The 548,490-nt window shown below is 36.9% G+C and overlaps 15 protein-coding genes and 1 long non-coding RNA gene across 33 annotated transcripts; 11 read left to right on the top strand and 5 right to left on the bottom strand.

Moving 5' to 3' along the window:
• The first annotated feature begins 8,903 nt into the window (after positions 1 to 8,903).
• Positions 8,904 to 11,290, top strand: LOC131429084 (uncharacterized protein K02A2.6-like). The gene is made up of 2 exons (XM_058593134.1): positions 8,904 to 10,214; positions 10,298 to 11,290. The coding sequence occupies exons 1-2, from the start codon at positions 8,904 to 8,906 to the stop codon at positions 11,288 to 11,290; spliced, it is 2,304 nt and encodes a 767-aa protein (XP_058449117.1).
• A 40-nt stretch (positions 11,291 to 11,330) lies between these two features.
• LOC131429083 (uncharacterized protein K02A2.6-like) lies at positions 11,331 to 13,115 on the top strand. Its single transcript, XM_058593133.1, has one exon. The coding sequence runs from the start codon at positions 11,331 to 11,333 to the stop codon at positions 13,113 to 13,115; it is 1,785 nt and encodes a 594-aa protein (XP_058449116.1).
• Positions 13,116 to 24,028: 10,913 nt separating this feature from the next.
• Positions 24,029 to 25,540, top strand: LOC131431426 (uncharacterized). Its single transcript, XM_058597137.1, has 2 exons — positions 24,029 to 25,327; positions 25,404 to 25,540. Exons 1-2 carry the CDS (start codon positions 24,373 to 24,375, stop codon positions 25,406 to 25,408), a joined length of 960 nt encoding a protein of 319 aa, XP_058453120.1. The 5' UTR covers positions 24,029 to 24,372; the 3' UTR covers positions 25,409 to 25,540.
• Positions 25,541 to 28,888: 3,348 nt separating this feature from the next.
• Positions 28,889 to 30,533, top strand: LOC131432366 (uncharacterized protein K02A2.6-like). The gene has a single exon (XM_058598599.1). It carries the CDS (start codon positions 29,194 to 29,196, stop codon positions 30,388 to 30,390), a length of 1,197 nt encoding a protein of 398 aa, XP_058454582.1. The 5' UTR covers positions 28,889 to 29,193; the 3' UTR covers positions 30,391 to 30,533.
• Positions 30,534 to 32,488: 1,955 nt separating this feature from the next.
• Positions 32,489 to 35,088, bottom strand: LOC131433182 (zinc finger and SCAN domain-containing protein 2-like). Its single transcript, XM_058600063.1, has 2 exons — positions 34,668 to 35,088; positions 32,489 to 34,613 (listed from the first exon to the last, which is right to left on the bottom strand). Exons 1-2 carry the CDS (start codon positions 34,794 to 34,796, stop codon positions 32,652 to 32,654), a joined length of 2,091 nt encoding a protein of 696 aa, XP_058456046.1. The 5' UTR covers positions 34,797 to 35,088; the 3' UTR covers positions 32,489 to 32,651.
• Positions 35,089 to 41,437: 6,349 nt separating this feature from the next.
• LOC131433175 (nucleolin-like) lies at positions 41,438 to 47,576 on the top strand. Of its 2 annotated transcripts, none has more exons than XM_058600053.1 (5): positions 41,438 to 41,785; positions 41,869 to 42,013; positions 42,146 to 42,337; positions 42,398 to 42,715; positions 47,016 to 47,576. In XM_058600053.1, exons 2-5 carry the CDS (start codon positions 41,903 to 41,905, stop codon positions 47,310 to 47,312), a joined length of 918 nt encoding a protein of 305 aa, XP_058456036.1. In that variant the 5' UTR covers positions 41,438 to 41,785; positions 41,869 to 41,902; the 3' UTR covers positions 47,313 to 47,576. The 2 variants fall into 2 exon arrangements, with proteins under 2 accessions (XP_058456036.1, XP_058456035.1); XM_058600052.1 differs by having other exon boundaries at positions 41,872 to 42,013; positions 47,016 to 47,573.
• Positions 47,577 to 48,613: 1,037 nt separating this feature from the next.
• LOC131433177 (uncharacterized) lies at positions 48,614 to 51,487 on the top strand. Its single transcript, XM_058600054.1, has 2 exons — positions 48,614 to 51,106; positions 51,178 to 51,487. Exons 1-2 carry the CDS (start codon positions 50,450 to 50,452, stop codon positions 51,193 to 51,195), a joined length of 675 nt encoding a protein of 224 aa, XP_058456037.1. The 5' UTR covers positions 48,614 to 50,449; the 3' UTR covers positions 51,196 to 51,487.
• Positions 51,488 to 72,702: 21,215 nt separating this feature from the next.
• Positions 72,703 to 160,419, bottom strand: LOC131433169 (zinc finger protein 728-like). Of its 3 annotated transcripts, XM_058600043.1 has the most exons (4): positions 160,364 to 160,382; positions 74,966 to 75,111; positions 74,778 to 74,908; positions 72,703 to 74,721 (listed from the first exon to the last, which is right to left on the bottom strand). In XM_058600043.1, the coding sequence occupies exons 2-4, from the start codon at positions 75,089 to 75,091 to the stop codon at positions 73,167 to 73,169; spliced, it is 1,812 nt and encodes a 603-aa protein (XP_058456026.1). In that variant the 5' UTR covers positions 75,092 to 75,111; positions 160,364 to 160,382; the 3' UTR covers positions 72,703 to 73,166. The 3 variants fall into 3 exon arrangements, with proteins under 3 accessions (XP_058456026.1, XP_058456027.1, XP_058456025.1); XM_058600044.1 differs by lacking the exon at positions 74,966 to 75,111 and having other exon boundaries at positions 160,364 to 160,419; XM_058600042.1 differs by lacking the exon at positions 160,364 to 160,382 and having other exon boundaries at positions 74,966 to 75,186.
• Positions 82,596 to 84,279, top strand: LOC131433174 (uncharacterized). Its single transcript, XR_009230034.1, has 2 exons — positions 82,596 to 82,800; positions 83,975 to 84,279. It is a non-coding gene; the product is annotated as an uncharacterized LOC131433174 (long non-coding RNA).
• On the bottom strand, positions 85,323 to 94,653 carry LOC131433167 (E3 ubiquitin-protein ligase RNF10). Of its 3 annotated transcripts, none has more exons than XM_058600039.1 (6): positions 94,156 to 94,653; positions 92,966 to 94,105; positions 92,497 to 92,907; positions 86,812 to 86,966; positions 86,391 to 86,504; positions 85,323 to 86,337 (listed from the first exon to the last, which is right to left on the bottom strand). In XM_058600039.1, the coding sequence occupies exons 1-6, from the start codon at positions 94,226 to 94,228 to the stop codon at positions 85,936 to 85,938; spliced, it is 2,295 nt and encodes a 764-aa protein (XP_058456022.1). In that variant the 5' UTR covers positions 94,229 to 94,653; the 3' UTR covers positions 85,323 to 85,935. The 3 variants fall into 3 exon arrangements, with proteins under 3 accessions (XP_058456022.1, XP_058456021.1, XP_058456023.1); XM_058600038.1 differs by having other exon boundaries at positions 85,326 to 86,337; positions 92,497 to 92,910; positions 94,156 to 94,652; XM_058600040.1 differs by having other exon boundaries at positions 85,327 to 86,337; positions 92,497 to 92,910; positions 92,966 to 94,084; positions 94,156 to 94,652.
• LOC131433168 (protein SDA1 homolog) lies at positions 114,770 to 259,173 on the bottom strand. The gene is made up of 4 exons (XM_058600041.1): positions 254,070 to 259,173; positions 116,977 to 117,183; positions 116,096 to 116,925; positions 114,770 to 116,022 (listed from the first exon to the last, which is right to left on the bottom strand). Exons 2-4 carry the CDS (start codon positions 117,166 to 117,168, stop codon positions 114,822 to 114,824), a joined length of 2,223 nt encoding a protein of 740 aa, XP_058456024.1. The 5' UTR covers positions 117,169 to 117,183; positions 254,070 to 259,173; the 3' UTR covers positions 114,770 to 114,821.
• LOC131433170 (uncharacterized) lies at positions 126,474 to 129,366 on the top strand. Its single transcript, XM_058600046.1, has 10 exons — positions 126,474 to 127,115; positions 127,170 to 127,231; positions 127,295 to 127,365; positions 127,433 to 127,545; positions 127,663 to 128,124; positions 128,178 to 128,398; positions 128,454 to 128,674; positions 128,728 to 128,838; positions 128,904 to 129,146; positions 129,210 to 129,366. The coding sequence occupies exons 1-10, from the start codon at positions 126,963 to 126,965 to the stop codon at positions 129,344 to 129,346; spliced, it is 1,794 nt and encodes a 597-aa protein (XP_058456029.1). The 5' UTR covers positions 126,474 to 126,962; the 3' UTR covers positions 129,347 to 129,366.
• LOC131433171 (uncharacterized) lies at positions 142,626 to 153,912 on the top strand. Of its 2 annotated transcripts, none has more exons than XM_058600047.1 (3): positions 142,626 to 143,103; positions 151,094 to 151,678; positions 151,903 to 153,912. In XM_058600047.1, exons 1-3 carry the CDS (start codon positions 143,010 to 143,012, stop codon positions 152,904 to 152,906), a joined length of 1,683 nt encoding a protein of 560 aa, XP_058456030.1. In that variant the 5' UTR covers positions 142,626 to 143,009; the 3' UTR covers positions 152,907 to 153,912. The 2 variants fall into 2 exon arrangements, with proteins under 2 accessions (XP_058456030.1, XP_058456031.1); XM_058600048.1 differs by lacking the exon at positions 142,626 to 143,103 and adding an exon at positions 150,308 to 150,662.
• Positions 164,510 to 180,136, top strand: LOC131433172 (eukaryotic initiation factor 4A). Its single transcript, XM_058600049.1, has 5 exons — positions 164,510 to 164,662; positions 166,047 to 166,278; positions 170,070 to 170,907; positions 178,641 to 178,899; positions 179,452 to 180,136. The coding sequence occupies exons 2-4, from the start codon at positions 166,047 to 166,049 to the stop codon at positions 178,783 to 178,785; spliced, it is 1,215 nt and encodes a 404-aa protein (XP_058456032.1). The 5' UTR covers positions 164,510 to 164,662; the 3' UTR covers positions 178,786 to 178,899; positions 179,452 to 180,136.
• On the top strand, positions 188,486 to 217,504 carry LOC131433173 (profilin). Of its 2 annotated transcripts, XM_058600050.1 has the most exons (5): positions 188,486 to 188,644; positions 189,077 to 189,254; positions 209,455 to 209,626; positions 215,960 to 216,062; positions 216,562 to 217,504. In XM_058600050.1, exons 2-4 carry the CDS (start codon positions 189,144 to 189,146, stop codon positions 216,055 to 216,057), a joined length of 381 nt encoding a protein of 126 aa, XP_058456033.1. In that variant the 5' UTR covers positions 188,486 to 188,644; positions 189,077 to 189,143; the 3' UTR covers positions 216,058 to 216,062; positions 216,562 to 217,504. The 2 variants fall into 2 exon arrangements, with proteins under 2 accessions (XP_058456033.1, XP_058456034.1); XM_058600051.1 differs by lacking the exon at positions 188,486 to 188,644 and having other exon boundaries at positions 188,667 to 189,254.
• Positions 224,197 to 544,482, bottom strand: LOC131433166 (putative uncharacterized protein DDB_G0277255). 11 transcript variants are annotated; one of them, XM_058600028.1, is made up of 21 exons: positions 544,087 to 544,482; positions 538,541 to 539,700; positions 502,590 to 502,638; positions 458,714 to 458,741; positions 419,383 to 419,584; positions 347,962 to 348,120; positions 332,945 to 333,082; positions 307,172 to 307,418; positions 299,436 to 299,622; positions 294,500 to 295,026; positions 276,126 to 276,285; positions 275,759 to 276,056; positions 274,636 to 275,189; positions 268,832 to 268,987; positions 268,595 to 268,728; positions 268,337 to 268,527; positions 268,054 to 268,272; positions 267,857 to 267,987; positions 267,332 to 267,625; positions 250,449 to 250,556; positions 224,199 to 225,470 (listed from the first exon to the last, which is right to left on the bottom strand). In XM_058600028.1, exons 5-21 carry the CDS (start codon positions 419,421 to 419,423, stop codon positions 225,313 to 225,315), a joined length of 3,702 nt encoding a protein of 1,233 aa, XP_058456011.1. In that variant the 5' UTR covers positions 419,424 to 419,584; positions 458,714 to 458,741; positions 502,590 to 502,638; positions 538,541 to 539,700; positions 544,087 to 544,482; the 3' UTR covers positions 224,199 to 225,312. The 11 variants fall into 11 exon arrangements, 10 of the variants coding, with proteins under 10 accessions (XP_058456016.1, XP_058456017.1, XP_058456011.1 ...); XM_058600034.1 differs by lacking the exons at positions 458,714 to 458,741; positions 502,590 to 502,638 and adding an exon at positions 359,478 to 359,556 and having other exon boundaries at positions 224,198 to 225,470; XM_058600030.1 differs by lacking the exons at positions 458,714 to 458,741; positions 502,590 to 502,638 and adding an exon at positions 543,684 to 544,006 and having other exon boundaries at positions 544,375 to 544,458.
• Positions 544,483 to 548,490: the final 4,008 nt, after the last annotated feature.

Here is a 548,490-nt window from a genome sequence, read left to right as displayed (position 1 = left end):
ACGGTTTGATAGTCGAATTACAGTACAACGCTTTCAAATGATCAATTAGTCAATTCAATGAAATGACCAGTGAATTCTTTAGTTTAAAAAAAGTAACAAAAGACAAAGTAAAGTAAACAGAACTATTGTGCCAATAGTCATCTCATTAGTATATTCTCTATTTAACTTAGCTGATTACTAGACTATCAGTTAACGAATTTTGATAAACAATCGAAAACAATATCTTTTTTTTTCAATTTTAAGAATACCGCAGAAAAAATAGTTGGCAATTGTGCAATACTGCTGATATAGCAACACGTAAACTCGAAACTAATGCAACTATTTTGATCTTACGCTTAGAGTCAATTGCTCGAACAGATACAGCAGACCTCACTATAACTTACTGTTTTAGTACATGAGATGGATAGTGGAGCTGAAATGAATGGGGGTATCGTTACCTTATGATGTACAAATTAATAGCGGCTCTTACACGAGCATTAAAAATGTCATTTTAAATGATGACTAAGTAATGATGTATTTCAAATTTGTTAGAAATATCGTCATTAGTGCACCATTACACGTTCATTAAAATGATACTATTTTTTAGTAATGACATTTTTAATGACTCGTGTAAGGGCCGCTAATAGTATTGGTTGCAAAAATCACAGCAGCTATCTATAGACTCACAAACTGTTCCATAAACCCATAGTATAGTTTGTCAAACAGCACCTCATAGTTACAGTCGATCATGAAAATGGTCATATTAAGGTTAAACATTAATTTATTTTTTATTGAAAGCATAACCTTACCTTACCTAACTGCTATAGTCCTGGGGTGTCCTTTGCTGTAGCAAGCATACATCTACACATAACTCGGTCCATAACTGCTCATCGCCAGCCACTCAAGATACGGATGCTTCATAGATCTCTTTCCACTTGATCGATCAACCTTGCTCGCTTCTTCTTCTTGTTCCAGTCGGATTAAATTCGGATTGAATACATAATATCTCAAGAATATTGTGACGAAATTTTAATAGCTACCCGACTTGAACGCGCTATTGTTATCGGGCAGATGTTTCGTATAATGCCTAACCTTACTCTGCAGCTATGTTTTCAGACATTTCAATTCAAGTATATTTTGTCAATAGAGGATATACAATTGAGCAGGGGCGGTGGAACAGATTTCACCTAGGTGTGGAGTGGGAAAGTGTTGTGAGTAAGTCGAGGGGGAGGATTGGTACGTTGAAGTAAGAGCATTTCCAAGTGTGGAATTCCACACCCAGACATTTTCCAGGTTCAGTATACTTCAAATAGGGCTTCCGCCGCCCCTGCAATTTAGTGATGCAGTAAATATTGTACTAAATTTCAAAGCATTTCCTTCACAATTCACGTTTTTAAAGATGGTGTCTCTCATAAATTCATAACCTTCATATTCCTTTTGAAATTTTGAACACTATTTCTGTACCTAACTTTTATTTTTTTTTGATTTCAGATGATCCAGCACCAAATTATAAAGGGCACCACAATTTGTTATTGCGGATTTTTTAAAATAATTCTTCGTGAAATTTATCTAATATTCTTCGAATGGTATGCTTTGATGTGCGTTTATTTAACATTATGTGATTTTGTAGATTGTAACCCGATTATTGCAGAAACTGCTATTGATAACATAATGGCGATATTACAAATATATAATTGATTATTTTATTTCATATTAGGAAAAATATAAAATTATTCCATGAATTAAGATAGAACTAATGAGGAATAGAACCAATAATGTGGATAGAACTATAAGGAATGCAAATTTGAACTATTTTGACAAACTATAACTAAGCTTCTTTCAGTCGAGATAAGAATTACTTTGATCATTACTAAATGTTGAATTTGACATTATGAATCATGCTTCACAAGAAATATGTTGTTTTCGAACATTGATATGGCTAAATTAATCCTTTGAATAAAATGCTAGAATTATGAACGAATTTTTTCCTTCCACATTAACAATGTTCTCTATTTGGTGCTGTTTTCTTAAGCTGAAAAATTTTGCAAATTTCAATGAGGTAATATTTAACTTATACATATTATGGGGTTCTCTTTACAAAAGAATAGTCGAGAATCGTACTACTTGAGGTTGAAGAAAGGAGCGTGTCCTCAATATTCATCGGTTGCTCCAGGCAGTTTTTAAGGAAGTTCCGCATGATAATTTGAATTACTGGCACAGCAGCTCATTCAACTTCCTTCAACGATATGTCCAGTGTTGCTAAGCTCGCTCGTATTGTGTAGATCATTCTCACTCGTGTGTGAAAGATCACAAAAACGCTCATTTTTCAGAGCTATTTTTGATAATCCTCCAAGTTTTCCAGCCAGAAAGCTTCGTAGGTTTACCTTCCTTATCGACGTTCAACACCGCTAACTTAATCACAGACCGACGTATGGTACCATTCGCTGTACGCACCAGTGCTTGGCGTACTCTTCCGTCACGACCAATAACCGTTTCTATGACACGTCCTCGAATCCACTGATTCCGTTTAGTTCCGTTTCGACCCCCTTGGACTTATTTCACACTTCCTTATTCACGGCAAAGTAATTATCCAGGCTACCTGGACTTCTGGCATTAGTTGGGATGAGCGAATCAATAATGAACTCTACCAAAAGTGGCGCAGATGGGTTGCACTATTCCCGAAGCTGCATAAAAATCCCTAGGTGCTATTTCTCTTCATTCCGGGCTAACGATAATGCAGTCCAAGTACAGGCATTTGTTGATGCTAGTGACATCGCCTATTCATGCGCGGTGTATTTCCGACTCGAGTATATCAATGACATCCGAGTAATATTAGTAGGAGCCAAAAGTAAAGTCGCACCAGTAAAAACTTTATCAATTCCAAGACGAACTGAAAGCTGCGGTTCTCGGAGTACGATTCGCTACGGCACTTATTGAATACCATACGCTTCCGGTATCACAACGTGTCTTTTGGAGCGACTCGACAACAGTATTGGGATGGATCCGTTCAGATCATCGGAGGTTTACGAAGTTTGTTTCGGTTCGAGTTGGTGAAATCTTAACATTCAGTGATCAACACGAATGGAGTTGGGTACCGTCTAAGTACAATGTCGCGGATTATGTGACGAAATGGAAACGAGACGCTAATCTCAGTCCTGATTGTACTTGGTTGAAAGGACCACTGTTTCGATTGCACCCACCCGTTATCGCAACAGCTCACGAAGAAGTTCGAATAGTTCATCTGCACAGTCAAATTGCCCCGCTTGTTGAATATTCTCGATTCAGTAAATGGACAAGACTTCATAGTACAATCTCATACGTCATCCGTTTCATCGATAATGCCCGCCGCAAGAATATCGGGCACAGTTTCGACGTGAATTGCTCACTCAGGATGAGCTGGCACGCGCAGAAGTTCTTTTATGGAAGCTGGCTCAGACGGAATGCTTTCCACAAGAGGTTTCGATACTGCAAAAAACTATGGGTCCTGCAGAAGTGAAACATCCACCCGTTTCCAAATCCAGTAGTATCTACAAAACCTGGCCATACATGGACGGCTGCGGAATATTACGTATGCGAGGCCGTATTGGGGCAGCATATTTCTTACCATTCGAAGCTACACTCAAATAAAAATTCATGTTCGATTTACTTGGAAAATCACGTAAACTGGTTTCAAATGTCAAATTGAATATTTTACGTGACGAAAATGAATGTTATACGAACACCCCCTAAAGTACATAGAGTCATCACATAAGGTTTACGTGAATTGACCAAACGTCAAACAATCTACGTGAATTTCCGGTGTGAAAAACTCGATTTTGAAAATGGCGAACAGTGCCCCTCAATGTGTAAGTAGTGTAAATATTTGCGAGAAATATTATTTAACTAGCTGACCCGTCGAACTTCGTCTCGCCTGAAATTATTTTTTTAAATTTGTGTTTTCGAACAGCAGAGTTGCCAGTTGCAGAGTTAATGTTTCTTTCCATTATTTTACTGATTACTTGGCTTACAATAAACGAATTACGACAAATTCATATCCAACACAATAACTTCGTCCCGAAGAAGAAATATCATCAAGAATTATTGTGGATATGTTCAATGCTTTTGTTACGCAAAAACTAAACAAATGCACCGTTTGCCATCTCATCCTTCGAGTCAGTGTATTGAACAGAGATTGTAGATCTCTCTCAAACTAAAGATGTGACATGTGGGATGATGGATTGGGTTGAATCATATCTGACTGGTCGCAGTATGACCGTGAGAATTGGCGACTGCGTTACTCCATCATTCATCGTGAGCTCTGGTGTTCCTCAGGGAAGCCATCTAGGACCATTCATATTTCTGCTATATCTAAATGATCTGAATTGCGCATTGCAATGCATGAAGCTATCATTCGCCGACGATTTCAAACTGTTTCATCTCATCAAATATCTGAAAGACTCAAACTTCTTGCAGTCACAGTTGGATGTATTTTCTAACTGGTGCAACGTCAACAGAATGGTTATTAACGCCTTCAAATGCTTCGTTATCTCCTTCTCTCGTAAACGAACCACGATCATGTATGATTACACTATTTCGCAAGCTGTACTAAAACGGGAGACATCAATTAGGAATCTAGGAGTACTATTGGATTCAAAACTTAGTTTCAAAGATCACATAGAATATACCCTCTCTAAAGCATTAAAGATGCTAGGATTCATCTTTCGCATCTCAAAAAATTTCAAAAACATATACTGCCTGATATCGTTATATTGCGCTCTAGTTCGCGAGTATGCTGTTTTTGTTTGGGCACCATATTATCAAACAGATAAGCTACGCATTGAAACTGTTCAGTACAAGTTCATTCGTTTTGCTTTGCGTCGCCTGCCTTGGAGAGATCCATTTCGATTTGCTATCTGTCCGCCGTGATACACAAAAAGCTGTTTTCGTCGCGGACCTCATTCAATCTCGAATTGATAGTGCAGATCTCCTACAACAGCTAAGTTTTGACATTCTTCGGCGTAATTTGCGATTTAATCCCTTTCTCAGAATTCCTCGTGCTAGAACTAACTATGGCTTCAATGAACCGTTTTCGAGTATGTGCCGCGTATTCAATACTTGCTCTGATGAATTTGATTTCAATTTATCTCGTAACACCATTAAAACCCGTTATCTCCGAAACTTTTCCCGCTAGTTTTATTTACATAATTAGACGATATGAATAGTTGTTAGTTAGCTTTGTAGTTTAAATAAGGGTAACTAAAGATTTCGTTATGTATCATTTGGTCAAATGTTATCTATTGATACAAAAGATGAGAAGGTTTTATGCCGGCTGGAGAAGGAGAACCAAAATCTCAGCTCCAGCAGGCTTTTCCCTTGCTCCTAAATAAACAAATAAACAAATTAACAGATGGATGAAAAAGAGATGACCAAGATAAATACTTTAAATTGACCCCACAAATTTCCAAAAGCAGCCCTCGGGGATGGTTGTTTGTCATTGAATATTAAGACTTATTTGTACTGAAGACGTTTAAAAATTTAATAGCAAATCCTTAGGGATTATCGAAAGTAATAAACTAATTTTGAACGGTTGTCCATAACTTGCTTCACCGCTAGTGATATTATTTAGTCGTGTTTGATGAATGTTCGTAGCAGGATAATGACAGGATCAATTTTCGATTAACGAATTAGCGATAAAATGAAAAATACTTGGACATTCGAAAGTTCAAATTACCCTTTTATTAAATATTGTGTCCATTAACTTTGACATGAACGCTGGATTCGTTCAAGAATTGTATCAAAAGGTCTCTCATTCGTCGAGCCACCACATCGTTTTTCTTAGTATTCAGTCCTGAGAATCAATATTCTGTTCTAGCGGAGTGAACATGAGGAGTGATTATACCAGTATTCTTCTTATCGTTAAAGTCAATGTATAAAACAGCAGATCTCACAACTAATGGTTCTTACATGCCACGATTTCTCCTTCAGATATGATATTCACGATTCCCATATGGTAATTCGTCAAATAATCCAAAGTTCGGAAAATGAAATGATTTGACTTAAGCAGCTTACAAATGTCATGAATACCATCCGTTTTGAAGTAAACCACTCTTGAAAACTCACCCGAACAAACTCGGCTGAACAAACTTCAGCATGCTAAATGCAAGAAAAATATTTTCATCTAAACTCATTATTTCAACGGCAGAATCCTATCATTGATACGTAAAAAAATCGTTACATAATTTTATTTGTTCAACTCACGCCCACGATGGCCAACATAATTTATCTAACTACATATACTGGTAAATGACATTAGAACTTGTGCTTCTGTTTACGGTATAGCTAAAACAGTCATTTGGCAAGTAATGATTTTGATACCCTATTAAGCACGTGTTTCCAAATGACGAATCAATCATGCATGTAAAATCTCCACCCAAATCTACTCGTTGCGCGCCAAACGATTTTCCAAAGATCTAGTATTCTTTTCTTCAACGGCGAAATACTGAGCATCTTCTTGCGCGCCAAACATCAATTGTAGATTTAGCAATCATTGGCGACTTTTGCAGTGGAAAATTCCATTATCCATACAAAATAACTTTATTGGTTTTTCCCACTTTTCCGGTAAGTTTTCCTAATTTTTTTTATGTACGAACCCGGTGGGGGTTAAAACTGATCAAACAAAAAAAAAAGCATCTCAATCCGTCCATCCGTTCTTACGTGATGCGATTACAAAGAATGATCTCTGCATTTTTATATATATAGATTACAATTTTTTACTATATCGACAGGACCATTCCAGTATAAAAGTTTCCATTTGTTCGACTGGACCGAGTGCCTACGTGAGCCCGAAAGTGTGCCCGCTCCTGCCGAATGCTTCAAACAGGCAGTTGGTCTACCGAAACACGGGCTCAACATTGGTAGAAAGCTAGAAACACTGAACTAAAGTAATTGTGAGAGTTCTCGGATCACGACTTCGATTTCGGTTGGATGGCAGAGACAATAAAAACGATTTCTGACGGCTTGTCGATTCGAGATCCCACGACGTTATCAGTTGCTGTTTATTTTCAGCCATTGCAATTCCATGCATTTTCTGAAATAAATGATTTTTGGGTTTTTGCAATGACTGAGCGGAAATATATATTGGAGAAGCCAAGTGAAAGAAAAAGTAACAGAAAAGATCACTATGTCCAGCCAGCGACTGGCACCATTAAAGAAGGTGACAAGCGATTATAAATACACTCTCCTACTCAATGCTTGATCGGAGAAATAGGTATAAAGCGAGAGGACTAGTGTTTGATGGACAGAGAAGATGTTTGGATATAAGGTATCGGTCGGGTGACGGCCAGGATGTAGACCATGTTCGATGTACGTTGATTCTATGTCTGTGAGTTTTAGTGTGGCTAAAGCAAGATCAGAGTGGCGAAATGGTAGCGCGTATGCACGGAATGCATAGGAACGCAGGTTCGAGTCCTGTCTCTGAGCGTATCTTTTTCCAAAAAATTCATCTTTTCTGTTACTTTTTCTTTCACTTGGCTTCTCCAATATATATTTCCGCTCAGTCATTGCAAAAACTGAACTTAGTCATGGCGGCTTTACGTCAAACTAAAATTAATAAATCGTTAAATGTTTTTTTTTACATTGAATTTTTCATTTCATAGATTTTGATAGACATAGATATGAACTGATAGCTAAATGTGATATGAACAGTACATTACATTTCACCTATGAAACACGTAACTCTTACTGGATTAGGCATTAAACAGCTTTTAAATGCCAGTCCATTAAAACCTACGTGAAAAGTAGGGTGGAAAATATTCACATAACTTTTCACGTAACTATAACATGATTATTATTTTGAGTGTAGATATCCAGTAATTCTTCCAAAAGAACACCCTGTGACGATTCTTATTCTGGAATGGTATCACCATAAATTTCGTCATGCAAACCACGAAACAGTATGTAATGAAATACGACAACGCTATGAAGTGGCAAGTTTAAGATCGTTGATACGAAAGATCCATAAAAACTGCGCTTGGTGTCGAGTCTTCAATGCTACTCCTCAACCGCTGGTAATGGGGTTGCTTCCAGAAGAGAGGCTAACGTCATTCGTACGCCCTTTCACGTACGTCGGATTAGACATTGGGCCGGTATTTGTCAAAGCCGGGCGCATTCAGGCAAAAAGGTGGATTGCACTTTTTACATGTCTTTCCATTCGAGCGGTCCATATGGAGGTAGTGCATAGCTTATCAACAGATTCATGTGTTATGGCTGTTCGGAGATTCGTATCTCGACGCGGTTATTTCTGCAGCGAATTTCCAACAATATATGTTAAACAATAAAAAATTGTTGTTAACATTTGAACGTATGATATGTCATGCGGTGGGATAATACAGCAGCATTTTTTCCAAAGCATATCGTTAGCCGATAAACTCGAGCGTAAAAATTTTCTGATTAGTTGGTCTTTCGAAAATCTCTTGCCATCAGAAAATCAAATACATTTTGATATATCTTCGAAATGTGGAATATTCAAAAACATGGCTGCAAAAAAAAAGGATAAGGATAGGGACCTGTTGCAGCCAACCAAACGGCACTACTGGCTACACTGCCATTATGCTCTCGAGTGACAGTTATGCTGCCACTGCGTTGACGCATATGTTGCTGTCATTAGATTCCCGCCAGTCCGGCTAGAGACAGATTCAGAACGGTTGTCTAACAGGACAGACAACTTCTTTTATTGTGTCTTGTGTAGCATGTCTTTATTAAGTATTAAAGTATAGTAGTTCAGTTTTAAAATGTGTCTATTTATTACTTGTCTGTAAGGACACGCAAATACAGTTCTCTGCTGTCCAACCACCACACACAAGATACAACAGTGGCGACGAGTCCAGTGGAAAAGTGATAAAAGCTAACCTCACTTTCACATCACCCACGTGCAACAAGACAAAAGGATGAGTATCCCGAATGGACAGCAGCATGCCTTTCTGCAGCAACAAGGCCAACAGCAGCAAGTTCCTCCAGCTACGGATGAGCTCCTTCGTCAGTGTTTGCACCTGATGACACAAGTTCTCCAGCAACAGCAGAACAGTCAGCAGTCACAAGAGAACTTCATCAGGCAAGTCGTTTCGGAAGTGCATGCGGGCGCAGCACCCAGTCCGGAACAAATTCTCGATTCCCTTGCTGGGAATATCAAGGAGTTCCGCTACGACGCGGACAATAGCATCACGTTTGCAGCCTGGTTCACGAGGTACGACGAGCTGTTCGAAAAGGATGCTACTCGGTTGGACGACCAAGCGAAGGTCAGATTGCTGCTCAGGAAGCTGGGAACATCTGAACACGAAAGGTACGTCTCTTTTATTCTGCCGAGAACACCGAAGGAACATACTTTTGCAGACACGGTCGCAAAATTGAAAAGTTTGTTCGGGGCGAAAGAGTCGGTGATCAGCAGACGATACAGAACCCTTCAGATCGCTAAACAACCGACCGAAGACCACATCGCTTACGCCTGCCGTGTGAATAAGCTCTGCGTCGAGTTCGAGCTGGGAAAGTTGTCAGAGCAACAGTTCAAGTGCTTGATGTTCGTGTGCGGACTAAAGTCTGAGCGTGATTCAGAGACTCGGACCCGACTTCTATCACGGATTGAGGAGAACAATAACCTCACATTGGAGCAATTATCGAATGAATGCCAGCGTCTCATCAATCTCAAACACGATAATGCTATGATCGAATCTGCTGCATCTTTCGATCAGGTTAATCAGCTCAAGCAGAAATATGACAGTAATCGTAACAGACGTCAGCTGTCTCACAGGTCAGATGCGAACAACACAAAGCGGAAACCCAATACTCCGTGCTGGTATTGTGGTGCGTTCCATTATGTTCGTGACTGCCCATACAAGAACCGTCAATGTCCCGATTGTAGTCGGTACGGTCATCGTCAAGGATACTGTGCAAGTTCCAAGAAGAAGAAGAGAGGTGGAAAACGTTCGGTTGCCAGCAGGGTTGTCGTTGTCAACATGTGCAACGTGCAGAGGCGGCGTAAATTTGTCTCCGTTGTGCTAAATGGAACTCACATCCATCTTCAGTTAGACACAGCGTCCGACATCACGATCATCAGCAAACCGATCTGGCGAAAGGTCGGTAGTCCCAGATTATCACCATCTACAGTGAAGGCGAAAACAGCATCTGGGAACATTTTGCCACTCGAAGGTGAATTTCGCTGTGACGTCACCATCGGCGGAAACACTCGCAGCGAAATTATCCGGGTAAGCAGCTGCAACTTCTCGGATCTGATTTGATCGATAGTTTCGATTTATGGTCCGTGCCAATGGATACTTTTTGCTGCCAGGTATCTAGTTCTTCGACTTCCAGCGCAGCGCTTAGTTCTGCATTTCCAGAAGTTTTAAGTGAGAAATTTGGGCTCTGCAATAAGGTACAGGTGAAGTTAGACGTAAAGGATCAGTGCAAGTCCATTTTCTGTCCCAAACGCCCGGTTGCGTACTCTATGTACAACGCAGTCGATCAAGAGTTGGACCGGTTACAGCAGCTGAACATCATTACACCGGTCGACTACTCGGAGTGGGCAGCACCAATCGTCGTAGTGCGCAAAGCAAATGGTGCCATTCGTGTTTGCGGAGATTATTCTACAGGACTCAACTCCGCTCTTCAGCCTCACCAATACTCGCTCCCTCTTCCAGAAGACATCTTCGCTAAGCTGGCTAACTGCAAAGTTTTCAGTCAGATCGATCTTTCGGATGCATTTTTGCAAGTTGAGGTCGACGAGCAGTTTCGTCATCTGCTCACCATCAACACGCACCGTGGTTTGTTTCATTACAATCGTCTTCCACCTGGTGTAAAGGTAGCACCGGGTATCTTCCAGCAGCTCATCGACACCATGCTAGCCGGGTTGGAAAAAGTTTCCGGTTATCTCGATGACGTTATCGTTGGCGGTGAAGACGAAGCAGCTCACAACCGCAACCTGAAAGCAGTTCTTCAGCGAATCCAGGATTTTGGGTTCACCATTCGAGCCGAAAAATGTACCTTCGGCAAGAAGCAGATACCTTATCTGGGCTACATTGTTGACCATCGAGGTCTGCGTCCAGATCCAGCCAAAATCGAGGCAATAGTGCAGCTTCCGCCTCCCACTGATGTTCACGGTGTACGTTCCTTCCTCGGGGCGATCAATTATTACGGAAAGTTTGTCCCGAACATGCGAATGCTTCGCTTCCCGCTGGACAATCTGCTGAAATCGCAGATTCCCAGATGGCTCCATCAAAATAGTACAGCATGCTTCCAGAGCACTTACGAAGGCAGAGCAGAACTACAGTCAACCGGATCGTGAAGGTCTAGCTATCATCTTTGCCGTCACCAAGTTTCACAAAATGATCTTCGGACGGCGCTTCTTGTTGCAGACTGACCACGCTCCGCTGCTCCGAATCTTCGGGTCCAAGAAGGGCATACCGGTATACACAGCCAACCGGTTACAGCGCTTTGCCCTCACTCTACTGCTGTACGATTTCACCATCGAGTACGTTCCCACTGATAAGTTCGGTAACGCCGACGTGCTGTCCCGGTTGATAAACCGACACGCGCGACCAGATGAAGACTACGTCATCGCCAGGATAATTATCGAGCAGGATGTTAGGTCAGTAGCAGTTGATACAGTAGATGCGTTGCCTCTTACTTTCAGAAACGTCGCTCGAAGTACCCAAGCTGATCCAGTTCTCCGGAAGGTCTATCGTTTTATAACAGACGGTTGGCCTCAAACGAAAGCAATCGATCCGGAGCTAAAACGATTCCAAGTCAGACAGGAATCCCTCACTACCGTTGATGGATGCATACTGTTCGCTGATCGGCTCGTCATCCCAGCTCAGTACCGCAAGCGTTGCTTAGATCAGCTTCACAATGGTCATCCTGGTACACAGCGTATGAAGGCCATCGCCAGGAGCTATGTCTATTGGCCATCCATCGACGAAGACATCGCCGGTTATGTGAAAACATGTCGGCATTGTGCAGCGACTGCCAAGTCACCGCCTCACGCCGTCCCAGTGCCATGGCCGAAGGCATCGGGACCTTGGCAGCGTGTTCACGTAGACTTCGTCGGTCCCATCGACGGTGAGTATTATTTGCTAGCGGTCGACTCCTTCTCCAAGTGGCCGGAGATAGTGCAAACCCGACGAATCACTGCAGTAGCAACCATCAGTATTCTTCGAAGTCTATTTGCAAGGCTCGGTATGCCTGTAATGCTAGTATCGGATAACGGTACTCAGTTTACGAGTGTGGAATTTGCCAACTTCTGTGCTCTCAACGGTATCGAGCATGTCACAACGGCCCCGTTCCATCCCCAGTCTAACGGCCAAGTTGAAAGGTTCGTTGACACCTTCAAGCGGGCCGTCAAAAAAATTCAAGAGGGGAGAGGATCCATTGCTGAAGCTCTAGACACCTTCCTGCTAACCTACAGAAGCACGCCCAATCGCACTGCGCCTGAAGGTAAATCACCGTCTGAGGTTATGTTTGGTCGTCGTATACGGACTTGTCTGGAGCTACTTCGCCCATCATCAGCAATTTTACCAATGACACCGCATGTTCAGCAAGATCAACAGCGAAGATCGTTCAATCGAAACGAACTGGTTTTCGCAAAGGTTCATCACAGAAACACTTGGAAGTGGGCTCCTGGTGTTATTCTGGAAAAGATAGGTAATGTGATGTACAACGTTTTGGTTGATCGTAGAGTTCTGCGTTCCCATATCAACCAGTTACGATGTCGTACTGAGACTGTTTCACCCAACACCGGTTCTTTATCGTCAGCCAGCAGTAGTACTAAATTGTTGCCGCTCGACGTACTTCTTGGTGCCTGGGATCTACCGAAGCTTTCAGACAGTACATCCGCAGTATCATCCGTTGGCTCACCGCAGTCTTTGGTTACGCATAGCTCACAATCGCCGACGTTACAGCCGATGACACCGACACGTTTGTCTTCTACTCCCACAAGTGTTCCACTACCTCAGCTAGTGGCAAGTCCGTCGTCCTCGTCATTATCTTCATCTACAACAGCATCAACGGAGTTCGAGTCAGCGACCGAAGCAGACCTGGTGGAGACTTTACCGCGTCGTTCCACCCGGACCAGAAGTCGGCCACAATGGTTCGACCCGTACCACCTTTATTAAGAGGGGAGATGTTGCAGCCAACCAAACGGCAATACTGGCTACACTGCCATTATGCTCTCGAGTGACAGTTATGCTGCCACTGCGTTGACGCATATGTTGCTGTCATTAGATTCCCGCCAGTCCGGCTAGAGACAGATTCAGAACGGTTGTCTAACAGGACAGACAATTTCTTTTATTGTGTCTTGTGTAGCATGTCTTTATTAAGTATTAAAGTATAGTAGTTCAGTTTTAAAATGTGTCTATTTATTACTTGTCTGTAAGGACACGCAAATACAGTTCTCTGCTGTCCAACCACCACACACAAGATATAACAGGACCCTTTAAGCTTTGACGAGCACCTGAATCTAGAGTAGAACGCTAATTTAGAAAAGTAGGTATGAGTTCTTCCAAAACTTATCAAAAATAGGAAACACTATGAAATGAGCTTACGATACTCCTAACAAATCGTACACATATCTCAAATATCATACAAATACCACTAGGTAATCCTTTTTACTAAAAATGAAGAAATGGAGATATTTTTTATTTTCGATTACACAGGCTTTAACCTTAAAGTCATTTACCACTTCGGACCAGAAAAACCTTCTGACCCTGTGTGCGAGGTTGGGAATCGAACCCAGGTAGGCTGAATAAAAGGCTTCGGCGAATTAAGTTGTTTATTGCAGCTTACAATAAAATGTATACAACTAATTATATTATCAATAGCAATCCGTTAAAAACCGATACATTCGTAACCGAATGTTCGAAGTGAGCACACGCGTTTTTTAACAATCGACATCGGTAAGACGAAGGTGCCTATCACAGCAGAGGCTGTAGTATAGGCATTAAATAAAAGTGATAAAAAGTAGCATCCCCGCAAGTGAGTTCTGTCTGTGCACCGGTTTTGTATCAGTATCGACAGTAGACGCTATTGTGCTATCGTCGGGCAGCAGTTATTTCTATTGTTTGCTACCCGCATCGCAGCAGCCAAATCCTGAGTCAAGGTCACGCTGAAGCACAACGAAGGAGTGAAGGAGCAACTCACCTAACAGCTTACCGTGACATACTGTTAAGTATTTTCTCAAACTTTTTCTTTCAACTTTTACTACTCATATATTTTCTTTTCATTTTATTTCTTTCTTTCTCATTTCAAGTGCGGGAGACTTCTTTACTCCCGCACTTTAAATATGAATATTGATGACAGTGGGGGTGTCTCGGAGGAGGGCGAAGCTGAACGAATGAACGAAGAACATTTAGAGGCTGAGTTTGCTTCCGAGATGCCATCTACCCCTCCTATACCATCTCCCCCTCCGATACCATCTCCCCCTCCGATGCCATCTCCCTCTCCGATGCCATTTCCCTCTCCGATGCCTCCATCTCCCTTTAAGATATTGCCTGCTCGCCAAAAAGTTTACCAAGACGATGGCTCGGGGGGTCCGTGGGTGGTATACTTCCGGCCCAAATTAAAGTCTCTCAGAGTTTTAAATATTGCTCGGGACCTGGAAAAACATTACTCGGCAATAAAAACAATAGATAAGGTTTCGCAAAACAAGTTACGCGTTGTTGTGTCCGACCTGAAGCAAGCAAACGGGATTGCTACCAACGAGTTGTTCACGAAGGAGTACCGCGTGTACGTCCCGTCTCATGTGGTGGAGATCGACGGTGTGGTCCGTGACGAAAGTCTGACAATCGAAGATCTGATGAAGGACGGGGTAGGCCGTTTCAAAAACCCCGACCTTCAACCAGTGAAAATTTTGGAGTGCAAGCAATTGCACTCCAAATCGATAGATGGTAAATTTTACCAATCGGACTCATTTCGCGTGACTTTTGCCGGATCTGCACTTCCAAATTATTTGGTAGTGAGTGGAGTTCGTCTACCTGTTCGGCTGTATGTACCGCGGGTAATGCATTGTACAAGCTGCAAACAGCTAGGTCATACGGCAACCTATTGTTGCAACAAACTGCGATGCGGCAAATGCGGAGAGGCCCATGAGGACGATCTCTGCAGAAGAGCAGTGGAAAAGTGTTGCTACTGCGGGGAGAATCCTCATGATCTTTCGGTGTGCCCTACGTACATACAGCGTGCGGAGAAATTGAAGCGATCCGTGAAAGAACGTTCCAAACGTTCTTATGCGGAAATCTTAAAAAGAACCACTCCATCGACCCCTGAGAACCCGTTTGCAATCTTGCCAGTTGAAGAGGATACCTCTGACGACCCAGGCGAAGGACCTTCCTACACACAGGTTGAAGGAAGCAGGAAAAGACAAAATCTGGCTTCTCCCAAGCTTCCTCGTAAAGGCCTCAGACTGTCCTCTTCGTCACAAAAGAACCAAACGGAAACAAAAAGTGCTGACTCAAAACCGAAGCAAACACCTCCTGGGTTCAAAAAACTTAGGGATGATAAGGAGTACCCAGCACTTCCTGGGGCATCAAAAAACCCGAATGACCCCAAAGCACAACCAGAAAATCCAACAAACGCTGGATTATTGAAATTTTCTGATATCGTGGACTGGATATTAACAGCCTTCAATATTACTGATCCTCTGAAAAGCTTCCTAACTGCTCTACTGCCAACAGTAAGGACATTTTTAAAACAGTTGACTGAACAATGGCCCCTCCTTGCAGCGATCGTATCTTTTGATGGATAATTTACCACTGAGAATCGAAGATATGATCATTGTGCTTCAGTGGAATTGCAGAAGTATCATCCCAAAACTTGATTCTTTCAAACACTTAATACATACTCATAATTGCGATGTATTCTCCTTGAGTGAAACTTGGCTTACTTCTAACATCAACCTCGACTTCCATAATTTTAACATAATCCGCCTGGACCGAGAAGACTCTTATGGAGGGGTACTTTTAGGGATTAAAAAGTGCTATTCATTTTATCGTATTAACCTCCCCTCGACACCGGGAATTGAAGTTGTTGCTTGCCAAATTAATATTAAAGGCAAAGATCTATGTATAGCTTCTATCTACATTCCTCCCAGAGTCTCGATAGGGCATCGTCGGCTTGCAGACATCATAGAACTTCTTCCTTCACCGCGGCTGGTTTTAGGGGACTTTAACTCGCATGGTACAGGATGGGGCTGCTTATATGATGATAATCGTTCTTCGTTAATTCAAGATCTGTGTGACAACTTCAATTTGACAATTCTAAACACGGGAGAAATGACACGGAACCCTAGACCACCAGCACAACCAAGTGCGCTGGATTTATCCCTTTGCTCGACTTCGCTACAGTTAGATTGCAAGTGGAAGGTAATCTGTGATCCTCACGGTAGCGATCACTTGCCGATCATAGTTTCTATCACCAACCGTGGAAGACCATCGGAAACAATCAATGTTTCGTACGATTTCACACGAAACATTGATTGGAAACGTTACGCGAGCTTGATGTCTGAGAAACTGGAAACATCACAGGAGCTTCCTCCGGAGGAAGAGTATACATTTTTGGCTGGCTTGATTCTTGACACCGCAATTCAAGCTCAGACGAAACGAGTACCTAGCGCGCAAACTAGTATGCGTTCTCCCAACCCATGGTGGGACAAAGAGTGCTCAGAGCTGAAAACGAAAAAAGCTTCAGCCTTCATCTCGTTTAGAAGGAACGGAACTCCAGATAATTATCGGAAATACGCGGCGTTAGAATTTCAAATGAAAAGTCTGATTAAAGCTAAGAAACGCGGTTACTGGCGAAGGTTTGTTGACGGATTAACGAAAGAAACAGCAATGAGCACTCTTTGGAATACGGCCCGTCGCATGCGCAATCGAAATCACGCGAACGAAAGCGAGGAATATTCTAACCGCTGGATATTTGATTTCGCTAAGAAAGTATGTCCTGATTCTGTTCCGGAACAGAAGATATCCCGCGTCGCGACATTGAATACAAACGAAACACCGTTTTCGATGGTAGAGTTCTCACTTGCGCTCTTGTCGTGTAACAATAGAGCCCCGGGGTTAGACAGAATTAAATTCAACTTGTTGAAAAATCTGCCCGACTCTGCCAAAAGGCGCTTGTTGAATTTATTCAACAAGTTCCTCGAGGGTAATATTGTCCCACACGAATGGAGAGAAGTGAGAGTTATTACTATTCAAAAACCTGGAAAACCAGCCTCCGATCACAATTCGTATCGGCCGATTGCTATGCTTTCCTGTATTCGGAAATTGTTGGAGAAAATGATTCTCTTCCGTCTAAACAATTGGGTCGAAACAAATGGATTGCTTTCAGGTACACAATTTGGGTTCCGCAGGGGCAAAGGAACGAACGATTGTCTAGCGTTGCTCTCAACAGAAATTCAAATGGCATTTGCTCGTAAAGAACAAATGGCATCAGTTTTCCTCGACATCAAGGGGGCATTCGATTCAGTTTCCATTAACGTTCTATCTGAGAAGTTGCATCAGCATGGTCTTTCACCAGTTTTGAACAACTTTTTATATAATCTATTGTCCGAGAAACACATGCATTTTGAGCATGGTGATTTGACGACAAAGCGATTCAGTTACATGGGTCTTCCTCAGGGCTCATGCTTAAGCCCCCTTTTATACAACTTTTACGTAAATAACATTGATGAATGTATCAACACATCTTGCACGCTAAGACAACTTGCCGACGACAGTGTTGTGTCTATTATAGGACCCAAAGCTGCCGATCTCCAAGGACCATTGCAAGATACCCTCGACAACTTGTCGACATGGGCTTTTCAAATGGGTATCGAGTTCTCTACGGAGAAAACTGAGCTGGTTGTATTTTCAAGGAAGCGAGAACCTGCGCAATTACAGCTTCAACTAGGGGGTGAAACCATAGCTCAGGTTTTCACATTTAAATATCTCGGGGTCTGGTTCGATTCCAAAGGTACCTGGGGATGTCACATTAGGTATTTGAAACGAAAATGCCTACAGAGAATCAATTTCCTTCGTACAATAACCGGAACTTGGTGGGGCTCTCACCCAGGAGACCTGATCAGGTTGTACAAAACGACGATATTGTCAGTAATGGAATATGGATGTTTCTGTTTCCGCTCCGCTACGAATATTCATTTCATTAAACTGGAAAGAATTCAGTATCGTTGTTTACGTATTGCCTTGGGTTGCATGCAATCAACCCATACGATGAGTCTTGAAGTGCTGGCGGGCGTCTTACCGTTGAAAAACAGGTTCTGGGATCTCTCATATCGACTGCTAATCCGATGCGACATTTTGAATCCGATGGTGATAGAAAACTTTGAAAAGCTCGTCGAGCTTAATTCACAAACCCGTTTTATGTCCTTGTATTTTGACTACATGGCTCAGAATATAAATCCTTCTTCGTTTGTTCCCAATCGTGTTCATTTTGTGGATACTTCTAATTCTACTGTGCTTTTCGACACATCCATGAAAGAAGAAATTTGTGGAATCCCGGATCCTGTACGCCCTCAAGAGATCCCAAAAATTTTTAATAATAAATTTAAAGAAGTCGACTGTAATAAAATGTTTTACACTGACGGATCATATCTAGACGGGTCCACTGGCTTCGGTATATTCAATGTAAATTTCACCGCTTCCTATAAACTCAGTGATCCAGCTTCAGTTTACGTCGCAGAACTAGCTGCAATTCAGTATACCCTTGAGATCATTGACACTCTGCCCACAGATCACTACTTCATTGTATCGGACAGTCTCAGTTCCATTGAGGCTCTCCGTTCAGTGAAGCCTGGAAAGCACTCACCGTATTTCCTGGGGAAAATACGGGAACAATTGAGTGCTTTATCTGCAAAATCATACCAGATTACCTTGGTTTGGGTCCCCTCACATTGTTCCATACGGGGCAATGAGAGGGCGGACTCGTTAGCCAAGGTGGGCGCACTAGAAGGTGATATCTATGAAAGACCAATCTGCTTCAATGAATTTTTCAGTTGCTGTCGTCAGAAAACTCTAGCTAGCTGGCAGAATACATGGAATAGTGGAACTCTGGGACGATGGTTACACTCAATAATCCCACAGGTATCGACGAAAGCTTGGTTCCGGGGGTTAGACGTGAGCCGAGACTTTATTCGTGTAATGTCAAGGCTCATGTCTAATCATTATATGTTCAGCGCGCATCTCCGTCGTGTGGGGCTCGCTGAGAGTGGTGTCTGCGTTTGCGGTGAGGGTTATCATGACATCGAACATGTTGTTTGGACATGTGTCGAGTATTGTGATGCCAGGTCCCAACTCATAGGTTCCCTTCGGGCCCGAGGTATACCACCCTTCGTACCAGTCCGCGACGTCTTGGCAACTCGAAATCTTCCTTATATGACTCTCATCTATAACTTCTTGAAAACTATCAATGCTCAAATTTAGTGCTCTCCCTATCTCTTTCTCGTCTACAGCTCTACCGCACTCTTCTTTACGTTGCTGGAAGTATGGCCTGTGTAAACGATGCTTCGGAGCATGCACCTGCCTTGAACTGACTGAGTTGCTGGAAGCTACCCAAAAACGTCACATCAACGTCAGAACACACCAACGAAGCATCCCAATCCAGAATAATCTCTTCATTGCTACAAGCTGAAAAACATGAAGATTCATCGAACGCAAAATGTGTCTAAAAGATGTATGCCACAAACCAATGATGTATTCAAATTTCAATTCAATACTGTGTAGGTCCCACCCTCCCTATGTCCCCTTACTAACTGGGGAGTATGCCGCCCCGTAATACGGCATCCCTTTCTCTCTCCCTAACAACAAGACAATCGGCCACGTTAAGCTAAAGCAAATGAGCCTAATAAAAATTTTATTTGAAAAAAAAAAAAAAAAAAAAAACCGATACGAAGCTATATTTTGGACGAAATGCACCAAATATTTCGTTTTATATTGTGTCTTTATCTCCGATAGTACTTCTACCAGTACTATTTACAAGACATTGAATCGTATATGTAAATACCACTTTCAAAATTTAGACATATCTCTTATATTTATATTGTTTTGTCCCAGCGTATGATTTATCATAAGGATAATTCCGTTTGGAATAGATTTGGCATTTCCCAAGATCTTAAACACAAAATATGAGGGTATTGATGATATCTGCTCATTTGGTTCAAATTTGGGAACCCCTGGGTTATAATGGGTTAAACTGATGGTGGCTTCACACATACATACATACATTTATGAAATTCTCGAAGTCCTTATAGTTTCCTTATATTACATTTTGGTGGGGAAAGGGTTCCAATCAGCTTTTTACAGCACTGTCCAAAATGTATTGCCCTCCCCGTTAATTTGTATCAGGCCGAATTAGCGCATGCGCGCCATATAAACGCCTCTTTCAATATGAGGAAATTATATTATTACCCAACAGTTTCTATTATTTATTTATGTTGGTTGTCTTACCTTTGATAATAGTTTATATTCTGTTTTACCTTAATTCCAGTGTTCTATTCAATTGCGTTTCGTAAGTGTCTTTTGTTGTCCTTCTATTTTATTTCTATTTCGTACTTTTGCTGATGTTATTTTATTTCCTGAAATGTAAAAGTTAGTTGTATGCAGTGGTGTTTTTATTCTTACCCATGTTCCATTTTGTATTTAAGATTTCCTAAGAGTGTTAATTAAATTATTTTTCAATTTTTCAGCTCCACATTTATCATATTTGTTCTTGTTTTTCTTGAGTATCTTGTTCTTTATTCCGGATTTCTTGTTCATGCCCAGTTATCCATTTCCGAAAAAAAAGGAGACAAAAAAAGATTAGTGTTTTTTAATGACATCTTTGTATGGCCGGTCATGATGGTTTGACGGAAAAAACTGAGAACATGCATTTTTATTTAAATTATATTGACACTTGGGTCCCACAAGTATTACTACAGCATGTTCACATTCAGTTGTCTTCGGTTGATCCTTGACAGTGTTACCATCCGCTCAGGCACTTTTGGGCATCTGGTGTACACTGACTCGAAATGCATCACTACCAATTTGATACAACGCACTCAAAGGCACGGTAAAATGTATATTGTACATACACACAAAAACACATGCATACTGTTGGGGCAAATGGAATAATCCTCTGGCAACATGGTCGTACTCAACGAATGGCAACACTGGGCTCGTCACTGACATTTCACGCGATGATAGTAACTGATGCCACTTGTGTTTCCGGCGTTATACAGACTGGACAGTCAGTCTTTTTATTCCTGTTATTATGCGTCTAATATAGTATAGTTTTTATTCGTTTACGGCGTGTTTTACTAATGACCACATGGTCACGGCTACCTCCGAAAACCCGTCGTAACAGTGGCGACGAGATTCGTGAGCGCGAGTATTTTTTTTTTTCTCGTCCAAGTTAGCGGTAAAATCCGCCCGGGAAAAAAATCGCGTCATCCACGTGTAATCGGAAAAGTTTTGTGATGTCAATGCCGAACCAAGCTCCAGTCAATATGTCCGGCGTGGATTCTGATCATCCACAGCACTTACCAACGGACATGATCATCGTTCAGATTCTTCAACAGCTTCAGCAACAGTCGCTCGTGACTAATCAGCTCCTGCAAAACCAGCAGTAAACCCACGAACAGCAACGTGTGTTCCTCCAGCAGCAGGATAATATGCTACGTAACATACAGGTGAATGTACCCGCGAACCCTGAAGCAGTCCTCGACTCGCTAGCAGGAAATATTAAAGAGTTCGGATATGACGTCGAAAACAACATAACCTTCAGAGCATGGTTTTCACGTTATAAAGATTTATTCTCGAAAGACGCAGAGAGGTTAGATGAACCTGCAAGAGTGAGGTTAATAATGCGAAAGCTTGGAATTTCGGAACATGAGCGCTATCATAACTTTATTTTGCCGAAAACTGCTAGTGATTTTACTTTCGATGAAACAATCAGCAAGCTCGGAAATTTATTTGGTACAACGGAATCTACCGTCAGTAAGCGCTATCGTTGTCTACAGCTTGTTAAAGGTCCCACCGAGGATTACGTATCGTATGGTTGCCGAATCAATAAAAGCTGCGTAGAATTCGAGTTAGGCAAAATGACGGAAGAGCAGTTTAAATGTTTAGTCTTTGTTTGCGGTTTGAAAGACGAGGCCGACAGCGAAATCCGTACAAGGTTGCTCACTCGAATCGAAGAAAGGACCGACATCACGCTAGAACAGTTATCAGCTGAATGTCAACGACTTCTAACTCTTCGGCATGATACTGCCATGATCGAAAATGCTGGAAGCTCGATCAATGCCATACGGAAAAAGCACCAGTTTCAGCAACAATCTCAGGAAATTCCACGGAAAAATCAGGAACAATTATTTCGTTATTCTCATCAGCAGCGATTTCCGAAGCAACGCGATGAAAAGCGAGCATCATTCTACGCAGGTAACAAAGTACCACCAAGCCCTTGTTGGAATTGCGGTGCTATGCATTATACTCGCTATTGTCAATACCAAACTCATCAATGTTCGGTTGCAATAGCTACGGGCATAAAGAAGGCTATTGTCGCACAGCGAAGCCGTCTTCGAAGAAAGAAAGGAGGAAAACAAACAGTGTGAAAGTGGATACCAAAGTAGTAAAAGTGAACTCAATAAACGAACGCAGAAAATTTGTGACAATTGAACTTAATGGTGTATCAGTGAAATTACAGTTCGACACCGCATCAGACATTAGTGTTGTGTCACTTGAGACCTGGAACAGGCTCGGAAAACCATTAACAAGACACCCAATGATGTGTGCTAAAGCAGCATCAGGTGATCCTCTTAAACTACTGTCAGAGTTTGATTGCATGATCACAGTGAACGGTTTGACCAAAAAGAGTGTTTTATTTGTTGTGAATCAAAACCTACATATTTTGGGACTGGACCTGATCGAATTGTTCCAGTTTGACACGGTTCCGATGAATACGTTTTGCCGTCAGATTAGTGAAAAATCAACAGTCTCAATTGTTAATCGTCTCAAGGCGAAATATCCTTCCGTGTTCAGCTCAACACTTGGTCGCTGTCTTAAGACCAAGGTGAAACTAGATCTCAAGCCGAACCAGATACCAGTGTTTCGTCCAAAGCAACCAGTTGCATATTCAATGTCTGATTCATACCTGCAATTGGAAGTAGACGAGGCGTCGAGTTTACTTTTATCGATCAATACTCATCGAGGCATTTATAAAGTGAATCGTCTAGCACCCGGAGTGAAAACAGTGCGATTAGAAAAATGCTCGTTTGGCTGTAAACAAATTAAATACTTGGGGCACTTACTGGATCAACATGGAATACGTCCTGATCCTGCTAAAATCGAAGCGATTAAGCAGATGCCAGCTCCTACTGATGTGTCCGGAGTACGTTTGTTTCTTGGAGCTATAAACTATTATGGAAAATTTGTTTCGAATATGCGTTCTCTTCGTTACCCCCTCGACGAACTTCTGAAGACATCTACCTGCTTCAAATGGACATCCGAATGCGATCGTGCATTTAATACATTCAAGCAAATTCTTTCGTCTGACCTGCTTTTAACACATTACAACCCTTCTCTGGAGATCATAGTCTCTGCGGATGCGTCATCGATTGGCCTTGGAGCGACCATCAGTCATCGTTTTCCGGATGGTTCGGTCAAGGTTGTTCAGCATGCTTCTAGAGCGCTAGCACCCGCCGAGCGCAACTACAGCCAGATCGATCGAGAAGGACTTGCCATCATATTTGCGATTACAAAATTCCATCGCATGCTGTTTGGTCGCAAATTTCGGTTGCAAACAGATCACGCACCGCTCAACCAAGGGTATTCCAGTATACACTACAAAGCGTCTACAGCGCTGGGCCCTCACACTACTTATGTACGAGTTTGAAATAGAGTATGTGGCTACAGACAAGTTCGGGCATGCTGATATACTGTCAAGGCTAATCAACCGCCATGTAAAGCCCGATGAAGATTATGTCATAGCAGCAATTGTAACAAGATTGATTATTAAATAATTGGCAACACTTATATTTTAGAGTCAGTCAGTATAACTCATAGTCAAGTATCGGAAGACGCGTACGTTAGTTAACACCGTGAAATACATATTATTTGTAATACTGTACACCTGCGTATTATTACATTAAAAGTTCAAAACTCATTACATGGTGTCAGAAGTAAAAAAATACTGTCGTGAAAACGAAATAAACATACATAAAGTTGTCGTGAAAATCCACGCGGAATCGAATAAAATCGTCGCCATTGTCGGAAGCGTTTGTAAAAAAAAAAACCGTTCACACAAGAATAGTTTCAAGCTGTTAGTGTGTGCGTGAGATCTATACCATCCTCGAGTGTACTCACACAATGAATGTGAAACGTCTGACAGTAATAGTCAAATATAAAGATGGCAACTGGCGCTGATCGTCTACCGCAGTCTTTAGATTGCACAAATTTGGCGAAGGAATGGCCTCGATGGAAGCAGAAATTCAACATCTACATGATTGCAAACAACAAAGCAGACGAATCGGAAAGGAACAAGATTGCTACATTTTTATGGTTAGTCGGTGAACACGGTGTAGAAATTTACAATACATTGTTTCCAAACAATGGAGACACAGAAACTATGTTCGGAGAAGTTGCAGCTCTAAACAACCAGCCTGCTGCCGAACCTATCGCGGGTGTTGCTGTTGTACAAGAGCGTACTCTAGCAGAAGTTATAATTGCATTCGACACTTATTGTCTTCCTCGAAAAAACTTGGCGGTAGAGGCCTTCAAGTTTAATACGATTGCTCAAAAAGAGAAACAACCGTTCACCGAATTCGAAACAGCACTTCGAACTCAACTGGCATTTTGTGAGTTCGAATGTGAGGCTTGTCATGTACCATTTGCGGATAGAATGTTACGAGACAGAATAATAATCGGAATTCAAGACAAGAAACTACAACTTAAGTTACTGGATGGAAAAAACGAACCGCTTGTAAATATCGTCGAAATATGTAAAACGTACGAAGCTGCTGCAGAAAACAAACAATTGTTGGAGCGAAACGAAGTGCACACCGTAATCGAAAATCGAAAGGAAGGGAACGTAGTGCCAACAGCGATGTGTTTCAAGTGTGGACAACCATTCAACGGGCGTCACAGTCGCTATTGTCCGGCGAACAATGTAGTTTGCGATGGATGCGGACGTCGCGGTCATTTTAGGAAGTACTGCAAGTCAACCAAATATGATAGTAAGAGAAACTGTTATATCGAGGACAACAAAGGGAATACTCAGTTCGCCACAGAGCGACTGCCCAGGACGTCGAAGCATAATACAAAGCAAGGCAATAACGTTCATATGCTGAATTGGGCTGATGCAGGTAAATGTCGTAGTGAGGATTCAAACAACATACTACGTGAAGAGAAATTGTTCAATAACACGTCCTCTAATTATAGAATAAATTCGAATACTGTATCAAATGGCAGAACAAAAAAAATGGACCAAGCAATATCTAATTCAGAATCGAACTGTGGAATTTAAACTCGATACCGGCGCTGATGTGAATTGCGTTCCTTTGAGCATTATTAATGAATTCAACATACCTGTTTTATATAAAGATTGTTTTAATGTAGTTGATTATAGCTCTAATAAAGTACGAATACATGGGCAGGTAACATTAGATTGCAAAGATGTGAAAAAAGGAACTATACATTCGGCTGACTTTCTCGTAGTAAACGATTCGTTTGAACCGTTACTGGGACTTGAATCATGTATTGCTTTTGGGCTTATCGAACGTCTGAATAGCTTGCAATCTGTTTCGTTTCCAAACGAAAGAGAAAAGTTCATTGATGCCAATGCTGATGTCTTTGACGGATTGAGAAGAGTTCCAGGCACCTGCACTATCATACTTAAAGATAATGCTGTTCCATCGTTGCATTATAAAAAACGAATTCCTATGAGTTTACATGATCGTCTTGAAAAGGAACTTAAATCCATGGAAGCTCAAGGCATTATTAGTTCGGTCGATTATCCCACAGACTGGGTTAACAATATGCAGATTGTAGAAAAACCAAATGGATCCTTACGCATTTGCTTAGACCCAAAACCTTTGAACGCTTCGATTAAAAGGGAACATTTTCTCATTCCGAAGTCTGAAGATCTTCTTAGTCGTATGTCTGGAAAGCGTATATTTACTGTATTGGATCTTCGCAATGGATTTTGGCAAATGGAATTGGATCGCCAAAGTTCTAATCTCACCACATTTATGACTCCATTTGGTCGGTTTCGTTGGAATCGCCTTCCATTCGGAATAAGTAGTGCACCTGAACTTTTTCAAAAGTGTATGGTTCGTATTTTTGGAGATATCCCAGGAGTCGAAGTTTATTTCGACGATGTTGCGATAGCTGCTGAAAATCTTGAAGAGCATGATAAAACCTTAGCAGTGGTTCTCGATCGAGCACGAGTGAATAATATTAAGTTTAACCCAGATAAAATACAATACCGTACAGATAAGGTTAAATTCATGGGTCACGCAATGACAAATGGCAAAATATCGCCTGCCGAATCATATATTACTGCAATCACCGATATTCCCAAACCAAAAAATAAATCTGATGTCCTAAGGCTCCTCGGATTATTGAAGTATCTAGGAAAATTCATTCCGAATTTGTCCAAACGCACAACCGCATTAAGAGAATTAACACGAAATGATGCCTCATGGTCATGGACGGAAATGCATGACCATGAACTAGAAGATCTCCTAGGCTCGTTAACAACTACACCTGTTCTGGCTATTTTCGATCCACACAAGCCAATTGTTGTACAAACCGATAGTTCGAAGGATGGCTTGGGAAGTGTATTAATCCAAGATGGAATGGCTGTGGCGTATGCGTCTCGTACACTTTCGAAAAGTGAACAAAAATGGGCACAGATTGAAAAAGAGCTGCTCGCAATTGTTTTCGCTTGTGAACGTTTTCATTATTTCTTATATGGTCGCTCTTTTGTAGTACAATCTGACCATAAGCCCCTCGAGTCATTAGCCAAGAGAGACATTGATGACGTGACACCTCGTCTTCAAAGGATGTTTTTGCATCTATTGAAATACCCTGGAATAAGTATACATTACACGCCTGGTAAGGATATGCTGGTTGCTGATTGTCTGTCTCGAGCAGCTCTTCCCGGAAATACTGGTTCATGTGAAGAGTTGACCGGAATGATTCATGCAATATAACAAACCGTATGCCTATCACCTGATAATTATAAGCTGTATTTGGAAACGCTAAACAACGATGAACGTTATCGTCGGATCATTGGATATGTGGAGCATGGATGGCCATCATATCATCAATTGGATGACCTTAGTCAGTTGTTCTATAAGCATCGTCACTCACTACACTATGAAAACAGATTATTATTGAAAGAGCATCGTCTAGTTATCCCGTCGTTGTTGCAAGCAACAATATCTAAGTGGCTGCATGCGCCTCATTTAGGTGTGGAAAAAACTCTCGCTCGAGCTAGGAATCAATTCTTTTGGCCTGGAATGACGAACGATGTTACTGAACTCGTAAAAGGATGTCGTGTTTGTGAAAAATTCACTCGTAATATTCAAAAAGAGCCCCTACATCAAGATGCTTCTCCAAGCTATCCTTTCCAACGTGTTGGAATTGACCTATATGAGTATGCGGGCCATGATCATGTCTCGATCATAGATGCTTACTCCGGATACGTCATATCACGACAATTGGGTGAAAAATCAGCTCATCATGTGATCAAAATTCTAGATCGCGTATTTAGTGATTATGGATATCCTACGCAAATCAGATGTGATAACGTCCCGTTTAATTCAGCTGCATTTGACTCGTTCGCTAATGAATGTAATATTGAATTCGTGTTCTCTAGTCCTCGATACCCTCAAAGTAACGGATTGGCAGAAAAGGGAGTGGCTATTGTAAAGAATATTTTGAAAAGATGTTATGAAACAGATGGTGCTGAATCATTTAGATATCGTTTGCTTGAATATAATACTACTCCTATAGCTAGTATGGGTCTGTCTCCGGCTCAACTGTTTTTTGGGCGTCAACTGAAATCTCGCCTTCCTATATCCAGTGAATTACTTCTGCGGAATATTCTCGATGAATCTCATGTTGCCAGAAAGATAGAACGCAAACGCCAGTATCAAAAGCATTATTACGATCGCTCATCGAAATCATTACCAGTCTTGAATGTTGGTGACAGTGTGATCTTTAAAAAGAATGGCAAAGAATGGCACTATGGACAGGTGGTTCGGATTGCTAATAGTAGATCTTATATTATTAGGGATAGTTTCGGAAATCACTTCCGAAGAAATAGACGATTCATTGCTAAAACGAGACAAGGGGAAAATGATAATGAGTTGCTATACGAAGACCATATTCAAAAGTATTTAAATCGTTCTGATCGTCCAGCTAGAGTAATTAGTCAGCCGTCGTTTCGTACTAACAAAACGAATCAACAATTACCTACAAGCTAATCAAAGTGATGATACAGTCATAGCACAGTCGCCTGAAGCATCGTTAAGTCTTGAGCCTGATAACGACAGCTCCTATTCAGTAAGTGATTCCGAAATACCGATTGACGATGAATCAACCAATTCAATGTCTGCTATGAACGAGACGTCTTCCAGTAATCCATATCATACCCGTAGTGGGCGTATAGTGCATCCTCCTAAGCGATTTGATCTTTGATCATATAATAGATTAGCTATTTGAAAAAGAAAGCGTGTAACAAGATTGATTATTAAATAATTGGCAACACTTATATTTTAGAGTCAGTCAGTATAACTCATAGTCAAGTATCGGAAGACGCGTACGTTAGTTAACACCGTGAAATACATATTATTTGTAATACTGTACACCTGCGTATTATTACATTAAAAGTTCAAAACTCATTACAGCAATGACACTTGAAAATGACGTCAGGTCAGTAGTTTCCGAATCCTTCGACGTTTTACCTCTCAGTTTCAGAACAGTACGAGACAGAACTCACAGAGATCCGGTCCTCAGCAAGGTTTACCGATTCATTCAGGAGGGCTGGCCGAAAGCACTACCAGCCAACGTAGATCGCGAGCTTCAACGTTATTTCAATCAACGAGATTCTCTTACAACAGTGCAAGGGTGCATTCTATACAACGATCGTCTGGTAATACCTTCGCTGCTTCGCAAGCAATGTCTCAACCAAATTCATCTAGGCCATCCAGGAATCGGACGGATGAAAGCAGTGGCCCGAAGCTACGTGTTCTGGCCATCACTGGACGTTGAAATTGCAGAATACGTACGAACGTGTGTGCATTGCGCTGCAGCCGCCAAATCACCAGCGCATATTCCACCAGTACCCTGGCCAAAATCATCGTCTCTCTGGCAGCGGGTCCATGTTGACTATGCCGGACCCATCGATGGTGAATATTTTCTCCTAGTCGTCGATTCTTACTCCAAGTGGCCTGAAATTGTACAGACACGGCGAATCACAAGTACAGCAACGATCAACATTCTTCGTGGCCTGTTTGCACGCCTGGGAATGCCAGAGAAGCTGGTATCCGACAACGGTACCCAGTTCACCAGTATTGAGTTTAAGCAGTTTTGTGCTGAAAACGGTATTGATCATGTCACTACCGCACCGTTTCACCCTCAATCAAACGGTCAGGTTGAACGGTTCGTCGATACTTTCAAGCGTGCAATTAATAAAATTCAAGAAGGGAGAGGATCAATTAACGCTGCATTGGATACATTTCTGCTGACGTATCGAAGTACACCAAATCAATCAGCACCGAATGGTTTGTCACCATCGGAAGTGATGTTCGGTCGACGCCTAAGAACGTGTTTGGAACTTCTACGTCCTCCACCGAACTGTACGCAAGAATCGCTCCAGCACCAGCAAGTAGCTTCACGGTCCCTGAACAAAGGAGATGCCGTGTTCGTGAAGGTTTATGCTAAAAATACTTGGAAATGGATTCCGGGCACCGTCATCGAGAAAGTTGGTCGAGTGATGTACAACGTTCTGGGAGACGGTCATCGTCTTGTTCGGTGTCATATCAACCAGCTTCGGAATCGAAGGCATTCCGCTAATGCATCCGGAACAAGCCTGCAGACTACGACACGACAGTTACCATTAAGTATCCTGCTCGATGCCTGGGAATTACCAACAACAACAACAACAACGAGTACTCCTCGATCTGAAGTAACACCGAAAGCAGCTTTAACCAGTGACACTGTCAGAACCCCGTCGTTGTCACCGTCGTTCCCTGAGACTTCAGACAGTCAACAGCTATTACCAGATATGTCGTCAACCGCTACAACCACATCTACTTCTGAGACTGTTACGGCAGTTACACCAAGTTTTCTTCAACCCTGGCGCTCTTCGCGAGTCCGAAGACCACCTAAGCGGTTTACCCCGTATCAACGCTACTAGGAGGGAGATGTTGGGGCAAATGGAATAATCCTCTGGCAACATGGTCGTACTCAACGAATGGCAACACTGGGCTCGTCACTGACATTTCACGCGATGATAGTAACTGATGCCACTTGTGTTTCCGGCGTTATACAGACTGGACAGTCAGTCTTTTTACTCCTGTTATTATGCGTCTAATATAGTATAGTTTTTATTCGTTTACGGCGTGTTTTACTAATGACCACATGGTCACGGCTACCTCCGAAAACCCGTCGTAACACATACACACACAGTCATACACATACATATATGCATACATACCCACATGTATTCCACACGCAAGCATTACAACATTGATTTACTATTTCTACTCTAATGATCCTAACTATAACTAGTGTGCCAATAGTCATCTCATTAGTAGAGTCACCATGTTATTTTAGCGATCACTCGACTTTTAATAAATGAATTGGGATAAAACCGAATACAAAGTCATTGCCTCGTCTCTAAGAAGCAATAACGCATAGTAGTAGCTCGGAAATGGTTCAATACTGCTGTTTTAGCGAAGTAAAATGTTCCAAATATCATGTTACTTCTGAAGATAATCTATCAAACAGAGATAACAGATGTCACTATAACAAATGGTTCTCGTATATGAAATGACTAATGGATTTGAGATGAATGTGGGTACCGTTACCCAATTTCTATCTCTTCTAATGGTCGATCGCTAATCCTGAGCTGAAACGGTGGCCTTTATTACCGTTCTTGCATGCAGTTACTCTTACACTTCACTCACACATCATCACACCCATCAGGTCCCAAACGATACATCCTCACAATACAAACTGGATGAACATCGTTTGACAGCTATCAGTGGTTTGCCCATTGGTTAAGTCATTATTATTTCGTTCTATTCTACAATATTCTATCTCATTCCACAGTAATCCATTGTACAAAAACCACCAATAAACGTCAAATATGGACTCGATTCACCGTTCACCTATTGTCATCGTGTGAAATCCAATTGGGATACGCTCACTCCACTTAACATCCACTTCACACTGGTAATAGAGCTCAGTTAAGCCCTACCGGCCTCTCCAACCCCGGCTGTTGGAGCGTAATGCAATAAACATCTTATTCACTCACAATCGAAATGTATCACCATATACGGTTTGATACAACGTATACATACATACATGTATAAATATATACAGGCACCAAGGCATACTGACATACACACATACATACATACATACATACATACATACATACACATGTGTACATACATATACATATATACAAATATGTATTCCACGAGCAAACATTGTAACATTCATTTACTATATCTATTCTGATAGATTTTAACTAAATTCATTGTGCCTATAGTCATTTCATTAATAGATTAATCTCTGATAAGCAATACCGCATAAAAGTAGTTAAGAATATGTACGATATTGCTGTTATAGCGACGCGAAATACTCCTAATTTCATCTTACTCTCGAAGTCAATCTATCGAACAAACACAACAGATCTCGCTCTAACTAATGGTTTTCATATATGAAATGACTAATGGATTTGAGATGAATGGAGGTGCCGTTACCCAATTTCTATCTCTTCTATTGGTCGATCGTTAGTCCTGAGCTGAAACGGTGGCCTTTATTACCGTTCTTGCATTCCACTTCACTTACACTTCACTCACATATTACCTCATCCATCAGATCCCACACGAGCACAACAAACCTCACAGAATAAACGTCAAAGATGAACATAATTCACCATTCAACTATTCCGTTATCGTGTGAAACCTGACTGGGGTACATTCATTTCACTTAATTTCCACTTCACACTGGTAATAAGGGCCGGTAGTATGAAAATGAAACATAAAAAAGAGCTCAGTTAAGCCCTACCGGCCTCTCCAACCCCGGATGTTGGAGCGTATTGCAATCAACATCTTATTCAAATCATGCCTCACTCAATAAGCTAAATAATTAAACTAAAAGTTATAACACATATTTATATTAAATTGTAACAATAATTAACCGTATCTGATGATGTTTGCAATACCGTCAAGCCCATCAACCACGGGAGGGACATTTATGAAATTCTCGAAGTCATCTGGAAATTATTGAATCTACCTATATTTATGTAAAAAATAACTCAATAATACATAGGTAATGAGGCTTTCTGAATGCCAAGATACAGACATTTTTGCACCACTAGGTGAATTAAGATTAGATTTTTATTACAATCGCTTTAATTTCAAACAGTTTGCTTATTCGTGAAGATCATTCGATTTCGACTTCTGCCTCATAATCCCCATCGTGCAACGTTTGCGTGTGTCTTTCCACACGATGGTTGTTAAGATCTTCTACAGAAACAAAGCATTCCTCACACATATCGCAAACAACGTTTGAAGTTGTTTTGATCCTTTCTACCTTTTTGTTGCAAATCTGCTTGTGCCGTTCGAGTACTGTTTTCCTTGTGAATGGTTTACTACATAGATCACATCTATACGGATAGTTTCCAGAGTGAACAACTTCGTGTCTACGCTTGTCCGAAAGATGCGCAAAGTTTTTCGAACACAACGTACAGGAATACGGTCGCTCTTTTGTGTGAACCCTAATGTGGGTTTTCAAGTTAGCAGTACATTTGAAACGTTTATTACATATTGCACACCGAAATGCACTGTCAGTCGAATGTACCCTCAACATGTGAACGTTGAAATTACATTTTCTAGAAAAATCTCGATCACAGCGTGTACACTTAAATGGTTTTTCAGTTGCTTCATGTAATATACGGTGTGATTTAAGGTTTCCTTTAGTTGAAAAATGCTTTCCGCATATATCACACATAAAACGTTGCCTACCATCAATATCGGCAGTTCGGGCTTCGAATATTTGTTCCACCCGTTCATGCCTTATCGCTGTTTTTGTAATCTTGGGAATTTTTTGTTTGGATTGGTGATTTTCCAGTGTAAGTTTAAACCCACAGTCTAGAAAGCATATTTCACATACAAATTTAGAGCGTAATACTTGCTCGGATTTTCTATGAACTTGCTCCGAATGTATACCTAATTGGTTGAAAGGTATCATTTCATCACACCCGCAACAACTTATCACAAAATCTTTCGGTAGCATTTTGTGCAATTTTTCATGCTGTTTTCGTTTGCGAACGCTTTGTAGTACTAGTTTGCAATAGACGCATGTCCGCAGTTTTCTATTCATCCGACTTGTTTTATGGTGGTTTAGAGCTCTCAATGAGCTGTGGTTTGTATAGCATACATCACATGTAAACCAATCCGGACCGGTATTCGTGTCATCTTTGGGAACATGAATAGTCTTGGAATGAATCATTAGCTCATTACTATTAGCAAACTCCATCGGACATCCGCAGCAACTAACATTTTCATCCGTCAGAGTGAATCCTTCAGACTCTATAGCATCCAAGTCCTCGTCAATTGCTTCATAGTCTTCGTACTCATCATTGTCCAGGGTTTGTACTTCCAGTTTCACGAATTTTTCATCTTCTCTATCCGCAATCAATGGAGAGACTCTCTGAATATCTTCTTGTTCAAGTTTTTCTGAAACCCTTGTAGACTCTGTTTCGCTATGAACATGTTCTTCAACACATTCCTTGAGTTCTTCGATAAGATATTCCTCTTCAAACGCTGCAATACTTTGTCGAATATCTTCTTGTTTAACAATAACTAGCGATACATCCACTAATTCTAAATTGTTTTGGTGATTGGATGAGTCTAAAGTTTCAGTGACAGGTTTTATATTGAGATCTTCTGAAACACATTCAAATGTATCGTCAGTTGATTCAATTGGGATTGATAACTTATCAATTGAAGAATTCAGGTCAGTTGAATAGCTAATATTAATGTTTGCTTTATCTGCTAATGTTTTTAATGCAATTGGTGACCATTCTGCAATTTTATGAACATCATTTTGGATTCTTTCGGAATCATATTTAACGCCTTCTTCATGATCGACTTGCTCTATATGTTCCTCTTTTTGCTTCTCTTCAATAGAATATTTTTCAAAGCAGCATTCAATTGAGCTATTTTCTAAGATCTTTTCATTTGAGGGTTTGCATGTTTCCTTAATTATTTTGCAGCCTAAGTGAAGAATTTTCCTTAATTTTCTGTCCGTATTACGACATCGTGAACGAATTTTGTACGCTTCGTTTATTGCCCGAAGACAATCATTACAGATAACTCCCGGCAAACCGTCGTCTTTTTCTACCTGTAAACAGAATATTTGAAAAATATTTGAGAAAAACACAGAAAACACAATTACTTCGATTCCCGCACATTCCGCAATAATTTCGGCATGAGTTAGACGATAGCCCATGGATAAATCAAACAACGATGTGAAATTATCACCATCATCATCCATACAAACACGACATATTTCAGGTGTATCCATTACATAGAATAGAATAAATATTCATGAATACTAACTATTAATAATCAACATTTTAATAACAAACATAAATTATCTCTGCAGTGAATTAGAAAAACAGAATGAATGTTTCATAAACAGAGATGCCAGGTCGAAAATTGAGTTGAACAAAAAAGAATCCGCGGGCTTTATGTTCTCTATAAAATATTGAGCACGGAATCGACATAGTAAGGAAAAATATCGGCCGATGAAGTCTGCAAATTTTAACGAATGTCTGCGCAAAAATCGGTTTTCTAAGGTTCACAACAGAAAAGACAGGCAGACAGGTAAATTTACTGATTAGTCCGCAGACCTGGCAGCTCAGATTATAAAACATACAACTTACACACTGCCTGTGAATCGATTAATATAAAGTACAGAATCACACGCTCATTCAATGTTACTCTCAAGTGAGTCATTTGTACTCACTTTTGCTTATTTGGTTCAAATGTCAAAAAGTGAGTAATATTGATTTATAAGAATGAGTAACTTCGACTCAGTTTCTAAATTGACAACAAGTTTTACTCACAGAGCTTTGAAAACGTTGTGTGAAAATTTACGTGCACTGAACTTTTCCCTTTGTCGGAAGGCGGAACTTTTCCCTCTGTCGGAGGTGGAACGGAGGAAGGCAGACGGATCCTTTCCAATGAGCGATGAACAGGTAACGGCTTCCTTCATTCGTTGGAAGTAAGTCAGCAAAGCATTCCTTATTCGAATCCCTTATTCAATTCGCTTGATATTGAGTAATATTTACTCACTCGAGCTAATTTTACCATTTGTAGCACTGAGTAAATGTTACTCAGAATTTGACAAATACCATATTTACTCAAAAGTGAGTAAACAAGCTTTGCTCACTATAGAGTAGTTCCACTTTTAACGAAAGTGAGTGAAATTGTACTCACTTTAGAGTAACATTGAACGAGCGTGCAGTCCATACAAAAAAGTTGCGTGCTGGACTTCAGTTGTCAGCAGAGTTGCCATGTTATTTTTTTCAAAAATTGTTCTCAGACTAAAAAAATTTCTGGATTTGCCTCTGTCACACTATGTACAAGGAAATTTTACCCGGGCTTCATTTTCAGTGAGCAAAATAGGTCTCACTAAACGATAGGTGCGTCTAGAGGCCAAAAGCGTAAAGATCTGAAGAGAATCTGGTAAAATTTGTAAAATCTGGCAAAAGATCAGGTTTGTTAGACTACTCAAAGCGACCGCCAAATAATAAGATATCTCGAAGTTAGGAATCAAACGGGGCTCCAACAAAGATTAACTCAAGATAGAGTAGTCTGCGATTTCTTATGTATCCATCCATTCCTGCGGTAGAATCTCCTCCTCCCAAATCTTAGAAATCATCCAGTGCAGCGCTCTAACCAGGCCTCTTATCCATGTTTGAGCAGCTCGCCTAATAACTGGTCATTGCTCGCGGCTTTGTTGTTCTTCAGCTTGCCGATCTCCTCACTTATCTCCGACAGATCAGGGGCTGGAAATCAGTCGTTGGCTTAGCGTGCACCCAGATTGATTCCTGTTTCGTTCTCTGCATGACGACAGCTGTTCGTTTGGAATGACAGCTTCCACTTCCGAACGAGCAAACGACCTGTCAATTACAATGTAAGCCTAACGACACTGCAAACATTTCGGATTACATGTTTTGAATGTTGCCAACATTACGGATGAGAAGACGTCACCCTGGTTATACACACTTGAAACCGATTTTTAAGCTCGACATTTTGAAATGCCGAAGTAGATCGGCAACACGACATTTTGCTGATTGTTCAGTAATCCACATGCTCTTTTACGAAATTCGGTAATATGCACAGTTTGAAAATGGAATAATTCCACATTTCATGATTATTCAAAATCATTTACAAAAAACTGCACCGATGTTTGGTGAGTGGTAATCTTCGTATAAATGGATTTCTAATCGCTTTGTGTTTTTTAGTTCGATCTCGAAAAAAGAAATTATGATGGATTGGTTAGCATCATTACTGGCGAAGTTACAAGTCGTCTGGAGCGAGTCATCAAAAAGTCTACATTCAATCGGCTTGGTGGACTAGTTTTAGACCAGGAAGCTCGAGCATTGGCTTCATTCCTTACGGGAGCTACATCCTGGTCCGTTAGCGATAAGCTTGCCAGATTGCAACAAATTGCAACAAATAGCGAATCTAGAGAGCGTTTCAGAATTACCTGAGTATTGGGATTCGAACATCTAGCGAAGTCCGAACAATTCTTGCGTTAAGGTAGGCATTTACAGGTCATTCAGATCCCCAATGCAAAAGCAAAAATGTTCTAGTACGACATAAAAAGTCGAAACTTTAAACGAGGAATGTAAGTATTTCTGGGAACGTTATGAAAGTGATAAATGCTTAGTTAGATAAATATATTCCCTCTGAAGATAACACACGATAAGTTTTTTATTGCCTTAAACAACCGAAATCCAATTTTTGGTAGTGAATAATTTGCGTTACCGGTACGGTACGCCACTACGAATTACATATTCGTTATGCGACAAGTACTCCAGAAGTGTCGCGCCATTGACTTCAAAGCGGCATACGACACAATCGCTATGGCAGATTATGCAGCTATGGCAGATCTCTGAAAGAATAAATTTAATACCTACAAGCGGGCCAACTACACTCAGTGGTTTCGTTTTAAGTGAGAATCTCTTGTTTTTGTTTACATTCCATATGTGGTTTCCAAGGATACTGGTAACTGTTTTGCAAAATCAATAATTTACCAATTTGTGTTGCCAGTTCCATGCCATTTTTTAAGCGATTCCGTTTTGACATTACCAGTTACTGAGGGGTAGTTAAATTTGCGATACAGTTTTGATAGTCGAGTGGCAGGTCGTGTCGTCGGCGCGTCCTTTGGCCGAAGTTTGGTATAATATTATGCTGAACTTGTTAGTAAACAACAAATATACCGAAATCAGCCAATCCGTTTACCGGGATTTCGAACAATGAGATAGCTTTTACTGAAACAAGGTGAGTCACTTGTCATCTAATGTCTCTTTTCAATATCGATGACTCGGCTATTCATGATTCAATCCTGATCGCTTCTGCCGAACAAACAGTAAATTTCCTGCTGATAAGTTCGGTAAAAATTGACAGTTAATAATTTCAGGATTGCCAAGATTCTCAGTAATTATACATTTTGCCGAGACGATTACCGAGCACTCGGCAGTGCAAATCTCGGCATTTTTTGACGAGATTCAGCAGTAAAATTTAAGTGTGTAGGTACTCTAGCTTAGTTGTTCAAAAGTACTATTGAAATTCATTTTTTTAGAAATTAGAAAAAAACTTTCAAGTAAAAAGTTTTACACTTATTTTAAAAGTTTTTCTGGTTGAATTTATAATTTTTTGAAGCCTTTTAATAAGCAAATTTGGACGTTCTTACCCACACTTTCAAAATGAGGGAATAAGCAATGAATTCTTAATCGATTGCTCGTTTCTGGGTGCGCAACCAACCTGATTGACAGTAACATCATAAATGTCATAGAATTTTCGCTCATTTTCTGAATGTTCCACAATTGTACGCGGCGGGCAGAACTTCCCCCAGGCGGCTGGCTATGTCTGCCAGGATTCCGGCAAAAGTCTGGCAAGAATGCAACAACCGTTTCCGGCAGAGAATTTCGCCTAGCGGTTATTAACGGTTTTTTTCTGTCGGTTTCTTGCATACAAGATTGGCAGAACCGTTTTGAATCGGGTTTAAGCGTCTTGGTTTTATTTTTTCAATAAAAGATGCATATGCAAGGCAATAAGTTATTGGCCTTCATATATACTAATCAAGGAAAATGTTATTGCCAATAACATTGCTTTCTCACTGCCAAACATACCCATATTTCAATCTTATTTACCTCGTCTCGAGATTCTTTTTTGTACGTACATGCGGGATTGACGAATATCAAATGAAGTCGAATAAAAAAAAGAAAAAAGAAAAAAGAAAGAAGAGGGAAATAAACAATACACGTACGGCGACACGACCTGCCACTCGCCTATAAAAACGGTATCGTAAATTTAACTACCTCTCAGGCTGTGAACCAATCAGAATTACCAAAGACGTGAATTGATAGAATTGTTTTATCGAAAAATGAAAGATGCCAAAACAGGAACCGAAGTATTTAGATATCATTTGACTTACCTTAAAGTTCGGGTACAGTACAGTTAGTGCAGTAAAATTCTACGAAAATCCAAAGCCATTATATGTTTCCTGACTTAAAATTATGAATGACTGTAGATACACAACATTGCATGTTTAAGGGCGAATTACTCAAAGATTTTATTACTTAAGTCTTACTATAGAATTAAGGATTATGCCATTATAATAATCTCATCGGAATTTTTGGAAATTAGCTGAAAGATATGACTGTGAAATATCAGTTTCGTTCAAGCTTACTTTTAATAGAAAATTTTGTTTAGCCATATTTTCGAATACAATTTTATATTATATATCATGTAGTATGAAAAGTCATAAGCGATAAATCAACTTCAAATCTTCGTGGATTTTCGTCATCCGCTAAATTTTTGAGACAAATGCTATGGACCATATCCAAGTCACTCCAGGTGCTCAGATTAGTGGATGGTGTATTAAGAAGCTTTGGATGATGCAGTTGGAATCTATCTTTATTACATTTTTCTAGAATCGGAATTTGGTATAGATGAGTATTGATTTTCTCAACAAAAGCAGAGCAAATCCCCTATGACAGCCACGGTTGTGGTCATTGTTATTGTACTTTTCTACTAATCCGGCCAAGGATGCATAAGGATTCATTCAGCTACTGTAAGATAGTGTCGAAGGATGGTTTTCTGATTTCTAGTATCGGAAACTGGTGCAAAAATTTAACTGAAATTGAGTAAAAGTTTCCCATTGCTAGTTTTGTGGTTTTATCCGAGATTGAAATACACCCACTAACCTTTTTCAAACAGTTTAGAATAATGAATATTAATTTTCGGGTTAATGGTACTGCAATACAGTTATTTATTTACATTGATGTGATTCCTTAGAAACTAATTCATAGCAACAAGAACAGTGTTGCCCAAGAGGTATTATTTTTATCATTAGGAAGGGGTCGCTCAATTTCTGGTAACTAGCGGTGAATCGTTAACCAACACATTGTATAGCAATGTTTGTTCGGAGTACCTGGTCGTGTCGTCGTTCTGACGGTTGCCAGAATTCCTCACAAGCTGGTCGTGCTGGAATTCTAATAACTGATTATTTACTAGCTATGTATATCCGAAAAACTTGTATATTTAAATTTATATGTTATATTTATATTTTTTATTTATAAATAAACTGCAAATCAGCACGAAAACGTGTAAAATCGCGAAGGAATAAGAAGAAAACCAATTCAGTCCGCATCTTCTCAGTCAATTCCAAAAGATTCAACAGTTTCACTTTTTCTGTACCATTTAATTCCACTATTTCACTGTCACGTTATTACACTTTCACAGAGTCACTATACTTTAATGAAGCATAACAAACGTTACAATACAGATACGCGTATTTCGGAATGTTACTTACATCCTTCTTCAGTGTATCGGTTTTTTATCGGTTTTATAAAACCGATACACTGAAGAAGGATGTAAGTAACATTCCGAAATACGCGTATCTGTATTGTAACGTTTGTTATGCTTCATTAAAGTATAGTGACTCTGTGAAAGTGTAATAACGTGACAGTGAAATAGTGGAATTAAATGGTACAGAAAAAGTGAAACTGTTGAATACATTCCACTAACAGCTCCAGGTAAAAAAATAGTGGTCCAAAAGATTACCGAACAAACCTGTTGTTGCACTGGATTGGTAATTTATTCGGAATTCATTATCATTTCCATATTAAATTCCGAATGAAAATTTCTCGCCGATTCGGAATTTATTTCGAACTTATAATGTGAGTGGCAGCCGCCTTGTCCCCATAGTTGCCAAGGTAGACAAAACGCCTTGCGGGTGGCTGCCAGCCACCCGCAGGCAGTCGCTAAGCAGCCCCGCTTGTGAGGAATTCTGGCAACCGTCAGAAGACTGGCTGCGTTCTGGCAGCTGTCAACATTGTCCAGGCGATATTACATCATTACCTCGCCGCACGTGTCTTGTTTATTTCTCTCTTCCTTCTTTTTTTTTTGTATTCGACTTCATTTGATATTCGTAAATCCCGCATGTCCATACAAAAAACGAATCTTGAGACGAGGTAAATGAGATTGAAATATGGGTATGTTTGGTAGTGAGATTGCAATGGTATTGGCAATAACATTTTATATAATTAGTATATATGAAGGGCAATAACTGATTGTCTTTCATATGTACTTTTTATTGAAAAAATAAAACCAAGACGCTAGAGATGTAGAACCGATTCAAAACGGTTCTGCCAATCTTGTATGGCAAGAATCCGACAGAAACAGAACCGATAATAACCACTAGGCGAAATTCTCTGCCGGAAACGGTTGTTGCATTGTTGCCAGACTTTTGCCGGAATTCTGGCAGAACTCTGACAAAAATGGCTGGCAGACATAGCATTGCTGGGGGGGAAATCTGCCCGCCGCGTACAAATGGGAGTGGTCTGGCAGCCAAGCCTATGCGGGTGATCTTTAAATGATTGAAAATTTGGAAACGTAATTTTTTGATGCTCCTTTGTTACCTGCTCGTGTAATCCACTTCGAAGTGTTAATTTTGTTCTGTATTCATATAAATTGTTTAAAAGTTTAATTTTCATACTGAATACTAGAAAAAATAAATAAAACTCATCAATCACATGTCTCCAGACGTTTAATTAGTCATATATTCAAACGTATTCAATTATGTATAAGATTAAAATTTGATATGCAACCCGAAAAAGTGTAGGAAAACAACACATTCAACTCGTGATTCAAAAGTAATTCGTGTCTGCGCGTGGCTGTAAACGCTTGGCATAACACAGTTTTATTAAAAGTGTTTTTATCATATTTTCATACATTATAAATCTGGATTAAGTGAAAGAGTGTTACTCAAATAATGTAATTATTCGAATTTTTATAAATACTTGATTAATTACCTGCTCAATCATTAAAATTTCGGCATCTTTTGTTCCTTGTTACAGCAGTGTTCCAGTTTAATTTTTGCAACTTACGACAATGCGAAGCCGAACGGAACTAGTCACAACTCAATTGGAAGGCTCTGAATTTGAGGAAGAGTCAGATTTTGAAGACTCAGAAGAAGATTGGAAACCATCCAAAGACGATCCGGTAAGTTATGTTGTTAATTTGATCTGATGTGAAAATAGGAGGTTATAGTAGGACAAAAAATTGCAAGTTTGTTCACGCCGGTTCTCATACGTTTTAATGTCTTCGTTTAAACGAAAATATTTAACTTTACAGAAAGGAAAATCAAAAGTAAGTCCCGGACGTATAAAAAAAACTACAGCATCCAGCAAAAACGGCACGAAGAAGCGTGGACGTAAACCAATTAAAAAATCAAAAAAGAAAACTAATTCTGGCGAGGAAAACGATACAGACGATGAAAATTTCACAAAGCAAATGCCCACTCCAGCCAAAAAAGTAAAAAAAACGGTAACCTTAAATCATTACCTATAACTTCGATTGCTATTCTAATTTGTGTTGTGTTTTTAGCCGAAGAAACCAGCCGACAATGTGCTTCAGACTGATCCAACAGCATCAACCTCTGAAGTTAAATTCGAACCAACTACATCATCCGATAGTTCATCTAAACCACAGCCGCTTCAACGCAAACTAGCGACGCCCTTGAAAAGCTTTCCGGATAAAGGAGGATTTTTAACCCTGTATATTTTCAAGGGGGATATGAAAGATGGTATTTATAACAACCATGAGTTGTGTTTGTGGCGGCGGGATGGCTCGAGTTTATTACAAAAATTTTTGAGAGATAAATCGATCGCAACTGGTACTCCACAGTACAATTCATCTATGGTGGTAAGTAAAAACTTCCAAAAAAAAGATCCTAACATTATTATATTAGTTATGATTGGGTTTTTATTAATCAATCTGAATTATTCACGTATCTAAAATATATTATATACTCGTGCTTCTCATTATTAGCTTTTTAATATTGTTGATAGCAAAGGCAACTTTTTAAATTTTTTTATGGAAACCCTCTATTAAAATACCTTCAATACAAGATCCGGACAACAAATTTGAATATAAAAACGGAATAAAACTGCTGAATATTTCCAAAGGAATTGTTTTTATCGGTTCCTTAAACTGATACTTCCTACATCTTCTGCTGCTGTTGGGTGCAGAAGCATGGATAAATGGTGAATTAGGGACTAAAATTTGTCGTAGACAATAGGACGAATGTCCTAGGATTTCGCACCTATATGTAAAAAGTGCATTCAATGAAAAGTCAATTAAACGAACCTTCGTTTTATCGACTCGATTCTTTGAGCAACGTTCAGGCAGCAGGGATTCTAAACTACCGAGCAATATTCGAAAGTTGAACAAACCAGCGAACAGTTTTTTGAACAGGGCACATCTAGAAAGACTGCTTCTTCTGTTGTAGTAAATTTTGCCATCAACAAACGATAGACAAGGGCAGATTGTTAGTACTTAAACACAGCATTTGACAGCGAACTAGAACCAAAATTTTCTTCTTCAAGCCAATTGTATGCAGATGACAATCGTGCCACCGGGGTGGTTATAACTGGCATTGTTATGCTCAATGTTATTTTATGCGTCGAACTTGTTTTCCTTTCTAAACTGTATGCATTTTGGAATATCCGTTGTATTCAATTACAACGCTCAAATCTAGAGATGGTAAACTTATCTATATTTATCGATAGTATCAATATCAAATTGAAATCGACGAAATCGATAACTTACAGCGTTGACAAAAAATATCCAAATTCGATAATGCAACCAGCGAAATTATCATTTCATTTTTGTATTTCGTTTGCGTAATTTTTATTCAATGTTATATATTGACGTTTGACTCTAAAGTAAATATACCAGATTTTACCAAAAACAAAACTTCCTCCATGTGGTCCTTCTATAGGGTGGACAGTATTTAAGGTTCTAGTTACAATCTCAGGAAAACAGCCATTATTTAGAAACACAAAAGAGGTTTTCTTCGATATCGGTAGATAAATCCTCGAGAAAAAAACATCAGTTTATTTTATCCGGGTTGGTAGGTCAATCCATAGGACACTGGTTTTACAAGCAGGAAAGCTATTTAAATTAGATAAAGTTTTTGGATAATCCGATGCGATATCGTCATCAGTGTTGGGAAAAATCCAAATTTCGAATATCGCGATGTTAAAAAGTGAATCAATAATGGTGACGTATTTGATATTTATTCGGCACTACCGTGGTGGTGGAATAATATCATTAATAAAAGCAGCAAATGCTGTATTTAAAAATAGTTATAATCACAATAAAAACAATAATTAGAAAAGGCGGGTGGGTAATGTCAGAGACATAACTGGATGTCGTGAATGCGAAAAAACTGACACGCTCCCATCACTTTCCCGAATATGAGTTAGTTGATTGATTGTATGGATTGTGCAAGCTTTCCTCTTTTTCACTAATAGAGTTTGAAGCGATGCACCTACATTAAAGTACAAATTAGTTACATTAAACAGCTACTATTCTACAGCTATATATTCCAAACTTGAACGGACGTCCCCTTTGTTAAAATATCGCAGAACGGGAAACAGTAAGACGATATAAAAGAGAGAGAGAGTTAGTAGAGCGGCAGCCAGTAATACTGAATTGGCTGTCTAGCTGTTAACAGCATCTTGTAGAATTTTTACGCAGAAACACGCACACAGGAGGAACAGTTAAGGGCAAGGCTCGAACCGTGCTGGTCTGCAGTTCCCAGTTGGCAAAATCCATGGTCTGCTCCGGAAAGGAAACTACGCAGAGCGTGTCGGTGCCGGTGCACCGGTCTATCTGGCGGCAGTGATGGAGTACTTGGCTGCCGAAATGTTGGAATTGGCCGGTAACGCTGCCCGTGACAACAAGAAAACAAAAATCATCCCTCGCCATCTGCAGCTGGCCATCCGTAACGACGAGGAGTTGAAAACCCCGTCCTTTTCAGGACGACCACATCACTCTGATAAAGAAATATTTAGAATTGCTTTAAGTTTAGCCAGTTCTGATACGCCTGGAAAATAGAATGCGCAAATCAAGTGGAAACATTTGTTCTAACAATTTGTTCATATTTGTTTTCGGCCGCATACTAAAGTAATCACGACAAAAATACATATTGATCTGTATACGTGGCAACTCTGTTTCGCACGGCATATTTGTATACTAGTATAAAGATCTGTTCGAAATCATCACTTTGGCTTTCGCATTGCCGTTCGTAATTGAATGTATTAGTGACGGCGCAAATTAATTTAACTTCCATCTTGATTAATCTTTTGGTAGGAAATATTGAGATCTGAGAAGGTTCTCGTGTGTGTCTTGTTTCGGCAATGGGTCTTGCTGGACTTTTTGGCTGCCTTTCTACCAATTTTCGGTGTCATTGTGCTGACGGTGTCTCGTACATTCAGATCGGGAAACAGTGAGGTCCTCGATGTTGCTCTCGTGTGTCTTGTTTCGGGAACAGTTGCTCAGAAAATGGTAGGAAAAATGAACCACTCAACTTTTATATGGATGCTCTTGTATAGATGCAGACATCTCGCGTTCTGATTGGCTGGTGCTGTCATGCGTCAAATCAAATAGGTTTTTCAATAGTGTACTATTGAAAAACTTCAATGTTGTTGCAATACACGTTCAAGTTGAAAATTTTCGATTCTATTGGTAGTTATATTATATAAATCCTTCTACAAATCACTGAGCTATGAGCTTTCAAAATACGAGGAAGGCAATCGCGCCTTATGAATTATCCTCTTTGATACTCGTTTATACCAAACATGAATATGTCACACAACTGTGATCATATTTCCGATGGCATGTAGCAAGAATTATGTTGATTCATTAGATACAACAGGAGATATTCACGATCAAAAACTTATCACTCTCTCAGAGGGTAAATTTTGGAAAGGCGCCCCATAGTAAAGTAAGTCGTATTCACGACAAAAAACAATCACATATCATGTTATGCAGCGGATCAAAAAATATCGAATTTAGCTTGAAAAACATACGCAGAAATAACAGGATCGAGAACTACCAATATGCCAATTCAAACACGTTATTTAAACACTGCGCCTACGGTGTGTTCGAGACATGCTGAAAATGCTACGCTCCTGTTACTTCTATGAATCGAATACATGCGTTTGTTATTTTAAATCTGAATAGTGCAGTGATCAGCCAGCTGGAATTAAAGCAGCCTTTCGTCACTATAATCAATGTTTGGAATGTTCATATCGACCACCCCAAGTGCATCGGAATATCGCAGTTATTATTCCTCAGTGGCGGTTCGATTGCGAATTTATTTAGTAGAGATTCAGTCGAACTGAAGCCTAGTAGAAATTCTACATCGAAATATCATCGGAGACTCTCCTCCCTATCGATTATTTCTTTAGCGATATTTCTGAGGATAAAAATTTGTCATCAAGTTGTGCTGACACTAAAAATCAATTGTGAACTTCGAGGTTCAGAATTTTGTGGATGCTTGTTTCATGATTGAAAATATCGGTAATTTTTCCAGTTACTGAGTTTTTTTTAGAAAATTGAAAATTGAAGTGATAGAGTAATGAACTTTTTCTGATTATGATTTTTCCAACGCTGGTCGTCATAAACAGTTTCATTTATTTACATTAAAAAGCTAGAAAAAGATTTTTCATGACAAAGAGATCCACTCAATTACGGACGTGCAATTGGACTTACCAAAGATCTTATTCTATGTGAGCAAATCTGCGAAACTCTTAAAGAGTAAAAATTAAATTTCCCTGAATAAAAAATTCCACCGATTTGTGCATCCACTTAAAACTTTAGCTTGGATAAAAAAGAACTATCCCTTGTAGAGTTTCATAATATGTACATATAATTAACATATACCCAAGTAACAATTCGAATTCCTTTAAGTTTTAATAAAAAATCATAAGGGTTTTTTTAATTAATCCAGTAATTACTACCTGTTTCATGACAGCTAGTACCAATTCCATGTTTGACAAGTCGAAGAAAAGTTTGTATGTCGTTTGAAGCTTTTGTAAAACCTTTGGCAAGATTTTGACTTTACCATTGCTTTGATAATTGCATTACAAATAAGAACATTTGATTTACTAAATTTAACTAATAATTCTTTCTAAAACATTGCTCTTTTTTTCAGTACTCATGCTGGGAGGATAAACGTGCCGATGAATACCTAGAAATAAAGGTAAAATGTCTTGAACAAGCTAAACAAGTTAGGGTAGAGTTGGTCGATGCCGAGGAGTTAGAAGCGAAATCAAGATCAGAATATGACAACTACGTGGCGGTGTACGGAGTTCCACCAGTGCGAACGAATTCTCAGAAGAGCGGTGACAACTCCAACAGGATTGCTGAAGATGAGGATGAGGACGAGGATGATGATGAATACGATGAACTAGAAGATGGAGAAGGGGAGGAGGAGGAAGAAGAAGAATAAAATTTATCTAAATTCAGAATGAAATATCGATAAGAACTGTTTTAATAACTGAAACCTGTTTGGCGTAGTAACTGTTTTGCATGACATATTCATCCTTTCAGTAGTCTTTATTTTAAAAAAATAATGCGTTAGATGAGTGCATAAGTATTCTATATATTATAAAGTAAAATAAATTACAGAATGTGTCAGATTTACTGTATAATACCAGTAATTCTAAAAAAATCTATAAAAATTAATTCAACTATTTACTGTACTCGATAAAAATATTCATTGTTTTAAATGGAAATATCAACTTGTAGAGTGGTCAGAAATAAAAGTTTTTTTTTTGACATTACCAATTTTATAGATTCAATCTATATTTATTTAATAATTTGTAATCAACCAACAGACACAATTTGTCCTAATGATAATTTTTAGATATGTTCAGAAAATTTATACATAATATGCTTCTTAAAAACATACACAGTTGAACGACCACTGCAAACCATCGCAGCAGTCGTAGTTGATACGTTCCCAGTAAATCCGAACATCGGACGCATCGTGCAAGAAAGCTTTTGACTGCGTTTCGAGTTTACATAGTGTATCGGTAGAACAAAAGAGTGAAGAAATACCAAAGCAGAGAGCGGATGTCTGATACTCAGGGGATGGGCTATATCGGGGTTAGATTTTCAACCCCGAACATAGGGTCAGAGTTTTTCTGGCCCTAAGAGGCGAATGACCTTAAGGTTAAAGCCTCTATGATCGAAACAAAAGAATGTATTTCCCTCCCTATCGGGGAGACGTCGGCTCGAAAATGCCTTGTTTGATGTTACTTCGCTCTGTTCCTACAGCGATACATAATGTAAACATAAAACTATTTTAGGTCGACGCGGTTGATGTAAATGGTGCAGAATTGTTCGATGACGGGCGATGATCGAAGCGCTACGATCGGCCCCATATCGTGCTCAATCGGTCCGATAATCGTCCGATGATCGGGCTTATGCGGGTCGACAAATTTCACTGGGTTGTATAGAAAGTCGAAGAAAAGCACTATCGAGCAGTGATGGCAATTCACAAGAGTGACACACCAGTGCGTAATTTTCATTTCTACACTGCGGATACATTTGGAGTGCTCCACATAAAGAGGAAAACGCACTTCTCAGTGTCCATTAGACAGACTTTGAGTGTGTGCTTGTGTTGAAAAAATCTGGTGCGAGAGAACCACATTCTCTTCACATGAATCGCTCTCACGTGCTCTCTCCTAAATACACCTAAGTAATCACTGTCGCGTGATGGTGAGCGAACACTTCTGTAAACTTCTATTATGTAGTATAATGTATAGTTCCGATGTAATGTAAATCATATTTAATACCAATCTTATGCAGTTAGGATTAGAGTGTAGGATGTACTGTTATGTTACCTGTTTGCAGTCAGCGTGTATGAAAAGCTGACCTTCCTAGCAACACTGTACCCCGGAAGTGGTGTTTACGAGGAAGTCAGAGAAAATTATTGTACAGTTAACCTCGATCGCGTACACACGTAAAATAAAGTCCGTGCTAAAACCACGTGTCCGTATTTAATTCTCTCTGCTACAACATCAGAAGTGGGATCGATAAAATGGCCAACCGGCTAACCAAAGACGAATTGATGGAATGGCTGCAAGAGCGGAACATCGAATTTCCAGCTTCGGCGACCGTCCGGCTTCTACGTACATTGTATGAGAGCCACATGCCTCGTGCAGAGATGGAGGAGGAGCAAGAAGATGACGAGGAACAGGAAGCCAGATTGGACGAGCAGATCCGGATTCTGGAAAAGAAAAAACAGCTCGCAGAGTTAAGAAGAGAGCTGGCAGTATGTGAAACTCAAGTCGTTCGACCGGCTGAATTCCAGGATGTGAAATGTGTGATACCGATGTTCACTGGCAGTGATTTGTGTGTTCCGGAAAAGTGGATTTCGGACTTTTTTTTTTTATAAAAAATTTTTTATTCAGGCCAATTTGCGTACAAGCTTTACGTGGCCGAATGAGCCATGTTTTTATTAGATAAAATAATTTTTTTACCGTTGGATCTCGTTGTCACTCTTTTTCTAGGGGGAGAGGAGCTTCCATTTTTATCTTGCGATGAGTGAGGGGCACTTTGTTCGTGGCTCGTCTCGTCCTCCATTGCCGCATCGGTGGTATCGTTGTTGGTTTCCGTTTTTTCTTCGTTTTCCTTGTAATTCGCATTCTTGGGTTGGTTGTTAGTTGCTGTAGACGCGCCTTGTTGTGCATTAATTGCAGTTGTTGGTGGGTTTGATGGTACAACAGGAGTACTGCGCTCACTAGTCTCCGTTGTTGGGCGGTTGTCCTTTTTTTTGTTTAAAGATGTCCTTTTTGCAGTTTCAGTGCAAGGTTTGCCGTAGTGTGCAGGTTGTTCACAAAACTGACATGTAACCAGTTGATTTTCATACGTAATCAGCGTTTTACACGGATGTATCCCGTCTTGATCACAAATGATGTAAGATGGAATTGCTTTACGTAGTTGCATACGTACTACTCGCACGCCATTCCGGATACCCGGAAAAAAATTCCGCCATACTTCCCTTTCGATGGAAAGAACTTCACCGTATTGCGACATACATTCCCGAACATACCCCTCGCTGGTCTGCGGGGGAAGGTCATGCACGCGTACTTCTATGGCATTATCCACCATGTACACAGGGATTTTATATTTAACATTGTCATGATCAATACTGTGCACCCCGTTATTAACCGAAGCAAATGCAATTGCATCTTTTTCACGTTTGAACATAATGTACACACAGTTAGACGCCTTGTTGAATTGAATCTCACTTACATCAGTAACGTTTAGATGCATTCGTTCCTTAAGCAAGATTTCAATTTCGGTTGCTGCTGGTCTAACTTTGCAGCGCTTGAAATCAATACAAATTGAATTTGGCCTTGTAGGCCAAGTTTCAGGCTTTGTTAAATCGTATTTGCCCATTTCGTACACTCTATTGTTCACTACACTGTATTGTCTTTGTTTCTATCGTCTCGACCGTAAGCAATTGTCGACTGTGTCTGATGAGATGCCAGCACGAACTGGATTTCGGACTTCGAGAGGGCTTGTGATGCCGTTCGAGGAGATGGAGAATTCCGTCTGAAAAGTGTTCGGAGACTCATGGAACCGGGAACGGAGGCAGAATGGTTTCTGCGAGTTGACCGTTCACACTCATACGAAGAGTTCCGTGAACACTTCTTAGGATGTTTTGGACATCGACTTTCTATGTCAGAAGTTATCGATAAGCTACGGAGAACCACTTTCAGCACCTGCAAAACAACTGTAGTGGGCTACATTCTTAGAATGCAAGAGATCGCTTCATGTGCCGATATTGATGAAGCGCTTACAGTCCAAATGATAGTCGACGGATTTCAGGATCGTACCGCTGATATTTCGGTTTTGTATCCAGCAACCAACTTGATGCAGCTTATGCATTTAGCAAGACGATACGCCCAGCTCCGAGAATTACGACCCAGCTCCGCTCGTATTACTTCAACGTGTTCATCGAAGAAACCAAAGCCTAAAGACGATTCCGAATTAGGACTTCGGTGTTATAACTGTTCGGGTGAAGGACACATCTCCGCTCGCTGTCCAGAACATCGACGAGAGCGAGGATCCTGCTTCCGGTGTGGATCTCAGCAACACGTCATCAGGAATTGCCCTCGTCCCGCGCCACAAAATAAAAACAAAGTGGCACTCGTCGACGACTTCCGTCAGAACTGCCAGCCTGATGCTATCGGGGAACAACTGGGCGGCGAAATCGCCGAAATTAATCGGGTAAGTGTCACTTTCTTATCTGGGGGGAAAGTACATCCGTTAATTCTCGTCTCGCTTTTCGACACTGGCAGTCCGATCAATCTGGCTAAACGTTCGGTTATCCCGCATATTTTTACGCTGAAGGAAGAGAAATATAGTGGATTCCGAAGTGTGGGGAACTTTCCGCTCTGCGCTTACGGCATCGTTTCGGGTCGTGTTACTTACGCCAACCAATCTGAAATACTGGATTTTTTCATTGTCCCTGATCATTTTATTACCTACCCTCTACTACTAGGGAGAACCTTTTTGAAAGCCTTTGGAATTGCTTTATTTAACAAACGAGTTCACAAACCAACAGTTGAATTGAAGAATAAAAATCAAATTCGAATTTCCGACAGTTTATTGCATTGTATGTTGGATTTATCGCAACCGAATTCCGAAAGAATTAATGACGACTGCCCCAGGTGTTCTAATTTCCCCCCGGAGGCGCTGACTGAGCCAGCAGCTTATGCATTGCCAGATATTGACGCTATCGAGCTAGGTGATGAATTAGTTATTAATCATCAATTAGGAAGTGATCATAAGAAGCACCTTCTAACTACTATTAAGGAAAATTACTTAGACACACCATGCATTCCGGAAACAAAACACGCTTACGAAATGAGACTGAAGTTAACTTCCGATATTCCGATCAGCTTTGGACCCAGGCGGCTATCATACAGCGACAGAGTCGAAGTAGACCGAATAGTTGATGAACTGTTGACCGCCGGCACTATACGACCAAGTAATTCTCCGTATTCGTTTCCGATTGTACTTCAAACTAAGAAATCAGGGGAGCGACGGATGTGTGTAGATTATCGAGCCTTGAACAAGATTACTGTGCGTGACAGCTATCCGATTCCGCTTATCGACGATTGCTTAGAACGGGTTGAGGGGAAAAAATACTTTTCGGTTTTGGATCTGAAGAATGGTTTTCACCAAGTGAATATGAGTCCGGAGTCAGTTCCGTACACAGCATTTGTTACTCCCGGTGGGCAATACGAATATGTAAAAATGCCTTTTGGATTACGAAATGCCCCAGCAGTCTTCCAGAGATTTCTCAATATGGTACTTGATGAATTCATTAGAGAGGGTTCCACTGTAGTCTATATGGATGACGTAACGATAGCTACCAACACCATCTCGGAACATTTCGATCTTCTGGGACGCGTCCTCAGAAGATTAGCAGAATTCCGCTTAGAAATAAAAATGGAAAAGTGCCAGTTTTGCTTCACTGAAATTGAGCTTTTAGGATTTACAGTGAATAACCAGGGAGTGAGACCAAATAATTTACATTTGGAGGTTATGAGGAATTTGCCATTTCCGTCGGATGTCAAGCAGTTAAGCAAATGTCTTGGGCTATTTTCGTACTTCCGCCGATTTGTTCCGTCATTTTCAACCATTGCAATTCCGCTACGCGCTCTTACGAACCCCGGAGTCAAGTTTACTTTTGATGAAAAGTGCAAGGAAGCATTCGAAAATCTACGTAATAAGCTGGTCTCTTCCCCTGTGCTGGCCCTGTACAATCCGAATCGTGACACAGAGTTGCACCGACGACACGACCTGCCACTCGTCTATCTAAACTGTATCGAAAATTTAACTACCCCTCAGTAACTCGTAATGTCAAAACGAAGTTGCTTGAAAATCTTTTGAAACTGGCAACAAAAGTAGAAAACTGTTGATTTTAGATAACAGTTACCATAACCATGGCTACGTATGTTTTTTTAATTGAACGGACTATATAAATAATCTCAAAACAAAAACAAATTGTTTCTGTGAACCAGAAGAAATGCGGATTTCTGTGAACCAAAAAAAAGGACCAGCTTAACATTGACTTTCACCCAAAACACCCCGAAAAGGCAGACATGTAGCAGCTATTTGACTAGATGTACGTAGCGCATGGTGAACCGGCGGTAAAAAATATTACATTATTTACGACTAAATAGTCGAAATGATTGGACCTCCTATGTACGATGATACGGAACGTGATTTCGTGAATCACGCCGATTGATGCGTCAATCTCTTTTGAAGCTACTATCAAGCGTGTACCGGTCATAGTGGCCGTATTGTGGAGGATAGCGATTGTACACGTTCTACCTTGAATAACCGTCGTAACGGGACCTTCCCGAAATTCGAACGCTATTCTACCGAACGAAAATGGGAACACCTATGTTTAAAACATGGCGCGGGTTGGCCTAGATACATTCTAGAATTCGATCCAGACCGTAGGAAACAAATTTATTTTTTATTTTTGTATCCGTATTCTACATAATTCCCGTTAGAATATTAAAAAACGCTCGATCGATAAATTGTTTATATTTCTCGATCATGAATTTGATTTTTCACGAAACCATTGCAGCTAGAACATGTTGACTGGTTAGCATTTCCATTGCGTACAATGGAAAGGTGACCTTCTTTGGATTTCACAGTAGAAGTTACTGAAATATTGAACAAAATCTGTAAAAAATGTGTACCATTCGCGTATCTTTTGCGTTTTTTTTTTTCAAATTGTTTGTTTATTTACTTTGGAGCTCCTTCGTAACTAGTTCATAGCAACCTAAACAGTGTTGCTCAAAAAGATTATTTTTATCATTATCAAGGGGTCGCTATATTTGCGGTAACTGGCGGTGAATCGTTAACAGACAATTTCATTGCCAATTTTTGTTCGGAGTGCCTGGTCGTGTCGTCGGTTGCACTGCGATGCGAGTAGTGAAGGTTTTGGTGGCATATTGATGCAAAGACAGGACGATCTTAAGTTCCACCCCGTTGGATATTTCTCTAAGAGGGCAACTACCGCCGAATCTCGCTATCATAGCTTCGAGCTCGAAACCTTAGCAATTATATACTCACTTCGGAAGTTCCGAATCTACTTGGAAGGTATTCCGTTCCGCATCGTGACAGATTGTAATTCGCTTACGATGACTTTGAATAAGAAGAGCATTAATGCTAGGATTGCTCGATGGGCTTTAGAGTTAGAAAACTATCATTACAGTATACAGCATCGCCATGGCAGGTTCATGAATCATGTCGATGCTCTCAGTCGCCTCCCTTCCATCGCTGATCCAACTATTTCCGCCATTAATCCCGATGACATCGACTTCCAACTGCAAGTTGCACAGAGCCGTGATGCAACGATTGTTAGACTCCGAGAAGATTTGGAAAGGGGACCAGTTAAGAAATTCTCGTTAGATGATGGGTTGGTATACCGATGCACTCCAGGGGGTACTACGCTGTTTTACGTCCCTAGTAGAATGGAAAATAGCATCATCGGTGACACGCATGAAAAATTGTGTCATATGGGCGTTACAAAGACGATGAATCAGCTGAATGTGCACTACTGGTTTCCGAAAATGAAGGAGAAGGTCGAGAATTACGTTAAGAATTGTATCCGTTGCCTTATGTATTCCGATCCTCATTCCGGCAGTGGACGATGTTTGTATAATATTCCGAAGAGACCAATTCCGTTTGATACGATTCACGTTGACCATTTTGGGCCGCTTCCGTCGATTGTTTCAAAGAGAAAACACATCTTCGTCGTTGTTGACGCTTTTACGAAATATGTTAAACTGTATGCAGTGAACTCTACGAGCACAAAGGAGGTCATCACTTGCCTTGACAAATATTTCGGATGCTACAGTCGACCTAGGAGGATAATAAGCGACCGAGGGTCATGTTTTACATCGTTGGAGTTTGGTGCTTACCTATTGGAAAACAACGTGGAACATGTCAAAGTCGCGACAGCGTCCGCTCAGGCGAATGGACAGGTTGAACGTGTCAACAGAGTCGTAAAGTCTATGTTAGGAAAGCTTTCCGAACCGGTGCAACATTCCGATTGGGCGAAACTGCTAGTCAAAGTTGAATTTGCTATTAATAACTCCGTTCATTCAAGTACTAAGGAGACGCCATCGATTCTTCTGTTCGGGGTCAGTCAACGAGGACGAGAGGTTGATAATCTGTCTGAATACCTGGAGGACAGGACCAATTCCGCTGGTGTTCGGGATTTAACTGTGATACGTGATTCTGCCTTGCGTCACATTGAAGAATCTCAGAATAAGAACTCATTATTATTTGATAAAAAGCATATGACCCCTAACACTTTCTCTGTAGGGGATTGCGTTGTTATTCGAAACGTAGATACTACTGTTGGTACGAATAAGAAATTTGTTCCCAAATATCGGGGTCCGTATCGCATCTATAAGACACTCCCCAATGATCGCTATGTGATTAGGGACATAGAAAATTGTCAGATATCTCAACTTCCTTACGATGGGATTGTAGAGGCTACCAGGATAAAGTCTTGGGTTGATGACGGATGTACTGACATTAGAGAGTGACACTTACTACGCGGAAGGGGTGTGGTCATGTTTACTAACCCCGAGTAAGACGCGGGTAATCGTCTATTACTAACATTGTCAATGATCGAGACGCTCATAAGTCAGGAATGGCCGAGTTGTAGTATAATGTATAGTTCCGATGTAATGTAAATCATATTTAATACCAATCTTATGCAGTTAGGATTATAGTGTAGGATGTACTGTTATGTTACCTGTTTGCAGTCAGCGTGTATGAAAAGCTGACCTTCCTAGCAACACTGTACCCCGGAAGTGGTGTTTACGAGGAAGTCAGAGAAAATTATTGTACAGTTAACCTCGATCGCGTACACACGTAAAATAAAGTCCGTGCTAAAACCACGTGTCCGTATTTAATTCTCTCTGCTACAATTAATAGAGAGTAGATCTGACCTTGCTATGAAAAACTAGCAAAGAAAAACGAAAATTCAACGATAAATCGCTTCTTCTACGCAAACCATACACCAGAGTGCCCACCGGCGTGTACACCTCTGTGAAAGTATCTGCATCCACTTCAGAGAATTTGTTCGATTCCCGACCTGGAATGATTCTTAGTGTCAGTAGGATTCATACTACTAGCCATGCAATGATTCTGTACACTAATGTCGTTTTCGTTTGATGCCAAACCTAACCCAGTTTCCACCCAAACTGCTGTCAAACCGTTTATTTGAAGCTAATTTCAACGTTGTTGAACTGAGAATCGATTCAGTTTCGAACCTGGTTTTTATGTCAGGTTTGCTCAAATTCTCGTTGTTAAGCGCGAAACCAACACAGTTCGTTAAAATTGTTTGTTTGAGGAAACTACCCTGGGTTAGTTTCAGTTTTCTCAAACGAAAATGACATAAGAATGTTGAAACAGAAAGGCCAAATTCCACAAAAGGAATGTAATGCCAAAATTTTGCTTCAGAGAATTTGACAGCACTGCTCTGGAACATTTTCAAAAATCAAGAACTGTTACAGAAACCAATAGAGAAAGATTACGAACTGAATTAGGCGTTGGCGAACATATTCACGGTAGCCAAATGGACAGGACACAAACATGCAAACTTGCATGCGGAAAAAATTCCTTCGATAAAATCACTCTATTTGCACAAGATAGGTGTTGCATCTATAATTGTTCAGAGCAATACGAAAACAAGCCAAATACATCATAGCAACGGCTCATTCATCTTTCTATCGAGATTTGTGGTCAGGTTCGGGATACTGTATTAAAAAATAATGATAATAATGATAAATTTATCGTCAATGAACAATTGGAGGTAACAAAAATCAAAATCAATTGCTACAATTAGCTTGTTTCATTACTGAAAAAGGCGGGTGGGTAATGTCAGAGACATAACTGGATGTCGTGAATACGAAAACAAATGACATGTTCCTTAACACTTCCGAATATCAAATAGTTGATCAATTGTATGAATTATGCAAGCATTCCCCTTTTCCACATTTTTCGCAAAAACAAAGAAGGCTTCACTTGATCTCGATTACTGTGAATTTCACACAGCGAAAAGTGCAAGAATCTAACCAAACTGTTCTACATTTGCACTAAACTGAGGATATTTTCTTTCGATTTGCGAACAACACATCCTAATAGTTCTTCAGAAAACTTTTAGAGCCATTAGAACGGCTGATTTTTTATAATGCTTTCCAACGATGCTTATTCATCCATCGAAATGACTGGCAGCTGTGACGTAATCACTCTTATCGGAAGCGAAACTAGCTTTGCAAACGGCACAAAATACATCTGCTCGCATTGGCGATAGAATCCAAACTGATTAGATTTTTGTTAGGAGCTTTCTTTTACGTGATTTCGTTTGTAGCATTTTCACTAATGGGCGGTCCTAACGGCTATAAAAATAGTCGCATACAGAATATTAATGTCGATTATTTTATTTCGCATTTGCAAATTTATTGAAAAAAAAACTATCAATATGCTGTAGGGATTCATTTCCAGCATTCAGAAGGGACAAATTGCGTAATTCTCTACGATATTAAGCTCGGAACATTTTTCGCAAAAAAAGCTTCACTTGATCTCGATTACTGTGAATTTCACACAGCGAAAAGTGCACAAATCTAACCAAATTGTTCTTGATTTGCACTAAACTGAGGATAATTACCTGCGGTTTGCGAAAAACAAATCCTAATAGTTCTTTAGAAAAATTTTAGAGCCATTAGAACGGCTGATTTTTTATAATGCTCTCCAACGTTGCTTTTTCATCCATCGAAATGACTGGCAGCTGTGACGTAATCGCTCTTGTCGAAAGCGAAACTAGCTGTGCAGACGACACAAAACACATCTGCTCGCAGTGGCGATAGAATCCAAACTGATTCAATTTTTGTTAAGAGATTTCCTTTTATTTGATTTCGTTTGTAGCTTTTCCACTAATGGGCGGTCCTAACGGCTATAAAAATAGCCGCATACAGAATTTTTATGTCGATTATTTCATTTCGGATTTGCAAAATTTTTTGAAAAAAACTATCAATATGCTGTAGGGATTAATTTCCAGCATTCAGAAGGGTCAAATTGCGGAATTCTCTACGATATTAAACTCGGAACATTTTTCTCAAAAAAAGGCTTCACTTGATCTCGATTACTGTGAATTTCACACAGCGAAAAGTGCACAAATCTAACCAAATTGTTCTTGATTTGCACTAAACTGAGGATAATTACCTGCGATTTGCGAAAAACAAATCCTAATAGTTCTTTAGAAAAATTTTAGAGCCATTAGAACGGCTGATTTTTTATAATGCTCTCCAACGTTGCTTTTTCATCCATCGAAATGACTGGCAGCTGTGACGTAATCGCTCTTGTCGAAAGCGAAACTAGCTGTGCAGACGACACAAAACACATCTGCTCGCAGTGGCGATAGAATCCAAACTGATTCAATTTTTGTTAAGAGATTTCCTTTTATGTGATTTCGTTTGTAGCTTTTTCACTAATGGGCGGTCCTAACGGCTATAAAAATAGCCGCATATAGAATTTCAATGTCGATTATTTCATTTCGGATTTGCATAATTTATTAAAAGAGACTATCAATATGCTGTAGGGATTCGTTTCTAGCATTCAGAAGGACCAAATTGAGGAACTCACTACGATATTCACCACTTTTGGAAACATTTTTCTTGAACGATTTGTTGTACAGCAGCAGCTATTTTCTTCTCTTCCTCAGAACGCGTTCTGATTGGCTGGTGTTGACATGGGTCAAATGAGATAGGTTTTTCAATAGTGTACTATTGAAATACTTCAATGCTCTTGCTATACACGTTTAAGTTGAAAAATTTCGATTCTATTGGTAGTTAGATTATATAAATCCTTCCACAGATCACTGAGCTATGAGCTTTCAAAATACGAGAAAGGCAAACGCGCCATATGAATTATCCTCTTTGATACTCGTTTATACCAAACATTTCAGAAAAGTTTAATTTTGAACTATTTGAGATTATGTCACACAACTGAAAATTTTATCATAAAATTGTGATCATATTTCCGATGGCATGTAGCAAAAATTATGTTGATTCGTTAGATACAACAAGAGATATTCACGATCAAAAACTTATCACTCTCTCAGAGGGTAAATTTTGAAAAGGCACCCCATAGTAAAGTAAGTCGTATTCACGACAAAAAATTGACACAGAATCAGGCTTTTCAACAGGATGACGAAATACTATAAATATTTTTTTTAATTTATAGATAATTTCTATATATAATGTTGAATCAGTGTAAGCATGTATTAGTAAAATAAAGCAGGTTTTAATGTTTTCTGTGTTATTCTTGTATCGAAATTTTAATTAATATAACTTTTGAGCATTATCGCATGTTTGAGTGATCTTCACCATTGTCAAATTCACCATAATTCCGTGTTTCGAAAGAACCAGAAGCGAAATGTCAAAAATACCATGGCACTAGTTGAAACAATAGGTACAATGTAAAAAAAAGATGCTATCATGGTTATGATAAACATTCCAACTGTAGTAGTTATTCATACAATATACAGTTCAATATTACTGTTCTAGAGCCAAAACCATTCATAGTAAAAGTGAGCTTGCATATTGTTAACATCATCTGATTTTATTGTGTGCTGAAAACCACTCACTCAACTTTCACTACTCAATTTGCCAATTTGTATATATATAATATATATGCCAAACCTAACCCAGTTTCCACCCTAACTGCTGCCAAACCATTTGTTTGAAGCTAGTTTCGAACCTAGTTCTAACGCTGTTGAGCAGAAAATCGAGACAGTTCCGAGCCTGGTTGTTATATCAGGTTTGCTCAAACCGCCGTTGCTAAGTGCGAAATCAACACAGTTTCATTTTTTTTTTTATTCAATATTATAGTATAATTTTTAGGCACACTGCTTAAGCTCTAAGATGCCAAGGGTATTTACTAATCTTAATTACGACTAACTTAAAACTAGAAAAGTATCATTATGTAATGTAGCGGTAGCGGATTCTCGAGAAGCGATCGGTAGTGGCCGGTGAATTGAATCTCGCATGAGGGTCTTCCATATGCCGTTGGCGAAGATCCATGTTGGCCGCATCCTTCGGTCCGCGTGGGTCCGCGGGAAACACCCCCAGGCTACGAAGGCCCGGCGGGTGGCCCGCATGCTGGTTTTCGACTGGGGCGGCCTTCCGTGGACGATGATGGTGATGTTACGGAAGAGAATGAAAAAAAAAGTAAATATTGTGGAAACGGGGTAAAAAGGGGATGTGGGAACAAAATGTTTGAAAACGATAAAGATCTAATTAGTTGCCATCGGGATGGTGAAGAGATAGGGAAGGGGTAACGAAAAAGTTAGTGACAAAAAAAGATCTTGTTAGTTCCAATGAAGATGGTGGACAGGGACGGGGATCGAGAGAATCGGGCGGATGTTAGTGTCGAGCCTGTAGGTGGAGTTTATACTTTCTGAGCGAGGGATAACACATTACACTTGTATATCAATGTGTTTAAGGTACTGGTATATGAGAAGCATATATAAACTATCCCGACTCGCCAACACATCCCGAACCGGAACCTCAGGCGGTCTACCTCGGGCCCTAAGGGATTCCAGTAGCTTCGACCTGGCGTCACGATACTCTACGCACGACCACACGACATGCTCGATGTCCTGATAACCGTCGCCACAGGTGCAGAGACCGCTCTCCGCAAGCCCAACACGCCGGAGATGTGCGTTGAAAGTGTAGTGATTTGACATGAGCCGCGACATAACACGAATGAAATCGCGACTCACGTTCATCCCCTTGAACCAAGGTTTCGTCGATACCCTAGGGATAATGGAATGTAGCCATCGTCCCAGTTCGCCATTGCTCCATGAAGTTTGCCAACTTTCGAGAGTTTTCTGACGAGAGATACTGAAAAATTCATTGAAGCAGATTGGTCTTTCATAAATATCACCTTCTAATGCGCCCACCTTAGCCAATGAGTCTGCCTTTTCATTGCCTGGAATGGAACAATGCGAAGGGACCCAGACTAACGATATTAAATAAGACCGTTCAGATAAAGTTCGCAAGTGTTCCCGTATTTTCCCCAGGAAATATGGGGGATACTTTCCTGGCTTCATTGCCCGGAGAGCTTCTATTGAACTTAGACTGTCCGTGACAATGAAGTAATGGTCTTTGGGCATGGTTTCAATGATCTCAAGGGTGTACTGAATAGCAGCTAATTCTGCGACGTAGACTGAAGCCGGATCACTGAGTTTGTACGAAGCGGTGGTGTTTTGATTGAAGATGCCGAAGCCTGTGGACCTGTTGATGTTTGAACCGTCAGTGTAAAACACCTTTTCACAGTTGACTGTTCTAAATTTATTATAAAAAATATTTGGGGCCACTCGAGGGCGCACGTGATCCGGGATTCCACGAATTTCTTCTCTCATGGATGTGTCGAAAAACACAGTAGAATCAGAAGTATCCAAGAAATGAGCACGGTTGAAAACAAACGAAGAAGGATTAATATTCTGAGCCATGTAATCAAAATACAAGGACATAAAACGGGTTTGAGAATTGAGCTCGACAAGCCTTTCGAAATTTTCAATCACCATCGGATTCAGGATGTCGCATCGAATTAGCAATCGATATGAGAGATCCCAGAATCGATTTTTCAACGGTAAGACGCCCGCCAGTACTTCAAGACTCATCGTATGAGTCGACTGCATGCAACCTAAGGCAATACGCAAACAACGATACTGAATTCTTTCCAGCTTGATGAAATGAGTGTTCGCCGCGGATCGGAAGCAAAAGCATCCGTATTCCATCACGGACAATATCGTTGTTTGGTACAACCTGATCAGGTCTCCTGGGTGGGCACCCCACCATGATCCGGTTATTGTACGAAGAAAATTGATTCTCTGTTGGCATTTTTGTTTCAGATACCTAATGTGACATCCCCAGGTGCCTTTGGAGTCGAACCAGACCCCGAGATATTTAAATGTGAAGACCTGAGCTATGGTTTCACCCCCTAGTTGAAGCTGTAATTGTGCTGGTTCTCGCTTCCTTGAAAATACAACCAGCTCAGTTTTCTCCGTAGAGAACTCGATACCCATTTGAAGAGCCCATGTCGACAAGTTGTCGAGGGTATCTTGCAATGGTCCTTGGAGATCGGCAGCTTTGGGTCCTATAATAGACACAACGCTGTCGTCGGCAAGTTGTCTTAGCGTGCAAGATGTGTTGATACATTCATCAATGTTGTTCACGTAAAAGTTGTATAAAAGGGGGCTTAAGCATGAGCCCTGAGGAAGACCCATGTAACTGAATCGTATTGTCGACAAATCACCATGCGCGAAATACATGTATTTCTCGGACAACAGATTATACAAAAAGTTATTCAAAATTGGTGAAAGACCATGCTGATGCAACTTCTCAGATAGGATGTTTATGGAAACTGAATCAAAAGCCCCCTTGATGTCTAGGAAAACTGACGCCATTTGTTCTTTACGAGCAAATGCCATTTGAATTTCGGTTGAGAGCAACGCAAGACAATCGTTCGTTCCTTTGCCCCTGCGGAAGCCGAATTGTGTATCTGAAAGTAAGCCATTAGTCTCGACCCAATTGTCTAGACGAAACAGAATCATTTTTTCGAACAATTTCCGGATACAGGAAAGCATAGCAATCGGCCGATACGAATTGTGATCGGAGGCAGGTTTCCCTGGTTTTTGAATGGCGATAACTCTTACTTGTCTCCAGTCATGTGGGACAATATTATCCTCAAGAAGCCTATTGAATAAATTCAATAAGCGCCTTTTGGCAGAGTCAGGCAAATTTTTCAACAAGTTGAATTTGATTTTGTCTAACCCCGGAGATTTATTGTTACACGATAAAAGCGCAAGTGAGAACTCGACCATCGAAAAACGTGTTTCGTTTCTGTTTGATGAAGCGACGCGCATGATTGTCTGTTCCGGAACAGAGTCAGGACATACTTTTTTAGCGAAATCGAATATCCAGCGGTTAGAATATTCCTCGCTTTCGTTTGTGGTGTTTTTGTTGCGCATTCGTCGGGCTGTGTTCCAAAGAGTGCTCATTGATGTTTCTCTCGATAATCCGTCTACGAATCGACGCCAATAACCGCTTTTCTTCGCTTTAATCAAGCTTTTCATTTTAGCGTCTAATGCCGCGTAGTTTCTGAAATTATCAGGTGTTCCGTTTTTCCTAAACTCGACAAATGATGCAGTTCTCTCCGCGTTTAATTCTGAGCACTCTTTGTCCCACCACGGGTTGGGGGGACGGATGTTAGTTTTCGCGCCGGGTACACGTTTCGTCTGAGCTTGAGTCGCGGTGTCGAGAATCAAGCCAGCCAAAAACGTGTACTCTTCCTCCGGAGGAAGTTCTTGTGTTGTTACTAGTTTCTCAGATATCGAGGTCGCATAGCTATTCCAATCAATATTTCTTGTGAGGTCATACGAAACATTGATTGTTTCCGATGGTCTTAATCCGGTGGCGATTGAAATTACGATAGGCAGATGATCGCTACCGTGGGGATCAGGGATTACCTTCCACGTGCAACCCAACCGTAGCGATGTCGAGCAAAGGGATAAGTCTAGCGCACTTGGTCTTGCTGGTGGTGCAGGAATTCGTGTCATTTCTCCCGTATTCAAGATTGTCATATTGAAGTTGTCGCAGATATCATGGATCATAGTTGATCTGTTATCGTCGTGAAGACAGCCCCATCCCGTACCGTGTGAGTTAAAGTCTCCTAAAACCAACGTCGGTGCGGGAAGAAGCTCTATGATATCATTGAGCCGCCGATGCCCAACCGAGGCTCTTGGAGGAATGTAGATGGAAGCAATGCAAAGGTCCTTGCCTTTGATTGTAACATGACATGCGACAACTTCAATACCTGGTATCGAGGGGAGGTTAATGCGATAGAAAGAATAGCACTTTTTGATCCCCAAAAGTACTCCTCCATAGGAATCATCTCGATCCAGACGAATAATGTTAAAATCGTGGAAGTTTAAGGGTATTTCAGAAGTTAGCCAAGTTTCGCACAATGCAAATGCGTCACATTTCAGATTATTTACTAGAAATTTGAAAGGATCTATTTTTGGGATGATACTTCTACAATTCCACTGTATAACAGTGATTGTATCCGTGACCTCGGTGGGTGTCTTAGCCATCGAAGGATACGATCGCTGAAAGAAGGGGCCATTTTGCAGTCAACTGCTTCAAGAATGTTTTAACTGTAGGAATAAAAGCCATTATCAGGCTTTTAAGAGGTTCAGAAATATTGAAAGTAGACATGATCCAGTCCACAATATCAGAGAATTTAACAAACCCAGTATTTGGTAAATTTTCTGACTGATCTTTAGGGACTTTCGGGGGTTTTGAAGTCCCAGGAAGTGATGGAAATTCTTGCTCGGAATTTAATTTTCCAAGGCCTGGAGCTTTTTTCTCTGGTTTTTTGCCATCACTACCAGTTGTTGTAATTTTTCGGAACCCATCAGAGGACATCTTCGAACCCTTACTAGGGAGCTTTTGAGAAGATTTATTTCTTCTCTTTCTAATTGATGAGCTATGAGGGACAGCCGAAGATGTACCTTCGAGGGGGTCATCATATTCGCTCTCGTCAGTTGACAAGTAAGCGTAAGGATTTTCGGTAGGTGGCGTAGCACATTTCAACATTTCTGCAAAAGAGCGTTTGGAATGTTGCTTAAGTGAACGCTTCATTTTATCCTTACGCAATTTGTACACGGGACAATCAGAGAGGTCATGCGGCCTCTCCTTACAGTAGAGACACTTTTCATTGTCTCCACTGCAGGAGTTATCCGCATGACTCCCTCCACACTTTATACACCGGGATTTATTGCAACAATGGGATGCTGTATGTCCCAATTGTTTGCAATTGGTGCAGTTCATGACCCGCGGCACAAAAAGACGAACAGGTAAACGGACTCGGTCCAGGAGGACGTAATTAGGCAAAGCCGAGCCAGCGAAAGTCACCCGATACGAGTCTGATGGGATATAGGACTTAGTCCCATCCTCAGCGGTCGATACTGAACGCAATTGCTTGCAGTCCAGTATCTTAACGTTCTTGAGTAGGGGGTTTTTAAAACCGCCTGCCCCATGCTTAAGAACGTCCTCGCAAGTCAGACTCGGATCGGTGATCACGCCGTCTATCTCGACTTCGCGAGCTGGTACGTATACGCGATACTCCCGCGTGAAATTCTCACTTCGAACGATCTCATTAGCCTGTTTTGCACTGGCTAACAAGACCCTAAGCTTGTCCGGGCGTACTTTCTCAATTTTTTGTACAGTATTGTATCGCGAGGACAGGTCATTAGAAAGTTTTAGAAGGTTCAATTTTTTACCATTCGCTTTGGTCCGGATGTAAACCGCATACGGTCCGGCCGAGAGTGCAAGCCCATCGGGATAGCTTCTAATGCGAGATTTATTGCCATCAGAAGCATCCATTTGATCATCTAGGGGAAGGTCAGGCAATTCTGTGCCTTTTGTCATGGCACGGAAATGTGTCCGTGCGGGTAAATATTAGGGGGCAATAAAAATCTAATGGTACTGAACAACAGGGAAAAAGAAAAAAAATACTTAGCTTTAGCTCTCGAAGGGTGATCGGCCGACAAGGCCCGGTCCTAGGCAGCCGGTGAATATTCCAGTTCAATAAAGTGCAAAAAACCTCTTTGAGGAAAAAGCACTTTGTTTTTAGTCTCTCACTACACTGTCCAATGAAACCAATCTTTTTATCACTATATATATTTATCACTGTTTCTAATGTACAACGATATATACGCGGCGCCCAGCGCTGGCGCTGGCTAACGGTACCGCACGCAGTGCTGCTTCACACAAGCTCACAGTCGGCCTTGAGAACGGATTAATTAGAACTATCACTCGACCGCACTGATGCACACAATAGAATACGGGATGACCTTGATAACGGAATAAAACAATTCACCACGCGATTGGAGAAAGCAGAATTTACGTCCGATCGATCCGATAGTCACGGCACGAATGACACAGTTTCATGAAAAGTGTTTGTTTGATGAAACTATCCTGGATCAGTTTCAGTTTCCTCAAGCGAAAACGACATTAGTTATGTCGTTTTTGCTTGAGAAAATTGAAACTGACCCAGGGTGACATCAAACAAACACTTTTCACGAAACCGTGTTGATTTCGCACTTAGCAACGGGGATTTAAGTAAAACTGATTTGAAAACCAGGTTCGAAACTGTCTCGATTTTCAGTTCAACAACGTTGAAACTAGGTTCGAAACTGACTTCAAACAAACGGTTTGACAGCAGTTAGAGTGGAAACTGGGTTAGGTTTGGCATCAAGCGAAAACGACATTAGTGTAGGCTGTTTTGTCTCTGTTCGATAGATTGACTTCAAGAGTAAGATAAAATTAGGAGCATTCGCTACGAGCACAGACTAACAGACATGACAGTATGAGTAAATTCTTATAAAAATAATTTTCCGTGATGCACTAGTTCCACCTATATTGTACTGCGCGAACTATTTACTATCGGTACACCCCTTGTGTTACGTAAAAGTCTTTTTACTAGTTGGTTTCCCCTCGTTTGTCAACACCGATCAGCTGATTGCAGGGTTGCCTGATTTCATCAAAATTTTTGAAAATGAATCGTCACAATAAATTTTTGGATCACGTTTATATTTAACTTTTCCGCGATGTTGGAAGGTAACCATTTATTTGACTCAACGTTGTTCATCTAGACTATTTTTTATTGTGTTGGTAGTTTTCACCCGAAATGAAGAGGCGGCAGACCAGAAGCAAGTAAATATTGTAACAAAACGGGTTCGATTTTGTATTGCGTTGGAGGATGAGAAGTAGGCATAATTCTGTATATAGTTTTGGCAATATGTATTAAATTTGTATCCTGCATGAAATTCGCATGTACGTATACAAATCAATACATTACAGGTAATTCTGCATGAATGGCAACTCTAGTAAATGAAAAAATAAACACAGTATAGATGACAGACAGGATGTTTTTGATAGGGTAACGTGGCGCCATCATGACACATGTGAGTACTGTCCCAAATAAAGGAATATTCGAAATGACCGTTAAAATGATTGAAGAATCTAATTTGAGTGTCCTGTCTGTTAGTCTGTGCTACGAGTTTCCACGTTACTAACAGTTCGGCTGAAAAGTTCGTATCGTTTAATAGAAACACACATTTTTTGCCAAAAATCGTTTTTATTATTCAACATAATTGCCATCAGAGGCGATTCAGCGATTATAGCGATCTTCCAACTTTTCGATACCATTTTTGTAGTACGATTTGTCCTTTGCCTCAAAATAGGCCTCAGTTTCAGCAATTACCTCTTCATTGCTTCTAAATTTTTCACCAGCGAGCATTCTCTTGAGGTCTGAGAACAGGAAAAAGTCACTGGGGGCCAAATCTGGAGAATACGGTGGATGAGGGAGCAATTCGAAGCCCACGGTGTGACACGGTGCATTGTCTTGATGAAACAAAACTTTTTTCTTCTTCAAATGAGGCCGTTTTTTTTAAATTTCGTCCTTCAAACGCTCTAATAACGCTATATAATAGTCACTGTTGATGGTTTTTCTCTTTTCAAGGAAGTCGATGAAAATTATACCATGCGAATCCCAAAATACAGACGCCATAACCTTACCGGCCGTTTGTTGAGTCTTTCCACGCTTTGGGTGGCTGTCGATTGGACTCCGGAGTGAAGTGATGGAGCCATGTTTCGTCCATTGTTATATATCGACGAAAAAAATCGGTTTTATTTCGATATAACAGCTCCAAACACTGCTCAGAATCATCAATTCGTTGTTGTTTTTGATCGATTGTGAGCTCACGCGGCTCCCATTTTGCACAAAGCTTTCTCATATCCAAATATTCGTGAATAATATGTCCAACACGTTCCTTTGATATCGTTAGGGTGTCAGCTATCTCGATCAACTTCACTTTACGGTCATTGAAAATCATTTTGTGGATTTTTTTCACGTTTTCATCGGTAACAGCCTCTTTTGGACGTCCACTGCGTTCATCGTCTTCGGTGCTCATATGACCAGTACGAAATTTTGCAAACCACCTACGAATTGTTGCTTCGCCCGGTGCAGAGTCTGGATAACACTCATCAAGCCGTTTTTTGGTATCGGCGGCACTTTTTTTCATCAAAAAGTAGTGTTTCATCTACACACGAAATTCCTTTTGCCTTTCTCATATAGAAAGGTTATGCAATCACTGTGAAAACCGACTTTTGAACCGAGGCCCGGAGGGCCGAGTGTCATATACCATTCGACTCAGTTCGTCGAGTACGCAAAATGTCTGTGTGTGTATGTGTGTGTGTGTGTGTGTGTGTGTGTATGTGCGTATGTGTGTATGTAACGTTTTTTTGCACTAACTTTTCTCGGAGATGGCTGAACCGATTTTCACAAACTTAGATTCAAATGAAAGGTCTTGTGGTCCCATACAAAATTCCTGAATATTATTTGAATCCGACTTCCGGTTCCGGAATTATGGGGTAAAATTTGCAAAAAATTGTGAAAATAAGTGCACTAACTTTTCTCAGAGATGGCTGAATCGATTTTCACAAACTTAGATTCAAATGAAAGGTCTTGAGGTCCCATACAAAATTCCTGAATATTATTTGGATCCGACTTCCGGTTCGAGAGTTATGGGGTAAAATGTGCAAAAAAAAGAAAATATGTGTTTTAACTTTTCTCATAGATGGCGCGACCGATTTTCACAAACTTAGGTTCAACTGAAAGGTCCTGTGGTCCCATACGTTATTCCTGAATTTCATGCGGATCCGACTTCCGGATCCGGAAATATAGGGTAAAGTGTGTGAAAAATTGTACACCATCACTGAAAATGGAGAAAAACCATAAAAAATTTTTTAAATCGACCTCAAATCTTTTCCAATTTGATGGTTTTTATCAGTAGACGGTCAAACAAACCGATTTCGGTTGTTCTTTTAAGAATCGAAGAAAAAAATTTTTTTTTGCCTTTCTCATATAGAAAGGTTATGCAATCACTGTGAAAACCGACCTTTGAACCGAGGCCCGGAGGGCCGAGTGTCATATACCATTCCACTCAGTTCGTCGAGTACGCAAAATGTCTGTGTGTGTGTGTGTGTGCGTATGTGTGTATGTATGTATGTGTGTATGTATGTATGTAAATAGTTTTCTAAATCGACCTCTAATCTTTTCCAATTGATAGTTTTTATCAGTAGACGGTCAAACAAATCTATTTCGATTATTCTTTTAAGAATCGAAGGAAAATAATTTTGAAGAATACCACAGTATTATATATGATAGTTTGATTGATATGAGAAAGGCATCATTACACCACTAGGTGGATTAAAACAGGTTTTTTTTCCATTTTTTTCACAATAACAAAAGTAGCTTCACTCAAAATGCAATATCTCACAAACTAATAATCAGACAGCTGTCAAATTTATACACGCATCTTTTGAAGGTTGGTACTAACTGAAAATGGTATGGATTTAATTCTAGTGGCGCCCTCTCATAGAAACGATACGAACTTTTCAGCCGATCTGTTATAACAGCAGTATTGAACAATTTTCGAACTACTTTTCATGTGGTATTGCTTCATATAGTCAGAGATGGCATTTCACCACAGTGATAAACGCTAGAGTCAGATTTCTGCCACACAGAGGATGAAAAAAAAACGAAGCACCGCACAAAGAGGAAAGCGCACTTCTTCTCAGTGTCGAATAGACAGCATTTGAGTGTGTGCTTGTGGTTAAAGCAGCTGGCGCGAGTGAAACACATTCTCTTCGCACGAATCGCTCACACGAGCTCTCGTCTAAATACACCCAAGTGACCACTGGCGCGTGATTGTGAGCGAACACTTCTGTGAACTTCAATTAATAGAGAGTAGATCTGGCCTTGCTATGAAAAATTTGCAAGGAAAACCGAAAATTTTACGATAAATTGTTTTATTTTGCTGATTTTGCGTGTCCACGCTTCATCTACGAAAACCATACAGCAGAGTGCTCACCGGCGTGTACACTAGAGATGGTCGGGTATAGAAATTCTTATACCCGAACCCGACCCGTACCCGAGTGATCAGCAAAAAAAATTACCCGTACCCGATTAAAAATTTAAAAAATTACCCGTACCCGATCAATAATAAAAAAAAATTACCCGTACCCGACCCGTACCCGATAAAAAATAAAAAAAAATTACCCGTACCCGACCCGAATGAGTAGTAAAAAGTTTACCAAAATTCAGGATGGAAAAAAATAGTGTTTTAGATAGCGAGCTAGATAGAGCGTATCAGGCTCTAGTTTGTCAGTAAAATACATTAAAATGCTTGTTTACATTTAAACATGTAAATACACTGTGAAGCATGAATAAATTTCCAATGTCTTTGGTACTTTATACTCATTTACAAATGTCAACAAAAAGGAGTAATATCTACTCAAATTTTTCGAGAAGCATATTTATCCAAAATGACGTAATACCCATTGTATTCAATTTTGGGTAGGTATGATTTTTACGAAACAGTGCGACTTTTGATCCAATTCTTTAGAACCACAAGTAAGCGTGCTCATTATCTTGACACACAAATAAAAATTCACATTAGAATCACTTGAAAAATCACGAACATCCCCTAAAATTAATAAAGTATCATCGGTTCGTTTACGTGAATTGACCAAACATCAAATAATTCACGTGTATTCCCGGTGTGAAAAATTCAATTTTGAAAATGGTGAACTGTGAGTCCTTCAAGTGTAAGTAGTTTGAACATTTGTGAGAAATTTTTTTTGGTTACATTTTTTTTACTACAAAGCAAAATGAATTATGATTTTGATTTAAATTAATCTGTCAAATATGCCCGTTTTGTAAGCCTCACAAACCCACACCAACGATGGTAACGGGAGCTGGTGGTTTTTACAGCCATTGAACTTCTGTTCCACCTCCCTTGGAACCCTCAACGAGTGAACACGGTGAAAATTTGAGCATTTCGCGTGAAAAGATTTTCACCCGTACTTTTGCGACTGTCACGCATCGAAATTTTCAGTGAAAAGAAACGTAAATTAACTCGACGTCAACATTTCAAAAGGGCCTAAAAACAATTGACAGATTTTCTTTGTTAACTTTCTCTTTCGACTATATCTGCGTTATTATACAAACGTTCGTTACATATTTGGTAATGTTGGAAACTTGGAGATATTATCTTTCATTCTACACGAATACTTTTTAGGTACACGTGAAAATTAAGGAGATATTCACAAAAGAGAAAGTAAACATTGGTTTATGTGCCCTTATGAAATGTTGACATCGAACTGGCAATATAGCTCAACTTGCTGTGGCATCAATCGGTGTCATTTCAAGTGAGGTGACACCACCCAGAAGTGAAGAATAAGAAGAACTTCTATGCAGATTTTCTGAAATAAATGTTCATGTTTTTATGGTTAGAATCCTAATGATTTATATGTAAATTTTGAAAATCTCAACCATATTTAAAATAACAGTTTTCTGGTATCTGAATGTGATATGAGTACTACACTACATTTTATATATTAATCAAATAATTTTTACTGGATTGTGCATTAAACAGCTTTAAAATGGCAGTCCATTAAAACCTACGTGGAAAGCAGGGTCTGACCGCAACATCTTAGAGCTAAGGCAGTGTATCTTATAAAATATGTTATAAAAAAGTAGGGTGGAAAATATTCACATAACTTTTCACGTAACTATGATTGATCGTTTTTTTTAAATGAAGAAAAGAAATGTTTTTTTCTGGAAAAAGATGCCAGTTTTCAGGTCTGGTTCTAGGCGCGAATGTCAAAACCCCTTGAATCAAATTGTTTATTTTTCGAAACAACTGTTTTGCAATAAAAAATTCTCGTCAACGTGTAAACATATTTATGTGAAGTACAAATGGTCGGGTAATCGATCAGAAAAAAAAATTTACCCGTACCCGACCCGTACCCGAGTGAGTAGTAAATTTTTTTACCCGACCCGACCCGTACCCGAGTAAGTAGTAAATTTTTTTTACCCGACCCGACCCGTACCCGATTGAAAATAAAAATTTTTACCCGTACCCGACCAAAAACCCGTCGGGTACGGGTACGGGTCGGGTTTCGGGTAAAATACCCTATACCCGACCATCTCTAGTGTACACCTCTGTGAAAGTATCTGCATCCACCTCAGAGAATTTATTAGCTAATGCTCTAGCACTTTGGTGCGATTCAGTGGAAGAGGTAAAAGGAAATAAACAAACGCACTCTTGATGCGTGCACACTTACACAACAGTGGTGTATAAATGTGAAAGAAAAGAGCTCTCGTTGAAGTTGTCAGTGCGAGGGGAGAAATTTTGCTTGCTCTTCGTCACACAGAGGAGATAGACATCTCTGCATATAGTCGAAGCAAGATATTGAATTCGATTTTATCGATTTTTATTTTATTATTCATTTTATGTATTCGATATTATTATTCACAATTGAAAGTCGATCGATAAAATAACATGGTGACTCTACTAATGCGATGACTATTGATACAAGAGTGTATGTGAAGGATCAAACTATACGCCCTTATTCTAAATAGCGACGTTTTTCGATCGAATACAAGTTGCTAGCGTTATTAATGATGCGTATTGAATTTGATCATTTGTTCTCTGTGTCTCACCCAAGGAAAAAAATAACAACGAGATTAATACAAACACAATGTTCATTCAGGAAAAAATGTAGAATCGGCCACGATACGGTCACACAAATGAGCCGGAATATTTGTTTAATTAAATAAATCATTACAATTAAATAAAACAGATGTTTAAATTAAGTATCATTTTTTATTGTATATGATTATTTGTTCTTATATTTGCGCTAAAATTTTTACTAAAACAAAACTTTCGGAACATATTGCAATATCAAAACTAATAATTGTTTTCAGAATATCGTGTTTCATTTCACGCTGTAGCAGAGCTTATCCAAAAACAAATATGCCACCATATAATAGATTGCTGATTAACAACTATTCATCCATTCCAAGTAAATCCCATAGAATATTGGAAAATTATGCGTAGAATGGCGGTATTTAAGTTTTGCATTCGGGGGACAGGTTAGTCGATGCCTTTCATGCCACTCACCTTCGATTCCCAACCCCGTACATAGGGTCAGAAAGTTTTTCCGGCTCGAAGAGGCGAACGACCTTAAGGTAAAAACATCTATAACCGAAACAAAGAAAAAGTTTCGCATTCATTTTAGGAACTGAAGCCTGATCGTTGAACGTCAATTCAACTATCTTCAGAACTTAATTTCAAGCTACGGTTCCGCTCCGCCATATGACGTGTTTGATGTCGATCTCGGTGAGTCAATCTTGTGAAAGTTCTATCACAACACTGACATGTAAATGGATAATCCTCTCCAGCTTGGTGATGCTTTTCGTGTTGTTCCAAGAGTTTTTGCCTCCCCATGGAAAATCCTTTTCCACACACAGAACATTTCAAAGGAAAATCTTGACTATGACAAATCTCGTGCCTAGTCTTGTCCGCGAGTTGTGTGAATTTTCTGGGGCAAAACTTGCAATTGTACGGTTGTTCCTTGGTATGTACACGAAGATGATTCTGCAGTACGTGTTTCCATTTGAACTTTTGGGAACACAAACTACAACTAAATCTTTTTTCTTCCGTATGTATCGACTTCTGGTGTGCTTTAAGTTGATACTTATTTCTTACAGTTTTCCCACATAGGTCACATTGAACATTTTTTTCAACTGTAACGCTTGCTTTCTTTGAGACCTTACTTTCAATGCTATTCGAATGATGATTTTCCATGTGCTTTTGATAAAGTAATGGAGTTAAAAATGATTTCTCACATATGTCGCACTTGTGTTCTCGAATGTAGGGAACCAACCGATGCTGTTCCAATCTGATGAGCGTCGGAAATTGTTTGAAGCATATTTCGCATTGGAATGGATTAGCATCGTCCTTTTGACTCCTGTACAGTTCGTGATGCATTCGAGAATGCTGCTTTAAAGAGTCTAAACAAATGAACTCAGCGAAACATCCGCAGCATTTCCTGTTATTAGTAGTACTTTCGATTGCAGATCGCTTTTTAACGGCCCTACATCCTCGTCGTTTGGTAACCAATTGCTTCTTGTAGCTATAGCTAAATTTTTGATGGAAAGTCAGTGTTGATTTTTCTTTGTATCGTTTGAAACAAAATTGGCATTCAAACGGCTTGGTTGTATCTTCGTAAGTTTGTCGTTCGATGTGTTCATTGGCATGATGCAACAGTTCTTCTTTACTGGATGCCAACACATCACAAGCGCAGCATTGTATGACTTCCGGGAATCCAACTGACTGAAGCCTATTTTTAAAAGCATTTAATCTATGCATAGAATCCAAATATGATACTCCAGAGAATAGTTTGTAACAGATAGTACATTCCATAATATTATATGGATTCGGACCTGAAATTGCCTTTTCTGCATAATGACAGCGTCTAGAATGTTCTTGAAGAGCTTCAAAGGATACAAAGTTTTCAACACAACCGCAACATTGCGTGTAGTTCGGTTCCTGGACATCGGCAAGCTGTGCAATGGGATCGGTTATGATTAAATCGTTAACGTATGTATCGTTTTCTTCGAAATCAGATTTGTCATCAAAATTTTCAGATTTACTGTCATTCGATTCGAACAATTCTTCAGTAATCAGATCATCTATATTAATGTTTTCAACTAGGTCGGTACTGTTGATTTCCGAATTATTCACGAACACTTCTATTATATGAACTGGCGAATTTTCACCTTCTACTTGGAGGTCATTCGTAGCTTTTCCCAAATTAAATCTGAAGCATACAAAAATGTTAGGTACCTTCACAAAATTATGAAACAAAGAACTAACTCGCTCATTTTGAGCTTTTTCCGGAGGCATTCATCAGATCTTCTACATCTTTCTATAAAAAGTTTAACATTTTCAACGTCTCTTAAGCAACGTTCGCAAATCGATTGTGGCAAACTATCAGTGGGATCGATCTGAAATAATACAAATACATGAGAACCTGATATATTGGAAACTGTTTGTTTATGAACCGTGATATGGGTTGTTTTCTGGATGATTTCCACAAAACCTATTGTATTATCAGCTTCATACAGCGCAAACATAAACTCTCCTGGTTCAATACATAGTCGACATACTTCTTCGATTTTTTCAGCCATCGAGTTTTGTAAGATAAAACCTAAACAGAAAAATGTTCAGTAGTCAATCATATACCTACGTCAATTATAACATTGTGCGTGAATACAAATAAACTCCTAAGACAGCCTAAAAAAAATATCACTGACCTGAGCAGAGATGCCAGGTTAAAATTTCAAATATCTTCAGACAAGGTTGCAAAAGTCAGTATATCCGAAAAAATCTGCAGTTAGCAAGTCTTTATTTCTTTTTAAAGTATGTTACGCTAAACTGAATTGGCGAGCAAAAAAAAGGTCGCGGCAATTTCGAATGTCTGTAAATGTTTACGAAAGTCTGGGAAAAACTAGATTTTCAAAAGTCTGCACAACAAAAACTGTCTGCAGCACTACGTACGAAATCTGCAGATCTGGCATCTCTGGACCTGAGAACCTAATCAGGGATGCCAGGTTCTTTTTTCAAAAATCTGTGATCAAGCAAAAAACCTGTCTGTGAAAATCTGTGCCCGTTTTTGTACCATAATTGACATATTGTCGCAATACTGAAATGTAGAGGCGCTGCTTGTTTAGAGATGATACTTTCAGCAAGAGCTGTCAAATCGATTGGCACATTGTCGCAAAACTGAAATGTAGAGGCGTTGCTTGCTTAGAGATGATACTTTCAATAAGAGCTGTCAAACCGGTAAGAAAATTTTTAATTATTCCACCTTTTCAACGATTTCTTATAAACACGGGCAAATTCGATTGAAAAATCATAGTAGATTTTGAAGAAAAAGTTTTTACTCTGAGGTGGCAATGTTGATCTTAATTCATTATGCGAAATCTACTGTTCATTCAGAATGGAGCATTAAACTTGGTTTGATACCATTTTTCAAATGCCTGGAAATAACAAATAAAGTATCCAAAATAAATAATACTCGATTGCTATACATTCTAGTACTCGATAATTCAACATTACACTGGTTTCTGATTAAAAAAATGTTGATCCGAAAAAACCTAACCTTACCCAATTTCACACATTTCTGAAGATTTTCCATGTTTAATCGTAGTTTACACTAAAAGAAGTAGTAGTCATCACTTTGAAATCGATTTTCTTCTACTCCGAGTGTACTTTTATTGCTGATATCTATTTGTACTCTTGAATAAACGATAAAAATGTTGCAAATCACTACTGCCGATAAGAAAATTTCCGAAAGAATCCTCCTTTTCCATTGGCAGGTGTCGCTACCGGTAAATCAGCTTTGCGACAATGTGCCAATAGGAAAATTTCTAATTACTCCACCTTTTCAACGAAAAAAATTTTACTCTGAGGTGGTAATGTTGATCTTAGTACATTGTGCGAAATCTACCGGTTATTCATAATAGAGCATTAAACCAAATACAAATAATAATACCCCTAAGTCCCATACAAACGAACCGTCAATGTTTGGTTCACAGCCGAAACAAGTAAGCTTAGCAAATTACTCCCTTTTATTGCGATAGTTTGTAAATGTGGAAGGAGATCGTTTCTGGCAACGCTTTATGCTAGTTGCTACGGTGCAAAACGAACTTGTTTGTTTATGTTTATCGTTGCTGTATGTGCAACAATAAATATCACCGGCACTAGCACAAAAGATGAAAAATTAACACAAACACCCACGAATCTACAAATATCAATACAGCTAGTAGTATATTCATGGTGACTTAACCATTCTAGATTATTGTTTAACTTACATTTCGCTTGTGATCTTGATTATCAGATAAAAACTGTTTGTTTATTTATTTTTCACTATAATAAACAGTAACTATGGTGAACTTGTTCTTATCCTTCAGTGTTGCTAGCTTTATAGAATACTCGTTAAAGTACATTGTCACTCTGACAGTGTACCGCACGATGCAAAATGTGTCCTTGAAAATTTGTCGAAGTATTCCGTATTATAATTTGTATTTGATTAAACTTGGTTTGATAGCATTTTTCAAATGCCTGGAAATATCAAATAAAGTATCCAAAATAAATAGTACTCGATCGATATACATTCTAATACTCGAGAAATCAACATTACACAGGTTTCTGTTTAAAAAATGTTGATACGAAAATAACCTAACCTTACCCAATTTTACACATATCTGAAGATTTTCCATGTTTAATCGTAATTTACACTAAAAGAGAAGTAGTAATCACTTTGAAATCGATTTTCTTCTACTCCTAGTGTACTTTTATTGCTGATATGTTGCAAATCACTACTGCCGATATGAAAATTTCCGAAAGAATCCTCCTTTTCTTGGTTCCATTTTTCATTGGCAGGTGTCGCTACGGTAAATCAGCTTTGCGACAATATGCCAATAGCAGAAAAAAGGTCTCACTACCCAACACGCTCTGCACCTTTTTCCTCAACCGCTCTGTACTTTTTGGTGCTAAACTGTGCTCAATTTCAAAAATCTGTGAAAATCTGTGATTTTTTCCAGAATCTGTGAAATTCTGTGATCATTTTCAGAAATCTGTGTCATTTTTAAAATCTGTGCACCTGGCATCCCTGGCCAACATTCCGGCAAAAGTCTAGGAACAATGCAACAACCGTTTCCGGCGGAGAATTTCGCCTAGCGGTTATAAACGGTGCTATTGATTTAAATAAATTTTCATTATTCATTAGTCAATCCACCTAACCAGTTGTATGTTTTACCGATGACACGACCTGCCACTCGTCCATCAAAACTGTATCGTAAATTGAACTACCCCTCAGTAACTGGTAATGTCAAAATGAAGTCATTTGAAAAATGTTTGAAATTGGCAACCCAGACTGAATTTGTATGTATTCTGAAAAATAAGATAAACAAGCGGATTTTCTAGAGAGTCTAGAGATCTTTCAGTTAGTGATTGTGATTTCTTTGTGTAGAAAACCGAATCACATGTGCTACATTTGATTATATCGTCTTGAACTGCATCACACTCTTCGTACAAGTGTAAATTTTGAATATGTTTTCGTAAATTTAGTTTAAGCATTGTGTAGAACATTGAAACTATTCCTCATCTGGACACCTACAAATAAAAAAAATTACAAAAAAGTTCGACTTGGTAAGGGCATATTCAGTAGTGTTTTAGTTCTAGATGCATAATTTATGCCAGTTACAAAATTTAAATCTGGATTTTTAAACAAGAAAAACTGGCAGCTCCAGCAGTGTTTTACTCGTGTTTCAAATATACAAAAAATAGAACGGCATCGTAGACCAGTTTTAAATTTGACAGTAGAACTGGTCGAATAAATAAAACTAAAATGGATTGCTGAGGATACATTTGTTTCAGTTTCATTTACATTATAGACCACCCATATGAATCTTGCAGCTGCTGAATTTGCTCTAAAGGTAGTCTTACATCTCTTTTTTTTTTCATTTTATATCTTCAACCTATTATGCGTATCGAGTACTATATTTAACGGAAATAATTGTCCATAGAGAGCATAGAAGTTGTTTGTTTGAAGAATTATACTTGCGCTGCTTTTGTTCTACCAAAGATAAACTCAAGATGGAATAGTCTACGATTTCTCAAGTACCATTCAAATAGGACCCCTCGATGATTTCGGTTCACCGTCAGTTGTACTTCAATTATTATTTAAAACAAAACAACAAGCCTCGAATCGCTACATGCGTCGTAACTATGACAGTGTTTGTTTATATAGAATTAACCTTAAGTTGCAATACGATAGAAATTGCAGTTTTCCGCTGCATATCGAGTGGATGTTGCAACAGGAAAACAAAAATCAATTAGAATTATTGCTAAGAATCTATTCAATTTGCAATATTCTTATCTTAAGAAGCATTAAAGCGACTGGATGTTGCAACATATTTTGTGCGGTATGTTTACTTCCTTCCAAACTTGTATTGTTGCTATGGAATGTTACCGTCATTTTCAAATGTTTATCGACGCTTTTTAACGAAGGGTCAACAAAATTACACCATTACTAAGTTCACTGGTTCACGATTACTAGTTCGATAATTTTCGATGAATCGTATGGGACATTGTAATCTTGAGTTTATCTTTGGTTCTACCCCCTCGACTTCGAGGTGAATGATTTTGGGCACTATTTGTTATAATTGTTTTATATTTAGATCAACCTGGATGGTCATGTTTTACTGAGGTTCGGTTCAGCTATAATTTCACGAAGTACTCAAAGATTCGATCTTTTTTTTTTGTTTTGATGATGGTAACACTAGGAAACCGCAATAAAGAGGAATTCGTTTCTTTTCGTTTTTTCCAAAACAATGCGTGTCGTTGCGGAATTAACACAGATGATTTCACAAATTCTTTCAAACTATGTGTTTATTTATGCTGAGTTTCTTATACCGTTTTCGTTTATTGATCAGAGCAGCCCGAAAGCTGACCCAGAGTCGCCCAAACAACGTTTGATATGTTTGTTTTAGCAACCTGCGGTCGCTCTAGATCGGACTCCAATCGCGTAGTTTCGCTCTGAAAATTTTCTCGGATCGCACCACGCTCCATGCAAGTTTGTTTATTTTTTCTTTTTTTTCATGAGTTGTTGTTTAGGGCGCGTACCACGTGTTCGTTTTACTCGGAGTCAGAGCCGCCCGCGTCCAGGTTTAAAAACGAAAACGGTATTAGTTACTGTTCGTAGCAACTAAAACAGTGTTGCTCGAGAATTTGATTTTTATTATTTTGATTTTTATTATTTTATTTTGATCAACAAACACTTTTCACGCCGCTTTTTATTCGGAGAGCCTGGGCGTGTCGTCGGTTTTACTCTGCAACAGTGTGTCACTTAATTTTGAGTTATGTTCAATGAGAGTGTATGTTTGAAAATGTGATTGATTCGAACGTAAACGGTAGTACGATGCCACTCGTCTATCGAAACTGTATCGCAAATTTAACTACCCCTCAGTAACTGGTAATGTCAAAATGAAATCGTTGGAAAAACTATTGAAACTGGCAACACAAGATGATTTTGAATTGATTTTGAATAACAGTTATATCACCTTGGTTACTGCATATTGAAGACTTGAGAAATGTAAACAAATACTAACTACCTCGAAGGGATTAGTTGCAAGTTCTCCAGTTTCATCACCTGTTAGAGCCGTAGATCGATCAGTTTAATCAGATAGAGGCTTTCTTGAGCGCTGGTTGGGGCTCAAACATGCGAAAAATGTCTTTTGAACCCAGCGCAATCAGATTGCCGTATGTGGCCAAGATTTATTGTATTGGATAGTTTCAATGTATTGTCGGTATCAGGTTACGTTTTAACGACTTAGATTTATTAAGACTATCTGCTTTGTTAATAAGTTTTTAAAATGTGGTGAAGTTTGAACAAATACAAATTATAATACGGAATACTTCGACAAATTTTCAAGGACACATTTTGCATCGTGCGGTACACTGTCATGATACACTGTCAGAGTGACGGTGTACCTTATTGAATTTTATATAAAACTGGCAACTCTGATGACTGGAAAATGATTCACCATAGTGACTGTTTATTATGCTCATAAACAAGAAAGAATTTGAATGTAATTGAAGCTGCTTTTTGTGATTATAATTGTTTGACTCAGAACTGATATGACTATCGACATCTGGAAGCACCCGGATTCAGTTTTGAAAACTGTCGCAGGTTAGTGTCGTCAGAGGAAACGCAAGACTTGAATTTCTAACCTTGATGTTTTATAGAAATGCTCAACAATGCACCAACGATTTGTTCCGCCGAAAGCTATTAAAACTCGTGCTACTGAGAGACCAATCGTGGAGGATAAAAACTGCGAAAATATTCACTACTTGACTAAAAACATGAACTACTGTGGTGCCGGAACAGCTGCTGACACGGAAATAACCACTCATATGAACCACGGAAATAACCACTGGCGTCAGTTATGAATATGGTTCCTAAATAAAAAATATACAATATCAAACTTGGTAATGGAATAAATAAAATACCTCAAATCACGGAAGTTTTCGTTTTGAAATATGTCATTTCATTCATAAATGTTTCCATCCGCTATTCGATAGCGATGCATTGTTTTCATGATAATTACTAGCATGCTTCGATGTCGTAGTGTTGCCAGAGATTTTCTTTTTCAACTTTTCTAAGCTGTCATGACGAAAAAGTAAAACATGCTAGGCTAAATTGATCATTCTGTGAACCAAACGGACTTCCGGTGAAACCCTCAACGAGTGAACACGTCGTATCGTGTTAGTGCGGTGAAAATTCGAGTATTTCGCGAGAAAGAAAGGATTTTCATCCGTACTTCGGTGACTCCACGTTGTCACATAGCGAGGGTTTCACTTGTAGCACAGACTAACAGACATGACAGTATGAGTAAATTCTTATAAAAATAATTTTCCGTGATGCACTAGTTCCACCTATATTGTACTGCGCGAACTATTTACTATCGGTACACCCCTTGTGTTACGTAAAAGTCTTTTTACTAGTTGGTTTCCCCTCGTTTGTCAACACCGATCAGCTGATTGCAGGGTTGCCTGATTTCATCAAAATTTTTGAAAATGAATCGTCACAATAAATTTTTGGATCACGTTTATATTTAACTTTTCCGCGATGTTGGAAGGTAACCATTTATTTGACTCAACGTTGTTCATCTAGACTATTTTTTATTGTGTTGGTAGTTTTCACCCGAAATGAAGAGGCGGCAGACCAGAAGCAAGTAAATATTGTAACAAAACGGGTTCGATTTTGTATTGCGTTGGAGGATGAGAAGTAGGCATAATTCTGTATATAGTTTTGGCAATATGTATTAAATTTGTATCCTGCATGAAATTCGCATGTACGTATACAAATCAATACATTACAGGTAATTCTGCATGAATGGCAACTCTGTTAGTAAATGAAAAAATAAACACAGTATAGATGACAGACAGGATGTTTTTGATAGGGTAACGTGGCGCCATCATGACACATGTGAGTACTGTCCCAAATAAAGGAATATTCGAAATAACCGTTAAAATGATTGAAGAATCTAACTTGAGTGTCCTGTCTGTTAGTCTGTGCTTGTAGTCCAGTGAAAAGAAAGTCCATTGGACTATAAACGAAAGCTAACTGGCAATATAGCTAAATCGCTGTGCCATCAATCGGCGTCATCTCAAGTGAGGTGACGCCACCAGAAGTGAAGAAGAAGAAGAAGTGAACCAAACATTAGCGCTCCGAATGTATGAGACTTAGGGGTATTATTATTTGTATTTGGTTTGAAGTCGTCTGTCCAATAATCATAATTTAGTACACATAAATTATAAAGCGAAGTAAAATCGGTATATCAATACTATTCTACGAAATGCAAAGAAAATTCGTTTACAGCGAATCAAAAGTACTTTAAGGTTTGGCTTTATTTTTTAATTCTTTCCAGAGAAGCACGCCATCGGTACAAATACAGAATTTATATTTGTTCTTTTTTAATAACTAATGACTGAAGTAGAACGATTTCAATTGTTCGCCAAATCATTATTCATTCGCCACTTCTTTATTTGTTCCAAATTGTTCATACTATTTCCTTTTTTCAGTAGAAATATCTTTTCTCTACCGCCAATAGCATTTTTCGTTCGATTCACTTGAAAAATCACGTAGAATGGTTTCAAATGTCAAATTGAATATTTTACGTGACGAAAATGAATGTTATACGAACATCCCCTAAAATGAATAGAGTCATCACATAAAGTTTACGTGAATTGACCAAACGTCAAACAATCTACGTGAATTTCCAGTGTGAAAAATTCGATTTTGAAAATGGCGAGCAGTGGCCCTCGAAGTGTAAGTAGTGTAAATATTTGAGAGAAAAGTTATAGTGAGTTTCACTGTCGGCTAGAAAAGATTGCGATGCGATAAGATAGCGACAAAATGCCGCAAAGATAGCGAAACTGTCATTCGCATCGATTCAACCCCTTCGAGACCACAAGCCAGAAAAAAATATTTTTTAAATTGACCGTTACAACAACTAATTTTTTATTTATTATTAAGAAAACTTCAGTCATAATTAATTCATATTGATAATGCGTATGATTACGGCGTGTGCTATTTATTTGACATAATGTACGATTCAGACGATCCGCCTCCTTCCGTCACCGTCACCGAAACGTCAGCTTCCGTCAAAATTAGTTTAATACTTTCTTTACCGGAACGTTCACACGCTCCGTCCGTCAAGACGTTCCGTGACGTTACGTGTGAATGGCTCCATAAGAATGCATGTAATTAATGTTGATGGTGCCGGTGACGGAGATTGACTGTGACAAAAGAAGACGGATCGTCTGAATCGTACATAATGATTATTTTGTGCTTAGTATGTTACCTTTTCATGTATACTTTGTATTAATCGACGCCTTGGTTTTCAAAACCTCGTGCTTTAATCGATTGTGCTATTTGTCTACTCTAAAAAGTTGGTCGTCTTTGACAGATATACATTTGTTGATGCTTTCGATGAACAATGAAATAACAATTGTCGCTAAGGAATTTTACCAGTTGAAAATTCAATTGGCCTCAATCCAACAGCCGATTAATTTTTCTTTTGGCTCTAATGCTAGTTAATTTTAATACAACAGACAGCGAACGGGTTAAAAAAACTGTCCAATTTTCTGGCAGCGATGCCAGGTGAAATTTTAGGCGTCTGCGTATTAGAAATGGTCCTATGCGACCTCAATATTTAGAAGTATGACGAAAAAACCGAACGAAAACCCTACAGTAATAGCAAAAGTCATTAAAATGGACGATTGCTTATAAAAATTTCGAAAATCTGCAAAAAAGTCGGCTTATTTGCAAAGTCTGCTAACAAACGAAATTGCAAATTTACATACCAATCTGCAAACCTGGCATCAGTGGTTCTGACGCTCATTATTTCGCAATCCTGCGACGATTCCGTCGCATTCTATGTCAAGCTGAAAACCACTATATTTAATTACAATTTTTTACTCCATCGACCGGACCATTCCAGTATGAAAGTTTCCATGTGTTCAACTGGACCGAGTGCCTGCGTGAGTCCGGAAGTTTACCCGCTCCTGCCGAATGCTTCAAACAGGCCGTCGGTATGCAGCTAGAGACACTGGAACCATGTAATGCGACTTCAACCTGCATCGGTAGTGTTGTGGGAGTTCTTGGATCTCGACTTCGGTTGGATGGCAGTGAAAACATAAACGATTTCTGGAGGCTTGTCGATTTAAGATACCACGACGTTATTAGTTGCTTTTTAAGCTATTGGAATTATATGACAATTTTCTGAAATAAATGTTTTATATTTCATGGCATTTTTCATTTCATAGATTTATATCAAAATCTGGAATCTCCCTTTTGGCTTCAACCAATATATAAAATAGTAATTTTCTGGTATCTAAATTTGATATGAACTGATAGATAAATGTGATATGAACAGTACATTACATTTTACCTATGAAACACGTAACTTTTACTGGATTATGCATTAAACAGCTGTTAAATGCCAGTCCATTAAAACCTACGTGAAAAGTAGGGTGGAAAATATTCACATAACTTTTCACGTGACTATAATATGATTATTATTTTGAGTGTAGGTAACTAGTTCGTAGCAACTTAAACAGTGTTGCTCAAGAACATTATTTTTATCATTATCAAGGGGTCGCAATATTTCTGGTAACTGACGGTAAATCGCTCACGATCACTTTTTATTCTGATTGTCCTTCGAAGCGCCTGGTCGTGTCGTCGGCTAAAAGTTATGACAGAAAAAGGTTACGCGACAAATTTAGAATTTTTTAATTGACACCCGGCCCCGTACAGTGAAAAGTAAATCATGTTTAATGCCAGAAGCGCGTCATACTTGTCTATAAACAATTCCGGAACCGAAAGAGAAAATAAAACTATTAAATAAAGCATATCTTTGAAGATCTGAATAAAAAACCACATAGCGTCGGAAATCCGCATAAGAAACGCATAACTTCAAAAATCCACGTGAAATCCGCATAAAAAACGCATAACTTTGGAATCCGCATGAAAAAAGCCGATTGAAATAAGACCTTATATACCTTTCCGATAATAGCACTGAATAAATATTTAACTGCATAATACTGAGCACAAAGTTTTATTTAATATTTATTATTCACTTTTAAATCGTATATATATATATATATATATATATATATATATATATATATATATATATATATATATATATATATATATATATATATATATATATATATATATATATATATATATATATATATATATATATATATATATATATATATATATATATATATATATATATATATATATATATATATATATACTGAAGTCATTTTTTAATTTTTCTTGTAATAGTTTGAAAAGCGACGAGTAACCTAACTAAAGATCTACTGTCGGTTATCAGGAGTGAGATGATATTTAGTCCCGAAAGCACCGACAGTAGTGAAGGAAGCCTCCGGAACATACTTCGATTTCTCAGCAATGGTTTAAACGATTTCCACAAATCCTGATTTAAATTAATGCTCTCATTGTCTCAAAAGCTCATGTGGAATTTAATCCAGATAAGACTTCCGGCTCCTGAATTACAGGGTGATGAATGTCAGAACTTTCAAACCGTCGTATGACGATACAAAACCGGTACGCAATTTATGGATTTCAACATTTAAAATGATTGTTCTACCGTTTACTTTATATTTTATTCGTTGATCGCTTTGTTTGTTTCGATTTCGGTTTTAACCTTTAAAATCTTCGGGCCATAAAAAACCTTCTGGCTCTTTGTTTGGATGGGGTATCCAACCCAGGTGAAATTTCTCACAATCGACCAAAGAAATTATTCCTGTTGTTTGAGCTTAACACTCAACGTTACCCTGTCATCGCTATACAATAGTTATTTTCAGTGATTTATTTGGTTTATTGATAAACGAACAAAACATTCAAATTCACCATTAAAATAAAGTATTAATAAAGGTTCATTCCCGATGCAAACAACAATGTTTTTTTGTTCTTTTTCTTCTTAGTTCCACTGACCGTATTGCCATTATTGAACATAGACACTTTAGATTTTGATGAGCACGGTTCCTCAGTGTCGTCATGTTCGCAATTCAATGTAACCCTTTCCAATGCAGCTCCAATAGCACAGCTAAAATCTTGCCCAAAATGTGAGGCACGGTTTGCGTAGTGCTCTTCAATATTATCTTCGCAGTCACTCTCAGATGGAAAACGTAATTTGGGCAACTGATTCGAAACACTGATAGTCATTTTAGAACCTGTTACTTGTATCAACTTGGGTGTCGAGATAGCTTGTGTGCCTCCAGATGGCAATGAGGGCCAGGAGGAAGATGGCGATGAAGTACCCAGCATCTGTGAATGCAATCAATCAATATTTGACTTAGTATGTGCGCTAAAGGAAATACCTTTGACCAGGATGGGCCAGCGTTAGTTAGACTAGGAGAAGCTGACATATCAGTTGTCGGTGGACTGAATCCAATAGGTGGATCTTGACTAATATCGGTACCGGAATCTCCACACTATAAATATAAAACAATGCTTAGACAATCTTGTAAACCAATTTGCGCATAATAAAAATGGACTTTAATAGTAATAAGACTCACTTCGTTTATTTCATTTAATTATTAAAGTGTGATTACATAGCATCACAATTTTAAATTTCAAAACCTAAATTCACTAAATAATAGTCAATTTATACCTTTCCGTTTCAACTTTTAAATCATATAAACGAGGGCAAAAATCAACAGAAAAAAACACTTGGTGTATTTCCATGATAAACCAGCATTGAGTAATTACGTTGCATTACTTATACATTTCAATACATACCGAAGGAAAATGTTTTGTAGAGTTGATAGGAATTTTAGCAGATCGTGCAAGAGATTTTCCCAGTTGGCGTTCGTTGAACTCAAGAATTTTTCTTTCTCGAATTCGTTCCGCGTGTGCTCGTTTCTGTCTATTTTTACGACGACTGGATACTTCATCTGAAAGTAAGTCATTTTAAAAATTATCATACATTTATTGAGTCTGATCCGTGTATGTGAGAAAATTATGTACATAGAATTCTGTATAAAATGTTCATTTCGACCTAAGTAACAATGAGAGATTCTCTTTGTGTGCTTTCTCTTTCGATTATTGCGAAATATTCCTGCTTTTTTCGGTAATTTCTTCAGTGCATATACAAAGATGATAGCTTTAGTTATTATTACCGGTAAATAATTGGAGAGAAGGATTGCTAAGAGTACCGTAATAATCAAAAGAGAAAGTAAACAAAGAAAATCTCTCATTGTTACTTAGGTCGAAATGAACATTTTATGCAGAATTGTATTTTAAAGCCTGTTCAAAGGTATTTTCTCACAGGTGATGACAAAAGCAGGTGCTGATCCCATTGACCGATAAATGCTTCTAGTTTGCAGAAATTGTGAATTGGTAAATATATAAACTTAATTCACACAATATATCGAATTATGAGAACGATTTTAGATATTCAGGAGTGTTAGTTTTATTTGAATTCATGTCATGCAGTTATGTCTTTGACATTACCAACTCAATTTTTATTGGTAACTTGATCTAATTTAATTTCACATGGCTTTCGTGCGAATGTGTGTAGATTCAATGCTAGATATAGCAGAGTATTATTTTTTGAATCGAATTTCTGACTGATGATTATAAAAATAAATGAAACATTTCGACTTTAATCTTAATCCATTATTTGGATAAAATTACACTTACTACTGTGGAAAAAGGTGGACTTTTGAATTCTATTTCGCGCGGAAACCTTATTAGTCGATTTTTTTAATGACTATTAGTGACATCTGTGCCAAGTGTCACGTCACAATATTCATTATTGTTTAGTATACGTCTGTCTTACTGGAGTATTGAAAGTGCTATCGGCGATTCAACAAAACAAGCTCCATTAAATTTTGTGTGCGGAATCAAATTTCTGGTGCCGAAACGTTCAGCATGTTGCGAAAGGCCTTGGGTGGTAATTGTATGTCGCGAGCAATTGTTTTCGATTGGAACAATTAGCACCACGATAATGCACCGTTGCATTACACTGATTCTTTGTGATTTATTCGCTCTAAATTCAACCAATATCGTTCCGCAACAACCGTGTTCGCCTGATTTGGCTCCGTGTGACTTCTGGCTACTCAACAATCCTCAACGACCGTTTTGAGTCAATTAAAGATATCAAACGTTTCGAGGATTCGAAAATCCGTTGGCACAAGTGTATTGTCGCCGGGGGGAATTACTTTGAGGGAGACGAAAAGGATTTGGAAAAATTAATAAAAAATTTTGAAATGATGGGCAAAGCCTATTTTTGCCCACATTAGTAATAATATTTTTTGCACACAATAGTAAAAATAAATCTCACAAAAGTCTTAGCTGCACATTTGTAACAAATCAATGTACACTGTTTCCATTGATTACCTTCAACCATGGTTATGATACATCCATCAATCGAAGGCTTCAAACTATTTGTGATAGCTTCTATCATGCCATTTGAATCAATATATATATTCGAAGCTAAAATCGCAGAGGGATCAAAATAGCTAAAAATTTCAATGAAAAAAGATTTGGGGTACTCGACTGTTATTATTGACAGTATTTGTTACAGGATCGTTAGTAATTTGCAGCACCTTCCGAACGATACATATTTGCAATGTTTGTTGAAAGGTAATATTAAATTCTTAGCTGTTTCAAAACAATTTTTAATTTGAATCAATAACAAAACATATCTAATTCAAATACAAATACTGGAACAAAAACCTAAAAAAAATATTTTTACCTTTCTCATATAGAAAGGTTATGCAATCACTGTGAAAACCGACTTTTCACACACTTAGATTCAAATGAAAGGTCTTGTGGTCCCATACAAAATTCCTGAATATTATTTGGATCCTACTTCCGGTTCCGGATTATGGGGTAAAATGTGCAAAAAATAGTGAAAAAAAGTGCACTCACTTTTCTCAGAGATGGCTGAACCGATTTTCACAAACTTAGATTCAAATGAAAGGTCTCGTAGTCCCATACAAAATTCCTGAATATTATTTTAATCCAACCTTCGGGTCCGGAATTATGAGGTAAAATGTGCAAAAAAATGAAAATATGTATTCTAACTTTTCTCGTAGATGGCGCGACCGATTTTCACAAACTTAGGTTCAAATGAAAGGTCCTGTGGTCCCATACGCAATTCCTGAATTTCATCCGGATCCAACTTCCGGATCCATAAATATAGGGTAAAGTGTGTTTAAAATTTTATACCATCACTGAAAAGGGCGAAAACCCGTAAAAAAGTTTCTAAATCGACCTCAAATCTTCTCCAATTGATAGTTTTTATCAGTAGTAGACCAACCGATTTCGATTATTGTTTTAGTAATCGAAGTTATTTTGAAGAATATCACAGTATTATATATGATAGTATGATTGATATGAGAAAGGCATCATTACACCACTAGGTGGATTAAAACAGGTTTTTATTTAATTTGATCCAATAAAACAAATAAATTTGAATCCAAATCTCAATATATTTAAATCTATTATGCGGTAATGCATTTTTTCTGTGTTGTGCAACATATCTTTAAGTTCTTCCGTTGTTACGAATAACAACCATGCGACTCTCCTTATATTATGACAAATCTTTTATATTCGATAATCAGTGATATTTACTAGAGAGAAATTGAATATGCAGCTAAGAGTTTCCCCTAACTATATATTGACTGGAGTACGCAAGCAGGGATAGGTCGACTGTGGTGACGTCGAAAAGGAGCAACCGAACAGTGCAATTGTACGCTCATCGAAAGTTGCCGGTAAGACACCAATTGATGAGTACTAAATGTTATGTTTACTATGGTTCTCAAACTCGCCTTGGACCACGAATATGAATCGAGTGCAGTGTCGCTGCGTAAAAGGCATGGATTTACCCATCACGCTATACCCGCCCCCCCTCAACTTTTAGATTAGACCGTTATGTATTTATTTCTTTCAGCCTTTCAAAATACCCCTCCCGACTGTAAAAGACAATTCGTTGAATTTATATTTGTTAACTTGTTTACGGAAACAAGATGCGATGAGTCCGCAAGAAGAATCACGTAATTAGAACAAATCGAATATCCAAAGGAAATGTGCACTTTATGTCATAAAATTTTATGTTAGTCAAAAGTTATGCCATACAAATTTCGGCCGAATAAACTTTGGCCAAATAACGTACACTATCGAATTTTTTTGTTGATATAGTGACACTAACAATTCTTGTTTGATTCCACTAAAGTTTTTTTTTAAACAACCAGCATTTATTTGGAACAATCATATTCTCATCATATTGATCTAATCCTTTCGTTCGAAAACAATCAAACGAAACGTTCAATAACCGATAATGTATTAGAGCTCACGGCGGTAAGCTTGTTTAGTATGTCGGTCTGACAACTCTTCTTGAAGAACGCAACTTACTATATTGTCTATTGATGCTATAGAGCAAAACGAACAAATCTGCGTTGTATCGACTCGATTCTATGAGCACCGTTCAGGTAGTAGGGGTTCCAAACCTCTTGGCAATATTCGAGAGTTGAACGAGAAAGCGAACAGTAAAGTGATTTTAAACAGTGCACATCTTTGAAGTGTCTAGTCATAATCATTAAGAATAGTAGGTTACGGGAACCTTTTGCTTTAATGTAACTAATGTGTTGCTTGAATATGAGTTGTTCATCGAGATGGACGTAAAGATCTTTAACGCTAGTCAATATTCCTAAAATTTCCATCCAGAAGTTATTCAAAATGGAAGGGCACTTTATTCCTCGTGAACGTAATGGTCGAACATTTATCGGGATTGGTGCACGGTCACTTCGCCGACGATCATTAGGCATACGATCAATTGGCATAAAGGTCATTTGACATAAACTCCCCATTTGGAATACGGTCAACTGGCATATAATATGAAAATAACGAGCATAAGGGCAACTCGGCAAAGGTTTGCGCCAAAAATATTATCCGCCGTATTATAATTAACATCCGTCTGTAAACTGTAAGACATTGCATCAGTCACATAAGACAAAAACCCTTCTTAATCCACCTAGTGGTGTGATAATGCCTTTCTCTTCTTTCATAACAGTCTCATGAAAATATGTTTCATACTTTTATTAAATAATTTTGGATACTAATTTTGTCACCAATTGATTCAGATTGATTCGAGTAGTTCACAAAAGCATGCTTCAGTGTTTTTTTGTCACACAGTCAGCATCATTTTTCCAAACTTAGCGCGCGGCTAAGGCGCATCAGTTGCGTTCGGTAGCGATCTCCTGTGATGGTTTCACCCGGTTTTAAGAGCTCGTAGTAAATTGTTATTCATCTTTGAAGGTTTTTTCTCTTCCACCATCATGTTTGTCTTGGACATCGAAATCATAATTTTTAAAACGTTGAAACCACTCCCGACACGTTTTTTTACTCAGAGCAGCATCACCATAAGTTTCTGAAAGCATTCGATGCGCTTTAGTTGCATTTTTTTCGAATTGTAACAGAAAAGTAAAACTTCCCGCAAATGGCGAGAATTGGGCACATAAACAGACATTTTCGAGCGTGAAGAATACGAAAACAAGAACAACTGTCACTGGAACGGCGATAACAATTCGTTAGGCACTGTACACACTCACTTTAAAGGCATTATCATCTATGTATTTTGACCAACCTCAGCCGGTACAGCCACCGTTTCTGAGGAAATCAGATTTGAAGCGTGAAAATAGACCTCTAAATCACCCTAAAACACACTGGCCTCAGCTCTTAACAGTAACAGTTACATATTAACAAAAACAAAACTAACAAATAATCGAATCAACGGTTTTTGGGATTTTTACGTCCAAATTTCCATGAGGTTTTTTTTGCATGGTTTCTGCAATTACCACGTTTTTGTTTTACACGGATTTTTAACACGGTACGTAACCCCCGTCTAAAAAGAAACCTTAGTGTATTGCCAAGGCTAAGGTTTGAGGTGAAGGCATTCTCGGTTGCTTTCTTCAGCAGTATCTGAACAATCGAAGTTACAGTCTGAATCGAATACCTATCCAACCAGTTTAGTGATGCCAACAAAGCAGCATGGTACAGTTTGGCTCTAAGGCTATCTCAAATCGCATTTTATGTTAGTTTACTCTGACAATATTGTTATAGTGTCTAATGAAAAAAAAAACAATAGGACGAATCAGAATAAACTACAGACAACAGTCAATGCTGTTGGTCGGAAGAATTCAACTATTCCTAATGAGGACTTTCTTGTTTACCATAGCTTGCGCATTTGGCCGTAGTCGATATCGTTATGATTATGTCAGTTGGTTGTGAATAAATTAATAAATAATCTTATAACAAACTGATACCAAAACTAGTATCATCTCGAACGTTAATATATGCTACATAACGAGCGGATAGATGATGAGGCGATAAAATCCTGATCTGAACAGTATTTAGATCCGAGCAATATTTTTTTAATAAGAAATAAACGAAAACATCAATTAATACCGGGGGACTTACCTTTGAATTTCGCCATTATATCGGATGAAATAATACCGTTTTCAAATTCAATTTCAACTACTTCGAACGATGTGCAAACGGGTAAATGCTGCAAATATTTCAATCTTTTTCTCAAATCATCGGACATTGAGCAACTGTCCTTATGAACAATTTTTCCAATGACTACGTCCGGACTCTTGTCTAAGCTTCCATACATAGCCTGCAACATACGCGTATTGAGTGAATGCAAATACAACGGTTGTCCATCGATTGATTGGTAGAAATAGAAAAAATCCGACGAAACGCATGTTGCTGTTGGTACAATGTCGATATCACTCAAAAGCAAATTGCTGTCCTCGTCGATCATAAAGTCCACGTGCTTGTTGCATTCTGCGATGTTGGCTTCAGATGATGTTTGAGTGTTGCATGCTGCTTCTAAAATAAATTAACAAGGTGTTTTATTGAAAACGAGAAATATAATTACACTCACCATCCATCAGAATATTTGACTCCTTTAAACGGGATTTGTTGTTTTCCTCTAAAAGAGTTCCTATTGACAGCAAATTAGCATTTGCGGACAAAATGTGTTCCTTGCGCTGAGTCAACTGATCAAGCGCTTGATGCACAAACATATTTTCAGGACAATCATTTCCATCAACTACCATTTGATTTTCGAGTTCTTCTTGCTCTCGGGCTATTACGTTAAGTATCTCTTCTTTGTCTGCCAGGAGTAGCTTTGAAAAAGTAGTATTTTCAGATTTCGATCGATAAAATGGAATATTTTGTTGCTCGATTACATCTGCAGCTATGACAACATTCATCGAAACTTTCGCACGACGCATTAATTGAAACGTTGCGCATTCTCCAATCGTATATGAATGAAACGGTTTTGAAACAGCGCTTCGTAGATCCGACAAATGTATTGCATCATAGCAAATCGGACATTTCCTCCAGGATTTATCCGATAGTGCGAGATAGTGCAAAATACAAGGCCAACAGTACACATGACCACATTTTGTCATTTTTGCAGCCACAGGCGGATACAAACAAATTGGACATTGAGGTTCTTCATAACCGAGAATATTAATCTGTTCAATTTTATTCCAATCTACTAATAGATCTGGATCTGCCAAGATGGCAGTATAATCTTCTCGATCACGTACGACAAACTGACAGTTCGCTTGAAGGAATTGCTCTTTGTTGTAAGTTCCCTTCTTCATATAGGTACGATTGTTACCCGTTTTGCTGTAGCGCATTGGAAGGTCATTTTCACGAGGCGCATAGTGGAAGTTCAACAAATGGTTCAAACTTTGCTTCTTTGAACCTGGTGAATACACCGATTGGAGCTCGTGCCTTGCAGGAAACAAATCAGGCGTCGCTAATCCGGTTCTCTTATACTGTGCCACCGTCTGATTGATTTCATTTTCCGAAATAAAATTATCACCCAAACGTTGCTTCGAACGCTTATCATAATTGTAATTAGTTTGATTACGTGTTTTACACGCAGTTATATTTTTTCCGCTCGAGTTTCGATTATTTTCTGATTTAAAGCCGCTAATACTCGATTGTTCGCGGCGTTTAGATTGGCGAGGCCGCCTAACTGGGGTATCTGCACGGATGTTGCATTTAACTTTTGTAATTATTGTAAGCTTCACATAATTCAAACCTTTTTGAACTTACCTTGACTTTTTTTTACTTCAGAAATCTGTCCTTCCGACAGGTTCTGGTTTGAAAAACGATGATTCTTCTCCATTGAATCTGGAGATATTACTTAAAACTAGATCAACGGTAGGGAAAAAAATCAAATAACAACTGGATATCAGTTGAAGCCGAAAGGATTCCGGCTTTGAATAACAAAAAATTTCTCCACAGGACGGAGCGCAGTTATTGCTAACAAATGACACTTTGCTTTCCGACATCTTTAGTTGGCCATGATTGTACACGTCGAATTAGAAAAAAAAGAAAAATCTTCCAATGATTTTTCTTGAGTTATAGTTATGATGACAACGAAAACTGCTTAAATACGTCACTAAACACGGTGAACTTTTGAAGCCACAAATTCCGACAAAATTATATGCCTGAACCGTGACGGCACACTAAAATATCGTGACAAACCCAGGGAGATATCCACTCCTCGCACGTCGCTTAGCAAATGGCGACGCAAATGACGTATATTGCAACCAGTGTTGCCATATTTTAATCTGTGTTTCAAAATGAAAAATCTGTGTACCATCTGTGGTTAAAATTTGTAATTAAATAACATTTCTCGTAAATATTTACACTACTCCCACTTTGAGGGCTACTGCTCGCCATTTTCAAAATCGAGTTTTTCACACTGGAAATTCACGTAGATTGTTTGACGTTTGGTCAATTCACGTAAATCTTATGTGATGACTCTATTCATTTTAGGGGATGTTCGTGTAACATTCAATTTCGTCACGTAAAACATTCAATTTGTCGTTTGAAACCTGTTTACGTGATTTTTTTATTTGAGTGAATATTACTTTTGAACTAATCGATTCAATTTTACTCGATTATCAGGATTATTAATCGATTAATCGATCGATATTAAGACATCCTCTACACTCTAATAAAAATTCACGTTTACTTGAAAAATCACGTAAAATGGTTTCAAATGTCAAATTGAATATTTTACGTGTCGAATGCTTCAAACAGGCCGTTGGTCCACCGATAAACGAGTTCAGAATCGGTATGAAACTAGAGACACTGGACCCATGTAATGCGAACTCAACCTGCATCGGTAGTGTTGTGGGAGTTCTCGGATCTCGACTTCAGCTTCGGTTGGATGGCAGTGACAACAAAATGATTTCTGGAGGCTTGTCGATTCGAGATCCCACGACGTTATTAGTTGCTTTTTATTTTCAGCCGTTAAAATTTCATGCTAATTTTCTGAAATAAATGTTGATTTTTCAAGGCATTTTTCATTTCCTAGATTAATATAAAAATCTGAAATCTCCCTTTTGACTTCAACAAGTATATAATAGTAACTAACAACTGGCTTCTTAAGTACGATTCAGACGGTCCGGCTTCTTCCGTCACCGTCATTCTGATTCACACGATCCGGTTTCCTATCCGTGTCCGTCATGTCATTTTCTAACACGTTGAATTTGAAGAACTTAGTTTCGCACAATTTATCTTCTTTGATACTCGTTTATACCAAACATTTCAAAAAAGTTTAATTTTGAACTATTTGAGAATATGTCACAGAACTGAAAATTTTATTATAAAATTGTGATCATATTTCCGATGGCGTGTAGCAAGAATTATGTTGATTCATTAGATATAACATGAGATATTCACGATCAAAAACTTATCACTCTCTCAGAGGGTAAATTTTGAAAAGACGCCCCATAGTAAAGTAAGTCGTATTCACGACAAAACGAATATTCAAGTGTTGTCATCAAACATATGATTTCAAATTGTCCTATACTCTTGACAATCTCGGATGAAATTTGAAATTTTCAGTTCACATACAAATTTGATTTAGATGATAAAACATGAGTAAATAGATTAGTCATAAAACTTTTGATAATAATTTATCAATTAATCTCAAAATCCAACCCAAAAAACAAAGAAATGCGCAGATATGAAAACAGTACCCAACCTCACTTCTTTGAATTTGGTATTTCATGTTGCGATTTCTCCATAAACATCAATCAAACATACCACGGAAAGTTACTGAATCATTAATGATCGATTTTTTTACCAAATTTTCACACGTTTTTGTATGTTAGTATTCGATTCATAAGAAAAAAAATAAAAACCCAGCATTTTGTTCGAATCTTCAAGAAAAATTTGAAAATTATCACCATTGCTTAGTTCAAAGCTCGCCACTCGGGCAGCGCAGCGATCGCAAAAGAGTTGGTTGGATTCTTTAATCCCCAGCAATTGAAGAATCCAACCAACTCTTTTGCGATCGCTGCGCTGCCCGAGTGGCGAGCTTTGAACTAAGCGATGGTGATAATTTTCAGATTTTGCTTTAAGATTCGAACAAAATGCAGGGATTTTATTTTTTTTCTTATGAATCGAATACTAACCTACAAAAACGTGTGATAATTTGGTAAAAAAATCGATCTTTAATGATTCAGTAACTTTCCGTGGTATGTTTGCTTGATATTTACGGAGAAATCGTAACATGAAATACCAAATTCGAAGAAGTGAGGTTGGGTACTGTTTTCATATCTGAGATATTCTTTGTTTTTTGGGTTGGATTTTGACATTAATTGATAAATTATTATCAAAAGTTTTATGACTAGTCTATTTACTCATGTTTTATCATCTAAATCAAATCTGTATGTGAATTGAAAATTTCAAATTTCATCCGAGATTGTCAAGAGTATAGGACAATTTGAAATCATATGTTTGATGACAACACGTGAATAATCGTTTTTCTTACCCATATTTGTAAGGTTTTGCCATCTGCATTCTTTCAAACTCAAGTAAATTGAAAAATTCTTCAAAAATTTCTCTAAATACATGGGATATGTCAAAACAATCACCATAACGCTATCTCGTGGTGACCACGCTGATTGGATTGTTCAATTGAAGAATACAGTCAACTCTTCTGCGATCGCGGCGCAGCTCAAGCGGCGAACTTTGAACTATGCAATGGTGATAATTTTCAGGTTTTGATTGAAGATTCGAAAAAAATTGTGGGTTTTTTTTTTCTTATGAATCAAATACTAACATACAAAAAGGTGTGAACATTTGGTAAAAAATCTATCATTATTTGTTCAGTAACTTTCCGCGAAATGTTCGATTGATATTTAAAAAGAAATCGTAAGATTAAATATCAAATTCGAAGAAGTGAGGTTTGGTACTGTTTTCATATCTGGGATATTCTTTGTTTTATGGTTGGATTTTGAGACTAATTAATAAATTACGATCAAAAGTTGTTTTATTCGTCAATTTTCTTATGTTTTATCATCTAAATCAAATCTGTATGTGAACTGAAAATTTCAAATTTCATCCGAGATGTTCAAGTGTATAGGACAATTTTAAATCACATGTTTGATGATTACACGTGAATAATCATTTTTTTACCCATATCTGTAAGGTTTTGCCATCTGCATTCGTTCAAACTCAAGTAAATGGAAAAATTCGTCTAAAATTTTTCTAAATATATGGGATATGTCAAAAAAATCACCATAACGCTATCTCGTGGTGACCACGCTGATTGGATTGTTTAATTTTCAAGACTTAAACCTGTTAGAAGTTTTCTAGTGAGATCTAGTCCGAAAACCCATTTATAATTGAAGGATCCAACCAACTCTTTTGCGATCGCTGCGCTGCCCGAGTGGCGAGCTTTGAACTAAACGATGGTGATAGTTTTCAGATTTTGCTTGAAGATTCGAACAAAATGCAGGGTTTTTATTTTTTTTTCTTATGAATCGAATACTAACATACAAAAACGTGTGAAAATTTGGTTAAAAAATCGATCATTAATGATTCAGTAACTTTCCGTGGTATGTTTGATTGATATTTATGGGAAATCGTAAGATGAAATACGAAATTCGAAGAAGTGAGGTTGGGTACTGTTTTCATATCTGGGATATTCTTTGTTTTTTGGGTTGGATTTTGAGATTAATTGATAAATTATGATCAAAAGTTTTATGACTAGTCTATTTACTCATGTTTTATCATCTGAATCATATCTGTATGTGAACTGAAAATTTCAAATTTCATCCGAGATTGTCAAGAGTATAGGACAATTTGAAATCATATATTTGATGACAACACGTGAATAATCGTTTTTCTTACCCATATTTGTAAGGTTTTGCCATCTGCATTCTTTTAAACTCAAGTAAATTGAAAAATTCGTCAAAAATTTTTCTGAATGCATGGGATATGTCAAAACAATCACCATAACGCTATCTCGTGGTGACCACGCTGATTGGATTGTTCAATTGGAGGCTGAACTTCTTCCAGATTACTAACTGTTTGTATCGAATCTATTTGGCCCCCGAGACAACGATCCCGGATATATTATAACTGGCGACGAGGAAATTCGGCGGCGTGAGTTGTTCATTGAAATCCTGGTGGAACTATCTTTCTCGATGTGAGGCAAGCATAGTGTGCTCTGCAAGTAAGCAAATTATTTTCTAAACTAATAAACTGGTGAATAGAATAGAAAGGGGAATATCCCAATTGTGAATATAATTGAACCTCATATATATATATATATATATATATATATATATATATATATATATATATATATATATATATATATATATATATATATATATATATATATATATATATATATATATATATATATATATATATATATATATATATATATATATATATATATATATATATATATATATATATATATATATATATATATATATATATATATATATATATATATATATATATATATATATATATATATATATATATGTTTTCACCTTTTTCTGAAAAAGAAGAGGAAGTTTTTGCTATGAAATCTCTCCCGGGAATGGGTAGAGGACAAGTTATACAAAGAATGAAAGATTTCCAAGAATCTAAGCAACGACGTTTCGAAGAACGAAATCGTATTCCAGTAAAGAATCGACTGGGATACAAACGCCATGATTCGAATTACAGAAAACGAATTCGGTTCGATGATGCTAGAAGATATGAAGATGTTAGGCCAGCGGAGTACAGAAGTGAACAGCCAGAATGGCTACAGCGCATATGTGATTTTTGCGGACTGAAAGGGACATAAATATCCAGTGAACCGGATGGACATTCCTGGTAGCAGTAAGGAGAACTATATTGAATCAAATTAACAATCCTTGTTTTATTAATGTAAAAGTTGATGGTGTACCAATACAGATAGAAGTTGACTGCGGTGCTTCTGTAACAGTGATGAATAAAATTCATTATTTTTCATATTTTTCTAAAATTTTTTCAAAAACTATGACAAAACTTATTGTGGTAAAAATGAAACAATTGGCTAGACGTTTTGTTTACTGGTACGGAATTAATACAGAAATAGAAAAATTCGTTGCTAACTGGGATATTTGTAGCAGTATGATGATTATACCGAAACAAAAAATTACCTCTAAATGGAAGGAAACTACAAGACCATTTAGTAGAATCCACATTGATTTTTTTCCACACACCTTCCTCTTAATGGTGGACAGTTTCTCGAAATGGGTGGAAATAGATTGGATGAAAAATGGTGCTGATGGTAATAAAGTTTTAAGACGCTTAGTAAGTTTTATGGCCAGATTTGGTTTACCCGATGTTTTAGTATCTGACGGTGGTCCTCCCTTCAATTCCTTTTCTTTTGCTAATTTTTTGGAAAAACAAGGAATAAAAGTCTTAAAAAGTCCTCCGTACAATCCTGCTAGTAATGGCCAGGCGGAGAGACTTGTTAGAACGGTTAAAGAGGCATTAAAAAGGTTTTTGCTTGATTCGGAAATGATGAATTTGCATATGGAGGATTAGATTAATTTATTTTTAATTAAATATAGAAATTGTATGACAAAAGATGGTAAATTTCCATCTGAAAAAGTATTCTCGTATAAACCTAAACTGTTAATTGATTTGATTAACCCTAAAAATAAACGACAAAATGTTAAAATAACATCTCAAATCCCTTTACATGATAAAACTCTAAAACCATGTCCTGTAAATTCTGGAACGGAAACGGTAAATTCTGGAACGGACAATCTGAACACGGGAGATGAATTATGGTATAAAAACCATAATCCCCATGTTCATGCTAGATGGATAAAAGCGACTTTTTTAAAAAGATTTTCTATAAATACATTCCAGATTCAAATTGGAAGCGTTCCCGTTCTGGCGCATCGAACTCAGCTCAAAACAATTAAACATACGAACTTAATGGTTCGGCCAAATATTTTGATAAATGTCAGCCATCAGAAGGATCAAAGGAAGAATATAAACTCGACACCAGCTGAGGAGAATCCAGGAATAAATCAACCCTACAATATATCCGTATCGAACAAATCTACGGATAAGCGTTTATCTGGCGAATTGGAAGAAGAATTTCGGGGTTTCCCGGAGGTTAACATGGATACGAGGACAAGGAGAAAGAGAAAAGCCGACGAAATGACCATCGATCGAAGAGAAATGTCCGCGTCGATCGAAGAGAAATAAGAAAACCAAACGTTTCGAAGATTATATCTTATATAATTCGAAAGTTTAAAAGAATGTTATTCTTTCGAATTTAAGTAAAAAAATGTTGAATTTTCATAAATTATTAGAATTTTTTAATGATTAATTTTCCTCTTAAGTGAGAGGGACTGTTATGTACTAAATTTAAGTATAATCGAAAAACTACATTATGAATAAGTTGAAATAAGAGTACAAAATATGATCGATTAAAAATATAAGAACTAGCAATTGGGCTGAGCCGAGTTGTTCAGTTGATTTTCAAGACTTAAACCTGTTAGAAGTTTTCTAGTGATATCTAGTCCGAAAACCCATTTTTAATTGGAGGCTGAGCTTCTTCCAGATTACTAATACCGTTTTCGTTTATTGATCAGAGCAGCCCGAAAGCTGACCCAGAGTCGCCCAAACAACGTTTGATATGTTTGTTTTAGCAACCTGAGGTCGCTCTAGATCGGACTCCAATCGCGTAGTTTCGCTCTGAATATTTTCTCGGGTCGCACCACGCATCCAGCCGAATTTGTTTATTTTTTTTTTCATGAGTTGTTGTTTAGGGCGCGTACCACGTGTTCGTTTTACTCGGAGTCAGAGTAGCCCGCGTCTAGGTTCAAAAACGAAAACGGTATAACTGTTTGTACCGAATCTATTTGGCTCCCGAGACAACAATCCCGAATATATTATAAAACATATGATTTCAAATTGTCCTATACTCTTGACAATCTCGGATGAAATTTGAAATTATCAGTTCACATACAGATTTGATTTATATGATAAAACATGAATAAATAGACTAGTCATAAAACTTTTGATCATAATTTATCAATTAATCTCAAAATCCAACCCAAAAAACAAAGAATATCCCAGATATGTAAACAGTACCCAACCTCACTTCTTCGAAATTGGTATTTCATGTAACGAATATCAATCAAACATACCACGGAATGTTACTGAATCATTAATGATCGATTTTGTCGTGAATACGACTTACTTTACTATGGGGCGCCTTTTCAAAATTTACCCTCTGAGAGAGTGACAAGTTTTTGATCGTGAATGTCTCCTGTTGTATCTAATGAATCAAAATAATTCTTGCAACATGCCATCGGAAATATGATCACAATTTTATGATAAAATTTTCAGTTGTGTGACATAATCTCAAATAGTTCAAAATTAAACTTTTCTTAAAGGTTTGGTACAAACGAGTGTCAAAGAGGATAATTCATAAGGCGCGTTTGCCTTTCTCGTATTTTGGAAGCTCATAGCTCAGTGATCTGTAGAAGGATTTATATAATCTAACTACCAATAGAATCGAAAATTTTCAACTTGAACGTGTATTGCAACAACATTGAAGTTTTTCAATAGTACACTATTGAAAAACCTGTTTGATTTAACCCATGACAGCACCAGCCAATCAGAACGCGAGATGTCTGCATCTATACAAGAGCATCCATATAAAAGTTGAGTGCTTCATTTTTCCTACCATTCGTCATGAGCATCTGTTTCCGAAACAAGACACACGAGAGCAACATCGTGGACCTGTCGTCTCATTGTTTCCCGTTCTGCGCACAGGAAAGGAATTCTAACAAAGGTGATGTGAAAAATAGCATTTAAGTTAAAGCAGCTACTCTGAAGTACGGGACGCTGTCAGCACGATGACAGCGAAAACCGGGTGAAAGGAAGCCGAAAATTCCAGCAAGCAAGGCCCATTCAAATAGCACTTTTAAGTGCTAAAAATAATCATAAAGAACTAGTTGAATTTTGTCGCTTTCCTACCATTTTCCGAGCAACTGTTGCCGAAACAAGGCACACACGAGAAGTTAAATTAATTTGCACCGTCACTAACACATTCAATTATGAACGGCAATGCGAAAGTAGAAGTGATGGTGTTGAATACATCTTTATACTAGTATACAAATATGCCGTGCGAAAGAGTTACCACGTACAGATCAATATGTATTTTTTTTTGTCGTGAATTCTTTAGTATGGGGCGCTTTTTGATCGTGATATCTAACACATTCAATTACGACAGTAACGCTGTCTCGCAATACGAAAAAGAAAACTTTGATTTAGAAACATCTTTATACAAGTATGGGTGTCGTCTCGAAATATGCCGTGCGAAAGAGTTGCCACGTACAGATCAATATGTATTTTGTCGTGAATACGACTTACTTTACTATGGGGTACATAGGGGGGGGGTTTTAGGGGTTCAAACCCCCCCCGAAACAAAAAATTATAACCCATGGGAAACATTATGATATAAATTGTACATGTGTTGATTTATCACCAATAATTTACCAACTTGTGTTGCCAGTTCCAACATTTTTTCAAGCGATTCCATTTTGAAATTACCAGTTACTGAGGGGTAGCTCGATTGAGGATACAGTTTTAAAAGCGAGTGGCAGGTCGTGTCGTCGATTGAAGTATTTCAATAGTACACTATTGAAAAACCTATCTCATTTGACCCATGTCAACACCAGCCAATCAGAACGCGTTCTGAGGAAGAGAACAAAATATCTGCTGCTGTGCAACAAATCGTTCGAGAAAAATGTTCCGAAAAGTGGTGAAAATCGTAGTGAGTTCCTCAATTTGGTCCTTCTGAATGATAGAAACGAATCCCTACAGCATATTGATAGTTTCTTTCAATAAATTATGCAAATCCGAAATGAAATAATCGACATTAAAATTCTGTATGCGGCTATTTTTATAGCCGTTAGGACCGCCCATTAGTGAAAAAGCTACAAACGAAATCACGTAAAAGAAAGCTCCTAACAAAAACTGAATCAGTTTGGATTCTATCGCCAATGCGAGCAGATGTATTTTGTGCCGTTTGCAAAGCTAGTTTCGCTTCCGACAAGAGCGATTACGTCACAGATGCCAGTTGTTTGCATTGGTGAAAAAGCAACGGTGGAGAGCATTACACTAAATCAGCCGTTCTAATGGCTCTAAAAGTTTTCTGAAGAACTATTAGGATTTGTTGTTCGCAAATCGAAAGGAAATATCCTCAGTTTAGTGCAAATCTAGAACAGTTTGGTTAGATTTGTGCACTTTTCGCTGTGTGATATTCACAGTAATCGAGATCAAGTGAAGCCTTCTTTGTTTTTGCGAAAAATGTGGAAAAGGGGAATGCTTGCATAATTCATACAATTGATCAACTAATTGATATTCGGAAGTGTTAAGGAACATGTCAGTTGTTTTCGTATTCACGACATCCAGTTATGTCTCTGACATTACCCAGCCGCCTTTTTTTTACCAAATTTTTCACATGTTTTTATGTGTTAGTATTCGATTCATAAGAAAAAAAAATAAAAACCCGGCATTTTGTTCGAATCTTCAAGCAAAATCTGAAAATTATCATCATCGCTTAGTTCAAACAAAGATAAACTCAAGATGGAATACTCTATGATTTTTCATATAGCGTTCAAATAGGACCCCTCGATGAAATCGGTTCACCGTCAGTTGCAGTACAATTCTTATTTAAAACAAAACAAGCGTCGAATCGCTACATGCGTCGTAACTATGACAATTTTTGTTTATGTAGAATTAATCTTAAATTGCAATATGATAGAAATCGTAGTATTTTGCTGCATATCGAGTGGATTTTGAAACAGGAAAACAAAAATCAATCAGAATTTAAGAATCTGTTCAATTTGCAATATTCTTATCTTACGTGAAGTGAATGGATGTTACGACATATTTTGTGTGGTATGTTTACATATGTTTACTTCTTTCCAAACTTGTATTGTTGCTATGGAATTTTACCGTCGTTTTCAAATGTTTATCGACGCTTATTTACGAAGGGTCAACAAAATTACACTATTACTAAGTTCACTGGTTCACGATTACTGGTCCGATATTTTTCGATGGATCGTATGGGACATTGTAATCTTGAGTTTATCTTTGGTTCAAAGCTCGCCACTCCCCAGTAATTGAAGAATCCAACCAACTCTTTTGCGATCGCTGCGCTGCCCAAGTGGCGAGCTTTGAACTAAACGATGGTGATAATTTTCAGATTTTGCTTGAAGATTCGAACAAAATGCAGAGTTTTTATTTTTTAATGTGTTACACATTCTTGTTTTCTATATACGGGTGCAAACCAGAAACTCAAGAAAAATACACGTAGAAATGTGGTCAGGTTTTGAACAGCTTCAGCTCAGTCAATTTTGTATCAATTAGTAATATTATGTCTCCATTTAATTGGAAATATTTCTACGTATTGATTTGAATGTATATAGCCATGTATTTTTATATGTATATCATTGAAATGTTGATGAATAGCTAGCAGTGTCCTATTTTGTCTGCAAAAAATCGCCGGCATACCGGATTTCCCTGCCATAGTCGACGGTTTTGAAGGAGTAAGCGATATATCAAAGGGAAAGCATCGCTCTGATTGGTCAATCGAATCAAAAGCGAAGCTGTTGGAAGCACACGAATCTATAAATAGAAGCAAAATTATAGCTAACGTTTCAGTCCTACGCGTAGTATGGTAGAGGTAGGTTGTCGCTAAACAGCAAGACAAAAAGTGCCATAAAACGATTTGAAGCTTTAACTGGTATGCTCTGATCTTGTGTCACGTAAGATCGGATGAAATTCCATGATAAATGATTCCATGATTCCCCTTCAAATTATCACAATCTGTACGGCCAGTAAGCCGAAACTTGTTTCGTTCGAGACGTCAGTTTAGACGTTACACTTCTTGTGTACAAAAAAAGTGTCTTGCAAATAGCATTAACTTTACGTCTGCTCAGCGGATTATGTTGATCCGGGGGTTTGCGTCAGCATAATCTGCTGACGCACTGATGAGTCGAAGACGAAACGTAAACTTAATTTGAAATTCCATGTTATGTCGTTTCGCCTGAGAAAATGACAACTACCCCAGGGTAAATTTTGAGTGCATATAATTAATTTCTAATTTATATAAGATGAACTCGATTGATGATGAGATAAAGTTTATCGCTTCAACCAAAATCGCAGAAGGATAGTAATGGTAGAGAAACACTATAAAAATAACTGCTTGCGTACAAAACTGGAACACAAGCTTGGCGAAGAGAAGCTTAAATATCGATATCCGTATCGCAAGCATGTACAAACATATAATTGCATACATTTGGGCTATTGATGTAATTTCGTCGGCTACAAAACAAATACAAATCACGACTATTAGGTTGTTCGCAACGCTGTTTTATTTTATATGGACTGATCTACTTTAGATCTACAACTGAAACATGTCAATCACGACTCTGAGATTTAGTTCTACAAGTACAAATTTAAAACAGATTTAAAACTGCTCGACGAAATTGTTTTAAATTAATGAATATTTGAAACACGAATAGAACACTGTTTTCATATTTTTTTTGCGTGAGCGTCGGTTACGAAATCTGAGAGACGAGATGTCAAAGCGTCGAATGACATTTCAGAAATTATCAATATAAGCGTTAAATGTTTTGCACTGAATAATACAGTTTCATTTAGAAGCACTCCAGCTCACTATGATCTATAAAAATATTCATATCGCTTTCGAAATCATTAATTTAGTTTGTTTGTTTCTGATTTGAAACAGTGAAGTGAATAGACACAACACCAATACATTTACAGAAATATATAGAACAGATTTTAAATCTTTCCGTTGAGATCGTCAAGCTCGACTTTTGTTTTTGACAGTTTTAAATTATACAACAGTATGTCATTTTAGAACAGATATCCATCACCGCGTTGCGAATAGCCTTCGATCATTAGAAATTTTGGTTCCCTTGTTCCACATCAATGGCTAGAACAACCCCAAGGGCTGATCCTTGTAGTTTTTTTTTCTTATGAATCGAATACTAACATACAAAAACGTGTGAAAATTTAGTAAAAAAAATCGATCATTAATGATTCAGTAACTTTCCGTGGTATGTTTGTTTGATATTTATGGAGAAATCGTAACATGAAATACCAAATTCGAAGAAGTGAGGTTGGGTACTGTTTTCATATCTGGGATATTCTTTGTTTTTTTTTGTTTTTGTTGGATTTTGAGATAAATTGATAAATTTTGATCAAACGTTTTATGACTAGTCTATTTACTCATGTTTTATCATCTAAATCAAATCTGCATGTGAACTGAAAATTTCAAATTTCATCCGAGATTGTCAAGAGTATAGGACAATTTGAAATCATATGTTTGATGGCAACACGTGAATAATCCTTTTTCTTACCCATATTTGTAAGGTTTTGCCATGTGCATTCTATCAAACTCAAGTAAATTGAAAAATTCGTCGAAAAATTTTCTAAATACATGGGATATGTCAAAACAATCACCATAACGCTATCTCGTGGTGACCACGCTGATTGGATTGTTCAATATTTGAAACACAGATAAAACGCTGTTGGGGCTGCCAGTTTATTTTGTTATAATTTCTAGATTTAAACTTTAAAACACATAAATTTTGCATCTAGAACTAGAACACTCCTGAATATGCCCTTAGATTTGAATCAACATTTCAAGGATATATAATTGAAAATATATGGCTATGAACATTCAAATCAATACGTAGAAATATTTCTAATCAATTGTTAAATAATACTATGTTAATGATTAAAACTTAGCTGACTGAGCTGTAAGTGTTCTAAAGCTGACCATATCTCTACTTGTATTTACCCTTGAATTTCCACATCAAAAAAATGTGTCAAAAAATATTTTCTCCGACTGATTTTGTCGCGAATACGACTTACTTTACTATGGGGTCCCTTTTCAAAATTAGCCATATGGAAGAATGGGCAGAACTTAATCGTGAATATCTCGACTTGTATTAGCGGTAGCAACATAATTCTTTCACCATTTCATCAAAAATATGATCAGGAATTGAGGATAATATTTTGAACAGTGTGAGATAACCACAAACAACTCAAAAATTAAGTTTTCTCAAAATTTAAAAACAACGCGGAAAACTCTTTACTTTTGCTTGGCTTTTTCGCGCAAGGACGACGATTTTGAGGTAGTCAGGCACATATCTTCAACTGACTGCATATAAAAGGGGAAATGTGGTCAAAAATCGATCATTTTTTCTTGTGCGTTGGACGGAAGCAGACGTCGTGGGACTAGCAGCTTCGGAGAGTGCACCTTCTGCGTGGTTAAAACCCTCAAACGCTCAGGTCGCAACTCTCATTTGGACTTCAATCGTCAGATGGAGCAGTCGTCAATGAAAGCAGACCTTCTGCGTGGTAACAAACCTCAAACGCTCAGGTCGTGCTCTCATTTGGACTTCAGCCGTCAGGGGGAGCAGTCGTCAATGAAAACAGATCTTCTGCGTGGTACCAAACCTCAAACGCTCAGGTCGTGCTTTCATTTGGATTCAGCCGTCGTGTGGAGCAGTCGTCAATGAAAGCAGACCTTTTGCGTGGTATAAAGCCTCAAATGCTTAGGTCGTGCTTTCATTTGGACTTCAATCGTTAGGTGGAGCGGTCGTCAATGAAAGCAGACCTTTTGCGTGGTATAAAGCCTCAAACGCTTAGGTCATGCTTTCATTTGGACTTCAATCCTCAGGTGGAGCAGTCGTCAATAAAAGCAGACCTTTTGCGTTGTACAAAACCTCAAACCCTCAGATCGCAGAGCCAGTTTCCCTTCGAAGAAGATCGATTACATCATCCTGTTGGTGGTCGTTTGCATTGAAGCAAGATACAACGGGAAATGGACAATAATGTGGAACATTATGCAAAATCAGCCTTTCTAATGGCTTTAAATGTTACCTAAAGAACTATAAAGATTGCTTCTTTGTAAATCAAAAATTAAAATTAGCAGTGCAGTGCTGTGCAAATCTAAGATAATATGATCAGTTTTTTTTGCAATTTTCACAGTTCTAAATTCGCAACATTGTTCAAAATCGTTTATATCCAATCAGTGTTTGATATCTTAGAAAATTATACAATTTGGCCCTTCACGCACGCCTTCATAAGAGGTTCTTTCCAAAACCACCAATGTTTTATCATAAACACAATACTGGTTATTTTGTAATATTTGTGTGTCAGAATGTTTGATGTAACTAATCTGTACTGTAGTTTGGGTGTATCGTTTCAAATTCTAGTAGTGTAAAACGGCAAAACTTGCACAATTAACACAATCAATCAACTAATTGATATTCGGAAGTATAAAGAAAGAGTGCCAGTTTTATTCGTATTCACGATATCCAGTTATGTCTCTGACATTACACACCTGTACTTTTATTGTTGAAATAAATCGAATATTTATTACATGCCAACCAAAGTTGAGTTGATGTTATCGACAATGTCTATGTTGATTCATTTCTGATGTAATTTTATATCAAAAAAAATATATTTCAATTGATCTATGATCTTATTTGCGTAATGATACAGTTAACGAAGGAGCTGCTAAGTTACTACGACTCCAACTGTCGTCAACAGCGATGCCAGATAGCATTAGTGTCATTTCCGTAGATTGGCATTTTTCTCGGAAGCTTTTTTTTGTGCTTGCCAGAAAAAACTAGTTTCCGTAGTTCTCCGTTGATAAATTTAAATTTCCGTAGAAATAATCCAATTCCCGTAGATTTTATCTACGGATCCGTAGAAAATGTTCGAATCCGTAGATCTACAGAGATTTCCATAGATCTGACATCGCTGGTCGTCAACAGTAACAGTTATAACAACCGTAGTTGTTGGACGACAGCCCAATGAAAATGGTTCTTGAATCTAATCCGACTGGTACAAGAAGAAGAGGAGCGCAGCGAGCAAGGTGGATCGATCAATCTCGATCTAAATTGTTTGTCAAGAAATTGACAGCACAGAACGCACAAGTAAAATATTTTTTTTATTTGCTGGTGTGTCCACTTGACAGGGCTGGGACCTATAAATATCTATCTCCCCCGTTTTGGTTATGTGGATTCGTCATCTAACACTCGATGTGGATAGACGAATAACCTACTACGACTAATTTCGATTTTGTTTTATTTTTTATTCGCAGTTGTCTACCTACCCAAGCTATGGGTAAAAACCGCCATAGATCCGAGAAGGATCCAAAGGATGCTAAGCGTCTGAAGCCAAGTGATGTACAGGTAAACGACCGTTTGCTGAGTAAAAACCAATATGCTGATCTGCCAGTTGATGTCGAAGAGGAACTGCCGAAGAAGGAAAAAATGCCGCCTTTCTACCTGAAGGGCTTCCCACCAACTCTACGCTCGGATTTCAACACACTGATCAGCAAAGGACTACAGGCAACAATCCGTTTATGTACTGAAGGCTACAAAATAACTGTTCCGGCTTTGAACCACTACAAAGGAGTGGAATGTTATCTGAAGCAGACAAAAGCGGAATACTTCACACACGATATTGCCGCCAACAAACCTATGAAGGTTGTACTTCGAGGACTACCCGACATGATGGAAGCCGAACTAAAGCAGGCACTGTCGGAGGCTGGACTAAAGCCTTTGATGGTGTTCAAAATGAAGCGACATAATACGGACAAAAAGTTTAGAGATCAACTGTACCTGATTCATCTGGAGAAGGGCTCCATCACCATGAGTCAACTGAAAACGATTAAAATGTCACATAATCATCTAATGGCAAAAATATAAACCGGTACATCGGGATGTCACACAGTGCACGAACTGTTTGAACTACGGCCATGGAGCGAGGAATTGCCACATGAAAAGTAGGTGCGGGAAATGTGCCGAACCACACAATACCTAAGACAAGACCTGACATCTGGGGGGGCTGCTTTTGTTCCAAAATGGACCAGTTTCTGATTGGCTGATTTTGATGTTGCTACCTGCACATTGTGAAAAGAAAAAACTTTTGCAGGGTACGCGAGCAATGATGCCAGGTATAAAGATAATCAGAAAACAAGTTTATTAAAATATATAATGTTAGCTCACCAATGAAAATGAAAATTTTCGGAGAATGTTTCACTTTTTTTCAATCTCATTGGTAATAAATGTTTATAGTGGCAGCACTGTGTAATTGAAATAAGCATCAAGCCGTTCTTCTTTTTAGTGAATTAAATTGTAACCAAAAAAGATTTGTTAAATTAGTGTAAACTCGAAAGTGTAAACTCGAAACTTTTACGAGAAGAATGAACTGTTGTGTTCCACACTGTGGTCGCACTAAGCATTTCTATCCAAGCCTGACTTTTTCCGGTTTCCAAAAGATCTGGTAATACGTCAACAATGGATTCGATTTTGCGTTCAACATGAGATAGTTCGTGTTTTGTCATCAAAGCTCAATTAATTGTTTTTAAGCATTAATATATAATAAAGAAATGCATTCACCAAAACAATTTTCATGTTTATTTCAAATCAAAAACCGAGTCTATAAATAAATATTTTTTTCCTAGCAGAGTTGTTAAAAAATCTGTGAATATGGCTACACTGTAGCCGATACGTTGGTATTTATTCCACAGGGCGAAAATGACGAGAAGGATGATTCGGAAGGAAGAATAAGAAGCCAGTTGTCAGGTCTTGTCTTAGCACAATACCAACGATTGCCTACTAGATGACATCGCTGTAAAATGTGTGAACTGTGATGGCGACCATCCATCTACTAGCAAATCGTGTCCCAAACGTGCTGAGTTCACAAAAATTCGACAACAGGCATCCCGTAAACACTCAACGCACAAGAATGTTCCACAGAAGGATGAAATTAATTTCCCACGGCTCCCACCGAAGAGGGATATTCCGAATTTGCCGCCACTTCCTCGCAGCAATCCAAAGACTTCAGCCTCTGGATCTCAAAATGAATCTTCCTCAAGAATCCCTCCTGGATGGGGCAATAATCAACCACAAGCAAAGGATGACTCTGGTGATTTATTCTCTGCTGAACAACTGATCGTCATTTTTGAAACAATGACAACAAAACTACGAAACTGCAGAACGCGGTTAGATCAAATCAACGCCTTAGGCAAATTCATCATCGAATATGCAATATAATGAGTTGGTTATAGTAAATTGGAATGCTTGCTCACTCAGGAGCAAAACTGCTGAATTGTCCGACTTTCTTCAAGAGAAGAATGCCGATATTGCTATTTTAACTGAAACTCATCTTAAACCTGAAATTTCTATTTTTATTTCCAATTACAGGATTCACAGGCTCGACAGGACAACTACCAGAGGAGGGGGAGTTGCCATTGCCGTTAAACGATCCATTCAGCACAGGCTTCTGTCAGCCTTTAAATTGCAACTCATAGAAGCCATCGGAACTGAGATTACAACGACGATGGGACCCATCATCATCATTGCAGCGTACTGCCCCAAACAAACCAATCTTCGAGATGGTACGTGTGCATCATTGAAGCGAGATCTGGCTATGCTCACTCGACGACAGAACAAATTCATCATTGCTGGGGACCTGAACGCACGGCATGAGCTGTGGGGAAACAGAAGACAGAATCGAAACGGATTCGTACTTGCCGAAGATTACGAAGCTGGACAATACAACATCTTCGCTCCGGATCAACCAACGCGACTTTCCAGAGGGAGTTCATTCCATTTTGGATATATTCATCAGCAACATCGCCATAGACAGCTCTCCGGTTGTCTTCAACGAGCTCTCTTCTGATCACTTTCCAGTAATATTGACGTTGGGATCTTCACCAGAAACAGTGCCTATTCAACCTCGGAGGAACTATTATCGCACCGATTGGGTCCAATTTCAACAAATCGCCGACCAACTTATTAATATCGATCTGCCACTTGATTCCCCGATGGAAATCGATGCAGCCCTATCTTCCTTCCAGCATTCAATCACAGTCGCTCGTGATAGGACGGTTCCAGTACAACATATGCCGAGTTCCTCTCTTCAAATCGACAGTGTCACCAAGAAACTCATCCGACTTCGGAATATCTACCGGAGGCAGTATCAACGAACTGGCATCCTAGATAGGAAGACTTCTTATAACAACTTAACTAGGATAATACAGGAACGGATATCTGAGCTTCGCAACAGGAACTTCCAGCAAAAGCTTCGAGAAATTCTCCCACATTCAAAGCCCTTCTGGTCCTTAACGAAGGTGCTTGAGAAAAAACCGAAGCCTATTCCTCCTCTGATGTCACCCCAGGACGCAGCTGAAGGAATACCTTTAATCACACCAGTAGAGAAGGCAAATGCGCTAGGCCAGCAGTTTGTGTGTTCTCACAATTTAGGACTCAACATTGTTAGTCCACATGAAAGAGCCGTTGCTGATAGCGTAGCTGAGGTTGACCAATCAGACAGCTTGATTCCTGAGGAAAGTAGAGTCAATGCGAATGAGCTGATGGCTTTTGTGAAAAAATCCAAAAATATGAAGGCCCCCGGTTTCGACAACACATTCAACATTGAGCTGAAACATTTCAGTATTCGTTCATTTGTCTTTTTAGCTAAAATTTTTAACAGGTGCTGGGAGCTTGGTTACTTCCCTTCAGTGTGGAAGTTAGCTAAAGTTATCCCAGTTTTGAAACCGGGGAAAGATCCTTCCTTTTCCAAGAGCTATCGGCCCATCAGCTTACTCTCTGCCCTATCCAAGCTGTTTGAAAAGTCAATACAAAGGCGAATTCTTGCTTTCGCAGATGAACAGGATATATTTCTGGAAGAACAGTTTGGGTTCCGGAAAGGAAGATCCACCATCCACCAACTCACAAGGGTTAACAACGTCATCCAGCAAAACAAATCAGTGTCCAAAACGACTGCCATGGCAATATTGGATATTGAAAAGGCTTTCGATAATGTGTGGCACGATGGACTGGTGTTCAAACTGCATCGGTATAATTTTCCCATGTATCTTATTAAAATTATCAAAAATTATCTTGCAGATAGAGCATTCCAGGTTTCTCTGAATAATGCACTTTCAGAAAGATTTACTATTCCTGCTGGTGTACCCCAGGGAAGTATCCTAGGTCCCATTCTATACAACATTTTCACATCAGACATCCCACCTCTTCCGGGTGGTGGTGTTCTGTCACAATTTGCTGATGATACTGCCATTCTTTACAAAGGTCGTGTCATAAATGCTCTGAAGAATAAAGTACAGACAGGTCTGGACGCTTTAACGGAATATTTTACAAGCTGGAAAATTGTGACCAATGCAGCAAAAACTCAGGTCATCTTGTTTCCACATTCAAGATCTCCAAAACTTGTTCCATCAGACGAATGCAGAATACGATTCGGTGATGAGGTCATTCAATGGTCCGATGAAGTTATCTATCTAGGACTCACCTTTGACAGACATCTGATATTCAGGTCACATGTTGACAAAATCGTTCAAAAATGCAGCATACTCATTAGGTCTCTGTATCCGCTGATTTGTAGAACATCTAAACTATGCCTGAAGAATCAGATGGCTGTCTATAAACAAATCATCTACCCCGCAATTGAATACGCAGTCCCTGTTTGGCGGGGCTGTGCACGAACACACAAACTTAGGCTCCAGCGCATTCAAAGTAAGATCTTAAAGATGATTCTAAATCTACCCCCTTGGACAAGGACTAGTGAAGTACATGAGATGGCCTCCCTGGATATACTAGAACAAAAATTCGAACAATACTGCACGAAATTTGAAGAGAGGTGCTCAATCTCTGAAATACAAATAATTCAAAATTTGTACGTATTAGGTTAGGGATAGTTATAAGTAGGTAGATATTTTATTAATAATTAAAATAAATATGATTAAACATTAGTATGTAAAACAAGAGTAACTAAAACACCTAATGTTAATAACGAATTGTATGAACAACAAAGATGAAAGGCCAAAGGGTCAAAACACTTGTACTGTAAAATGTTGATGTAATACACAAAAATAAGATTAATAAACAGATATTTATGCAAAAAAAAATTTTGGTTATGTGTTCGATTATGTTTATAACATTTCAATTTTAAATGCTTTTACAGTGACTCCCGATGATAGTTTCGCGGCATCGCTACTCTGATTCACTCCAGGATGAGAATAATATTTCTTCCTCGAACAAGAAATACACAAATTTTCGTCGCACTTGTGTGAACCCACATGCTCACACGTTAAGAGTTTCACCGGAAGTGCAAGTAAAATATTTATTATTTTTATCAAATTATTGAATGAAAAAAACTAAACCACGGAGAAAAAAAAAATAATTATGCTTTGTAGTTTCAAGCAGTAATATTTGCTATATCAAACCAGATTTTCTTTTATCACTATTTCAATGAATAAAATTCGTGATAACAAATAAACCATATTTTCCTCTATTGAACTAAAGTCCCTCACTCAAATATTACTTCATTTTTTTCATATGTAGCAGATGCTTTTTAAGAGCTAATTGTTTTTCACGAAATGATTTCTTGACCTTACCACGGGCCTTATGCCTAATCATATTGAAGTTTTTGGTTTTGCGTTTCTCACGGTTTGTTTTAGAGCAAAACGGATCATGGCGGTTATCTTTGTAACCAAACTTTTCTCGTCCTTCACGACCTTTTTTCATGCTTTCAATACGTGCTTCCTTGTCCGTCTTTCGTTTTTTGTAAATCATTTCAATATCGTCTAGTTTGACAAATTCAGTTTTCTCTTTCTCAAGTTGTCGCTTCCTATTGTTTTGAGTCATCTTTTTTTTAATTTGTTCTTGTTCAATTTTTGCAAAATCGGAATCGGTAAATAATTTTGTGAGCGCTAATTCTTGGATGGCTTCCTTGGAAGATAGTGTTGTCACATCCGGCTCTGTGTCACCCTTTTCGCTTGCTAGATTAGATTTCTCACTACTTTTTTTACTAGTTTTTGTGATTTCCTGCTTCTTTTTCTCTAAGATACTATCATCGCTTGTTTCTCCATCCTCTATTTCTTCTGACTCAGTGTCAGAATTCATATTAAGTCCATTTTCATTATCTGAATAACTCTTATCTGCACTCGTTGTTGCATTTGACTTGACCATTATAACTTTTTTTCGTTTTTCCTCATCGATTTCGCTATCACTATCGATATCCACCCATTCATCCTCAGATTCCGACGATGACTGTTCAGAACCTTCTTCTAAGCTTAGATCAGGTGCGGTAGTCAATAGTGCTTCAGTTCCAGGAATATAATCCAGACTTTGGATTTCGCCATATTTTTTTGGCTTAATCTCTACACTCGCTTCAGTTGGACGCCCACGATCTTTCTTTGCTAGTAACGTTGGCATTTGTTCACGATACAATAAAATTAACGATTTTGCTGCCATCATGACCGATTTCTCTTTGTAGTTTTTATACATGGTAAGATCGCGAAGTAAATCCTCATTCATCGCAAGTGGACAACGAACGCAAATTTCTCGAACAGCGTTTAAGCCAATCGCCATTACATCGCTTGAATTCCGCTCGGAAACAAAATTGTTTACTAATGTTTTAATTACAGATTCGATCAGTTCCGGTGGTACCAACTCGTGCGAAGATTGAGCAGCAAACTGCAATATTCTTGTCACCTGTCTTTGATGTGGCTGAATGAATCTAAAAGGAATAAACAGTAATTGACATTTAAACTGCGACCGCTTTTTACAAAACATAGGCAATTCAAATTTACCTAGAAATATATGGATAAAAACTAAAAAGAAACAGCTCATGTATTCCGATCAACCGTGATATTACATCCAGATGCATTAGTTTTACTTCAAAGCGTTCATTTCCATTTTGCAACTGTTTAAATAAATTTTCAGCCATTCCTTGAGGATTATGGATCAAATGGACAGCTGAAAAGTTGAAAGACACAGGCTTCGTTTTCTTCTTTTGTGCTTGATTGTACAACTTCTTTGCGGTTTCCAACTGTTTTTTACGTTTTTTAGTTTTCTTATTTATACGGTTTGCCATTATGACACTTTTTAAATCAATTTCTTTGTCACTTTCCTCGTCGGAATTATTTACGTCTACCTGATCGGTTCCTAAGAAAAATTTTAGTGATGCTACCATCACTTTGGTTACCTTGGAAAAACAACCAACGGTTGCGATTACGTTCACGGTTTTTGAATCATTCCATATACCCTTTTTGTACAGCTCAACCATTATATCGATTGACATTTTAGCGGCCTTTGGATTAGAATCTCTCAGCATGGTATACATAAAATTTTGCAACGTAGAATTCAGTTTCATGTCCTTGGTTTTGGCATTCATATTTTTGATATCAGTTATAATATGGTTCTCAAGAAATGTTCTGAGTGCTTTATCAGGACAACGAAGAAGTTCAAAAAACAGTTCAAGCAAATCCAGCGGAGAAATTAAGTTTTTGTTCCGCAACAAAATGAGAGCTCTGCAAAAGGTGTTTCTCATTTCGGGTTCTAGTGTTGTGGAATGCGTTTTAAGTATATCTACAATTGTTTGAGGAAATGTCTTCATATCTTCCACATAGCATTGAGCCACCTGAAACAATTTATACATAAATATGTTAATATGCTAACACTGTCATTTTACCTGGGCCAAGAAAATAATCAATTCGCATAAACTTTTGCTTTCTTTATCCGGCTCAAGACGAAAAATTTCCAGCACACTTAAGAAATGCTGATATTGTTGTAGAAATTCTTCTCGATATGATTCTGGATCTCGCTTAATTAAGTTCTGTAGCTGTGGTAGATTATCTGGCAGCTGATTATTATGCCGCACCATATTTGAAACGAGAAGCTTAAAAGATTAAAATTTAAAGAAGCGTTGGCTGCGCAGTATAATAATTAATACTATTAAAAAAAACAAATATTAATATTGCTCAAATCACATGTGATCAACTTTGACATTTCATAAGGAATTATTTATAAGAAGGAGCAGAGATGCCAGGTAAAAATGTGAAATATTTTCATGCAGGGTTGAATCTGTATAGTCCAATCCACGTGCGAATGTGTTGGTGTGGGTATTCTCAGCAGTTGAAAGGTTAATAGTGGCCCTTACACGATCATTAAAAGTGTCATTACTAAGTAATGACACTTCTGCTTAAACGCTCGTCATTACTGCATTACTGTACATCATTACTTTTTAGCATTACACGTTCATTATTAATGATGAGTATTTGTAACTACTCCAGCAATAGCAATATTTTTATTTTCGTTTAGCTGAAAATAAATTTGATTTGCCATTGAAACGTTAAGGTTAATGAAATATTAACAATTTGAATCTACACTTTGTCATTTTTTCGCGTATAGTTCTAAAAATATTCATCACTTCCACAAAAAAATAAGAAGATAAAATAATGTTGGTAATGATGGAAAATCCACAATTCCATCATTACTGAACTCCCCAAGTAGCAATCCGCAACTAGTTCTGATACGACAAAGTCCAAACTATGTTGCAACAAGAGCACGAATATGTTTTTTATGTTATACTGGTTAAAACATGGTGACAGCAATGTTTCATCATAACATAACTAGTTACGAAATAGTTATTTAGGTTTCCAATAATAAAATCTGTGTGTCATATTGAATTAAATATAATTTATAAGCTATCGTTACTTAATCCAAACATATCTTTATTCACAACAATGCTTCTAGCTACTAGTTGAAAATAAGTTTATTTGACTTCAATAGTAGCAACCCGTAACTAGTTTTGATACCACTTAACCCAACTGTGGTGCAACAAGAGCACGAACATGTTTTTTATGTTATACTGGTTAAAACAAGATGACAGCAGTGTTTCCTTATAACGTAAACATTGAACTAACTATCATTTGTAAGTTATCGTTACTTGATTCTAACATATCTTTAATCACAGCTATGCTTTTAGCTACTAGTTGAAAAAAGGTTTATTTTCCGTTGCGAAACCATTATAAATACGTAAGCGTATATGTAAATCGTTACTGTGAATTGATGTAGTAATAACTTAGATATTATAAGATTATAACATATATTTTCTTCATTGATTCAGATAGTTATCGGTAGGTTTTCCCAACGTTATGATAACGAAAATGCAAACAAAGCAACCTTTGTTGGCTTGAATATGGCGAACACAATATGGAGTCTCAAGAAGTGTATGAAACATAAATAAAACCAGGATATTACTTGTTTCAAAACTACTTTTTGCCGAAAATAGTGAAAGACAGAATAGTCATTTTTGTTCTATGCACTGTCATAAACACGAAGAAAATAATATAGGGATTGAACATCGATTGTGATAATATTATAATTCTCATAATATATGAATTTAAAATGATGAGAAATCGCGCTACTGGGACATTCCGAACTTAGGGTTATTTTGTTGTTTATTTTTTATATCTTTATAAACAGATTTTGATTGAAGGCGCATGAAAAAACAGTTAAGTAAAATTTAATTCCGCTCGACAGTTTCAAAATCGTTGTGAAATTTGTACCTTGTATCAAGTTTGTGATTTAAAGTACTCTTCTGCTTTTTTATTGATGATAGAAAAGTGTTCTGTATTCATTCAATGTTTATAATGTCGATGGTGACTAAGTTACAACTAGTTTACTTGAAAACAAGTTATTTTCAAGTTATGAAAAGATAAGTTCTTTCAGTATGACATTACAACGTAACGATAACTTATTTTTAGCCGACCTAACAACTAGTAGAAACTGCGCTTTTTTAGTCATACAAGTGGTTAGATGTTAGTAACAATCACTCAAATATCTGGTTGCAAACTAGTCACAAACAAGCTAGCGTAACAAAAATTGTTACTTGGGTCGTAGACCTTACACGATCATTAAAAGTGAAATTACTTTTTAGTAATGACACTTTTAATGATCGTGTAAGGGCCGCTAATGCTAGTGTGAGTATGTCGAAATAAGCCAGTGAATTTTGTCGAGCCGCATCGTGCCAATTAGTGAAGACATATATGCAATAAAAAACACTGCAATGCCAAGAGAACAGTTGAGAAAGACATAAAATCGTTCATGAAACTCTATATCACGCAATGGAACTGTCTTCTACTTGGTTCATTAGTTCATAGCTTACGAAATTCTATATGCGTTTTTCGCAGTGTATGATTATGAGTCAAAAATGTTTTCCCTCTCAGCAGGCCGTTCAATTTTGTTGGTTTGTTGAACGACATATTGCACGAAATATTCGTTCAATTTGCTGGAACGGTTTGTTGTTGTTTTTTCTCTTGCAAAAATAGTGTGAAAATTAAGTGTTACCTTTACATAGAAAGAAAATTTGTTGTTATTCTACGTGAAGTAGAAGTATTGTGTAGGTATGTATTGTTAGTTTAAACAAATAAGTGGAGAAAACTTCAGAAATTCTGCAGTAAAACTAGTCCAACGGGGCTCCAACTCCTCATGTTAAAAATGGCTCAACAATGGACCTCTGTCTGCCGGGTTTGTTGAACGAAAAAAATGGCATTCGGTTCAACGGTCTGTTTCAAAATCGGCAAACGAAGGTCCCGTGTTGGCCTCCCGTTGAACGATTGATTGGACTTTCATTGGACCAATGATCCAACGTATTGGACCAATGAAGGACCACCGTTGAACGTTTTTTTCTAAGTGGGTTACCTCAGTGTAAAATTGAACCCACAACCAGGGGTGCGAAAATTTGACATATTTTTAACTATCGCTAAGCATAAGACAGCCACTACCAACGATCCGCTCAGCTGCTACGTTTAACAATAGCCAACACGCAATGACACGATAGCTAGGTGCAGTCGTGAGAGCCACGACACACGACAGCAACATTGAGAACAGTTCATTTTGTCGCACTCTCTCACAGCAGTCAAAGCCACACCGTTCGCTCTGCGGTAGTGAACGTACGTTCTGGATAGGTAGCTGCTGCATTTATTTTCGTTCAAGATTTTTTTAAATGTCGCGAGCTCGAAATGTCATGACATTTCTATAACTGGACAGTCATATCGGTTGTGACTGCTCTGGACTGCATTAGAGTTTGAGCGACGCTGTCTATATTGCTTGACACCGCAGCGGGCAACCTGGAATTCTGGAATAATTATAAGATCATGTACAAAATGAATGTTTTTTATTTAATGTAATTTATAATAGCAAATCGCTTGGTAAAAACAGTATTTAGATTAACTTATGAATTCCGGCATACATATATGATATTCGAAATGTATTGCTACGGCAAAGAAAAACTTATGCAAAGCAAAGTCTTGGCATTACATTCCTTTTCTGGAATTTTTCCTTCCTGTTTCAACAGACTTCACAGCTGATTCTTGGTGTACAGAATCATTGCATGGCTAGTACTCCTCATGAAACAAACGTAGTTATGAAAAAATAAACGCAGCGGGCAGCGGTTCAACGCGATTCGACAACCGGAACAATATATATTTATATATATATATATATATATATATATATATATATATATATATATATATATATATATATATATATATATATATATATATATATATATATATATATATATATATATATATATATATATTTATATATATATATATATATATATATATATATATATATATATATATATATATATATATATATATATATATATATATATATATTTATATATATATGCTTCACACCGGTGTAGTGCCACCGTTTAAAACTAAAATGCCATTAAATCTGGCTTAGAAGTTTTCAACTAAAACATCTGGTTTTCGTCATTGTTAACGATTAACTTTTGTGATTTTACAGCGTTTATTTTCGAATGGAATTATTTCACAAAGTTTGGAAGTAGTTTTGAGAAAAATACACACGAATCGTTTCCAAAAAACACTTCGAAGGTATCAAGCCATTATTGATGCTGAATGTGGATGAATTTGCTATTAATACATTTGGCTGAAGGTAATCTATTCAATGAAACAATACTTGAAAGAAGTTTCGCTTTGTTGCAACAGCGTCAGTGATATTAAGTACCAGATTGTATTAGCATTTAACTCAAATCTTATTTTACACGTAAATAAAGTAGGCTCAATAAAATTTCCACACAAAACAGCTCGTTGCATGCCAAACGATTTTATTAGTAATCTATTATCCTGTAGCAAAAAAATGGTTAAATCTCTAAATTTATCGTTGATTTCTTCGAAAATGTGAGTACACAGTTTAATTAATGTTGAGAAACATATTGATTCATGGTCTTGATAGATTTGCGAAATTGCAAAGCCGAAAGAACCTGCAGAAAGATAATGTTACTGCGAGAAGTATGTTTGAATGTTTGAAAAAAGAAGTTTATTTGAAAAAGGGGGCTTTTACAAAGATGGGATGCTTAATACTATTTTTCCCTAATACATAACTATATATATATACATATATATATATATATATATATATATATATATATATATATATATATATATATATATATATATATATATATATATATATATATATATATATATATATATATATATATATATATATATATATATATATATATATAATACATTATGCACCAAACCTCTACAAATTCGTGCCACCATCCCGGCTGGAAATCAAAGCATAAGTTAACACTGCTTTTCAGCTTTGCTCACCGAACCGCTTCCTTCCAACGAGAGTGCGGAGCAACAAAAAAGAATGCAGAAAAACCGTCTGCTTAGCGGACCAAAACTTACATGTGTATGTCTCCATACACCCCGTGAGAACAGGCATAAAACGAATTTCAACGCTGAGCCTTGTTGGTGGATGTCTCTCGAAATTTGTAGAATTTGAAAGGAGAAACTGTTCTTTGTGGTAAGCCATTCTCTGATTGAAGAGAGGAGAACAGCTACCGATGCAAGCATACGGGTACAACCACGAGAGAAAATGTCATGAGAGCTATGACATTTTTATCCGCTGCAGTCACGGCAAAGTTCATTTGGCGACAGCTACCATTTGTGCGGTTTGACTGTCTGCTGTTTCGTGTCATTCTCCGGTACCGTTCGCAACCCTGCCCACAACAAACTTTGACTTCGGCTCGCACACATCCTAATATCGTATATGAATAGATCTGCGCACTCTGCATCGGTGTGAGTAACAGAGACGTCAAATTGCTCAATTATACAGATTTTTACATGCGCATACAGATTCAATAAAGAGTACAGATTTCCTAGAGTGCCTATAACCATAGTCACTCTAAGATTTCCTACACTTAATACAGACTTCCCAAAGAGTAAGAAAGAAAAAAAATAAACTTTTCTGTCTGAGCTATCTATTAGTATTTGGTAACAGTGACGAGATAAAAGTTTATTAATCAACTGATAAATAACAACTTAGAATGGGAATATTATCTGCAAATATTTGATGATGAACAAAGTTAATAACACTGAAATACATTTATATTATATTTTGAAATAATATTCACGAAAATGATGGTATCATGAAACTTTATTGCCAAAATGAGAGTTGTATGACATGATTTGACGTTGCATATTGCACGCTAGAATTCCATGTCAGCTTATGAAGTCAACATTTTCAAACTAGGTAAGTATATGGAATTACGGTTCAATTGCATATTACATTTCGTTGTTGAATATTCCTGTGAGCGCGGTTACGACTTACGAAAATGCGAAGAATAAATGCCCATTAAATCTACCATTCTATAACCTCAATCAAGTGGAATCATCATCATTTTATTGTTGAAATTTCATTTGATTTGGAAAAATAGGAATTTTTTGTACAAGTTTACCATATTTATCAAGGTATCAAGAATACGTCTCCACATAACTCGGTCCATGGCTGCACGTCACCAGACACTCAAGGCATGGATGCTTCTGAGATCACCCTCCACTTGATCGATCCACCTTGCTCGGTGCGCTCCTCTTCTTCTTGTACCAGTCGGATTGGATTCAAGAACCATTTTCACTGGGCTGTCGTCCGACATCCTTATGACATGGCCAGTCCATCGTAGACGTCCGATTTTAGCTGTCCGTACGATGGGTGGCTCTCCTAGCAACAGTTGTAGTTCGTGATTCATACGCCGTCTCCAGTGTTGGTGATTGCCGAAAATTTGACAGAAGCTGCTATATTGCTATCTATATTGTATACAACATTTTCAATCCGGCAGAAGATGCTATAAGAACTCGAGTCTCTCAATACATGAACCGCGAGAGAATTTTTCTACATTTCTTCGCTCCACTTCATACTCTGAGTATTTCACGGCCCATGAAAAAATATACAGTCTGATAATGATCGTTGCTGTGTGGAATTTCCCAAGAGAGGATCGCAAGTTAACAATTATCGCAGAAAATCGAATCGATGGTTCATCTTGATGTTCCTCATACTAGGTTGTAATATTTCAAAACCCTTGTGTGGAGCATTCACATACATTTTCATAGACACAACTTATACAAAGGTTATATGCACATAGTTAGAATAAGCGGCAATAGTAAAATGATTCTACCGCAATTATCCACTGCCCATACAGAATCGGATCGCGAGACGAGAATAAAGGACTATTCACACATTTCAGTTCCGTGACGGTTCAGTGAAAGTGCCTTCAGTGCGCCGTCAGTGTTCTTTTTTATCGGAACCCTTCCGTTCCGTTGCCGTGTTGTTTCCGTTCCGGCATAGCCAATGCAATGACATACCGACTTCAGTGAAAATAAAAATATCGGTGACGACGAATTTGAGTATGCCGGACGGACGCTACACTGACGGCGAGCTGCTCTGAAACGGCACGATGCCGGATAGGTGTAAATGCGCGCATAGAAAACGAATGAAATAATATCAGTATCCGTGCACGGTGTCGTGCCGGCACTGAACCGGACCGGATATGTGTGAATAGTCCTTAAGTGACCGTTTGTTGCTTCCGAGAGAATCCCCACAGCAGCGTGCTAACCTTTGATTCTCAGAAATGTCATCTAGAGAAATTTACTCTCGCACTGGTGTCTATTCTATGTTAAATGAGCCATGCCGGGTGTTTGTTGTTGCGATGTTTTCCATTTCTCTTTGATGGCACTGATTTAATCGTGTGAAGAGTGAAGATTGAACGTTCTTTGATACGATAAAAGCCATCCTTGGCCGTCTCCACGTTCTGTCTTCCATCTGCACTCCGACATATAGATGGTCCTCAGTACCTTTCTTTCGAAAACACTAAGGGCGCGTTGTTCCTCTGCCAACATAGTCCAGGTCTCGTGGCCATAGAGAACAACTGGTCTAATGAGCGTTTTGTAGATGGTTTATTTCGTGCGGTGGCGTACTTTTCTCGATCGAAGGGTTTTTCTGAGTCCAAAGTACGCACGATTCCCTGCCAAAATACGTCTATGAATTTCTCTGCTGGTGTCATTATCGGCGGTCACCAGTGAGCCCAAATACACGAACTCGTCAACAGGGTTGCCACATATACAGATTAATCTGCATTTTACAGATTTTTCAGATATATTTGTGACCAAGATTCTGTATATGCAGATTTAAAAAAATACAGATTTGTACAGATTTTTGATAGCGTGGATTATAAATTGAATAAAGTTCAAGTTAAAATATATTTAATAATGGTACTGATTATTTTTTCAGTGAAAACATTATCCTGATTGTGTGTTAATTCAAAAAAGAGGATAAAACTAAATATAAGAGCATGTTAAGGACAGTAAACACAGATGTTCTATCTGCTAAAAAAGGTTTGTTTATGCTTACTTTTATTTACAAATAGTGTAGCGAAATTGCTTATGCTTTCAAAAATTGCTTCTGATAAGATGAAAGGATGATGGCCTCGGCCATAACGTAAGGTAGTAAAGAAGAAAGATTGCCAATTGAAGAATCCAACCAACTCTTTTGCGATCGGTGCGCTGCCCGAGTGGCGAGCTTTGAACTAAGCGATGGTGATAATTTTCAGATTTTACTTGAAGATTCGAACAAAATGCAGGGTTTTTATTATTTTCTTATAAATCGAATACTAACATACAAAAACGTGTGAAAATTTGGTAAAAAAAATCGATCATTAATAATTCAGAAACTTTCCGTGGTATGTTTGATTGATATTTATGAAGAAACCGTAAGATGAAATATCAAATTCGAGAAAGTGAGGTTGGGTACTGTTTTCATATCTGGGATATTGTTTGTTTTTTGGGTTGGATGTTGAGATTAATTGATAAATTATGATCAAAAGTTTTATGACTAGTCTATTTACTCATGTTTTATCATCTAAATCAAATCTTTATGTGAACGGAAAATTTCAAATTTCATCCGAGATTGTCAAGAGTATAGGACAATTTGAAATCATATGTTTGATGACAACACGTGGATAATCGTTTTTCTTACCCATATTTGTAAGGTTTTGCCATCTGCATTCTTTCAAACTCAAGTAAATTGAAAAAATCGTCCAAAATTTTTCTAAATACATGGGATATGCCAAAACAATCACCATAACGCTATCTCGTGGTGACCACGCTGATTGGATTGTTCAATTGATCAGTCAGACTAAGTTTCACTTTCAGATTGGATTTTAAAAGTTTTTCGTCGAATCATTACTTCGCAAAAACAACTTCCGGCGTTTTTTCAACTACAAATTCATAAAATTCAGACTAAGAAAAGTTTTGGTTTCTTTAAATTTGGGTTCTAAAGACTTTTTTATTCCGTTGTGTTTCGATTTCTTATCACTTCTATATACAGATTTTCAATACAGTTTTTTTAACTCCCGATTGGCACATTGTCGCAAAACTGATTTACGGGTAGCGACCCCTGCCAATGGAAAATGGAACCAAGAAAAGGAGGATTCTTTCGGAAATTTTTATATCGGCAGTAGTGATTTGCAACAGTTTTATCTTTTATTCAAGAGTACAAATAGATATCAGCAATGAAAGTACACTCGGAGTAGAAGAAAATCGATTTCAAAGTGATTACGACTACTTTTTTTTTATTGTAAGCTGCGATTAAACGTGGAAAATCTTCAGAAATGTGTGAAATTGGGTAAGGTTAGGGTTTTGTGGATCATCATTTTTTTTTAAAACAAAAACCAGTGTAATGTTGATTTCTCGAGTACTAGAATGTAAAGCGATCGAGTACTATTTATTTTGGATACTTTATTTGTTATTTCCAGGCATTTGAAAAATGGTATCATCCCAAGTTAAATGCTCTATTCTGAATAAACGGTAGATTTCGCACAATGAACTAAGATCAACATTACCACCTCAGAGTAAAAACTTTTTCTTAAAGTTTTACTATGATTTTTCAAATGAATTTGCCCGTTTTCATAAGAAATCGTTAAAAAGGTGGAGTAATTAGAAATTTTCCTACCGATTTGACAGCTCTAGGTGAAAGTATCATCTCTAAACAAGCAGCGCCTCTACATTTGAGTTTTGCGAAAATATGTCAATACAGATTTACAGATTTTTCTTCTGAAAAATGCAGATTTAAATGGCAACCCTGACCGTGAGTTATATTCAAAGAGCGTGTACGGCGGGAAGATACAATCTCAAATGATCAAATAAAATCGAATAAAAAGTAGATTACATATATCTTACTATTATGACCAATACGGTGATTTGAATATTTTGCTACACGATTAGCGATGCGCACAAATGAAGTTATCTTGAGCATGTGAAATAAAAAAGAGATAATTCATTTTAAGTCAACATGACTCAGAAACGAAATGTAAACATTGCACGAGCATTGGTACATCGGGAATCGGGATTACACCGTAGTGGATTTGTTGAATTTCATCAGATAGCATTACAACTGGCGGAATACAGTATTTTGCAGCGTTTGAGGGAAAAAGACCTTTGTAAGGTATTCAACTAATTCTTACTATTATAAACTATCACTACAATCCAAGTGTTTTAGTCATTAGACGATATTTCGAATGAGACTGAATCAGTATTCAATATTGAGCAGAGCCATAATGGGTAAGTGCCAGATTCTCACACATCTTTAATTACACAAATTATTTTTATAAAATCATACTTTAGATACTATGTTGCTACTGTTCAGACAAACAAAAGTGTTAATATTTTTCATGCCAGTACTATGAACAAACTAGGTAAAACATTCAAGGGCAATTTATTGGTCAATGAATTGAAATATAAACATTTATAATTTTTTTACAGCTGAATATCATACAAATGAAAGGTCTGTATGGACGTTGTCGTTCCATCCATCGAATTCAAACATAATAGCGTTTGGGACAATGGGAGGAAAAGTGTCTGTGTATGTTGACGGGGTAAGTCTGGATATTTATTATAATTATCTACATAGTTTACATTAATTGATTGTATATGTATGATTGTATATAGTTTTTCCTATAAATCTCAAAATGTACTTCTGTTTATTCGTTTAGCAAGAAACTGCTTGGTTAGATGAAAAAGAACCGATTTATTCATTGTGCTTTCATCCAATGGACCACTATTTAGTCATTACAAGCAGAAACAAAATTACTTTCTACGACTGGCAAAACGATTCGATTATAAATACTGGAGAGCTCAACGATTGCAATTGTCGTTTTATACAAATCACTACGAATTCTACGCTTATCACTGGTATCTCTCAAACGAAAAAATTTGAGCCGGCTGGTACAGGAAAGAATTTGTCATCCGTTGAACCTCAACATCTTATAGTATCATTCTTAAGAACTGTGAATTTCATGCTTGATTCACTTGAACACGGTTGTACTATCGGTAATAGTTTCGATGCGGAATTAAGGAAGCAGTTCTACTTTTGGAATCATCTGTTAAAAACGATTATTAAAAAGACGAAAGAATTGCGTTGTTTTACCTCTGTGAAATCAGATACCAAATGCACGGTTAGTAGGATTCATCAATTCAAAAATGTTTAAAAGAAATATTATTGCTTTAGATATCAAATCTCAATACAACACTGGTTGTGCTTAACCGTAGATTAGATTATTTCGAGAACAATCGAAAATATTCAGAAAACCGAATGAAAAATCATCTACTGCCGTTTCCTCCTGAAAGTGTGAGCGAAGACATAATTCATCAAAGTTGTCTTGAACCGATGATATATTTTGAACAGATGTGCTCTAAGTATGTGGAGCAATGCCACAGTGTGTATATAAGGTGTTATTAGTAGACCATATGTTAGTTATATTTTCAAACCAACTATATATTTCAGATATATTTTTGAACTATCCGATGTTAAAAATATATTGTTCAAAATCACGAAATTATATTTTGAGTACGGCTTTAAGTGTTCCTTAGTAGAAACTCTATCGCGAACCGAAGTTTCAGTGAATAATGACATCTTTCGACGAAACCTGTCACATAACCAGTGTATACTTCAAGGATGGGATTTGAATAGCAATGATGCAAACGATCTTCCAGATTTCAGGGAAGGTAAGTGCTTGTTATTTTCATTTTCGTGATATTATTTTGACTGTTTTTTTTAGATTGGAAAAATGTGATATCGATTTGCTCAATAACCACTGATTCGAATGTTTCGATTTCAAAATGTGAACGTTATATTGCTTCTGTCCGACTAAAAGCTGTAAAAGAATTGGGTAATTTAAGATTTTTATATGTCATAATGAGTAAATATCAACTCAAACTTTTTTTTCTCATACAGAAGTACGTAGTTTGAACAAAGCCAACTTTGGTGAATGCATGTTTGTGTTCAGATTTGTTACTGACTTCGTGTCGCTTTCTTTCTCACCTTCTGGTCGATATGTGGTGATAGGTTTGCGTTGCAGAAAGCGGCTAAAATTTGCGTATATATTGGATAAAGATACAAAATGGAAAATAGGTGTTAATTTCTGTCTTGATCTCAATGAAACCGAAAACCAGCAGTCAGATTCATCCACTCCGAATGGTAAAATTGCATTTTTCTCTGTTGAAAAGTAATATTTTATTCCTTTATTACATATTTTGACAGATCGAGTAGGATTGAAGCTAAGTCTTCCAAAAGAACCGTTCAACTATAAAGAAATCAATTGCATAAAGTGGGCAACGCTTCCGGGTTATGGTTTCTTTGTTGGATTGAAATCAAAATTTGTACAAATTTGTAGATGACTCTTCTTCGAAATGACAAACCTTGTTTTTAATTTTGATTTGATGACAGCCTAGTTTTTCTGGCACCCTCCAATGATTGATGGGCTTGACGGTATTGCAAACATCATCAGACGCGATTTAGATACGAGTAGTCAGTCTTTATTCAACATTAAAATGTACTGTATTTTTTGTTTTTGGAATGAATAATAACATAATATGGGACCCTCCCATGGTTGATGGGTTTGACGGTATTGGAAACATCATCAGATACAATCAATTAGCGTTACAATTTAATATAGATATGTGTTACAGCTTTTAGCTTCATTATTTAATTTAATTAATGAGATATGGAACGACTTGATTGCATTACATTCCAAAATCCGGGGTTAGAAGTCGGTAGGTCAGATTTATGTTTCATTTTCATGCTACCTACCTACCTACCTAACAGCTATAGGCCTGGGGTGTCCTTTGCTGTATCAAGAATACGTCTCTACATAACTCGGTCCATGGCTGCTCGTCGCCAGCCACTCAAGGCACGGACGGTTCTGAGATCACTTGATCGATCCACCTTGCTCGCTGCGCTCCTCTTCTTCTTGTACCGGTCGGATATAATTCAAGAACCATTTTCACTGGGCTGTCGTCCGACATCCTTAAGACATGCCCAGCCCATCGTAGACGTCCGATTTTAGCTGTCCGTACGATAGGTGGTTCTGTTGCAATTCGTGATTCACACGCCGTCTCCACGTTTCGTCTTCCATCTGCACTCCGCCATAGCTGGTCCTCAGTACCTTTCTTTCGAAAACACTGAGGGCGCGTTGGTCCTCTGCCAACATATTCCAGGTCTCGTGGCCATAGAGAACAACCGGTCTAATAAGCGTTTTGTAGATGGTCAATTTCGTGCGGTGGCGTACTTTTCTCGATCGAAGGGTTTTTCTGAGTCCAAAGTACGCACGATTCCCTGCCAAAATACGTCTCTGTATTTCTCTACTGGTGTCATTGTCGGCGGTCACCAAAAAGCAAAGTCCTGGCATTACATTCCTTTTGTGGAATTTGGCCTTCGCAGCCGATTCTTAGTGTACAGAATCATTGCATGGCTAGTACTATGGATCCTACTGACACTAAGAATCCTTCCAGGTCGGGGCTCGAACATACGACAACAGGCTAGTAAGACCAGCGTCCTATGCATTGAACCGCCAACCCGGGACTCACCAGTGAGCCCAAATACACAAACTCGGCAACCACCTCGATATCGTCACCGTCTATCAATATTCGTGGTGGGAGGCGTAGTGTTTCTTCTTTAGAGCCTCTTCCTCCCATGTATTTTGTTTTCGACGCATTTATGGCCAGTCCGATACGCCTAGCTTCAGCTTTCAGTCCGATGTAATTTTCCTTCATCTTCTCAAGGTTACGTGTTACAATATCAATATCGTCAGCGAAGCCAAAAAGTTGTACGGACTTTCGGAAGATCGTTCCACTCGTGTCGATCCTCGCTCTTCGAATCACACCTTCCAAGGATCACCTTGCCGTAGCCCTCTCCGAGATTCGAAGGGACTCGAGAGCGTCCCAGATACTAGATACTGAGCGTGCACCCAGATTGATTCCTGTGTCGTTCTCTGTATCCTGTGCTTCGCCATTCAGATGCTCGTCATAGTACTGCTTCCACCTGTCGATCACCTCACGTTCGTTCGTGAGAAGGTTACCACTGGTATCTTTGCACATTTCGGCCTGTGGCGTGAAGCCTCTACGTGAGCGGTGCAACTTCTCATAGAATTTCCGTGTATCATTTGCGCGGTACAGCAGTTCCATCGCTTCGCGATCTTGGTCTTCCTGGTGGCACTTTTTCCTCCGGAAAACCGTGTTCTGTCTGTTCCGTGCCTGTCTGTATCGTTCCTCGTTCGCTGTAGTGCGGTGTTGCAGCATCTTCGCCCTTGCTGCATTCTTCTCTTCGACCAACTGCTGACATTCGCCGTCAAACCCGTCATTTCCTCGATTCGATAACATCGTACCTAGTACGGTTGAAGCAGTGTTACTCACGGCGGATCTTATATTCCTCCAGCCGTCTTCAAGAGTCGCCGCGCCAAGCTGCTCTTCCGTTTGTAGCACTTGCTCCAGTTGTTGCGCGTATTCCTCTGCAGTACGAACGCTACGTAGCTGATTGAATCCCGGCGTTCCTGTGCGACGAGTGTTGTGCACCGTCGATAGTTTTGAGCGCATACAAACTGCAAAAAGGTAGTGGTCAGAATCAATGTTGGCACTGCGGTAGGTGCGCACATTGATGACGTCGGAGAAGAATCGCCCGTCGATGAGAACGTGGTCGATTTGATTTCCGTATGTTGATCAGGTGATCTCCAGGTGGCTTTGTGGATATCTTTGCGGGGGAAGAAGGTGCTTCGAACTACCATTCCTCGGGAGGCTGCAAAGTTCACGCATCGTTGGCCGTTGTCGTATGTTACCTCGTGCAGGCTCTCCAGCCCGATCACAGGACTGTACATTGCCACCCGGCCTACCTGAGTATTCATGACACCGATGACAAATTTCACATCCCGCCGTGGACAGCTGTCGTAGGTTCGTTCCAGCTGCGCGTAAAATGCTTCCTTCTCGTCATCGGGTCTCGTTTCATGTGCACGGCAGTGCACGTTGATGATGCTGTAATTGAAGAAACGACCCTTGATCTTCAATACGCACATTCTATCACTGATTGGCTGCCACCCAATCACGCGCTGGCGCATCTTGCCCAACACTACAAATCCCGTTCCTAGAACGTTGGTTGTGCCACAGCTCTGGTAGAAGGTAGCCGCTCGATGCCCACTTTTCCACACCATCTGTCCCGTCCAACAAAGTTCCTGCAATGCTACGACATCGAAGCCGCGGATTAAAAGCTCATCATGCAGCATTCGGTCGTATCATGGGAAGCCAAGCGATTTGCAGTTCCATGTGCCAAGCTTCCAATCGTAGTCCTTATTTCGTCGCGTAGGTCTTTGCCGATTATTCCGAGTCGTATTTATATCCTGATTATTCGTAACAAGTGTTTTCCGGGCGGCTTGTTAGGCCTGCACCAACCTTCTGTCTCGCCGGAGGGCCATCGTGTCAGTACTGTTTGGAGTCCCACACTGACACAAGGACGGTAATCAGCCGCTCCTAACATGGAGAAAAGACGCTCTTTCGAGCCGCCCCAACATGAGGAACAGACGCTCGGGTAGGCTTGCTCTCTGTAAAGAGAAAGCAAACCCCCCTCCCCTGTAAGCATACGACCAAGGTCCCACGGTTCCACGATCTTTCCTATGGTTACTCGCACCACAGCCGGCACCGCGGGGAGGTAGGGATAGGACAATGAAGTACATTGGGGCCTGAATTGGCTATGAAGCACGTTGGGGCCTGAATTGCGCATTGTCCAGTCGTTTACCAACCATACGATTTTTATACTACTGACCAGGGTTTGGATGAATGAAGCAGTGAAGATGAGTATACATGCTTCACGGTGTATGATATTCATGAATATACCTGCTTTATGAACCATGTCACTTTTGAGGAAGCGTGAGCCTTGTTGCTTTATTGAAGTGGCTGTCCATGCACGAGAATAGAAGAGAGCGAACAATATTCACCCCTACTACTGTTTCTCCTTCTCTCGGTAAGAGAGAAGCTCTAGCCCCATAATTCACTGCAAGCAAATTAGCTTCACGGTGCAAGATAGTGATGAAGATTGAATATTTAGTTTTCGCTAGGAGACTGATGACTGGCTCTTCGCATGTTTCTTCGAGGTCCGAATGCGATTCACATTTGTTTATACAGAATTGCACATACAGGTGTGCACTGCCACCGCTCGAGCGTTTATTAGAGTAAAGGTTTTGCTGTAATGGTAACATGTGTTTCTTACAGCTCTCGAAGCTTATAGCAATACACAATGAAAATTCAATGAAAAAATGTTCAATGCGGAATACTGATTAAAAGACTTATTTTTCATCCTACTGGTTGATTACCTATCATACACTACTACGATTAAACCCAATTAAACACTATTCAGCAGGAATTTGATTTACACAAGTAACAAGAGTTCAGGAGCTAGTTTCTCTCTAACAGACAGCAAACGAAGCGTTTGTTTGTTTGCAGTATTTGATGAGATCACCAGATCGCCATTGCGAATTGCTTCGCTCCTGTTACTTCTGTTTATAATATTCAAGTATAACTAAGAATTCTTACCCTCTACTAACTTGACACGAGTTGAATAAGTGATATGCAACAGTTTTCGTGGCATAAAGTCATCATTAACAGCCGTTCGCGTCGGAGAGCCAGTCATCAGCCTGTTAGCGAAAACTGAGTAGGGTAAGGGCTCCCTATTTCATCTCATTTGTAAGGACGTCGCCTTCAAACCCCGATTTAGCCACTAAAATCACTGTAACTATTTCATATTACTGCTTCATTCGCCTTGCTCCACGTTGAGAATTGATTCACATTTCTTGAAAATTCAACTAATATTTATAAAACAGCTAAAAACGCTAATGATGTTTTCACTACTCTGTTCCTAATTTCATCTCAAAGGATTTTTATCCATCCTATCGTTGATCTTTTATTCATCCTATAAATTAGCAATGGCGACAGCAATCAAAACAAAATATTCCACTATTACACTCTCACCCGCATACGCACGGCTGCCAGATGGCTGACTAAACGCTGCCAGATATACAACTCAAACGATACAACCGTACCCACCAGGATTTTTCCACATTATTATTATTGGTAAAAAATTTCCGCGTCTAATTAATAGGGCAATGACTTACGGAGATCTAAAGAACTATCTTTTAACATCATTTTATTAGTTAAAACAGATAGATATAGACTTTCTATGCAAAGTAATACATATTTTCTATTAAAATATCTGGCATCTCTGTGCACAGCCGATGAAACACACACACACTTCACAGCGTTATGTTGGCGTATAGCGGAATGAAACCAGTGCTACTAGATTTGCCCCAATGGTTATTTCATTAGTATTTAACACGCTCTTTCTGGTAATATTCGAAGCCAAAACAGTGTTATTTAAATATTAATATCGATAATATAATTAAACTAATGTCACGGATACCAAAAACATACTTTTTGGTAATAATTTGAAGAAGAAAAACAATTTATTTTTTGTAACAATATGAGATAACTTGGCAACTTTGCGAAACCAAATGAGATGAAAACAAAGCGCAATCAAGTGAACGAAGTGAAAAACTTTCATCTCATATTTTTGAAGACTTTTATTGCTTGTCGGGTAATTTTTTAAGTTTTTAATCGTTAACTAAACAAGTGGCAAGTGAACATAACTAATTATGAAGTCATCCAGCATTCGATGGTAGTGTAGTTGCGAGAAATAGTGATCATGTTTTGGGACAAATCGATTAGTAGATATTCAGAAACATGACGAACTGTAAATCTTGAGATGAAAATGTGTCCTAAATTGAAAAGTGAGTTTATTTCAAATGAAAAAAACGATAACCGATGAACTTAAAACCACAATAGCTTTTATAATCATTTTAAAACGTTTCACAGTTTGGTTCAGGTAGGTTGTAAAATATTATTCATGTTCAAAGTAATGAGGTGAAGGGATGAGATGGAAATAGGAGCTCAGATGAAATAGGGAGCCGTTGCCCTATATAATCTTCATCACTTACTAGCCCCGTGAAGATCGTTAGCTTGCAATGAAGTGTTTGTGAGAAGAACGACGTTCAGGACCACGAGAGAGCAAACTATATTCACGGCTACTGTGCTTCATGAAGACTCCAATACCAGCACACTATACCATCTGTGCATATGTGGAATATATTTGCTTCCACTAGCGTTTTGTTTGTGTGGTTCTTTTTGGCTGGAAAGGCGTCCTCTTTGTGAGCGGTGGAATTGTTCGCTCACAATGCAATGGAAACTATATATTCATTCACCGGTGAATGAATATTCCAAACCCTGCTACTGACCCTTATTACCAGTATGAAGTGGAAATTAAGTGAAGTGAATGTATCCCAAAAGAATTTCAAACGATGAATGTATGAATTCTCGTGTCTACCACAGCTCAGAGTGGCAGAAATGGAAAACGCGATTGCATAAGAGCTCAGGTTCGATCCCTGTCTCTGAGCGTATGTTTTTCCAAACCAAAAATAATCTTTTCTTCTAATTTATTTGGCTTCTTTAAGGCCATCGTCCAAGTACCATGCGCGCGGGTGGTTTTAGGAAATTTTCGATGGAAATTTCGAAAAATTTGACAAAACCAAAAACATACAGACCTTTGAAATACTTTTATCTATCTACAGGGTGAAAATCACTGGAAAATTCGGAGGATTTTACGAGTCTTATCAAAAATAGCACTGAAAAAATGAGCTTTTTTTGTAATTTTTCACAATTATTTGAAAAAATAATTCGATGGAATGAAATTTTTTTTTCAAAAAAACCTCATGCTGGCAACAAGGATCACATTCGAAAACATTTTTGGAAAACCTTTTCACGATTTTCATGGAAAATCAACGAATTTCATATAACCGATTTCGTGGAAATTTTTGAAATTCGTGGATTTTCTATGAAAAGCGTGAAAAGGTTTTCCAAAAATGTGTCCGAATGTAATCTGTGTATCCATAATAAAGTTTATTTGAAAAAAAAGTTTATGTCATCGCTTTATTTTTCCAGATAATTGTGAAAGATCACAAAAACACTCATTTTTCAGAGCTATTTTTGATAAGACTCGAGAAATCCTCCGAATTTTCCAGCCATTTTCACCCTGTAGATAGATAAATGTATTTCAAAGGTCTGTATGTTTTTGGTTTTGGCAAATTTTTCAAAATTTCCATCGAAAATTTCCTAAAACCACCCGCGCGCATGGTACTTGGACGATGGCCTTAATATATGTTTCCACTCAGTCATTGCGAAAACTGAACTAAGTTATGAAAATTTTAAGTCAAACCAACTAAATCGTTAAAAATAATTACGGTTTGATTACGATTAGCCTGTGACGGTGGATCCTCCGTTTCTTCGTCGCGTGGTGACTGCAGCCAATAATAAGCCGTTAGTGATGCTGGAAACACTGAATCATCCATCCGTCAAAAAATTGATGAGCAGAAGAAGAAAAACATAAATAAGAGAATAGCATACAAGTGAAAATACGCATTAAAAGTGAAAAGACTGTCTAGTTTTTATTAAAAAATCCTATCCCAAAAATCTAAATTGAGTTTGTCTTAAATGTAAGTTAAAATTCTATAATGTTTACAATCATCACTTTGCTATTTACAGATGCAAAGATCGCAGACACAGATTTGAGCAAGTAGATTGAGCAAGCAAAATTTCTCCCCTCGCACTGACAACTTCAACGAGAGATTTTCTCTTTCACATATATACACCACTGTTGTATAAAGTGTGCACCAAAGTGCTAGAGCATTAGCTAATAAATTCTCTGAGGTGGATGCAGATACTTTCACAGAGGTGTACACGCCGGTGAGCACTCTGCTGTATGGTTTGCGTAGAAGAAGCGTGGACACGCAAAATCAGCAAAATAAAACAATTTATCGTAAAATTTTCGGTTTTCCTTGCAAATTTTTCATAGCAAGGCCGGATCTACTCTCTATTAATTGAAGTTCACAGATGTGTTCGCTCACCATCACGCGCCAGTGGTCACTTGGGTGTATTTAGACGAGAGCGCGTGTGAGCGATTCATGCGAAGAGAATGTGTTTCACTCGCGCCAGCTGCTTTAACCACAAGCACACACTCAAATGTTGACTATTCGACACTGAGAAGAAGTGCGCTTTCCTCTTTGTGCGATGCTTCGTTTTTTGCATCCTCGGTGTGGACAAGAATCTGACGCCAGCGTGTATCACTCTGGTGAAATGCCATGTCTGTATACCGTAATAGTATAGTTTCATGCAAAAGGTCGTTGATAATACCCGTTCATCAATCCAATCGGTTCCCTAAATAATTGTAAGTAAATAAAATGATAATTGCTAAAACCTAACCTAAAATAAATATAATTACAGTTGAAGCATTCCGATTCAAAAACGTGTTTGCTATCAAATTTAATGTTATCACCACCCCCACAAAATCTTTAAAATTATTCGCATTGTGGGAGGAATGATGGACGGACATCATGATATCACGGGATTCAATTGCAAACGATGCGATCTTCTGGATTCAGCGGACAACCACATGGTTGCATGTGATAAGTGTCATGAGCGGGAATAATTCAAATGTAAACACAGACATAAGCACAAATGTAAGTAGACGTGACGATCAAGGATCAATCGTATTCCGGCTGGAAATGTTCCGTTCGAGAAAACTCCAAGCTATTGAAATCTGCAACGGAAAAATCTACCTCAAAAGGAGCAAGCAGTAAGGCTGCATTGTAGCGCTGTGCAAAGCCTGTACCGGCTGATCCTGCACCGAGTGTTAGGCTGCAGACAAATTGAGTGCGAGAAGCTGAGCTGAGCTGGTGACTGACATTAGCAGGCCAAAAGCGAGAAACATACTTGCAGCATATCAAAGGGACCCTGTTAGGGTGAAAGCTGAGCAGATTTCTCGCTTGTATGTCAGTCACCAGCTCAGCTCAGCTTCCGGTCTCCACTCTGTCTGCAGCCTTACTTCCAGTGTCCGTGTGGCGATGGAATTGGAGCAAAAGCTGTTAGAAGAAGAATGCCAGCTGAGGAAGAAAGAGCGCAACGAACACGAAGAGCTACAAAAAATTGAACGCAGATTACAAGAAGCTGCAACAATTTAGATGAAGAAGCCGTTAATTCGGCAACAATCAATCGAAAAAAGCGTGAACTTATGCAGCGGCTTGGTTCAAGTAGCAGTCAAATGGATGCGGAACTCGGTAACGCGAAATTGTTGGAAAATTGGCTGAAAGCTTCTTTCTACAGATGAATCTGCTAAAAACTCATTGAGTAGCAATGAACGTAGTTGTTTAGAAAGTCTGCTATTTTTGTTGACAGGCCAGAATCTGTAGATCCAACAACCGTTCCGTCTTCAGACGCTTCTTTGTTGCATCACCGAAGCGTAATGTCCAAACAGCAGACGGCACTGTATATACTCCCGGCAACGTTGGACTTCAATCGGGAAACAAGTTTTATGCTATCGCTGCTACTTCCTGGATGTGTACCGCATGTCATCAAATCCTTGAAGAAAATGTATGGAATACCGGAACTTCTAATTCGTACGCTGTTAGAGTAATTTCGTCGTCTTCAACCTCCGAAACATGAAAAGTTAGAAACACTGATGAAGTTAGGAATTTCGTTGGTCATCTTAAAGCAGTGCGACAGGATGCCCATCTCACGAATCTGTCATTGATGCAGGAGTTGGTGGGGAAGTTACCAGGGCAACAAAACCTCAAGTTAGAGCTTGGAGCGAAATTAATCTTCAGTCCAGCAACGCCATCGCACGGCATCACATTCAACATATCATGTCAATTACGAATTTGACATTTCTCTCCCCTACTTCTATGTATGAGATACAATGCGAACTCGCCTGAGGGCGCCATGCTCGCTAAAAAGGATGTTGCCAATGATTTGTTCGTGAAATGTGAGAGCTGGACATCTTGTTAATATGATGTCTTTGATTTAGGATAAAATTTGATTCACGTATTTTTGAACATAGCTTAAATATCTAATATTAGATAAAAACTACACGAGCGAAGTAAAAATATGAAATTATAATTTTACTTAAATCCGTGGTTGCCTTATCGAATATCGATATTTTTTGTCTATTCTATGAATCTATGAAATTCATATGTAAATACCACTTCAATTTAATATGCTTTTTCATGTCAATACATCGAATCGAACTACATATGTTAAACACTTCATTTTCTAGAGGAAATGAGTACAACGCAAATGTATGTGCAAAACACTCGATCAACAAATCGGTCAACTCTATTTCAATTGAAATCTATGTTGAAAACAATGTGCCATTCATATGAAATGCATAAAGAATCTAGAAGCAACGATATATCTTATCGTTTTGATGTACATTTCATATAAACGTAGCATGATTTCCACTAAATATCAACAGTTTTTACACTCATTTTATGAGTTAAGTGTATATTTCCATGAATTTTATGTGTTCTACAAGTAGTCATAGTTCAAATGCTTTGCACATGATGCTAGCGTGCAAATTATTTTCAGTGTACATTCGATGAACGGGTTCGAGATGAGGAATTTTCTGTCCAACAAGGTTGAAGTATTGCAAGGGATCGGTAAAATCTCGGCTAGTGCAAACAAAGATCTACTTCTGGAGCGCGAAAGCACAACAGAATCTTTTCTTGGTATGAGATGAATTCCGTCAGAAGACATGTTCATGTACACGTTCGTTCCTCGAAGTGAATTGCAGTCAATTCTTGCCGATTGTTATATTCCAACAAAACGCGAAGTGTTAAATTTAGTTATGAGTCTGTTTGACCCTTTAGGGCTGTTAGCGATGTTTCTTGTCCATGGTCTTAATTCACTACTGCTGGGCGGCTGGGTTGGCCTGGGATTATCCAATTAATGAGGATCTCTGCGAACGTTAGTGACGATGCACGAATTTTTTTCCATCTTTCAACACACTGCGTATTCTATGTTGTTATTTTAGATCACCACCGACGGACGATACAAGTTCATTTCAGCTTTACGTCAACGCCAGTGAGGTCGCATGTTCGTACAAAGCGTATTTCCGCCTACAGATCGGAAGCGATATTCAAATTTCTTTAGTAGTCGCTAAGACGAAGATCGCTCCTCTTAAAACGCTCTCTATTCCGAAGCTGGAACTAAAAGACGCAGTATTAGGCATCCGACTGTTGGAGTTCGTGCGAAGCTCACAGTCGTATTCGATCAAACAGAGATTTCCCTGGTGTGATTCATCCACCGTTTTTGCGTGGATCCAGTCCGACCACCGCCGCTATCCCAAGTTTGTGACCGATCGAGTTGAAGAAATACGGCGCTAATGGAGATGGCTGCCTTCTAAGATGAATATTGCCGGAACTTCACTTCCGGAACTGCAACCACTAAGGTGAATCTGTAAACTGACTTGCAAAGAATTTTGAAGGTAGTTTGGTATAGTATGAGTTTTTTGCGTCATTGTTTATATACCAGTTTCAAATATTGAATACAGATAAAACACAATAGCAATCAATGAGATAATAAATATTTTCAATTGAGTCCAAGTCTGTTCCGAAAGTATTGGAAGTTCGGTTTTGAGATTTGGCAATCATGTTCTCAGTAAGTATATCTATCGATTGAAGTAATACAAAAAAACTTTTTTTTAAGCCATTTCAAATAATTAATCACCTCTCTTCCTTAACACAGCTTGCATGCAATGGTAATTCATGCGTACAAATTCGTTCGCAACGGTGATTTGTAACGAATTTTCGTTTTAAGCGCTATTCACACTAGGCCGTGACGTATCCGAAACGGGACTGGACCGGATCCTGTCCGGGTTACGCTTCAAATTTGTTTAATGCAGCTCCATGTGAATATTCTCACTAGACCATGTCGTACCCGTGTCTGTATCGACACACGTCCGAAGCACGGTCAAAGCATGTGTTGATTCAAAGACACTATTGGCAGGTACTTGAATTGTCACATGCTTTCCATCCAAGGCTCCAAAACACAGAGGGAAATTCCACATAAATCGTTAGCAATCTTCTTTAACATATCTTCTGTTGATTTTTGGCATTGCATCGTCGATTAATTTTTCGATAATCAAACGACATATATTTTACGTCGTGGATTGGACTATTAGGTTTTTTATCATGACGACACAAATGAACAAGTATTCATCCTTGACAGTTCAGCGGTACTGTTTACAAACAAGCTTAAACAAAAATCGAAGAGCACATCTAAAACAATCATTTTTACACTTTGCAACTAGTCACTTTTATTTAATAAATATCAAAAACGAACCGTATTCAATCGTGAACAAATGTTTTAAAACTTTATTTAGGCGATACGGACCGTAAATGGTCTGATCCAATTTGTCAATAAACAAACAAAAGAAATTTCTGTTTACAAACAGTACTGCTGAACTGTCAAAATGTGTTCATCCGAGTGAGGTTAACAGTGACGCTAAAAAACCTAATGTTAACTTCTCTCGCCCGGCAAGCAAAACCAATTTGCACGTGAGCGGGGGAAAGGGTTTGTTGAATGAGTTGAGGAAAACTGGAACTGAACACCAATGAACTGTTGACGATTAGAAACGAGAATTATGGTTTTATTTCAAATTAATTCACTATTTTTACCTGGAGCTGTTAGCGGAATATATTCAATAGTTGCAGTTTGTTTAAAACTTATAAAACCGATACACTGAAGAAGGATGTAAATAACATTCCGAAATACGCGTATCTGTATTGTAGCGTTTGTTATGCTTCATTAAAGTTTAGTGACTTTGTGAAGGTGTAATAACGTGACAGTGAAATAGTGGAATTAAATGGTACATAAATAGTGCAACTATTCAAATTAATTAATTTTGTTATTTCTAGTCGTTATACTTTTTCTGTTGATTTTCAAACAAATGTTTAAAAAATATCCGTGCGGTCCGACTGAATTTCGCTCTTTCTTTATCTCATGTCACTAATGTCCAACGCACCGATAACCTCCATCAATTTCAAACACCATTTTAAACAATGATGACCTTTTAATTCGGGAATCGGAAGTTAGATAGATAACTCACAATTCCGAACAAGTAGGTAAGGTAAAAAATGCTTCTTTTACATAGTCTCTTATAAAACACGAAATAAAAATTTTTACCACTCTTCATCAATTAATTTCGTACCCGGAAGTCGGATCAAATCTAAGCTTGCGAATAATTTTGTGACATGACTTGTTGAAAATCCTTTTCTATATGAGAAAGGCAAAAACTATTTCATTGTAATTACGTATATGCTTATCATTAATTTCGTAGTTGACGCAAACGACATTTTTCCAACTTAAAGTTTGGTAGTTGATGGCAGATAATTATCTATTTGTCACTCAATAAGCTTTGTAGAACGAAAATCTTCAAAACAGTCTTTGTGTGACGTGTGATTGATTCACGAATCCGACTGTTCTCGATTATCGGCAGAAAACTGAGTGGTCGGAACTCGTTCTTTCATCGCAGAGCCGCATGTTTGTGATTACGGGAATGGTTGTTGTAAAACCATTATCAGCCTCGCAGCTTCGAGAAACGTGTGTGTTTAGCCTAATCGCTATTTGATGTGTATAACCATATCACAATAAAATTTCGTTTCTATCAAAGACAAATGTAGTAACTGTTTGAAGTATGATGCATGATCTTAAATGGAAATACCGTTCTCTGATTCGACCATTTCAGAGCTAGTTTATACTTTGAAGGTGCAACACCGAAGATTCATTTATAGTCTCAAAGTTTCATACAATCACTTCAGTGCAGTATCTGCACATCCTTATCACTATCACTAGAATGATTTGCACGGTCTAGAAAATCATTTCACAAGATGCACCCTTCCTATTTTGTGTTTAAACAGTTAATATTTGTGTATTTCAAAGTATAACACATCCAGTGCATTTCGGTTTATCTGTGTAACTGTGTTTCGCTTACTTATATTTTTAAATTCAACAGTGAAATAATATATCTGCTAGTCGAATAAGCTATCTAACGCAGTGTTGTTATTAATTTGAAGTTTAAAGTCGTGAATTATTTATAGTGATACAATAGTTCTATAGTGTGATATCCGTTATTAGCAACATGATGAAAATCGAAAAATCTAAGAATTCAGTCAACGTGGACCATGTTGCCTATTATCATACCTACAAGTACAGTTCACTTCAAAGACTAAACAGTGAGTATCACACTATTTTACATAAATTCGTTGATTCAAAAATAGGACTTTTTCTTACATTCCTGAGTAATATTATGAATCTTAAATCTATCGTTATTTCCAACCTGTACGCTTAATAACTTATGTGCATGAAATATGCTATATTGATTGTTTCGCTTTGCTCTGCGGAGTTAATAACAATGTTCCTGAGTTTTCGTGATTATCATAGTCCCGCGAAGAGTGAACAAAAAAGTATCAATCGAATCAAACCAACCGAGCAAAGCAAATTAACATTTTATAACGCTGAAGAATTCGAAAGGACTTTTATTATGAAAGTTGAAAAATTAACCAAGGATTCAAATTATTTGAAAGCGTATGACATAATTTATTCTGATACCTTACTGATCGTTTTGTTATTTTAAACAATCGATATTATGCTGCGTGCTCATAAACGGTTTCGCGAGCAACAACTCCGCCCCGAAGCGGCATATGTGAATAGAGGTACGCATTATTATAAGCTTTTGATTTTTCCGGAACAACTTTTATCCATAGTTCTTGACATAAAATTGAACCATTTATTCAAGGGAATTTCGTTATAACCTATACAGTAAAACAGCTCGGATAGTGAATGCATATTTATTATATCGGTTCAGAAATTCATTCTGGTTGACGACAAGTCCTTTCAATTGCGACTAGTTTGATCAAAATCGGGACAGTTATCTCTGAAATCTCGACCTCTTTGTTAACAACACACATATTGACACACACACGCGCCCATATACATACAAGGGCATTATTTCAGTTCGTCGAGATGAATCGATTGATATATGACCACAGACTAACAGACAGGACACTCAAATTAGATTCTTTAATCATTTTAACGGTCATTTCGAATATTCCTTTAGTTGGGACAGTACTCGCATATATCATAATGGCGCCACGTTACCCTATCAAAAACATCCTGTCTGTCATCTAGACTGTGTTTGTTTTTTTCATTTACCAACAGAGTTGCTATTCATACAGAATTACCTGTAATGTATTGATTTGTATACATCCATGCAAATTTCATGCAGGATACAGATTTAATACGTATTGCCAAAACTATGTACATAATTGTGCCTACTTCTCATCCTTCAACGCAATACAAAATCGAACCCGTTTTGTTACAATATTTACTTGCTTCTGGTCTGCCGCCACTTAATTTCGGGTGAAAACTACCAACACAATAAAAAATAGTCTAGATGAACAACGTTGAGTCAAATAAATGGTTACCTTCCAACATCGCGAAAAAGTTAAATATATTATCAACGTAATCCAATAATTTATTGTGAATTGTCATTTTCAAATATTTTGATGAAATCAGGTATCCCTGCAAGCAGCTGATCGGTGTTGACAAACGAGGGGAAACCAACTAGTAAAAAAACTTTTACATAACACAAGGGGTGTACAGATAGTAAATAGTTCGCGCAGTACAATATAGGTGGAACTAGTGCATCACGAAAAATTATTTTTATAAGAATTTTCTCATACTGTCATGTCTGTTAGTCTGTGATATGACACTCGGCATTTCGAAAAATTCATCTCTGACGTTTTACCTGGATTTACAGATAATCCAACTTGACAAACACCATTACTCAACAGATCGCAAGGCCTGATGCATAAAATCAAAGAGAGTGTTGATGATTATACCACAGACTAACAGACAGGACACTCAAATTAGATTCTTCAATCATTTTAACGGTCATTTCGAATATTCCTTTATTTGGGACAGTACTCACATGTGTCATGATGGCGCCACGTTACCCTATCAAAAACATCCTGTCTGTCATCTAGACTGTGTTTATTTTTTTCATTTACCAACAGAGTTACCATTCATACAGAACTACCTATAATGTATTGATTTTTCATGCGAATTTCATGCAGGATACAGATTTAATACATATTGCCAAAACTATATACATAATTGTGCCTACTTCTCATCCTCCAACGCAAGACAAAATCGAACCCGTTTTGTTACAATATTTACTTGCTTCTGGTCTGCCGCCACTTAATTTCACAATAAAAAATAGTCTAGATGAACAACGTTGAGTCAAATAAATGGTTACCTTCCAACATCGCGAAAAAGTTAAATATATTATCAACGTAATCCAATAATTTATTGTGAATTGTCATTTTCAAATATTTTGATGAAATCAGGCATCCCTGCAAGCAGCTGATCGGTGTTGACAAACGAGGGGAAACCAACTAGTAAAAAAAACTTTTACATAACACAAGGGATGTACAAATAGTAAATAGTTCGCGCAGTACAATATAGGTGGAGCTAGTGCATAAAGAAAAAAATTTTTTATAAGAATTTACTCATACTGTCATGTCTGTTAGTCTGTGATTATACCGATCATCAATATGTGATAATCGTCGGCAAAACCGTAAGTCGGGAATCCGAGGTCATTAAGCTTCCTTAACAAACCATCAGCGACTAGGTGCCATAAAAGTGGGGATAGTATACCACCTTGAAAACACTCACAGATACTCAGCTTCCTAGTCTCTGCTTGCCGTAGCGATGAGCAAAGAAGTCGATTGCACTACATGTGTTCAATATGTGATACTTGAAGCAAACACAACTTATTTGTATTTGCTTGAAGATATGCCATGACCACGGGCTGCTTAAAGAATTGAATTGAAAGTCACGTTATCGAAGGCATCTTCAATATCTAGGATAACTCCCAAGCAAGTTTGCTTTTGTGAGAAAGCTCTTTCAATTTTGTACACAACATCACGTAACAGGGTTGGACTTACCACGCTTGTTGCATTTCATGTAACGGATGCTGATTGCCTGAAACACTTCGCTTCCTCACAAGTATCGCGACTGCCTTCCGGAATAAATTTGACAATTATTTCCTGCCAAACTCTCGGAATACATCCTGTCGCAAGACTTAAAGTAAGAATTTTCTTTAAACATGTTTGAAATGTTTGTGCCCTTTCTGCAGTAACACTGGGAAAATCCATCCTTTCCAGGAGACTTGTACAGAGCAAAACTCTAAACTGCCCATTTGACCGATTCAATGGTCACTATTCTTCGAGCAAGTGCCCAAGACTCGTAACTATCCGAAAAAGTCACCATCTGAAGTTCTGAAGAAAAATGCGGGTGGGTAATGTCAGAGACATAACTGGATGTCGTAAATACGAAAAAACTTGCATGCTTCCTTCACACTTCCGAATATCGGTTAATTGGTCGATTGTGTGACTTGTGCAAGCTTTCTTCTTTTTCACTGCTAGAGTTTGAAACTATGCACCTACATCAAAGTACGGATTAGTTACATTGAACAGCTATGTACGCTTCTGCTAGCTGAGCTGTGAAGTTAATGAAATGACTTATCTTTACATGCTTTGAATTGTAAATGTAAGTGAATGGCGACACTCCTTTTATGTGCATCTACAAAGATGTAATTTTTTCTAAGTGTGTAGCATTCTAAAACTGTATATTCTTAACTTGAAACAATTCCTTTTTAATTTGTCAATATAAATTAGGTACAATTTTTTTTTATTGATTTGAAAGTAAGAGACAATTGCAATGGCCTGAAAAGTATTGACGATCTTGGTTATGCAAGAGTAGTTTTAATAATATTATTATTAATTATGATAGTAATAATAATGATAATAACAATAATAATAATAATAATAATAATAATCATGAAAATATTGTTATTACGAAAATAATACTATTAAATTTGAACAAATGGTCAAATTTCATAAAGAATTTTGAAATAATAAAATTAATCATTCGAAATATTGATTATTTTGCTTGGGCTCAAACTAATAAACAAGATAGAAAAATATGGGAATATATCAAGAACTTTAACTCCGCTATCCGTAATATTATCACTTGCTCTTCACAACTAGTATTAGAGAATTAGAAAACCAGCAATAATAATAACAATAATATTTTATGATTGTTATTATTATTATTATATTTCTTGAAAAACAAAAACCATCAGATGTATGATAGGAAAATTTATCATAAACATACCATGTCGACTTCCAATAAAACCCGGATTTTGAATCCTACTCACTCCACTCCAAGAGTGAATAAAACACCTATTATTAATAACGAATCGTATGAACAACAAAGATGAAAGGCCAAAGGGTCAAAACACTTATACTGTAAAACGTTAATGTAATTTGTGTATTACATATTAAGATTAAGATTAATAAACAGATATTGCTTTTTTTCATCATTGTCTGAGCAACACTTATCGAAGCGAAACAATTGTGCCGCAGCAAGGCATACATCAAAAGGCCAGTGGAAGTAGTCAGTCGTCATGGGAGCGCTGCTCAGTTAATTTGTCCGGAATTAGAGCCGAATTTTATTGTGTGTTCCAAATACACCAATTGATTCCGCCCGAAATGGAATGTTTCATCTTCTTTGGAATCCATTTGGAAATTATAATTAATTCCTAGTCAAAATTCGGACGAGTTTACTGAATATACACGTTAAGAGCCATCTCAGTTCTATCTAAATGCAGATCCTGTTGGTAGTGACAATTAAAGGTACTTTTCAGTCTATTTCAGACATCGTTATGGTTTTTGATGTTTTAACTCATTTTTCAAACTTAATAATGTTAATTTCTTCAATTCTTGCAAAACAGGTTGTTGAGTGTTCTCGTTACAGAGGTGAGGTGGAATGTCGAATGTGGATTGGTTGTCTAAGATGAAAATTATCAAATTATGCGTGAAACAATACTTCCTAAAAATCACAGATACTTCTACACTCAAATAAAAATTCGCGTTCGATTCACTTGAAAAATCACGTATAATGGTTTCAAATGTCAAATTGAATATTTTACGTGACGAAAATGAATGTTATACGAACATCCCCTAAAATGAATACAGTCATCACATAAGGTTTACGTAAATTGACCAAACGTCAAACAATCTACGTGAATTTCCAGTGTGAAAAACTCGATTTTGAAAATGGCGAGCAGTGGCCCTCGAAGTGTAAGTAGTGTAAATATTTGTGAGAAAAGTTATTTAATTACAATTTTTTACTCCATCGACCGGACCATTCCAGTATCAAAGTTTCCATGTGTTCAACTGGACCGAGTGCCTGCGTGAGTCCGGAAGTTTACCCGCTCCTGCCGAATGCTTAAACAGGCCGTCGGTATGAAGCTAGAGACACTGGAACCATGTAATGCGACTTCAACCTGCATCGGTAGTGTTGTGGGAGTTCTTGGATCTCGACTTCGGCTGGATGGCAGTGACAACAAAAACGATTTCTGGAGGCTTGTCGATATAAGATACCACGACGTTATTAGTTGCTTTTTAAGCCATTGGAATTATATGACAATTTTCTGAAATAAATGTTTTATATTTCATGGCATTTTTCATTTCATAGATTTATATCAAAATCTGAAATCCCCCTTTTGACTTCAACCAATATATAAAATAGTAATTTTCTGGTATCTAAATTTTATATGAACTGATAGATAAATGTGATATGAACAGTACATTACATTTTATTTATGAAACACGTAACTTTTACTGGATTATGCATTAAACAGCTTTTAAATGCCAGTCCATTAAAACCTACGTGAAAAGTAGGGTGGAAAATATTCACATAACTTTTCACGTAACTATAATATGATTATTATTTTGAGTGTAGTTTCTCAGAAGTGGCTGTAGTATTGTAAGTAGAGGATGAAATCTGTTTCTGTAATTACCAATTTGTAACTCCTTCGAGTAAATTACACATAAGAAAATTTGTTCTTGATACTGAAAAAATCCATTACATAAAAAAATGTAATATTGTTCATATCAGTCGCAGTCGACCATATTGAATATTTAAACGACTTACAATATCCTTTTATGGCATATACTGATCATTTTCGTTCCAAAATATCCAGCTTGAGCGACCACTCCTGGTTGCTACTCCGTTGCTGATCGCGATTAACTGAAATTGTACAGAGAATTTCTAGATGGTCAGACCTGGGACTGGCAAATCATCCTTGAATGTACATCTTTTGGGAACCCCAGAATTCATTAATCAGTACCGGCGCCAGCCAGGCCCGAATGTTCGCCGCGAGCTTTTGAAACGTTCCACTACGTTCCAGAACGATAACAAGATTCTCCTACGTGTTATAGAAATATTCCAATTGCCGCCATTTGAACACTTCTCACGCGCTTTTCCAAAGAGTAAAAGCCAACTTTATTTTGATGTCGTTTGAATAACACGTGAATCGATCGGAATAAAACATATTTGTGTAATGATGCGAATACTGCACCTAAAATAGTGTCGATTGTGGTGACATCTGCAAGTATACGCCACGTGCTTGAGCAAATTGTACACACAGTTCATATGCGAGCCTGTATATCTGTTTTCTGTAACAATAGTTTGTTTGAACTCGTAAAGTGGATGTCACAAGCCAAGATTTTGTTGATTGAACCTAGAATCGTAGTTTCCATAAACTAGAACTCAACGAGAAAACAGATTGGAAAAATGACATGCGAGGAAAACAGATTGGAAAAATGACAAACGAGGAACACAGATTGGAAAAATGACATGCGAATACTATGTAATGGAATTCCCAAAACGACTACCGCAGAGACGGGACTCGAACCCGTAGCTAGCTTCTATCCGGGAAAATCTACACGGAAAATAAAAACTACCTATTATTTGACTTCTTTTTACTTAATTTTGAGTACTTCCTTTCATTCGCTCCTTCAATTGTTGTCAAAATATACAGAGCAAAACCACCCAACAGCGAGAGTTTCGTTCAATAAAGTATTAACTTGAAATTGAGTCAATACGACTCAACTGTAGAGTAAATATAACTCATCTTTAAGTATTTTTTTGCACGTGTCTTACGAAAACTACCTAGAGCCACTTTACCTAAAATTAGTTTATTGAACGAAACCCCCAAATTGGGTGGAATGTACTTAAAATTAGGTTGATTTGCGGTTCCGTGTACGGAATCTACGTCTTAACAAGACTAAAACGAATCATGGAGCTTAATTGTTTCAAACAAATGTTGGTTGCCTATAAAAAATATTTGTTGAATTAAACCAGATTTGTTATTGTCACTATATTAACAAAAAATATCGTTAGAATTATTCAGAATTTATTCATAATAATTTTTCTCTGAGTTATAAACTGACGACAACAAGGGATAAATCCACTATGTTCTTAACCTGCCAGACCTCCAGAAGCAAAAATAAAACATTAAACTTTTGCTCAAACTGACAAGGATGACGATTGTTTATAGTTTTCTTATACATTAAATTTTTATTATTTTTGTTTTCATACCGTTCGTCATTTAATCATTTTGTTCAAAATTACGAGAGGGGATGATTCGTTATACCTAGTTGCAAAATAAAGACGAGATGAATGATCAGATCAAAGTCGGACGTTTTCATCAAGGTTTGGTCGTAATGCACACACTGTCCACTTGTAACTAGTGAGCCTGAAAAAATCCCGTCTGTGAACAGAAAATATGATAAGGCAGTCGTCAATAATTATTTCAACGTCGTTGATACCGTCGTGGTTACACGTGAATCTTTATTCAAAAAATAGGTATTACTTGAAGGTAAGATTGTAACTTCAATTCAGCGATCATTTCAATCAAAAATATTTTTTCAAATTGATATAGAATGCTTAGGTTGTAGCTCCGTGCAAAGTGTTTTAGGTTGTTTTAATCCGAAGTAAGATTGTTTTTTTTTCTAGTTCAAAGCGATTGTTGCGCAACCGCATATCATTTTGTTCACTACGTGGTTCGTTGTTCAAAGGAATTTGAACCAATCAAGTTTCACACAACGAAGGTTTCTTAAAATAACAATTGTAATGATAAAACTGAACTAACTGGTTAATCTGGATGTGTATTTGTGATGACATGCGTCAGATTATAAGACAATATTAAATTTCAAATTATTTAAATTAACTTGTTATTGTGGGTTCCATTTGAATTGATGTATGTGCGTTTAAATCGACGACTATAGCTCAAGTTTCATTTCATTACAGAATCCAAAAGTATGCATGGTGTCAAACGTGTCGTGGCATTTTGCATTCTAACAGCAGTTTTACCAGCATCCCTTATAATATTACCATTGTATCTCCGACATACTGTCTTCGCCGATGTAGTGTATCCGATTGCAGAGTCAGATATAATCGAAATAAGAGATGGAATTTCTTCAGTTTTCTGTCAGCGACACATATTACAGATGAACACAAGCTTCAATGCTTTCCAGCTCAAACAGAAACCAGAGATTTCCCAAAATCGTAAACACATCCGTCTAAAAAAGTCTATGTCACTACCAGACGATACTTTGGAGTATTGGGGATTCTATTTGCTTAAAGGAGCTACGGTTGCTCTGAAAGTTTGTTCGCGTTATGATGGATCGCGAATACTTGTAGTGAAAGGAGAACGTAATTTAAGAACGTGCGGATTACTGGATCACAACAAAAACAAAGTTGGTACACACTATAATAACGATCACGGCCAAGTGCTGGTAACGTTCGAATCGGCTGCCGAAATAGTAGACTCATCAGGACCCTACAATGATAATAATTCCAATAAATATATTCCTCCGGATGTTGGCAATCATGGTGAGCAAACGGATCATAGAAGTTTAAGCGTGTTTGTATGTGTGTTTGATTTTTAACTACAAACAATTTTTCTCAACAACTACCCGGTGAACGACCACAACTAGGTTAAAGCCGGGTATAAATAAATGATATAAAAAAAATAATTTCTCAACAATGGACAACACCGCTCTAACTTTTTTTAATTTTTATATGAAGTTCACTTTATGACTTCTTTCTTTTTTCAGGAGGAGAAGATCTTACAGACGAAGACATAACTGCAGAAGAAAATGTCCACCTATTAGGGGAATTGAAACTTTCAAGGCACCCGGACAATATTGGACTTTCAGCAGTGAACAAAGATGTAATCACCATACGTTCTCATGAGGAAAACAAAGACAGCTCGAACGAAGAAAATTCGTCTGTTCGATCGGAGACCCTTCCACCGTTTGATCAACGATCGTCAATTACACCAAACTCTATAAAACCCAAAGAGACTGAAGCTAGTCGCAAGCGTTATAGTTTTAAGCACGAAATGAAAGACAGCACCATAAGTAGCTTGGAGAGTGATACTAATCAGCTTCAGACAAATCAACGCAGAAGACGCCATCACGGTAGACACGGTCATCGTGATAAGATAAGTAAAGACACAGTTCACGTGTTGAACACGAGGAAAGATTTACCAGAAGAAGCAAAGGAAACGAGAACCAAACGTGATACTGTTTATGATCGCCGAATAAATCATGGGGGCAACGCATTTAATTCCAATAACACATCAGACTCGGTATCCAGTTTCGAGAACAGTTTGCTCGCCTGTTACGATGGTGACATACTATTAGCGCAAAGCTTTCCACCTAGTCATTTATGCAAAGACGTGCAATATCTCGAAAATGGCATTCATATGGTGACGAAACACGAGGTAGCTTCTGACGGTTATTATTATTATATATTCTACAGTGACAACGATTATGTACAGAATGACATCCATGCCGTATTTGACATCTACAAACCAACCTTTCAGTATTCCAACATCTCGGAGTCTAAAGGGTGTGTCAACAGTACAAATTGCTCATTTCCAATTCCTTTCTGGTCAGACGAGCGTGTGATAGTCGAGGTACCAACCAGGGATGGCATTGAACATGAGGAAGATGACATAACTTTCTTAATATCGACATGTCAACCTCGAATGGCCATCTATGTCATATTTCCCATATCCGTCCTGTTTCTCGTTTTAACCTGTGCTTTTCTGTAGTTTTTAAGTCCGAAGCATTTTCATTTGTTTTTATATGGTATTTTTTTTAGTTATATATTTGAACCATGTGTGATAATGTAATACTGCAGGCACAAATAATGAATCATTGAAATCTTATTAAGATATTTGTTGATTTTTCAACAGCTTAGTTTGTAAAATTCGGCTCATATGATTGGAAATATGCATGGTTCACATGAAAAGCGCAATATCATGGAATCTATTTTATGTTGACTAAAAATAAGCTAAAATGAAGGTTTACTTGGAAAATCCTGTATCAATTTTACTACTACTCATTCTCAATTTTTAAAAGTTCAATGGAGAAGGCAAATTGAAATTAAAATTTAGTATTGTAAAATAAAACGTCTATGTCTAATAGAATTCTTTGTTCGTTCTTCAGCAATAGAGGAATAGAAATAAATGACCTGCTGTCAAATAATAAGTCGTAAGCAGCAAAACATTCACAGCATCGTAAATTGATATTCCTAACATAGCCAAAGTACGAAAGATTGCTGAGCGTATTCGTCTAGAACTTTAGAAATAAAATCTCGAAAATAATGTTCAGGGAAGTTCAATAGTCACATATCGTTGAGCAATTCCTGATAAATTTGAATATCATCTTACCGATTAGAGTACATTAAAACGCGAACTGGTTGCATATTGATTTAGATTTTGAATGATTGCGAATTTATTTTATTTATCGTAAAAATTTACCAGATCAGAAATTATTTTCTTCGTTGTCAGAAGAAAAACCCTGCCTAGAAGCATGTCTTATTGTATTTTTGACAGTTCGTTGATTATTGTCAGATTTAAAAAATAACAGAAAAAACTAGGGCAAGTTTCAGAGTTTCTGCTAGGATCATTTTTATGTATTTTAATTATCTTTAATGTATTTGAATTACAATATTCTACCATCATAGGAAATACCTGCTACGACCTTTTTCATTACTCATTTGTCAAGTTATGGAATTTCAAGTCAAATTAAATCCGAGCATGTTCAGGACCGTCATCATTCCAGATAACTGTTATATTACTTGAAAAAATGGCAATCCGAACCGCATTTTATTCGTGTTTCAAATATTGAAAAAATAACTAATTTCGTTTTCCATAACTGCTGTCAAATCCGTACATTAGACTGCAGTAGTTGCCCAGTTGGATACCATTTAGAAATAACACTGAACTCCGACTCAAATTCTAGACGAATTAACCGGGTTAAATCGAAATTAGTTTGGTTCAGTTTGAAGTGAATACGCCACAAGACTTGCTGGGGATAAGCCTGTTTTAGTTCTACTTCTCTCATTTAAAATTTTGAACTGCTACTATGTTTAGCAAACTGCATAAATTAAAAAAAAAACTGTAACAATTTTATTATGAAAAAGGAAAAGGGGTTGAACAGTCAAATTTGTGATTAATACCGAAATCAGAAATTATAATATTTATTTCAAAGAGTTAACTATTTTAAAGTTTTGCAACTAGAGCAAATAAATATGAATTTAAACTGAACCTTTTTTTTTGGTTCCCTAGCTAGATGTTCATCTTATATTTTTTTAATAGATTTATTTATTTTTATCATTATCCAATGGAAGAAAAGACTGGAAAAGACTGATGTATAAAACAGTCGAATGAAAATTTGCGAAAAAAACTCAGCAACGGGACTCGAGTTCGCAATATTTCATCTCCAGAGAAATCGATTTGTCAATTAAGATTAATGTCAGCTTCACACAATTGAATATGTGTGGAGAATAGTTTCATCATATCTACTATTTCATGCAATAGTCTTTCCAGAATTTTTCACAATGCACGATTTTTTACAATGCGGATAATAGGGAATTACGATATTTCTGAAAAAATTGTTGAACATAATTTATTCTTACTAGGATAATTAGATTAATTGAGAAGCTGTTATTTTAAAAGGAAATCACTACCAATGTATGCATGTAGGTTTTCATGGTACCAATATTGGAGTATTTTCAAAATATTATAACTTTTGGAACAATGAACATTCATTCAAGATTGTCAGTACAAACCAATGAGATATAGGTGACAGAAATCATTAGATCTTTAAGAAAACGGTACAAAAAATAGATGCTTCTATGCACCAAAAATAAACCTTGATTGAGCCAATGGAAACCAGGTATGTAGTTTGAATGATATAATCAAGAATCACATTTTTTTTCACAAATTTATTTGCTTCACTTTCATACTTTCGTATATCAGATAGATAACACACATTTACTTTTATTGCAAATTTATAATTCGAAAAGTCGCCATCAAATTTTAATAATGCTCAAAACTAATACACACACACATATAATATATATATATATATATATATATATATATATATATATATATATATATATATATATATATATATATATATATATATATATATATATATATATATATATATATATATATATATATATATATATATATATATATATATATATATATATATATATATATATACGATTTTTTGTCATCATACCATATATGCGAAACTATGCAGGTGATTTAGAGATGAAATAAAAATAAAGAAGCATTGTGATAGAATAAACAGATTAATGAGACGAAGATTTTTTTTTTCATTTAATAAAATTAATTTGAATTTTACGCAATTATTTGGAATATATTATTGAAAGAAAAGAATTGGATGTTCTTTCCTTTTTTGATTGAAAATCTTGAAACGAGATGTATGTTTTTTTAAACAATTGATTTTATAAATATGAAACTTTCCTGAAATTGGATTAATTGACGAAACAACGAAATTGAAGGAATAATACATAAAATTTGGTCGTATTCTAGTATAATATTGGTTAGAGGCTGTCCATAAGGGGGAGGGGGGTGTTTCATAAAACGTGACCTTTTGTGATAGGGGGAAGGGGGGGAGGTTTTTGGAATGTGACGTCCAATATTTTCAATGAGCGCATTTTTAAAATACCCAATTATATTACTGCTTTGCCCTATTTCCTGAAAAAAATTCCACATAAACGTTTACATTCTTTAGAAAAACGTGTATTTGTTGATGTAAAAGCTTCTTCTTGTAAATTCGGAAATGAGTGATGCAGGAAATCATTTCTATTATGATCAGCAAAATTGCACGGGTAAATTAACGAAATTAAAAAACGTTGCCTAATATGAGTAAAAAAAGAAAAATATGCCTTCAAACGGTTTAACTTAAGTTATGCACTGACAATTTTTTCAGTAATTTGATTTTCTACCATTGATAATAGTACATCATAAGAATTTCTCTTATCTGATTCTGATGCAGTTTATTCAATTGTACTCCATTTGAAAAAGGGCGGGAGATCAACGATTTCAGACGTAGATCATGTCATGTCTTATCTTGATCATATGTGATTTTCCTCCACCAACATCAAAGCTTTTCGAATCATCAAATGATTGAACTTACATAAATCAAGAATCATTTTAGCTCAAAATCACTACCCATTGTGTGACGGAAGATCAGTACCGATATTGATCGAAGTGATTTAAAATTCACTGATCGACTGATCATGAAAAGATTCTCCGGCAGTGATCTCGTTTTGGTCTTTATTTTCTCAGTCCTGTATGCTATAGTATACACTAATAGTATGTTCACATTAGCGCTGATATCAAGTGATATACGGATATACTTGATATCCGATGATATCATGTGCGATATCACTTGATATCCCATACAATTTGATGTCAACGCGTATCACCATTTTGGCATGATATACGGGGTATCATGTACGATATCATCTCGAGTTGTCAAAAATCGCAACTAGCAACACGGATAATGGCATTGAACGCACTTATTTATGATCGTCACTTTGAGAGTGACAATAAACAATCATTATAATTTCCAATTTTCAACGAATACTGGCGTTCGGAGACCATTAAATGCAAGACTTAAATTATTGATTGAATTGTAGGAGAGAAAAGCAATATTATTGATCTTACTCCTAATGGGAACATTCAATATGACAACTTCATTGTAAAACGATATCATTTCGATCATCTGTGAACACTTCCACGTGATATGCGAATCATCTCGGTATATTAAGTAATATAAGCGCTAATGTGAACATGGTATAAGGTAATATTTCTTTACCTAAAACAATAATATATCTGTGTACCCCTACGAGGAATAAAACAGATAATTTAAATGTTTCATCAATTCCAACCAAATACTTTTGTTAATTTATATAATTGATATTAATAAAATAATTCCGACGTTTTTGTAGTTTTAGGGATATTTTTTATCCTTAGAACAGCATGTAATAAATCGATTTTTCCCTCATATTTGTATGGTTTGTCATACATATTGAGATGAATTTTATTCATTTTGAATTCGTGACATGTGACATAGGGGGGGGGGGGGGGGTCTTTGCTTCTGTGACAATTTGTGACAAAGGGGGATGGGGAGTCAAAAATCGTTAAAAAAGCGTGATGTCTTTTATGGACAGCCCCTTACTTACCTTACCTAGCAGCAATAGTCATAGGGTATCCAGTGCTGTATCAAGCATATGGCTCTATATAACTTGGTCCATAGCTGCTCGTCAAGGCGTGGATGATTTGTACATCGTCCTCCACTTGATAGATCCACCTTGCTCACTGCCCTCCTTTTTATCTTGTCCCAGCCGTATCAGATGCAGGAATAATTTTTACTGAAATGTCGTACAACATCCTACACTCAGAAAAATAAGTTGGTAACAGCTACCATATGAGAGGTTAGTTTAACCATACGAGTATAGTGGTTTTTAGCACACAATAAAATCAGATGATGTTAACAGTATGCAAGCTCACTTTTACTATGAATGGTTTTGGCTCTAGAATAGTAATATTGAACTGTATATGGTATGGATAACTACTACAATTGGAATGTTTAGCATAACCGTGAAAGCATCTTATTTTTACATTTTGCTTATTGTTTTAACTAGTGCCATGATATTTTTGATATTTCACTTCTGGTTCTTTCGAAACACGGAAATTAATTGGTTAATTTGACAATGGTGAAGATCATTCGAACATGCAAAAATGTTCAAAAGTTATATTTATTGAAATTACGATGTAAAAATAACAAGAATACATTAAAACCTGCTTTATTTTTCTCATACATTTTTCACTGATTTAACATTATACATGAACATTATCTGTAATATATAATCTCCATGTTTTGAAACAATTTGTAACAGTTTTTCCTTTATCATTATTTCTTATGAAATTTACTCACCTGCAATACCAATGCTGAAGTACAACTGCGCCTTATTACAAAATTAAACACTAATACAAGATATCGTAATTTCGTCGTTGGAATATGAAATTTGCCGCTGTAATGAAACTTTATGTGACACTAAAAAAGCAGACGCGTTGATTGACAATTTGTATAGTCGCACTAAGAAAACACATAGTCGGTTTAAAAACGCCATACGACGGTTTTCTTTCTACATAAATTATGTTGATATGAACATTATGTGTAGTGCTTTCAAACTTGACAATCTCTATCCAACTATATGTTTATTCATGGTAACATTATTATATTCTGAAGAAGAACTTACTCTCATGCTATATCAGTTCTCAACTTTATGGTGACCGAAAGTTCAATTTCACCTTACTTGTAATTGTCATTGGGACTTTTTCGTTCTTATTTTAATGATTGTTAGAATTTTCAGTGCTGCTCGCCGTCAGTGTAGCGTCCGTCCGGCAAACTCAAATTCGTCGTCACCGATATTTTTTATTTTCACTGAAGTCGGTATCCCAAGTAACATTTTTAATATTATTAAATACTTGTAGCTGTCTTCAATGCTACATAATAAATCTTGCAATAAAACTTTAAACTCCACTAAAACCTACTGAAAACCTCTATAAAAACATGTTTTAATGTGACGTTTTTGAATATGAAATAACGCTATGGGAAAACATGTTATTTCGCTTAAAACATGAAATCGGAGTTATAACATGTTTTAACTCATAGTGTGAACATAGTATAAGAGCATGTTCTTGCAAAGTGGACCATTCTTCATAAGGTTTATAAATCAAAATGAAGAATCAGCATAAACCTGCTTTAAAACTCCAAATTCAAGAAAATTTTGAAACCAGCTTTACGATCAACATTAAATTTCTTTGGATGGAATGAATTCCGCTATCAATAAACTGTCGTTTTGATGATATTTTTCTTGACTATGTGCGTCATGTCTACTTTGAATGCAATCAGTAAGAATATATTATATTTTAATTACGAGTTTGAGACCTTTTCCGAACGTAAAAACTTTATGCGCTTTTATTTTTATCGTGAATGTAAGGATAAAAATAGGAATTATAACTAATCGCCTCGAAATAAATGCGGTTTTTGCGAAAGTCTCCATGATTTATGAAAATTATTTTTTGTGATTCATCGTCATTTTTGTATATAACTTTTCTGTGGCGATAAAACTTGTGCATACGATCTGAAAATGAATCATGAAAGTCCAACATATTTCCTCGTTTTGGCATTTCGAAGTTTATTTGATGTCAATAAATGCTACGGTATAGAACATCATAATGGCGGCCATGAAATTCCTTTTAATGCAAATTACACTTAACCTAAGAAGCAATAAATCAAATAGCCTACAACTAATGTGTCATAAATGTACTTTAGAACCCTCAAATTTACTCTGAGTGAAATTGTCATAGAATGAACACGCACACACACAAAACTAGATTTATGAAAGAATTTAACTGGCAATAATGTTTTAAAGAAAATGTTTGAAAGCAATATTAAGAGTGTTTGCATGGTTTTATTCTAGTGCAAATTGTTTTATTTTTATTTTATTTTTAGTGCAGGTAAAGGGTTTTATAGAAGCTTTGAAAACTATGATATTACTGGTTGAAAGAGACACTTATTATAGTTGGCATAAAACAAGTAGTGATTGAAAAATCAATTACAAAACTCCTATAAATTATAATCAAAACCATAAGGCATTCGAATTGTTACTTGGGATGTCATTCCATTGGCTGTACCGGAACGGAAACAGCACGGAAACGAAACGGAAGGGTTCCGATAAAAAAAGAACACTGAAGGCACTTTCACTGAACCGTCACGGAACTGAAATGTGTGAATAGTCCTTTATCGAATCCGAATGGATTCCGAATCGGCGAGAAATTTTCATTCGGAATTCCGAATCAATTCCAACTCCAGTGCAACAACCGATTCCGAATGAATTTCGCCTACAACCGGTTGATTCGGAAATCATTCGGAATTGAGTGAGAAGATGCGGACTGAATTGTCAATTCGTTTTCTTCTTCTTCTTTCCTGATTTTGCACGTTTTCGTGCTGATTTTCAGTTTATTTTTAAACGAAAACATTATATAACTGAATATACAAATTTAAATCTTCATGTTTTTCGGATATACAGAACTAGTAAATAACCAGTTCTTCTTAGAATCCCAACATAAACTATTGAAATTCGCTGGAAATTAACAAAACGGCTTACCTTAGTCAGCATCATCCATTCCTCTAGCTGGAGTGTAGTGAAATGGCTTAAGTCGCTTAAATTTCACACTAACACATGCATAAAATGAGCGAATATTCAATGACATTTATGATGTCACTGTCATTCAGGTTGATCGAGCAGCCAACTCAGGCGAAAATTCTAGTACTGAACCGATCGAGCACTGAAAAATCAATTAGGCTCTCTGACAGCTCACTTACAACCACAAATGCAAATGAGATTGGTTTGTTTTCATCAGGAAACGAATGCATTAAACACAGTTCAGACGATCAATCAACTTCGGTCGACGTCCAGATTGGTTTATTAATTTTATTTAGCCGAATATTGCTCACGTATCCGACGTTAAAAAGTTCCGTGAACTTGACGTAGTGTCCTTTCATATGAATGGCTTACAATTAATGTTGTTGTTCCGTAATCGTTCCATTAAGGTGATAGCCGCTTGATGCTGCGTGTGAATCGCTTTTAAATATTGTTTTGTTTTCATCAGGAAACGTGTTGGCCACCCATTTTTCAGTAGGGCCACCGTTCATTTTTCACCGGGCATAGAAACCTCAATGTGGGACTGACGGCGAGCTGCACTGAAACGGCACTGTACCGAATAGGTGTGAATACGCGTATAGAAAACGAATGAAATAATATCAGTATCCGTGAACGGTGTCGGGCCGGTACCGAACCGGATCGGATATGTGTGAATAGTCTTTTATGTTAGTTAAAATTTGACATTTGAGCACAGACTAACAGACATGACAGTATGAGTAAATTCTTATAAAAAAAATTTTTCTTTATGCACTAGCTCCACCTATATTGTACTGCGCGAACTATTTACTATTTGTACACCCCTTGTGTTATGTAAAAGTTTTTTTTACTAGTTGGTTTCCCCTCGTTTGTCAACACCGATCAGCTGCTTGCAGGGATGCCTGATTTCATCAAAATATTTGAAAATGACAATTCACAATAAATTATTGGATTACGTTGATAATATATTTAACTTTTTCGCGATGTTGGAAGGTAACCATTTATTTGACTCAACGTTGTTCATCTAGACTATTTTTTATTGTGAAATTAAGTGGCGGCAGACCAGAAGCAAGTAAATAATGTAACAAAACGGGTTCGATTTTGTCTTGCGTTGGAGGATGAGAAGTAGGCACAATTATGTATATAGTTTTGGCAATATGTATTAAATCTGTATCCTGCATGAAATTCGCATGGACGTATACAAATCAATACATTATAGGTAATTCTGTATGAATGGTAACTCTGTTGGTAAATGAAAAAAATAAACACAGTCTAGATGACAGACAGGATGTTTTTGATAGGGTAACGTGGCGCCATCATGACACATGTGAGTACTGTCCCAAATAAAGGAATATTCGAAATGACCGTTAAAATGATTGAAGAATCTAATTTGAGTGTCCTGTCTGTTAGTCTGTGATTTGAGCAGTTATTTTTCGTCGAGTAGTTAAATTCACGTCTTTCTCATTTTTTCTTTTTTTTTTTGACTTCATTTGATATTCATCAATCCCGCATGTACATACAAAAACCTGTTTCAATCCACCTAGTGGTGTAATGATGCCTTTCTCATGTATAATATTGTGGTATTCTATTCAAAAACTTTTTCTTCGATTTTTGAAAGAAACCAAGAGATTGTTTGTGCATTAACTAGTATAACATACAGAATAAAACAGTGCATTGATTGCGTAGGTCATCCTTAAGAAAACGAAGTGAGCTCACTATTATATGCACTTCCGGCCCCGGAACCCGAGAACTGGTATAATCAAAGTCGGTTCGTACGGCCACCAACTAACATGACATATAAACTCTACTAGTACGCACTCTAAATAACGATTTAAATGTTTGTCGCATCCGAAAATATGCAGTAATTTTTGGTAGGACCATAAGACCTTTCAATTGACCCTAAGATTGGGAATAACGGTTTAGAATCCAGTTTAGAAAATTTTTTACTTATTTTGTTTCGCCGGTTTAAGTGACGGTGTACAATATTGAACACACTTTACCCTATAACTCCGGAACCGGAAGTCGGATCCGGATGAAATTCAGGAATTCCGTATGGGACCACGAGACTTTTCATTTGAATCTAAGATTGTCAAAATCGGATCAGCCATCTCAGAGAAAACCTAGTGAGATTATTTGACACACACACATACATACACACACACACACACACACACACACACACACACACACACAAACACACATACACACACACACACACACACACACACACACACACACAGAGAGACATTGCTCAGCTCGATGAACTGAGTCGAATGGTATATGACACTTGGTTCTCCGGGCCAATTTTCACTAGTCGGTTTTTCAAGTGATTGCATAACCTTTCTATATGAAAAAGGCAATAACGAATCATGAGACGAGGTAAATGAGATTTTAATGTGGATATGTTTGGTAGTGGAAAAGCAATGTCATTGGCAGTAACATTTTCCATAACTAGTACATATGATGGGCAATAACTTATTGCCTTTCATATGTACTTTTTTTCATTAAAAAAATAAAATCAAGATATTGAAAATTTAGAATCGATTCAAAACGGTTTTGCCAATCTTATATGGCAAGAATCCGTCAGAAACATAACCGTTAACAATCGCTAGGCGAAATTCTCTGTCGGAAATGGTTGTTGTATTGTTGCCAGACTTTTGTCGGAATTTTGACTGAACTCCGGCAAAAATGGCTGGCAGACATAGCCAGCCGTTAGAGACTTATTTTCCTTAGAACCCACTAACTTAGACGCTATCATTCAATGCAACTGGTGTGTCAATTATGCCTGTAAGTGGCAAGCGATATCCAGGTTTAAGTGAAGTTAATAAAGTAACGATTTTGTACTACTACAAAAAAAATCAATGGTTATTCGGAATTATTTTCAGACTATTTATATCCATTTACATTTCGAATTCGTCACGATGAAATTATTTCGTACAGCACCGAATATTTCCAAGGTGTTTGTGTTGGTTCTAGATATTCGCGAAGTTGATTACTTGTGATGCTGAGCAAATCAGAAAAATCAATCCCACATTCTGTTGGGAATAAATAAGCATGAATATGAAATGCAACACGAGTTCTATCTATTTTTACCATCGAATATCTCCAATAATTATTGTGTTATTCCTAAGCTCGATAGAAGCTCTTCTAATCTACTTTCAATCATAAATCAAATAAACATAGATTTTTCCTCTACTTTACACACGTACAAAAATGAACGCTGAGTTTGGCTGTCAAAATGAACCCAGATAAATGGATGTCACGTAAAACAAACAGGAAAAATCAGTGATGGTCATAATTCTTTCACTTCTTAGTCATGTTTAGTACGATGGTTATTATCGTTTTCCGATAAACTGAAGTAGAAACATTATTTTATTTATCTGCGTGATATTTCTAGTAGACTTGATGTGCGGATTATTTTCAGTGATTCGTTTGACAATGAATTGAAAAAAAATTACATATAAGTAATTTTATGATTTACTAAAAATCTCAAGTTAGAATATTTTTGCAAGACTTTTTCAGGAATCAGAAAATAACCATCAAATTGTTCAAAATAACCCTGCTTTCGAGCAGGATTATTTTTGACGATAAAAGAACTGCTCGACTGTCAAATTTTAATTAAAAGTTAAAATAATTCGCGCGATGATCCACAGCCTAAAATTCAATTCCCAACAAACCTAAACGCGATTCACACACATTTTTATTCCATATAAAAATATATCCGTACATTCCGTATCTGTGTTACAGAGGTGTCAAATTGCTCGATTGCTTTGTAACACTTCTGTCGGCTTTTTCACTGGGTGCGAGTTCGCTAAGCCCGGCTTTTTCCGTCAAGTTGGCTCCTCCGTATGTCAACGTCAATTTCGAAAGTGACCTAAAAGTCAGTGCCTTAGCAGAGTAGCTAGATATACCAATATATCAACAATTATATTAATTTTGAATTTGTTTATCCATCACAAGGATGTCGTTGGCAAAACTATCGATATTTTCTTGATACCAACAAAAATCTCAGATTCTTCACAGGGAAGCTATAATTAATCCCTCGAAACCTTTAAATTGTTTTTTCAATGCTTCGATTTATTGAAAGATCACATTCTGGCCGCTCTGGTTGCATCTCCACCACCATTCCCCAAATCGTCCCTCTGCTCTATTAACTTCACGTCGAAACTTCTTGCTGCAAAACTGACAATATGGCGATCTTTCGCTTGGTTTACAAAAATCAAATTCAGCACGTGTGTAAAGGTGCCAAACTTTAATCGTGAAAATGTACGTGAAAAATTTAATAAATTTTCTTCAAATAACGGCAAAAGCGAGTTTACAGAAAAGACAAGTTGATAGACTTGAAATTGAATACTAATTGTTCATATTTTCGTGTATTTTCGAGAAAAAGAACCTACGAAGTGCTAGTTCAAATTCGCTTGAATCTGAGTCAGTGTCCATGTTTTTCCTCTTCGTATTCTGCTGGCAAATTTATTGCCCATTCATTTATCCAATACAGGATTACCGTCTGTTTCTTGCAATTATTAGTGCTGAATTATTTCGTTAATGTTTTAAGAAATGGAAAGTAATATACTGTTCTACGATTGTAGTGTTTTGTTTTAACGATACGATATTGTCAATAGTATCAATGAGGTGTTCATAATTTCTTTTTTGAAACGTCAAGTAAATTGATAGTTTGTGCGAACTAAAAATGTATTTGTACAAATTGTGTCAATGTTACCGCTCAAGGTAGACCGGTGAAGTCATTGAATCGTAAATAAATCATCGCACTCTAATGCGATAGCTTTTCCGGTGGCATTTAATATAATTGATGGCTAAGTGACCAAGAATATACGGACTGGAAAATGAATCATTTCCAAAGGTTTGTTCAGCTGAGTGTAAGACTAGGTACAAGGAAATGTATAACCAGACATATATGAAGAGAGAAGAAAGGAAACTGCAATGATGAGCAGATGGCTATGTCAACTGTAGTGGTAGTGAGCTTCGTATACTAGAAGTGTTGCCAGAGGCTGATATCCATTGTGTGTTCATTACATCGAACTCCACATCCCCAAATTTAAATATATTGCAAGTATATTCTTCGAATAAGTTCTGTTTATAAATTAATGATTTGTAAATGAATCATTATGCTGATATTTTTGCAAATTCTGCAAATATTAGATCTAAAATACGATTCAATTCAAGTTCTATTGTTACTCAGCAGTTTTTCATTGTTAATATAAAAATGGATTATCAGTCTCATTACTGTTAATTACTGATATTGGTAAATTATAAAATAGAACTGAATTAATTCATTTCACCGTTAAACTGGTGTCACTGGAATGGTGTGAATCCATTGATAGAAATTTTGCATGAAAGTAAGGAACAATACTAATATAATGTAAAGTAGTGAGAAAAGGGAGCAGCAAATTTTTGAGAGAACCCCTAGCATTGGACAATATGTGCACATCCAAGATGACGAAGAAACAAATCCCAGTACAAACTGAAACTCTTTAAACTCGCTTTACGTTGCATGATTAATCGCCATTTCGTAACGCACGACGCAGAAAAAAACCGATAAGATTTTACGTTTTTCATACAGCAATAGCATCCGTATACTAATAGATATATAATATTTCACATTAATCATCTACAAAACTGTCTACTATAGATGGGTGATAACAGACAGGAGCAGACTTACGATGGTCCCGCCGGTATGCAGCCGGATGGAGTGATCGAATCGAACTGGAACGAAACCGTCGATAACTTTGACGACATGGGCCTGAAGGAGCAACTGCTTCGCGGTATCTATGCGTACGGTTTCGAAAAACCGTCTGCCATCCAGCAACGCGCTATTATGCCGTGCATCAAGGGTCACGACGTCATCGCTCAGGCCCAATCTGGTGAGTTGAAAACAATATTGATTTGATTTGACTTTACAATGTTCTTGCTTGGTGATCAGAGATGCCATGTAAAAATTTGAAAAATCTTCAGAAAGGGTTGCAAATGTCTGTATATCCGAAAAAAATCTGCAGTCAGCAAATATGTCTCTCTGGCAGGCATTCCTCTATAAAGTATGATACGCTAAACTGATTTGGCGAGCAAAAAAAAAGGTCGCTACAATTTCAAAAGTATGTAAATTTTGACGAAAGTCTGCGAAAATGTCTGCAGCACTGTTCACGAAATCTGCAGATTTACAGACAATCTGCAGATCTGGCTTCTCTGTTGGTGATAGACATCCAATAGTTAGTATGTTTCATGTTCGGGTGTACGTTATTTGGCCGAATTTTATTTAGCATACATTTGTTTGGCATAAATTTGTTTGGCATAAATCAGTTTGGCATAATCTCGTTTGGCATAAAATAAAAAAGATATACTGTTTCATTTGGCATAATTGTTGTTTGGCATAATTTCAATTGTGCATATTTTCTTTTGATTCGTTTTATTCTGGGAGTAATTTAAAAGATTGAAATACATAACGGCCACTTGGATTATAGTATTTCCGATTAGTGTTCCGATTAGTGATTGGACGACTCGGACTGCGTTACCTCGGCGGCTTGGCGCCGCCGAGGTTGCCTTGTCCTCGTTGTGGTCTGAACTTGAAATTTTTCCCTCATTCCCTCATTCAGATCAATGACTGTCTGAGCATTGTAACTTTTATAGTTATAAGTAAGTATTATCGCGGTAATAATTCATTTCCAGCACATTACAAATTCTAAACTTGTGCTTTGTTTTGCGTATAAAATTGAAACCCTTTTGAAGTTTAGGTGCTCTGTGCCCGATGAAATGTACCTCACATGTCATTGGATTCGAAACGCGAATATATTTTATAGAAAATGCTATCATGTTCGTCTATTTCTGAAGAACTCAAGCCTATGAAATAGTAAAAATTTCTCGACGAGAGAAGCGTTGTGAAACGCTGAAATTATAAGGCCGATAATGTTCGTACCGATTCAGAGTCGAATCAGCCCTCGAGTGAGTCTTAAATAAGAAAAATCTAAACTAAACGGTCCCAAAAAAAAATCGAAACTTAATAGCTCTTAAGAGAATATTTCTTGGTATTTATTTGTTAGCTGAGCACAGCAAAAATTCGTTGCGCTACTGAGGTTTCCTAGTTCTAATCTCTGACATAGCAAATGGCTTTGAGTTAACCAGAGCACTTGTAAACTACAAATTTGTTGCAAATATTCACCGTTTTCGATGGCTGGTCGGGTGCCAATTCAGTCGTTGTCGCTCAGTTGCTTTAATTAAGGGGTTTTTGGTTCCGCTTTGAGCTGAATGCCCATTACTATTTTCATGGTTTTTCGTTTCGTCTTTTACTCATCAGTACATTAGCAGTTCACGATGAACTATTAACGCTCCTAACGGTTCAACCGCTGAGCAGACTTAAAGTTAATGTTATTTTCAAAACAATGCACCGAAGTGCCATGTCTACTGAAATGCCGAAAGAACTAAACTTACCGCCATACGAAAAACTGATGTACTGAGAGAACGAAACTTAGTGTAGTTGCCCTACATTGACCCGTTATTTGTAAGACAGATTCACATGGAACTTATTCAATGTTGTCGAGTTCATTACTACTAAATTCTTAATATTATCATCTATTTAACCCCGGTTTGGCTAATAAATTAAATAACGTAAATCTATCTTTCATTTGTTGAGTTTTATACTTAAAGCTACTTGTTCACGAGAGCAGGACGCTTGGAATCTTTCTGGAATACTTCGGTTTGTTTTACATTTGAGAGCCCAACAACAAAGTTCCGTGCTTAGTATGAATCGAAATAATAGCAGGTTTCTAAGATATTTAAGCTGTCCGATTTAGCCCCTGTCTCCCCTAATAATTTCTTGAGTTTCGGCTGGGGAGGGGGACGCTTGCACCTCTGAAACCCCCTCATGTATATGCGCCTGAATCTAGTAGATGCTTTTCTGGTAAAAGATATGTTCCTATGTTGTTTCTATATTATTTTTCATTCTGGGGAAACAGTTTCTAGGTACTTGCTTCTTCTGGGAGATGGCATTCTGGGGAATGGTACATTATGTTGTATGTCTTTCTACTAAGTAGTTCTTCCGTGAATATGGTTTGCTGGATAACGGTACATTCTGGGATAAATACGTCGTTGCTTCATTTTCTGGGAGATGATTTTCGGGAGAAAGTCGTACAACCCATGAGGACCATTTGTCTTTTGCCTCAAAACACACTTCACATTCAATAATTGCTTCTTAATATGAGTTTATTTGTTAAGCTACGAGCATTGGCTTCGGATTAGCGAATAGCCAGTAGTCACTGGGAACCAGATCTGAACTACACGGTGGAAAATTAAGCAATTCGAAATGTAATTCGTTCAATTTAACGATCGTTGCCATCTACTTGTGAATCGGGGCATTGTTTTGTTAAACACTGTTTTTCCTTGATGTTTGCATTTGAACGATCTAACAACGCTATGTAGTACTTGATATCGATTAGTTTTCCTTTCTCAAGATTCTCGATGAATATTATTCCATGTGCATAAGCGATGAAGATGATACCATCCATAAGCTGCCTGTTGTGCCTGCTGTGTCGCTTCGGATGTTCTTTACCAACTGCACTCCACTCAGATGATGATCGTTTTGATTCCGGAGGGAAGGGATGGATCCATGTTTATCCATTGTTACATATCGACGAAGAAATCTGATTTATTACTTGTAAACATATCCACACACTGGTCTGAATTATCAACACATTGTTGTTCTTGGTCGACCGTGAGTAAACGCTTCACCCACTTTGATAATAATTGTGAAAACATTGTCTTGTGATGTCTTTACGGCCTCATCTATCTCATGAAATTTTAATGAACAATTATATATAACCAATTTGTGACCAGAACGTTAACAATCATCGGTGTCTGAACGACCACTTTTATTTTTATCAAACCAATAACAAATTCTTTTTTAAGATGGAGCATAGTCCGGACAACACATTCGAAGCCTTTACCGAGCTTGTACAGTATTTTTATCATCATGAAGCAATGATAAAATTACACACGAAATGATACTTCATAAACGTCATATGGATTTGACCATGATAGCGCAATCTATGTGTCAGTCACACAATCTATTGGGTGATGTGTTATTCTAATTTCAAAATTAATTTTTCTATGTTCTGAGCTTCAATTGTTTATGGAGTTCGGCCTACCAACGTGGTTAAAGTATCTAAATATCTATTCCAAAAATGGATGCATTGATTCAACACACAAAGGATCAAGATGTATTCTATAAGTAAATTTATAAACAAGATTAAATGTCTACTATTTAAACATTGATCCTTGAGTTATTTTTTCCATTGTCGAGGTTTCCTAGACGACTATCGTTACCATATAAACGTACGAATCCAATTCAGAAACACACCAAATTTGTATTCTTTTGGATTTTTAATCCGCTAATATTGATGTAAACAATCGATTTATTGAAATTTGTTATTTTTCTCATTCATAAAAAGAGAGTAACTGGTCGAACAAAGTAATATATTTGACACTAACAAATCAGCCGCTAATCTGCATCATCACAACGTAAACACTCGAACGTGCGTGATACAAATAGAATGGGATATTTTTATCGTCTTGCTCACCAAACTTCAATGTCATTCCTTTTGTGCTCATATGGATTCGATGTTGCTTTCTTTCGTGTAAATAATGAAATGTTTTGTTTTTCTTATAGGTACTGGTAAAACTGCAACGTTTTCCATTGCGATTTTGCAAAAGATCGACACCAACATTCCAGAATGCCAAGCGCTGATTCTGGCTCCTACTCGAGAACTGGCGACCCAAATCCAAAAGGTCGTAATCGCCCTTGGCGATTACCTAAGTGCTCAATGTCATGCTTGCATTGGTGGTACGAACGTACGCGATGATATGCGTAAGCTGGAGATGGGCTGCCACATTGTGGTCGGTACTCCGGGTCGTGTGCACGACATGATTAGCCGTAATTTCTTGCGCACCAACCACATCAAGTTGTTTGTTCTTGATGAAGCTGACGAGATGTTGTCCCGTGGTTTCAAGGACCAGATTCAGGACGTTTTCCGAATGCTCCCAATGGATGTTCAGGTTATTCTGTTGTCTGCTACAATGCCGGCAGAAGTCTTGGAAGTCTCCACGCACTTCATGCGTGAACCAATAAAGATTTTGGTCAAGAAGGAGGAATTAACACTGGAAGGTATTAAGCAGTTCTACATTGATGTGAAACAGGAAGGTTGGAAACTTGGTACGCTTTGCGATCTGTATGATACGCTGTCCATAACCCAGGCCGTAATTTTTTGTAACACCCGCCGCAAGGTCGATCAGTTGACTGCTGACATGGCCGCTGAAAGTTTCACCGTGTCTTCCATGCATGGTGATATGGACCAGCGTGATCGTGACTTAATTATGAAGCAGTTCCGTACTGGCTCGTCACGTGTCCTCATTACCACGGATCTACTCGCTCGTGGAATCGACGTGCAGCAGGTTTCCCTAGTTATTAATTATGATCTACCAACGCTGCGAGAAAACTACATCCACAGGTGAGTCGTTCTATATATTCAATGTTTTCTATGAAATTATATGTAACATTGAGAGAATGTATTTGTCAGTCCAGAATAAGGCGGCGTAATTGAGATGCTACTATTCCCATGTTATTCATTTATTTATTTCTCGGTGCTTTTGTTAAACGGTGTCCATCACACTTAGAGTGACGGGAACGGTAAACGCGCATTCACAGAATGCATGAGTCCTGCCCATGGGTATATCCTTTTCCAGAAAAAAAACACTCTTCTGTAAGGTATCATTTATTTGATTTCTCAATCTGTTCTTCCCCTCAGCCGTTGTAAAATCTGAACTTAGTTATGGCGGCTTTACGTCAAACCGAATAAAATAGATACATTGGTTTGATTAGTTTTGGGCAGCCACCGAGCAAAAATTTGTCTTGTATTAATTTAGAGCAGTGATTCCCAAACTGGTCCCGACAGCCCACAAGCGTGCGAAAGCACCGCAAAACTAGTATGGCAGATCTACGAGAGATGGTTTTTAGATATTCTTATTATATTTTTGAACGAGATATAAAATAAAAGAAAAAGATTTTTTACATATAAAAATATTCTTACAAGCTCGAAGAAATAGTTATCTAGAAAAATGTGTGTTTTTGAATGAAGTAAAGAAGAGTTTCCAGATATAAAATATTGAAAAGATCTGGTAATAATCTGGAAATAATAAAAGAGAAATTCGTGCAAATGTAGTTTTTACGGCTTGGCCTTTAATCTGGTCCTGTCGGAAGGAAGATGATAATGAGGACTATAAATCTCCAGTCAAGACCCCAGCCCCCCAATCCTTTTAAAAATATTGTCTATTAGCTGCATTACACGGCGTTGCTCGGAGATGTTTCGTGAAGGCAATGTCCGCAAAAAAAAGATACTCTGAATGCAATGAAACACAACATAGACGGCAACCCGATTGAAGAGTATTGTTCAATACATGTTCAGATTGTGCACGAACGCCAATATTCAATGCGTGTATTCGCAATTGCTCGACTCAGTACCGACACGAGACGTGTGACTACTGTGCCGGGTCTGAACCGGACCGGAAAGGTTTGAATATACCTTGAAAGAAATGCTTTCGTTTATTTCCTGTGCCATATATGAAACCTATGACATTTCTGTGAATATCGATTTACCTGGAGGACCAAGTGTCACAAAAACCATTCGGATCGAAAATTATCGATGTGTGTTTCGACTATATATCGGACCGCGGTTTCCAATTATGCCAAATAGGATTGAAACGATACAGTTTTGAACAAACAAATGCAACTTTCAATAAATTTCATTTCCATGTTTCAAAATGAATACTAAGATTGAAATGATTATATCTTTTCAATTAAATGAAATAAAAATGTTGACGATTATATTCATACCTAAAGCACCCTATAAAGACATTAAAGTTTTTTTTCATTTTGTATTGCATTCCCACTTTTTTTTGCACTTGAGTGGCCTTTTTTCTACGTGATGGCATGTTAACGAAAATCCATAGTAGTTACTCTATTATCATTGTTTACGCTTATCATTATCAGTGCATACATCAGCTAGTGCAGTTTATGCAAAATCCAATTTAGCGAATGGAGCTTTGCTTGATAACATGTCTCTGTTTTTTTTTAACGAATTGAATCCAAACATGTTTGAAACATATTGATAAGGTTATTTCCTCATCTGCAATGATTCATCGATTACTGTGCTCTTTTACTTTATAAGGCGGAGTAATAAATAGTATTCACGCTGTGCAGATAATATAAGATATGCATAGACTTGTTTTCTCTGTATTTGATTATCTATTCGTAACACTTTCGGGACAGTTGAGAGCTGTGTCCATACACTAGTGTCATTCCTAAGAGCGATTCACCATGGAACTTTGCAATCACTGTGAAAATCGATTATTTAAAACGAGGCCCTCAGTTCGAATCAGTTCGTCGAGGTAGCAAAATATACAAAATATACTTCAGGAATCGTACTTAAGCAGTTTAATTCGGAATTTCTCGGTACGTTTATATTCTTGCTGTATTTCAGAAATGTTCACTATTTTTAAGGCCTTCGTCTTCCATTGGTGATGACGTCACGATCTATTATAATATAATTTTACAGATATACACTGTTAAACTTTTGTTCACTGTTCACTGGTTCGATCTACTATTTAGTACTGCTCTGTAATTCGGGATCCTATCTACCGAAGCAGTGCTCATAGACTCGAATCGATACAACGTAGATTCATTCTATCGTAGATTTCAACGTTTACTATAGAACAATACGCTCTAACTATCAACCTAAAAAAGTCACAAGTTACTAATCGGTCCCGATTGTAAAATCTACAGACGCATTGTGATCCTAATGATAATTTCTAATGCTAAGTAAAAAGTTGGTTACTCGATTGAACGATCGTCGATAAGTGTTTGACTCATAACGAGTTACATAAGGTTTTGGTAGTCGAAGAAAAGAATACTAGATGTGTGGATGTGGATATTTCACAGGTATACTTGATCCATTTGATTCTTCATTTTAAGATACGTGCTAAATTGGGTGTCCAAATTATTGCTTATTAATGGCGTTTTTGATAAAAAAAAACGCTGGTGGCGTGGATTGCTCTGATTTTGCACTTTCAAAAAGGCAGAGAAACACCGTACGAATATTGCATTTCTGCTCGAAAGTGCGAAACCAGAACAATCCACGCCACCAGTGTTTTTCAATGAAAAACAGCATAAATGACTGGAGAAATGCATGACTATTCTGGAAATACCAGTGTAGATAGGAGAAAAAGTTCTCATATAATACACCAGTTGTGGATTGTGTGTAATGGAATCAGTTAAAGAATATTGGTCATTATGAACGTGAGTTTAACAAGTCAGAAAAATTTTGAATGAATCAATGAAGAGATGATTCTGTAGAAGTGCTAAGATCAAACAGAGATTTGCCTAAGTGATTCCTAAGTGCACATAATAAGTGCAACACTCAAGATGATTACAATAATGGATTGAGACTGTCATTGTATATTTCATTTTCTGTAAAGGATGCTAAAATTGGTAAAATCAATATCAAATTAAAATTTAAGCGTCGTCTCTCCAAGCAACCAAAAGTTCCAAAATACCTGAAAAATATCCTCGCTTTCTCGCTGCTTAAAAGCTGCACAGCGGGTGAAAGATATTCGCGGTCCTGTTATAGAACAAGTAACACAATTGAAAGTACAACAACAAGATCAAAATGCCGAGATGGGATACCCTGCGGTATTTCAGGTGCCGTAAAAAAATCGAAATATAATCGTAAATTTTGACCACTAGATGACGATTCCAGAGATATGATTGTATCCATCGAAGGACGTCGAGTTCGTCGTCCCAAAACCAAATCGATCCAAATTTTCAAGTTTGATGTCATGGTTAATTCTATCAAATGTAGAGGAAAGATCGGTGTAGATGACGTGCGTCTGAAACCTGTTTGACAGGTAAGAGGTAAAGGACAAGAGATTGGTAGCTGTGAAACGTTTAGGCATCAGTGTTCGGAATTATCGATATATTGAAAAAAAAAACTTTTTGGGGCGATTAGTGAAATGAACTAAAAATAAAAATTAATTCCAAAGCCCCTGATACGTTCCCCACTGTCGAGCTATTGCAGCCAGCGGTCACCAGTCGCCCTGTTAGTGAGAACGCGAAAGGGGTCTTCCAAACCATCCCAGACGGCAAGTACAATTCAGCTTCAAACGATTCAGGCGTTGATTCACTTCCCGTCGTTTGCACTTTTGTCGCACGATCAATCTACTCAACCGCTCTGCACTTGTACTACCAGAACGTTGGAGGCATGAACATGCACATCAACGACTATTTGCTGGCTTGCTCGGATGATTGCTTCAACATCATCGCTCTTTCGGAGACGTGGCTTAGTGATTGTACGCTATCCGTTCAAGGTTTTGGATCCAACTACGAAGTCTTCCGTACCGATCGCAGCCCCTTAAATAACTCAAAAACTATTGAAGGCGTGGTGCTTATCGCAGTGCATCGTCGTTAGAAGGCGCAATTGATCGAAACCGCATCTGGTAAATGCGTCGAGCAGGCCTAGGTGCGTTTGAAACTGGTCAATTTTTCCCTCTACCTTTGTGTGATATATCTTCCTCTGGACCGATGCCGCGATCTACCGCTAATCGATGCACACATACAGTCGTTGCAAGAAATTACTTCCACTCATGTACTACCCGTAGATGAAATCTTGGTTGTGGGAGACTTCAACTTTTCCAGCAGAAAATGGCAGACAAGTTCCGGTGGCTTCTTCTTTCCTGATCCGGCGCTCTCCACTTTCCACATTGGCATTACAACCATGCTCGACGGCTACAACCTCAACCTTCTTCGACAGTCGAATCCTGTCGTTAATGAAAATAACCGGATGTTGGATCTTTGCTTTTCAAGTAGAGAAGATGTTGCACCAAAGATTAGTGCTTCACCGTTCCCTCTGGTGAATTCTGTTCATCAAGTTCTCGATGAATGTTCTCGACAACGATGATGTCAATGCTGCTGTAGACGTTTTCTAATGTTATGAGCTACGCAATCGACTACTATGTACCGAAACGATCGAGACTGCGGACCCGGCATCCACCATGGCTGACTGCGGAAGTGAGACATCTGAAAACGACCAAAAGAGCCGCTCTGAAGAGGTATTCTAAACATGGAGGATTTTCCCTGCGTAATCACTACGTGCAGATAAATCAGTTGTACAAGAAAACCGTTAAGCGCTGCCATGCCAACTACTTGAACAACGTACAACGAAAACTGAAATCAAATCCAAGGTATTTCTGGAAACATGTGAACTCGTCAATGAGCTTTGGAGATCGTACTAGTTCGTGCACACAGGAAATCTGCCAGATGTTTGCGGAAAAGTTTTCTAGGGTTTTTTCAAATGAAATCCTGACTCAGCAGCAAATTGCAGCCGCAGCACTTAACGTTCCCCTGTCTAATAACTCATTGAACTGCATCAATATTGACGAAGACTCAATACGGACAGCAATTGTAGGAATGAAATCCTCAAATTCTCCATGCCCTGATGGAATACCGGCAGTTATTCTTAAAAAGTGCTCGCGTGGAGTAATCGCTCCCCTCTGCAAATTATTTCGAATGTCTCGCTACAGAAGTTTTCCCCAATTTATGGAAAGCTTCCTTTATGTTCCTAGTCCACAAGAAAGGCGATAAAAATGATATAAACAACTACCGCGGTATCACTTCCCTCAGCGCTATACCAAAGCTGTTCGAAAAGGTTATACTGACACCAATTTTCAATCACTGCAAGCAATATATCGTCGATACTCAACACGGTTTCATGCCTAACCGCTCAACAACCACAAACTTACTATCGTGTTTGTCTTATGTGTTTGATGCAATGTCTAACGGTTTACAAACGGACGTTATCTACACAGATCTTTCCTCCGCTTTCGATATAATAAACCACGACATCACGGTTGCTAAGTTGGATTCAGTTCGAACATTCTTCGTTGGTTGCAGTCGTATCTTAGGAATCGTCGTTTAGCAGTTGAAATTGACGATCATACTTCCGGAGAGTTCCTCGCATCATCCGGAATACCACATGGAAGTCATCTAGGACCGTTAATATTTTTACTGTACTTCAATGATGTCAATTTTGCCTTGGAATGTCCTTGCTTATCGTTTGCTGATGATCTGAAGATCTATCTCATCATCCGCAACTTAGAAGACGCAGCCTTTCTCCAGCGACAATTGTTAATCTTCGCAGATTGGTGTAAAGTTAACCGTATGATTGTAAATCCAGACAAGTGCTCGGCCATTACGTTCACGAGGAGAAAAATGCCATTGCATGTCGAATATTTTCTGGATGGATCCTTGATTGGAAGGTCGACTAGCGTTAAGGATCTTGGCGTCCATCGACTGTCCCGTTTTGCTCAACGAAGTTATTATTAATGTGCGACCCAGAGCTCTTCGCAACAGTGCATTTCTTCGACTTCCTATACGACGTACCAACTATGGCGCAAATGGTTCTATTATTGGTTTACAGAGATCGTTCAACCGTGTTTCATCTGGGTATGATTTTAATGTGTCACGAAGCAGAATACGCACAAATTTTCTGAATATTATTAGGAATTATCATTAGGACCAAATTGTGTCTGTTGATTGTACATAAATAAATAAATATCAATTTTTCTCTGGAAGGTCCTCGCTTATCGTTTGCTGATGATTTCAAGATCTATCAAGTCATCCACAACTTAGAAGACGCAGCCTTTCTCCAGCGGCAATTGTTAATCTTCGCAGATTGGTGTGAAGTTAACCGTACGATTGTAAATCCCGACAAATACTTACTGGGTGGATCCTTGATTGGAAGATCGACATCAGTTACATTGTAGCTTCCCGTAGCTCAGGATTCTTAATGAGAATGACTAACCACTTTACAGGCGTAGACTGTCTAAAATACCTTTACTGCTTGCTTGTTCGTTCAACTCTCGAATATTGCTTGGCAGTTTGGAACCCATGCTACCTGAACGGTGCTCATAGAATTGAGGGCATACAGCGCAGATTTGTTCGCTTCGCTCTTCGCCGATTGCCGTGGACCGATCCTCATCAACTACCTAGTTATGAAAGTCGCGGGTTATTAATGGGTCTCGACACATTACAAGTGCGACGAGAATTATCACGCGCTTTGATTATAGCAGATATATTCAACGGTAGGATCGACTGTCCCGTTTTGCTCAACGAAATTAATATTAATGTGCGACCCAGAGCTCTTCGCAACAGTGCTTTTCTTCGACTTCCTATACGACGTACCAACTATGGCGCAAATGGGGACGGGTATAGCGTGATGGGTAAGTCGATGCCTTTCACGCCGCCCGCCTGGGTTCGATTCCCAACCCCGCACATAGGGTCAGAAAGTTTTTCTGGCCCGAAGAGGCGAATGACATTAATGTTAAAGCCTCTATAATTGCAACAAAAAAAAAACTATGGCGCAAACGGTTCTATTATTGGTTTACAGAGATCGTTCAACCTTGTTTCATCTGGGTATGATTTTAATGTGTCACGAAGCAGAATACGTACAAATTTTCTGAATATTATTAGGAATTATCATTAGGACCAAATTGTGTCTGTTGATTGTAAATAAATAAATAAATAAATTGATTTAAAAATAAAAATTTATTCCATGTAATTCCACTATATATAAAAATTTCCTATTTCGCCACTAATGTCACGATATAGTAACAGACACAGATACCAGTATTTCGGTGTGCTATTTACAACCTTCATCAGTGTATCAGATTTAGAACGGAACAGATGATGAAAGTTGTAAATAGTAATGTAATATAGTAATGCCTTTTGTGTAGGTAAATAATAATCACGTGTTTATTTGAAAATAATTTTTGAAAAACGAGTTCAACGCCTCATCTTTGTTAATGTTTAGAAAGTTATGTACATAGAAACGTTATACTAGATACTAGAAAAGGTTAACAGCGTGTCCGTCGAAGGGGCTTACAAAATCAGGCTATCGATAGATAATACCCTCAATGAGAAAGCATTCTAGCAAATCTGAAAATGCCATAGTGCTCTATATTTGAGGCAAAGAAAAACAAATCATCACTTACAAAACTGCAACTAATGAATCTCACATCAGTGCAGTAACAGTAAGATTTAACATATTATGTGTAAAAATATAAAAACTACAAAAAATCTATAGCGTTGAACAATCACTAATTACAATTTTTCGGAATCTCAATCTTCTTTCAGAATCGGTCGAGGCGGACGTTTCGGCCGTAAAGGAGTTGCAATTAACTTTGTTACTGATGCTGACAAACGAGTGCTGACTGACATTGAAAAACATTACAATACAACAATAGAAGAAATGCCAGCTAATCTGGCTGATATGCTGTAATTCCTACCAAACGTACAGCAAGTAAGAGAAACAACTTCAACAACAGCAGCATAATCAGTATCAAGATCAGCATCAGCAACAACTAACGAACATCAGCAAACCGAATACGATCAGGCAAGTACCAGCAACACACTCCAGGACGACGACATCGACTCATTAAAAAATTATTAAAATTCTATTCTCAAACTTTTTAAGTGTGTCGTTAGTGAAATCATGATACACAATACATTATTATCCATCAATTCGCGTTTGAATCAATTGTTTAGATTCTTGGAAAATATATTTTTAAACAAATATATATGCTTATAGAGAACATCTATATGCTACGAATAAATTGAATCTTGCTATAACATTTGGATAAGGGGCTCACATTTATTTATAATTATACTTGCTTCATTATTTTTGTTGTGATCCAAAGCTCTATTCGAATTAGAATATCATGAAAAATGAAATTAACAAGAACTTGCAATTTGTTCCGTTGTTGAAGTGTCAGCCATAACTATAAGGTTATATCCGGCTGAATGAGTGAACAATCAGTGCAGCCAATTAAAACATATTCGACATTTACTTGACAATATACTCAACTTTAAACAAGAAAAATATATCGTTCATTAAAAAAACTACATTGTTTCTTTTGTGTTTTTGTTTTTTTTTTTTTCATTTCAGGTGTCCGCGTAAAAATCCTGTTGTCAGATTATACAGAATCATTTCGGAAAAATAAAACAATTACATGTGTACTAAAGAAGCAAATCAACAATCATCATCAAGTTGAATAAATAACGAAAAGGCAACAAAACTATTTAGACACAAAGTAAAGCAACCTACACCTTTATCAACTCTAAAGAAACCTCCTATTTTTCTATTCTTTGTTCAAATTCCTATACCTTACATAAATGTAAACTCGATAAGTGCTAGTTAGTGTCAGTTAACGCAGGTAAAATTATTGAAACTATCGACGGCCGTGACCACTGTTTCGGGACCTCATCTCGGCGAATTATGCGTCCGCACGATATTCGTAAGGCCATGATTGTTCGTCGGGATGAGGGCCCGAAACAGTGCAGCAAAGCGAATGTGGGAGCTACGAGGTGAATCTAGCATTAGTGAAAGTACTTTTAAGACAAAACTCCCAAACGCTAACAGTCAAACATTAGACAATGATGTAAAGAAGTTGGATGGAGCGGGTAACTGAACAACATAGACGAAGTCATTCGGCAATTCCTGAAATACTATACGTCGTACCGCTCTTCCAAGTCTGGTTTTGAATTTAAGCTTTTTCGGTTGTAAATTTTTTGTTTATCAAACATGGAATCAATTATGGAAGCGTCTGCATATAATAAATCAATACAGCCTATTCGTTCGTTTTGCTACTATTTGTTCAACGTATGTTTCGGTGTTTCTAACTTGTGTCAGTTTCAAAAATCAATGGGACAGGGACCATTGTCATCTCTTCCAAATTACCTGTCAGTTGGGAGAGATTCTTTTACGTGGAATACATTTTTGTTTTTTGTATAGTGGTGCAAATTAGAAGTTCATGTAAGTAAACATATGGAACATAAGTAATTATATTATTTCATCAACTGATTGGAAATATTGCTACGCATCCATTTGAATGACTAAAATTATGTATGATCGTGGTATGTTTAAGAGGTAAAAGGTTTTTACCCCCTAATTTATGCTAGATGCACATAACCAATTTCATTTGACTTTACGTTTCTTCTTAGACTCAGTGCGTAGCAGTTTATGTTGAACTGCTACCTCCGACCTGACGGTTCAACATAAACCGCTAGGCAGACGTAAAGTTAATGCTATTTGCAAAACACTTCTTTGACATCATAACTAAGTGCAATATCAAAACTGACGACCAGAACGAAACGCGTTTCGGCTCGCTAGCCGTACAGATTGTGATATGTCTAAGAGATAAAATCAAATGAAATTGCTTATGTGCACTTAGCATAAATTAGGGGGTAAAAACCGTTTAATTCTTAAACATACCACAAATATGTATGATCGAGCCGAAACGCGTTTCGTTCGGGACGTCAGTTTTGATATTGAACTTAGTTGTAATGTTAAAGAAGTGTTTTGCAAATAGCATCTTTATGTCTGCCTAGCGGTTTATGTTGAACCGTCAGGTCGGAGGTAGCAGTTCAACATAAACTGCTACGCACTGATGAGTCTAAGACGAAACGTAAAATCAAATATGTATGATCGATTATACATGATTTAAATTTGAATGAAAAGTGAGCAATGTATTATTTGTCCGAAACGCGTTTCGTTCGGGACGTCAGTTTTGATATTGAACTTAGTTGTAATGTTAAGGAAGTGTTTTGCAAATAGCATCTTTATGTCTGCCTAGCGGTTTATGTTGAACCGTCAGGTCGGAGGTAGCAGTTCAACATAAACTGCTACGCACTGATGAGTCTAAGACGAAACGTAAAATCAAATATGTATGATCGATTATACATGATTTAAATTTGAATGAAAAGTGAGCAATGTATTATTTGTCTGATCATAAATCTAAAACGCTTTGCTGGATTACGGACTTTTCCCACAGATACGATAGGTTTGAGGGCGTAAGCATCGCTCTGGTTGCACAGAGAGCAGACATCCAAGCTCATACAAACTTATTTTGGGAACCTGTGTAAAGCATTCAAGCAAAGACATCATATTAACAAGATATCCAGCTCTCAAATTTCTCGAACAAATCTTTGGCAACATCCTTTTTTGCGACCATGGCGCCCTCAGGCGAGTCAGCATCGTATCACGTACATAGAAGTAGGGGAGAGAAATGTCAAATTCGTGCGCGCCAAAATAGCAGCACTGCGCACCCATAGAATTGACATGATATGTTGAATGTGACACCGTGCGATGGCGTTGCTGAACTGAAGATTGATTTCGCTCCAAGCTGACAGGGTATGATTCAAGTGAAATTGGAATAAAACGATTGGTGGTACCGGCTCGGTCAGGTGTGATTAGACCTTTAGTGTCAGTAGAATCGTAGGTTCTGTACGCTATGAATCGGCTGGAAATCCTGTTGACACATGAGGCCAAATTACACAAAAGGAATGTAATACCAAGCTTTGCTTTCCTTTGATCGTGTTGTTTATTCTGTGTTCCTGGACGTCGACAACTATAACACAGTTGAAACAAATAGAATGGAAAACAGGTAAAAAAAATGTTGACAAATGTAAAATTGTTTAGAAGTTTGCAGGGATAGCTAACACTTCTGATTATATTACGGGTGTTTCATTGATTCTACATTCTACAGGTTTCATGAAAGTCTGCGTTTGTCTACGCGAGGGAGGGGAGGTTTTGTGCAAAGTCTACGTTTAATTCTTTTCATTCACACAAAAATTACGGAAATTAGCCAACCTAGCCAGATTCGAAAAAAAGAAAATGTATAGCATTGCTGAATTGCGAACTTGCGGAAAATATATCTTTCCTATTGTTCATCCGGTAAAGACGTTTGAGAATCATTGGATCTCATTGCCGCTTGTGTATCTGTAATAATTGAGAATTGATGACACCTTCCTGTGAACGACTTTTAAAGTTCACGATATAACTGAACTAACTTTCAACACAAATAGTGCATTTCTGCGCTCGCCTTGGGGCTTGTACTATGATCTTATCAAAAAACAAATTTTAAAGTTTAAAATTTTGGTCTACGTGGTTTATGAACGGTCCCTATGCTATCCCAACCCACATTATCGAAATGACGGAATGCGTAATGAATTCTTACTCGACTGCATGATTTTTCAGTGCTCGATCGGTTCAGTGCTAGAATTTTCGCCTGAGTTGGCAGCTCGATCAACCTGATTGACAGTGACATTATAAATGTCATTGAATATTCGCTCATTTTATGAATGTGTTAGTGTGAAATTTAAGCGACTTAAGCCATTTCACTACACTCCAGATAGAGGAATGGATGATGCTGACTAAGGTAGGCCGTTTTGTTAATTTCCAGCGAATTTCAATAGTTTATATTGGGATTCTAAGAAGAACTGGTTATTTACTAGTTCTGTATATCCGAAAAACATGAAGTTTTAAATTTGTATATTCAGTTATATAATGTTTTCGTTTAAAAATAAACTGAAAATCAGCACGAAAACGTGCAAAATCAGGAAAGAAGAAGAAGAAGACGAATTGACAATTCAGTCCGCATCTTCTCACTCAATTCCGAATGATTTCCGAATCAACCGGTTGTAGGCGAACCGGTTCATTCGGAATCGGTTGTTGCACTGGAGTTGGAATTGATTCGGAATTCATTATGATTTCCCCATGAAATTCCGAATGAAAATTTCTCGCCGATTCGGAATTGATTCGGAATCCATTCGGATCTGATAATGTGGAAAACATTCGAAGGTCGGGGGAAATTCCCCACTTGTACGCGGCGGGCAGATTTCCCCCTAGACGGCTGGCTGTGTCTACCAGCCATTTTTGCCTGAATTCTGCCAGAATTCCGGCAAAAGTCTGCCAACAATGCAACAACCGTATCCGGCAGAGAATTTCGCCTAGCATTTATTACGGGTCTGTTTCTGTCGGATTCTTGCCATACAAGATTGGCAGAACCGTTTTGAATCGGTTCTGCATTTTAAGCGTCTTGGTTTTATTTTTTCAATAAAAGATACATACAAAAGGCAATAAGTTATTGCCCTTCATATATACTAATCATGGAAAATGTTATTGTCAATAACATTGCTTTCTCAAAAAAGGAGGGTAATAAACAAGACACGTACGGCAAGATAATGATGCAATTTCGCCTGGACAATTTTGACAGCAGCCGGAATCCAGCCAGCCTTCTGACGGTGGCCAAAATCCCTCACAAGCGGGTCACAGCGCAACCCACTTGGAAAAAAATGCTTAACGGTGGTCGTTCGTCGGTCCAATACATTGGATCTTGGTTCAATGAACGTCCAATCAATCGTTCAACGGGAGTCCAACACGGGACCTTCGTTTACAGATTTTAAAACAGACCGTTGAACCACAGACTAACAGACATGACAGTGTGAGTAAATGCTTATAAAAATAGTTTCGCGTGATGCACTAGTTCCACCTATATTGTACTGCGCGAACTATTTACTATCTGTACACCCCTTGTGTTATGTAAAAGTTTTTTTACTAGTTGGTTTCCCCTCGTTTGTCAACACCGATCAGCTGCTTGCAGGGATGCCTGATTCCATCAAAATATTTGAAAATGAATCGTCACAATAAATTATTGGATTACGTTGATAATATATTTAACTTTTTCGCGATGTTGGAAGGTAACCATTTATTTGACTTAACGTTGTTCATCTAGACTATTTTTTATTGTGTTGGTAATTTTCACCCGAAATTAAGTGGCGACAGACCAGCAGCAAGTGAATATTGTAACAAAACGGGTTCGATTTTGTATTGCGTTGGAGGATGAGAAGTAGGCACAATTATGTATAATATAGTTTTGGCAATATGTATTAAATCTGTATCCTGCATGAAATTCACATGGACGTATACAAATCAATACATTACAGGTAATTCTGTATGAATGGCAACTCTGTTGGTAAATGAAAAAAATAAACACAGTCTAGATGACAGACAGGATGTTTTTGATAACGTAACGTGGCGACATCATGACACATGTGAGTACTGTCCCAAATAAAGGAATATTCGAAATGACCGTTAAAAAGATTGAAGAATCTAATTTGAGTGTCCTGTCTGTTAGTCTGTGGTTGAACCGAGTGCCATTTTTTTTCGTTCAACAAACCCGGCAAACAGAGGCCCATTGTTGAGCCATTTTTAATATGAGGAGTTGGAGCCCCGTTGGACTAGTTTTACTGGAGAACTTCCGAAATTTTTGCTCATATTTTTTAAAACTAACACTACATACCTGTACAATACTTCTACAACAACAAATTTTCTTTCTATATTAAGTTTACACCTAATTTTCACGTCCAAATAATCATTCAACGGAAGGCCAACACGAGACTTACGTTTGCCGGTTTTTTTTAAATGAACACTACATACCTGTTGAACACTTCTACTTTATGTAGAATAACAACAAATTTTCGTTCTATATGAACCAAATTTCCATTCTATTTTTGTAGGAGTAAAAACAACAACAAATCGTTCCAGCAAACTGAACGATTATTTCGTGCAGTATGCCTTCTCAACAAACGCTCAACGAGCAACAAAATATGATCGCCCGCTTGTGAGGAATTCCGGCAACCGTCAGAAGACTGGCTGCATTCCGGCTGCTGTCAAAATTATCCAGGCGAAATTGCGTCATTATCTCGCCGTACGTGTCTTGTTTATTTCTGTCTTCTTCATTTTTTCTTTTTTTTTGACTTCATTTGATATTCGTCAATCCCGCATGTACATACAAAAAACAAATCATGAGATTCTGGCAGAATTACGGCAAAATGGCAGGCAGACCTAGCCAGCCGTCTGGGGGGAAATCTGCCCACCGCGTACAAGTGGGCGCTTGCTGAGTGGGAAACCAAGCAAGGAGAGCTGCTTCATTCGTTGATTAGTTCATGAATTTGTGCGCCAGCTGATGACTATGCTTTATGAGGTTAGCATTTGGTTGAATGGTTTTCATTCTCATTTATGGGAACCCACTCAGTAAGTGATTATATTTTGTTGGTCGTTGAGCGTTTATTGAACGGTATACTGCACGAAATAATCGTTCAGTTTGCAGGAACGGTTTGTTGTTGTTTTTACTTCTACATAAAAAGAAAGGAAATTTGGTTCATATAGACAGAAAATTTGTTGTTATTCTAAATAAAGTAGATGTGTTCAACAGGTATGTAGTGTTCATTAAAAAAAATCGGCAAACGAATGTCTCGTGTTGGCCTTCCGTTGAACGATTATTTGGACGTTGATTGGACCAACGATACAACGTATTGGACCAACGAAAGACCAACGTCGAACATTTTTTCTAAGAGGGTACCGATTTACAGTTTCGGCTTGTTTATGATTGGCGAATTATGGCTGTAGGACCTTTTTTGCTCACTAAAATGACACGGCCACCATTTTCTGGTAAGAAAGTTGTGTAGATTCATATACAGATATGATACAGATAAATTTCTGCGCCTGATACAGATTTTTGGAAAAATGACCGGTAATTTAGGCTGTGAACCATTTCGCGGTTAATTTTAACTTTTAGTTGAAATCTGACATTTAATTGGTTATTTTGTGTCGAGTAGTTAAAATTAATTAAAACTGCGATCCATTTCAAAGTTTAACGAATGGAAAGTTATTTGGGTTTATTTTGCACTGGAAATAATTTTAACTAAAGAATTGTCGCCCGTTACTCCCCAGCACTATAGCTGTTAGGTAAGGTAAGGAAAGTCAATAGAGTAATAATAATATTTTTCCGATTACTTGACTATCAATCAACGAAATGTGATAAAGTCGGATACAATATCTTTACTTCAGCTTTAAGAAGCAATACAGCAGAAAAAAAAGTCGCGTAAAAAAAACCGCATGAAAAAAGACCGCATAAAAAAGACCTCAGTGTACAATTAAGATAGTCATTTGGAGGTTTTTTATAAGTTGCACAATTGTTATAGTTAATTTCCTCTAACTTATGATGTATTTTTTAAACTTGGACAAGACAAATGATTTGCTCAATCAATTGTTTCAGTTATATCCAATTTTTTTTTGTTTTTGATTATAGAGGTTTTAACCTTAAGGTCATTCGCCTCTTCGGACCAGAAAAACTTTCTGACCCTATGTGCGGGGTTGGAAATCGAACCCAGGTGGGCTGCGTGAAAGGTATCGACTAACCCATCACGCTATATCCGTCCCCGAATCCAAAGTTGTTATACAAAGATTTGTTCGGAACTTTTCCGAAATTTAACATATCTAACATAAATAACAATTCTGCAACAATAGTACAACGGTTTTATTATTATATGTCGTTCGCACTGATCGAACCAGTGGCAAAATTCAGCTGTGTATGAAAGTTGCTCATTCTGCGTGGCGAAAACTTGCAGATATCACCGCGATTGACACTATTTTGGGTGCTGCAATCACATGACGACACTATTTTGGGTGCAACATTCACTTCACGCAAAATTTTTGTTTTGGTGTTGGATAAAATGAAACGACATGGGAATAATATTATCGGTAACATTTAAGGAAATTGTGTGAGAAGTGTACGAATTGTTGTAGTATTTCCATAACAGGCGGAGAATTTTGTTATCGTTTTGGAACGTAGTGGCATGTTTTGAAAGATCTAGGCAGATAGTCGAGTTGGTGTCAGTACTGAACTCCTTGCTTCCAACGGATAACAAATTTGAAATTCATTCAGTATTTTGAAAAAGTATATATATATATATATATATATATATATATATATATATATATATATATATATATATATATATATATATATATATATATATATATATATATATATATATATATATATATATATATATATATATATACATATATATATTGATTGTGATCTATACAGTCTACGAACCCAGTAGTAAACTTTATTTTTTTGCAGTCTGGACTACATTATCAAAACTATCCAATCAGAAGCATGAAATAAAACGAGCCCCTTGTTGTCATGTCTCGTCTATTCTGACGTGCCGAAAGTAACGAAACCAATTAGGTTTTTTATCGTGACGACACAAATGAACAAGTATTCATCCTTGACAGTTCAGCGGTACTGTTTACAAACAAGCTTAAACAAAAATCGAAGAGCACATCTAAAACAATCATCTTTACACTTTGCAACTAGTCACTTTTATTTAATAAATATCAAAAACGAACCGTATTCAATCGTGAACAAATGTTTTAAAACTTTATTTAGGCGATACGGACCGTAAATGGTCTGATCCAATTTGTCAATAAACAAACAAAAGAAATTTCTGTTTACAAATAGTACTGCTGGACTGTCAAAAAGTGTTCATGCGATTGAGGTTAGCAGTGACGGTAAAAAACCTAATTTACGGCAATGCTGGCCACCAATAGATAGTAGTCATTTTAGGGTTTGGAACCTCTTGGGTTCCGGTTTGTGTTAAAGTGCACATGACCAGTTCGTATGACGTAAATATCCATCCAATTAACAAATATTCTGCCATATATAGCTTTGTACTAAAACGTTACGTTAACATATATTACTTTTTTTAACGTAACGCGTTTTGTAACTAGAATATTTTTGTGCCAACAACTTTTGGTTTTGTATACACGCTTCTCGATCCATACTGCTGGTTTATCATAAACTATATTATATTGAACAAAATCCAAAATATTTTTATCGGCCAACACCCATTTCAAAAACTCTACCATAAAATTAAAATTCCTATGTAAGATCAAATGGTAAACGTTTTTTGCTGTGGGCGTTGCTATATTAGATGAAAAAGTTTAAATATCTGTAGAATATGCGCAAAATTCGAGAGGCATAAATTCCCAAATTGGCAAATATTGTCTTAGACTTTATTGAAAATTTGCTCCAAAATTGAGTACCCCTTGGCGGCGCCACGCGTCAACTTTGAATACGGAAAAGCTTGTATGTTCACTGGTAGAAGTGAAGTAAGCAACGATGGCGTCTATCTTTTATAACTTTCAGATTACTCATTTCCGGTTCAACTTGGGAAGAGAGTTAATGTAATTCCTGCGAGAGAAATATGTCGGACTGGTAAAATATGTTATATTCTACTCCGTGCGTAAGACAAGAATAGATATACTCTCTCAGCTTTTTTATTCGAAGAGCACCTCTCTCTAGGCAGACGAAACGGTTTTTGGACTTCAACAGCTTTGCAATTTGTCGGTCGCCATCAATCGTTTGTGTTAATTCACCCCGTGTGCCATTGAAAAGCAAAAGCGAAGCACTCAGGTTCCAACATCTTTCCTCCCTTTTAATAACAAAGTGAGTTTTTTTTACGGATCGGTTAATGTGACATATTCCTAGGTGTTTTAGGCAGTACTGAAGAAACTTGCAGTAGTTTGTTTTTGAATCGCTGTGCAATTTTCAGAGGACCCTACTAGATGGCTATAGTTTTTTGTTCAGAGCCTTGATTCGTCTGCTTTTACTACATGCCAAGGCCTCTTATTGAGAGTGTAGTAGTTTTTATGTATATTTCGACGTAGCGGCTGAAACTTTTTTGCTCTTCATCTCGGCTGAAACAAGTCTGGCGACTGGTCTCAGTCCAGTCGCGGATTGTGAACGAAAAGAATTTCCAAATTTGATTTGTGTGGATAAAAAGCTCGTGTGTGTCATTTGAACAAGAGAAAGGATTTTTGAGATCAAGTTCGTGTGGAAGTTACTATAACAGCAAATTTTCCTTCTTCGATTTTCCAGTTTAAGCAGTTTAGCGACACTAGAAACAAATTTTCGTTCTAAGTAGTACCAGGAAGAAAAACTAGAAATGAGCTGGCAGGATTACGTTGACAATCAGCTCCTGGCTTCCCAGTGCGTATCGAAAGCGGCCATCGCCGGTCACGACGGTGGCGTATGGGCTAAATCGGAAGGATTTGAAGTAAGTATATTTTCATTTATCTTTCCTTTTATCATCCGCACTAAGAACGATAACAGTGGGTTTAGTTCATATCGCTTACTATAGATATGCAAAGTAAAACATTACCTTTGAAGGAAACATCACCAACTAAGGTATTGTTCAGGAAAAGTTCAAGGGTGTGACCAATGTCTCCACACCACGCTGACTCATTCGCCGACTAAGGCCAAATGCGGTAATGACAAGACAAAGCCATTAATCATACGTAAATGCGACTGGAAAACAGAGCTTGATAAAACCATTATAACTTTATCTACTAATCCGGCCAGATGATTTGTTGCTAATCTTGCGATGTGGACACATTGGATCGGATAAATTTGCCGGCTCGCCTTGCTTTCAAAATGGCGTTCGGATGAAATTTCGTAGGATTTTTTATTCCTTTTATTCTTTACGTTCGCACACGACTAAAACTGGCCAATACATAGAGACGAAGCGTGCGAATGAATGGATGATTCCAAATGAATGCTTTTACTATCGACACTACTACTACCGCTATACATGCATTTTTTTCCTTCTCTGGTACCACTAGGCATTCACTCATACATATACTCCAGTACCGCTCGGTTCTATAACGACATGACAACGGCGCATTCGGTCATTGTCGTTGAAGAGTGTGCAAATTCTGGAGTATTTTAATCGCCACCCGCCACCCCCTACCGTATGTGTGTGTTAGTAATTGATACCGACTGACGAGATATATTACGTATGATAGGAATTGTGTAGGTGTGGAAAATCTACATGTGCGAATTGCGTCGAATGTACATATCTCAGAACTGAGTCTGATTTGGAATCTCACAATGGGTGAAAATGAGTCATTTTTGCAATGGAATAGGTTTGGGCCCTTTAAAACCCTTGTTCTGTAATTGTTGTATTTGTATTTTTTTTTATTTGTCAGTTTACAGATAGCTGAGACCGTTCACGGTCCATCTCGTCGTATTAGTATTTTGCGTTTATTTAATCATGGTCACTAAACTATGAACATTTTGTTTTCTTATTGGGAAAATCCGATTCAGATTTATGAACATAAATCGACGTTAACATTTCATAAGGTCACATAAACCAATGAGAGTTTCTCTTTGTTTACTTTCTCTGTTGTTAATATCTAGTTAATTTTGACGTGTACTTAAAAAATATTCAAATAGAATGAAAGACAATATTCCGATGTTTCTAACAGTACCAAATGTGCAACGAACATTTGTTTAATAACGCAGATATAGTCGAAAAAGAAAGTAAACAAAGAGAATCTGTCAATTGTTTTTATGCCCTTTTGAAATGTTGACGTCGAAATTTTCCGTTTAAGTGATTCAAAACAGCTGTAAGAAGCATCCAAAACTATCGTATGGGAATTGGTTGTGAGAAATCAAATGTTAGGCAGGAATTACTTGTTTCACATAATCACGTATTTAAAAGATGAAGTGGATAATTTCATAAATAAAAATCAATTATCTACTCAGTATTGTTTATTGTAAATCTGCAAGATTTTTATGATACATATCATTTTTTCAAATCGCAAAATGCTACTGTGGTAAAGATAAAATGTTACATATAGCGCTCAAAATTTTGTAATTCTGTAATAAACTGTACATCTTTGATGAAAGAATATTTCAACGTAAGCATTTCAAAAGTAAAGATTATGTTTACTTCATCTTTCAATTATTTCTGCGTTATACAAATGTTCGTTTCCTGAATGCAAAATGATAATGCTGGAAGTTATTGCTTACGAATATTTAGGAAGTAAATAAGAAAATAAAAACAAGCAGAAACTTTCATTTGCTCATGTGACCTTATGAAATGTCACGTCGATTGGCGCATATATTGTCATAATTGACATGAAATAAGAGAAATATTTTTTAAAAATTTATCGTGTTTAGGATTTTTTCCGATCAAGTATTCTCTGTATACTATTAAACTCAACGGTCCATGAAATATGATTCATTCGACTCGGGAAATATCAATAGTAGAACCAGTGTGCAGAGTGAACCGGCGCGTGATAAGCTGTCTTTTCTTCAGTTGGTGTAGGAGACCGCATTGAATAACACTTGCAACCGCCAGCAAGAAAATTTTGTTTTCCCTTCATTCATATTCATTTTTCACTTCACATATGAGTTTACTCCCATGTGTTGTTCATGGCAATCTGTTTGGTATCCTACAATCCGTCAGCAAGATATTTTTTCTTCACTTTGATCATTCGCATTTTCGTCCACTATTGAAAGAAGAGAATTGGACAAATGATGTGTAAAATCGTCCAATTTTTTGTCGAAATCAAACTAGAGCCCGGTTGGGTATGTGCTTCATATCCTGTTTGTTATCGCATTTGCTCATCAAGAGCCATGTGTGAATCTACGTGCTTGCATGTTTTTAACCACGATAAGATAACAGCACCTTCTGTTACATTAGAATGTTTGGTCTAACATATATGGGCAGTCTTGGTAACACTCTGAAACGACAAAAAAGATTTACAAATCGTTTTTCGAATTTCATCTGGACTTGTATTCAACCTATCAGCCAACCAACATTTTTAATGTCATTTGATATTATTGGGATGTGACTGCTGATTGGTAATATATTTACATATTTATGCTTTATGCTATTTAGCCTTAGGTTTGTATGATGAGCTACAGGGCGCGTACCCCCGCTTGGTGGATGGGGGTAAGAGTCAATTTACACTTCTTACAAGGTAAAGAAGTTGGATACAGTTGAACTATACCAAGATCGATCGTTCGCTTATAAATGTAAAAAATGAACTTTGTATCGATCACGGAGTGGATATGACTAACAGTGCTTAAAATAGACAATAGGATATTAAATAGTTTCAAGCATTCTTATGCCTGGAATTGATCACCAATTTGGATTAACTTGATGCAGTTGGGGTGAATATTAATATATCACAGTCGTCCTTGGCTGGTGAATTTCATTCGAAAAAGGACTATTATCAGGAATAAGAATAAATTGACCATCTTATGAACTATGAAGGAACTTTCAAACCTTTCCAATCCGGTTCGGTGCCGGCACTGATGTTATGACACATTCTAATGACGACAGAACTGATTCGGACAAGTGCAAATACACTCATATCTAGGGAGGTTTGAATTTTTCCAGCTTTGACACATATTTCACCTGTTTCTCTTTCCACAATACCTTATTTCTTTCTTACTCTAACCTCATCACTCTCAACACGGATCTACGATTAATAAAGTACTCAATATATTTCTCAAAGGATGAAAACACTGCTCATAGTTCTCAGCACATTGTAATGATTATGACAGAGCAGATACTGCCCACTGATCTGTAGAAGAAATCAAACATACTAATCAAATCTCCCATGATTGGTGGTATATATCTGTGCATGGATTGTAATGTGTATTGGCTTAATATTTTTGTTTCCCCTGTCCTTTGGCTCAGAAAGGGGAATAGAATCATGCCCTCTTTGTCACCTCTGGGAGCCGCAAACAGCGTGGACAACATCGTCCAAAGTATGAACACCTTGTGGTTTGATTGCATGTTAAATGTAGCTGTAGTCTTGTATGATACTTGGTATTTTCTCTGACATTCGTTGATTCCACTCAGTGCCTCATAAATCCTACATTAACTCAACAATCATCATTCATATCCCACTATACAAAAAAAAAAGAAAAAATACATCGACAAAGATAGAAAAAAACAGAGCAGATTAGGAAAGTTAGTGTTAGAGAAATCATTTCGATAGTATTTCTAAATACACTCAAGTCTTTTTTATGCTAATTTACGTACTGCATAAAAAACCGCATAACTTTAAACCTTCGTATAAAAAAACCGTATAACTCTGAAACCTCGCATAAAAAAATCCGCAGGAGGGAAACCGCATAACTCTGAAAATTTGCTTTAAAAAAACAGCATAACTCTGAAACTTCGCATAAAAAACCCGCATAACTCTAAAAATTCGCATAAAAAAAGTCGCCTAAAAAGATCGCAGAAAAAAAGACCTAAGTGTAAAGTAATAATCGTATGTACCGACTATATAAGAAAGCAGGGCAAAACCAAAACGGATAGACTACGAAATTCTCCGAAGTTTCAATAATGAAGACATTGAAAAAACCTATTTTAATCCACCTAGTGGTGTAATGATGCCTTTCTCATATTACTCATTACATCATAAATATAACCGTGAAATTCGCAAAAACATCTGTTTATTGAATAGGAATAGAATAATTTGTCCGGATCTAATCTCACAAACTCTATAAATCCTGTTTAACCTGTAGTTCCGGAATCGAAAGTAGTATCCACAACAAATTAAGGAATTCCGTATGAAACTGTAAGACTTTTCTTTTGAACCTATAAGTTTGTGAAAATCTATTCGGCCATCTCCAAGAAAAGTGAGTGAGATCATTTTTGCAGTTTCTAATCACTATTTCCAATTCTCCCGAAACCGGATTCAGATGAACGGAATAGCCGAAGTTGGTTCGTTTGCTACCAACAAATATGACCTACAAATTGGAACAGTTTTGAACGTAGTTAAACTTATACTTACTATCTCATGCTCTATTTCGTTTAAACCAATTAAACTAAATCTAACGAAACGAACCTGCGTTTCTGTTACTACTGCGTGCTTAACAGCATGAATCAGCAGCATGGAACATGTAGTAGGATTGTTATTATTATTATTGACATCACTACACAACGTGTACGAAATAGAACAAAGCACGCCTTGTTTGTCTTGTGTTTTCTTCTTCTTTCGGTGTTGTACATATTGTCACTCTATATGGCGATTTGAAAACTTTGACACTCATCGCCCTGTAACTGCGGAACCGGAAGTCGGATCGGGAATAAATTTCACAGTAGGTTTAAAGACAATATGAACTTTAATTCAAATCAAGATTTGTGAAAATCGGTTCAAGCATCGCAGAGAAATCGAAGTGAATTTAGTTTTAGGAGTTTTTCTTCTCCACTTTCGGTGCTCTCGGAACAGGAAAAGAGGGGACCAGTAGTGCCGAATTAAGTTTTTATGCCGACAAACTAACAAGCTCTGCAAACTAGAAGAATTTATCAGACAGTTTTATGGGATTTGTACCTGTTTTTAACCATCGTTCGTGAAAAAATACTAATAAAATTAGTAATTTTCCACTTATCACGCTTTAGTTCCGGAACCAAAAGTCGGATCCAGATAGAATGTTCCACAAATTTTTAGGATATTATAAGACCTTTCATTTGAATCTAAGTTTGCGAAAATCGGTTGAGTTGTTCCAGAGATAATTGAGTGTAAACTTTTTCTCAAATTTTTACATATTACCATATAACTCCGGAACCGGAAGTCACATTCAAACGAAATTCAATAGCAAGCTATGGGACCATAATACCTTTTATTTGAATCTTAGTTTGTGAAAATCGGTGCAGCCATCTCTGAAAAAAGTGAGTGCATATTTTTTTCACTTTTTTGGTACCTATCATCCTATATCTCCGGAACCGGAAGTCGGATCGGAATGAAATTCAATAGCAGGCTATGGGACTATGAGACCTTTCATTTGAATCTTTGTTTGTGAAAATCGGTTTGGCCATCTCTGAGAAAAGTGAGTGCATATTTTTGTTACATACACACACACATACACACACACACACACACACACACACACACACACACACACACACACACGGACGGACACACACACACACACACACAGACATTTGCTCAGTTCGTCGAGCTGAGTCGAATGGTATATGACATTCGGCCCTCCGGGCCTCGGTTAAAAAGTCGATTTTCACAGTGATTGCATAGCCTTTCTGTATGAGAAAGGCAAAACAGAAGCAGTTGGAAGGATGATGATTACTCGCGATCGGTAAAGTGGAATGGTGTGATATTTTTTCAGCACAGTAGTGTTTTATGCAATGTGAGAATAAATCAGCTGACTATTGTTTACAATTCGATTTCAGCATTTTTCCAAAATGAGTACCGCGTACGCTACGCGCTTCGAAGCAGTTTTTTTGTGCTCGCACCCGAAAGGTCCCAAAATGACCCAAGCTGCCGTGGCGAAATACATGAAAAAGTCGAAACAGTTTGTGAGTAAGTGGGTGAATCGCTTCAAAGAGATGAAAATGTCGACGACTTTCCAAATCGCGGCTCTGTTGGTGTATTGTCGGAAAAATTATATGTGACCTGTTTTGGAAGAATCCGACATTAACTTTACGCGAAGATGCTTCAAAATTTACCAAAAAAACGTTTAAATATATCGTACGGAACTGTTCGCAGACATTTGATCGCAAATAATTTGAAATTTCAAAGTATTTTCTAATAACCGATGTTTAGTGAAAAACATGTGCAAAAACGTCTTGAATGGGCAAAGGAGCAAAATGATGTCGTTACCTTGGATTGGCCCTCTCAGTCGCCCGATGCCAATCCGGTTAGGCTCAAATGAAGATGAAGCTTAGGAAAAACCGACCACACAATTTGAAACAGCTTGTTCGCCGAATTCACAAATTTGGAGGTCGTTTTCAAAAGAATACGCGCAAAATCTCGCTCAAAGTAACGCTGAAGGGGATTGGACTTGCTACTAATGTGTTTGCATGCTAGTTTTTGATCTAATAAAACAATATTCAAAAGTATTTTCATGTTGAGTATTTTCATTTTCTCACAACAGTGACCACGCTCTTATGTAATAGTCTGTACGACCCAATGATTGACTGTTTACCGGGTGAAGCATATTTTCTGCCCAAGTGAAAAATTTTCTGGCGAACTTGAAACAGTTCTCAGATCATCTCAGAAAACGAAGTGAGTTCCACTATTACAGGAACTTTTGGACCCTGTATAACCGAAGTCAGTTCATCTGGTCATCAAATAACATAACCTTCAAACTCTATTAGTTTTCATTCAGGAGGTTTCATACGATTTTAAAATTGTACCTTTGAGCGACGATGTGAAATTTGTCGCATCCGAACGAAAATCAGCACTGTTTTACAACCGATTTTACCTTTGTTATGTGCATTTGTCATAATGAATATTTCCTATTTATAAATCGAGATATCATATTTTTGTGACGACAGGAAGCCGTCAGCAGCTTAGTTTTACTACGTTTCAATTGCTAAAAAAAGACAGTTTCGAAAAATGTATATGATTGGAATTACGTAAGTTTGCTCAAAATATACTTCATAGCTGAACTCGAGAAAGTTTACACCCCACCCCGTGAAATTGTTCATTAGAACAACTACTCTACGAAGAAACACATTTTCTTTCTTATCGTTTATCCGATAAAAAAATTGATATTTCTTGTATCTCTGCCACTTGTACGTCTTGAATAACTGGGACTTCAAAATACTGAGATTATAATCACTTCAAAATAGAACCGCCATCCATTTTGAAGTAATTATGAACTCAATATTATTATGTTCCTACCAGCTCTTTATTCTGAGATACACAACTCACCATTCATTGCTGGACGAGTATAGCGTGATGGGATAGTCGATGCCTATCACGCAGCCCACCTGGGTTCGATTCCCAACCCCCGCACATAGGGCCAGAAAGATTTTCTGGTCCGAAGAGGCGAATGACTTTAAGATGTTAAAACCTCTATAATTGAAACAAAAAAAAACTCACCATTCAATACTATATTCAACAGGCGGAATACGGGTCACAAATAGTATAGGAGTTTTCGGAGAAGTCGAAAAGATCAAATTGCATGGTTTAACTAACGTTCTAGGTAGGAATACTAGCTTCACATCGATCTTCATTTATTGAATCTCATTTGACAGATCTCGTTCTACACTGAATTAAATCTTATTATTCGTGAAAACTCAGCTATCCAAGTTACATAAAGAGATACAAAAAATCTCGAATTTCTTAAACGGATTAACGTAAGCAAAAAAATGTGTCCTTGTGAGATGAAAATGGGTGAATTTGCTTCGAATTCTCGCGTCGTCTAACGAAAGTATTGCATATTTGTTGAACTAATATTTCTGTTATATTGTATTTTTACGTTTCGTCTTCGACTGATCAGTCGTCGAGTAGCAGTCATGTTGAACTTCACCTAACGACTCAACATAATCCGCAGACTATGCAGATGCAAAGTTAATGCTATTTGCATATACACTTTTTGAACCGAAGGAACAGATAGTAGTCATTTAGGGATTGGTATTGTTTCTTAGAGACAAAGCGAAGGTATTGTGTCCGATTTTATCACAACTCGTTTATTCAATGACAAGAAATGCGTGAAGTAATGTAATGATCTAATGATTTGACTTATTGGTACAATAACCCTAATTTCTATTTTTTTCATTAATAAGAAATAGTGTGCAAGCTTCGATGATTTTAATACATTGTTTATTATTTTAAGGAATTTAACATCAAAATGTACTGCCACTGTCGTTTCATGGCTCGCACATGTGATGAAATTGAGAAAGGCATGGTATTCTAGAGCACACAACCAGCTTGACTCAACAAGATTGCGTTGTTGTAATCTATACAAAAAAAACGTGTTTGGGGACGTAGCATCTTACGTTCGTTCCATCGATATCTGAAACTAGTATGACTACTTTCTTTGTCAAACGTAGCCGGATGGTTTGAAATTCAAGGTAACTTTCTATGCAACACCATCTCACATCGCTCAGTTAAAATGTCAATAGGTAACAAACCGGGTCCAAGTGAAAAGTGTTGCTCACGGCGAAAGAAATCAGCCAAACAAGTTGGGCACGTATCATTAAGCTTTCGACGGGTCGGAAAGGATTAGTAGAGATGCAGACGGAAAAAAAGTGTTATTAGAGTATGACCAAGTATCATTTCTTGCCATTTCATGGCAATTACCAATGGTTCACGTGATATACTCTCTAGTTTGCGGGTAGACAAGAGCACACATGTATTGGTTTGGTCGCAATGAACAGCGTGAATTTCTACAGCCAAAGCGGATGACAGCGTCGTTAAAAAACCGCATCAGACGGTTTATCTGGTATTTCGCCATCATTCAAGATTATTAGTTCCAGCATGTCCCACAGTTTAGTCTTGTTGCATTAGAAGGTTTTTTTTTCATATGGGAAAAGGTTTTACAATCACTACGAAATTCGGCTGAGGACCTTATCTTTCACCAATGCATTGAAATGAATAGTCGTCTTGATCTGCAATGTCGGTATGTATATCACTTGAATGATTGTACTCTTTTTGGATATGGTTGAACCGATGATTGCCAAATTGGATTAGAATGAAAAGTCGAATAGGTATGTGTATATACTGATAATGGCTACCGATTGTAGTAGTTTTGAGACCAGTTTAGTGAATTTTTTACGACTTTTATTTCGTCGCTTCAAGTGACGGTGTACAATATTTCACACACTTTAACCTTCAACTCCGGAATACACAATTTTTACTACTCAATTTTTCAATCATAACCTTTTTATATGAGATAAGCAAAAAGTATAATTTAAAAGAATAGAATCGTTATCATAATTTTGTGATAATAGTAACAAGTGGATACAAATTAAATGAAAGAGAATCTCAAGGATGGTAAATACTACATATGATCTCATCTGTTTATGACGGTTTATCTATATTAACGTTTCTTGCAATTATTTCAGCGTAATTCGTAATTTGTTTTCTAAACTATCTTCTGATGGAAAGATGGTGGCCTTGGTCATAATTTAAGATAGTAAAAAGAAATTATGCCCAATTACATTAAAATAAACGCTACCTCTAAACAGAAATTAGCGGTTATTTTCAGATGCGATTCAATAACTTTCATTTCGTTGCGTTTTAATTTCTTATCATTTTCATGTACAGATTTTCAATACAGAATTTTAATCCACCATACAGATTTACAGATTAATCTTCTGAAAAAATTTCGATTTAAATGTGCCAACCCTGCACGCTATACGAAATTGAATAAAGCGCGATGTACTAACCCGGGTTGGCAGTTCAATGCATAGGGCACTGGTCTTACAAACCAGTTGTCGTATGTTCGAGCCCCGACCTGGAAGGATTCGTAGTGTCAGTAGAATCGTAGCACTGGTTTTGTACACTCTGAATCGGCTGCGAAGTCTGTTGTGCTTCGCTTGCAAAGACGGTTGTTGTTTCTTCTTCCAAACAAGCACGGTTTTGCATCGTTATTTTGTATGACACTTTGAAAATTTTGACACTTATCGCCATACAATTTCGGAACCAGAAGTCGGATTTGGATGAAATTGCACAGTATCTTTTAAGACAATGAGAGTTTCAATTTGAATCAAGATCAGCGTGAAAATCAATTAAACCGTTACCGAGAAATCAAAGTGAGTTCCTTTTCTTTGAGTTTTTCTTTCCTATTATCGGAGCTTTCGGAACCGAAAACCGAGAATTATTAGTTCCAAAGTAGGTTTAACTAAAAAGATCTACCAACTAGATGAATTTACAAGATGTTTTATATCAATTTGCACTTCGTTTCGCTACCATTTATGGAAAAATATTCATGAGATAGAAAATTTTGCATTTATCGAGCTGTAAAACCGGAACCGGGTCCGGATCGACTTTTCGGGGACTTTTTAAAGAATTTCAAGACCTTTTTTGCATCTTAGATTGTGAAAATCGATTACGAGTTTTCCGAGAAAATTAAGTGTGCATTTTCTCATAGATTTGCACATATTATCGTGTAATTCCGGAACCGGTAGTCGGACAAAGACGAAATTCAATAGCAAGCTATGTGACCATAAGATCAGATCTTGATAAAATTCAATAGCAGCCTATGGGAACATAAGACCTTCTATTTGAATTTGAGTTTGTGAAAATCGGTTCAGCCATATCTGAGAAAATTGAGTAACATTATTTGTCACATACACACAGACATTTTGTGTGAGCAGACCACTGAAAGCTGCCAAACGATGTTCACCCTGTTTATTTCGTGAGGTTGTGTCGTTTACGTATGGGACCTGATGAATGAGGTGATATGTGGAAGTGACAACCGATGGGGGACTAATATGTGGGTGATGGACAGTTTATTTCTCGGTTGATTTTTCAGAAGGCCGTAAGAGCAAGTGACAGTTTCTCTTTGTTCACTCTCTCTTTCGATTATTGTGATGTGATTAAAAAAGATTTTCTTGGATTTCACAGTTCAGTTTGAAAGTCGAAAGTTTCGGGCATCATTCTATGCAAAGAGTTAAGTGATAAACGTGTAAACCGCTTGGTAATTAATAGAAGAGAAAGTAAACAAAGAGAAACTGTCACTTGCTCTTACGGCCTTCTGAAAAATCAACCGAGATTTGTAATACGAATTTGAAATAATGTGAATTTATACAAAGACGGAAAAACAAGAAATGATTAATCGTAAAAGTTTTATAACTATTTCCATTTCGTTCTACCAAATTACAGATAACACAATTTTCAAATGGTAGAATATTGTCAATATTTCCTATAGTTCTGAGAGACAAAACAAAATCGATGGGTAAAAATGTATCCCATCCTAGAATTTGACCCGGAAAGTTATATCTCTCCATTCAGTGAATAGAGTAACATTTTAACACTCTGTGAACGGCGCTTTTCTCGTTCAATACGTGCTCAAATCCCGCATATTGTCGAAATTTCCAGAAGCACGAGATATCTCTTGACTCCGACCGCAACGTTCAATTAAATAAAAATAAGATATCTCGTGGCCCGCACTCATGTCATTTGTACTTTAAAGTACTTAAATAATGTACAACAGGTGATGTACGGTAGTTATCATTACGAATGAGGAAAAATAAAGAAACGAGATAGAGATTCTCACTCTAATTAACCCAATGACTGAATTTTCGAACGCTATTCGCTATCACGCACAGCTCGTTTGTGCTGTTTACTCTTACCGTATCTAACTTATTCCTAGTAAGTATTTATTAATGTGATCGTACAATATTTCCATCTATGTACGTTCATGATTTTTATTCACAGTTGAATCATAATGTTGAAGAATGTTCGCATTATCACTCAGTTCGTTAGAGTTCATCCCAGATTGGTTTGATTTAGATATTTTTAACTCGAAATTTCTCCACACGGTTATGGTTAGTATCTTGCAATTTTGTCAATTTTATTTGAAATGGATTTACGGCGTTTAATGTTTAGCAAAATTGCTGCAAAACGATGTCCTACAATATTAGTGGGCCAAAATAAATAGATTTGTGATTAGCCAACCTGTATGTAAATACGAAGCATATGAGTTAAAAAGCCTATAGAACTCCTGTTATGTATATAAATAACTTTAAGTCAAATGTCTCTCGATCTGACAAAATGTACTTCCTTTTGCGTCGAGAACTCTTATCGCGTAAGTTCGGCGTTTGGCATTTCAAATTTGCTACTAATTCTAGCCGGCATTTCAACAAGCAACGATGTGTGCTTCGAACATTTTTAAGTTTCTTTCCTCGATGTACTGAATAGTGATAGCTACACATATAAATGGTTTGTAATGTGTTTGATAGTCGTACGCCTCGTATAATGCATTTGTTACGAGTATATACGTAACTTAGCGAGTCCGCTCGTACATCGCCGGTAAGGCGCACTCAGAAACGTGTATCGCTATTCGAGGACAGTAACTTTTCTGTTGCTTTCTCGATATGCCCGCCTTTGGAAACAAACCGCTTGTATTCCATTGAAACATTACCAAATAAGTAACACGAGTGACGATTACCGGCTGTGGCTGTATGACACATAACCGGTTTCGTGAAAAAAAAACAAGTACCCTACTATCATAATGTCGGAGAAATAAGGGCGCCTGTTTGAATTACAGGTTACCTTGTGCGCATCTTCAATGCTTTGTGTTTCGGAAATATTTATAGATAATGCGTAGTAATTATTCATATATGCGTAACGCACTGTATGCTTTGAAGATTTGTTTTCCACTAAAACATATGAGTTGATTTTCATCATACTAGTTTTCAAACGAATACGTAAATTGAAACAGATGCCGATGATAAGCTTGTTTTCAAATAGGTTTTGTTATGTACCACATGCTGAACCAGAGATGACCTGTCCTTATTTGTTTACAGATGGTAAATATATAGGCCTCTTTTTGTGTTTGTCTGAAGTATAGAACCATGTGCTTTGCAATATTGACTTGTCTATGTATCTTCTAAATATTCCATTCTTGTGTCATGAAATTGTTTCTGAAATAGACACATCGCTCGTCTTGATTGTCGTCTGGCTAAGTGGGATCACAGTTACAGTTTATGATTTCCATTATTATCTCGATTCGGTATAAAATTATCACTCAGCATGACAAAGAAATTTCTTCCGCATTGAATTTTGCTTTAGCTGAATTAACTACGAAGTAACAAAAAATGTAGATCGATATTTTCTTCAGCCTTCAGTTCATCTTATGTTACATGCCTGGAATCTAAATCTTTCAGCATCGTAAAATTCACACTAATCAAAAATGTCAGTAAGTCATGTTATCTTTTTGCTATTCGTTTTGTTTTATTGAATTAGGTTTCTCTAGAATTTGCAAACAGATGATGACCACTGTATGATGTTTTCGGAACTTTTTTCGCCGTGTATCTCTCGAACTACTTGGTAGTTTTGTATGCCCTGTATTTTTATCATCGAATTAAAATTTGCTACGACTAAAATAAATTCAAATAATCACTTAGGATTTTGTTTTTTTTATTGGTTTATTCATGTTATAGTATGTGCTTTTCGAGTTACTGAGTTTACGAATAAATCCCACATACTAGGTCAAAGAATTGGAAACGCTTATACCGGAACTGCCGATATCAATTTGAAGTTCACTGTTGTAGCCCTGAAAAATCCTTTTTGTCCTATCCAAGAAGGACGAACCATTTTCAAAAAACGATGCTAATAATTTATTTTTTTTCAAAAGCAACGATACCCCCTGTAGCTGAGATTCTATAATTTTCCTTCTCACACAAGCATGACACCTCATCTTTTGTATAAACATTATCTTAATTTAATCGGCAATACCAACTTCTAAGTTCATTTAAAATCTGTAAGTGCGTTTGTTTTTGTATGTGTGTGTTTATACATGAGTGTGCATGGATGTATATTATCTTAACTATTCATTTATTTTAAACAGCTTTAAAAGCTCTGGTCTACTGCCGGAGGCCACTCCAGTAAAAGAGAATTACAAATCAATAGCAAACTTAATCATTAAAATCTCGTTGGATGTATTTTGTTTAAAATTGTTGTTGAAATTTTCCTTATGTCTTGTTTGCGATTTTTCAAAACATGAAAGTTTATGTGGAACCGTTATGCAACTCAGCAATTCATCATAAACCGCTAAGTAGACGTTGAATTTCTGCTACATGTAAAAAATCTTTATAGTTTTACATCGAAGGGCACTGTGTTATCCTGAGTTTGGCGGTTCAATGCATAGGGCGCTGGCCTCACAAGCCATTTGTCATACGTTCGAGTTCTGACCTGGAAAGATTCGTAGTGTCAATAGGATAGTAATACTTTTCATTCAATGATTCTGTACGCTAAGAATCGGCTACGAAGTCTGTTGAACCAGAAAGGCTTTGCAATGTATTAACTGACGGGTCGAACAAAAACTTTTTTGAGCATATATTGGCCAGTTTAGGTGGAGGTCATTTTGTTGTCTCACCCAAAATTTATATTTGGATTGCAATTTATTTGAAACCAGTAGTGTCGAACGACCTATGTTATTCACTTCAACATAGTTATACTGATCAACTCTCTGTGTTCTTCGGAAAAAATGTGTTGTTGGGTTTTATCTAATGTAGTTTGAGCGCTCTTTTCTATCTTTTTATTTAAATATAGTCGTAAACTATTGAAAAAATCAACAGTTCCGAGCAAATGACAACTGTTCTAATTATAAAACAGTATGTGGAAAAAATCATTTGATTGATTTCCTTAGAGTTATGAACAAACTGATTTAATTGGTTGAGCCAATTGCCAATTTGACATTTGACAAGATACAAAATAGTAACAATGTAACAAGAAATTTCGTTTATGGTATACGAAATTTCTTCTCATTCCCTGACTGACATTCGATTTAATTTGACTTGAAGTCTGATATGTTACCTATTCCTTGAATTGATGTTCAGAACAATCAGATGGGATGAGAAGTAATTTTCTTTGATCACTAAAATCGATGTCAACATTTCATAAGGGCATATAAACCAATGAGAGTTTCTCTTTGTTTACTTTCTCTTTTGTGAATATCTCCTTAATTTTCACGTGTACCTACAAAGTATTCGTGTAGAATGAAAGACAATATCCCCATGTTTCCAACAGTACCAAATATGTAACGAACGTTTGTATAATAACGCAGATATAGTCGAAAGAGAAAGTAAACAAAGAGAATCTTTCAATTGTTTTTAGGCCCTTTTGGAATGTTGACGTCGAAATGGGCTGTAATCACAAAGAAAGTTAATGTTTCCTTGTCCATTCACATTTAAGTAAAATTTCAAATTTAAGCCCAAGACAGCCATTTTCAACATTTTCGGGCTTTAACAACCGAATTTTGTTTACTTATTTTGCGTCATGCAGAACATGGAAAGAAAAACGATTTTCACTCTTGAGGTTACTCCCTACCTATTATGTGTTATTCTATTTCATACTGAGTTCATGCGGAACAAAATGGAAACACATGTGTTTGAAGCAATTCATTCGCTTCAGCGCACGTATGAAGATCGCGTGAGTTATTGCTATTCGCAAAATACTTTTTGCGATGAAATATCATGTCTTATCTAAAGTGCTGATTTTGAAGTGGTTTATGTTGAACCATTAGGTGGCGTTAATAGTTCATAAACTGCTAATGCATTGATGAATCGAAGACGAAATAAATAAAATAGTATCTAGGCGCTTCCAAAAGCAATACAATACTTTTGTATCATTTAAAATCTCGTTGGAACCGAAAAGTCGCAACTAGAGTTACGTTCCGTTGCGCTGGTAAACAATCTCCGAGAATTCTAGGACAACTTTAAGCAATCGACTAATGCTGATTGAACATTGACTTGAATTTTAATATGGTGATTAGGGTGCTAATTATGTATAGGGAGCGGGTGACCGTCCAATTTCACAAAGTACTAAAAGATTTAGCACTTAAAAATTCGGTGGAAAATTTGAATTAAATCGTACAAGAATGCTAGAATGAGTGAAACGTGTCAATTTTTACATTTTATACCTACTCAGTACGTAACGCGAGAATGCAATGTACGAGAAAGACAAATAAAAGTCATGATATTTTTTCTTTGATACTCGTTGATACTAAACATTGTAGAAAACTATACTTTTGAGTAATTATGGTTATTTCATACTACTGAACAATTTATCATAAATTCAAATTTATGATGTTCGCGCAAATTTCAATAAACATCATTTTACATTCGTGAATAATTTGTTCGAAAATAAAGTTCTTTGCAAATTTTTGAAGCTTGTGACTTTCATGAAACCCCAAAAAATTAATGATGGGCGAACGTTTCAGCAATTGGTCGAGCTGGCCGAATTGGTTAATTTACCTTGATAAAACTAAAATTTACGAGAAGGTGGAAGGTGGATTTCGTGCTCTCCGATCTCGAGTGGTACAAATTGCTATTCCAGCAGAGTTGTTACCAGGAATTACAAAATATGTTCGATGTATGTGATTGCGTTTTCCCATTCTAATGCGAAATCGAAAGAAGATTTTCGCACTCAAAGATATTGATGTCTGATGGAAGATAACGTCTCAGTGAAAACACATTCAATAACGCAAATAACGTAATAAAATGAATGTTATTCTTCGATAATATGGTCATAAATTTTGTGTGGGTTAAAAATCGCATTCTTAAAGCAAAATATGGACGACAGGTTTACGAAGTGAAGTTGAATAAGAAATGAAATGAAGAAGAAAAAATTAAAACGTTCATCTACGATTTCTGCCATCGAAATATGGCAGAAATCGTATGTGAACAAGGGTATAGTATCCAACTACCGTGGAATTGTTGCTTTGTGCGCTGTATCGAAGCTGTTTGAAATTATATTTCTGGATCTTATAACGCATAGTTGCTCTGATTACATATCTGAGACTCAGCATGAATTCATGCCAAAGCGTTCAATTTCCACAAAATTTGTAACCTACACTCCCAAAATCATACCTTCTTTACAAGCACGTTTACATTTAGATTCTATATACAAAATCAAGGAAGTCACTTTGGACCGTTTATAATATTATTGTATCTCAACGATCTAAATTTTTCGATCAAGATCGATAGTTTCATTATCGTTCCCCGATGACCGATGAAATATTTCATATAATCAAATCTGCAGCTGACTCAGAGTTCCTACAAGAATAGGTGGATAATTTACCTAATTGATGTAACATCAACAAAATGGTTTTAAAAGCTACTAAATGCTCCGTCATCTCTTTTAGTCGCAAAAGGCTGTATTCAAGTTCGACTATAAGATTTCACATACTGTTTTCGAACGCGCATCGTCTGTTAAGGACCTGGGTGGTCTTCTGTATTCCAAGTTAAATGTTAAGGAGCATATAGAGTTTACTATCTCCAAAGCCTCTGAGCTATTAGGATTTATTTTCCGCGTTACTTAAACAACCTCTGATGTACATTGCTTGCAAGCTGTGTATTGCGTTTTAGTTCGTTTAACTCCCTAATATGCTGTTGTTATCTGGTCATCTTATTATCAAAACGATATCCAACGAATTGTAGCGATTCAACGCAAATTTGTCCGATTCGCTTTCCGACGTCTTCCATTGAAATATACTTCAAATTTTGTGGCAGACCTACTTCAGTCGCGAATCGATTGCTCCGAGCTATTGCAATTGTTACAATTAGACATTCGACATCGAAATTTTCGAGTAAATTATTTTCTTCAGATTCCCTATGTTAGAACAAATTATGAATATAACGAGTCCATTGCTAGCATGTGCAGCATATTTAACAAATGTTTCAGTTCTTTCGACTTTCATTTATCACGTAATGTTATTAAGAAATCGTTCATGTTGTCTGATTAGATTTAGTTAATATAAAAGCACTAGATTTAAGCATAAATAGTTGGAACTGGAATTAAAAAGAGTAAATCAGATCATCCTGATGTGGTCTACCTTAAAATTCTTCTTACCGAAAAGAAAAAGCTTACCGAGCAAGAAAATGTTGAAGCAAAAAATATGTCTTCGTTGAAATCTGTTGAACTTCTTTCAAAATCACATTTGCAAGTAATTTTTTTTTAATTTAACATTTTCGTACATGCGGACTTATTTGTTGTGTTTATATGATAAATTTATGCAGATTTTAAAACTATATTTAAGTGGATTTTCAAGATTTTTTTAGTAACGCGGAAAATAAATCCTAATAGCTCAAGAGGCTTTGGAAATAGTAAACTCTATGTGCTCCTTAAGATTTAACTTGGAATCCAGAACACCACTCAGGTCTTAAACTGACGATGCGCGTTCGAAAACAGTTTGTGCAATCTTATTTCAGTGAATTTTCAAGTTTTGCGGAAAGCATAACCTGCATAAAAAAGTGGTGTAATGCTTCGCTCGAATATTGCGCGTTTTAGTTTCCAACTTTGCGCGGATTTCGAGCGTTTTAGTTTTCCACTTCGCGCGTTTTGATTTTAGAATTTTTCGTTACAACCCTGTAAATTGCTGATCATATCTTCGATAGCATGGTGCAAAAATTATGTTGTGGGGTTCTTGTACAGGGTGAAAAAAAAAGCAAAAAAAATATATCCGGCAACTTAAAAGTTTTCCAAGTCCCGGAAACAACATTTTCAAAAAAATAAAACAGTAAACATCAGATCTAGACGTTTCGTGCATTTTTAAGACATCTGACATCAAACAAATATTCGATTTCAAATATTTTTTACGTGGCACCATCCTGTTAAGACTATAAATCTTTGTAGGTCGGAGCTCGAACATGCAAAAACTGACTTGTTAGACCATAGTCCATTGCATTAAACCACAAATCGGGCGGAAACGGTAGTGTTTGCGTTGACATCGCTGAAAGAACTTTTTTGAAACAATACAATGTAATATTCATAGTTTGAGATTATTCTGTTTGATGCATCATGGTAACGATGAAATAGTAAAAAAAAAATTGAATCAGAAAAAGTACACTGAAGTCTTTTTTTATGCGATTTTACGTACCACTTAAAAATCCGCATAACTCTGAAAATTCGCATAAAAAAGTCGCATAAAAAAACGCATAAAAAAAGACCGCATAAAAAATACCTTAGTAGGTTAGGAAAGACGGTGACAATTCCTTAGGCAAATTTTTAGTGGGCTTTACAACATGAGAGTTCCTAGAACTTACTAGCACTTACGTGCAAGTTGTGTACATATTTTTTAGTTAGGAGTCAAGTGCGACATGCTTGAAAACGACATGCCAATTTAATTCATTATGTAATCACGACCATATGTGTTTTCGCATGAAAGTGAACGACCTTGCATGACCTCATGAGACATTCTTTTTACTAGACTTACTACTATGGTTTAGGTGAAACGAGCGGTAATTTGCACACGGCGAAACATCGCTGCAGAAGTGTGTCGTTTTATTTTCACCGTAAGCTGCGGTCAGCATTCGTGCGTGAGTAGGCTTTTCTTGTATGCAGGTATGTCTTAGGGTGTCGAGAAAATTTTAAATGCTTTTCAAACGCTATGAGTAAACTCGACTTTTGAAATAAAACAAAATAAAGTTCTCGTGATGTTCATTTTTCTGTGATCTTAAAATAAATACATCCTCACTCCGCTCCATCTATATGAAAAATGATCTACCTATGCGATCCATGGTCAAACCGGTTTATTTTCGAACATATTTTTTGTTTATTCATCACATTTTAGTGCTCTGCCTCTTTTCACTTTCGGTTATAATTTTGTCGTCTGCTTCGTCGGAAGCTATTTACTAGAGCGTTTTGATTGTGATAATTATTGCCGTAGTTAGCGAGAACGATCTATTAACACCTATATGTAGGACAAAGTTGCTTATTTTTAAAGATTGCTGTTATGACAAGGACGAATTCGTGGTTGGGTTATTCTATGCTTATGTCATCTCTTTCTATGTCAGAATACATTTATGTAAATGAAAATCGCACAATATCTACTGTTATAGGCCTTGTCTTTCATAAATGATGTTAGACAGAGTGTCTGATTCTCTCTTACATATGTTGATCTCTTATGAAACATACTGAACACAACATCTGGGTCAATGTCACGGCGATTTAACGCCAATGTTTTTATTCGTTGCTCATAAATATTACCGTCAAAACTAATATTCCTACTTTTTGTTCTCTTTCTCGTAACAGGTATCAAAAGAAGAACTGGCGAAAATAGTGCAAGGTTTCGACAAAACTGAACTGCTCACCTCAGGAGGCGTGACACTGGCCGGCCAGCGTTACATCTATTTATCCGGTACCGATCGAGTGATCCGGGCCAAGCTAGGCAAGATGGGAGTCCATTGTATGAAGACACAGCAGGGTGAGTACGAATTCTACATAAGTTCATTTTCTCAGCACTTTGCATTGCCCATGGTATTATGTTGATGAATATACCTATTCGAACTCATCCACTCGGGTGATGCATAGAATAAATTAGAATTAATTCGAGATGTATTCTTCCAATTGATGAAGATATGTCTGTACAATATTCTTACATTTGATTTGATTGATCGTTGGAAGTATCGCATGGATTTGAAGAATTTTTTACACATAACTTACACTTAGAACTTAGAAAATTTCGCAGAATTCGGTAATTTTTTACCGAATCTTCAACAGCTGAACGTTCAGTAATCAGTTCGGTAATTAAATTGATTACCGATCGTTCGGTAATTGCTGAACTGTCAAACAACTACCGTAAACTGTAAACCAAATGGATCTAACTGATTGTTCGGTAATTTTTTGATTGTTTGTTTTCTTTTGATTGAAATTCTGGATTTTGGGATTCTAAAAAAACAACACAAATTCACACAAACGAATGAAGAAAATTCCAATCTGGTGTGGCTATGGTTTTATTCCACGAAATTATGAGCGCCTTCCGAAACACTGCACAATCCGTTGAGTCCACCAAAAATGTCCCAGTAATACAAAATTATTTTCTGCCTATAAGTAAACAAAAAGCTTTTAGTGGTTCTAATGTTTTAAATACTTTAGCACCTGTACCTCAATCCATTCGATGAATTCTTCAATACTTTGTTTAGTTTTGTTAATAAAAAGACACTTACTGAAAATTACTGACAGTTAGTTTCACTACAATCAGTTTTCACAGAAGTTCGGTTATTGGAAGAAAATTTGACCATACGGACAGTATGGTTTTTATCGTACTCGGCGACTATCCAGATTTACCGTATGAATTGCATATCTATTTACAAAATTCTGTAATGAAAATTTTCGTAAAACTGGATCGTCCAGTGAAAATTTGCATAATCTATAGATTGCCGAAATCTGCTCTGTCGTCTGAACTCGGCTCTCCTTGAACGGTTTTACCACACGGGGCATTGTCGAGTGGTTGATTACCAAATGTTTCCGACTTATTTTACCCAACATTGAATTAATGTTACCTTTTCAATAAAATGTTATGTACCAAAGAAAGTTTTCTAGTATAGTCTTTGTTGCCGACAAATCAATTCGATGAGTACGATTTTTTTGTCGTCAATTTCGTGAGATGAGCTTCTAGGTTTGACCATAAGTTTCACAAGACATTACTTAATTAATGTGAACACTTGGAATGGTATATTGTACAAAGTTGTAAGTTTTAGTGTAGGGGAGAGTCGGCAACTTTGGGCCATTTTTCAATCGACATGTTTTTTTTTGTAACTGTGAAAAGTATTCTAAAATTCTGCACTATGGAATTTTAGTATACTTCCATCAAGAATCAGAACAAATTGGCTCAAATGGCACGTTCCCCTTGATATGAATTTTAATAAACAGATTCTTTTGTAATTCTTACATAAAAATGAACTGGAAAATTTGTTTACATTTAGCCCAAGGCACCCTCCATTTGAATAGTATTGTCGCTTGCAAAGAAAAAAAACTTGTTTTAATTCACCTATTGGTGTAATGAAGCCTTTGTCATATTTCTTATATTTCCGAAATGAAATATTTTAGCTATCAATTTACTATGCACAATAGAAGAATGATATGTCTTGTTCAAAGGATTTCGTTCATTTTTACATTGTCTAGTATAGAAACAAGGTTTTTTGAAAAAAATTCCACACCCACTGAAATTCCGGAATTGAAAGTCACATCTTTATTAAGTTCATTAGCGTTCCGAGTTCGTAGGACTTTTCATTTGAATTTAAGTTGGTAAAAATCGACTCAACCACCTCTGAGGAAATTGAGCGCATCTCCTTGTTACATGATCACCCTTGGACCTCCGGATAGCATTTTAACAGATTCCAAAGACCCGATAAAGAACAAATCGTATTCCGAGATTATCATTCAATCGAGCAAACCCGTCTTAATGCATTGTTTGAAATTTGATGCAATCAAATGAATTCAAACATTTCAGAGATCTTATCAATAATACAGATTGCATACAATAGTATTCAAACTTTATTCTATATAATCAGCCAATTATAACCACTAAATATAATATGACATATCACGCATCGGAATATCATTCTTAGTATCGTCTACCTACACTCCAAAAAATTTGAATTTTACAGGTGACTTAATCCCTCATACGATGTAATTCATAAAGACCTAATTTGTCAAATGACGGGAAATTTTATTTGTGATGACTTAATGTTAGATGAGCTTGAATTTTACTGGTTTCGACTATAACTTGCGTTCTGCTAGCAGGTGCGACTGTATGAACTTAAATGCACCTTTTACCAACCAAGCAGATGCATGCTTCTGTGGCTCAGCCGATTAACAGACGTACTTGCGTTCCAGTGATTCTCGGTTCAAGTTGCGTCGGTTGCTATCGTCAGTATTCTTTTTTTTTTTATTTCAATGAATTTCATGTCATGGAGTTTTAGACCCAATATTAAATGTTGTTCGAAATTTGCGTGAACTGCGACGCTCCATTTATGTGCATCTAATAAGATGTAAAATCACAGGGTTTTTTTTAAGTGTGTATCCTAATAATATGAACAGTGAAATTATTTAAAATTAAACAAGTAGTCTTACTCATATGAAATATTCTGTATTATCTTCTACTGTTGAATTACTTTGAGATGAAATAATAAATAACATTGAAGTGGTATAAAACACAATTCTGTAATACGACGGCAAACCAAACTGTAACCTGATTTAAGAACTTAATAATTATGTTTTGTTTTGAATGAGCTACAAAATACAAACCAATTCGCCCACCATACGCACCGTTTTGTTGATTAAATATCTTAGGCGCACGGGAAGACGTCACATAGAAACCGGAATTCGGATCTGAGAGCTCTAAATCAAGATTTATGGAAATAAGTTTAATCGTTGCTGAGAAATTGAAGTGAGTTCTGTTTTTGGAGCCTTTCTTCATTATTATCGGTGCTTTCGGAAGCGGAAGCCGAGGACTAGTAGTCCAAAAGTGGGTTTAAATATCCACAAACTCACAAGATCTGCCAAAAAGGGGAATTTTACAGTAAGTTTTATACAAATTTGCAACTTGTTTCATAGTCACCTTTGAAAAAATACTCATGAAATTGAAAATTTCTCACTTATCGCGCTGTAATAACAGAACCGGAAGTCGAATTCGGATCGACGTTTTAAAGAATTCCAAGACCTTTCGTTTGCATCTTAGTTTGTGAGAATCGGTTAAAGAATTTCGGAGAAAAATTAATGTGCTTTTTCTCAGAAATTTGCACATATTACCTTGTGATTCCGGAACCGGATGTCGGACAAATATCAAATTCAATAGCAATCATAAGACCTTTCGTTTGAATCTAAGTTTGTGAAAATCGTTTCAGCCTTCTGTGAAAAGTGAGTGACTATTGTTCTAATTTTTTTGTGCATATCACCCTGTAATTCTGGAACCTTAAGTCGGATCGGGATGAAATTCAATGTCAATCTATGGGACCATTTTTTAGAAAATCGAGTGACATTATTTGTCACATACTCACACGCAGACATTTTGTGATCTCGACGAGCTGAGTCGAATGGTATATGACACTCGGCCCTCCGGGTCTCGGTTGAAAAGTCGGTGTTCACAGCGATTGCACTGCTTTTCTATATGAAAAAGGCAAAAAGTATTAAGGTGGTATTTGTCCATAAATTCATATTTTTACTAGAAGTAATGTCGTAATTTATGTTGTATAATATCATGCAAATAGAAATGAGAAAGCTGTTTATTTGAAGCGAAATTGGTTTCTACGTTTGACGCCTCACATACGCTTAGCGTTTTTCCTTTTACTAATGCTCCAGGTGTTGAGGGCTTCTTACGTTGTTTGTCCAAAACGGCACCGTTGCTGATTCATTCTCTTTTTCTTCTCTGTTCATGACCAGTGGCCCAAGGTTGTCTACTGCTCTGTAGCCCAAGGCACCCGATTGTGCATTCTAAGATCTTTATTTATCAAACATTGTTTGCAACACTCCAAAATTGTAATGAAAACAATAAAATCATATGTTCTGATCCTCAATTTCATTATTCTCTGCAAAACTGAAGAAAAAAACCTTTCAATCTGTCAGTTTAACGATAATGAATCTTGAAACCAAATATTTACACTGTCGTCGCAAGAGTGAGGGTAATTTTTTTTCTTTTGAAATAATCAAATATTTTTGATGAAATTTGGATGCAAGTCACAGAAATTACTCATTTTACTAACAATAAAAAAATCCATTTTTTTCAATACTTTTCGATTAAACACAACTAGCTCTAGGCAAACGCCGTCCTTACCTGTGTTTTGTTCCTTTTTACTCAACATAAAATCATTCCTTTAAGGTTCGACACATTTTAAAATATTTTGATAGAAATTGGAACAACAGTTGATCTGGTAATTTGACACAAAGACAATATTAAGCATTTTAAACAAATTCTTATTTCGTTTCCATATGTAAACAAAAAAGTATCGCAAATATACTTATTAAGAACAGCTATATAAACGGTCGTTCTTTAAGGAATCATATTTATATTCCTTCGTTGAAGGAGTTTGCAAGAGTAAGCAAAATATTTTTCAAGTATCATGCAAATAGAAATGAGAAAGCTTTTGCAAGAAATATAATGCTCTGAGCATTATATTTCTTGCAAAATAATCAAGGCGTATAGGTTTTCGTTGAAATAATTTTCGGAAAAAATATCCATTTAAATTGAGATGCTTTCCTTCACGTCTCAATGTCAATGTAGCGTCATCTTACTGATGAAAAATGATTGAAAAAATTTGTAATAATTTTTTTATTGTAATAAAATTATTTCTACGGCGTAGATTTTATGACCTGTCTCATTATGATTCTGGTAGCTTCTTCATCACAATCTTTAAAACGATATTGACATATAGCATTAGAGATCGCTCATGTCTTGTCACTTTGTTATTGATCAGTAGGTTGCAAAAAGATCTTTTGAAGCGAAGAGAATAAAACGTTGTTTCATATTATGCAAACAGCATTGATCCTTGCTTACTGAGCGACAGCGACACCGGCTACGTCCGCATGTAGATTTTTTTGAGAAGAATTGTTATTTCGATGCATGTTGTTACTAGAAGTAGGATTTCCACATAATTTACTAATGCATCTCTTTAATAATAGATTGTTAGTAAATGTTTAAATGATATTATCATGTGTTGATAGCTTTTGGCAGCAGACTACCGAGAATGTTTAAAATTGTTTTATGTTATGTGTTAATATTCTTCCTGCTGAAAATACGGTGCACGAATCGATAAATTTACGAAATTCGCAAAAATCCGAGCAAAAGTTGATTGAAGTGATTGCACTCAATATTTTATTTAATTTTTCGTTGTTTGTTTCTTCGATAGAATAACATAAATAACCTAATTGTATCATTAAACTAACAAACTTAGGTATGGCTATGTAAAACTATATATAAATCCAAAATCCAAATAGTGGTTCCTTGCAATCTGAACGCTGTTCACACGTGCTATGGGAAAAATAAAACTGCGTTATAGAATTGTAATCAGATAATCATCTATACGATGACATATTCTACCAAGTCGCTCTACTAAGCCGCTCTTAAAGAGCAATCCGTTAATGTCTTGAGTGCACTGATAATTTACGTTTTTAAGTTTCTCACCATTAATCTATTTTCGGTATTAGCCCTCTTAACGGAAAGCAGAAAAGCTCACATCGAGCAAGCAACACACACATCTCAAATTGCGGTTACCCAGACTAAATAATATGTATCTTCTCTCATACTCCCTGTTGGACCAGTCCCAATTCCAAGTTGGTCGTATAAACACTAAAATAAACAAAGCATCAGTACGCTCTGTTCAGCAAGGAGTTCTGTGGGCTCGATGGATACTCGAAATTTATAGTTACTCGAGCCTGGCATTCTATCCAATCGTGCAGCTTGTGCTCTCCGAAATCGGCATAAATTGGTATAAGTGACACCGAAAAGATTAAAATATGGTTCATTAGTGCAATAACGGTTGGCTTGTTTCATACTACTGCTATTGTTTCATACTAAATTGCGGTGTTAGATTGCTGATTTTGAGGAAAATTTACATCGTGATGAATAGCACTAATGGTGTTACCATGTAATAAATTGTTTCATCTTCCGATAAAATTGGCACGGGAGTTCTTCTCTGTGCTTACTTTCCGCGAGGTGCTTCCACGTTATATCTTGATTCAACATATCAATCATCATAGAATCAGCAATTCAGTATACATTGATTGAAAGATATTTTCCGTTTTTTTTTTCATTCCACAGCTGTTATAGTATCAATTTACGAAGAGCCAGTGCAGCCTCAGCAAGCGGCATCTATAGTCGAAAAGCTTGGAGATTATCTGATTACTTGTGGTTATTAGAAGAGGTAAACTTTCATACTGCTTTTTTATAATTTAAACTTTAGAAACACACTGGAATAAAAAAAAATAAAAAAAACGATAGAAATGAGAAAAACATGATACAGTATAAGCTTACTGCTATAGGATTGAAGTGAACGAAGAAAACTAAATACAGTGGCAAATGTGCTAATTGTAAGAATGAGATCGAGAGAAAAGGAGATTCCGTATTTCTTCCTTTGCAAAGTCAATATTTATAAGTTCCCTTGCTAGTTTTTTGTTTATCTTTTGTTTCCAGTAGGTTGAGAATAATTTCGACGTGCTCTAGAGAAAGGACATTTTCTGCTCTGTACTTTTGTTAGATTAGCAATATATTTCCCTTTTCGTCCTTTGATAAGTAGCTGTTTGTGTTTGCTTTCGTTTTTAACTATTTTCGCCTCGCGTATTGCTGAATGGACGGGGAAAATACACGAACTGTCGTCACGGTTTGATTTTCTATTTTGTTTTTCTTCTCTCTTTTATTTGCAGCCCACGGCGGCAGTGTGAGCGTATATCTCTTGTATTTGTGTAAAATCGTTTCCGTATGATAAGAAAATGTAATTTGTATTAGCTCTTAAAAATTCGTAATGCATCTCTCTTTGAATTGGTGGTAGCATCGAAGAATAGAAAGAAGATATTGCAATGAATAGGATGAAGAATAAAAAAATTAAAGAAGGAAACGTGACAACAAAATTGAAAACTTGTATGTAACAGGGGAACTCCTTTCACACTCTTCGATGGCACACGAGATGAAATAAAGTCATAGGATATGAGCATGAGCAATGTGGGTTGTAATGTCGAAACAAGACGGACAAGAAAATGTGTAAAATTTAACACAATGTGAATGATTAAGGTTTAATCATAGACCATTTTTGGTGGCAAAAAGGAAGAAATGAAACGCATAACTTACTCTACTATTATTATCATCCGTAATTGTATTCATTATTCAGAGAAAACAGCTGAAATACGATGCAGATTTCGATCATTGATTTGCTGAACAAAACCGTTTTCTTTGTCGGACAGCATAAACAAAAGCATAATATGAGATAAACAAGCAAAGCACTATGATAAGGATAATACAATGATAATAATAAAAAACCAGAAAGAATAACAGCGAAATCATAAAGGAAAAAAACAATGTGTGTGATTTACTACTAATTTAACAATAAGGGAAAGAAGTGAAAAATTAAAGAGTTTTATGTCTCTTTATTTTTTATAAATTATTGTAGATGTTTTGTGATTATAATTTATTTATACTTTATAATCGAAAGAAACGTGCTAATGGTTTGTATTTTTCCCTAAATTTCTTCCATTCTTCAGAAAAAAAGCACTCAATCATCCCTATTTTGTTTATATTCTATCTTCTCATTGAGCTACTTTTCATGAATGTCCTTTCAGTAAAAGAAAGAAATAAAAAACAAACAGAAAACCAGCTAATACTTTTTGATATTGTATGAAAGAAAGCCATAGGGCCGAATAAAATAAAGAGTATATGCGGGAAATGTTGATTCTTAAGTATGTTTTGAAAAAAGTGATGCTGAATTTTATCAAATTCTTGTTGAAGCTTACGAAAAACATGTTCTATCGGTCGCGAATAGCGAACGTTGGTTTAAAAGATTTCAAGGTCAGGACAAGACAGGTCAACCAACAGATTTGAAGATGTATTGCAAGGATTGTTGAATCAAGACAATCACCCTTATTCTGAATAACGACGTATCGTTTTTCCGATCGTATTTCATTAGTATTCCTATCAACGCTAGCAAAATCGAAGGTAGCTAGAATTCGACCGAACCATATTCGATCGAAAAACCAACACGTCGTTATTCAGAATAAGGGCGAATACTCAAACTCGAAAATAAATGACGGAGAGGGTAAATGTTATTCGCCAAGCAATTCCTGATCGTCTACAAGTTATGGGAAAGATTCAGAAGGTGAGAAAATGGGTTCCTCTTGAGCGGAATGATGGGCAGCAGGAAAAGTTAAAAACGGTGAGTATGATTTTGTTTTCTCGGTATGAAACAAACGGTTTTTGCACCGGTTCGTGACAAGAGTTTAGAAATACATTTATTTTGAGCAGAGCTTAAAATTGTCACGCATTCTCAATGAAAGAAACCATTCCAGCAGTCTCATTTTCAATGTTTTACTGTCTCATTCGTAAATGACCAACACCAGAAGAAACGAAGAGAGACGATGCATTTTCGTCTCTCATCGAAAAATTGAGAGAGCATAATTGCCAACGTCACTCTTTCCTCTGTGACAAGACGAAACCAAACGAACGTCTAAGGTCTTCAGGGAATTTTAATTCTCATTCTTCCATCGATGTATTGAAAATATGTGACGCTTGGCTATAAAAAGTGACTAAAATATGACAAATCGAAGTAATTACATCCAAGAACTTCTTTGGAAACCAAAACTACTACAAATTCGAGCACAACAGTTAAAACTTATTGTGAAACCTTTTTCTGTCGTTTTCAATTCTCACAGCTTTGGTTGAATATCGACACTGCATACTATCGGATTTTCACTGAAAACTGCAAATGACTGAAAGGGCAAATGAAAGAAAAAACACAATTTTGAAACTACTGTCCCGCTTATGTCATTGACTGGACATGGATTTTGTTCTCATAGTTTGCAAGCGAAGCTGAGAGTGACAGTAATTTCTTGTCATTTTCGTCTATTCTTCAGTCAATGAAAATGACTTTTTTTAGCTCTGATTTTGAGAATCTCAAGCGCAGCGAATCGTGGGTCGATCCTGGACAACCATTGACATGTAACTGGACCATGGACGATCATTTGAAGGGATCAACAAGGTGTTTTGTGCTACACGATTTTAAAACTAAGGGAAACAGTAAATGCTAAATCGGTAACGACAGCAAATCATGAAATTGAATGCTCAAAAACATGAGAAAATCATTTTGCAGCAAGACAACATCCCGCACCCCACCCACAAAGTGATCAAGTGATCATTTCTGAAATCAGATGGGAACTTTTGCCCTTGTGAAATAATATATCACATTCGTCCTGAGCTGGTGAATTTAATTCACAAATGACGACTATTATTATCAGGAATAAGAAAATTCACATCTTATGAACCAAGAAACTTTCAAATCTTTCCGATCCGGTTCGGTACCGGCACTGATGTTATGACACGTTGCAATGACGAGAAAACTTAGTCGGAAAGGTGTAAATACACTCAGATCGAGGAAGGTTTGAATTTTTCCAACTCTGACAAAGTCACCTGTTTCTCTTTCCACAATACCTTATTTCTTTCTTACTCTAACTTTATCACTCTCATCACGGAACTACGATTAAAAAAAATTCTCAATATCTCAAAGAACCAGAAAACTGCTTATATTTCTCCGCACATTGCAATGATTATGACAGAACGGATACTGCCACTGATCTGTGGAAGAATTGAGATATGCTAACCAAATCTCCCATGATTGGTATTAACTCTGTACTTCCTTTTCCCCTGTCCTTTGGCTCAGACGGGGAGGGAATAAAATCATGCCCTCTTTGTTATCTTTGGGAGCCGTAAACAACGTGGACAGTATCGTTCACACCTAGTAGTTTGATTGCATGTTGAATGTAGTCATCAAAGTAATAATCGTACATACCGGCCCTTATTACCGGTATCACTACACGGTGAAAATCAAGTGAAGTGGTTGTGACCCTTATTATCGGTATCACTTCGCGGTGAGAATCGAGTGAAGTGAATTTAGGTCCTCACTACGGAAGTAGCTTCAGAGACAAAAGTAATTACTTGGATGAACTTGATGTCAATATGAACATCACGCCACCAACATTTTTTTTTGGAAAAAAGGAGTTTTTTCCACTACAGTGATCATTTCACTATGCGTGATACTGGTAATAGGTAAAATCAAGTGAAGTGACATGTAAGTGAAGTGAATGTGAAAGTGGAAGTGAGAACGGTAGTAAGGGCCACCGTTTCAGACATAGAAGACTATATAGGAAAGCAGGGCCAAGGCCAAGCAGATACAATACTAAATTCTCCGAAATTTCACAAACGAAGACATCAAAAACACATGCAGTTAGTAGGATGACAAATTACCGTTACTATACAGAAGCACGACCCGGGGTTACCGGGCGAAGCACGTTTTATGTCCAAGTGACAAATTCTCTGCCGAACTTGCAATAGAAGATACTCATATCTTTCGTTGCAAATTTGTTACCGTGAAGGAATTTGTCGCTTGAGTTACATGCTGGAGGGTTTCCTCCTTCGTTACTAGTGTTCATTTGGGCACCATAGTCTAGTTCGTCCGGTATGGAAAGTGTGTAGTCTTGTTATCCCCACCCTCGGCCAGAGCAGCCCAGGGAAAAATAAAAGTGAATTGCTCATTTTCAAAACATTCTTTTAAAACTTTCGTAGTGTACAGAACAACTTCATGGCTCCTGAACCTTCCGACTTAGACTAATAAAATATTCTCTCGCTATAAAACTATAGAAGAGGTTTTCGTGGAATCCTAAAATTATGTTTTTGGAGGAGTGAGGTTTTGGAAGGGGTTTGGAATATTAATCCTACAAGTAGCCTGGTCTTACAATTAATTATCCGCTATTTTTCGAAGAAGGACGAATCCTAAAAAAGTTTACAAATGGAGTTACTTTCTTCTGCGAATAAACGCTTTAAAATCGTACAATTTTGCCTAAAAATTCGGATTTAACAAAAATCTCAATCTTAGTAATGCAAAGGACTATCAAAGGCGAAACTATCATTTCATTTGTTTACGTAAGTTTTGCCCTCCGTGCTCCATGCCACTTTAATTGCTAGTAAGGTAGGGCTAACTATTTATTTTGGCTTTTTTAGATGGTTTCTGAGCTTTTTATTACTGGAAATAGTAAATGAGACGCTAAAATTACCCGCAGATTCATCTTAGTCGTGGAAACCAGTTAATTTCACGAAAAATGCTTCATAATCCACACAGGTAGCATAAAAGTGAACAGATCGAAAAAAGGCGTTATGTTAATTTATTTAGAGGAAAAGTAGATTCAGACTGAAAGTCTAGGGTTGGTCTGCAGCGGACCCATTCGCGAGTGTTTTTATTTTATTTTTTCAGTTGTCGTGTTTCATCTCGCATTGCAGACAGCAGAGCGAGCAGGAGAAAAGGGATACTAGTGAGATCGTTCCTTGGAGATATTTTATATTTTTCTTAGTATTTATAATTCTCCTGAGTATCGAAAATCAGGTTTTGTTGAGATCATATTATTTACAAAAACATATTCGGATCTCTTTCCCTTCTTACTAAAAAATCTCCTATCCCGTGATGCTCGTGGAGATAATACAGTGGTACCCGCGGTCTCTAGAAACAACGATTATCGGACTAACATTCCTTCCTTTCCCTCAGTAGCACAGCCTTTGGTCGTAGCCAGCGTCGTTATTGATTATTTAATAAAAAGTTAGGAGTGAGTGGGTATGTACAGTGAACATGATTTGCTTCTCCCAAGCTTCATTGTACATTTCCACTCATTCGATCAATCACGAAGTGCATCTACTTCAGCTCAGCTCAGCTCAGTGGATATAGAGGAAAAGTAGAAAAAATTGCGTACCTTCTAAAGATAACCATCAGTTCATCGATTTAATAAAAATTGATCTAAGAATATACTATAATTTCTAAATAGGAATTGAAAGTCGAAACATTCATCGATGTTTTTCTCCATTTGCTGTCAATGTTAGATTCGCCCCTCGTCGAAAAACAGCTGATATTTGGACAATTGAATAAAGGTTTGTTTGTAGTTATTTGAGAAGAGTTGAATTTCTACAAATAAGGAAACCCCTAATCAAACTAATCATACAGAACTGGAGATTAGAAACGTGATACAATTTGCAAATTCCAGCAATTAAACGTTAGGTGCACCATGAATTATAATCAACGTTCAACTTCGTGCATTCTTCTGTGCGACATGTAGTCAGAAGCGTGATTTTTCAAAATTTAACCGAGCTCTATCCAAATGAAAACTACAGCTGTTTTCTGCAGAATTGTCTTATCGATTCGATAACATAAGCAAGTAATGGGCGCATGCTAGCGCGTACAGTCACGGATTGACAGCTTGTGTGTTCGTACAAGAACAAATGTGACTCATCCGAATAATGAAAATCGTCATACTATCAGACAGGTATCTATCAGTAGCTAGAAATGCAAGCTCGTATTTCATTGTCTGTCTGTTAGTCTGTCTGACTTGACTGATAATTAAAATGCTTTTGCCAATTCCGATTACAGAATTGTGCCAGACACAATCGTTTCAGATGCGGTCTAGTTCCGCTGCAACCAATGCAATAATAGGTCACGTATGCGTACAAATTTAGTCAGTCGAAGACAAAGAACATTGAATCGTTGTCTTGTACGAATAACAGCGTAGATAAACTAAATGCCGTTGACACAGTAAAAATATTTAAAAATTCATAATGGAATTTCAATCTACATCGATTTTAAATAAAAAGGTCTTATGATCCCATCGATTACTGTTGCATTTATTCGTATGTTTGTGTGTCAAATATTTTAAATTATCGACTATACACAATCCACATGATATATTTAGTTCCGGAAGAAGTATGTTGACAATTTTGCCAAGAAGTATTTAGTGTGGTAGGAGATCTGTGGGTGCAACAAATTCAGCAAATCGAACATAACGACTAGCATTATCATCGACCAAAAGTCTTGGCATTACATTCATTTTGTGGAATTTGGCCTTTCTGTTTCAACAGACTTCGCAGCAGATTCTTAAGCGTACAAAAACTGAGATATGGCATGGATGTAATGATAATTTCAGCTCTCTGATATTGAAAAAATAAACAAATGCTAAGAGTGCCGGCACTTAACCCGACTTCCCGTACGCCAAAATATATAAATCACAAAAAAAACAGAAAAAGTTGCCGAGGCAAAATTAACGATATATAACAATAAAGTTAGAAAAAAACATTAAGTGAAATTCGTAAAAACAATAAAATTTCAATGCTTAATATCAAAACCGGTCATTTGACTCACCGGCTACGGTATCTAGTGATAAAAGTGGAATTCTATTTGTTTTTTTTGCATTTGTTCGTGACAACCAATCGTGGAAGTGCTCCGTCGGTTTCTGGTAGGATAATTGAATCATTAATCTAGCTAGTTCTGACGCCACATTATGGCCCTTATTACCGGTATCACTACACGGTGAAAACCAAATGAAGTGAATTTAGGTCCTTACTACGAAAGTCGCTTCAGAAACAAAAGTAATTACTTGGATGAACTTGATGTCATTATGAACATCACGCCACCAACATTTTTTTGAAAAATATTTTGTTTTACTACAGTGATCATTTCACTATGCGTGATACTAGTAATAGGTAAAATCAAGTGAAGTGATATGTGAGTGATGTGAGAGTGGAAGTGAGAACGGTAATAAGGGCCTATATTGTTGATTATTCGGCATATCTCGATAAACATTAGAAAAGGTCCCAAGTGCCAATGACAATTTCTCTATGTTTACTTTCCCTTTCAGCCATTACGGCATATTCCTGTATTTTTCAACAATTTCTTAAGTCCAGAATGTTGATGGTTTTAGTCATTATTTCATGTAAAGTGAGGAATTGCCGATAGGACCGAAAGCGATAGTAAACAAAGAGAAACTGTCATTTGCACCACCATTTTCATTTTATCTTTTGAATCAAAAGCAAAATTAGATTTCACACTAAGAAATGGTTTTATTATATGTGATGAATGATAAGAACGCTTACCTTACTAGTATCAGGTTGTAAAAAAGAGCTGCTTGCGGATGCAAGTACTTGATTGAACTTGAACTTCGAAGGGTAATACTTTACGCAGTTCACACGGTAGGTGTGAATAACTCGATGACTGTTGAATTATTTTTCATGAACATGAATTTACACTACGAAGGATTTTTTTTGTTTTTACCACAGAGGTTTTAACCTTAGGACCATTCTCCTCTTCGGGCCAGAAAAACTTTCTTACCCTATGTGCGGGGTTGTGAATCGAACCCAGATCGTGCTGCGTGAAAGGAATCGACTAACCCATCACGTTATACCCGTTCTCTGCGACGAAGGAATTTCTTTCAAGCTGTGAAAAAAACTTTTACGTAGGTTGATTAAAATGTTTTTTTTATTTGGGCTAATGTGCTTCATAAATATAGGAAAATTTTAGATGCATGTTTAGCATTTTAAAGGATTTTGTTAAAACCGAGATATTTCCTTGATGGCAATTTATAAACGAAATTTTTTTGCGATCGAAAAATTAATTTAGAAAATAATAAAAGAACCTAAACAAACTTGATGACAAACATAACAAATAACCAGAGCATTGTTCAAATAAAAACAATAGAAATTAATATGTTACACAGTTCTGCAGTGACTAAACAGAAAGTAAGACAACTAACATCTGTACATAACTCACTTCTATACACAATATACTCAATCTACAGTACAACGTCACTCTCTCCTAACAACTTTTCCACTTTTCAGCATGCCTATTATTTGCCTTTTTGCTTCGACAATATTTATCTATACTCTACGGTTGTGTCTGCAATCGCTACTGGGTTTGACTTTGCTTACACTCCTATGCATAAATCGATTATTGAATGAATGATCTAATAATTGAATTGAATGTTGTTTGAGTTAACTCATTACTTGCTGACTGTATTTTTTTTTCATCGCCCATCAGAGGAAAGTACTGTTTGTGGGATTCTTGTGTTTACGTGTAACCAGATGAATGCTCATATAAATGGTGACGAAACTGTATATCGGAACGTCACGATGATATTTTTTTCGGTCAATAATTAAAGGGGAAGATCGCCTTGTCGTTCGAATCATGACTGACACTGCTCACGCTAAATTTTTGCTACAAAGCGAAGCACAAAGGAAATCGATTTGTGATAAGCTTATTATTTTGCTCGAATTTGGATTGGTTTGTCTGATTGGATGTTGAGTCTACGACGATTTGCCCTGCTAGAAATTCTGGAAGTTGAACGATTACTGAATGTGTTTGTTTTCTTCACTTATGCTTGGAGAACTTTTTCTTTTGTTTTACTGGTTTTAGTGCGATAATAATCCGGGTGTTGTTTCCGTTAAGAGTTATGTATAACTGTATGCAGTTTGTTTCCTTCCTCATTTAGGCCAATAGAAAGAGATTGCTGTTGTTAGAGTTTGGTTAAAGTATTTTTACCCATCCCCGCGGATACATTGCGTATAAATATTAGTTTGTGATTCACTATCTTATCGGAGATTTATTTCTACTGTTTCTCTAAGGAATAGTGACGAGATTTTTTCCAAAAGCTTTTAAAGAAACCTTTCTTTTTCTGCGTAGTCGGTGTCGTATGTTGCGACGAGTGCTGCTGTTGTTGCTGCTGCTGATGGTGATTATGATGAGGATAGTTCCGTGAGTCAGTTACTGGAATGAGATATATGAAACAAGTGAAAATTTCATCAAAATTTATCACAACAGGAACATGTTATTCTGAAAAAAAAAGGCGGGAGGGCAATGACGTGAATACGAATAAAATTGACATGCTTTTTTACACATCCGAATATTGATAATCGCACGTACTAGTTTCCTGACACGAGATCAAAAAATTCAGGGGTTGTGTAGGGGACAAGATCGATTAAATCATAAATGCAATGTTCAAAATCATTCATAATTGGAAAATTAACAACAAATTGTTTTTAGCCATTCATTTCAATAACAAATAACTTGTCAAACCCGTCTCGAAAAAACAAATGGTAAAGAGAATTTGAACAAATATCCTCAACCCGAATTTAGGAATTCAAAAATATAAATTATTGATATCCACTCGCCAAGCGTGGACAAAAAGTTTCTATAATTTCTTCAAAAGTCATGATATTATTCACTTATGATATGATATGAAATGCACTTCACAAATTAGATATTTTTAGTTTACATCTTGCAAGGCTGTTGTTCTGCCATAAAAAAGAGCTTGTTTAAATATTATTCAGTTTTTTTTTAAATAAAATGATACATAGTTGGAATGAGTTAGGTGAAATATTGTCATCATACTAAAGGTTTTTATGTGTAACAATGAACAGTTTCGCAAAAATCAATTATAAAAGCATTTTGGTTATAAATTGAACTAACCTCGTCTGTTTTACAAGCGAAAAAAAATGTAAACCCACTACACTCAACCACTGAGCATATTCCGTATTTCTATGTGTCGGTTTTGCACGATACGTTTTACTTACTTTGGCACCGAATTTCACCTTAATGCTTGATCATACCAAACATTTCAGTAAACTTCAATATTGAATATGATCAGTATCTAACGGGAAAAACAGATTGGAGAATTGGCATGTGAACATAATGATGCAATGAAAACCGCGAAATAAACAGATCTATAACTATTGAGGGATAGAAAAAAATTGTTCACCTGGTAAACGGGACCTGTTAATTGTATAAATATAATGCAGTTCTAGAAAATCGAATGTAGGGGAAGGTGTTCGATTGCCGGCACCCCACCGTAACTTTTGACAGAAAGCAGATAGCGTCATTCCAAAGAATGTCATGTGTGTGTGTAATAGCAGTACGATCTGTTTGTGCCGAATTGCGAAGCAATCAGTCGCTTGTACTTTTTGCTGCGTTCAAAATAAATTTTAATTACGTGAAAATCAACACAAAAGTTTTTTCTGACTTTCTTTATAGTATCATGAATTGAAGAGCATCAATCGGAAAGGTGAGTGGATTGAATATTTATGAGGTAAAATCGATTTATTTCGTGATTTAATACCGGATGCTATCAAAATTTTCGCGACCGAAGATTTTTTTGTCATTTTCAAAATGTCTAACGATTTCGGTTACCGGCACCCTAACACCCAACACCAAAGTCACCACTATCCAAATATTTGAAAGCCATGGCGAAGTCACCATCAGACAATGAAAACTTTTGTCAAAAACGCTTCCAAAACGAATAAATTCTGTTTTTTCTTCGAATAACTGCTGTCTTTACTTATATTTTTCCATGTTTAGCGAAATTTCTTTGGGTGCCGGTAACCGAACACCGTTTTTAAAATGGCCAAAATTTATCGGTTTACTAAATTGATAACAATTTTTTTTTCGATCAAATAAATCAACTTACTTTCTTAATCAGTTGTTAGCCAGGAACTTTAGCTTTCCATTGATGTATAGATGTCCGCATAATGTGCACTAAGTTAGAAGTTATGAGCTTAAAATAAAAGGGTGCCGGTAACCGAACACTCTCCCTTACTCGAATGCTTTTTCTAGGATTAAAAACCGAAAAAGTCTAATTAAAAAACCATCGCTCAAAATAAAAAAAAAATAAACCTCAAATTTAAATGATAGATAAAACTCAATAAATTTACACTTAGTAACCTCGTTCCTAGATATAGCCGTTTTCGAGATATTTTGAAATAAAATCGAAGAACTCTGGTTTTTAATGAATTACGTCGTTTCAACAAGTGTACATATACAAGGCCAGTAACTCTAAATGAAACGTAAAACTACCTGTACGAACCTTATTGAATTGGTGTAATTAATTAAAAATCTTAATTCTTTGCACTTCATGTAACTGTAACTTTTTTACATTTTGATTGACTTGAATCAAACTATCAGGTGTACAACTTTGCTTCCGCCGTATTCCGATAGGTGGCTGTACCGGCTGAGGTTGGTCAAAATACATAAATGATAATGCCTTTAAAGTGAGTGTGTACAGTGCCTAACGACTTGTCATCGCCGTTTCAGTGACAGTTGTTCTTGTTTTCGTATTCTTCACACTCGAAAATGTCTGTTTATGTGCCCAATTCTCGCCATTTGCGGGAAGTTTTACTTTTCTGTTACAATTCGAAAAAAAAATGCAACTAAAGCGCATCGAATGCTTTCAGAAACTTGCGGTGATGCTGCTCTGAGTAAAAGAACGTGTCGGGAGTAGTTTCAACGTTTTAAAAATAGTGATTTCGATGTCATGGTGGTGGAAGAGAAAAAACATTCAAAGATGAACAACTAGAAGCATTGCTTGATGAAGATTCGTGCCAAATCCAAGAAGAGCTTGCCGAATCGTTTTGAGTGAGTCAGCAAGCCATTTCAAAACGTCTCAAGGCCCTGGGCATAATTCAGAAAGAAGGAAACTGAGTGCCGTACGAGTTGAAACCGAGGAACATCGAGCGCCGTCTATTTGTATGTGAGCAACTGCTTCGAAGACAAAATCGTAAGGGGTTTTTACATCGAATCGTAACCGGTGATGAAAAGTGGGTTCGATACGATAATCCTAAACACAGAAAATCGTGGGGAAAGCTACTTCGTCGGAGGCAAAACCGAATATTCATGGCGCCAAGGTTATGATTTGTATTTGGTGGGATTAGCTCTTAAAACCGGGTGAAACCATCACAGGAAATCGCTACCGAACGCAACAGATGCGCCTTAGTCGCGCGCTAAAAGAAAAGCGGCCACAATATCAAGAGCGATATGACAAAGTCATCCTCCAACACGACAATGCTCGGCCTCACGTCGCAAAAGTCGTTAAAAAGTACCCGGAAACGCTGAAATGGGAAGTCTTGCTCCACCCGCTGTATTCCCCAGATGTCGCCCCTTCTGACTTCCACCTATTTCGTTCGATGGCACACGGCCTGGCAGATCAACATTTTCAATCCTTCGAAGAGGTGGAAAACTGGATTGCTTCATGGATAGCGTTAAACGAGGTCTCCTTTTTTCGAGCCGGGATCCGAAAATTGCCGGAAAGATGGCAGAAAGTTGTCGCTAGAGACGGACAATACTTTGAATAATACATCTGTAAGCACTTTTTCGCAATAAAGCTTTTAATTTCTGAAAAAAACGGCGGAAGCAAAGTTGTAGACCTTATAACAACACATGTGGATTTTAACTTTAAATTAACAATAGAATTCTTTCTTAAAAACTTGAGTTTTTTTTGTGCTAATTTTTTGGTTAATTTTTAAATTCTTCAAAAAGTATTCGACACGTTTAGTATAACTGCACATATTCACATTCCATAAAACGACCGTAAATACAATGTAGTATGCATTCGAGTCTAGCGGCTTCGGTCTGGTCTTAAACAAAAACAATTGTTTTACTGCCTGATGCTTCTACTGTTTGTTTTTGATGATTTGCGAGAAGCAAAACATATTTCTTTTAAAAAAACTAGTGGTATGAAGAAAATACCACTATATCAAGTTTGTACCATTGGACTATAATTTCCCGAACACCTCAGAACTTCGGTCAATATAAGAAATTTGGGGCATTATAAAGCAATCGAACGGGAAATTGGGAAATCGAACGAATAGGCGTATAATGAAAAAAAATTTGCTTCCTCATTTGTTGGAAAAGGCTCTTTGTTACGATAATTTTTTTTTTTTGGATTTGGAAATAATACTGTAATACTGAAAGGTTTTTTTTTGCTTTACTGTGCAGCAAAGCTTATAGCACCTGATTTCAACGACAAAAATGAACGATTGTGGAAATTTCAATTTTCACTTAGTTGTTACAATGATATTTATAACTTTTTTGTAGACTTTCTTCATATGATAAAAAAAATACATCAATTTTATAAAAATGAATCACGACCGACTTTTTTTTATCACCAGATGAAATTTCCCATGCTGTCCATTGTCAAAGTTTTTCTTCGGCTGGTACGTATACCCAAATCCACACGACGTGAACCCTACATTCTTAGAAGCATATACCTATAATTATAAATAGTTTATAGACTGGAACTCATCGCCAATGTTCACGGTTTGTTCGATACAATTGGAACAATGGCTTCATTAGTTCATATCGTAGTGATTCCGATTTGTTCTGTGGCTCTTGGCGAAGTGTACTTATTGAGTTGAAGCTTGTGGCATCAAAAATCGAATAAGTCTGACGAATAAGTGTGAACCAGCAATAATATAATAAATCATACGATCGTCTATACTTATATATGCATGCTATAGGAATGATGATCAAAAAAACCAAACAGAGTTGAAAAAAATGAGGAAAATGCTAACTATAGGAAACGAATGGATGGACGGCCGATTGCTTTCTTCTGCCGATCGGTGAAATAGCCGCTGGAGTGCGGATTGATGATTGAGCCGAATATGGTGTGAAAGGTATGTAGCGTAATTTAGCCAGGAACCCGTTACACACTTTTCAATCAAATGTTTTATAATTCAGGCATTGTAACTCTTTAGCGCGAGTGCATAACTGAGGATTGATGAGTTGGTGTTTTAAGATTTATGGCTAAATATTGACGAAAGATAAGTGGAATTCTTCCTAGGGCTTAGAGGCAGGTGCACAAAATAATTGTTCGCCAGCTGATGAAGTTTATTCAACTCATGTGGGCGGACAGGCTGAGAACTAGGTCAATTGTGTGTAGCAAATTGAATCGAATAAATTTATCTACAGTACGGTAAACGGTAATATTTTATATCGGAATTATGAAAACTTGTGACTATCTGATAAAGCATTTTTCATATTTTAATAAGAGCTGATTTAATTTAAGCACATTATTAACTGTGCAGAGGCGACATCGTGGATATTTTATGTCTTTTTTACAGCTGTCCCAAACTGCTGCCTTCAACATAATTGTCTCGTTTCCTGTGGATTTCCCAATACAGGTGAAATTACTATGCGTTTCACGACTATGCAGCACTTACTAAATAGCGGTATGAATATTTGAAGATTGTTATTCCAATATTCCTAATGGTGTTGCATAAGTACGTTTGATTGTTGTCATATGTGGCGTGTCTTTTGTTAATTCCAATATTAACATTTGTCTTGTTAAAAAAATAATAATCTCCGCGTTATACCGCAACGAGTATCGCTGCCCAAATAATCGTAATAACTATATATGACTGGTAAAACTGTATTTTTTGTACTGACTTCTTATAAAGAATCCATAAATAGAATTGGATAGCCCCCACGCAGTGCCAGATTAGCAGTGTGAGTAAAAACGAATCACCGAATTGAGAGAAAAAAAAAGTGAAATGAAGAAAGGCGAATCGAAGAAAACCAAAAAAAAATCGTCTCTGCTGACGCCAACCCATAAGTCTAATACCGATAGCGAAGGCATTGGGGCTAGGCGCGCAACGGTTGTGGAAAATGAGACTATAGCAAGTTGCAACAGCTGCAGTGCACCCACTGGAGGTCAGGTGAAGCGCAACGCCGGATGACTGGCCTGGAGCGAGCAGTAGCAAGAAAAGCATGCAAGGGCATTCGCATCTATCGATGCCTCCCACCAGCTCACATGCGACATAGTCACATGGTTTGCCGTTGTAACGGCGCGGTTTCGGTCTGGTTGGGGCATTTTTCCGATGATGATATTTTGAGATTCGCTACAGTTGTTTATTAGTTATGCACCCCAGATGGGTTCGTAACGCACGAGCGAACGCACATGGCGTTTGTAAAAGTGTTACATGGAAATTTCATTTCCTTTCGTGGTTCTGATACAATTTTGAAAAGTTAAAGTCAGCATCTCGAATGTCTGTCTGTGATCATTTCTATGAAAAAAGTAACACACGGAAAAAGTTACTTTGAATACATGTATAACATATTTATCGGGAATACGCATTTAAAGAAACAAAAGGTCGTTAAATGGTGAGATAACTAAGTCCTCACAACTTCCCATCTCATGCCTCCCCGTGTGTCTATGATGACATTTGGTCAATAGAACGGCGTCGACTGGGTGCTATCGCTTTCTGCGTTAGTAGCAGAATGAGAGGGTGCGAAATGGCTTATGGCTTGTAAATTAAAGCCATCCTGAAGTTATTGCAAAATATAATTCTGTTGTTTATTACATTATATTTTATTATTATTATTATTATTATTATTATTATTATTATTATTATTATTATTATTATTATTATTATTAATAATAATAATAATAATAAAAGAGAAATATTATATTTCCTGCAGTACTGCCACGAGAACAGAGCAAAACTTACACTACGACATTAACTGTTATATTGTTGTATCATAGCATATTATTTCATATATTATCTTATATTATTTTATGTTATTTTATTTTATGTTGTATGGTATTATACCGCATTGCATTATATCATATTATATTTTATCATGTTATATTGTATTATATTATATTATATTCAATTATATTATATTATATTATATTATATTATATTATATTATATTATATTATATTATATTATATTATATTATATTATATTATATTATATTATATTATATTATATTATATTATATTATATTATATTATATTATATCATATTGTATTGTATTCCGAAGTTTTAGTTGCAAAACTTGCTATAATTGGCATGTTTCACAATTGCTTCAGAAGCTTTGTGTTTCTCCCTAAAGGTCTGAAATGAGTAAGACGCACCCTTCTAACAAACAAACCATCAAGCGGGTGTAAGCTGGTGTAGCGAAATTCTTTATTATATAACAGTTCGGCTGAAAAGTTCGTATCGTTTAATAGAAACACACATTTTTTTGCCAAAATTCGTTTTTATTATTCAACATAATTGCCATCAGAGGCGATACAGCGATTATAGCGATCTTCCAACTTTTCGATACCTTTTTTGTAGTACAATTTGTCCTTTGCCTCAAAATAGGCCTCAGTTTAAGCGATTACCTCTTCATTGCTTCTAAATTCTTTTACCAGCGAGCATTCTCTTGAGGTCTGAGAACAGGAAAAAGTCACTGGGGGCCAAATCTGGGGAATATGGTGGATGAGGGAGCAATTCGAAGCCCAATTCGTTCAATTTCAGCATGGTTTTCATCGACTTCTGATACGGTGCATTGTCTTGATGAAACAAAACTTTCGTCCTTAAAACGCTCTAATAACGCTATATAATAGTCACTGTTGATGGTTTTTCCCTTTTCAAGGTAGTCGATGAAAATTATACCATGCGAATCCCAAAATACAGACGCCATAACCTTACCGGCCGATTGTTGAGTCTTTCCACGCTTTGGGTTCGGTTCATTGCGTGCAGTCCACTCAGCTGACTGTCGATTGGACTCCGGAGTGAAGTGATGGAGCCATGTTTCGTCCATTGTTATATATCGACGAAAAACATCGGTTTTATTTCGATATAACAGCTCCAAACACTGCTCAGAATCATCAATTCGTTGTTGTTTTTGATCGATTGTGAGCTCACGTGGCACCCATTTTGCACAAAGCTTTCTCATATCCAAATATTCGTGAATAATATGTCCAACACGTTCCTTTGATATCTTTAGGGTGTCAGCTATCTCGATCAACTTCACTTTATGGTCATTGAAAATCATTTTGTGGATTTTTTTCACGTTTTCATCGGTAACAGCCTCTTTTGGACGTCCACTGCGTTCATCGTCTTCGGTGCTCATATGACCAGTACGAAATTTTGCAAACCACTTACGAATTGTTGCTGCGCCCGGTGCAGAGTCTGGATAACACTCATCAAGCCATTTTTTGGTATCGGCGGCACTTTTTTGTCATCAAAAAGTAGTGTTTCATCAACACACGAAATTCCTTTTTTTTCCATTTTTTTAACAATAACAAAAGTAGCTTCACTCAAAATGCAATATCTCACATACTAATAATCAGACAGCAGTCAAATTTATACACGTATCTTTTGAAGGTTGGTACTAACTGAAAATGGTATGGATTTATTTCTAGTGGCGCCCTCTCATAGAAACGATACGAACTTTTCAGCCGATCAGTTAGTCGGATGTTTTTGCTGGAAGGTGTCGGAGCATCAAAACCCATTTTGGCCTTCTTAACAGCTGTTATATGAAAGCTATACATACATACATGCATACATACAATACGCATTTAAAGAATTCTCCGGGTTGGCGGTCATATGTTCGAGCCGCGACCGGGAAGGATTCATAGTGTCAGTAGAATCGTAATACTAGCCATGCAATGATTCTGAACGCTAAGAATCGGCTGCGAAGTCTGTTGAAACAGAAAGGCCAAATTTCACAAAGGAATGTAATGCCAAGACTTTGCTTTGATGAACATTATCATTATTTTTTGTAAATAGTTAGGAGAGACTGCCAGTAATAGATTAATAATCCAAAGAGAAAGTGAACAAAGAGAAACTGTCATTTGCGCTTAGGAACTATTGAAATGTTTGTCTTCATATGAAGGAATATGAAATAATTTTAGATTCAATGTTTCCCTCCAAGAAAATAAATGTAAATTTAAAAGTGTTAGTGTAAGTGGACTGCGACAATTGCTAGCAATTAGAGCATGTTTTTAATGGATTTCAAAATCATTTATAAAGGGTGATTTTTTAAGAGCTTGAGAACTTTTTTAAACAATAAAACGCATAAAATTTGCAAAATCTCATCGGTTCTTTATTTTAAACGTTAGATTGGTACATGACATCTATTTTTTGAAGATAATTTCATTTAAATGTTGACCGCGGCTGCGTCTTAGGTGGTCCATTCGGAAAATCCGCTTTTTTATCGACAAATTTTGTTCAGCGATGAGGCTCATTTCTGGTTGAATGGCTACGTAAATAAGCAAAATTGCCGCATTTGGAGTGAAGAGCAACCAGAAGCCGTTCAAGAACTGCCCATGCATCCCGAAAAATGCACTGTTTGGTGTGGTTTGTACGCTGGTGGAATCATTGGACCGTATTTTTTCAAAGATGCTGTTGGACGCAACGTTACAGTGAATGGCGATCGCTATCGTTCGATGCTAACAAACTTTTTGTTGCCAAAAATGGAAGAACTGAACTTGGTAGACATGTGGTTTCAACAAGATGGCGCTACATGCCACACAGCTTGCGATTCTATGGCCATTTTGAGGGAAAACTTCGGAGAACAATTCATCTCAAGAAATGGACCGGTAAGTTGGCCACCAAGATCATGCGATTTGACGCCTTTAGACTATTTTTTGTGGGGCTACGTCAAGTCTAAAGTCTACAGAAATAAGCCAGTAACTATTCCAGCTTTGGAAGACAACATTTCCGAAGAAATTCGGGCTATTCCGGCCGAAATGCTCGAAAAAGTTGCCCAAAATTGGACTTTCCGAATGGACTACCTAAGACGCAGCCGCGGTCAACATTTAAATGAAATTATCTTCAAAAAGTAAATGTCATGTACCAATCTAACGTTTAAAATAAAGAACCGATGAGATTTTGCAAATTTTATGCGTTTTATTGTTTAAAAAAGTTCTCAAGCTCTTAAAAAATCACCCTTTAGTAACTTTACTAGATCTGAATGACCATCGTACTAAGTAAAACAGAATAGTAAACAAAAAGGAACATCCATGTGTACTTGCTACCCGGTTTTACTAATACAAATATCTGAAACAGATCCGGCTATTAGATAGCCGTTCTTTGATTTATATGCGAGGAATTAACCGCAAAATTGCAGAATGACGAATGTGGTTTCTGACGATGACTGTTAGATGAAGCCAAACCCTTCCAATTTTACACTGCTGTGAAATATTTAAAAAAAATGTATTTATTAAATGTATGTATCACCAGCTCCTAACATTTTGAAGCTCGATGAATTTTTTTCATGAAAGCAATTCCTGAAATCAACAGCAGAAAATGTGGCATATCTTTAAATCTTTGTGCCGCTTTCAGTATGGCAAGCTATTCGTCTTACACGGATAGAGAGCAATTCGGCTCAAGACTAATTTTCAAAAACCCTTCGTAATCCACATAGTGGTGTGATAATGCCTTTTTCTTTCTTCTAAGCATTCTCATGAATTTTTTTATCGTTTTATGAAATAATTTCTGACACTAATTTTGGCTCATTTTTGACACCAATTAATTCAGATTGATTCGAGTGGTTCACAAAAGCATGCTTCAGTGTTTATTTACATTGCCTATTTATATGAGAAGAGTGATGCTAATCTAAAAAAACCTTCTTAGTCCACTTAGTGGAATTTTCATAGATCTTGAAAAATCACCATAGGGGGCGGTACATGAAATTTCCGAAATCGAAAAAAAAAATTGATTATGCATGATTATGCAGTTCAAATTTCCAGCAAGAATCGTATTGTACAGCTTTCAAACCCTCGGCCTGATCAATGCTTCTTGTTTCGGACTACGTTTTGGTTGTTTCTGCTTCTTATAGGTTCGAAGGTTCAAACGTTCTTTAGCACGAAGAACATTTGACTTCGAAGTGCCCACTTTTTTGGCCACATCCCGACCTGAAACCTCCTTCTTTTGCTCGAACGCCATCAGTATATTGTATATTATCCAATTGAGGGTTAGCAGGACCTTTTTTTCGACCCGTTTTTGGTTTATTCTCAAAGGTGTTATCCTCACCGAGCTTCCTGATTGCATTTCGCATGGCTTTTTCACTTTCTCCTTCCATTTTTGTTATCTTTCTCAGTGACAGTCCGCGTTCTGTACACAATTTTTCGACGTTGTTCTGCTGAAAGTCCACGCATTTCGAAACAAACTAATGAGAACGAATAAACAACTGCACAAGTGGTTAGAGAAGAGTTTAAACAACCATAAAAATTAACAGATTCTGAACCATTGCGAAATGGAAGCGGTTTTTGGTTGCGTCCATGCTTTCTGGGACAGTCTTTATTTCCCGTGTTTCCGGAACCGGAAACCGGGAACTAGGATAGCCGGAATCGGTTTGTTTAGTTGCCAACTTATAATGGTTATTGATAGTTTTTAGACCAGTTTAGAAATGTTTTAACGTATTTTTTATTGAACACACTTTACCCTAATTCCGTATGGCACCGTAACACCTTTCATTTGAATCTAAGTTCGTCAAAATCGTCTGCGCTAGGTTCCGTTGTGAAACTAGACTTGTTCTTTTGAGCAGATTTTGCAGCCTCTAACCCTACTGACGCTAAGAATCGAGGCTCGAATATATGACACCTGACTTGCAAGACCAGCACTTGAAGCTCCAAATTACCGATCCTGGTCGAAAATGCATTACAATTTAAGAAAAAAAAACGTTGACAAATGCATGATGGTAACTCTCATTCCACATTGGAATTCGGTCCGTTGGAAGTTTAATGACAGTGTAACAAGTCAAATAATCATCCCAAATGTGGTTTACCAAACTAATACTAATATCGTGTTGAAATCATATGGAATATGATTGCCCGAGAGAACAACAGCCGACATAGGTTACGTGGGTGATTGCATTGCAGATCATTGTATCCTGTTCAATCTATTCGACTACATGCTGCGTCAAAAGCGAATGGCAAAGAACAACCGCGACTGGTTACATAGTGTGCCGGGTATAGAAGCCATAGTTGTATATAAATATAGTGCAAAACAGTTCAATGCCAGATAACCGGCCGGCAGGTCGGTCGGTCTGTTAGCTCCCAGACAGTAAATACAATTTGAAGTATGGCATGGCAGGATTCCGGCTGCTTGTGCTAGGGCAGACTGCAAGTGCAACCTCATCCAATCGCGCTTTTTCCATTTACCCCCAACAAGTGGAAAAGCTTTTGATGGCTACATAGGGAAGGATATTTCGATGTTACTGAATATATAGAGAATAAAGTGTTTTCGCCCGTTGTTGAAGGTTGGTGCATTAAACCAGGATGCTTTTGTTGCTCTACTTATGCATGATAATTTCCAAGTGGAGAACACAATGTTCCTATGGTGTGGTGAAATGGCTTGTTGTACTGTAGGAAAAGTCACAGCCTCAAGAGGGTGTTTCTTTTTCTCCATACAAATTGTATTTATTTGTAAAACAGGAAAAATAAAGAATACTTGTCATAATGCGAATGATCTGAAGAGATTGCCGTTAAGTATACTCACTGGAACCTAGCATTGTCAAGTAAAAACAGAACATTCGAACATGTATAAACATGTAAAATATACATATTCGAATTTATTCTTAGGTTGCCGCTTACAAGAACAACAACAAAATAATATTAAATATATTCGAGCCTCGATCTAAAAAGATGTATTCATACAAAATGTCACTTCGGCGTTTGCAAATGAAGAGTGTAACCTATGCTATGTGTGCTATTTTCATGAATTGATGAATAAAAATTAACACAATTAATTTCTAGCTATTTAATGAATATTTATTCGAAGCTAGTAAACAATTCGAGTAGTACTTGTTTTTCAATGCCTTTTTAAATGTTTTCATGTTAATGTTTCAATTTCTTTTCAATTTCGAGTTTCATATGAAATTCAACATGAAAAACGGAAAAGTTTGATGTAACGAAAGTCTTGTGAGTAAGCTGAAGACTTCTTGTAACTAAACTATTTCCTTGTACCGGAATGGCTATACAATAAATGACAAAATAGTTTTGATCTCATTTAACATCGATTCTATGACTAATGAGTTACTGAACAAAAATTTGCTATTTTGTCAAATTTTCGGGTTTATTGTTCATAGTAAGGTTGATAGAGATGCTGTGGTATCTGGCGTCTGTAGTATTAGAGCCAAGAATTGATTCACGGGGTTTTTTATTTAGGTTTATAAGAAGTAATGAAAAAAATCTTTTCCTTAGATATTCATTTTCAGCTTCTTTACATCTTGCGTTTGAATGACTATATCGGATTTGTTTATCAACACAGATCTTTCTTCACTACTAATGTAATTTTTTTTCTGAGATTTTTGTGTAGGGAAAATTCTAAACCTACTTGTATTGTGTAATGGGGAAAAGGAACTTGTACTCTAACTTACTAACTAATACAGAGAGCGAATCGATTCAATTGAAGATTTCATCGATTTTTGTCGGAATTTGCTTATACTATTATGTGACATTACATATAATGGTTCTATATTTGTGAGTTTGTGTAACTCATTTGTACTAAACCAGGGAGGACACTTCAAAATCATTTTCTGAGTTTTATTCTGAATCCTTTAAAGCGTTTTCTTCCTGGTGGAACAACAACTTGACCAAATTGGTACTGCATAAAGCATGGCTGGTCTGAAAATTTGTTTATAAATTAACAATTTGTTGTATTTCTGTTTATAAGAAGATATAAACATTTAATATATTTATTACGCTTTGCCTGGATTTCTTCAATGTGATCCTTGAAAGTGAGTTTTTTGTCATACGTTAAACGTAAGTATTTAGCTTGATCAGACCATTTAAACTTCTTTGTAGGCGACTGCAGATCACTCTTAGATTTCTACCTGTGGCTAACAGATTTGTGTTGTCAAAGAATAGCGATTTCTGACAACCAACGGGTAGATTTGGAAGATCAGAAGTGAAAATATTATACAAGATTGGAGCTACGCTCGAACCCTGCGGAACACCGGCTCGTACGGGTAGCAATTCAGATTTACAGTTCTGATAGCTAACCTGAAGAGTACGATCAGTTAAATAATTTTGAATCATTTTGATCAAATAAATAGGAAACTGGAAATCAGACATTTTTGCTATTAATCCTTTGTGCCAAACACTGTCGAATGCTTTTTCTATGTCTAGAAGAGCAACTCCAGTGGATAACCCAGAAGATTTATTTGCTTTTATCATGTTCGTAACTCTTACAAGTTGATGAGTAGTTGAATGTTCATGACGAAATCCAAACTGCTCTGGTAAAAAAATTAATTCTCATTTATATGAGACATCATTCTAAACAAGATAATTTGTTCAAAAAGTTTACTGATAGAAGAATGTAAGCTAATTGGTCGATAACTTGATGTTTCTACTGGGTTTTTATCAGGTTTGAGGATAGGAATTACTTTAGCGTTTTTCCATCTTTTTGGGAAGTAAGCTAATGAAGTTAAAATTATTGGTTTCATGATTTTCTAATCATGACAGCAGTAACAGATTTCTTTCCTAGTATGTATATTACACAGAGTAGCAGCAGACCTTATGTATACGCGCTTTTTTATTGAGCTTAAACAAATTTGTTCTCATTCTCAGAAGACATTCATGTCCAGGTGAAGAGCTTTAGCTGCTCTCACGAAAACTCGATCGCGCATTTATGTACCGCAGCAGAAATTAATGTACAACGCTTTGTACGTACGAGGTTCGAGTGCTCCAGTCGTATGAGAATAGGCATCGCAATGTGTGCTAATTAACTCTCCCCGATCACAATATAACATTTACACAATTTTGTAACAATAATAAACCACACATTTTTTGGCAGTTGTGTTTCCTGAGACTTGTTTAATTACTTTCCTCGGCGTACGGAACAATTGTTACTAATTAAATTTTGAAAAGCGGAGAAAAGTATGTGTAACTATTCAATCATTTTAAAGCTTTTTAATCTAATTCTTCAAATTCTAGTGCGATGTTGCTCAACATCACCTTAAAATTTATTTAAAATTGTTTGCGTGGTCATGCATAATTAGTAATTTAATTTCTATTAAACTATTTTTCAAACTTGATATTTGGAATAATAATTTACACTTTAATCAATCTTGTGTTGTTGCACAACTGCATATGTCAGAAGACAAGTTAGGTGAGCCTCGTTGTACATTAAGTAGAAATCGATCAAAGTTATCATTCGAGCAGTTTTATTAGTGGTTGAGAGAGTTTGCGATTACATTCGTATGCGATATAGGCTTTCCGGCATATTGTACCTAAAATGCTTTCCGGTCGAGACAAACTTTGTTCATATAATAATGTACGCAGACTATATAACGGCAGTGTAGATCAGATCAGGCGCGATACTGTGCTATTACGGTATGACGACACGGTACTGTGGTATTACGCTACTACAGTACTACGGTACTTCGATAGTATATCAAGTTTTTATATTCGTCGTGATTGTCGTAGTCATAGTAATTGTTTGTCATAGTCATTATAATATACTAGTCAGTTAATCAAGAATAAACGCGTACCAGTTTATTACATCACATCCAAAGTGTCCGCGGTATCCCTATCCTCACGCAAGTCATCCCAGGCTTCGTTTAGTAAAGGTGCAGTTAGACAACCGAGAATGAATGCGTACCAGTTCATTTCTACCGTGCTTGATTGTTCCGCAGTGTCCCTAGCTGCTTGAAAGCCATCCCAGGCTTAAGTTGGGAGCCGTCTCAGACTTCATATTTCCGTACAATTTAAACACAATGTAGGGTTCAGATGAACCTCATCATAATCGTGTGGTGAGCGCCATCATCTCGATTCCGAAAGATATTTTAATAGACATTATTGAACTTAATTATCTCAACTATCTGGTTGTTCTACAATTAAATTAAAATGAAAGGTTCGTCATCAATATCCAGCATTCAAAAATCTTTTGAACCTCAGACAACTTGTAGGATAAACAGTGGATTGCAAGCGCATACGTTTAATTAATACAGCAAACGACTTTGAATTTGTCAGATAAAATACATAACATTCAATATATGGAACCCCACAGCCGAGGGAAACACGTTGAAAGTTTTCATGCAAAAACCAACACATTTGCCTGGAAAGCTTTTTTAAATCTGCTATCTTTCAAACAGTATCATACACAGAGATTTTTTGAAATAAAAAGCTTTGGAAATTAATGTTTCATTCATGTCCATTCATGTTAACTTGAATATGTGTATTAGACCGCAAAAAACTTTTTTATTGTTGAGTCACGATGGAAAAAGCTAAAATTGTAGTGGTCTAAAACTAACAGATTGGCTGAAAAGTTCGTATCGTTTCTATGAGAGGGCGCCACTAGAATTAAATCCATACCATTTTCAGTTAGTACCAACCTTCAAAAGATACGTGTATAAATTTGACAGCTGTCTGATTATTAGTTTGTGAGATATTGCATTTTGAGTGAAGCTACTTTTATTATTGTGAAAAAAAATGGAAAAAAGGAATTTCGTATGTTGATGAAACACTACTTTTTGATGAAAAAAAGTGCCGCCGATACCAAAAAATGGCTTGATGAGTGTTATCCAGACTCTGCACCGGGCGCAGCAACAATTCGTAAGTGGTTTGCAAAATTTCGTACTGGTCATATGAGCACCGAAGACGATGAACGCAGTGGACGTCCAAAAGAGGCTGTTACCGATGAAAACGCGAAAAAAAAAATCCACAAAATGATTTTCAATGACCGTAAAGTGAAGTTGATCGAGATAGCTGACACCCTAAAGATATCAAAGGAACGTGTTGGACATATTATTCACGAATATTTGGATATGTGAAAGCTTTGTGCTAAATGGGTGCCGCGTGAGCTCACAATCGATCAAAAACAACAACGAATTGATGATTCTGAGCAGTGTTTGGAGCTGTTATATCGAAATAAAACCGATTTTTTTCGTCGATATATAACAATGGACGAAACATGGCTCCATCACTTCACTCCGGAGTCCAATCGACAGTCAGCTGAGTGGACTGCACGCGATGAACCGAACCCAAAGCGTGGAAAGACTCAACAATCGGCCGGTAAGGTTATGGCGTCTGTATTTTGGGATTCGCATGGTATAATTTTCATCGACTACCTTGAAAAGGGAAAAACCATCAACAGTGACTACTATATAGCGTTATTAGAGCGTTTGAAGGACGAAATTTCAAAAAACGGCCTCATTTGAAGAAGAAAAAAGTTTTGTTTTATCAAGACAATGCACCGTGTCACAAGTCGATGAAAACCATGCTGAAATTGAACGAATTGGGCTTTGAATTGCTCCCTCATCCACCGTATTCTCCAGATTTGGCCCCCAGTGACTTTTTCCTGTTCTCAGACCTCAAGAGAATGCTCGCTGGTAAAAAAATTAGAAGCAATGAAGAGGTAATCGTTGAAACTGAGGCCTATTTTGAGGCAAAGGACAAATCGTACTACAAAAATGGTATCGAAAAGTTGGAAGATCGCTATAATCGCTGTATCGCCTCTGATGGCAATTATGTTGAATAATAAAAACGAATTTTGGCAAAAAAATGTGTGTTTCTATTAAACGATACGAACTTTTCAGCCGAACTGTTATAACCAAAATGGAACTGGTATCGATCGATTTTCACGAACTTCAAAACAAAGTTATTATGAGAGCGTTTGAATGGTGCGTTTGAATTGGTGTAGCAAAATCCTGCACTCCTGTTACTCTGTGTATTATATTTAAGATAAATACGGTAGTATTAATCAGCGCATAGCGCACTTTGTGATTGGACATGATTTTCTTATCATTATAATTATTATTCATCGCAGCATGTCTGTTAATATTATAAGCTGTTTTTATTGATGATATTACTCCACCACATCGGTACTACTGAAGAAATTTCAAATATATCACGAAGCATGGAATTTCGATGCGACGTACGAAAAACCCTCATAACGAGCTTAAAATTATTGATATCGAATCAAATTGAGAGCTAATCAAGTTTGATGTTTACGTCACTTTTGCCATTATATCACCGGTACCGTAAGTGACAGCCATTTGAACTTCAAACCTGTTTAATGAACACAGAGTAGCATTATAACTATCCTAACTTTGTTGAAATGTTGATTCTGAATCAGACAATGATACTTATAACGATGAAGACATTTTAAAATTCTAATTTTTCTGTGAATCAAAAAATTTGCTTATTTCCACCCCTGCTTCATCCCCCACCTAAACGTGCCGTTATGATCATCTGAAGTGCAAATAATATGTGTGCTCAGCAAGAAGTATCGTCAGTCAGTCAGTTTGTCAGTTTTCTGCATTACCGACGCCGACTCTTTGAATTTTCTCGGAAGGAACAAATTTCGCTTGAATTTCGAAATTCAGACAATCCATGTACGTTTCGTATATCCAAATGTTCAGGAATCAGGAATCAGAACAAATTGGCTCAAATGGCACGTTCCCCTTGATATTTGGAGATTTGTGCCTTGCCATCAATTTGTTTTTAGCATCATTTTCCCGATATATAAGAGGGAAGGATTGAAAGGAAATGGTAAGGGTTGGACTAGGAGGATGGGAAAAAATGACGACACAAAAACACATAAAAGCAGAAGTAAATTCTGCACCCCTAAGGGATGCCGAACAATCTGCTGGGGATCACATCTGGTGGAAGCAGAAGTAAATTCTGAACCTCTAAGAGGTCCCGAACAGTCTGCTGTTAATAAAACCTCCAACCCCCGAGAGGATTTAGAGATCTTACAAAAGCGACACCATTCTGCACTCCCGGAAGAATGCAGAACGATTCGCAGTATGTACGAGCAGAAGTAAATTCGGTACCCCCTAAAGGATGCCAAACAATCTGCTAAACCCTATTTAAGGTGAATACAGAAAGGATTCATTCACTCCATGAAGAACGATGAATTCTTCTGACTATAGCTCCTTACCACATTGGGTGAGAAACGAGAGAATATCCTTCAATTTTAGCTCCGCATACACAGACTCAACCATGTATGGAGAACCAAAAACCCGGATACGAAGCTGCGTCAATGCGGGGCAGTTACATATCAGATGATATGAAGTACCGTAATCGCATTCACACAAATCACACGAATAATACTCAGCACGTTGAATAGTAGCCATGTGATAATTGAGTTTGCAATGTCCAGTCAGAGCTCTGACCAGAATACTGCAATGATGCTTGGAGAAATGCAGTAGACACTTTGACATTTTCAGATTTAAATCTGGTAGAAATGCTTTTGTCTGAGCGCAAGTTTGCAAGCTGCGCCAGTAGCTGACATGTTTGGATGCAGCCCAAGAACGAATCTTGTGCTTTATCCAACTAGTTGAAAGTGGTAAAGCTGGTTCAGGACCAACGAAATCATTCGTTGCACCAGCTCTAGCCAACTCATCAGCCCATTCATTTCCAGTAATACCAGAATGGCCGGGTACCCATAAGAAGTAAACAGTATTTGAAATGCTGAGGTCCTCGATTTGAGTTCGACATGCGATCACTAGATTAGACCGTGAGTCATTCGAACTGAGTGCTTTTAAGGCTGCCTGACTGTCGGAACAAAAATAAATACGTTTACCACAGGTCCTCTGCTGAAGTGCCGATTGTACTCCACACAGAATCGCGTAGATTTCTGCTTGGAACACAGTACAGTATCTACCAAGTGAATGAGACTGCTCCAGCCTCATTTCACGACAGTAGACACCAGCACCAGCACGACCATTCAACAGAGAACCGTCCGTATAACAAACTATGTGTTCATCAAGTTGTCGTTCCAGACAACCGGACAACCATTCCTCACGAAGAGGATAGCTCACATTGAATGTTTTGAAAGGAAAACTGCATGTGAGAGTTAGGTCACTAGGAGCGAGTAAATACTCATCCCACGTAACCATTTGAGACCACAAGCGAGTGTGGCTGGTAGCATAATCTAATGGGTTACTGTTCCAAAGCCCTGTAACCCTAAGACGGTATGCACAAGATAATGCTTCTTGTTTTAGGAACACATGTAGTGGTTTAATACACAGTAGCGCCTCTAGAGCAGCAGTAGGAGTTGTCGTGAATGCTCCTGTCATCGCCATTAGGACCATCCTTTGGAGATGATTTAGCTTTGACTGAACTGTCGCGACTTCTCCTTTCTGCCACCATACAAGACATCCGTATGCTAAAATTGGTCTAACAATAGTTGTGTAGATCCAATGAATATATCTGGGTTTGAGTCCCCATGATTTTCCAAAAGCTCGTCTGCATTGGCCGAAAGCCATGCAAGCTCTTTTAATCCTGAAGTCAATGTGAGCAGACCAATTCAGTTTTGAGTCAAGAATAACCCCGACGTATTTAACTTGATCGACCACAGTGACCTCTGAACCAAAGAACTGCAACGGACGAGCTCCTGTGATTATCCTACGATGAGTGAAAAGCACCATTGATGTTTTGCCCGGATTTACAGATAATCCAACCTGACAACACCATTGTTCAACAGATCGAAGGGCTTGCTGCATTAAATCAAAGAGAGTGTTAATGCTTATACCGGTCATCAATATATGATAATCGTCGGCAAAACCATAAGTCGGAAATCCAAGGTTATTAAGTTTCCTCAACAAACCATCAGCGACTAGGTTCCATAAAAGTGGGGATAGTACACCACCTAGAGGACACCCACAGACACTCAGTTTTCTAATCTCTGCTTGCCGAAGCGATGAACAAAGAAGTCGATTGCTAAGCATTGCGTGTATCCAATTTGTGATACTTGAAGGTATGCCATGACCACGGGCTGCTTCCAGAATTGAATTGAAAGACACGTTATCAAAGGCACCTTCAATATCTAGGAAAACTCCCAAGCAAGATTGCTTTTGTGAGAAAGCTTTTTCAATATTGTACACAACATCATGTAACAGGGTTGTAGTGGACTTTCCACGCTGGTAAGCATGTTGCATTCCATGTAGCGGATGCACGCCCAAACTAACATTCCTGATATAGTGATCGACTATGCGTTCCACTGTTTTAAGAAGAAATGAGCTAAGACTGATAGGCCTGAAACTCTTCGCTTCCTCATAAGTGTCGCGACCGCCTTTGGGAATAAATTTGACAATTATTTCCTGCCAGGCTCTTGGAATATATCCAGTCGCAAGACTAAAAGTAAGTATTTTCTTCAAAACATGTTTGAAATGTTCATACCCTTTCTGCAGTAACACTGGGAAAACTCCATCCTTTCCAGGAGACTTGTACGGAGCAAAACTCTCAACTGCCCATTTGACCGATTCAATCGTCACAACGCTTCGAGCAAGGGCCCAAGAATCGTAACTACCTGAAAAAGTCTCGGGAAGAGCTGTCGGTGATGGATCCATACATCCTGGAAAGTGAGTGTTAAAAAGATAGTGAAGTACATCACCTTCATCAGACAAGTGTTCACCATCTGAAGTTCTTAAGAAACTGACATTAAAGTCCTTAGACTTCGAAAGTAACTTATTTAATCTGCTAGCCTCGTTGAGACTAGAAACATTTGTGCAGAGGCTTTTCCAACCACTTCGCTCAGACGATCGAAGAGCATTTTTGTAAGCCCTTCGAGCCGACACGAATGCCTCCGACCCATCTCTGCGTCGGTGGTTCCAAGCTCTTCTGCATAGTTTCCTTAGTCTAGCAAGTTCAGCATTCCACCAAGGAGTTCCTCTAGTAGCTCGCACAATCCGAAGTGGACAAGCCTCTTCATATGCTGCAACTATGAGTGAGTTTGTCTCGTCGACAACATTTTCCAAATCAATTGGGGTTTCAATTGTTGGTTGGTACCCGTAAAATCTAGTCGCCAAGCCCTCTTCATAGAGGTCCCAGTTTGTAGATTTGGGATTACGATATGTGATAATATCAAATTTAACGTTTGAATGATCAAAGAAGATGTACTTATGATCAGACAACGAAGGTTCGAGCTCATCGGAGACGAGCCAATTCACCAACTCATGCGCAATTCTATCAGAGCAGAGAGTTACGTCCAAAACCTCCTCTCTTCCAGATCTCGCAAAAGTTGGACGGTTTCCTGCATTGACTATGTGCAGGTTTGTACTGCTCACAAATTCCATCATATCAGAGCCTCTCGAATTTATATCTGTGCTGCCCCATATGATATGGTGAGCATTTATGTCACTGCCGATTACAAGCGGTAAATCACTCTTGCAGCAGTATGATACAACCTTTTTGAAGTCATCGCTTGGCGAAGGTTGGTTATGCGGTAAATATGCCGAACAATAGACATATTTCCTGTCTATGCCATCAACAGTCATACCAACTGTGACAGCACAAATATCCCGAGTTGTGAGCTCCGATATGCGAGAAACATCGAGAGCACTATTTGCAAGTATGCATGCTCGAGGCATTTCACGTGGATTAGTCATACCGCTCTTGTTGAAGGCAACAAAGACTGGGTTTAACAATTTTCCAACGTAGAAGTTTCCCTTTTGGAAATATGGTTCTTGAACCAAAGCTATAGAAGCTTTACCTTCTTGAAGAAGTCTGGATAGATTCATAGTTGCTGTACGTTTATGCTGAAGATTGATTTGTGCCACTCTAACCATTATCAATCAGAGTAACGAACATTCCACCTTCAGCACTTATCGTACAACAACTACAAGAAACCAAATATATTGGCTTATAATCGCCTATAGCGAACCATGTAAGGATTTTTTTAAATGTTTTAATCATTTAAATCCCACGAGTTGCGAAGAAAGAAGTCGTCCACTGTGCCAGAGCTTCGCTTAATACAGTAAGGGAAAATCCCAAGATATTCCGTTCACGACTGCATTGTTTAACCTCCTGCAGCCATTCAGCCATCGGCACGGAAATACACCTTGACTTAGGAGTTCCTATTTTTGTGGCCTTTTACGACATGGAACAGGAAACCAGTGGATCAATTCTTGGTAAAAAATAATTCCGCCGGATGCCACACGGCTTACCTGTTTGGTGGACTTATACCACCGGTACAGGTGGACCGTAGCGTTATTCTTAGCCAGTTGGGAAACCGCTACCGACACTACACGGCTATCTAAGCTGCTCAGAGAGGGAAGTTGACATTGATGGTCAACTTCCATGGATGGCCGAGCAGCCGAATCAAAAAATTTGCTTATTTCCACCCCTGCTTCATCCCCCACCTAAACGTGCCGTTATGATCATCTGAAGTGCAAATAATATGTGTGCTCAGCAAGAAGTATCGTCAGTCAGTCAGTTTGTCAGTTTTCTGCATTACCGACGCCGACTCTTTGAATTTTCTCGGAAGGAACAAATTTCGCTTGAATTTCGAAATTCAGACAATCCATGTACGTTTCGTATATCCAAATGTTAATCCGATACTCGTTTTAAGAGACCGCTAGTCATGAAACCAATAATTTTAACTTATCATGAAATCATGAGCAATAACTCTTCTCCCATGAAAATTATTCATTCGTTCCAAAATGCGTTACTTGAAGAATGCAATTCTTTCAAAGCTCGTAACTCTAATTTTCTACCCGAATATCACATTGATCCCTCTGCCTCAAGTGATGTGATAGATTAATAGATTAATGGTAAAGCAAAAAGCAGACATTGAAAAGCAAGACCTACTGAAAATATTTACTTGATCCTGAAGCATGTTCATTTAATAACCGTGTTGTTTTACCCACCGGCTGATAGAGAATTAAACAACAATTAACAATTAAAGATAATGGACCGAAAATTGACATCATAAGAGACTAAGCACGGCTACGCTTTTCATTTGACAAACATCAATGTTACCATTTGTTTGATTGTATTCTAAGCGATGAACGAGACGCGTGAGAGTATAGCAAGTGTCTCTAATATAATAAGCTGGAGATCTAATTATTTGTACATATCGTCATAGTTTCATAACAACTCAGTAAATTATCACCAAACTGGGCTCAGGTACTTTTTGCAACTCAGAAGTATCAGTGTATTTCTTATTGTTTCTTGACGAGCTTAGGTAAATTTCAAGATCGTGCTAGATAGTATTACTATTGTTAATTTGAATGAAACAGAAAAAAAATAATTTCAAAAGATCTGATTCCGGAAAATTCAAAGAACAAAAAGAAAATTAAGCTTTAACTGCCTTTGAACACAATTGTATGTAAGTTTCAGCATAACTACGAAACAACTAAACGAATCGCAAAGTTGACACATATGCCAAAGGTGTAAATCGATACTTTCTGATGAGCTCAGATACTTTCTACATTACTCAGAGGTGGTCATAAGGGTTGTCAAGGAAGAGAGCTGTAGTAAGTTCACTATTATAAGATTGAAGAGAGAAGGTGTAGCAAGGGACCCAAACATGGAAAGTGTAAGGTAAACTTGGTTGGATTTTACTCTTGACGAGCACAGTATATTTCTAGCAGCTAAGTGAGGGTCACTTACAACATTTGTATCAATTGAATCGTTATTCTATAGTACAAATGTCGGGTCTAAATAAACGATATAAATAATAAAAAAGCCTTTCCTTGTCGAATAATCATTATCAGATGTAAAATCTGGAGCGGTTACATGGAAATAATGATGTCATGAGAATTTTATAACGAGGAGGTAGTATCAAGTGTTTATTAGCACGGGAGGTGTTTTTGATCGGATATGACGAGGAACGTAAATTCAAGTACGACAAGAATGAATTTGTTGCAATCTATCAAAAGGAAAATCAATCGATAAAACCTTGAACTAAAACGTCTAGGTTCAAACATGGTCGCCAAGAGGGAAAGGAAATCCCTGTGGTACCGAACTAAAATTGTTCATAATAATAAAATATTTAAAATAAAAACACATCTAACATGTTCTAAATGTAATACATTATACACCCAAAATGGTACAATGTTCTTGGAGATCGGACTGAAAACATTAGGACTTTATTTTAGTAACACTAGTTCAGTTTAGTCGTTTCGAAATACATTTCGTTAATTTTTTCTAGGATTGTTTCTCTAAACCTTCTTGTTTTAGACTGTATTTTATTATTTTATATATAAAATTTTTCAATGATTCCATTTAGTAATGGTTTATTCTTCTTTTTTTGTATATAGTAGGAGACGAATTGATATGTGATTCCGGACACCAATAGGAAATGAGGAATATTTGAAAGATCAGTTTTGATAGATATCATCAATGTGACATCATTTAACTAATAATTTCAATAGATAGATTAACCATGGCTCTACATAATGCCCATCGGTTTCCTTTACATGTCAATTGATTAAGCGAAAGATATCACATTAATGTCCACTTACCATCCGATCCCGGCGAACGTTGTAGAAAAACGGATGATGATGAATAACCGTCCCGTTCACTCCGGTCTTTCTCCTTTCTCGATTCCTTCTCCTTGGTTCCGGAATTTCCTGTAAAAATTGAAGCATATTCGTTGGTTTAGTCGGTGATATGAATGCTCTTCCTACGGGTGACCTTCTTAAAGAATGGTGTTATCAGAGTGTGCGCAAGTAAGTGCAGACAGAAAATGTTGATACCTACTAACAAAGGAAACGCTAAGAAACAGACAAAAGTATAAGCTAAAAATTTGAATTGGTAGTGCCACATAGCGGATGTTAAAGCGGGGAGGACTGAAGCAAAAGTTGTCTGGTATCGCCACAGAAAACAGGACTGCATGGTTGAACTGAGGATTGTAGCTCATAAGCATAACGGTCCACTTTGGCAGTAAGGTCTTGCGTCAGTTAATGATACATTTTTTCTTATCTGCCTGTGACTGCCGGAATAAGAAATGATATTCCATTATTCGCTGCTGGAATTGTTATCAGTGAGTCTTTTTGTTGGCCTACCCTGGTGCAATGCATGTAGCAACGCTTCGGAGTTAACTCGCGCGATAAGTTCTCTGGAGGGTTAAGTAGAATTCGTACGAGATATCGTATCATATTCTGATTATTCTGACTGTTGCTATATCTGTCGATGAAAGCGATAAATTTCGTAATGCAAAATTATCACTAGCGGAAAATTCTTGCGAGTTTAAATTTACTATCAGTATGCAGTAGTGCATAAAAAATAAAATAAATTTACCTGATAACAGTATTTGTTTGCGGTGTTGGTATATATAATTTGGGGTACAAGGTTATACTCAAAGCTTATATGCAGAGTACTAAAAAAACGGAGAGTGTATCAAAGTTCAGAATAGAATCCCGGGCTGTGAAAACTAAATAATTTGATTATCAATTTCGATATACAAATCCTTCTCTCTAGAAATCAATTTAATTCATTTGGATTAATATTGTAACTCATTTGTTATGCAAATTTCTTTGCGAGAGCAAATGGATTTTTTTCGGTGCAATTTATGATTGCGAAAATATAACAAAAAATAAAGTCAGGGTTATACATTCTCATGTGGAACTTGACCTTATGTTTCAATATACTTTGCCGATTCATTGGTATACAGGTATACCGATTTCAACAAGCATAGGCTCGTTTGAATGCTACTATTAGATTATTGATCATTCTGCTGGTTTTTTAGTTATAATCGTGACACAGCCGACAAATAGCACTTTTTATATCCGTGCAATTTTTTTTCCATACATGTGGTTTTAGGTATGTTTTTGAATATGTAACGTAAGCTCTGAAACTTACTTTTGTATTTGTATCAAAAAATGAGGCCAAATTCGTGGTAGAAATAATCTTAATAAAAAAAATGTTTGAATGAGACTGTTTGCATTATCACACCACCAGGTTTTTTCTCCGCGCATGAAAGCTACTCGCCACGTAACCCTGACTCGTGCGAAAGTTTCACTCTAATATGGCCATTTGTTAAAGAATGCCAAAAAGTGACAGAAAACTTAATTCTATAATAACTTTTAGAATTATTTTTTCTAGTGATTCTTTTGGTAAGTCATCATTGATCATTATATCAAATAAAACCTAATTATTAATATTTGAACAAAAAAAAATCTTTTTTTCTGGGCGATTTAATGAAATCTAAGCTCTCTGTCTTATGAACAAATTATTATTTTCAAACAAATATTCAGATTAGCGATGTAGTACCAAATTGGTCAAGTTATTGTTCCGTCAGGAAGCAAACGCTTCAAAGAATTCAGAATATATTTCTGAAATGGACCTTCAAGCGGCCTCCCCGGTTTAGTACGAATGAATTGCTCATACTTAAAAAATTAGAAACATTAGATGTAATATCACACAGTATTATAAATTAATTCCGTCATGAATTGATGCAATCTCCAATTGGATCGATTCGATGTTCATATTAATTAGTACGTAGGATTAACGTTTTTTTTTCTAAGAAAAAATGGATCAGGGTCATTTCACCGAAAGGGTCATTTCGCCGAATGGGTCACTTCGCCGAATGTAATTTCGCCGAAAGGGTCATTTCACCGATTCCTGCAATTGTCTTAATATTATAATTGGAATTGATTTCAAATAAACACAAACGAATGATAATACTTTAACGTCCGGTTTTTACCTACAATTGTACTTCTTGAATAAAGATTGATTCATGAACTCTGGAATAAAGATTGATTCATGAACCTCAGGACGAACTTCCCAAGGAAACTTGTTGACTATTAGTCACTAAGCATCAAAGCAATTGCATAGGTGTATCTACCAAGCAAATGTATGTGGTATTTTCCGTTTACTCAGTGAAAAAATATCTAATGCGGCTTCGCTACATCGCTATGATTCGTGTACTGTCCGACCTCGCTCCCGCTCGTTTGGACCTAACTAAAGCAAAGAAACCTAGCTTTGAGTAGACCGGGCAAACGAGGCGGTTACATGTTTGTATGCAAGAGGCCGCCGCTTCCGACGGCGGGTCGGCGGCCAACTCAGCCGGCGTCGCCTCGGCGGGTTTATGCCGCCGAGCCATCTTGGCTTCGGTAATGTGGCTGCGCAACATCAGTTATACAGGAAGCATAATAACACACAAAAATAATATGATGTATTCGAAATTACCCTTTCGGCGAAATGACTCTTTCGGCGAAATGGCCCTTTCGGCGAAATGATCTATTCGACGAAACGTCTTTCGGCGAAATGGCATTCGGCGAAATGGCTTTCGGCGAGATGACCCGCTCCTGAAAAAATAACTATTAAAAACAAAATATACAATAAAGTTTTATTTCACAGATAAGGGAAAATTTTAAAAACTTCGTATTATTTGTATTTATGATTTCCGGTTCTTATTTGGCGGCTCGTTTTCAAAGTTTCCAGCGGAAAAACTGGATTGGGTTTTGAATTCACAACTTCGAATTTGATGACCCGTAAAGAAAATTGAACTTTCGAGAATTCGTCATGATTGAAAGTGGGATTTTGGAACGGACCGCATTCGTCAACCCGTAACTTCGGTATTGTATTATTGGAATTTGTAGTCAGTGTTGGTGATTGTCGAAAATTTGACAGAAGCTGCTATATTGCTATCTATATTGTATACAACATTTTCAATCCGGTAGAAGATGCTACAAGAACTCGAGTCTCTCAATGCATGAACCTTGAGAGAATTTTGCTACATTTCTTCGCTCCACTTCATACACTGAGTATTTCACGCCCTTAAAAAAAATTTGCAGTCTGATAATGATCGTTGCTGTGTGGAATTTCCCAAGAGAGAATCGCAAGTTGACAATTATCGCAGAAAATCGAATCGATGATTCAATTTGATGATTCTAATACTAGGTTGCAATATTTCAAAACCCTTGTGTGGAGCATTCACAGACATTTTCATAGACAAAACTTATACAAAGATTATATGCACATAGTTAGAGTAAGCGGCAATAGTAAAATGATTCTATCGCAATTGTCAACTGCCTGTATAGAATCGGAACGCGAAACGAGAATAAACGGCTATCCGCATTAGGCCGATCCGAGCTCTCCGGCGTTTACTTTTTCTCTGCTTCGACTATTAGGTTTTTTACCGTCACTGCTAACCTCAATCGGATGAACACATTTTGACAGTTCAGCAGTACTGTTTGTAAACAGAAATTTTGTTTTGACAATTGGATCAGACCATTTACGGTCCGTATCGCCTAAATAAAGTTTTAAAACATTTGTTCACGATTGAATACGGTTCGTTTTTGATATTTATTAAATAAAAGTGACTAGTTGCAAAGTGTAAAGATGATTGTTTTAGATGTGCTCTTCGATTTTTGTTTAAGCTTGTTTGTAAACAGTACCGCTGAACTATCGAGGATGAATACTTGTTCATTTGTGTCGTCACGATAAAAACCATAATGGCTGAGCTGCACATGCACACAGCTGCATGTGCAGCTCAGCTATAGCCGAAGCAGAGAAAAAGTAAACGCCGGAGAGCTCGGATCGGTCGGATCGGCCTAATGCGGACAGGGCTTAAGCGACCGTTTGTTGCTTCAGAGAGGATCCCCACAGCAGCGTGCTAACCTTTGATTCTCAGAAATGTCATCGAGAGAAATTAGCTCTCGCACTGGTGTCGATTCAATGTTAAATGAGCCATGTCAGTTTTTTGTTGTTGCGATGATTTCCGTTTCTCTTTGATGGCACTGATTCAATCGTTGAAGAGTTGCCAGTGAACGTTCTTTGATACGATAAAAGCCATCCTTGTTTGTAGTTTTTGGAAAAATGCATTAAGCTAGATTTTGCAAATATAAAACGACGTAGTAGTCATACCACAAGTATGTTCTTATTTACAACTGGTGTTGTTAAAATTTTATTCATTTTACAGTTAACTCACCCACTTCATTGAGATGAATATGAGTCTTGATCGAAAAGTCGAATATTAAAGAGATTGTATAACTTTTTTTGGTTCATGAAGTGTACAGGTTTTTCTCTGGTGAGTCTTACGTATGCTCAACAGCCTCAATATTAATTTCCAATTTGATTCATGCATGTCAATCGAATTTCGTGTACAAGACTAATGTTTTTGAAATTAAAATACTTATAAAGTTTTGGGAATCCAATTTGATATAGTTTTATTATACTGAATCAATTGTTTTTATTGATACTTTTCGGCAAGCAACGATTAAGAGAAGCTAAAGATATCAATTTTTTTTGAACCCCGAGTCCAAGAGTATGGTCAAGAAATAAGTGTAGCTCTGACAATATGCTATTCGAAATTAATCTATACAGTAGAAATTAACGACAGTGGAAATAGATTAACACAGTTTTATTATGGGACTAAACTGAAGTATTAAAATTCAGTCCAGAAAGAATTGATCATCGGAACATTTAACATTTTTCAATATCTTTGTCTTATTCTTATTTGTCGGTTCAAGTCACGTATGACTGCACGAATATTAATGTGACACAATAATCAAATCAAGATTCTACTTCAGCATGGAGGAAGACAACACATATCTAAGAGATCATGAGTTGATTCCAGAATAGCAAATTGCAAATTAATTGACGAACATATAAGTTCAATAACGGACGAGGCTAGCACGTGGCATGTTCAGGACAATTTCTTGTCTGTCAACAGAATAGTGGAGAGGGATCTCAACTTCCGCCATTCTAATCATGGAAACGACAAAATAAACGAACAGCACGAGAAGTGAGAGCGAACAAGCGCGAATAGCGCTGGATTCATGAGATGAATATTGATTTCCATCCGCCGGTTGACGAGAGTTTATGGTTGATGCACAACGAGCTTTCCGTACTTTTTCTTTTCTTTGCTACCCCACCACCCCTCCTTTCTAAGGATATGAGTGCTGAGCCTAATCGGGGGGGTGTTCGGTTCATGAACCAACTCGGAAAACAAACGTCATTGTCCTCTAGAACACCGATTCTACTGGTGAGTGTAGATTGGAAACAGTACTAGTAGTAGTAGTGATAGTAGTAGTAAGATGTAGTAGTGGATGTTTGCCGGGTTAGCAGGATGTATACGTGGGTTAACACGTGTTTGAGTGTGAGTGTATTTCGAATTCTGATTTAGTGTGAGTTAATGTGTTATGCAGAGAAGAAAGTCCAATGACTAACAGAATGTGAATGATTTTTGTTTTTTTTTCACTTGCAATTTCGTATGACATCATGATTATAATCTAAAGACGAGTTTGCAAATAACTTGTTATGCTTTCAGTGCATTCGCTCGATGGTAATAAAAAAACCCTGTTGAAGTCCTGTGACATGAAAATGATAATTGATTGTACGCATGGAACTCCACTGGTGGCAGATAGTATCATCACACGTTGTCGGGTTGAATAGATTGAGTCATATCCTATAGAGAAATTTTCAATTAAACCACATGGCTGATGTTTATGATAAGTTGTTTTTATAAAAATTTGCGTTTTGATTCGACATTCAATTTGCAAATTTTGAATGTTTCTATTTTTCCTTTTTCTGTAAATGTAAATATTGTGTTGGTTGCAGAAGGCACCTGATATTTAACTAAAAATTACAAACTTCTAAACTTTCTGAATCCCGCACCATCCTTCCTCAACTTTCTTAAACCCCCCTATTTCAAATCTTTTCTAAATCGGCTAAATCTTGTATGAAATCAGACAAACTCTTGAGGGTTTTGCCTCATTCTTTGTATTGAGTTTTTTCACCAGACAGTGACTCTCTTCTCTCTCTACTATTGAATTTTATCCGGATACGATTTCCTGCTCCGAAATTACGGGTGGTTTTTACATTTCATGCATGGCATATGTTTGAACCCCGACCGGAAAGGATTCATAGTGTCAGTAGGATCGTAGTACTAGCCATGTAATGATTCTGTAAGCTATGAATCGACTGCGAAGTCTGTTAAAACAGGAAGGCCAAATTCAACAAAAGGAATGTAATGTCAAGACTTTGCTTTTTATGCATTCTGACACGTATTTAAATGCTCGAATATGTAAGTTCACGCGCCTGCTTAAAAGACTGAAGTATGCTTGACACATATTTAAATCATTCTTGTAGAATTCAGTCATTGTACGAATGACATTCTTATGAATTGAGTCATAGGTGGAATTGCGTCACCTATATTTTTTATATTTTTCCTTCGTAGTACACGAAATAAAGTCGACTTGTAGATCTTGGTTACTAATGGTCGAAATATCGTTGGGCACAATAATAGGTTCCGTACACTCCGGAGTAAGTTTCCAAAAAACTTCAAACCAAGTTAATTTTTCAAAGATTGCAAAACCCAAATAAAGATATTTCGTGACACGGAAAACCGCTCAGTGATTTTCACCTTCCAAATTCAACCCAATCGACATCAGAACAAAAAACAACTAATATTTTACGCTTTCTCATTCCCAAATCACTAGGCAAACGATCTAATTCTTAAATTGCCCGACGTTTTGGGAATTAAATCGTTTGCCTAGTGATTTGGGACTGAGAAAGCCGTCAATACTTATATAAACTAAGTCGCTAGTCGTTACAACCATCATAAATATTTTTTTCGAATTGCGATCGTGGGTAGTTATGTGTATAAAGCACGATCATTTTAGACTTAAAGCTCCACAATCCACAAAAATGCACAACCTTATCAAAACATGTACCATACGTTGCATTACAATTCTTTGGAGTAAAATAATTTTCACATTTCCTAGGTTAATCGAAAGAAACCCTTCATTTACTCGAACCGGAAGGTGTACAACCCCTTAATTGAATACTAGCAAACATTGGAATAATCTAATAATCTTGAGAGCAATGTTGTTTATTATTTACTTTTGTGTGCACTTGGCCTTCCAAGGGGAATAGAACAAATACTTTGATTGCGTTTTCGCGACACTTTCGTGGATTGAGAACTGCTTCGGAAAACATGTGTAAGTGGAGAAAATCTTCATCCTCCTGTTGGAAAAGCATGCGGTGTTCTATCGAACCGACTTCCTTCGAAACAAAGGGATTATCTCTCTCGTAGTTTCGTTCAACTCGTGGATGAATGCGCGCGCACCAAATATTCTGGATCTCATTGAACCGAATAATGGTGCAAAACTACAGTGTCTGTTCTGATCACAGGAAAGTGTTGCTCTGTCGGCGCATGTTTTGCCAATGAAAGTGGGAGGTTGTGTGTTACATGGGTGTTATCTTCATGAATGCTTCGTCCCAGATGCGGAGATGGCAATGATTGAAAGGGAGTTTTGCAAAAAGTATGTTCACCTATTGGCTGTACGCTTATTTACCGATTGAGAAAAATGTCAATGTTTTATTATTTGATTGCATGTTATCATAATGCATCAGGAACATTTTTGGTGTAAATCATTCAGATAATTCACATAATGCTACTTGAAAAGACTGATTTTCAAGCGCTTAAAGAAACTGTATGAAGTATGCATACAGAGTCAGTTTTCCTTTTTTTTTCGATCACGATATACAATCAGTTCAAGAGATGTTTATCAGAAATATCTGGTTAAGTTTGATATTTGACTAAGAAAAACTAACCGCTGTGCATAATGTCATTTCTTATGAGCTGTAAGGAAGGGATGTTACAGGGTAACGTGGTACAAAACGGATGTTATTTCAATTTCATAGTTTATCATGGTTATAGTATTTCCCTGTAAAAACTGCCAAAAGAAATAATTAACACAAGCATACTACCTAATACACTTCAATCGAAGTGATGTAAACAATTTGAAAACTTTAGAAAAAGTACGTTTCATTTCCCACATTAAAATTCATTGGGAACATTATAAACGGCATAATCGTATTGCAAACTTAACGCAATGTCGTCGTTGCCAAGGCTTCGGTCATGGAACCAAAAATTGTCATATGGATATACGGTGTTTGAATTGTGGTAAATCGCATTCGAAAGACGATTGTCCAATGAATGAAACCACTGATAAATTTTCATGTTCAAATTGCAATGGAAATCATAAATCCAATTATTTGAAATGTCCTGTCAGAGAAAAAATTTTAAACGCTCGTTCGCTTAGACAACAAGTCAAATCAACGACCTTAAATTTACAGAATATACCTGAAAATTCTTCTAAGGCACCTGCCAATTCGTCTTCTAACGAAAACAATTTATTGACAGGTAGATCGACCTCGTCATCATCTTCTTCTAATGTCAGTTATGCTGGTATATTAGGTAGAAATCTATCACCTATTTCTTCTAATGTAAATAATCAAAACACAGGACCGCCTTGCAGTTCTTCTTCTAACGAAAACAATTTATTAATAGGTAGACCGGCCAAATCATCTTCTTCTAATGGCAGTCTACCTACAAATATTCCTTCAATGCCATTCGCTTCTTTAAATGAAGTCGATTTAGGCGATATAACTGAAAATAAAATGATCTACCTACAAGATCAACTTTTTCAAATGATCATCCAAATGAATTCGACTTCATCACTTTTTGAAGCATTTCAAATCGGATGGAAATTTGCAAATAATATTATAATGAATTTAAAATTTAACAGTGATGTTAAATAATTATTTGAATATTTTAAATTGGAATGCTCGATCTTTGAAATCGAGTGAAGATGAATTTTATAATTTTCTCAAAGTTCACAAAATTCATATTGCCATTGTGACAGAAACTTTTCTTAAACCAAATGTAAAATTGAAAAGTAATCCACATTATGTGGTTCATCGATTTGACAGGTTTACTGGAATTGGTGGTGGAGTTGCCATTTTTGTCCAACGGCAAATTAAACATCGAATTTTACCTTCTTTCAATACTAAAGTTATTGAAAGCTTGGGAATCGAAGTTGAAACCATTCATGGAATTTATTTCATCGCTGGAGCATATTTGCCATTCCAATGCACCGGCGAACAATTAAATTTCTTTAAAGGCGATTTGCAAAAACTTACAAGATATCGATCGAAATTTTTCGTAATAGGGGACTTAAATGCTAAGCATGTCCAGTGGAATTGTAGGCAAAATAACAGTAATGGTAAAATACTTCATAATCAACTCTCAGCTGGTTACTTTACAGTTCTTCATCCCAGTAATCCTACTTGTTTCTCTTCCGTGAAAAACCCGTCTACAATTGATCTGGTTCTAACAGATCAAAGTCACATTTGTAGTGAACCGATTACACATGCTGACTTTGACTCAGATCATCTTCCAGTAACATTCAGACTTTCCAACGAAGCTATAATTAATCCAATTAGTTCTGTTTTCAACTATCATAGAGCTAATTGGTTGGATTACAGATCTCACATTGAAAATCATGTGGATCATGAAACTATTTTAGAAAATTCTGCGGACATCGACACAGCAATTGATAATTTGAATCATTATATTATCGAAGCTAGAAATCTTTCAGTTCCCAAAGCTCAAACTAAATTAAATTCTCCTATCATCGATGACAATCTTCAACTGCTCATTCGGTTGAAGAATGTTCGTCGACGACAATATCAACGTTCTCGTGATCCTGCTATGAAAAACATAGTTAAGGATTTACAAAAAGAAATTAAACATAGATTTACTCTTTTGCGAAATGAAAATTTCGCTAAAGAAGTTGAACAAATTAAACCATATTCTAAACCTTTCTGGAAACTTTCTAAGGTTCTTAAGAAACCTCAGAAACCAATTCCTGCTCTCAAGGAAGGAAATCAAATACTTCTTACAAATGGTGAAAAAGCTCAAAAGCTAGCTCAGCAGTTCGAGAGTGTCCACAATTTTAATTTAAACGTTGTGAGTCCTATTGAAAATGAAGTCTCACTGAAGTATGATCATATTTCAACCCAAGTGTTATCACACGATGACATTTTTGAGACGAATTTTGATGAAATTAAATCAATTATTAGGAAACTCAAAAACATGAAGGCTCCTGGTAATGATGGAATTTTTAATATTCTTATTAAAAATCTTCCCGATGTTGCCTTGAGACTCCTGGTTAAAATTTTCAACAAGTGTTTTTCATTAGCTTACTTCCCAAAAAGATGGAAAAACGCTAAAGTAATTCCTATCCTAAAACCTGATAAAAACCCAGCAGAAACATCAAGTTATCGCCCAATTAGCTTACTTTCTTCTATCAGTAAACTTTTTGAAAAAATTATCTTGTTAAGAATGATGACTCATATAAATGAGAATTCAATTTTTTTACCAGAACAGTTTGGATTTCGTCATGAACATTCAACTACTCATCAACTTGTCAGAGTAACGAACATGATAAAAGCAAATAAATCTTCTGGGTTATCCACTGGAGTTGCTCTTCTAGACATAGAAAAAGCATTCGACAGTGTTTGGCACAAAGGTTTAATAGCAAAAATGTCTGATTTCCAGTTTCCTATTTATTTGATCAAAATGATTCAAAATTATTTAACTGATCGTACTCTTCAGGTTAGCTATCAGAATTGTAAATCTGAAATGCTACCCGTACGAGCCGGTGTTCCGCAGGGTTCGAGTGTAGCTCCAATCTTGTATAATATTTTCACTTCTGATCTACCAAATCTACCCGTTGGTTGTCAGAAATCGCTATTCTGTGACGACACAAGTCTGTTAGCCACAGGTAGAAATCTAAGAGTGATCTGCAGTCGCCTACAAAGAAGTTTAAATATTTTCAGTGATTATCTGTCAAAATGGAAAATTAAACCAAATGCAGCAAAAACGCAATTAATTATCTTTCCTCACAAGCCAAGAGCTTCTTTTCTAAAACCAAACAATAATCACATTCTCAAATTGAATGGCTTGGAATTGACATGGTCTGATCAAGCTAAATACTTAGGTTTAACGTATGACAAAAAACTCACTTTCAAGGATCACATTGAAGGAATCCAGGCAAAGTGTAATAAATATATTAAATGTTTATATCCTCTTATAAACAGAAATTCTAAGCTCTGTCTAAAAAACAAATTGTTAATTTATAAACAAATTTTCAGACCAGCCATGCTTTATGCGGTACCAATTTGGTCAAGCTGTTGTTCCACCAGGAAGAAAACGCTTCAAAGGATTCAGAATAAAATTCTGAAAATGATTCTGAAGCGTCCTCCCTGGTTTAGTACAAATGAGTTACACAGACTCACAAATATAGAACCATTAGATGTAATGTCACATAATATTATAAGCAAATTCCGACAAAAATCGATGCAATCTTCAATTGAATCGATTCGCTCTCTGTATTAGTTAGTAAGTTAGTATATAAGTTCCTTTTCCCCATTACACAATACAAGTAGGTTTAGAATTTTCCCTACACAAAAATCTCAGAATTGCGGAAGCAAATGATGTCTTCATGGTAATAACCAAATCATATATATATATATATATATAATAGGGCTGAAAAGTCACCACTTGTGGCTGAACACCCAATTTAAATCTTAATAATTTAATTTTAACTCATATTCCAATAAATAGTTATTTAAAAAAAAAAAAATAAAAAAAAAAAAAAAAAAAAAAAAAAACACAAGCATATGAAGCGTGAGTATTTAAAGCATATAGGAAGAATTGTCAGAAAATAAAAAAGAAGAGTAATTTAAAGCGAAGAAAGTATATAAAGGGTACTAAGATGATCGCGAGCTAAAAGTTATGGTGTAGCGATTTTTCACAAGTCTGATTAGAGAACAGGCATTGTCGGAACATTACCGTTTCCTGCGAATCGGGTTTTGTACTGCTGTTTTATAATCGATCAACAAATCGTTTGACATATGGGTATGGTGTGGTGTTTTGTTTGTTTTAGTACGCTAGATGAGTCCAAGCAAGCGATTTCGCGTCCACTTTTCGATTGTGTTTGTGTTTTGGACTCGTTTCCAAAGTGGTAACCGGAGGATACAACAGGTACGGTCTGCGTTGAAGTGTATGAGGAAGATGCACATGCCGCAGTCACGTGCTTCGCGCGTTTTATTTTCACAGTCTGGTCGCACATTCGAACTTCGGTTCGGTCTTTCGGATTGGGTTCGTGTCTCGGCTGAGCTTTTGATCAAGCGCTGCTTTTTAGACAAAGTTCAATTTTAAAAATGTAGAATACACCTAAACAAAATGAGTATCAAAATCTATGACATCTAAAATCTTAAAATTTCGTTCCCCTAAAACAAGAAGACACAAATTGTATTTCTAGGATAAACATATGTGACAAAAGTCAGTCAACAATTATTTTCGTTGCATTTTGACGATGAATCTTGGCGTATTGTATACTGATTATCTTGTTTCTTCCTAATAAGCTCTATCGTACACAGATAAAACATTCAGTATTTAGTATAACGAACCATTTGTTTTGTATATTGAGATCAATTCAATGGAAGAATGATTTCTTAAAAAGTCGAATGTACATGTTCGTACACTTTCTTCAAATCTTTGAACTCATAAACAGTTACTTGCACCTAGATATTGATATCTATAGTTCAATTTTATTTCTTATCATTGACTAACACTAGGTTTACTATAAATTTAATCAAAACGTTCATTATATGTAACGAAACAATCGAATAGTTTGTTAATAAAGACTCTAAAATCATTTTTAACATCAATTATTTCGTACTGCAGAACATGAAGTGATCTATATTCTTCAATTATCTTAGGATTTCGTTCTTCATTTTTGTGTGAAACTTTACAGTCCGGTTTAGCCCCATAGGGAGTCCGATTTAGTCCTAAATATTTGATTTTGGGTTGTTCTCTTCATCGCAACTTTTTACGAAAACTAATGCATACTTTTCCAACCCACAAGTTGGGAAAGGTCGCTCTAAAAATAAATTACCATAGAAAACAGTTTATCGTTTTTTAATAATTAGAAAAATAAACGAAATATAAAAAAGCGCAGTAACTGTCTCCAGATATTTTGACATTTAATTCGAGTAATGATGGTTTTATATAAATTGTATATTTGATTATAAATGAAATATACCACATATAATTTGCCAAAATTGGGCGATTTAATGAAAATCTTAGTACTTTGACTTTCATGCCCTGGGAACGACAAAATTGATTGCTATTGAGCCATAAATTAATGTTTTGGTGTGGAAAAATTGGATATTTTTTAAAATCAAAGCTAAATGTTTTGCAAATACCATCAAACTGTTTTAGATATAATTTCTTCATCAGAAAAAAAACTAATCAAATTTATGTCGAATGTTGGTAATTGAAACTTGTTCTAAGTAGAAATATTGCGTAAAATATTTAAGAAGCGTAATTCTTTCAATTTAGTTTTCGAATAATTAAGAATTGGAGCATAAAAATCGGGGCTAGTTCGGACACAAGGTTAAACCGGATAGCTTAAATATATTCTAAAACAGCAATAATTTCGATCCATGGATTGACTTTGTAAACGCGCTTTCATGTGACAGATAGATGTCAGTTAGCTGGAGGGCGCTAAGTCAATTCAGTTTGGCATCAATCGTGTTCGTTTGTACGTTTTTTACTGAAACTTTTTTTTGAAAATTTTTAATTTTTTAGCTATACTCGATTGCTGTGCCTTGCAATGACGGTCTCGTTAGTGGAAAATGAATTGTTTGTGCCGGGTTAAACCGGACAAAAAAGTTGGGCCCAATCGGACACATCATTTTCGACTTTAAATTTTGAGATGATTTTAGAAACCTACCTAGATATTGATAACTATATTTCAATTTTATTTCTTATCAATTCCTAACACTAGGTTTACTATAAATTTAAACAAAACGTTCACTTTATGTAACGAAACAATCGAATAGTCTTCAATAAAGACTCTAAAACCATTTTCAACATCAATTGTTTCGTACTGCAGAACGTGAAGTGACCTATATTCTCAGTGAGCAGGATTATGTCCCACGCAAGGTTGAAACCTACAAACAATCTATTCTAACACGATTTAATTTTTAATTTTGCGCTCATTGATTATCCTAAGGTTTGGCGCCGTGTTCTTTTCGTTCTTCATTTTTGTGTGAAACTTTATAGTCCGGTTTAGTCCCGCGGTTCCTAAATATTTGATTTAGGGTTGGTCACTTTATCGAAACTTTTTACGAAAACTAATGCATGAATTTCATGTCTAACATTGAGCAAATTGAAGGCTTCTAATCTGTAAAGTTATATTTAATCGAGAATTTTGTAATTGTGCATAAATTGTTTTAGCTGTAACATATTCGATCTTAGAAAGACATTAGTAAAAAAAACGAAGTCTAATGATATATGGAACTCAGTCCTTCTAACCTCGCTTAAAAAGACGGTTCTTACGGTGGTTGCCATATTTAGAGCACAAATCTCCAAATAACTAGGGGAACGTGCCACTTAAGCCAATTAGTTCTGAACTACATGCAACCACAGATAACAGATATACAGGCTCGAACAAAATTTTTCAAAATCCTGTGTAAATTTCGTTAGAAATATTACTGCCACCTACTCGACTGTTCGCCGCGATCTTTCAAAACGTTCCACTACGTTCCGAAACGATAACAAAATCCTCCTGTCTGTTATAGAAATATTTCAACTACAGCAATTTTAACACTTATCACATGATTTCCCTAAGTGTTAAAGACAACTTTATTTCCATGTCGCATAAATCACACGAGAATTCGATAGGAATAAAACAAAAACAATCTTGTCATTTTAACCAACAGCAAAACAAAAATCTAGCGTGAAGTGAATGTTGCACTCAAAATTGTGGCTCATGTGAAAGCGGCACCCAAATCGTGGAGGCACATCATGTCAATCGTGGTGACATCTGCAAGTGTTCGCCACGCGATTGAGAAAATTTTACACACAGTTCATATGTGAGCCTGTATATCTGTTATCTGTGATGCAACATTTTCCACATTTTCTGCTGTTAACGCTTAGTCAGTGAGACTGTTATTATAGATCAAAGCTTCTTATTCTATCGAAATTTAGAGTAACGAATCACTAGAAGGCACTTCGAGACCCGGCTGAAGACATTCAGCTAGGACTGACAACCGATGACTTTACAAAAATCCAAAAATGCCGGCTAATTTGAACATCCACTATTAACAATGTATGTACCTCAACATGACCTGGGATGCCAGACTTTCAAAAAAACACAAGGCTCACGATATTTCGGAATATTCCTGGAAAACAAGATTTGAAAGAGTAGCTATCCTATTACACAGGATGAGACTTCGTTATTTGCAATGAAAAGTTACTTGTACTGCAGCAGTCTCAAAATGTTCAAAACGACCGGTTTGTGGGCTTGCAGATCCAAAAGATTGGTCGCATATAGCGACAGAAACATTCCATGGTTCCAAAGGTCGCTTTCGTAATGTTTATTGAGGTATCAAAAGTGTCGTAGTATATGGAGGTATCACAAGTCGTAGATTTAAGTAGATTTGTAGTTATTGTTATTTTTCTTCTATCCGTGAACTGACAAATTTAAAAAAGAAGAGTTCTAATAATTTTTTTGAGTGCTCTAAGAACATTTCGATATTTTTCAAGAATAACAATTTTGCGTCCAACTATTGTTCATTTCAGAATAACTAGATTGTAATATCACAATTTTTTTCGAATCCCAAGCATCTTGATAACTATCCTTGGTAATAAGGACAATCAATTTTTCTTTGAACAACCCGCATTCGAGATAGGGCCATCCGGCGATTAAAATGTTGTTGCATATTTTCTTTCGCTCTTGACGCTTCACTTAATTAAGTTAGCGTATATTCACTCTCCATTCGAACATTGGATTCATGGTTAGTAAGAATTATTTAATATTGCAATTACATAACTCTCCGTAACAAATTTTTTTGATCTATGATTGCTTTATTGCCATCATTCTATTGTGCTTGGAATATAAACGCTATAATGAATAACATGATAGTGTACAGTTTATTTTCAACAATTTCCGACGAGTAATCGATTGGAAATGGGTAGATAACTAAAATCCGTCAATGTTAATCGTGTAAATGAAACAACGCATACGAAAGTGAGTTCACATTTCATGTAGCGGTGTTGCAGCGGAGAACTTGATGTTGAACCTGTTATAAAAACTGTTAACAGAAATTTTTATGTCATTAGCAAAAGAAGCAACAAACTTGTAAAAAACCTTCAGCTCAAATAATCTCGTGAGATGAACACGAATTATGAACTTGATATGGTTTCAGAATTTTTGATTTTGCAATCTGTTGCGAACGGTATTCTGAATTATTAACATAAATCCGTCGAACTTCGAATGTGCGTCCTTAGCTGCTAGTAGCAATTATGGAAACTGATATCGTTTAGTGTTGGGAGATATTTAGCCGTACAACTGAAAATAATTTGTTAACGATCGATTAGCACAACACAGAGTTACACAAACAAAACGCGCGACTATCGTTTGTTACCCGCGTTGTTTCGAACTAAAAAGAATTCAACAATTACTGGTTATTATAATTATTGTTAACGGTAGTTTTAGCTTGAATCCGAGTGCGGTCCCGTTACGAATAGGCGTACCTTTTCGAATTAACAAACTAGTGACACGACGCAAAGCCTCTCGCGGTGACTTGTTGAAAAATTTAGGTGTGAGATTAGGTGGTAGGGTAAGCGGTTTTCTGCTACCCGTACCCGCTTCCCAGGCGCGCAGCGATCCCTGCGGATGTAGCCGGTCCAGTTGTTCCGTCGATGCTGGTCGCGCTTGCCGCTGCTTCGGATACCAGCCTCGTGCGGGGCCACCTGCTAAGCGTAACATTTCACCGTTGGCAAACGCTTGACTGATGCTGCGCTGCCGCCCACCGATGGTCGAGGTACCTGGAGAATATAGTTTGGGGACGAGTTACAGACAGAGAGACTATGATTGTTGCAAGGCGGTTTAACCCTTCTTGTTCGTGTCAATTGGAGAGGAATGTCTTGGGGCGGTTTTGTTTTAACGACCATAAGTTTGTATGGTGGGTATTGTTGTTTTGCTGTGTTTGTTTGCTGGTAGTCACATAAGCGTCTCGGTAAAGCGAAGGTGTTAGTTGGCATGAGTGCACTACATACCAATTCCGACGACTGACGATCCAAGACTGCTGGTTGTGTTTGTGTTAGTCCGTGGTGCAGTCCGGCTTCCACTGCCGTGCGGAGGAACTTCTGGCGCACGACGATGCGGTGTTCGTGGAATATCACAGCTACTAAAATGTGAGGAAGGAATGTTGATTTAAGTCCATTCCATTTAAATAACTAATAAAGGACAATACCCTCGGGCAAAAATGGGTGTCTCTGGTAAACTGCATGATGTTTGTAAGCATCTTTCCTCGCGAGGACTTTGTGCGGTTCGCTTTTGATAACCTCCAGTGATGATTCTTCGTCGAGAGTTGCAACCGGGCAAATCGGGAGGAAGCGTTCCGGGGGCATGAGGTGATGTGGATGTATGAGAACCACTGCGATACGATTTGCTAAAGCCAGCATCCATGGATCTAAAATGAAATCGATTCAATGATTAGCAATTCACTTCTGATTATGATCAGTCGGTCAATTAACCTAGTTTTAAGCGTATTAATTGATGGTCCGCGGTGTGGAGGAACGGCTGGAGGATGATCTTCTCGGTAGTGGCCATCGTGTTTGATACTACTGGACCTATTACGTGACGTGATACAAATACCGTGCATCTGATGGATGACTTCGGGTTCCTCGAGAGGAGAGGGTGGTAAGGGAGGAAACTCGTCACTATCCTATAAAATTGCAGAGGACGATTTGGGTTAGTGTTTATCAATAACATAAAACCAAAGCATCAATTACCTGATCCGGACTAGAAGATGGTGGCGACGGTGGCAAAGGCCCCAAACCAGCTTGTGATAATAGCATCTCTTTGGCACTTTCTGATTTATGAACACCTAGACGAAAACCTAATGGACGTCTTGCGGGAGGTATGTCTGTAATAACAAATGAACATTATAAAAAACATTATACCATTATGAATAACAGCGTATGTTGCGATAGTTAGTAAGCAGACGATTCACGAAAAAAATCACTTACCGGCTACTCTAGCAACAGATATATCACCACGTAATAAAGCACTAATATTATCTTCTATTTTGCGTAATGGAACGCCACGTTGGGTGTCGCTATCTACTTCCTCGTCCTCTTCGATTGGTGGAGCCAGTTCACGGCGTGGTGTGGATAGACCTTCGGCTGCAAGAAAAAAAGTTGCAAGCTTTAAAACTTCTGGAAATTTTATTAGGTTCAATAGGTTTACTATTTGTGGGTGGAATTGAGAATATCTGATTCATAAGTATCTGACAATAATTGTTTTACCAATAGTTAGCCCATTAGAAGAATCGCCATATTACTTTGTCGGTAACAATATCTTTGCTTCGGTTCTAAGAAGTAATACCGCAGATAATTTTTCAATACTGCTGCTATAGCGACGCGAATACTCAAAGTGAATACATCTAATTTTATCCCACCCTTAAAGTTAATCTATCGACGACGACTATATCAACGTTCTCGTGATCGTTAAAATAAACATAGATGTACTCTTTTGCGAAATGAAAATTTCACTAAAGAAGTTGAACAAAATAAATCATATTATAAACCTTTCTGGCAGGATTTATGGGCCAACGTGCTACCACGGACCAAATGTTCGCCATCCGTCAGGTGCTGCGAATTAAATGTGCCCATGCACGACCACGGATTCCCGGACAAACTGATACGATTGATCATGGCAACGATGGATCGAATGGTGTGCGTTGTTCGAGCATCTGGAATGGACTCGAGTCCCTTCGCAGAGGGATACGGCAAGATGATGGCCTTTCGTGACTGCTATTCAACATTGCATTGGAGGGTGTGATAAGAAGAGCGAGGACAGAAACGAGTTGCACGATTTTCAGATTTTCGATTTGGTTTCGCTGATGATATTGACATTATAGCACACAATTTTGAGAAGATTGAGGATACTTACATCGGACTAAAAGCTGAGGCCAAGCGGATCGGACGAGACATCAATGTGTCAAAGACATAGTGCATGAAAGGCAGGGGCTCGAGAAAAGATAATGTCAGCCACCCATTACGAGTTCTGATTGGCGGTGATGAAATCGAAAAGGTCGACAAGTTCGTGTACTTGGGCTCACTTGAGACTGCCGATAATGACACCAACAAAGAAATTCAGATGCGCATCTTTTCAGGAAATCGTGCTTACTTTGGACTGAGCAGGACGCTTCGATCGAGCTGTCGTACGAAGTTAACTGTCTACAAAACGCTGATTAGACCCGTTATCCTCTACGGGCACTAGTCCTGGACAATGCTTGTGGAAGGTCAACGTGCACTGGGTGTTTTTGAACGAAAGGTGTTGCGAACCATCTTTAGCAGAGTGCGGATGGAAGACGGTACGTGGAAAAGGGGAATGAACCATGAACTGCATCAGTTGCTGGGAAGACCCACTCTCGTCCAAACGGCCAAGGTCGGTCAGTTACGGTGGGCCGGGCATGTTGTTAGAATGCCGGAGAACAACCCGGTTAAAATGATTCTCGATAATGATCCGACCGGCATAAATATAAGAGGTGCGCAGCGGCAAGAGGGATCGATCAAGTTGAGGACGACTTGCGGACTAGAGATGGGCAAAACAGTTCATTTTAAAGAACCGTTCATTGATGCAGAGTTCTGTTGAAAGAACTAGTTCTCCAGAGCCGTTCGTTCGTTCTTTTCATAGTTGGTTTGTTTGTTCAAAGACTGAACGAGAACTCACTTTTGTAAGCTTAAGCGAGGAAAAAAAGGTCCCTCGAAATAGAACTGAGGTTTCGTGACGAAGCTTTCTTATTAGTACCGTTCTTGAAAAAAGGTTGAGCGAGCTTAAAAAACAAAAAAAGATCCCTCGACTTTGAATTGAGGAACTACCGTTCTCGAAAAAAGAACTATAGCTCGTTCATTCTTTCAAAAGAACTAGTTCTTTTGAACCGTTCGCGAACGAATTGCCCATCTCTATTGCGGACCTTTCGCAGCTACCGAGGCTGGCGGCGAACAGCCATGAATCAAGTTGAATGGAGACGCTTCCTGTATACAGCAGAGACCCGCGTTGTCTACGACTGTATGAGTAAGTAGAAGTAATAGTAAGACCAGATTAGTGTGATACTTTTAATCGAAGACGATGAACAATAAATAAAAACCCAACTACCCAAGTAACAATTTTTGTTACGCTAGCTTGTTTGTGACTAGTTTGCAACCAGATATTTGAGTGATTGTTACTAACATCTAACCACCTGCGTGACTTAAAAAGCGCAGTTTCTACTAGTTGTTAAGTCGGCTAAAAATAAGTTGTCGTTACGTTGTAATGCCATATCATACAACTTATCTTCTCATAACTTGAAAATAACTTGTTTTCAAGTAAACTAGTTGAAACTCAGTCAACATTGACATTGTGAACATTGAATGAATCCAGAATACTTTTCTATCATCAATAAAAAAGCAGAAGAGTACTTTAAATCACAAAGTTGATACAAGGTAGAACGATTTTAAAACTGTCGAGCGAAATTCAATTTTACTTGACTGTTTTTTATGCGCCTTCAATCAAAATCTGTTTATAAAGATATAAAAAATAAACAACAAAATAACGCTATGTTCAGAATGCTCAAAATTATTCCAAGTAGAGTGATTTCTCATCATTTTAAATTCATATATCTTGAGAATTATAGAATTATCACAATCGATGTTCAATCCCTATATTATTTTTTTCGTGTTTATGACAGTGCATAGAACAAAAATGACTATTCTACCTTTTACTATTTTCGGCAAAAAGTAGTTTTGAAAAAAGTAATATCCTGGTTTTATTTATGTTTCATACACTTATTGAGACTCCATATTGTGTTCGCCAAAGGTTGTTTTGTTTGCATTTTCGTTATCATAACGTTGGGAAAACCTACCTATAACTATCTGAATCAATGAAGAAAGTATATGTTATAATCTTATAATATCTAAGTTATTACTACACCAATTCACAGTATGGATGAACATATACGCTTACGTATTTATAATAGTTTCGCAACGGAAAATAAACCTTTTTTCAACTAGTAGCTAAAAGCATAGCTGTGATTAAAGATATGTTAGAATCAAGTAACGATAACTTACAAATGATAGTTAGTTCAATGTTAACGTTATAAAGAAACACTGCTGTCACCTTGTTTTAACCAGTATAACATAAAAAACATGTTCGTGCTCTTGTTGCAACACAGTTGGGTTAAGTGGTATCAAAACTAGTTAAACTGCTATTGAAGTCAAATAAACTTATTTTCAACTAGTAGCTAAAAGCATTGTTGTGATTAAAGATATGTTAGGATTAAGTAACGATAGCTTATAAATTATATTTAATTCAATATGACACAAATATGCTATGATTCTAAACCTAAATTACTATTTCGTAACTAGTTATGTTATGACGAAACATTGCTGTCACCATGTTTTAACCAGTATAACTTAAAAAACATATTCGTGCTCTTGTTGCAATATAGTTTGGACTTTGTCGTATCAGAACTAGTTGCGGATTGCTACTTGGGTATAGTGCCTTCAAAAATGGTTTTGTCTTTATTTTTAAAAGAGCACGATCAATAACCGTTTTTTCATGTATTTTCTCATCTTCGACTACTTGCAGCACAAAATTGGAACGGAGAGGGGTCTACTGGGTCGCGTCAATGAAACATATTGAGAATTTTACTTAAGCTCCTGAGAATTTTACTTGTAAATACTCAAAATTTACTCTGTTCAAGTCGATGACGCACACAAAGGATTAATTTATCGCGATTCATATTGAGTACATATAGAAACATGCCGACATCGAAGGACTGGTCAAATACCGCACTTTACTGTAGGCTGGATAGGTAGTACGGATTCCGGAAGAGAGGTTTGTCTACATGATGCTCAGTAGAGAACCTGTCAAAATTCGTCAAAGCGAAAAGACCTTGCATTCACTGGATGTGTGGAATCAAGGAGCAACCCGAATAAAAAACGATACGATTTATTGTTACAAAGTCATCCAAAGTTTCCAAAAAACAAAATACAATACAGTGCAGTGAGCGAAAAGATCTCAAGATGCGCAAACTTACTGAACAAATAGCTAACGGCAGTGGCTTGTCGATCAAGGATAATTATTATTGACTTCAGAAGGAGTAGAATTTGAGCTTCTGGAAGCGAAATTGAAACCACGAAAAAGGGAAAAATGCACCTCGACATAATAAGGTAAATGAACTGCAGTTGAACAAGTCATACAATGCCATTCCCGTGCAGTTTACGACGGAACACGAATCGGAGTTAACCAAATTCGCACTGGAAAATAACAAAGTCAACATCGTTGAGTATAACAATGCCAAGTACAGCATACTCGTCAATGTTACGGAAATTACAGCACTAGTGTACGTTTGCTACGACTAACAACTAACCCAGGGTAGTTTCATCAAACAAACACTTTTCACGAAACTGTGTTGATTTCGCACTTAGCAACGGGGGTTTGAGTAAAACTGATTTAAAAACCAGGTTCGAAACTGACTCGATTTTCAGTTCAACAACGTTGAAACTAGGTTCGAAACTGACTTCAAACAAACGGCTTGACAGCAATTAGAGTGGAAACTTTGTTAGGTTTGGCATCAAGCGAAAACGACATAACAATCCAACCTATAACGATGCTTCCCTTATCAACCATGACAACGAAGGCAGCAACAGTGGTGATGATTCAATGAACGAAAAGCAAATTCCAAGCCTCTCTGGATGGTAAAGAAACATTTTCAATTTAACAACCTATATATAAAATAAATACATTTCAATATAATGTTATGAACTCTCAAATGAATTTTAAACAACCTTTTCACAATAGAATGTATAGTTTGTTAAGTATCGTAACAATTAAAATCTTCAATTCCATATATTTTTCTTCTTGGAAAACAATTGAGTGTACAGTTAGCGTATTGTTCATGATGCCACATATAGAATAAATTTAATTGAAATCGGAAAAACAATATATTGTATCGTTGAAAATACAAATTCTACTAGCAAAATACAATCTACTGTATTAAAGCCTACGGATCTGATTGTGATTCATTTGTTTCTGCTGTAAAATATTTTACGGGATGCGCGTGCGGCGGAGGCGTTGAGAGTCGGAAGAGTGGAGATCTTAGAGATTTGGATATTTATTGATTCGCTTGGCTACGTTTTGGAGACGGGATGTATACCGTTAAAGTTTAGTAAGTAAGAATTGAATTCAAGATCAAGAGATTATGATGTAATGAACGAAAACACTTGTAATAGCAACTGATTAATTCAAAGAGTTAAGTGAAACCCGATAGGCTCAAGTTTGCGGGTTCAGCGGAAATTGTTTGATAAGCTACAATCTTCGATATATTAAAATTTTCAAACTAAATTTAAAGTCGAGATAAAAAAAAATTATGATTATTTCATTGATTCTGCAAAACGTTCTTCTATTAAATGCCACTTTACAAAGTAGAACATCTAAATGTTATAATTAGATTAAAACTGGTACAACGATGACAAACGTAAAATTTATTCTTTCCTGAGAAAGGATTGAACTTTCGGTTCAGCAGTCAACCTTTGAATTAAATGGGAAACCCTTTTTGCAGTCGCGTCCTTTTTGCACTCAACAAAAAGTGTGAAAAGGAAATGGCAACCAGCGCCGCCAAGGTGGGAAAAGACTTTTTCTCAAATAAAATCGTGCTGATGATGCTGAATAATTCATCGGCGTAGGGCGAGAATCAACTCAAATGAGAATCACTCTTGTGGAAGCAAGAATTTAAAAAAAGCCACCACCAATATATTAGCGAAACGTGAGAAAGGTGCTTGCTTACCTGTTGCGGTGCTCGGGTGTGGCGAAGTGACAGCTGGAAGGGAGGACACTCGCATTAGCGGATTGTCATTATCGGAAACGGATACAACGGTGGAACCATTTCCGATGGCGCCACCGCGATTGATGCTATTATTATTGTTGTTGTTGTTACAGCTACTGTTACTATTTTCCAGAGCCTGTAGACCGTCAAAGGTCGAGCTGTATGTTTTAAACTCCGTGTAACGTGACGACACCACTGGTGGTAGCTGATTCAGGGTGCTACTTCCGTTTCCTACCAGAACGGATCCAACGAGGCAACCGCTGCCAACGGTAATACTATTATTATTATTTGCACAGGTCGTGTTAAGGTTATTATTGTTGCTGCTGCTTTGGTTAGGCTTATTTTTGCTTAGGCTGCTATTATTATTGTTGTTGTTGTTGTTGTTGCTGTGAATTTGTGAGGATTGTAGGTGTTGATGCAGGTGCGAAGGGATGTTTCCGGTCGGTGTGCTGATTTTTCTAGCATTCGTTGAAAGCTCTGAGGTAGGTGAACTTAAATCTAATGATAGTCGTGACCTGAAAACAAAGGAAAAGCACGTGAAACAGTGATCAGCTGGTTTAAGGTGTACCATGAAAAAAAAAACACATATCAAGCAATCATTTCAGTGCCAGTTTTATAGGCCTTGCTAAAATCCCGAATAGGAAATAAATTGCTGTCTTGGGGTGAAACTGCCAAAACATTTTTATGTTACTGCTGTACGTGTTTGATAGTATCAATGAGAATAGCAGTAGATGGAATCACTTTTATCAGACATTTGCTCGCACACCAATGAATTGTTGCGTGCCGCAGGCGATAATGTTGTTACACCTGCTATTATATGTCATGTCGCAAGAATAACTAGGTAATGTTTTTCGTCGTTTGATGGTACTTGAAAACGTAATTCGGGACATCTTCTTGCATAAGGTTGAACGGTTTTATTCATAACGCAAAACACAACCTATTTGCGTCTCCATTTTATAGACAGATTACTCTCAGTTGATTTGATGAAGATAAAATTGATTCGGAACAAAAAAAAAATGATTTCGATTGAAAGGATACCGATCATCATATGAAACATCTAATATTCTTAGTGAAAATGGATTACCTGGGCGAGAGAACTGAGTTTGGTAGTTGCTGAGGGGCGGAGTGTGACGGTTTAATTGCACCGCCATTGTATGTGGAAGACAGTCCCAAATCAATGCTATGCCTCGATTTGGGCAACATCATTGACACGGGAAACACCGGACTCGGCAGGGTTGTGATGGGTTGAAGTTCGTTTCCGGGAATCGGCAGATTATTGCTTGCGTTTGAATCTAAACTTTCCAAACGTTGCCGTCGGCGGCCTTTCCGAATAACGTACGTGCCCCTCCCGTTGATGTCGGGAACTTGAGGTATTAGTTCGTCTGAAAAGGTAAAAGTTTTGCATTTAGTTAACGTTGACATGTGAGTGATTACGTGATTGAGTGATTTACCGGAGTCGGAATATAGGGAAGCAGCCTCATCCTCTGTGCTGCATATCGGAATATCTGGAGGATCCGGCCATTCGCTTGATTCGCTCTTTTTATTACTCGGTGTCGACTCTAGACTTGACTGTGAATCGTTAACATTCTTACCTTTTCGCCTGCCAACAACCTAGAAAATAAAGGGGTAGCTTGGTAAATTCTCAAACCATACGACAGTGTGAAATATGCGAATGATTGCGGACTAACGAAAACTGGGTATATATGAAATATACATGTGAGCACATCCATGTTATACATTTTGACGTCTTGAATTATGCACGAATATTTACTGGTTTGCCTGTTATCCGCAATCGACAGAAGCAGATTCAAATTTGTATGTCGGAAAAATGTGAATTATCCTAGGAAGAGGGATTTTTTGTTGTTTAGGAATTTCGCTTTATCTTCGCCAGGACGTATCAATATTTATTGAACATTTTACTAGTCCAATTTTAACTGTCAACTTCAAAAATAGTACAGCAAGTTTTTAAGTGGATATGATGTATGTTAGACGATTGGAAAAACGAATATTATGCTGTACGAAAACTGTTTCGATTTTACTCCAATAGAAGGAGGATACATACACGCAATGCACATTACGTGATGGGCAATATTATCGCCTTTCACGCTACAATTCTCGGTTCGATTCGTAATTTCCGCACATTGGGACAGAAAGTGATTCTGGTTCAATAGAAAAATGGCAAGATGAAAACGTCTTTTATTTAAAAACCTGTTTTAATCCACCTATTGGTGTAATGATGACATTCTCATATCAATCATACTATCATATATAATACTGTGGTATTTAAAAAAATAATTTTCTTAGATTCTTGAAAGAATAACCGAAATCGGTTTGTTTTACCATCTACTGATAAAAACTATCAATTGGAAAACATTTGAGGTCGATTTAGAAGAGTGAGAATAGTTAGAACACATATTTTCATTTTTTGCACATATTACCCCATAACTCTGGAACCGGAAGTTAAATCCATATGATATTAAGGAATTTAAAATGGGACCTAAAGAGTTTTCATTTGAATCTAAGTTTGTGAAAATCGGTTTAGCCATCTCTGAAAAAAATGGGTACACTTATTTTTACAATTTTTTGCGCATTATACACCATAATTCCGGAACCAGAATTCGGATCAAAATAATATTCACAAATTTTGTATGGGACCACAAGACTTTTCATTTGAATCCAAGTTTGTGAAAATCGGTCCGTCGAGAAAAGTTAGTGCAAAAAACGTTACATACATACATACATACACACATTTTGCGTACTCGAATAACTTAGTCGAATGGTATATGAACTCGACCCTCCGGATCACCGTTCAAAAGTCGGTTTTTACAGTGATTGCATAACCTTTCTATATGATAAAGGCAAAAAGGACACTGTTGAGATCTCGTCTAGAAAGTCACATTTCAGTCGAATTGTCAGTAGTACACACAGAATAAAATAATGAAATGTACACGACATGCAAATCAATATTAATATGAAATAGATACCAGTTGAATCGAAAATTTGATTGAAAACCTCAATGGATGTGAAACTGCATTGAATGCATCAATTTTCCAATGAATAATACTGCATTTTCAAATAGGGGCTTAGTTTTGCTAAGGTAAAAATATTAACATCTTATTTCATGCACATTTTTGGAGCAGGAAATTGAAAAAAATGCAAATGTAAGTGTAAATTAAAATATGTTGTACAATTCAATGAAAAATCAAGGCATTCTAATTGACTTTCACATCGATGATGGTTTTCAATCATATTTTTGATTCAGTTGATGTCATGGATCAAAGTATCATTGAATTACATGTCGTGTAAATTACACTTAGTGGTGTAATGATGCCTTTTTCATATTACTCATTACATCATAAATATAACCGTGGAATTCGCAAAAACAACTGTTTATTGAATAGAATTAGGAAAATTTGCACAGACCTAATCTCACAAACTCTATAAATCCTGTTTACCCTGTAGTTCCGGAACCGAAAGTTGTATCCACAACAAATTAAGGAATTCCGTATGAAACTGTACGACTTTTTTTTTGAACCTATAAGTTTGTGAAAATTGATTTGGCCATCTCCAAGAAAAGTGAATGAGATCCTTTTTGCAGTTTTTTATCACACTTTTCCAATTCTTCCGAAACCGGATTCAAATAAACGGAATAACCGAAGTTGGTTCGTTAACTGCCAACAAATATAACCTACAAATTGGAACAGTTTTGAACGTAGTTAAACCTATTATTACTATCTCATGCAGTGCGGTAAAATTTCATTTTCAATCGAATAATATAAGATGAAAATGAAATTTATGGCCGCTGACAGTCAGTATATCCCTACTAATTCATTTGACTTTTGCTGGCATTTTCAAGTGAAGCTCCCGGAATTCATCGTCAGTTGATTAATCGTACCTAGTCATTTGAAGTTTTGCTTGCTCAGTTTCGAGTGCCAAGTAGTCTACCTGCTTCAATGCCTTCGCTCTTGGTAGTAAGCAAATTCGAACGAATAGAATTATAAATGGAGTAAAGTATTAAAAATGAAAACTGAAGGAGGAAACAATTAAATTATGTGTATTCTGTGATTGATATTTCAGCTATCTGGTTGGTCTTTCATCTATTATCTTGAGCCAATTCGAATGTTTACATGAACCTCATTTGAAGGCCGCTCTCACACTATTGAAAGAGATATTTTGTCATTTCAAGAGATCAACTGACGGTGGTTAAACTGAGCCTCGATTGAAGAGAAACGAGTGCTGAATTGAATGTTGCCCGTTCGGGCCGTCAGCAAACATTGTGTGTGTCAGAGAGTGAAATTTACTGCATTAGAGAGAACGTCAATGTGTTCCACATTCAGTTTCAATTGAATTGAATGAAGTTTTACAGCACTGATCTCATGCTTTATTTCGATTAAACCAATTAAACGAAATCTAACAAACGAAACGAATCTGCGTTTCTGTTACTTCTGCATATGTAAGTCAAGCAAAACATCATGAATCAGCAGCCGTAGCAGTTGTTATTATTATTATTATTATTATTATTATTATTAATATTATTATTATTATTATTATTATTATCGACATCACTACACAACGTGTACGAAATAGAACAAAGCACGCCTTGTTCGTTTTGTGTTTTCTTCTTCTTTCGGTGTTGTACATATTGTCACTCTATATGGCGATTTGAAAACTTTGACACTCATCGCTCTGTAACTGTGGAACCGGAAGTCGGATCCGGATGAAATTTCACAGTAGCTTTAAAGGCAGTATGAACTTTAATTCAAATCTAGATTTGTGAAAATCGGTTCAAACATCGCAGAGAAATAGAAGTGAATTTAGTTTTAGAAGTTTTTCTTCTCCACTTTCGGTGCTATCGGAATGAATTTATCAGACAGTTTTATGGGATTTGTACCTGTTTTTAACCATCGTTTGTGGAAAAATACTAATAAAATTGGTAATTTTCCACTTATCACGCTTTAGTTCCGGAACCGGAGGTCGGATCCAGATAAAATGTTCTAAAAATTTTTAGGATATTATAAGACCTTTTATTCGAATCATAGTTTGTGAAAATCGGTTGAGTTGTTCCGGATATAATTGAGTGTAAACTTTTTCTCAAATTTTCACTCCGGAACCGGAAGTCACATTCAAATGAAATTCAATAGCAAGCTATGAGACCATAATATCTTTTATTTGAATCTTAGTTTGTGAAAATCGAAAAAAGTGAGTGCATATTTTTTTCACTTTTTGGTACATATCATCCTATATCTCCGGAACCGGAAGTCGGGTCGGAATGAAATTCAATAGCAGGCTATGGGACTATGAGACCTTTCATTTGAATCTTTGTTTGTGAAAATCGGTTTAGCCATCTCTGAGAAAAGTGAGTGCATATTTTTGTTACATACATACACACGGACACATACACACACACACAGACATTTGCTCAGTTCGTCGAGCTGAGTCGAATGGTATATGACATTCGGCCCTCCGGGCCTTGGATAAAAAGTCGATTTTCACAGTGATTGCATAGCCTTTCTATATGAGAAAGGTAAAAACTGTAAAGTAAGTTTATATTCAATTTTCTGCTTAAAATATATGCATGTAAATAGATCCCAAATAGCACGTTACTATTGTAGTAACTGTTGTGTTATGGAAAAAGAGCAATTTTTCTGTGGAACTTTGAAAATATTCTGCACATAAATAAATGGTAATACTACATATTGTAGAATTGATCTTTTATGTTTTAGTAAAAAGAAAATCGACCACGAACTTCATTTTTATGGTGAAAAATGTCTTCGTACGCGAGAAATTTTCAAGCGCCTTTGAATGTACGTGTTTTGATGATTCCACATCATTTTCTATGCAAAAACACTATATTCTTTTCATTGAATATGATCGGGAGAGTGTTTAAAATTTGTACAAGAAAGTTATCAAACATTCATACACCTTTTCAAACGATTTTAATCATAATGATGTTTCAATTAATCTGAAAAATCTTGAATTGTTCTTCAATATTTTCCAATATGGCATCGAGGGTAACAGTGTGTTGAAAAGAAAATGGTTCACCCAACGTAATGATTTATTTTACCTAAATAAACGAAAACATGAACATGTAAATATTGAAAAGAAAAATTTTTGTTTTTTACTAGTTGACATAAACAACAATACAGTTTAGTCATTCATCTTAGTGAACCCGACATTTGTGATACGCACTGTAGGTATTATTTTGGTGAGCCCATGTGCTTTAGTTGCAAGAACAAGTTGCTCAAGCGGTAATATATAACTATGAGAGTAACTATGATAACCTAACTTTTCGTTCAATATCTTTGAAAAATGATGTCAGGTCTGTTCATTTTTTCACGAGATGAAAACCAAATACAAATTATCTGATTAGATTTTTGTTTTCATTGCGTATGTAATGATGTATTTCTGAAACTTTTATGATAATATTCTCATGTCGGCAAGTTTTACGTTCATTTCAAGCAGATAAACCTGGTACAACTTATTTGTAAGTTTCAAATTGTTCTTCTAAAAATGAAGAAAACTGCACACACTGACCTAAAATTTCATGAGGCAGACAAGACGGAGCATAATATCACTCGGCAGCAAAATAGTTTTTACTGTGAGGTTTTCAATTCGGCTTATCAGTTTTTGCCTTGCGGAGAGCATAATATCACTATTTTTTTCTTCACAAGAGATATACAGCCATTTTGACATATATTGAGTCCGATACAATTATGACAGCCATTTGGAAAATTTCTGATAAGTTGAACAGTTGTTTTAGTTACTTCGTTTTTACATGACGATGTGAAAATTTTGGCAGAGCTTGTATAACTACTAGTGCAACGTGGACAAGTTGGTGATTTGCTGCATAATTGTTTTAGATATACTTAAACTTACTTCTATAGTGATTTTTTCGGTATTGTCGTGAAACTTAACAGGTTTAAGTTGCACAACCGATTTTAATATATTTAAAAATCTTTTTGAGCATATCCAACATAAAAAACAATTCCAAAACAATTGTAGAACCTATTGAAATTTTAATAAGTTACATTTGCTACTTGGGATGTACATTCACAAAACATTTTTATCTGTGTAAGTGAATACGAATATGTATTTATTTTCACTGATTTATCAGTGCATAGATAAAAATATTTTGTAAATTTACGCCTTTTCAGTACACTCGTTTGGAGCAGTTAATTGAATATAAAAAGTTACTTTACAGCTCCATATTTTTGATACTTTTTTCAACTAAAACTAAGCGTTATTTCAAAAATGCGATATTGTTTCTTTGGAAAATCAATGCATTCCAATTAATTATTGATTTCATTTTTTTTGCCTTTCTTAGGGTGAAGCCAAAGCGGGCGCAACGCGATGCGTAACGCGAAAGTTGAATACTGACAGACAGCAATCGCCGTGACTTGAACCGAGAATCGTTGGATCACAAGACAAAGTACGTCTGTTAATCGACTGAGTCACTGAAGCACTCATTTCCATGACTGGTAGAAGGTGCATATAAACTCGCAAAAAGATTGTTGATCCCAAAGCGCATTCCGTTGAAAAACTGCTCCGATTAGAGCTTCGATATAAATCAAATTATCTTCTTCCGCCATAGCTAAAAATTATTTAGGTAACCTTCTTTCGCTCGTGAATCGCATGAAAAACTGAGCGAGTGCTATTTCGTTTTTTTTTTGTTGCATCGAAAATCGCTCGTCACTATGCCTCGTGTTTACTCTGGAATACATGTTAATTTTTTACTGGAAACAAATTAACGAAATTCTTTAATGTTTGCTTCGCTTCGCGTCGTGTGTCGCAACCACTCTGGCTTCACCCTTAGAAGGGTGAAGTGTTCCTTAAATTATCAACTGGCATTTAAAGCAACGATGCAAAAAAATTCTATTTTCTTACGCAAAACATTCGAGGAAACCCTGAGTATGGAAAGATATCAGTTGACCTACGAACAAACTAGAACCTGTTGCCGAATTCCGGAAGCAGAAGTAATCTATAACAATTTTCTTGAAGAGAAAAAAATCTTAAAATGTGATTTTCTTCATAAAGTGTATTGTTTTCTCAATGAAGTCAGAGCTCCTACCACAAAATTACTCGAAAGAAAAGAAGTTCAACTCGAAAGAAAAGAAGCTCAACACCAAGTTTTCAACGGTGCGTGAAAGGCTCTTGTACAACCGTGCTTTGGGGACACACTTTAACCAGCTTCCCGGTCAAAAATTTGACATCATGACTGGACGTGGGGATGTTCCGGAAACAAGCAAGATCGTGTTTGTAGACAAGTTGGCAAAGAAGGCCATAATTTGGCAAGTAATTTGCACAGTTGTGACACATCCTCGACGATCATCTCTCAAGTTTACATCGAATAATGCCGTACATACGCATGCATAGGGACAAATACATTATTTGATGCGATTTGGCCAAATACCACACTCCAAGATGGAGTGGTAAGCTGATAACAAGATTGATTTTATCCCCAAGCTTAAGAACGCTCCAAAATGCCTAAGCAGCGACTTCGGCGAAGCGACGAGGCAGTGAAGCAAATTCAGCAAATGAGTTGTAAAATAATGTTGTGGTTCGGTCAGTGAGAAGACAACTGATACACGTGCATTGTTGTTTTGTTCTTCATTGAGCTCAGAACATTTACTTTTATTCCCGAATATTGATATCGACAAAAGTATGACGTAAAGCACTTATTTACACATACTTGACACGAATGCCACAAAGATGGCAAAGTGTCATTAATAAAAAAACTTATTTACACGACCTATACGGTGCAATAATTGGGTGAAAATTTCTTAGTAACTTCACATCCAAAATAATACTTTAGGATATTACATTTCAATATAATATACTATTTATGTTAAACATACGATATTTATTTCATATATCTCAACATATCGAGCTTTCGTCAAAGAAATCATAACGTATATCAATAAGGCTGTTTTATGAATCATCGCTTTAACTAATTGCAATATCTAAAAAACTAAAACCGATTCGTTTTTCAGATAACAGTATTTTGTTTCAATAACAACGTCGCACAGTGGTTCAAAAGCGCAATTTCACGCTCTTAATTGATAACTCATAGAAACGTGGTTTTTGAGGTACAGTATCTTCAGCAAAGTTGCTCAGAATGATAGACGCCATCTTTTGGCAAATTTCATTTATGCGATTAATCCCCCTAAAAGTGAGATAAAAATATTATTTTAGTTCAGAGCCAACATAGGGGCTAAGTTACTTCGATAAAGTTGTTTAGAAAGTTAATTCAAACAAATATTCCCGTAACTTGAGTGTAATTCATGATAAAATGAATTTTCTGAAAAGGGCGTCCTAAAAAAAAGTTTTTGTAAGAAAACACTTATATTTTCAATTTATATGAGTTTTTCATGTTACACAAAGTTTTTCATCGTTGAAAACTACACAACTTTCTCAAACATACAATACTGCTATCATTTTAGTTTAATGAAATAGAGCCATTTTTCATGTTTTTTTTAACAAAATTTCAACTTGTCTATCATTAAAAGGCGCAGAAAGGAGAAGATGCGACTGCTTACATATTAAACTACTTCAAAAGAGCTTTCATACCGTGGTTGAATTACTCGTCTGCAGGCAAGATATGTTTTTTTAAAATATCCTTGTCCTTGACATTTGCAATGATAAGGTTGACTTCATGGCAGATCAGATTTCAGTATATATTCATTACTATGGTGCTTGCCATAAAATATGATTTTTTTTGCACATCGAAGTCTATAAATTGAGTAGTTTAGAAACTGTTTTGTTACGACTTACAAAAGAAGCAATCATCAAATCGAATTAAGTTATGTTATCTTCTGGTAGAGAAAAGTATGATCAAAACTATTTTTTTAGTTATTTGTATTTATTTTATGATAACTGACAATGTTCTTAACCAGCTAAAAGACTCTTAGCATCGTCCAACATATTCTTTTTGGACTGTTTCGGCCATTCACGAATATTTGTAACCAAAGGATCCGATGAAACTAATAACCGATTTATGGGATCCCGGTTCGTAAGTGCTCTGTAATGTTCGCGTGTATAATACTCTCGAAATCTGTATGAAAGAAACTTCTTAATCATTGTGAACAGTACAATATAGCAAGCGTTTATCGATCTCCACTTCAATTGATGAATAGAAGATATTTATCCGCAGTCGGAAAAACTTACTAAAAAATGACATAACGTAATTCGACATGATGATTGCCTTTTTTCGAAGTCGTGGCTTCTTATCTCACTGTCAAAAAACGTCTGACAGTTACTTTCAAAAACGTGATTAATCCACCTAGCAGTGAGATGATACTTTTTTTTATCAATCCATATGTGTTTTTGCATGGATATTCTTAGGTGTTTTAGTTCTCATGACAATATTTTAATTATCGTCTTTTCAAACGGCAAATTGAGATTTTAATCACTCATTACCCTGTAATGTCGAAACTGCAAATCGTATCGAATTTCAATCTTAACGTGTGACAATCGATTGAACATTCCATGAGATGACGAAGAAAGTTCCACTTTAGAGTTTTTCGTTATTATTTATGATACTTCCAGAGCCGGTATTCAGGAACTAGCATAACCCAAAATGATTCGAATGGCCATAAATTAATACGCCAAACAATTTACATCTTCTATATCGGTACAAATTTTAAAAACTCATCATATGTAATTCCAGAATCGGATAAAATTCACCAATTTTGTATGGGACCTTAAGTCCTTTAATTTGAATTTTTGTTTTTGAAGTTCAATTTGGCCTTTTTGAGAAAATGATTGAGCTTTGAGAAACGATTCGATACTGGAACCGGAATTCTAAAATCGGTGTAGCCGAAATCAGTTAAATTCACCTGAGGAGTGTGTAGACATTTTAGAGGAATTGTAGTGCGAATAAAAATTTGAGGGCACATTCCGAATCCAAAAACGAATGCCGCCTAAACTAAAATAAATTTATTTAGTAATCGACTATCCAAATCTGCAAACCCGATAAACCTGATTAATTTATGTGAAATGGACATTTTTATACTAATCACCCTGTATCTCCTAAACAGGCAGTCGGATCTGACTAAAAAGTAAGATGTTTTATAGGATTTTAAGACCTCTCATTTGAATCATAGATGATTCATAGATAGATTCATAGATTTGAATCATAGATGATTCATAGATCATAGATCATTCTTAGATTTCATTTGAATCCTATATCGGTTCAGCCATCTACGAGAAAAATGAATTGCATTATTTTAATTTCGTTTCACATATCATCCTGTGGTTCCGCAATCAGAAGTCGGATCCAAACGTAGTTCAGAAACCTTGTTTCGAGTATACTACTTTTCATATGAATCTGAGTTTGTAGAAAACGGTTCAGCCATCTCCGAGAAAATTGAGTGAAATTATTTGTTGCATTTGCTGATCTCGACGAACTGAGTCGAATGGTGTATGAGAGTAATGTTCTTCCAGCATTTATTGCTGTAAGTAGTTTAAATCAATATAATTATGGAATTACTTTCAACTCGAAAATGCTAATATCATCTGGTTTACATATGTCATATTCGAACGATTATGTTGCCAAAACGAACCGTGCTAAAATCGGTCCGACGCAAATTGTCATGAAAAAGGATGCTGTACACAGTCTTTTTGGTACTTAGAAATAATTGTATAATTGCACAGTATAAAAAATCGTGTTTCACGTTTCTCCCAAGCATTGCTTTGTCATACAGCGCTTGAAACTCCTACTGCTGGAATAGTGGGAAAAGTCGCTTATACAAAAATATCGATATCTCCGTTGAAAATGGACGGATTTTAACAATCTATGGCTTGTTGGATAGCTGTTACCGTGTGGAACATACTATACTGTCAAAAAACTAAAAATTTTGACATAAAACTTCGTATAACTCAAAAAGTAAACATCCGATCTCAATACCATTCAATAGCGTTCAGGGTGACGGGGTGACCTTTCATTTGCGACTAGTTTGATCAAAATCGGTCCAGCCATCTCTGCCATCTTGACCTCTTAGTTGACAACACACATACAGACACACACACGGACATTTGTTCAGTTCGTCGAGCTGAATCGATTGGTATATGACATTCGGCCTTAATTTTTCTAAAGTTTGAGCGAATTCTATACCTATTTTTTATATATATATAAAAAAAGGTAAAAACGTCTGTAATGATTACTAAACTTTTCTATTTGTAGACTTCGGTGTCCATAAAAATCATTTATTGTGAGAGTTACCATGGTAACGAATATATACTGAAGTCTGATCTGATATACAATGAACATTATCATTGCAAATGTCAAGGACAAGGATATTTAAAAAAAAACATATCTCGCCTGCAGACGATCGCAGACGAGAAATTCAACCACGGTATGAAAGCTCTTTTGAAGTAGTTTAATGTGTAAGCAGTCTCATCTGCACCTTTGTACGCCTTTTGATGATAGACAAGTTGAAAATTTGTAAAAAAAAAAAACATGAAAAATTGCTCTATTTCATTAAACTGAAATGATAGCAGCATAGTACGTTTGAGAAAGTTGTGTAGTTTTTGATGATGAAACACTTTATATAACATGAAAAACTCATATAAATTGAAAATATATGTGTTTTCTTACAAAAACTGGTTTTAGGACACTATTTTCAGAAAAACATTATATCATGAATTCCATTCTGAGTAACTTTGCTGAAGATACTGTACCTCAAAAACTTCGTTCCTATGAGTTATCAATTAAGAGCGTGAAATTGCGCTTTTGAACCACTGTGCGTCGGTTGTTTTAACTGAATATTTGTTGAAAGGACTAATCGAAAGCATTTTTTTCTCAATCAAAGCATTAGTTTTTTCAACCATCGTTTCTGCTTAGTGAAAAATAAAAATTATCGTTAAAAAAACTACATTCGATTAGTTGTATCAAATTTCAACCAATCGAACTCAGAAAAATAACTAATATTCTGATTAAACTGGGATCGCTGGTAGTTTCGTGTATAGGTTAAATTTACCTTATTTTCAAAAATACTCTCATTATTCAAGTATTATCCACCAGATTGAAATAGTTTCTAGTCCGGATAAAGAAATTACTTCATCTTTGGAAAGAATTGCGTTGTTCATGAAGAGTCCAGTTATTGCAAGATTACGGTATATGCAATGTATTTTTCAATAGCGGTTGTTTAAACATATCGAACATTAAAAGTGGGACAATAATATCGAACAATTTCAAACTAATGCATCATATAACGTTCCATAAATAAGATTAATGACATCGTGAATACATCACTAAATGAAGCATAATAAAAATTTTCCGCGAGCAAAGTCCTGCTTTTATGTTACTAGCATCTTACATTACATTGAAAGAAATCATCGTCGAACATAAAACTGTGACACAAACTGTGCTCAAGAATATATTTCATTTAAATGTACAAAAACAACAAGCTTGTATAGATAACTATAAGTCATTGAATTTATCACGCACAGTTTCACACACGCCAATTTTCTGTTCCCCGAGGGACAGCACAGCCACGAGTTCAGGCTTTCAGCTACTTTTGGTCTCGCAGCCAGCCTCCTGACGTGCCGAAACGAGTGAGATCATCATCATAATCGTCATCTGCATCATCACCTCATCATCGGCATTCTGCTCGCATATTCACTCTTGAGGAAAGACTGCGAAAATAAAAATAACACTCGAGGAAAATACGACCATACTTTCCCTTGGTAGGGAAAATAAACATCTAAACGCACACAGCGCTGCCGCCAGTTCACCCCCGAAGGTGGCAGAATTTTTCCGACCTTTGAATTCCGTTCCATCCATTCCATTTAAAAATAGTACTACTATAAGGAACGGGAAGGACGAATGGCTTTGCGTGATAGTCCATACGGGCCGGCTTCACCGCTGTGGAAGACAACTTAACCGATAGCATAAACATATCGTTACAAGGTTCATTAAAAAAATATCTCCCTCTGGTGCCGCTCGCTGTCTTTAGAAAGCAGTTTTATTTTCATACAGTGCGAAAAATGTGATCGCAGTCCGTCTCAGGTAAGGCTGTGTATCAACGAAAATGCACACGATTGAGTTTCGTTTTACTTTTCATTCGCTGGGAATATGGGTCGCGAGAGTAACCGAAACTTAAGTCCCGGAGGATTGCAGTGTTTGAAAGTAGTTTATTCACTGCCGCAGCACTCGTTTGGAATAATGTGCTAAGAGACTTTCTGCAATCCACTTTTTGTTGGAATACTCGCTTTGATGAAATCAAAAGATCAAGCTAATGATTAGTAGAAATTTGCCTTTAACGACCATTCGATATTCACATCTTGAGTTGAGATGTTTGATTGAAATTTTGATTGAATGAACAAAAATGGCTTCATTTACTTGTTCACTTCTATGCATCATTTTTTTAGATGTTTTCTTTCTCACATTATAACTTTTTCTTTTCCCTATTTATCTTCGTCTCTTTCTTCTGTTTTTTGACATATTGCCAAGCTGGCCAATTAAACAGAATTTCTTTGACGATACTAACCGTACGATTCGTTAAAAATTGCAAAAAAAAACAGCAAATCAAGATATATAAAAACCCACCGCACGAGGATGGTTCAGACACGACAACTTGGTCGGATATATACACTCCCGTTTCGGCGATTTCCACTTCCCTACTGTCAGCCTTTTTGTAGTTCCATTCAAAGGTAAGAGCGTTTTCCCAACATAAAAGGTCGCTTTTGATAGGATCGTCAGATTATGAAAATGAAAACGCCAGCTTTTGTGCTTTACTTTCTTGTCTGTTTTCGACCCACGGATGGATACAAGATGGATAAAACTATGGCGAATATGTACTTGAAATGTATACTTTAGGGTGGTTTAGAAATTCGACACATTTCTGAGCTATAAGCTGTAGATGTTTCGGTTTTCGAAACACTCCAGTATACATACCCGAGTAGAGTGTGAGATCAAAAAGAAAACTAAATTTGATGTTGTGCTGTTCGTATATATCGATTACTTAATTTGCTATCGTTTTGGTCGTTTTAACGGTTAAAAGATCAAAATCGAAAGCAAAAAAAAAAATGCTGTGTGACATCAAACTGAAAACTAGTTTTGCTCTCAGTGAAAGCACATTGAAAACTTAATATGATGTAGATTTTCTCGAAATGACACGTCACGAGCATAAGCTAAAAATAGAACAGCCATAAAAGGTCCGGGATAGTATACATTTAGGCGATATTACTTGCAAGCAAGAAAAAAGATTGTATGCAATCTCCATTTTAGTCGCAAGTAAGAATAAAGATTTCATGCAATCTTCAACACTACTGCGGAGAGAATCCGGTTTCGAACTTTGGTGATTTGGGGAATGCGAATTTTTTGCGATTGCTATGTACTGTAAGTGTTAGCTATAAGGAGACGGAAAATGTTCGGTTATATGACAAGCAGTGTTGTTTCACAAAGTTGTATGAAGGTAGTTTCTGTCAATGCACACTCGTTGCGTCGCTTCCATTCCGCATCCACTGTGAATAGCAATGTGGCTATTTGAGCACAGTATAAAAATGTTCTCTTTGTCCTTCTCATATCCAAAGCTGTAGCATTCAAACATTATAACATTAAATTGAGTTATCTACTTGATCGCACCAACTCGCACGTGAAATCACTTTGAAATACGAATTTAGAGGCTCTGAAGACCGAACGTTTAAAAGTGAAGTCTTCTACAACACAGGGAACGTGAATTAAGAATCCGGCAATAAGGTATCCCAGATCATTTGTTTTTTCGACTAATTGGGACAATGAACGATTATCTCGCTTCTGACCACAGATAGAACCAGAATCTCTTCAGTAAATTTTTAGTTCTTGTGTAGACTTATAATTTACGATCATTTTATGCAGAATTAGTCCTGTGACTCAAAATTATGAAGATTTAGTTAGACGGTTTCCTTAGAAAAGTTAATACACAGTTCCAAGATCTATTAGACGATTGATAAAATATTTCTCATAGTATCTAGCGCTAGTGATTATATAAAGTTCTAAGCATTTATAACTACACACTTAAAAAAACCCTGTGATTTTACATCTTATTAGATGCACATAAATGGAGCGTCGCAGTTCATGCAATTTTACGTCGAAGAACATTTAATATTGTGTCTAAAACTCCATGCATGAAATTCGTTGGAATAAAAAAAGGATACTGATAGCAACCGCCGCGACTTGAACCAAGAATCATTGGATCGCAAGTACGTCTGTTAATCGACTGAGCCACAGAAGCATGCGTCTGCTTGGTTGATAAAAGGTGCATTTAAATTCATACAGTCGCACCTGCTAGCAGAAGGCAAGTTACAGTCGAAACCAGTAAAATTTAAGCTATTCTAACATTAAGTCATTACAAATAAAATTTTCCGTCATTAAGTCACCTGTAAAATTCAAAATTTTTTAGAGTGTAGGAATGAGAATTGTTTTGAAGAGTGCCTTCGACACAGTTTGTGGACTACTTAGGAATATACAAATTAAACATATATTTTCTTAGTGGCTCCTCTCAGCCACTAAAGTATTGTTAAGAATTAGCTCTAGGTTCTGAAATCTGAGACATTCAATGTTCGATGTTCGAACTTCGTAAACAATGAATTTTTCCATACTGTTGGATATTAAGTAATGGGTATTTTCAGAACGGGTTTGGCGAGTAGATTATTTTATAATGGTTTAAAAACTTTGGAATGAACTTCGCGACGTCGTATGATTACAAATATCGGAACATTTCCTTTAAAACTGAACGCAAAAATTGTTACAGGATCGGATACTTAACGTATCTAGAAGGAAATCGATGACGTCAAAAATATTTCTCATATAAAATTCTGAAATAAGCTCCTTCTACGGCAGACGATCAGCGAGATTGGAATGCCAAAGCCACTTTTCAGATTGACCTGTTTCAGACAAACGTGGTACCGATGATCGCCAATTTATTTAATGCCTCCCAGAAAAATAATACTTCCATTGAAACTTAACTTTGTATTTTTGTGTTGCCATTTGAAATTTGCTCAATTTCAATGGATTCACTAAGTTGTTGATTTTAATATTTTCATTTTTTGAGTTTCACAAAACTTTTGCCAAAATGATAACGTAATGTGATATTAATTGAAAATTTGATGAGTCGAAATCATATTAGGATTTCATTCTGATGTTGCTATCATAAACAGATTTCAATTTGTTCTCATTTTGATGTTAGACTTTACTCGGGTATAAAGCTTGAACATATGCTGTGACAGATGGTGCCGACCAGGTTTCCTGTTTAATATATTCATACATGTCCGTATAAGAAGGATACACGTATAAATAATCGAGGTAGTTGATAGATGGGATGACTTTTCTCAGCACTTGCGAAAAGCTATCGCTTTCTTTCGCTTGTTCCAAAGTCGGTTTCTATCCTTTTGATAGAGTTTCCAATCGACTGAATAATTTAAATGGATGCTAGCAAGCCGGCTGGACAAATGCTTTGATAGATTTTCTGTATAGAAAGAACGTTTCCTTGCAATATAGCTTTGAGTATGAGATAAGGAAATTCTTATTCCGATGAGATTGCAAGGAAAATCGTGTCTTGCGGCTCAGGTAATAAAAAATTCAGATCTTTGGAATTAGCTCAAAGTGATATCCTGGTTCAATCAATTTTATTATAAGTTTACGAAGAAAATTGGTTCGGTAGCATTTTCCTTTACTTTCTATGCTCAGGATAGAAGCTTAAATTGCGTTGGTATTTTGAACAGAAGTAGATCACAACAACTATTCAATAAAGAAACTAATAAAATGGATAGCGATAATATATTGAGCTCTAAATACTTAGATGACACCCCTGAATAGGAAAAAAATGCGAGTTTGAGGGTTTTATGTATTTTTCCCAGTTATTTTATTCATTATTCTCTTTCAGTGTGTTTTCTTACTGAGTTCTGTACAAAAGTACATGACGACTTATATGTTTTTAAATAACAAAATAATTAAAGTTAAGAAAAATGTTTAGCGGTTTCCAGTTAATAAGATTAACTAACTAAGACGAAAACTAGAGAAATTCGGTTTCATAGTTGGAATATTTTAACCGCTTCTATCAAGATTGCAGACCACGAATCGTTTCGTTACTCGTTAGATAGCGACACCTAGTGCAATGATTATAATTGAATACCTTTAGGCTATTGACATGAGTTTGTCAGTTGCAAATACAAATTTAGACGAACGGTGTCTGAACTTCTTGTTTTTGTGTTTGATTTTTCTCGAATATTTGCACAAAAGTTAAAACCATTGTCTCTGTGCTTTGAATGATGAGTCAAAGGGCTTATACCCAAAATTGACCAATGGGGGTGGAAGTCAATTCGCACTTCTTACAATGCAAGGCTTGAAATTGAACTCAGAATAGGGTGTAAAAATTGTCGTTATCAGGCGGCTGAAGAACAAAAAGATCAGTTACCAAACCAGCTATTCAAATATGAAGGAGACTTGTTAGCTACAGTGCTTCACGGGGATTTCTAAGATCTTGGAGTAGGGAAAACTACCGGAGGAATGGATGGATGGTTTCGTATGCCCCATCTACATGATAAATGCGACTTATAGAATCCAGGTTCAATGACCAGCATCAAGCGAGGTTCACTAGCGCTCGCGCTACCACGGAACAAATTTTGTATATTAAAATATTAAAATTTGCCACGTCAAAATAGTGTTGGTTAAACCATAAATAAATAATAAATACGAGTTCCATGTAGCCTAAACAAAGAAGCGCAATTTCGTGAACTTATAGTTGCATTCAACAAATATAAATACACACTTAAAAAATGTTGCATCTTCTTAGATGCACATAAAAGGAGCGTCGCAATTTACTTACATTCACAATACATAGCATGTAAAGATAAGTCATATCATTAACTTCACAGTTAATTTAACTGAAGTTTACATCGATACAGACGCAAAATTTATATTTACATGTTAGTAGATCACCGAAGAGATTACGGCATACTTGAATTTACGTCAAGCGTAAATTTCATTTTTTCTAAGAACGTATGATGCACACTTGTGCGAAAACTTGCACGAATAAATATATTACCGTGCGAAAACCAGTCACGTGTTATTCATGAGAGCTACGTAACCAGGTTCGTTTGGTATAGAATGTATGGAACATGGAAACCCCCACAGTTAGCCAGAATAGAACAAAAAGAAAAAAAAAGAAAACACAAGTAAACAATGTCTCATCTAGATTCGAATATACCGAGGAGAATAAACACGCACGCTCAAAGCGTAAAGCTAAGAGAAAACCATACACAGATATAAACGATAACACTGATGGACGTTCGAAGGATACATACGCACGAATCAAGGTTTGATTGGTGATCGGACGAAGCACATTGCTGCTCAAGTGTCAAATTCTCTGGTAGAATAGATACAGAAAATACTGGTGTATTTCGTAGCAAATTGATTACCCCAAAATAAGTTGTCACTTGGGTTACATGTTATCATTTCGATGATGGCCTCCATTTCCACCAGAGTAACTAGTTTGGGTGACGTAGTTTAGCACGTCTTGTATGGAATATGTAAAGCTTGCAAAACACCACCCTCGGCCTGAATAGTCTTGAAATGAAAAAAAAAACTTAAAGCTATGTGTTGTGCCGATTGACAGAATTACGGGTTAATAATAGCGATAGTTATTTAAACCATTAATGCTGATGTATTAAGACCATCGATATTTGGTACGCTTCACTGTTCGAACAACCCAATGGTTCCATAACGTTTTTTTATTCTCTTTCCTATAAACAATTTAAACTTCATAAAAACTCCTGGTCTCTACCTCCGTTCTTAGAAAAATGCAAAATGAAATAGTTTCGTTTGTAAACTAATAAAATAAATTACCTTAGTGCTACCAGAAACGGTGCCTTTCGGAATGGTTAATGGATCTCCAAAACTTGCCGGATCGTCTAGATTCACCTCCCAGGCTATACTGTGACGTTTGCTGGGAGTCACCGGTGCGGACAGCGATGGTGGTGGTGGTACCGTTACAGGTCCCGGTGGCGGGGGAAGTGACGACTCTTCCAACGAGTCCTCAGAAAATCGTTCATCGTCACTATCCGTTTGGGTCCGTTGTCTGACCTGTCGTGTGTATTCCATGCTGCTAGCAAATATTCGATTACTGACCAAGTTGTTGTTATAGTTGATGTTTATCTGAACACCATGTGTGGGCGATAGTGAATTATTTTCTGACTCGTTATTCTCAGGCGAAGAATTTTCCTGCGAAGAAGAGTTGTCCGGAGTATAGTTGCCTTTGCGACAGACATCCCGGTGCCGCTCGATGGAATTTGAAAAATTTCGCCCCGGATGTCGCCTGGGTGGCGATGCCCTTCCAGGATAGATAGTCACTGGGTGCTCGTTGACTATTGGCTCTGTAAGAAGATGTTAAATAAATATAGTTATATAAATACGTTGAGTGACTGCCATCCTCAAATGACCATCGTCTATAATAATTAACTCCGTTAAAATCCTTGACAAATTACTTCGGTTTAAGAATTTACTCAATCCAACCTGACTATTTATCTCACCATAGACTGTTTCCAATTAAATCATAATTGAAGCCCTTGCCGGCAGTTCTACTGGAATTCATCATTTTATAAACGTCTCTTTTTGGTCGCACAGCGAACAGAAACGCAGTTTTTTTGTGTTGGCTGACGAGAGGAACGCTACTGATTCGCACGCTTAGCGGAAAAAATCAACATTGCGTGAAATTGTTTATAATTTAATGGCAACTTGAGAACCGTGTCCTACATGCCTTGAGGTAATGGTAATTTTCTCTAACGAAGTATGTCTGGGTGAAAAATATTTTGTAGCAACTTAGTATTGATTTAAATTTTCCCAAGAAGGAAAATATTTAAGCTTACTTTTGCAGGAAAAACTGAAAAGTTTTTCGGTCGTATACTGAGTATTCAAATGACATGTAAATGAATGAATGGCCCACGCCAGCAATGGCACGCAATTTACATCTTCGAAGCACCCGGTAGTAAATGCGAGTCGGACCGCAGAAGGATGCTTTCATAAATATATTATCCAAAGCACCACAAGTGTCCTTCGCCGGAGGGAGACCTGCTGAACGTTGACTTCCCCAGTATGCTTCTTGACTAATCCTCACTGATGATGGTGCACAGGCAACAGAGGCGTAAGGATAAAACTTGCGTGTAACGAGTCGGTTGTTGAAGTGTACTTGCGAGATACGACATTCCCGGGGTGGATACACACAGTCATGCTGCATGCATTGGAACTTCCTGTATTTCATATGGCTGTCGCGAAAAATAAATACTAAATATTGTGTGGTTGGTTCGAAGAAGTCATGTTGCTATAGACAAAGGTAACATGTACAGTATACTACCTGCTGATTGGATGGTTTCGAAGTGCTACAGAAGGAGGGGAAGCTTATCTGCAAACATTTTAAAACAGCCATAGGAAGCATCACATTTTGTTGAAGGGAACTAAAAACTGATTGGTCACAGTTTAAGCTTTTGAAGAGATTGGATTGGGTGCACTGGAATTAAGCATTTTGAATCTATATATCTTATATATTTCAACTGACATATGTGAAACCCCATAGAATCAAGCTATCACGAATTGTAAGAGGTATCTTCGGTACTTGGAGGTATTAAAGCCTGTTCGCACTATACCGGGACGGGACCATCCGGGTCTATCCGGGACGTATTTTTTCCTCATCGGCGATGACTGAGCTGCCGGCGTGTGTATGTATTGGAATCCTGGATCCGGGATAAAATCCATTTGGTTGCTGCCGATATTCCTCGCCGAGTTTTTCGCACCGTCGGCGCTGGAAAAAAACTCGGCGAGCAATATCGGTGGCAACCAAATGGATTTTATCTCGGATCCGGGATTCCAATACATACACACGCCGGCAGCTCAGTCATCGCCGATGAGGAAAAAAACGTCCCGGATAGACCCGGATGGTCCCGTCCCGGTCGTCCCGGTATAGTGCGAACAGGCTTTTAAAGTGTTAGAATCAATGCTTTATGAACCGATGTTTGAAAACTTCATGGATCCATACAACATTTCTTAATTTTTATTTGTTTAAAATTGCAAACCGTGTCGATGTAAAAAAAACCTTCTAAATCTCTACGAATTGAGCTTTCAACTGTTCAAATTTTTAGGTCGTGTAAATTGATTTTTGGGCATCAATTACTTTTATTTCAAAACCGAACAAAAGTAACCATAGAGTATTAGTGGATCGTAGTAAACAACCCTTTATTCTGACGGATAAAAAAAACCTTCTTCTGAAGAAGAACAATTTTTCATTTGAATATGAGTTTGTTCGCTTGGAAAATTATGTGCATATTTCTGTCAAACACACCCATATACGTACACACATATTCATACAGATTTTTCAGCAAAACTTTTTTTTTTATTTTTGCTTGCTTTTTTTTGCTACATTTTCAGTAAAACTTTTTTTTTATTTCTGCTTGTCGTCCATTTGGAAACAAAGACTGCTTTAGTTCACATAGTGGTGTGATAATGCCTTTCTGATATTGCTCATATTTTAATAATTGCAATTCTTCAAAATACTTTTCGCTTGAGTAAAAAGAAAAAAGTTTGTTAGGGCATCAATTACAATAACCTACAAATTAAAATTGTTTTGAGCGGAATTTATAGTAATTTTTACGCTTCCACGCTCCTGATAACGTTTTTTACGCTCTTAATGACGGTTCATAATTTTAAATACAGCCATTCCCAAGCAAATGTAGCGAGTTTTATTTTTGGAGTTTGCGATCACTATTTCCGGTACTTTGGGAACTATCGGGAACTATCGTTTAACTATGAACGGGTCAGGGTCATTTCCCCGAAAGCCGTTTCACCGAAAGCCATTTCACCTAAAGGGTTATTTCGCTGGTCGTAATTGGAATTGATTCAAAAGATATACAAACAAAAGATAAGAGCGTTTACGCCCGTTTTGTTGACCTACGATTGTAATTCTGAAATATCTCATATTTAAAATAACGGATAAATTCATTTCCCCGCGTTTAATCCAGAAAGACCACTGTCTTGAAAAAAGATTGATTCATGATCCTCAGAACGGAGTTCACCTGAAGACTTGTTGACACTATTAGCTATTAAGCATCAAAGCATTTGCTTAGGTGTATCTACTAGGCAAATGTTTTTGGTAGTTTCCGTGTACTAAGAGCAAATGATAAAATATCTAATGCGGCTTCGCCACATCGTTTTTGCTCGTGTGTTGTCCGATCTCGCTACCGCTTGTTCGGACCTAACTAAAGCGAATAAAGCAAACGAGTTGGTTACAGGTTTGTGAGTGAGAGGCGGCCAACTCAGTTTGCATAGCTTCGGCGGCTTTGTGCCATCTTTGCTTCAGTTGTATGACTGCGCCACATCAATTATACAGTAGACATATGAAACAAAAAAAAAGTTTTGTATTCGAAGTTACCTTTTCGGCGAAATGACCCTTTCGGCGTAATGACCTTTTCGGCGAAATGATCCTTTCGGCGAAATCATCCTTTCGACGAGATGACCCTTTCGACGAAATGACCCCTTCGGTGAAGCGATTCTCGGCGAAATGACCTTTTCGGCGAAATGACCTTTTTGGCGAAATGGCATTCGGCAAAACGACTTTCGGCGAAATGACCAGGAATGCAAATTGGAACAGTTTTGAGTCAAATTTAAAAGATTTTTTTTAATACGAATAGAGTTCAACTGGGAAAATAAAGTTTCTTTTTACAGTCATTCATGAGTTTTGGTACACAGAAAGAAATAATGAAATTAACACGACATGTAAATCAATAATAACATGTAATTGACATGGGTTGAATCGAGATTTTGATTGAAAACCTTCATCGATGCAAAACTAAATTGGATTGCATTGAGTTTTCAATGAATATAAATGTATCTTTCAATTAACGCTTAGTTTGCAATTAAGTTCTATTGAAACCTACAGAATTGTAAAGTAACTTCATGTTTAATTACCTGCTCTAAATATGTGCATGAAAATATATGTAAATTCACAAAATATTTTTATCTGTGTACCTGTGGAGGGTAATCGGTCTGTGATAAGTTCACATGACTACATGTTTAAAACCGATTTTCGAACTCGGCTTAATCAAGTACATATTTAGATCACACACGTAGGCACACACAAACACAGCCATTTCACGATCTCGCCGAGCTGATTCGGATGGAAGATAAAACTCAGTCTTCCATCTTAGAGGGATTGCGTTGTCTTTTAAGGAAAAGGCGAAAAAGTCAAAAGCAAAATGTTTTTTTTTTAATTAGGTTTAAAAAATTTGGTTGACTTGTAGTCTAAGGAAAATTGAAATGATATTCAACAAATTCAAACCATCTTCGGATGGACGGGTATAGTGTGATAAGTAAGTCGATACCTTTCACGCTGCCTAATTACCTGTCTACCAACCGGGTTTGATTCTCAATCCCCCACATAGAGAGAGAAAGTTTCTCTGGTCCGAGAGACGAATGACTTTATGGTTTAAACCTCTGAAGTCGAAAAAAAAAAATTGCGGGTTTGATGACCGGGAAGACAAAATAAGATTTGACCATCAATTGTATGACAATTTTTTTTTATTCCATCTATTTGGATTTAGGGTTTTGAAAATCTGCCGGTACAATTGAAACAAAATATTATAATTCCTATTTAGGTATTCGTTAGAGTATGAAAAGAGATAGTTTTTATTTTATTTTACCGAGAGACAATCAGTAGCAAAATTCTCAATACAAAGTTTGTTTTTGTCATATTTCAAGGATTTTAAAAGAGGTAAAATTAGTACACATCGTAACAAACCTGGCATCCGCGTCATCCCCCGCAGGACTGCATCATGCACCGCGCTGATTCCGATGCCACCAAGTTTATTGCGGCCTTCGTCCAAACTGCCTCCGCTGGGTTCACTTGGTCCGGCCTGTTTGGGCGGGCTGGAACATGGAAGACTTGCATAACGTGTGGGTAAAACGTGCGGTGGTCGTGTCTTTGGCTGCAATAAGAAGCAGAGGGCAAACGAGACATCAAAATAATGTAAAACCCATTACGATCTGTCTGCTAGAGTTATTATATTTTCTCTTTAGACTAGACTTCTTTTAGCTCTGCAAATATAAAAAAAATAAGAATTGTGCGAACTTCTAGAAACTTTTTGCGCTGTTTTTTCGGAAACCGTTTAAAGCAAATAATAGTATAATTCCATATATTTGTCTGGATCGCTATATCTTATAAGTGAGATCGTTTTACCCATTGCTTTCGATAGAGAGTCATATATTTAGTTTTTTTTCTTCGTGCAGTTCAACCCTGCTGGTTGCTTCAGATTCGAGATTACAATTTTGTGTGATTTATGTTAGTAGAAGAAAATTGCCATAAGGAAAAGATATCCATGCCCTAATTCGATGTCCTGTCTACTGTAAATGTAGAGAAGGAAAATAGCAAAAGTCGGCGCACTTTGTTACTGGGAGAGCATGGACCTTGCGAAACATAGGAGTGAAATGTGGATGATTGAGATACATTTTAGTGGCAAAAGTCTAGATATAACCTAGCAAGGTTCCGTACAGCTGTTACATTCCGAAATTCTTTCTCGAACGTTCACATAGGTACCGTTTGGCCATACATGCCAACAGATTTACTGGTTGATTCAGCTCGTGGTCTGCTTTAGGGGGAGTGGTGCTTGGGTGATTTGTACCGCGTGAAGTTTCTCCTGGTAGAACAAGCCATTTAAATTGGTTAAATTTATTAATACCATTTACATAAAACATTTATTTCCGACAATACTTCCGCTGGTAGTTCGGATTTGTGTTTTAGGTTGGAAGTAATCGGTGCTTAATTTTCCATAATAAATTGAAAGGTTATCGTGATTTCTGTTTTATCTGGAAATACTTTATATCACTGGTGAGTCTTCATGTTGCTATGTTTGTTAATAAATTAAAAATAACTCCACTAACATTATTATTTTATTAATTTAGAAATTATCGTTTGCATGGGTATGATTTTAGTGGTTGAATAACCGTTACATTTAAATTAAGGACCCAGCAAAGCTTCCTTCAATCTGAAATGAACTTCTGGTCTTTGTCAGATGGAATTTACGAATTTGGCGCTAACTCGAGCAAATTTGAGCAGTGCCCTCAAAGATTTTAATGAAACATTCTGTGCATAAAGATTTTGTCACAAAAAGCTGCTTTTTTATTATTTAACGATATGTTTGATGAGGCACACTGCCTTAGCTCTAAGGGTGAAGCCAGAGAGAAAGCGAACGCGTTGCAAGATTGGCATTTTTAAGAAATAAAAAGTTTCTCCAACAAAATTTTTTTCTTATCCAGTACCGACACTTTCTGGAAATATTGGGTAATATCGGAATATTCGCAAAACAGTTTCTCATAAATTGAGTTTTATTGGAATCTTGGATGATTATGACTTTCAGTTTAGTATAGTTTTCGATGCCATCTTGCAATGTATGAACGGTTAGTAGAGAACATAATCACCTATCTTTGGAAAAAGTTTCATGCAAATTAAAAATAGGTTATTTTGAAAATCGATTTAAAATTTTCAAAATAGATTTAATTGATTTTTTTTATCCTGGCATTACATTCCTTTTGTGGAATTTGGCCTTTCTGTTTCAAACAGACTTCGCAGCCGACAGAATCATTGCATGGCTAGTACTATGGATCCTACTGACACTAAGAATCCCTCCAGGTCGGGGCTCGAACATACGACAACTGGCTCGTAAGACCAGCGTCCAGTGCGGTAAAATTTCATTTTCAATCGAATAATATAAGATGAAAATGAAATTTATGGCCACTGACCGTCAGTATATCCCTACTAATTCATTAAACTTTTGCTGTCATTTCCAAGTGAAGCTCCCAGAATTCATCGTCAGTTAAATAATCGTACCCAGTCACTTGAAGTTGCGCTTGCTCAGTTTCAAGTACCAAGTAGTCTAGCTCCTTCATTGCCTTCGCTCTTGGTAGTAAGCAAGTTCGAACGAATAGAATTATAAATGGAGTAAAGTATTAAAAATGAGAACTGAAGGAGGAAACAATTAATTTATGTGTATTCTGTGATTGATATTTCAGCTATCTGGTTTGTCTTTCATATCTTGAAACAGTTCGAATGTTTACATGAACCTCATTTGAAGGAAGCTCTCACACTATTGAAAGAGATATTTTGTTACTTCAAGAGATCAACTGACGGTGGTTAAACTGAGCCTCGATTGAAGAGAAACGAGTGGTGAACTGAATGCTGCCCGTTCGTGCCGTCAGCAAACATTGTGTGTGTCAGAGAGTGAAGTTTGCTGCATTAGAGAGATCGTCAATGTGTTCCACATTCAGTTTCAATTGAGTTGAATGAAGTTTTACTGCACTGCCAGCGTCCTGTGCATTGAACCGCCAACCCGGGACAAGATTTAATTGATGGAGAAGTCGATTAGGAAAATTTTAAATATTTTTATTCGAGAAATTGACTGATTATGTAAAAATCTCGCATACAAGATTTTTTGTAGGATAAGTCATTAGTCAACTGCATCCATTTGAAAAAAATGTTAAATTAAGTTTAGCCCTTTTCAAAAGACAGTCTAGATCAATTAAAAAAAAGTATGTAAAGTGCCTTTTAGTGACAAAGTTTTCATGTAAAGAAAGCTTTATTAAAATCAGAAAAATGTGGTGTTAGCTCCGAATATGATATAGCGCGATATTCGTCAATTAATCTATTCGCGATGTAAATTGCAGTTGCCACTACTGAAATGATAGTATATGATGTTGTCTAGACACAGCAAAAAGTAAAACAAAGTTAGGATACGACACTGAACTTGAACTACTGTTTCAACAGACTTTACAGTCGATTCATGAGTGTACAGAACAATGTCTACAAATAAACTAACACTAACAATCTGACGAAATATAGCAGATCTACTGAAAGCTTCAAATAATGGTGCATTTAGCGAAGTATGTACTATCACAAACATATTTCAATGCACTTTAATTTACTGCGATCCCTGTTCATTACACATTATTATTTTTATGTCGAATTTTCTCATTATTCATTAGCAAAATGGTATCCGATTCAATTTGATTCGCTCATCATACAGTTGAAAGTTTGCACACCGTTCTATAAGCTCATTAAAATCTCATTTCAACTGATTGGTAAGGTTTATATCTGCCGCGATAAATCATTTTATCACATCTCTAGTGTAAACAGCACAGGAACGAACGGATAATGATCATCGATTGATTTCATCATATATGCTATGTTTGAAGAGAGGTTTTACACATTTCTTCCTCATCATAGTACGGTTCATAATATGCTCATTTGCATTTTCTAAACAAAACTGCAGCAACGTCAGTGTTGGATTTCTTTCTGTGGAAAAGATAATTCATCCGAAAAATAGCTATTGTTGACATTTTCAATGAACCGTCATAAAACAGAACTCGTTACCGTTTTCCTTTAAGAGTAATTCACACGAAGCCGGATGCAAACAACAATGTCAATATAAATTGCACACAATTCAGTATAACGGTACAAAAATTTTAGAGTTTAGCTAAGCTTAGTTGACGATCCGTGAGTTTCCTGTGATTGATCGAAAACCAGTTGAAATGGCATGATAAACCAAATGAATTATTTTTGGGAGATGTAGTAGATCATGTTAAACGTGCAACCTAAACTGATCAATATTGCAAATTACCGAGGTATAACTTCTCTCTGTGCTGGATCAAAGCTGTTGGAGATTTTAGTGGGGAACGTTTTATTCCGTGAAACAAAGACATATATCTCTAATGATCAGCATGGTTTTTATCCAGGCAGATCTACAATCACTAACTTGACACAATTTTGTTCCCTTTGTATTAAGAACATTGAAACTGGATCACAGATAGATACAATATATACCGACCTGAAAGCAGCGTTTGACCGTGTAAATCATACGCTCTTGATTGCGAAACTGGAGCGTCTAGGTGCATTGTCTAGTTTCTCTCAGTGGCTTAAGTCATATCTCGTAGGCCGAATTTTATCAGTGAAGCTAGGAAATGTCGAGTCACAAAACTTCGCTAACGAATCAGGTGTTCCTCAAGGAAGCAATCTCGGACCATTGCTGTTTTCATTATTTTTTAATGACATTTCTTTTGTCATTCCACCAGGATGCAGACTTATGTATGCGGACGATTTGAAACTGTTTCTTGTTGTGCAATCGACAGCTGATTGCATGGAACTTCAGCAGCACCTAAACAATTTTTGTGAATGGTGCAATCTCAACCTCTTAACTATAAGTGTGTCCAAATGCTCTGTGATTTCTTTCACACGTAAGAAAAGCCCGATAGTCTGGAACTACTCTATTTCTGGGGAACCACTTGAAAGAGTAACTGTTTTCAAAGATTTGGGTGTGCTTCTTGATTCTCAGCTCTCCTTCAGACATCACTACTCGCATATAATTGCTCAGGCAAATAGAAACTTAGGTTTCATCATGAGGATCGCCAAAGAGTTTACTGATCCATACTGCCTGCGAGCGTTATATTACGCGTTAGTACGGTCTACCCTTGAAACCGCAGTGCACATTTGGTGTCCTTACGCCAGTGTTTGGATCAATAGAATTGAAGCAGTACAATCACGATTCCTGCGATTTGCTCTCAGATCTCTGCCATGGCGTAATCCGTCAGAGCTTCCACCATACATTGAACGCTGTCGTTTGCTCAACATGGACACACTAGACAAACGACGAAATATACTCAGAGCAGTATTTATAGCGAAATTGCTGAATGGAGAAATTGATGCTCCTGAAATTCTCTCGCAAATATGTATTAATGTCCCTCCAAGAACGCTAAGAGCGCGGAATTTCTTGCGACTCGACTTACGAAGAACGGAATATGGCCAGAACGAACCGATTAGGGCAATGTGCAATGTTTTCAATAGTGTGTACGACCTTTTTGACTTTTGTGTATCTAGTGTTGTTTTCAAGAATAGGCTTAAGAGACTCGGATAGAATATAAGTAGAACTTAATTATTTTTTAGCACTGGACAATGTTTGTATTCGTTAGGCTAATGTTTTTGAATTGTAACTATGTAAACAAATATGTAAAATGTTAAAAAAGATGATGGGTTTTTACGCGCATTTGATGAATTTCAAATGGGCTTTTCCCACTCCACCAAAAACTCCATTGAGATCAATCCAGGTCAGATGGAAAGAAATAGATAAATAAATAAATAAATAAATAAATAACGTAGATGGCCACCCCCATGTAGGTCACTGTGAGAAGAGAAGGAATGCTAGTTCAACGTTTATTGCTACTAGTGAATTCTCACCACAACACCACAAGTGTCACATGAAAGGAGTGGTGTTCGTGGGCGTGGAAATGATCAGAATTTATCTTGGTAGATAATGTGATCTAATTATTTGAAAACCTACACGCGATGTTCATAACCTGAACACTTACGTGTAACCGACCTCAAAACGAATAAATTTTGTATATTATTTATTAAAATACCGATTCACCACGCCTAACTCCGCGATATTTTAATGCTGTAATATTTCTATTTAGAAGTGACATACGTCAGGTATAGTTCAAACTCTCAGGACGGTAGTCAATGTATTTGAAATCAGTCGATTCCTTCGACTGATCGTACCTAGTAATTTTTTTTGAAAGGACAATTATTTTATAAGAATAGTCTACAAAACTGGAAATGACAACATTTTCGTAATAGGTGTCTGATTCATAATAGCCGAAAAGCATTGATAAATTTCTAACGAAATGTTAGTAGGCTAATAATTTTTGTTCTAATCTCTAGGCAGCTGCATATTATCTTTTATTGGTTATATTCGTATATTATCTTTTATAGGTTATAAAAGATAATATGAAGTTATTTCAATGAAAAAATAAGACGTTAGACTTTCATTTTTTTGCATTTTATTATGTTCTGTAGCTGCTATCATCCTAACAGTTCCAAGATAAATTTTTAACTTGTCCTGATGTCCTATCCTTTTTCATAGTCGATCTCTAGTTCAACGAATTCAACTTAAAATATCTAAGCGAACCAAGACGACTGAACAACAATAAACATTCAGACTTGGCCATTCGAAGGATCCGAGGCCTACTTAGATTATATAATTCGTAATTCACCCGTACATATTTCTAAACAAGCATTAAAACAACGTATTTAGTAAGAAGATATGTGTGCTAGATCAATGAAATTACGCATATTGTTCTAGTGGAACAATTTTATTGCTGACGAATTGTCATATTCGAAAAAGAGACAAACGACGCGGATAAATTGGGCACATTACCATCTAGATGGCTTAGAACAAGCATTAAAAAATTAAATTCAAAATTTAAGTTAGTAAAAGAAGCGTGTGAAATGAAGAAAACTACAAACAACTAAGCGGAACACTTTCAATGGAAGCTTCGCTAACGAGTCATCACACAAGAATAAGCGATGAGGAACGCGAATGAATTGAGCTCACCACAACATATAGTTTTGAAACGAGAACGAGAAATAACATGAAAGAAAAAAAATAATTCTTTCATATGCAAAGATAGCCATGAAATAAAAATTTTATACACTAACATACTGTTATTCCAGAACCGGAAGTCACATAAAAAAAATTAGGAATTTTGTATGGCATTTTGTACCTTTCAAGCCTAATTAATTTTTAGAAAGGCTACTTCTAGCAAGAAGGTTAGATGAGCAAATTCATTGCTTTTGATCCATATGATTATATTCCAGCGTTTAAATGACTGTTTTTTTTCAACAAGTCAGGTGTTGATTTTAAAAACAAATTTGAAAAAAGTTGCTAGAAATAGATAAAAAAGTGTTTTCTTTAATTTAATTTTGTATGATTTTCTTAGATCTTGATAAAGCGTTCCATTTTTTTTAAATTTATTAGAATGCTTCAGTTATTTCCTTCGTGAATGTCATTTTCGTAAAAATAACAGTTTCCGAACTAGAACGGTTTGATGGAAGTGCATGCTAAACATACATGAGTCCTTTTGTCATGAATACGACTTACTTTACCATGGGACGACTTTTCAAAATTTACCCTGTACAAAAATGGGTAGAACTTAATCGTTGTGTTCATGGTAGGAACATAATTTCTTCTACATACCATCGAAAATATGTTTAGCATTATTATGCAGCACTGAATCTGCATAAGGTTTTGCATCTTTCTTTGCTGGTTTGTTTATAATAGGAATTTATAATCTATTCTGCTTTATTGAGAATATATTCCTAGATAGATTCATTTTTCATTTTATGTCAAATAATTCTCGTTAAAGTAAATTGTTTTGTTTTGTGCTCAGCTCTATATTTTTTATCTGATTGTTTTAAGTTTTAATTTTCATTGTCAATTCTAATAGCCACGTCAGTCCGGTTTTTACTCTGATATATTCCATTCGACTTTTGCCAATTGAATACTATGAATTAAATTTTTTTGGCAAACACATTATATTGAGGTGTTAGAAATCATGATCTTATATTATGAATGGTTATTTAGGCGTTAGAAATTATGGTCTTATAATATCGATACGAAATAACTAGTTAACTACTCAAATATTACTACTTACCAGTGTTGTCTGTGTAGGATTCTTAGCGATAACCGTTACATCGTTTGAAGAAGGCTTATCGCTAGTCGAACTGTTAATCGAATCAGAATGACGGATTAGATTTCGTGTTCGCCACTCACTGTGACCACTGCTGTGATGATGATGATGGTGATAGTGACTACTATTGGTGCTGTGAGCTGGACTGCGATTATTGCTACTACTACTAGTGCTGTTGGTCCTGTGGGAGGGAGACGTAGTTGGGGAAATTCTGAAATAGAAGAAAAATAAAGCTTGAGTTATTGTGATTGATGCCTATTGATGCATTTAGATAATCCCATTTATCTTGTCCAGAAGATCATGTAGATGTTGGATCAGAAATCTCGTGATAGCAATACTGATTTTGTTTAACAGAACTGAGACTGAAAACCGAATGCATTATGTTTTTACAAAACCCTCCCACGCTTTTGTCCCATGAATAATTCTCAGCAACATTTCACTGCGATAAATCAAGCACAAACCTTGGTATTGCAGCTGGTTATTTTCATTCCCAGTTTTCTTTTCCTGATCAAGCCAAATGCAGTACCATGGGATTTCCCCACCAGAAGAAACCATATATTTACCTATGTTTTTGAATTTCAACTTCTCGGTACCATTATGAATAAGTAGCAGTAAAACAAGGAATCACATTTTCTAAAAACAGAACTTGCTGAAATTTACTACTACAGCGTACTCATCGATTAACTCACTCAATGTTGCCTTTCGAAAAGGTTTCTTTTTATTTTTTAGATGAATTCAGGAAATTTTTCCGTCGAACTTTTCCACGGATGGCACTCGTGTTGCTAGGGACGGAGTTTATACCCTAACCACAAACTTTTTTCTTCTGTTATTTTTCCGACCACAACCCAGACAAAGAAAAGCGAATGATTTTCGGGATGCAGCGCAATGTGCAACGGTGCGCTAAAGTGTGTAATGTGCATGTGCACAGAGAAAAAAGGCGTCTGGTGGCGAACGCTTTTGTCGTCGCGACGATTTCGATTTTCGTCATGGTTTTGTTTTCAAGGCATTCCAAGGCAAAGTTTCGAAGATATTTTAGTGGGATGAGTGTTTTATTCTGAGATGAAATACGTGTACGTTGGGTATTCTGGAGCATTGGTGAGACTGAATTTGGCAGGTAATTTCAGAAGAAACTCGAGACCAGTGTTTTTACGATTATTTCTCGTACTATTGCCAACGCCAGAACGAGCTGTTGGAAAATATCATCTGATTAGAGTTTATTTGAAAAAAATGTTTTGAGCATGATATGAATTAAACAATAAAATATTGAAAATATGGAATTATCGTATGATTTCTCAGTTTGTCGACTAATTAATTCACATAGAATTCTCTTCGTAATAAAAGTTGTTGTTATTCAATTCGATATAGATTATTTTAGGATTACTCATTAAATATACCTGAATACCTGATATTGCGGATAACAGGTAAATTTTTCAGAACCGATTAAAAATAGACGGGTGGTCTTTAAATGTTCATTCGTAAAAAGACTTCGTTATTTCGAGTTGACGTGGTAATCGAATTACTTCAATAAAGTTATGTTATCTTCCATAGAAACTGGACAGTTAGCTACTGATAGTTAATAGTGGTTCGTAGCGGTCTACAATTGCAATTTTACTTAGTAACCTGAATTCACGACACTCTCCAGTTGAAGGGATCGTAAAAGTTAATGAAGATCGAATACATGTGGTAGTTGGTATTTTGAAGTAAACGATAGTATACATTTTACGTGTATTTACTGAGCGAATGATAGAGAAGAAAAAAATCATGTTTTGGGGATATTTTGTGAACGGTGATTTTTTAACGAAGACCACTATGCCGCAAGTTAGAATCGAATCAAACTATCATAATTGTGTATTTATTGGAATTATTATGTTATAAACTGGTACGTATTCGAGTCCTATTTCTAATGATTAGTAGTATTTGATGTAAAAAATACACATTATATAAATTCTTCCTCAAACTGTTCAAAAATGTTACAAAATTTCATAATTTTCTTATTCATGCACGAACTGCGAATTGTTGCTTAGAAACCGGCTTTAGATCTAGGGTGAGACGCGCTATAGCATTTGTTTATAGTAGATTGTTCATAAATTTCATCCTCAAGAGCTCCACTTTTGGCAAAATTGTCCGTTTTCTCACTCCTTGTAATTAAGCAATATGCCGGGATCTTACAAATCGCTCAATAAGCCGTGTGACTAAAACACAGATAGCGCTAACATTGTCAAACACGACGTTTATATAGTACCAACTTTCAAAAAAAAAAATTAGTGTAAAAATTGCATAATATTTCGATTTGTCAGAAAAAAATGACAACCATTTAAGTGACATAGCTAAGGCCATAAAGATATGAGAAGGTACTATGTTTACAATTTACAATAACGAATACTACATAGCGTTGTGAGTTCGTTTAAATGCAAAAGAAGGCAAGAGACAAATCCTTTTACAAGCATTCTTTATTCGATGCCATGAAAAGTTAGAGAAGCGTTGGATTGATTGTATTGCTATTATTGTATTGTATTATTGAAGCAGATTTGACACGACTTATTGAGTGATGTGTTAAACTATTCTGATTTAATAATAATTATTCAAAAATCGATCAGATCCTCTTGTATTATGCTCAGGAAAAATAATTTATTCATATGAACCCTATATCACAGTTTGTCTTCATACCTCGTCCGAGATAGTTGTCAAAAAAATCGCTTTCGCCCGGGAAACAAAAAAACAAAACGATGTGTGAAAATTAAGACCTCAGAAAAACCAAAAACCTCAGTTTTTGCAATTAAATTTATCACTACTAAGTATTCTTAAAATTTTGATTTGCCAAACCGTAATTGGGTTCTGAAATGTATAATCGGTTACTGTTCCGTTCCACGGACAAGATTTCAGTGAATAATGGTGTTTGAAACAAGATTTCATAGAGAATCTGAAAACGCCACTTAAAATCATAAGACTAGCCGAATTAATCGAAATTTGAAAAAAATTACAAGTGAATTTCATAAACTTTTCACCTTTTTCTGTATTAATTGCGCGCTACAGTTTCGTATTGTGGCGATGTGAGAAATGAAATTACAGTGGGGTCTCGCACAACGCGGATTCGATTTTGCCGGTATTCGTTATTGCCGGATAACCGCGATAAACGGGCCCAAGAGCATATGGGATTTCGACTCATTGGGGCTGTGAACGGTTTTCTCGCTTCGGTCGACAGATAGAGCCACATAATCTGCGGCAAACTTGTTGTAGATACTTAGACCAACAATTTAGTGTAGTTTGACAGACAATTTGTTGAGAACTGCTCCGCCAGGGGTGCTTTGAAAAATGCATGATATAAATCATTCGCATAACACAGACAAAACGATTTGAACTTCACGTAACTCGCAAATTATGGTATTTATAAGAAAGCGGGAATTCAAAGTTTGTCGAACAGCAAATATTTTAACTCGAAATCACTCCATCAGATGTAGTTAGTGTGCTTGACTACACATTTTAGTTATCAGAATTATAGATTATTTGCAAGAATAAGCTATCGACATCTGAAATCTGAGGAACTTAAGAGAGTGAAACTCAAACTTTTTATTAAAGTTTTGATTATTTGTATTGCTAGATATAATGATAAGTACATAAAATTTGATATTTATTTTTTTTTTCAATTTAATTTTATAACGACCGCCAATTTATCAAAATTTCTTGAAAACTCTTATAAGTTGAGTATATTTGGCGAATGACCATGAACGATTAAAGTCGCTAATAACATGAAACAAACAAACAGTATAGTATAGAACCGTACTGTCTTCGGAGAGTTTTTGTGTGTTTGTGGGGACTAGAAGTGATATTTTAATTAAAATTAGTTGACAACTGTCTCAGCAGAACCGCATTGAAAAAAGCATGAACAAAAATATATTGCATGGTATAAGTTGGATTACGCGTAAAGATTTTGATTATTTGGAAAGGTGATGGTTCTGAACCAGTTTCTGTGCAAAACATAAATTAATACGTAAAATATAAATGTATTTAAAACTAATCACTCTACCAGATGGAGCTTGTGTATCAATACAACGTATATTACGGTATATCTTAAATGTGTGATAATTTAGGAGCTACACGGAACGACCGAAATTAGCTCTGCGCCTAATTCGTATTACTGTTTTTGAATTAGTTGATTTTAACAACAAAATTTCCAAAATAACTATAAAATTAGTTGAAATTTAGAATTTACTGTGCTGAAAAAAACACTTATTTTTAAAGAATGTGTTTAGTTGGCGAATATTCTGGACACAAACCAGCAATATTTCAATCCAACACGAAATTCTCATTGACAACTAATTTCGTTATTAAAATCAGAAACTTTGATTCTATTTATCTATCACCGTCATTACTGAAGGACAGCAGTGTCAAAGCAAAACAATCCATTAAAAAGCTAAAAGGGACAGTCTTGTTGAAACTGCTCGCAAATTGTTGAGATGTTTTTCGGATGTGTTACGATATATCCATATATAAATTTCTAAACCGATATGTAAAAATGACGTAAACTGTTAGTGGAAAGTGTATTTATTCAGAATTTGTGCGCAGTTGAAGCGATTGTGGGTAATAATGTTTTTACGCGAAACAGTGAAGTGAGTTTCGAATGTTGCACTCTAATTGTACACGTCAAATGATGTTTTTTTGTATCTTCTCATTCCGGGTTACGCCGTCCGATGTACTACTTGTATTCGGTTTTTGTTTTCCGAGTGCTCAAAGTTTTCAGTGAGAGAGTCGATTTCGCGTAGTCGAATGAAGAAAACAGCGATTTAGAAGTAAAATTTTTCAAAAAGAAGTTTATGTTTCGCTTATGTCTTTTTCTCCAATACAACATCATTTATACTTGCAAATATAGAAAAGATAACCGCGACTGAAATTTTTTTCGGTAGTAGTGTGCCATCTAGTGGCTAGTAGTCATTACGGTGTTAACGAGCGCCATATAGCTGCTAATTGCAGAAACCAATTCAACCATTTATGTTGGTTGAAAACAACGTTTTTTTTCTCTAATTCAACTAAAAAATTAGTTGAATGGATATGAAGCGTGCCTTAGCTAAGAAATGACAGCACGTTTAATTGGTGAATTCAACTAAAAAAAATAGCCATTTCAACAAATATTTTATTATTATTAAGAGAATTAGAATTAAAAAATCTAAATTAGCAAAAGTAAGATTTTTTTAGTTGTCTCAAAAAATAACTAACTAAAATCAGAAAATCAACTAATTTTTTCGCCAGAATGCTAATTTCGGTCTTTCCGTGTATATATTGTGAACTGATTCGCGAAATTCTAAGAAATGGTGCTGTCGTTTGGGCTCCATATTGTTAACTCGACATCCAACGCATCGAAGCTATTCAGAATAAACTTCTCCGGTTTACTCTTTGTAGGGAGCCCTGATTTTTTCCAGCCATCGGAAGCGTTATAAATTTATCGATTTGCACTTTTTATCCGTTCGCCTAAATGTATCTTAGGCCGTTCGCGTAGCCGATTTTGTTACAATCTCGAGCTGATTATCCTAACTTGTTAAAAAAACTGAAATTAGACATGCACTCTCGTTGTATTAAATCTCATCCATTCCTGAAAATTTAATCAGCATTATCTGATAACGTTTTTTTAATGTATCGTCTATTTATTCATTGTTCCCAATTATTTTTAAACTGCCCTTTTAGTTCTTAAGTGGTAGGCTTAGTTATAGGAGCTATCATAATAAATTATAATCCGTTGACATGAAAGATGAATAGATTTGTTGCCTGATGATGAGCGAGACTATTTTCGCTTCTTTGGGTTTTATCATTTGCAAAAAAAAAATTTAATTTGATTAAATAAAATAAGCAATACATGTCACGATTTATGTACTTAACAATCTTTCTAATTACGTAAATAGTCAAAACTTCGATAAGATGTACGAGTTTCGATATGTCGATATTCATCCTAATACTCCAGTAGTTTACTAACGCCTTCTAGTAAAATAGTTTTCAATTTGTCAATCTTTCACCAACTTCTTGAAAAACTGATTGATAGCATCACTCTCGTAAACAATTCTGATTTTTAGTAACAGAAGACACAATCGTTTAATAGGTATTGAAACCCTAGAACAACTTCTCGAAGAAACCATCTGAATGAGTCAACATGAATTTTCAACCATGAATTGCACACTAGCGTCACCAATTGGAGAATTTTCAGATATTGTTTACACTATTTGATCTGTTTTGAACTCTGGAACATTCTTCTTGAAAACACCAACATTCTAGCCCAATTAATTGTAAAGATATGATAGAATCAATTTTCATTGGCAAAATTGTGATCCCACTAATGCCACTGGGTGGATGAGTTTCTAACTAATATGATTTTCATAATTTAGCCCGTTACATTCCGAACATTTTTGTAGAAGACAAAATCACTCTAAATCTTTTAGTTTTATCACTAGAGAATAATTTTGATATTGAAATTTGTACCATAACAAGCACACTAATTCCATCTGATGGAGTGATTCCGAAATATACTTTTAACTTGTTAATAAACTTTGAGTCTCTCGGAAAATTTTTTGAAGATTCCAGATGTTAAAATATTCGCGATATTTCATGTTCAATGCTCTTTCTATTGTAAACTTATGAATTATTTCATGCTCTTTTCAAAGCGCCTCTGGCGGAACAGTTCTCAACAAATTGTCTGTCAAACTACACTATATTATTGGTCTAAGTACCTACAACAAGTTTGACGAAGATTGTATAGCTCTATCTGTCAACCGAAACGAGATAATCGTTCACAGCCCCAATGAGTCGAAATACCATATGCTCTGGGTCCCGTTTATCGCAGATTCGCTTTTCACGCCCCCGGTCAACCGCGTTGTACGAGACCCCTCTGTATATCGTAAGCAAATTTACATATAACATTGACACAAAGTAATTATTCTTTGTAATCAGTACGGAGTGATTCTTTCCATCGGCAAGGAAGTGTGCAAGATTGGTATTTGTATTGGCAAAAACCTTGAAAATTATATAAATTGGAGATACCGACATGGCTCACTATCGAAAACAATATAATTCTCAATGTGAACGTAAATTACAAAACAAGTTAAGTTTTGTAATAGAAAAACATTTCTTTGTTATGGATTCCGTTTCAGTTCCAATACATGTTTTTACTTTTCGTTCCTCGTACTGTGTACAAGGACTCATGCAGCAAGTACTCAACTCATTCTCCCACCTTCTGAATCTACTCTATGACGTGTAAAATATCAAAAATAACTGACAGATTAACGTTTATCTTTCAAGTCATTTGTTTTTTTTTTATTTCGGTCTCTTAATATTTGGAACGGACTTGTGCGGTTTTTTGTCATTCACACTGAAATCGCCACTTTTAAATCATTTAGATCAACCTTCAAAGGTCGCGACCGACCGAATGTGTTACCTGTAATCTACAACAAGAATTTTATCGGATTTAGCAGCACATTTTTTAAACAAAGTAATGAATCAACACATTACTCAAATACTCTTTACTTTGCAAGAATTTCGGCATGATCTCTCTACTAAATGTACATGACACAAAGTTGCAATCGATAAAACAGCCATTCACACCTAAATTAGTTTACCGATCTCAGTTGTTCATTTTTCGGTAGGTGATTTTTTCAGTAAAAATAACTTTGAGGTACTACTGTCAGCAAATGTTTATTTGTGCTGATATATCAGTAGAATGAGAATATTCGGTATTTAAGCTGTTCAAAACTCGTCAAAAGAAGCAAAAAATACCGAACGAAATTTAATGTTTTTTGATTTTGTTTAATTGGTTTTTAACACGATACAAGATATTTCACGTAAATATAAAATGTAAATTTCATGTAAAATTTCACTGTTAGTATTTTCAATCAAATCTAATAACACTCCCTTTCCATTCAGGGAATTTGGTCTTGCATTGGCTTTGTGCACATGACTAATTTCGAATGTTTACGTACGTGTTTCGTCCTCGACTTATCAGTGCATTAGCATTGAATGGTGAACTGCTAACGCCACATGAGTTGCTGATACACTGAACGTAAAAATAAGACCACACTAGTTTTACGTAGAACATGACAGTAAAATATCGATCGAAAATGAATGAAAACGAACGGCTAAGTTGGTTGATTTGAAGAAACCACAAAACTTCATTGAAATGTTCTATCCTGCCAACGGAGCATTGATAGCTAAAGTTCAAAGTTTTGATTGTGACCTAACAATAAACGTTATAGATTGACAGTTGTTTTGATGACGATTTGAAGAGCTCTCCATGGTTTGTGATTGTTTTACCTTTTTTATAAATATAAAAATAGGTGTAGAATCCGCTCAAACTTTAGAAAATTTTTCCGAAGCCCGGAGGGCCGAATGTCATATACCAATCGATTCAGCTCGACGAACTGAGCAAATGTCCGTGTGTGTGTATGTGTGTGTCTGTATGTGTGTTGTTAATTAAGAGGTCGAGATCTCAGAGATGGCTGGACCGATTTTGATCAAACTAGTCGAAAATGAAAGGTCTCCCCGTCATCCAGAACGTTATTGAATGGTTTTGAGATCGGATGTTTACTTCATGAGTTATACGAAGTTTTATGTCAAAATTTTTAGTTTTTTGACAGTATCTGTCACAATTGACCTTGAAAATAGAATATATTTTCAGACTCAGATTTCGCACGGTAATACCTAACAAATAAGCCATAGATTGTTAAAATCCGTCCATTTTTAACGGAGACATCGAAATTTTTGTGTAAGCGTCTTTCTCTCCTATTCCAGCAGTAGAAGTTTTGAGCGCTGTCTGGCAAAGAAGAGCTTGGGAGCAACATAAAACAAGATTTTTTATTCTGTTACATACATTTATTTCTAAATACCCAAAAGACTGTGTTCAGCATGAAACTTTGCCTCGGACCGATTTTAGCACGGTTCGTTTTTTGGCAACATAATCGTTCGAATATCCCATATGTAAACCAGATGATGGCAGAATTTTCGAGTTGAAAGCAATTTCATAATTATATTGATTTAAACTACTTACAGCAATAAATGCTGTAAGAACATAACAGCCATATACCATTCGAATCAGTTCGTCGAGATCAGCGAATGCGTGTGTAACAAATAATTTCACTCAATTTTTTTCGGAGATGACTCAACCGTTTTCTACAAACTCAGATTCATATGAAAAAACGTGTTTAATCCACCTAGCAGTGAGATGATACCTATTTTTATCAATCCGCATGTGTTTTTTGCATGAATATTCTTCGGTGTTTAAGTTTTCATGACATTATTTTAATGACCGTCGTTTTAAGCGACAATTTGAGATCTTACTCACTCATTACTCTGTAATGTCGAAACTGCAAATCGGATCGAATTTGAATCTAGAAGTGTGATAAACGATTAAACATGCCATGATATGTAAGTTCCACTTTAGAGTTTACGGTAATTTAAGGTACTTCCAGAGCCGGTATTCAGGAACCAGCATAACCCAAACCGATTCGTATTGCCATATGACGAATAAATTACAACAGTTTTGAGTCCAATTTTGAAGCTTTTCGGGATTGTCATCTTCTATATCGGTTTGAACTTTAAAAATTCATCATCATGTAATTCGAGAACCGGAAGTCATAATTGGATAAAATTAATTAATTTTTGTATATAAGTTTGTTTTAATTTGAATTTTTATTTCTGAAATTTTATTAGGCTTTTTTTGAGAAAACGATTGAGCTTTGAGAAACGATTTTATACTGGAACCGGAATTCTAAAAGCGGTATGGCCGAAATCAGATAAATTCACCTGAGAAGCTGTATAGTTTACATTTGTTTCAAAATATTTGAAAATCAGTTAAGACATCTTTGAGAGATCATAGCACGAATTAAATTTTTAAGTGCCCTCTGATCGACAACTGAATACCACTAAAACTGAAAAAAGTTAATTTTTTTTATCGACTATCCAAATCTGCTAACCCGATAAACCTGATTAATTTATGTGGAATAGACATTTTTATACTATCCCCGAAACCGGAAGTTGGATCTGACTGAAAAGCAAGATGTTTTATAGAACCTTGAAACTTTTCATTTGAATCTTAGATCGGTTCAGCCATCTACGAGAAAAATGAGTTACACAATTTTGATTTCGTTTCACATATCATCCTGTAGTTCCAGAACCAGAGGTCGGAACCAAACATAATGCAGGAACTTTGTTTGGGAGCATACGACTTTTCGTATGAATCTGAATTTGTAGAAAAGAAATTTTCCGAGAAAATTAAGTGAAATTATTTGTCACACACGCATTTGCTGATCTCGACGAACTGATTCGAATGGTATATGGATATTATGTTGTTCCAGCATTTATTGCTGTAAGTAGTTTAAAACAAAATAATTAAAAAAAATTCTGCCATCATCTGGTTTATATATGTCATATTCGAACGATTATGTTGCCAAAAACGAGCCGTGCCAAAATCGGTCCGAGGCTAAATGTCATGAAAAAGGATGCTGTACACAATCCTTTTGGTACTTAGAAACAATTGTATGTAACAGTATAAAAAATCGTGTTTTCCGTTGCTCCCAAGCATTTCTTTGTCATACAGCGCTCAAAATCCCTTCTGCTGGAATAGGGGGAAAAGTCGCTTACAGAAAAATTTCGATATCTCCGTTTAAAATGGACGGATTTTAACAATCTATGGCTTGTTGGATAGGTATTACCGTGCGGAATCTAAGTCTGAAAACATATTCTGTTTTCAAGGTCAATTGTGACAGATACTGTCAAAAAACTGAAAATTTTGACATAAAACTTTGTATAACTCAAAAAGTAAACATCCGATCTCAAAACCATTCAATAGCGTTTTGGGTGACGGGGAGACCTTTCATTTGCGACTAGTTTGATCAAAATCGGTCCAGCCATCTCTGAGATCTCGACCTCTTAGTTGACAACACACATACAGACACACACACACACACACACACACACACACACACACACACACACACACACACATACACACACACAGACATTTGCTCGGTTCGTCGAGCTGAATCGATTGGTATATGTCATTCGGCCCTCCGGGCCTCGGAAAAATTTTCTAAAGTTTGAGCGAATTCTATACCTATTTTTTATATATATAAAAATAGGTAAAAATCGTATACTCCCTTTGGTTTGGTTTGAATTATGTTTGATTCCGGAACTACAGGATGATATGTGAAACGAAATTGAAACTGTGTAACTCATTTTTCTCGTAGATGGCTGAACCGATCTAAGATTCAAATGAAATCTAAGAATCATCTAAGATTCAAATGAAAAGTTTTAAGATTCTATAAAACATCTTGTTTTTCAGTCAGATCCAACTTCCGGTTTCGGAGATACAGGGTGATTAGTATAAAAATGTCTATTTCACCTAAATTAATCAGGTTTATCGGGTTAGCAGATTTGGATAGTCGATAACCAAATAAACTTATTTCATATTTGGTTGTATTTTTCGTTTCGGAAGGCACCCAAAAACTTAATTTGTACTACGATTCCTCAATGATGTCTACATTGATTTTCAAACATTTTGAAACAAATGTAAACTATACAGCTACTCAGGTAAATTTGTCTGACTTCGGTTACACCGAATTTAGAATTCCAATATCGAATCGTTTCTCAAAGCTCAATCGTTTTCTCAAAAAAAAAAAACAAATCGAATTTTAGAAACAAAAGTTCAAATTAAAATACATCCAATTTTATCTAATTCTGACTTCCGATTCTGGAATTGTAGGATGATGAATTTTTAAAATTCAAAGCGATATAGAAGCTGACAATCCCGAAAATCTTAAAGTTGGACTCAAAAATATTGCAATGTATTCGTCAAATGGCCATACGAATCGGTTTGGGTTATGCTGGTTCCTGAATACCGGCTCTGGAAGTACCTTAAATTACCCTAAACTCTAAAGTGGAAATTACTTCGACATATCATGGAATGTTTAATCGATTGTTACACTTCCAGATTCAAATTCGATCCGATTTGCAGTTTCGACATTACAGAGTAATGAGTGATTAAAATCTCAAATTGCCACTTAAAACGACGAACATTAGAGTAATGTCGTGAAAACTGAAACACCTAAGAATATGCATGCAAAAAACACATGCGGATTGATAAAAAAGGTATCATCACACTGCTAGGTGGATTAAGCACGTTTTTTTTATTGATGACCGCGGATCTTCATTCTCATGGCAAAACTGAACATGTTGAAAAGCCTTTTCTTTTGTTGAATACAAAACTACTTTTTATTACAAATTCCCAGAACATAACTTTCCGTTATAACTTTCCACTAACGATGTTTGTTGCAGTCAAACCAGGAAAAAAATCCATTTGAAACTTCACACAACAATATTGTTCCACACTTTGGGTCCTTTTATCACACCAATGACGTTGGCTTCGTTATCTCTGAAGCGCTTCAGACAAGTTGATCATATCACTTCCGTCCCAGTATAATTCTGTTGCTACCGCTCTATCTTTCCTTATATCAAACAAAACTCGAGACAGTTTGCCGGAAGCGGAAAACTAGTTCCGTCCCTGCCGCACCTCGTGCATAGATTTGCGACCGACGGCAGGATTAAGCTGCATTTTAATACACCAGTTTGTGACTTTGCCAACAGCTTTCCCGTTGAGAACCTTATCTCCTGTTTTTCGTTTGGTGAGAAAATCCTGCTGGCGTGTTGTAATAAAAAAGGGAAAAACTACACTTGCAACTACCAATATGTATGAAGGAGTGAAGCAAAAAAGCTCTCTTTTTGATTTCAACGAACAATGAACTTTAGGGCACACGAGCACGAGGTTCTACGACGAATAACAGAAATGGAAGTGAAAATGGGAGAATTCTAGGTAACAAGGCTCGATCCATGCCGGACAAAAAAATGCATGTACTGTCTGAAAGCGAATATAGGCCGTCAGGACCGTGCCATATGCCAGGGATGTCGCGATACGAATTGCTATCTGCTGTGCCTAGTATGTCATATGGATTAAATATTTAAACATATGCTCAGCTCTACTCCTGAATAGACACTGCAGATAGTGAATATGCTGAGGCACGTCTAGTGGATCATTGAACTTTGTGTAATATGAATGTAGTGTTTAATCGTGTACCGGCATTTTATACATCATAGCGTTTCTATGGAAACTCGATCTCAGAGGGATTGAGAATCTGGAATAGCAAGAGCATCATTCTTCTACAGAAAAAAGTGAAAATGTAGAACGTATTTGGAAAGCATCCAAAGCCTGTAAAATGTGCACCAAGAAACCTAAAAATTAAATATTTATCACCTCGGGCACCAAGCTTTCAAAAGGGAACTTTTTGTAACCTTTTTGCATGAAGTATGCTAGTTTGGACAACCATGGTTTCCAGTGGTTGTCTTATTGTTTTATAATCGGTCTACAGTTGCGTTTAATTTGTAGCTGTAATTATGTTGTTATGTTTGTGAAACAAGCAACAGCACCGAAATTATTATCGTGATAGTTTTCTTGTAGTTTTGTATTTATAATTGATACCACATTTAAGGCCATCGTCCAAGTACCATGCGCGCGGGTGGTTTTAGGAAATTTTCGATGGAAATTTCGAAAAATTTGACAAAACCAAAAACATACAGACCTTTGAAATACATTCATCTATCTACAGGGTGAAAATGACTGGAAAATTCGGAGGATTTTTCGAGTCTTATCAAAAATAGCGCTGAAAAAATGAGTTTTTTTTTGTAATTTTTCACAATTATTTGAAAAAATAATTCGATGGAATGAAATTTTTTTTTCAAAAAAAACTCATGCTGGCAACAAGGATCACATTCGGACACATTTTTGGAAAACCTTTTCACGCTTTTCATGGAAAATCAACGAATTTCATATAACCGATTTCGTGGAAATTTTTGAAATTCGTGGATTTTTTATGAAAAGCGTGAAAAGGTTTTCCAAAAATGTGTCCGAATGTAATCTGTGTATCCATAATAAAGTTTATTTAAAAAAAAAGTTTATGTCATCGCTTTATTTTTCCAGATAATTGTGAAAGATCACAAAAACACTCATTTTTCAGAGCTATTTTTGATAAGACTCGTAAAATCCTCCGAATTTTCCAGCCATTTTCACCCTGTAGATAGATAAATGTATTTCAAAGGTCTGTATGTTTTTGGTTTTGGCAAATTTTTCGAAATTTCCATCGAAAATTTCCTAAAACCACCCGCGCGCATGGTACTTGGACGATGGCCTTAATTAAAATTTAGGGTTCACACTTATTAACAGTCGTTTGAGGTTGTTTTTAAACTGTTGATGTTTTGATTACCAACACCAGTAACCCGCGTGTAATGCAAAATTTGTTCATACCTGGTTGGTTGGTCGGTCGGTTTGGTCGCATGTCGGTTTGTACGGAATGCGGAAATGCTAATGGTGTTGACTCGTGAGTAAGAATGGATGGTTTGCTAAATGAGGCCATACAACCGTGAAGGAAAAGGTGTGTTTATATAGCGAATACAATTTTCTACGAGCAACACAGTCTAGTTTTTACTATATATAGTGTGTAATGCGAAGCGGGGCAAGTGTACGCATCTAACTGCTGAAATGACTTTTAGTAAAATGTACGGAAAAGACTTAAATTTTATTCCCGATCTGTTGAGCTGTTGATCTCTCGGTATCATCACAGCTATACCTTAAGGTATAAATGCTTATTTGTGCTGATGTATCTGTAAATTAGAAATACTCTGTAGTTCAGTTGTCCAAAACTCGTCAAAATATGCAATGATAACCGAACTAAGTCGAGTGTGCGGAAGAATTGAGTAGTATTTCTTTATTTGGAAAGGCTTCGTAATTGTTCAAAAACTTGGATAGTAACGAATTTAGATTAGCTGGTATTCAAGCTTTGGTTTCGGAATAGCGGAATAATGAGTACGATCAGCTATAATAAGCAGTTATACTGACAACACGTTCGAATTAAATTCCCCAAAAATTTGACTTGGATTTTCAAACCAAACGAGTAAATCACATCTCAGCGGCAAACCGATGAATTAAACTGTTTTTAGGCAAGCACTGTTCTAATTCGTCATAGTTAGTCAATTTTCTTTTCCTTTCATCGTTCGATAGATATATTTTTTAACTTTGTTTCTTTAGACCACTTTGGTATTGTATAATACGGCAGAGAATATTAAGGGAACAAGAACAAGTATGCATTAATGATAGCAATAAACTGGAATTTTTATTTATTTATTTGGTACGAGGAAGTTAAAATTTGATTGCCCGGTGGAGATGAAATTTGCAGGTATAAAACCTCCTCATTATTTGTATCAACAGCTTACAATGATCCAACAGATACATTTAGGCTTAACACTAGAATTGAAACTAACAGTTTAAATTAAATTTATAACACTATAACTAGTTGAAGACACCAAGCATAACAGATAGGGTAATAGTGCTCTTGCTAAAAAGGTGAGAGAGAGGAGAAAAGTGGATAGGTAAATGGTATACAATGGTTGGTGGAGGGGGTGCTAAACGAGCGCAAACGAACAACGGGGTTAGAATCAGCATGTAGATCTAATTAGTGATAAAACCAAATGGATGGTGGAAGACAGAAACAAAGAGGAAAGGACGACCGGGTTAATTTAAGCGAGCGGTTTTAGCTAGTTTACAAATGGTACAATATGACTTCGATTAAACTGAATTACATTACAAATAGTTGTATAGTATTTGCTTGAAAAATTACCCTAGCTCTAAAGCTAGATAGATAAGGAATCACGGAACAATCGCTTTATTGCATTTCGGGATAGATGATCATCATAATCATCGGAACAACTAATAAACGACACATACTAGAAAAAGGCTCATTATACCCGTAGTTGGTTCTAGCAGCGGGAATTCTAAGAAACGGGGAGAACGAAGACTGCGAAGGTGAATGTCGAAATTGATCAACCTTAAGAGATCAGCACAATCGATACGCGATTGTATTAAGTCCGCTATGAAAACGGCCTTGTGAACATTCCTTCGAACAGACAGCAGATCCAAGTCGATAAGTCGGCAGCAATCCACGTAACTTGGAAGGTTAAATGAATGAATTAAAGCTGCATATTCGGGGATTGCCCGGACCAGTCCACAATAAAGGGCTTTTAAGCAGTGTATATTACGAAAACTTTTAGCAATTCGAGACATGAAACCTAAGAGTTTGGTAGCCTTTGAAATTACGCAATCTACGTGATTCTTGAAATCAAGTTTGCTGTCTAAGATTACTCCTAAGTCTTTCACAAACGATTCCATTTGAGAACGCTTTGCGAAAGGTTGTAGTCATACAAGATTGTTGAGCGCTTTCGGGAGAAGGATATAACGGCATTCAGTACCATTCTGATGACATGACACCATTTTGCAAAAAGCATTAAGTTAAGCTTGTAGAAAGCATGCGTCATCCTGATCATTTATCAGATGATATAGTTTGAAATCATCAGCGAATGATAGCTTGAAACATTTAGCAGTGAAGTTGAGAACGTTGAGATAGAGTAAAAATATGATAGAGTAAAAATATACGGTCCTAAATGACTTCCTTGAGAAACTCCAGAACTAACAGCAAATGGTGTTGTTATCCTGTGGAGTCCAATAGGGGAACGAAGAGGAACGTTAATGACTGCTTCGGATACCTGATCGCTGTTGAGGACTTCTTTAGAGAAAACGCTACTGATGTGCGTTACTACTTTAGAGAAAACGCTACTGAAGTTCACCGAGTGCCATATGAGTTGGTAATCCAGTTTCCTTACGCTGTTCGTAAGCGTGATTCCAAAAGCTCTTAGGGTTATTTTTTAAATTTCGTTGCACACGAAGCAAAGAAATTTAAAAAATAACCCTAAGGCATGAAATAATATTACGTAAAAGTCGTATTGTAATTTGAACATTGTGTTAAAGCTAAAATATTTGAAAAGAAAATGCATAAAAGCACTGTAAATACGAAGCATCATAATTAGATTAAATAGCGTCGATCTGATATGTAAAAGCCATTTTTTGTTGTACATATTTATTTAGCCTTATTATAGAACTAATATAAGGCTTACGATTTCTTGTTGGAAAACTTTGACAGTTTAATTTGCCTCAGTTCACAATAACTAAAACATGATGAACGTGGAAAAAACATTGAATAATGAGAGCTACAACCATTTTACTCGAAGTGTTGCTTTTTATTTAGCAAGCAGCGATGTAAGAACGGACATTGTACCTTAGAATATGATGGAAGAACTACTCATTGAATCGATTCAAAAAAGCTCATGAAATCGATTTAAAAACTTCGCATGTTTAATAACATTAACGCAGCTATTTTCGTTCCTTTTATTTTGACATTCCTTGGTTGATTTTTCAAACGGTCCTATAATCGAGTAACTGTTTCTCTTTGTTTACTTGTTATATTATAGCTATTCATCTAGCCCCGACTTTAAGTCTTTATTCATTTTATCTTTCGATTATGGTGACGCAACTGTATAGATTTACAGTACTGATCGAAAGTCGAAGGTTTGGCAATCACTGTTGAAAAGTAAATCAAAAAATTGATTGAAAAAAAGCATGTAAAAAAATTTCAGACTAGCTCTAATTAACAAAATATGTCATGATTTCTAGAAAACTGTATTTTTTGCGTATGAATTAGCCCTGGTATCAAGAAAAATTTTATTATATGGTTTGCTCGCACAAAACCTGGACAACTTTAATAACGTATGTCTCTGAAAATACTTAATCAACGCGTAAATAAACGCGTGCGGTCGCAATGAAAATCCGGAACTGTCAGTAAAAGAACTTGAAAAAAAGCTTATCAATAAAATCCATAAATCTTTCGATACACGTTCTACAACAGCCAGGAAGCGGATATCAGGAACCACCAGAAGCATGCGAAGGTGAAGCAAATATTACAGAAGAGACCAGAACGTACCGCAAGATGTGTGGCTACTGTGGCTAGAAAAACAAAAATGTATCTAACTTTCGTGCATAATTCAAAGCACCGACTAGGTCGTTCAAGGTAAAAACTGTACCGAACCGTAATGATAAACAGAATGTAACTACTAGAAGGGCGAAGCCAGAGAGAAAACGACAAGCGACGCGATGCGAATCTTGACAGATCGCGCGAAGTCGCGCGGCAGAGCTCCGTCCACTCAAGCTCAGCAGAAAAATGACAAGTATGTCAGAGTGAGTGCGATGCGATCGGTCAGTAGTCGCTTCGCAACGCATAGAGTTCACTCTGACATACTTTTCATTTTTCTGCTGCACTTGAGTGGACGGAGCTCTGCCGCGCGACTTCGTGCGATCTGTGAAGTTTTGCATCGCTTCGCGTCGCGTGTCGCTTTCTCTCTGACTTCACCCAAACTCGGGCTCGCAAGTTGTATCGCGAATATTTGGAGTTTTCCTGATGAAACTTATGTGCTGAAAGACTATTGCAGCTTGCCGGAATGTCTTTTTATACTGGCATGCAACGAAACAACGAAGAGCAACATTTTAGGACGAAGAAAAAGCACAAGTTCCCCAAAAATATTTGGTTTGACTGATAATGTGTAGCTATGGTCGAGTAAGCCAAAGCTTCATCACTACCGGAACGGTAAACAAGGAAATAAACCACGAAGAAGTACTAAAGAAGCGATTGTTACCATTCCTACGCAGCCATGACGCTCCCTCGCTGATCTGGCCTGATTTGGCATCTTGTTACTATGCCAAAGATATTTTGGAATGGTTTTAAAGCGAATGGAGTCCATGTTGTTACAAAAGAGGCGAATCCACCTACTCGTAGTTGCGATCTATCGAACGGTATTGGGCTTTCGTGAAGAGAGTACTCTCTGAGTATAAACAACTAGCCACAATTATAGAAAAAATTCGAAAAGCTTATTCGGTTGCAGTAAAGTCTGCACAGACCCAAATGACTCCGTAGTTTCTTCATGCAGCCTAATTAAGTAACTGAAATTAGTTTCAAGCTGACAAATAATTTATTTATTTATTTATTTACAGTAAGAGTGGGAGAAAACCCACTATCTTTTCAAAAACATCAACGAAAATAACAGTTACAATGCAAATTAAAGCTAGTATCACAAGTATCGTTAATGAAACATATATTTCAAAAATTCAAATCACAGCAGATCGGTTCAGTTTTATATTTATAATGCACAATTAAATGAATAAAAACTGTATGGATTGGATTGAACTAACAGTAAATTTTTTTTATGTCAAGTTAAACTTGTCCAGATTTTGTCACGAACAAGCCTTAAATACAATGTTTTCGAAAATATTGAGTAGAGATAGAGGTAAGGTAGAGAAATCCATAGTATAAATTAGACACATTCTACTTCAGAAGTGAAGAAACGAAAGCTAACATTGTTATTACATGAGACCAATGACATGTAAATAAATTTAAAATTCGTCGATTTATGAAAAATTTATTACAATATCGTTATACATTTACAGGATATGAAATAAAATGAAATGTATAATTTACAGATGAATATAATTGTTATTTATGCTTCATAAATTTCGTTGCATTCGTACCATAAATTACACCATAAGTAGCATAATCGATTCTTCCAACGAATATTAATTACTGAACCGACACCCCGTTCGGCTTGTTTTACCCCGCTTTACCAATTCATCCCGTACCGGTTATCCTCGAGTTACATCACAGTATGACTTGCATCAACAAGTAAACAGGCAATGAAACTGAAATCTCACCCGACCGACCCGTCGGCATGACATTTATTTCCTCATAGCATACTTCCATCCAATCCTTTCTACGTGAATGGGAACAGCAGACCATCCGTAAAAACGAGCAGAAAAATCAGTGAGAACTTTTTACAAACAGTCGACTTTTCACCACCTAGCTACACACACACACACACACACACACACACACACACACACACACACACACACACACACATACACCGGAAGCAGAGGGTGACCGGGTGTCTTCTTCCGCACATGTGTTGTTCCGACGAACTGAAGCCCAAGCATAAACAAATATATACGTTGGCACACACAAAGCAGAGCCAGGATAAATAAATGTATTTATTTTATTCTGCACGTCTGGCCGCCAGTCGGTAATATCGGGTTAGTGACGAAGTATCGAAGACTGACATGCGGGGTTAGAGTGCACAAGTGTTGTGATTTTTGCTACAATAAAAGCTCGCCTCGTCACTGCACTGATTGTAGAGTAATTTGATAGCTCCGCGTCACGGCAAAGACATAAAATTGTCAACAATTGCTTAGTGAACTGCTTTATTGTGATTGGGATCACGATTTATGGCTATCATAAGGAACACTCCGGGGGAGTGATTGAGATTGGTAGGAAATGGCAACTAATTTGCCTTACCCTTTTCTGTTGGTTCGCAAGGTATCGGTTACTGAGTAACTTTTATGATGAAAAATTGCTCCATATAACGTCACATTCTGATGGAGACGCGTGGTGTACAGTAGGGGTTAAGTTCTATGGCAGATTTGCCATGTTTTAATGAATTAGTTGTTGAATGCAGTAACATAAAAACTTTAGATCCATAAAGGCTGTTTTTCCTTTATTGGAATATTGAAGTTGACTTTACTTTTATTGTTGACTAGTCACGACCAGTGCTAGTTTATTTTGCACTCTACGAGTGTACATTGTAGATGGAAAGTGTGTCCAGTATTGTTTGAAAACAAACTTTAGAATTAATTTGTTTGTTGGATAAAAACAGAACATAGACAACTTACGCTACCAGTGCTCGTGGAATAGATTGTTGTGTGCTCTGACTTTTCAATACAGACGAGGTTGTTTCATTCAATTTTGAAAGTTACTTGTGGTCAGCAGGTAGGCACTTGCTGTGTGTTAATGTGAACGAATGACTTACTTTTCACAAACAATTCCAACAAAGTTGTTCGAAATGTAAGTAACAATGTCTCGTTCGTGTCCCATACCACCATTTTGTACCTATATAGCTTTATACGTGTTTTTCTATGTTATAGTCGGATTGTAATAATTGGCCCGTTAAAGAATATGAACAAAAAAATAAACAGTTTCGTAAAGAAAAGATTTTACAATAAATTTTCGAATATATACAGACGGTATTGAAGGGTTTACGGAATCAAATTGCATCACATTCAAATGGCTGTAACTTTCTACCCATTGGGTATTTTCAGTTAAAATTGAAATGGGTGAAACTAGTTCAATGTGTAATGTTTACATTGTGTAAGTGACAGTAGTAGTTTTGCAACCGTTGTGCAGATGCAGTCGGAAGAACAGCAGGGACGCAAAATAATTTTGAACTTGTACCTTGAAAGTCCGAATCCAGATAGGAAGGAAGAAACGTGATTAATCCACCTAGCAGTGAGATGATACCTTTTTCATCATCCGCATGTGTTTTTTGCATTAATATTCTTCGGTGTTTTACTTCCCATTACATTATTTTAACGACCGTCGTTCCAAGCGGCAGTATAAAGTTCAATTCACTCATTACCCTGTAATGTCTCATTACCCTGTATAATCGATTGAACATTTCATGAGATGTCGAAATAAGTTCCGCTTTAGAGTTGACGGTTATTTACGGTACTACCAGAACGGGGTCAACTTTAAAGCTTTTCTGGATTGTCATCTTCTATATCGGTATGAATTTTGAAAACTCATCACCCTGTAATTTCAGAATCGGATAAAATTCATTAATTTTGTATGGGACCATAAACCTTTTAATTTGAATTTTTGTTTTTGAAATTCGATTTGGCCTTTTTCGAGAAAACGATTGAACTTTGAGACACGATTCGATACTGGAACCGGTATTCTAAAATCGGTGTAGCCGAAGTCAGATAAATTCACCTGAACAGCTGTATAGTTTACATTTGTTTCAAAATGTTTGAAAATCAGTGTAGACATCTTTGAGAAATCGTAGTGTGAAATAAATCCGAATCGAAAACTGAATACCACTAAAACTGAAATAAGTTTATTTGGTTATATACTATTCAAATCTGCAAACCCGATAAACCTGATTAATTTATGTGAAATAGACATTTTCATACTAATCACCCTGTATCCCCGAAACCGGAACTTGGATCTGACTGAAAAGCAATATGTTTTATAGAATCTTAAAACTTTTCATTTGAATCTTAGATGATTCTTAGATTTCATTTGAATCTTAATTTCGTTTCACATATCATCCTGTAGTTCCGGAACCAGAAGTCGGATCCAAACGTAATTCAGTAACCTTGTTTGGGAGCATACGACTTTCCTTATGAATCTGAGTTTGTAGAACACGGTTGAGTTATTTCCGAAAAAATTGAGTGAAATTATTTATCACACACGCATTTGCTGATCTCGACGAACTGATTCGAATGGTATATGAATGTTATGTTATTCCAGAATTTATTGCTGTAAGTAGTTTGAATCAATATGGTTATGGAATTGCTTTCAACTCGAAAATTATTTGGTTTACATGTGTCATATTCGAACAATTATATTGCAAAAATGAACCGTGCTAAAATCGGTCCGAGGCAAAATTTCACGAAAAGGTATGCTGTACACAGTCTTTTTGGTACCTAGAAACAATTGTATAAAAAATCGTGTTCCACGTTGCTCCCAAACATTACTTTGTCAAAAGCGCTCAAAATTCTTATTGCTGGAATAAGGAGAAAAGTTGTTTAAACAATAATATCGGTATCTCCGTTAAAAAAATGTTGGATAGCTATTACCATGCGGAATCTAAGTCTAAAATAATATTCTGTTTTCAAGGTCAATTGTGACAGATATTGTCAAAAACTGAAAATTTTGACATGAAAAACTCAACTGTAAAACTCAAAAAGTAAACATTCGATCTCAAAACCATTAAATAGCGATCAGGGTGACGGGGAGACCTTTCATTCGTGACTATTTTGATCAAAATCGGTCATCTCCAGTCGGACATTTGCTCAGTTCGTCGAGCTGAATCGATTGGTATATTGGGGCCTCGGAAAATTTTTCTAAAGTTTGAGCGAATTTTATACCTATTTTTTATATATATAAAAAAGGTACAAAGTTGCCAAATCGGATTTCCGTATAATTGAAGGGATCACAAATGGAAAATTCACGCCGGGTTTCCACTGCTCATCATAAGTTTGATATCCCTGAAGATGTTAGAAAGCAAAAGAGATCAAAGTTTGGCAAAAAATACCTGATTTGGCAAGCAACTAACTCATGTGTAAAGCGGAACACTCTATTTGTGACAACCGGAGCGATCTACGGGCAGGTGTGCTCCAAGAATGTCTTAAAAGCGTCTAATTCCACATCTAAGGTCACACAATGGCCCTATGCTTTTCTAGAAAAAAAAAGATGTTTTGGAGTGGAACAAGGCTAATGAGATCAATTTCGTTCCAAAGGACTTCAATCCTCTAAACACACCGGAACTTCGATCTATTGAGAAGTACTGGGTCATCATGAAGCAGACGCTTCGGAAACTTCCTAAGGTAGTAAAATCGCAACTAGATATGAAGGAAAATGGATTTCCAAGCAAAAAAAAAGTTGACTTAAACGTTGTACAACACCTTATGATTGGTACTAAGAGGAAGGTTCATGTATTTGGACATAGTATTGAAATTGACTAAAACAAATGTGTATCTTCGATTTGTTTCCATGAAAGTTCGAAGATGACCGGTTGAATCGATTAATTTTGCCAAATATTTTCTTGTGATACGATTTGATTCCGTACACCCTTTATAATAAAGACGCGATTGTTATTGACGATCGCTCTGTCGTCTTTATTTTTGATTTTTCTTTTAGAAAAGCCTAGATAGATAACTAAAACTTAATTGAGACACCCCCCGCGAGCCTCGCTAGCAAGCCTCTAGTATTGGGTTTACAATTTATAGAGAACAACTGATGCAAGTTTGATGAAAGTAAACGATCGCGTTTAGGAATAACATCAAATGAAACTTGAAAGAAAAAGAAATATTGAGCACATGGAAAATGCGGAGTGGTTCTAAACATGTTAAAGGGCCAAAATGCCGATAACAATAGTTTGTTGTGTGCTTAAAATTTACGAGGAAACTCTGGATGTCGAAAGGAATCAGCGGACCTACAAAAAAAAACTGGAGCCAGGGATCGTCAGTTGCACAGCAAGGTGTTGAGATGCGTTAAAACCAACTGCTACATTTCGATCCGAGATGTGGCTAGAAGGTACAACGGCAACTATCAAACGGCGCGGAACATCCTTACCAGGAGAGGATACAAGTCGGACCAGGAGTTACTAAACATGCGATTCGGTACATGGAGCAAAATTTCGTGGTCAAAAAGCGTGGCGCTCTTGTACGACCGTGTTCTGACGAGGGGGGGAGGAGGGTCCAAATGTTTTGCATGTTAAAAAGTATCATTTGAACAACATTTTGTGATCTTTTCGTGGAAAAATATTGAGAAATAAGTCGGTGAAGAGGTATTTTTGAGGACGCTTCCTAAAAATCATGATTTGCGGTGTCCACTGTATCTCAGCGCAGACTAATCAGAAGTGAACAAATCAAAGCAGCAAAGTTAGAGTAGAAATTTTTCTACACCCCAACGTTTCTGATTGATTTTTTTTATTTTTTGAATTTTTGGTAGTTGTTCTAAGTGAAAACTACGATTTTTCACGAAAAAATTTGCCATTTTGTTGCTGAAAAATCTCCCCAAAGTAACAAACAACGAAAAGGAAAACGTGGGATCTGGTCTATTATATGTAGAAAGTGTGTGCAAAATTTGAACAAAATTGATGAAGTAGTTTTTAATGACGATGGACACGGACATTGAAAACCTGCTTTCGAGAAAAACGCGTTTAATGTTTTTTGTCTATAAAATCACTGGAAACAATTTACTACTCAAGGGAGCCCGTAGGGTCTAATATTTTCAAAAAAATCATATTTTTTCTTTTATAATTGGTTATAATGACACATTTCAAGAATGTTTTTTCAAGTTTTTAAGTCAAGCAAAGCAGAAGTCTATGCGCCGAGTTCTTATTTCTTCGGAGTATGAGATAAACGTAGATAAAGGCCCATAGCTTGCTGAGTTTTGTTCCGATAAGCTTGAAAATTTCACAGAATATTTTTGAAATGTTTTACTATACGAAAATACAAAGAAAAAAATAAATGATTTTTCAAAAGGGTTAGACCCTACCCTCCCCTTAAGAGGAAGGTTCGAGATTTTGTTCAAACTGGAGAAATTTAACTATTTTACGGAGTAGCACTCAAGTTTTAATTAAAATACTGTAAAGCAACGATTAATAGACAGGGAGCAGTTTTTGAAGATCTACTGTAAAGAAGTGTTGGCGCTTGTACATTGGGACCTAGCCATATGTTATGAGAGATTGGCATATATGAGTATCCTTTTCGGAGTGCCGAAACTTATTGAATACAGTGAAACTCAAGTCTATTGGGAGTTGAAATAGTTCCGCATTTTTGGAGGGGTGTTAATTATTATAGTAAAGCTAGAATTTTAATTCAATATCTTCTTGGTTATAGAGGTATTTGATTTGGTCGCCTTTCAAATTCCGAACTTGTATTGATATAGTAGTACTATTCGAAGCAAACAGTTTTTCTTTTCAACGAATAGCCAGTCGTATAAATGAGTTTAACCAACTAATCGATTATCGAAAATTGCGATGGTTTTACGTTCGAATAGCTATAGGCTGAAGTAAAAATCGGTGACGTTTTAAATTGCACAGACCAGAATATCACTACCATTACAGCAGCATTTAATAAAGCGAAAAACAGTAAACTACCTGAAATAGCTTTATATTTATGCTCTGAATTTTCCACTGTAAGTTCATACTTTTAAACATACATACCTTGGCAGCAAATTGGAAATGATTCGTTCTGCTTCCTCAGGCGATGGCGGTGAGTATTTGCCGTCCGGTGGCACCGGAAGTGGAAGCAAGGGAACATTCGCCTCGTCAGTTGGTTGAAAATCAGGTACGAATTTTGCCCTAGAGAGACAGGAGATGGGTAGAAAAATAAGAAAAAAAGCATGAAAGAGCAATTGGGTAAAGGTAAACACTATGAGTCAGCCAGACTCTGCTGCCATCTATGTGTGCTCTATGTATCGAGTCTAGGCTTTGCCTCCGGCTGGGATCGTTGAATCTCTGTCAGCGAATCAGCCATGGAAATAAATAATGTGTTCAGCTTCGGGATATGTAAAAATGTATAAAGCTATCATTTTGTGTATACGGTTGAAGTAAACATGCCGATCTGTGGATCCATTTCCATCGTTCGAGTTTACATTTTGTTCTACACCGGGAGAAATTCTATTATCATTGCACCACGTCGGTTGTCAGCTAGACGGATCATCATGTTCATATGCAGATATGATAGGGTTAGACTTTATTCCCTAGAAATATTGTCAATACAGGAAATAAGCTGCTTTAAATTCGGTGTGGGTAGAAGTAAGTTGAAAGTAATTTCCTCGATGTGGAATGTGTTGACATAAAAAATGAAAAAGACATTGAAAATTATCTATATCGATAGTGCGACTTCCTGGAAAATAAAACATATCAATAATTTGAAACAAAGGGTGCGTACGCACAATTGAAGTAAGTGATTTCACTATCCACGAATCGCGGAGAAAGAACATCGAAATTCATGTACTGTCACTTTATAAAATTGACAGACACATTTTATTACTGTTCTTTGGCAGTGACTTGACACTGTATGCCATTGCTGTCTGCTGTATTTTCCCTCGACAGCAAGTGATTTCTGACCGCCTCTGGCTGTAAAGCGATAAAATTTGAGTGTGCTATAAGTGCTCCCGAAAGATTGTTTGGAAAGCCATAAACGGTCGCCGTCCTGGTATGCGGGCTATGCAATAGCTCCTTTCTGGTTGCGTTAAAAGGAAGCAAATGTTTACGACACATTATATCGCGAGACTTCGAGGTTGAATTGATTTTTCTTTGCCGCCAGTTAGTGCACGAAAAATGTGCACATTTTTTAAATTGCACACTTACCGAATGGTTAGCTAAATTTTTTAGGGTGTGTGTACGATAAAATGTTTATATAAATTATATCGATAAATCAGTAAATTAGGTCAAGTTAACAAAAAAAAATTATTTCGTCATGATGGCGTACGTCCAATTTTAAAATGACCTTACTATTAAAATCATGTTGGTCATTGCATTTTGTTTGTTGAAAGTAGTGTCACTGCCGGTGGAGCTCTCAACGTGTAAGCAGGTTGATTCGCGGATAGTGCGCTAGAAATTCGAGTAATTCGCAAGAAGGAAAGAAAATTTTGATGCCATCGGTAGTTCAAAATAGTCCATGTGAGCACATATACAAGGATACAAGGATGGTCGTCAAATGGTGAGATAACTAAGTCCTCACAAGTCCCTATCTCATGCCTCCCCGAGCGTCTATGATGACATTTGGTCAATAGAACGGCGTCGACTGGGTGCTATCGCCTTCTGCGTTAGTAGCAGAATGAGAGGGTGCGAAATGGCTTGTAGGTTGAAGCCCATCCTAAAGTGCAGTGTTTATCATAGTATATTACAACATATAATTGTGTTGTTTATTACATCATGTATTATTATTTTTATTATTATTATTATTAGAAGAGCGTAACTTACACTGCGACATTACCTGTTATATTGTATCATAGCATATTATTTCATATATTATCGTCTTACACTATTTTATGTTAATATATACTATGTTGTATGGTATTATACTGCATTGCATTATATCATATTATATTGTATTATATTATATTATATTTTATTGTATTATATTATATTATATTTCTATTATATTATGTTATATTGTATCGCTTTATGTTGTATTATATTATATTATATTGTAGGGTTTATTATGAGTAATACTACGTACCTCTGCGCAAAATATAAATTTGTTTTCCTTATAAGTTATCATTTTTAAAGTAACTTTCAACTAAATATCAAGGTCGTCACAAGGTGAGCTTGGTCCTCACTGGTTCCTGTTTCATGCCTACACGTGTGTCTGTGGTGACAATTGGTCGATGGAATGCGTTGATGGCAGAATGAGAGGATGAGAAATGACATATAAATTCAAGTAATATAATATCATAGCATATCGCAACATATCATTTTATTTATTCTATTATTTATTATATAATTCATTGTACTGTATTATATTGTTTTTTATTGTTATTTTCATTATTATATTGATTGTTATTATTATTAATTTGTCATCAATAATAATAACATATAATATTTTTATAGATGTGGATATTATTATTGTTATTGGAAGAGAAATACTCTACTTCCTGCAGTATTGCGAAGACAGAAGAGCATAACTGACACTTCACATTAACTGTTATTTTATATCATGTTTTATATTATATTATATTGTATGACATTGTATTATATTATTTCGTAATCTATTATATCATTTTATGTTATATTAATTTCATTACACTATGTTTCATTGTATTTATCAATATAAAACATTTTGCACGGGGGCGTAAAGGGGAGGGAGCATCAGGGCATCGGACGAATTGATGACTGGACGAGGGATTGTGGATAGCCAGCACAAGTCACTTGAAGGAAACTTGTTTCCTTCTGAAGGTTTGAAATGAGTCTGACGCGCCCTTCTCAAACAAACCATCAGGCGGGTTCAAGCATGTATAGCGATATGCTTCATCCATGCACTGGATATTATGGTTGGAAGAGCATCTTTTATTCCCGCGGAATACGAGTAAGTGACTCTACTTACGTATCCGCCCAACCCTTTTTGTTCGCTTTTCGGTAACAGCTATAGTAAGAAGGTGAATGGATGAGTCATATCGGGGCTACTGTAAGTCTACCCGCATCCACTGGCAAGTCCTTGAACTGATGGTGGCTTCACTTCACATCACATCATATACAAGGATACAAGGATTTATTTACCCCTGGAAGAGACGTTGAATCCCTCTAGTAATAGACTCTTATCTTGCTGTGTAAATAACTTAACCAAATCTAGTAGCCGTACTCTTTTCTTTTTTCTGTAGATTTGGGATTGGTGTGTGTAATAATATTAGATAAAACGTTCAATAAAAAAATCAGATCAGATCAGATACATGATGGAAGGAAGAACCAAATAATCAACTTTGCAGAGTACAAAAATCTAAATCGAGTTCGTCATATTGGTAGAATATGTTTAGATTCATACTATCAAAACAATCCACGTGTTCGAGTCATCTTACATATTTATTTGAACTGTCTCTATGACACATCGATTTTTGCTTTCATTTTTTTCCGAGAACATAATTGCACAGTTTCCAAGTCGCGTTTGAATACATTCAAAGATATATTTGTTATTTGAATTTACTATCGCTAAGCTTTTCCTTTGAAGCGCCTAAACTTTGAAGGACAGGCTCTCGAATTGTCCGATCACACAAAACTATAAAAAATAAACCAGTGAGCCAATCAACTCGACTCTTTTTTATTTTCTGAGATGTTGAATTATATTTCACATATTTTATTTTCAATAAAAACAACATGAAAAAACACTAAAACTATCTGTATCCTATATCTGAACTTCATAAACTTTAGACTAGTCCTCTGATGCTAGGGGAAGGTGTTCGGTTGCCGGCAGTGTTCGGTTGCCGGCACCCCACCGTAACTTTGACAGAAAGCAGATAGCGTCATTCCGACAAATGTCATGTGGGTGTAATAGCAATACTTTCTTTTTGTTCCGAATACCAAAGCAAACTGGCGCTTGTACTTTTTGTTGTGCTCAAAACAAATTTTAATTGCGTGAAAATCAACTCAAAAGTTTTTTCTGACTTTTTTTTTTATAGTATCATAAATTGAAGAGCGGAAAGGAGAGAGGATTGAATGTTTATGAGGTGAAATCGATCTTTTACGTGATTTGATACCGAATGCTAACAAAATTTTCGCAACCAAAATTTTTTTCGTCATTTTCAAAATGTCTACCGATTTCGGTTACCGGCCTCCCAAGGTGTTCGATTCCCATTTTTTCGACAAATCATGAAAAATTGTCGGTCATATACAGAGATGCAGAGAGACAAAGCAAGCCAAAGTTTTGGCCAAACATCTAGCTGTTCATACAGCAGATGCTCCGAGTAAGAAAAAACGACCGACCAAATCAAAAAATCAAAGGCGTCACCATCCAAATCATCGACTAAGAAGTCACCATCAGATAATGAAGACTTTTGTCCAAAACTTTTGTTCCGAAAAGAATAAATTCCTTTTTTTCTTCGAATAATTACAGTCTACTTATATTTTTCCATTTTAGCGAATTTTCTTGGGATGCCGGTAACCGAACACCTTTTTTGAAATGGCCAACATTTATCACTTTACTAAATTGACAATAAAGTTTTTTGAATTAAATGAGTCAACTTAGTTTGTCAATCAGTTGATAGCTAGGGACTTTAGCTTTCCATTGTTGTTTATATGTCCGCATAATGTGCAAGTAGTCAGAAGTTATAAGTTTAAAATAAAAGGGTGCAAATGGAGATATGATGTGACGTAACCGACAAAACACGTTGTTTTTTACCGCTTAAATATATATATATATATATATATATATATATATATATATATATATATATATATATATATATATATATATATATATATATATATATATATATATATATATATATATAAGGGTGCCAATATTCTGGGATCACCTCTAATTTTGAAAGTTTATGCAAAAAGCCCGGCGATTAGGTTTTGAAAATTTTCGATTTTGAAAAATGAAAAATCCGAAATCGAAAAATTTTGTTTGATGCCAAAGGTTTTAGAATTGCATAAAACGTCGAGAAAAAGATTGGGAATCGCAAATTCCACGGTGTTTGGTATCAGAAAAACCGTTAGATGAAAGTCTGACTGTTGATCGGAAGAGAAGATCCGTTGAAGGTTGAGGGTTCAGAAGCCAACAAACCGCGACGAGAAACAGAATACGGTCGCAAATAGCTGTGCCCGGAAGTTGTACGACCAGAAGTTGACGAAGCCACACTGCTGTCTAATGGATGACGAGACATATGTGAAGGGCGGAATTCAACCAGATTCCAGAAAATCTGTATTTGACTGCCAAAGATAAGTGTGATGTATCCAAATACCTCCGGACACAGAAAAGTTCGCCATCAAAATTCTCAATTTGTCAAGCAGTTTGTACTTGTGGAAAACGAAGTATACCTTTTATTTCTACAAGACACCGCACCATAAATGGTCAGGTGTATCTAACAGATTGTCTCCAAAAGCGACTTCGGTCGATGTTCTAGTAGGATTTGGCATCATGCCACTACACGAAAGATGTGTTAGAGAGGTGAAAAGCGAATAATATCAATTTCTATGCGAAAGACCCACCAAACACTTAACAATTGCGCCCAATATAAAAGTACTTCGCCATTATGAATGAGCACCTCATAGAACAACCTATAGTAGTGAAAAATGTAGAACAAATAAAGAAAGCATGCTAACAACTGACGATTTTGAGGTCATTCATCTTATGACTTGGGTTGAGGCCAATGTTAGCGCATGCGGATAGAAATTCGAAATAAATTAAATTAACGATGCCAAATCTAACATTAACATTAATTGTTCCTTTTTATTTCCTTAAAATTTGTTGTTTTTAAGCAGTAAACAAAGTAAAGCCTTGGTATGACATTCCTTTGACCTTTTGTTTCAACAGACCTCGCATCCGATTTATAGCGTACAGAACCATAGCATGGCTGGTTCTTTGATACTACTGACACTAAGAATCCTTCCAGATCGGGGCTCGAGCATACGACAACTAGCTCGTAAAAGCAGTGCTCTATGCATTGAACCGCCAACTCGGGCGACAGTACACCCTTTAATGATCTGGAAAGTATCATCTAACGCGAACTTGTTGGCTATTATTTGTAGTTATGAACATTTTTTCTCTAAACCACAGCGACACATAGCCTGCCAAACCAGGTACGTTTTAGGGAATTTCTACCACTTTTTTGACTTGGAATAGTCGTCGACCTTATAACGGGATAAAACTCAAGACCAGGTATTTCCTTGTAGTGCTGTTAATCCATAACCATGTAGTCAGAGTTTGTCAGTAATTCGTAACACAGGCTACGCGCTTTTTGGGACTTTTTACCTTGAACGAACTCCAAGTGAGTTTGCTCTATCACGATGCGGCCAAGACGGATTTTGCAACATTATTTCACGCACTCGTTTTCTTTCGACTCCATTTTCGAAACAAGACTTTAATGTTAGCTAACCGTATGTCAAAATATACACAATGACATTGAAATAGTGTTTGTTACATCTCTATATTGACAAATAAAAATGAAGTGGCTTATGAACCTTTGCTAGATTTTGCTGTGCGCGACATAGGCAGTCTTATTTCTCAGCACAAGGTTTTCATTTTTAATCCATGATAGATGCCAGTATCCTTGTGTGCATAACAAAGAATTTCAACATCATCACCTGTCATTTATTTTGATTAATTCTCTGGTCGTTATAAAATTAGCTTTGGTCAGAAAAAAGCTCAACTATGGTAGTATCTTCAGGGTTGCTTGTTCAAGAAACGGCCTTCTTCGTCTCTTATTTTAACTCGTATTCGTGATTCAATTGAGTATTTCACGACGAGTCTTATGATGAGTATAGCGCGATGGGTAAGTCGATGATTCCCAACCCTGCACATACGGTCAAAGATTTTTTCTGGTACGAAGAGGCGAATGACCACAAGGCTAAAACATCTATTATCGAAAAAAATAACGATGTGTTTAGCTCATATCGCGATGATAACTAGCAGATAAAAAATTACAAATACAGAATTGTATTGTCCCAATTATTGTTCCAGTGAACAACTTTGGATTTGGTTACACTCAAACCTCGATTTTCGAAATCTTTTTTCTTACCTTTCTCCATAGAAAGGTATTAGAATTGCTGGAAAAAATCGCCTTTCGAACGAGGCCTCGGAGACCCATAGTGTTATATACCATTCGACTCAGTTCGACGAGATAGGAAAATGTCTGTGTGTTCACTTTTCGAAGATATTTTTACCGCTCAATTTTCTAAGAGATGGTTGAACTGATTTTAACAAACTATGGCTCGTTTGAAAACTACAAATAACAAGATTTTAACAGGCTTAGACTCGTTTGAAAGCTACTATTGGGCCATTGATCCAGCTCGAATATCAAATGGTTGTGACTTTTGGTTCCGGAGATATAATGGTATAAGTGAAGTAACCGACAAAATACGTTGTTTTTTATCGCTCTAATGTACATGAGGATGCCAATATTTTGGGATCACCTCTAAACCTCTATTGTTCAAAAGTTTAAGCACCTCGAAAAAAGTCTCCATGCCATGTTTCCAGTCTTTGACCTAAATCGGACATAGGAAAGGGGTGCTACCCGGCGGTTAAGGTTTGAAAATTTTCGAGCTTGAAAAATTATAATAGGGGGGAAGAGATTTCCGAAATTGAATTTTTTTTATGTCAAACGTCTTAGAATTGCATGAAACGTTGAAGTTTAGTGTCATCTGAAAAAAAAGTCCCAGAAAGTCGATTTTTATTAACAAAATTTTTTTCAAGATGGCACTAAATCTCGACGTTTCATGCAATTCTAAGACTTTTGGCATCAAAATTTTTTTTTCGATTTCGGAAATTTCATGTATCATCACCATATGGAGGAGGGTGATTTTTTTAAGATCTATGAAAATTTCACTAAGTGGACTAAAAGGGTTTAGTGTCAGAAATTATTTTATAAAAAGATAAAAAAATCATGAGACTATTTTGAAGAAAGAGAAAGGTATTATCGAACCACTAGGTGGATTAAGAAGGGGTTTTACGAACTATTCGATTGCCATAACTCTTTTTACTAACCAATTAAAAAATAACGCAATATTTTTTTACATGATAAACTCCACATTAAAAAAACTTTTTTGCGAACCGTCTTCGTAAAATATGGTTTTTGCATAACATGAAAATATGTAAACAATTGAATCCAGTATATTTGAAACTGATCTGACGAATAAAGGCCCGAAAAGAATGTTTGAAGCCAATTCATAATCCAATCGCACCTTCCGGTTTCATGGAATCCTTAAATACTTAAACACACTTACATAATCGAAACAGATTCGATGATTAGATCTTATAAAACGATGTTTTAGGTCGTTTCTAAATCGAGATGGCGACTTCCGGTTTATTGATTTTTCTTGAAAACCCTCACAATATTAGTATTTCTGGAATTGATTTGATGATTGAATGCCGGAAAATGATGTTAGAGGTCGTTCCGTTGTCCAATATGGCGACCTCTGGTATCATTAATATTACTTGAGAAACAACACTTATCAAATCCGTTCCGAAAATACGCATATTGTATGGATTTTAAAGGAATCTTGGATTTCGAAACGACCTAAATCTCGATTTATAAGATCAAATCATCAAATCCGTTCCGATATTGTGAGGGTGTTTAAGGAATTTCATGAAACCGGCAGATTTTTTTTTTCATAAATACGTTTATTTCTTAAGGCAGTTTACATAAGTTTTTCTTCGCCGTAGCATCACTTTTACATAATATTCTTATCCTAATTTAATTCTAACATAGTCACAACGTTTTGCATTTATTAAAACATATTCTCTTATTACTTAAATATCATCTTAGGTAACTCGTCATTAATTATGAAATCTACTCGGAAATATTATTTGAACCAAACGATTAACTTCTATAAATTATAAAATAAGCTGTTATTTTCAGACATTTTGTTAATAATTTCATAAACTGTTTCGAGTTTGTTTGTATCATTACATTATTTTTATTCTAATTTAGCTATTGGTTGAACTCATGCACGCAGCTGGGATCAGAACTAAGTCTTGAAAGGGGCCTTTATTAAATTGAAACTCCAGTTTTCTTTATGAAATGATAAATAAGTTTCATGTATGAAAGGTCACGACAAGCAAGAATGTCTCGAACTGGGATATTGGATAGTCTACCTTGGGTACGCAAAGAATTTATTAGTTGAGATCTGACATCACGATACTCCACGCATGTCCAAACGACATGATCAATATCTCGATAACCTTCGCCACAAGCACAATGATTAGTCTCGGAGAGCCCAATTCGAAGGAGATGTGCATCTAACGTGTAGTGATTGGACATGAGTCTGGACATCACACGAATGAAATCCCTACTCACATCCAGTCCCCTGAACCATGCCTTTGTCGATATTTTCGGAATAATTGAGTGCATCCACCGACCCAGATCATCTTTATCCCAAGAAGCTTGCCAGCTGGCAAGTGTTCTTTGGCGAGACGAGCTATAGAATTCGTTGAAAGCAATTGGTCTCTCATAAATTTCACCCTCAATAGCACCACGTTTGGCTAAAATATCGGCTCTTTCATTGCCAGGAATGGAGCAATGAGCCGGGACCCAGACTATAGTGATTAGATAATTATTGTTCAATATGTCGTTCAGGCACTGTTTTATTTTGCCCAGGAAAAACGGTTCAGTCTTGCCAGTCATGTTTGAGCGAATGGCTTCAATTGCACTCAGACTATCTGTGAAGAGGAAATAATGGTTTGGAATTAATGTGACGATTACACTCAAACTATAATGAACTGCTGCTAGCTCTGCTATATAAACAGATGCAGGTTCTTGAAGCCTAAATGAGGCCGAAACATTATTGTTGAACATACCAAACCCTGTCGCTTCTTCAATTCGCGATCCGTCCGTGTAAAACATTTTCTCAGAGTCAATATGCCTGAACTTACTTGAAAATATTTTTGGGATTTCCGTCGAACGTAGATGATCCGGGATTCCACGCACTTCGCGCTGCATGGATGTATCGAAAAATAAAGTTGAGTCAGGGACATTTAGGAGGCTGACACGGATAGGAATATATCTTGAAGGGTTGATTTCCTGTGACATATGGTTAAAATATACTGTCATGAATTTTGTTTGAGATCGAAGCTCGACTAGTCGTTCGAAATTATTAATTACCATGGGATTCAGCACCTCACATCTTATTAGCAGGCGTGATGAAAGCTCCCAAAATCGATCTTTTAATGGAAGAACTCCCGCCAGAACTTCAAGACTCATTGTATGTGTCGAATGCATGCACCCTAAAGCAATTCGCAAACAACGATACTGAATTCGCTCCAGTTTGATAATATGAGAGTTTGCAGCGGAACGAAAGCAAACGCATCCATATTCCATCACTGAAAGTATCGTTGTCTGATACAATTTTATTAGATCTTCCGGATGAGCACCCCACCAAGACCCTGTTATTGTTCGAAGAAAATTTACTCTTTGTTGGCATTTTGTTATCAGAAACCTAATGTGTCCTCCCCACGTGCATTTGGAATCGAACCACACCCCGAGGTATTTAAAAGTTAAAACCTGTTGGATCATTCTTCCCATCATATGGAGCTGAAGCTGCGCGGGATCATGCTTTCTTGAAAAGACGACTAACTCTGTTTTCTCCGCAGAGAATTCGATACCAAGATGAACAGCCCAATCGGACAAGTTATCTAAGGTATCTTGCAATGGTTTATGCAGATCAATAGCTTTGGGTCCAGTAACTGAAACCACGCCATCATCTGCCAATTGTCTTAGTGTACATGGGGTTACTAGACAGCTGTCAATGTCATTTACGTAAAAATTATAGAGGAGCGGACTGAGGCATGAGCCTTGCGGGAGACCCATGTAATTATTTCTGAGTGTTGCCAAATCGCCATGTGAAAAATGCATGTGTTTCTCTGACAAAAGGTTGTGCAAATAATTATTTATAACCGCTGGGAGTCCATTTTGGTGAAGCTTGTCTGAAAGAACATCAATGGAAACTGAATCAAATGCTCCTTTAATGTCTAAAAATACAGATGCCATTTGTTGCTTTTGAGCGAAGGCAATTTGGATGTCAGACGAAAGTAATGCAAGGCAATCATTCGTCCCTTTATTTCTACGGAAGCCAAACTGAGTATCTGACAACAAACCGTTCGTCTCGACCCAAGTGTCGAGACGTCGTAGAATAATTTTTTCGAACAATTTTCTGATGCAGGACAACATCGCAATGGGTCTATATGAGTTGTGATTGGAAGCTGGTTTCCCCGGTTTTTGAATGGCGATAACTTTCACTTGTCTCCAGTCAGGTGGAACAATATTTTGCTCAAGAAACTTGTTGAACAATTCCAACAAACGTCTTTTTGCGAGGTTGGGCAGATTCTTCACCAAGTTGAATTTAATTCTGTCCAACCCTGGAGCGTTATTGTTACAAGACAAGAGTGCTATAGAAAATTCCATCATTGAAAATGGGTTATTATTAAAACCATTATTTGGAGGAGATTCCCGTATAATGCTCTGCGTAGGAACAGAATCTGGGCAAACTTTCCTAGCAAAGTCAAATATCCATCGGTTCGAGTATTCATCACTCTCATTGCCCACGTTACGATTCCTCATTCGTCTGGCCGTGTTCCAAAGAGTGCTCATTGAGGTATCTCTTGACAAACCTTCGACAAAATGTCTCCAATAGCTACATTTTTTGGCTCGAAGTATGCTCTTGTACTTGGTTTCTAAAACCATAAGTTTTTCAAAATTCTGAGGAGTTCCTCCTCCCCGTTTTAGAAACGTCTTGCAAGCATTTTGTTTTGCGAGTTTAGCCTCTGAGCACTCTTTGTCCCACCAGGGGTTGGGAGGCCTTCTGTTAGTCGTTGGCCCAGGAAAGCGTTTAGTTTGGGATTGTTCTGCTGCCTCCAGAATCGAACAAATGAGGAAGTCATATTCTTCAAGTGGAGGGAGCTCTTCCATTGAATTCAAAATACTAGAGATACTACTTTGGTATTTAATCCAGTCGATATTTTTTGTCAAATCATATGGAATACTAGCGGAAGTAGCAATGCAATTGCTACTGCTAATTGAGATGATGATTGGTAAATGATCGCTACCGTGTAAATCAGGCAGTATTTTCCAGGTGCAATCTAGTCGAATTGATGTTGAGCAAAGAGATAGATCTAATGCACTTGGGCGTGCCGGAGGTCTTGGGATCCGTGTCATGCTACCCATATTTAATACCGTCATGCTAAAATTGTCACAAATGTTTTGTATTAAAGATGATCTGCTATCATTGTAAACGGAACCCCACATAATACCGTGCGAATTTAAATCCCCCAGAATCAATCGTGGTGCAGGAAGGGCTTCAACCATTTCATTAAGCTGTTGCTGTCCAACTTGTGCTTTTGGAGGAATATAAACGGAAGCTATGCAAATATCTTTGCCTTTAATGTTTATTTGGCAAGCAACAACTTCTATACTAGAAGTTGAAGGGATGTTTAATCTATAAAAGGAATAGCATTTCTTAATTCCCAAAAGCACTCCACCATACGGAGAGTCTCTATCGAGACGTATAATGTTAAAATCATTAAAATTTAAAGCTATGTTTGAAGTAAGCCATGTTTCGCATAAATATTTTAAATGAATCAAGTTTTGGCATGATGCTTCGACAATTCCACTGCAGGACAGTGATTGTATCATTTGCGACGGGTGATAAATTATCCATCAAAAGATACAAAACCTGAGACAATTGGCCATTGAGCTGATAACTGCTTCAAAAAGGTTCTAGCTGTTGGAAGGAATGCCATTATGAGGGTCTTTAAGGGTTCAGATATATTGAATGCTGAGAAAATCCATTCAACAATTTCCGAAAACTTCAGTAATCCTGTTGGTGGCTGTGAAATGGAGCCCACTGGATTATTATCTTTTTCTGTACTAGATCCTGGATTGGTTTGTGAATTTGACAAACCAGGAGGCACAGTCTTTGGTTTTGACTTTTTTTGTTTAACACGGGGATCTTTTTTTGAAGATGAAATTTTAGGTGTCTTTTTTGGTAATTTGGAGGAAGACTTCTTTCTCTTAACTGACCCTTGGGTAGTGATAAACGAATTACCTTCACTATTTTCGTCAGAGTCAGAGTCCTCTGGTTCCTCTAGATTTGAAAACCCGTTTTCGGTTTCCAAAGGGGGGACATCAATGACCGTTTTAAGCATTTCTGCATATGTGCGCTTAGACCGTGCTTTTAAAGAAAGCTTAATTTTGTCTTTGTGCACTTTAAATGCAGTGCATACTGAAATATCATCATGAGGACTATTCCCACAATAAATACATTTTTCAATTTCCTTGTTGCAATCATTATCTTTATGAGGCCCTTCACACTTAATACATTTTGGTTTATTACTACAGTAAGTAGCTGTGTGGCCGAATTTTTTGCAGTTCGTACAATTCATTACATTTGGAACAAAAAGCCGAACAGGGAGGCGAATTTTATCGACATAGACATGGGACGGCAACGCAGACCCGGCAAATGTCACTCGAAACGAGTCTGATGGGCGATAAACTTTTTTTTCCTCTTCATGAACTACTGAGTACAGTTGTTTGCACTCAAGTATTTTCACACCCTCAAGCATAGAGTTCTTGAAACGACCAACACCATGCTTGAGTAAATCATCTACCGAAAGACTCGCTTCGGTAACAACACCGTCAATTTCGACATCTTTGGAGGGTATGTAAACTTTATACTCTTTATTGAAATGTTCCGAAGAGACAATATCATTCGCGTGTTTCAAATTATTTACCACAACACGAATTTTATCGTTATTTACTTTTATGATCTCTTTGATTGAAGAGTATCGTGATGTCAAACCTTTATTAATTTGAAAAATGTTTAATGGCTTTGATATACGTCTAAAAAAGACTATCCAAGGCCCAGAAGAGCTCTCCTGATATTTTTTCGTTCGTGGGGGTATCGGATTCATGCTAGGATTTACGTCCATGGATTCATCCATTACATTAAAATTTTTAACTAAACTTTAAAATAAAATTTGAAACCAACACTACACAGTACTCAATCAAAAGGAAAAGAAAAAACTTCTACCTTGAAATTGTTGTCTATCTCCGTTGCACTGCCGTGTAGATCCTCGTTGCTCTAGATGTTCTTGTTGGATGTATCTGGACGTTGATACAATGCTGAAGCTCACTGTAGCGATAGAATATGATGTGATGCTACTGCTACCTGACATCCAGCACCACTCGAATTCCGATTTGCTTTCGTCTTCGCCAGCTGTAACCAGCGCAGGTCACCGGTGTATACCTGCGTGTTGTATGGCAGTGGAAAGACCGAGTTGTCTTGTCTCCTTCTTCCTAGTGCTCCGCACCGATATGCTTCTGCACCGAAGTGCCTTCGCACCGGTGTGCCTTTGCACTCTCCTGCTTCTATGTGCCTTTGCACTCTTCCTCTTCGATGTGCCTTTGCACTCTCCTGCTCAGCACTTGTGGCTGTATATTGCGGCCTGGGTAGAGTTTGGGAAACGCCCTTTGTTGTTTCCTTCACCAGCTTGGCCCAGCACTAGGGCTCTCTTATGCAGCACGACTATACGTTTTAACGGCTGCTGCCAACAGGTCTCTACCTGTAGTTCAACCGTTGTCGTATTTAACGCGTGTAAACCAACCAGCGTTATTAAACTGTACGCTTCTATACACAACCTTCTCGGTTGAACGGCTATTACTGAATGATGAAACCGGCAGATGCCTTATAGGATTATGAATTGGCTTCAAGCATTGTTTTCGGGCATTTATTCGTCAAATCAGTTTCAAAAATACAGGATAAAGCTTTGTTGCATATTTTCATGTTATACAAAAACCTTATTTTACGAAAAAGGTTCGTAAAAAAAGTTTACGTTATGTGGGATTTATTATTTTGAAAACTTTTATTACGAACTGATTCGATTTACGGGTGCTCACTTTAGTTCGCAAATGTAGTTTGTGCATAAGTGCAGAAACAATATGTACTTAGATAATTGTGAGGAAACCCCGGAGGGGGCAGTGCTGTTAAAAAAGATAACACAAAATAAGGATCATTTGGTTACTCACCTCCGGCCGTTCATGCTCATGTAACCATCATCCTCAGACTGATGACCCTGGGAGGGGCTGTCCGGTTCGACCGGGGCGTGTGCGATCTCCTGTTCTTCCTCGAACTCGGACAGGACCTTGTCCAGCAGTTCCAGTGATTTTTCAACATCATCTGTAGTTCTGGAGGAGAGAAAGAATCAGATAAAGAAAACATAATTATTTCTGTAATCAATTAGTAGCACACGCGGTGATTGGATTGTAATTACGAGCACTGCCTTGTAAAATTATGATTGGGTAGGGCTGTTCTATAAAAAAGCAGACTATGTTCAATTGAAATAGATGATAGTGCATGAAAAAGAATTCATTTGTCCGCATTTCATTGGTCAGTGCATTGATAAATGATAGTACAGAGTGAACTTTTCAACCAGCATTAGTTTAATGACTATTTTACGTGCATCTCGTGTATGAGTAGTGAGGTTTATATCTATATAATCTGGAATCAGAATGGTAATTAACACTCATTTTTATACATTGGGATTTACTGTAGAATTGAATTTTGTATTTTAGATTGCAGTTTTCCATCGATTTACTTAACGTGGAACAAAACTGTTTTCGGTACACTAAACGAAACGTGAGAACCATTGAAATATTTTTTCATCGCGAAATCTAGTGGAGCAGTGCATCTGCGCTTACTGCAATTCATTCACGGATATCATTGAAACAGACGCAATCAGTTTTCGTGCAGGTTTGAATTGGACTCGTGGATCGCACGTTTTTCCTGTTTTTACTGCATCCCACTTTAAGAGAAAAGTGGTGCATTGACATCTTCAGTGTATTAAAGGATTCATCGCTGCTTGACAGATACGTCCCTTTTCAGATGCAGCGAATGGAATTTCCGAACGAATGACATTTGCTTTTCTCCTCATTACGTGATATCCCGGGTGGAAAAACTATCATTGATTAATGACACATTTCACTGCTCACAGACAATTTAGAGTCATATGACGATTTCCAGAATGGTTTACTGAACGATAGGAATTCAAACCAAAGGCCAGTCGGATGACGATGTCTGTCGAAGGGTGGTTTTCATTAGTACTGACAGACATCGACAAGATTATTCCCTGCAGTAATGCTCACGACAGCACACGGAATGTAGATGCATGAGTAAGTAGAAATTCATTTTTCGAAACCAATCAGCCAAATTGTCCAAAAGTGGCATATCTACGTGAAGTAGGAAAGCATAATCGATTACCATCTTTTGTTAGCGTCTGTGTAGAAGCAACAATAACGCAATGAAGCGAAATAGTTTTCGCATATTACGAGTGAAGATTGAATTTGCTAGTCATCGCATGAATGTCTGCGATGTGTTCTCTTCCGGATGAGCGGATGCAAGCGCAAACTAATCCTAGAATCATAAAAGCATGAACACAGATAAGAAATACGCTTTTATTGGTCATATCATTGGACTGTTGATGGGATTTTTTTTGGTCAAATTGCTTTGCAGATGATTGTTTGGTGCTGTAGTCGGTATAAGAGAGCAATTTTCTGTTGCGGAAATTCGAAGAATCGATTGTTAGGGGTAGCGATCAGTATTACCAGTTCGTGACAACAATGAAACGCACAGTTTTCGTGTCCTTATTAAATTTACGGATTTTAGGCACGTTTCACGAGCGAATTGTTCAAGTACAGGGTCCGGCACTCGAAGTGTAACCAATTAAAAAGGCCATACATTCAGTTTGGAAAATTACTTTTACTTAATTCAAAGTACAAAATGTGTAAAAATAATACAAAATTCAGAATCAATTCACTTTTGCTCGATATGACCACCTTTTGCCTTGACTTGATGACTTGAGAGAGCGAAGGAGTTGCTTCGTTTGGTCGAAAGCGGTCAATTTCCGAACATTGTATTTTCTGACGAGAAAATTTTTCCAATTGAGCAATTCGTAAACTCTCAAAACGATGGGGTTTACTTGACCGACCGTTCATACGAGAATTTGAGTCATCGATTGGCCACCAGGAGGCAGCACCCGCAACAGATAATGGTTTGGACCGCTGTAACCGCAGATGGGCGCTCTCCAATCGTTTTCATCGAGCCTGGCGTCAAGGTAAATGCGACATATTATCGAGAAAGTATTCTGGAGGTTGCTTTGAAGCCGTGGGCAGACAAACATTTCGGTGGCAGACCATGGACGTTTCAGCAGGACTCGGCACCGTCTCACAAAGCTCGAGTGAACCAAGAATGGCTGAAAAACAACGTTCCGAACTTCATCACGTCCACACAATGGCTCTCGAATTCACCAGATGCGAATCCAATGGATTATTCTCTTTGGGCCATTTTCAAAGTCCGAACTAAAAGATACATCAGTCTCGAGGCGCTGAAAAAAGTTATTGTCCGCGAGTGGGCCAAAATACCTGCAAGTCACATTCGGCCAAACGAAGCAACTCCTTCGCTCTCTCAAGTCATCAAGTCAAGGCAAAAGGTGGTCATATCGAGCAAAAGTGAATTGATTCTGAATTTTGTATTATTTTTACACATTTTGTACTTTGAATTAAGTAAAAGTAATTTTCCAAACTGAATTTATGGCCTTTTTAATTGGTTACTTATTTCTGTGTAATTCAACGTACTGGATCAAGAAAATATTTCGGTTATAGAATCCAATCCTGATTGACTACGTGAAAGGAGTATTCATACGCTCATAGCACTATTACCGCTCATACGTCCTTTGGGAGAAATGTGAAGCGAAGCGTTTTTTTTTGTTAAAATGAAATATTAATTTTAAATGGTAAACAAAAAATTCAAAGTATTAACCATTACTTTTTATAAATTTTGACCACCTTTCTGGCAGTTTAAGGATACCACGCCAATAGAAATGTTCGTCATTTGAAACAAACTCATCAGACACCCAATTTTCGACTTCTTCGTAGGAATCGAAGTGTGGCTCAGCCAGCTCTAGGCCAATCGATGAAAACAAACAGTAGTCATAGTTCATGGTTCAAATTGATCATTTGTTATCTGTAGCGACTAGTATTAACAGTTTCACCTGTGTTTTGAAGATCACGATACATTATAACTTTCTGATCCCACCAATAGAACATCGCCTTCTTACCGAACCGATCTAGTTTTGCAGTCGATGTTGATGGTTGTCCCGGATTAAACCATTCTTATGTTTATATTTTTCATCACCAGCTACAATTCGCAAAACTGATTTTGTTTCCATCTGTCTATCATTCAACTCATGTGACACCCATTTGCGACACTTTTTGACTTCTCCCATAGCTTTTAAATGGTCATAAATTGTTTGCAGTGCAACATTTAACATTGATGCCATTCGCTTTTGACTACAATTATCATCTTAATCCAAAACCTCATGCAAGTGAGCGATTTCAATTTTTTTTATTTCCACAAGCTTCATTTCTCACTAAAAATGAACCGTTTAAATCATCTTTTGCATATTGTTTCTAATAGAGCATGATCACCATATGCCTCAACAAGCATTCGATGCGACTCTGCAGTACTTTTCTTCAAATGCAAACAAAAATTAAATATTCGTCACTCTCTGGTACAAAATTCGACATTTTTAGCACGGTAAAAAAATATAAAATTCCTTGTTCAATGACCTGATGTGTATTAAGAATGTTTCATACAAAAAAAATAAGACTCGTTATTTCGATCCGACTTCTGGTTCCGGAATTACAGGGTAATTAGTGTAAAAATTCCTATTTCAAATTACCTCTCCGTTTTTCCCAGAAATGGAAAAACCGATTTTAACAAACTTAAGTAACAAAAAGGTCTCATGCTTCCGTACACAATTTCCAAATTTCATCCGGATCTGACATCCGGTTTCGGAATTATAGGGTGAAGTGTGTTTAAAATTTGATACTATCACTTAAAGCGGCGAAACAAAAACCGTAAAAAATCTGAACTGGCCTTGAAACTACTCCAATTAGTAGCCGTTATTAATAGACAATCAAACAAACTGATTCCGGCTATATTGACTCTCGGCTTCCGGTTCTGGAAGCGGCGGAAATAGTGCTTAAATATTCCAACTCACTAACTTTTCCCAGAGATGGCGTGACCGATTTGAACAAACTTTGGTTCAAATGATAGATCATGTTAGTTGATGGCCATACATACCGACTTCGATTATACTGCTTCTCGAGTTTCGGTTCCGGATGTACCTACAATAGTGGAACTCACTTCGTTTTCTCATGGATGGCCTAACCGATCAGGGCACTGTTTCATTCTGTAGGTTATACTAGTTAATGAACAAAAAATTTCTTACAAGTTTCTTACAAGAATCGAAGAGATACATTTTGAAAAGAATACCACAGTGCTATATATGAGAATATGATTGATATAAGAAAGATGTCATTACACCACAAGATGGATTAAAACAGGTTTTTTTCCTATCCTCAAACCTGATAAAAACCCAGCAGAAACATCAAGTTATCGTCCAATTAGCTTACTTTCTTCTATCAGTAAACTTTTTGAAAAAATTATCTTGTTGAGAATGATGTCTCATATAAATGAGAATTCAATTTTTTTACCAGAGCAGTTTGGATTTCGTCATGAACATTCAACTACTCATCAACTTGTCAGAGTAACGAACATGATAAAAGCAAATAAATCTTCTGGGTTATCCACTGGAGTTGCTATTCTAGACATAGAAAAAGCATTTGACAGTGTTTGGCACAAAGGTTTAATAGCAAAAATGTCTGATTTCCAGTTTCCTATTTATTTGATCAAAATGATTCAAAATTATTTAATTGATCGTACTTTTCAGGTTAGCTATCAGAATTGTAAATCTAAATTGCTACCCGTACGAGCCGGTGCTCCGCAGGGTTCGAGCGTAGCTCCAATCTTGTATAATATTTTCACTTCTGATCTTCCAAATCTACCCGTTGGTTGTCAGAAATCGCTATTCTGTGACGACACAAGTCTGTTAGCCACAGGTAGAAATCTAAGAGTGATTTGCAGTCGCCTACAAAGAAGTTCAAATATTTTCGGTGATTATCTGTCAAAATGGAAAATTAAACCAAATGCTGTAAAAACGCAGTTAATTATCTTTCCTCATAAGCCAAGAGCTTCTTTTCTTAAACCAAACAATAATCACATTCTCAAATTGAATGGCTTGGAATTGGCATGGTCTGATCAAGCTAAATACTTAGGTTTAACGTATGTCAAAAAAACTCTCTTTCAAGGATCACATTGAAGGAATCCAGGCAAAGTGTAATAAATATATTAAATGTTTATATCCTCTTATAAACAGAAATTCTAAGCTTTGTCTAAAAAACAAATTGTTAATCTATAAACAAATTTTCAGACCAGCCATGCTTTATGCAGTTGTGATTAGAATCACAGAAACGAGGAACCATTTTACCACGTGAACCTCTAAATACAAAAGGAGATTCTTATGAAACACTCTTAGGAAAAAAATATGTAATTTAACATCTCGATAAATTGACATAAAGGAGCGCAACGGTTCAATTAAGGGGCGGGTAGGGTCTAACACTTTTGAAATCTCATTGTCTTATAGTAAAGCATTTCAAGAATATTCTGTGAAATTTTCAAGCATATTGGAATGAAACTCTGAAAGTTGTGGACCTTTATCTATGGCTATATCATTATGCGAAGAAGCGTCGCACAGGTCCAAGATTTCTACTCCGATTGACTTCAAATCTTGACAGAACATTCTTGAAATGTTTTATTATAATAAATTATAAAAGAAAAAGTATGATTTTTTGAAAATGTTAGACCCTATGAGCTCATTGGAGTTTATAGACAAAAAACTTTAATCATCATTCAAAAACTACTGCAATTTTTTTTCAAATTTTGCACACATTTTCGACATATAAAAAACCAGACCCCAACGTTTTCCTTTTCGTTGTTTGTTACTTTGGGGAAGTTTAACAGCAACAAAATGACGGATTGTTTCGTGAAAAATCGTAGTTTTCACTTTAAATATCCACCAAAAATTGAGAAAAAATCAAACAGAAACGTTGGTGTCTAGAAAAACTTCTTCTCTAACTATTCAGTGTTCATCATGATTTTAAAGAAGCGTCTTCAAAAATATCTCTTCACCGACTTATTTCTTAATATTTTTCCACGAAATAATTACCAAATGTTGTTCGAATGATGCTTTTCATCATGCAAAACATTTGAATTTATTTTGTTGAACGATAACTCTGGAAAAAATTCGCAAAAATGATGATTTTTTTCATCGTTTAGACCCTACCCACCGCTTAAATTTACAACCCAAAGTATATAAAAATGTATTATTTCATTGTCTTTGAAGCTGATCTATCTGAAGTTGATATTAAAAAAAAATTTTTATAAGGTAAAAGATGGAATGATCTGATTTCGTCTGAAAAATACGGCATAATAGGATTTACGCCATTTGTAACTTCAATTGTTTCTAGGAGTGTTGCTGTTCTTATGCAAAGATGCTCGAGGAGAAGAGTTTAAAATATAAATTACGGTGTTCAATCTGTATCCGAAAAGATATATTTTTGAATCTAAAAGGGAACAGAAATGTTGAAACATAGAATGAAGGTTAATAATTTTCTTCCCTTTTGTGCAATAGTTATACCAAATTTTGTCTTCGATTCTCACTTTTCAATTCTCCACTCATCGGATGTAGGAATTGAAATATCAAATCAAATAATCCATAAAAATTGTCATTTCCACCACCAAAGTAATACACTTGGACTCGACACACGGACTTGAATAAGTATATCTACGTCATAGTGACTGGCAATAATGATGTAGAACTCTGTCATAAAGGGAGCACTAAATTTTTATACCTACATTTGACACAGACAGCCTTTCGAAAAGGGCGATTTTGATGACAGTTTTTGGAATCAGTTTTAACACTTCCGTTTCGGGCCAACAAAATGAAGTGTGCACTAAGGACGCGATAATGTCCTCGGCACAGCTTTCGCTCCTTTATCCACTCTTCTTCGCGGACTGGCGGCTCTTTATTATTTAATATTGCCAGTGGATCAGTATGACTCTGGAGCAATTCTGAAGACATCTTGTACAGTTGATGCTAGTAGCATAACAGAAGCAGGAGGTTAAGTGTAAGAATAGTCTACTTGAGTGGCGGATGTCTTTTGCCTTTCCGTGCAGTGCCGTCCAGTTCATCCATCAGCGTGGTTAAATGGAGGTGATTCTTCCCGGTGAAGGTAATCACATTTTATGACTTCCTGAATCCATTTAGGATTGATGCCGGTAGTAAGTGGAGGAGAATTTTCCTAATCGCTAAATTGCGAGATGTTGATGAATTGATGGGATTCATCGGGAAAATGGTGCCTTCGAGGTTGATTGAATTAGAGAGCGTTTTACTAAATTGAAAGGTAAGTTACGAACATTCAAATTTATTTACTCGGCGGTATAGATTTATAAAAAAGGTTAACTTTTTTGTGGATGAAAGCTGAGCGTGAATATAGGCGATGGAAATAATATTCTCAAAAAAACTCTATTTAAGAAAGTAATAGCAAACGGGAATGCTTCTTCAAATGTTTCAATACATGATCACTCCATCGTACTGCTAAATGCCTTACAGAAAATTTTCAGATTATCAATGGCTTTAGTTTGAAAGAAATGCGATTTTCTTTGAGTCACACCATTTCGATTTGGTTGATTGATTTCTATAGTACATAACAAGATCAGTGTCAACGTAAAGTTGAAAAAGGGTGTCATAAGTTGAAAAACTTATCCAAATACTATACAGTTTAATTTATAATAGTCTGAAGCGCGTTGTTTTCAATTCGTCACAGACACTATGCTACCAGCTAAAATTTCTGATGAACGAGCTTTTGGCAGACATATATAAAATTGTAAAATACATTCATCGGTTGATTCGATCTGCATTTGGGTTAGGACTTCCGTCAAATATTGTTTTCGAAAGTATCATATCATTGAAAACAGGAGACAAATGCATAAACATTGAATAACGATACGTTCATGTGAAACGAATTCATATTATTGTATCATATAACTTTAAAAAAAATGATTGTGTCATAATAAATAATAATTTATATTAAACTTTTCTGATCTGAGGAAAAAACACAGAAAAAACACAACCCAACAGTTTCAAACGAGCTTAAATTTGTAGAAATCGGTCAGCTATTTCCGAGAAAATTGCTTTTTGCCGATTGCGTCGCTTATAGCATTATATATCCGAAATCGGAAGTGACAAACAATTGATCTTCGAACTTGATTCAAAACGCAATAGTAGCTTTCAAACGCGCTAAGGTTCGATAAAATCAGTTAAACCATATGCATATCCGAAAAAATTTAGCGGAGAGCAGGGTCGCTTTTACAAAGGGGCAGGGGGGATCACGTGCTCCTGGACCTATGGTTTTAGGGGACCCTTGACGGGACTAACCAAGCTAAATAAAGGGCAGTTAGTTAAGGGCACACAAATAAATCTTCGTCCTGAGCCCATTTATACGAAAACATGACGCTGACGGAAAGAAAAAAAAGTGTTTTGTCAGTTACGTTACTTAGGGCATATTCAGGAGTGTTCTAGTTCTAGATGCATAATTTATGTCAGTTTTAAAATTTACATCTAGAAATTATAACAAAATAAACTGGCAGTCCCAGCAGCGTTTTGTCTGTGTTTCAAATATAAAAAAAATAGAACGGCAGTGTATACCAGTTTTAAATTTGACAGTAGAACTGGTCGAATAAATAAAACTAAAACGGATTGCTGGGGATACGTTTGTTTCAGTTTCATTTACATTATAGACCACTCATATGAATCTTGCAGCTGCTGAATTTGCTCTTATACCGATATATTTTCAAACATGATTCACAACCCAATAGTAACTTACAAACGAGCTGGTTATAATCGATGAAGCCATTCCAGAGAAGATTGAGCGAAGAGAAAAAGTAAATGCGTTTTGTCGGTTACGTAATTTATTCCTTTATATTTCCGGAACCGGAAGTGACAGTCACTTGTCCTTCAAACTAGATTCAAAACCCAATAGTAGTTTTCAAACGCACCTAAGCTTTTAGACATTGGTGAAGCTACTTGAAGAAAATTGAGCGAAGAAAAAAAACGTTTCGTCGGTTACGTCACTTATACCAATATATCTCCGGAACTGGAAATTACAGCCACTTGATCTTCGAAAATGATTCAAAACGCAGAAGTAACTTTCAATCGAGCCTAAGCTTGTTAAAAGTTTGTTAAAAACATCAATTTCAAGTGCATCAGTATTCGGCAATATAAAGAAAAGAGGATCTATTAAAAACGGTCGATTCGTTCTTATAGTTAGCAGAATAAGTTAGTCGAAGCATCGAGTAGTAAAACAGCCGTTCTTATTCAAAACACCGCTAGACTCGACTGAAATACTATATCATGCTACTGTGGGCAAAAATAGTAACACTTTGTTCATAATTTAAAAAATTCTTTATTTTTTTTCAAATCTATTTCGTTCCTCTCAAAGCAATCCCCCGACCCCAATACACTTGTGTCAACGTTTCTTTTCAATTATTTAAACAGTTGTTAAAGTCAATTTCCGGAATAGCCTTTAATGCGCGTAGCGTTTCATGTTTGATATCTTCAATTGACTCAAAACGGTTTCTCTGGAGCATTCGTTTGAGTTTGCTGAATATGCTGAAGTCACACGGAGCTAAATCAGGCGAATACGGTGTGGAACGATATTGGTTGACCTCTCTTTACGAATAGCTTCGCGCAAATGACGCATAACACTCAAATAGTATTCCTTGTTGACAGTTTAGCCGGTTGGAAGGAATTCGGAGTGCATCATCGATGATCAAAGAAAAATATTACCTGTTGATGGCCGTCCTGAACGTGGTTCATCGTCAACGCGTCCTCGACCCTCTTTGAACAACTAGTACCAATCAAAAATACTTGTTCGCAACATACAATTATCACCGAAGGTCTTTTGCAACATTCTGCACATTTCGACATCAGAAATATGATTCCACACATAGTTTAATGGAACTTTTTGTTGAATAATTTCACTCATTGTAAAAATCGCCAATTGCACTATTAATACTTCAGAAAGGCAGACGTATACTAAACACTAATGAATATTTTAACGTGACACTTGGCACAGATGTCACTGACAGTCTTACAAACCTAGTAAAAAAAATTCGACGAATAAGATTTCCGTGCGAAATGTAATTCAAGTCTTATTACTTTTAGCCCACAGTAGTATCTATTTAACAGTAGAGTGACGTTTACGCTATGTACGATATTTTGAGTTGAATAATCAGTGAAATAACTCTTCCAGCAAAATGAATTTTTCATCGGAACTGCTATCGGCGATACGGTTTTCGGTTGAAGGACCCGCTCTAGATGTTTCCATGCTCCACACAGTGCGCATTGTTCTTGTTTTTAGTGAATTCAGTTGCCTTTCACTTGTTAAGGAAAGGTATGTATACAACATTGTTAATTTTATTTAGTTGAATCAAATTCACATTCTTAAAATCGTGAAGAATTTCCCTCTAATTCTTAAATGCGCAATTTTGTTTCAAAATGAGACTTGGGAATCGGCTGAAACTCCATATTTATGTGTCCCATTGCCAAGTTATAGAGTGACGTTTACGCTATGTACGATATTTTCAGTTGAATAATCAGTGAAATAACTCTTCCAGCAAAATGAATTTTTCATCGGAACTGCTATCGGCGATACGATTTTCGGTTGAAGGACCCGCTCGCGATGTTTCCATGCTCCACACAGTGTGCATTGTTCTTGTCTTTAGTGAATTCAGTTGCCTTTCACTTGTTAAGAAAAGGTATGTATACAACATTGTTAGTTTTATTTAGTTGAATCAAATTCACATTCTTAAAATCGTGATGAATTTCCCTCTAATTCTTAAATGCGCAATTTTGTTTCAAAATGAGACTTTGGAATCGGCTGAAACTCCATATTTATGTGTCCCATTGCCAAGTTATATGAAAACAAGAAATATAAAAGAAATTTGCCTTGCGCAAAGTTACATTTGCATGACGGTGAATTTTTACACCGCTTGAAGTAAACAAGTTTGCATTTTTTCGCGGTGAACCCGGTATCGGTGTCTTTGGTTAATTTTTGGCAATCGTTTATTTGTTCACAAAACCCTCTTTTCTTTACTTCTATCGCTTTAGCTGTAAGTGATTCATTGTATCGACTGTCTTGGTTAGTGGCTCCCAATCTTTTTATATCGTGGGCTCCTTTGGAATTATAAAAGCTCTTCTTAGAACCCACGTTTAAAACCAATTTTGTGCACAGATAATTTATTTATACTATCATTTCATAGTATTATTGAAAAATGGTATAAAAGTTTGTGAAAACGACAATATGATTATTATATTGACATTAAACTAAAATTACTAGAAACAAATACTAACAGAAACAGTTGTTAACTATATAACTGTAAGAGCTAATTGCGTTTTTTTTTCTAAAAAATCCATATAAATAGAAGATCGATTATGGTTACAGGTTATCAGCGAATGAATAAAGTGGCATTCGGATCGCAACACCAATAGACGGCTGTGACGTACAAACACACAAACACATACTTAGCCATTACTCCTTCACTCGAAAGCCTCGCTCATTATGCGTTTAAAAATGGGTGCAATTTAAATGCAAATCGCTTACCTGAAACGAAAACGTAAGGGGAAAGATAAATACAGATTAATTTTTATCATCTCTCGTCAGCTTTTCGTTTTCCACTTGCGCCCCGGCAACACGACCGTAAAGCTTAATGAACCACCCCATCTGGAGGAGCCGTTTTCACACGAACAAGTTATTCAACTATCGCACCTATACCAAGTACCGACGGTAACGTGCATCGAGTGAATCGACGGACAAAGCGAGACTTGGTTGATGCCATCGCACTCCGGAAGAGGCCAGGATAGTTTGGCCAAGAATTCAATTTAAAAATCTGTTTACTCAGACGAATGATTCAATGCTACTGTCACGGCCCAGACTGCTCCCTCCCGATCGACTCCAGTCAGACAAACCTCATCCGCAGTTGGAAAATATCTTAACTGGGTGGTTGCGAGAATGGGAGCGAAGGAAGAAAAATTAAAACTATGTATCAACAAGGCTGCTGGAGCTTCTGGTAGAAAATCAACCGTTTGTAAATAGTACATGATGCATTCAGGTTAGCAACAACAAAAAGGTGGATGATGGACGAACAGACAGGATGGACAGTTGTAAATATGAAGCTACCATTTCAGGAGTTTTTGTTTTGAACAGTAGTCTTTCTTGCAAATGATTATATATTCCTGGTGTAACATTTAAAAGTAATATGAGGAATTTTGACTAATATATATATATATATATATATATATATATATATATATATATATATATATATATATATATATATATATATATATATATATATATATATATATATATATATATATATATATATATATATATATATATATATATATATATATATATATATATATATATATATATATATATATATATATATATATATATATATATATATATATATATATATATATATATATATATATATATATATATATATATATATATATATATATATATATATATATATATATATATATATATATATATATATATATATATATATATAGATATATATATATATATTTTTTTTTTCGTGATTCATTTAAATTAGCGCGTATACAATTTTCTTATGCTCAACCATGGTTAGTTTTAAACAAATATGAATTTGTTCCCTATGTTCATACCAATAGTCTAGGTATGATTGCATAGAAGAATAAATTGTCTTTTACAGAAACTTGCGATATTAAGTAATAGTTGGTGGGATCTAACAACCTGCTAAAGCATCCCCGGCATAGCTATTGCTCGGCCGGAAAAGATGAAGTTGTATGTAACATATTCATATTCCATCAGAATGAAAATTATGGCCCTTATTACCGTTATCACTTCCACTCTCACATCACTCACATATCACTTCACTTGATTTTACCTATTACCAGTATCACGCATAGTGAAGTGGAATAAACTCATTTTTTCAACAAAATCAAGTTCATACAAGTAATTATTTTTGTCTCTGAAGTGACCTTCGTAAGAAGGACCTAAATTCGTTTCACTCGATTTTCACCGTGAGGTGATTCCGATAATAAGGGTCACAATCACTTCACTTGGCAACATCACATATCCATATATGAATTAGACTTTTTATTGTGGTTTCTTGAAATTCTACACATTAAGTTCAAGATCAATCTATAAATAATCTGGAAAGTAGTAATTCAACCAATTTAAAGTAACCACAGATGTATAGGCTAGAGCACATCTGAGAAAATCCAGAAGTGGATAACAAATCATCGGATTGCGAAGCAAAGCAAAGTCTTGGCATTACATTCCTTTTGTGGAATTTGGCCTTTCTGTTTCACCAGACTTCACAATCGATTCATAGTGTACAGAACTATTGCATGGTTAGAACTATGTTATTGGCTTACATGTCGTGTAAGTTTCATCTTTTCTTTCTGTGTGGTGTAATGATGCCTTGCTCATATTACTTATAGTCTAGAAGATTCTGTCAAGACTTTTTTTCCAACTTGAATAAAATTAGAAACTTTTTTTGGATATACAGGGTGATTTTTTAAGAGCTTGAGAACTTTTTTAAACAATAAAACGCATAAAATTTGCAAAATCTCATCGGTTCTTTATTTTAAACGTTAGATTGGTACATGACATTTACTTTTTGAAGATAATTTCATTTAAATGTTGACCGCGGCTGCGTCTTAGGTGGTCCATTCGGAAAGTCCAATTTTGGGCAACTTTTTCGAGCATTTCGGCCGGAATAGCCCGAATTTCTTCGGAAATGTTGTCTTCCAAAGCTGGAATAGTTACTGGCTTATTTCTGTAGACTTTAGACTTGCCGTAGCCCCACAAAAAATAGTCTAAAGGCGTCAAATCGCATGATCTTGGTGGCCAACTTACCAGTCCATTTCTTGAGATGAATTGTTCTCCGAAGTTTTCCCTCAAAATGGCCATAGAATCGCGAGCTGTGTGGCATGTAGCGCCATCTTGTTGAAACCACATGTCAACCAAGTTCAGTTCTTCCATTTTTGGCAACAAAAAGTTTGTTAGCATCGAACGATAGCGATCGCCATTCACTGTAACGTTGCGTCCAACAGCATCTTTGAAAAAATACGGTCCAATGATTCCACCAGCGTACAAACCACACCAAACAGTGCATTTTTCGGGATGCATGGGCAGTTCTTGAACGGCTTCTGGTTGCTCTTCACTCCAAATGCGGCAATTTTGCTTATTTACGTAGCCATTCAACCAGAAATGAACCTCATCGCTGAACAAAATTTGTCGATAAAAAAGCGGACTTTCCGAATGGACCACCTAAGACGCAGCCGCGGTCAACATTTAAATGAAATTATCTTCAAAAAGTAAATGTCATGTACCAATCTAACGTTTAAAATAAAGAACCGATGAGATTTTGCAAATTTTATGCGTTTTATTGTTTAAAAAAGTTCTCAAGCTCTTAAAAAATCACCCTGTATAATTATATACATAACTTTTTCAATTTGCAAACAGTTATGTCATGTTAATAACAATTTTTCATTATTTTGCTTCGTCGTACACAGAAAGAAATAATGAAATCTACACGACATGTAAATCAATAGTTACATGGAACAGACATGGGTTGAATCGAAAGTTTGATTGAAAACCATCATCGATGCAAAATTACATTGGATTGCAATGATTTTCAATGAATAGAACTGTATCTTTCGATAACCGTTTAGTTTTGCGATTAAATTATATTGAAACCTACAGAATTGTAAAGTAACTTCATGTTTAATTGCCTGCTCCAAATATGTGCATGAAAATAGATGTAAATTAACAAAATATTTTTATCTGTGTACTAGATGACAATTTAAAACACACTTTACTCTATAATTCCAAAACCGGAAAGTCGGATCTGCGAAATTGAGTGCGCATTTTCACATTACCTTACAATTCCGGAATCGGAAGTCAGATAAAGATCAAATTCAACAGCAAGCTATGAAACCATCAGAGCTCTCGTTTTAATTTAAGTTTATGAAAATCGGTTCAGCCATCTCATTTGACATTTTGTCATCTCGACAAACTGAGTCGAATGGTATATGATACTTGATTGAGCAGTCGGTTTTCACAGTGATTGCATAGCCTTTCTATATGAAAAAGGTAATAATTGTGAAATTCTAGTAAGCATATTTTTTCTCGGGGAAATGTATGGCAGTGTTTGTAAACAACGTACCGCCATTGTTCGTGTGATCGACGCACTAGCACTTTTTATTGATTTATAGTGGTTTTTATTCGTTTCTATTTCCTGCGTTACTCGTAGTCTCGATAAGAATTGGACAGTTTTTTGTGTCGTGGTGAAGTGAAGATAATTTGTGGTGTTTTTCGGTCAGTTTCGTTGCCGCTCTTTTGCTATCGTATCGCGAAGTGACGCCTATCGAAGATATCGTTTTATCAAGATACTCAGTTTCACGCTCTCTCTTACCCGACCGAAGCGCCATCTGAATTTCACTGTTGGCATCCTGAGATTTGTTCACTATGGCTAATGCTTGTGATCGTTGTGCCAAAACTGTAAAATCGGAGGAAGATTTTGTTGAGTGTTCAGGTTTTTGCCATCATTTGGTACATATGAAATGCGCAAAACTCAACAAGCCGTTTCTGAAAGTTTTGGACGAAAATCCCAACCTGTTTTGGATATGCGATGAGTGTTGTAAACTGATCAAACTTGCTCGTTTCCGCGACTCGGTTTCTTCGTTTGGAAGCGCATTTGCATCTATCGCAGAGAGAACAGAATCGATTTTTGCTGAGCTGAAGGCCGAAATTAAAAAGAATAGCCAGCAAATATCTCGTCTCTCGCGCAAAGTGCCTGTTTCGTCGCCGCTGCCGCCGAAGCCCGACGGATTTGGTCCCAATGCGAAGCGTCGTCGGGAAGATAGTTCTGAGCCAAGTAAAACCTTGGAAGGTTGCCGGAAACCATCGGATAACTGTAATATCGCCACAGTTCCAACGCCCTGCTCCCTCGTATGGATTTACTTGTCACGTTTTCACCCCAGCGTTAGTAAGGAGATGGTTTCGCAGCTAACAAAAGATGGTTTAGAGTGCAGCGAAGATGTCACGGTCATCCCGCTGGTGAAAAGAGATGTCGACGTAAATACTCTGAACTTTGTCTCCTTCAAAGTTGGGATACTGCCCAAATTTCGGGAAGCGGCTCTTAATCCCGACACCTGGCCACAAGGTGTTTTGTTTCGCGAGTTCGAAGACAACAAAAAGCAAAACATCTGGTATCCTCCAATCGATATTTCTCCACCGATTCCCGACGAAAATGGATGCAGCACCGTTATGAATGTAGACGAAGTAACACCCAGCCCGCTCCGTTTGATGAGAACACCGCCCCGGCAAACGTTATGAGAGTACAATGGAACCACACCGGGACGCACTGAAGTTGATATTTTGGAAGCTCTCGAACCCCCCGCCACAGTCGTGCCACAGCAGCCAGCGTTCTCCAGTCGTCCTGGTCCTGTGCGTGGGTGTGGTGAAAGAGTCTTCCAAATGTCTCATCTCGGCAAGTATTTGCATATTCCGTCCTTTCCAAGTGCTGATCTCTCTCGCACTTATAGATGTCCTCCTCTCGCTTTGAATCGGATACCGGGATGCACAGATGTTCGCACCATGGAAGCCCCTGATACGTTCCCCACAGTCGAGCTATTGCAGCCAGCGGTCATCAGTCGTCCCGGCCCTGTGAGTGGGAACGCGGAAGGGGTCTTCCAAACCATCTCAGACGGCAATTATCCATCGCACGATCAATCTAGTCAACCGCTGCACTTGTACTACCAGAACGTTGGAGGCATGAACATGCACATCACCGACTATTTGCTGGCTTGTTCGGATGATTGCTTCGACATCATCGCTCTTTCGGAGACCTGGCTCAGTGATTGTACGCTCTCCGTTCAAGGTTTTGGATCCAACTACGAAGTCTTCCGTACCGATCGCAGCCCCTTAAATAACTCAAAAACTATTGGAGGCGGGGTGCTTATCGCAGTGCATCGTCGTTTGAAGGCGCAACTGATCGAAACCGCATCTGGTAAATGCGTGGAGCAGGTTTGGGTGCGTTTGAAACTGGTCAATTTTTCCCTCTACCTTTGTGTGATATATCTTCCTCCGGACCGATGCCGCGATCTACCGCTAATCGATGCACACATACAGTCGTTGCAAGAAATTACTTCCACTCATGTACTACCCGTAGATGAAATCTTGATTGTGGGAGACTTCAACTTTTCCAGCATAAAATGGCAAACAAGTTCCGGTGGTTTCTTCTTTCCTGATCCGGCGCTCTCCACTTTCCACATTGGCATTACAACCATGCTCGACGGCTACAACCTCAACCTTCTTCGACAGTCGAATCCTGTCGTTAATGAAAATAACCGGATGTTGGATCTTTGCTTTTCAAGTAGAGAAGATGTTGCACCAAAGATTAGTGCTTCACCGTTCCCTCTGGTCAATTCCGTTCGTCATCATCCTCCACTACATATTGTGCTCGATTCAAATCGCTTACAGAACGCCTGCATTCCAACGGACATCATCTGCTATAATTTTAGTAGAACCGACTACACCAATATGACCGACTTCTTGACGCAAATCGACTGGGATGAAGTTCTCGACAACGATGATGTCAATGCTGCTGTGCAGACGTTTTCTAATGTTATGAGCTACGCAATCGACTACTATGTACCGAAACGATCGAGACGGCAGACCCGGCATCCACCATGGCTGACTGCGGAAGCGAGACATCTGAAAACGACCAAAAGAGCCGCTCTAAAGAGGTATTCTAAACATGGAGGATTTTCCCTGCGTAATCACTACGTGCAGATAAATCAGTTGTACAAGAAAACCGTTAAGCGCTGCCATGCCAACTACTTGAACAACGTACAACGAAAACTGAAATCAAATCCAAGGTATTTCTGGAAACATGTGAATGAGCAAAGGAAAGAATTTGGGTTGCCCTCGTCAATGAGCTTTGGAGATCGTACTGGTTCGTGCACACAGGAAATCTGCCAGATGTTTGCGGAAAAGTTTTCTAGGGTTTTTTCAAATGAAATCCTGACTCAGCAGCAAATTGCTGCCGCAGCACTTAACGTTCCCCTGTCTAATAACTCATTGAACTGCATCAATATTGACGAAGACTCAATACGGACGGCAATTGTAGGAATGAAAGCCTCAAATTCTCCAGGCCCCGATGGAATACCGGCAGTTATTCTTAAAAAGTGCTCGCGTGGAGTAATCGCTCCCCTCTGCAAACTGTTTCGAATGTCTCTCGCTACAGAAGTTTTCCCCAATTTATGGAAAGCTTCCTTTATGTTCCCAGTCCACAAGAAAGGCGATAAAAAGGATATAAACAACTACCGCGGTATCACTTCCCTTAGCGCTATACCAAAGCTGTTCGAAAAGGTTATACTGACACCAATTTTCAATCACTGCAAGCAATATATCGTCGATACTCAACACGGTTTCATGCCTAACCGCTCAACAACCACAAACTTACTATCGTTTTTGTCTTATGTGTTTGATGCAATGTCTAACGGTTTACAAACGGACGTTATCTACACAGATCTTTCCTCCGCTTTCGATATAATCAACCACGACATCACGGTTGCTAAGTTGGACAGACTTGGATTCAGTTCGAACATTCTTCGTTGGTTGCAGTCGTATCTTAGGAATCGTCGTTTAGCAGTTAAAATTGACGATCATACTTCCGGAGAGTTCCTCGCATCATCCGGAATACCACAGGGTAGTCATCTAGGACCGTTAATATTTTTACTGTACTTCAATGATGTCAATTTTGCCTTGGAAGGTCCTCGCTTATCGTTTGCTGATGATGTCAAGATCTATCACATCATCCGCAACTTAGAAGACGTAGCCTTTCTCCAGCGGCAATTGGTAATCTTCGCAGATTGGTGTAAAGTTAACCGTATGATTGTAAATCCAGACAAATGCTCGGCCATTACGTTCACGAGGAGAAAAATGCCATTGCATGTCGAATACTTTCTGGATGGATCCTCGATTGGAAGATCTACTAGCGTTAAGGATCTTGGCGTCCATCTCGATGAGCAACTTACATTCAAGCATCACATCAGTTACATTGTAGCTAAAGCTTCCCGTAGCTTAGGATTCTTAATGAGAATAACTAAGCACTTCACAGACATACACTGTCTAAAATCGCTTTACTGCTCGCTTGTTCGTTCAACTCTCGAATATTGCTCGGCAGTTTGGAACCCATGCTACCTGAACGGTGCTCATAGAATTGAGGGAATACAGCGTAGATTCGTTCGCTTCGCTCTTCGTCGATTGCCGTGGACGGATCCTCATCAACTACCTAGTTATGAAAGTCGCGGGTTATTAATGGGTCTCGACACATTACAAGTGCGACGAGAATTATCACGCGCTTTGATAATAGCAGATATATTCAACGGTAGGATCGACTGTCCCGTTTTGCTCAACGAAATTAATATTAATGTGCGACCCAGAGCTCTCCGCAACAGTGCTTTTCTTCGACTTCCTATACGACGTACCAACTATGGCGCAAACGGTTCTATTATTGGTTTACAGAGATCGTTCAACCGCGTTTCATCTGGGTATGATTTTAATGTGTCACGAAGCAGAATACGTACAAATTTTCTGAATATTATTAGGAATTATCATTAGGACCAAATTGTGTCTGTTGATTGTAAATAAATAAATAAATAAATAAATAGATGGCAGGATTATCAAAAAGAGTTTGAAATCAAAAGTTCTAGGCTGTTTTAATTTCTTTAAATTTAACCAATGATAGAAAAAACTTTGTTTTACTAAGCTCCCCTAATTTTAAAAATTCAAAAGCATAGAGAAATGTGAAAATGAGTGAAAAATATTCTTGTCTTCAAATATTTGAACGGTTGAATGTAAGAATCGGATAAATGCAGCTTTGAAAACCCCATTAAAGTATTGTTGAATGCGAAAACTAGATAAGACCATAGAGTGCAAAAACCGGGCACGGCTTCCTCAAAGTAAAAATCGTTTCAAACATATTTTTTGTGAGAACCTTGAATGCTAAACCAGATGAAAACTTAGCCGGTTCTTCCAAAACGAATGGTTTTATCTGGTTCTTATATCCAACTTTTTTTTCTGACTGTCGTTGCGAACGAGGCTAGGCTTGTTTTTTGTTACGGCCGGTCTGATCCATGCTGCATTTCACAGTGACAGTCTGCAAAAAAAACTTTGAACGTAAGAACTCGGTAAAACATTTGTTTTAAAGAAACTGTTCTTGTTCAGATTTTGATTTCACTGGTTTTTCGTCCGTTTCTTGCAAAAAGATTTCAAGTGATTTTTTCATAGTAAAATCCACTTCCGATATTTGCACTCAATATTTTTATTCGGTTTTTGCATTTTAAAATATTCAAACGGCGTTTTGAAACTATGTTAAGTCGCATTTTTTCGATTCAATAATTTCATAATTTTTCTTTTCCTATACATCCGAATAGCGGCCATCAAACTTTTTGTCAAGTTTATGAAAATTACTAAAAAGGGGTATTCTCCAAGGGGAGAGTCGCTTAACACAAACTATATTGTGTCTCAAAAAAAACACGTGATATACTACTGTGAGTCTAATACTATGTTCACACTATGAGTTAAAACAGGTTTTAACTCTGGTTTCATGTTTTAAGCGAAATAACATGTTTTACTTTTGCGTTATTTCATATTCAGAAACGTCACATTAAAACATGTTTTCCCGAAATAACATAATATAATTGTCAGTTAAGCACAACCCTGCTAGCATTTTCCTTCACTTTTCGACTATGTCAATTGACAAGCTGTTCAACAACGGCAGTTTTCCATCAAAGTAGCCATGTAATCATAATAAAACAAAACTGAAAACTGGTACCAACGGAGCCAGGTATACCGATTTCTCGGAATTTATACAGATTTTTGACCTCTATACCACCATACATATATGTACTCCCAAAATACCGATAATTCACGGATCACACAGATAAGTACCGATTTTGGTTTTTAGCTTGAATAGACATGAGAAAAGGTTGTCGTGGGACCTTTTTTTTTGCTCACCTCTTGGTGAAATTTTCTATTACTTATGTAGAAGAGATTCTGATACCGATATAATACAGATAGATTTTTGCGCCGAATACAGATTTTTGGATAAATGACCTGGCAACGCAGATAGGTACAACCATTTTTCTTAGTGTGAACAGTGCGGTTTTAACTTTATATTACTATCGTTAAAACATGTTATTTTCGGCCGGTGTGAACATAGTAAAGGGTGATTTTTTAAGAGCTTGAGAACTTTTTTAAACAATAAAACGCATAAAATTTGCAAAATCTCATCGGTTCTTTATTTTAAACGTTAGATTGGTACATGACATTTACTTTTTGAAGATAATTTCATTTAAATGTTGACCGCGGCTGCGTCTTAGGTGGTCCATTCGGAAAGTCCAATTTTGGGCAACTTTTTCGAGCATTTCGGCCGGAATAGCCCGAATTTCTTCGGAAATGTTGTCTTCCAAAGCTGGAATAGTTACTGGCTTATTTCTGTAGACTTTAGACTTGACGTAGCCCCACAAAAAATAGTCTAAAGGCGTCAAATCGCATGATCTTGGTGGCCAACTTACCGGTCCATTTCTTGAGATGAATTGTTCTCCGAAGTTTTCCCTCAAAATGACCATAGAATCGCGAGCTGTGTGGCATGTAGCGCCATCTTGTTGAAACCACATGTCTACCAAGTTCAGTTCTTCCATTTTTGGCAACAAAAAGTTTGTTAGCATCGAACGATAGCGATCGCCATTCACTGTAACGTTGCGTCCAACAGCATCTTTGAAAAAATACGGTCCAATGATTCCACCAGCGTACAAACCACACCAAACAGTGCATTTTTCGGGATGCATGGGCAGTTCTTGAACGGCTTCTGGTTGCTCTTCACTCCAAATGCGGCAATTTTGCTTATTTACGTAGCCATTCAACCAGAAATGAGCCTCATCGCTGAACAAAATTTGTCGATAAAAAAGCGGATTTTCCGAATGGACCACCTAAGACGCAGCCGCGGTCAACATTTAAATGAAATTATCTTCAAAAAGTAAATGTCATGTACCAATCTAACGTTTAAAATAAAGAACCGATGAGATTTTGCAAATTTTATGCGTTTTATTGTTTAAAAAAGTTCTCAAGCTCTTAAAAAATCACCCTTTATAAGTGTGCCACCCTGTTCCTCATGAAACAGTTACTTGTCAAAACTGAGCTCTTTGTGTGCCGCAACTGTGCAACTGTATGAAAACGAAAGTGCCAATATTGATAAATGCGCCAACGCATTGTGTTAATGTGTGATTGGCACATTGTTCTAAGCGTCCTCCCCTTGGTATTCTCTCATTTCGTAACGCGGTTGTTCCCAAATGCAAAATTTGAGCTAAACCAGACATGGTGCCACCCAGCGGAGAAGGTTTGAAAAGTTTCGATTTTGAAAAATCTTGGTTTGTTACATGAAATTTCCGAAATCGGACATTTTTGTTTTACCAAATATTATAGAATTGCGTGAAACGTCAAGATCTGACATTCTATAGATTTTATTTAAATCGTCCTCCAACACTTATCACTCGGTAATTCTAGAACCGAAAGTCGGATCGGGATGAAATTCAGTAATTTTGTTTATCATTTTAATTTAATTTTGTGAAAACATTAGGATATCTCTGAGAAAATAAAGCGAGTTCCCTTTTGGCCAATTTTGACTATTATTATTAAGCAGGGGAATTTGGTGACTATTTTTGATAAATTAGTTAATATTTATTATTCTCATATTTGATAAATTAGTTCATATTTATTCGCATAGGACGCTGGTCTTACAAGCCAGTTGTCGTATGTTTGAGCCCCGACCTGGAAGGATTCTTAGTGTCAGTAGGATCCATAGTACTAGCCATGCAATGATTCTGTACGCTAAGAATCGGCTGCGAAGTCTGTTGAAACAGAAAGGCCAAATTTCACAAAAGGAATGTAATGCCAAGACTTTGACTTTGACTTATTTCCGCTTTTCTTTTTAAGCAAACCGTTGAATTACTATGTAGAAATGCATACTACTTATACTACTTACACAGAAAAAATAATTAAATTTACACGACATGTTATTTAATGATACTTTGAAATAGACATCAATTGGAATAAAAATTTGATTGGAAACCATCATCGATGTAAAGGTAAATTAGAATGCCTTGATTTGTACTGAATTTTACAACACATTTTAATTTACGCTTAGTTTTTGCTTTTTAAGTACATTGAAAAGTAAAGATCTGAGTAGTAACTTTATTTTCAATTTTCTGCTCCAAATATGTGCATGAAAATAGATGTAAATATTTTTAGCTGTGTATAGGACCACGAGGTATGACCGTTGAAGTAGTCGTCGTCTTTGGTAGAAAAATCCTGCGCTCAATACTCGGTGGTAAAGAAGAGAATGGAGAACGGCGCAGACGCATGAATGTAGTATACAGACATACTGAAGTGGGCTGAACAAATAGCAACAAGACTTGAAAAGAGAATGGCCAACGTGATGCTCAGTTGAGAACCTGAAAGAGATCGTCGACTGCGAAGCAAACCTCGCAATCGCTGGGTGTGTGCATTCGAGGAAGATGCGCGTGCAGCGGAAGTACAGAATGACTGGAGAACGGCGGTTCAAGATCGAGAATACAGTAAATATTCAATTCGTGTGCACCAGTACTCTGTAATTTCGAAACCGGAGGACAAGTTCATGTGAAATTAAAAAACAATCTATGGGACAACAGACTTTTATTTGAACCTAAGTTTATGAAAATCGGTTCAACCACACGGAACGACCGAAATTAGCTCTGTGCCTAATTCGTATTACTGTTTTTGAATTAGTTGATTTTAACAACAATATTTCCAAAATAACTATAAAATTAGTTAAAATTGAGAATTTACTTTGCTGGAAAAAACCCTTACTTTTAGAGAATTTGTTTAGTTGGCGAATATCCTGGATAAAAACCAGCAATATTTCAATCCAACACGAAATTCTCATTGACTCATTTGTTATTAAAATCAGAAAATTTGTTTCTATTTATCTATCAACATCATTCCTGGAGGCCAGCAAAAAAAGAACAAAAATGAAATTGGTTTTATTAACAAGTTTATTAGCCAAAAACTCATGAGAAGTGTCAACGCAAAACAATCCATTAAAAAGCTAAAAGGGACAGTCTTGTTGAAACTGCTTGCAAATTGTTTAGATGTTCTTCGCATGTGTTACGATATATCCATATATAAATTTCTAAACCGATATGTAAAAATGACGTAAACTCATAGTGGAAAGTGTATTTATTCAGAATTTGTGCGCATTTGAAGCGATTGTGCGAAATAATGTTTTTACGCGGAACAGTAAAGTGAGTTTCGAATGTTGAACTCTAATTGTATATCTCAAATGATGTTTTTTGTATCTTCCAACCTTCCGGGCTACGCCGTCCGGTGTATTACTTGTATACGGTTTTTGTTTTCCGAGTGCTCAAAGTTTTCAGTGAGAGAGTCGATTTCGCGAAGTCGAATGGAGAAAGCAGCGATTTAGAAGAAAATTTTTAAAAAGAAGTTTATGTTTCGTTTATGTCTTTTTCTCCAATACAACATCGTATTTATACCTGCCAATATTTTTCGGTAGTAGTGTGCCATCTTGTGGCTAGTAATCATTACGGTGTTAACGTTTTTTTCGGCGACAGTGCGCCACATAACTGCAAATTGCAGAAGCCAATTCAACCATTCATGTTGGTTGAAAACAACGTTTTAATTCATTAATTCTACTGAAAAATTAGTTGAATGGAAATGAAGTGTGCCTTAGCTAAGAAATGACAGCACGTTGAATTGGTGAGTTCAACTAAAAAAATAGCCATTTCAACAAATATTTTATTATTATTAAGGAAATCAGAAATAAAAAATCTGAATTTGCTAAAGTAAGATTTTTTAGTTGTCTCAAAAAATAACTAACTAAAATCAGAAAATCAACTGATTTTTTCGCCATTTTTTCGGTCTTTCCGTGCAAGGTTCGAAGAAAAGTGAGTGTATATTTTTGTCACATATTTTTGATTCCATAGTCTTTCTTTATGACAAAAGAAAAAAAGATATTTTTTGTTCAATCTGTTTTTATTACGATTTCTGTTTCTTTGTTCTTCTTATGTGGGAAATAAATAAATAAATAATGTACTCAAAATCGGTCACTTCACAAGCACAGACACAACATTGTCTACTTGAGATCCTTTGACCTTCTCTGATATACAAGAAGTATCTGTTATCGCCAAAAAATCGCGAATTCACGTAAATTCGATTGCTTTTACCTTAGATAGACCAAAACACCTTAGACTCAAGCTAAAATATTTATTTCCTTTTCGAAATTTAATTTTAGGTTGGTATCTGGGTTAAAACCTTTAACCTCATCAAATTTTTAAACGGCAGTCAAGTACGACGAGTTTACAAAAGACAGTTGTGCTCTTGAAACGTAAATTCTATACGAGATTTCTGAAACATGCTAATTTTATTATTCTCGTTCCAGATAAATCGATTGCTAAACCATTTTTTTCTAACCCAAACATACCTTCTGACAAGTCAACCGGAAACCGGTTGGTTGATTACAAAAACGAAATAAGCATTCAAACTTCGTGGGGTCTGTCGATTCATCCGAACAACCGGAAATGGAGACAAACATGTTTGCCGTACTTCACTGTGCACAAACAATTTCGAGTGTTCTTCTAGATAGATTTTGAATAGGTCCTTAACCGATACTCGACTCAATGGAACAGGTCCGCTAGTGTAGTGTGAAAGTTTTCCTTGCAGAAAATTCGATATCCGAAACTATCACTCGTCTATCGAACGAATGGAAGGGAAAACAAAATAGTTACTACCTCGTCCGCTGTTGCAGTCGATAAACCGGGACGGCAGATGAAATTTCCCAGGACACTTTCACTCTTGAAGTGATTCGTATGCCATTTGCATTTAAACCGACGAACAATTTGAAACCAGACTACTTGAGGTGCGATGGGTCTGTTGGCAGTCGATACCTATTGTTTTGTTTGATACAGCGGAAAATCGAATCTGAAATATTCAAGGGGCAATTTACAATCGTCAGAAAATAACCATTGTTGAAAAACGCAAAGGCAGTTTTCTTTGCTGTCATTGAGTGGAAATCCGAAAAAGAAATATCAGTTTATTTAGTTTATTTTTTAAATAAATTGATGTTTTTCCGTGATGATTTCTCAAGCGCTTCAACAAAGGTTGTTTTTATAAGATTGCAAGTAGAATCGTAGAAGTTGTTCTCATTAAGTTTGATAATGAAGACTATACCCAAATCTTTAATATTTGCAGAATTAAATTTGATACGTAACACGAAAGACAGATTCATCGTTCCTTAGTCACGAATATTGTAGTTTTGACGTTTAGAATATGCAAGTTAATAGCCTTGTGGCAGCCGGTTTATTTGTGAATAGATTTTAAAATTTCAGATAATGCTGATAAGAACGTGAACAACTAACTGGAGACTGTTTTTGTTTATTAACATTTCCTATTGCACTGGTACCGCCACTGTAGTCCTTTTAGTCATATGGCGAAGTTTATTTATCCAGTCCTTTAATAGTTTTTGATTTTGTCCACAATCGCATCTTGAAAACCGACATTTTTAATGTGGGAATCTTTGTTCTATGTTTTATAACCATGCAGACCGTGTTCTGGGTGTAAGTATAGAAACCGGAGAATGAATCACAAATCCTAAGGAAGTAAGATGCGAATCAGTGACTAAGGACGTTAATGTTTACGAGCAGAAAAAATCGCTGGTTTTATTTGCGATAGTCAATTTAGATTTTATCTTTCGATTCTGGAAGATTTTCGAGTAGTATGTGTCTCTTAGGTTGGGAAAGGCGAGAGATACTTGTTTAGAGTTGAAAAAACGATTGGATTTTGTTTTATGACTACTGCAATGCAACCAGTCGTATAACATAAAGCTTGAAATTTCCTTGTTGTTTTGAATCTCTTGTTTCTTACTTTTGGCTATCCAGATTGGCTTAGCTATCAGAAAAATTTATGTTTGAAAAAGTTATTTAAATTTAAGTCTTGTGAATCAGAGCTATACGAGTTTAAAAAAATAACATATATTTATATTTTGCTTGATTTATCGAAAAACCTGATGTCTTTTCTGAGCTTAAATTTACAGTGCAGTTTTATGTGTGTATTAAGCTCAATTTTCATGCATTGAAACAATCTATACAGCAAAAATAATTGAATTTACACGACATGTAAATTAATAGTAATATGGAACATGTGTGGAATAGAAAATTGACTCGAAACCATGTAATACTAAATTGAAATGCATTGTAATGGAACGCATAATCCTGTACTTTAAAATTAACGCTTAGGTTTGCTTCTAAAGTATATTTGAAAATAACTGAAGTAATTCAATGTCCAATTTCCTACTCTAAATATGTGCATCGAAAAAAAAAGAAAATTTACATAATATATTTATCTGTGTGAATCTTCATATTCGGTGATTTCATTGCTGGTATCTTTTTGGCAACACTGTTTTTGACATATCACGCGTGAATCGTGTCTTATTGTCATTGTCAAACTTGTTCAGTTAGGTTTATTTATTTATTTATTTATTTTGCATCCCTAAAAAGCCACTGTGTGGAGTGGATTATTGGCCGGTGGCATTATTCCTAAAAAACCGGCCAATATGTTGGAGAGAGTGTTTTAAACTTGGACCTTGCGACCCGTCAATATTTGAATGAAATCATCTTGAAACATCAAATTATATTTATCGTATTATCGATTCAAACATATATTTAATCAATTTTCTCAATTTTTTTGTTTTTTTACCTTTCTCATATAGAAAAGCTATGCAATCACTGTGAAAATCGATTTTTTAACCGAGACCCGGAGGGCCGAATGTCATATACCATTCGACTCAGCGAACTGAGCAAATGTCTCTCTCTCTCTCTGTGTGTGTGTGTGTGTGTGTGTGTGTGTGTGTGTGTGTGTGTGTGTGTGTGTGTATGTGTGTGTGTATGAGTGTGTATGTAACAAAAACTTGCACTCACTTTTCTCAGAGATGGTTAAACCGATTTTCACAAACAAAGATTCAAATAAAAGGTCTTATAGTTCCATAGCCTGCTAATGAATTTCATTCCGATCCGACTTCCGTTTCCGGAATGTACCAAAAAAATGAAAAAAAATATGCACTCACCTTTTCAGAGATGGCTGAACCGATTTTCACAAACTAAGATTGAAATAAAAGGTAGTATGGTCCCATAGCTTACTATTGAATTTCATTTGAATGTGACTTCCGGTTCCGGAGTTAAATGGTAATATGTGAAAATTTGAGAAAAAGTTTACACTCAATTATATCCGGAACAACTCAACCGATTTTCGCAAACTAAGATTCAAATGAAAGGTCTTATAATATCCTTAAAATTTGCAGAACATTTTATCTGGTTCTAACTTTCGGTTCCGGAACTAAAGCTGTCTGATAAATTCTTCTATTTTGCAGAGCTCGTTAGTTTGTGGGCATGAAAACTTAATTCGGCACTACTGGTTCCCTCTTTTCCTGTTTCCGAAAGTGGTGAAGAAAAACTCCTAAAACTAAATTCACTTCAATTTTTCTGCGATGCTTGAACCGATTCTCACAAATCTTAATTTGAATTGAAGTTCATACTGTCTTTAAAGCTACTGTGAAATTTCATCCGGATCCGACTTCCGGTTCCGCAGTTACAGGGCGATGAGTGTCAAAGTTTTCAAATCGCAATATAGAGTGACAATATGTACAACACCAAAAGAAGAAGAAAACACAAACACAAACGCTACTGGTGTGTGATATTGGTAAAAAACGGTGCTGCGGTTGATAGAAAATCGGAATAATAATACTAATAATAATAATAATCCTACTACATGTTTTATGCTGCTGATTCGTGCTGTTTAGCTTGACTTACATATCTAGAAGTAACAGAAACGCAGGTTCGTTTCGTTTGCTAGATTTGTTTAATTGGTTTAATGGAAATAGAGCATGAGATAGTAAGTATAGGTTTAACTACGTTCAAAACTGTTCCAATTTGTAGGTCATATTTGTTGGTAGCAAACGAACCAACTTCGGCTATTCCGTTCATCTGAATCCGATTTCGGTAGAATTGGAAATAGTGATTAAAAACTGCAAAAAGGATCTCACTCACTTTTCTTGGAGATGGCCAAATCGATTTTCACAAACTTATAGGTTCAAAGGAAAGATCTTACAGTTTCATACGGAATTCCTTAATTTGTTGTGGATACTACTTTCAGTTTTGGAACTACAGGTTAAACAGGATTTGTAGAGTTTGTGAGATTAGGTCCGAACAAATTTTCCTATTTCTATTCAATAAACAGTTGTTTTTGCGAATCTCACGGTTATATTTATGATGTAATGGGTAATATGAGAAAGGCATCATTACACCACTAGGTGGATTAAAATAGATTTTGAAAATCAAATCATATACCTCTTAAAAATCACCCTTTATAACCTGGAAAACTTAACTAGCTCATTTGTCATTCATGGAAATAATTGTGCAGATAGCAAAAAATGGATTTGTCGGTAACGTCACTTAATTGATTATACCTCCGGAACTTAAAGTGTCAGCCATATAATCTTCGACTTTGATCATCAATCCAATACTAGTCTCGAACGAGCCAAAATTTATTAAAATCCATATCCATATCCGATAAAATTGGACGGTAATGAGTTTTTTCGTTTACGTCATTTATTCCTCTGTATCTCCATAAACAACCATGGTAGTCGTTTAATCTTCGAACCTGTTTAATGAATCAATAGTAGCTTACAAACGAGCCTCTGCTTGTTAAAATTGCTCGCTCATGTTTGTCGGAAAAATCGAAACCAGCAGTGATCACAACTTCATCGTCGAACTTGATCAATGCAATGATCTAGTTGATGCATTTAAATGAGTCTAAGCGATTTCAACGGTTCAGCCATTTCCGAGAAACATCAAATTATATTTATCGTATTATCGATTCAAACATATATTTAATCAATTTTCTCAATTTTTTTGTTTCTTTTACCTTTCTCATATAGAAAGGCTATGCAATCACTGTGAAAATCGATTTTTTAACCGAGGCCCGGAGGGCCGAATGTCATATACCATTCGACTCAGTTCGACGAACTGAGCAAATGTCTGTGTGTGTGTGTGTGTGCGTGTGTGTGTTTTTTTTTTACAAGGTGAAATACCTACTTATGTACTTTCCCAGTTCACGCGCTCAGTAGTTGTCAAGCTACCGCTATTGTGAACCAGCGAGTGGGACTGGCTGAACCTTACCCACTAAAACACCTTGGACATCTTGCCTTGATCCCCCCGGAACTAAGCTAAGCTCAATACTTCGGGGGAGGCTGTGCTCATGCACTTCTTCGTTTGGGAGAGAATGAGCTCCTGCTCTCTATATACATCTCGGCTGTGCTCATGCACTTCTTCGTTTGGGAGAAAATGAGCTCCTGAGTTTCTATCTTTATCCCTCTCGATCCACCTTTGGCGCTTCGACAACCCAATGCCGCTACGTCGCGCCGCACTACTCAACTGATCCCCGACGATGGATCTAGCCTACACTGACTGAGAGTTTCCCCTTTTACGCCACGCGGGACACCCGAAGGAGTGCCGAGGTCTGCTCTGCGATTCCGGTTGGAGCATGGCGTCCGGTTCGCTGATGCCCCGACGACTCGAATCGGTGTTGTGGCGTCTGCTCGACTAGTCCCCGGTGATGGATCTAGCCTACACCGACAGAGAGTTCCCCGACGATGGAAGTTCTCCCGAAACCGACGTTTTCGATACCCGTCTACGGCCCGACCGTAAGGATGCCTGGGTCGATCCAATGATGCCGGTTGGAGGATGGCTTCCCGTTCACTGGTGCCCCGACTATCTTAACGGTGCTACGCCACGATCTACTCGTCTAATCCCCGATGAAAGATCTAGACTACACCGACGGAGAGTTCCCCGGCGAAAGAGGCTCTCCCGACACCGAGTCCCCTGTTGCACCACTCGGGACACGCGAGAGAGTGCCGAGGTCGGTCCAGCGATTCCAGTTGGAGCATAGCTTCTGGTTGGCTGGCGCCCCGACGACACAAGTCGGTGTTGTGGTGGCTACTCGACTAGTCCCCGCCGAAGGATCTAGCCTACCGCGACAGAGAGTTCCCCGACGCTGGAAGTTCTCTCGAAGCCGACGTTCCGAAACCGGTTTACGACGCGCCTACTCAACTAGCCCACGGTGGTGGGTCTAGCCTACCCGACGGAGAGTTTCCCGGCGAAGAAACCTGTCCAGAAAACCGAGCCACATTCCACACGCTTCGTCCGTCTTCTTAGGGTGCCGAAAACAGTTCGGCATTTTTCGTCTTTGGACCTAGGTCATTTGACGCTGCTCTTCTCGCCAACTCCTCTGCAGTGTGGACATAATCTGAACAACTGTCCGGTTCACCGCGTTCCATTTTCCTTCGTCACTGCACATCCTTTGAACGATGTTCTCCACGCTGACATCGGCGCCAACGATGGCAGTCATTTTGCTACGCGGTTGGATAAACCATGGGCAGCTGAATATTACGTGCTCCGGCGTTTCTTCTGTTTCCTGGCACTCAACACAAAACGGCGACCTTGCGTGGCCAAATCTGTGCAACTATTGCTTAAAACAGCCATGTCCAGACAGGAATTGCGTCAGTTGAAAGTTTACCTCGCCGTGCACTCGAGTTGTCCAAACCGACAGGTTAGAAATTAATCGATGCGTCCACCTTCCCTTCTCCGCGTTGTCCCACTGCTGTTGCCATTTAGTGAGCGTATTGGCTCTCTCTCTGCTCCGGGCTCGTCCTGTGCCTTGATCCCTGTAGCATAGGCTATCCTCTTCCAGTAGCAGACAGATGGGGATCATTCCGGCTATCACGTGCACAGCGTCTGACGATATTGTTCGGTACGAACTTGTCACGCGCATTGCCATCCGTCTGAAAGTGCGGTTCAACTGGGCTCGGTTCCTTGCTGTTGTCAATGCCATCGACCACGCTGGAGCTGCGTATCGTACGATCGATGATGACACGCTCGCCAGTAACCTTCTCTTGCTACTGACAATCGCGGAATTATTGGGCATAATCCGAGATAACGCCAATATCACCTTCATTGCCTTCTTGCATATGTAGTCAACGTGACTATTAAAGTTCAGTCGATCGTCCAGTATAGCGCCCAGATGCTTGACCTCACGCTTCGAATTGATGATGCACTCACCGACCGAGATGCTCGCATGTTGCACCGCCTTTCGGTTGCTGATGATGACCATTTCAGTCTTTTCATGTGCCAGCACAAGCTTCTTTTCCCGCATCCAATTCTCAACGACATCTACTGCCTCCATGGCGAGAACCTCCACCTCTTCTCGAGACTCGCCGATTACTAGGAGCGCCACATCATCCGCAAAGCCGACAATCCTAACTCCCCTGGGCAGATTTAGCTTCAGCACTTCGTCGTACATAATGTTCCACAACGTGGGACCCAGGATGGATCCCTGTGGAACGCCAGCCGTGACAGACATATTTACGTATCCGGCGTCTCTCTCGTATATCAGCGTCCGGTTCTGAAAATAACTTTTCAGAATCTGACATAGGTACTCTGGTATCCTCAACCTGTGCAGAGAGTCGGCAATTTCTACCCAGCTCGCACTGTTGAAAGCGTTTTTCACGTCCAATGTGACCACCGCACAGTAGCGGTTTCCCCTTTTCTGCTGCTTCTGGGCCTTTTCCATGGTTTCCATGACCACTCGTATGGCTTCTACAGTGGACCTGCCTTTCCGGAATCCGAACTGCATGTTCGACAGACCGTTCTCGCTCTCAGTGTACTTCGTGAGCCTGTTAAGGATCACTCTCTCCAGCAGTTTTCCGACTGTGTACAACAAACATATAGGCCTATATGCTGACGGATCGCCGGGTGGTTTGCCTGGCTTTGGTAGCAGCACCAGCTTCTGCCGCTTCCAGATGTCAGGGAAACTACCATCCTCCATGCATTTTTGGAATGTAGTCCTGAACATGTCTGGATTCTCCAGAATCGCAGCTTTAAGGGCCACATTTGGAACCTCGTCCGGCCCTGGAGCCTTCTTCACCGGTAAGGCTTTCGCTGCAGCAAGCAGCTCTTCGTTTGATACTCGGATTTCGTCGCCGCGGACATCCTGTACGTCGTACAGTACTGGCGGCCATATCGTAGGCTCATGCTTCAGGAACAGGGTCTCGATTATAGTTTTCATCCTTTCTGGGCACCTATCCGGTGGAACTGCTGGACCTTTCATCTTTGCCATGGCCATCTTATAGGCATTACCCCACGGATTCTCGTTGGCGTTGTTGTTCAGCTCTTCTAAACACTCTTTCTTGCTGAGCCTGATTGCCTTGTTGAGTGCGGCTCTTGCTATTCTATAGGGCAACCTTCTTTCCTCCCTTTCGCCGCTGTTTCTAGCTCTCTGCATCCTTCTCCTGGCATGTAGACAACGTGCCCGCAGGTCAGCGATCGTCGAATTCCACCAGTACGCCGGACGTCGCCCATTTCTGGGTTTTCCCATTCTAGGCATGGTTGCATCACACGCACGTGATAGTGTTGCAGTCAGCTCTTCCGCGCTGAGGTTTATTGTGTTGCGCTCGAGCCTCAGTGCTTCCACAAATACGTCCTTGTTAAAGTTCGCTGTTTTCCACTTTCGCTCACCAAACTGCGCTCTGCTTGATTCCACCTGCGAGTCGCGTCCAACACAATACCGGATCGCTTGGTGATCGCTGTGGGTGTATTCTTCGCACACTCTCCAGTCCATGCTCCTTATCATTCCCGGGCTGCAGAAAGTGACATCTATGATGGACTCTCGACCATCCTTACGGTAGGTGGTAGTGGTACCGTCGTTGGCAAGATCTACGTCCAGCTTAGCTAGGGCCTCCAGAAGACTGCTTCCCCTTGAGTTCGTGAGGCGGCTGCCCCATTCGACCGCCCAGGCATTGAAGTCACCAGCTACTACTACTGGTCTTCGGTCGGTTAGCTCTTCCGTTAGTTTGTCCAACATCCGGTTGAACTGTTCGATCGTCCATCGTGGAGGTGCATAACAACTACAGATGAAGACTCCGTTGATTTTGGCTATAACAAACCCTTCATCTGCGCAGTGCACCAATTCTTGAATGGGGTATTTTCCCACTGCCCATATCGCTGCTGTTTTGGCTCCGTCTGATGTCCAGTTCCCATCTCCGGGTGGAATTTGGTATGGCTCCGAAATTATCGCAACATCGCATCTATGTTCCGCAACAGATTGCCGCAGAAGATGTTGTGCCGTATCGCAGTGGTTGAGGTTGATTTGCACTACCTCCACTGGGACTTCGTTGCACTCGCTCGTTTGAAGGCCGGGCATCTGCTACCGCCTGTAGGATGTTTGTTATCCCCCGTGGCAGCGCAAATTAGGCATTTCGGAGGCTTCGTGCAATCCTTTGCCTTGTGACCTTCCTCGCCACACCTTCTGCATAGTTTGCTCCTATCCGGCCCTTGACAGTTCCGTGCGAAGTGACCAAAACCCAGACACTTGAAGCACACGTCCGGTAGCTAGGAAACGCTCAGTGGGCACACAGACCAACCCACACATATTTTCTCCACTTTCAACGCTTTATTAGCTGCATCTACTGGCAGCTTAATTGAGGCTACCTTGGTGCCGTCAGGTCCATTCCTGATACGGATGGTCATCTGGACCTCTCCTAGCTCGCATTGCTCCTTCAGGGCTAATTTTACCTCCTCCTCCGTAGTAATCTCGTCCAGATCTTTACACCGGAGAGTCGCTTCCGGGCACAAGGCTCTTACTTCCACCTTGTTTCCGAGGGCTTTCTCGGTAAGCTCCTTGTACGAGATGCTGCCTGCTTTGGGGTTTCTTTTCAGCTCGAGAAGCATCTCACCATTTCGAGTGCGCCTGACCTTTTGCACGTCTTCCCCTAGCTCCTTAAGATCCGGGTTCATCCGCATAGCGCGTAGGACATCGGCGTACGAGTTGTCACTCGCTTTGACGATGAGAGCCTCGCTCTTATTCCTCGTCCTGACGACCTTACGTTTTTTGGGCGGGTTTTTTTTTGCTCGCTTTCTCCTTTTTTTTGCCGACGACCTGCCATTCAGTGCGGCTGTTTACCGCGTCGGTTGCTTCTGGTGGTAGTTTAGCTCCAGTGACACGGGCATCCTTGTGTCTCTTGGGACCATCTGGTCTAACATCTCCAGGCGATGCCCTTGGCCTCTTTGGTGTGAAGAAGGGCGTGGACTGCACCCCAGGGGGGACACTACTCGCCGTGTTGACCTCCCTCGTAGCTGTGTCGGCTTCTGCCCTTTGCATTTGCGCTGCGCGACGTGCCTCTAAAGCAGTTTTCGCCGCTAACAACTCCTTCTCCCCAGCTTCTGCTCTTTGCACTACGTTTTTCCACTCCTTTACAGCAGAACCAAGGCGCTCTTGGAGCTTAATCACCAACGCCTTGATGTCTTTGTGCACGTTACTTCTCTTATCCACATACTCGTGCAGCTCGTCCACCAACTTTTTCGCTGCCTCTACCCTCGGTGGTTGTGGTGGTTTCGTCCACGCGCTATACTGCTGCTGACCCTGCTGCTGAGCCTGCTGCTCGTTCGTGTGCTGCTTTTGCACCTGCTGGGTTTGCGGCGGCGGTGTCCTCACCAAGCCACTCTTGACAAACGGATTTGTCACTTCTTTCTCAACTTCGATTTCGATTACTTCCATTCTTCAGGGTCCCCACTCCGGGCCGCTATCTCCACTCGTTGTAGTAGTCGCTTATGATCCCTAGGTTATCTTTGCGAGCAGGGAGGCCTAGCGAGGGTTGAACACGTACCTTCATAGGGTTCGTGTCCAGAGCCGGATCAGCGTAAGCCAGGAGTGCTCTCAACTGGGCCTACTACCCACCTTAATTGGTGCGAGTATTGAACGTACCCGGAGGCCTGCCAAGGTTTTAACGGGACGGAGGCAGACGTACTGTTGGCCCGCTCGCCGTTTCAAGTCGGTATCACCCTTCCTTACTCAGGGAACAGAACAGCACGAATGTCAGCCCATCATCGTCATCCGATCCGTTATCCGCATCATGTCCGTTGTTGTTCGCCGTGGCCAGTATATAATAATCAGGGTCTTACTGGTATCGAACCTGATGTGCCGGTTGGCACTCCTGCTGGGCTTGTGTGCTTTGAGCGGTACACAGTCGCTTTGCTAAGGCCTACTTGCGGACACATGCAGCTTTTTATAGAAGTTCAACAGAGCCCACTGCCGAACCCCACCACATCCTAGGCAGGCCCCCTAACTCGCAGTGTCCATGGGGAGGGGTCGTTAAGCCCTTGGACTAGTCCCTGCTGCCCCAAGTGTGTGTGCGTGTGTGTGTGTGCGTGTGTGTAGGTGTGTGTATGAGTGTGTATGTAACAAAAACTTGCACTCACTTTTCTCAGAGATGGTTAAACCGATTTTCACAAACAAAGATTCAAATAAAAGATCTTATAGTTCCATAGCCTGCTAATGAATTTCATTCCGATCCGACTTCCGTTTCCGGAGATATAGGATGATATGTACCAAAAAAATGAAAAAAAATATGCACTCACCTTTTCAGAGATGGCTGATCCGATTTTCACAAACTAAGATTGAAATAAAAGGTAGTATGGTCCCATAGCTTACTATTGAATTTCATTTGAATGTGACTTCCGGTTCCGGAGTTATATGGTAATATGTGAAAATTTGAGAAAAAGTTTACACTCAATTATATCTGGAACAACTCAACCGATTTTCGCAAACTAAGATTCAAATGAAAGGTCTTATAATATCCTTAAAATTTGCAGAACATTTTATCTGGTTCTAACTTTCGGTTCCGGAACTAAAGCTGTCTGATAAATTCTTCTATTTTGCAGAGCTCGTTAGTTTGTGGGCATGAAAACTTAATTCGGCACTACTGGTTCCCTCTTTTCCTGTTTCCGAAAGTGGTGAAGAAAAACTCCTAAAACTAAATTCACTTCGATTTTTCTGCGATGCTTGAACCGATTCTCACAAATCTTAATTTGAATTGAAGTTCATACTGTGCTTAAAGCTACTGTGAAATTTCATCCGGATCCGACTTCCGGTTCCGCAGTTACAGAGCGATGAGTGTCAAAGTTTTCAAATCGCAATATAGAGTGACAATATGTACAACACCAAAAGAAGAAGAAAACACAAACACAAACGCTACTGGTGTGTGATATTGGTAAAAAACGGTGCTGCGGTTGATAGAAAATCGGAATAATAATACTAATAATAATAATAATCCTACTACATGTTTTATGCTGCTGATTCGTGCTGTTTAGCTTGACTTACATATCTAGAAGTAACAGAAACGCAGGTTCGTTTCGTTTGCTAGATTTGTTTAATTGGTTTAATGGAAATAGAGCATGAGATAGTAAGTATAGGTTTAACTACGTTCAAAACTGTTCCAATTTGTAGGTCATATTTGCTGGTAGCAAACGAACCAACTTCGGCTATTCCGTTCATCTGAATCCGATTTCGGAAGAATTGGAAATAGTGATTAAAAACTGCAAAAAGGATCTCACTCACTTTTCGTGGAGATGGCCAAATCGATTTTCACAAACTTATAGGTTCAAAGGAAAGATCTTACAGTTTCATACGGAATTCCTTAATTTGTTGTGGATACTACTTTCAGTTTTGGAACTACAGGTTAAACAGGATTTGTAGAGTTTGTGAGATTAGGTCCGAACAAATTTTCCTATTTCTATTCAATAAACAGTTGTTTTTGCGAATCTCACGGTTATATTTATGATATAATGGGTAATATGAGAAAGGCATCATTACACCACTAGGTGGATTAAAATAGATTTTGAAAATCAAATCATATACCTCTTAAAAATCACCCTTTATAACCTGGAAAACTTAACTAGCTCATTTGTCATTCATGGAAATAATTGTGCAGATAGCAAAAAATGGATTTGTCGGTAACGTCACTTAATTGATTATACCTCCGGAACTTAAAGTGTCAGCCATATAATCTTCGACTTTGATCATCAATCCAATACTAGTCTCGAACGAGCCAAAATTTATTAAAATCCATATCCATATCCGATAAAATTGGACGGTAATGAGTTTTTTCGTTTACGTCATTTATTCCTCTGTATCTCCATAAACAACCATGGTAGTCGTTTAATCTTCGAACCTGTTTAATGAATCAATAGTAGCTTACAAACGAGCCTCTGCTTGTTAAAATTGCTCGCTCATGTTTGTCGGAAAAATCGAAACCAGCAGTGATAACAACTTCATCGTCGAACTTGATCAATGCAATGATCTAGTTGATGCATTTAAACGAGTCTAAGCGATTTCAACGGTTCAGCCATTTCCGAGAATTTTGAGTGGAAAGAAAAATCTTTGAAAGGGGCATACACATATTTATCGATCGCGTTGAGCTGAGTCAAATGGTATATTACACCAGAGGTCCCCGGAGCTCCGATCAACGGTCGGTAACACTGCGAAGTTCTTGACAATACTGACTAAATATTTTCAGCTTAAAAAAAATCCTCTTAATCCAACTAGTGGTGTGATAATGCCTTTAACTTGTCATTTAAATAGTCTTATTACAACATTTGAAAAGTTCTATCCTCGGTCATTAGTATTGTGAGCTTATCAAGTAACCTAATAGTAGCTTTCAAACGAGTCTAATTCTTCTTTCATTTCTGAGAAAATTCGATGCATTGAAAAACACTGGGATTTGTCGATTACGTCACACATATTATTACAACTCTCGAACCGGAAGTGTAACCCTTCCAAATTTGATTTACATTATTATTAGTTTTCAAATAAGATTATCGAAATTCGTTGAGTCATCTTCGAGAAAATTCAGCCGATGGAATATGTGCGGTTAGTCGATTGCGTCACTTATATTATTATATCTTCTGAATCGAGAACTCGAAAACTTGTACTACTATATCTTCTGAATCCAGAACTCGAAAATTTCTTTCAAATGAACCTAAACTCGTTAAAATCGGCTAAGCCATATCTGAGCAAATTGAGCGGTGAAGAAACAACGGCGTTTTGTCGGTTACGTCACTTATAGCATTATATCTCCGGAACCAGAAGTGACAGTCGTTTGGTCTTCGAACTTGATCAATGGTCGAATAGTGACTTTCAAACAAACCTGAGTTTGTTGAAATCGATTCAGGTATCCCCGAGAAAATTGAACTTTGAAAAAGTCTTTAAAAAGTTCACACACATATATGCACATACACACACAAAGACATTTTCCAATCTCGTCGAATGGTATATAACACTCTGGGTCTCCGAGACTCCGTTTGAAAGTTACAGGGTCCGGCACTCGAAGTGTAACCAATTAAAAAGGCCATAAATTCAGTTTGGAAAATTACTTTTACTTAATTCAAAGTACAAAATGTGTAAAAATAATACAAAATTCAGAGTCAATTCACTTTTGCTCGATATGACCACCTTTTGCCTTGACTTGATGACTTGAGAGAGCGAAGGAGTTGCTTCGTTTGGCCGAATGTGACTTGCAGGTATCTAAACACTTCCGAATAACCAATCGAAAAAGAGAAAGTAGATTATTATGTACAGGGCTATTGGTCAATTATGGATTTTATGTTTTAATTTTGTAGCGTAATTTTGATATGGGTTTGAAAAATCAGTGTACAAAACATAATTAATTTGACTTTTCACTGTAAACTACTTCAGATGCATACCTGTTATATTTCAAAGAACAAACTGCCACCATTTCAAGAGTCAGTTATCGTAGTTCAGAAGTGAGATTAGTTCGCTCAATAAGTGCTAAATATGTTATTAATTATAGGTAAGATGATAGCATGATATTATCATTACACATCATCAAGTCAAATCTTGTTGTTAATACAGTGCTTACTGTGTACAGCCAATTCATTTGGCCCAACACATGACACTTTGTCATAACGATAGAAATTTCTGTCGTCCATTGTGTCCCCATATCCATTACGATAGCATGGACGATGCAAAGTATTCGTCAACATAGGGTACCTTCATTAGAATGGATGGGATTATTTTCACTCGATTGAAAGGAGGTTCAAGTCAAACGAATTAGCTGAAGGTGAGGTGGGTTTTTTTAGGTTTTCAGTTTTAGAAATTAATTGAGATTTTAATCAAACCTCAGACGATAATTAAAGGTTATTATCCAGTGAATCATGGGGAGAAGATACTTCCAGCTCGAATTTTTCCATTTCACCAAAGAAGGTTAGAATCGAAAATGAGTTTACCTTTCTCTTTGTTCAATCTGTATTGATAATCCGAACCTTAAACAAAGCCGCTAAGACCGAATTATATGTTTATATGTCGACATTAATGACATAAAAATCTACGAGAAACTTTATCCGGTTGAAAATGTCAACTCGATCTTAATAACTAGGAACTAATTAGGAATGTTGCTTGGTAGAGGAAGATTAGCAGCAATCAGGATACTGCATTCCGATATGGAACTTCACATCCTGTTTCAACAGACTTTGCTACCGATGTATAAGTATACTGGATAATTGAATTGCGATTCTACTTATACTGAGAATAATGGAACACAATTTCATCGAAATCAATCGTTTTTTGTAAATGAACATAAAATTTTTTTTGGACTCAAATTAGAATTTCGCAGTATTTTTATTCTAAAATTTGACTGATTTTGGAAGAACAACAAATTTTGGTAGGATTTGTCATCTTTAGATCACAATCGTTTGATAAAAACGGTAATAAATTTTGTCCCTTTTCAAAAGACAGTCTAGATCAATTTTGGAAGTATGCAAATGCAAAATGGCTTTTTGTAACAAAGCTTATATGCCCAGAATATATCATTAAGATCTAAGAGGGTGCTGCCAAATCCATATAATCGGCAATTTTGTGTTCCTAATTTGACTCGACGTGAATTACTGTTAGTTAAAGAAACCAAGTATGGATTACAGAAATCGAGCCAATGCCGTTCTAATAATGATTTTTTTGGCCTATGTCACTTTCGCAATCCTTTATTGGGGTATTTATTGGACATTCGAATTTGGAGTTACGGAGTGGTAAGTGAAAAAAATTCAAGAGTAACTTTCTTATAACTGACTCGAGCTACACCGGTTCCTTATTTCCGATTCCGGAAGTACCGAAAATAGTAGTCTAAAATGAAACTCACTTTAATTTATCAGAGATGGTTACCGAACTGAGACCATTCGACTCATCTCGACGAACTGATGTATGTATAAATGTGTGTATGTGACAAATAATGCCACTCGATTTTTCAGAGATGGCTGAACTGACTTTCACAAATTCAGAATCAAATGAAAGGTCTTACGGTTCCATACATCGCTATTGAATTGTATTCTGATCCGACTTCCAGGTCCGGAATTACAGGGTGATATGCATAAAAAAATTTAAAAAAATTCAGAAATTTCTAAAAGGATTTTTACAAATTAAGAAGCAATTGAAAGATCTTGAAATTCCTTAAAAAGTCCTCGAAAGGTTGATCCAGATCCGACTGCCGGTTTCGGTATTATAGCGCGATGAGTAAAAAAAATTTAATTTCATGAGTATTTTTTCACAAGCGATGGTGAAACGAGGTGCAAATTTTTATAAAATTTACTGCTGAAGATAAATTATATAAAATAAAAATATATAAATCTTCTTTGGGACTACTAGTGCCCGGTTTCCGCTTCCTAACGCAACGGCAATAGTGAAGAAAATCTCCAAAAACGGAACTCACATCGATTTTTCAGCAACGGTTAAACCGATTTTCACCAATCATGATTCAAATTAAAGCTCTCAGTGTCTTAAAAGAAACTGTGCAATTTCATCCACATCCGACTTCCGTGTCCGAAATTATAAGGCAATGAGTATCAAAATTTTCAAACTGTGATACAAAATGATGCAAAATCGGAACGCATCGGTAAGTGCTGGTACGGAAGAAGAAAAAGAAAGAGCACCCACCTTGCACACAGAGTGCTTTGTTAAATTTTGTATAGCGTGCAGGGTTGCCACATTTAAATCTATATTAACTTGAAAATAACTGTTAACAAATTGAAAGGTGATGGTAGTTTATACCATAGGATTTTATTCAAGTTTGAAAAAAAAATCTTGACCGAATCTTCTAGTGATGTTTTTGAAAATATAAGTAATATGAGAAAGGTATCATTACACCACTAGGTGGATTAAAAAGGATTTTTTTGTTTGCAAACGGTTTTCATATTTGAATATTACTATGAACAAATGTATTGAGTTGAATATGTAGAACCATACTCTAAATAACTATTTTGCTTCAAGAACTTGAAGTTTAACAAATGGCTGTAAATTCTTTTAGGTGTAACTTCTTCATTGCATTTACATTAAGTGTTAATAACCATCTTACATACAAAAATTTACAACAAATAGAGAGTCTTTTTGGCATTCCGCTAAAGAAAGGATGTAGAATTGATGGAAAACTCGGAGTAAATTTTTATAATTTTTCTCCAAATTCTTTCAACTTATAGGCTATGCAAGTTGTTGCCCAAACGAACCGGTTCATTTTCTCAAATACGGCTGAGTCGATTTTCACAAACTTAGACTCAAATGAAAGATTGAAGGAGTGTAGTGTGTTTAAAATTTTAAATTGTCATTTGGAACGAAAATGAAAATATGAACAATTACTATAAACTTGGCTCAAAACTTTTTAAAAATTGAAAAGGTTATGCTAGTTAGTTTATGCCCAAAATTTTTATAAATTTTTATTCAAGATTCAAATAAAAGTTTATGTTTATGAATACATGAGTTATACGAGAAAGGTATCATTATACCATTAAGTGGATTAAAACAGGCTTTAAGAGTATTCAATCGATTTCGTGCAATATATTCTTGAACTCCATTTTTCAAGCAATTTTGTACAATAGTTTTCGAATTAGATTCGAGAATATCACATACAAAAATCCGCAGTCTTGAGCTGAATTGGTCTATCTGTCTGTTACATGGTTTGCCATATCGACGATGTGTGCAAAGTGTGTGCAATCTGATAACTTGTTATCGATTTCTAAAAAAACTCATTCATGTTTTATATAATCTAATTATAAAGTGTTCAAGTGACGCAGACGAAGCAATCGATTCATATAGTACAGAACCATTGTATGGCTACACAGTTCGAAAAAATCTAGTGATTTTACATCCTCTAACATGCACATAAATGGAGCGTCGTATTTCACTCAAATTTATATTCAAGAACATGTAAAATTATGTGATTTGAAAATGAAATCGAATGAAATAGAAAATAAAAGATCGATAGAAACAGCGCGACTTGAACCGAGAAACATTAGCTCGCAAAGGACGGCAGTAATCGACTATGCCATAGAAGCACTTATCGGCTCGATGGATTGATGCATATAAATCCACATAGCGACTAATGGTAGCCGAATGCAGATTACACTCGGAGCCTGTAAAGTTCTGTGGGAATGGAATATTTAGTTTTTTGACAAGTTAAGTTATTATGAATTGTGTCGGTTGTAGAATTACATCACCTGTAAAATTCATAATTTTTTTCTGTGTAGTGCTTCATTTGTATTTACAATAAGAATTCTTCCAGGCCGGGTCTTGAACATACGAAAACTGGCTTGTAAAACCAGTGCCTTATTCGTTAAGCCGACATTCATTGCTCCTTCTATGTTGATGGAATATTAAGTGTTGACCGAATGTTACAGTTAACCTAATTGAAAAAACAATACATGGCTAGTTGTACACCGAAGGTGTTTTTCAATCTCCATTTGATTTATTGCCCGGCGAAGTTCGCTTTTTTTGCCTGCGCTTGAGTTGAATCGTACTCAATGATTTTTCGAATTTTCATTAAAAATCTTTAAAAAAAGATGAACTCCATCATAGACGTTCTGTTTAAATTTTCAAGAATACCTGTATTCTAAACCGAATGTGCAAAAGTCATTTAAAACAGAATTTGTTTTTTACACTCCTGGTCATCACATAACTGGTTTGAGACAAATGACGGTTTATGGTAAGCTAGGCTGGAGGTAAGGTTATCCACAACACCGGTAAATTTTCCGAAATTCCAGCAAAAGATGCAATCAATGTTTTCATGCAGCTTATTAAGAGGGACACCGTGCCAGGAAGGATTGTTAAATAAGGCACACAGCCCGGTTGGACACGGATGGATGGGGTACCAGCTGGTAACGTTTGGACCGAGCACAGACAGGTCAGGACTTCTTCAACATAGACGTACATATCTTCCTGCCAGACAGATTTTCTCGTACACGTGGTTGTGGCTGTTTTAGTGAAAGAAGACTACGCACGGTATTGCATCGCAATAGAGGTAGCGTAGAGCGATAGAATTTTGGAGCTGGAAACTGCTGCATTGCATCCTCGTTCGGGAAAAGATTACTGCAAAGCATTTCCATGACTGCGATATGTATGGAGGGTGTGAGTGAACCCTTTTCCAGACGCTACCGACAAAACGACGTTGTCGTCGTACTTCGTGAGAATGAAGCGTACCTACTAGAGCACGAACTGGAGGAGCGTCACTTTCGCCAAACCCCGGCCAGTCGACGGGATCACAGTAGACGAGGAAGGGAGTTAGTGGAGAACGCCGCCGTTTCATAAATCTTCCCCATGGGTATAGTGTCTCGCTTACAGGATAGAGGATTTCGAAATTAAACTTTCCTCGGAGAAAAGGATGAAGGTGGAATGTGATGGTTACCAGTCTTGTGGGAAGAGCATTGCAAACACTTGTAATATCACTGCAACAATGACAACAGTGTAATGTACTTACAGTGAAAAACATGGAAGCAATAATAATTTTACTGAAACTTTCGCTGTGCTTAAAACGGTTCGTACCAAAATGGCGCGTCGTTTTATTAACACTATTTACTGCAATCTGGGCTTCTGGAGGAACGGCGTGGTTTCCTTGAAAATAGTTATTTATTCACATCAAGAGCTGTGTGAGCTGCTGGAATAATTCAACAAGTTGAGTACCATACGATAGTAACGTTTACTGCCATTTAGTTACGTATTCTATATGTAATTTGCATATTAGCTCGTTCTCGACACAGTTCGGATCACGTGTTTGTTATTCGAAACATCGTCATTCGTTTGGTAGATCGTTTCTGGAATGTATTCAACTCAGGCTGAATACTGTGCAATGAAATGCATTTGATTGACAATTGTACATTCTCACATTAGCGCTTTTATTGTGCGTTGAGTGATGTTCCGCAGTTAGACTTTATTAGATTGCTTTCAAATCATAGACCGTCTATCCTCGATTGCAATGCAAAACGTACTTGGTTCGGCAAGATTGATCCAATATTATTTGTTTCACATCCTGAAATAACATAACATTATTTCAGGGAAATGATTGCCTCGCTGTACGTGTTTTAGGTAGAATCATTCACTAAAACTCTTCTATGATATTCAGAGTCGTTCAGTGTATTCACCGATAGAAGATAGTTCATTTTTTAAAAGTACTTCGAGTGCGTACATACTTTTGTAAATGGTCTTCATCTTAGAAATTTAGACCTTTTTTTGCCTCAATGGTACACCTTTACTGTTCGGATTATGGAAAGGATATCTATTTATAAAAAATAGTCGTTACTTATTCAAGTCCGGGACATTGCGTGTCAGTGCATTTTAACATTTTTCTCGAGAGCAGAATTAGTTTTACTGCTTCCGAGTGGTTCAAGTTGCATTGCAAAACTGAATTATCAATTTTAACTGCTAGTGACTGATGAACCGAACACGCATTTTTTTTCTGGTAGAATATTTTTCTGTAGAAACAGTTTCAGAGCATTTTGCTTTTTTACTAATTATCGACTATGCGCCATCACATTATGTTTAGTGATGGAGACGCATGGCGCATATTTTAAAAACAAAAACATGAGTACATCCCAATTTTCTGGTAATTTTCTTCATGCACAAAATAAGATTAAACCTTTAAGAGAAAAAGACCTTGTTATGACATAACAACTATTCTCTGATCGACACATCACGTCTTTTTTGTGCAAAACCGGTGTCGCGGTTCACACCCGATGGTGGTGAGCTCACTTCGTCCGCAATACTTATCGTCAACTTTTTTTTTAATTCGTCAGCAATATTATTATTATTCAATAGATTTGATTTCATTACGAACTTAAATTAATTTAAAAAATGTTCGCATATACGAGTTTTTCGAAATGAAGTATTTAGTTTCCTACTTTAAACTTTATATACTTGTCCAGGTGGAAAAGAGATCACTTGGCCAGCGTTCCTTGTCGTCATTATTTTTTCAAGTAGCGATTCGTCAGCAATGCTATCGTTTTTCATTAGTTCATATCTTATTGCAACTTAAATTGTGTTTTAATTTAATCATCAATTGCATATTTTATGTCGTATGTACGCGAAAGTGATGGCATTGTAATGGAACACGTATCCACCGGGTGACTCACACAATCGAGCTCACACATTTTCTTATTAAACAAACTGTGTTGATGTTTGGTTTAGTGTTTATATGACCAACTTGGAATTTTTTCAATGGTTGGGACTGGGATCCGCTAGGAGATTGATAGGGCTTGTTATCATTCTCCGGACAGGGTCAGTCTAGATGCCGTACGGAATCCGACGGGAAAATCAACCTAATTAAGAATAGATCTAGGGGGTTCATGTCGTAAAAGCCTAAAATTGTAGGATTTTCTGTTTTTCCAACAGTTATCAGTTTTTTAACGTTTCACAACCGGTTACTTTATTTTACTAAATTATCCCTCCATTCAACAAACATTTTTTCCAAAAATATTTTCTCGATTTTATGAGAAACTGATTTTTTATTTATTTTCATCTAGCTTCTGAGAAAAACTATATTAGGTATTTTTTCTTCTTTCATGGTATTGCTTGTCTTTCAAGATTATAAATTGAGTGATAATAACTATCGCGAAGATCTGTTAATATCACAATGTTAGACATAAAATAGTGCGGTATATTGTATAAATAGTAGGAAAACACTGTTTTGTATGATCATCTAACTCTTGATAACCAATAACTTGAAAACAGCGAAATATAATATGCCCAATCGGAAGTGTATTGAGGAGGGAAAGTATAAATAACTAATTCCTACTATTAACAATACGCGGATAAAACGCGGGTTTATTTCTCCATCTATTGGAACCCTATTGATTTCGACTGATTCATAAGATATCTGTATAAAATGTTCAAAACGACGAATGTGACAATGAGAGATTCTCTTTGTTTACTTTCTCTTTCGAATATTACGGTACTTCTAGCAATCCTTCTCTCCAATTATTATCCAAAGCTATCATCTTTTAATCTGCACTGCAGAAATCACCGGAAAAAGGAATATTTCGCAATAATCGAAAGAGAAAGTAAACGAAGAGAATCTCTCATTGATACATTCGTCGTTTTGAACATTTTATACAGATATAGTCCTCGGACGGAAAATGCTCAAAACTATCGCGAAGCATACGGGTGAAGTGCCCTGAACCCACTTTTTGCTCCTTAATACAGTTTCTAGCTGATCTAATTCAGCGGGTAATGTTTGATCAACTTGTTATGTGAGGGCAGACCGTAGCAATAAGGCAGTTATTTTGCTATAGTATTTGGTAGTACCACATCATACAATTAGGTTGCGTTTTACATCCCTTCACGTCGTAGCGGAGTAATATCCCATTTTCGCTAACAGTAATAACACTGCTGTTAAAGAAAATTCTTTTTATTTTGTTAATCGCTTATTAGTCAAATCTGACCAATTTCTTTTAAGTTGAGTTAGCAGAAGCTTACAGTTTTGACTGTTAGATGTCGCTAGCAATATGTGTACATTTATATGATTTGTAATCTTCAAAAATAAACAAGTCCAATTCCGTCATAACTGAGTACCTCAGTAAATGTTTTAATAAATTGCAAAGGGGGTATTTCTTGCTGAACTATTTAAGAAGGCACACTTGTCTCAGTTCTAAGATGCCGAGGGCATTGCTGAACTGTTGTTGGACACTGATAAATATTATAGGACCCGTCTTACTCTCCCAACCTTGTCCCCTCCGACTACCACCTTTTTGACAATATTGTAGCAATCGAAAAGTGACTTATCCAATGCATTACAAAAGCAAAAGAAGTTTATTTTCGAGTAACATCCTTAATTTGCGTAAAAAATGGGTGAAATAACAAGAATCCAAAAGTAAACATTTTGAACAAATTGTTAGATTCCCATATTCATCAGAATCAGAACAAATTGACTTAAATGGCACCCCCCTTGATATTTGGAGATTTGTGCCTTGCCATCAATTTGTTTTTAGCATCATTTTCCCGATATATAAGAGGGAAGGATTGAAAGGAAATGCTAAGGGTTGGACTAGGAGGATGGGAAAAATTGACGACACAAAAACACATAATAGCAGAAGTAAATACTGCACCCCTAAGGGATGCTGAACAATCTGCTGGGGATCACATTTAGTGGAAGCAGAAGTAAATTCTGAACCTCTACGAGGTCCCGAACAGTCTGCTGTTAATAAAACCTCCAAAAACCTCCAACCTCCGAGAGGATTTAGAGATCTTACAAAAGCGACACCATACTAACGGAAGAACGCAGAACGATTCGCAGTTTGTACGAGCAGAAGTAAGGGTGAATACAGAAAGGATTCATTCACTCCAGGAAGAACGATGAACCCTTCTGACTACAGCTCCTTACCACATTGGGTGAGAAACAAGAGAATATTCTTTAATTTTAGCTCCGCATACACAGACTCAACCATGTATGGAGAACCTAAAACCCGGATACGTAGTTGCGTCGATGCCGGGCAGTTACATATCAGATGATATGAAGTACCATAATCGCATTCACACAAATCACACGAATAATACTTAGCACGTTGAATAGTAGCCATGTGATAGTTGAGTTTGCAATGTCCAGTCAGAGCTCTGACCAGAATACTGCAATGATGCTTGGAGAAATGCAGTAGACACTTTGACATTTTCAGATTTAAATCTGGTAGAAATGCTTTTGTCTGAGCGCAAGTTTGCAAGCTGCGCCAGTAGCTGGCATGTTTGGATGCAGCCCAAGAACGAATCTTGTGCTTTATCCAACTAGTTGAATGTGGTAAAACTGGTTCAGGACCAACGAAATCATTCGTTGCACCAGCTCTAGCCAACTCATCAGCCAATTCATTTCCAGTAATACCAGAATGGCCGGGTACCCATAAGAAGTAAACAGCATTTGAAATGCTGAGGTCTTCAATTTGAGTTCGACATGCGATCACTAGATTCGACCGTGAGTCATTCGAACTGAGTGCTTTTAAGGCTGCCTGACTGTCGGAACAAAAATAAATACGTTTACCACAGATCCTCTGCTGAAGTGCCGATTGTACTCCACACAGAATCGCGTAGATTTCTGCTTGGAACACAGTACAGTATCTACCAAGTGAATGAGACTGCTCCAGCCTCATTTCACGACAGTAGACACCAGCACCAGCACGACCATTCAACAGAGAACCGTTCTCCCCGACTACCACCTCTTCATTGCAAACCCGAAAAAAATCAGCTAACATCTAGAACGAATATAGCTGCTTGATGTCCACTTTTCTTCGCCGATTGTACCAATCCATATTTTCATCTTGACAATTTACAACGCTTGTTTTACCGAGCGGCTTGCTTGTAGAGCCTGCGCCAACCGTTCGTTTCATCGCAGAATTATTATGTATAGTTTTTCCGTATGTAAAACAGTCTTATTTTGTAGAGTGGGGTTGGCGGTTCAATGCATAGGGCGCTGGGCTTACAAGTCAGTTGTATGCTCTAGACTAGACCTGGAGGGACTTTTAGTGTCAGTAGTAGTGATTCTGTACGCTAAGAATCGGCTGCAAAGTCTGTTGAAACAGAAAAATCAAGACTGCTTTTTTTAATATTTCGTGCTCAATTTTCATAAAAGATGATCTGCTACTACAGCTCTAATTCCAAAGTACTTTCAATTTACATCAAAACTTCTGAAAACGGTTTAAAAAAAATCGTTAGCCGTACCCGCAAAATAAACTTTAAACGTATCATTCATCTCTATATACAAATTGTTAAATCTGTAAGAGTTTGAAAATCAAAAAATTTTGCCCGTGAATCGACTATTTTCGGGCTTCTGCATTGTTGTATTAAATAAAAACATCAGTCATTTGAATTTCAGTCATTCCTATCAACACAGAAGCGAATTTTAGATACGTCATATATTTCTCGTATATTATTTAACACTAATTGATTACTTATCCATACTTGTTACTGTATTTAGATATGAGACTGTAAAAAACATTTGAAACAAAGTATGCATCTTAAAAAGCACCATCTTCGTTATTAATGATAATACGAATGTAAATTCATCAAAGAATTAATTGTCCACGGATGATGTTTCTGTTACAATAAATGAACAATATCAAAACTTTTTTAAAGCTTACAATAATCAAACTCATATTTCGAATAATGAATCTTATGAAACAAACGAATTAAAACCGCAAACCACGACATGGACGTGTCTTTTTCGACTTTTCTGTCAAAACTTATAACGATTGTACCAAACCAATTTACGATTCATGGCACTTTAATGCACATATTGTTATGCAAACTTTGACCGACTGAGCCGAGCTCCGCTACACCAAGTAGAACTTTCAAAATATATATTTCCCAACAGACGAAGCATAATAAAATGGGTATTGCCATTTTCCCAGAAGACTGGAAAGCGCATAATATAATGCTTCCCTCAGAAGTTGTTTGGAAATTATTACTTTTCCTTACTTTTTCGTTCTTTCCTTCAATCTGACCTTCGGTTCCAGTTATTCACCAATCGTGATTCCTGGTGTATTTCAAGTTCTGGCCGTTTACAAAGTTGTAGGCAAAATTGTGATTGTTTGCGTGAAAGTATTTGGTTCGCGGTCACTCGTTAGGTAACAATGTTGCGTGAAAATTTACCTTCAGTGTGCTATCAACATTGGCTTAATTTTTTTTAGTCCTACAGTGAAAGTTCATATAACGTTGTGAGAATTGATTCATAATCAAAATTTAAATAAATAAACATCGTTCATCGAGAGGCAACTATGCGAAACAATCGATATTCAATGTGACCGGCTCAGCAACCATGTCCCTTTGCGACATTGTCCCGGAAAACCGAGATGGGTAATTTATGAGGGCTAGATTTAAATTAAAGCAGTCATCACCGCAGTGGCTGTGTTGTTGGTTATACAAATGACAGGATCGTCCGTTCCCCTTTATTGCCGTGGCAAAATATAACTGCTGTTCGAAAACATTGCCGTGACAAAATATAACTGCTGTTCTGTTTGTGTCGAAAGGATTTTAATTAAAACATAAATATTCATTCGTGAGCATCGTGTTTCGAAACCAACGGAGGAAATTGACTTTTCTTTCCAATTTTGTTCAATCTAAGAAACCTGTTAGTTCGACAGTATTGGGAACTCGGAAAATTTGAAAAACAATCACGATCGAATTGAGCAAACTCTTTCGAATGCTTATGCCTCAGATTAATACAAATAAGTTTGATTTTGAATGGTATAATGAAAACAACAGATGCGCAACTACATGCTTTTTACGAGAATTGTAGATTGATCGCAGACGAATGTCACGATAAGCTAGAATTGATAGAAGTGCTCATTGGTTAACAATTGTACAGAAAAAAAGTATCAGTTCCCCAAATTCAGTAATAATTGGCGGTTTTCTCCCTTTAAACACAACAAAAATTTTATTTTCTATAGGAACTCTATTAGTATCTATTTAAAAATCATTCAAGGGGCTATATACAAAGTTTTGACATTTGAGCACCATAAAAATCGACTTTTTTGTTAACATGGATGTATCTGTGTTAGACAAAAAATATCGATAAAATTTCTAAAATTCTTTGAACTTTTAAGCAAAATGGAACCAGATCTATTGAAATTATTAAAAAAATCTTAACCACCAGATTCAGTAGCCAAGTTCAATAGATTAAAATTTAGTGATTCATTATTAAATTAGTTCCAAACGTATTTACTCGGCCGTGAAAGGTCCGTGAGAATCAGAAACTGTATAACAGCACCCTTAACTATCAGCTCTGGAATGCTTCATGGCTGCCATTTAGAACCGTTCCTATTTTTTTTTATCTCAACGATTTAAACTTTTCAGTAAAATGTCTTAAGCTGTCGCTTTCCGACGACTACAAATTTTCTCAAACTTGTTTTTCGCTAACGCAGCTGGATAAATTCGCAAAGTGGCGGGATACGAACAGGACGGTCCTGAAAGCAAGGAAATGATTCATTATATCAGTTACTCGCAAACGTCAATTAATCTCGCATGATTAAAAATTATCGCTAATAGTTCTGAAGCGAGTATCTTCCGTCAATGACATATCTTTCATTAAACTATGATTTCCATCAACTGTTGTTAGATATTAAAACAGCTTCTACATTTAAGCTTCCGTGTGTGTGTGTATGTGTGTGTCTGTGACAATTAATGTCACTACATTTTCTTGAAAATGGTCTAACGAAATTTTACAAACTTAGATTCATATGAAAAGTCCTATGTTTCCATACAAAGCTCCAGAACTTCATTTGGATTCGATTTCTGGTTCCGAAACTACAGAATGACATATGTGAAAAAATGAGAATAATGACACTCATTTTTCTCGTAGACGGTTGAACCGATTTCCTCCATTTATGATTCAAATGAAAGATCCAAAAGAAAACTTTTAATCAGACCCGACTTCCGGAAATACAGGGTGATTAGAGTAAAAATTTCAATTTCACATAAATTTATCGGATTTATCAGATATGTAGACTTTGATATTCGATGGCCTATGAATGTAAAATTGATTCAAAATATGTCTAAAAATATTTGACCTATACATAGTTGTTCTTCCTAACTAGAATTTTTACCGGATACAATTAATGTCCTTATAAATTATTAAAAAACTCAATGTCCTAATAAATTATTAAAATTAATTGGAAAACTGACAACACCTACGAATATCCATGCAAAAACATATGGGGATTGATAAAAAAGGGCATACTGTTAAATGGATTAAGACGGTTTTTTCCATTAAAGTTCTAAAATTAGCTTCTCTTTCTTTCAGCTGCTTGAGACCAAGATTATAGCTATGATAATATGAAATCACTTGATATATAGTGTTAAGCCAGTGGTAGCACAAAACTGATCCTTTGATGTCATGTACGTTAGGGTAGGTAGCTCAATTTTTTTCGTTTGCGTTTTCTTATAAACTAATTTTCGACGGTTGCTCGGGGAAACTATCTCGTAGCTGATACTAGAACTGAGAAGTTCAGGTGTCACATCATCAAGATCAAAAATACACTTGAGCACTTCATTATCATATGAATTAAAAAACGAATATGGCATAAATAGTACTACGATCCTACTGACACTAAGAATCCTTCCAGGTCGGGGTTCGAACATATGACAACTGGCTTGTAAGACCAGCGCCCTATGCATTGAACTGCCAATCCCGGTCGAAGAAAGGTTGTATCAAATCAGACATTTTAACAATGTTTACATTTTTGATGTTATAAAAAATTCTCACATGGAGAGCGGAGAAATGTGAGTATATTAGAAACAATAATAATAAACATTTTCTCAATCCACTTAGTGGTGTGATAGTGCTACTCTATTGCCATTTAAACGATCTCTTTAAAACATATTATTATCATTGAAATAATTTCGGACATAAATTTGGACTGATTTTTGACACACATTCATTCAGCTTGATTCGGGTAGTTCACAAAAGCGTACACAGATAAAAATATTTTGTGAATTTACATTCATTTTCATGCACATGTTTGGAGCAGGTAATTGAATGGAAAGTTACATTACAAAACTAAGCGATTTGTAAATGTATAGCCATGTTCAATGAAAAAGTAAATGCATTTCAATGAAATTTTACATCAATCATGGTTTTAAATCAGATTTTTGTTTCAACTGATGTCTGTTTAATAGTACTATTGGCTTACATGTCGTGTAAGTTTCATCTTTTCTTTCTGTGTACTTCAGCGCTTACGTTGCATATTTGACAACATTCATTAAACTAGAAGTGATAACAACACACAGAAAAAAATATGAATTTTACAGGTGACATAATTCTACAAACGATACAACTCACAACTACTTGATTTTTCAAATGACGCAATTTTCCAATAGCACAAAGTTTTACACGCTACTAGTGTAATTTGCACTCCGGTATCACGGGCCGCTGTATGAATTCAACAGATGCAACATATGCGATCAACCAACAGATAAGTGCTTCGTTGGTTCAATCGAGTAATCGGTGAGCTTATGATCTATTGTATCTCTGTTCAAGTCGCGCTACTATTATCGATCTTTTGTTTTTTATTTCATTCGAATGGAATTGTAATTGTAATGTAATTTTCAAATCACACAATTTTACATGTTCTTGAATGTAAGTTTGTGTGAAATACGACGCTCTATTTATGTGCATCTTATAAAATGTAAAATCACATTATTTTTTCGAACTGTGCTTTTGATTTTCGAACTTGATCCACAACCCAGCCTAAGCTTGCCATTTGCGAGAAAATTGAGCAGAGAGAAAAATCTTTGAAAGGTATTTTCCGACCTCGTCGAGCTGAATCGAATGATATATAACATTAGGGATCTCCGGCCAAAAGTCCGGTTTTCCAGCAATTCTATATCCTTTCTATACAAAAAGGACAAAGTTTGAAATCGCTAGGAACAAGTTCCCCAAATTGATATAAACTTCTAATGCCTTATGAACGGTTTTGTTCATGGTAAATTTAGGGAACGAAATCAGCCTCATAATTTGAGATCGATTAAATGATCAATATTAGCGACACTATTTACATGTAAACGCGCCATCGACTGAGCATACCTCACTATTGAAAAACGTTGCTTCTAATCATAAACACAACAGCTATAAACCGACTGGGAGATTTGTGTTGAGAGCGAACGAAGAGGAAAAACGAGAGATACAGAGAGAGAGAGAGAGAGCAGAGTGAGTGAATCTAAAATTATGAATGAATTGCGCTTGATAGAAACGGTGAGTGGACGAAAAGAGCATACGAAAAGACCGACTGCTTTTGATACTCAATACTAGTGCATATGTGGGTGGGAGTTGGGAATGAGAGCAATGAGGAAATCTTACTTGCCTGCTAGCGGTACAGCGATACTTTGAAGGAAAGTTTCGTTTTCCTGAAAGGAGCAAACCAAACTTTGTCGCTCGCCGCGAAGGAAGATGCTAAGCTCTTTCTTGCCGTTTTTTTCACGGTTCACAGAGTTCGTGAACCTTGAAGTTGCAACCGTTTCGAGAGGAATTTCAGTTGGTGCGGGCATGCGCGAAAATACTCTATATGTGTTTGGGATGCTGGGTAAGGAATGTGGTTTTTGTTATTTCCCGAGGAAGCTAATGTGCATTGTTTCTGTATTTTCATTCGTTCTTTAAGATATACTTGTACCGTTTATTATCTTTCTTGTTTAAGCTTTTTCAGCATGAAAGACCTTCACTTAGTGTACGAAAAAACTCTCCGTTGTTTATTGTACACAAAGAACTAATTTAGTCTTATTGTTATTATTTTGGGTGGTGTTGAAACATCGGAAAAGAGCTGAACGTGCTTAATAGCATTTTACGTGTTCTACCTTAGCAATGTCGAACCTTCTTTCACATTTTTATGCAAACCTGCGAATTTAAAAAGCATGGTAAAACAAAGCTTCACTTACAAAGTACATTTTCCTCTTCCTGAAATTTTCGTCGTAGCAGGAAAGGAGTCAAAGAAAAATGAGAGCGGAAAAAAATTATGCGACCCTTGACTGTTGCGTTGCCATTGGTGCATTGCATTAACCTTTGATGGGCTTAACTTCCTTACGCTATTTGCAGAAGTAGGGAAACCACTTTTAAAGGTGCCATTCCGTCAGTGTCGTTGCTTGCAAACCCCAGCCTGTTGGGGAACGTTCAACACATATGCGATGCCATCGCTCCCAACTTCCTTACATACGTCGCTAGTGACGAACAGTGACTAAGTATGAAAAAGGACGCGGTAGCAACCCGGTAATGGTAATGAGCCAGACATCTTTTGGAGCACACTACACACAAGTTGGCCTCTTTTCTTGTTTGAGGTTTGGGAATAAGATAGACCCGTTGGTAGACGGCTTAAAATAGTAAGCCTATTAGAAACGGGATAAAAACAGTTATTTTTTCCAGTTCCAAAAGCGTTTCCAGTATGAAAATTTCTGCAACATGAATCTACGATTATTAGATACTTCAAGAGACCAGATATTCATCGGTGAACTAAAATGGTTTAAAATACGGTTTTTATTTAGGCTACAAAGTTGTTTTTGCTATCCATGTCCACATAATCATCTTTCAGTAAGTAAACATAAATTCTCCCTCCACAACCATCTTCAACGTAAATAGTTTTTACAATTCTCGACTCCCTCAACCACAAAACTATAATGTAATCATTACACGACTCAATTGACTATTCCAAATCGTTCTTCTGGTCGCCTCACGAATGCACCATTTATGCTTATTTGCATAGATACTGTCGATTCGTCCAACATCAGAGAAGCATTGTTTCGGTCGCAATGTTTCGTTTCTTCTATTTTTCTACCATGTAGTAGGTTTTTTTTGTCAGTTCGTATTTTACAGTTCCACCAGTTCTAGTTGTTGGTTATCAAATTTCCACCGTACATGTTTTCCTTCGACTCAGCTCTGAACTTCGACCCGAAACGTAGCTCGTGTACATTGTATGTGCTAAACGAGAAAACTGGATGCACATGTGCGGAGCATTTTTCTTTGGAGAATTGTATTGTTTTTTTTTCTTCTACCAGTCAACCGGTTTCTCGTAGACTATTCCCTTTTACCACCGATCGGTATCCAATCGGTTGCAAAACTATCCTGGCACGAATGTACCATTCGAAAACATGGGACGTAATTCTTCAACTCATGCAAATACGGAAGCAAACCATTCTTCTATTCGTTGTTTTCCACTACTAAGTCCTGCGATCTGAAACGGATTTCTTTCATTTGATACGATTCACAAACTTTACTTTTTCTTGCTACGGTGGCCGAAAGTTAGGCATGTTTTTTAATTCGGTCGATAAAACTTGTAAACTTGTTAAAGTAGAGCATGGCCTGTTCCTTTTGAGTTGAGATAACTTTATTCCCGAAATCAGCTACTGTTCCTGCGTTGTAGTTGAGTTTTAAAGAACGGCAAGATAATCAGAATTAATGGTAAATTTCCGTTCACTGTACTTTTAGTTGGGAAATTTCGTTCAAAACATTATAATTACTTGGGTTATTAATTTTTAAGTTGTTGATCATGGAACGAAAACTCAAGCGTAGCAGGAGATGATTTAATTAACGGTCTACAACTGCTCCAGAAAGTATTGATGACAATCAGAGCTTACACGGATGTTAATGGCATTGTCTTAAAATACAATTCCAATAGAAGCACTATTCACAAGATATGTTTACGAGCAGACTATCATTTGCATCCTGCTAGCTATCAGCTAAATCGGATTTTGAAACATTTCCGAATGACCAAAACACAAGCTTGAGAGTAACAAAGAGGGGTGCTCACAGGATACCCCCTATGTGTGGACAACGAATCCTATGAAATTATGCACTTCAGTTGCAGACAACATAAACCCAAGCTTGCGTAACAAATTCTACAATTCATGAAAGCTCAGAATGACTCTGTAAAGTTTTGATAAGATTTGGCAAGTTGCCACTACAGTCGAGAAAAACTTCAATGGTACTGTAACAACAAAATGAACTTCGACAAAATAGAAATCATGTATATGTTATTTGGTTATAATTTCTGTACAATTCCTACTGTATCGATTTTAATTGATTCTTTCCGCCAAACGTTTACTGAGAGAATCGAAAGATATGAAATGGAAAAGTGGATGGCTGGTGTCAGTAGCACAGTATAGTGAAGAACGATTATACTTTGTGACTCGAATTCAATGTACGACCTCTACATTGAATCCGAGTCAATTCAGTCCAAGTAATCAATGTTTGGAAGTAACTCGGAATTCAATGTGGTAGGACAAAAATTGTATTTTGTTAGTTTACTTTTCATTTCCTTTACCTTTCTTTTTGTTTTTTCCCCTTTTTTACTTTTTCACATTTCTGGCCTTTCACGGATACCACAACCCACGAATCGATACATTTGTTGACGTCATCATAATTGGAGAAATGCTGATCGAGCGGGACCAAAAGTGATCGGAAAGAGCAATATCTGGGTTCTACGGCGTGTGGGGTAGGACTTCCCATTTGATCGTTTCTAAGTATGTTTATATCGACTCTTCTAGGTTGGCAAAATAACTTCGAGTGCAAAAATTGGATAAAACATTTGTTTTGGAAGAACCACTGCCAAATTTTCATCCGGTTTTGCATTCAATTTTTTTCTGGTTCTTGCAAAAAAATAGTCACTGGTTCATTGACATAGTTTTTGTCTTCTCAATATCCTTATGAAAAGGTGTGGCGCAAATATTCGTCATATGAAGATCGCTCATTACTCAATCACTTTGCTATAAACTTTACGCTTATCTATTGATTGCTAGATCCAGCGATGTTTGAGTGATTTTTCCTTTATAAATCAGGTATGCACAGGATCGCCAAGCGAAAACGATTAGCAAGTGGGATTAAATTCTCTCGTTGTGGTTTTTCGTGGAATATCTGATTTGATGAAATTTAATGGATTTTATATCACTGAGAGTACGATGAGGTGCCTATGTGTTGCTCTAAAAAAGTCGAATGTCAATGTCTATCAACCAATTTATAGTAAAGCAATTGGTCGAAACAGTTATTTTGAGTGATAGTGCAGCTGTGTCAAGTGTGTGTGTTTATTAGTGAAAAGTGTTTTTGAATAATACGGATTCGCGAGACTAAAAATGTTCAAGCGACGGATATTGCGAATTTACCGCCCTAAATTGAACGTCATCTGCATATCATTATCAGTTTGATCAGATTTACGTTATCAGATTCTTGTTATGATTTATATGAAATGCGTGAAAATTTACAAGTCAATCGTATTATTCAAACTGAGAATCTAGAATTGGCCTGCAGCAAACCCGTTCGCCTTTTTTATAATTTTTTTTCAGTAGTCGTGTGTCATCTCGCGTTGTATAGAGCAGAGGAGAAACAGTATACTGGTGAGATTATTCCTTAGAGATTTTTAACATTTTTCTTATTTAAAATGTCTTATTATATTTCTCCTTACTAATAATCGGGCTAGACTGAACTCCGTCGATTATTCGGGGAACTTTTGATCAATAGATCTTTTTTCCGGGTTCAACGCTAAATTTAAGACGCGCGCGTGAATTTTATAACTGTGCATATATTTCTAGCGACCGTGCTTAACAGGGACGTAACACATGGATCAATAAGTCCCGATACTAAAGCAGAGATGGCGCTCGTAGTAAACCAGTAACCACGTCTTTTTAGAGTACTAACCTTTGCTTGAAACGTGTCAAAATTTTAAGTCGATCCGACCAGAAACAGCTGAGTTATCGAGGTTGGAGTAAAGTCGTTTTGTAGTTTGTTTAAAAAATGGAGTTTCGTGTTTTGATAAAACATTGTTTTTAATGGGTAAAAACACCGTGCAAGCGAAAGAATGGATTGGAAAATGTTATCCGGACTCTTGTCCATCAAAAGCAACGATTTGTCGGTGGTTCGCCGAGTTTAAACGTGGTCGTACCGACACAAATGACGCGGAATGCTCGGGTAGACCTGTGGAAGCCGTTACACCGGAAAATGTGAGTGAAGTGACAAAAATTATAATGAAAGTGGAGTGAAGCTCCGTGAGATTGCTGAGATGACACAGATATCGTATGGAAGTGTATTTATTATCCTTCATGAAGAATTGAGCATGAAAAAAGTTTTTTCCAAGTGGGTGCCGCGATTGCTTTCGATGGAACAAAATGCACCCTGCAACAAGTCGATGATAACAATGGCGAAATTGAACGAATTGGGCTTTGATCTGCTTCCCCACCCCGCATACTCGCCAGATTTATCCCCAGTGACTACTAGCTCTTTGTTGATCTTAAAAAAATGCTCCAGGAAAAAAGATTTGGCTCAAATGAGAAGGTCATCGCTGAAACTGAAGCTTATTTTGAAGCGAAAGATAAAATTTTTTATAAACATGGTATTGAAAAATTGGAAAAACGTTGGAACCATTATATCACCCTAAAAGGTGATTATGTTGATGAATTAAAAAAAAATTTGCAAAAAAAAATGTTGTTTCCATTGTTAGTCCCCGTGGTATTTTATTATTTTGGTTAGGAAGTAGATATCGAAATTACTTTGTTTCGCGTAAGGCGTTCGATTGATGGCGATCGAGTGATATCTATATTACGGTTGTCTATTGAAAAAACAGAACACAATGAATTAAATGTATAATTTGTTAGAGAATCATTCGATTTTACGAGTTTCGGAAAAAAATTTCGTATTTCAGTAGGAAGCACATATTAATACAAAACGTGATAAAATAGCAACATTTTCTTGGTACCCGGCTACCCAGAGCAATAAACACATGATAATATTATTTGAAAACTTACTAACAAACAATCGCTTCCTGTGATGCATGTAGAAATACAAAGGATTCCTTGGTTTCTAGTTTGCCACACACGGGCGGTCTCTAATGCTAATGCTGATGCTAATGATTATCTGATTTTATATTTTTTAGTAATCAGATTAAAAATAGTGAATTTTTTGTTGCATGTATTTCTACCAATAATCATTTTCTTTTGAATACATTTTCAAAGGTCGTGTACTACCTTCCAATCCAATAACGATATCCAATGCATTGAAACCATGAAACGAAAATTTGTTCGATTTGCTCCACGTCGGCTTCCTTGGGGAAACCGTCGTTATCCGTCCGTCGCGATTTCAGCGAAGCTACTTTGGTGGCAGATCTCCTCAAATCAAGAATAGACTGCTCCGAGCTCTTACAGCTAAATTTACAAATAGATATCCATCGCCGTAATCTTCGAAACTATTCTTTTCTTAGGATCCCCTACGCTTGAACTAATTATGGATATAACGAGCTTTTTGCCAGCTTGTGCCGAATATTCAACCACTATTCCAATTCATTCCACTTCAATCTATCACGAAACGTTGTCAAGAAATTGTTTGTAGGGTTATTATCTAATTAGTTTTAGTTTTAGTTAGCATAGAAATACTATTTTCAAGTGAATTGTTTAATTTGGATGATTGTAATCTGTTGAAGAAAGAAGAGGAGATTTTATGCCTGTTGGCGAGTAAGTTTGACAGAAACTAACTCCACCGGGCTTTTCCCTGCTCCAAATAAACAAATAAACCAAGGTAGGCCAAATCCACCAGATTCAGTTAATTTATATACATTTGCATAAAAATTTATCACTTCCAATTTCATTGAAAAGAATAGAACTATCAATTTTGAATAAAAAAAACTCCAGTTCACTCATTTTTCGTTAAAAGCTAGCTTTTTGCCTTTCTCATATAGAAAGGCTATGCAATCACTGTGAAATCGACTTTTTAACCGAGTTTTTAATGTCATATAACATTCGACTTAGCTCGACAAACTGAGCAAATGTCTGTGTGTGTATGTAATAAAAAATATTCACTCACTTTTCTCAGAGATGGCTGAACCGAATTTCACAAACAAAGATTCAAATGAAAGGTCTCCAGTCCCATAGCCTGCTATTGAGTTTCATTCCGATCCGACTTCCGGTGATATAGGATGATATGTACCAAAAACATGAAAAAAATGCACTTACTGTTTTTAGAGATGGTTGAACCGATTTTCACAAACTAAGATTCTAATAAAACGTATTATGTTCCCATAGCTTGCTATTGAATTTAATTTGAATGTGACTTCCGGTTTCGGAGTTATATGGTAATGTGTGAAAATTTGAGAACAAGTCTGGATCTCTGGAACAACTCAACCGATTTTCGCAAACTAAGATTCAAATGAAAGGTCTTATATTATCCTTAAAATTTGCAGATCATTTTATCTGGATCTGACTTTTGGTTCCAGAACTAAAGCATGATAAGTGAAAAATTACTAATGTTATTAGTATTTTTCTACGAACGATGGTTAAAACAGGTGCAAATCCCATAAAACTGTCTGATAAATTCTTCTAGTTTGCAGAGCTTGTTAGTTTGTGGGCATAAAAGCTTAATTCGACGCTACTGGTCCTTACTTTTCCTGTTTCCGAATGTGGAGAAGAAAATCTCCTAAAATTAAATTCACTTCGATTTTTTGCTTGAACCGATTCTCACAAATCTTAATTTGAATTAAAGTTCATACTGTCTTTAAAGCTACTGTGAAATTTCATCCGGATCCGACTTCCGGTTCCGCAGTTACAAGGCGATGAGTGTCAAAGTTTTCAAATCGCAATATAAAGTGACGATATGTACAACACCGAAAGAATAAGAAAACACAAAACGAACAAGGCGTGCTTTGTTCTATTTCGTACACGCTATGAAGAAATCGAAATGGTTACGGATGTCTGCTACTGGTGTGTGATATTGGTAAAAGATGGTGCTGCGGTTGATAGAAATTCGGAATGATAATAGTAATAATAATCCTACTACATGTTTTATGCTGCTGATTCATGCTGTTTAGCTTTACTTACATATGCAGAAGTAACAGAAACGCAGGTTCGTTTCGTTTGTTAGATTTGTTTAATTGGTTTAATCGAAATAGAGCATGAGGTAGTAAGTATAGGTTTAACTACGTTCAAAACTGTTCCAATTTGTAGGTCATATTTGTTGGTAGCAAACGAACCAACTTCATCTGAATTCGGTTTCGGAAGAATTGGAAATAGTGATTAAAAACTACAAAAAGGATCTCACTCACTTTTCTTGGCCAAATCGATTTTCACAAACGTATAGGTTCAAAAGAAAAGTCTTACAGTTTCATACGGAATTCCTGAATTTGTTGTGGATACTACTTTCGGTTCCGGAACTACAGGGTAAACAGGATTTATACAGTTTGTGAGATTAGGTCCGAACAAATTCTCCTATTTCTATTCAATAAATAGTTGTTTTTGCGAATTTCACGGTTATATTTATAATGTAATGAGTAATATGAGAAAGGCATCATTGCACCACTAGGTGGATCAAAATAGGTTTTTCAATATGATCAGTATCTAACGGAGAAAACAGATTGAAAAATTGACATGCGAATGCAATTATGTAATGAAAACCGCGAGAATGTTACCACAGCTACAGGACTCGAACCCGTAGCTAACTCCTATCCGGGAAAATTGTTCTACCAATTAAACTACCCCGCATATGAAAACACATGAAGAGATAGCCCAATTGATTACAAGAACCAAACATGCTTCGCTATACTTGGTCACCACGGCGTTCACTTGCAGTCCAATATTTATGGAAACAAATTCAACAGAACATACACACTGACCCCTTTCTACCGCCGACACTGATTCGCTACATATCGGGGTCCACAACAGCATCATACAAAAAATAGATGGTTTCGAAAATTCAACACTATTTCGCTTTACACTCCGGCAAGCGAGCATTGTTTGATAATGCCGAATCGTAGTCATTATTGGATTGAAACGAGTATGGGAAATTTTCAGGAGTGTGGAAAGTGGATATCGCATTAACTGACTGAAAGACAAATTAAGAATGGAATATTTAAAAGTGTTTGCGACACCCTGAAATGTCTCCAGTGGGCAACGTTTGATCGTGTTGATTACTCACCAGACCTAGTCCTATCCGACTCCCACCTTTTTACCTCGTTTGGCCACGCAGCGTTTCATTCGTAAGAAAATTTGCGATTAGAGCTCACCCACTGATTTATTGTCAAAGGTAATCAAAACTACTGGCAAGGCAACTTTCCTTGAAAATTCTTGTGTATAAAATAATATAAACAAACCTGGTGAATCGGTAAGCGGATGTGAAGTTCAAACTGTACATGAGTACTACTTTGAAGATGGCGCCAAAGCGCATTGTCATTATTGACGTCTGTTTTAAGTTATATCTTCAACTCATCAGTTAGCAGCATTAGCAGTTTATCTTGATCTACTAATGCCACCTCGCGGTTCAACATAAGCTGCTAAGCAGTGGCAAAAGAAATGCTTTCTGCAAATTTCTTGTTTTGTCTCAACGTGCAATGTATGTCTACACTGACGTCTAAGACGAAAAACAAACTACGGACATTCTGGCCGTAGTTGCATTTTGTGCTTTGTTCTTTTAAGAAATAGTACCATGGTAAAATAGAGAAAGAAAGCTTTGCATTGCATTGATTTTTAAGAATTGTCATTGAATTGCCGATATTTCAAGTCAATCCAAAGAATAAACTTTATGAATAATTCCCGATACTAAGCAATAAATTTTGTTTGTTCGTAAATTATTCCACGCGTCAACACGTTATTTAGCACATACTTAAATAAAAGTTATAAGGAAAAACGACTTATTTACTTTGAACACGAAAAAAAACATGCCTTCCTCCGACAAATAGGGTGATGTACTATTTCACCCTTATCAGATTAAGTTCTACATTACTTCGTACAATGTTCGCTCTGCGAAAAAGAAACCATATTCTTAGAATGATTATTTCAATAAAAAATATCCATGTAGTACTAGCCGTTTGGAGAATACAAGTAAAATTTAACATTGGCACTATTCTCATCAACGGGTTTTGTAATAGAGCCATTATAAGCTCAATACCATTTTTCTTCGCTGCTTTGGTGGTAGACGTGGCCGCGAATGTAGCAAAATGATTTAAAAATTGCTTTCAATAAAAAATTTCCCCCTTCGAAATTTTAGCAAACGGCTGTGTGACATTCGTTGTGGATGGTATCTAACTGTATATAAATCAATTTGCAGTTCTTGTCGAAACTTCCGGCTGTGACTGTCGAATCGGAAGAAGAAGTCTGCTTCTCCGATGGCCTATAAAATGCTGTGAAATGAATTTAGCACGTAATAATGAATATTGATGTTTGATTCAACCACCATTCCAGTAGAATGAGTTTTCATGAAGCAGAACGAGAAGCAATCAGAAAGGGAGAAAAGATGGAGTTTTCAATTGATATTGGAAAAAGTAATTCTGTGGTATCCATTTTTAATGCACATATAAGAATTCAGAAGAGCGATAGATCACTGCTGATTAACACAATGAATAATGTTAATACTATGAGGATGGGCAAGAAGAGCGAGTTTCAGATCGAAAAACGCTTTGTCTTTGAAGGGTAACGGAATGTTTTTTTTTGCAAATAAACATTCAAATGAAAAAATTCAGGCGCTCGTATCAATGAGTTCAATTCGGGTAAGAATTGAAAATATCTGAAACCAGTGAATATTTTGAAACTCTCGCCTTATGAATAGCTCACACGTTAAAATAGTACCTAACTGAGCCCTTAATCAATGTCTCGTCAATTATTCCTGGTGGAAGACGGGAGCCGGAGCGGTGCTAATGGCCAATAAACCTATACTTTCTCCGGCACAATCCCCAGTCTCTTTTCTCACTTCGTGAACGACCATCAAAGAAGTTATCAACGCAACGTTGGCGACAGACGGGAAATCGTGATCTAGATCGTAAGGGGCCAATCACTGTCGGTTTCAGTGTGGCAGTCCACAAAAGCCCATTAATTATAAAGTCGATGGCAGTGCGTCTGGTTTAGGTCTGATGAAGGCAATACCGCAGTGAACCCGGCCGGTTCTAACAAGCCGAACGGAAATGGGAGACCAAAGGAGAAGTAAAAAAATCTGTCCAAGCACTTCAGACGTATTGATTACAGTTCACAAGTAAAACATTAGCGTCTGGATCGGGCCGAAGCTTTGGTATACATATAAATCGATATCGACCGTGCCGCCAAAAGGCACAATCTGCCTTCGGTCCTTATTGCAGTTAGCGTCGTCAGCAGCGGTTATGGCCCAAGCGGCACGGAGCGCGTGGCGATTACTTTAGTCATGCGATTCGTGCAACAACCACTTCCCAGACCATCGTCATTTGCCATTAGATTCAGAAAATTGTAGTAATTCAAGAAAAGTGCAATTTATTTTGCGCCAGCGTGCGACTCAGCAGTGTTGTAAAATCGGTAAGCTGAGAATAAACTGCAAAGAGAGACCCAATCACAAGCTCTTTACTTAGTTTGCCCTGCATCGCGTATATTATAAGCATAGACAGTAGGTGCTTGCATGTGCAATGTTCCCACAGGCTGGCTCCCAACTAACTCTGCCAATCGGAACCGTTGCATCTGCTGGCTTAGGAAGCAGTAATTTTCGGCAAATGGCAGACATCCGAACAATGCAGAAGTCTTTTTTTTTTAATTTGACTTCTCCAGTTTGCCGTTCTGATATACAAAACCCATTAGTACTCCAGAGCCATTCAAGCATTATGCAAATAGCTGAGAGCAGACGTTGGTCGACTCTCTTGTTCTCTAAATGTGTAAAAACTTTGAAAATAATTAACGAGTCTCAATCAAACTTCCGCACACACTACAACAGATTACATTAGCTGGGACGAAAGCTGCAGGGAAGAAAAAACTTTCTTCCCTACTGAAGCGAACGCTAAACCTGCCTCGTGTATTATGTAAATTTAACGATGACACCCTACTTGTCGTCCTTTTTGGTGTTACTTTTGAATTTGAGATCTCACTTAAATGAGAAGAATAGTGGAGCTTCGCTTTTCCTTGCCTCCTACTGGAAAAGTTCTGCTAAATATTGCTGAATATCTTATGTTGCTTCGAAAAAGACACAAATCTTTTGTATTGGTCTTGTCTTTTCAGCTAACTTTACGCAAACTTGTGGTTTTAGCGAAACTCTATCTACATGTCGCGTTTTATTAGTAAAGTTTTCGACGTTCATTTGAATTTGCTTTTGTCAACATTGATAAAGACAACTAGCTCAGTTTGAATAATTAGTTTTGTCTTACTGGTGCCACAACCTAAATGAGAATGACAGTTACGCATTTCATAATAACATTGAAAAAAGCAATGATAGAAGGGGAATGACATTTTTAAACATTTTGTCTTTCGATAAGATGCTTTTTAGGAAAAATAAGTATGCTAATATGTACACATTTTAAGAATTTCTTTCTGAATATTTGAAAGATATGAGAATAACTGTGCTAACTTCACCTTGTGAGTCATAGTCAAGTTTATTAAACGAAACAGCTCAGTTTGAATTTATGCATCACTTTTCTGATGATAGAAATCTATCCATTCATTCCAACCGAACAAAACATAGGAAAAATATGTTTTATTCCTAACTATTAATAAGTTCGTTACGATGTAAGTCACCATGGACTTCAACCTTTATCAGCACTCATTCAACAAAAACTAAATTATTTTTTTAAATTTTACTGGTGAATGTAATGACGCCTTTTCCGATTTGCCGGTAGTCGATTCGTTTGACTATCAACTTATAAAATCATAAAAAAATAACTCTTTCGAACCCAACTTTAAACATTTATTTCGTGTTTTGAATGGTGGTTTGAAATTCTAATAGCTCGTCACCTTGTAATTCCGGAACCGAAATTTAAATACATATAAAATTCAACAGCAATCTAAAATTTGTAATAATCGGGTCAACCATCTTAGAGAAATCGATATTAGTTCCTATTTGGAGTTTTTGACTACTATTTCTGGTACTTCCGGAACCGGAAACCACTACAACCAAAGTAAATTTTCTAGGCTATCAGCTAGCAAATCCTTCAAACTAGGCGAAGTTCCAAGAAGTTTACTGGTGTTTACAAAGTTACATTTACTGCTGTTTGAAAAGTTACATTCAAAAATATGTTGTCGAAATTGGATTTTTTTTTCGTATCACTTCACCGAAACCGGGAGTTTAATCAGTATGAAATCCAACATTTTCATTTTTCTGCACTTGTTACCCTGTAACTCAGGATGTTCGGAAAAAATCAATTACAGGCTATGAAAGTGTAAGACTGACATTTGAATTAAAGTTAACCCCGAGAAAATATATTTGTCTCGCACGCACACATACTTGCTGATCTCGACTAACCGAGTCGAATGGTATATGGCACTCGACACTGGAACTTGGTTGAAACGTTGGTTTCCATAGTGATTGCATATTACTATATGAGAAAAGCAAAAAAGGTAAAGAATGGAATAGCAGAAACTACACAGTTGCAAAAAAATCCCCTGAAATCGGGCATCAACCTGCAACTTTCTCCTATATGAAAAAATCGCTCTGTCAATTGAAATATATGGATGGGATGAAACGGAACTCTGAATCCAATCTGATTATGCAGAACTCCGTACATGTTCAGATTGTACCCAACTACGAAGTGAGTCAGACTGACACGCCCCTCTGATATCTTTTATTTAAGCAATTTAGTCTTTAATTTTATTCGATATGACGGCTGTACACGTCACAACAAATTAAATTAAAAGGAAATACCTCAAAGATCTAGGTTTCATGTTAAATTAATCTTCAATGATAAATTAATCTATCGAAAAACAAACTGGAAAAAGACTGGTGAATGTAATAGAAAAAATGAGAATTTGTAAGAAACATCCGGTTTTATAAAACCGATACACTGAAGAAGGATGTAAGTAACATTCCGAAATACGCGTATCTGTATTGTAACGTTTGTTATGCTTCATTGAAGTAGAGTGACTTTGTGAAAGTGTAATAACGTGACAGTGAAATAGTGGAATTAAATGGTACAGAAAAAGTGAAACTGTTGGCTTTCATTTGAGTTTGTGAAAATCGGTCGCGCCATCTAGGAGAAAAGTTAGAACACATATTTTAATTTTTTGCATATTTTACCCCAGAACTCCAGAACCGGTCGTCAAAAGGTGAGATAACTACGTCCTCACAAGTTCCTATCTCATGCCTCCCCGTGTGTCTATGATGACATTTGGTCAATAGAACGGCGTCGACTGGGTGCTATCGCCTTCTGCGTTAGTAGCAGAATGAGAGGGTGCGAATTGACTCATAAGTTAAAGCCCATTTTTAAGAGCAATGTTTATCATAGTATATTACAACATATAATTTTGTTGTTTATTACACCATGTATTATTATTATTATTTTTATTATTATTACTATTAGAAGAGCGTAACTTACACTGCGACATTAACTGTTATATTGTATCATAGCATATTATTTCATATATTATCGTCTTACATTCTTTTATGTTATTATATAATATGTTGTATGGTATTATACTGCATTGCATTATATCATATTATATTGTATTATATTATATTATAGGGTTTATTATTAGTAGTACTACGTACCTCTGCGCAAAATATGAATTTGTTTTCCTTATCAGTTATCATTTTAAAATAATCTTTTAACTAAATATCAAGGTCGTCACAAGGTGAGCTTGGTCCTCACTGGTTCCTATTTCATGCTTACACGTGTGTCTGTGGTGACAATTGGTTGATGGAATGCGTTGATAACAGAATGAGAGGATGAGAAATGACATATAAATTCAAGTAATATAATATCATAGCATATCGCAACATATCATTTTATTCATTCTATTATTTGTAATATATTTCATTGTACTAAGCTATAGTTAGTCTGGATCATTGTTTTGGTTTTACTTCTTCTGCAAACATCGGATCGTTTTTCGGTTTTCGAAGGCTTATTTTCTAGTTCAATTTTCTACAAAAATAGTAGTCAAATTTCCTACAAGAATAGTACTAGTTAAATTTCCTACAAGAATAGCCTATAGATGATTTTCAAGCAAAAGTTTTTTTTACACTAAATCCCATACACACCTCGAACGTGCTTTAAGTATATTCCGTTGCCATGCCAAAATTCAATATCCCGGAGAATGTCCGAAAAAATAAATTTTCGAAATTTGCGAAGAAGTTCCTGATCTGGCAGAAGAATGGCGGATGTGGTAATATATAAGTTTCACCAGAACTTTGTCCAATTGAAAAGCTCTGGACAATAATGAGGACGAAACTTCCCAAACAGCCTAAAACGGGCATTCGGGATGGGAGACAAATCGGATAAAATGAATCGAATAATAAAATAATATTTCAGTATGTGTCTTCTGTCTTAGTATTTCTCCTTTCTTGAGAACGATGAAGATTGGGGTGGACAGTAATGTGCGGTTTCAGTGGTATTAATTCCAAAGCGTCATACCATACACGCAGAGAAATGGAGCATATTTACAATACAAAAAATTAATAGATTTTGATATTTCATTTAAAAGTTTATATTTTATTTATGTTCATTTCATATACGATCTTATTTGTGTAATGACACAACTAAGATTACTACTTATAAGTTTGTACGCGATGTATAACTAAAATTTTATCTGCATCTTCCATTTCCCAGGGCTTTACAACAATTCAACTTTTGATAATTAATAATATTTTTGAAAATTGCATTACATTATATTTTATTCATAGAAATATCTGATGCAGTATCTCTACTTTGACCGGACCGATAAAGCACTGAATCATTGGATATTCAAAAAATTAAAATATCTGGGCTAGATTGGGGTATGTGAATAATTCGAGTTGAAACCGAATATAAATCGAAACAAAGTAATATCAAAAATTACCCTGCAATTTAGTTTCAAAGAAACCATTTCATTCTTGAAAACAAGCTGAAATGAATGATAAAATCATAAAAGCGTTAATTGAAATAACGTTTTATGTTCAATTATTTCAACTAAAAAGTTTGTAAATTCAAAGCACAATAATTATTAACTTTATCTAAGTTTCATTCTTTTAAAACTAATTCAAGTTAGTTTTAAGCAGCAATATTTGCTATATAAAACCTGATTTTATTTTGTCACTATATCAATAACAAAATTCGTTGTGTTAAACCTAAATTTGGTTAATAATAGATAATTTTTAAGTATCATGAAATCAGTTCGCAAACTATCGGCCATACACAATACATTAGCAAAGACCACAAAGCTATGACAGTTGTTGGATAGAATAGATAACCTTTTATCTACTAATATCCATCATATTCAATCATATCAGTAATTGCGTCAGCTTGCTTCATTTTATTAACTGTTCAACATGATAACAATGGTAGGCATTTGGTATTTCTGGGAGAAAACTATTACAGTGCGCTCACCCCTAAATTCATTGTCATGGGCGGACCTGCGCTTTTCAATAAACATTTAATTAAACTATTTAATTGCATTAGACACATCAAATATTACTTCTGGGGTAACCAATTGATAATAATATTGCCAGGATTTACTGTTGCCGCGAGCGGATTCGATATAAACTTGAGTGTTTGTCGAAGATAAGAAAACGGAAAATAATTCAACAAAGAAATTTTCCACTTCCCTGTTCTTGACGTTCTGACATTCATTGATCTGAGCTGATTGCTACACGTTTAATTGGAGATTGAACTTTTCATAGTGGAAGAAACGTGTTCCGGGGCCGGCAAATTGGTGGAAAAAGTTATTAATTGGAAACAGTAAAATTCTACTCACTCTGTCTTGATTCCATTCTGGATCGAATCGGCTTTAGCCATTGCGATTCGCAATACGGCTGGGACGGCGGTGGATTGGCTTTTATCGGTCCGTGATTACGGCGTTGTTTTCGTCCTGGTCCTGGCGTGCTGGTTACTTGAATCCACCCAAACCGAAATCTGGCCAAACTGTCAAGGTCGGTTGCCACACAATGAAACAAGTTCTGTGGGGAGGAGAGGTAAACATCGAATACAATTTGGTGAGTGCGATTGTTATGATTGCTATTGCTGTACGGGGAAAGTTTCTATGAAGAAGAAATATGTCGAAAACAATTTTCTGATAAGACAAGATTTATTAATTTCGACTGACTGGGTAATCGAGTTTTGAATTTAAAACAATGGTGGTTTATTTTCTCTTGCTATAATGAGATTTAAATTTAATTGTGTATATTTAGTGCTTCCAAAGTTATAGCGCAGGTGCCCTTTGTTTTGTAGAACTATTCATACCAAGCCATCAAACTTTTTGTGAAAGACGTCTCGACAATAGAAACAACAAACTTGATTAAGAAACGAAAGCAAGCTTAGTTTTGAAACTTTTTATGCAAAAGCTAGATTAACTTGCAGCCATTCGAAAATTAATTAATAACTATCAAAGGAATGCTAATTTGTTATATATGACGCACAAAAATTATTCATTAAAATAATTAATAATATCAAATTTGCGCTATGAAGACATAACCAAACCCAAATTTGTTTTTTCGTTTTTCGATTCGCCAAAACAAAAGTTACACATGAATAAAAACAGAAAAATTCCTAAAACGCATTACTTGAGTTTCTAATAGTATTTAGAGAGAAAAACATTTCTCAATGCATCTAATGAGAAGAATTTCAATTCCAGGTTCACATATCTCATTGTAGCTTTCAAACAAACTTAAGATTGTGGAAATCGGTTAAGCCATTTCCGAAAACATTGAGCGAACAGAAGTCCGCTTTGTCAGTTGGGTCACATATACGACCCGGAACCGAAAGTAGGTGCCTCAAGCGTTCAGAAATTGACCAATGAACCAATAGTGGCATTTTGAAACATCGGGTAATTCATTTGCGAAAGAATTGAGCGAAAAAAAAGTTTATCGGTTACGTAACTTTATGCCACTCCTGAACAAGAAGTGTTTTTCATTTAGGATTGAGCGGATAGGAAAAAAATTGTACATATATTCAAACACAGAAATTTTACTAACGCGTCGATATAACTCAAATGATATACAAGGTAGTAAGTAAGGTAGAAAAGTTCCCGGAATTTATTTAGAAAATTAAAAATACCAGATTATTAATCAAAATCGATATTGTTCCCTTCACACTTATGCCAGCGCTTGGTCCAATCCTTGAAACATTTTTTATATTCAGCTTTCGGTTTATGGCCATCAGAGCCATCTGCGATTTTTCCATTATCTCATCTCGGGTGCTGAAACGCGTTCCACGGAGCGGTTTCTTGAGTCGGCCGAATAGAAAAAAACCCTTCTTAATCCACCTAGTGGTGTGATAATGCCTTTTTCTTCTTTCATAACAGTCTCATGAAAATATGTTTCATACTTTTATTAAATAATTTTGGACACTAATTTTGACAACAATTGATGCAGATTGATTCGAGTAGTTCACAAAAGCATGCTTCAGTGTTCATGTCACACAGTCAGCATCATTTTTCCAAACTAGTGCTTGACATTTGCGTTGCCTATTTGTATGAGAACAGTGATGCTAATCTAAAAAAAGCCTTCTCAGTTCACTTAGTGGAATTTTCATATATCTTGAAAAATCACCAATTTTAAAAATCGAAAAAAAAGTTTGATGCCGAAAGGCTTAGAATTGCATGAAACGTCGAGATTTAGTGTCATCTCGAATACATTTTATTTTGAAAAAATCGACTTTTTGGGACTTAATCAAAAAAAAATATCAACATTTTTTTTTAGATGACACAAAATTTCGATGTTTTATGCAGTTTTAAGAGTTTCGGTATCAAAAAAATTTTCGATTTTAGAAATTTCATGTACTCCCCCCCATGGTGCTTTTTCAAGATCGAAAATTGTCAAACCTTTATCACCGGGCAGCACCCCTTACGCATGTCCGATTTAGCTCAAATTTTGCATGAAGGCTTTTTTAGAGGTGCTTGAACTTTTGAGCACTAGAGCTTAACGAAAACAGAGGTGATCCCAAAATTTTGGCACCCTTATATACATAAGAGCGGTAAAAATCAACATGTTTTGTCGGTTACGTCACATATACCATCATATATCTGAAACCAAAAGTCACAACCATTTGATCTTCGAACTTGCTCCTTGGCCCGACAGTAGCTTTTAAACGAGCCCAAGTTTGTAAAAAACGGTTTAGCCATCTCTGAGAAAATTGAGCGCGTTCAAATAGCACGATTTTTGTCGGTTACATCACTTATACAATCATATCTCCGGAACCAAAAGCCACAGCCATTTGATATTCGAACTTGCTCCATGGCCCAACAGTAGCTTTCAAACGAGCCCAAGTTTGTTAAAATCGGTTCAGCCATCTCTGAGAAAATTGAGCGCGTTCAAATATCTTCGAAAAGTGCACACACACAGACATTTTCCGATCTCGTCGAACTGAGTCGAATGGTATATAACACTATGGGTCTCCGAGGCTCCTTTCGAAAATAGGTTTTTCCAGCATTTCTAATACCTTTCTAAAGAGAAAGGCAAAAACCCTTCTCAGTCAACTTAGTGGAATTTTCATATATCTTGAAAAATCAAATTTTTCAAAAAAATTTTTTTTTGAGATGACACTAAATTTCGATGTTTCATGCAGTTTTAAGAGTTTCGGCATCAAAAAAAAATTTCGATTTTGAAAATTTCATGTACTCCTCCCTATGGTGCTTTTTCAAGATCGAAAATTTTCAAACCTTAACCGCCGGGCAGCACCCCTTACGCATGTCTAATTTAGCTCAAATTTTGCATGAGGACACTAGCGCTTTACGAAATTAGAGTAGATCCCAAAATATTGGCACCCTTATATATATAAGAGCGGTAAAAATCAACGTGTTTTGTCGGTTACGTCACATATACCATCATATATCTGGAACCAAAAGTCACAACCATTTAATCTTCGAACTTGATCAATGACCCGACAGTAGCTTTCAAACGAGCCTAAGTTTGTTAAAATCGGTTTAGCCATCTCTGAGAAAATTGAGCGCGTAAAAATACAACGCTTTTTATCGGTTACGTCACTTATACAATCATATCTCCGGAACCAAAAGTCTTCGAACTTGATCAATGGTGAGAAAATTGAGCGCTTTCAAATATCTTCGAAAAGTGCACACACATACACACACACATACACACACACACACACACACACACACACACACACACACACACACAAATACACATTATTATTATTATTATTATTATTATTATTATTATTATTATTATTATTATTATTATTATTATTATTATTATTATTATTATTATTATTATTATTATTATTATTATTATTATTATTATTATTATTATTATTATTATTATTATTATTAATATTATTATTCCTTTATCCTTTATAATCTATCATCTCCGGCATAGTAAAAAAAACAATGCAATGGGGGAAAGGGAAACGTAACGTAATATCGACAAAGATAGAAACAATCAGTAATAATCGTAAGTACCGCTTCAGACATAAAAGACTATATAGGAAATCAGAACCAAGACCGAAGCGGATACAATGCGAAATTTTCCAAAGTTTCATCGACGAGGACATTTAAGACACAGAAGCAGTTGGTAGGATGACAAAATACCAATACGATACAGACGCACGACTCTATGATTGACTGGTTATCGGGCGAAGCACACAGTTCCTGCGCAAGTGACAAACTTTCTGGCGAACTTGCAATAGAAGATATTCGTATCTTTCGTTGCAAGTTGATAACCGTAAAGGAATCTGTCGCTTGGGTTACATACTGGAGGGAACCTATCAATGATAGGTCGGTTTCCTCCTTCGTTACTAGTGTTCATTTGGGCACCATAGCCTAGTTCGTCTGGTATGGAACGTGCGGAGTGTTAGATATTAGAAAGGCATCATTACACCACTAGGTAGATTAGAACGGTTTTTATTGACAGAATGGAATGCAAATCTTAATTCTATTTTCCATATTATTTTTCAAACTTTTTTTTGTAAGAATGAAACATATAATATTCTAACCATCTTCACGAAATAATGGCTCCATAAATATTAATAAATATTTGTTAATGCAAACACATTACAATGAAACTTTATAGAGTACCCCGCGGAGCAAAAACCATTTTTTTTATCGTTCTGCACAATTACTTAACGTAATGTATACTTAAGGTAAAATAGTTTTTAGCCGAATTATTATTCACTAAAGACAATGCAAATATTTATACGCAATAAATATCACATTCATTGAACTAAAACATCTATGCTTCATCCCCCCCTCTCACTACTTATAAATATATTCTTATTTCCAGGTAGAGGTGCAGAGCACTAGAAACAAATGTTTTTAAACGACTTGTTTCCGTTTGTTTATTTGAATTAAAAATTAGAATTAATAAAAACACCGCCTTTCGCCAACTTGGCTTTGCTGATAATTATTTCATACAATAATAAAGTAAAACTCTTTCTATGCTCGATTACTGACGTCTTGACAATTTATGATACAATCATAAGCGTATATACCGAGCTAACAGCAAAATTTTTGCTGGAAAGTTCGGCAATAATTGACAGTTACCGAATTGAGAATTGTCCAGATTCTAAGTAACTATATATTTTGCTGAAACAATTACATTTTGTTTAAATACTTGGTGGAGCTAATCTCGGCTAGTTTTTCGCCTAGATTCAGAAATAAAATTTAAGCAGGGGCTGGGGTCCACTAGGAGATTGATAGTACCTATTATCTTCCTCCGGACAGTACCAGCCTAGATACCGTGTGGAATCCGGCGGAAAAAAACGAACCAAGAATAGATCCACTGGGTTCCTGCTTCCATGTCGTAAAAGGGGACAATTGTAGGAGATTCTTTTTCCTTTCAGTTATCAGATATTTTCAATGTTTCATTCATGATTACTCTATTTTACTCAGGCCTTATGCACGCGCGCTCTTTATTTTGCGCTGAGACAAATTAATTCTCATTCTCATAAGACAACCACGCGCATGCGACGTACTTTTGCCGCTCTCAAGAGAACTCTTTGGCACGTTTACGTACCGCACCAGAAACTGATGCACGCTTCGTTGTATAGTATCATCGCATTCTGCCAAGAGCGAGGCTCAAGCGCTCTCGTCGCATGAGATAGCGCGGCGCGCTCGTTTCATGCGATCTACGAGCGGTTTGTACGTTATTTTCATCCTCTTCATCTCTTCCTTTAGGATAGGACACAAGTCGCACGAACCGCTCTAGGCACGAAAAAATAATTATAACAGCAGCTTTTACTGTGGCTCACAAAGCACGCAAGCTGCGCTCATAAAAAATCTCGTGCGCTGTCTCGTGAGACCAAAGCGCACGAGTCGCGCGCAGAAGAAAATGCGATGCTCTGAAATTTCAAGCAGTACATCCCGTTTCTATGTGCTCGCTACGCGTCTCGTACACGCTTTTGGTTAGCTCTTTTAGTCGGCGCTCACGCTCACAGGATATATATGCGACACACACATTTTTGGTGCGCTCTCGCTGTCGCATTTGTGCACGCATGAGCATTCGGAAGGCCTGATTTTACTAAATTATCTCTTCGTTCAACTCCATTCAACTTATCAATTTCCGTCTAGCTTCGGAGAAAAGTTTTGTTTGGTATATTTTCTTCTTCCATGCTATTGATTGTCTTTCAGGGTTATAAATTGAATGATATAAAACTCAACTATTGCACAAATCTGTTGATATTACAAAGTTAATAACAGAGATAACATTTATCGGTATATTGAATACATAGTAAAAAATACTTGATATTAATATTTCAAACAATAAATAAATATTTTTCTCGGTAGCCGGCTGCCCAGATCAACCAATATAACCAATTAATAATTTTAATAAATAATAAACCGGAAATAATAAAGAATCAAGACGCGCGAGAAATCTGTTGACCTTTATTTGGTGATTTAAAATGATTTTATAACAACTGTGTGCGCAGTAGTATATACGGCCTATAGTAACAACAAGTGTTGGACTAACATCCCTTCCCATTCCTTAGACGATCTACGTTCGGGCCTGGCCGGCGCCGGTACTGATCAATGAATTCTGGGATTACCAGAAAATGTACATTGAAGGATGATTCACCAGTCCCAGGTAGAATCATCTAGCAACTCCCTGTACAATTTCAGCTAATCCCGATCAGTAACGGAGTAGCAACCAGGGGTGGTCGCTCAAGCTCAAGCTAGATTCAGAAATAAAATTTAAGCATGTGAATATTTGTCTGTGTTTGATTTTTTTACTCTCATAAGCCAAACGCAGCTGACATTAAAGTTTGCAGTAGAATGTTATAATCTATAACTTGGAAAACAGTTCATTTTCAATATGGCGAAAAACAATTTGCAATAAAGGATTTACCAGAGCGCCAATCACATCGATGCAGATTCCGTTGCAATGAAATGATTTGTCACGTCATCACTTCGGTGAGTTGATGGTTCTCGTCGTTCTGTCAGTTCCAAATTACTCATCCGCAGCTAGAATGGTGGTCAATCTGGAGTGATAAAAGTTGTTCCAATTTACATGCCGCATAGCAGACCAAATGAATTACCCCGCTCAGTTGGCAAACTTCGTATCCTCACTAGGCTAGTCGTGACCATTGGTACGCTAACTAAATTATTGCTGGTAATTTCATTCAGCTAAACAGTTGTTTACTGTTCACTGACCGGTGAAGTTGCAAATCTCGTGCCAATTTGTTTCGTTACAGTCTACAGACTTGTCCTACACAGACTAGTGATATAACTACTACCAACATCTCCACTGTTTCCCCCATGTTCTCGCTTCAATATTTGGCCCACTCCGCATCAACCACACTGGATCGTTTCGATACTAAATTGCACTGGTATGGAGATACATGATTTTACTGCAATGGTTTCGTTGGGGGTAAATGGATGGTTCCTAAGACTTGGTCATTTTGTCGTTTATGGCTGACCAACGCTTATAATCTCTCCATTAACATATTTATGCCAGTTCGGCTGGGCTATGAAAACTTCACATGGTGGAGATGGTGGGGTGAATCAGACTATGAGATGATACGCTGACATTCTGTTGTTCAATGGTATTCATCAAACAAAGGAAATAGAATAGATTCTATACACATAAAGCTTTGTTTGTAGAATCAAAATTCTCAACCAATAAACCTTATCGCTATCTTATTAATGTCGATTGAGATGAAATTTGAGGCTTCCTGGAACTAACTATACTCTATATACAAATGAAAACCAGCAGTTAAGTTATGTTTATCTAGATTTCTGGAAGCAAACAATATGTTCGAAAGGAAAAAGAGGATATTTTCTTTGAGTGCATTTTTGCGCTGGCGTCGTCCTCCGATGCTATAATAGTGAGTAGTTTTTCTTTTTGAGCTGTTTCTATTGCTGTACTTCTAGCAAGAGCTTACTCGAAACGAGAAGAAAAGACGAAAGATCCTTGAGCAGCACGTCTATCAATGATAAACCAAAGGGAAGTTGTCCAAAGAAATTAGTCCAATCGTTGTCTGCTACATTTCCCGCTTACCGAATTCTTTGCTCAATTTTATCCTTGAAGTGAATTTCGCTGTATTGTACATCATGAATGATGGCTTGTTTCTTTTTATTTGAATAGCTGACTGCCCAATAAAAGATGTTTCTTAAATTAGGATTGCAAATGGAGAAGGTTTCCTTGCTGTGGTCATATAAACGAAAATATACTGCCCGGATCGAAAGGGTTTAAGGGGAAAGTTTTTAAACGTATAATTAACAAAAAATATTCTGCTTCTTGACCAATAATACCGTGTGTGGCTGGTCACTGATTGTGAAAACAGCATGAAATCAATCGCCCAACAGTGTTTAACAAAATATCCCTCTCCAGCCTTGCGTGAAACTGTGACGTTCGTTTGTGAATGATGACTTAGATAAAAAAAATACTAAGCTTTGCGATGAAAAATGATACTGGCACTTTCAGCTTTCTCGATCAGGCCAATACAAGTGGCAATCGGAAGATTGCATTCAGCGGGCATATTGAAGGGGGAAACTAGAGAAAAAAGATGACCAAGCGATAAAAGTGGCAAACAAAGGTAACATCTATACGCCAAACAATAAGAAAAAGGAAAGCACAAGTGGACACAAGAAACGATATATCACCATGGTTGAGCTGACATACTTCACTTGCTTACATGTAGGGTTTGTCTTGTCGTCGTCTCGCTGCGATTGGCCTGATGAAAATGTAAAGAAACGTCTAATCTAAGAACCAACTACGCGAATAAACGAAAGTATGTAAAGCTAGGATATGGACATAAGTATGAAGGCTTTGTTCATTTGAATGTGCCAGTGCTTAGTATCCGCCACAAAAATTGATTATTACATAATGATTCATAACAGACTTAGGAATTTTCAAGCATATAAACTTTTATAAATCAATTGTTGAAGACGCTTTTCGTTACACTAACATTGGAAAATAGCTGAAAGAATAATAGCAGCGTAATAAAAAAAAAACATTACATAACATAACAACCATATTATAACGTTATATATCATAACGTAACATCACATAGCATAGCATAACAGAACATACCATAACATGAAGAGAATATAAAGCAAACCGAATTCTCTGTCGTAATTATTTCGCAAATTTTTATTTCTGCTGTTTCATTCGTCAGTTTTTTTCCAATCTGCGTTTTTTTTCGTTAGATTTTGACGAAAACTTTTTTTATATCGCCTAATGAAATAAATTTATCTACTGAAAAACAAAGGAATCAAGCGATAAAATTATTATCTTTCGTGCGATAAGAGTAATTACAGGGTCGGCCTGTTAAAGTGAAGCATTTGTTTCTGAAGAAAAACAAATTTGTTTTGCTATTTTTGCTAGTTTATTTTGGTTCAAGGAGATATGTTACAGCTATTTTTTGAAAGTGATATCGCGTAAATGGCCACCTTTACCCTAGAGTACAAAATGTACCCTTTTTTTGACGTTCTCCATCGTTTTGGCCAATGTATCGTTCGATTTCACATCGTACGTTGTCTTTGAGTTGAGCATTGGTTCTTGGCGTATGGATTTCAAATAGCCCCAAAAAAAGTCTGGTGGCATTAAATTGGGTGATCTCGAAGGGCTGATCAAAATCACCGCTTTCCAATATGACTCGTCCGGGGAACAATGGTCGTAACAAATCGATTATTAGTCGAGCTGTATGGCATGTTGCACCGTCCTGTTGAAACCAGTAGCTATTCAAACCATTCCACGAACAAAGGATATCACAAAATTATTTATCATGGCTCGATAATGACCGCCATTCGTTGCTTCATCATCGTCTTGGAAAAAATGGTACCAATCGCCATATCCACACAAACACCACACCATACTGTAACTTTTTACTGTTCTTCAATTAATTTGGGGTTTTCAGTGGCATAGAATCGACAATTTTGCTTATAACCGCATCCATTTAACGTGAAATGTGCTTCGTCTGGCATGATGATTTTTCGTCAAAAGTCGTTCTCGGCCATTTCGATGATCCATTTGGCATGATCGACGCGACTCAGATAATCGCAGGTAGAATTGTCTTGGAATGACGCTTCCAACGCGGTATGTCATTAATCGATCTGACAATTTTGTCAAAAGTTTTTGGGTTACCCGAAGCTTCCACTTTAAATGGCCCACCCTATATTTTTCGTCAAAATACTTTTGTAGCCCGTTCAGTCTTCTCCAACACCAAATATGATATATATGAAATGTATCACGTCGTCGAGGCATGCTTTCCGCAAACTTTTCGGTATACTGTTTCAGAAATGGATTCGTTTGGAAACTGAACAAAGTTATATTGCTTGAATTGATGATTCGAATGTAGTTTGAATTCAATGCGGAAAATATTTAAAAAAAAACGACTAAGCACATTTTTAAACTATTGAGAAATGTATGAGCATGTGGTACATTTATAGTATTTGAAATCCAAAAAGAAACTGAACATGCGGGTTTAATATCAAAAAGGATGCTATAATCAACATGTCATATACTTGTATCCAAGGATGGCTTTTATCGTATCAAAGAACGCTCTCTACCAACTCTTCAAACGATTCAATCAGTGCCATCAATGAGAGACGGATATCATCTCAGCAACAAAAAACCGGCATGGTTCATTTAACATAGAATGGACACCAGTGCGAGAGCGAATTTCTCTCGATGATCTGTCTGAGCATCACGAGTTAGCACGCTGCTGTGGGGATTCTCTATGAAGCAACAAACGGTCGCTTATTCTCGTTTCGCGATCCGATTCTATATGGGCAGTTGATAGTTGCGATAGAATCATTTTACTATTGCCGCTTATTCTAACTATGTGCATAAAACCTTTGTATAAGTTGTGTCTATGAAAATGTATGTGAATGTTCCACATAAGGGTTTTGAAATATTGCAACCTAGTATGAGAATCTTCAAGTCGAATCATCGATTCGACTTTCTGCGATAATTGTCAACTTTTGATTCTCTCTTGGTAAATTCCACACAGCACCGATCATTATCAGACTGCAAATTTTTTTAAGGGCCGTGAAATACTCAGAGTATGAAGTGGAGCGAAGAAATGTAGAAAAATACTCTCACCAGGCCCGTGCCCAGGATTTCGTTTCGGGAGGGGCCTAGTAGTTAATTCTCGGTGTGCCTTTTACGGGTGTTTTTAACAGACACTTTAAACTTTTCCACTGGAACTGTTATTGTATTACATTTCTTTACGTTTACTGTCTTGTTATTTCTGTAACACATGTCTGAGATCTTCTAAATAATTGTATATCTGTTTTTGATTTCGGGAGGGGCCACGGTCTCTCGTATCCCCCCCCCCCCTGCCCAAGTAGCACATTAAGTTGCTGTCATGTATTTTTCTACTGATTGTGCAATTTATCAAATTAGTTTATATTACTATTCTAGTAACTGTTGTGTCATGGAAAAAGCGCAATTTTTCTTTGTTGTGCAACATATCTTTAAGTTCTTCCGTTGTTACGAACATTTTTTCCACAATTATTGTGCTACTGATACAAATACTCATGCATCGATCCCATTACAAATGCAGCAATTCAATCAACGAAAAAACAATTGTGAAACTCATGGAAACTACTACGTAATGTAAACAAGAATTGAATTGATGTTTACAAAAAATAGCAAGCATAACCTAAGTTTCACATTTGATTTTCAATACAACTGCCCGTAACACAAACATGGAACTTTAAAAATATTCTGCACATAAATAAATGGTAATACTTTATATTGTAGAATTGATCTTTTATGTTTTAGTAAATAGAAAATCGACAACGAACTGCATTTTTATGGTGAAACGTGTCCTCGTACGCCTGAAATTTTCAAGCGCCTTTGAATATACGTGTTTTGATGATCATCAATTTCTAAGAAAATAACAATTTATTCTTTTCAATGAGTACGATCGGGATAGTGTTCAAAATATGTATAAGAAAGCTATCAAACATTCATAAACCTTTTCAGATAATTTTAATCATATTGATGTTTCAATTAATCTGAAAAATGAATTTTTTTTCAATATTTTTCAATATGGCATCGATGGTAACAGTGTGTTGAAAAGAAAATGGTCCATCCGACGTAATGATTTATTTATGTAAATAAAAGGAAATATAAACATGTAAATATTGAAAAGAGATTTTTTATCGAACTAACTGTTTTTAAATTTATCTAACTAGTTGACTTAAACAACAATACAGTTTTGTCATTTATCTTAGTGAACCCGACATTTGTGATACGCACTGTAGGTATTATTTTGATAAGCCCATGTGCTAAAGTTGCAAAAAACAAGTTGCTCAAGCGGTAATATATAACTATGATAATAACTATGATGAATTTAACATTTCATTCAATATCTTTAAAAAGTGATGTATGGTCTGCTAATTTTTTCCGCAAGATGAAAATTGATTACAAATTATCTGAATGATTTTTGTTTTCATTGCGTATCTAATGCTGTATTTCTAAAACTTTTATGATAATATTCTTATGTCAATAAGTTTTTCGTTCATTTCAATCAGATAAATCTAGTACAACTTATTTGCAAGTTTCGAATTGTTTGTCTAAAAATGAAGAAAACTGCATACACTGACCTAAAATATCATGAGGCAATCAAGACTAAGCGGGCTCGGTAGCAAAACATTTTTTACTGCGAGGTTTTCAATTCGGCTTATCATTTTTTGCCTTTCGGAGAGCATTATTTCCTATTTTTTTTCTTCACAAGAGATATACAGCCATTTCGGCATATATTGTGCCCGATACAATTATGACAGCCATTTGGAAAGCTTTTGATAAGTTGAACAATTGTTTTAGTTACTTCGTTTTTACATGAACATGTGAAAACTTTTGCAGAATCTCTATAACTGCTAGTGCAACACGGACATGTTGGTGATTTGCTGCAGAATTGTTTCAGATGTACTTAAAACTGTTCTTTAGTGATTTTTTCGCTAGTATTGTAAAACTTGACAGTGATAAGTTGCACAACCGATTTTAATATATTTAAAAAACTTTCTGAACATATTAACCATAAAAAACAATTCTAAAACAATTGTAGAACCTCTTGAAATTTCAATAAGTTACATTTGCTACTTGGGTGGTTACGTGACTGACTCTCACGGCTCATGCATTGAGAGACAGGAGTTCTTGTAGCATCTTCTACCGGATTGAAAATGTTGTATACAATATAGAGAAATATCGAGCAGCTTCTGTCAAAATATCGGCAATCACCAATACTGCCCAATAGCCCAACTAAATTGAATTGAACAAATCGCTTGTTAGCTAGAGAATACTGTTTTTTTCGGTTTCTAACGATATTGAACTAACTAGGGATTATTAGAGGAGAAAGAATAAAAAAACTAAAGAAACATAGTGATTAACGAAGAGTGAAGATGAAAAGCGTAACAGTGACTCGTAACAAGAGTCATGTGAGTAAGCAGAAGACTTCTCGTAATTAAACGTTTGCTTCCTATCAGTGCAGTAAAATTTGAGCATTTCTTCAATGTAAATCGTTCGAGTCATTGGTATGCCGAAAAGTGAAGATAAGGGAATTATAAAATGAATATTAATGGAGCTTCTAAAATGAATATTAATGGAGCGTCGCAGTTCACAAGCATTAACATATATGTAGAATCGAGAATTTTTAGATCGCAAAGTGCATCTGTTAATCAACTGAACCACAGAAACATACATCTACTTGGCAGATAAATGGTTCATATATATTCATGCAGTTGATTTTCCTAGCCGAGAGCAAATTACAGTCTGAATTTGTAAAATCTTTTCAAATTATACATAAGTCGTATATATATATATATATACATATATATATATATATATATATATATATATATATATATATATATATATATATATATATATATATATATATATATATATATATATATATATATATATATATATATATATATATATATATATATATATATATATATATATATATATATATATATATATATATATATATATATATATATATATATATATATATATATATATATATATATATATATATATATATATATATATATATATATATATATATATATAGTTGATATTTCATACTGTAAAACTATGATTCCATATCTTTATGTAGTTGTTGTTTGCTGTGAATGGTGCGAAACCACATGTTATGCAGAAGATTGATAACTTCCAGACTATGCTTATTCAAAAGATAGGCATCTCATCTCCATCAGGGTTTATGATGAATGCGGAAGGTGTTACTGAATTCGGAGTTACAGAGGCAGGTTTCGTTTTTTCATTATGGAAGTTATTTCCAAAAGGATTACTTTTTTGCGTCATTGTCATATGTCTAGTTACGATATAATAGTTCACGATTCATGTTATAAGAAGAGAACTTTTGTATTGTAGTTTCACTTCACATACCATTATGTTGTATTGTAAAATGAATAAACGAATAATAACTACTTATAACATTCATAGGTTTCTTAAAGAGGAGTGGTCACACAATGTGTAAGATTTCTAATCAAATTTAGCAACCATACAAATTTCCGTCACGCTTATCATAGATATTAATATAGCTGAGCTTACTTCAATACTATCACAAAGTGATCACATACACATATCATATTTTCATATGAACTAACATGATAAAATTTATTTATATACGCCTTTGCAATATTCCTACTCCAATATGCTACCTAATTGTTTTCTGATTCGTCGCTCATGTTTATGATTATGATATTATATGTTCGTATGGATTCCAAGCAAAGTCTCACCATTCAATTAGGCACTGGCTGCAAGGATCAATAGAAAACAGACCTACGTTGGAAGATGAAGCTAAGTTTTTACTGTATGAAAAGCGTCTATTGAGTCGCATTTTCATCATTCTGTTCGTGAACGACACCACATAAACAAGATTTAATACCATATCGGTAACAACTTGAGCGTCATATGGTTTGACAGCGAAGTAATACAAGTGAAACGGAAAATCGATAAGACAATTCCGAGTGTTCCGCAATGACTGCCATATTCGGGAAATATATGCGAAAATAGAATCTTGCAACAAACAAGCTATAATCGTCGAATCTCATCTGGCGGACGGCTCGGTGAATGGTTGCAAAAGTATGACAACCGACGGTGGCTTTGATGTGATTCAAATAATGCCCCGCGAAGCAGATATTGTGATTGGCATGTGGTAGAACATGAAACAAAATCATCGTTACTTGGAATCGCTAGGGATTATTTTTTTGACTGTCACAGAAATATTGATATGAGCTAAAAGCCAAATCCATGTTCAAGAATAAGTTGGAATTGAGCATTACGGGATCGAAAATATGGCTGGCTTGTATGCTCTATACTAAGAAAACAACAACGATAACGAAATAAATATAGATAAGATAATTGTCATTTTTAATATTACGCAGTTAATTTAATAATGTTAAATATTTAGTTATACATTTTCCTTGATAACTTGATCTGTTGAGACATGATAGAAAAAAAAAACAAGAAAACTGAATCAGACCAATCAACGAACAGAGTAATATTTGCAATCAATAAACACTTTGCATAAAAGTTATCAGTACTCGTCAAAAACTGTCGATTCGATTATAATACCTCAAACTGCAAGAAAATGACACGTATCTTAAAACAAATTTCTTGCCTTTTTTACTTGGATATAAGCGACCCATATGCCAACTTAATAGTCGGTTCATTTGTTTTGGAGTTATGTAAGATTGTACCACCGTGTCAAATAGCTTTATTTCTATATTGTTTACTGAGTTTACCCACCTTAAAATTCTACAAACCCGTGAAACTTCTTCGGTTAGAAGTTAAACTTAAAAAGAAGCACTCAGAACTGTTGAATGGCAGTTGAGTCGTTTTCGAACATTTCAACTCTCGACCACATACATCTTTGGTCACTCGTCAAAAATGGACATAGCCCCGAAATTGTACCTTCAGATTATCTTTTTTTTCGTTCTCTTCAGATCTCTTTGAATGACGCAACATTTGATTCGCATGGGAATGTAAATCACAACTTGATTTTGTTTTTAACAATTAAATAACAAAGTTTTTGTGACTGGAATTCCGTTACTTTCCGGAAACTGAGAAAAGGTTATCGAACGAATCGGATAATATATTAATGATTGATTTTTTTATTCGGTTTGTGTATAAATAACTCTCACATTAGATCCAAAACAAAACAGCATGACTTTCTTTCCAACCCAATAAGGTGTATCAGTAAGTCTTATCACGATTTGAAATAATATGAGCTTATTTAAGGGTTTGGTACCGCGTGGGTGCCGAAGGTAAAATGTAACAGATGAATACATAATGATTTGAGATCAGTTTTTTTTTAACATATCAACTATCGTCATATATGTTCTCACAAACGGATTCGAATGCATTTCGGACTCCAAAACAGCCTGCCAAACCTTGTTTTTTTCCAGTAAAAATCGACTTAAAGACATCTTCAATACTTTGTCCAGGACCGTATAGAAGCGTTTTAATTACTCTATTATCTGAATGTTGTGTAAAGACAGTGACAGTGTAAAGTGACGTATTTACTCAGTATTGTTTGGCAAATCATCATGAATAGGTTAACTCCAGAACAACGCTTCCAAATCGTGGAAATTTATTTTCAAAATCAGTGTTCAATTAAAACTGTTTATAGCGCAAAATTCTTTTCAATGATGAGGCACATTTTTGGTTGAATGGATACGTCAACAAGAAAAATTACCTCATTTGGAGCAAAGATAATCCACAAGCCATTCAAGAATTACAGATAAATCTCGATAAATGTACTGTTTGGTGCGGTCTATGGGCTGGTGAAATCATCGGTCTTTTATTTCTTTGAAAATGAGGAAGAACGACGCGTTACCCTGAATGGAAATCGATACTGAACCATATTCAATAAATTTTTGTTGCCATATCTTAAAGATATAGTTGTGGTTGAAATGTGGTTTCAACAGGATGGTGCCACTTGTCATACAGAGGCCGAAACAATCGACTTATTGGAAGAACAATTCAACGAAAACATTATTTCGAGAAATGGACCGGTGAATTGTCCTCCACGTTCGTATGATTTATCGCCATTCGATTATTTTTTGTGGGGATACGTGAAATCATTGGTTTATGTCGATTGATGCTTTACAAAACAAACATTTACAACGTGTCATAACTGAAATACGCCATCAAATGCTTGAAAAACTGGTCGAAAATTGGTCCTCCAGAATGACCTATGCGAAAAATAGTCGTGGCGTCCATATACTCGAATTCATACTCAAATGTTAAATGCCAAGAAATCATCCACAAAAAAATGGACCATATCATAATTTGGCATGTGTTTTACATAAATTTAAAATCAGCAGGCTCTTAAATAACATTTTTTATAATCAAATTTCACGTAGGATTTATCATCAATGATTACAAGAACTGATTTTCGGCTCAGTAGTTTATCGTATGCATTCCTAACCTTTGGTTTGACAGATGCAGATCTTTTTGGATTTTTCTGCTTCTTGGAAGTCCTCAGTCCATTTTGTGTCTGCTCGATCGACGATTCTCTCGGAGGTTTCCAGCTTTCTGGCCTCATTTCATATGAAAGTACCTTATTTTAAGTAGCATGAACGTTTGTTCTTCGTCCTGAAAAGTAAAATGCTTCCATTTGCGCCAACTGACTCAGCGAAACGTTAGGAATAGTGACAAAATAATGCATGGTATCATATTTTTATATTAAGAAAACACTGAGTTTTACCGAAATCATGATTCTTTTTGCCGTGCACATATTGTGTGTTGGCCAAATAAGCAATAAAACAATGCCTATACTAATAGGATACATTTAGGTGCAAATGCCCTAGGCGATCATCGTACCGTATAATCGGTTCCGTCTCGGTACTAAACGTTGTTAGTGTTACTTTCACAACAACGATTTCTCGTTAGGACATTTTCTATCAAACGGAACGTAACTCAATTAGTTAATGGTAGATTTGCCACTGAACGCATTGATAGTTCCTAACGAACAGGAAAATTTGATCAATAGTGAAAGGAAATTATAAGTATAGTGTGATTTACATTTTATGAACACTTTGCAAAGGAATTCCGACAACAATCAAACTAATACCTTTTCTTAATGATTCCTGATCAGGTTTGGAAAAAGATTAGAAATAACTATAATATCTTATTGAGAACAAGGTTCGCCTTTGAAGGACGTTAATCGTTGAATGCAATCAAAAGCCTTGGTATCACATTCCTGTAGTGGAATTTGACCTTCTGTTTCAACAGACTTCGCAGCCGATTCAGAGAGTACAGAACCATTGCATGGCGGGTGCTACGATTCTACTGACACTACCAATCCTTTCAGGTCGGGGCTCGAACATACGACAACTGATTTGAATGCAATCAACTTCGCTTGAAATTGATCCCCAGCGTAACATAGTTCCCACTGGCATCTGATTAGATTACCTCAAAACACATGAATTAACATCACATCGTATCATCACTTATTTCAAACGCCATACCCTTTTCACTGGTGGCTAATGATTTGTTTAGACATGAATGCTGTATACCTAAGAGTGAGGGCGTCGTATTTAACACTCGTGGATCCAATCTCTTAAATAACATTTTTTATAATCAAATTTCACGTAGGATTTATCATCAATGATTACAAGAACTGATATTCGGCTCAGTAGTTTATCGTATGCATTCCTAGCCTTTGGTTTGACAGATGCAGATCTTTTTGGATTTTTCTGCTTCTTGAAAGTCCTCAGTCCATTTTGTGTCTGCTCGATCGACGATTCTCTCGGAGGTTTCCAGCTTTCTGGCCTCATTTCATATGAAAGTACCTTATTTTAAGTAGCATGAACGTTTGTTCTTCGTCCTGAAAAGTAAAATGCTTCCATTTGCGCCAACTGACTCAGCGAAACGTTAGGAATAGTGACAAAATAATGCATGGTATCATATTTTTCTAATAAGAAAACACTGAATTTTACCGAAATCATGATTCTTTTTGCCGTCCACATATTGTGTGTTGGCCAAATAAGCAATAAAACAATGCCTATACTAATAGGATACATTTAGGTGCAAATGCCCTAGGCGATCATCGTACCGCATAATCGGTTCCGTTTCGGTTCTAAACGTTGTTAGTGTTACTTTCACAACAACGATTTCTCGTTAGGACATTTTCTATCAAACGGAACGTAACTCAATTAGTTAATGGTAGATTTGCCACTGAACGCATTGATAGTTCCTAACGAACTGGAAAATTTGATCAATAGTGAAAGGAAATTATAAGTATAGTGTGATTTACATTTTATGAACACTTTGCAAAGGAATTCCGACAACAATCAAACTAATCTCTTTTCTTAATGATTCCTGATCAGGTTTGGAAAAAGATTAGAAATAACTATAATATCTTATTGAGAACAAGGTTCGCCTTTGAAGGACGTTAATCGTTGAATGCAATCAAAAGCCTTGGTATCACATTCCTGTAGTGGAATTTGACCTTCTGTTTCAACAGACTTCGCAGCCGATTCAGAGAGTACAGAACCATTGCATGGCGGGTGCTACGATTCTACTGACACTACCAATCCTTTCAGGTCGGGGCTCGAACATACGACAACTGATTTGAATGCAATCAACTTCGCTTGAAATTGATCCCCAGCGTAACATAGTTCCCACTGGCATCTGATTAGATTACCTCAAAACACATGAATTAACATCACATCGTATCATCACTTATTTCAAACGCCATACCCTTTTCACTGGTGGCTAATGATTTGTTTAGACATGAATGCTGTATACCTAAGAGTGAGGGCGTCGTATTTAACACTCGTGGATCCAATCTCTTAAATAACATTTTTTATAATCAAATTTCACGTAGGATTTATCATCAATGATTACAAGAACTGATATTCGGCTCAGTAGTTTATCGTATGCATTCCTAGCCTTTGGTTTGACAGATGCAGATCTTTTTGGATTTTTCTGCTTCTTGAAAGTCCTCAGTCCATTTTGTGTCTGCTCGATCGACGATTCTCTCGGAGGTTTCCAGCTTTCTGGCCTCATTTCATATGAAAGTACCTTATTTTAAGTAGCATGAACGTTTGTTCTTCGTCCTGAAAAGTAAAATGCTTCCATTTGCGCCAACTGACTCAGCGAAACGTTAGGAATAGTGACAAAATAATGCATGGTATCATATTTTTCTAATAAGAAAACACTGAATTTTACCGAAATCATGATTCTTTTTGCCGTCCACATATTGTGTGTTGGCCAAATAAGCAATAAAACAATGCCTATACTAATAGGATACATTTAGGTGCAAATGCCCTAGGCGATCATCGTACCGCATAATCGGTTCCGTTTCGGTTCTAAACGTTGTTAGTGTTACTTTCACAACAACGATTTCTCGTTAGGACATTTTCTATCAAACGGAACGTAACTCAATTAGTTAATGGTAGATTTGCCACTGAACGCATTGATAGTTCCTAACGAACAGGAAAATTTGATCAATAGTGAAAGGAAATTATAAGTATAGTGTGATTTACATTTTATGAACACTTTGCAAAGGAATTCCGACAACAATCAAACTAATACCTTTTCTTAATGATTCCTGATCAGGTTTGGAAAAAGATTAGAAATAACTATAATATCTTATTGAGAACAAGGTTCGCCTTTGAAGGACGTTAATCGTTGAATGCAATCAAAAGCCTTGGTATCACATTCCTGTAGTGGAATTTGACCTTCTGTTTCAACAGACTTCGCAGCCGATTCAGAGAGTACAGAACCATTGCATGGCGGGTGCTACGATTCTACTGACACTACCAATCCTTTCAGGTCGGGGCTCGAACATACGACAACTGATTTGAATGCAATCAACTTCGCTTGAAATTGATCCCCAGCGTAACATAGTTCCCACTGGCATCTGATTAGATTACCTCAAAACACATGAATTAACATCACATCGTATCATCACTTATTTCAAACGCCATACCCTTTTCACTGGTGGCTAATGATTTGTTTAGACATGAATGCTGTATACCTAAGAGTGAGGGCGTCGTATTTAACACTCGTGGATCCAATCTCTTAAATAACATTTTTTATAATCAAATTTCACGTAGGATTTATCATCAATGATTACAAGAACTGATATTCGGCTCAGTAGTTTATCGTATGCATTCCTAGCCTTTGGTTTGACAGATGCAGATCTTTTTGGATTTTTCTGCTTCTTGAAAGTCCTCAGTCCATTTTGTGTCTGCTCGATCGACGATTCTCTCGGAGGTTTCCAGCTTTCTGGCCTCATTTCATATGAAAGTACCTTATTTTAAGTAGCATGAACGTTTGTTCTTCGTCCTGAAAAGTAAAATGCTTCCATTTGCGCCAACTGACTCAGCGAAACGTTAGGAATAGTGACAAAATAATGCATGGTATCATATTTTTCTAATAAGAAAACACTGAATTTTACCGAAATCATGATTCTTTTTGCCGTCCACATATTGTGTGTTGGCCAAATAAGCAATAAAACAATGCCTATACTAATAGGATACATTTAGGTGCAAATGCCCTAGGCGATCATCGTACCGCATAATCGGTTCCGTTTCGGTTCTAAACGTTGTTAGTGTTACTTTCACAACAACGATTTCTCGTTAGGACATTTTCTATCAAACGGAACGTAACTCAATTAGTTAATGGTAGATTTGCCACTGAACGCATTGATAGTTCCTAACGAACAGGAAAATTTGATCAATAGTGAAAGGAAATTATAAGTATAGTGTGATTTACATTTTATGAACACTTTGCAAAGGAATTCCGACAACAATCAAACTAATACCTTTTCTTAATGATTCCTGATCAGGTTTGGAAAAAGATTAGAAATAACTATAATATCTTATTGAGAACAAGGTTCGCCTTTGAAGGACGTTAATCGTTGAATGCAATCAAAAGCCTTGGTATCACATTCCTGTAGTGGAATTTGACCTTCTGTTTCAACAGACTTCGCAGCCGATTCAGAGAGTACAGAACCATTGCATGGCGGGTGCTACGATTCTACTGACACTACCAATCCTTTCAGGTCGGGGCTCGAACATACGACAACTGATTTGAATGCAATCAACTTCGCTTGAAATTGATCCCCAGCGTAACATAGTTCCCACTGGCATCTGATTAGATTACCTCAAAACACATGAATTAACATCACATCGTATCATCACTTATTTCAAACGCCATACCCTTTTCACTGGTGGCTAATGATTTGTTTAGACATGAATGCTGTATACCTAAGAGTGAGGGCGTCGTATTTAACACTCGTGGATCCAATCTCTTAAATAACATTTTTTATAATCAAATTTCACGTAGGATTTATCATCAATGATTACAAGAACTGATATTCGGCTCAGTAGTTTATCGTATGCATTCCTAGCCTTTGGTTTGACAGATGCAGATCTTTTTGGATTTTTCTGCTTCTTGAAAGTCCTCAGTCCATTTTGTGTCTGCTCGATCGACGATTCTCTCGGAGGTTTCCAGCTTTCTGGCCTCATTTCATATGAAAGTACCTTATTTTAAGTAGCATGAACGTTTGTTCTTCGTCCTGAAAAGTAAAATGCTTCCATTTGCGCCAACTGACTCAGCGAAACGTTAGGAATAGTGACAAAATAATGCATGGTATCATATTTTTCTAATAAGAAAACACTGAATTTTACCGAAATCATGATTCTTTTTGCCGTCCACATATTGTGTGTTGGCCAAATAAGCAATAAAACAATGCCTATACTAATAGGATACATTTAGGTGCAAATGCCCTAGGCGATCATCGTACCGCATAATCGGTTCCGTTTCGGTTCTAAACGTTGTTAGTGTTACTTTCACAACAACGATTTCTCGTTAGGACATTTTCTATCAAACGGAACGTAACTCAATTAGTTAATGGTAGATTTGCCACTGAACGCATTGATAGTTCCTAACGAACTGGAAAATTTGATCAATAGTGAAAGGAAATTATAAGTATAGTGTGATTTACATTTTATGAACACTTTGCAAAGGAATTCCGACAACAATCAAACTAATCTCTTTTCTTAATGATTCCTGATCAGGTTTGGAAAAAGATTAGAAATAACTATAATATCTTATTGAGAACAAGGTTCGCCTTTGAAGGACGTTAATCGTTGAATGCAATCAAAAGCCTTGGTATCACATTCCTGTAGTGGAATTTGACCTTCTGTTTCAACAGACTTCGCAGCCGATTCAGAGAGTACAGAACCATTGCATGGCGGGTGCTACGATTCTACTGACACTACCAATCCTTTCAGGTCGGGGCTCGAACATACGACAACTGATTTGAATGCAATCAACTTCGCTTGAAATTGATCCCCAGCGTAACATAGTTCCCACTGGCATCTGATTAGATTACCTCAAAACACATCAATTAACATCACATCGTATCATCACTTATTTCAAACGCCATACCCCCTTCACTGGTGGCTAATGATTTGTTTAGACATGAATGCTGTATACCTAAGAGTGAGGGCGTCGTATTTAACACTCGTGGATCCACTCATGTCTATTGGCATATGTTGCCTTCACGCGCTATTTAAAAACAATTAACAGAAACAAAACATTTCGCACTCTGCTGCATCCTCGTTTAGTCCGCTTGAAAGAGCAACGTGAAATGAACGATCATTGAATCTGAAGAAAGTGCTTTGCGTTTCTGGTTTGTTTGTTTGCTTTTTTCATTTGATTCCCCACTAATAGTTTTTCTTTTGTTGTGACTTTTCAATTGGCACTTATTGCGGAACGGTCAATTCCTTCCTCATATTGCCCCGTCCACTCTTGTAAAGCGCATTCGAACCAAACACCCAACATTTCCAGTCAATCAACAACCAAAACTCCCAGATTTCCATGGAATGACGAAACGCAAACTGCAGTTCGAGAAGGAACCATAGACAAAGAAATAAAAAAGAATTATCTGGGCGCCTGCCTTGTTAATATTGTTTTTTTATATTATCGCATTTCGTTTTTCGTTTATCTCGTTCAATCGGTTTCTTTAGCCATGCAAAACCGGTGTTGCTTGACAAAGGCAAAGCAGAATTCGATGTGTATTGCGCGGAAAATGGAAAAAAATAATAGTACATAAATGTATAATGATTGCAGTAGGAAGTGAAGCTGGGACATTGGAGGAAAATGATGGTGAGATAAATCGAAAAAATGGCACTGCAAAGTTATTGGCACTCAACTCAAACGTTTGTTCGTTGCTCAGTCGCGTTCCTTCCAAATTGCTCATTTTGAAGAAGCAATTATTTAGCTCTTCGTTGTAGTGCTTTGTACACAACTATCAGAACTCATTCAGTATTAGATGACATATGTCTTTTGGGACGTCACGTCACTTAGAAATGTCGACATGCCGATTGCGATAAATAACGCATGATTTTAGAAGGTGATTTTGAATAAAGTATTGAATCTTGAAAACATTGCTCTTGGTACGGTAAGCTCACTATCGACAACGGCCCGATCGAAATCGATTGTCGTCCCTAAGTTTTGTTCACGAACGAACGCAAAACAGAAATCAGAGCAACTGTTTTAACACAGCGTGACAGCGGCGATTTGTTAGGGCGTCGTTGGTGATTCGTTCGTGAGAAACGAAAACAAAATCAAAGTATGTGCTAGACGTCTATTTCATCGGGGAACATAATACGCACCACGTGCTTTCGAGATTGATCGATGGGGAGCGATTCGTCGGTAGTATTGCTTTTCGTTTCATTCGGGCCAGTTACCGTTCACGTGGTAGGAGGTAAGCTGCCTGGATTCGCGATGGGTTTTTACAATTTATTTTTTTTCTGTAAGCCAGGCCCCATACACGATAGGTTGTAGCCTTCTGAGCGTGACGCGCTATATGGAAAAGCGCGATAATTGATCACCTGCTGGGAAGAAAAAGAAAGGAAGGAAATATTAGCGTTTCCATCACTTTTCAAACAAAAACGGGAGGAGCGCCAACTGCGATCAACAAGTGAAACATATGTCGTTTTCGTTTTTAAATTGCACTACACCGGTGTAGGTAAGGTGGCACTGAAATCGTTCGTTTTTGCCAATTGCACTACACCAGTGCTACACTTTTTCTGCACCGACACCACTGGTGTAGCACTCATCAAAAGTATGGTGTAGCTCTGTGCAATGGAATCGTTTATGGTAGTCCATGGTTACTGTTTATGTTTTCGTCATTTTTGTTCGTTTATTCATGCATCCGTGTAGCCCTGCACCGGTGTAGTGCAAATTAAAAACGAAAACGCCAATAGATTGACGGTTTTGAGACAAATTGTTCGGTATTCGGTGACGAAAGTGAAATTAGTGTGGGGTTTGGATAACCAGGAATCAGAACAAATTGGCTCAAATGGCACGTCCCCCTTGATTTTGAGTTCAGTGACTTTTTTGCAGGTATTGGAAATAATCATTTACTCTGACCGTTTCGGAATATGCAGTTATAAGTACACTTTCTTAAAGAGTTCAATCACTTCTATTTCGTTCGAAATGATCCATCGAGGAAGTGAACAATTTTCACTCGGTTACATAAACGCCAAGATACCAAAACCCTTGACTTATCACTAGGTTTAATTGTTGGCTCAATATATTGTACGTCAGTTGTGGGGATTCGAGTACTTATTGGCTACTCGGCCCCCCATAAAGTTGACCTAAATGTCATTTTCTAGTTCCAATTAGCCTAGATAGCCTTGTAGTATCCATCAACTTTAAGGAAAAGCTAGTGGTACTTGGTGGAATTATTTCAACAAGACTTAGTCCAGTATTTTTCTGTTCTATGTCGTAGAAAGCAACTAAATCAGGAACTCCTTAGTCAAGGAGTATTTCCTTTCCGATGACTGAATAACTGCAGGAGTTTCAATAATGCAGTCGAAAACGGAATATCTTTAGCATTACTGTGCAGTAAACGTTTCGAGTCTTCCCAACCTCCCTTCAAGGGGGCACGTATGAATCTATTCCGACTTCTTCAGGACGGTGAAGCTTCTATAGCTCAAGAATAGAAGTTCAAGAACCATATTTCCAACTAGTAAACTTTAACATCCGAAAGTTATTAATCCTAGTCTTTGTTGTTTTATCAAGAATGGTATGACAAATCCACGTGAAATGCCCCAAACATGCATACTTACAAATTGTTCTATCGAAATATCTCTCATAGCTGAGTTCACAATTCAAGATATTTGTACTGTCATAGTAACACATCGATAGGACATATGTGTATTGCTCGCTACTATTACTATAGTGCAATAGTAGTTCACCACTTATACTCAGTAGAGATGTAAATGATAACCACATTATTCGGGGCAGTTCGGATATAAATTTTTGAGGCTCTGAATTGATGGAGTTTGTAAGCAGTACAAATTGACCTATAGTTAAGGGCTGAGACCAGTAGGTCGCGTAAAAGTTTTGAATCAACCACGTGTCTCGCTCTGCGTATTACATTTCTCTCCATGCTCTCTCGCATATGTGCAAAATGAATCTTGATGGGACGGTTGACCAGAAAAGTTTCGTTATTTTCGGTTACATGTTTGACTACATCAATCGGTCGAATGGGATTGACACATATAAGAATAAAATGTGTCTCCATCCAATAAAGCTACCGCTTGTTTGGCAGCCTTGCTGAGCCGATTCTATTTCTCTCTCATTTTTCGTTACGTTACAAGGAAACTGGAGCTGAAAAAATGGCGCGTCATAAAAATCGACTTACCTTCAATAACATTCACTTCATTTTTATCGCGACAACACCTATATTTTTATGCACTATATGCATCTAAATTAAACAAGTTGAAAGTGGCCGTTTTCATCTATGCAATTCTTCCTTCAGAAAAAGACTTTCCCGACCGCTAAAGTCAATGAATCATTCTGAAATTTTCACATAATAATCGAAACTAATTTTCTAAGAGATTGTCAGTTGAGTTTTTTGATATTCGTCACCGTTTCTGAGAAAATCATATTTGAAGCGTGAAAATAGCCCTCTAAAACACACTGGCCTCAGACCATAAGGTAATCATTCAGCTTTTCAAAATCTATTAAAGAGGTGGGTTTCGACGTAATTCCTTACTCCGACAAAATCGTGGATGGGTTGGTCAATTGGTTCATCCCCGATAAGCTCGAACTTTCGTTATCTGATCATATCTTTCTGATATATATCTTTCCGATCAGTCGATCGCCTCATTTGATATTGTCATGTAATCCAAATTCTTCAAACTGGGATCTCTACGAAGAGGTTTTAGCGACTGGATTTTGCAGGTATCTTCTAATATTTGAAAATCCTGTTGATATTGATAATGTTGATGAGACTACCTCACTCTTAGTTATAGCATATGGAGAGCCTTGTCCACTTCGAATTGTGCGAGCTTATAAAAAAGCTACTTGTTGAAAGACTAAATTAAGGAAACTGTACAGAAGAAAGTGGAATCACCGACGCAGTGGTTGCCTGGAGACGTTGGAAAGGTTTACAAGAGTGCCATCTGAACGAAGTGATTGGAAAAGACTTTGCACGAATGTCTCTAATCTACGCAAGGCTATTTGATTTAATAAGCTACTTTTGAAACCGTAGGTCTTTCACGTTGGTTTCTGAAAGATCATCGGACGGCGCCTTTTTATTTCTTTATTTCCGTTATAGAGGTTTTAACCTTTTGGTCGTTCGCCACTCGAGTCATTAAAAACATTCCTGACCCGATGGGTGGGGTTTGGAATAGAACCCAGGTAGACTGCGCGAAAGACAATTGTCTTATACCGTTTTCGTTTATTTTGGGACTGTCCATAAAAGACGTCACGCCGCAAGGGGGAGGGGGGTGTTTTATAAAACGTGACCTTTTGTGACAGGGGGGAGGGGGGGAGGTTTTTGGAATGTGACGTCCAATATTTTCAATGAGCGCATTTTTGAAATACCTAATTATATTAGTGCTTTGTCCTATTTCCTGAAAAAATCGCCACAATAAACGTTTACATTCTATAGGAAAACGTGTATTTGTTGATGTAAAAGCTTTTTCTTGTAAATTCGGAAATGAATGATGCAAAAAATCATTTCTGTTGTCATCAGCAAAAGTGCACGGAGGAGCGAGTAAATTAGCGAAATTAATAAATTTTGCCTAATATGAGTAAAAAGAAAAAGATGCCTTCAAACAGTTTAACTTAAGATGTGCACTGACAATTTTTTCAGTAATTTGATTTTCTAGCAATGATAATAGTATATCATAAGAATTTCTCTTATCTGATTCTGATGCAGTTTATTCAATTATACTTAATTTGAAAAAGGGCGGGAGATCAACGATTTCAGACGTAGAACATGTCATGTCTTATCTTGATCATATGTGATTTTACTCCACCAACATAAAAGCTTATCGAATCATCCAATGATTGAACTTTCACTGATCAACTAATAATGAAAAGATTCTTCGGTAGTGATCTCGTTTTGATGAGGTTTTGGTCTTTATTTTCTCAGTCCTGTAAGCTACACTAAGGAAATATTATTCTTTACCTAAAACAATAATATATCTGTGTAGCCCTAGGAGGAATAAAACAGATGATTTAAATGTTTCATCAATTCCAACCAAATATTTTTGTTAATTTATATAATTAATATTAATAAAATAATTCCGATGATTTTGTAGATTTATGGATATTTTTTAATCTAATGACAGCATGTAATAAATCGATTTTTCCCTCATATTTGTATGGTTTGTCATACATGTTGAGAATTTATTGAGATGAATTTTATTTATTTTGAATTCGTGACACGTGACATAGGGGGGATGGGGGTCTTTGCTTCTGTGACAATTTGTGACAAAGGGGGGATGGGGAGTCAAAAATCGTCAAAAAAAGCGTGACGTCTTTTATGGACAGCCCCTTATCAGAGCAGCCCGAAAGCTGACCCAGAGTCGCCCAAACAACGTTTGATATGTTTGTTTTAGCAACCTGAGGTCGCTCTAGATCGGACTCCAATCGCGTAGTTTCGCTCTGAAAATTTTCTCGGGTCGCACCATGCATCCATGCGAGTTTGCTTATTTTTCTTTTTTTATAAGTTGTTGTTTAGGGCGCGTACCACGTGTTCTTTTCACTCGGAGTCAGAGTCGCCCGCGTGTAGGTTCAAAAACGAAAACGGCATTACTCACCACGCTATGCCCGCCCCTCAGACGGGACTTGTTTGATGAAGGTTTACTGTTTTTTTATCTCACATCGGCAGCTGTTCCTGATACTTTTTCACGCAGCTATGATTTTTTGACACTTGCTCGATTGGACACAAGTGATGATTGTATCTGTCAAACGGGAAGTTGAGAGTTGTGTTCAGTACAAGTCACCTGAAGAGGATGTAATTGTCCAAGTGTTACATCTATGAAAAGGCTTGAAGATTTAAAATAAAACATTCCTACTTTCAGTATTACGATAGGACATATTCCTAAAGTATGGTGGGAATTAATTGCCAAATTCATTCCAAAAGGCGGTCGCGACACTTAGGAGAAAGCAAAGAGTTTCTTAGGTTTATTGTAGCGTACGGTGTTACGGATCTACGGACAAGTTGCTTAAGCGCCACCTCTCACGAGGACCACTTGTCACGTTCAAAGGTTGCCCGACTAGAAACTCCGCCTCAGGCCGGATCAGATTACTATAATATTGGGGAAACTAAACGGAAGACGCAAACGTCAAAGGGTACTCAGTCTCAAAGGTCGAATCCGCGAATAGACCACCGACCAATCAACTCGCAGATTCCTAACTGACAAAATCCCTAAAAAAAACAACCAAATAATAAGCCAGCGAAGAAACCAGAGTGGGGACTGTTTTCCCGAGTAGTCCAACCCAGATTACTAAAACACAAAACTATAAACGAGACGACCGCGAAACCAGAGACCCTTTAAAGAAACAAAACTACCGGAATACCACTTCAAATAGCAATACATACTTTTAAGAAACGTGAATTACTAACGAACATTCATTCGACCAACAAACACCTAACTATTTCTTTTTTTTATTCCAACATTTACTCGAATTTCCTAACCACTAAATTCCTAAACTATATTCGAACATTAATTCGACATCTACAAACACTTAAATTTTCTTAAATTTTCTAATATAAATCTATTTTATATATTTACATAATTTTGTATTTTTTTATTCGCGGTTCAGGGCCCTAGCAAGTGCGGGTGGAGAAACTAATATTTGCTATAATTCTCGGAGCTTTTATATAACCCTGCGCAGGGAATTAGGCATTTACTCGCCCTTATCAGTCGATCAGCCTTCTTTCTGCTACCTGTTTTGCCACTGCAATGTGTTGCTGCTTCTGCTGCCAAATTCAGCGTGGTTTGTCGCTGAAGTTTTCTGCGCCCCCTTAGCGCGGCTCTCCGGGTGAGGTCCTCGAGTTGAAGCGTAACTGCTGGTAGTGTTGGACCTCAAAACAGCATACCAGCAACAAAAAACGGAGCGCACGCGACGAATTTGCGATGGCCGCAGATGACACGTGGAGTCGCTGTGTCCGTTCGTTTTGATGGCGGTGCGGTCGTAGCTTCACCGATCGATCGATTATGTGAGCTAATTGTCTACACGCCGTACGTTAACCTTTGTATTACCTTTTGTGGTCCTCACACTTGCGCACGCAAAGTCTCCGCACTTTATAACTAGCTCCTAACTGCGCTCTCCTATCAAAAAGTGGTAATTTCTATAACTTTGTCTCGTCTAAAAAGTCTCAAGTTAGAATACTAACCTACTACGTAACACGAGCTACACAAATTTTACCACTCTGACCTCATTCACTGATCAAATTGAAATGATTGATCAGAGAAACTGGTAATCCTAAGATACGAGATTTTGGATTTAAGAAACCGGAAATCGCATTACGAACTCATATTGGATTACTCGGAATCGAACCGAATTCTCGTTTTTTCTTTAGTAGTTCACATCTAACCGTCTCATATCCCCAAATCAACGAACTTCGGGTCAATATTTAAATATCAAGAACATGAAAGTAAGTCGCATCATCGCTTCGCGAGTCCAAAGGTCACGATACAGCAAAGAGAGACAGAATTGGAGAGAATAGGCAATCGCTTCTTACGCAAGTGGGGAAATACAAAAACAGCCGCCTGATGTTCATTCCTCACAGGTTTGGAGAAATGAGCTTTCATGACAAAGTATGCCTTATCGAAGTGGTAGCGGTTTGATGCTTTATTGGCTAACACGTGATCGTTACACTATCAGTCTTAGCTCATTTTTTCTTGTAACACTGGATCGAAGATGAGTGTAGATTTCTTTTTATCCAATTTATCACAGACCTACTACCCTAAGCTTTTTGACAATGTTTTCAAGTAGCCAGCTGATGATCATTGGCGACAAGTGATTTACATACTTGTATCCTAACTGAAAATCATATAAGATGGTATAGCTTTTTTAAAGTGCATGCGTAGCAAACGTTCTCTTTCCTTTTTCAATAGAAGAAATCTCTCCGTACTTCAACATAATTCTTCGAATGAATTCGTCGGTTGTGATTGAAGCGAGATCATACACACGTACGCCTATGGCTTGATAATCCAAATACTTTGGTATGCTGTACTTTATGTATTCAAGCTCTACGTAATGCATGTTGTTGTTGTCTATAGCAAATTCAATTTCTTTGTACTTCTCATAAAATTTAATATAGATTAAGCTATCCGTCTTATTAAGCTGTAGTAAATGCACCTCTTTAAATTTTATTTAAATTTAAATACAGGCTCGAACAAAATTTTTCCAAATCCTGTGTAAATTTCAAATTTGTTATACGTTGAAAACACTACTACCACTTACCCGACTATTCGCCGCGATCTTTCAAAACGTTCCACTACGTTTCGGAACGATCTCCCTGCCTATTACATAAATATTCCAACTACAACAATTTTAACACTTCTCACACGATTTCCCTAAGTGTTGAAGATAACTTTATTTCCATGTCGCATAAATCACACGAGAATTCGATCGGAAGAAAACTAAAATAAAATTGCCATTTTAACCAACAGCAAAACAAAAATCTAACGTGAAGTGAAAGTTGCGCCCAAAATTGTGGCTCATGTGAAAGCTGCTCCTAGCAAAACAACCGTTATTGGAAACTTAATTTAAACATTAATGACAGAGGTGGCGGAAGCCTTATTGCGAGTATACTGAAACTCATTCCATCGCTATGGAAAATCGAAAATGTGTGGATAGCTTACATCGAAAAAAAAATATCAAAAGTAACAATAACAATTTTACATGAGCACTTGAATATGAAAACAAAAAATGGTTTGCAAAGTTAGTGGCCGCGTTTCCTCACAGCTGATCAAAAACAGGGGCGTATCCGCCCGGCGGGAGAGAAATTCTCAAATTCCATATATATATATATATATATATATATATATATATATATATATATATATATATATATATATATATATATATATATATATATATATATATATATATATATATATATATATATATATATATATATATATATATATATATATATATATATATATATATATATATATATATATATATATATATATATATATATATATATATATGAAGCGAAATTTAAACTAACCGACAACGAAAGTAAGTTGGTCGACTCGATCATAAACTTGCAAGACTAATCTTTATAACAGAAACTGGATTGTGTAAATATTTCAGTTTATAGAATGGAATAAATGAAGTATATTGACAGGAAGAACGAATGCTGTTGATTTATGTTCATTGCCTGCAAGTTAACTCAAATTCCTTATGTTTTGCTTCCCAATCTTTTGCTTTTTCGCGACAAGTACAGATAGCACACGATAGCTTGGTTGTTTTTGCTGTTCACTGCTTATCATTGAAAGTGTATGTGTATTGCTTCTTTGGGAATTTTTTACACCAGAACAATATAACATGGTTTTTCTGCGTGTCCTGTTATTCGTTCAGTTTCTTTTTGGGACTATTAGAAAAATATAAAATTCGATAAATCAACGACAGAGCTTTTCCGAAATTATAGAAAATTACGTTCCCCCGTTTCATGAGTCGTTGGAATTGAGTTGTGTGCATTTTTATAATTATTTTAAAATGCAATAGTAGTATGCCGCAATAAAACGATATAAAGCTTGCGTTCGACAGAATCATTGAAGTCAAGTCTCGAGTCAAGTGCTTCAATTTCATTCAATTATTTGTATCGTCGAACTCAATTCATTGAGTCTAGGCGGTGCTTTGCAATCGTGCTAATCGTCCGATATTATTGGCTTTTTCTAGTTAGATTTAATTCAATATGTTGCGCCATGAGCAATAATTTCTCATAGGAATCAGCAGGCATAGCAAAACTGAATCATTTATGCTGGCAAACCATCCCAGAAACAGTGGCTAAAATTAAACCTAGGCTCTTTCTTCGTAATTGAGCAAGGATGGCAAATAATACCAATTATTTTACCTGTTTCAACTTCAAAACGGACGGAAGGAATGCTTAATTTGCACAGAAACAGAACCGTAATAGGTATACGGGTTAGAAATCCCTAACGTCAACAAAACAACAGATTGGGGTGGAGTAACGAGAAAGTGTACAAATAAATTTAATTTTCTTTGAAATGGGACTTCTGTCGGTTGACGTTTAGTATTTTTGTGACTTCCAAGGTTTGTTTGCTATCTCGTTGAAGCATCCCTAATAATGGTTACTAATCAACTGCAAACGGCCAGTCTCAGAGTAAGGCTGTGCTAGACCTATCTTTGTGCAGAGGATTTCGATTTCCAACAATAGGAAAAGTCCAGAGCCTTCCAAAATAGTTGAAGCCTATTTTCATCATTCTGTTGTGCTCATCCGAATGAATCGAAACGATAGTGCACGAGGAAAACGATATAAGAGCCGTGTCAAGGTTCTTTCATTTATTTATTCTCATGTCATTCCCACTTCCGAAAATAGAATTTCAACAGGTTCACACCTTCCGAGCGCAACACTTTCAGTGTCCTGTACCAGTGCCCACACAGTTCGACCTAGCAACCTTATTCGGTATTGGTTGGAGTGATAGCCCAGAAAACACAGGTGATGATATTGAATGAGCTACGTAAAAGTTGCCCATGGCAGCGCTCAATGCAAGGTTTCCAGACTACTGGATGAACGTGACCTGATGAAGCTTTCGGTAGCTATGTTCGGTAGAAGTTACGGTGGTAGCGCCGTTCAGAAGCACGGTATACCATAAACAATATTAATTTTGGGTAGAGGAATTTAAAACAGTAGTGACATTTGGGACAGTTTGCTAAATGAAGGTGGAATGAGTAATTAGATGTTAAATATGCAAATTTCGTTGGTTTGAGCCCAGACTTTCATTACTGTTTCAGCAGTATCTGAAGAGCAAATGTCAGGTTTCATTGATTATTGACATATCTTTCGCCTGGCGTTAGTGAGTCCATTAGACTATTATATAATGGATCCAAGTAGGTATCCTTACAAGAAAATTTTCACCCTGAACAGGAAATTTTAATCAACGGATCTTGATGAAACCAATTGCACAAAGAAATTAATGACTCGCTATAGTCTCATGTTTTTATGAGTTACCGAAAAGACTTCCCTTTATACAACCGGTGTTAGCTATTGTCATCGGTTTTCATACACGTGTCGCATCACTCGGCGCCGTTCCTAGGCGCCTTAAAAATATATAACCTTCCCCTCAGCAATTTACGAACGTTTAGAGGATAAAATTGATTTTTCATCCGGGAGGAAAGTCATAAAAGTACCGAGGCCATTGAGTTTCCCTGTCGGTAATAATGAAAAGCTCTGCAACCGGTGCTGCCTGGTTTGTAAAAATAATAAGAATATTTGGAGCAAATTCTTCAACGAGAGCATACCTTAAAAGCGCACGGGTGGCTGCTGATTCTAGAGCCTTCGCGGCTGTGTGTTAGGCTGAAATTATGGCGGTAACGGGAGAGTGTCCCAAAAGTAATCGGAGTAATTTTTGGCCAGAAAGGATAAAGGAACCGTAAATCATACGGCCCTACCGTCAACGGAGTAGTTCACGATACGGTGTGACGGTGGCCAACTTTCAAGAGGTAATGCCATTTTTTATACTCAGCACCTATTTCTAGACCGGAGACAGCACATGTGAGAAAGATGTAGGTTATGGGAGTTTTATGAGCTTCCTGCCAGTCACTGGGAGGGTACTGGCGGCAGATGTATAATAAAATTTGAATTGATGCTCGTGCTTCAACTTTTCTGAGTTGACATGGAACAGGAGATCGAACATGTGCAGTTGTTGTCAATTATGTTAGTAGCAATACGTTTATTGTCTGTGCCAATCATGTGCGCATTTGAGATTTGCGGGATTGATTCAATAGTTCATAGAATAATTATTAGTTACTGAAACGAATCCTCTAGGTGTAAGGCTATCAAAAAATTGTTCACTCGATTATTGAGTTAAGGAGCAATTTTCAACCATAGGTAAACGACTATTGTTGCAAACTGCAAAATTAATTTCCTATGCTGTTCATTTAGTTCGTATTTCAAATAAAATGATGCTATCGCTATCGCTATATAAGACTGGTTTTCTGTTTTTCATCCTAAGATTGTGTTTATTTATTTATTTATTTTTCTATAATTCATCCGATAATTAATCGCAAATTTATGTGCAGGTTCGTCGAAATCGAAGAGATGTTCAACAGTCCCAAATGTTCTGATGCATGCTGTTATCGGTTCATAGAATCCAAACGTCGTTTGGTGGAATCTCGGTTGGAGTAAACTAAACGAAACTTGTATGTGATTATACATGTCCTAATTTTGGTTTTTATTAAGAAGGACATCAATACAAGGAGCACTGAGTTAACATTCTATTTAGTTTTTACGTAGGTTGCTGCTTATGTATTTAGCCTTGGCAACACTAAGTGTTGTTCGGTGGATTATACGTTTCCATCATAAAGCTGGACATTTTTTACCTATCTTCAGAACATTCTGTTTTGAGCGTTATTTGTTTTGTTTACAGTGAATTGAAAATGCTACCCGAGCAAAAAAAATGGAATTGAATCATAAACATTTTTGTGCAATGTTTAATAACGATTTTCGTCGTGAATTCACAAGACAAGAGTGCTTCAATCAACTTAGTTCGGCTTTTGGCAGTGTAGCCCTATTCTATGCAACTGTAAAAAAAAGGAAAAACGAATTCAATCGTGGTCGTAGTTCGGTTACCTATGAATACAAAGAAGGTCGTCCAAACTCAGTTGTTTTAACAGACAACATCGATGATGTGAAAAATCTTATAATGGAAGATCGTCATGTGACGTACCGTGAAATGGAAGCAGCCTTGGGCATTAGTGTGAAAAGCTTATTTGACAATCGCTCAAAAAAAAAGACTCGTGTCGATTGGTGCAAAGAAATGCTAAGACATTCAATCGTGGTGCTTGAAATTTCGTGTATAACATCTACACAGGTGACGAAACATGGATTTACTCATATAAATCCAAAACTAATCAGCAGTCGACTGTATGGGTGTTCCTAGAAAAACCAAATCCAACGAAAGTTGTTCGCAACTTCCAAGAAAACGGTGGGTGGTTTTTTCGGTATAATCGGACATATCGCTACCGTTGTTTTTGAGGATCGTAAGACCGTCAATTCTTATTCGTATACCACCATTTGTTTATCAGCCCAAGTAGCAAATGTAACTTATTGAACTTTCAAGATGTTTTACAATTGATTTAGAAATGTTATTTATGTTAGATATGTTCAGAAATATATATTAAAATTGGTTGTGCCACTTATCACTGTTAAGTTTCACAATACTACCGAAAAAATCACTGTAGAACCACTTTAAGTACATCTAAAACAATTGTGCTGTAAATCACCAACTTGTTAATGTTTCACTAGAAGCTCTACAAAAAATTTCACATCGTCACGTAAAACGGGAGTAACTATAACAATTGTGCAACTTATCAAAAACTTTCCAAACGGCTGTCATAATTGTACCGGGCACAATGTACGTCGAAATTGCTATAAATCTCTTGTGGAAGAAAAATTAGTGAAATGATTGATGCTCTCCGCAAGGCAAAAAATGCTAAGCCGAATTTATAACCTTTCTGTAAAAAATATATTTCTGCAGAGTCCGCATTGTTTTGGCTGCCTCATAAAGTTTTAGATCAGTGTGCGCAGTTTTCTTCAGTTTTAGAAAAACATTGATATAAAATTCAAAACTTGCAAAAAAGTTGTGCAAGATGTTTGAATTGAACGCAAAACATGCAGACATGAGATTATTATCATAAAAGTTGCAGGAACACAGCGTTATACCTATATGCAATGAAAACAAAAATCAATCAGATAATTTGTATTCGGTTTTCATGCCCGACAAAAAAAAATAACAGGCCTGACATCAATTTTCAAAGATATTGAACGAAAAGTTAATTTCATCATAGTTACTCCCATAGTTATATATTACCGCTTATGCAACTTGTATTTGCAACTTAAGCACACGGACTTGCCAAAATAATACCTACAGTGCGTATCACAAAAGTCGGGCCCTCTAAGATAAATGACTATACTGTATTGTTGTTTAATTCAACTAGAAGATTAAAACTGATAAAAAACAAAACGTAGAGAATTTCTTTCCGAAATATGAACATGTTAATGTTTCCTGTTATCTAGATAGTATATGTCATTACGTTGGGTGAACCATTTTCTATCCAACTCACTGTTACAATCGATGCCATATTGGAAAATATTCAAGAAAAAATCATTTCGAGATTTTTCAGGTTTAATTACACATTAGTTTGATAAAAATCGTCTGAGAATTTTGAAGAATGTTTGAATACACGTATTTTAAACACCATTCCGATGATTCTCATTCAAAATAATAGACTGTTATTTTCACAGAAATTTGTGTACAATCATCAAAACACGTTAATTTAAAGGCGCTTGAAAATTTCGGGCGTACGAATACATGTTTCACTATAAAAATGCAGTTCGTTGTCGATGTTTCATTTACAAAAACACAAAAGATTAATTCTACTATATGAGCTTTATCATTTTTCATGTGCAGATTATTTTACAAGATACATGTTTGTATTGAGAGCAATTGTATTGAAAATCATATGTGAAACTTATTAGAAATTATGTTTGTTATGTTTTTGTAAACGTCATTCCATTTCTTGTTTACATTACGTAGTAGATTGCACGAGTTTCACAATTGTTTTTTCGCTGATTTTATTACTGCCTTTTTGATGGGATCGACGCATGAGTTTTTGTATCAGTTGCACAATCGTTGTGAATGTTCGTAATAACGGATGAACTTGAAAGTATGTTGCACAACACAGAAAAATTGCGCTTTTTCTATGACACAACAGTTACTAGAATAGTGATATAAACTAACTTGATAAATTGCACACTCTGTAGAAATATACAGGACAGCAACTTAACATGCTACTTGGGAGAGGTTTTTCGTGATATAACGCAAAATCATTCTTCATCACGATAATGGAAGTTCTCACACATCGGCTCAAACAACCGAATATTTGAGCACCTAAAACGTCGAATTAATGATCAGAGATGCCAGATTTACAGATTTGTCTGTAAATCTGCAGATTTCGTATATAGTGCTGCAGACATTTTTTATTGTGCAGACTTTTGAAAATCGAGTTTTTCGCAGACTTTCGTCAAAATTTACAGACTTTTATCGCGACCTTTTGTTTTGCTCCTCAAGTCAGTTTTGTGTATCATACTTTATAGAGAAATTGCTGACTGCAGATTTTTTATCGGAAATACAGACTTTTGCAACCCTGTCTGAAGACATTTGAAATTTTTACCTGGCATCTCTGTTTATGGGTCACCCACCATATAGTCCTGACTTGTCACCTTACGACTTCTATTTGTTCCCTTCCGTGAACAATAAAAGGCGTAGATTGGGATTCAATACTCTTGAAGGAGCTGTTGAAGCGATCAAAAACCATGTTTTGGGGGTACCTCAAGAAGAGTGAAAAATGTCATGGAAGTTGGTTCAATCGTATGCAAAAGTATAACATATTGATCATCTAGGGAAATATTTTGAAAAACAATAAAACTATCTCCGATCAAATATAATACTGTTTTAAATACATAAGTAACGTGCGTTGCAATTTCAGAGATAAAATTTAAAATATCGTAAAGAGCAATGTGATGAATTATTCATACAAAACACAATGAATTCGAATTTTGTTTGTGGGTTAACATTTATGCATATACCCTCTACATCACAAACTAATCTCGTTTTAATCATTTACAATTAGGTCAAAGAATCAAACAAAAACGAAACAAAACGCAGATGTGTTCTGTGGTGTTAGTTAAGCTGCACTAGAACTATAACACGACTTTCATTATAATTAGTATAATCTTCTCTCATGTTTGTTTGTATAGTCAACAGTCTGATTTCCACTATACGATACTGTTTTAGTCAATTCCTGTGCTACGGAGGATCGCATAATTTGTATTTAATACAATATGAGAAGCGACATTTTAATACGTGCTTTAGAAATTTGCTATACTAATTACAGGCTCTTTCGTACAATTGCATGGTATAATGCTAATCAGATAATGATTTCAGAAATTCATTCAAAACGAAAATAGTGTATTGCATCGGTAGAGAATCATTGAAATTTGAGTTAGTAAAATTTTGTAGATAAGTGGTTATACACGTTGTTTTTGGCTATGAAAGTAGATTCAGAAAAAATTGTTTCTGAGAATGGAGGTCAGAACATTAGTTGTATTCTACTTACTGTGGTTGACGGTTATTTATTGTTTACCCTGAAAAATAAAAGAAAGCGCACATTAGATTTATAAATGGTTAGTAAATAACGAAAAGGTAATTGGGAATTAGTTCAGGCAAAAGAGAGCATGAAAATTTCAATTTTTACCAAGTGTAGTTGGTTGAGATCTTGTTCAAATAAGCGCGGTGAAGTTGAAGATGAACTTTATAGTTCTTCCGAAAACTTGATATTGCGGTTCAAGAGGATAGAAATTTTTCACAGTTTGTTCAATTCCTGTTAGGCACCTCTTCTATGTATTACATTTGTTTCAGTGATGGCTAAATATAAGTATGCTATTGAGGAGCAAGTGGCAAGATATGTTTCTGATCAGGTAGGGAAAACAAACCGAAATCCTAATTATTAAAGCTTTTTGATCTTTCGAAAGTTTTTTTTGTTTGCTATTATAGAAGTTTTAACCTTAAGGTGATTCGCCTCTTCGAGCCAGAAACGTTACGTGCGGGGTTGGCGATCGAACCCAGGTGGACTGTGTGAAAGGCATCGACCCATCAAGCTATACCCGTTCTCCTTTCGATAGTTAGGCCAGACCGTCAACGAGGAATATTATTTGGGCGTTATGAGACGTTTGCGTGAAGCAATTTGTCGAAAAGGCTAGATTTCTGGGCAAACAACTACCATCCCATTCACCTGATTTGGCTCCCTCCGACTTTTTCCTGTTCGGGAGACTCAAGAAAATCAAAAGTTATCAAAATTGGAAGGATCTTAGTAGATGATACGATTTTCAAGAATTGGAAGCATCTTAATAGGTGATTACGATTAGTAGGTGATACGAACCTAACCGCTTCTCGTTCAAACCAATTAAAGACAAATATTCTCAAATAACTAATCCACGACGAAGCCTAACTCTGTCATATTTTCAATAATACGATGAAATATTTACATTTAAAAGTATTATGTATCATGCTCCCACTCCCAATATGGTACATAATTTATTTAAAACCAAATCGCACAGCAACGAGTAGATGATTCAGAAAGCAGTTTATCGCTATTTACTCGCAACAAAAAAGATTTCTTGCGTCGTTACGTGACCATGGACGAAACATGGATACATCACTACACTCCAGAATCGAAGCGGCAGTCGTCTGAGTGGCGCACAGCTGGCGAAAGCCGTCCGAAGCGTCCGAAAACGCAGCAGTCAGCTGGCAAAGTCATGGCGTCAGTTTTTTTTGGATACGCATGGCGTGATTTTCATTGACTACCTCGAAAAAGGTAAATCGATCAACAGTGATTATCATATTGACTTACTTAGTCGATGAAAACAATGGCAAAATCGAACGAATTGGGCTTTGGTCTGCTTCCCCACCCCCCATACTCGCCAGATTTAGCCCCCAGTGACTACTGGCTCTTTGCTGATCTTAAAAAAATGCTCCAGGAAAAAAGATTTGGCTCAAATGAGGAGGTCACCGAAAGTTGTTTCACCGAAAGGGTTATTTCGATATTTTGTCGAAACAGTAATTTTGAATACATAACATAATTTATTAGAAAACTTCAAATTCTGGTTATTCATCAAAAATATTTATTTGTTTACTTATCTCCTGGATAATTGATGTGGCGGAGCCACATAATCGAAGCGGCGGCCTCTTGCATACAAACCTGTAACCGCCTCGCTTGCCCGGTCTACTCAAAGCTCAAAGATTGGATAACATACGAACAAAACTATGTGGCGAAGCCAAATGAGATATTTTTTCATCTGCATTCAGTTATCGGAAAATACCGCAAACAATTGCTTGGTAGATACACTAATAAAGTCAACAAATTTCTGTTGGGAATTCCGTTCTGAGGATCATGAATAAACATACAAAAATTATTCAAGTCTCTGGATCATTTCAGAAGTACGATTGTAGGTCAACAAAACGGGAGTAAATATAATCAATTTTCATTTGTTTTATTTTTAATCAATACCGATCACAATAACAAGACTAATGAAGAATTCGGCGAAATGACCCTTTTGGCGAAATGGCTTTTAGCGCAATGATCCCGATTCTATCGATTTTGATGAATAATCTTGTATTTTTAATTTTCTGAATAAACTTCAGGAACTTTGTAATCAAGGTAGTACTCCTGAGAAGACCAACTATTTCAACTGAAAATATGTTAGAGAACTATGAAAATGAAAAAAAAAGACTTGGTCATTTCTATCATCCGAGACGCACACAGACTAAATTATTTGTATTTCTCTCGGACAGATCCCTAGTTGGTCATGTAAACACTAAACAGGGCATTAAACAACTTACTTAGTAAGAAGACATGTATGCTCGATTATCGTCACCCGGGAGATACGTGTTTTCTTTCAATAAAATTATTGCAATTTCTTGAAAGATGTACCGTTTGAAATTCACACACACTCAAATTCCGTATCACACTTTTGATCCGTAGGATAAAATAGAAAAAAAGAACAGTGCGAGCGCAAAAACGTTATGCGCGAGTACTTCTAGTATGAGAATCTGTCGCACCGCGCCATCGAAAAAAGTTTATCATAAAACTGCTCGAAGAAAACGAATCGAAGACGGAACAAAAGCTGTCTAGGTTACCGAGAACGAAATGACCAAAAAGTTGCATGTGCGCAAGACTTTCGTGCAGAACCAGAAGTTATCGAAAGCAAACGGCTGCGTAATGGATGAAAAGCCATATGAGAAGGCGTACGTCAACCAAATTCTAGGAAATTTGTATGTGATTGCCAAGGATAAGTGTGATGCTCTCGAAACCCTTCGGATATAGAAGATTTCGAAGTTAGCCAAAAAGTTCTTGATTTGGCAAGCGATTTGTACCTACGAAAAGCGGAGTACTTCTTTCGTTACCACAAGCACCATGAATACACCTGTATTTGGAAAAGTGTATCTGAAGTGACTTATTCCTCTCCTAAAGTATCACGACGGTTCGACGACGGACGTGCCAGAGTGGTATAAGAACGATTACGTACCGAAAGCTCAGAACCCCGCAAACAGTGAGGAGCTGCGCTCAACAATAAATCATTTTGAAGGGCTACCTTCTAAAACAAGCTAAAGTAGTGAAGAATGTAGAAGAAATGAACAAAGAATGTGTTAATATGCTAAAAACTGTCGATTCTGAATGATTGTTCTAGTGGAACAATTCCATTACTGACAAAATGACATGTTCAAAACTACAACAAGGGACGCGGAAGAATTGAGCTCACGTTATACGTGCTATACGGAAGACTTTTGTGACTATCTTAAAATTGCCATTCCATCAATTTAGTTTCATATTTATGATTTTGAGTAAGTTTCAAAAATACAGTGGGTCAAGTATATTCTTAAAATGATTTATAACAATGCCTCACCCCAAAAAGATGACATGTAAATTGTATTGATTAAGGTAAGGATGCTTGTGTCAAATCTTATTTGTGCTAAGCTAACTGCGTTGTTTTTTCCCATTTTTTATGTTAAAACATACCATGCCTAGCTATATGCAGTCAATGATACTCATTGGGAAAGGTATGAGCAAAAGTTCTGTAAGAATATCGAACAAAAGTAAACAACCATTCAGAACAAAAGCCGTGGAAGAAAAATGAGAACAGCCCGGTTAGAACAAAGCTTCGTCCGCAATTGTTAAGAATACGGAGCACAAACAGGTCTGTAGAATTTGCGGGTGGCGAATTGGTTGTTCCTTGTGCGAATGAACTTGTTTCGAGTATTTCAATTGTTTGATCAGCTTTTCTATAAGAAATCCTCTTGTTCATGAAAAACGCTAAACAATGCTGCTTCTGTCACTGTATGAACAACGCGAGGCTGTGTGCTTTCATTTTTTCTCTATAGTAGGATGACGTACTCAATTTGAAATCTGGAAATAGATAGCAAAACACATCGAGTAAACTGTGGAGGCCATATCGAAGCGGCTCTTACCATAAGAGTAAAACACGTTTTTACGAGGTTTTTGAGATTTTGCTCGTGATTCGGTTGCTACAGTTGACTGAATCGGAAACGTTGGCGGCAGTTGGGGATCGCGATGCGTTGGTTTGAATGTTACACAAAAAAAATCTTGTGCAACTCGAACCAACTTAGCACGAAATCTGGTGAATCGCTTCCGGAAAGCTTTTTGCTATGATTCGAATCGTTCATCGAAGTCCTATCTGTGCTCAGGTTTAATGTAATAACTGAGGTGGATTTTTTTTCGTTATCTGTATCCAGACCGGTTGAAAATGAAAGCGTGTCCATCGTTATTGGTGAATTATTGCCTTCAGTTACCCAGCAAACAGATTCTTTTGCATCTGCTTCGCTTAAACGGATGTTAGAATTTATTGCACGATAACAAGACCGAAAGTAATCTATTAGAAAAAATAATAACGGTACATTAGAGCAAGACACAGTTCTGTTAATGATCCTTGAAAATGGTTACCTGACTGTTAGTAACAGTCGAATTGGTTGTCGAGAGGAAAGGGATATAACTTTTATCGTAGTTTCGTAAATGTAGTTAATGTTAACTATTCAAAGGTATACACGATTCCTTTAGGATTAGCGAGCAACGAATAAAAGTTATTTTTTCGCTTTGAGCATCCATTCAAATTGAATATTTATATTGTCAAATAATGATTGTCGTAGTATCAAAGGTAACAATTTTTCAATTTTTCGCTTAAAATTTTTTCGAATGATTGTAATTGAATAAGAAAGCTAACTATACTATTCATTGTTTAAGAGGAATCATCTTCTTTATTACTCATTATTTATTGTCGAGCAAGGAAAAGTCCGCTGGGCTTTAATCTAAAATTTTTCTCCTAGGGGCATTAAACCTCCTGTTCTTTTCCATTGCCCGGGTTGGCGGTTCAATGCATAGGGCACTGGTCTTACAAGCCCGTTGTCGTATGTTCGAGCCCCGACCTGAAAGGAATCTCAGCGTCAGAGGATTGTAGCACCAGCCATGCAATGGATCGGTATGCTAAGAATCGGCTGCGAAGTCTGTTGAAGCAGCCGGTCAAATTCTACAACAGGAATAGAACACCAAGGCTTTGCTTTTTCTTTTGCATTAACTGATTAGAATCAGGCGCGTAGCCAGAGAAAATTTTGGGGGGGGGGGGGGTTTAGAACATGGTGATAAATCAACACATGTACAATTTATATCACAATGTTTCCCATGGGTTATAATTTTTTGTTTCGGGGGGGTTTGAACCCCTAACCCCCCCCCCCCTGTGTACGCGCCTGATTAGAATGATCAACTTTTACTTAAAACTATATATTTTTCAACTGTTTCGTAGCATGAGGTCTGGAAGGTAACCAATATTTCAAACAATCAACTTCCAAAATAAATTCGACACTTTGGCTTCTATCTACAGTTCTCGGTTTAATTCCCAAAAATAATTAAAACAAAACAGCATTTCCCCCGACTCTTGGGCTTTTCTGATACGTGCTCGAATACGCGAAACGCTTCGGTTTCACTAGGAGTACCTTCCCGTTTTTCAGGATGCATACCCATCGGAATGCCAAACAGGTAATAATTGAACATCAAGTTTTCGCATTTTCTGCTTATTTATCTCCTCCTTTTTATGCCTCTTCAAGGCGTTGATTATCGTTTGTGGTAGTCAAACTCATAAGATATGTGTAGTCCTCTAATTACGTTACGAACGAGATTCAGTGATTGACTATATTGAATTGAAATATTTTCGTTGGGTTATATGTAGTTTGCCGGCATAATGTAATTCCTTTTCCAATTATTATTAGGTATCTTGGAAATAACAAAACCATTCTAATCCGCAGGAAATTTAATGCATGCCAGTTATTCTAGGGCGTAAGCTTCTCATAATCCATACCCGTGAGCCAGCCCGCCCCGACGACAAACGAAGCAAATGCAGGAAAGCGATAAAGCTAGCATGCAATCGAATATTTTCCGCTACCTCGACACAGGAAGTTGTTTATCGATTTTCACCATGATGAGTTTTTGTTGTGTTCGGAGTAAATTCATTCCTCGGGGATGCACAGCAAGCCAGTGTCGGTGTCGTGAAATTTTGCTGCCATCCAAAATAGAACGGAGTACTGTAAACGAAGGAAATTTGCTGAGACTTCTCCAACCCATGGAAATGTACAATTATGGAAAATTTGATAGCCACTCATCGTTAATCATAAAATGATAATGTTATGCAATGGTGTGATTAATAGATGGAAACGGAAGTTTAATCATAGTGTGAGATGTGAGAGAATTGTGTACTCGAATGTTATTGCACATTTCTGGGTTTGCGAGATCAAAATTTCCGATTTTTGGAACAGGCCCCAATCGCATCTATTTAGTTTTTTTTTCAAATATTTATTTAATTCAAGCTTCAACAGATATCCCATGTCAACAAAAAGAACACTCTAATAAACCCGCTAGTCGAGAATTGAAGTATTTTTGGTTATCTCGATTACTAGTGCATATAAGACAAGCTAAAAGCCTTCTTTTAGTCATCTACGGGTATTTGTTACACGTAACCGTTTCTTCCAAGCGCACATGACTGTTTTTCTAGTTTTTTGGTACACAGAAGGTTGAAAATAAATCAACAAAGAACAACTTTACTCCCGTAAAACCAACATATACGACATTCCTGTATTTTTCTGATAATGCCTGCATTTTCAAAGCATTTCAAACTGAGCTTTCTTAGTTCCTTCCGGGAATTTCAGTTCGACGGGAAAATTATGGTGACACTGCAAACCTTACACTATACCATCATTGTCAGGGCTTCGACCATGGTACAATAAATTATCAAATAAAAAATACGCTCGTTAAATTGTGGTAATCTGTTTGCAAACACGTCTGTTCAATGAACGCAACCCTCAGATGGATTTTCATGTTCTGATTGTGATGGCAACCACAAATTCAATTATTGGCTAAAGTCCGACAAAAATATTTAAATTCTCATCTAATATATTCATTGCCGTTTCAACCTTCCGAGTGAACGGACGTGCTTTGTGTTTACTGCGAAAGCGTTGAAAACCAGTGCCGTGTGTGATAAAGTGACCGGACGATCAAAACTAGATCGCTATTGTGTAATAGACAATAGTGCTTTTTCCTGTGAGAGGTTTTATGCACATTATATACTGAAGCAGTGTATTGTTGTGAGCGGACGATCGAAACAGTACCGTTAGCCGGTGATTGTTCGATCGATCAAAACAGGCCCAGCGGTGTACGTGATATCACTGTGCGGATTACAAAAGAGTGTGCTTTTTCCTCTCGGAGGTTTTTTGCACACCATCGCAGCGGCGATACGCCGATCGACGAGGGCTAGGCCTTGGTGGCCCCAGTTGGATTTAAGCAGACCCTGTCAGCTTGGAGCGATCTCAATCTTCAGTTCAGCAACGCCATCGCACGGCGTCTCATTCAACATGTCATGTCAATTGTATGGATGTGCAGCCCTGCTATTTTGGCGCGTACGAATTTGACATTTCTCTCCCCTACTTCTATGTATGAGATTCGATGCGGACTCACCTGAGGGCGACATGCTCGCAAAAAAGGATGTTGCCAATTATTTGTTCGGGAAATGTGAGAGCTGGATATCTTGTTAATATGATGTCTTTGATTTAAGTTAAGTATCATTATTTAGTTTTTTTCCTTCCTGCATTCGACTGTTCTATTTCTCCCCGATTCACTTATTTCTGTGCGGAGGTAGCTCCGCAACATGTCTAGTCTAAATTCTGACCCCCCCGTTCCCGATGATCAAATGGAGACTTCCCTTGACTATAAAAAGTCTCGCATAAAGAGCTATCCGGATGGGCTCGCACTACCGGCCGGTCCTTATGCGGTCTATTCCCGGACCAAATCGAAAGAAAAAAATTAAATATTTTAAAAATATCGCGGGACCTGTCCTCGCGATACAATACTATAAAAAGTTTTGATAAGATACGTCCAGACAAGCTCAGGGTCCTGTTTACCAGTTCAAAACAGGCTAATGAGCTCGTTCAAAATGATCCTTTTACGCGGGAGTACCGCGTCTACGTGCCAGCTCGCGAAGTAGAAATCGACGGTGTGGTCACCGATTCGAGTTTGACTTGCGAGGACGTTCTTAAGTACGGGGCGGGTTGTTTTAAAGACCCCTCACTTAAGAATGTCATGATACTGGATTGCAAGCGATTGCATTCAGTATCGATCGCCGGGTATGGAACAAAGTCCTATCCCCAATCAGACTCTTATCGAGTGACCTTCGCCGGTTCTGCTTTGCCCAACTACATCCTCTTGGACCGGGTTCGTTTGCCTGTTCGCCTATTCGTACCCCGAGTAATGAACTGTACTAATTGCAAACAACTGGGGCATACAGCTACCCATTGCAGCAATAAGCCACGTTGTGCTAACTGTGGGGAAGCTCATGCGGACGGCTCTTGCGGTAAGGATGCTGAAAAGGGTCTCTACTGTAAGGAGGGTCCGCATGACCTCTCTGATTGTCCCGCTTACAAACTGCGAGGTGATCGAATGAAGCGTTCCCTAAAGGAGCACTCCAAGCGTTCTTTCGCAGAGATGCTTAAAAGTGCCACCCCTCCTAAACAGACAACGAACCCATATGCCTGCTTGTCAACTGACGAGAGCGATTCTGACGACCCTTTGGAAGGTCCATCTTCGGCGGTCCCTCATAGCTGTAGGAAAAGAATAAATAAATCCTCTCATAAGCTACCTAGTAAGGGTTCGAAGGTGTCTTCCGAAGGGCTTCGAAAAGTTACAGCTAACGGGAATCGGGACACAACACCGAAGCAAAAAGCTCCTGGTCTCGGAAAACTCAATTCCGAGATGGAATTCCCACGACTTCCCGGGACTACAAAATCCCCAAGCGTCCCAGAAAATCTACCAGAGAACCAACTAGGTGCTGGACTTATCAAGTTCTCTGATGTTGTGGACTGGATTTTTACTACTTTCAATATTTCAGACCCTCTTAGAAGCATTTTAATTGCTTTCATGCCAACAGTAAAAACATATTTGAAGCAGTTGACTGCAAATTGGCCCCTTCTCTCAGCGATTGTATCCTTCGATGGCTAAATCATCCACCGAGGTCACGGATCTAATCATTGTTTTACAGTGGAATTGCAGAAGTATCATCCCAAATATAGATTCTTTTAAATTTCTGGTAAATAATCTGAAATGTGACGCATTTGCATTGTGCGAAACTTGGCTAACTTCTGAAATATCCTTAAACTTCCACGATTTTAACATTATTCGCCTGGATCGAGATGATCCCTATGGAGGAGTACTTTTAGGGATCAAAAAGTGCTATTCTTTTTATCGAATTAACCTCCCCTCGATACCAGGTATTGAAGTTGTCGCATGTCATGTTACAATCAAAGGTAAGGACCTTTGTATTGCTTCCATCTACATTCCCCCTAGAACCTTGGTTGGGCATCGGCGGCTCAGTAATATCATAGAGCTCCTTCCCGCACCGACGTTGGTTTTAGGAGACTTTAACTCACACGGTACGGGATGGGGCTGTCTTCACGACGATAACAGATCAGCTATGATCCATGATATTTGCGACAACTTCAATATGACAATCTTGAATACGGGAGAAATGACACGGATTCCTGCACCACCAGCAAGACCAAGTGCGCTGGATTTATCCCTTTGCTCGACATCGCTACGGTTGGATTGCACGTGGGAGGTAATTCCTGATCCCCACGGTAGTGACCATCTACCGATCGTAATATCAATCACCAGCGGCTTAAAACCATCGAAGACAATCAATGTTTCGTATGACCTCACACGAAATATTGATTGGAATAGCTATGCGACCTCGATATCTGAGAAACTTGAAAGAACTCAACAACTTCCTCCGGAGGAAAAGTACACGTTTTTGGCTGGCTTGATTCTCGATACTGCGATTCAAGCTCAGACGAAACGTGTACCCGGCGCAAAAACTAACATCCGTCCTCCCAACCCGTGGTGGGACAAAGAGTGCACAAATTTAAACGCGGAGAGAGCCTCCGCGTATAAAAAATTCAGAAAAAATGGAACACCTGATAATTACCGGAATTACGCGGCGTTAGACGTTAAAACTAAGAACTTGATTAGAGCCAAGAAACGCGGTTACTGGCGTCGGTTTATAGACGGCTTAACGAAAGAAACATCTATGAGCACTCTTTGGAACACAGCCCGGCGAATGCGCAATCATAACACCACGAATGAAAGCGAGGAATACTCCAACCGCTGGATATTCGATTTCGCTAAAAAAGTATGCCCAGACTCTGTTCCGGAACAGAAGATCACCCGCGCCGCGACACCAAATACAAACGAATCACCGTTTTCCATGGTAGAGCTCTCACTTGCACTTTTGTCATGTAACAATAAAGCCCCGGGATTAGACAGAATAAAATTCAACTTGTTGAAAAATCTGCCTGACCCCGCCAAAAGGCGCTTGCTGAATTTATTCAACAAGTTCCTCACGGGTAATATTGTCCCACACGACTGGAGACAAGTCAGAGTTATCGCCATTCAAAAACCAGGGAAACCAGCCTCCGATCACAATTCGTATCGGCCGATTGCTATGCTTTCCTGTATCCGGAAATTGTTCGAAAAAATGATTCTGTTTCGTCTAGACAATTGGGTCGAAACTAATGGTTTACTTTCAGATACACAATTTGGTTTCCGCAGGGGCAAAGGAACGAACGATTGTCTTGCGTTGCTCTCAACAGAAATTCAAATGGCATTTGCTCGTAAAGAACAAATGGCGTCAGTTTTCCTAGACATTAAGGGGGCTTTTGACTCAGTTTCTATAAATATCCTATCTGAGAAGTTGCATCAGCATGGTCTTTCGCCAGTTTTGAACAACTTTTTACATAATCTATTGTCTGAGAAACACATGTACTTTGCGCATGGTGATTTGTCGACAATACGATTCAGCTACATGGGTCTTCCTCAGGGCTCATGCTTAAGCCCCCTTTTATACAATTTTTACGTAAGTATTATCGATGAATGTATCAACACATCTTGCACGCTAAGACAACTTGCCGACGACAGCGTTGTGTCTATTATAGGACCCAAAGCTGCCGATCTCCAAGGACCATTACAAGATACTCTCGACAACTTATCATCATGGGCTCTTCAAATGGGTATCGAGTTCTCTACGGAGAAAACTGAGCTGGTTGTATTTTCGAGGAAGCGAGAACCAGCACAATTACAGCTTCAACTAGGGGGTGAAACCATAGCTCAGGCCTTCACATTTAAATATCTCGGGGTCTGGTTCGACTCCAAAGGCACCTGGGGATGTCACATTAGGTATCTGAAACAAAAATGCCAGCAGAGAATCAACTTTCTTCGTACAATAACCGGATCATGGTGGGGTGCCCACCCAGGAGACCTGATCAGGTTGTATCAAACAACGATATTGTCCGTGATGGAATACGGATGCTTCTGCTTCCGATCCGCGGCGAACACTCATTTCATCAAGCTGGAAAGAATTCAGTATCGTTGTTTGCGTATTGCCTTGGGTTGCATGCAATCGACTCATACGATGAGCCTCGAAGTGCTGGCGGGCGTTCTTCCACTGAAAAACCGGTTCTGGGATCTCTCATATCGTTTGCTCATTCGATGCGACATTTTGAATCCTCTGGTGATTGAAAACTTCGAAAGGTTAGTTGAGCTTAACTCTCAAACCCGTTTTATGTCCTTGTATTTTGATTACATGGCTCAGAATATTAATCCTTCTTCGTTTGTTTCCAACCGTGCTCATTTCTTGGATACTTCTGATTCTACTGTGTTTTTCGACACATCCATGAGAGAAGAAATTCGTGGAATTCCGGATCACGTGCGCCCTCAAGTGGCCCTAAATATTTTTTATAATAAATTTAGAACAGTCAACTGTGAAAAGGTGTTTTACACTGACGGATCAAACATCAACGAGTCCACAGGCTTCGGCATCTTCAATCAAAACATCACCGCTTCTTACAAACTCAGTGATCCGGCTTCAGTTTACGTCGCAGAATTAGCTGCTATTCAGTACACCCTCGAGATCATTGAAACCTTGCCCAAAGACCATTACTTCATTGTCACGGACAGTCTAAGTTCAATAGAAGCTCTCCGGGCAATGAAGCCAGGAAAGTATCCCCCATATTTCCTGGGGAAAATACGGGAACATTTGAGAACTTTATCTGAACGGTCTTATTTAATATCGTTAGTCTGGGTCCCTTCGCATTGTTTCATTCCGGGCAATGAAAAGGCAGACTTATTGGCTAAAGTGGGCGCATTGGAAGGTGATATTTATGAAAGACCAATCTGCTTTAATGAATTTTTCAGTATTTCTCGTCAGAAAACTCTCGAAAGTTGGCAAACTTCATGGACGAATGACGAACTGGGACGATGGCTACACTCCATTATCCCTAAGGTATCGACGAAACCTTGGTTCAAGGGGATGAACATGAGTCGTGATTTCATTCGCGTTATGTCACGGCTCATGTCAAATCACTATACATTCAACGCACATCTCCGGCGTATCGGGATCGTGGAGAACGGGCTCTGCACCTGTGGCGACGGTTATCAGGACATCGAGCATGTCGTGTGGTCGTGCGTAGAGTATCGTGACGCCAGGTCGAAGCTACTGGAATCCCTCAGGGCCCGAGGTAGACCGCCTGAGGTGCCGGTTCGGGATGTGTTGGCGAGTCGGGATAGTTCATATATGCTTCTCATATACCAGTACCTTAAACACATTGATATACAAGTGTAATGTGTTATTCCTCGCTCAGAAAATATAATCTCCACCTACAGGTTCGACACTAACATCCGCCCGATTCTCTCGATCCCCGTCCCTGTCCACCATCTTCATTGGAATTAACAAGATCTTTTTTTTCGTCACTAACTTTTTCGTTCCCCTTTCCCTGTTTTTTCACCATCTCGATGGCAACTAATTAGATCTCTGTCGTTTTCAAACATTTTGTTCCCACACCCCTTTTTTACCCCGTTTCCCACAATATTTACTTCTTTTTTTCATTCTCTTCCGTAACATCACCATCACCGGAAGACCGCTCCAGCCAATGACCAGCATGCGGGCCACCCGCCGGGCCTCGTAGCCTGGGGGTGTTTCCCGCGGACCCTCACGGACCGAAGAATGCGGCCAACATAGAAAATTACCATCGCCATCTGGAATCATCTCATCCTAAATTCAATTCACCGGCCACTACCGATCGCCAGATACTATATTACATAATGATACTACTCTAGTTTTAAGTTAGACGATAATTAAGATTAGTAAATACCCTTGGCATCTTAGAGCTTAAGCAGTGTGCCTTAATATTATACTATATTATTGAATAAAAAAAAAATCTAATATATTATTTTTTCAATTAACTAGATGTACATATATCTGAAACTTAGCAAAACCATTCTACTGTCACGCATGACTCTTCTAAAACACCATTTTTTTAACTTGTCTATTAGTCAATAAAGGATAGGTACATAGGTTACAGGATATAGGGTATCAAGTAATTCTTTCTTATAGGGCACCCTTTGTGGAGTAATCAGAAACAACGGGTTCTTCATAATGAGCTCTTCTCTGGTTTCTAGCCAGTTTTATTTCCAAATAGCCCAACTATTTTATCTACTATAGAAATCCTTCAGTAAACTGATCTGGTTCTAACAGATTAATGTCACATTTGTATTGATCTGATTACTCAAATACACTTTGATTCAGACCATCTACCAATAACGTTCAGGATTTCAAAAAAGCAATGAATTATTCAATTAGTTCTATATTCTATCACCTTAGAACTAGTCGGCTCGAACACAGATCTTATACCAAAAGCAATGTGAGCCATGAATTTTTTTGAAAGAAATTTGGCAATAGATTATTTTTATCATTAGATAATTGTGATTAGAAGTCTATTAGTTCCAAAAACTCAAACTAAATTTAATTCTTTCATCGATAACTGCTCTTTGGTCGGCATCATTATCAGAACTCTTGTGATCCAACTGTGGAATCTATAGTTTAGGACCTTCAAAGGAAAATTAAACAAAATCACTGAACAAATCAAATAATGTTCTCAACAAAGAGCTCTCAAAGAGGGAAATCAAATACTCGTTGCAAACGTTGGATAAGGTCAAAGTCGACAATTTTTTCAATTTAATTAGGGCAATCATTAGGTCTAAATGATGAAAAAAAAATTGAGAATTTTTTTCAGAATTATCGTACAACAAAATGAAATTAAATGTTTAGCAAGATAAAAAGCATCATTCGAACAATATTTTATAATTTTTTCGGGGAAAAATATTGAGAAATAAGTCGGCGAAGAAGTTTTTTGAGAACGCTTCTTTAAAAAAACATGATTTGCGGTGTCCACTGTATCTCAGCGCAGACTAATGAGAAGTGAACAAATCAAAGTAGCATAGATAGAGTAGAAGTTTTTCTAGATCCCAACGTTCCTGTTTGATTTTTTAGTTTTTTTTTTAATTTTTGGTGGTTGTTCAAAGTGAAAACTACGATTTTTCAGGAAATCCGCCATTTTGTTGCTGTAAAACCTCCCCAAAGTACCAAACAACGAAAAGGAAAACGTTGGGGTCTGGTTTTTTATATGTAAAAAGTGTGTGTAAAGTTTGAGAAAAATTTGTTCAGTAGTTTTTGAATGACGATGGACACAGACTTTCAAAACCTGCTTTCGAGAAAAACGGTTTCAAAGTTTTTTGTCTATAAAATCAATGAAAACAATTTATTATTCAAGGGAGCCCGTAGGGTTTAACATTTTCAAAAAATCATATTTGTTCTTTTATAATTTGTTATAATGAAACATTCAAGAATGTTTTGTCAAGTTTTTAAATCGATCGAAGCAGAAATCTTGGGTCTGTGTGCCGAGCTCTTGCTTATTTGCAGTATGAAATTAGCGAAGATAAAGGCAAATAACTTGCTGAGTTTTGTTCCGATAAGCTTGAAAATTTCACAGAATATTCGTGAAATGCTGTACTATGAAAAAAAAGAAAGAAAATAATAAATGATTTTTCAAAAGTGTTAGACCCGCCCCTTAAGCAAACTTAGACCGGCAGTACACGGAATTGAAATCTTGCTGAAAGACGTGAATGATGTATGCGAAATACATTTCAACAAAGCTTGTAACTCAGTGTACATTATGTTTAAAGTGAGCGAGATGTAATTGCATTCGCCTCGGTTAAAAAACTAGGTGCGCAGTGTCGAGTATGACAACGTTAAATACAAAATTCCTGTGTGAGTGATGGATGTACGTGACCTTATTATACTCGAACCTGACCGTACCCGATCGAAATATATTTCTTTAAACCCGAACCCAATCCGTACCCGGTAAAAGTTTAAAATATCTATCCGTACCCGACCCGTTTTGCTGGATCTGAACCTGATCCGAGCCTATCGGGTTTATTTTTCGGGTTCGAATACTCGAAATCCAACCAATTTTTAATTCCGATACGTACTCGCTTAACAAGAAACCAACTGAGACAGAAGCGTCACTGAACGTTTTTCGAAATGCGAGGCGAAGCTCAAAACCTGTTAGAAAATTCAAGTAGATTTTGAGCGCTACCGTGTAAATGATATATCTATTTACGAATAACTGAGTTTAGGCATTCTAAATCATGACGGAAAAAAATTGCGGGAAATTTTGAACTTTGCAACCTAATCTAATGTATGTACGTATGTCTAATTTTTAATACCAAAACTAGTACAGATACGGGACTTGATCCTAGAGTTTGTCTTATCCGAGACGCGGGTTTGCTAATTGAACTACTCTAAACAAAAATTACAACTAAAAAAAAAACAACCTAATTTGAACAGAATATCCTTATTCATGTCATATTCATATTTGTACGACCGCTACATAGTTTAATTCCTGGAGCGCGACTGTCCGAATACCGCAGATGTTGTGTGTTTTCATACTATCAAGTATTAGGGAATATGAAATTTTATAATGTTTTAAAACAACCTAAGATATGTGTAATAAATTTCACTATGCTGAACAAGTGACAAGCTACTGACAGCTCATGTGTTAAATTAAAAAAAAATGATGAATCGGTTACTCAATGTTGGAAGAACACAGAAGTTGTAATAAAAAAGTTGAGTTTTGCAGTATTCTGCATATTATAGGAAAATGAAACTTTCATTCATACTGCATAATTTTTATATTATTAAATTCCAATTAGAATCACCGGTAAAGCATACCTGAAATGAAGAAACATGTGTAGCTTACAAATTTGTACACAATAAATACCCAAACCCAAAGAATCATTAGACATTGAGAGGGGAAAAAATATCGACTGTCGGAAACCTAGCAAAACTCCAAAACAAAGGCAGTCTACGGGGGCTTTCAAATTTTGCGTAATGTTTTCCCATTACATATTGGTCGTTAGTTACAGCATCGTGAGCTCGGGAACATCACAGTCAAAACACAATGCCAGCGATGCACACAACGATATCTGGCTCATGCGAGCGTGGGGTGACAGAAAAACAGACACTTTTCATACACCCAGCGTCTATTCTGTACGGTTGAGAGTCATTTTCATTTATGTATGCGCGTAAAGCAATCTTCGCAATGGATAGAAGCACTGGAAATTACATTCTGTACATTGCTATATATCCTATATGAAGGAAGAAGATTGACAAAAGATTTACTGAGTGAAGATTCAAATGAAAAAATGAGAGAATATGTTGGTATTTGGAGAATGATCTTTCAATTTGTAAATATCAAATGTGGGGGAAAATAGGCCGTCCAGAGACTGAGCTAGAGTAGGTTTTTGACAAAAAAAAACAAGTTATGACGTAGGGTAACTGTACGATCTCAAATCTATCATACAGTTTATATATTAAAACCTTTAGCTTGAAGATCTGTCATCTCTGTTCGACGCATTGCACACTGAGACAATGAATGGAAAATGGAGCGATGTTTGGGAGGCATCAATTTACCTCACGTTCCATTTCCCACTGGTTTGTTTTTAATTTCAACTTTTTAACATGAAACCAAGCTTTTTAAAGAGATTCTAGTTGAATTTTGAAGCAAATAAAATACAGAGAGCAAGAATGACTTATCCCGTTTTACCCTCATTCTCCTTACAATTCGTATTTCTAGGCAAGCTGTTCACGCAAATTTGTGTGAATTTCATGACATAAAATTCATAGAAATACTGGCCGCGACTTCAGTCTAGAAGCATTGGATCACAAAGTACGTCCGTTACAGTTACGTCCTGAGTCACAGAAGCACACTGCTGTTTGGCTGAGACAAATTTATACAGTCTCACTTGCTAGCTGAATGCAAATTACAGTCGAAGCCAATAAAATTCATGCTAATCCAACATGAAGTCATCACAAATGAAATTTTTCTCCATTTTCTAAATTAGGTCTATATGATTTCAAATTTGAAATATTTTGTTTGTGTGCAGACCAAATGCGACCTACTAAAATTTATTTACTTAGTTATCTTAAATATGCGCCAGAAATTCGAGACATGGTTCATTAGCCACATATTTTTTTATTTTTCCTAGAAAGATGTAACTATAACTTTTAAAGCAATGTCATTATGTGATTGATAGAATGTAGTAATCGCATGTCGAACTCAAATCGTAGACTTCAGCATTTCAAATGCTGTTTACTTGTTATTGGTAACCGGCCATTCTGGCAATACTGGAAATGAATGGGCTGATGGTACATCTGATGTGTAACTGTCCCGCATTGACGCAACTACGTATCCGGGTTTTTGGTTCTCCATACATGGTTGAGTCTGTGTATGCGCAGCTAAAATTGAAGGATATTTTATCGTTTCTCATGTGGTAAGGAGCTATAGTCAGAGGGTTCATCGCTCTTCCTTGAGTGAATGCTTCCTTTCTATATTGGTTTTAGTAGATTGTTTGGCATCCCTTATGGGAATTTACTTCTACACATAGACATTTCGGATCGCCCTGCATTGTCCTGGGATCGCAGAAAGGAGTCGCTTTCATAAAATCTCTAAATACTTTCGGGGGTTGGAGGTGTTATTATATGTGCATATTTGGCAATAGCCGATCGTTCAGCATATTTCCTGGGGTGCAGAACAATATGTTTCCTTTTAATTTATACTGTTTTTCCACCTTACCTACAAAACGATTCCTTTCCACGTTTTTATTTATCCTTCCCTTCTCATCAGGGTAAAGAGGAGAAGACAGAGCAAGGCACAAATCTCCAGATAATCAGGAAAACGTGCAACCTGAGCCAATGTGCTCTGATTCCTGATAGCTACATATGATTTATTTTTCCATAGAAAGATGTAACCATCACTGTTAACGCAATGTAATTCTGTTTGTGAGTGTTGCGGCATACGATTTGCTGACACAAAATTATTGTTTTGAAAATGAGTCTAAAGAACAATTGCATGGAAAAAAAAACTTGCGCAAAAGTGATAAAACTCCCTGGAGTCCCTCGTTCGATAGTGAGTGACGCATCTCGATCGAACATTAGGATATGGTAACAAGCGGAACGACAACTTCAAATTCAGTGTTTAGACCGATTAAGCGAAATCCGAACTTTTACTTCCGAGTAGTGACTAAAATAGTAATAAATCAAAAAAGTCGTATTCTTTCGTTCAAAAGGTTAAGAAAACTAGGATAAAGTCCCTTCAAGTTAATAAAAACTTCAAACAGGATTGAGAGTCAGGAAACAATCTGCTGACAAAATTTGACTGCGTAGTTGTGGATTTATACCACATTAAAATAAGACGAAGTTCTCTATAAATTACATGGTTTAACAAGTTATTTGTAATTAAGATTTGAAGAGCATAATCTTTATAACCACAGGTACGATTAACTGACAAGCTTTGGTCAACGAGTGTTTGCTGAAGCGACAGAACTGAGACAGTGTCCTCAGAACATGAAGTTAGAGCAGTTAGAGTTAGGATATAACAAGTATGAATGTAAATGTGTTTTGATGTAAATGTGCTGTCAATGAACCAATGTTATAATGATTTTTTTAGACTTAGAAATATGCATAAAAATATTATAGTCGCGATTTTTCCCTTAGATAAATTTTGCTGGTTAGACCTTCTATACCTAGAAAAAATCGTATAAATTTACATCTCCTGAGACCGACATTTACGAGCGTCAAAAAATGACTCATTTTACAGTAGATCTAACAAATATTTATCGAACTCTGACATATTTTCAAGGGCCTAAACATGTAAATTTACACGTCTGCTTGAAACGTGGGGTACATTGCGAGCGGTACGAACATTGCCGGGACGGCTAAAGGAACCGAAATAAGAGGCACAAGCATCGAAAATATTGACACAAAAGCAGAGAAAGCAGGAACAAGTACAGAAAATGCAGATAGTACGGGAACAAGCATAGAAGGTGCAGGAAAACATGCAGAAAATACTGGAACATGCACATTAAGTACAGGAACAGAAAGCATAGGAACGGGTACAGAAAGTACAGTACAGAAACAGGTACATAAAATTCAGAAGCAGAACAGAAAGTACAGGAACAAGAACGGAACGTATATGAACAAACACAGAAAGTACAGACACAAGTTCAGAAAACATAGGAACAGATGCAGAACGTACAGGTAACAGTACAGCGCTGAAAGTACAGCAACAAGCGTACAAAGTACAGGAATAAGTACAGAAAATCGTACGCGTATAGCATGATGAGTTGGTCGATGTCTTCCATGTCGCCTACCCGAGTTCGATTCCCAATCCCGCACATACGTTTGCAGCTTGACCGCTAGTTGTTTTATAAAAACACTAATTTTGACAATATTAGCTGAGATTTCTATGAAATTATGTCATTGTGCGATAGTTCAAAGAATGAGATGAAAAGCTGTGCATTCGCTACAATTTTTCGCGTTGCTATTACAGAAGTATCTCTCAATTTTACAGTAATAAAATAACAAGAAGTAGTAGATTTTATGTATGCAATGGACGTATTTTTATTTAGCATAAAATATTTTGTTTTTGCATTCAGTACTAAAAACATCACTAGCAAACAACACTTATTCTAAAACAGTTTTCGAAGTCCAATTTGATGAGCCATGATTGTGAAGAACTGCGTTGCTAAAAGCAGACAGACGTTTTGACTGTTTTGACTATAAACACGTAGTGGAAAAACCAAGAAATTAATGAAGCTTTTTCAGGATTTACTATCTGAACAAGTTATCGCATATAAGCTCCTGTCAAATTGTGAACTGCATCAAACACCAAAAACCCCAGCATAAGCTGCACTGCCACTGCAACAGTCAGCATGTAGTTTCCGAGCGGCGAATTTATCCACTGTCTGCAATGAAGAGGTGCTTGAAGAGTTTATCTGAATCATAAAAGCATCCGCAAGCCGCAAATACCTTTCGGTGCAACCTAGCATCCTAGTGAGCACAGGGGCACGTAGGGATAAAGTATAGTACTGAGCCTATTTTTGTGCTGATTTTGTTATCGTCCTAACTTTTGGATCCTGCTATAGAGTTTGTTGGTAAACTCATGGGCACCTCAAATTTTCGCTTTGTCTATTTATATCTGAACTGTACCCTACAGTTTCTTACGGACACAGTTGAAATATGCGGATTCATCATCCTTAAAATAGCCAAAGCACCCTACATGAGAAGAATCCAGCTAAAATCATGCATTTGAACATTGGTTTGGTTTGCAGCCTTCGTATCAGTGAACTGCATTGTGCTGTCTGGTGAAACTGCAGCAAAACTCGTCACACGCTGCTACTCGGATGTCGGTCAGTTGTCCGTAGCAGACCCTGTCAGCTTGGAGCGATCTCAATCTTCAGTTCAGCAACGCCATCGCACGGCGTCTCATTCAACATGTCATGTCAATTGTATGGGTGCACAGCCCTGCTATTTTGGCGCGCACGAATTTGACATTTCTCTCCTCTACTTCTATGTATGAGGTTCGATGCGGGCTCACCTGAGGGCGACATGCTCGCAAAAAAGGATGTTGCCAATGATTTGTTCGGGAAATGTGAGAGCTGGATATCTTGTTAATATGATGTCTTTGTCCGTAGGTAGGTGGTCATATGATTTCAACTTTACAGTATAAATGTCGGAGTTCGAGTTTTTGCTATTAGCTCGCACCAAATCATAGGCTCTAGAGGTGGGTTTCGAATCAAGGTTATTTGCATGCCTTTTGCGTGCGTCATGTTTTCGGTTAGCTTTCCACAAGAACATAAAAAATAAAATTGGAATAGGAGTGTTACTCTTTATGTTTTGTACCTCGTTCAAAATATTTCAAACGATTGGAGACCGGAAATTGATTTCATGAATAAATAATGTGATAGTTCCTGACAAAAAACATATCCTACAGCTAAACTGTTGTAGTTTCACCCCTTTTGTTCGCTCCGAAGTTAACTGTCACATTTTTGTCCGGTACAAACACTTGACATTCAAAATATTCAAACCCATGATATGTTCACGTTTCATCTTTGACTCATCAGTGCATAGCAGTTCAAATTGAACTGCGTGATTGAAAAACTCGGCAGTTCAATTTGAACTGCTACGCAGACGAAAAGTTTCTGCTATTTGCAGAACACTTTTTTATTTGCATCGAAATGCAATTTTTCTTTGCATCGAAATGCAATTTTTATTTGCATCAAAATGCAAAGGCGAAACGTAAACATATCGAAATCGGTTATGTGCCCTAGCACAAAATTTGGCTAACCTCTGAGTGACCAAACCTGCTTCGGCCAGAAAGAGTCGAAAACACGTTTTTGTTCGGCACGTCCGTATTGACTTCGCATTGTGATTTTGGCTTGCCACTTGGAGGAAGTGAAATAAGTGAGACAAACAATCAGAGGATTCGAGCTGAAATAGCGAGATTTTTCATAATATAGCTGGATGTTACTATTGGAGTGTTGTAATGACCTTAAGTGACACTACTTACGGGTCCACCCCTATTTTTCTTTTCTATAACAATAGACATATGAAAGCTATTTTAGTTATATACGAGTCTGTTGTAAGTCTATCCGTTTCTGCTGGTAAAACCTTGAGAGGAGCACGCTATGAAACGGTAAAAAAATAACCCATTTTCATTATTTTGTTGTACAGAAACAGAAAAAGGTACGATAATTTCTTTTGTAGTACCTATATTTATGAGGTCGGAAATCGGATCCGGATGAAATTCAGCAATTCTGTATGGGTCCACGAGAACTATAATTTGAACCTAAGTTTGTGAAAATTGGTTTATGCCATCTCCGAGAAAACCCAGTGAAATTATTTAACACATACACATACAGTCATTGCTCAGCTCGACGAATTGAGCCGAATGATACCTTTCTATATGATACATATATACAGAATTACTAGAAAACCCGACTTTTTCAGTGCAGTGCGGAGACCAGAGTTCAGGAATCGATTGAACACAGATTTTTATATATATTTCATAAAAATGGTAGATTTTCAAAATGTTTTTCACAGATTGTCGCAGATTATGAACGAAAAAATGCATCACAAATGGTACACAGATTTTTCAAGTGGAAACACAGACTTTAAAATGGTAACTCTGCCGGAGACCCGTAGTGCGACGGAATCGGACTATGTCTGCGTGTGCATTTTCTCATGAAGGATAACCAATTTAGCCAACATTAGACTCGTTCGAAAGCTACTACTAGGTCAAGTTAGAATAGTATACGGTCTTGGAGATATAATCGAATTAGGAACACAACCGACACGCCGCATTTTTTCTATCCGCATAATTCTCTAAAAATTGGCACATCCAATTTCGGGACTCAAAATGTGCTTTTGTTGATACTTTTGGTTTCGGAAACGTTCCCGAATGAGCAACGTAAGCATTGCAATACCCTTTTGTGAATTTGCGCAAAAAGTATGCCTTCCCAAAAACTGATGTTATAATGAAATAATTATTTGGAAAACAGAAAAAAGACATATTCAAATCTCTAGATGGATAGAGAAACGGTTTTATTTTCTTCATTTTAGGGAGTATAGAAATGTGAATTCCTATAGTATGTAGAAAAAGCATCGTAAAGTAGTTGTTCTTATTGAATACACAGCTATCTTTATCATATCACTCATATTATCTTATATAATACTGTGAAAATGCCTTTCTTTGATTTTTGAAATACTCAAAATACTTTTTTGTTTAGTTCTTGAAAGAAAACAAAAAAAATTAGAATAGATTTCAGTACAGTTCCGAAGAGTTTTGAAGTTCTTTGCATCGTCCCTTTGAAAGACGGTTTGAAAGTTTTAGCATTCATTACATTTACCTTATAATGCTGAAACTGGAAGTCGGACTCGAATAAAATTTAGAATATGTGTATAGTACTGTAAGACCGTTCATATGAATTTATTGGGAGTACAAATTAGTTCGGTCCGTTTTCAAAAGATGTCTCTGGCTGTTATGAATATTAAACAGTAACAGCTGATGTCGATGGTTTCAAAAGGTTAGACATCTGTCATTGATACTCAGTTCATTTTTTTTAATTTTGTTTTTCACTGGATTAATTATGAGCAATTTTGTATTAACTAAGCAGCATTTGAGGGAAGTTTTAGTTTTCTGTTTTAATTGAAACAAAAGTGCAGCTGAAGTGCATCAAATGCTTGTGAATGTTTATGGTGATAATGATCCAACAGATAAATCATGTAGGGAATGGTTTCGATAGGTCTCGCTCTGGACAACAAAAAAAACGAAGACAAACAGTTGGAGGTACTATTCGATGAAGATCCCAGTCAAACGTAAAAGGAGTTTGCATAATCATTGGAAATGAGGAAATGAGCAGTTTCTGCACTATTAAAATTCATGTGAATGATTCAAAAGTGGGGGTTTTGTCCTACGAACTGCTACAACCAGGTGGTACTATAACGGGCGATCGGTATAGGCTGTAATTGATGCGTTTGAGCCGTACATTATGAGAAGAATGGCTGGAATGCAAGCAAAGACATGATAAAGTTATTCTCATGCATGACAACGCTCAGCCTCATTACGCAAAAGTGGTGAAAAACTATTTGAAAGCTTACATTTTACACACCCGTCGTTTTCTCCTGACATTGCTCCTTCTGATTACTGGTTTATTATTTACTTATTATACTTATTATACTATATTACTTCTTTCGCAGAAATCGAAAATTGGCTTCAAACTTGGATCACCTCAAAAGAGAGTCATTTTTTCGAGATTGAATTCGAAAATTGCCTGAGAGGTGGGAAAAAGTTGTAACTAGCGATGGAGTAGTTTGATTAATCTTTGAATTATTTTTATTTTGAAATAAATACAGTTTTGAGCCAAAAAAACGGATGGAATTGATTTGTACTCCCAAGAAGTTTGTGAAAATCGGCTTAACCATGTCTGAGAAATCAAAGTATGTTCCATTTTAAAATTTTTGAGCAACATTTTTGGTACTTCTGGAGCCGGATGTAACTCAAGCGAGATTATTTAGTCATCTGCTAACAAAATCTAGAAATTGGAGAAACTGAACCAATTTTTTGCTATTTGCTTTTTATATGGTCTCTTTAAAAAAAAACAAACACATATGAAATCGAAATTTTTACACTGATCATTCTGTTGTTCCAGAACCGGAAACCGAATCAAGATAACATCCTATGTGACCTTTCATTTAAAGTTAAGAACCGGTAGTCAGCGATCTCCTAGAAGAGTAAGTGCAGAAGAATGATACATAAACACACACACACTCACAGACATTTTGCGTTCTCGGCGAACTGATTTGAATGGTACATGAAACTCGGCCTTGGTTCAAAGTTGGTTTTTACAGTGATTGCATAATCAGTATAAAGTATAACGAAGAAACGGTCTTCAAATTATTAGGCTTGTGAATATAGATTAATTCAATCGATAATTTAATCAAATTATTGAATTGAACTATATTAATTGTTTAATTGTTCAAACTGTAATCTTGCATTGGAGAGTGAAAGTTCTGGTGACATTTAATATAAAATAATGTAAAATTAAGATATGACATTCGGTTTTATGCCCCAAAGATGAATATGAAATTAGATGTAAAATCACAAGACAGTTTTTTTTCTGTATATGATAATAGTGATAATCGTAAATTTTTTTTATTGACGTATTCAGCCAATTATGTGTATTTTACCGTCTTTGAATATTTCATTAGGTTTATATAATAATCCTCAATTCTAATTATACGAGTTCTTTTTTCTCGATTATTAATTCACTAGCAGCTCCTTCCATCTAGCAGCTACCAACATGTGATCGATCAACGAATTTCTTTTAACGGTCATTGGTTATAACCAAGACTGGACCGTACACCTTTATTACTCTCTCATAATTACTGAGCAGGTCAATTTTTTACTTCTAGAGTCTACCCCATTTATTGCATAAGTTCAGTTGTAAATATTCAGTAGAAATGTTGAGTACCAAACCAACTATGAAGGAATAAAATATCAGTTGCTAGACTTTTTGCATCCTTAACATATTCTGTTTGTTTTTGCTACGCGCTGTTTTCTGAAGATTTTTTTAGCAAAGAGAACCACAATAATTATAACTACATTCAATGCGAAAATATGAATACATAAACAATTCTCTATAGAAATTCTCAATACAAGTATGCAATTATGGTGGCTGGATTGTATTAATTAGCTATTGTTTGTTTCTTCGTCTCGTTGTTTTCTTACAAGCATGGGAATGATACGCTTGAGTTGATCTTGAATATAGAATAGCCGGTGGTCTTCGACGATATTTTACACTCAAGCTGGCGTATTGGTGAGATCCGAACACCTAAGTGGTACATCTGCAAGCTCCCTTGATGGCATGGCAGCCAGGAGAAAGTATGTTTTTTGCGTCTTGTTTGAAGTAGGGCGAACATACTGAAAGAACATAATAACTGACCTACACACGTTACCACGCTAGCGGCTACTATCAGCCAGTCACAAGAGATGAACACAGTGAAAGTACTACAGTTGGAAGCGAAAGATAGGTGAATGAATTTCCAGCATTTCCGACATTGCTCCGAGTGCTTTGGAAAATATGCTTCTTAAATAATCGCATAGAACCGAACGTTTCCCGTTGAATGAGGGTATAAATCGCGCCTTCATTCTCACAGAATGTAGATGATCCATCTTTATTTCATAGTCATCTTGTGAAAGTGACGGAAAACAACGAATTTCTTTCCGCCATCCATAAACGTACAATCGTAAAATAAAATCTCTCGAAATAGCTCAACTGAAACCCATTCATCCGCGGTAGTCAAGCGCACCAAGCAATACTCCACGCGAAAAGGTAAACCCCTTTAAATGAAAAGGATAAATAACGCACCTTTCGGTTACCGAAGGTAGATGAGCTGAGCACTTTGAGGGTTTAGCGAAAATAAAAGGCAGTACATTCAGCGAATCTGTAAAACATGGCGCTTTGCAAGGAAAACGAAACAAACGAGCAGAGTTCTGCGAATTGAATTTCCATACAATAATAACCTCTTTGTGCATGGCCATCCATCCGCGGCCGGAGCAGCGTTCCCTATTTGATCCATTTCGTTTTCAATTTCTACTGCAGCTCTTTTTTTTGTCGTATGGCACAATTCTGATTTATTTTCATCCTTACTGCCTTCGACTGGTGCCACACATTCAGTCGAACGGAAGAGGTAAACGGCTACCATTGTGGCATTGTGTAGTCCAATATCGGTCGAATTGGTTTGTTTTGAACTGACGGTGAGATGAAAGTGTTCGTGCACATTGAAGTTGAATTGGTGCTATTTCCTTGCATCAAAACCGGTCGATTTTGTCTAAATGTTCCGTTGGACGTATTTCAATAAAATATTAAACTGCAAAAACTGATTCGATCAGTTAACCTTCTTAATTAAACGAACTTGTAACGTTTTGCTTCGTTGACTTTACTAATGAATGACAACCTTTTCGTATTTTCTTTATAATCAGTTTATTGTTCTAGTCGTCGGTCAAGACGGAAGGTTAATCCTAATCACCTAATGACGTGGTTATGGCGATCTTGCTTGGACATTAAGCTAATGATGAAATATTCATTTTTTTTAATGTATGATTTTACATGGTTGAGATTTAAGTTGAGTGTTCACTAACAATTGCTCTCGAAACTCTCGAAATATTTTATAGGATGACTGCAACCCTACTTGTAGAGTGGATGGGAAGAAGGGAATTGAAAATAAAATACAAACTTAATAATGATATAAACCACAAATCGTTACAACAGACGATTTCAACGATTTCCGATAGTGAAAAAGAGCCCTTCGCCGCAACCAACATCAGTATTGAGCAAACGTGCATTTTTTGCAGTTCGCAATAGCCGGTTTTATTCCTTGAGGAAATTATTTACATTGTTTTACTGATCTTTCGTGTTCTAGGGAAATACTAGCAACTTTGCTAAACATCTTTAGATTTAATAATAATTCGGTCCTTTTAAGGGCCTGTAAATCGATATAAAAAGCCTATTTTAAATACCCTAATGATGCCATTCTCATGTTCTTCTTCTTTTTCTGGTTGGCGTCACCTCACTTGAGATGACACCGTTTTTATGGCACAGCAACTAAGGCTATATTGCCAGTTAATTTTCGTTTGTAGTCCAATGGACGTTCTTTTCACTGGACTACAAGCGTCGAGTCGCCAAAGTACGGATGAAAATCCTTTCTTTATTGCGAAATACTCGAATTTTCTCCGGACTAACACGATGCAACGTTTCACCGGAAGTGCATTCTCATGATAGTTTCACCGGAAGTGCATTCTCATGTTACTGTTGGATTTTTCGAAACACTTTTCATAAACTCTTGTTATTTCTGACGTTTTGGGCTTAAACGAGTGACGATCGACTACTGGTAGAATGTGAATGTGAACATTTAAGGTTTTTTTTGGTTTGTACAAAAAAGCACATGAACAATTTTTATTTATTCAGTGTGAGCTGCTTTAAGCAGTGATCACGGCATGGAGCAGGACACCAGTCACTAGCAGCAATGATTCCAGATATATTAAGATATGAGCTATTGTTCGGAACTTGTGTCGGTTTCCATTTGATAATTTTTTCTACAAATGCCGGATTATTTAGAGGTCTTCGAAGTTATTCTTTCTCGTTAAATTTCCTACGAGAATAACACATTCAGGGTGATTTCCCGTCAATTTTTTTGTAAAAGGTCCGTTTCCCCATACTAAATCCCATACAAACTTTAAACCTCGACCGCGAGAATATAGTTTGAGCTAAAATTTCGCTTAGTTCTTATGGGGCCCGAAAGAAACACGAAAAGTTTTGTGGAGCTGATATCTATTTTTGGCTTTCTATATTAGGAAGGTGATGATAGTATTATAAAGCGCCACTGCTGGCTAAAACCCCCCTTCCTATTTCATGCTTTCTAGACTTTTCTAAACAAAAGTTTTAAACCAACACTATCTTTTCGTAGGATCTTTCTTCTATGTTTGGCAGTTTGCTGGAAAATATGAAAAACTGAAAATATCTGGCTTTTCGATGTAAGGTTGCCCTTCAACTAAATAAGCACTTTATCCGTATAGAACGTCTAATGGTCGGTTACTACTTAGTAACTAACTTTTAGTTGTGCTCAGATGTTTATTTACGGTATAAACATGCAGAAAAACAAAGCCTTTTCTTTGATATACGAATTTTATAAAAACTGTCACTCTACGGACATTATGCTCCGCTCTCAATTCAGCAGTATGCTTCGATTTAAAATATTGTGTTATAGATTTATAATGATTACAAAAACGAAATGTAGCGTTGGGAGGATCGAAAATGTTGCTTCCCGATTTCAATTAGTTTATTACTCAAATAATTTCTTCTTCTCTGCTTTTCTTCTATATCCTTTTTCTGCTTTTCTTCTATATCGACATTTAATGCTCGTATACATTTTTTGACGAAAAACAGTATATTTGGCGTCAAAATCAAGAAAATACAATACATCGACTTTGAAAAAAAAAACAGTACATTTTGAAGTACGCATTTTTCTTAAAATAATGAATAAAAAACAAAAGTAAATAAATTTGATCAGCATCTCACGACGAAAACAGAATGAAAACATGACATGCAAATACAACTACGTAATGAAAACTGCGAAAAAGCCACCGCTAGCTAGCTTCTATCCGTGTAAATCGTTTTGATAATTAAACTATCCTGCATGTGAAACACACGAAGGAACAGTCTAATTGAACACAAGAATTGAGCATAATCAGCTGTGCTCGGGCGCCACGGCATTCATTTGTAGTCATTTTAAATGTGAAAAATACAGTACAAATTAAAATACAGTACATTTGAAGATAAAAAACAGTACGCAGTATTTGGGTCGAAAATACAGTACAATACTGTAAAATACAGTACGGATACGAGCGTTAGGCATATTGCATCATTTTTGTTGGGGCAAACCACTGATTTGTTTTGAGACATATTATACGGCTGCTGGGGCATTATGTCTACGGCAAACGAAAAAACTGAGAATGAGGGTCGTTTTTGAAAAAGTGTCAATCAATTCTCATCACTTCTACCGGAAATACCTACATTCTAGAAGAAAATATATTGATACATTTAGAAATGTAGTATGAAGTATGAATTTGCCGATACCATCGTTCGAGCAAGCATCGCCGAACCAAGATGCGATGCTGATGGTGAAAGAACCGATGCTAGTTTGTGAGCCTATCGTTACAAGTATGTTCATGAACATCCGATCCGAGTACTATAGGTTGTTGCTTCGGATGAACCGAACTTTGTCAGCTGCGGCTGGACGTTTCAGTGTTTGGGTAGCTTAGCAGAGTATGGTAATTTTGTACATTTCCAGCGAGCGTAGGGTGGCTCAATATGATAAATTGAAAATGTTTTAACATTTGCAAATTCGATATTGAATAAATTGGTGAGTCAATAGCAATTAAAATTGAGTAATTTTGAGCATTTACAATAGCAGTTCGAATTGGATAATTTTTTACATTTTCAGTGAGCGGGGGTGGCGCAATATGAAAATTTGTAAATTTTTTTTTTTACTGATTTGATGTTTTATTAAATATTGATTCAAAAGCAATTAAAATTTAACAAATTTGGACATTTTCAGCGACCGTAGGGTGGTTCTATTTGAAAAAATCGACAAAAATTGTATCTTAGACTAATTTGATGGTCTGTTGATTCTGGAAATAATTTTGTACATTTTTATCGAGCGTAGGGTGGTGCAATATGAAAATTTGCATATATTTAGACTTTTACTGATTTCATGTTCCATTTAATAGTGAATCAAGAGCAATGTAAATTTGATAATTTTGGACATTTTCGACGAACGTAGGGTGGTGCTATTTGGAAAATTTTAAATTTTTTTACTAATGTCGATTCAATGGCCTATTAATTGGAGAATCAATAGCAGTTCCAATAGGATTTCCAATTTACAGCGAGCGTTGTGTGGTGCTATTTTAAAAATGTTAGTATTTGAATTTGCAGATCCGATGCTTTATTGATTGATGAATGAATTGAATTCGAATAGAATAATTTTATACATATCTTGTGGGCGTGGAATGGCTTAATATACCTAAAAATTTGGGAATAATTTACCTTTTGCTAATTCAATGTTTAATAGATAGCAATTGGAATATTAGAATTTTAATTCGGTGGTAAGGTAGCTTTATATGAGAAATTGTGAACTATTTTTCCAAATCGGATGCTGTGTTGATTAATATATAAATAGTAGTGGTGGTGAACCATCGAATTTAAACATGCAAATCGTCGAAGTGCCTGTGATTTTGTAATTTTTAACGCGCTATTGCTTTGAACATCAACTGAAATAGAATTTAGTTTTGATGCTGTAGGTAGACATTTCATCGAACCATAAATAATAAAACTACGCATCGAATAGAGCTCAATTGACCTTCGCCGATGGTCTACCAACTGAATGGTTTGGTACATATTGCTCCGCCGAATAGCAAGCGAACTTTACAATAAACCGAATGAACAGCTTTTGCATATTTTTGCTAGGAAAACATTTCTAAACAAATATGTATAAAGCATTGGTGCTCGGTTCCCGCTTTACCGCTGGTATGAAATTGCAAATAGTTTAAAAATTACAATTTCTATATGAGGCCATCCAGCGCTCGCTGAGAATATCCAAAATTAACAAACGTCGCTCGCTCGCTAGAAACGTCCAAAATTATCCAATTCTACCTGCTACTGATTCGCTCATCTATTGAACATTAAAATACCAAAAATCAAAATATTTTCAAATTTTTATATTAAACCCCCCTACGATCGCTGAAAATGTTCTTATCATCATCATGAAAATCATCTTATTTGAACTGCTATTAATTCATCAATCAATAGAGCATCGAATTGACATTAGTCAAAAACTTTACCATTATACAGATAGAACCATCCTATGGTCCCTGAAAATCTAAAAAATGATCAATTTGTAATTGTTATTAATTCACTATTAAATGAAACATTTTATCAGCAAAAGTCAAAATATTTACAAGTTTTCATATTGCGCCATCCTACACTCACCGAAAATGTCCAAAATTATTTAATTCGAATTGCTATTGATCCAACAATCAACAAACCATCGAATTGGTATTAGTCAAAAATTTTACAATTTTTCAAATAGAAAAACCCTACGGTGGCAGATAATTTCCAAAGATTTTTTACTATTCAATAAATCATCGAATTAGTAAAAAAAATCCAAATTTTCAAATTTCGCCACTCTACGCTCTCTGAAAATGTCTAAAATTATCCAAGTTGAACTGCTATTGATTCAACAATCAATAGAACATCAAATTTAAATACGCTCGTTGAAAATACCTGAAATTACCCAATTTTCTTTGCTATTGACTCACCAGTTTATTAAACATCGAATTTTCAAGAGTAAAAAAAAATCCCTTTTCATATTGAGCTACTCTACGGTTGCTGAAATGTTCCAAAATATTCAAATCTTATTGTTATAGATTCTATAACCAAAACCATAAAATTTGCAAAAGATCCAAAACTTTCTATTTTCCATATCGAGCCACCCTACGCATACTGATAATGTCCAAAATAATACCATTTGAATTGCTATTGATCGATTTATCAATCGAACAAAACTTTTTTTTTGTGCTGATCACGTGTGCATTGATAATTTCAAAACCAGGATGCGAGAATTGAAATCAACAAACCATCGTATCGAACGCAGTTTACTCGGCCCTCGCCGATGGTCCGCCAACCGAACGGTTCGAATCAGATTGCTTCGCCGAACACCGAGCACAGAACATCTTCGCATTAACCGAGAGAATAGTTTTCGAACCTATCGCATGCTTACGCTCGGTGCACATTTTTGAGTAAATTTGCAGAAGCATCGGCGTTCGGTTCGCAATTTACCACCACTGATTATAACTCTTTACCCTCCATCGGACACAAATTGTTTCTTAGAATAATATTGCGCTCTATACTCTGCAAATGTTGTTTATGTTTGTTTCGGGTTAAAGAGGCTTTAACCTTGTAGTTAATCGCATCTAAGCTTTGAAAAACTTTTAACCATCTGTTCAGAGTTGGGATTCGATCCCACGAAGGCTGGCGAGGAAGCCATCGAAATATCCATCACGTTATATCCGTCCTCATCACTGCACAAACGAAGTGACATTATTATGTCCAAAGGCATTTAGTCGATCCGGTCCCGTCCGTAACAAGTACTAAAATTATAGAACGAAGATAAAGAAGGGAATTTCTTCTTATATAAAACACTTGCCATTGACTCTTCAGTAAATGCAAGAAAATTTGTTTGGTCAGCAACTAACATAACTTACTAAAAAAACAGTTTGGAGGCAAATTTTGAACAATTTTGACGTTTTTTTGCCTTACCTTGCTGAAATCGGTTCAGCCATTTCCAAGAAAACTGAGTGGATAGAAAAATCTTTCGTTTACGTTTTTCAATTTCGTCGAACCGAGTCGAATGGTATATAACACAAATGGTCTTCAGACTTCCGATCAAAGGTCAATAAGGCAAAAACTATTTGTTCAAAACACGCATTTGAGAAAAAAAAAACATAAAATAGTTATTACACGGCATTTATACGATCACATGTTCATTTCGTATGTAAGAATTCATTCCCAGGGATTCAAAACAAGTATTAAACTTTCAGGGCATCAATAGGAGCGAGTATGTGATTTAGTTCCCTGGTCTTCAATGCATGATTACATAACATGGTCATTAATTTCTCATTCTTTTCGGGAGAGGTAACCGTATAACCGGGTTGGTACTGGATGATTAAGTTGACAGCCTTTTGTTCACAGGTACACCGCTTGATCGATAAACACAGCTTTTCTTCCTGGAATCATTTCGATGAGTATTCAAGAGGAATTAAAGATTGTTGAGCAGTTTTCAGATTTCACATTTAAATTTTGCATTACTCCAGTTACCATATAACATTTTGATAAACGTTTTATTATGTTTGCTGAGATCCCTGAATCAAGTTTCACTTATTTGTTTAAAACTAATAAATCGAATCTCTGAGAAAATTGTTTCCTGAATTATAGTATTAGGAAATTTGTCGAGCTTGAAAGTACAGATTAAATTCAGTCTTCCGGAATTTTCAGAATTGAAGCTCAGTTTATTCTTTTTAAATCTCAATATCTTCCTTCACAAATATATTTACTTTTGAGTAGCAAATTAGGGAATATAAAGGTCGAATTATTGATATTTTCGGTATTACCGCAGACCGATACCTTCTACGTTCTACCAACTTGATATCATTACTCGTTGGAGTGCTTATTTATTATTGACATTTCACAACAAAAGAGCACATTCATTTGTGTTGCCATTCATTTCAAGGCGCGTCACTGTGATGTGCCAATCGTGGAACAATCTCCGGTCTCTGATTCGTTCTCCGCTCATTCTTAGCTTAGCCCAAGTTCGACGAAAACCAAGAGAAACGTGCCTGCCCAGAGGAAGCTGACGGAAAAACGAGCTCCGTAATAATGATGGAGTGATCTCATCGATCGGCAAAAAATTACCCTCTACTGGATGGCTGAACTGTTTGGACTGTTGGCCTCATTCATTGGTCTCCGCATTGTTTTGATACGGATGGAATGATTGGTAGGTTTTGTTTCACATTTATAGTTGGTTGGTTACTAATACGTTTCATTTGAGAAGCACGACAGTCCGTTGTTCGGACCTGGTGGGAGTGAATATTCAAGAAAACTGTTAAATTTGAAAACTAAATTCTTTTCGCATATGAATTTATGAATCATGCTAATGTCAATTCATTTCACAAATCCAGTTTTACGTGAAGAAGATTACTGCATTCATTCTCACTTTGGTAGAGCACTTCATGCGATTTATTCTGTAATCGATAGTCGTAAAATACGTTCCGGACAAAAAATTCATCTTCCAAATTAACATCTTCTCTAATTATCACATTTACAGCTTATCGATATGTTGGGAATTTTGATCGGTTGAATGTGACCGTAATCAAAATGCTAGAATCCGATATACAGCAGTGAAGCAATTAGTAATTTTACCCATTTCTTCAACCTTTTATGCGGAATACGATTTGTCGTAAAATAAAACCTAATTTTGATTTCCGTAAATTTTTGTCGTCGTTCTGTTCTGATGATAATTGAAGCTGTTTACTGAAGCTTATGGATTGTAGCCAGCCACGAAACGGCAATTTGTTGACAGATAAATTGTTCGAGTGAATGAACTCGATGGTGTGTGAAACTTTTCCATGGCTAAAACGTTTCTGGTAGTCTTTTGCACACCATAATAATTTAGAAACAACACATTTGGAACATAATCAGTGACTCAAATTGTATTTCAATTGTGATTTATTATCTATTGTCGATGAAGTTTGTTTTGTACTCCTCACCTATAAAACACAAAAGTTCAGAAATGTTTCATTCTTGAAAACTTGAACACAGTACTTGGAAAAAGATTCGATTATAATTTTACAAATAAAACAAACGCTTCATGTATCCGAACACATTTTGTTTTATAATTAAGATATACTTTTTCATTAAATATGAAAAATAAATCCTCAGTTTGTTGAGATCACAAATTGTGTTTGTGTGTGTAATAAAGCTATGCACTCGATTTTCTCGGAGATGACCGATTTTAATAAACTTAGATTCAAATGAGAGGTCTCGTGAAACAATAAACGTGCTATTGAATTTTATCCGGACCAAACTTCCGGTTCCAGAGTAACAGGGTAAAATGTGCAGGAAAATAAAAAAAAATCACTCGATTTTCTCAAAGATCACTTAACCGATTTTCACAATCTTAAATTTTAATGATAGGGCCTACACTCTGTTAGTTTGTTATTATATTTTATTTGCATACGCAAAACTGAATTTTGTTTTAGACTAAGAACTGTTATCATCACTTTTTTTCCATCATCGTATTTAAAAACCGACCGTGACCGTGAATACCTTTTTTTTCATACCTGTATTTTCCAACTTCATCTCTGTAAACTATCTATCAGAGCATGACATTTTGACATCATTAAAAAACGTAAACGATTCGAAAGGGCTTGGACCTGACAGTATACCACCAATATTCTTAAAAAATTGTGCTGAAGAACTTACACTACCACTACAACTATTTTTTAACTTATTACCTAATAAATGTACTTTTTCTAAAACATGGAAATCTTCTTTTCTTGTACCAATCTTTAAATCTGGTGGAAACCTATCATTCGAAACTACTATCTTATGCATTACAAAATTATTTGAAAAAATTGTAAAACTTTTTTATCAACTGAAAAATGTAATAAACAGTTACAAGCATTAGATTTTTTAAGGCCGCTCAACTACAACAAATTTTCTAAAATTTATGACATCCGCTATGAATGCAATAGACGCTGACCAACATGTAGAAACTTTTTACACCGGCTGCATCTAAGATTTCGACCGGATTGACATACCATTACCTCTATATAAACTACAAAAATGTGGCTTAGAACATAGGCTTTTGGAATGGCTCAAATCATACTTAACGAATCGTGTACAAGTAGTTCGCTTTCAAACTACTTTGAACCATTTAATGTAACATCTGGCATACTTCAGGGCTCTCACCTAGGGCCTTTACTTTTCATTTTACATAAAAACGACCGTTCCTTCATACTCAAAAATCTAAAAGCGTTTATAGATGGAAACGACATGAAATTCATAATGGAATAAGAAATATCAACGACGCTGTAATATTCCAGAACAAAACTAATCTATTTCACGTTTGGTGCAGTAAATGAAAGTCTACTCTAACTCAATGTAAAAAACTGTAACTCGATAGCTTCCAGTAGGAAAAACGAAACCCAATTCATAGACGTATATTTAGGGAATCAAATAGTAGAAAAATGTAAAATTGTAGAAAAATGTGAAACTGTAAGTTCACATTTGTGGAACATTACAATACAATAATCAATAAAGCAAATAGTATGATGGGCTTTGTCAAACGCTTCTGCAATAGCTTTCAAGAGCCATATACAATCAAATAGCTATATAGTACATATTTTAGATCCATTTTGGAATATTGCATCCTAGCATGAAATCGATATAATAAAATTCATGAAGAATGGATTGAATCATTTCGGAAAACAATTTCTTTTTTATGCTCGTAAATTAAACTGGGCAGCATGTCCTCTACCATCATATGAAGCACGCTGCATGCTCATCAATATACAAATACTTCGAAGAACGCCACGACCTTGCAATGCTTTATTTTATAAGTGACATTATATTTCTCAACGCATTCAGTCAGCTTCATTATTTTAGCTATAAAAATTTTATATACATAGAGGTCAATTATGAACCAGGAAATTATTTTTAGAAATACACACTATCATAAAAAATCTCAGCTTCGTCGTAGAAATAATGCGTAGTATGTGTGAAAACATTGTAAACCATTCATATGTGGTCTACATTAGCTTGACGTAATAAGTAAATAAATACCGGTTCTGGAGTAACGGGGAAAAACGTGCAAAAAAATTCTAAATTTCTTCAGAAACTGCTGAACTGATTTCCACAATCTTAGATTCAAATGATAAGTCTTATGACCCCATAGAAAGCTATTCAGCTTCATCCAGATACGACTTTCGGTTTCGGAATAAGAGTCTGATAAGAAAAAAATTCTTATCTCGAGCGTTTTTTTTATAAATGACGCAAATAAAACGAGCAAAATTTTTCCATCTAGGCGTATAATTCTAGAATTATTCAGGTTTGGTTACTTAATGGCAAATAAATAATTTTTAGATATACCGGATCTCAGCTCTTGGTTCCGGGAGGAGCAGAAAGAGTGGCCAAAAACTCTCAAAAAAGTACTCACTTCATTTTATCACAGATGGCGAACCCATTTTTTACTAACTTAGGTCTTATGGTCCCATCCGGATCAGATCTCTGGTACCGGAATTGCAGGATGAAGTTTGTTTAAAATTTCACGATACGAAAAACGAAAACAACAATCTTTTGAATTGGGTGCAAAGCTGCTTCAATTTGTATGTTAGTTGCCAACCAAACGAACGATTTCGATTATATCGGTTCTGGAAGTACCGGAAATAGTGTTCAAATTATCAAAACTCATTTCATTTTTTCAGATGTGGTCGGACCGATTTATACAAACTCAAATGAAAGATTTTGGTGTCTCATGAACTTTTCTTGAATTTTATTTTATAAGATGCCGATGTTTGAGGTCGTTCCGAAATCCAAAATGGCGGCTTCCGGTTCATTGATGTTCCCTTACAATATAAATATTTTCAGAACGAATTTGATAAGTAGATGCCGGAAAATGGTGATTGAGGTCGACATTTCTCAAAAAAGGCCCTCATAATATAGGTATTTCCGGAATGGATTTGGTGAGTAGATAAAAAAGTAAAGTAGTTAGGGATCGCTTCACATTCCAAGATCAGATGTCGTTATCACTTATCCTTGCGTATTTTTGGAGCGAATTTTTCATATTTGCCACGGAAAATGGTGTTTTTCTACTGGTTTAATCCGTACCAAAAATTTAACTGTTTTCCAACAACCTCTAACATTGTTAATACGCATCTACTCTTCAAATCTGTTCCGAAAATACCCATACGGTAAAGATTCCCCAAAAATTTCATGCATTGTCGTAAATTCCACGATGTTTTTTACAAAGATTCTAGTGATAGCGTAGGAAAACCATTCTGCGTTTTTGAGCTATGACTGTTTCCCTAAGATTGAAATGTGCCGCTCAAATAGCTCTATTTGATCTATGTTGATATTCTTTCATTCCACCAGAATTGATATTTCTGAAAAGTATAAATAATTGCAATTCATTTTTTTTAATTAAATGTTTCAGAATAAAGCTCTCCTTGAAAAAATGGCAAGGTCTCGAAAAGTAATGTTATATATTAAGTGGCAATTTACAATCGTAGAAAAACAGTCATTGTTACACGGGTAAAAATCTATTGCTAGTACCATGATTTTTTATCATGAAATCAGGAAGCATTCGTTCTCATGAAATTTCATGAGCAAAATGATTGATATCATGAAAATTTTCATGGAAGATGTGTTATTGTTCATGATATCAATTCTTTTGCTCATGAAATCATGACTTATTATTCATGATAGACATTATTCACGATTTCATGATTTTTAATCATGGTACCGGTAATGGATTTTTATCCGTGTACAAAACACCAAAACAGTTTTCTTCGTTGTCGTTGAGCGGAGATTCAAAAGAGAAATATCAGTTAATTTGGCAAAATTTTAATAATAAACTGATGTATTATTCTTGAAGATTCATCTGGCAGTAGCTGAGAAAACTGGTTTCGCGTTTTTTAATAATGGCTGTTTTTCTAAGATTGTTAGAAGAACCACCACACACGTCGATTCTAGGTTCGAGAGCAGAACTCTGTGTTGCATAGACAAAGTCTCAGCATTACATTCCGAAGCGGAATTTGTTCTCCAATTTCGACAATAGATGACGCAAACAACAGACTGATGAACCATATATTCCTAAAATTAGAATATCTGTAAACTCAACTATAAATATTCGGAAGGGTCTTGAATCGGGTAGATCAAAACAAATCACATGAGCCTAAAATGTTTATGAATAGCTTGCCAAGGGCTAGCATTCTTCCATTCTAAGTTTAAAGTTACACTTTGAAAACTGAAAGCTGTCTCGTTATTCTCTCACTTATAATAACTTGACCACAAACAAAATGCACATATGTATTTAAAGGTTAATTTTTAATAATAGCATTACAACATTGTAGTGCCGCGAGTGCAGTGTGTTAATGTGTTTTTGATTTTTTTTGTGCGATTGATGTGGTAATGATTGTTCAACGATAATTCAAGGATTACCGTTGAAATGCACAGAAGGGCCTCGCTAACGGCACATGTTCTTAGAATTCTTTTGGAAATGAAAAAATAAATAAATAAATACATCATTATTAAATCATCCTGGATATGTGCAAGCTAATTGAAAAAAAACGAATTGAGTTATTATATTCGAAATGCTATCCGTTTTGGATTCTGAAACAAAATATTAAATTGATTGACATGCAGGTTTGATAGACGGACGGATAGACAAGTTACATTTTCAAATACACCAATTGTCATTCACGTGAATCCTATGACTTTTGACGGCTCGTTGCTCAGTCATAAATGATGGCTATAGGCAAAAACCACACGAATCGGACGTGATTTCTAATTCAACCGAGAAATCGGTACTAGTTTGAGCACTCGATACTATAAAGCTAGGTACACATCCATATGTATAGGTATTGATGCAAGCATTGTTTTTATCGTTATCATCGTTCGAATCGGTGTGCTCGTTATTCGCTTTGCTGCATAAACAAGGGGACTACACGATTATTCGACTTGCAGGCCAGCTTTCACGCTCTGATTTGGTGTTGACCATAGGGAGATGTCGATTGTGTTGCAACGTTGCTCATGCTTACACAACAGTATTATTAACACAACTCATCGGGAGCATATCTTTCACAACTATGTACCTACTCATGGATATAACACTTCAACATTCAAAATAACAAACAGACATGCAAACTCCAGAGGATGCTACGATCAAACATAATAGCAAATACTTTAATTCATAAAATTCCAAAATGAAACTCGAAAGACTTATGCCGTTTTTCATTGAAAAACACTGGTGGCGTGGATTGCTCTGGTTTTGCACTTTCGAGCAGAAATGCAACATTCTGACGGTGTTTCATTGCGATTTCTGCTCGAAAGTGCAAAACCAGAGCAATCCACGCCACCAGTGTTGTTCAATGAAAAACGCCATTAGTTGTTTACCTTTATAGGAGTATGAGGAATAACCACACTCAAAATAAACATAATTTAGTATTCAAATGCAAACACATATGATTATTTTCCATAATACTTTTCAAGTAATAGTTACTTTTCCCATATATGACAGCCATGTGTCCCGCAAAATGAAAATCAATATTGCCAACACGTATGTTTTATGTGTATTTCACTTACCTATTATTAGTATATCACATGTGTCTTATATGAAATCCATATATTATTTATCTGTATTTCATTTAACTTCCATGTATTTTTCCAAGGGTAATCAAATGCTTATCTATTGAGTTATTGGCAGTATGGCTGATGTTTATTGAATGAAAATGATTTTACGTTTCCTTCATATATTTAAAACGAGTTTTTCTAATTTTTTTAATAACGAATATGTAAGCTGAATTCATACTTATAATAACTGGCACACTGTAGCATATAAAAATAGCATTCCGTGGCCTACATGAAACGAAAAAGTCGCTGTTGTCCGACCGTATGAACTATATAGCATTCTAAAAATGTTAAATATAATTATTTTTAGAATTATTTGTTGATAGCTCATATAAACTTACGTAAAAGCTCAAACAAACAAGTTCTAATCCTAAATCTGCGAGCACTCTTCTTCGTTACATACCGCTATTTTTATTTCAAACAATTTTCACAGTTTACAATCACGTAATTTATATTTGCTTTACACATGAAATCTACCTACGTGCTTCACACATTAGGCGTAAATGCTGTACACTTAAAAGTTATCGAGATTTCAATTAAATATTATAAATTAACATATAAATGTTACATGATGCATATGAATATAATGTGGTGGGCTTTTTACAACAAGTATGTGATTTTTCACGTAAATCCAATGGGAGATTTTGGATCAGTGCATCATCATCCAATGTGGTAGAAACAGGTGGGGCAAGCACAACTCTTTTGTGTTAGTGAGTTAATTTTGCTTCAGCAAGCCAAGTAAAACTAAAAACCACGTGCTTGCTTTCGTCACATCGTTCGGACTAGTTGGCATTGAATAAAAGCATGTTTATTTTTCATGTATGTCGTCATACCGAACTATTTACAAATTTTTGGTTACCAACGCAAGCAAGCCATGTGGTCTGCCCCACCTGTGTATATCACATTGATCATCATCAGCATCATCAATGTGAAATACGATAAGTTCTAGACCTTAAAGATGGTCGGGTTCAGAAAAAATCATGTTTATCGGATTCGGGTCGGCCACGGGATTTTTAATTTTTAAATGGGAGTGAGTTGGGTTCAGGTTCAGGTCGGGTTTCGGGGGTATGCGAACCCGAGACCAGACCCAAAAACGAATTTGACAGGCTCGGGTCAGGTTTGGTCGAGAGAAAAAATGCCATACTCGGGTTTGGGAAGAAATTATTCTCGGATTCGGATCGAGGGCGGGTAAAAATTTTTATTTTTAATTCGGTAGGGATCGGGTTCGGGCTCAAGAAATTGCATGCCTCGTCTAATAAGCACATATTAAAAAACCCTTTTTAATCCTCCTATTGGTGTAATGATACCTTTCTCATATTACTTATATTTTCAAAAATATCACTAGAAGATTCTGTGAAGTTTTTTTTCAATCTTGTATAAAATAAGAAACTCTCTTTGGGTATAGACTACCTTTTCAGTTTGTAAACAGTTCCCAAGTAACAGACATTGTTCTTGTATTGTATTTCTTAACTTTTCTCGCAACGATTGTGAAATTGTAAAAGTGCACTTTGCTTGTATGATGTGCAACAAGTTTCTTGTTTGATATGTTTCACTGCAGTAATATTTGTTAAAAGAAAGCCGGAAATGAAACTGTTCAAATGAACAAAGTGTACAGTCAGTTAATTAAACCGAGATAAGACATAATCCTTACAGGTTTTTTAGTTAGTTTCACGAGCAGTAATACGAATGATTTTCACATTTGTTACAAAAACACGTGAAATCTCTTGTCTAACATATCCATCGGGGACTAGTAGTCCCAAAGTAGTTTTATATATTCACTAACTAACAAGATCTGTCAACCAGATCAATTTAGCAGTAAGTTTTATAAAAATGTGCACCTCGTTTCGCCATCGCTTGTGAAAAAAGGTTCAGGTCGGGTCTCATGAAAAAAGGTTCAGGTCGGGACTCATGAAATAGAAAAATTTTCACTAGTCGCACTGTAATACCGGAACCGTAAGACAAATCTGCATCAACTATTCGGGAACATTTTAAAGAATTTCAAGACCTTTCATTTGTTTCTTAGTTTGTGAAAATCGGTTAAGAAATTTCCGTGAGAATTGAGTGCACATTTTTAAATAAATTTGCCCATATTTTCTTGTAATTCCGGAACCGGAAGTCGGATCCAAATGAAATTCAAGAAAATTGTACGAAGCTATAAGACCTTTCACTCGAATCTAAGTTTGTTAAAATCGGTTCAGCTATCTCTAAGAAACGTGTGTGACTATTTTTTTACATATCACCCTGTAATTCCGGAACCGGAAGTCGGATCCAAATGAAACTCAGAAACTTTATATGGGACCTTTTATTTGAATTGTGAAAGTTTGTGAAAATAGGTTCAGCCATCTCTGAGAAAATTGAGTGACATTATTTGACACACACACACACACACACACACACACACACACACACACACACACACACACACACACACACACACACACACACACACACACACACACACACACACACACACAGAGAGAGAGACATTTTGTGATCTCGACGAACTGAGTCGAATGGTTGTAAAGTCGGTTTTCACAGTGATTGCATAGCTTATCTATATGAGAAAGGCAAAAAGAATTAGCTCGTTAAGCTACTAAATAACTAATCGGTTAGCTCTCAACACACGTTTTTAAACAAACTTCTACATTATTCAGTGAGTTTCTTATTAGTAAATTATCTTGCTGCATTCAAAAAAATATATCAGCAAACGCCAGAGTTTTAACTAAGTGTTGCTTATTTTGAGATTCAATCTAACCGTTGTGAGAACTGAGCCTAAGCCCTAAGCCTAAGATAGTTTCATAGGTTTTCAGTCTTCAATATATGTAATGATTTGTACATTCCTTCTCATGATTTCACTTCTTTTATATGTCGTGGTCCATATGGCTATGGACATATTCCAGGTTTTATCAAGCCATGCAGTGGCTCCGGCCAAATTGCTATCAATAAAAGGGTCGTACTAAAGGGAAAATCATACCCACGCAAATCTCTTTGAGTGAACATTGCATAAAACATAAGGTAGAACTATTTCCAATCGCTGCTGTTTGAAAGCAAAACAACAAGCCTATAATCACGTTAGTTACTGTGCAAATTTTACTTCACTAATGTGAAATGCACTAAATATTTGCCAACACGATGCTTTATAGAACATTCAACCACTGATTTGGGGTAAACCCGTAAATATACTTCCATTCTGCCATATTAATGCACCGCCATTGTTAGGACCTACCCAGCAGAGAGCAACGAAAGCAAATCGCATTTAGGTCGGGGTTTTCATTTTCGCAACTGTTATCCATATTGATTTGTTGCACTGTCGAGATTTTGGTGTATTTACTAGTTAAGTGCGGGGGTGGAGAGGGCCTTAAAATACGAACCAGTTGTCTGATTCTGTTCAATATTATTTTAGTTTTGCGTTCAGGAAGAGAAGAAATCACCATTGAATCGAGCTTGGACCTATAATTATCATGCACCAAAACTGTTTTGTAGGGATTTCGTAGGATATTTTTTTCGTTTTGTTCGAAAACTTTCATATTATTTCAGACGTGTTTGCAATGCAAATTTATCTACGAGGACTTACCCCACTATAAAGAGTATATCTATAAATGTTGACTAAAGTCGGAGCTTACCTGAAAAGGGGAAAACATATCATCTATTAGTATAATGTCTTCATAAAGACGCAGCAACATAGCAGTAACATTATATACTACATTATTTTCTAAGATAAGACCCGTAACATAGTCCCTTTTCAATTAAAATAATATTCGTTCGCCGTAGATTAAAGTGATTATAGAAGATTATAGCATTATTTTATGTATATCGTTTATTTATTTTTAGTTTTTGGTATCACATGGATAATCTGAATGTTCCAAGTATATATAACTAGTTTTTTAGGACAAATTTCATCTTTTTGAATTTGATAAGGGGAATTACTTCTTTACCACCATCCATTGGTACAAGACGGGCTCGGCCAAGGAGATCCAGGTGGCCGCATTCAGTTAGGACGTTAGCAGGGAGTGGGTTCGTCGAAAAATGAACCGCGGGACGGCCCACACTATCGTGACGAAGGACCTAAGATAAAGGCCTCACAATAAACGCTAGGTTCACGGGGTAACGGAGACTACAGCGAAGAAGAGCCAAACTGATACTTATACGGTACGCAGGTTAGGAATTTGAGAAGAAAAACGTGAAAATCAACGCCGCGTACTATGAAACTGAGATTCCGGAGAAGGTTGTGGCTCGGTACTTCGGGATCTCATAAAGTCTTTCAACAAGATGTCGCACCGGCCCACACGACAAATATCGTCCAAGCGTGGTGTCGTAAGCGTACATGCTGCCTAAGTAGAACGAACTATGGATGAGCACAATGGATCGATTTAGGAAGCTTATTTCCAAGATCAGGGACGAAATGCGTGCCGCGTTCGATTTTTTTGAGAATCTTCTCAAGCTCTCCATACAGCATGAAGGGGAGATCGTAAATAGTCTATGTGTATGTGTAAAAAATATGCAGTATGAAGTTAGTTGAACCGATTTTCACAAACTGAGATTCATAGTACTATACTATAATTTAGTACTATACTATAATTTTATGCAGATTCGGCTTCCGGTTTCAGAATTATATAGTGATATGTTCAAAAAGTTGCACTCAATTTTCACAAGCATTGATTCAAACGAAAGATCTGTCATTCCCACAGAATGCTGTTAATTTTTATCTTGACTATTTTTATATACATGGGGACGTGAAAACGAAGAACGTCTTTTTAAGGCTTGTTCGCGACAAAACACCGACACCGCTAAATCTCTGGAAATACTTCATCAACGCGTCTGATCATTGTGTAGGATCAATTTTAGGTGATACGACAAGTTTTTAGATCGAAGATGGCGTCGAAAGAAGAGCAAGTGCGAAAAGAAATTGTATGCGGTCTCAATGTAAATCCTGATCTTTCAGATGAAACAAATATTGTAGACGAGAGCAGATCTTTCGGTACGTACTGTGACTAGAAAAATAAAAATGTCTCCAACTTTCGTGAGAACTTCCATGCGCAGGCAGGATACGAAGTCGTTCAAGATGAAAACTGAACCGAACCGTAGTGATAAATACAATGTGACTGTTAAAATCCGGACTCGCAAGTTGTATTGTTACAATGGACGATGAAACTTATGTGCAGTCAGACTTTAAGGAGAAATGTAGCGGAATGCGCGAATCGCGTTTTTGATCAATTATTCAAAAACTAGACCGATTTCCGAAAAACCAAAAACACTTAAGTTTTCGAAATCAAATTTATCACAACTAAGTATTCTTAGAATTTTGAAATTTTGCTTTGCCGAGCCGTAATTAGTTTTTGAAATGTATAAACGGTTACTGTTCCGTTCCACGGGGATGATTTTAGAACTGAAAAGTAGTGTTTGTAGCAGAATTTCACAAAGAATCTGAAAATGCAACTCAAAGTTATAAAACTTTAGCTAAAACAACCGAAATTAGAAAAAGTTTACATAAACCTTTCCGAATTTTTTTATTGCTTGCGCGCTGCTGTTCCGTATTGAGGTGGTGTGAGAAATGCACGGTGGGCTCGGTGGCATTATATCGTGAGCAAAAATTACATATCAAATAATGATGCGAATTTTGCATCATTGGGTTTTGTGTTGAAATGAAAACGAGTTGAATACAATAAAATGGATATTGTAATGGCGTTTTCGTTTTTAATTTGCACTACACCGGTGCAGTGCTACACTGAGGCATGAATAAACGAACAAAAATGACGAAAACATAAACAGTAACCATTGACTACAATACACGATTCCATTGCACAGAGCTACACCAAACTTTTGATGAGTGCTACACCAGTGGTATCGGTGCAGAAAAAGTGTAGCACTGGTGTAGTGCAATTGGTAAAAACGAACGGTTTCAGTGCAGCTTTCGCTACACCAGTGTAGTGCAATTTAAAAACGAAAACGACATAAGAAATCATTACACCCAATCCTCCATTTACGTAACTTATATATGTATACATGTAATAATATACGTACGCATGTGTGTCAATATTTGTATTTCTTAATACATATAAATATTTATGAAGTAAAAGCGATCATTTATATGTATAAATATATACACATACATACAGACAAGTGAATGTGTAAGCATACATACATATATAAGGTTCGTAAATGGAGGTTTGGGTGTATTTTTTCAAGTAACTGTCATTTTTAATGCTAAAACTGACTGTGCTAACTCTGTTGAGCTCAATATATAACCTCATGTTAGTCATCATCATTACTCATGATTCTTGGCTCTAGTGTAACTAACAATAACGATTGAATTAGCATATATTCAAAGTGTGAAGGATTCAAAAATGCATTACGTCCAGTCTTTTTTACAAGACAACATAACGAGAGGTAAGCCCACTACGTCCAATCACTGAAAAAAGTTCTGGTTTCTATGTGTCGATTTCTCTTGTTATGCTTTGTGCGACGGTTCGTTCAACTGAAGCGGATGAAATTTTGCGCGCATTTTATGACGCTACATTTCACCTTAATGCCCCGTTCACACTTCTGCTGGCTGCCAGCATGCTGGTGTCAGTGTACTGCCCTCTTAGGAAAAAACGTTCAACTGTGGTCCAATGATCCAAAGTATTAGACCAACGAAGGACCACCGTTGAACGTTTTTTATCCTAAGAGGGCAGTACACTGACACCAGCATGCTGGCAGCCAGCAGAAGTGTAAACGGGGCATAAGTAACTTACCGGATTTTCTTTTTATGTTGCTATGCAACGGAACAACGTAGAGGAGCATTTCAGAACGAGTAAAAAGCCCTGGTTTCACGTAAAATATTTGGTTTGGCAAACAACATGTATGACGATGTGGTCGAGCAAGCTATAGTTTCATCACTCCCGAAACGATAGACAAGGAAATATTCCGGGAAGAATGCAAGAATTATTACCATTCCTGACGCTCGCTCGTTTTTCTGACTTGATAAGACATCATGTCTGCGTAGACCCTAATGACTGAAGTAAGCTCAAAAGTTCTCAGTTTCTTAATGCAGCCTAAGTAACTGTAATTAATTTTAAGATGATTAATAAAGCATTTAATTATGAATAGAAACCTTTTTCAATCCACCTAGTGGTGTAATGATGACTTTCTCATATTACTTATATTTTCAAAAATATCACTAGAAGATTCTGTGAAGAATTTTTTTTTCAAGCTTTAATAATATAAGAAACGTTCTTTGGGTATAAACTAACATAACCTTTTCAATTTGTAAACAGTTATGTCAAGTTAATAAGAATTTTTCTTTATTTTGCATCGTCGCACTAAATGATTAAACAAACTTTACCTTTCAGTTCTGGAAACGGTAGTCGGATTCGGATGAAAATAAACAGCAACCTTTGAGACTATGGGAACTTTTATTTGAGTCTGATTGTGGAAATCGATCGAACATCATTTCTGAGAAAATTGAGTGAGTCTCGTTTTAGAGTTTTTGACCACTATTTTCGGTACTTCTGGAACCAGGAACTTGGAACCAGTATAGCCGAAGTTGGTTCGTTTAGTAAGTTACTAATATAGCCTACAAATTAAATTAGTTTTGAGACAAATTTAGAAGAATTTTACCCTCTTTTGCATCGTCGCTTTAAATGACGGTGTACGATTTTAAAAACACACTTTACCTTATGAAAACATTATAAAATTCAAAAGTAATCTATGGGACTATGAGATTTTTTATTTTATGAGTGACATTATTTGACACATACTCACACATACATACACACTTAGTCTTCCGGGCCAATTTTCACTAGTCAATTTTTCAAGTTATTGCATAAACTTTTAATATGAGAAAGGTAATAAATGTACTTCTATAGAAAAGCATAATTATCATGATTTTGTGATAATACTAACAGGTAAGAACAAATTTACATATTTTTCACCTGAAAAATATAGATTTAAAGCACGCTATACGAAATTGAACAAAGCACGCTGCGTACGGAGCAAAGCCGCACGTACTGACGCGTATTAGTTTTGCGTCGTCATTTTGAATGACGATTTGAATTTTTTGACACTCATCGTCCAGAAGTCGAATCATGATGAAATTGCACAGTGTATTTAAAGATAATGAGAGCTTTAATTTGAATTACGATTCATTAAAATCGCCTTAACCGTTGCTGGAAAATCAAAGTGAGTTCCTCTTTTGGAGATTTTCTTCACTATAATCGGTGCTTTCGGAAGCGGAAACAGAGGACTAGTAGTCCCAAAGAAGTTTAATATATTCACTAACTAACAAGATCTGCCAACTAGATGAATTTAGTAGTAAGTTTTATAAAAATGTGTACCTTGTTTCGCAATCGCTTGTGGAAAAATACTCATGAAATAGGAAATTTCTACTAATCGCACTGTAATTCCGGAACCGAAAGTCGGATCTGGATCAATTTCCGGAGACCTTTTAAAGAACTTCAAGACCTTTTATTTTTTCTTAGCTTGTGAAAATCGATGAAGAAACTTTCAAGAAAATTGAGTGCGCATTTTCAATAAGTTTTCACATATTTGCTTGTAACATCGGAAGTTGGATTCAAATGAAATTCAATAAAATTGTATGAGGCCATAAGACCTTTTATTTTAATCTAAGTTTGTAAAAATCGGTTCAGCCATCTCTGAGAGAATTTAGTTTATTTGTTACATACACACAGACATACATACATACCGACATTTTGTGATTTTGACGAGTCCAATGGTATATGACCTCCGGGCCTCGGATGTAAAATTGGTTTTCGCAGTGATTGCATAGCCTTTCTATATGAGAAAGGCGAAAATTCATCTTGGATTTAACTAACAAGAAATTTGTTTCATTTCAAATTTAATCTGTCCAGATATTGTCGCGAACAAGCTATATATAATTCTTATATTATGCGTGTTTCGTTGGTCGATCATCGAAAAATTTGATTTCCGATGCATCATTCTCCAGTTCTCGGTTCCGGCAGTATCGAAAATAGTGGTCAAAAACTCTAAAACGGAACTCACTTTATTCTCTCAAAGATGCCTGGACCAATATTCACAAAACTCAAACTAAAAGTCTTAGGGTCTCATGAATCGCTATTGAATTTTATCCGGATCTGATTTCCGGTTCCTGAATTACGGGGAACCGGAATTCAGATTCGGATAGATGGATAGGATAGTTTTTTGTGGGACTGTACGGCCTTTCATTTGAGTGAGTTTGAGGCAATCGACTCAGACATCGAAGCCATTTTAGAATATTTGACCAAAAAACAGAATGTATCACAGTTTCAAAGAGTTTTTTTAATTCCTTGCATGGTCACTTTAAACGACGGTTTGAAAACACTATAAAATACTGGAACCAGAAGTTAAATTCGGATGAAATTTCGATTTAAATAAAAGCTTGTGGGAATCGGCTTCGCCATATCTGAGAAATATAAGGGAGTATCATTTTATAGCTTTTGATCATCAAAGTTAGTTTATTTGGAAATTTCTTTAACAAAGTTAATGAAATTCGCTTTTTTTGACATGGTCGCTCATGAAAAATCTATCTCCAAATTAAAATTTTTGCATTTATCATCTTGTACTTCCAGAAACAGAAGTCGAATCGGAAAGAAATTTACAAATTTTGTATGAGGACTTTTCATTCGAATCTACGTTTGTGAAAATCGTTTCAGTCATTTCGGTGAAAAATGAGCACATAAAGGTGTTACATACACACATTCGCACGTAGACATTTTTCGACTCCAACGAACTGATTCGAATAGTATATTACACTCCGCCCTTCAAGCCTCAATTCAAAAGTCGGTTTTTACAGTGATTGTATAACCTTTTTTATGGGAAAGGCAAAAATTAGAAAGGTGTTATTGAGGCATGTTTCTAGAGAGATTTTTACTATTTTAATTACTTTAGAAAAAAATGAGGAAATATTTTTTCTTTGGAAATTTTTTGTAAGCTACTTATGAAGTCGAAAATAAAGTCAATTATAATTGCAAAATTAAACGTTTTCTAAACTGTACTTACTTGACCACATATCGCTAACGACATTTACATCTATACACATTTTCTCTCTCTCGCCAATCTACAACCAGTTTACAATCTACAGTACCGAATCTATTCGATATGTTCGGTAATTTCATTGGCAAAATAAAGCAAAAGACCTCATCATTTGAAATGTGTCATCTGTCAACATCTACTATCGCAGTAGCTGCAAGCTTTAAAAGCATGACTAATACTTCCAAAAACGAAATCTGACAGCACACAGTGGACTTTTTTCAAGCTCTGATAATTATCCGCTAACGGGTTGCAAATCAAATTTGATTGCTAACTAATAGTACTGTTGTTGTACCGTTGAATTCCACTATGTTATATCACGTCATTACACTCTCACAAAGTCACTATTTTCACAGTCACTATTTTTCCGAAAGTGTATCAAACGTTATAATACAGATACGTATTTCGGAATGCTATTTGCATCCTTCTTCAGTGTATCGGTTTTATATTATATTTTATATAAAACCGATACACTGAAGAAGGATGCAAATAGCATTCCGAAATACGTATCTGTATTATAACGTTTGATACACTTTCGGAAAAATAGTGACTGTGAAAATAGTGACTTTGTGAGAGTGTAATGACGTGATATAACATAGTGGAATTCAACGGTACAACAACAGTACTATTAGTGACAACATTCTACTAACAGCTCAAACAGAAATTTAGTAAATTTGATTGATTTCACTGTTCGTCGGGTAGGAATCGTTAGGTGTTAACATTGTGCTGTTCCGTGACAAAAACTTGTTAAATTATCAAAATGCCTCCTTGAAAAATATAACAGTCCAGCCCATCAACACTATCTAAAGTTCACTCGTTTGGTTTAATAGGATGCGGCAAAAGCAAACTTCACACTAAATTGAACAAAAGTTTATCGGGCGGAAAAATCTCTTCACTCCAGTGATTCTAGTTGTTTCGGCAGTAAGACACACGCTCGTGCAAAACCGACTAAGCGGTATGTGAACGTGAATCGAAGGTGATTTTACGATCGACAACTTTTGAAGCAATAAAATCCGATCAGTTTGTTAGCTTTCAATGCAGTGGGTGAACGATCGGAATGATCGGATGCACTGCCATAGCCATGTAAATTTTAAATGCAACCCAGTAAATACCGTTCATGGTCCCGATAGTGAAAATTTCTGCAACCTGGCTTGAAAATTTGAACTGAAATGAAATGTTTAAGATGATAAAAAATAAGTGATTAGTGCTGAGAATATTCAGATTCATTACAATTTTTAGAGACAATCACATTTTTTCGCTAGTAATAGTCAATTGTGATAACTAGAATAGGTGTGATAAATTTTAGATGATACATTGAAAAGACAAAAATTTTCTAAAAACATTCTTTAAAATATGAAAATTTTACGTTACATTTCAAGAAAAAGTTACTCCGAATGTTTGCGAAGCACAGATTAGAGAATTTTTATCCATAAATCGATTTTTATCCAAGCCATCTCATTACATATGTTATGATGTGTAACGATTTAGAAATTGCGCGTCAGGTCTTGTTATAGAAATAAGTCTTGCCACGCTCTTTGCTACCAGCAGTTATATATTCGCAGCTCGCTTGCGGATGGTGATGTGCCAAGATACTCGTTTACTGAAATAGGGTGTTCGACCGATTCTCACTTTGAATATCTATTCAGTTGGGCCTTCGAGTTAAATTACATATGTAATAAAGAAGAAAGCACTCAACACTCAATGCGAAATCCAATCTTTGATAAAACATATATCAAGACCAATTTGTTTTATCCTTCGCTAACAACGAAGTGAAATGCTTCAAGAAATCAAATCAAGCCTGATACTAAAATACGTACCTCATCCAATTTCGTTAGATTAATCTGATAAAATTCAAATCATTTTCTGTCGGATTAGTCAACCGTCGAGCTTAGACAATTAGTTTGTTGTATAACCACTCTGGATTTCATCACGCAAACACCTCAACCATGTCTTCGCGTCTGTTGATTCAATTACGCTTGGAGGGTTAAATTTTTGCACACCACATTCAAATACTGACAACGTCTTTGCACTTTACGCTTCAGTTGATTTTCCATCTCGCCCGTTCGTCTACTGTAATACCATAATATAAAAGTGTGTGTGTGTGTGAAAGATTGATTCACAAAATGCGAAAAGAAAAGCTATGCCAAAAACAAACATTCAACAGCCTGTTAGTAACACATTTTAAGGCGCAATTTAAGCGTAAATTTTTCCAGCAATGCATTCCGCATGTAACATATGCATGTGCTGATCCCTCCTTGTTCGGGTCATTATTCCTAAGCAGTAAAATTAAATTAAATAGATATCGAAGTATTGCAACAGGGCACATTAAAGCTAAACATCGACACATGTTATTTTATGCATCTGCCGCAACTGAGATGGCATGGTCCACTCAATTCTCGTACAGCACAAGAGGCTTTGACAGATCTACTCAACAGATGCAACTAATGAGGAACTGGTATGAATAAATATTGTATAAATGGTTTTTATAGGCACGTAAGACAACTTCGAATATTCGAGCATTGTCATGTAAAAAACAAGTTCCATTATGTTGATATAGTGAGTCCAATTATTTTTATGAATCTTTTTTATTCGGCCTAATGCTATCGTCCAAATACCATACGCGCGGGTGGTTTTGGGAAATTTTCGATGGAAAATTTGAAAAATTTTCCAAAACCAAAAACATACAGACCTTTGAAAAACTCTGATCTGTCTGCAGGGTGAAAATGTTATCAAAAATGACTCTGAAAAATTAGTGTTTTTGTGATTTTTCACAATTATTTGGAAAAATAAAACTATGACATTAATTTTTTTTTCAAATAAACCTTATACTGGCTACACGGATTACATTCAGACACATTTTTCGAAAAGCATTTCACGCTTTTCATGGAAAATCGACGAATTTCAAATCACCCGTTTCGTTGTATTTTGACGATTTGGAAGTACTAAATGAAATACAAATTATTTGCAACGATGCTAATTCAAATAGTTTTGTTGAGTTTTCTAAGTTTTCCACAGAATAAGATCATTTTTTCAATAAACTGAAGAAAATCCGCTTTTCAAAATTTCCATCGAAAATTTTCTAAAACCACTTGCGCACATGGGTCTTGAACGATGGCCTTGAGGTGAAGTTTCCAATTTCATTTCCAACTTATATTCACAACAATTTCATACGAGCTTGTAAGATTTCGCAATTAAAATATAAAGTTTACAAGATTTCTACAGGCATAAGAATCTAAGAACTGTTCACCTTTGTTTGACGTTTATAATTATTATTTTTGGTATCAGTTTCTCAGGTGCATTGAGATGTGTTTCATTTTTTTGTCCAAATAAAACGTGCTGGAACTTCAGCAGCCGAAACCCATAAAGAGTAATGGTTTCTGAAACCACCATGCGCTGTTATGGGCAACGTATAATCATCATACTCGGAAAATTGCCACGCCTTCCTTTGTATACAACTTTTTGTTGCATGATTAAATAGATTAATTGATGTAATGTAAAATTTCGTTACAGTCTGTCGAGTAAAGATTGTCCCAGAAAGTATGGACGCACTTTGATTTCGCTGTAAATAATTCACAAGTATTAGATATTCAAATTTTATTCGATATACTGATAATATTACACTACATCAACAGAATATTATTCTCAACATTTGCTACTTAGCCATTGTAGATTAGCTGGCGCACCTTCTTGCGAACGTTCCTCATTAAATTCCGTACAGACTTCTTGGGGACAAGTTTTGACACTTCTTTCCCATTTTTTTTTCGAACAGTTGAATGGTTTCGGCTGCCGAGACATGTTTCCTAAGATGTGCCTTCGTGAATGCCCACAATTCCTCAATTGGTCGAAGTTGTGGGCAATTTGGTGGATATGAATCCACCAAATGGGACGAAAGTGACATTTTTGGTAGTATACCATTCTACCGTTGATTTCGAGTAGTGGCTAGAAGCCAGATCTTGCCAGAAGACAACAGGATCCTTGTGGCTTCGAATTATGGGTAGAAGTTGTTTTTGTAAACATTCCTTGATGTATATTTCGCTGTTCATTGAAGCAGTGGTGATGAAGGGTTTCGAAATCTTACCGCAGCTACAAATTGACCGTAGCTTTCGACTTCAATCGATGTCTCGGACTGGTTTAAAACTTGCCCTTCTCGCACCATATAATATTGTGGTCCCGTCAAGGATTTGTAATCGAGTTTCACGTAAGTTTCGTCGTTCATGATGATGCAGTTCAAATTTCCAGCAAGAATCGTATTGTACAGCTTTCGAACCCTCGGCCTGATCGATGCTTCTTGTTTCGGACTACGTTTTTGTTGTTTCTGCTTTATATAGGTTCGAAGATTCAAACGTTCTTTAGCAAGAAGAACATTTGACTTCGAAGTGCCCACTTTTTTGGCCACATCCCAAACTGAAACCTCCTTCTTTTGCTCGAACGCCTTCAGTATACGTTTATCCAATTGAGGGTTAGTAGGACCTTTTTTTCGACCTGTTTTCGGTTTATCCTCAAAGGTGTTATCCTCACCGAACTTCCTGATTGCATTTCGCAAGGCTTTTTTACTTACTCCTTCCATTTTGTCCGCGTTCTGTGCACCATTTGTACACAATTTGTCGACGTTGTTCTGCTGAAAGTCCACGCATTTCGAAACAAACTAATGAAAACAAATAAAAAACTGCACAATTGGTTAGAGAAGAGTGTAAACAACTGGACGCAGCCATAAAAATTGACAGATTCTGAACCATTGCGAAATGGCAGTGGTTTTTGGTTGCGTCCACACTTTCTGGGACAGTCTTTAATTATCGAGATGGCTTTCAAGTACTAAAACATGACTACAATCGAGGAAAATTCATACCAATCCCACAGGGGGATCGCGAAACAGTTATAATCGAAAATTCGACCGCGTCCCGAATGGTAAAATTGTTCAAGGAGATCCAATCGCCAAATTTTCCAAGAAGTATCTGGTGTGGCAGGTGAGTTAAGTGGTGCGGTAAGTTCAGCAAATCGGATATAACGGCCGGCACCATCAACAGCCTAGTAGTATATAAAGAGGAATATCTTCAGAAGCGCATGTTTTCTTTCCCCCATTTCAACGGGAGTGACATTCTATTTTGGTAGGATCTGGCATAGTACCATTACGCGTAACCGGTGATGGAGTCGTACGAAGCCAAGGATATTGTTGTTGTGCCGTAAAATAAAATTCTGGGAGATTAAGTAGAGCACGATTGATGGCAGAGATCAGCGAAACAATTTTTCATAAGAAAATACACATAAGAGCATCGCAACCATGGCTAAAATCAACGATTTAGGTCTTCAATTGCTTCCTTATCCAACTTTTTTACCCGATCGGAAACCCACGGTTCATTAATCAACACCACGGAGGAGTGTTTCCCTTACTTTTTTGGCAGAAATTAAAAGTGACCATTATTGGAATGAGGATGAGCGTACTGGATATTGTGGCGGTCTATCTGTTTCTTGTTTAGTATATTGTCTTCGTTGTAATCATAGCCCATCAGATCCGCCTATATATATATATATATATATATATATATATATATATATATATATATATATATATATATATATATATATATATATATATATATATATATATATATATATATATATATATATATATATATATATACATATATATATATATATATATATATATATATATATATATATATATATATATATATATATATATATATATATATTCTTCTAGTACCCGATTTCGGGTTCTGAAAGCATCGATATTAGTGGAGAAAAGCTCCAAAAACGGAACTCATTTTGATTTATCAGCAACGGTTCAACCGATTTTCACAATTCATGATTCAAATTAAGGCTCTCATTGTCTTAAAATATACTGTGAAATTTCATCCAGATCCGACTTACGAAATTATATGGCAATGAGTGTCAAAACTTTTAAACCGTCATACAAAACGACGATGCAAAATCGTTACGGCACGTAAACCGGAAACAGCCTTCACGAACGAAGCACACAGCTTTTGTTATTCGATTTCGTATAGCGTAGAGGGTTGCCACATTCAAATCTACATTCTTCAGGAGAAAAATATGTAAATCGGTAATTCTCTTGTATTCAATTTGTTAGTATTATCACAAAATCGTGATAACTATTCTGTTCTATAAAAATACACTGAGGTCTTTTTTTATGCGATCTTTTTTTATGCGGTTTTTTACGTGACTTGTTTATGCGAATTTTCAGAGTTATGCGGTTTCCCTTCTGCGGTCTTTTTTATGCGGTACGTAAATTCGCATAAAAAAAGACTTCAGTGTATACATATTGCCTTTTTCATAGAGAAAGTTTATGAAATCACTTGAAAAATTGACTAATGAATGGTATCCTATACCATTCGACACAGTTCATCGAGCTGAGTTGACATCACTGGGAGTACGATGCAGTGTCTAAGGGCTGCTCCCAAAAAAGTCTAATTTCAATGTGTTGTTTGATACGTATAGTTAAAAATTTAGTCGAAACAGTTATGTTGAGTGATAGTGCAGGTGTGGCAAGTGCGTGTTTAGTAGTGAGAGTGCTATTTATTGAATAACCTTGTTTTGCAAGACTAAAAATGCTAAAGCGGCGGAAACTGGGAATTTACCACCCAAAAATTCAACGATATTAACCGATCGAAGCGCCGTCTGCATATCATTGTCAGTGTTATCCGATTTATATGGAATGTGTGAAAATTTACTTGTCAATCGTGTTATTCAAGCTATTATGCTATTGAATTGCATCATGCTTTCATAGGGTAGAATGTGTTAGAAATTGCATACCGTAATTTAGAGCGACGATGCGAAATTTGGAAAAATTCTTCTAAATTTAGCGCAAAACTGATTTAATTTATAGGCTGTATTAGTTATAGGAACTATAGGGTAAAGTGTGTTTAAAATTTAAAACCGTCAAAGTGCGAAAAATCTTATCAACTTGACATAAATGTTTACAAATGGAAAATATTATTTTAGTTTCTAATTTTATTGAAATTTAAACAAAAATTGTTGACAGAACCTTTTAGTGATATTTTAATTCAAACGAACGGATGATCGTACTCTTAAACAACTTTGTCATGTGGGAAAGTTGTCAGAACTGCACGGAGAACCCTTCGATCATAAAATTGCGATATCGCAGTTTTTGATTTTTGCGATAGTTGATTTAACTAATTTCTTTTTGATTCAACCAAAATGGTTTTTGATTTGCATATATCCAAGTAGTTGAAAAATATGTTGTTTTGAATGCTGTCAAATGCCGGAGACAGTTGAAAGCAAAACAATAATCGCAATACAAAATCAACAACTTTTTTAGTTGAAATCTGTTCGCGTCGCTTCAAAATGTCAATGAAAACAGCTTCGATGGTTAAAGCGTTTGGTGAAATTGTGTTCATTCGATTTGAGAATTTTATGATAACAAGTGTTTATCTAACAGCGGGGTTGTGATAAATTTAACCTTGTTAAAAGATTTGGTGACAAATTAGAAAATGTTAATGAATGATCATCTCGTAATCTTTCAGGTATGCGCAAAAATTTTATGCTTCAAATTCGATCATTGATTTACTTCCAGCAGACTGCGGTTTACTTCCAGCTGTTTGATACCGATGATGATGTTCATGCGTTAACAATAAAACGCTTTTTGACATGAATTTAATTTATAAAAGTAACAGGAGCGAAGGGTTTCAAACGCACAGAACGCGCTGCGATTGAATGGCGCGTTTGAATGGCGCCGTCGCAATATTCCAATTCCCAGCGGTTGATGCACCCAAGCTCATATAAATTGACTAAAATTATCAGTGCATAACTTTAGTTAAACCGTTTGAAGGCATCATTTTAGGTAAATTTAATAATTTCACTAATTTACTCGCCCCTACGGGCACTTTTGCTGATTAAAAACGTTTTTCTACATCAATCATTTCCGATCGACTCAGAAGTATTTTTTTTAGAATTTAGATCTTTACTGATCTCAAAATAAACAAACAACTGAAACCGATTTATTTTTCAACTAATAGAATTTTGTTTCAATAACAACACCAGTTATTTCAACTAAAATATTTGTTGAAATTGAAAGGTATGTGTCCTCACTAATTGACAGCATTCTTTTTCAAACAGTTGAATTAGTTGTTTCAACCATCGTTTCTGCTAATCGAAAAACAAAAATGACAGTTTAGTTAAAACAACAGTCGATTAGTTGTACCAAATTTTAACCAATCGAATTCAGAAAATCAACTAATATTCTGGTTGAAATGGGATCGCGGGTGGTTCCGTGTGTAACATCAAAACGCTGTAAGCGTACTTCTACAAACGTTCCAAATTATAAATAACAAAAACCTGTTCAACTAAATTCAAATGCGAAACAATTAGCAAATTAATCCACCTAGTTAATTCAACCCACATGTGAACTGGTAGGGAACGCCTTCGTGTTATGCATAACGTAATGAAAACACAGAACTCAAACACAGCCGGCAGAATTCTCAACGTGCAATTCACATAATAGTTACTGTATGCAGGTGCGTATCGTTGAAATCAAGCAATCAGACGTGTAACGTTGAGTCCTTGAGAACTGATAATTTCTGCCAATTTAACGGAATTTCATCCACAGTGCGTCGCACGATTCGTATCTTCACACACATGAGCAATAGAACAAGCATTTCATCATCGAGGCGTTTTAAAGTTCAACATGTACATTTCCATTTCGCCGAAGAAAACTCTTCAAAGACTTCTGAGAGCATTTGCTGAGGAAAAAAAAAGAAAAAAAACGGCTATGTAGACAAGCGAAAATGATGGATGATGAAATATCGCTCCGCGCTAAAGACTCAGACACTTCGAAGGGGAGGTTTGTGCAAATCGTAGCTATTAGGAAGATGATGACAAGACTTGCCCCCATGGCTGGCTGACGATTGCTGGCCCCTTGCCGTGATGACGCGATGTAAACTGGATGACGAGAGATGATGCTAGTAATAAATCCAATGCTGCGCTGTTTTCAAGAGCCCTCTCACTACAACACCATCCAAACCAACCTCCGTCTCCACGGATGTCGTTCCGGTTGTTTCTGTTGCATTCAACGCCACATTCACTACCAGAGGGCTGAAAAATGTATGTTTGTGTACGTGCGTGTGTACACCTCCAGAATAAATCATTCATTAAGCTATAATGATGACGACGGTGGCAATTAAAAAAATGAGCGGCTTTTGAGCTTGCTACCATTCTCAAAGTGGCTTTTCTCCAACAGGCCCTTGTCGTTTTTTTTCCAGGAGCGTACATGAGACCATTGACGGTATGTCAGTGATGTTGGCGGACTTAACATCAAAAACTTTGAAGATGTAGGTTCTTCTTTAGGTTTTTTAGGTTTTACCTCTTACGCGACACTACTTCTAACCATTCAATAGAAGAGATTCAATGTTGCCAAAGTAAAAAGTGGGCGATTTAAAACCTCTGGCAGCATGAATAGAACTGAATAGTATTCTTTTTCACTATTTAATTGAAAGCTTGAGTAAAATTCTTAAGTTTTCATATTTAGCGTAAATTGCAAGTTTTATTTAGAACGAAAGTAAATTCTCGTTTAAATGAATAATTAAATGTATGTATTACTTGTTTCTTTGCACAACTAGCAAATTCTATACGAAAGATAATATTACTACAATTGAGGCAAAAATAAACTCACTAAAGAGTGGTTAGTACATAGTATACCTTACGATAAACTTAGTGTACAGTCAATTTCAAATTAATTATTTGAGGTGAAACAATCGAAAGTTTCACACGAAGTGAACATAACCTCACAGCATAAACTGGATAAACATCGTTTGACAGCTATCAGTGGATTGTTTACATTTTCATGTCTTGACATTCCATATGTTAGGTTTTCCAAAATGACAAACCACCTTCTGCGGTAAAATGATGTCCATCCAGTGAATTTTGTGAGGTTATGTTCTTGCAATGTATAATAACATAATCTACTTCACATGTATAACATTTTTTATGTTTAAAAGCCTGTTCGCAATATACCGGGACGGGACTATCCGGGACGTTTTTTTCCTCATCGGCGATGACTGAGCTGCCGGCGTGTGTATATATTGGAATCCAGGATCCGGGATAAAATCTATTTCGGTGGCAATATTCCTCGCCAAGTTTTTTCCAGCGCCGACGGATAATCCCGTCCCGGTCGTCCCGGTATAGTGCGAACAGGCTTTAACTGTTCATAGTAACTATTTGAGAAAAATGAGAACATAATTTCAAGAACACGTTGTAATAAGATATGTTTAAAACTCGTTTTAATCCACCTAGTGGTGTGATGATGCCTTTCACATATCTTTCATATTCTCTTATATAAATGTGTGGTATTATTCAAAATAATTTTCTAGGTTAATCGAAAACCGGAAACAGTGAAAACCAAATTAATGTTTGACCATCTACTGACAATGACTACCGATTGGAATAGCTCTGAGGCAATTTTACGTTTTACTTGTGGTGCTCCCGGAATCGGAAATCGAAAACTATTGAATTGGAAAAAAAATGAAATGAAATTTGGAAGTTTTGTATAGGACCATGAGACCTTTCATTTAAAAGTAAAGTCTGTTGAAATCGATTACGCCATCTTTGAGAAAATTGAGGAAGTAATTTGAAATAAAAATTTTTACACTAATCATCCTGTAATTACGGAACCGGAAATCGGATCCAAATAAAATACAGGAACTTTGTATGGGACGATTGTACCTTTCATTTGAACCTAAGTTTGTGAGAATCGGTTCAGCCGTGTCTGAGAAAAATTAGTGCACTTATTTTAATTTTTTTTGGCACATATCACCCTGTAATTCCGGAACCGGAGGTCGGATTCGAATAAAATACAAGACCTTTCATTAAAATCTAAGTTCATGAAAATCGGTTCAGCCATCTCCCAGAGAAGTGAGCACAAGAAAATGTTACATACATACATACACTGACAAAACTACCCATGCAGCATCAATCATAGTAACCCATGAGTCAGTAGTCAAAATTCGATAGTTCCATCAGTCGAACTCTAACCGTGATTGCAAAAACACTGGAGTAACTCCATTCAAAAGTGTGCGCGTTCCAAGAACGGCACCCCACCGCGTCGTAAACGGACGCTGTGTGGCATTTTGTAGACGCCGAATACGCCCGTTCCGACATCTACAACATCTTCGAGCATCGAAAAAAAGTCCGGTTCCGACGATCCTGAGTGACAAGAAGCTCCAATGGAAGCTGAAGAGGAAAATCCAAGGAAAATTGGCTACATCCGGGAGCGACTGAATATCTATGTGGTATCCAAGTCGGCGATCCCGCCCAACGTCACCCAGCTGCGGCACATCGAGAACTTCTGGGCCAACCTGAAGCGTAAGATCTACTCCGAACATTTTTTCGGGAAAAAATAATTGATAGATAAAACGAAAAACAAACTCAAAATTTATTTCTGCATCTTCAGGGTAACTGTAATTTGTTATACAAAAATTACTATCAATTGTTGTTATAAAACTATACAATGAATGGTACACAGTAGAATAAAAATTGGAAAATACCACACAGATAAAAATATTTTGTGAATTTACATTTATTTTCATGCACATATTTGAAGCAGGTAATTGAATGGAATGTTACAATACAAAACTAAGCGATTTGTAAATATACCGCCTTGTTCGATGAAAAAGTAAATGCATTTCAATGTAATTTTACATCAATCATGGTTTTAAATCAGATTTTCGTGTCAACTGATGTCTGTTTAATAGTACGATTGGTTTACATGTCGTGTAAGTTTCATCTTTTCTTTCTGTGCACACAAAGAAAATGAATACCACATTGTCTGGCATTCTGGTTATTACATAAGTTGAAACGTAAAATAAAACATTGTTTTTATTTCAATATAGATTTCAGCTTAAAATCAATGGAAAAACGTACCTTCTCATTCTCAATTGCAATCTTTTTTCTGTGTATCGCCCGAGACACGGTTTTAATGGGTCAACTTTCAAGAGAATGTGTAACGGAAGTTATATGAAAAAGCAAACTGATTATGGTACTATTCTATCAACCACCTTTTTGCCACTCAACGAAATTAAGAAACAAATTATTCAAAAACAAAAATTTGAAGCGTGATCAGTGTCTTTCGAGCAATCTACCTTTGTTCGATTGTCAGCACCCCGCATAGCACAGAAAGTTACTTACGAGTGATCGTAAACTGAAAATTTCTGACTTTTTAAATTTGTTTTTTTGGTTAATTTCGACGATCGATAATGTGACACTGTGATACTATACCACCAAACATCGTTTGTTACTACTATACTTTATTAGCATAATAAGAAATATATTGAAGTACACAATAATACTCATTTGAGATAGGGGCGCCGATGCTTGAGCACGGTCATGTCATATTCTGCGTCAAACCAACGCATTATTGTACTACTTAGAACGCAAATTGCATTTTTCTCATTACATTCAAAATGCGCGCCATGCAAATGATCCATTCATCCAAAGTACCAGTTCAACTGTATTCGTCTGAGTGCTGCAACGCGTAGACACACAAAAGACGCATGAAGTGATACGTGATGGTGATGGCGGCACAGGGGATGTGGATGGCGACACTAGAGAAATTCGCGTGGAAAATGAGACAATCACTACTTCAAGCCAGAATAACAACGTAAAAAGTACGTATAGTCAAAGCAATGGATAATCCAAAGGCACCACCTAATTTCCACAGCACAGAATGGTAAATGCATACGCTGAAAATCCATTTCAACTATACGACCGTCATGAGATGAAAATCACGTTTGTATGCATCTCGTATCTGGTTGGGTAGCGGTTGGTGAGTACAGCCTGGTTTAGTTCGAGTGACTTCAATGGCCAAATGCTCGGCTTCCCATGAGCAACAAAGAGAATGCGTAACTTTCCGGCCTAGCAGTGCAAACTATTATACCATAAGAGCACCACCATTCAAATGCGAGAAGAGAATGAAATATTGAATAATAGGGTAATGGATTCATTTTAATTTTGAAAAAGATGAATGATAATATTTTTCAATTCGTAACCTTTCAATTTAAGCTGATGGTTTCTTAATCAGATCGCATTTTCAAGAAAGAAAATAAATATTCAAAACTGAAATGAATGACAATGGTGACAATAGTTCAAGGATAAATAATTCTCTTTGTGTTGTTGTTATTTCATTGGTAGGGATATTCCCGCGAACACATTAATGCACTCGAAAACTTTGTTACGGAAAACACTACGTAGTAAAGTTAGAATGATACATACAGCACAAGACAAGGGATGGATTTAAGAGCATAGATTTTGTATTTAACAGAGAATCTCTGTGCTAAGAATTAACAATCTGTCATGTATTTTCCTGATGTACGTGGTAAATTAGATTCAAGTTGATCACATACTGTTTCATAACGTCGGGTTTTAATAGTAAATTTATCCAATTCCAACACATGCGCTTTAGCTTACACAGTGTGAATGATTCTCAGAAATATTGAGAGCACGGGAAGAACTTTAAAAATAAGACCGTTAAATGGTGAGGAAGCTCACAAGTTTCTACCTCAAACTTTCCCATGATCCTATCCAAATATTGTCCCAATATGTGGTGATACATTTGTTTATAAGGAAAGTACATAGAAGTGAACAAAATTTTTGATAACATAATGACCATGATCTTTTATCGCGACTGCTAATAAGATGTGAAGTACTGAATCCCCTGGTCATTAATAGCTTCGAAAGGCTAGTTGAACTTCAATCTCAAACAAGATTCATGACAGTATATTTTAACCATATATTACAGGAAATCGACCCTTCAAGATATATTCCTATCCGTGACACGCTCCTAAATGTCCCTGACTCAACTTTATTCTTCCACACATCCATGCAGCGCGAAGTGTGTGGAATCCCAGAACGCCTACGCTCGATGGAAATTCCAAAAAAATGTACATGTAAGTTCAGGCATATTGACTTTGAGAAAATATTTTACACGGACGGATCACGAATTGAAGAGACTACTGGGTTTGGTATATCTCAACAAAAATGTTTCGGCTTCATTCATGCTTCAAGAACCTGCATCTGTTTATATAGCAGAATTAGCAGCAGTTCATTATAGTTTGAGTATAATCGTCACATTATCTCCAAACCATTATTTTCTCTAAACAGATAGTCTGAGTGCAATTGAACCTACTCGCTCAAAAGCAACTGGCAAAAATAAACCGTTTTTCTTGGACAAAATAAAACAGTGCCTGAGCGTCATATTGAATAATAATTATTAAATCACAATAGCTTGGGTCCCGGCTCGTTGCTCCATTCCAGGCAATTAAAGAGCCGATATTTTAGCCAAAAGTGGTGCTACTGAGGGTGATATTTATGAGAGACCGATTTCTTTCAACAAATTCTATAGCGCATCTCGCCAAAGAACACTTGCCAGCTGACAAGCTTCTTGGGATAAAGATGATCTGGGTCGGTAGATGCACTCAATTATTCCTAAAATATCGACAAAGGCATGGTTCAGGTGACTAAAGGGGATAAGGATTTCATTCGTGTGATGTCCAGACGCATGTCCAATCACTTATGCATATTGCCTATGAAATGAACGTATTTATGAAAAAAAAACAATGACCATGACAATTTGAGATGATGATGGAAACATACATCGGAATAAAAGCCTTTACCTTTCCTTATAGAAAGATAATAGAATTGCTGAAAAAACCTTTTGATCGCGACTCCGAAGACCCCAAGAGTTATATACCATTCGACAAGATCGGAAAATGGGTGTCTGCAACTTTCAAAGATACTTTTTTCCGAACAATTTTCTCGAAGATAGTTTTCAACAAAATTATGTTCGGTTAGAAGCTACTCTTGAGATGTGAATAAAGGTCGAAGATTAATTGACTGTCACTTCCGATTTCGGAGATATAACGGTATAAGTGACGGTTTTCTACACAACCCTTTATAGTGGATCTGAACTTTTGCATGTGAATTCGTGAATTATTCAACTATATTGTCTACAGGTGAATTCCTGATTTTGGGCACAACAAACGAACTATGCAACCACTATGCAAACCAACTGGAGGGCCGAAGGTCATATGCCGTTTGACTCAGTTAGACAAGATCGTTAAATGGATATATGTATGCGTTAAAACTATGCACTCATTTTTTTTGGAGAGAGAAGAACCGATTTTCACATATTCAGATTCGTATGAAAGGTCTTGTGGATCCATAGTTTACCATTGAATTTGATCTGGATCCGACTGCAGATTCCGGAATCACAAGGTGATATGTGCAAACAGAATCACTTTTCTCAGAGTTGACTGGACCGATTCTCACAAACTTATGTTTAAATGAAAGGTCCTATGATCCCATAGCTTGCTATCGCATTTCATTAGAGGACGACTTCCGGTTTTGGAATTACAGAGTAATGTGTGTCAAAAATAGGAAAAATGGGCATTTTTTGGAAATTGTAGAGCTGATTTTCATCATCCTACACCAAAAATGGTATTATAGTCCCATAGCCTGCTATTAAATTGTATCTGGATCCGATATCAGGTTACGGAGTTACAGAGTGCTAAGCGTTAAGAGCAATTATTTCAAGAGTGTGCTTTTGTAAGTGACAATGTAAAATGAAGCGAATTTCTTAATACTGATAATTGAATCCTTCTGGTTTGCAAAACTTTTTAGTTGGTACACGGATAAAAATCTATTCCCGGAACCATGATTCAAAATCATGAAATCATGAATCATCAAAACGATTGATATCATGAACTTTAACACATATTTTATGAAATTTTTTTTTGATATCAATCATTTTGTTCATGAAATTTCATGAGAAGACATGGTTCATGATTTCATGATTGAAAAATGAAACCGGCAATAGATTTTTACCCGTGTAGCCAAATACATTTTTTTGACTAGCTCAGGCCGGTTCCGGACGTATTTTTCAAAAGACAATGGAATAGAGCTTATATCGATGATTTAGAAATGGCTGAACCATTTTACGCATACTCATGTCTGAATCGGAGGCCCTACACACTTAAATTTTCTTGCTGAATCTCGGCAAAAAAATGTCGAGATTTGCACAGCCAAGTGCTCGGTAATCGTCTCGGCAAAATGTATAATTCCTGAGAATCTCGCAATCCAAAATTTGTTAACTGTCAATTATTGCCGAACTTGTCAGTAAAAATTTTGCTGTCAGCTCGACAAAAGTTATCATGATGGGATCATGAATTGCCGAGGCATCAGTAATCGAAAAAAAGAAGGATTTTTATTTATTATTGTATGAAATAAATATTACAAAAGCTAAGCTTGGTGAAAGGGGTGCTTTATTCATGGTTATTTCAATTCAGCAAACAAACAAAGCGCAAACAACAAAAAATATCACAGCTAAAGATAATATCTTTTTCCTTCATCCAATTTATATGTTTTCCAGTTCCACGAGCAATGGCGACATGATGCTTGGAAAAATCGAAAGGAGACATTATATGACAAGTGCCTCACCGAATTTCAGTAAAAGCTAAGTCGCTGTTCGGAATCTCGGCAAACGGTTCTGCTGATCTCGGTATACCTATTTGTTGTTTACTGACGCGTTCAGTATAATATTTTGCCAAACTTCAGTAAAAGAATGCGCTTTACTGAGATATCAGCATATTACTTTAACGATTTTCGAAAAAGAACATGTTAATTACTGAATAGTCAGTAAAATTTTGTGTTGCCGATATAATTCGGCAGTTTATTATTCCGGGCTCGAGAATCGGTTTTAAGTTTGTATGATCCCATCGAATATTATTCAATTTTACTCGGATCTGATGTTTGGTTCCAGAATTACAAGGTGATGAATGTGACGTTGTTAAAAGGGGTACAAAATCATCAAAACTGGTATCATAACAATTTTAATTTTGAGGTTTATAAATCGGAATGGAACTTATCGATTCCACAAAAATGGATATTCCGCTTAGATCCAAATGGTACTATAGACAGAAACCGAATTTCACTCGGTTTTGGATTGCAAATCGTTACGATCGCGACATGAACGAAAAAATAATCAAACTTATAGATTTTACAAATTGATGATCAAGTAAAAACACACTCGTTATTGCGCCCATGGTTTCTGATTCCATATTTACCGAAAGTAGAGATCAAAAATCTCCGAAATGGGAATAACATCGACTTTACAATCGAGCCTTGATCGAGTGTCATTTGATTTGATTTGAGTGAAAATGGTAAAAACATATACTCAATTTTATCAAAGATAGCGGAACCCATTTCACAATCTAATGTTCAAATGAGAGTCTTACAGTTCCATGAAAGATAGTTTTGAACATAACGATCTGAAAAGAATCTAATTATTTGCAACTGAACAGTATTTATTCTTAGTTTGGAAGCTTCGTTAGTTGATGGTTTCGAAAACTTACTCGCGCTATATCGGTTCCGGAAGTACCAAAAATAGTAATGAAAAACGTGCTTAATCCACCTAGCAGTGAGATGATACCTTTTTTTATCAATCCGCATGTGTTTTTCGCATGAATATTCTTCGGTTTTCATGACATTATTTCAATGACCGTCGTTTTAAGCTGCAATTTGACATTTTAATCACTCTATCTAAAAGTGGGACAATCGATTAAACATTCCATGATATGTCGAAGTAAGTTCCACTTTAGAATTTACGGTAATTTAAGGTACTTCCAGAGCCGGTATTCAGGAACCAGCATAACCCAAACCGAATCGTATGGTCATATGACGAATAAATTGCAATAGTTTTGAGTACAACTTTCAAGCTTTTCTGGATTATCATCTTCTATATCGGTTTGAATTTTAAAAAATCATCCTCCTGTAATTCCAGAATCTTAAGTCAGCATTGGATAGAATTAATTAATTTTGTGTGGAATTATAAGTTTATTTTAATTTGAATTTTTGTTTCTGAAATTCGATTTGGCTTTTTTGAGAAAACGATTGAGATTCGAGAAACGATTCGATACTGGAGCTGGTATTCGAAAATCGGTGTAGCCGAAGTCAGACAAATTCACCTGAGTAGTTTACATTTGTTTCAAGATGTTTAAATATCAGTGTAGACATCTTTGAGAAATCGTAGTACGAGTTAAATTGTTGGATGCCTTCCGAATCGAAAACTGAATACACCCAAACCTCCATTTATGAACCTTATATATGTATGTATGTATGCTTACACACTCACTTGTTGGCGTATATGTGTATATATTTATACATATAAATGATCACTTTTACTTCACCAATATTTATATGTATTAAGAAATACAAATATTTGCTCACATGCGTACGTATATTAATAAATTTATACATATAAATTTATATATTATATATACATAATTTATACATATATAAGTCCAGTCCAGTCATCTCTGAGATCTCGACCTCTTACTTGACACCACACATACAGACACACACATGCACACGGACATTTGCTCAGTTCGTCGGCCCTCCGGGCCTCGGAAAAATTTTCAAAAGTTCGAGCGAATTCTATACCTATTTTTTATAAATATATATATATATATATATATATATATATATATATATATATATATATATATATATATATATATATATATATATATATATATATATATATATATATATATATATATATATATATATATATATATATATATATATATATATTATTTCTCAATGATAGTTGACCCGATGTTTGCAAACTTAGATTCAAACGAAAGGCCTAACGATCCCATAAATTGCCATTGACATTTGGGCGTTGGTGATTTCAACTTCCCCGGCCTGAAATGGTACCCTGCTTCCAACGGCTTTATGTTCGCTGACCCATTGAATTCTTCTTTTCACACTGGTATCGTCCATCTGCTTGACGGTTACAGTCTTAACCTATTGCGTCAAGTGAATCACGTCGAAAATGAGCATAACAGAATTCTCGATCTTTGCTTTTCAAGTAAATCCGATTTTGCACCCAGAATTTCCGAAGCAGCAATTCCTATAGTGAAATCCGTTAGATATCATCCTCCCCTGCACATTGTACTAGAATCAAATCAAACGCTGGATAACTGTAAAGTTTCTCAAACCGTCAGATACAATTTTAAAAGAGCCGACTACAACAGTATTGTTGCATTTCTTTCAAACGTGGACTGGACTGAAATTCTTGACAATGATGATATAAATTTTGCAGCGCAAACCTTTTCCAACGTTCTGATTTATGCAATTGACCAATATGTGCCAAAGCAAATCAGCCAGCTTTCCAGACAAGCACCGTGGCAATCCGCTGAGTTACGAAAATTAAAAAGTCTGAAAAGAACAGCTCTAAGGAAATATTCCAAGAAAGGTGGTTTTTTGCTCAGGCAAAACTATTTGGGAATAAATAAAGTTTATAAAAAAACAGCCAAACGATGTTATGCCAACTATTTGCGAAGTGTGCAGAGGAAATTAAAATCTAACTTTAAGTCGTTCTGGAAGCACGTTAATGAGCAAAGGAAAGAGCCAGATCTTCCTTCGTCTATGTACTACAACGATCAACCGACTTCTAGCTTGCAAGAAATCTGCGACATGTTTATGAAGAAATTCTCTGGGGTTTTTTCTAGAGATTTTTTATCAACGGATCAAATCTCCCAGGCAGCACGGAACGTTCCTGTTTTGAGTCAATCGTTGAATTTCATCAATGTTGATATTAGCTCTGTCCAAAAGGCTATCGTTAAAATGAAGTCTTCATATTCTCCTGGACCCGATGGCATCCCCGCTGTCGTCTTGACGAAATGTTCCAGCGGTATTGCAACACCCTTATGTCAACTGTTTCAACAGTCACTCACGACTGGAGTATTTCATGTTGTTTGGAAATCTTCTTATATGTTCCCAGTGCACAAAAAAGGAGACAGGAAGAATATCGACAACTATCGCGGCATTACCTTACTTAGTGCAATTCCTAAGCTGTTCGAACTGGTTGTTCTGGAACCCATTTTCAATCACTGCAAGCAGTATATCGTAGAAACTCAGCACGGATTCATGCCGAAACGCTCAACTGCTACTAATCTATTAAGCTTTACGACGTTTATAACAGATGCTATGTCAAACGGTTTTCAAACAGATGTTTTATATACGAACCTCTACGCTGCTTTTGACAAAATAAATCACGCTATTACTATCGCCAAACTGGACCGACTGGGTTTCGGTTCCTGTATTCTTCAGTGGACTGAATCGTACCTCTGCAATCGACGGTTGGCGGTTTAGATCGGTGATAATCTATCTAATGATTTTTTTGCTTTTTCTGGCATTCCACAAGGCAGTCATCTCGGACCACTGATTTTCCTCCTGTACTTCAATGACGTGAACTTTTTACTGAGTGTCCCACGATTATCATTTGCCGACGACCTTAAGTTATTCAAAATTATTAAGACAACTGAGGATGCCATTTCCCTCCAGAGTCAACTAGAAATTTTTTCGGAGTGGTGCGAGATTAATCGAATGACATTAAATATCAGTAAATGCTCGATCATCACGTTCACACGGAAAAGAACACCTATACGTTTCGACTATTGTCTCCGAGGATCTACGATAGATAGAGTCACATGTGCCAAGGATCTTGGGGTTTTTCTTGACGAACAACTGAACTACAAGCAACATATCTCGTACATTGTTGCAAAAGCTTCACGTTGCCTGGGATTTGTAATGAGAACTGCTAAGCACTTCACAGATATCTACTGTTTGAAGTCTCTCTACTGCTCGCTTGTACGTTCAACGCTCGAATATTGTTCGGCGGTATGGAACCCGCTTTACCATAATGGGAATATCAGAATCGAATCAATTCAGCGCAGATTTGTTCGTTTCGCTCTTCGCCAGTTACCATGGAATAATCCTCATCAGTTGCCGAGTTATGAAAGCCGCGGACTGCTTATCGGACTCGATACACTGAAGGTGCGACGTGATCTGTCCCGTGCATTGCTAATCGCCGACGTTTTGTTGAACAATGTCGATTGTTCAGCACTTCTTTGTCAAATAAACATAAATGTTCGCGCACGAGCTCTTCGCAACAACAACCTCCTCAGAATGCCTTTACGCCGCACTAATTATGGAATCAATGGCGCCATCATTGGATTGCAACGTTCTTTCAATGCTGTTTCGACGGGTTTCGATTTCCATGTCCCGCGCAGTCGAATTAAAACTAGTTTTTTAAATATACTTAGAAATAATCATTAGGACCATATTTTGTCTGTTGATTATGTATATTAGTAAATAAATAAATCCGATTTCAATTCTGGAATTACAGGGTGATGAGCATTAAAAAAAATTAAGTCGTCATTTTGATTGACGATGCAAGACACGTTAAAATCGTTTAATCGGGGCTCAAATCTGTTCCAATTTGAAGGTTTTGGTAGTTGATGGTCAAGTGAATTAACTTACTAATGTGCAAACAGCTTTTCTTAGAGCTAGCTAAACCGATTTTCATAAAGTTAGATTCGAATGCTTGCTCTCATTTACATTTTATTGGAATACAAATTCCGGTTTCGGAATTATAGCGTGATGTGTTCCCAAAATCTGAAAAATATTTATCATTTTAAACCAAAAATAGTCTTATGGTCTCATGAACTACTATTGAACTGTATCCGGGTCCGACATACATTTAAGGAATTACTGTGTGATGAGCGTTAAAACAATTACTATACGGAAGTATCGGAAATAATGACTCTAAAAATTCCGTAATGGAAATTGCTTCGAACTGCATCTATTTCTCTTATCAACTGCAATGGTAATGTTATAATTTCACTACTAGGTGGATTGAAACAGGTTTTTTTACTTTCACTAACTCCAAACGAGAAACAGAGCTAGAGTATAGATAGAAGCTCTATCAATGAAGCTGCTTCCAGAAAACAACAGTTTGATTAAACAGTTCCGGTACTGTTTCCCAACCAGGCATGCTTTCTTTGAACCCATAACATTGCTTCATTAAAGAAAATCGTTTTAGATCAATCTCGATTAATATACATTACCGTGCAGCATAAGCGTTCATTCATACGGGTTGCTTTAGGCAGAGATTTAAAGGTTGTAGAACGATAATGCAGCTAGGCTTCTTGTATACGTCACTTAATCGTGTTAAGGTTGACATGGATCCCCTTTCAAGCGAGTTTGAAATTCGTGTCGCGTTTAAATGTTGTTTTGTGCATTTATTTTAAGTTTTGCGTATTATTATTTTGATTTATCGTAGTTCGATTAAAGATTAATACCTTATGTCAACCGCTGAATAGAAATCGTTAAATATCAAGCTTTAATTTTGAATTGTGTAAAATGGCGACTCAATATAAAAAAATCACTATCCGAAGAAATAGTTTCGAGCATGTTTCTGATGTTGTTAATTGTATTTGAGTTTGTTTTAAATTGATTAAACTAAATGTGTGATGATCAAATTTAACAAAGCGGTAGTGATAAACGATTTCCCTCGTCGAAAAAAGTCCCTATGCATAACTGGAGCTTATTCAGGCATGGTTGAGTTGTGCCGCTTGGTTCTCGGGTTCGGTTCAAAGGTTCTCAGTTTTTTTTTAAATCACCTTACGTGAAATTTCCGAAACAGCAGATCATGATTCTTTTTTTTTTGCAGTCGTAGAAATTCATGAAACGTCAAGATCTGGTGTTATGCCGAAAATCATTCTACTTGAAAAGCATTGACTCTAGGAGTTTCAAATTTTTTGAATTGAAATGAGACTGACTTTTTAAATAAAATGTTATATCCAAATTGTAAATCAATTTAATAAACAAACGGACAAGTCGTTTATCATGAACTGATTCGCATGCTCAATTAAATTCCACGAATGTCTCTAAAGATGGTTAAAAACCAATTTACTGTTTACATCTACATTCCATTATCTGGTAATGGTGGTTGGTGCAGAAACAGCATAGATTGACGTCGATCAAAAAAAAACTCTTGCTTTCATATGGTGACTGCGCGATGAAACCGAAAGATGCAGAAGGAGAAAAAGCAAAGTGTTGGCAATTAAGTCGATGGTGGGAAATTGTATTTTGGTGTTGTTATTTTGCTTTCAGAAATCAGAAATTGATTTTTCATGCCATGATGTCCCGCAAGAAACCATACGAGCGGGCAAGTTATGTACTCGAAAGGCTTTCGACTCGAAAAATGGGCTTTTTCAAATTGCTTTTATTTAATTTCGCAATGATTTCTCTTATGCAATAGAGTTTCACGATGTTTTTATCGATCGACATCAAGTCAATCATGATAGTTGCGAATTTGAGAAGATGATTTCAGTGCAAATGATTTTAGCGATCCACCGCCTTGTAAAATACAATATGAATTAGAGTTAGCTCAGCATGATTTATTGTCCGAATTCGTTGAAATGGTGATAATGCGGACTGCAGTTTTAAAAAGAATTGCGAAAGTTTCTTTTTACGATCGTTCTTACTAACGGTCGTAAAAAACCTCTTAGTTTACTTCCACAAAAAGTTTACTGTTCTTATCAGCACGTTATTTAGTTTCGAATGCATTTCTCATGGAGTAATTCTTAAGAGGTGGATTAATTGAAGTATCTGAAAAGTTGTTTTTCTATAATATTTATCAATTTCAAACTAGAATTTTATATTTTTATTATCTCAGAACATCGACTACGCTGTGGTAGAAAAAGTACTGAATTGTAAATTGGATATTTTTCACCATTGGCTGTTTTATTTGGTTTATAAAGTGATAGCATTATTCAACACAAGACTTCCGTTTAGTTTATGAAGAAATGCTGATATATTCTTTATGTTTCTATACTTGAGTTATATTACCAATCATATACATTTATAAAAATATGTATCCTCAACCTCGTGAAATAATTAGTCAGCAGTACGACAGCGGACAAACATCTAATTCCACTGATCACGATTTCACTTACCATTCGGTAGCTACGCTAAATCGCAAGGGGACAATATTTTCTACTCTTTATCTACAGTAGACCGTTAAAAACACGAGAGACTTCACGCTTGGCGTTTGGCATATGTGGATAGAATACCAAAGAAGGCCAGTTTAGCAGGCAAGCGTAGGAGCAGTGAGTGTGGAGTGAGTGGGGTTTTTAATTGCCATGACTGGCGCTGGCGGAGCTAACGGCGGTGCGTTTGGTCTCGGTTATGTCGCAAAATAGACCAGTGTGTCATGCAACAGATTTCCATCTACTCAAACTACTCAAACACTGATCCATCTCATCTCATCGTGCAGCATCTTCTGTCTGTATAGTTATGATGATTTCTACTCAAATAACCGGCCACTGAAGGCGAACAGCTGATGAGTACCACAATCAACGTTTACTTGCGAGTCATTACGAGCGTGACAAAGATGATGATGATGATGATGATGATGGTGGTGGTGGTAGCTTATAAGAGCTCTTAAGCTGGGTTGATTTTTCTTTCTCGGCTATTTTCCACTTGTGGGAGCTGTCCGTCAATTGTCTTTGAATGGAATAATGGCTCTCAAGCAGCTTCTCAAGCGAAAGTGTTTGTGATCAAAACCTTTCGTATCCAAGAAGTGTCCATGAATTCACGAAACGTGAAATTAATGTCAGCTAAAAGTGTTTACCCGACATGAATATTTCATGATCTGAACAATTTATCTGAATTCTTCATTCAGACCGATTACTGACAATATAGGAATTATTTCCAAATGCTTTTTCCAATATTTCGCGTCATTATATTAGCAGTTAGTCCATATTTCGAATTGTATAAGTAACCATTGCTCCGATCGTATTGCACAACAATCTGAAATATTTATTACACAATAATTAGAACATCATTTATTGCCATGAAAACAAAAACTGAAAAACTGAACTGAACTGTTTTTTTTTAGTGGATCTTATAATTTACCGGTATAGTCATAGCAACTAGTTAAAAATTCCAAATGAATTTTTGCTTTGCGAGCAAGTCACCAAGTTTTCACTTATCAAGTGAGCAATGAATGCACTACTTTTTATACACAGTTCGAAAAAATCTTGTGATTTTACATCTTAAACGATGCTTATAAATGTAGTGTCATCTAAATGATGAAAAAAAAAACATATTGAGAAATAAGTCGGTGTAGAAGTATTTTGTAGAATGCTTCTTAAAAATCATGATTGGCGTCCATAAATCGAAAAAGTAGCGGTCAATAAATCGAAGCAGTATAGATAGATGTTTTTATATCATTCTGTTTGTTTTTTTTTAATTTTTTGAGTTGAAATGAAACCACCATTGTTTAAAGTCAGTAAAAATCTGCCCTTTAGTAGCTGTAAAACCATCCCAAAGTAACAAACAACAAAAAGGAAAACATTGGGGTTTGGTATTTTACACGTAGAAAGTGTGTGCAAAATTTGAAAAAAAATGGGTGCAGTAATTTTGGAAATACGATGGACACGGACTTTCAAAACCTACATTCGAGAAAAAAGCGTTTTAAGTTTTTTGTCTATAAAATCGAAGGAAGTAATTTATTACTATAGGGAGCCCGAAGGCTCTAACATTATCAAAAACCTGTTTTAATCCACCTAGTGGTGTAATGATGCCTTTCTCATGTACATATAATATTGTGGTATTCTATTCAAAATTTTTCGCTTCGATTTTTGAAAGAAACCTAGAGATTGTTTGTGTATAAAATACAGAATAAAACAGTGCTTTGATTGCGTAAATCATCCTTAAGAAAACGAAGTGGGTTCACTATTATATGCACTTCCGGCACCGGAACCCGAGAAGCGGTATAATCAAAGTCGTTTCTTACGGCCACCAACTAACATGACACACAAACTCTACTAGTACGCACTCTAAATTACGATTTAAATGTTTGTTGCATCCGAAAATATTTTAAGTGACGGTGTACAATATTGAACACACTTTACCGTATAACTGCGGAACCAGAAGTCGGATCCGGATGAAATTAAGGAATTCAGTATGGGACCGGAAGACTTTTCATTTGAATCTAAGTTTGTGGAAATCGGTCAAACCATCGCTGAGAAAAGTGAGTGAGATCCATTTTGATATATATGACCACTATTTCCGGTACTTCCGGAACTGGATACCGGGAATCGGTTTGTTTAGTTGCCTACTGATAATGACTATCGATTTGTGTAGTTTTGATATCAGTTTAGGAAATTTTTCACGTATTTTGTTTCGTCGGTTTAAGTGACGGTGTACAATATTGAACACACTTTACCCTATAACTCCGGAACCGGAAGTCGGATCCGGATGAAATTCAAGAATTCCGTATGCACGGAGAACCCTTCGATCATAAAATTGCGATATCGCAGTTTTTGATTTTTGCGACAGTTGATTTAACTAATTTCTCTTTGATTCAACCAATATGGTTTTTGATTTGCATATATTCAAGTAGTTGAAAAATATGTTGTTTTGAATGCTGTCAAATGCCGGAGACAGTTGAAAGCAAAACAATAATCGCAATGCAAAATCAGCAACTTTTTTAGTTGAAATCTATTTGCGTCGCTTCAAAATGTCAAAACATCGATGGTTAAAGCGTTTGGTGAAATTGTGTTCATTCAATTTGAGAAATTAGTGATAACAAGTGTTTATCTAACAGCGGTGTTGTGATAAAGTTAACCTTGTGTAAGATGAAAAAGATTTGGCGACAAATTAGAAAATGTTAATGAATCTCGATCATCTCGTAATCTTTCAGGCAGTGTTGGTGATTGCCGAAAACTTGACAGAAGCTGCTATATTGCTATCTATATTGTATGCAACCTTTTCAATCCGGTAGAAGATGCTACAAGAACTCGAGTCTCTCAATGCATGAACCGTGAGAGAATTTTGCTACATTTCTTCGCTCCACTTCATACTCTGAGTATTTCACGACCTTAAAAAAAATTACAGTCTGATAATGATCGTTGCTGTGTGGAGTTTCCCAAGAGAGAACGAAAGTTGACAATTCTCGCAGAAAATCGAATCGATGAGTCAACTTGATGATTCTCATACTAGGTTGAAATATTTCAAAACCCTTGTGTGGAGCATTCACAGACATTTTCATAGACACAACTTATACAAAGTTATATGCACATAGTTAGAATAAGCGACAATAGTAAAATGATTCTATCGCAATTATCAACTGCCTGTATAGAATCGGATCGCGAAACGAAAATAAGCGACCGTTTGTTGCTTCAGAGAGGATCCCCACAGCAGCGTGCTAACCTTTGATTCTCAGAAATGTCATCGAGAGAAATTCGCTCTCGCACTGGTGTCGATTCTATGTTAAATGAGCCATGCCGGGTTTTTGTTGTTGCGATGATATTCGTCTCTGTTTTATGGCACTGATTCAATCGTGTGAAAAGTTGCCAGTGAGCGTTCTTTGATACGATAAAAGCCATCCTTGCTTTCAGGTATGCACAAAAATTTTATGCTTCAAATTCGATCATTGTTTTACTCCCAGCAGACTGTTTTACTTCCAGCTGTTTGATACCAACGAATGTTCAGGCATTAGCAATAAAACGATTTTTGACATGAATACAATTTAAAAAGTAACAGGAGCGAAGGGTTTCAAACACACAAAACGCGCTGCGATTGAATGGCGCGTTTGAATTGCCGTCGCAAAATTCTAATTCCCAGTGGTTGATGCACCCACGCTCATATAAATTGACTAAAATTATCAGTGCATAACTTTAGTTCAACCGTTTGAAGGTATCATCTTTCAATACTCATTTTAGGTAAATTTAATAATTTCGCTAATTTTCTCGCCCCTCCGGGCACTTTTGCTGATTAAAAACGTTTTTCTACATCAATCATTTCCGATCGATTCAGAAGTATTTTTTTAGAATTTAGATCTTTACTGATCTCGACTTTACATGATCATGATCACACAAATTAAAAATCACTTAGAGATCAGATCAGTTCTGATTTCGTAATGATAATTTGTTCCTTGGTTAAGATCACTTGAAATCAGCAGTGATCGGTGGTTTTCCCAGCCCTAATGATATTACATGTCAATATAAAATACTGTTTATATTTTAATAACGATATTTATTACATCAATCTCAACATACCGAGTTTATTTCAAATAGATCATGACGTGTATCAGTAAGTATATTTTGATTATTTTCGCAGATCAATAACATTGTTCGAGTTGATTCAACTATTTGCAATGTCTAAAACAAATAAAACCGATTTAGTTTTCAACTAACAGAATTTTGTTTCAATAACAACACCAGTTATTTCAACTAAAATATTTGTAGAAATTGAAAGGTATGGTCCTCACTAATTGACAGCATTTTTTTTTTCAAACAGTTAAATTAGTTGTTTCAACCATCGTTTCTGCTAATCGAAAAACAAAAATGGCAGTTTAGTTTAAAACAACAATCGATTAGTTGTACCATTAGTTACCCATTCGAATTCAGAAAATCAACTAATGTTCTGGTTGAAATGGGATCGCGGGTAGTTCCGTGTACGATCGACGTCCTGTTTTATGCAATATTTTCTATTCGCATATAAATAAAGGGTTGATTTTTAAAATGGAATAAACTTATATTTTGCCAAATTCTTGTCGTACTAACCGAAGGTTTGTGGTAAACAGTGGTAACTGAAAGCCAGGACTTTTCATAGTCATATACAAAATAAATAGTTTTTCAAGCTGTATTGATTCTACTTGGAGTTGATCGCCTTTCAAAAATTTTGCCCACGTTAACTTAAAACTAATCCTACCTCCCTCGCAGACAACTATTTAACTTTTGCTAAATTCCAGTGAGTGTACGTGATTTATGAATGACCACTTATGAAATGCAAGAAAAATTGGTTCCACTTGTGGTTCACATAAAAATAATCGATTTTTGACCAGGACCGTTTATTTTGGTTTGGCTTTTTCAGGAATGGAAAACATATCCACACCCAGTAATTGAAATAATACCCCAATTTCCACAGTCAGCATTTGGCGCAACGTACCGAGATTTGCTTTATTTACCACCAGGTAAATCGAAGTGATCGACAAATAGTAAACGAGTTTCACTCAAACTTCGCCCGCCTAACCACAGAACAGGTATTGGATCCTTTGCGGACGGGCTTCCACAATCTGCATCATTTCATCTCGTACATAGCACACGGTCGATTCATCGGATTAAACCACACACCGCGTTGAGAGGAGGAATTATTGGTCTGCAGCACAAAGAACTTTTCAAAGAGACCAACATCGTGCTGAGCTCACCGTAAAGCTGTGCGCTGTTCATTTTATCGTTGTATGGTGAATAATGTTTCAGGTCAAATCGTGTCGATTTATTCTTGTGATAAAGTTTGTGAACAGAAAGAGAAACATTTAGTTCAGTCGCATGCTTGTCATGTTGTTCAAATGATTAAATTACTCAAGTTTTCTTGGAATTTCATTGTGGGGCTATGGTTTGATTGCTGTTAAACAATTCATTTTGATATAATCAAAACATCGATGCTACCTGTTATCTCAAATATGAGAGCAACAGTTCATAGCATGAAACAATTGGTGATGTGATAAAAAGATGAATGTTCCCTTGCGTTTAGCTGCTAAAGTAAAACTGTTCGAACGTTGTTGAACTATCAAATAAAATAGTGGTTTTCACTTACTTTTAGAGTTGCCTTTTCGCTCGAAACGCCAGCACTGCTAAAATCCGACGTGTGATCCAAAATCCGGATCCACACTCCGTTCAGTACGTTTCAAAAAATGTACCGCACCCACGTGTTTTCTCGCCTACTGCTGCTGGTGCTGCATGCTGCTGGCAATAGCAAAGGTTTTAGTAGTTTGGAAAATCGTCACAGACACATGGTAATCGGTTTTACTTTTCTCTCTCTCTCTCTCTCTCTCTCTCTCTCTCTCTTACACCGTTCTTCTGGCACTAAATTTGCTACACCGCACCGATAGGACCGCAAAAGGTAAAAGCACCGGCACAACACGACCGAGCTATTAAAGCTGCATGGTGGTAAACACACTCTCGCTGCGCCACACGACACTTGCGCACAAATAATCTCCGTCTACCGTCGCACCATCAGCACTTTGCCCGCTTCGCTAACGCCGCTAACACCCGAGAAATCAGAGATTAGTCGCTGACACAATAAATTTGATCTTTCTTATTAAATTATTTCACCGATTTTCTCGTTTCCTAGATTTTTCACACTTTCATGCGAGTGATAGTTTCAAAGATATTCATCTATTTTTCATCGTTTGCTTTCTAAGCAAGATTGACACTTTTTTGTAACCCACTCGAAAGTTTGTAGTTATATTTTCGTTATTTCAATTTTGAAGTCAGCGTAAAATGTTGGCTCAAGATATTGAGTAAAATTTTCCAAACAACTTTTGCTCGCCGAAAACAACTAATTCTGATATCGTGAGAAAATTAATAAAAAACTTGTGGTTTTTTTTTAATATGATGAATTTTAGGATTGTGTACGATAATGAGTCGCGCGGCGCCGTCTTTCGGAAGTGAGAAAAGAAATTTTAATCACTTCCAGATGTAATGGTTTCACGATGAGTTGCGTTTATTTCACTGTTCCGATCTACACTATCCACTGAATGGGGCACGCCAAAAAGCTGTGCAATATTGTAGGCGCTAATGGTTTTATAATTAGTTTAATAGTGTTCACTGTTTTCCCACGAGTTGGCGACGATAGGTCTCACTCACTCCGGCATATTTCGCTGGCTCATTTTCGAATGTCAGCTGATCAATTTTCTCTTGGATAGATAAATTTCATTTTCCGTGGTACGCCACAGAAGGTCACGCGATGAAAGCCTGTAAAGAAAAGTAAAAATGTGTCAATTATTTTCGAGTCGGAATGCCACCCACCTCTATTCTGTTTTTTTCGATCTGGGCAGTGGCCAATGATAAAGATTGTCGTTCGAGGTGGATGGTGTGAAGGTTATCGTGTTTTTGGCATGAAATAGAAATTTTTCCCTCATTTCCCTCGGGTGGAAAATTGTTACACAATCGATCTGTGAAACGAGTGGAATACCGGGAAATATAATTCTCGCACCATTTCCGATTTTTTTCCGATGATTTCAGAAGTTAGCTCGCGTAAATTTAAATCATCAAAGAATCTGTCATTCTGATCGGACTAATTATAGTCAAATTAGGCTACTCGAAGAGCTAGCAAACGATCCATGAAAGCTACGATAATTTCTTTTCCGTTGTTGACCAAGGAAATCCTCACTGCCAAAAACGACTCATGAAAAAAGGACGAATGTTTCGGTGCTGGGATACCGATAGTTGCTCGTTTTTAGGCAGCTTCCGTTTTAAGACAACGAGCAGCAAAACGTAGTGACAAAATTGTTCCAACCGATCCGTACACATGCGTGTTGTGTAGCTGCTCAATTGACTGACAGTGACAGAAGGCTGGGGATGAGCTAGTGGTCAGACGGCAAAAACAGAGAACATGCTGTATTCGAATACTATTTTGCTTTTAGTTTAATGTTGCATCAATAATTTATTTGTACATCCAAGTTACACAAAAGTTTTCTATACTTCGAAAGAGAATCGAAGTATAGTAATGTTGCCAGAAAAATATTGTTTTTTTATCAGTTTTCCAATCGTGCCTTCTGTTAAAACCAATGTATGATAATCTAATAATAGATAGTAAAACGATAATCAAACTACAAGAAATATGAAGTAAGTATAATCACTTTTCTCCGTGATGGTTGAATCGATTTTCATAAATTTTGTTCATATGAATCAGGAATCAAAACTGATTGGCTCAAGTGGTACGTTCTCTTAGTTATTAAAGATTTGTGCCTTGCCGTGGCTTCTCATCATTTTCCTGATGGGAATGGAAGGATACAAAGAACTTGGAAGGGAAATGTGAAGTGGGTGAGGTGGGAAAACAGCACAAAGCGAAAAAAAATAATAAATCGGCATCCACGAAAGAAATCTGAACAATCTGCAGGTGCCAAAATGCACAGTTAAATAAATCTCCAACCCTCGAGAGGATTTAGCGATTTTACAAAAGCGACACCACTCTGCTTTCCTGGAAGCACGCAGAACGATTCGCAATATGTATGAATAGAAGTAAATTCGGCACCCCATAAAGGATAGCAAACAATATGCTAAAACCTTTTAGGGTAGAAACAGAAGGGATTCATTAACTCCAAGAAGAACGACCAACTTTTCTGACTGTTGCTCCTTACCATGTTGGGTGAAAAATGATAGAATATCCTTCATTTTTAGCTCACCATATTCAACCATGTATGGAAAACCAAAAACTCGGATACGTAGTTGGGACAATGCGAGACAGTTAAATATCAGACTCTATGAAGTACGTAATCGCACTTGAACAAATCACAAAAATAATACTCAGCACGGTGAAAAGTAACTATGTGATGGTTGAGTTTGCAATGTCCAGTCAGAGTTCTAACCAGAATCCTGCAATGATGCTTGGAAAAATGCTGTTGTCTGAGCGCAAGTTTGCAAGCTGTGACAGTAGCTGGCATGTTCGGATGCAGCCCAAGAACGAATTCAGTGCTTTATCTAGTTGACAGTTGTGAAGCTGGATCTTTCTCTCGTGGTACCAGCTTTAGCCAACTCGCTCGAGATAGCTGATGACTGACAATTTCCAGCATCCAAATTTTCATCGGCGGGTTAAATTCCAACTGTATCATCTATCTTATGACGTCCTGTCTCGTGGAATGAAGATGCAATAGACCGGTTATACGGCAAATATACCGAAAATAGACATATTTTTCTGTCTATGTCTTCAATTAGTCAATCTTTTGCAGGTTTCGACATTAATTTGCACTCTATTAGCTAGTGCAACAGTATGAATTTATTTGCAAGAAGAGGGAAATTGCCCACCATTCTGTTAATATGACTGATAACTCTCCGAAAATCGCAATTTTTTAAAACTGGTGAAATGGAAGATGAACAACAAACAAAATACCACGTTTGAGGGGATGCATAATTTAAAAATTGGCATTTATTTCAAAGCTAAAATTATAAAAAGATTTTGTCAATTTGAATAAGCGTGGGGAAATTTCGGAGCAATGTAAAGTCCTGACATTTCATTCCTAGTAGTACATTTCTATTGACACTAAGAACCCTTCCAGATCGTGGCTCAAACATTGGCTTATAAGACCAGCGCTGTATGCATTGAACCACCAACCTGGGGTTTCGAGCCGCTTTCAATTGAAACTATTTCAGCAAATATTGTGTGAAACATAACACTTTAATAATGTACCGCGGCGATATTACCGATAAATGATAAAAATAGTTTGAAATTCCATCGAAGTAATGTTTTCTTTTTTTCTTGATAATTCGTTATTTCATGTATGAATATAAAAAAAATAAATGAGGAGAATAATAGCTACCCATGAGTTAGAGAACCAAATTGTTTCCACATACAAGACAAATTTTAGCTATTTAATTTTACGCAAAAATGTTGAAAAATTAATGGAGCATTTTAAATCACTAAAAAACTTTTGGAATTTGAAAAAAACACTCGATTATTGCAGAGAGCACAAAAAAGACAAATCAATTACCTGTGCAGTAGATATGTGCTTTTGTGGCTCAGTCAATTAACGGGCGTGCTTTGTGAACTTAAAATTCTATCCGCAGCTAGTTTTGTTTTTAAATTTTCGTTACATTGAACTTTCAAATCGTACAATTTATATGATATTCGCGTGAACCGTGACGCTCTATTAAGTTACTTTTCTACATTTGAAAAATCACAATCGAGAAACAAATTTATTCAAAGAAAAGTTGTATTTTTCAAATATAGCCATTTAAATCGACCGTCCTAATCAAAACAAAAAATTACCATACCATTCGTTCAATGATATCACTAAATTTACAGAACTTTTCGGAAGTTGTTTGACATTTGAAGGAAATATATATTACTGAAAACTCAGTAATCAATTGAATTACCGATCGGTCAGCTGTTGAAAATTCGGTAAAAACTCTGATATAGCGAATCATTCGCTGTTATGTGTGTGTATTTGCAAATGTAATTTCCAATAAAATATTTTTGCATCTCAATTTGAAAATGTGGGAAGCGTTCGTTGTTCTGATCTAAATTATATTATTTAAAGATTCAATTTTTCGATACGAATATTTTCTTACACTGCGATCTCTCATGATATTTTCTGGTATGATTTTAGCAAAGATACATTCATTGATACTAAAAACAAAAGGAAAAAATCTCGGGGGCACCTTATAGAATGAGTTAAATCACGATTTTTCGAACAACTTAAGTGACTTAATTTTCTTGTATAAATCGTGACTAATACACTTTAATCTTAAGGAGAAAAAATTGGGAAACGCATCAAAACAATTTTGAGTGCCAGGTTAAAAAAAAACGGATTTCTCAAATCTCCCTTCTCTTCAATAAACTAATAGTCCATTCTGTACTGTGGCATATCTTTTTTTAAATTTAAAAGATATTTTGTCAAATGTATCTCCGAAAGTGAGTTGTAAATGTGTCAATATTGGCAAATTAACCAAAAATGATAATAATAATCAACTTGAAAAATGTGGAGCAATAATTTATTTCATTCGGAAGCTAACAATTCGTTTTGAATTCCTATCCTATCCTTATTTAATCTTACAGTTTTCAGCAAAATTGGGATGATCCTATTTGCCTGTCTCTACACCGCCGCATTCACCAATTTTTCACTTTGTTAACTTTCATTGCCAGCAGCAAATGTTGTCATCCCTTGCTCTTGCAGAGAAAGTATGTGTTTCTAGTTTCGAATCAAATCAGACTCCGGAAATCGTCTGGAGTAACTTACCAGAACAGGAATGAGGAAATCACGTTACTTTGCAATTTTGATTTTAACTCATTGTCCTTGTGGAGTAGTAAGGAAAATAACGTGTTTCGTGAATAGCCTTCAATACACTTCTACACTAAGAACACCTGCGTGAGTGTTCCATTCACCCACAGTCTCCACTCCATGCGACACATCTGTTAACCACTGCCCATCAGAAAACACATGTTTTTATCTACCAAGCGAAATCTTGTCACAACGATATACAAACACTAGGACTAGGTGGTCGAAAAGAATCGCAAAAGGGGAACCCATTCCGTATGTACACAAAAGATTATCGTAAATAACTACAAAGATTATGCTAAATATACATTAAAATGGGAAGAATTGAAAGGCATAAAAACAAGCTCTCAGAAAGTATACGCACACAGGGAACTAAATTCTCTCACTGGAACAGTTCGCACTGCTTCCTCGGTAATAACAATTCTTCTTGAAGTCTCTTCTCGCGTCGCTCTCCGGACACGCGCTGCGACGAAGATACGGAATAACCCCCTTTGACCCCGTCCGGCTAGAAAGATGTCTCGCGCGCGCGGATGACGGCACCGCCAGTGGGCGAACGAATAGGGGGCAAAGCTTTCCTTCCTGAATAACCACAGATCAAAAGTGAGAGCTGGCGAGAAGAGACAATATATACAACTCGAGCACAAATACACACCAAACAAAATCTTCTCCCGATACAAAAAAAACGCAAAACAACTACGTTTTCCCGAAAACCTGACCGTCGCGACTCACGTTCCAAACTGGACTAGTTCGACACGAGCCGCGTGATGTCTACCGCGCTCTCCTCGGCACAAATATAAGAGCTAAGAGATACCAGCGTAACGGCAAATGCCGGCGCTATTACACATGCGCCAACTGAACGACCAAGTTGCCATTAACGGTGAGTATCGCACTCCAGTCGGTAGTTGCACTGAGTTACCCTTTTCATCAATAGTTCACGCGCAACACACAAACAAACATTCGTTGGATTGAAATAGAATAGGGGAATCGGGGATAATAAGCGTTTATAGACTAAATTTTTGATGAATTTTTCTTGTTAGCTTACTTTAATATTACAATAAGAAACTGTTACTTACTTATACGGAGGTTTCTAAAAATCGACGAAAACTAAGACTATGGTCCTGATGGGATTCCATCTATATTACTAAAAAGATGTTCAAATGGTATTTCGATTCCACTATCGATACTGTTTAATAGCTCTTTGAAAGCAGGACATTTTTCGGCCATATGGAAAAAATCATACATTTTTCCCGTCTTTAAGAAAGGCAGTAAAACCGAGATATCAAATTATCGTGGAATAGCGGTGTTATGCGCAGTATCCAAATTATTTGAACTAATCGTCTTGGACTTCTTCACACATAATTGCTCAAACTATATATCTGAAAGTCAACACGGTTTTATGCCGAAACGATCTACTACTACAAATCTCGTATCTTACACTTCATTTATCATTAAATCCCTGCAAGCGCGACTGCAAGTAGATGCTATATATACTGATTTCTCTGCTGCCATCGACAAGATCAATCACCGGATCACAATTTCGAAATTGAGTAGACTTGGATTCAATGGACCTTTTCTTAATTGGCTGTGCTCATATTTAACTGATCGCGACATGTCAGTGAAAATAGGAGATTGCACTACGTCTCCATTTACGGTCAGTTCCGGAGTTCCTTAAGCCAGTCCTCTTGGACCGTTGATATTCCTACTCTACCTCAACGATTTCAACATTTTGCTAAAATGCATGAAGTTATCGTATGCTGATGATTTCAAACTCTTTCAGCTTATCAAAACCGTCGAAGACGCCAGATTCTTGCCGTCACAACTGGACATTTTTACAAATTGGTGTAAAGTAAACCGAATGACCGTTGACGCTTCAAAATGTTCTGTTATTTCATTCACTCGCAAACATTCTATGATTGAATTCGACTGCACAATCTTACAAACTGTTCTTAGACGAGAATCGTGTATTAAAGACTTGGGAGTTATCTTGGATTCGAAAATGAATTACAAACAGCACATTGACTATACCATCAATAAAGCCTCGAAACTGTTAGGGTTCGTCTATCGTGTGACGAATAACTTCAAAAACATATATTGCCTAAAAGCATTTTATTGTGCTTTCATCCGTTCTACACTAGCTGTGGTTTGGTCACCCTACTATCAAAACGACATTCAACACATAGAAAATATTCAACATTAATTTATTCGTTTTGCGCTTCGCCAACTACCATGGAGAGATCCCCGAAATCTTCCGAGTTACCAAGATCGCTGCAAGCTCATAGATCTCGATCTACTGTCCGTTCGCAGAAATGTGTTCAAGGCAGTTTAAATTGCTGATTTTCTCCAGTCACGAATTGATTGCTCGGAGTTGTTACGTTTGCTAGATTTTGATATTCGTCGTCGTTGTCTTCGAATTCATCCTTTCCTACGCATTCCTGCCGCCAGAACCAACTATGGCCAAAACGAGTCATTTGTCAGTATGTGCCGAGTGTTCAATCGCTGTTCAAGTCAATTCGACTTTCATCTACCTCGTGATACTATCAGGAAATTGTTTTGTCGAACACTATCTCTTTAGAAGTTTATCGTTAGTACTAAGTACTTAGCTATGTAGTTATAATAGTTAATGATATGCAATATGTTATAATAGTTAATAATATGAAATGTATCATTTGGATATTCTGTAATCTGTTGGTACAAAAGATTAGGAGGTTTTATGCCTACTGGAGACATAGTGATAGATTGATAATAACTTATCTCCAGTGGGTTTTTCCCTGCTTCAGAAATAAAATAAAAATAAAATTAAAGAAACTAGCGATTCAATTTACCGGAGCTTCAGCACTCGATAGATTGATTAGAGGAAAGAAGCTTATCATTAATTTTGTAACCAGTTTAAGGCCATCGTCCAAGTACCAGACATTTGAAAAGCTTTCATCTAATATGCAGGGCAAAAATGGCTGGAAAATTCGGAGGATTTTCCGAGTCTTATTAAAAATAGCTCTGAAAAAATGAGTTTTTTTGTGATCTTTCACAATTATTTGAAAAAATAGTTCGATGATATGAATTTTTTTTTTTTCAAATAAACCTTATGCTGGCTACATCGTCCAAGTACCATGCGCGCGGGTGGTTTTAGGAAATTTTCGATGTAAAATTTTAAAAATTTGCCAAAACCAAAAACATATAGACCTTTGAAAAACTTTTATCTATCTGCATGGTGAAAATGGCTGAAAAATTCGGAGGATTTTCCGAGTCTTATCAGAAATAGCTCTGAAAAGTGAGTGTTTTTGTGATCTTTCACGATTATCTGGAAAAATAATGCAATGATAGTTTTTTTCAAATAACTTTATGCTTGCTACAAAGATGACATTCGGACACATTTTTGGAAAACCTTTTCACGCTTTTCATGGAAAATCAACGTATTACATGTAACCGATTTCGTTGAAATTTTTGAAATTTGTTGATTTTCTATGAAAAGCGTGAAATGTATTCTTTGTAGCAAGCATAAGGTTTATTTGAAAAAAAAATTTCATGTCATCGAACAATTTTTTCAAATAATTTTGAAAGATCACAAAAAAACTAATTTTTTCAGAGCTACTTAAGTTCCGAATATTTGTGCGTACTTGGGAACAATAGGCGTTTACTTGTTTATTTGGAGTAGGGAAAGCCCGTTGGAGTCAGTTTCTGTCAAGTTTTCCAACAGGCATAAAACCTCCTCTTCTTTTGCATCAACAGATTACAATCATCCGAATTATACATTTTACTTAAATATAGTATTCCTAATCTATCTAAAACTAATTTGATAGTAACCTTAGGAACAATTTCTTGACAACATTTCGTGATAGATCATAGTCGATAGAATTGGAACAGTGGTTGAATATGCAGCGCATGCTGCAAAAGGCTCCTTGTATCCATAATTAGTTCTAGCATAGGGAACCCGAAGAAAAGAATTGTTTCGAAGATTACGGTAATGGATATCTATTTGTAAAAACTGTAAGAGCTCAGAGCAGTTTATTCTTGATTGGATGAAATCTGCCACAAAAGTAACTTTGCTGACATCACGACGGACAGGTAACAAATCGAGATCAATCAGTTTGCATCTGGCATGGTAACTTGGACGGTTCGCAGAGTGAATCGAACAAATTTTCGTTGAACTGCTTCAATGCGTTAGATATTGTTCTTTAGTAACGCGGAAAATGAATCCTAGTAGCTTAGAGGCTTTTAGATAGTCAATTTAATGTGCTTCTTGAAATTTAACTTAAAATCCAGGATGACACCAAGAATAATTTGTGAAATATTGTAGTCGTAACTGACTACAGACTGTTTCATACTAAAAGAGATGACGGAGCATTTAGAGGCGTTCAAAACAATTTCATTGATATTACACCAATTGGGCAAATCATTCAATTAATCTTGCTGGAATTATGCGTCAGTTGTGAATTTGATGACATGAAATAATTTGAAGTCATCGGCAAACGATAGTTTCATACACTTGATCTAAGCATTTAGTTCGTTGAGGTAAATTAAAAATATTTACGATGCAAGGTGACTTCCTTGAGGAATAAGTTTCGTTGTACAAGGTCTGTATATGGATATTCCTATGCTTATACAACATGATAGACCACGATGGTAAATGGTGGTGAGATTTTTCTATGTATGAGTTCGGTTGTTATATTTTGTTGGGAAAAGCGGTAAGAAAAATGTAACCATCGAGCATTTCTGGATCATCCGTCGAATCACCTCCAGTTTCTATAACCGAGAACAAAGTTTTATTTTA

Source organism: Malaya genurostris, chromosome 2 (assembly GCF_030247185.1).
Source record: "Malaya genurostris strain Urasoe2022 chromosome 2, Malgen_1.1, whole genome shotgun sequence".
Taxonomy (NCBI): domain Eukaryota; kingdom Metazoa; phylum Arthropoda; class Insecta; order Diptera; family Culicidae; genus Malaya; species Malaya genurostris.
The sequence above is the reverse complement of the archived record's forward strand: the minus strand, read 5'-3'. Positions and strand labels throughout refer to the sequence as shown.

Excerpts from the sequence above, each read along its gene's own strand:
- LOC131433168 (XM_058600041.1), bottom strand. The coding sequence starts at position 117,168 with ATGGTGCGGCATAATAATCAGCTGCCAGATAATCTACCACAGCTACAG. Across the intron at positions 116,926-116,976 it reads TGATTATTTTCTTGGCCCAG|GTGGCTCAATGCTATGTGGA; the intron begins GTAAAATGACAG and ends AAATTGTTTCAG. Across the intron at positions 116,023-116,095 it reads TTTTATCCATATATTTCTAG|ATTCATTCAGCCACATCAAA; the intron begins GTAAATTTGAAT and ends TATTCCTTTTAG.
- LOC131431426 (XM_058597137.1), top strand. The coding sequence starts at position 24,373 with ATGGCAACTGGCGCTGATCGTCTACCGCAGTCTTTAGATTGCACAAAT.
- LOC131433173 (XM_058600050.1), top strand. The coding sequence starts at position 189,144 with ATGAGCTGGCAGGATTACGTTGACAATCAGCTCCTGGCTTCCCAGTGC. Across the intron at positions 189,255-209,454 it reads CTAAATCGGAAGGATTTGAA|GTATCAAAAGAAGAACTGGC; the intron begins GTAAGTATATTT and ends TTCTCGTAACAG. Across the intron at positions 209,627-215,959 it reads TTGTATGAAGACACAGCAGG|CTGTTATAGTATCAATTTAC; the intron begins GTGAGTACGAAT and ends TTCATTCCACAG.
- LOC131433182 (XM_058600063.1), bottom strand. The coding sequence starts at position 34,796 with ATGGATACACCTGAAATATGTCGTGTTTGTATGGATGATGATGGTGAT. Across the intron at positions 34,614-34,667 it reads CGGAATGTGCGGGAATCGAA|GTAGAAAAAGACGACGGTTT; the intron begins GTAATTGTGTTT and ends TTCTGTTTACAG.
- LOC131433171 (XM_058600047.1), top strand. The coding sequence starts at position 143,010 with ATGATGAAAATCGAAAAATCTAAGAATTCAGTCAACGTGGACCATGTT. Across the intron at positions 143,104-151,093 it reads TTCACTTCAAAGACTAAACA|AATCCAAAAGTATGCATGGT; the intron begins GTGAGTATCACA and ends ATTTCATTACAG. Across the intron at positions 151,679-151,902 it reads TCCGGATGTTGGCAATCATG|GAGGAGAAGATCTTACAGAC; the intron begins GTGAGCAAACGG and ends TTCTTTTTTCAG.
- LOC131432366 (XM_058598599.1), top strand. The coding sequence starts at position 29,194 with ATGAAAGCAGTGGCCCGAAGCTACGTGTTCTGGCCATCACTGGACGTT.
- LOC131429084 (XM_058593134.1), top strand. The coding sequence starts at position 8,904 with ATGAGTATCCCGAATGGACAGCAGCATGCCTTTCTGCAGCAACAAGGC. Across the intron at positions 10,215-10,297 it reads CTCGCAGCGAAATTATCCGG|GTATCTAGTTCTTCGACTTC; the intron begins GTAAGCAGCTGC and ends TTTTGCTGCCAG.
- LOC131433170 (XM_058600046.1), top strand. The coding sequence starts at position 126,963 with ATGACTCAGAAACGAAATGTAAACATTGCACGAGCATTGGTACATCGG. Across the intron at positions 127,366-127,432 it reads CAGTACTATGAACAAACTAG|CTGAATATCATACAAATGAA; the intron begins GTAAAACATTCA and ends ATTTTTTTACAG. Across the intron at positions 128,675-128,727 it reads TCTTCCAGATTTCAGGGAAG|ATTGGAAAAATGTGATATCG; the intron begins GTAAGTGCTTGT and ends TGTTTTTTTTAG.
- LOC131429083 (XM_058593133.1), top strand. The coding sequence starts at position 11,331 with ATGATCTTCGGACGGCGCTTCTTGTTGCAGACTGACCACGCTCCGCTG.
- LOC131433172 (XM_058600049.1), top strand. The coding sequence starts at position 166,047 with ATGGGTGATAACAGACAGGAGCAGACTTACGATGGTCCCGCCGGTATG. Across the intron at positions 166,279-170,069 it reads CATCGCTCAGGCCCAATCTG|GTACTGGTAAAACTGCAACG; the intron begins GTGAGTTGAAAA and ends TTTTTCTTATAG. Across the intron at positions 170,908-178,640 it reads CGAGAAAACTACATCCACAG|AATCGGTCGAGGCGGACGTT; the intron begins GTGAGTCGTTCT and ends ATCTTCTTTCAG.
- LOC131433169 (XM_058600043.1), bottom strand. The coding sequence starts at position 75,091 with ATGGCTGAAAAAATCGAAGAAGTATGTCGACTATGTATTGAACCAGGA. Across the intron at positions 74,909-74,965 it reads AGAAAACAACCCATATCACG|ATCGATCCCACTGATAGTTT; the intron begins GTTCATAAACAA and ends GTATTATTTCAG. Across the intron at positions 74,722-74,777 it reads AAAAAGCTCAAAATGAGCGA|ATTTAATTTGGGAAAAGCTA; the intron begins GTTAGTTCTTTG and ends TGTATGCTTCAG.
- LOC131433166 (XM_058600028.1), bottom strand. The coding sequence starts at position 419,423 with ATGGCTAAAGCCGATTCGATCCAGAATGGAATCAAGACAGA. Across the intron at positions 348,121-419,382 it reads CAGAATGGAATCAAGACAGA|AACTACAGATGATGTTGAAA; the intron begins GTGAGTAGAATT and ends TCTCTCCTCCAG. Across the intron at positions 267,988-268,053 it reads ACACCCATTTTTGCCCGAGG|TAGCTGTGATATTCCACGAA; the intron begins GTATTGTCCTTT and ends CTCACATTTTAG.
- LOC131433167 (XM_058600038.1), bottom strand. The coding sequence starts at position 94,228 with ATGGAGAAGAATCATCGTTTTTCAAACCAGAACCTGTCGGAAGGACAG. Across the intron at positions 94,106-94,155 it reads TGAAGTAAAAAAAAGTCAAG|TTAAATGCAACATCCGTGCA; the intron begins GTAAGTTCAAAA and ends TAATTACAAAAG. Across the intron at positions 86,505-86,811 it reads CTACAAAACATTTTCCTTCG|TGTGGAGATTCCGGTACCGA; the intron begins GTATGTATTGAA and ends TTATATTTATAG.
- LOC131433175 (XM_058600053.1), top strand. The coding sequence starts at position 41,903 with ATGCGAAGCCGAACGGAACTAGTCACAACTCAATTGGAAGGCTCTGAA. Across the intron at positions 42,338-42,397 it reads CCAAAAAAGTAAAAAAAACG|CCGAAGAAACCAGCCGACAA; the intron begins GTAACCTTAAAT and ends TTGTGTTTTTAG. Across the intron at positions 42,716-47,015 it reads AGTACAATTCATCTATGGTG|TACTCATGCTGGGAGGATAA; the intron begins GTAAGTAAAAAC and ends TCTTTTTTTCAG.
- LOC131433177 (XM_058600054.1), top strand. The coding sequence starts at position 50,450 with ATGGAACCGGGAACGGAGGCAGAATGGTTTCTGCGAGTTGACCGTTCA.